The 576,716-nt window shown below is 42.5% G+C and overlaps 4 protein-coding genes, 2 long non-coding RNA genes, 1 other non-coding gene and 1 pseudogene across 10 annotated transcripts; 4 read left to right on the forward strand and 4 right to left on the reverse strand.

Annotated features, from left to right (window-relative positions):
- Window positions 1-40,798: 40,798 nt before the first annotated feature.
- Window positions 40,799-95,031, reverse strand: MCFD2 (multiple coagulation factor deficiency 2, ER cargo receptor complex subunit). Of its 3 annotated transcripts, none has more exons than XM_078149500.1 (4): window positions 94,432-95,031; window positions 45,941-46,094; window positions 45,254-45,413; window positions 40,799-42,377 (listed from the first exon to the last, which is right to left on the reverse strand). In XM_078149500.1, the coding sequence occupies exons 2-4, from the start codon at window positions 46,069-46,071 to the stop codon at window positions 42,246-42,248; spliced, it is 423 nt and encodes a 140-aa protein (XP_078005626.1). In that variant the 5' UTR covers window positions 46,072-46,094; window positions 94,432-95,031; the 3' UTR covers window positions 40,799-42,245. The 3 variants fall into 3 exon arrangements, with proteins under 3 accessions (XP_078005626.1, XP_020856943.1, XP_020856945.1); XM_021001284.2 differs by lacking the exon at window positions 94,432-95,031 and adding an exon at window positions 51,918-52,162; XM_021001286.2 differs by lacking the exon at window positions 94,432-95,031 and adding an exon at window positions 51,854-51,989.
- On the forward strand, window positions 93,616-290,422 carry TTC7A (tetratricopeptide repeat domain 7A). The gene is given in 21 exon segments (XM_021001283.2): window positions 93,616-93,953; window positions 99,041-99,204; window positions 115,165-115,333; window positions 141,751-141,881; window positions 144,104-144,222; window positions 158,229-158,307; window positions 158,991-159,148; window positions 159,913-159,976; window positions 175,164-175,301; window positions 176,777-176,860; window positions 181,853-181,957; window positions 209,600-209,717; window positions 211,603-211,660; window positions 214,888-214,960; window positions 224,962-225,122; window positions 251,863-251,945; window positions 251,948-251,978; window positions 253,396-253,493; window positions 255,550-255,684; window positions 267,094-267,296; window positions 287,422-290,422. Coding segments are annotated over 21 exon segments (2,571 nt in total). The 5' UTR covers window positions 93,616-93,775; the 3' UTR covers window positions 287,644-290,422.
- A 20,660-nt stretch (window positions 290,423-311,082) lies between these two features.
- Window positions 311,083-356,562, reverse strand: STPG4 (sperm-tail PG-rich repeat containing 4). Its single transcript, XM_021001224.2, has 8 exons — window positions 356,362-356,562; window positions 354,322-354,484; window positions 344,958-345,017; window positions 342,768-343,028; window positions 337,355-337,419; window positions 337,055-337,109; window positions 314,036-314,140; window positions 311,083-311,222 (listed from the first exon to the last, which is right to left on the reverse strand). Exons 2-8 carry the CDS (start codon window positions 354,334-354,336, stop codon window positions 311,106-311,108), a joined length of 678 nt encoding a protein of 225 aa, XP_020856883.1. The 5' UTR covers window positions 354,337-354,484; window positions 356,362-356,562; the 3' UTR covers window positions 311,083-311,105.
- Window positions 356,563-360,575: 4,013 nt separating this feature from the next.
- Window positions 360,576-376,805, reverse strand: CALM2 (calmodulin 2). The gene is made up of 6 exons (XM_021001227.2): window positions 376,698-376,805; window positions 370,338-370,368; window positions 364,595-364,738; window positions 364,405-364,511; window positions 364,065-364,200; window positions 360,576-361,225 (listed from the first exon to the last, which is right to left on the reverse strand). Exons 1-6 carry the CDS (start codon window positions 376,698-376,700, stop codon window positions 361,197-361,199), a joined length of 450 nt encoding a protein of 149 aa, XP_020856886.1. The 5' UTR covers window positions 376,701-376,805; the 3' UTR covers window positions 360,576-361,196.
- A 12,039-nt stretch (window positions 376,806-388,844) lies between these two features.
- On the forward strand, window positions 388,845-391,305 carry LOC110218485 (uncharacterized). Its single transcript, XR_002327308.2, has 2 exons — window positions 388,845-388,959; window positions 391,004-391,305. It is a non-coding gene; the product is annotated as an uncharacterized LOC110218485 (long non-coding RNA).
- Window positions 391,306-501,175: 109,870 nt separating this feature from the next.
- On the forward strand, window positions 501,176-501,282 carry LOC144456013 (U6 spliceosomal RNA). Its single transcript, XR_013484925.1, has one exon. It is a non-coding gene; the product is annotated as a U6 spliceosomal RNA (small nuclear RNA).
- LOC110218551 (heterogeneous nuclear ribonucleoproteins A2/B1 pseudogene) lies at window positions 501,263-502,146 on the forward strand (annotated as a pseudogene).
- A 56,988-nt stretch (window positions 502,147-559,134) lies between these two features.
- Window positions 559,135-571,386, reverse strand: LOC110218538 (uncharacterized). Of its 2 annotated transcripts, none has more exons than XR_002327341.2 (3): window positions 571,267-571,386; window positions 570,824-570,887; window positions 559,135-562,582 (listed from the first exon to the last, which is right to left on the reverse strand). It is a non-coding gene; the product is annotated as an uncharacterized LOC110218538 (long non-coding RNA). The 2 variants fall into 2 exon arrangements; XR_002327340.2 differs by having other exon boundaries at window positions 570,824-570,955.
- Between the last annotated feature and the right edge of the window lie 5,330 nt (window positions 571,387-576,716).

Here is a 576,716-nt window from a genome sequence, read left to right on the forward strand (position 1 = left end):
GATTCTATCTTTTTTAGTCGTGAACTTTTACTTATTTATAAATCTAATACGGACTTTTTTTCCCCACAGTCTCCTATTTTATCATAATCACCCTTTATGTCTAAGTCATGTATTCAATTTGAGCTTATTTTATTATACAGTGTGAGATGTTGGTCTGTGTCTAGTTTCTACCAAACTGCTTTCCACTTTTCTCAGCAATTTTTGTCAAATAGTGAGTTTTTGCCCCAACAATTGAGATCTTTGGGTTTATCAAATGCTAGGTTACTGTGGTCACCTCTCAGTGTTAGGTATATCTAATCTATTCCATTGATCAAACACCACTTCTTATTGAGTACCAAATTGTTTAATGATTACAGCTTTATAGTATAGTGTGAGATCTGGTACTGCTAAGCTGCCTTCCTTCACTTTTTTTTTAAATTCCCTTTATATTCTTGACCTTTTGTTCCTCCAGATGAATTTTGTTATTTTTCTATCTCTATAAAATACTTCTTTGGTAATTTGATAGTTATGGCACTGAACAAGTAAATTTATTTAGGTAGTTTTTGGCATTTTTATTATATTGGTTCAGCCTATCCATGAGCATTTAATATTTCTCCAGTTCTTTAAATCTGTCTTTATTTGTGTGAAGTGTTTTGTAATTCTGTTCATATAGTTACTGTTTGTTTCTTAGCAGGTAGACTCTCAAGTATTTTATACTGTTTGCAGTTATTTTATTTTATTTTATTTTGGTTAGGCAATGGGGTTAAGTGACTTTCCCAAGGTCACACAGCTAGTAAGTGTTAAGTGTCTGAAGCCGGATTTGAACTCGGGTCCTCCTGACTCCAGGGAGGATATGCTATCCACTGTGCCACCTAGCTGCCCCTGCAGTTATTTCAAATGGAATTTCTCTTTCTATCTCTTCCTACAGGGTTTTGTTGGTAATGTATAGAAATTCTGATTGCTTATTACTTATTATTTGATATTATATCCTGCTACTTTGCTGAAGTTGTTTATTGTTTCAACTAGTTTTTTTAGTTGATTCTCTGGGGTTCTCCAAGTATACCATCATATCATCTGCAAAAAGGGATAGTTTTGTTTCCTCATTGCCTATTCTTCTTTTACATGTCTTATTGCTATAGCTAGCATTTCCAGTATGATATTGAATAACTGTAATGATAATGAACATCCTTGCTTCATCCTCAATCTAATTGGAAAGGTTCCTAGTTTATCCCCATTACAAATAATGCTTGCTCTTGGTTTTAGATAGATACTACTTATCATTTTAAGAAAAGCTTTGTTTGTTCCTATATTTTCTAGTGTTTTTAATAGGAATAGGTATTGTATTACGTCAAAAGCTTTTTCTGCATCTGTTGATATAATCATATGATTTTTGGTTTTTTGTTATTGATATGGTCAAATATGCTGATAATTTTCCTAACATTGAACCAGCTTTTTATTCCTGGTATAAATCCAACCTGGTCATCATTTGTGATCTTTGTGATATATTAATGCCATCTCCTTCTAGTAACTTATTTAAAATTTTTGGATCAATATTCATTAGGGAAATTGGTCTATAGCTTTCTTTCTCTGTTTTTGCTCTTTCTGGTTTAGGAATCAACACCATATTTGTGTCATCGAAGAAATTTGATAGTACTCTTCTTTTAACCTATTTTTCTAAACAGTTAGTATGGTTTTGAATTAGTTGTTCCTTAAATTTAACAGAATATGTTTGTAAATCCATCTGTTCCTAGGTGTTTTCTCTTAGGGAGCTTGTTTATGGCTTGTTCAATTTCTTTGTCTAAGACACGATTATTTAAGTATTGTATTTTCTTTTCTGTTAATCTAGGCGATTTATTTATATTTATATTTTCAGTTTTATTGGCATGTAATTGGGCAAAATAGTTCCTAATAATTGCTTTAATTTCATCTTCATTGGTGATGCATTAACCTTTTTCATTTTTGTGACTGGTAATCTGGTTTTCTTCATTCTTTTTAAAAACCAAATTAGCTTTGATCTATATTCTAGCCTTGTTTTTCCAATGAGATGCTTCACATTTTCTTCTATTTTTTTCAGTCTTTTGACATTGTTTTATTGTTTATTAATGTCTCATGGAGGCCACTTGACCAATTTTAATTTTTAAGTATTTATATATATATATATATATACATATACATATATATATATACATATACATATATATATACATATATATGTATATATGTATTGTTGTTTTTTCATGAAACTAGCTCCTAGTTTATTAGTGCATTTTTTTTTACTTTCAATTTTATTAATCTCTCCTTTGATTTTTCAGGATTTCTATTTTGGTGTTCAACTGGAGATTTTTATTTTGTTCTTTCTCTAGTTTTTTAAATTGTATGCCCAATTCATCGATCTGTTGTTTCCTTTTTTTTCCTTTTTTTTAATGATGTAATTTTCCTCCAAGTGTTGCATTCACTGCACCCTAGAAATGTTGGCATGTTGTCTCATTGTTGTCATTATCTTTAATGAAATTATTAACTTTTTCTGTGATTTGTTCTTTGACTCACTCATTCTTTAGGATTAGATTATTTAGTTTCCAATTAATTTTAGTCTATGCTTCAACGTCCCATTATTGAATGTAATTTTTTTTTGCATCATAGTCTGAAAATAGTGTATTTAATATTTATTTTCATTTGTTTGTGGGATTTTTAATGTCCTAATATATAATCATTTTTTGTGAAGGTGCTATGAACTGATGAGAAAAAGGTATATATACTCCTTTCTATTGCTGTTCAATATTCTCCAGAGGTCTACAATGTCCAACTTCTCTAATATTCCATTCATTGCCTTAACTTCTTATTCATTTTATGATTTTTTTTTAGGTCTGAGAGGGATACATTGAGGTCCCCCAACAGTCTCATTTTGCTGTCAATTTCCTCCTGTCAATCATTTTTTCCTTCAGTAATTTGGATGCTATGCTACATGTGGCATATATGTTCAGTGTTAATATTACTTCATTGTCCATGATGGCTTTTAGCAAAATATAGTTTCCTTGATTATCTCTTTTAATTAGGTTTATTTTTTATTTCATTTTTTCTAAGACCATGATTGCTCCCTCTGCCTTTTTACTTCTACTGAAATATAATAGATTCTGCTCCAGCCCCCTTTTTTAACTCTGTGTATGTCTTTCTGCTTCAAGTCTTTGTAAACAACATATTGTTGGATTCTGGTTTCTAATTCATTCTACTATCCTCTTCTGTTTTATGGGTAAGTTCATCCCATTCACATTCAAAATTATGACCGCTGAGTATTTCCCTCCATCCTATTTTTTCCTATATATCCTTCTCTTTTTTTCCTATCCCCTCCTCAAAAGTCTTCTGACCATTGCCTCCCTTAATCTACCCTCTCTCTTTTCACACCCACACTCCTTTTCTCTTAGCCCCTTTTTTCCTACTTCTCTGTTGGGTGAGACAAATTTATATATCCAGTTGAGTGTGTATATATATTTTTCCCTCTTAAAATCAGTTCAGATGAGTATGAGGTTCAAATATTGCCCACACTTCCCGTCCTCCATTTTCCTCTCCTTTGTAAATAATCTTCCTTGCATACCTCTTATGTGAAATAATATTCTCCATTCTTCTTCTCCCTTCCCCCTTCTCCCACTGCATCCCTGTTTTCCATCCTTCCTTTTTTCTTTTGAGATCATCCCAACATAATAGACTCACACTCATGCCCTCTATCTAAGTAGATTCCTTTTAAACTGCCCTAATAATAATAAAGTTTTTAGGCATTACATATATTATGTTTTCATTAAGAATGTAAACAGTTTAACCTTATTAAGTTCCTTGTGATTTCTTGCTCACATTTACCTTTTCTATGCTTCTCTTGAGTCTTGTCTTTGAATGTCAAATTTCTATTCAGCTCTGGACTTTTCATCAGGAATGCTTGAAAATTCTCTATTTCATTAAATATCCATCTCCCCCTCCAACTTCCAAGTAGGATTATATTCAATGATTGTGTAGGTTATTCTTGGTTTTAGTCCTAGATCCTTTGTATTGTTCAATATTAAATTCTAAACCCTCTGTTCCTATTTAGTGACAGCTGCTAAATCTTGTGTAATCCTGTCAGTGACCCCATGATATTTGAATTACTTCATTCTGGCTGCTTTCAGTATTTTCTCTTTGACCTGGGAGCTCTGGAATTTGGCTATAATATTCCTGAGAGTTTTCATTTGGGGATCTCTTTTAGAAGATGATTGGTGGATTCTTTCAATTTCCACTTTGCCCTCTGGTTCTAAAGAATTTGGAATAATATTTGGAATAATATTGGAATAATAATAATATTTGGAATAATAATAATATAATATTGGAATAATAATATAAAGAATTATAAAGTTTTCCTTTATAATTTCTTGAAATATGACGTCAGGTAACCCAATAATTCTTAAATTATCTCTCCTTGATCTATTTTTCAGATCAGTTGTTTTTCCAATGAGATACTTCACGTTTTCTTCTATTTTTTTTCAGCCTGACTTCAGAAAAACCTGGAAAGACTTGTATGGTTTGATGCTGAGTGAAGTGAACAGAATCAAGAGAACATTGTACACAATAACAGCCACATTGTACAATGACTAATACTGATAAACTAAACCCTTCCCAGCAATACAAGGATCTAAGACATCTCCAGAGGCCTCATAATGGAAAATGCCATCCACATCCAAAGAAAGAACTATGGAAGCTGAATTGCTATTTTTTTTTTTGCTCTTCTGTTGAGTTTTGTTTCCTCTTTCTGATGGTTCCTCCTATTGGTTTTAATTTTTCCTTACAACATCACTAATGTGAAAATATGTTTAATAGGAATGTAAATGTATAGCCTATATCAGATTGTGCGCTGTCTTGGGGAGGGTGGTGGGGAGGAAGGGGGAGAAAAATTTTAAACTCAAAAGCATATGGAAGTGATTATTGATAAATCAAAATAAATTAATAAAATTAAAAAATTTTTTAAAAATTAAAAATATATATTTTTTCAGCCTTTTGACATTGTTTTATTGTTTCTTAATGTCTCATGGAGTTACTAGCTTCCACTTGACCAATTCTAATTTTTAAGGAGTTATTTTCTTCAGTGAGCTTTTGTACCTCTTTTACCACTTGGCCAATTTTGAGTTCTTTTCTTCTAGTATTTTTTTGTGCCTCTTTTACCAAGCTGTTAGCTCTTCTTTCATGATTTTCTTACATAGCTCTCATTTCTTTTCCTAATTTTTTTCCTCTACCACTCTTATTTGATTTTTTTAAATCTTTCTTTTGCTCTTTGTTCTCCTCTCTTTAGCTCTTCTAGGAATTTTTGTTGGGCTTGTGTCCAATCTGCATTTTTCTTTGAGGTTTTGCTTGTAGCTATTTGGACATCATTGTCTTCTGAGTTTGTGTCTTGAGTTTCCCTTTCATCATAGTGGCTTTTTATGGTCTGCTTCCTTTTTTTTGCTCATTCTTCAAGCTTATCTCTTGACTTTGGATTTTATGTTAGAACTGGGCTCTGTTCACCATGGGGAAGGGAGGAGATGGCCAGCCTTAGCTTCTGTGGCTCAGTATGAAGGCCTATAGATTAGTGGTGCTTCTAGTGTCCACGTATTTCTCTTTCTGTCTCCCTAAGCTGGCCTGAACTGGAACAGTGGTTCACTTTGGGTTTTTGTTGTTTTTTCCGCTCCGAATTTGTTTTGGCATTTTCTGTGATTGTTTTATAAGAGGGATTTGGAGGAAGTTTGGCATTTGTGACCCCTCACTCAGCCATCTAGACTCCAATTATCCATTCTGCATGAGCAGGAAAAAAAAAATATGATTTTCTCCTCTTGTTATTGTTTTGTCTTTCTTTTCTGGCTGTGGAAACAGATGTTTGTGCAGTTGATGGAGTGCTGGGCCTAGAGTCAGGAAGATCTGAGTTCAAATGCAGCCTCAGATGCTTAACAGCTTGTGACTCTGGGCAAGTCATTTAACCTCTGCTTGCCTCAATTTCTTCAACTGTAAAATGGAGATAATAATAACACCTATCTCACAGGATTGTTGTGAGGATTAAATGAGTTAATATTTGTAAAACTGCTTGGCACATAATAGTTGCTACGTAAATGTTTATCCCTCCCCACACACACACAATGTTTCATGGGAAGAGAGGAAAGAACCATGGGCCCAGTCTGGCCAATATGTTAACATGTTCCTAAAGAGTGCTTTTGTTGTTGTTCTGCTGTTTTCAGTCATGTCCAACTCATCATGATCCCTTGTGGGGGGTTTTTGGCAGAGGTACTAGAGTGGGTCACCTTTTCTTTCTCCAGCTCATTTTACAGATGAGAAAACTGAGGCCAAAAGGGTGAAGTGCCTTGCCCAGGGTCACACAGCTAGTAAGTGTCTGAAGCCAGATTTCAACTCAGAAAGAGAGTCTTCCTGATTCCAGACCTGGTACTCTATCCACTGTACTCCTACCTGTAAAGAGGGCTAGAATTGGCTTTCTTGGGAATTACAAACTTAAATGTCTGTTGACTGGTGTAAAATGTATAACTGACTCATGCTTTTTTCTTCTCTCTACCCAGAGGAAAAGAAGGAGATAGTGTCAGATAAGACTTAAATGAAGAATGATGTCTTGTCTTATTAGCACTCTATGTTTTTACTCTCTGAGGTGATTTTCTTAACTTCTATTTCCTCTAATGTGTCTAATACCCAGAGTGTGACTACTGTGTCCCCACCCTCCCCACCCCCCTGCTTTGACCTGAAGGGTCAAAGAATGTCTTTGTAATTCAGTATGGCTCCCAAGCTCCTACTAGTGTGATTCCAGCTGTGATGATGGTCAGTTAATTTTCAATTGGGCAGCTAGATTTAATTGCCTTTTAGAAACAAGTTACAGTCTAGTCTGCTATCAAATTTGTTTTGAAAACATGAATTTGTTCCAATGTGATTGATATATTAGGAAATTATTTTAGTAGTAACGTGAATTTTGCACTTACTTATGCAGGATTTTGTCAGCAAGAAACAAAACTGTACCAAGCTGAATAGAGCACAAGCCATACAACTCCAATATCTACCAGCTACCTCAGTTTACCACAAGTGCTGAACTGCAAGGTTGGGTAACAGGCCATTTCACAGTAACTCACAAGCTGCAACTCTTCCTACACCCACTTACACAAGCAAAGTTCAGCTCTTTTGTTAAGGCAAAATGCCATATTTATTGTATATTTTCTGATGCAGTGGGAGATATGGACAGTGGAGGGCTGGTCCACCTCTCCCCCTGTCCCACTTTCTGCAAGCCAAGCCCTCCCACCATGACGCCAGTTGCAGAAACAGGGCTCAGACCAAACAGTGGTGAAAGGCCACTGACATTGCCCCTATTTATTGTAGTAATCATGCATTTTTAACCTTTTAACATGCATAAAACTGTGTTACCATTTTTATTAGATTTCCATCCTTCTTTTTTAAGTCACTGACAAAGTTTTTAAGCATTTCACCCCAATTTCATTTTTCCCATGAGCACTGTGGTTTTTATTGCACATTTTGCATAGGGAATCCCATGACTCTTAGGAACACATATGGCACATGATAGGAGAAGTGACTGTACTTACTAAGTTGGTACAGCATGAAGAGTTGTTACAAAACACCCAGCCCATGCCACTCTCCCCCAAATGCATGTGCAGGCTCATGCTTCGAGAACACATGTGGCAAAGCGGTGACTCAGCTCTGGCAGCTGTACATCTTTTTCTTCTCTTCATGGGGACCTGGAGAAGGCATTCTGAAGCTTCTATGGTAGGTTCCCTGTAGAGCCATGAATCTGTGTCCAGTCTGTCCTTGGCTCCCAAAGCAGAAACTGCCGCCAGTTATTCCACAGACCCTGATAGAATATTGATGGGAAGTGCTCTGGATTTCTCAAGTTCAAAAGGCTTTCCTCTGGCCAAAGTGGGAGGGGGGAAGGGGAAGGATGCCAAAGGCCACAGGTTCCCCACCCCTGGAAGGTCTTTCTTTGCCCCCACCGCAAGTCAGTTTTCCTCAGAGCCAATTTTCTCTCCTCTCCACTGATCAATCTCCCTCAGGCCAAAACTCACTTAATATTTTATAGATGACTCACGAGGCATGACCAAGTTTTCTTAGCTCTTCCTGAGCAATGTCACTTCCAGGTCACCCAATAGCTCATCAGAGACATCTAAATTGATCAAGGCCCTTTAACACTGAGTTAGCATTCCTCTGATTATTTTGACTCAGTGAGATGTGTTCCCATCTGGTTAAGGTACCAGAGAGTAGCATTTTACCATTTCTCTAGGTAGGGTGGGTTAATTTGATAGAATTATTCAATCAACACTTCCCTACCTCTTGATTTTTCCTTAATTCTTATTTTAAAACTTCCAAAGATCCATCATTTTATCAGGGTAGGCACTCTTTCCCCCATGCTGATCTCAAGCCCTACATGTTAGTTGCTCTGGCCAAAAATAAACAATGAAAAATCAGTTGGTGGCCAACCCTAGTTACGAACCTCTCTGAAGTTAGCTAGCCTGTTCTTTGGACACTAGACACAGAGTCTTTTCCTGGGACCATATTTGAAGCTTTTACAAATTGGTATGACTTGCTAAAATGTATACTCTATTAGCTCAGCGTTCTCTCCATGTCATGATGAAGCATCGTATTAAGACTTTAGGGAACAGAGTCCTATGCAGACATTGAATTCAAGAAGCAGGGTTTGCTAACGACTGAACCAGAGAGGCAACAAGTATTTATTAAGTGCCTACTGTGCTCCAGGCACTGTGCCAAAGCATTGGGGATACAAAGACAGGCAAAAAAAATCCCTGCTCTCAAAAAGCTCCTGGCATAGTGGAGGAAACAACACACAAAAGACCACGTTAATGAGACTGCTGTTCATCCTTCATTTTGGAAGAGGACCAAGGACATCAAAGTGTTGGGGTCAGGGTACAGGGTGCATGGCTGTGGATGACAGTCCAGTATGAGTTCTGAAGGCTCTACCCCAGGCCAGGCACAAGTGGTCCATCAGAACATTGGGACAGATTCTATCTCCTTTGTACCGTGGCGATTCTGCTTTGTTCCTGGAGCATGGTGCCTTCTTTCATGCCAGCACACTATGCTGGGCAGTCCTGTGCCAGCATCTCCCATGTCTCACAATCAATACTAAAGTTCTTCAGAGACACCTTGAAAGTAGCCTTGTCCTGCTTCTTCTGACTACCATGTGAACGCTTGCCTTGTGTGAGTTCAAACAACAGTTCCACACTGCAACTTTCCCCATCACAGTTTCTTTGTACTATGAATTGGCATAAGAAATTAAATGGGAATTTGAGGGGGAGTTTTGTAGAAGCTGAAGACAACATGTGAAGGCCAGTAGATGATGCAGAAAAAGTTTAGAAACTCATAAATGCATAAAACATATATATAGTATTGTATAATATCAACCCAAATTTTACAATATGGTACTATAAACACCCTATAAAAGAAAAAGAAAAAATTCAGACTTCTGTGGTACAGAGAGGGCCAAAAAATTTTAAGTGGATTTTCCAGATTGTAAGGGGTGCCATGCCACTAAGCCTCAAGATGTGGAAGGGATAACTGTAGGGATATACAGGATAAACCAGAGATAATCTCAGAGGAAAAGCGCTAGCATTAAGGGGAATCAGGAAATGCTTCTTGTAGAAGGTAGGAATTCTTGACCAAAGCCAAGAAATCCAGGAGGTGGATTTGTCTCTCTAGTGCTTAGCACACTGCCTTCCACACAGCAGATACTTAATAAATGTTTATTGAATTGAAATAAATGTTTATTGAATGAGGAGGGAGAGAATTCTGGGCATGGGGGACAGTGAAAATGCCTGAAGTCAAGAGATGGAGTGTCTTGTGCAAGGAACAGCAAGTAGGCCATAAAAATATGTGAGAGTGAATCAGGTTTGGGAAGACTGGAAAGACAGGCTGGGGCCAGGTTCTGAAGGGCTCTGAAGACCAAACCAGAAAAGCAGAACATTCAAATTCCTTTAGGGTTCCAGTATAGGCTGATGGTAGCAGAGGAGAGAAGAAAAAAAGTTATCTGGAGGATTGTTTGGGATTCAACTGCAGAACCTGCCCCAGGCTTCTCTGGGACATATCACCATGCACTTTTCACCTAGAAGAGATCTCTAAGAATTCAGATCAGTCCCCTGCCTCCAAGAAATCAAATTCCTCACTGAGGAATTCCAGCTTTCCATTATAGACATGTATCCTCACACTGATGTTTAAAAAGCTTAGATACAATGAAAATAGCATTTGACTGGAAATTGGAGACCTGAGTTTGAATTCTAGCCTGGATCCTTGGAAGATGGGGCATCTCTAGCTATTTGCTTAAGTTTCCTTCAGTTTCCTCCTTTGTACAATGAGAATACTAAAAACCTCATATTGTTGCTATGAGGAAAGCGTTTCATAAACCTTTGTAAATGTGAGTTCTATCTAGCTGAAGTTGGGCCTCCTACATCCTCATTTCTCCTAGCTCTGCCTTTGGTTTACGTTCCCAGCACTCAGTGAGCAGCCTTCTTGTTCTATAAAGAGCATCATTATGAGGCAGGAAATAGAGGTACCCCCAAGGAACTATGGGGGGGTAGGTCATCTGTGGGGCCTGCAAATAGAATGTAGGGTTTTTACTGTGGCCACTTGTACCAACGCAAGAATTTGGATGGGTTCCATTAGCGCTAAAATTTTCCATCCTATCGCTGTGTTAAAATAACTTCATAAGGGCAGCTAGGTGGAGCAGTGGATAGAGCACTGGCCCTGGAGTCAGGAGGACCTGAGTTCAAATTCAGCCTCAGACACTTGACACTTACTAGCTTGTGACCCTGGGCAAAGTCATTTAACCCCATTGCCTAGCAAAAACAAACAACTAAAATAACTTCATAGACACAGAGGAACTTGGAGGAAATTTAGAGTTTATCTAATCCAACCTATACTTCACCAATACCCTATCAATCAAGAAACATTTTTAGGTACCTACTATGTGCCATGTCTATAACATCTCCAACAAGTGGACAGCTAGCCTTCATTTGCAGACATCCAGTGATGGGGAATTCACTACCTCATGCAATATTTCATCTTTTGGATAGCTCTAACTGTCAGAAAGTTTTACCTTAAATAGAACCTAAATCCGTTTCTCTGGAACTGCCATCCCGAGTTCTGTTATCTGTTGCTAAGTAGAGCAAGTCTTGAAAAATCTTAAAGAAATCTTCTTTTCTCCAAGCAAAACATCCACACATCCTTCCATCCTCCTGTATCTGAATCTATAATTCTCTCATCTTCCTAGTCAATTTCCTCTGTGCCTGCTCCAGATGTTCAATGATCTTCCAGAAACATGGTGCTCAGAACTGAACATGATACTCTACAATCACAGAATCAGAGAATTCTGGAGATTGAAGAAGTCCCAGCTGCTGTCTAGTTTAAGCCATATCTGAAAAGGAATCCTCACTGTAACATGCCCAACAAAGTGGTCATCCAAATTCTGTTAAAGGCCTCTCACTGAGGCCTTCTCACTGCACAACTTTCTACTTTTGTATAGTTTTGTCACTTTTTATTTAATATCTTATTTCCCCCCGTTTACAGGTAAGAACAATTTTAATATTCTTTTTTCAAATTTTAAGTTCCAAATTCTCTCCCTCCCTCTTCCCCTCGAGTAAGAAGGCAAGCAATTTAACATGGGCTACACATGTATACTCATATAAAACACACTTCCATGTAAGTCATTCTGTGAAAGAAAACACAGACAAAAATATAAAATAAAGAAAAAGTATCTTCAATCTGCATTCAATCTCCACCAGTTCTTTCTCCAGAGATGGACGGCACCTTTCATCATAAGTCCTTCAGAAATGTCTTGGACCGTTGTATTAATAAGAATAGCTAGGTTATTCACAGTAGATCATCATACTGTATTGCTGTTACTATATACAATGTTCTCCTGGTTCTCCTCACTTCACTCAGCATCAGTTCATGTAAGTCTTTCCAGGTTTTTCTGAAATCTACCTGCTCCCCATTTCTTATAGCACATCAGTTTTCCATTACAATCATGTGCCATGACTTGTTCAACCATTCCCCAACTGATGGGCATCCCTTCAATTTCCAATTCTTTGTCACCACAAAAAGAGCTGCTGTAAATATTTTGTATATATTTTTGGTTTTGATCTCTTTGGAATACAGACCTAGTAGTGGTATTTATAGCTTTGTTATTAAGGTTTTCCTGACATCCAGCCTACATTTGCCCTACAAGTTCCACAACATTGCTGCTGGTTTTGTCCTCTGGGGCGGATAAAACAAGTCTGACCTCTCTTCCCCAAAAATAGCCCTTCAAATACTTGAACACAAATAGCATGTATGTCTCTGCCCCACCTCCCCCTACTCTTATTTTCTCAAGATTACACATACCCAGTTCCTTCAGCTGATTCTCATATAGCATGAACTCAAGGCCCTTCACCATCCTGGTTGCCTTCCTCTGAATGCTTTCCAGCTTATCGATGGCCTTAAACTGTAGAGTCCAGAACTGAATGAAGTAATCTCAATGTGTCTCAACAGGGCATAATACAGAAAGAGTGTCACCTTCTCATTCCTGGAAGATGTGTCTCTCCGTGCAGCCCAAGATCCCATTAGCCCAGTTCATAATGAGCTTGCTTAAAACTTCATCACGTTAGGTTTGTTCAACTTTTCATCTTTATAGTTTGTTTTATCTATATTTTCTCCTAAATTGTAGATTATGTAGAATTATATATTATTATACTACATTATTAATTATATAAATATAATTATATTGCATTTAATTTGGCATATAATATATTAATATAATAATTTAATCTATAATTATATGATAATGTTGCTTATTGTATAGTTTATTATTATATTATGTACTTATATATTATATAGAAATCAATTTTGAATATTTTTATATATCTATATGTAAATATATACATTTCATACATATATATATAATCTATGTAGTTTGTTTAGCTTTGGACTTAATATAGCATTAAATCCCTAGTCAGCTTCTTCCTCCCCATCCACCCTCACCGAGACATATACACATACACATATCTCAACAATCCAGTGGGATCCAAACAAAGGAACCTATCTCATCCTTCCCTACAGTATATTCCAGCTCTGCTCTACTGCCTTGCTTTTTTTTTTCCCTATAAGAGAAAATAGAAGGAAAGGGAAGAAACTTTCTAAGGCACTGATTTCCCAAATGGAAAACCCAGACAATAGCTCCTTGAGGGCAGGAACTGGGTCACCTTTGCACGTGTGCTTCTGGTGCCTATCACATAGTAGATGGTTTAAAATTGCTTGTGGATTGATATTGATTGCAGTAGATGAGATCTCCAGAGGCTTGGGAATTTAAAGGCTTGAGTCATTTTCTGTAACACACTGCTCCCAAGTGGCGATAAGCCATGTTATACATGGATGTGAGGGCAGAAGGGAAGGCAGAAGGGAAGTGTTGGGATTGTGGTATAATAGAATGTCTTTATGCCTTTTGCATCGCTTAGTGTTTTGTAGCTTTCGAGCTCCCAGAGGGTCATTTTGCAATAACTTTAAGAATGGTCTCCGCAGCAATAAAGCATGACCATGGATGAGGCCTCTCCCCCCCACCCTTTTCTGTTTACTGATCAATGATAAAATGCCTATTCTTATCTGTCACCAGGTACGCAGAGCAAGAGAACAGCCTGAAGCAGATGGAGGAAAGACAGAGATTGGGAAGAGGGGGGAGGTTGGGGTGAGTCTAAAGAAGAGAGTTGAGAGATTACAAAGAAGAAATCTGGGGAGATCCTAGAAGGCTTTGGTTTGGGGGTCATGCTGAAGGAGAAGAAAAGCAAGAGAAGAGAGTTTGTGGACACAGTGAGGGAAGAGGTCAAGGCTCGGGCAGAGTGGGTTCGGGTTTCCCTTCTGGTACTCATGAGGTGTTGATATTCTGGCTAAGATTACATACAATACTTCCTAATGAGGCTGCCGAACAATGTGTGCTCTGCTCCCACTCCTACCTCCACCACCTCACCCCATCCCACCCCAGACCAACTGAAGCCCCTGGAAGATGTGGGGTAATGGTGCACAGGGCCAGGGAAATGGTCCACGGCACAAGTCTACTTGTCCTCAGTGTTCCTCCAAGAACTGTGTCCTTGCTTCTCCCAAACTCTCGTGCCTGGGTCCCAGCTATCCCAACCTCCTTATTTCCACTTTTGTAGCAATTCAGTCTCAGCATCCAAATATTTGTTAAGTTCTATGGGCTCTGCTGTATCATATCTCTCCCATCATTCCTTCCTTTCCATTCCAACTGCCACCAGCGTAGTCTAGACCCTTATCCTCTCTCACCTGGACTATTCCTCACGGTCTTCCCTCTCTCCAGTCTCCCTCTTCTCCAATCCATCTCTCATACTATTGATAGCTTAATCTTCCAAAAGCACACAATCATAAGTTATGATCATAAGTTACTCCGATACTGAAACATAGTTCATGGCTCCAAACTGCCAGCTGAACAAAATCCAACTCTATAGGGTGGCCTTCAAAGCTGTCTACAATCTTACAGCTTTATCATTTCTAGAAGTTAGCCAAATTCGCTGTTCCTTGAACATATCTAAGCTCACTCATAAAACGGAAGCAGATAGGAGAATGTATAAGATATCAGAATCCAACAATGTGTTGTTTACAAGAAACATGCTTGAAACGGAAACACACACACAGAGTAAAAATAAGGGGCTGAAGCAGAATCTATTATGTTTCAGCTGAAATTAAAAGGGCAGGGGTAGTAATCATGATCTCGGAGAAAGCAAAAGCAAAAATAGCCCTAATTAAAAGAGATAATCAGGGAAACTACCACTTGCTAAAAGGTATCGTAGACAATGAAGTAACATCAATACTAAACATATATAGACCAAATGGTATAGCATCCATATTCTTAAAGGAAAAGTTAAATGAGTTACAGGAGGAAATAAACAGTAAAAGTATGCTAGTGGGGGGACCTCGACTTTCCCTTCTCAGAACTAGATAACTTTAACCATAAAATAAATAAGGAAGAAGCTAAGAAGATGAATATAGAATTTTAGAAAAGTTAGATATGATAGACCCCTGGAGAGGATTAAATAAGAACAGAAAAGAGTATACCTTTTCCTCTGCTATACCTGCCACCTTCACAAAAATTGGCAATGTATTAGGGCATAAAAACCTCATCTAGAAAAGCAGAAATACTAAATCAATCCTTTTCAGACCATAATGCTATTGCATTATTCAACAAAAAGGGCCAGGAGCCACCTCCACCCTGATCTATATTTTGCCACTGGACCCAGATGGCTTTGGAGAAGAAAGTGAGGCTGGTGACTTTGCACAGCCCTCTCTCACTTAAATCTAATTCACTTGCAAGTCATGGCATCACCTTCCTGATGTCATGGTCTTCTTCAAGAACAAAGGACAAACAACAACAACAAAGGACTATAGAAGCAAAAATTAAAAATGAATTGGAAACTAAATAATCTAATCTTAAGGAATTAGGATATTAATACAATTATTTATTAATTAATAATTAATAGAATAATTAAATAATGGAAGTAATAATTTTATTAGAGTGACAATAATCAGACAAAATACCAAAATTTGTGGGATGCGGCCAAAGCAGTACTTGGAGGAAAATTTCTATATCTAAACACTTACATCAATAAAGAAGAAAAACAGCAGATCAATGAACTGGGCACACAATTTAAAAAAGTAAATAAAGAACAAATTAAAATCTCCAATTAAACACCAAAATGGAAATCCTAAGAATCAAAAGAGAAATTAATAAAATTGAAAGTTAAAAAACACATTAAACTAATAAATAAAATTAGGAGTTGATTTTACAAGAAAAACCAATAAAATAGATAAACCTTTGGTTAATTTGATTTATTTAAAAAGAAAGAAAACCAAATTACCAGGATCAAAAATGAAAAGGGTGAATGCACCACCAATGAAAAATTAAAGCAATTATTAGGAACTATTTTGCCCAATTATATGCCAATAAATCTGATAATATAAATGAAATTGATGAATATTTACAAAAATATGAATTGCCCGCAGAAGAGGAAATAGAATACTTATAAACCTATCATGGAAAAAGAAATTGAACAAACCATAAATGACCTACCTAAGAAAAAATCACCAGCACCAGATATATTCACAAGTGAATTTTACCAAACATTTTAAAAATAACTAATTCCAATACTATATAAATTATTTGGGGAAATGGGCAAAAAAGGAGTTCTAAAAAATTTTTTATGACACAAATATGATGCTGATACCCAAACCAGGAAGAGCAGAAAGAGAGGAAAAACAAAAACTTTAGACCAATTTCCCTCACAAATATTGATGCAAAAATTGTAAATAAAATACTAGCAAGAAAATTATAGCAATATATCACAAAGATCATAAACTGTGACAAAGTTGGATTTATACTAGGAATGCAGGCCTAGTTCAGTACTCAGAAAACTATAAGCATAACTGACCATGTTAATAACAGGAATAATATATTTATATCAATAGATGCAGAAAAAGCTTTCAACAAAACACGGCACTCATTCTTATTAAAAACACTAGAAAGCATAGGATTAAATTAAGCTTTCCTTAAAATAAGTAGTACTTATCTAAATCTTCCTAATAAAATCGGGGGGAAACAAGGATGCCCATTATCACCACTACTATTCAATATTATATTAGAAATGCTAGTTACAGCAATAAGACAAGTAAACAAAATTAAAGGAATTAGAATAGGCAATGAGGAAACAAAACTCTCGCTCTGCAGATAATATGATGGTATACCTAGAGAATCCTAGAGAATCAAATATATATATATGGAACTGAGCTATATGAAAATAAGAGCTATTCCTCAATTGATAATCAAAGAATATGAATAAGGAGTTTTCAGAAGAAATCAAAGCCATCAATAATCAAAGAAAAAATGTTCTAAATACTTAGAGATCTGCAAATGAAAACAGCTCTGAAGAACCACCTCACACCCATCAGATAAGCTAATGTGACAGAACAGGAAAATGACAAATGTTGGAGGGGATGTGGAAAAATAGAAACATTCATACACTGTTGATGAAGTGGTAAACTGATCCAACCTTTCAGGAGAACATTTTGAACTATACCTAAAGGCTATGAAACTGTGTATACATCCTTCATCCTAGTAATGTCTCTAGTAGGTCTATATTCCAAAGAGATCAAATAAAAAGAGAAAAGACCTATATGTACAAAAATATTTATAGCAGCTCTGCATGGTGGCAAAGAATTGGTAATCGAAGGGATGCCCATCAACTGGGGAATGGCTAAATGAGTTTTGGTATATGATTGTGCTATAAGAAATGACAAGCAATAGGGGCAGCTAGGTGGTGCAGTGGAAAGAGCACCAGCCCTGAAGTCAGGAGGATCTGAGTTTGAATCCAGCCTCAGACCAAACATTTGACACTTACTAGCTGTGTGACCCTGGGCAAGTCACTTAATCCCAATTGCCAAAAAAAAAAAAGACATGCAAGATGGTTTTAGGAAAACCTAGGAAGACTTATATGAACTGATGCAAAGTGCAGTGAGTGGAACCAAGAGAAGATTGTACAAAGTAACAGCTATATTGTATGATGATCGACCGTGAATGACTCAGCTGTTCTTATCAACACAATGATCCAAGACCATTCTGAAGGACTTATGAAAAATGCTATCCACCTCCAGAGAGAAAACTGATGAAGTCTAAGTGTAGATTGAAGCATATTTTTTCACTTTATTTTTCTTGTTTTTCTTTTGCAACGTGGCTGATGTGGACTTTGTTTTTCATGAATTTATATGTATAATTGATATCACACTTCTTGCCTTCTCAATGGGTGGGTGAGGAGCTAGAGGGAGATAATTTGGAACTCCAAAATTCAAAATGTTAAAAAATAATAATAAATTGGGAGGGAAAAAAAGATCACAAGTTCCCTTCTTGGGGTAAACATAATATCTTCTCCCCCATCCTTAATGGGGGCTTTTCAATAAATACATATGTGTTGAATTGCATTGAATTGACTTGCTGTATTTTTTAAATGTATATTTTTAAGAGTCAGAATGAAGAATAATTTCTAGACTTGAATAAACTTGAGCCATAGCCCTGTTTCATATTGCTATCAGGAGAAAAAGAAGAGGTTTTCATACGCTCCACGTTGGACGAAATCTCGGAGACCATCTAGGCCAATCCATTCTGGAGTAAGAATTCTCTTTACCACATACCTGACAAGTGGCATTTGGGACTATAGCCACTTTCATATCCTTTATCTTCAACCCCACCCCAATCACTTAATTTCAAATGCATAAAGTGACACATTCTGTCTGGATCCAGGCATTGGGAATAGTTCCCACATTTAAAACTTGCATCTGTTTCCCTAGGGGCAGCATAGAAAAGCAGATAGAGGGGCAGCTAGGTGGTGCAGTGGATAGAGCACTGGCCCTGAAGTCAAGAGGTCCTGAGTTCAAATCCTGCCTCAGACACATACCACTCACTAGCTGTGTGACCCTGGGCAAGTCACTTAACCCCAATTGCCTCACCAAAAAAAAAAAAAGGCAGATAGAGTGCTGGGCTTGAAAGAAAGTAGGACTGGGTTCAAATTCTACCTGTGACACAGCTGTGTAACCAACAACAAATCAGCTGCCTATGGTTTATGCACTATGTCATTCGTGAGATTGGTGAAAAGAATTCCTGCAGTAGAAGCTATTGAAAGCACAGATCCTTCAAGTACATCCAGCTCTGTATTTGGGCTAATATAGAGCAAAGAAAAAAATATTAAAATTTTTGTTCTGACTTAGAAGGTTTTGTTTGAATCTTGGCTCTGCCACTTACATTAGCTAGGTGACCTGAGTTCAAATTCTGTCTTAACCACTAGCTATGTGTTAACTAGCCAGTTAACCCTGTTTGCCTCAGTTTCCTCATCTGTAAAATGAGTTGGAGAAGGAAATGGCAAACCACTACAGTGTCTCTACAGAGAAAACCTCAGATGGGGTCACGAGGAATCAGGTATGACTGAAAAATAAATAAACAACAACAAAAAATAATACTGCTTATACTACCCACCTCACAAGGTTGTCATGGGGATGAGATAATAGACGTGAAAGCACTTTACAATCATTAAAGACCCTGTGAATATAAGCTACCATCAAGTATCTCTTTTGGCAGAAATGGCTCCATCAAAGAGCCCCTTTTTCTCCATTCACACAGTTGCTCCCCTAGTCTAGGCCTTCAACATTAGCAGTGCCTTTCCTCCAGAATTATCTTTAATTTACCCCATCTATGGCTTGTTTGCGCATAACTGGTTGCATGTTGTCTCCTCAATTAGACCGAGCTCCTTGAGAGCGAGGACTGTCTTCTGACTCTCTCTGTACCCCCAGAACTTAGCACAGGGCCTGGCACATGCTCGTTGACATGACTCCTGACTCCTCCCTGCCTCACAGCTCTTCCCACTCCAGTCCACCATCTGCTGAGCTGCCAAATTCATGTTCCTAAAGAACAGGCCTGCAAAGTCACCCCCATGCCCCATCCTGACTCACTGGGCTCCAGAACCTCTTCCTTACTTCTCAGATCAAACATAACCTCCTCTCCTTGGCACAGGAAGCTCTTCACATCATAACCATCCCTTTCCTTTCCAATCTTCCTAGACTTTGCTCCCCTCTGTACACCCTACAATCCAACAGCCATGGCCTCCTGACAGTCCCTTATGCACACACTCCGTCTCTAGTCTTCTGCCTTGGCACCAGCTGTCCCCTGGGTCTAAAATGCTCAGTCTCTTCCATAATGCCCATTTCTTGGTTTCTATGGCTTCCTTCAAGACCTAGCTCAAATTCTACCTTATACAGGAGCCCCTTCTTGGTCCTTCCAGCCGCTGGTGCCTTCCCTTCTGGGATTACCTTCCATCAACTCTGAATATATCTCATATGTATATTGTTATTTGGGAGCAGCTAGGTGGTACAGTGCACAGTGCACTGGGAAATTCACCTTCATGAGTTCAAATCCAACCTCAGACTGTGTGACCCTGGGCAAGTCACTTAATCCTATTTGCCTCAATGTCCTATCTATACAATGAACTGGAAAAGGAAATAGCAAACTACTCCAGTACCTCTGCCAAGAAAACCCCAAATGGGGTCATGAAGCGTTGGACATGAGTTAATAACAACATATTGTTATTTACATCAAAATGTCAGACCTTTGAGAGCAGGCATTGTTTTTACCTTTCTTTGTAGCCCCAGCACTTAACACAGTGCCTGACACATAGTAAGTACTCAATAAATGCTCATTGAGTGATTATTCTATTCCTTGAGGGCACTCCATGGCACAAGTATTCTCATACCCCTGCGTGATTCTCTTGAAGAGTACCTGGAAGGGCTAGACAGTTTACTTGTTCAAAGGTCTAATAATTTTTCAACAAGACACCCCGAGTCCTGCTTTAGAATAGAGAAATGGGGAATTCTCTGGGACAGAACTATCTCCTCATTTGCTAAAACCACAGCCTCACTAAGGTTCAGACCTCTTCATGGGATAGAAAGTGAGGGGAGGGTCAGAACTCAAGCAGGAAGAAGGTCAAAAAGATCTATATTCTAGGAGTAAGACCAGTGTGATAATAGAACCAGGGAAATGATGTTAAGGAATGGACCCAAGGCAGAAACAAAACAAATTGTTCTGACTTTAAAATTAATAATAAAAATAATAATAACAGCTCCTATTTATATGGCACTTCAAGTTTATAAAGCACTTGTAACAACCCAAATGAGGTCCCTAGTGGATCTCATTTCCCAAGTTCCTCAGCCTAGAGATTCTTTTTTTACTTTCTCTTTGGGGCTGGAAGAAAACAATTCATATGGGGACATAAAGAGAGGGGGGCATTTCCTTCCTCCCAGGACCTCTAGCTGACATCCTTCCCCTTGAGGCCTCACAAGAGATTTTTGCTTGGCGTCTCTGTAATGGACTTATCATCCAACATTGAATAATATCACTATGCCAGATATAGCACAATGCTCTGCACACCGAAGGAATTGAGTAAATAGATTAATTTCCACTCCCAGAATATGAGTTCTCTATGGAAGAAAGATGAAGAAACTTATGCCTGAGCACCAGCCCCAAAGAGAAGTAAGAGAATTATAGGAGAATCAGTGCATGTTTATTAGTGGGCATCATGAATCAGAATCACCATCTTATTAAAGTTGATATAAAACCCATAAAGTTGATATAAAACTCTAATATACCAGGATCCTTTACCCTCTAGTATTCGGACTGTTAAAAGGTTTACCTTTGATAGTTTCTCTTTCCCCTCCAGGGCTTTATAGAACAGAGGAAAAGCATTACTTTGCCTTCTTCCTTGATGTCCTCACTGGGTTTCCCACTTGGCATCTTCCATTAACCTCATTACTCAGGCATTTCCCAGAGAGATTCCCTGGGAAAGGTGAATCACTGTCCTCTGAATAGCTGTGTTATAATGTACACAAAGGGCCTTTGGTTTAGGCCAATGCTTCTCAGAAAGGAGCCCTGTAGCCTAAGGAGGACCCTGTCAAGAGGTATACTGGGGCTATGTAGGTGGTGAAAATCCTGTTGTACCCCAGTCCTAGTCACACAGGTGTCTCATCCAAGGTCACACAGAAGAAGAGTCAGAATTTAAACCTAGAAACACAGAATTAACTTATCTCAGAGGTAAATTAATCCAACCCAGACCCAGAGAACTTGCCTATTCAATAGCTCCAAACAAATTTAGGGTAAAGATGTAGTACAGAACAGGGAGATGAAGAGACAGAGAGAAAGAAAAAGATTTAATCTTGATTAATTTAGAATCACAGAACCATAAAAGGGTCAGATCTGAAGGAGGCCTTGGAGATCACTTACTTCACCTCGCTGGTTTTACAGATGAGGAAACCGACACTCAGCATTGAAAAGTGACTTGCCCAAAGTGACACAAATCAGTAATGGTCGAAATCAGACTAAAACCAGGCCCCAAGCATGGTGCTCTGGCTGCCTTCTAAATGATTATGCCTCCTTATTATTAAACAACCAGGAGGGCAAAGACCCCATCACAGGTACACATTTTTTAAAGTCATGTCTAGTGCCTCGCCATCTCTGCAGATAGCCAGCGCTTATAAATGTTGGGTTAGCAAATGAATAAATGAATTACAATTCCATAGTCAGAACAAATTACCTTATCACAGACAAATGCATTCCTAGAGCATCTTCCTAGCAGGGCAGTTTTGGAGACAGCCTCTGTCATCTGTTGTGTGAAAGGACTGACCTCTTCATGAAAGTTTTGGCTTGGTGCCTAATGGCTTCCCTTGACTTAACTCCAAAATTCTCAATGCCTTCCTTAGTAGAATCCATCAGCAATGTTCATGATTGAGGCAATAGAAAAGATGTAGCCCTCAGAATAGTCCAGTAAAGCCAGAGTTCAACAAAAGCAGGGCAATCACTGCAATTTATGTGGCACTCTAACGTTGGCAAAGAGCTTTACATACACCATCGCACCTGAGCCTCACAATCCTATAAGGTGCAGATGAGGAAACTGAGGCTGAGATGTTAAGCTACTTGCCCATGCTCACACAGCTCATGAGTGTAACAGGTGGCATTTGAACACCCAGGGTTCTTGTAAAGCTCAGATGAGACAGCATGTGCAATGAGGATTGGAACTTGTACTGGTTGGCCCCAAAGGACAAAACTTCAAACAATTGGTAGAAGTTACAGACAAGTAGATTCAGGGTAAAATATCTTAATTACCCAAGGATAGAAGGAGCTGCTGTGGTAGATAATGAGTTTCTCATTCCATAGGTAAAGTAATTTGTGAACCTTATAACACTATGTAAGTGAAGCTATTATATTAATATACACATCATTTATATTGCATGTTTATATCTGTGTGTGTGTGTGTGTATGTGCATACACATGCAATGATAAGAGGAGTGGACTTGGAGTCAAGAAGACCTGAGTTGAAATCCTGCCTCTAACACTTACTAGCTGTGTGACCCTTAGCAAGTTATTTAATCTCTCTCAGCCTCAACTTCTTCATGTATAAAATGGAAGTGATAATAGCACGTAACCCCACAGGATGGTTGTGAAGATCAAATATGTGTAAAATACTTTGCAAACCTTCAAGTCCTATATAGGTTTTAGCTATTGTTGCTGTTGTTATTATTATTGTTGTTGTAATGGCTGACATATAGGAATCTCCTACAGATAGATGTGCCCTCTGAAGGTGGATACAACTTCAGGGCTTGAGACCCCTCATGTCGGAAAGATCTACTAGTAATGGATCTATAAAGGTATGGATGCCCAGCAGAGAGCTACATGTATGGGGAACTTCATAAGGTCCCACAAAGGGAGAAAAGGACTTCAAGGCCAGTGTCAAAAGCTACTTCTTGTTTTGGTGAGGCAATCGGGGTTAAGTGACTTGCCCAAGGTCGCACAGCTAGTAAGTATCAAGTGTCAGAGGCTGGTTTTGAACTCAGGTCCTCCTGACTCTAAGGCTGGAGCTTTATCCACTGTGCCACCTAGCTGTCTCTCAAAAGCTACTCCTTGGATCCACATGTGTCCACTCTCCCTAGGGGCCTTGTGTGTTCAGGGAAGAGTATTGCCTCACTGCCCCGTACCAAACATTTATTAAGTGCTTACTGTATGTCAGATGCTGTGATGATAATGATAGCCAGCATTTATAGCATCACAATATGCCAGGCACCTAGCTAAGTGCTTCACAATTATTATCTTATTTGGTCCTAAATGGTGGGAATATAAATACAAGCAAAAAGGAAGACAATCCCTGCTCTCAAGGAGTTTATATTCTAATGGGAGAATATGACACATAAAAGGTATCTGAAAAACACATTTGAGGGAGGTACCTACCTGCACGGGAACATTGTGCTAAAAGTCCAGAGAATCAAGAGGGAAGCTGGGAAAGGAGTGAAGAGTGACTGGCCTAGGAATTTACTCAAAATGTAGGCTCCAAGAGGAACTCTCCAACAGAAGTGATTGCTCTCTGGGGACAAGTCTGATTGGGGTGGGGAGGAGGCGAGGCCTGGAAGAGGGGCTACACCTGCTTACCACGGGAAAGATAAGCTCACCTGAGCATTGGTGAGCTACCTCCCCTTAGATGCTGTCTGTTTTCCTTTTACTTTCTGGTCCTAAAAACTCAGTTGCTCTCTGCTAGCCCCCAAATGAAACCTGCCTGATTGGGAGAAATGAGAATCAGAGGGAAGATTACCAGGATGGGGCCACATCAGTCACAACAGAATCATATCAATACTTACCACACCTGGGACAAAAAGAGGGTGACAAGAAGACTACGCAGGTCACGCCTGCCATTGTCTAGTTCTCTTCTCCCTTTATTCTTCTCTGGCTTTCCTTTGCAGCAGAGATGTGTTGGACCCCGTTAAGAGCAAACTACAGGGACAGCTAGGTGGTACAGTGGATAGAGATCTAGCCTTGGAGTCAGGAGGACGTGAGTTCAAATATGACTTTTGACACTTGCTAGCTGGGTGACCCTAAGCAAGTCATTTAACCCCAATTGCCAAAGAGGAAAAAAAAAAAGAGCAAATTGTTAAATTCTCAGTGTGAGCATTTACGTACATAAAATTGGTAAATGTTACCAATCAGCATTTGATTTATGTTTTGTTGATTGTCTATATTTAAGAAAATGATGAGAAAACATGTTAATAATGCATATTAAACTGAAAAATGTGTCATGTGCACTCGTTCTGCAGAGGGCAGATTGTTACATTTACTAGCATATGTTTGCTTCAGTATCTCCTTTGAAATGCCCCATGTCATCAACTGTATATAGCCCTATTGAAAAGCACAATATTTCTGATCCCACTGATGTATAGGACCATGGAAGACCTTAGTTTGACAAACTGGAACAGATCTTGATGAAGTCATACCAGGATCAGTTGAGTAAACCATACAACGTGAGCCCGGAGAAGAGAAGACTTGGGTGGGCGGTGGTGGAAGGAGAGGAATGTGATAACTGTTTTCCAGTATTTGAAGGTATGTATGTACAAAGGATGGAAAAGAGAAACAGAACTTGTCGTGGTTGGCCCCAAAGGACAGAACTTCAAACAACTGGTAGAAGTTACAGACAGGTAGACGTAGGGTAAAATATCTTAATCATCCAAGGATAGAAGGAGCTGCTGTGGTAGATAATGAGTTCCTTTCAGTGGAAATCTGCAAGTAGATGTGGGATGACCACTTGCCAAGCATGTCATAGAAAAGGTTCTTTTTTTTTTCAGATATAGGACGGACTTATAAAGTTCCTTCCCAATCCAGTTCTATGATTCTGAATATTCATGAGCTCCTGTGAGTCCTTTGCCTCTTCTGCATTTTCAGTGAAGTGAAATGAAGGCTGTCCTATACCAAACATATATTTGTTATCTTGAGCACTTATATGGGACATGGGATCCCCCTTAGTCACATTTGAAACAAAAGCTGTATAGATTTCTCAGAGTAAACTCTGTGTTGGAGGCACAACAAGTCAAAGGCATATTTATCTTTTTAGGGTAGCACTCGGGATAGCACCACAGTCTGTGTGAGTCCAGAGCTTGGGGGGTCCTGGGGCAAAGGTTATACTTTGCATTTATTTTGTATCTATTTTGTATTTGCTTATTTGTATGCATGTCATTCCCCCTCCCCTCAGTAGAATGGAAGCTTCTTGTGGAAAGGACTGTCTTTGTAGACCCAGTGCCTTGTACATAATAGACATGGAGAAAAATAGTTGTTGGATTGAATTGCTGAATCATGCTTGAAGGAGCAATGGTTTGGTATAGTAAGAGGAAATTCCCCCATCTTCCCCACTTCCTTAAGATAGGAATCTTTACTTCTTCCTCAATATTGGTTGTTTACTCCGAGCTGAGCCTGTGTAAGGCTGGAAGACAAACACAGAGAAAAGATACCATCTCTGCCTCAAGGCATCCCAGACAAGGCCAAAGAGTTTGTGAAATAAAAACCAATATGAGATTGTACCTAATATGTGATCCTGACCAATGCAGACTAAACTTACCACAAGAGACAAGACGATGGAGATCTCTCCTTCTTCAGCGCTAGTGGTGGTAAGGTGGGTCTTGAGCTAGGCCTTTGTATATAAACAGACCAAAGCATTCTGACCGTTACCTTGGTGGAATGACATTATGATGCTGTGACCACAGTTGTTAACACAGTTACCAAGCCTGGGCTTGGGTTTGTCTGTAGCAGAGCCTAACATTTCCCTTTAGGAGAGAATAAATGCTGGGCCAGGACATCCATCATTTAGAGAAAAATGGTGTTCCATAGGTCACCCGTGCCACCTAGTGGTCCTACTGCAAATTACAATTGTTTTATAAAATGCAAAAGACTGCTTGTTCTGTTAAAGTCAACTTCTGTTAAAGCATTTGCTAAAAGCCTGCAATGTTCAAGTCGCTATGCTAGGCAACGTACATACAGAGACAAAAGCAAAAGGGACCCTGTCCAGAAGTTTATGTATGCTACTCTATATTTCTTAGCATATGCTATGCCATGTACGCACACAAATATTATACTGTACATGCAAAGAAATTCAAAGTAATTTCAGGAGGGAGATAGTGCTAATAACAAGGAGGATATCCTTCATAGGATGCTAGAGACAGAAGTCATCTTAGAGCTATCTAGTTTAATAAACTTTTATTATGCAAATTTTGTGCTAATTAGTTTTGGCCACAGCAATTCTTGAAGCCCATATAGCTAGGAGCAAGGCAGGAATAGGACTAAAAGGGCCAGAATTGATGAGTACATCAAAGGGCCAAGCAAATTTGTGTGTCAACTGAGGCAGCTGGTCTTAATTTTAAATGGCTAAGGGATTCAAGGTATGTGCTAAGGGAAACATAGAGATGAATTGAATATGTACCTACTTTTAAGGAACTTACAATCTTAGTCATCAAAATCAAATAGGATCAACAGGCAATAAAGGTCTACTATCTCCCTAGGTCCCAGAAAGACGTAGTTCTCTCTAGTTAGAGGTGCTAAACTGCATGGTAGATATACTCCAAAAGTTTAGAAAACAGAGACATCCGTGGAGTAGTTGGGGAAGGCTTCTTGGAGGCTGGTAGGGAGAATGCAGAGGTCCTAAAGGAAACAGAGCAAGGTTTAAATGGGTGAAAAACAGACCTGAGTTTGGAGGAGTCTGGATGGCGGAGTAGGGAAGCATGTTGTGAAGGGAAGGGGAAAAGAAAAGACCAACAGCAAAGCTTAAAAACAAATTTAAGTTTCTTCTTGAAAAGGAAAGAGCTGGGTCCTCTGAAGAGAAAGAAGTCACTTCTCATCCCAAGAAGATTATAATAGAGTCTTGTAAGGGATCGATGAGAGACTGTCCACGAAAGGGCAGAGGAGAAGAGGAGCAGTGGGTAGCTGGGAATTCCCTCCTCAGGGGCACCAAGTCTGTTGGACTGTTGTCGTCCTTTGGGGGCATGTATCCAAAACATAACAGAGAAGTTCCCAAGACTTATCAGAATGGATAACTACCCACTTCTGGTGATTCATGTAGGCACAAATGACACTTCCAGAAGGAACCTAAAAAGTATTGCCAAGGACTGTGAAACTTTGGGCAAGAAACCCAAGACCATAGAGATGCAGGTTGGGTTTTCTTTACTGTTGCCTATTGAAGGCAAAGGACGAAGAAGAGAAAAATTAATTTGGAAAGTAAAGAACTGGTGAAGAAGGTGGTATCTGAATGGGATTTTGGATTTCCAGATCACAGGCAGCTTACAGTATAGAGTGTGCCAGAATCCTGTCCAGAGATGGAATGCACCTAACAAAGGCTGGTAAGATTGTATTTGCCAGCTGTCTTGGAATACCCTTGCCCTTTGGGTGGTCTTCATGGTTTATCTTTCACCAGCTGCTCCCAATTGCTTCTTGCAGCCTTCCTTCCACTTGTGATGATTTCCTCCTCCATTTTGTTTGGCTTCCTTCCTGACTCTTCTACCCCTAGGATCCTTCCCAAGGTCAGGATCATTGACACACTGGGTTGTCTGCCTTCAAGTCATCTCAAGATCCTTTGGATCTTAGGGAATGCTGGACAGAAAAACTGTCAGCCAGAAGATAGCCTGTCTCCTCTTGCTCCCTGCCAAACCTTTTGGGAGGAGCTCTAAAACTGGGTTGCATTCAGTCCTAGCATGCCAGATTTCTCATAAGAAGCAGACAGAGGAATTTTCTTTTCCTCCCTATTGAAAGACAAGACAGGTCTGTGTATGGAACAGCTCTAACTTAGGATTTCTGACCAAATACAACTAGAACCTACCGTATGATCTTTTATAACTTCAAAAAGTATTTAAGGGCAGTTGGGTGGCACAGTGGATAGAGCACCGGCCCTGGATTCAGGACCTGAGTTCAAATCTGGCCTCAGACACATAACACTTACTAGCTGCATGACCCTGGGCAAGTCACTTAACCCCATTGCCTAGCCAAAAAAAAAAAAGTATTTGCATTAATGAATCAGCTAAAGGATGACAGCAGTGGGGCTAAAAGGGCTCCTGGTACAAGCAGGAAATTAGCAGAACCCAGGCCAGCAGCACGGCACAGTGGTAAAAAGGCTACCTCTCAAGTCACAGGTCTTGTGGGTTCAAATACCCCTCTGATGCTTTCTAACTAGATGAGCTTGGATGATTCATTTAATCTTCCTCAGCCGCCGTTTCTTACTCTGTATAATGAAATTATGAACATCCCATCCAAAACAAAACTCATTGTCTTTTCCCTCGAACTCCCCCTGCTTTCAAATTCCCTTATTTCTGCTGCAGGTTTGTAGCTTCAGTAACTCAGTATTAGCCCGGACTTCTCATTCTCTCTCATCTAACTCTAGTTTCTACCTCTACAACATCTCTTACACGCAGCCCCTTCTCTCCACTCACCTGTCATTACTTCTTAGCTAGATTATTATAACAGCTGCCTGATCGGTCTCCCTGATTCAGGTCTCTCCTCATTTTGGTCCATCCTACACACTGTTACCAAAGTAATCTTACTTAAGGTCAATTAGTCAATTAACATTCATTAGGCATTTACTGTGTGCAAGGCACTGGGCTAAGTGCTGGGGATATAAAGAAAGTTTAAAGAGTCTCTGCTCTTGAGGAGCTCTCAATCTAATGGGGAAGATAACATGCAAATAACTGTAGAGCAACTAGCTGTACGCAGGCCAAATAGGAAATAAACAGCAGTGGTAAGACACAAGGATTGAGAAGGATTGGGAAATGCTTCCTGAAGAAAGAAGCAAAATGTTACTTGCCTACTCAGCCAACTCCTAGGGTTCTCTGTTTCCTCTAGGATCAAACTGGGGGGGCGGACCCTTTATGAAGTTTTGAAAGTTCCATATGACCCGGTCCCAACCTATCTTTCCAGCCTCAGTGGACCTTATCATCCCTCCCCTACCCTGAGAGCCAGCCCAAGTGACCTTGCCTCTCTGTTCCTTACATGCACCCTCTATCTACCATCTCAGTGTTTCCATGTTTACTGTCTGTCCTCCATGTCTGAAATGCACTCCCTTCCTTTCTTCCACCTTGCTGAGTCCTTCATTTCCTTGGTCGGTTCCCGCCCTTTGTTCTGGAAGAGGACCCACATGACATCACCGTGCTGGAGTCAAGGTGCAGTGTGTCCGACTGTGGCTGATCAGACCGACAGGAGGAGCTCAGAAGGCTCTACTCAGGTCGGGCACAAATAGCTCCCATGTGTTTCCTCTAAGACACACCTCAAGCACCATCTTCGCACGAAGCCCTTCTTGATTCCCGCACCTGCCGGCGCCCTCTTTCCCAAATTACCTGGTATTTATCTGGCTTGCATATTTTGCATTTATTCACTTTATGCTGCATATAGTTTTATATGTCTTCATTGTTTCCCCCGTTAGAACATAAGCTCATGGAGAGGAGAGACAGTTCCACTCTTTGTATTTGTTCACTCAGCACCTAGCATAGTGCCTAGGTCATAGCATTTAATAATTACCTGCTGACTGATTGCCTGATGCACTAGATGGCCTTTGAGACCCCTTCTAACTCTAAATCTACGATCCTAAGATCTAAAGGCAGTGGGGAAGCATGGGAGGACTCCCTGATACACACGACTTCCTGGAGGGGCAATGTAGACATTGCAAGCTTACCACAAGAAAACCAAACCCACATGTGCCTCATTAAACCTCTCTCTGGCCTCCAAAGCCAACCTCCCAGCCTTGATCTTTGCCGCTGTTCAGTGGCCAATCTCCTATTCCCTTTTAAAAGCCAAGCCCAGGGGCAGCTAGGTGAGCGCCAGCCTTGGCGTCAAGAGGACCCAAATTCAAATTCAGCCTCAGACACTTGACACTTACTAGCTGTGTGACTCTGGGCAAGTCACTTAACCCCAATTGCCTCGCCCAAAAAAAAAAACTTTAAAAAAAAAGAAAGCCAAGCCCAAGAGTAAGTTCAGGTCCGTGATGAATCATCACCAATATGATATCCAAGAACAAGACAAGGAATTCATACTTTATCAAAGAGTGAACCTAGTCAAAGGAATTTCATCCCTTGTTAAGGAGGAATCATTGGAATGGAGGCAAGGAGGACTTTGCATCTTGAGTCGGGGGACACATCACCCATACCAGAGCAAAGGGCTATGTTATTAATCAGGCAAAAGGCACACCCATCACAGTTAGAGTGAAGATTCTTAACCTCTTCTGGGTCATGGACACCTCTGGTGAAAGTCTTGGGAAGCTTATGGACCCTTCCTCAGAATAAAGTTTTTAAATGCAAAGGATTACAAAGGAAGCAAACTATACTGACACACAATTATCAAAATATTTTTAAAAACAAGTTCATAGTTGTGAACTAATCTAGCCATTCTGAAGAGCAATTTGGAAAAGTTCTACAAAATTGGGCATAGCTGTTGACCCAGCAATACCTCTGCTAGGTCTGTATCCCAAAGAGATTATAAAAACAGGAAAAGGACACACATGTACAAAAATATTTATAACAGCTCTTTTTGGGATGGCAGAAAATTGGAAACTGAGAGGATGCCCATCAGTTGGGGAATGGCTGAACAAGTAGTGGTATGTGAATGTAATGGAATACTATTGTGCTATAAGAAATGATGAGCAGACAGACTTCAGAAAAACCTGGAAAGATTTATATGAACTGATGCTGAGTGAAATGAGCAGAACCAGGAGAACGTTGTACACAGTAACAGCCACATTGTACAATGACTGACTTTGATAGACTTAGCTCTTCTCAGGAATGCAAGGCTCTAAGACAATTCCAAAAGACTCACAATAGAAAATGCTATCCTTATTCAGAGAAAGAACCATGGAGTCTGAATGCAGATAGAAGCATACTATTTGCTCTTTCTTTTGTTGTTTTGTTTCATTTCCTTTTTTTCATGGTTCCTCCCATTAGTTGTAATTGTTCTATACGTCATGATTAATGTGAAAATACACTGAATTTGAATGTATAAGTAGAACCTATATCAGATTGCACACCATCTTGTGGAGGGGGGAGGAGAAAATTTAAAACTCAAAATGTTAAGGAAGTGAATGTTAAAAACTCAAAATAAATTATTTCAAAAAAAGAAAGGAAAAAAAGTTCATAGGCCCTAGATTAAGAACCCCTGGATTAGATGCTCCATAAGTTCCCCTCATAACCCTACATCCTATGAACGGTGATGTCTTCAGCTCCTTTGGGCCAAAGATGACATGATGATGCTATGAGCAGGATACTGTGTATCAATGAGTCTATGAATAGTGTCATGGGGCAAAGGGGACATCACGACAGCAGGCCAGCCCTGCCTGCTGCTCCTACTTCTTAAAGCTGCTTATCTTTCTTTAATTCTGAGTTCACAGATTCTCTAAGATTTCCATGTGTTTTCACAGCTTAGTAAGGAGTTTGAATGGGTGGAGAATACTTATATTTCCAAGCCCAGCAGAGTACATGACACATGGAAGGCATTTGATAAATACTTGATTGATTGATAAATGGGATTTTTGTAAGCACATTCTATATGTGCTATTTAGGAGAGAATGGAATGACAATGGACCTATAGCTGATTTAGTAGATTGTTAAAAGGGGAAGGCGGAGAAGGGAAATATTCAAACAAGTGGTCCAAGAGTCAGAGGAAATGGCTTTTGAGCCTGCCTCTAACACTTAATTAAGAGAGGATCTTGGGCAAGTTGCTTAAGTGCATGGCTGGGCCCCAGTTTCCTCACGTATAAAATGGAGGGATTGAAGTGGATAGCCTCTGAGGTCATCATTAAGCACCAGATGTTTGCCACTGTGCTAGGGCTGGGGATAGGTCCCTAGCCTCATGTGTAAAAAAAGTAGAAGGTTGGACCAGATGGTCCCTCTGGTCCCTTCCAGCTCTAGAACTACAAAGCGGCCTAGGCCAGAATGCTCTTTTTGGAGTGTTCCCAGCATTTTTAATACTTTGGTACTTAGATGGAATCTGTATGCGTGCACCATTTTCTGATACAGATTATAATGTGCCCATGCCTCCTCCTGTGGAATTCTTGTTTTTTGTCTTTCCTACCCATAGGATCTGTCCAACATCGTAGAGGCCTTCCTTGGTTTTCCTTGGACATTTGAGTGAGGCCAGTACAGTGCTCGCCTGTCCTCATCCCTGCATCATGATCAACCCGTCCCCATTGTACATGCCACCATCATAACTGCGGTCTACTTATACCCACCATGCAACTTTCCATGGCCGTTTAGATCTCCTGAAATCGTGATTCTCCTGTGCTTGTGGAATCCTACCATCTTCACTTGTATAATAGTATCACTAGGGTCTTCATGAGGTTCTGGGGGCATGGGAGGAAGAGAAGAGAACAGGCATTTATTAAGAACCTACTGTGTGCCAAGCACCGTGCTATGTGCTGTACAAATACTACCTCATTTCTACCTCATTTCACCTTCTGAGGAAACTGAGAGAGATAGCGGTTATCTGACTTGCCCAGGGTCATACAACTAGTAAGTGTCTGAAGCTGGACTTGAACTCAGGTTTTCCCGACTCCAGGCCCAATACCCTATCCACTATGCCACCTAGCTCCCCAACTGAAAATGTCTGGGAAATAATGATCTAGGCCAGACCCACTCATGTGGAGAATTGCAGCAAGGCCACAAGCAGGCTTACAGAATGAAAATACCACATTGAGCCAACAAGAGAGAATACTAGGCAAAGCCTTTGACCTTGCTGGGACAGTGAGGCAGCTTGTGTTGACTGTCAACAGGAATGTCAGGAAATAAGAGACTAGATGAATGGCCTCTCAGAAGTCTCTACTGGGGCCTCAGTCAGCTGTGGTTCCTTTCTCCCTATTTTTCTCAGCTGAGGAAAAGTATTATATCTCCAGGCTGAAGAAATGGGAGTCCAAATGCTTAAGAATTAACCTGATTTAGACCCATTAGTTCTAATTGTTCTATACATCGTGATTAATGTGAAAATACATTGAATTTGAATGTATAAGTAGAACCTATATCAGATTAGTTATGCTAATAAGCACAGGCAAAGAAGAAACAAAATTGTCACTTTTTTGTATATGATATCATGGTTCACTTAGAGAATGCTTGGGCTTCAGCTAAAATTAATTGAAACAATAACCAGGAAAGTAGTATGCAAAATGAAACCACACAAATTATTAGCCTTTCTGTATATTTCCAACAAAACCCAACAGAATGAAATAGAAGAAGAAATTCCATTTGAAATAACTTCAGATTGCATGAAATATGAGAGTCCACTTTAGATACACACAGAAATGTGTATCTATGAATAAAACTATAAAAATACTCTTTATAGAAATAAAGGATGACTTCAAGGCAGTATGATATGGTAAAAGGAGTCAGAATGTTGCTGTCTGAAAGGTTTTGATCCCTCAAGGACAAGAGTATAGGACAGGGTCAGCAAGAATGAATGCAGACTCAAGCATTCTTTAAGTCAAGGTGGCAAAGATTGCTGTTACGCTCTACAGAGGGTAGAGGTCCTTAAGGAATTCTGCCCATGTTAGACAGAGCTCCTTAGGGAACTTGCAACTTAACAGGAGTGATGCTAAAGCTTATATAGGAAAAGTAGTGAATTATGTGGCAAACATGCTAATTAGGTGATAACATACAACTGCATCATTCACTACTGGAAACCGCAGGGAGTGGGGAAAGAGAGGGTTTCTAAAGGGTGTATTTTTGGTCTGTTATGTCTGTTACAAGGTAGTTTCAGGAATTGACGTCTATAGATTGACCTCTGGAATGTATACAGTAACTGTGAGCATCAGTACTTGATGGTTCTGCTGGTACAAGATAATCCTGTTCATACAAGGGAAATTCTACACAGGTCAGCTTGTTCTTGTAACAGGGAGAGAGAGTTTGCCTCACTGGGGCCACTCATGAGTTATTGCCAGAGATATGGTCCTTGGGCTGGAGGGAAACTGTCAGGGATAGTGCCTTGAGGCTAGGGAGAAATATGACCTTGGAAGTGGGATCTGAGAACAAGCGCCCCAGCACCCCATCAAGAGGACCTTGGTTTGAATCCTGGGCTCTGCAACTTATCATCTGGGTAATGACATATGGGCATGTCACTTGACCTTCCTGGGACAAGTGGGAGTCTTTGCAGCAAATCTCTCTTTGATATCAGAAGCAACACAGCATGGCTGCTATAAAGCCAGCCTTGGAACTAAGAAGACTGGGTCCACGTCCCGCCTTTGGCACACGCTATTTGTGCAACTCTGAGCAAATCATTTAGCTTTCTTCAGTGCTTAGAAAATTCTTTAAGCCTGGAAGTTGCAGAAAAAGTACCAAGCTATACTTGTACAGGGAGCTTCCTCATCCAGGAAGTTGTCTCTATCAATGAAGCCAGGCCCTATTCAAGATAAATGCAATTGCAAATATATAAAAACAACAGTCATTTCCTAATAAATCAAATGACATGACGTTTTTAAATTAATATCTTATTTTTCCCAAGTATGTGTAAAAACAATTTTTAAAATTTTTATTTTATTCTGAATTTGAGAAATAAAACAAGCATTTCCATAATATAGTAGAACAGAAAAAAAAAAGATGATTATATACATGAAACTGAAAATCTATTATGGACAACTTGTTACCCCTTTTAAATATATAATAAAGTTATCATGTACCTTTATTTCTTTTTTCTTCCCTCTCCCACCCCGCCATCCTAAAGATGGCTACCATGAGACAAAAACATATATATGAAACTATACATATTTGTATTTATCAGTTCTTTCTCTGGATGCAGATAGCATTTTCCTTCATATTTCTTTTGTAGTTAATCTTTTTTCAAAAAAATTTTGAGTTCTAAATTATTTCCCTCCTTCCTTCCCTTTCCCCACTCTCTGAGACAGTAAGCAATTTGATATGGGTTATACAGGTGCAACCATGCAACACATATTGCCATATTAGTCATGTTGTGAAAGACACAAGACTAAAAACATAAAAAACACCACAAAAGAAATAATGTGGAAAAATAATATATATGCTTCAATCTGCATTCAAACTCCATCAGTTCTTTCTCTGAAGGTGGACAGCATTTTTTACATCATGAGTCCATCGGAATTGTCTTAAATCATTGTATTGCTGAGAATAGCATTGTTCACAGTGGATCATCATACAATGTTGCTGTTACTATGTACAGTGTTCTCCTGGTTCTGCTTGCTTCACTTTGCATCAGTTCATATAATCTTAACATGAAGTTTCAAAAGAAAAAATGCAAGCTATTAACCACCATATAAAAAATGCTACAAATAATAAACATAAATTAATACAATTCTGAGGTTCTACCTTATACCCACAATATTGGCAAAGATGACAAAAAGGGGAAATGGTCATTGTTAGAGGGGCTGCAGGAGCACAGGCACCTTAATGCACTGCCAATGGAGCTGTAAATTGATCTAACCATTCTGGACAGCAATTCAAAACTATACCCCAAATTCACTAAACTGTGTATACTCTCTGACCCAGCAACACTACTATGAGGTATATACCCTCAAAGAGGGAAAGGACAAAGGGAAAGGGACCATTTGTACAAAAACATTTATAGCAGAACTTTTTTTGTTGCAAAGAACTGGAAACAAAGTAAATGCTTATAAAATGGGGGGTATGTTGGAACAAATGAGAGCATATGAATGTAAAAAAATATATATTCAGGAAAAAAAGCTTGAAAGGGACAGATTCAGAGAAACCTGAAAAGACTTACACAAACTGATGCAAAAAGAAGTGAGCAACACCAGGGGAACAATGTATCTAATTATTGTGGTGAGTGAAAGATAAAATTTTTGAGGAAACAAGGGCCCAAACTTCTGAGCATATCAATTTATTAAACAATGCTTGCCAATTGCATAACAAATCAGGACCAGGCCCCTCAACTTTGGCACTGGATCTGAATGAAGGGGGAGACAGATTTTTATGCATTAAAAATAATTAATCAAATAATACCAATAAATCAAAAGAAAAAATTAACCACAATACAAAATTAGACAATTCCTTGCATCAATCTTTGTATCTGACCAAGTTTCTGGTCAGCATAACCTAAGTCTTTAGTTAAGGGTGTCTAAGCAGCAGGTAGACGTGGTCCAGCTTCCCAGCCATGCAGGGCTGGCAATGCAATAAAGTTTTCTCACAATTCCCACAACTGAAAGAAGTTTTCTCACAAGTCAGAAATTGGTCTAGACCCATTATTGAATAGAAAGGAAACTGAGTAAACTCCAGAACTGAGTCACGAGATGGAGTCAGTGTGGTTCACCAAACCCCCACTAGCACTTGCAGTTCTAATTCCCTTAATTCCCCCTTTTGATTCATGGAGGAGAGGGCAGCCCCCTCCGCCCCATGGATCACTTATCTATGTGTCAAATCTGTAAGGTTTCTCATATATTCATAATCAAAATTACATAAGTCAGGCTACAGATCAAACTACTTAGAAGGCTCACAACAGACTAATTTTAAGAAGGGAGATTTACATGTCACCAAGGCAACAAAAAACCCAATCAATATTAAACAGCAGCAAGTCTCCTTGTATCCTAGTTGTTATTGTTCAGTTATTTCAGTCACATCCAAGTCTTCTGACCCCATCTGGGGTTTTCTTGGCAAAGATACTGGCCATTTCCTTTCAGGCAGAGTTAAGTGACTTGCCCAGGGTCACACAGCTATTAAGTGTCTGAGACCAGATTTGAACTCAGAAAGATGGATGTTCCTGTCTCCAGGTCTGGCGTGTCCACTGTGTCACCTAGCTGTAACCCACTCCCAATGTCCATTTAATCAGCACGTTTTGAGTTCCCGATGTCTCACGTGGCCAGTTGGTGCCTGGATATCTTCTCTCGGACGTTCTAGAATAGGTTTCATTCTCAAAGCAATTCTGAAAGGGGCTCTGCTTCTCTGGTTCCAAACAGTCAATCCAAAGACCCCTTTATTATGCCTATTTTGCTAAGAAATCATATTGCTCAGATTGTTTCCTTAGTTATTAAGTAAGCACCACATTACTAAGATAAGGGAAAATGATACAGGAAGACTTGAGAACTATAATCAGAGCAATGACTGATCATTACTTCAGAAGACTTATCATGAAGACTTATCATTTCCCATTCTGGACCAAAAAGACGATGGACCGAAGTGATGGTCTCCAATGTTTAGGCTCAAGAGGGATGACGCTCCAAGGCATGAGTTTAACCAAATGAGGATGGAAAGATTGGCTGACTACTACTATATTAGCCAATATGGGGCTTGTATCCAACACAATCACTCCTATCTTTCATCCATTATCCCCTAAACATACCTCGCCCTCCACTTTACCTCTTCCCACCGGCTATTCAAGCTCCCAACCTCCCCTCTTCTGCCCTACACTATTAGTCAGTAGTAATAAACTGCTACCCATGCGTCTACACCAGTTCAGGTGCTCCTGGGAAAAAATTCTCCCTCCAATCCCAAAATAGCCACTCCCTGCCCTAAAGATAACCTCATGGCTGGAATAGGTGCCCTTCAGAGGATGAGTTCTGTACTCAAAGACAGTGACGGGTAAGAGCCCTGTGCAACACCCCACTTCTACCTGGGCCTTTTTAATTTGGGGCGGTATTGAGGTACAAAACAACACACACACAGAATAGTGTGTGTGTATAGATGTGCATATGTATATATGCATATGTATACATACACACACATACATGGCAATATGTAATTTATAGGTGCATGCTCAAAATTTTACTACTAATAGGGGTGTGCAATTTTTTTCAATGTGGGATGACTGGACTAGAGGTGCAGAATGAGATAGACATTTTCAGATATGCCGACCTGTGTGTGTTTTGCTTGACTACGCTGATTTGCTCCAAGGGAGGGCTTCTATTTTTGTGAGTTTTGTGGTCACTAGTGACAGTGATGCAAAAATAGAGAAAAGGGACATCAGTGAAACATTTAAAAAATAGAAGTGAAAGACTTAGCTCCTCTGATCCATGACAATTCCAAGACTCATGACGAAAAAATGCTATTAACCTCCAGAGAGAGAACTGATGGATTCTAAGTACAGTTTAAAGTATGCTTTTTTTCCCTTTCTTTTTCCTACTTTTTTTGGCAACATGGCTAATCTTAAAAGGTTTTACATGATTTCACATGTATAATGGCTATTATATTGCTTGCCTTTTCATTGGGTGGGGAAGGAGCTGGAGAGAACAAGAGAATTTGGAACTGAAAGTAAATATTTTTTTAAAAAATTATACTCCCCAACTGCCAGGAAAAAAAATAGAAGTTCAGAAGGGGACACAGACAAGCAGAGCAGTTTTGTTACTATCCCTGAGGTAGCAGATTGTAAAACGCATTGTAAACCTTAAATCCCTTTATAAATGTTAGTTATTAAGTGAAATTTAACAGAAACCAAAAGAGAAACTCTAAAATACTTGTTTCCCATACAATCCTCTTTTTCTGTTCTTCAAATGTTGAAATAGATGGGTTGGTGTTTAAATTCTATTATAAAAAAGGAAATGTACATATAATAAAAGGGCTTTGTCCCAACGTGGGGAAATTTAAAGGATGACGCTGACAGCACCTGTACTTCAGAAGCAGGCACAGACAATTGAGCTTAGCACACAGTTAGTAAGAACAATTAATGAAAATAAGAAGCTAGCAGATGACAAAGAGGCAGGAGCAAATACGATGACATCCGGAGAACACTTTGCAAACCTTAAAAGCTATATAGCTGCTAGCTATTATCATTATTATGAAATCACTTTCATTTTCCTTTCTCCTTCCAGGGTTACAAGTAGCACAGATGACCCCCTCCCAACCACTGTTACTCCCCTTTTCTTGCCCCCTTATCAATCCTCACTCCAACCGTCTGTGTACTTTGTCAGACCTGGTCAGATCCTTTTGGCTTCCCGACTGGCATGCCAATTCCTGAGTGGGTCTCTTAAAACACCAATAAAGCCAATATTTTAAGAATCACTGGCCCTCAGACACATAACACTTCCTAGTCGTGTGACCCTGGGCAAGTCACTTAACGCTGATTACCTCACCAAAAGGCAAAAAAAAAAAAAAGATCACTGGCCCAATTTGAGAGTGAAGTTCACTTGTTTTGAGTTCCCAACTCTTGAACATGGACTGGGAGAGTAGAAGACGCAAAATTCAAACCCAGGCCCTCAGATCCCAAAGCCAATCTTTGTCCCACATCTCTCTTGCCCTCCATAGGGCTGTTTCCTCAAGTACTAAATGAAGGTAGCTTAGATGTTGTTTAGGGTCCCTTCCAGGTAACATACCATGATTCAATCATTCCATCAGTCAATTCAGAAAGTATTTATTAGATGCATAATCTATGCCTGGCTATGGAGACGCTCTGTTTTCTAAGAATTGCACAAAGGCTAATGAGAGAAGGCCCAGGATAACTAGTTTTTTGCTCAGTAGACAACACAAGTCATACCTTTGCTTTGGTCAAAAAGAAATTTTTCTTTTAGAAAAAAGAACAATCGTGACTTCTTTAGAGTCAGAGTTAGCAAACATTAAGTGCCTACTCTGTGCCACGCAACGTACTAGGTTCTGGGGATACCAAGACACTCTCTGCTCTCAAAGAGCTCACAGTCTAATGGTGGCGGAAGACAACACAGAAAAAGACCCAGCTCTGGGGCATGATGAAGTCCTGCAGCTGGAATGGGAAAATTATCTGAGGAGGTGTGAGTTGCAGGGTTGATTTCATCTGACAGAATGAGGAGTTTCTGTATATCATGAAATCCAAGTGAAATACAAGGCTGCTTCTCCATTGGCAAAGTGAAATGTGTCACTTGGAAAATGCCAGCAAATCCAACACTTTCTGCCTAGGCCCTGGAGAGCTTTCTGCAAACAATGTTGGCCAGTTTTAATATTTGGCAACAAAAGCTATCAGGCCCAGGATGAAAAAGCTTTGCATTCTGCTCTTAGGGATGTCGTAATATGCTTAACTTGGCCAGGGAAGCAAGAACCAAAAAGTCGCTTAATTACTAAAGAAAAAAAATGACTATAAATGGAAAATGACCTCTAGTGTGAAGAATCTAAGGTCTGTGAAGTCAGTGCAGCCCTTGAGTGGCAAATGAGAGCTTCATTTGAGAAAGCACCACGATCTGGGGCTTGGACTCGGGGATGGATATAGTTCTTTAAGGATTATCCATGTGCTTTCTTTCAACAACCCAGAGAGATGAATTGGTATTATTACTCCCATTTTATAGATGGAGAAAGGGAGTCTCAGAGAAGGGAGTACACAGATCTGTTAAGTTTCAGAGCTGGAACATGAACCCAGGTCCTTAGACTCTAAACCCAAGGCTCTTTCTACTACTCCATGCTATACCCCTTGATAGGATAAATGATAAAAAATTAGCCCAAGATCAAAAGGAGCAAGAAGTACGAGTTCAAGAAATCTTTCACTCTCTAGTTATTCAAGTTCATCATATTTATTACTCATATATCCAGAAAATCCATTATACAAATCTTTCAAAATAACTAGACATTACAAGAATAGTTTACAACATAGCTCTGATTGCACGAACACTCAACACAGGAAACCATTTTTATGAATACATTTGTTTTCTTTTAAGAATACTTTAATACAGAAAATAGGTCTTTGAACATCTTAGAGCACAGTTCAGTAATAAGAGATTCCTTTCCTATTAGTTATAATAATGACTTATCATTTCTGGTTTTCTAATGCCATTTAACACAGTACACGCCAAACATACCCAAAGTAGTACTGAGACAGTGCTTTTTGTCTCAGGGTCTTTCTGTCTTACTTTTCAAATACTGTTGAGTCTACAAAGTTCAAAGGACTTTAGGCCTTTTTTACTGATCTGAAAGAATTCAAGTATTCTCTTGACTAGGAGAGCTCATCTAAAAGTTTTCCTTCTGAAATCACCTAGTTTGAACGTTAAGGTATCTCACTAACCCTTAACTGGCAGCATTGTCTTTTTCATTCTGATGCAGGTTAAATTATCTAGAATTTTATTTTATGCCCCATGACTGGATAGAGTTTTAACATTCCACCTATACCCCTAGACCATAAAATGGAACTCTAGAAAGTAGTGTTAAATACAAACATTAAGAAAGTTAACGTTCTTGACATCATTTGGAACAAAAAAACCACATTACATTCATTCAAGGTCTCCCCCAGGTTGAACATGGTATTAAAAAATCATAACAAAAATAAAGTATAGAGATGTGGCAGTAGTCTTGTAAAATATTGAAAGACTGAAAAGCTTAAATGCTGAGGTCAACATCGGGGGTTATTTACACCCAAGTCCAAACTGTTTTCATCAACAGGCTCTACTAACTGTTGGGTTCAGTATTTGGCAAACATTCCTTTCTAATGTTTGTAGCTATAAACAACCTTGCAAATAGCCACCTGCCCACAGCAAGCAACTATCTGTACTGGGCAAGCTGTAAAGAACACTGATTACACAAGGACCTATGGGGTGGATAAATATCAGCTGAGATTACATGTCTGGGACACCATTTGTTTCCTAGGCCACATGGAGTTTGCCTGGCCACATGAAAGAAGTATTCATTTGACAAGATTTTCTGCTAACATTATTAAAACCAAGAGTCAGGTAGTATCAGTTCTAAGCACCCACCTCAATAACATACCACACTCTCAAAAGTGCTCGTCTGTCAAGAAGTTAAACATTAATTCAGGCGTGGGATGCAGTATCACCATTTTTGAGTCTCCCCAAAAGTTTCTATTTTCACTCCAAAGTAACAAGTTGCTACTGGGTCTCTTCCTGCAGCACTTAAGTTGGAAAAGCACAACTACTCTGCAATATGGCAAGCATTCAATCACATTATACTGGGTCACATTTGCATATAACTAGCAGGTGGTCGACAGATTTTTATTCCAGTGATTTTGCAAATTCAGCATAGTCGATGTAGCCGTCGTTGTTCTTGTCGTCATCCTTTAAAACATCATCTATCAAGTTCATCAGTTCTTCTTCCTTCATGGCTGGTGCCTGCTCCCCTCCTTCCTATGAAACATAATTATGAGTAGCATAGTCACACGAGAGCCCGGGGGTGAAGGAAGGAGAGAAAGGTTAACAAAACTAATGCCAACAAAGGTCTGTCCCAAATGTGATGAGAAACACATCACGATGGCACCAGCAGCCAAGTGGATGATGAGAAAAAAACCACGCAGTAACCAGACTCCACTTAATCATTTATTTTATTCATCAGTGTGATTTCATCAGTGGAGGGAATTAGCAGATTGAGGCAGACTGGCAATTCATCAGAGCATGGCGGAGGTGGCTGCCAGGATCATGAAAAGTCTCACAAAAAATGGGGCTCGGAAACAGGGCTTAAACTTAGCTCTTCCGGGCCCCCAGAATGGGCTCTCCATCCTCTCTGCTGTGTTGCCCCTCATTTAACAAAAATAATTCTTGCCTATAGTTTAGAATTATCATTTACCAATGAAGAAAGCAGCCACAGCCTGACCAAGCCCTTATTTCAGAAAACTACTGGGACAGTTTGAGCTTTGTCCTGTCCCATAAATACATCCTGTAGCTCTGGCTGAGGGCTGCTGCAAGAGCGCCTGAGGTGGAGGAGGTGAATGATTTGACACAAAACCCACGCCCTCTACTGGGCAAACAGCTCATAAGGGAAGCGGCCCAGTGAGAGGAGGTCAGAGTGAGGTTGGGATGGACACCACAGTGACCCATCCCAGGTGCTCACTTCACTTAGGTGAAGTATAGAAACCGGGGGTCACAGAGAAAAGGGAAACAAGATGATGGCCAAGTGGCATCAGAGAAAACCTGGGGGTGCAGTGGAAAGAACACTGGCCCTGGAGTCAAGAGGACTTGAGTTCAAAGCCAGCCTCAGACACGTAACACTTACTAGCTGTGTGACCCTGGGCAAGTCACTTAACCCCAATTGCCTTACATAAATAAAGGAAGGAAGGAAGGAAGGAAGGAAGGAAGGAAGGAAGGAAGGAAGGAAGGAATAGCTCACAGCAGGTCACTGTTTAGGAGCCCTGTTGATTCTTCCTTTGAAATATTACCCACAGCCATCTCATCTTTCCATTTCCATAGTCACCACGTTAGCCCCAGCCCTAACCCACTGCCCAGCCTACCCCCAAACACTTGGACTGCTGCAAAAGTCTAACTGGTCTCCCTGCCTCCAGCATTCCTATTCCAATCCATCCTGCCCACCAGCACAGACCTATCTTCCTAAAACACTGCTTGACTGGGCCATCTCCTTGCTTAACACCCTTCAAGGCTTCTCATCCCCAACAGGATAATAACTACACTCCTTAGCTTGACATCCATAATCTGATCCCAGTTTACCTTTCCAATATGGAAACCCCTCAATCCTAATCTTCTTGATACACACACCACTCTGCCTGAATGGAATATCTTCTCTATTCTCTAAATTCCACCCATCCTTGGAGTTCTGACATATCCCACATCCTCCAAGTAGACTTCCCCAACTATCTCATTTCATCATCATCCCCTTCCTCTAAATGTCTATGGCATTTATGATCCATATTACTCATTTGACACTTACCACATGCTGCCTTAAATTATTAATTACCTTTTTTCATGTAGCTACATCTTAGCTCTCCAATTTAATTTCAAATCCCTTGAGGCCAGAAACTATACATACTTGAATTTCCAATAGCTTCTAGGATAGGGATGAGAATACAGTAGGCTCTCATAAGCATCTGCTGCCTGAATTATTATGCAAAACAGCCTAGCTCCTCTTTCTTGCAAAGTTATATATCTAGTATGTGAGGAGCTGGCAAATCCAGACTAGTCAGCAGACTGCAGTTCTGTTCCTACTCTGCCATTTAGCAGTCCTAAAGTTTTCTAGACCTCAGTTTCCTCACTCCATTCAACAAGCATTTATTAAGCACCTACAAGATGCATGTATGAGTACTATGCTTGACCCTGGGGATTTAAAAAAAAAAGTGACTCCTCTATAAAATGAAGGAGGTCACACTGGATGATTTCTAAGGGCCTTTCCTTCCTGACATTTTAGAATTCCTCAATGTTAAGAAACTCCCACATGCTGACTATGAATTTTCTAATTTTTTAAAGAGCATCTAAAACCAATTACCTGTGGCAGTGATTGGGTCTACATGGCATAGAAAATCGCAAACCATCATGTTAGCCTGGAATCACCCTATTCTACTTCCAGACCCAATTTTTTTTTCTGAAAGGAGCTATCAAAAGGTACATTAAATTGACGTGTTAGGTTAAAGAAATAAATTCTCTAGTCTGTCCTGTACAGGAGGGGCAAGGGAACAAGGAAGAGGAAAAACTAAGAGTAGTGGGATGTGACAGGAAAATCACAAAATTTTAGGAGGATCATCTAATTCAACCCATGCCTGAAAAAAGGATCCCATCTCAAACATACCCTGAAAGTGGGCACCCTGCCTTCTCTTGGGAGACCCCCCCCAACACATCCACTCCCCCTCCCCTCCTAAGGGTGTCCATTCAACTTCTATATTGCCCTAATTGCTAAACATCACCTCTAGATTTACCTCTTGGGTACTTCCATCCATTTCTCCTGGTGCCTTCTGGGGCAAAAGAGAAGAAATCTTACCCCTCTTCCATGTGGTGGCTCTTTGAACACTTAAAGGCAAATATAAAGTCTCCCCTGAGTCTTCTCTGCTCCAGGATAAACATCCCTATTCTTATAGGGCCTTTTCTATCCTGGCTGCTCTCATATTTATCAATGTCCTTCCACAAATTCGGTGCCCAGCACTGAACTCTCCAGGCAGAAGCTACAGGGCAATGAGTCCCTTGCTAATGAAGAGGTGAGGGTCACATCAGTACATGTTACATGAAGATGATTCCCAGAGACCTTTTCACACAGGCATTGCCCCCTGGGTGGGCTTCTCACTCACCTCCTTATGGACATGAGAGATAGCAGTAGCCAGTTCTAAGCCATCAAGCAAATTATTGCCATCATAGTCATGCATCTTGAAGTAATGCAGCTGCAGCTCTTGTGGAGACATCTCCGATTCACTTTTCTCAATGACGCCTTCTAAGTGTTCCATGATGTGCCTAAAAACCAACAGTCAGACTGAGACCATCATGAAGGCTTTGTGAAGACTTCAATCAGTCCTCTGACGACAACGAAGGAGGAACACAGGAATGACTGGTCTGACTGCAGCCACGGCTTAAATCTCGGGCATTTTCCCTCACAGCAGCAGACTGCAATGGCAGTAGACAAATGCAACAATAAAAGGCCAGCCCTGCTGTGGCTACCTGACCCACCCCAGGACAATGGGAGTTTTAGGGATGAATACAACACGGAGGGGTTATTTCTCATGCATGAAGAGAAAAAATATGGGTGATGCTGGGAGAGCAGAAATGTAGGCTCCAGTGGTGGCCATACCACTAACTCACTTAACTTCTCTGGGCCTCAGTTTCCCCATCCATGTAACTGGAGATAATAACTATCATGACTTACCCCCCTCCCAGGATTTGGGATTGGATTGTGTTTTAGGAAAAAATAATGTTCTGGGTGCAGGTGCAGCTGCAACTGACAGGCCCACTCCCTAGCTCCTGGCAATCCTTGTGACACGTACTCTTTGTCCTGCACCATGTTCTTATCCAGGCGAACACCAGCATGGCCATGGCTGTCCACATGGTCTTCTGCCCCAGTGCTCAGGAAGGCAAATGCCCCAAGAAGGCAGCACAGAAGAGCGGCTTGAAGCATCCTCGGGGAGCTTATATCTGCGTCTAATAAGAGGAGGAAATACAGAGGGTGATAATAAAGGTATGAATTACACCTAAAACTACCATAAAGATCTGTGATCCAGTCATCACTCCTGCCAATTCAAAGAGGCAACAGACCCACCAGACCTGGGCGGGAGGGAGGGAACGAGGGGAATAGTGCTACAAGGGGTCCTAGGTCTGTCTCCAGCTCAGTGTGTGACTTTAGACTATTTCCTTATCTGTCACATGGAACCTAATAAGTCCTGGCCTACCCGTCTCATCTGGCTGCTGAGATGGGCTAATGAATGGCACAACAGATGTGAAAGGATTAAGTACTATGGAGATGAAGTAGCCCAGAGGCCTGGCACAGTGTGGGCTGCCAAGAAGCCCCAGTCTCCAACAATTAAAGACAAAAAGTCCCAGGCCTTCACAGCCAACCATCTGGTCTGGAGGCGGCAGGTGAATAAACAACCAAAGTAGGCAAACAGCATGCAGTGCAAAGACCCAATGGATGTAATACCTGGGGAGAAGGGGTGGGGGTCGGGGGTCACTTTCCAGAGGTGGGCCACAGGTCCTGCTGAGACACCCTGATTCAGACTGTCCAAGTGGCCAGCTGTAGTCCACAAACCATTGGGTTATAGCACAAGCTGGTACCTTAAAATTCTCCCCACCACACCCCCAACTCAGCAATGGTGAGGGGAGGGGTATCTGGAGCCTAGGGTTTAGGCACAAGAGACATTTGTTCTCCTCTTTTGCAAAGAACAGCTGTAATCCGAGGGGCACTGTCATCGGCTCACTCCAGCCCCATCCTCACAAGAATACTTTCAAAACAGTGTGAGTGCTGCCGGCCATATACTGCAAGGAGGTCAGTAACAGCCACCACAGTCCTAGGGGTAAGACATCATTCAGGGCAGCACTCTCTGTGATAGCAAAACACTGGCAACAAAGTGATCAGAGAACAACATGTGAACACAATAGAAGATTCTTACGCTGGATGTGAGAAACAGCAAAAACACAGAATTCAAATGAATGTGGAAAGACTTGTACGAAGTGACAGAGATGCAGAGCTAAGAGAACTGTATCATGACTTCCGATAGCACATGAAAACAACACTAAAAGGCAGCTAAGCTCCAATTACTTACTTACAATGGAACAATCCCCACCCCCCACCCCCCTAAACTGACTCCTTTACTTTTTTTGCAATTACATAAAACATTTCCCTATTGGTCACTTTGTGTAAGAAGATTCAAATAAAAGAAAAAATGAAAGAAGTGAAAAATAGCATGCTTCAGTCTGTATTCAGACAATATCAGTTTGTTCTCTGGAGGCAGACAGCATTTTTCATCATGAGTCCTTTGGGATTATCTTGGATCACTGTACTACTGAGAATAGCTAAGTCACTCACAATTTCATCAAACAATGTCGCTGTTACCGTGAACAATGTTCTCCTGGTTCTGTGCATCAGTTCGTGTAAGTCTTTCCAGGTTTTTCTGAAATCATCCTGCTTGTCATTTCCAATTCTTAGGCACCACAAAAAGAGTTGCTATAAATATTTTTGTACAAATAGGTCCTTTTCCCTTTTTTTTGGATGTCTTTGGGATATAGACTTAGCAGTGGTATTGCTAGATCAAAGGGTATGCAGAGTTTTACAGCCCTTTGGGCATAGTTCTAAATTGCTCTCCAGAATGGTTGGATCAGTTCACAACTCCACCAACAGTGCATTAGTGTCCCAGTTTTCCCATGTCCCCTCCAACATTTGTCATTTTCCTTTTTTGTCATATCAGCCACTCTGAGAGGTGCAAGGTGGTAGCTCAGAGTTGTTTCAATTTGCATTTCTGTGACCAATCCCGATTTTTAGCATTTTTCATATGACTACAGATAACTTTGATTTCTTTGTCTGAAAACTGCCTGTGGAACACTCCTGATTCCAGCACACGTCTCTCACCTGGCTAGGGAGGGGTAGAGTGTGGGGGTGCAGGGCACTGTGCACATTCTAAAATTTCATGCTTTGTCAGTCTGTTTTGCAGAACTGGTTTTCTTTGTCAGGAGGAAGTTTCAATGTAGAGTGGAGGAAACATTCAAAGAGATAACTGGTGTTAAAACAAAGTCATCAGTCAAAAAGAGGAGGGCAAATTGGAGGGATGGCATCATTCTTGGCAGCACTGCCCCAGCAATCCCCAGAATGGCACTCATTTGGATGGCTATGTGGTGAAGTATTTGTGTAGATGATCCAACACACACGCACACACGCACACACACACACACACACCCCCAGGAGTCTCACTGAACAGAGATACTCTTTATGATGAAATCTGTTCTGTGCCGTGGAATAAAAGGTTTCCATGTTAACTGCCACCTTACTAACACAAAAAAGTAGGACAACTAGGTGGCACAGTGGATAGACTGCTGAGCCTGGGGTCAGGAAGACCTGAGTTCAAATGCAGCCTCAGACACTTAGCAGCTGTGTGACCCTGTGCAATTTACTCAACCCTGTTTGCCTCAGTTTCCCCATCTGTAAAATGAGCTAGAGAAGGAAATGGCAAACCACTCCAGTATCTTTGCCAAGAAAACCCCAAATGGGGTCACAAAGAGTGACTGAAGTGATAGAGATGCAGAACTAAGAGAACTATACCAAGACTTCAATAGCACAGATGAGAACGCTAAAAGGCAGCTGAGCTCCAATTACTTCAGACAGGACTGAAATGAATGAACAGCAACAGTAACAAAACAAGTGGAGAACAGTCAGAAACCACCTTCTGACTTTCAAACGGTCAAATCTCATCAGCGAGTGTGCTCCTGCCACACTGTTAGAACTTAAATCGCTACCAAGAGTGACTATTCAGGCCTTCTGCCTCTGAGAAATGTGAGAAGAGGGTAGGAATGCTACATCTGCACAGACATTTCCAACTTGTGCATTTGCTGTCAAATCCAAAACACCGCTCAGCATTTGGGGTATTTGGCTCAATCCCTCTAGCAGCACCTTGCTTAGCTCCCTCTGAAAGCAGCAGTTACCATATGTTTCTAACTCTCAGGAACAAGAAAGAACAAACCAACTGAACAGAAGAAAAAACACCCACAATCATGCCCTGGCTTGGGTATAACAATTTGAGAGTCCCCAGACAGCATGTAATGATACAACCCAAGTTCAAAATACTATCTAAAAAAAAAAAAAAGCAACCCTCCTCTGCCTCAAGAGCAAGGTATCACCAGCAAGCCAGACCAAGAGCTTGGCTGCTCCCTGTACAAACACCCTGCTGATAAACAAGGGGAATAAATCCCCTATATCTCAATGTTCCCCCAGAAAACAACAAGCTCCTCGTTACATTAAGTAAGGAATGAGTGGCTCAGCATAGGACTTATTTTTCTGACTCAGCTCTAGAGGCAGGTTCCTAGTTAAAATAGTTTACCCATCCCTCCTGTGGTAAGTAAATTAATACCATCCAAGAAAAAGTCTCCAGCTTAAGAAATTCAGAACTGAGACTTCATTAATACTAGACCCAACAGTGTCTTGGCCACAGTAAGCATATAATGAATATTTGTTGATTTGAGCTTAAAGACAAAATATAAGAAGATGAACTTCCAACTTGAGAGAATGAATATAATTATTTCCTCAAGCCTAAACTTCTTATATTAGCATTTGAGGCCCACCATAATCTGCCCCCCACTCTACCTACCTTATTCCCCACTTTCCCAAACATACTTTCTCTGACCCACCACAAGTTTCTTACTTCTATATCATGCCAGAGTATTCCTGCCTATATTTTCATCCCCAGTGGTCTCAACCCACCTTCAACACTTATCTAAAGCCTTCTCATCCTTCAACGTCAAAGATTCAAATCTCAAACACCATGGTGCAGTATGGTTCAGTAGAGCACCAAATCTGGAGTCAGAGGACCTCTCATGCTTACTACCTGTGTGACCTTGGGCAAGGTACTTTACCCCTACGGGCCTCAAGTTTCCTCATCCATAAAATGAGAAGATCCATCCAGATGGCCTCTAAGGTCCTTTCCAGCTACAGACCTTTGAGACCATTCTTGACTTCTTGACCAAGCAACCCAGACTTTTCCTTTCTACAACTATCTATAAGCCATAATGTCTAAAGCATCATATGGTAGAGTGCTGGATTCAGGGTCAGCAAAGGCAAGTTCAAATCCTGACTCTGTAACTTAACTATGTGATCCCGAGCAAATCACTAAAAGCCTGTTTCTTATTCTGTAAAATGGATTTTATAATGCCTACCTTGCAGGATTGGTTGGAGGATTAAAGCACTTTGAAAATATTAAAGTGATTTTGTTGTTGTTCAGCAGTTTTTCAGTCATGTCCAACTCTTTGTGACCTCATTTGGGGTTTTCTTGGCAAAGATACTGGAGTGGCTTGCCATCTCCTTCTCTAGCTCCTTTTACAGATGAGGAAACTGAGGCAAACAGGGTGAAGTGACTTGCCCAGGGTCACACAGCTAATGTCTGAGGCTGTATTTGAACCCATGAGTTCAGGTCCAGCGCTCTATCCACTGTGCCATGTAGCAGACCATTAAAGTGCTACGTGTCAGTTATTAATATTCATGTTTGCACTTATCACATTCACGAGATTCTTCTCCCCTACTAGATTTTAAATTCGGAGGCAAATCCTTGATAGTCTCATGCCTTTCACAGTGTCTAGAGATGAAGATACACCAGACACTTGGTAAAATGCAGGGTGAATTGAAAGTCACTGAGCCTGATAAGCTTTTGTATCCTGCTGAACCAAGCAAGATCTCAGAACCTCCCGTTAAGTGTTGCTGGATTTGGAGTCAAATGATGTGAGTTCAGTTCGCAGGCTGCACCCTGCACTTCCTGTGGGACCTTGGAAAAGTCACTGAGCTTAACCAGACCTGTTTTGTCACTTGTAACACGAGAAGATTGGACTAGACTCCATCTGTTTCTCTCCCAGTTTGAATTCTATCATCCTATTGAGCCTTTGGGCCCTTCCAGCTAAAGCCCAGCTCTGTCATTCCGGAAGAACAGTGTTGGAAGAGACCTTTGAGATCTTCAGCTCTCATAATCAAGTTATTAGTCCAGTTAGAATCGGAAAGCATTTGGTTTTCCTCTTACCTCCCCAAAATGCCCATAAACTGTTAGCAGCTTCTCTCCTAGTCTGGAAGTAAACAAAAATAAAACTCCTGCAGTGCCTTACTGATGCTGTGGACACTGTGCCCTAGATGACCTCTACCCAAAGCAAGTGACAAAGGCAAGTTAGGCAATGCACAATTTGCCTGTGGAGAAAGTACTATCACACATTTAGAGCTGGGAAGGACTTTGGACACCACACAGTCCAATTCCCTCATTTTACAGAAGAGGAAACCGAGGCAACAAAGAAAATAAATGAATTGCCCAGGGTCCCACAGTGGTGTACATGTTCAAGTTGGGAGGTGACCTAGGTCTTGCCAACCTCCCCTCTAGTCCCCTATTTCACAACAGTCTGTTCTTGGCCTGAATGTGAGAGAGGAATATGAGAGAGGAAGCATATGCTTGGGTGAGTCTGGCAGATGCACTCAGACAAAAGCAGAACTGGTGCTCAGTGCTCCCCTCAAAAGCGAGTATTTTGAGCACGCTTTCGTGTAGGAACCTCTGGAATTCTGACCCCCGGCTGCCTCTGCCTCTGGCTTGTAAGGGTCCCAGCCAAAACCCTGGACAGTGACCTACCAGGAACAGACTCACCCAGGCCAGTCACTTCTCCTGGGGGTGGGGGTGGGAGTGGGGGGGCACAGCAAAGACCCTGGACAGTGCCCTACCAGGAAGACTCACCCAGGCCCAGTCACTTCTCCTGGGGGTGGGGGGGCACAGCAAAGACCCTGAACGCCGAGCTCACCAGGCAGCGCCTCCACCGTCCCGGTCCCGCGTCCCGGTTTTCTTCCTCCTCTTGCTCCGCCCCCTCGGGACTCCCTTGTGGCGCATGCGCGCCCCTTCATCGCTCGCCCATTGGCAACCGCCCCGCCCCTCCTTCCCACTTCCCGAAGCCTGGCTTGTTGCGGCTCTCAGAGCAGTCCACGTATAATCGGGCCCAGGCGGAGGGGCGGGGCCTTCCGCCAGGTCTTGCCCTCCCCACTCCTCCCAACTTCCTCCCTCTGCCCCCCACCTCCGCCCCCTGACTCCACTCCCCCGAGCAGAGAGAGGGCCGGTTGCCCAGCGACCAAACACGTCACAAGGCCTGGCCTGGTGGGGGCCCCCCAGTGGCCGAGCTCAAAACTGCATCTGGGGGAATCTCAAACCTGGGCCTCTCTAGGACGGGATGAAAATATATTCAGTGTTATCAATAGCCATATGAAAAAAAAAAAGCTCTAAACTGAGAATAACTAGAGAAATACAAATTGAAGCATATTTTCTTCCTTCCTTTCTTTTCTTTTTTTTTTTTGGACATCTAATGCAGGAATTTGTTTTGCATGATTAGACATAATTTTAATGGGTTTCATTTTTCTTGCCTTCTGGACAAGGTGGAGGAGGGGGAAAGGGAAGGAAAGAATTCCAAACTGAAAGAAAATAAAATTTAATTAAAAAAACAATGCACACAGCAGGACCTTGTCTCCCACAGATCGTTCAATCACTTGCGTCCCTTTACAATGTTGTAATAACTGTGTATATTGTTTTCTTGGCTCTGCTTACTTTCCACTGCACCAGTTCATCTAAGTCTTGCCACATTCTTCTCTATTCACCATATCTGATTTTTCTTACAGGACCCTAATCTGCTATTACATTCACACATCACAGTTTGTTTAGCCATTCCCAATCAGCAGACACTGCTGCTTTGATCCCTGGTCTCTGCTACTCCAAAAAGTCCTGCTGTAAAATTTTTGGTGAAAATTCAATGAACTGTTCAGTATATTTAGTGCTTGTGAAGCAAACACCAGAAGCAAAGATCCAGAGTTATGGAAGAAGAGTGGTCTACTTTCAGTCTCCACTCCATTCCTCCAGCCTAGATTTCCATACCTTGCCACAACACACACACACACACACACACACACACACACTCCTGCCCATCCTTCAAGGCCCTGCTTCAATATGCCTCTTCCACGAAGCCTTCCGTGACATCCTCAGTCTAAAATAATTTCTCCTTCCTACTGACTTCTTTCAGTGATGACTTCCCCCAGTGGAACGGTTGGATGACAGCCATGAAAGAGGCTAAAGCAGCCATTGGGTAGTGTTCAGAGCTTGGTCAGACATCGAAGACACCCAGGTCACCATGGCATCCCAGGCCATCACCAGTCATCTTGACTTTTGTCTTGCCACTGGACTGTCACAACCAGCTGAATCGGCTCACTTTGAAGACTCAAGACCAGCTTGATCTTCTACCTCAAATACGCGTTGATGAGGCGGGAGGCAGGATGGAAGTAACTCCGTTTATTTTTAGCATAGCACTCACTTATATAGTAAAATAACAAGAACTCTGTCTCATGTTACAGTGACGTATAACCCATGCTGCGCTCAAGGACAGTGCATGCACAGTCCGTGCACTTACCTACCACCAATCACAAATACACTGTTAATGACTAATGAGTAACTAGGGAAGTTAGAGATGCATAGAGTGGAGCACCGAACCAGGCAATCTTTGCTCATGGACCAGCACCCGAGAGGGGCCTCAGCCCTTCAGTGAGATCTCATGAACCGTCTGTGGCCCTCTACATCCTTACAGACCCCTAACGCTGGACTTTTATGACTTTGGAAGAGAGAATGAGGCCAACAACTTCATGAAGTTCTGCCTTACTTAAATGCAATTCATGAGCAAGTCAAGACATCAGCCTTACCGTGTCATTGGTCCTCTCTGAAAATGAAGGATGAACTTCTGGGGGCAGCTATGTAGCACAGTGGATAGAGCACCGGCCCTGAATTCAGGAGGACCTGAGTTCAAATCCAGCCTCAGACACATAACATTTACTATGTGACCCTGGGCAAGTTACTTCATTGCCTAACCCCCCCAAAAAAAAGAAATTTTTGTGGTGAGTCACAATAAAGGACTGGATCTGGAGTCTAGATGATATGGGCTTGAATCCCTCTTTTTTATTTAAAACCTGCATAACCACAGGCAAATCGCTTCCACCTGTACCCAACATAGGCCTCGGTTTCCTTATCTGTAAAATGAGGGGTGTAGTGGGCTAGATTAATTTTAATGTCTCTTCCAGCTTAAACAAAAGCTGTTTATGTCTTTCCCTATTAAAGGATTTTTTGAAGGCAGAGACGGTCTTATTTGTCTTTGTAACCCCTACAGTATCAACCACAGAGGTCATTACTGACAGAATTGTAAACCTCAAGGACAAGGATGATTCCATTTTTGTCTTCATATCCTCAGGGCCTAGCACAATGCCTGTCACGCTATAAGCATTAGTAAATACTTGTTAATTAATTGTACAGTGTAGACACCTAACAACTCTTTGGTGATTTGATTAAATATAGTTTTTTTTGTTTGTTTTTTTGGGTTTTTTTTGGCTAGGCAACAGGGGTTTGCCTGGGGTCACACAGCTAGTAAGTGTTATGTGTCTGAGGTCACATTTGAACTCAGGTCCTCCTGAATCCAGGGCTGGTGCTCTATCCACTGCGCCAACTAGCTGCCCTGATTAAATATAGTTTTAATAAACATGCAAAGAATATAGTGAAGAGCAGTCAAGGAGTTCTTCCCCAAAAGGCCCAAACTATTTTCAGTGACCCTGGGGCAAAGTCTATATAAACAGGCTTTGACCTGTGTAGAATTGGCTCACTGGAAAGTCACTTCAATTTTAGTTGAGCAATCCTTTTGTTCATTCCATACTGATTCTCCTACATGCTCTAATCTCCTTAAGCCTCTAACCTTCCCCTTCTGGATTCATACTTTGCATTCTACTAAGAAGACTGAGATTATCAGTTAGTCAGTTAACTAATATGTAAGTGCCCTAAAATATTTACTGTTTCTGTTAGAGGCTCCCTCATGACACAAAGTACACATGTATGATTTGGTGATAGACTAAATGAACTTGCTCTTTTGGCTAATGGAACCCACCCAAGATACCTAGGATATTTTGTACCTTGTTATTTGACAGAGATCAGCAGACTTTGGCCCGTGGGTCATAATTTGCCAACCCCTGCCAAATAAACAAGAATGCTTCAGCATCCTCTTAAATTCAGTCCCTTGGGGAAAAGCTCCAACTGTCCTTGGCCTAATTATGGCTTGGATACCTAATACACTAAGGCAATTTACCACTTGCAAGCACATAATTGACAATATTATGGGGTAAAGTTGTATATATATATATATGTGTGTGTGTGTGTATATATTATATATACACACATATGTGTGTGTATGTATGTATATATGTGTGTATGTGTGTATACATATAGAAATTATTAAATGGACAATTATTAATCAATCAACAAGCATATATTAAGCACCTCCTGTGTGACAGATGCCGTGCTAAGCACTAGGAAAACAAAGACTAAATTTTTACTCTGAATGATTAAATATTTATATTAAAATATAAAAAGAATAAATATAAGGTAGTTAAATTCAAGGTAGTTTGGAAGGGAAGTTGCCAGCAGCTAGTGGGTAGAAGGGGGAGTGATTTAGCTTCATAAAGAAGCTGGGGCTTCAGTTGTGACTTAAAAAGGATTCTATGGAGTAAATAGGAGGGAGTCCATTTCAGGTATTGGGGATGGCCCGGTTAAAAGCAAGGAGAGAGAAGGCTGGACTGTGGTGTGGGACGAGACAGTAATGTTCAATGAGGCTTGAAGAATAGGTTGGGAGCCAGGTTGTGAACGACTTTAATAGACAAATAAAGGAATTTGTATTTTCTCTTTAAGTCAATAGCCACTGGAGTTCATGGAGGAAGCCGGTTATATGCACTTCAGGAAAATTACTTTTCCTCCTGCGGTCTAGAGGAAAGACAAGGCTTGTGGCAAGGAGACCAATTAAAGGAGTCTGTTGCAATAATCTAGGTGACCTAAGATGGTGGCTGTGTGAATGGAGAGAAGAGTTCAGATTCTAGAGATGAGATGGAGGTAAAGAGGCAAGACCTGGGAACTGATAGGCTATGTGGGGCGAGGTAGAGTGAGGAGACAAGAGAGTGCCGAGGCTACACACATGGGAGACTGGAAGAATGGTGACATTTTGGTGGAAGTTTGGAAGAGGGGCAGATTTGGGAAGAAAGATAATGAGTTCTGTTGGGGGTCTATTGAGTTTGAGTATCTCCGAGCCTCCAGTTTGAAACACCCGGTAGGAGATTGGCGATGTATAGGTGAAGCTCAGGAGAAGGACAGGGGCTAAATATAAACATCGATGAATCATATGAATAGCTATCACTGTTGTTGTTCAATGGCATGAGACTCTTCCTGACCCTATTTGGGGTTTTCTTGGACCAGAGACTAGAGTGGTTTGCCATTTCCTTCTCCAGCTCATTTTACAGATGAGGAAACTGAGGTAAATAAGGTTTAATGACTTGTCCATGATCATCTAGCCAAAAAATGTCTGAAGCCAGATTTCAAATCAGAAAGGGGAGTCTTCCTGCTTCCAGGTCTGGCACTCTATCAATTGTGCCACCTAGCCGCTCTGTGGCATATCACAAGTGTTTAATAAATGCTTTTTGACTTGACTTGTTTTGCTGAACTATGTAAATGTCTTTTGAGGGATTCATTTTTCAGTTTGTTTGTTTGTTTAATTCACTCAATAGGGGAAGGGAGATGGTGGGAAGGACGATTAACTCTTCAAAATAATTGTTTCTTGAAAAATAAAATTAATAGAGAACAGTTAGATGATGCAGTGGATAGAATTCAGGACTTGGAGTCAGGAAAATCTGAGTTTAAATCCTGCTTCGGACACATATTAGCTATGTTATCCTGGGCATGTAGACACCTTTGTGTCTCAGTTTCCTCATTTGTAAAATGGGGATAATAATAGCAACTCCTTCACTGGGTTGTTGCGACGATATAATGAATTAATATATGTAATGCATTCTATAAACTTTAAAATGCTATATAAATGCTATTATTAATATTAATAATAAGTTTTTAAAAGATAAGGAGAGTTAGCCTGAGATAACAGAAAGTATATCAGCAAGAGGTTAATATCTGGAGGCAGCTAGGTGCTGCAGTGGATAGAGCACTGGCCCTGAAGTCAGAAGGACCTGAGTTCAAATCCGGGTTCAGACTGACCACTTGACACTTACTAGCTGTGTGACCCTGGGCAAGTCACTTAATCCCAGCTGCCTTAAAAAAAAAAGTTAATATCCATCATTTTAATCTCAGCTGTGTGACCTTTGGCAAATGACTTCACTTCTCTCGTTCTCAATGTCTTCATCTGTAAAATGAACTAGATAATCTTTAAATTTCCTTCCAGCTCTAAAGCTTCTTCTGTAATAAATAGCAAACAGATAGGGCAGACACACTGGCACATGGGGAGCGCTTAATAAATGCTTATATTTTGACATAGAAGTTCAGAGGAGAAAACTGTGGGTTGTGGTCAGCAGGGAAGCTTCATTGGGAAATAGGATGCAAGTTATGACCCGAAGTATGGGTAGCAAATCAAATGGGAGAGGACATTCTGAGGGAAGGGATTGCCAATATGAGCAAAGGTATTGTGGGTGTGGGAAGGAACAAGCATTTATTAGGCACCTATTGCATAGGTGCCAGGCACTATGCTAAGCCCTTCCACAAATATTATCTCATTTTCTCCTCACAACAACCCCAGGAAGTAGGTGTAATTATTTCTGAGTTAAAGTTAAGGAAACTGACAGTAGACAGAGGTTAAGTGATTTGCTTAGGGTCACATAGCTAGCGTCTTAGACCAGATTTGAACTCAGATCTTCTGACTCCAGGCCCAGTGCTTTATTCACTATACCACCTAGCTGCCTCAGGCAAGGCACTTCTACCCTTCTGGGTTTTGTTTTGTTTTGTTTTTTTAACTTTGCATTCATGTATGTATTATTGGTGGGGTTTGCAGGTATTGAAGGAGGACTAGTACCTCCTGTGTGAAGGCTTGCCAAGCCCTTTCCAGGGCTGCTCATCTACCTTTGGTGTCTACCTGACCCTCAACTCTCCCCTGTGGCTCCAAGAAGGTGGAGCATGCCCAGTGGCCACACCCCAGTAAACCATCTCAACCATCTCTGCAGACAGACTAAACCAGGTTGAGGGTAACCAATGGCACATAAACCCATCGGTGAGTCAGTGAGGTAGCTACCCCAAGCATGTGAAGACTTTCCCTGGTGGAGTGGGTGGATGAGAAGAACAATTTGTTCCAATGGCCATGAAGGCAGCTGAAGCAGGCACTGTGGGTCAGGCATCAAAGATGCCAAGGTCATCCATTGCATCCCAGGCTGTCACCAGCTGTCTTGACTTTTGTCTTGCCACTGGACTTCAATGACTCTGGAAGAGAGAGTGAGGCTGATGACTTTGTGCAACTCTGCCTCACTTACATCCAAATCACCCAAAAACGAAGACATCACCCTGTAATAGTCATTGGTCCTCTTTGAAAACAAAGGACAAACAATAACAATAATAACATTTGCCAAACTAATAACAGCTAATAATAATAGCTTTAAAGTTTTAAAAGTACTTTACCAGTACGATTGCATTTGAAAATATTGTAGGTATGCTTCAAGAAATCTCAGAAGTGCCTACCACATTTCTTTTTTACAATTAGATTTAATTTTTTTCAATGAACAAAAATCTATTTTCTTTCCCTCCCACTTCCTCCCCCGATTAAAAAAAACATGCATAATCAAAGGAAATGAATTCCCACCCTTTCCATTGTCTCCTACTGTACCACAAGACCCTGGGAGGAGAGCATTAGAAATGGCTCCATGCAATGTTGGATGGCTAAAAGATTCTCATTGGAAGTGGTTACCTGACAAGAATCAGCCCCTCAAAGCTTCTGCCGAGTACCTGGGTCATAGAGTACCTCGGGTGATTGAGCACTGACCCCAAAAGTCAGCACTCACATGTAAAAAATCCTTAAGAGCAAAAGATTCTCTAGATTTTGATCTGGATTAAAACTTTGATTAAAAATTTGTGTAGAATTTTACCATTACTGTTTAGACTGCCAGTGAGATCACTTGTGGTTGATGAGAACAGAAGGGAAGGATGAGAGGCAGAAAGGAAAGAATGAGCATTCTTCCCAGCCTGCCTCTTTGGCACAGTTTGTAGACTGGATGAAAAATATGAACAGGCTATTAAATTCTTGGTCAGCTGCATCACTTATGCACCAATGCTGGCTTGTTCAAATCCAAACAAGCCCCTGTGTTAGATATTGAAGCTAGTCTGGAAGGCCCTTTCAAAAGCCATACAGGAAGGGTATGCCCCCCCTGGCTACCACCGAGAGAGTGCCCAATACCACTGAAGCAGAGGGAGGGTTTTTGTTTAGATTAAGTCAGTATCAAGAAAGCAGTGAAGCAGTGGCTGGCTGTGTTTGGTGACCAGAACACATGTATGCATTGCCTTGTGCCAAAGGGCTCTCGAGGTTCATGTGCCAATCAATTGTGAATCCTGAATGGGTCCGATGCAGACTGGTAGCTGCTGTTGACAAATCTCCCACTCCCCCTAGTAAATATCCTGTGTGTCTCACTGTTTAGAATGTCAGGGAAACCCAGGAAGAGGGCCAAATATCTGTAGTGGGCATGCACACAAACAATTCATGTCTAAAGGAGCCAAGTTATTACAAGGCAACCCTTTGCTTCTCACAGCTGTGTTAGCTGGAGGAAGATGAGAAGCAGCAGGCATACAGAAATCCAGGAGCAAGGCTGCTTCTAAGTTGAAGACCATGAGGGAGGGAAAGAGGAAAATGGAGGCAATGGCAGTGGCAAGAGAGGCTTATTAGAAAAACTGCCAAGTTCCAAAGTACAGATAGAGACCCTAGTGCCTGGGGCTTCGCCTGTGGAGATTCCTGGGGTGGTAACTAAGGTGGAGAGGACTGGGGGCACTGAGATGGACACCAGCCCCCTCTGTCTTGTCCTGCCCTGCTCAGCATACTCAGTTGAGGATAAAGAACTGTCCAGGTAGTTCAGACTAGAGTGTGATTGGTGTTTGTCAGGCCAGGTCCTCTGGCAGCAGGGGAGCTCAGCTTTTCTACTCCTGGCTCAACTTTCCCCACCCAGCTCTGGACCACCCTCAAGGGCTCCAGCACAAGGCCCCATTCCCCAAGACTTCCTGGATACTGGGGTCTCTTCAACTCATGGTTAGCCAACCAGAACCGAATATTGACACGTGCTTCACAATCTCTCTCTTTCCAAGGCATCACCATGATTCTTCTCGAAGAAGCTCACTACAACTAGCATCCTTCACATGGAGAGACAAGGAAAGGATTTAGAACTGAAAGATTCTAAACTAGTCTTTCCCTACCTACTCCCTATCTTGTCTGCACTCTTCAGAGACTTCCTTTTAAATCAATCAACAAGAATTTACTATTTGCTCTTCAAATCCTGTATTATATACATATATGGATATATGTGTATGTACATGTATACACAAATATGTATATCTAAACACATTTCTATATATAAATATGCATGTATACACACACATATAAGATACATACTAAGTAGATACTGTAATAGGTAATTTTAGAGGAGAAGGCAGTAGTAACTGGGGTGAGAGGAGATAAGAAAGGCCTCCCTTCGAACGTGACTGCTTGAACTGAACCTTGAAAGAAGCCAGGGATTCCAAGAAGCTGGAAAAGGGGAGGAGGGAGAGGCTTTTTGTAGTTGTTATTGTTCAGTTGTAGCCTACTTTCCCATGACCCCATTGGGGGTTTTCTTGGCAAAGATACTAGAGTGGTTTGCCATTTCATTTTACAGATAAGGAAACCGAGGCAAACAAAGTTAAATGACTTGCCCAGGGTCACACAGCTAAAAAGCATCTGAGGCCAGAACTTGCAAAGACTCCAGCATTTTATCCACTGAGCCACCTAGCTTCCAGGGAGAGGTGAGGAGAAATCATCTATAATGAGAAGAGTCTTTATAGATACTGCTGGGAACAAAGATTGAGGGACTGAGGGGGCAGTTGGAGGGAGTAAACCATAGCGAGAAGTAGAGGACAGCCAGAAAAAGGGTTAGTCTCCTGGATATTTAATCTATAATATTCACAATTACTTTTATTTTCTTCCTCAGAGGCTTGGAAAACAGGGTGTGTGTCTCAAGTGTAGCAGCACTCGGTGAGAGCTACCCTTTTCAGTTGAGGATCTGGTATCTGGTACAGAGAATGGATGTGTGTAGCTTGCTAAGACGAGACTTTTTACTAGCTGTGTGACCCTGGGCAAGTCAGTTAGCCCTGTTTGCCTCAGTTTCCTCATCTGTAAAATGCAATGCAGAAGGAAATGGCAAACCAATCCAGTGTCTTTGCCAAAAAACGAGGTCATGGAGAGTCAGACATGATTAAAATAACTGAGCAGCAACACAAGAAGAGACAGTTGGAAAGAAGTAACAATAACAGCAGCATTAATCTCACACTTTAAGGTTTGCAAAGCACTATACATATTTATTTGATCTTCACAATGAGCCTGGGAGATAATTTCTATTATCCCTCACTTTACAGATGAGGAAACTGAGGCTGAAGGAGATTCATTGACTTGTCCCGGATCACACAGCTAGCAAATGTCTGAGACACAATTTTAACGTTGGGTTTCCTTACTCCGACTCCAGCATCCTCTCTCACTGCTCTTATAGCTATCTAAGGGGCTGTGAGAGGATTTAGAACTGAAAGGAGAATGAGGAATAATGCAGTCCAACTCACTAATTTTACAGATGAGTGAACCAAAGGCCACAGAGGGGAAGGTATTTCCCACGGTCATAGAACATTTGGGAATAAGTCCTTCCTGTCCTCAGATGCCAATGCTGCCAACCTCAGAGTACATAAATGCTTCAGGATGGGGGCAGCTAGGTGGTGCAATGGATAGAGCACTGGCCCTAAAGTCAGGAGGACCTGAGTTCAAATCCGGCCTCAGACCAAACTTACTAGCTGTGTGACCCTGGGCAAGTCACTTAACCCCAACTGCCTAAAAAGCAAAAAACCAAAAAATAAATAAATGCTTCAGGATGAACTAGCTGATAATAGATGGCCCTGGAATCATGACGTTTGTGGCACAATTGGAATTTTCCTTTTTTTCTGCAGCTCAGGACAATATCTGGAGGACCTATTTTCTGTTTTGTGTTTCTGCCTATTTTGAAAACCCTAGCTGTTCAGCATTAGGAGGTGAGAATGTGGACTCTCCATCTCAGGAGAACATAAATACTCCCTGGCCTCTAGAATAATGCATAAAGTACCATATGTAGACCCAGAAGACCTAGGTTTGAATCCCAGCCTATGTGAACTTGGACAAGTCACTTAATCTCTCGGCCTCAGTTTCCACATCTGTAAATTGAGGGAGTTGTCCTAGATGACAGCCATGGTCACTTTAAGTCCTGGCTTCCATTCTTACTGTCACCTTCCTGCTCACTGGGGCCCATCCAAATTGGGCTTCTTGCTGTTCCTCTTATGTGACAATCCATATTCTGCATCCGTGTCTCATAACTGGCCATTCCCCTTGTGCCCAGAAATGTTCTCCTTCCTCAGCCCCATTTCTCAGAATCCCTGGTTTCCTTCAAGGCTCAGCTGAAGGTCTACATTCTATGCGAAGCCTTCTCTGAAGCCTCCAGCTACTGGTGCCTTCTTATCAAAGCTACCTTCTAGTCTGTGTGTATCTATGTATGCACATGTTGTCTTCCCTAGATTATAAGCCCCTTGGGGGCAAAAACTGTTTCCCTTTTGGCTTTGTACCCCAGCACCTGGCACTGGGCTTGTGGGGCACACAGCAAGTGCTTAACAAAGGCTAGTTGGCTGACTGATTGACTGAACAAGGACCTCATCTAGCCCATTTCCTACCTGGTTGGTGAATTTCACTGGAACCAATCTATAGGATGTATCATTCAGTCAGTCAACCAACTAGCATTTATTAAGCACTTACTGTGTACCCTACAGGCCTTGTGCTAGGTGCTGCAGATACAAAGAATGAAAAAAAATCTCTACTTTTATAGAGCTTAATTCAATCTTGGGGTACTCTGCTTTATTCCTTGGTGTTAAAGAACCATTCACTCTACCAGGCAATTCAAGAAAATTATAGTTTTTACTAACAGATTCTCATTTGGAGCAATTTATGTCAGTGTAATGGAGATTGGACACACGTACAAAGTGCCTCAGATATTGTCTCCACGTGGAAGACTGTAGGGAGAATATGAAATCTCTCCATATGGAGGATGCCAGGAAGAAGACGGTACCTCTCCACATAGAGGATGCTAGGGAGAAGATGGTGTCTCCTTAGGTGGAGGATGGTAGTAGTGAGCTGCTTCTAGGAGAATCAGGATGATGCCTTGGAGGGAGAGAGATTGTCAAGCATGTGTAGATATCCTTTCTGGTTGGCTAACCATGCACTGAAAAGGAGACTCTTGGGGCAGCTAGGTGGCACAGTGGATAGAGCACCAGCCCTGAAGTCAGGAGGACCTGAGTTCAAATCCGGCCTCAGACCAAACACTTGACACTTACTAGCTGTGTGACCCTGGGCAGGTCACTTAACCCCAATTGCCAAAAGAAAAAAAAAAAAGGAGACTCTTTCATTGTCTGGGGAGGCCTTGAAAAAGGCCAGTCAGCCTCAGCTACTGTCACTTTGCTTCAGCTTCTCAAAGGGAGGATAGCCTACGGCCTCCTGAATTCAAAAGGTTCAGTGGGCTCCTCCGCATCTAGTCATTCCAGCCAGTGCGGCACTGATTCCCCTAAGTCCGGAAGGGGGAGGACCTTCCCTCAGCATCCCTGTATTCCGTAGCCCTGGCTAGAACCAGCATAGAATCAATGCATTGGGGAGCAAAGAGTGACCTTCCAGATCCCAACCTACTAACAGCTGAGAAAAGGGCTTACATGGCAGAAACGCCACCTACGAACATGAATTTGTTGGCTCTGATCCTATATAGGACCTGAACTAAGTTGAACCTACTCCCTCCTAGAGAAAAAGGGGGTGCAAGGGAGCGTATGCCCCTGCAGTGTGTATGTGTGTGTGCAATGTTTGTACTTTGTTCTTGCTATATCTTCAAAAGAATTATTCCTTTGTAAAAGATATCCTATGTGAAGTAGTTAAATATTACTGTGCTGCTAGTCATTAGACTTAAGCTAAGCCCTCACAAACCCTTCTCTGGGTACCTGAGTATAGGGAGATACAGCGGGCCTGGCCCTGAGAGAATGGGGCCAGAGCACATATCAGGCACACAGTTAATTTTATTATCTAGATAGCTTTTTCTCTCTTGCCTTAGAGGCAAGATAACCTGGATAGAAATGGTAATATTTGTACTATCTACCTGATGGGGGTGTTGTGAATTAAGTATTTTATAATCTTTAGTGCATTATATAGATACAAGTGATTATTACTATTCAACACACCAAAGGTATCTGAGCAAAAGCAGGAGGACAGGACTCTAACGCTGGCTCTGCCGTGTGGCCTTGGGAAAATCACGCGACTTCTCTGGATCTGTGCTCTCATTCAGAAAATGAGATGGCTGGATGAAATTACCTACAAGGTCCCTTTTAGTCCTAATAGGCTGTGAGAGTTACCAGCCAGGAGTTTAGATTTAGAGGTAGGTTTTGACATATTTTATTGCCATCATTTATCCAGCCAGTAGCTACTGGAAATCTTGTTTTTCCTTCTGGTTCAGTGAATTCTCAACAATACTTGTCATAAGTGCTCAGAGAAATAGAAGCAGAACCATCGTCTAGTTTCTCTGGTGTTTTTTTTTTTTAAGGTTTATTTGAGAAGAAAGAAGAGAGGCTGTAGACCATGGTTTCTGAAGATTATTTCAACGTGAACAAATTTAGAGTTGCTTCTTAATTAAGTTTTTAAAGATACATGCTTCTTAATGGGTTGGTTGAATACAGTCTTTCATCACCCTGGCCTAGGCCTTGGTTTGCTTATACACAAGAGTAATAAGTAATTATGCTTTGCTGGGTAGCATGAAGAATCCTGGAGTAGCTAACAAAAAGAGTTGTAAAACCTTTCTCAAAATAGACAGCATGATTCTAATCGTAACTACAGCAGAAGAGATAGCAACTTCTGTGTTTGTGGGGCTTCAGTAGGACAGAGGTAGAGAACCTCCTTTGTAAAGAGGCCCTAAGACTGATTTAAAGGAAGTTATAAGACAAGATTTCACACTAGATATTTTCTTCAATCCCTGTGACCTCTCAAATCGCCTTAAAAAAAATTATGTGAAGAAGATAAAACAACTGCAGAAAGCAAAAGGTTTAAAAAAAACAAACCTCAGACCCAAGAACTGCTGCTCACTGACTCTGAGCATACTCAGCACCCCATCCCCACCTTTTACCAGCAGCACAGCTGTACCAGAAGACCCAAGGATATGACAGAGGACTACATCAAAACCCTCCCCCTATACCATGGCCCCCTTCCCTTTTTCCAGGGCTGTAGAGGCCCCAGCTCCGTACTATGGAAGTTTTCTTGGGCCTTTGCAACCAGCCTGGCCACAGCTCTTCAGGAGCAAAAGCCTACTGGGGGACAGTGCAAAGCTCTGAACTGCTAGTATCTCTGAATGGCTGGTGCTGGGGGATACAGGCTCTGAACTGCCAGTGCCAGGACAAAGAGCCAAGGAACAAGAGGGAGTGGAGCAGGTCCCCAGGACAGGAAACTGCATGTGAGGAGCTGTGCAGCACTCCACTTTTTTTTTAATTTTTAATTAATTTATCTTTAGTTTTCAACATTCATTTCTATAAGCTATTGAGTTTTAAATTTTCTCCTTCCCCAAGACAGTGTACAATCTGATATAGGCTCTACATATGCATTCCTATTAAACATATTTTCACATTCGTCATGTTGTAAAGAAGAATGAGAACCATTAGGAGGAACCACAAGAAAGAAGAAATAAAACAAAACAGAAGGGGAAAAAAAGAGCAAATAGTATGCTTTGATATGCATTCAGACTCCACAGTTCTTTCTCTGGATGTGGATAGCATTCTCCATCATGAGTCTTTTGGAGACGTCTTAGATCCTTGCATTGCTGAGAAGGGCTAAGTCTATCAAAGTTAGTCATCTGTGCAGCACTCTATTAAGCCTGAGGAAAGGGCACAGCATCCAGCCGAGGCCAGTTCTGGCCACTCAAAAGACGGTGGGAGAAGAGAACTAGGCTGGTGAATTGTCCCATATAGGAGAAGGTTGAGACGCTTTGAGATCCAGCCCCAAAGAAAACCACAATCAGAGTAGGGGGAGTCAGACCTGAGCAATATAGAAAATAAGGTGGGGTGGGGGTGGAAGGAGTTAGGGAAGACTGAAAATACCAAAGATTCCAAGCGGAAAAAAATCTCAAAGACTTTAAACACAAACAGATAAATCAACAAGAAAAACAGGAACAACAGGAGGAATTATGGCTTCCAGCTGTAGTAAACAAGTTCAGACATCTACGATGAATGATGCAAAATGAAAAAAAGTGATCTATCACCTGATGAGACAGAGGACCATGAAGAAGGTGAGGAGAACATGTAATCGTTCCATGCTGTTCGTATGAGATCTAAAAGAGAAATGGGAATTCTGGGAGCAGAATGTATGTCCTGAACACTAAAAATAACGAGCAGAATAGAAAAACTTGAATTGTAATGGCAAGCATCACCAAGGAAATGAAAGAGGGAATCGTAAATTGGGAAGACAAATACAAAGACCTGAAAGACAATCTCGAAGCAAAAAATTAGAATGTTAAAAGAAAACATGCTTACTAAGCAAGCAAAACATATAGCTCTCAAAGAAAGGATGCAGAGAGATAACTTAAGAACCAGAAGTCTCTTAGAAGAACATTACAGGATTAAAAAAAACCCTTAATGCCATAATGAATTTTTTAAAGAAATTGTCCAGAACTTCTGAATATAGAAAATGAAATTCCAATGGGAAGATTTCACAGACAGCTTCCAGGGAAAAAAACCCAAGGCTGCAAACTCCAAGACATACAGTAGTTAAATTTAACAATTAACTGATTTCTAGGAAGATGGCAGAGTCGATCAGGAATTTCCAGGCTTTCCAGATTTCCTCCACAGACAGAAAATCACCACCAAATGAACAGAGAGCAGCATAAATAAAGGGATAAAGCCATTGTCCTCCTAGGACATCTTGAGAGGACCTCAGAGGAGACTCCAGGGGCTGAGGTTTGGTCTGAGTGAAGTGTAAACACCTCCAGGCCACTCCACTGAATCAACAAACAGTAGGCTCTGAGGCAAGCCAAGGAGGCCTCAAGAAGTTTCACCTCAAGTTTCAATTTCACCTCAAGAAATTTCACCTCAGGAACTTTCACCTCACAGCCTCAGGAACTTTTACCCCACAAACTTTCATCTAAAGAACAGCAAAGCTGAGTGAGGGAAGATTGAAGGACCCCCTGCTGTTTCCTGCAGCTAGGCCTAGTGCTGACCAGAATGATCCCAAGCTGTGGCTGTGGGTGAGGAGGAATTAATACACATCCAGGGACTGCAATACCACAGGCAGCAAGAACATTTTTGGAACAACATGGCTGGGGCTCTGGAGAGGAAGACAGGAATCCCTGAGACTGAGCCCCCAGACAGAATTCAGAAAACAACAGCAAGGCCCGGAGGCCTAGGACAACATTATTCACAACTCAGAATTAAAACTTGATGATAACAATAAGCTGCTAAAAATAAAATAAGACAAATTAAAAATAAAAATGAGTAAGCAAAGGAAAAAGAACCCGACCATAGACAGCTACTTTGGTATAAAAGAAGATCTGGGTTCATATTCAGAGGAAGACAATGAAGTAAAAAAAAAAAGCCACTCCTACCCTAAAGAGTAAGTTAAGTGGTCACAAGCCCAAAAAGAAATCTTGGAAGAACTTTACAAGGAATTTAAAAATCCAGTAAGAGAGAATAAGTAAAAATTAGAAAAAAAAATACAAGCAATCCAAGAAAATTACGAAAGCTAACCAGTTGAAAAAAGAGATACAAAATTGTAAGGAAAAAATGAAAAGGAATTAAAAAATCAAATAAGAGAATGAGGAAAAATGAGAAAAATAAATTAAAAGCAATCCAAGAAAAATTATGAAAAGAAAGTTAACCAATTGAAAAAAAAAAGATACGAAATTGTAAGGAAGAAAATAACTCCTGGAAAGCTAGAATTGGGCAAGTGGAATCAAATGATGTTATAAGACACCAAGATAAAATAAAGCTAGAAAAAATAGAAGAGACTCTGAAACATCTCATTAGAAAAACAACTGATCTGGAGAACAAATCAAGGAGAGACAATATAAAAATTGTCAGACTTTTTGAAAGTTATGATAATAAAAAAAAGAATCTGGATACAATATTACAAGAAATTATTAAGGAAAATTGCACCGAAGTTCTAGAGTAAGTAGGTAAAGTTGTTGTGATTGTTGTTTGTCCTTTGTTCTCAAAGAGGACCACGCCATCAGGGAGTTGATCCCATGAATTGCAAGTGACTTGGATTTAAGCGAGGCAGGGCTGTGCAAAGTCACCAGCCTCACTTTCTCCTCCAGAGCCATCCGGATCCGGTGGTGAGATATAGATCAGGACAACAGGAGATGGCCCTGGATGCAGTGGGAGACCTTGGCTTTTTTAAGCTAAGGTCTTTCCCAGGTCTCAGTCTGACTGAGGCAGTGCCCATTCAGTGATTAAGGTTAGGTAAGAAATGAGGCAAAGAATGGCTTCTTTTACCTAGTCAAAAAAAAAAAATCAGTCTGGGAGAATCAGTGGGAATCCCTCGGGGTTTCATGCCAAAATAGAAACAGTAGCTATCCATTCTGAGCCATCAGGGCCAAACAATGACCAGGTGGAACTTGAACTGGGACTTTGTTTTGAAACTTTGAACTGGGATTGTTGGCCAATCAATGAGAGCCAGAGGGTAAAGTAGAAATAGAAAGAATGGAGTAATTAACACCTGAAGGAGATCCTAGGAAGAAAACTTACAGGAATGTCATGGCCAAGTTTCAAAATTCCCAGGTTAAAGAGAAAATATTGCAAGCAAGAAGAAAAAAAGACAATTTAAATACTGCGGAAAAAACAATCACAATTTCACAAGACCTAGAAGCTTCTACACTAAAAGACTATAGGCCTTAGAGCATTATATTTCAAAGAGCAAAGGAGGTGGGATTCCATCCAAGAACAACTCATCCAGCAAAGTTAAGTATAAGCCTGAATTTAAAAAATGGACATCTGATGAACTCACTTTCAGGTATTTGGTTTTGTTGCAAGGCAATTGGGGTTAAGTGACTTGCTCAGGATCACACAGCTAATACATATCAAGTGTCTGGCCTGAGACTGCATTTGAACTCAGGTCCTCATGACTCCAAGGCCAGTGCTTTATCTATTGTGCCACCTAGCTGCCCTACTTTCAGGTACTTGTAACAAAAAGACCAGAATGCAATGGAAAATCTAATATATAAGATCCAAAAGAAATATAAGGAAATCATTAAAGACTAATTATAAAGCACTGATAAAAGTTAAACTATTTACTTATGATATATGGGAATGTTACTAGTTTTCTGTTATCATTACTAAGGTAGTTTGAAAGAAAAGGTTGTGGCTGAGTTGTGTATGATGGGGTGATCCTAAAAAACAAAATTGGGTAGGAAAAGGTAAAAAGGAGTAATTATCTCATAAAAATGAATCATGAAAGAAACTAATACAGAGGAAATGGGGGAAAAGGGGAGATTGCAAGTAATGTTGGAACCTTGCTCTCAATATGGGTTGAAGAGGAAATAAAGTGTGTATCTGAAGAGGTTTAGAAGTCTTCTGAACTTCCAGAGAGCTGAGAAAACTAGGGGATAGAGTGGGAGGGACTTTTAAAAATAAGATTAGGAGGGTAGGAGGAGAAGATAAAGGAGGGAATTTTAGAAGGGTGGGTAAAATAAGGAATAAGAGGATAAGAAGAAAAGATAAGGTAACTGGGAGAGGGTAAAAAGAGAGATTGAGAAGGATAATAGTGAGTAAAAATAAGATGGAGGAAAATTCACAAATACTAATTAGAACTTTGTCAAATTTATAAGAACATGAGTCATTCCCCAATTGATAATGATACATGGTCAAAGGATATGAACAGAGGGGCAGCTAGGTGGCACAGTGGGTAAAGCACTGGCCCTGAAGTCAGGAGGAACTGAGTTCAAATCCGGCCTCAGACTAAACACTTGACACTTACTAGCTGTGTGAACCTGGGCAAGTCACTTAACCCCAATTGCCCCCCCCCCAAAAAAAGGATATGAACAGACAGTTTTCCAAAGGAAAAATCTAAACAATTTATAGTCACATAAAAATGCTCTAAATCATTATCAATTAGAGAAATGCAGATTAAAACAACCTTGAGATATTGTTGGGGTTTAGGAGTTTAGGGGTGCTGGGACCCGAAATCACGACACGCAAGTCTTGCCCGAATGAATTCGACCCAACCCTTCTTTCAGCCAAAGACAAGGTTTATTAGAATATCCGTCTTATTGGGCAGACTCTTAAGGAGTCTGAATGTTACTGAGCTATTGGCTAGATTATGAGAATCTGAGCAGTTTAATGGAGACAAGATAGACCTTATATACAGAAAGACTGTGTGAGGGATCTAGGAGTGGCCAAGTAGTTTGGGGTGACTGGAGGAAGGGTCTCAAGAAGATCTGGATGGGAGTGGCCAGTAAGCTGGGATGAACAGAATGCCTGAGACCTGGACCACATGGCCAAGGGAGAATGGAGTCTATATAGGATTAAGGGTGGGAAATGGCAGAGGGCCATCTGGAGGTAATAGACAATGGAGGGCTAGGTAACCAAATTGAGAAACTGGGCATAGGAGATGATAATGAAAGGCCAGTTGATAGGATTATAGCCTCAGAACAGTGGTCTCAGAAAGAGAGGGGGTGAAGAGAAGGGAGGAAAGACTGAAAAAGGAGAAGAAAGGAAGGAGGCCTTATTTTGGAGGTGGGAGAGAGTTCCACTGATGAAAGTTCCTACAGGTAAAGGGAGATAAGAACTTCACCCTAGATGGGGCCTGGGGATTTTGGTGCCCGACAAGCCTACTTGTCTAGGGAGGAAGGGGGAGTTGGAACCCCTGGGGAATGGCACCTAAAGGATGGGAGAGCATGGACTCAGGGAGGAGATTTCAAGGCAAACATGGGGATGGGGGCGTCGGGGTGGGGAGTGAACAAGAAAAGGTACAGATCACTACAAGGGAAGGAGGCGCCCTACCATGGGGCAGTGTCCTCTCTGATCCCTGCAATGATTGGCATTATTCTGAGAGTGAAGCACAATGGAAAAGGGGACCCCATGGGATAAGACCTACAATGCAGTGGTCAAAGGCCTCTAGAGGGCATGGCCTAGAATGGATATCTTAGAAGCTTTGATTGAATGAAGAATAGGGAAAATTGAGAAACCAGATGATTATAGGAGCCATGAGCCAGAGAAGGAGTGTCTAGAATAAACAGAAAAAGAAGACAATAATGCAGAGAGTGAAAGAAATCTTGTTTTTCAAAGAGCACCAAAAAAAGAAACTTAAAAAAAACCTAATGAACAGAACTAGCTAAAGAGGAGAGGAAGGGTGAATGTACTTAACTGAGAGAAAAAAAGAGGGAGTACAAATGTATAACCAGGAAAAAAAGAAACCCAGGAGGGAATAACTAATAAACAAAACCCTAAAGGGAAAGGAATAACAAATGAGAAAGTGGGTTCAGGGGTGATGGGAAGAGAGCCATTGGGAACAGGGTGACCTTAAAAAAAAGATTAAAGTAACTTAAGGAACATAATACTGTGTTTACAGCAGAAGAGGGGAAAAATTATAATTTTGGGGGAAAACTGTCCTAGAGAGAGATGGAGGAAAATATAAACCTAAGTCATAACTTTAAATGTGAATAGATTAAACAATCCAACAAAATGAAAAAGTGACAGTCGATCAGATAAGAAGACAAAAACCCTACAGTCTGTTGCTTACAAGAAACATGTTTTAAAAATAAAGACACACACAAAATAAAAGTGAGAAGATGGGGAAAAATCTACTATGCATGAAGTGAATCCAGAAAAGTAGGAGATATCATCAGGTTATCAAACAAAGCAAAAACAAACATTGAAAAAATAAAAAGTGATAAACAAGGAAATTATGTTATGCTGAAAAGAACAAATCAATATCAGTTAAAAAAAAACCCCAAAAAACCATACACTCCAAAAGCCTTAGCATCTAAATTCATAAAGGAAATATTATCAGTGCTTTAAGAAGACATAGACAGTAACATAATAGTGACAGGAGAAGTCTATATGCCTCTATCAGTTTCAGATAAGTATCACAGAAAGATAAAAAACAGGGAAATTATGGAAGTGAACAAATTTCTGGAAAAACTAGAGTTAAAAAACTTATGGCATCTTCTAAAAGGGACAGAAAAATAATATACTTGTTTCTACACACAACTTTTGTAAAAATTGACCTTTTACTAGGATACAGCGATACTGCAAACAAATATTAAAAGGCAAAAATGACCAATATATCCTTTACAGACCATAATGTAGTAAGAATAGAAATTGGTTCAAGAATCATAAACAAAAGATATGAACCCAAATAGAGACTTAACAATGAAATCCTAAATAATCAATGGGCCAAAGAACAAATCACAGGAACAATTAATAACTACGTAAAAGAAAATGATAATGATGAAACACTAATCTAAAATTTCTGGGATGCAGCTAACACAGTCCTCGGGAAAAATTATACCCTTACAATCATGGATCAAAGAAAAATAGAAGATTAATGAACCAAATACAGATTAAAAATAGGGAACTGATAAATAAATAAGCCTATAATAAAAGGAAATATTAAAAATTAGAGGACAGGTAGGTGGTGCAGTGGATAGAGCACTGGCCCTGCAGTCAGGAGGACTGAGTTCAAACCTGACCTCAGACATTTGACACTTAACTAGCTGTGTGAACCTCAACAAGTCATTCAGCTCTGATTTCCTCACCAAAAAAAAAAAAAAAAGGAAATAGATAAATTGGAAACAAAAAAAATTAGAAATGAGAAAACTAAGAGCTGGTTTTTTAAAAATTCTAATAAAAATTGATAAATCCGTAGCTAATCTGATAAAAAGAAGAGAGCAGAAAATCAAATCAATGAAATAGCAAATGTACAGAGGGAAATGACAGCAAAAGCAGATGAAATAAAAAGAATAATCAGAATACATTACACACAGCTCTATACTAACAAAACAGAGAACACAAAAGAAATCAAGGAATACCCTTAAAAATATAAAATATCCACACTATCAGAAGACCAAGTAGAGATTTTAATTTTATTTTAATTATTTTATTTCTATTTGTTTTGTTAAGTACTTTTCAATCATATGTAAAAACAATTTTAACAATCTTTTTTCAAATGTTGCGTTCCAAATTTTCTCCCTTCCTCCTGCCCCTCCCCTTTCCTTGAGAAGGCAAGCAATTTAATATTGATTATACATGTGAAGTCATGCAAAATGTATTTCCATATTAGCCATATTGCAAAAGAAAACACAAACAAGATAAACAATTTTTAAAAAGTTTAAAAATATGCTTTAATCTGCCTTCAAAGTTCATCAGTTCTCTCTCTGGGGGTGGACAGCATTTTCCATCATGGGTTGTTTTAGAATTGTCTTAGATCATTGTCTTGATCAGAGTAACCAAGTCTTTCCCAATTGATCACCCTTATGATATTGCTGTTACTATATAGAATGTTCTCCTGGTTCTGTTCACTTCCCTTTGCACGAGTCTTCCCAGGCTTTTCTGAAAACGTTTTCCTCGTTACTTCTTATAACATCAAAATAGTATTCCAACACAATCACATCCCACAACTTATCCAGCCATTCCCCAATTGATGGGCATCTTCTCATTTTTGAATTCTTTACCACCACAAAAAGAGCTGCAATAAATATATGTAAATTTTTTGCACAAATAGGTCCTTTTCCCTTTTCTTTGATCTTTTTGGGATGCAGACCTAGTAGTGGTATTGCTGGATCAAAAGGTGTATACAGTTTTATAGCCCTTTGGGCCTAGTTCCAAATTATTCTCCAGAATGGTTGGTCTAGTCCACAACTCCACCAGCAGTGTATTAGTGTCTCAATTTTTTACACATCCTTTGCAGCATTTGTTGTTTTCCTTTTCTGTCATGTGAGCCCATCTGATTAAGTGTGAGGCAGTATCTCAGAGTTGTTGCAATAGTGATATGGAACATTTTCTCATGTGACTATCTATTAATAGATTTGATTTCTTCTAAAAACTGCCTATTCATATCCTTTGGCCATTTATCAACTGAGGAATGGCTGTTATTTTTTTTTTAAATAAATGTAGTTCATTTCCCTACATATTTGAGAAATAAGGCCTTTATCTGAGAAACTTTTTACAAATTTTTTCCCAGTTCCCTATTTTCTTTCTAATTTTGACTGCACTAGGTTTTTCTTTTGTGAAAAATATTTTTAATTCCTTGTAAACAAAATTATCTGTTTTATTTCCTATAATCTCCTCTGTCTTTTATTTGGTCATAAACTCTTTCTTTATGCATCGAACTAACAGCTACATTTTCCCATGAGATAGAGATTTTAAATAATCTAATCTCAGAAAAACAAACAAATCTACCTGCAAAGGGCTCTGATGGATTAACAGGAGAATTCTATCAAACTTTTAAAGAACAGTTGGTACTCTACTTACAGATTATTCTCAAAAATTGAGAAAGGAATCCTTTTATGAGACAAATATAGTCTTAATATCTAAACCAGAAAAAGACAAAAATAGAAAGAAAACCATAGGTCAATATCATTAATCAATACTGACTTAAATCTTTTAAATAAAATCCTATCAAACAGATTATACCAATTTATCCAAGAAATCATTCATTATGATCAAGTGGGATTTATACCAGGTATGCAAAGACGGTTCAACATGAGGAAAACAATCAACATATTTAATAAAAATCAAAACATCCAAAACCACATAATCATCTCAATAGATGCAGAAAAATCTTTTAACAAAGTACAACACTGTTTCATGCTAAAAACAAAACAAAACAAAAACCTACAAATCATAGGCATTAAGAGACCTTTAAAAATATAATAAAAACATCTACCTAAAACCAAAAGCAAGTACATATACGATGGGAATATACTAGAATCCATTCCAATAAATACCGTAGTCAAGTACTCCCTCCACTATTGTTTCACATAATTCTGAAAATGTCAGCAGTAGCGAGACAAGAAAAAGGAATTAAAGGAATACAGAGAGGTACAGAGGAGATAAAACTATCCCTGTTTGTTGACGATATGATGATTTACCTAGAAAGCCCCAGGAAAGCAGCAAAGATACTAACTGAGACAATAAATAGCTTCAGCAAAGTTGCAGACTACAAAATAAATCCTCAAAAATCAACAGCATTTCTATATAATAGCAACAAAACACAAGAATCAATAATAGAAAGGGAGATCTCATTTCAAATGACTACAAAACTCATAAAATATCTGGGGATCAATCTTCCAAGGCACACAAAAGATTTGCATACATTCAATTACAAAGCGCTCCTTAAAGAATTAGAGAGCAATCTAAATAGCTGGAGGAATATTCAGTGCTTATGGGTAGGCCATGCCCATAGAGTAAATGACAATATTACCAAAATTAATTTATACTTTTACTGCTATGCTAATCAAATTACCAAGAGTATACTTTACAAAGCTTTATTAAATGATAACAAAATTAATTTGAAAAATATAAGATCTAGAATATCAAAGGAAATGATGAAGAAAAGTAAGGTCCAAGGGAGAGTATCACTTCTAGACCTCAAGCTATATTATAAAACAGCAATCCTTAAAAACATATGGTATTGATTGAAAAAGAGAGAGAAAGATCAATGGAACAGACTAGAAAAGAGAGATTCAGAAACAATGGAACTCAGCAACCCAGTGTTTAATAAAGTAGAAAACACAAGTTACTTATGGGAAAAATCCTCATTTGATAATAAATACTGGGAAAACTAGAAAGCAGTCTGGCAGACATTAGGTTTAGATCGACATCTTATACCATACACTATAATACATGCTAAATGAATACATGACTTTAATATTAAATTAAACATCATATTATTAAAAAAAATTTAAAAAACAAATCATGTGCCTCTTCCAGTTATGGACATGTGAGAGATATATTATTAACCAAACAAGAGACAGGGGCAATTATAATAGATAAAATAGATAACTTCAATTATTTGAAAAGCTTCTCGACAGACAAAAAAAGTAATTCACCTAGGATAAGAAGGGAAGTGGTTGAGTGGGGGAAAAAAATCTTTGTGTCAGATTTCTTTAATAAAGGTTTGGTATCCACGATACATAAACAATTAATAAATACATGTAAAAACTAATGGCCATTCCCCAACAGATAAATGGTCAAAGGACATGAACAAACAGTTCTCAAAAGAACTGCAAAGTATTCATAATTATTGGAAAAATTTCTCCAAATCACTAATAATAAGGGAAATGGAAATCAAAACAACTCTGAGATTTCAAGTAACACCGTGCAAATAGGCAAAAATGTAAAAAGCGACAATGGTTAATTTTGGAAGAGTTGTGAGAAGATAGGTGCACTAAAACATTCTTAGTAGAGTCATGAAAAGCCATAACCATTTTGGAAAGCAATTTGGAATTAAGCAAATAAAAGGACTAAAATATCTGTATCCTTTGAACCAGAGACTCCATTACTGAGCCTATATCCCAAGGAAGTGATTGATAAGAAGAGTCCCCATGTGCTCCAAAATATTTATTGTGGTACTTTTTGTGATAGTTAAGAACTGGAAACAAAATAGATTCCCATCATCGGGAAATGGCTAAACAAATTGTGGTATATATAAATGTAATGGAATACATTGTGCTGTAAGAAATGATGCATGCGGGGCAGCTAGGTGGCACAGCGGATAGAGCACCAGCCTTGGACTCAGGAGGACCTGAGTTCAAATCTGGACTCAGATACATGATACTCACTAGCTGTGTGACCCTAGGCAAGTCACTTAACCCTGATTGCTTTGAAAAACAAAACAAAAAAGAAATGATGCATGTGATGAATGTAGAGAAGCATGGAAAGATCTCTATGGACTGACACAGAAAAAAGTTAACAGAGCCAAGAAAACAATATACACAGGGACTACAAAAATATAAAGGGAAACAACACTTGAAAAAGTCAAAAGTAAATGCAACAAAATTATAAAGATCAAGTGGGACTTGAATGAAGAGATATGAGAAGCTACCCCTAACCAATTCCTTTGTGGTGTGGGAGGGTCCACGTGCGTTACACATTGCACATGTTTTTGGACTTTCTTAATGTATTGATCAGTTGGGCTGACTTTTTTTTTTCCTCTCTAAAAAAACAAACAAATCCACTATTTGTCATATGGGATGGCTCTCATGTAGGGGAAGGGGGAAGAATACATGGGGATACTATGGTGATGCAAGAAACAGAAAACATCAATAAAAATTATTTTAATTTAAAAAATAAAGGAAGTTGGAACTGACTTGCACAGTTTGGGTGAATAGCAATAAAAAAATATTATTTGCTTTCTGGTTAGAGCAATCAGTTAGGAACCCTAAACCCTGTACCTGCCCACACCGTCTTCATCTTCTTCCTACATCTGGAGATTTTCCTCCTCTTTGAATATGAATATTGCCCATGGTTCTATTCTTGAACTTCATTTCTCCCTCTACATTTTCTTCCTTGGTTTATCATTCACTTGGATAGCTTCATCCTTTGTACAGATAAATCCCAAATGTATTTCCCCAACTCTGATCTCTCTGAGATCCAAACCCTTGTTTCTAACTGCCTATGAGATATCAACTGAATGTCCTATAGACACTACAAATTCAACATGTCTAAACCCGTCTAATGACCCTTCTCCTTTCTTCTCCTTCTGAGACTTCATTGTTTCTGTCTATAGTGCTGCCCCTACCCACGTATCCGTATGCAAAACCTTGACATCATCTTTGAATACCACCCTGAACTCTCATATCTACCTTCTAGGTGAGGACTTTCCTGATTTCCTAATTTCCTGGTGACCTCCACCCCCAAATCACTTTGTATTTCTTTTGTATGTAGTCTGTATATATTTATTAACATACATCTCCCTCAGTTAAAATGCAAGCTCCTTCTAAAAAATGTGCATACTATCTAACAGTCGATTTACCATGGCACATACAAGAAATAGAGAATAATTTAAATAACTGGAGGATATTAAGTGTTCACGAATGGGCTGCACCAATATAATAGGAATGATAAAACTACCTAAATTCATTTATAGATTTAATATTATACTAATCAAACTACCAAAGAGATATTTTATAGACACAGACAAAATGATAATAAAATTCATTTGAAGGACCAAAAGATCTAGGGTCTGAAAGAAAACATTCAGAGGAGGGGAAGAAGAAATGAATGGGGGAATAGCACTTCTGGACCTAAAATTATGCTATAAAGCAATAATCATCAAAAATATCTGGCACTAATTTAAAAAAAAAAGAAAAGCAGATCAAAGTAACAGATTAGATAAGGAATAATAATATATGATGATGATGATGATGATGATGATGATGACGACAACTGAACTTAACCAGTGTTTGATAAACTTGAGAAAATAAGTTACACACAGAGGAATTCCCTATTTGATAAGAATTGCTCGGAAAATTGGAAAGCAGTCTGGTAGAAATTAGGTTTAGACCAGTATCTTATACCAAATACCATAAAAAGCTCAAAACGGAAGTTTTTAAAGTCATCCTTTTTTTAAAGGTGCCATAAGGAGCAGAGTTTTAGACCTCAGGTAAGGAAACCTGAGTTCAAATCCTGCATTAGACATGTTCTAGCTGTATGACCTTGGTCAAGTCACTTAACATCTTTCAGACTCAGTACTTAGTAAGTGGTAGATTTGTTCAGTTATGTCTGACTCTTCATGACCCCATTTGGGGTTTTCTTGGCAAAGATACTGGAATGGTTTCCCATTTCCTTCTCCAGCTCCTTTGACAGATGAGAAAACTGAGGCAAACAGAGTCAGGTAACTCGCCCAGGGTAGGGTCACACAGCTAATAAGTGTCAGAGACTAAATTTGGAGTCAGGAAGATGAATCTTACCACATACTTAAAGAGAAAACAAACTGTACATAATAGAGATTCATAAGTTCATGTATAATTCCTTTTCTCTTCTAAATGTATTTTGAAATGTTCGTTTAATTTGATGTTGGTTAAGTTCAGCATAAAAAATAATTGCACATTCAGCTTCATTTTTTTTTTATTCTTTCTACTTCCATTATTGTATTCATTATGCATATCGTTTCCCTATTGCTGCTGGCTTCACCTTGCAATCAGTTCAGTCTTCTCTTGCTTCTCTGATTCATATTCAGCATTTTTGCTACATTGTAATCATTCTTTAAAGCTCAATTCACATACCATCTACTTCTTGAAGTCTTCCCTGACATTTTTCCCTTTCCCCATCACAACCTGTCCCCTTTCAGATCTCATGTAGCATTTTGTTTTGCAGCCCTTTGGTGAATACATTCTGTATAATAGTTATTTCTGACTCATACCCCAGTTTGAAAAGTTACTTCATGATGGCAGAGACCTTTACCTAAATATGTTTGTTGAATGAATAAAGTAATGAATAGGAACTCCCCTGAAGCAGAAATACATTAAGGGGGTATCCCTGGGAAAATGTGTCTGTGAAGATCCTTGGAACAGAGGGGTATGTATAGATTCATACTATCCATGCTGCTTTTAAATAAATCAAATTAATCTCCACGGAATGCCTTCCTCAGCGTGACATGTTTCAGAAGGCAGATTCTCTACCTTCAAACATTTAAACATAGGAGCCTACCCAGCACATTTTGAACACTTAGTAAACTTTTCACTAATGTGCACTAGTAAAAAAATGATACTATCACCCAATCCAATCAATTAACAAATATTTATTGAGCATCAGATGTTGCCTAGCATGGTAGGAGAGGGGGGAGGATTGCTGTGCTCTTGGTAATTTAATTCCCTGGCTGACTGGTTTTGACAGCTCTGCCAGTGATCAGGGAGTCACGTCAACCCCTCTACCACGGCAGCAGCATCCCACGTCACCGCTCATACAATTTAACACTTTCAGCCCTTTCCTCATTCCCCTTCATAGCTCCAAGGACAGTTCTCCCTCAGACAACCTACCAGTGATTCCTTCTCTGTCCAGTTCAGCCCTCAAGTAAAATATCTAACCTTGTTGAGAGGAGATTTCTGCTCACAAAACAGTGAAAGACTAAGATATCATATGAGAAAGGCCTAGAATGAGGGGTACAGACAATAGGTACAATAGAGGTTCAGAGACAGGAGGCTGGAGGTCTTGGTAAAAGCTTCACAGTATATGGGGAAGTGCCCTGGGCCTTGAAGGATGGATGACTGGTGTGTTAAATGAGTACCTTGGATCTGTATAGGCTGAAAGGATGAGCGGATAAAATGAAATAAACTAAAATGCACAAAAATGTATATTAAAAATTGTAAATACATATAAAATATATAAATATGAAAATCACATTAAAATTTATTTTAAAAAAATTAAAGGCAGCATCAAACTAAGAGTCAGGAAAGCTGGGTGTTACCTTCAGCTTTGCAGGCCCACTGATTTCCTGTGGTTACACACAGTCTTCGTCTTAATGTCTCAATCTATAAAATGAGCATTGAACTGGAAGGTTTCTTCCAAATCAGTGACTCTCAAGAGGGCGGATTACTGGCTTTATATAAAATTGTTCACTTTATGAAGGGTTTTATCAGGCAATACCTTTACATTAAAAGTTATTAACTTGGGGGTCTGTGAACTTGTTTTTAAAAAATATTTTATACCTATATTTCAATATATTTGTATATTACATTACACAATATGTACATATTATATATTTATGTGCTGTATTCCGATACATTTATGTATAATAATGTATATAATCAAGTACATTTTATGCATTTAAAAACATTGTTCTAATATAGATGCATAGATTTCACCAGACTGCCAAAGGGATCCAGGACACAGAAAAAGGTTAAAAAACAAAACAAAACAGCAACAAAAACCCCTCTTGTTTTAAATAAATAATGTCTCTCAGTGACTTGAAAACATAAATTTCTATGTTTATTTTAATGTGAAACTTTTCAACCTTACAACTATTACAAACTAGTCATTCCCATGCAGATACATTATCCCAATCTCCTCAGCTTCTTTTAGCTAGACAGATTTACCAATCAGTTCAATCATTTTGCTTGCTGAAGCAGTTATTTCATTGTTCTGTGTAAGGGACCGGAGGTTCACAATGGACAAGGTCAATCTGTAGGGGCCACTTCTAACGCTAAGAAAAGAACCAATTTAAAATGATGAGGGTCTTGTCTTTGACAGAAAAGTGTTAGGGATAGAAGTAAACAATGCTAGCATCTGGTCTTTGGGTTCTTGGAGGGGTGGATTGTTTTAGGGTCTTCGTTTCTCTTGTAACTGTGGAGACAGGTGCCTTTCCCCTCTCAGACTTGATTTCATCTGAATAAAAGAGAAAGTTGCCCTAGGATCACTAAAGTCCTTTCTAGCCTTGAATCCTGCCATGCTGTGATCACCATTTCCAAAAGGCCAGAAAGAAATCAGGAGTTAATATTTGGAAGGGAAAGAGCCCTGTAAATTAGTCACTCATTTCTGGCCTCCAACACAGTCTCCTTTAGGCTAGTGTTTGCTTTTACTTTATCTATTCCTCTCTCACCAGGCTGATTAATTGAAATGGCTCCATGCTAGCTTTGAAAGTGAACTTTATAGATCTGTGACTGGTGATGGACAACACCCACCTGGATAACTACCGTACCTGTACATGATGTTTTCTATAATTGTGATCTTCAGGCCACAATTATATATATTTCAGGAGTTATGGATGTGGTGGGAGCATTCAACTCACTTCTTTGTGGAATGTTCAATGGGGGTGGGGGCTGATGCATCTGTATTTTCACAAAGTCAGGAAGAAGAGAGGCTGTGGAAGGGCAGAATAAGAATGGGAGGAATCAGCCCAATTCAGACTCCTCAAATATAGGATGGAGTCAAGAAAATGAATGCAAATCCAGCCTCAGACACTTCAACAACTATGTGATCCTGGGCAAGTCACTTAATCTGTTTGCCTCAGTTTTCTCATCGGTACAATGGGGATAAAAACAGCACCTACCTCACAGGGTGTTTTGTGAGGATCAAATGATACAGCTATATACAAACCTTGCATGAAAACTATTTAGTAGTAGTAGTAGCAGCAGTAGCAGCAGCAGCAGCAGTAGTAATTAGAGACAACGACTATACATTTTCAGAGGATAAATGGGGAATTGAGAGAAAGATCCTAGGAAAAAATCCACAACCTTAAACACCAGGATGGAGATGGGAAGGGGAAGGCTGCTGCCAGTTAAGTGCAGACAATGTCTTTGTTTTAACCAATATCTTCACCATCTAGATGGACAACATTGACAAAGATAAACATGGAAGAGGGCATAGGGAATAAACTGTGCAAAGGTCAAACTGATAAGTGGATATATTATTTACAGCATGAATATATTTGTTAGGCTTTTGCCTTTTTCCCCCTCCAATAATGGAGCAATGAGATCATGTAATATTCTTGAGAAGCAGAATGAGAGATACCAGGAAAAGACCTAACTCTGAGCCCCATTTCAAGAACAGACAACTAATTACAACAGACACCAGGAAATAACCAGTACTTGTATATTCTCTTCCATTTCTTCCATAAATTTCCTTGATGACATGATATTTCTGCCCCATGTCATTGTCAGCACTTGGATATTATGAAAGTATGAGTGGCTCAGTTCTCAACTTAAGAATGGGTTGTTCGCTGAACTTTTGTGGACATTTCAGCAGCTGAAATTTGGAATGTATTTGCTCGAGAAACAATTTTTTTAAAAAATCTTTTAATCTTTATTTATTTATTTTTAATTAATTTATTTATTTTTAGTTTTCAACATTCACTTCCACAAGATTTTGAGTTCCAAATTTTCTCCCCATCTCGAGATGGTATGCATTCTGAATACCCCTTCTTCTAATCTGCCCTCCCTTCTATCTCTCCCCCCTCGGAGAAACTATTTTTATAGGAAGTGGTTAGGTTAGCCCACAGAAGACGTGTTGACAGAAAATGTAGCTGAACTATAATGTTAATAATAGCAGCTTGAGCTTCCCCACCTGGGAGCAAAGAGCATCAAATAGAAGAAGGAGGAGAAAGAAGAGAGTTTCCTCCCCCTGTCCTGGGCACAGGGCCACCCTTGGGCATAATGTTGAAATAGACCATTGTTTTTGGCATCTCTCATCTTCCTTATCTCACCTTCTAGTGCCTCTCTTCCCAGGCACTGAAACTTCAGGGAGACTGCTCTTATTTCCCAAAGTGCTCCAAACTCCCAGATTACCTATAGTCCTATGTCACACTCCCCCCTACCCCTAAAAACCCCATCCCTACTCTTATTCCCCTTCTAGTTCCCTTCTAAGAACTTTCAGTCTCTCATCTAGTCCTTCCAGTTAGGGGTTTGGGTTTTTTTTTTTTTGCCTAGGCAATGGGGTTAAGTGACTTGACCAGGGTCACACAGCTAGTAAGTGTTTTGTGTCTGAGGCCAGATTTGACCTCAGGTCCTCCTGAATCCAGGGCTGGTGCTCTACCCACTTCGACACCTAGCCACCCCCCAGTTAGGTGTTAGGAGGGAAGAAGTCAACAAGTTGTGTCAAACCAACAAACATTTATTAAGTGCCTGCTATGTGGCAGGCACTGTGCTATGCAAAGAAAGCCTCCTGTCCCCCATTCCCCCAAGGCTCTGCTGTTAAGGAGCTCACAGTCTAAGGGGGGGGGGGGAGAGATAACACGCGAACAACTGTGTACAAACAAGATAGAGAGAATATAGACTGGAAATAATCTTAGAGAGAAAGCACTAGTGTTAAAGGAAGTACAATAGAATATATTTACACTAATGTATAAATGATGGATGGGTTTAATTCTACAAGAAACATTTGCATTTTCTAAGATTATGCTAGTCAACTCAAAGGAATCTCTAATTGGTAGAATTTCAGGCAGTGTAATAAATGATTATTCTTTCCAAAGTCACCAGTGCTTTGTTAAATACACAATTTGGTGGCCTTTTCCCTTCCTCCCTCCCTTCTTTCCTTCCTTCCTTCTTTCCTCCTTTCCTTCCTTCCTGTCTTTTTCTTTCTCTTTATCGCTTTCTTTCTCCCTTTATTTTTTAAAATAAATTTTATGAATATCTTTTGTTTTTACATCACATATATTTCCCACTGTATTTTTCCCTCCACCCCTTCCCAGGGAGCTTTCCCTTATAATAACGTGAGAAGGGAAGAAGACAAGAAAAATAAATTCTATTAAGCTAAGCAACAATGTCAAAAAAGTGTGATGTTATACATAGGGTCCCACACCCATGGTCCCCTTTAAAGGAGGGAAGGGAGAAGGTATTACCTCATAGTTCTTTCTTCTTTAGGGCCAACCTTGGTCATTTTAATTTTTGCCAAATTCAGTTTTGATCTGTTATTATTGTCATTCTTTCCATTTACATTGTTATAGGCATTACCTGTATCATTTTACTGGTTAGTGAGTTAAGGAGAGTGTCTACCCCAAGCATGTGCAGACTTTCCTTAACTGAATGGGTGGATGAGAACAACTTATTCTAACATCCATGAAGGTGGCTGAAGCAGGCAGGCTGGAGAGTTAGAGCTTGGTCAGACACCTAAGATGCCATGGTTGTCCACTGCATCCTCTGCCATTACTGTTGGTCTGATAGGGGAGATGACACGCAGGCAATTACATATAATTATAGAAAGAAGCTACAGGGTAGATCACTTCTTATGCAGTTGTTTATGTTAAATATCTTGTTCGGGATTTGTGGCTGGCTTTAGATGGTTTCTGACTGTGAGCACATTTTTAGATGAAGCAGCTTTGAAGACGAGAGAGTATGTATGACCTGGGGGTAGTGGGAGGTCATCAGATGGAGGGGTCTGTTCTCCCTACCAACACATTTATGCAAAAAAGGAGGTTAAAACCAAATGTCAAGAACAATCTAGAATGGGAAAAAAAATATTACAAAAGAACAGTCTAAGGCATGTGTGTGTGTGTGTGTGTGTGTGTGTGTGTGTGTGTGTGTAGGTGAGGTGGGGTAGGGAGCAAAAACAGTAAAACCACAGAATCACAGAACATTACAGCTGGAAGAGATTTTCTGTCTCATCTAGGCCAAGCCCCCCATTTCAGAGATGACAAAACAAGTTTAGAGGTTCTGTCATATTCCAAGGTCACACACCTAACAATTCATATAATAGCTCAGATTATACAATGTTTTAAGACTTACAAATTGCTTTCTTCATAACAATCCTGTTAGAATAGCTAACTGAAATTCCAACTCAGGTCATTCGTAAGAGAGAGTAGGTATTCAAACCAAGATCTCATTTTAAGTCCAGAGGTTTGGTTTTTTTGTTTTTGGTGTTTTTTTTTTTTGCTAATCCATAAAAAATAACATGGAGATGGCAGCTGAGGTTAATGAGAAAGATATTAAGAAAGCACTTAACAGTGAATTCAAACCACCAACAACAGATCTACAGAAACTTTCAGAGGTGTTTGTTCAATCACTGATCTCAAAAAGTCATGAGAAATGGGAGTGATTGTGTAGGACTAGGACCAGACAAATGGTATTCCAATTTCAAAAATGAGAAAGAGATTTAAAAAAAAATTTTTTAGATGAGGTAATCGGGGTTAAGTGACTTGCCCAAAGTCACACAGCTAGTAAGTGTTATGTGTCTGAGGTCAAATTTGAATTCAGGTCCTCCCAATTTCAAGGCGAGAGCTCTATCTACTGCAATACCTAGCTGTCCTTGAGAAAGAAGTTTTTTTTTTCTAACTATGTGCTGGGGATCTTGACATTCAGTTCTTTTTTTTTTAAATATAAATTTATTTATTTTTAGTTTTCAACATTCACTTCCACAAGATTTTGAATTCCAGATTTTCACCCCTTCTTGTTCCTCCCCTCCCAAGATGGCATGCATTCTGAATACCCCTTCTCCTAGTCTACCCTCCCTTCTATCTTCCCCCCCTCTTCTCTTATCCCTTTCCCCTTCTATTTTCCTGTAGGGCAGGATAGATTTCTGTACCTCATTTCCTATATTTCTTATTTCCCAGTTGCATGTGAAAACATTTTTTTAAACTTGTGTTTTTAAAACTTTGGGTTCCAAATTTTCTCCCTTCCTCCCACCCCACCCTCATTGAAAAGGCAGGCAACTCAATACAGGCCATACACGTGCAGTCACGCAAAACACTTCCATAGTAGACATGTTGTGAAAAACTAACTCTATTTCCCTTAATCCTATCCTGCCCACCCCCCATTTATTCTATTCTTTCTTTTGACCCCGTCCCTCCTTAGAAGTATTTCCTTCTGATTGCCCCCTTTCCCAACCTGCCCTCCTCTCTATCATCCCCCTGCTCTCTTGTCCCCTTCTCCCCCTATTTTCCTGTAGGGTAAGACAGATTTCCATACCCGATTGAATGTGTATGTTATTCCCTCCTTAAGCCAAATCCTACCAGAACAAGATTCCCTCATTTCCTCTCGCCTTCCCCTGCTTCCCCTCCACTGGAAGAACCTTTTCTTGTCTGTTTTGTGTGAGATAATGTACCCCATTCTACCTCTCCCTTTCTCCTTCTCCTGGTATAATCCTCTCTCAACTTTTAACTGGACATTCGGTTCTTGACAGAGTTCTAAAATGCCTGATTAGAATAAAGAAAATGAGTTATTTAATCCCCAAGGGTCCTTCCAAAATCTAGGGCTGCCCTCCCTCCCCAACCACCTCATATTTAACTGCTTTGGATATATTCATATTCTTTCATATACAGACTTCTTGGCTCCACCATTCAAGTAAGGAATTTCATTCTTTGAACTTGTAACTACAGGGAGTAGCACAGTGCCTGACACATAGTAGGCACTTAATAAATATTTGTTGATTGATTGAGGTTTTTAAAAATTATTTTATTTTCAATTCACAAAACAAGCATTTCCCTAATATAGTGCAATAAAAAAGATGATTGCACATGAAACTGCAAATCTACCATGTACAACTTGCTATTACCCCCAAATATACAATAGTTATCATGTGAATTTTTTTTCTTCCTTCTTCTCCCTCCTCCCCCCCCAGATGGCTACCATTAGACACAAATAGGTATACATCCCTGGTACACAGTAGGTGCTTAATAAGTGTGTAATTGACTGACTTGACTCATTGATTGTTTAAAGATCTAAAAGTTTTATTGTATTAATACATAGCATAGAATAATAGATTTAGAGCTGGAGGGGACATTTGAGGTTTCCAAGATTTAGAATTAGATGGGCCCTTAGAAGTCATCCAGTTCAACTCCCTCATTTTAAAGATGAGAAAACCGAATACATTTAACAAAAAAAAAAAAGATGAGGAGAGGTTGAGTAACTTGCCTAAGGTAACAAAGATGGCAGGTGGCAGACCCAGGATTTAAACCTAAATCTTCTGACTTAGTGCCATGCTCCTTTAGCTGCATCACAATTAGTTTCTGAGTTTTGCTAAGGGGAAACAGATGGGCAGCTAGGTGGTGCAGTGGATAGAGCGCCAGGCCTGGAGTCAGGAAGACTTATCTTCCTGAGTTCAAATCTAGTCTCAGACACTTGCTAGCTGTGTGACTCTGGGCAAGTCATTTAACTCTGCCTCAGTTTCCTCATACGTAAAATGAGCTGAAGAAGGAAATAGCATGCCATGCCAGTTTCTTTACCATGAAAACCCCAAATGGGTCCACAATGTGTCAGATGTGACTGAATATCACTGAAAAGGAGAAACAGCAATTGCTGCAAATGAAGATATACGCTCATCAAGAATGACTCAGACTATGAGAAATGCCATAGATTGCCACAGACCTGGGTTTCAGCAAGGCATTTGACAGAAGTCACAGCATCCTTACGGACTCTTAAGATAGTGATACACAGACTGGGTGATAGCCATTAGGTTGATTCAGAAAGGGAAGTATGACAGGACCAATGTTGACCTGGAGGAAAGTATGGTATCCTTAGAATAGTCTTGCCTCATTTTTTTCAGTGGCTTGCATAAAGGAACAGTTTGCACGCTTATCAGATTTGTGGATGATTTAGAGCTAGGAGAGATTGCTAATATCTCTCCGAATCAAAATCCGAAAGGTGGAACAGTGAGCTGAATCTAGTAAGACAAAACTTACTGGGGACAAATGTAACTCTTGACTCTAGAATTCCTAACTTAACCTAGAATCACAACCTCCAGATTCAGTATGGGGTGTTCTGTGGCTCAGGGGATCCAGTGCTGACTTGGAATCAGGAAGACCCCAGACACTCATGTGACTCTGGGCAAGTCATTTGAATTCTCTCAGCCCCAGTTTCCTCATCTATAAAATGGGGATACTAATAGCACTTACCTCCCAGGGCTGTTGTGAGAACCATATCAGAGAACACATGCAAAATTGTTTGCAAAATTTAAAGTGCTTTTAAAATGCCAACTATTATTATTATTGCCATTATTATTAAATGCAGGTCTAATATGCATTATGTTCCAGACCAGGTAGACCTTTAAAGCGAGTAGTCAGAGTAATGCAGACAGAATAGCAAAGTAAAAAATGGGAATTAAAACAGTGAAATCATTTTAAGGCTCCACACATTGACAAATATCCTATCCCTGAAATACTCTTGCAAGGGTGAGGACTTTATCCCCCCTCCAGGGCGAGAGGGGAAATTAGTGGAGAAACAGAGGCATCTTTGGTCTGGTTTCAGTAGATGGTATGAAGATCTGCTTCAGCCTCTTGAATGCAGACCCTGTTGACTGGCAAACTGATAAGTCCCAAGCCCCACGAGGTCATTGTTTGGGCGAGGATTGGCTCAGAGTGAATGTAAATAGCAATTGTTTCTGTTTTGGCTACAAACCCTGAGGGTCTTCCCCTCCCAAACTGATCTTTTTTTGACCAGGTGAAAAAGACCATTTTCTGCCTCATAGCCTTAATTACTGAATTTGCATTGCCTCAGTTAGCTTTAATAGGCCAACGTCTCCCACTGCATCCAGAGCCAGCTCCAGTCGTCCTGATCTATATCTCACCACTGGGCCCAGGTGGCTCTGGAGGAGAAAGTGAGGCTGGTGACTTTGCACAGCCCTGCCTCACTTCAATCCAAGTCTCTTGCATGTCTTGGCATCACCTCCCTGAGGTCATGGTCTTCTCTGAGAACAAAGGACAAACAACAACAAGATCCCACCTTCTTCAGGAAGCCTTGCCCAGTGCCTTCCTCTGGTAACTATTTCCCATTTATCCAATATATAGCTTGCTTTGCATATATTTGTTTGCACGTTGTCTCCCCCATTAGATTGTAAGCTCCTGGAGAGTAGGGACTGTCTTTTATCTCCTTTTGCATTCCCATTGCTTAGCACCAGTGCCTGGCATATAATAGACACTTAATTGATTTGTTCATTGATTGACTGATTGGACCCCTGGGTTCACCAGGACTGAATGTTATTGCAACTTTACCCAGTATTGTGCCCCCCTCTCCAAGAGCTACTGTCTGCTTGGGTCCTCTTCACCTTTACTGTCTTTATGTTCCAGTATTTGCACTTTTATACCTTCTGCCTCCGAGAAAATTCTCCATCACAGGGCTTACCTGTTAACCACCACTTTGCATAGGGCCTTCTGGGAAATGGAGACTAGGATTTTTTTCCCCCAGTGACTAATGCTTCGGGTTCTAAGCATCAAAGGAAATGAAATCTTGGAGACTTTATTACTATTTCACCATGCCCACTACCTAAATGACCATATTTGGGCTCAATTCAACAGTGCCTACCAATTGCACATTGTGGGAGAGACATAGTTAATAGCTCATGTCAAAAGAACATTCCAGTGGTGATGTAGGTAGTTCAAGATAATCCAAGTGTAAAAAACAAAAAACAAAAACAAACAAAAAAAAAAACACACAAAACCCCAAGATAATCCAAGTGTGACATGGCTGCCAAAACCCCCCACGAACGCCATTTTAAGCAGTATTAATAGTAGCATAGTATCCAGAATGTCAGCGGTGACAGTCCCGTTGTATTCTGCCCAGGTCTGAACACATGGAGGCACTACATTTCAGGACAGTGACATTTCGAACAGGTCCAGTGGAATACCATCAAGAAAAATCCTCTGGATACTTCAACTATATAATGATATTAATTTACACATTCAAGATATATAAGGGAGAGGTAATATGGTGTGGAGAGTAGAGGGCCGGGCTTGGAGTCCAGAGGAAGCGGGTTTACAAACCAGATGCTGATCTATATGAGTGGGTATAGCTTTCATACTAGAAGCTTCCCACAGAAAATGAAATCATAGGTTGGGACAAAAAAAATTGGGGTAAGTACCCTGGATTTTTTAAAGGGTTCTTATGAAAATAAGAAATAAAAGCTTGGCCTGGAAATGATGTGATAGAGTCATTAGAGTTCCAAGCATAGGTATGCTGGTAAATGTTTAACACCTGGATCTCCAGGTAGAGGGTATGTGTGTATATGTGTGTAAATGCAGGTTAAATATTTTTCTTTGAATATTTTATTTATTTTTATTTTTAAAAGAATTTAAAAATATTTAATATCTATTTTTGATATTCTTTTCTATTTAAATTTTGAGTTCTAAATTCTCTTCCTCCCTCTAATTCCCTCCCATATCAACTAAGAAGTCAAGCAATATGATACCCATTATAAATGTGAAATTACAAAACATTTCTATATTAGACATTTTTTAAAAAGCAAGAAAAAAATAGAGAAAATGAGAAAATTACACTTTAATTTTCAGAGTTCATCACTTCTCTCTCTGGAGGAGCATAGCATTTTTTTCATCCTGAGTCCTTTGGAATTGTCTGGGATCACTGCATTGATCAGACTAGCCAAGTTTTTCAAAGTTGATCATCACAGCATTGTACAATGATCTACCCTCTACTGGAGAAATAACACCAAATGTAGGACCTAGTGGCGATGGGCGTGGGAAGAAATCTCTGTAGGTGAAAGACATTATTAATAATTATGTAAATGTTGAGTCTCAAACATCAGTAGAGGCTGCTACATTCATCAGAGAAAGGTGCTGTGATTTCTCCCCAAATTTAAGCCATGGTGCTCCATGATTACAGATGAGCAGGCTGAGAATGGATAAAGAGGGAGAAGATGATAAAAGATGGGATAAAAGGGAAGAGAGAAGAAGGTGAAGCACAGATATTTTTGTTTTTATCAAAGTAGTAGAGTGGAAATAATGCTTGCTTTGGAATTAGAAGACATAGGTATGAATCCTAACTCTGCCATCTTCTTACTACCTGTGAGGCCTTGGCGAGGTCATTTAAACCCGTTTATGCCTAGATTCCTTCCATCTCTTAGTGACTTTGTGAGTCTAAGCCCTTGTCCTTTTTGCTCCTTCATTATATACTATATATATATCTTTATATACACATATGTATATACATGTAAACAGGTAGATATAATATCTATATGTTGTTGAGTGGTTTTGTCATGCCTGATTCTTTGTGACCTCATTTGGGGTATTCTTGGCAAAGATATTGGAGCAGTTTGCCATTTCCTTCTCCAGCTGATTTTACAGATGAGGAAACTGAGGCAAACAGGGTTAAGTGACTTGCCCAGGGTCACACAGCTAGTAAGTGTCTGAGGCTGGATTTGAATGCAGTAAAAATGAGTCTCCTGACTCCAGGCCAAGTACTCTATTCACTGCACTACCTAGCTGCCCACATATCTATACACATAAATATATCTATATGTATACCTTTATATATATATATATGCATATATTTCTTTACATACATATCTCCATATGCATATAGGTTTTAATATGTACACATACACACCTTTACGTATCTTCATACACATATAGGTATATTATCTATACATACATGTCTATATATACTTTATATATTTCTTTATGTACATATATCTTCACCTACATATAGTAGATAGATCATTATATACACATATATGCCTAAATGTATATCTTTATATATTTCTTTATGTACTTATAGAAATATATAAGCTTTATATACACATACCTATATGTATATCAACTTTATAGACATGTACTTATATCTTGATATATATTTTCATATACCCCCATCTACATGTATATATAACATTTATATACACATATGCCCATATGTGTATCTTAATACAGGTTTCATTGTTATTTAGTCGTCCCTGACCCTTCATGGCCCCATTTGGGGTTTTCTTAGCACGTACTGGCCTAGTTTTCCCTTTCCTTCTCAAGCTCATTTTACAGATGAGGAAGCAGAAGCAGACCGGGTTAAGTGGCTTGCTCAGGGTCACACAACTAGCAGGGAAGATGAGTCTTCCTGACTTCAGGCCCAGCACTCTATCCATGCACCACCTAGCTGTCCATACATATGGGTACATCTTTATATACAAATTGTATTTATACATATAGGCACGTATGGATATACATGTCTAGGTGTACCTCGCCATGTACATATACGTATATACCTACACCCGTACTTCTAGGTGTTCCTCTTTATATACACATAGGTACATATTTCTTTGGCTAAACAAGCATGAGAGTACAGTCAATCGAGTGGACCACGTGTATGTTTGACGGGCCGTCGGGCCGCAGGAACAATTAAGGGGTCGGACAACTTAGAGAACCACTTTAGGGCCATTTCAATAGGGCTGAGAGGCCGGTTAGAGGAGTAGCTGGGCCGGCTCCCGGCTGGGCCAAGGCAGGGCGGTTTGGAACGCGAAGCTCCGGGTTTCTAAAGCAGGGGGCTCCAAGCCGTCCCGGCCCGGAGTCGCGCCCCCCGGGCACTGGGGCACTTGACCCCGTGGAGCCGTTTCCGCCTCCCCCGGGAAGCCAAGGGGCGAGCCGGCGAGGAGCAGCGAGCAAGGGCGCCGAGGGGCCGAAGCCTGGGCGCCCGCTCCACTTTCCAATCTCTTCGACGCCGGCCGGGGGAGCCTCTCCCCGGATTTGTGACGTGCCCGGAGGGGACACCTCACAAAGCCGCGCGGTGGGCGGGGATCCCCTCAAAACGCCCCCCCGGGGAGGGCCGCAGGACCCAGATGGGACGGGACGGGGCCACCTACAGGCGCTGGGCAGCCCGCCGGCATTAAGGTGAAGCCGGCGGCGACAGCCTCTGCGGGGAGCTCAGGGTGGCGGCCCTGGGATCGCACGCGGCGCACATGTCCTCTCTACCTCCGCTGGCGGCCAGCACGATTTCTACGCCATGCTCGGGGCACGCCCCCCCCGGGGTGGAGCCGAGCCCGGGGGTGGTGCCGCAGCTGGAAAAGGCCGAGGCGGAGGCCGGGGCTGTGGCTTCTACTGCAGCAGAGGCGGCAGCAGCAGCGGGACGGGCAGCTGCTGCGAAGGAGGCGCCTGCCGCCGGCCCCGCCGCGCTCGCGCAGCCCCAGCCCGGCTCAGAGCGCGGCACTGCGGGCGGCGGCGGCGGCGGCGGTGGTGGTGGCGGCGGCGGCAGCCACGGGAAGCTCCCTACTGCGTCGCCCTCGTCCCGGGGCCGCGCCGCGCCTGCCGCCGCCGCCGCAGCCCCGGCCGCCCCAGCCCTCCTCTCCGCCTCAATCGTTTGCATCGGGGCCCCAGCCCGGCCGTCGCCCTCGACCTGGTCTCCACTTCCCCACCGCTCCTCCGATGACACCTTCCTCCGCTCGAAGATGTCTTCGAAGGGCACACACAGCACCCACCTGAAGCTGGAGAGCGAGCTGGAGCGCTGCCGCGCCGAGGGCCAGTGGGAGCGGGTGCCCTCCCTCGTTTTTCAGCTGCAGAGCATCCCCAGCACCGGCGGCTGGCGGGCCGGCAGCCGGAGCGTCTGCCTCACCAAGCAGGACGTCGGTGAGTCGGGGCTCCCGGGCCCGCCGGCCACTGGGGCCCCGCCCGGGGCTGCTGCTTGGCGGGGCCCTGCTGCTCCCGCTGCTTCAGCACCTCCCTCCGTGTGCTTGCCCGTAATTTACAAGCCCCCTTATCCCTCCCTGAAAACTTATCCCGAGGGTCCTCCCAGCATCCCCGCCCCCGATACACTTGCCGGTAATTAACTGCTCAAAAGTTTGACCGATCGGGAGGGTTTCCCCGAGCACACCCCCTCCCGCCGGTGCACTTGCCACTAGTTTACAACTCTCCTCGCCCCCCCCACCCCGTCCCTCTGGGATGATCCCGAAGGTCCCCCTCGAGTACCTCCCAGTTCCTTGTTAATTTACAACTCTTCTTCCCCGCCCCCGGAAAACTTGACTGATTCCTCCCGGAGGGATCCCGAGAGTCCGGCTTCATCAGCCCTTCTTTCGATGCACAACCCCCCTTTCCCCTCCGCACTTGCCTGCAATTTGCAACCTTTCTCTCTACCTCTGAAAACTTGACGGTGGTGGCGAGGGGCCCGTTTCATCAGTCCTTCCTCCGGAGCGCACCCCAGTGCTCTTACCTGTAATTCACAACTCCCTCTCCCGCTCTGAAAACCTGACTTCCCTCTGGGAGGGTCTGGAAGGTTCGTTCGTTGACCCATCACTCCGGGATGCTGGCAAAGGTCCAACTTCATCAGTCGCCTCCCCTGGAGCACCCCTCAGAGCTCTTGTCTATAATTTACCAGTCTCTTCTCCCCTCGTACTTGCCTGTAATTTACATTACACACACCCGTACCTCCCCCCCAGAAAAAAAACACACAACTTGACCAGTCGCTCTGGGAGCAGTTTCGTTCTATCTCCCTGGAGCCCTGGCGAGGCAGGTAGGGATGGGCGTGGAGAACGGGCAGCTCACTTAAACTTAGAAGGAGTCTTTGGGTAGTCTGCCTTCGGAAGGAAGAAAGTCACAAGCTTGTTGCTGTGTTTAAAATGGGGGAATTAATCATGCATTAGATGCTGTCTTGGATGGTCCTTGAAGTGGCTTCCCCTTCCTCTCTGCTGTGGAGTTGTTGTATTACCCATTTGAGTGTAGTTTCTGTCTTAAATGAATTCTCTCTCCTTCCCCCCACCTTCCTACTTTGAGGTTAGGAGAAGGGGGCGGGGGCTTGTAGAAGAGGGAAGGTAGGGAGAGGGTGGGGCGGAAGGAGAGAAACTGAAACATACGCAGAAGTAGCGAAGTTGAGTTTGAAAGAGGAAGTTCTTGTGTAGTCTTTGTTAAACTGCCTGATGCTTTTAGCCTGCTGGAAATTAATAGCTGGGTATTTGCAAACTTTAAAGGGAGTTCTTCCTACCCTTTGCAGTGCTAACTAACAGTTAATCAGTCTTAGTAGCACTTCTTCCCCCTCTAAATCCTCCGAAAATCTATTCTGAATGGGCCAGTCACCTGGGGAAAATTACTCTGTGTACTGAAATGACCCCAAACCAGAACAACTTTGCATTTGTACTATTGACTGAAGGAGAGTAGTTGTGAATGGGGGAAGGGATGGAGCATTTTAAAACAATTTCCCTCTGCAGTCAACTTCCAATTTAAGCACATGAATAACGTGGAGGAAACTTTGCAGACTTGAGTAAGATTCCATTGCCTTTTCTCAGGCCAGAGGCACTGGTCTACAATGAACTCAGGAAAGACACTTGTTTTCATATATAACCATCTGAATGGAGTTGTTTTCTTGTTCACCCTCCAGTGTTTGTGTTCAGTGTTGAGTTCTCATTCCCAGTTCTGTCTAAAACACAATTTCAACCCATAATCTGTGTAATTTTTAAGCACTTAATTTATGTTTTCCCTTTTTCAGGGGTGAGCCTGTATGCTACCTGGAATATACTTCCAGATAGAGGCCACGCCCCTAAAAAAGTACATACATATCTCAGTTATACACAAAAGAGCCTTTTGAGCTAAGGTAGGGTCATAAATTTGCAGCTGAAAAAAAAAAAGCAACACCCCAGGCATCTTGGAGCAGCTGGGTTACATGGTGGATGAGTCCTGGGACTGGGAAGACGAGTTCAAATTCCAGCTAGTAAGCTTGTTCAGAGCATCCCCAGCCACTTCCCTGGGTCCCTATTTCCTTATCTATAAGATGAGGTGTTTGACTGTGGGAGCCTCTGAAACTCTCTTTTTGCCTCTGGATCTGTGCTGATTCTCTCATTTTACAGATGAAGAAATTGAGGACCTAAGAGGGAAAGTGACTTTCCTAAAATGGCATACTAAGAGTATACTAAGTTGAGATTTGCCCCTGGGTTTCAATCATACGACTTTCCCTTTTACTAAGGCCCTCCTCAAAGCTGTTTACAATTTTTGCAGGCCACCACTTTTTCCTATTAATACAGATAATTGGGAGAGAATTAATTGTTTTGGGGTTTTCCCAGGAGCAGTTTGGTTTTTTTTCCCCCATTTTAGTCCTTTGTTGCAGTCACCAGCACCTGCCTGTCCTGTGATATACATGGGTTTGTGCCAGGCATATTTGTGTCACCCTTTGCTTCTCATTAGTGAAGTTTACTGCTGCTGTTTTTGAAAAACTCCTGTCTTTGGAAAGAAGGTATTTATTTTCTGGCATTTCATGGCTTGAGGTTTCCTGGATACTAGTTAGTGACAGCTGGTGTTCCCAGTGCTTTTGTTTTTGTGTTTTTTTTTTAAATAATGAGCATTTTCTTAGAAGCTAGGAGACAAGGCTTGGGAACTCAATCCAAATGTCTTGGGTTCAGAGGGCTGCTTTATGTCCCTGGGCTCTTGGGGGAGGAAGGAGGGGAAGAACTGACCCAGACAGTGTGATGTGAGAGATAAAATACTGGATTTACTTATTAGTTTTGGGTTTGAATCCGCAATCTGCTATTTACCACTTGTGTGAAAATTCACTTCGCTTACGTTCCTCAGTTTCCTTTTACCATAAAATGAGATTAGGACACTGAGGTTAGCCTTGGAATTAGAACCCCAACCTGTTAGACCTTAAGGGAATCACTTGATCTCTCTGTAAAAGAAGGGAGTTGGAAATCATTAGTTGACTTCCTAATGTCCTTTCCGGTTTTAAATCTCTGCTTCTGTGTCTGAGATGGGCAAGCACACCAGATCATAAGTACAGTATGGGGTCCTTCCTACTGAGAGTCTCCCTTCTCTTTGCAGGAGCTACCTTGCGACAGCCGTAATGAGACTTGGGACATTCAATAAATATTTGTTGAATGAATGAGTCATTTGTTTCCCAGGTTGATTTTGGCCAAAATGTTAATAAAAATTCTGTATTGAATTCTGTATTGACTGCATCCCCTGCAACACTTGGAAGAAAGTTAATGTCAGAAGATAGACGTCCACATCTTGTTAGAAAAATCATGTTGATTTCAGGCTTTGGGGGTGTTTGTACAACAGCCAGAAAACATTCTCATCCCAGAGGAGATGCTGGCTGATTGAGCAAGGAACTGTTTTTGGGACTGATTGCCCTAGAGGTAGAACAAAATTTGGGCCCTACCCTATGAGAGGGTAAAAAATGCCAACCTGGAAAGGCTGAGAACAATTTCATAGGACCTTAAGATTCCTGACAACAGACTTTGCCAATGTCAATTGAATATGTGGGTTTTTTTTTTAAGTAGCACATTTTACTGAGTAAAACTACAGCTCCGCATCACAGAAACCTGAGCCTGAAATAGGGCCTCCAAGGGCATCCTAGTCTGACACAGTCCTGAGCATGAAATCCCCTTAAGGCTACATCTGGCAACCTAAAGGACTAGGGTGAGGGGGAGCTCATAACCTCCTGACAGAGGCTGCTCCATGCTTAGGTGTCTTGTAACTTTAAGATCTCAACGGTGCCTTTTGCCAAGTTACTGATATCTTTAACATAGAGAAAGAAAAAATATGTGTGTGTGTGTGTGTGTGTGTGTGTGTGTGTGTGTTTACAAGTGAAGTTTGGCTTTGAAAACAAAATGCTTTGGGTTGGAGGCGCTGCTCCTTCAGACGTAAGCAGTACATAGCACTTGTTAGAATGGAATCTAAGGATGCTGGGTCACCTCCCGGCTGTGTCACTTGCTTAGCCTGAGGTTGTGGACAAGTCAGTTATTTAATTTCTTGGAGCATCACTTTCCTCGTGCATGAGATGACGAGAATACTGCTGTCTGACCTGCCTAACTCACAGGGTTGTTGTATTCTTTGAGATGATAGGAAGTGTTTGTTACCTTCTGAGTGCTTTGTACAAGTGCACTATTTTGTTTGGGGGTGCTGTAGGATGCCTAGGGTTTGTATCTTCCCTCAGCTTGGGATGGAGGGGTTCACTACAGCTCACTTTAAATTCTGTGAATTCATTTCATTTGTCAATTCATTTTGGGGAGCACCAAATTGTTTTTGAGGGTAAAAAAAAACATCAAGGGAATACTTTAAAAGTGACCATGGCAAAATGCCCAAGATGGTTACAGCCTGATGAAAATCTTGCCTTTGCTTTTCTAAAAAGGGATGATTTTTTGTGCTTAAGTGGAAAATCTAATTTAGATTACAGAAATTAGCGTTGTGGTCACTGCAGGGCTGGCACTTTTTTTTTTAATTGATGAAATGCCTGGTTTGTGAAGCATTTGTGGCATCGTGGGATCGTGGATAGAAGTCTGGCCTTTGGAAGACCAGGGTTCAAGTTCTGCCTGTAGTCTGTGACAGGTCATTCAGCTTGGGCTCACAAGCAAGTCATTCAGCTTCTGTGCTTGGGCAACTTTCAAAGACAAGAAGTTGCTGATAGACCTCAGAAGGGGAGACTTTCAATACTCAAGAGTCACCCACAGCAAATTAAATCACCAGGCTAGATTTTTCCCTTTCACCCCTCCACCCAAAGTCCACCATTTTGGGCACTGTGGGAGATAGCTGACTCATAGAGGGACCAGAGCTCTCACTGAGTTCATAGTCTAATAGGGATGATACTCTGTAGTCATAACCGCAACATACGTGCATAAGAAATAGAATCTGATTCTGGCCAGTGGATGCTTTTCACCCTTCTGTGTTTTTGCCTTCTTTTCTGTGATTCCCCACACTTATCTACTGGCTTTCATTTCTCGGGCTCTCTCTTTCAGATGACTTTGGGAAGCTCCTCCTTGCAGAGGCCATGCTGGAGCAGTGCTTGAAGGAGAATGTTAGTGACCTAAGAGATTCCATCCCTTTGGTGGAGAAGAACCAGCCCAAAATGTTTGAAGCCAAAAAGTATCTGACTAGTATCCTCAACAGAGGGAAATTGTCGGTAAGTAGCTAAATTGGATTGGGGATGGGGACACAGGAGTTAAAAGATAAAACATTATGGGTCTAGGCAATTGTGGAGGGTTCCACTGAAGATTAGGGAATTCATTTCAGCATGCATTTATTAGGTGCCTACTGTGTGCAAAGTGAGAAGGCAGCATGGTGTAGTGGATAGACTGTTGGACTTGGAGTCAAGATGATTTGGATTCAGATCCTGTCTCATACACTTACTTGCCACGTGACCTTAAGCAAGTCACTTAACTTTTCTGAGCCTTAGCTTCCTTATCTGTAAAATGAGGGGTTGTACTCAATGGCCTCTAATATCCCTTCTAGCCTGAAACTCCCATGGTCCTTGGTCCCTTGATACATGTGTGCTTTGTAACCATAGGTAAAGTACTCAATCTTTCAGTGCCCTGAGCCCGGGAATTATAGTTAACTTGCTGATCTACTTCATCAGGGGGAGGAGCTTCCGTACCATGTACCTGCTCCCTGCACCCCCAGACACAACAGAGTATTGCAGGCACTGAGAGAGAAAAAGAATTGAACTAGACTGAGGTCCCATAATGGGAAAGAATCTTAGTAGCAGAAAATCATCGACTGAAAAAATACTGGAAGGGACCTTGGAGATTCTGCAGGTGAAGAAAGAAGGTCAGAGGGGTGAGGCAGCCTGCCCTAGGTCACATAGCAAGGTGATGACAGAGCTGAGCCTTAACCCTAGGCCTGCTTATCACCTGGGACTTTCCCTTCTGAAGTCAAGTTGGAGTGCTTTGGGGCAACTGGAGTCAGCCTCTGTGGCTAAGCTTTTAAACTCCCTGTTGGGAAAGGTTTAATGTGGAGCTAAGATGAATTGGGATGCATATACCCTGGAGAATGGCCTCCAGCTGTGGTATCTATTGATTTCTTTGCAGGGGATGGAAAGACTAGATTGGACTGAGCTGCTTCCCCAGCCCTCTCTCTGGTTGGCTTCTGTTTCATTCAGCAGGCATTCCTTAAGTTACTCATTTCTGGGGTATACTGAGCAGAGAGGATTTTGAGTTGTTTTTCCCATTCCTGGATTGGGTTTGCTGTTCCCTGTCCAGGACTGAAATTGTCTTCATTGGGATGAAATGGGTTCAAACGTTTTTAATATTTAAATGAAAGTCTACTCTGGCCGGTGAATTTACTGGACTAACACTGGCTTCCAGGGCCTTTGTCCTTGGGGTGTGAAGGGAGGTGGTAGAACTTCCTTCTCGATGTCTTCTGTAACTTACTGAGTTACCTGGGGGCATTTTGAGATTGGCATTTGGCCCTGATCACACAGTTGGTATGGGGTCAGGGCCTGGACAGGAATCCAGGTTGTAGGATCGTGGCTCAAGAATGGGAAGGGACATTAGAAATCAGCTGGTCTGATCCCCTCATTTTACTGATGGGAAAACTGAAACCTGGAGATTTGCCTAAAGTCCCCCAACTAGTCAATATTAGAGGCAGAATCTGAACCCAGGGCTTGTGATCTCAGAGCCAGAGCTTTCCCCATTATTCCACGCGCCTTCCTTGACACCATGGTCTACCTGTCCACTATACCCACCTGTATAAACTCTGAAAACAAAATATATAAGTAAAAATTGGGAGGATAGTAATGCCTTGTTTTTGTTGGCCTGGAAAAAAATGAAGAGTAAAGTACTTCCAGATCTCTCATGTGTCCTGTGAAGAAGAGAAGGCAGAGATTAGTCTTCCCCTTATGTGGATGGTACAGCATAGAAAAATGAATTGCTTGAGTTCATCTGGGCAGGCATGCTTCTGTCAGGTCACACCTCGTCACTCCAGAAGAATGTTCCTGCTTTTTCCCCCTTCCCTTGGAAGGAGATGATTGGATCCTGCCCTGTATTTGTTTACCTCATGCTGTTATTCTCCAGGAAAGTTCAAAGCCCTTTCTCTCTGTTGGCTCACTAATTTTCTCTGCTTCCTTGTGAGGGAAGGGTGAGGACCAGGTGTTATGATGATTATTCTCATCATTGCCCTCTTCATTATTATGAGCGGTAGGAAAAGTGACTCGTGGCTTCACCAAGGTACAGGAAGCAGGGAAGAGTTGCCAGAGTTTAAATCCAGCAAAAGGGGGACCTCGGGTTACCGGGATTTGCCAGCTTTGCTGACTCCTCTTGGCTCTTCAGAAGATGAGGCTCCGCCTCGCCCTGTTTAGTCTCTCCTCTGCCCTGAAGGAGCTAGATGAGTGAACACCAGCCTGAGCTAAGTCCCAGGCAGACCATCCAACCCTGTCTCTAAGATAGGATGGTGAAGGAGAGGAGAAAATCTATTTTTTGTTCTTTGGGGGAAAAAAAAATTAAAACCAAGAAGACAGACCTCTGGTCCTCCCTACTTCACAGGGATGTTATTCTAGAGATAGAATGAGAAAAAAATGAGTTAGGGGAAACTCCCAGGAGGTAAAACGCTTTAGTGCAGCTCCTTTGTAAATTCGTTTGTAAACATGAACTTGAGAGGATTGTCTGAGAGCATGGGTGCACAGCTAGTGTGTGTTAGAGGCGGGGCTTGATCCCTAGATCAGAAGGCTCCCCATGCTGGGCTTCTTCCTGGCTCCCAGGGGTCCCTGCACTTCGTGCTGCTTCTCCCTTTGCACGCAGTAAGCAGTTAATAGATGCATATTGAATTCCTATCTCTTAGCATAGCTGCAGAAGAACTAAAATTAAATAACAGTATTATTGAGGACAACAACATCAGCAAATACATATTAGGATCATGCATAGATTTGTATTGTCCTCAGTTTCCTTATCTGTAAAATGAGTGGATTGGACTGACAGTCTTCTGAGATCCTTTCTAGCTCTAGATCTGTATGTATGATTCTGATGCCTGTTGGACGCCAGCATTGTTTGCCGTTCTTTGTGATTGCCAGTGTGTGTATGTATATGTATGTGTATGTGTGCCTACCTTGGGAGCTAGAGCAGAGGTGCTGTTGATACAAAACCCCTGTCTTGGTGCTCATTCTGCTGTCAAACGTTGCCATCTAAGAAAACACTGGGGGCCCAGGGAGGTAGTGGGTGCTGCAGCTGCTGAAGAAAGAGTAGAGTCTTTTGCTGGAAAGTCTCTGCTGCTCGGGCCTCCACCTGTGAGATGGTTACGGGGGGGCCCAGCACTAGACAGAGGCCTCCTGTACGGCATGACCCGCCCAGCCCCAGCGTCAGCCTCTTGCCTTAGAGCTCTTTTGCTGATTCCAGGACCGTAATGATTGTCTCTTGTGTGTTCACTGCCTCAGATGAGTTGCAGCCTTTACAGACCTTTACAATGAACCTTACGATGATGTCTCCTGGGCTCAGATCACCTGGCGCTTTGCCGATTGTAATGCTAGCTAGCAGACTGTACATCTTGTTTCCCTAATCCCTATGATTCAGTCACTTATCTGCAGAGATTAAAAACAAAAAAAAACCCCTCTTTTCTTCTGATACCCCTGCGTCTATTATCCCTCTCCAGCTTAATTCAACCCCTGCCCAGTCCTTACCTAACATTCTCCTCCTCTTGTCCTATGCTACTCTTAACTACCACTAGCTAGCATTTGTATAGCACTTTACCAATACCATCTCATTTGACCCTTACAGCAACTCTGGTAGATAAATACTATTATTAGCCCCATTTTAGGGCAGACAGATTAAGTGCTTTGCCCAGAATCATGCAGCTATTTGGTGTCTGAGACCAGATTTAAACTTGGGTCTTCCAGACTCCAGGCCCAGTGCCGTATCTGATCAGTGTACCACTGCACTGGCGGTTATCAAAATGCTCCTTTATTCTGGAATTCTTTATCTCCTTTTCTTTCTATCTTGCTTTCCTAGAAGGCTAGCTTTCTGAGCAATGCCTTGTCCCTGGCTGTTTTCTCCTTTTAACCTCCACCCTCATCTCCCCACGCTAGGCCAAGAAGTCATCCCAATTCTTGTTCCCCAGTGCCCATTCAGTGCCTGTCTCTGTTATTTTTCCATAGCCTCTCTTCCTTCCATCCATATCGCTTGGTCCAAAGCCACATTGCTTCTACTCTACACGAGTAACTCCTATATCCAGTCTTTCCTGATTTCCCCAGCTGCTAATGCCTCCCCCCCCCCCCCCCGGCCATTTACCTGGTATTTAGTTTTGATCTATTTGTGTATATGTTGTTTTCCCACAATACAATTTAAGCTCCCTGAGGGCAAGGACTATTTAGTTTTTGGCTTTATATGCACAGGGTCTGGTACAGGGGGAGCTAGGTGGTAGAGTGGATAGAGCCCCCAGGCCTGGAATCAGAAAGACTCCTCTTCCTGAGTTCAGATCTGGCCTTAGTACTAGTTGTGTGACCCTGGACAAGTCACTTACTTCTGTTTGCCTCGGTTTCCTCATCTGTCAAGTGAACTGGAGAAGGAAACAGCAATCCATTCCAGTATCTTTGCCAAGAAAACCCCAAATGGGGTCTCAAAGAGTCATATAAGACTGAAAAAGTTGAACAAAAGATCCTTAATAAATTCTTGTTGATTGATTGGTCTTGTTCTCACGTTATTTTTTTCCCCTAAGAAGTTAAGTGCCCGACTGGTCTTTTTCTCCATTCTAATTCCTGATTTCATGTCTACTCATGTCACTCTCCTGCTTAAGGAGCTGCACTGGCTCCCTCTTGCCCCTAAGATAAAACACAAATTTCTCAGCTTAGCGTTAAAGCGCTTTGCAATCCTACTCCACCTTATGTTTTCAGACTTCCTTTGTGCGTTCCATATTCTAGCCAAACTGCCTGCTTGGCTGTTCCCAAAAATGGTGATCTCTTGTGTCCTTCATGCCCTTGCCTGGCCTGTCCTTCATGTACTCCCTCCTCACTTTAGCATCTTAGAATCCCTAGCTTCATTTAGGCCCAGCTCAATTGCTATATTCCTACATTATTATCTAGTACAGTGCTTACAAGCCTATCATAGATATGTAGTAAATGTTTATTAACTAATTTGAGCTCTTGATTTTTCTCCCTCTACCACAGTTAGAACTTCTGCATTTCTGCTGAAATGACTTTGTATTTATCTGTATCTGTGTTGCTTCCTCCTAGTAGAATGTAAGCTGGTTAGAGGGAAGGAGTATTTCCATTTTGGTGTTAGCATCCATAATGTCTAGCACTGTTCCTATGCCTAGACTAGTGGGTGCTTAACAAGTGCTTCTTAGATTCAATTGGAACGCATCATTATTCGTGTTGGTGAAAACCATGGGCCTTCCAGTTCATCAGCCTCAACTCTGATGACCTCTCTTCTGTCTCAACCACTGAAAGGAGTGGTCATACCTTGGCCTTTCCCATGCAACTCAGTACTGTTATGTGTCCTTAATTTAAACTCTGAAAATCCCTTCTAGGATCATACTCTCTTGTCCTCTGCCTCTTCTTAAACCAGCTCTCTGTCTTAAGAATGTCTGGTTCTCTTAGTCTGTCAATCCTTGTTTGGTTTCCACTTCTTCCTTTCAGCCATGATCAGCCAATAATCAATTTCTAGAATCTTGGTGATGGATAGGGGACCTAGATGGCTGCCTAGTCTTAACTGACAACTGAAAAGGTTGACTGATGGTCAGCCAGCCTTTCCTTATGTTTTTGGATAATTCCAGTTATTAGAAAGTTTTTCTTTACTATTGAACCTAAATTTGATTCTGTTATTTTTACCTCTTCCTAGTTCTGCCTCTGGGGCCAAGCAGCACAAGCCGAATCCCTTTTTCATATGACAGCCCTTCATATTCCTTAAAGACAGCAGTCACGACCTTTAAGCAAAGACTAGATGCTATTTGTAGGATAAGGGTATGTTGTAGAGAAGATTCTGATTCAGCTGCAGGTTGGTGGAGATGGCCTCCATAGGTCTTTTTAACGTGGAGATTCTGTGATTTCCCTCCCTTCCCACATCTACCATTTAGTCTAATCTTCACCAGTTGAATAAATCCATAGTTACTTCAGGTTACTCTCACATGGCATGATCTTGAGACCCTTCTTCAATTGGATTGTCCTCCTCCAAGCTCCTTCTACCTCATCAATAGCTTTTCTAAAATGTGGTCTGATCAGGATAGGGCAAGTTGGAGCATTCCCTCCCTGGTCCTGGAGATGATATTTATCTTAATATAACCTAAGATCTCATTTATGATTTTTGGCTGTGTGACAGCTGCTATGTATCCCATTGATTCAGGTCACCTAGGGTATGGATAGAATGTTTTTCTTGGAATCAGGAAGACTTGTTCAAATCCTACCTCAGATACTAGCCATTTGGCTCTGGGCGAGTCCTTTAACCTCTGCCTGCCTCAGTTTCTTCATCTGTCAAATGAGGATAATGATAGTGCCTACCTTATAGGGTTGTTGTGAGAATTAAGTAAGATACTTGTAAAGTGCTTTGCAAACCTTGAGGCACTGTGTAAAGGTTAGCTACTACTGTTGTTGTTTTATGATGTTTTTGACATTGTTGTTATTATCATTCATTGAGCTTGCAGGCTTTTTCTTTTCCAGCTTGTACTTATGAGGTTGACATTTTTGAACGCAAGTATAAGGCTGCATTAAATTTGATCATTTGAGAGTTGGCATAACATTCTAACCTTTTGTTCTTTTTTGCTCCTGTGTCATCCCGTGATGATATCGCTTCTAGCTTTGTCATCTGTAATATGATAAGTATGCTGTCCATGTATATCCAGATTCTTGATGAAAATGTTAAACATTAAGCCCAGGACCGAGGACAGATCCCTGGAGCACTTCAATAAAGACTTTGTTCCTTTTAAATGGACACTGAACCTTCATGACTACTCTGAACCCACCTACCTATGTTATCATCTAGGCAAGCAAGTATCTTGTATCTTGAGCAGAGTCTTTGACAAACTCTGCTGAATTCTCCTGAATTTTTCCATCCCCCTCCCAAATGATTTTTTTGTACTACATAGATTTTTTTTTTTAATTTAAAACATTTTTTAAAAATTTTGAATTCCAAATTCCATTCCTTCCTCCCCTCACCCCTTCCTAAGATGATATAGGTTATCCATGTGCAATTATATAAAACATTTCCATATTAGTCATTTTGTAAAAGAAGATTCGAATAAAATAAAAAGATGAAAGAAAGTGAAAAAATAGCATACTTGTCTGTATTCAAACCATATTGGTTCTTTCTCTGGAGGTGGATATATGCTTTAGTGCTGTAGGATTGTCTTGGATCATTGTATTGCTGAGAATAGCCAAGTCATTCACAGTTCTTCATTGAACAGTATTGCAGTTACTGTGTACAATGTTCTCCTGGTTCTGTTCACTTCACTATGTATCAGTGCATGTAAATCTTTCCAGGTTTTTCTGAAATCATCCTGATTGCCATTTCTTTTTAAATTTTTTTTAAGTTTTTTTTTTTTTTAGGCAATTGGGGTTAAGTGACTTGCCCAGGGTCACACAGCTAGTAAGTGTCAAGTGTTTGGTCTGAGGCCGGATCTGAGCTCAGGTCCTCCTGACTTCAGGGCTGGTGCTCTATCCACTGCAGCACCTAGCTGCCCCTGTGACTGCCATTTCTTATAGCACAATAATATTCCATTATAATCATGTACCACAACTTGTTTAGTCATTCCCTAATTGATAGGCATTCCTTTGATTTCCAATTCTTTGCCACCACAGAAAGAACTACTAAAAATATTCTTATATTAATATAAATAATTAAATTAATAATCAATAATAATGTATTATATTAAATTATTTTATATTATATAATTATATAGCATATGATTAATCTAACACTGCATAATATATAATATGTTATCAATAATATATAATATATAATATATAATAAGTAAAAACAAATAATAATTAAATATTAATTTTTTTTAACAAATAGGTCCTTTTCTCTTTTCTTGCATGTCTTTGGGATATAGACCTAGCAGTGGTATTGCTGGATCAAAGGATATGCACAGTTTTATAGCCCTTTGAGCATATTTCCAAATTACTCCCCAGAATGGTTGGATCAGTTCACGACTCCACCAACATTGCATTAATGTTCTAATTTTCCCATATCCACTCCAGTATCCAACATTTTCCTTTTTTGTCATATTAGCCACACTGATAGGTGTGAGGTGGTACCTCAGAGTTGTTTGAATTTGCATTTCCCTGATCAGTGATGATATAGAGCATTTTTTCATATAATTATAGATAGCTTTGATTTCTTAGTCTGAAAACTGCCTGTTTATAACATAGATTTTTTTTTTTAAGGCATTTTTCTCTTCATTGGCTTTTTGGACCTCTTTTGCCATTTGGGTTATTCTATTTATTTATTTTTTTGGCAAGGCAATTGGGGTTAAGTGACTTTCGCAGGGTCACACAGCTAGTAAGTGTCAAGTGTCTGGTCTGAAATCGGATTTGAACTCGGGTCCTCCTGACTCCAGGGCCAGTGTTCTATCTCTGTCTCTCTGTCTTCTCCCCTCTTCCCCTCCTCCCCTTCTTTCTCTCCTCCTTCTCTTGTCCATCCAGAGTTTGCTTCTTTTCCTTCTTCTGTTTCTCAAAATTCCCCTCTCTTCACTTATCAGTTCTTTCTTTGCTCTAGCCTCTGAAGTGGGAACACTGGTCTCTGGTAAAGACCAGTGTCTTTACTTGTTCCCTGAATCCCACTTTGATGGGGTTTCTCCAAAAGATTGCTTCCATGACCCTTGGCCACCCGCCTTTATTGCCTCTATTCTTCCCTGATGCCTGTGAACATCTTTAAAAACTTCCCTTTGATATTGCCCTCCCCTGAAGCTCTCATCTCTGTCTCCTCCCACAACTAACCTCTAAAGAGTGCTTCATTGATTGTCCAGTTTCCTCACCACTGATCCATTTCTCCCCTCTTTTTTGTTGTTTCCTCAGGCTTCACCAACCCCACAGCTCTGCTGAAACTTCTCTTTGAGGTCAATAACAATATCTTAGCTCCTAAATCCAGCCTTGTCTCATTCTATTTGACCTCAGGGTAGTTTTTAGCACTTGTCCACCACACCCTCCACTCTGTCCCTCCCTGGCTTTAGGAACCCTCTTCGCTGGTTCTCCTCCTCCCTGTCCTTTCTCAGTTCTTTTGGCGGGATCCTCTTCTATCTGTCTGCTACCTCCTAAGCATGAGTCTGGAAGGGGCTTCTCTTGTCTATTCTTTGCCTTTGCCTAAGCTCCTATAGGTGGGGTTATCTTTACAGATGACCCCCACATCTGTGTCACCAGCTCTCATGCTGGCCCCTCAATGTGTCCAAAACAAAATTCTTCCACTCCCTACCCCCTCAACCCATGTACTCCAACCATCCTTATTTCTATTGAAGATGCCACCATCTTCCAGCCACCTAGTTTCACAATTGCAGAGTACATCTTTAATCATTTCTCTCATCCAGCATTCTCTACCCCTCCCTCCAATAACTAACAGTTTCTAAGTCCTATCAGCTGTATCTCCATGACGTAGGATCATAAGTTGGAAGGCACCTCAAAGACCATCTATAGTCTAACCTTTTTGTTTTACAGGCTTCTGGGGGTTGTGACTTACTAAAATCGCATGTGTGTCATGTGTCAGAGGTAGAATTTGAACTCTGATTCTGTGATTCCAGAGCCAGTACTTTTCTGCCCTATGCCCATACCACTTTTAGGAACACTATTCTAGTTAATTACCTCTTATCTGAGCTATTGCAGTAACCTCTTGCATGGAGTCTTCCAGTCTTCCCTCTCCTCCCTACCAGTCTTCCTAAGGCCTAGGTCTTGGTGTTTTCCAGTTCAAAACCCTGGCTCCTGATTTCCTCTTAAGATAGAATGCAAACTGGTATGGAAGGCCCTCTCCAATCTGGCTCCAACCAATTTTTCCCCTCCTTATCTTGTATAACTTCCCCTCATGAACTCCGTTATCCAGCCACATTGGACTTCTGGTTGTTGCTTGAACTCATCATTCCATTTCTTACCTGTATGTGTTTGCTTTAATTTTTTTTTTTTAATTTTTAGGCAGTTGGGGTTAAGTGACTTGCCCAGGGTCACACAGCTAGTAAGTGTCAAGTGTTTGGTCTAAGGCCAGATTTGAACTCGGGTCCTCCTGACTTCAGGGTCAGTGCTGTATCCACTGTACCACCTAGCTGCTCCTGTGTTTGCTTTTTATCATCCAGAGATCATTCTCTTTGACAAAGAGAACATAGAAGCAAAATAAAAATTGAGCATCTTAGCTTTCTCTCTGTTGTCAATTAAAGCCCTCTCTACCCAACAGCAGCCCTTCTCCCCAAGAGAGCTAAACGACAACAATATTGATGATTTGATGATTCTGGTGCTATACTCACGGGCCATGCCATTCTTATGTAATAACAGCTAATAATAGCTAGCATTTATGTAGTCCTATAAGGTTTGCAGAGCACTTTACAAACATCCCATTTGATCCTTCCCACAACCCTGGGAGGTAGGTACTGTTATCATCCCCATTTTACAGATGAGGGGACTGAAACAGGCAGTGATATTCTATTACATTCCCTCACTGAGCACCCTCGAGTTTCCGGTTTTTGCCTTTTTGAAGGATGAAATTACCCATGCAGCTTTAGTAAAGCTTAAGATTACACTAAGACTTTGGGGACACCCTGAATTACGAGTCCAGAAACATTGAACTGCTCTGCTTGTCAGAGGCCTGAAGCAGATGTCTAGGGGTACCTTGTTACCGCTGTGTCATGCCTTTGTGCTAGACTTCCGACCTGTTTTCCAAATCTGCACCGATTTACTCTTTCTTTAATCTGTGGTGTGTTTCTGTGATGGCATCCCTTCTGTTTCTGTCTCTGCCAACCTGGCCCTGGGTGTTCTCAGCAGGCTTTGACTGCCCCGCCCCCCAGCCTCATTACTGTATTTGGCACATGCTCTTCGTATACTATGTCCCACCGCCCCTCTTCATTTCATAGCTGTCACAGGCCTCTCTGTTTTGTTTTTGGCAGCATTTCGACTATTGTCATAAGAAATAATGTTACCAGACTGCCGTTTCATCAGAGGCTGAAACCGTACTCACTTCATTCCTAACTCAGCTTAGTTTCTGGACTTCCCTCCCTGAAAAGCAAAACAAAACAAAAACCTTCACATTCATAAGCCTGTTCTTGTGTAGGCTAGACCACTCTTTCTTGGGGGGCCCTAGCCATATTCACTTCACCCCCCGTTAGTCACATCCTGAACTTTTCTACCTGCTACCCAGCAGCCTTGGCCCTGGAGTGTGTCAGTACTGCTTCCCATCCTCACCCACCTCATTAAAATGTAAGCTCATTGAAGGTAGGAGCTGTCTTCTCTCCTTGAATTTGTATCCCCGGTACATGGCACAGCTTTATCTAAAATGAGTGATGGCAACAAAAGTCGCTTTGAGAAATCAGAAGAAAGATGGGCATGGGGTGGAGGAGGCTTTGTGAAGAAGGTGGCCCTTGGAGAAGAATAAGGCTTAACAGTGAAGAACAAAGGTGCAGAGATATGAAGTTTTGTTTCTAAGAACATCACTTCTAAGGGTTCACTTCGCTGTATTCCTTTGCTTGAAAAGATCCAAAATGTGTAGGGACCAGTGGCCATTTTCTTCAGGATTATGTGGAATCCCAGGAGCCATTGGGAAAGCATACCCATTTTCTAATTCCCCTTGTGGATAAAAATAGATGTTGGGTGTATGAGGGGAGGATAGAACAAACATATCTAAGACCTTCCTATTTGTTGAAGAAGGGGAAGGAGCAAGAGCTGTTTCCCTGGAGAGCTTTGCAAATAGGCTGGAAAAACACATGGGGGGTTGGGCCCATAGGCAGTTAACAAATACTTGTTAACTGACTGAGAGACTTAGGTCCTGTTCGCCTGTGAATATATGTCGGTGGATGGACCAAACTAAAATGAAAGATTTTTCTACAATAATCTATGAAATACCTTCCTCTTCTCTCTTTTTTCCTGATTACATTTCATTTTATGAGATTCAGCCCAATTTTCAAGTCCACCAAGGGTTTTTTTGGGTCCTGACTATGTCAGTCAATGTATTAACTATTCCTGCCAAGTTTATGTGACTTGCAGATTTGATCTATGCCTTTATCTAAATCACTGGTTTTTTAAAAAATTATTTTTATTTCATTAAATATTTCCCAATTATATATATAAAAAAAAATTAACATCATTTAAAAAAAAAGTTTGAGCTCCAGATTTTTTCCCCCCTCTTGCCTTGAGAAAATAATTTGATTTCAGTTATAGATGTGAGGTCATGTAAAACCTATTTCCATATTAGCCTTGTTGTAAAAGAAAATACAAAATAATAAAAGTAGAATAAAAAAGTATGCTTCGGTCTGTATTCAGAATTCATCAGTTCTCTCTCTGGAGGTGGATAGCATTTTTTGTTGTGGGTCCTTTGGAATTGTCTTAGATCATTGTTTTGATCAGAGTAGCTAAATCTTATCCCGTTTGATCATCCTTACGATATTGCTGTTACTGTGTACAATGTCTCCTGGTTCTGCTCACTTCACTTTGCATGAGTTCATATAAGTCTTCCCAGAATTTTCTAATCATCCCATAGCACAATAGTATTTCATCACAATCGTATAGCACAACTTGTTCAGCCATTTCCCCAATTGATGGGTATCCCCTTGTTTTCCAATTCTTTGCTGCCACAGAAAAAGCTGCTAAAAATATCTTTGTAAAAATGGATCCTTTTCCCTTTTCTTTAATGTCTTTGGGATGCAGACCTTTTTTAAAAAACAGGTTCTAGTCTCCCTTTGCCTCTGAATGGACCTATGCAGATGGGTAGTGTTAAGAATCAAGGGGTTACAAGGGCATAATTGAAATTGAGGTCACTGATCATGAAGTTTAATGACCAAAATAGGTGGCCCTTACTTATCACCTAGCTCCAGTTCAGTTTCAAAACTTATTTGATTTACATTTTTAAAGTGCTGTATAAGTGCTAAGGTGTTTGCTTTTTTAAAGGTCATTGCTCTCAGAACATTTAGTCTAGTTGGGGGTGATAAAATCAAGTATGAGGTGAGCAGTGTGCTCTGTTAGAAAGTGATCCATTAAAAAGGCTTTGAAGTCCAAGGGCCTGAGTTTAAGACCTGTCCCTTAGCTCTTCTCCTGAGTCACTTAACCTCTGGTCCTCAGTTAATCATCTAAAATTAGAGGGTTGGTCCTATCCGTCCCCAGTTCCTTATTTTAGACTGCATGCCTGCTTATCCTCCCAAGAGCTTTCCTGGTTTGGTATTGATATGATGAAATGAGTGGGTCATTGGGTGGGACAGGGAAATCTTTCAGTGAGATGGAGATTTTTGTTGTAGTCAGCCCTGGAGTAGAAGGGAGGGTGAGGTAGAGTAGTATTCTAGTTATCCTTCTCATACCTTTATTCTGTATACCCTCTCATTCCTGAGAGAGTTCTGATGTTCTGTATGTTCCCTCTGTCCCTTCCTCTCATCCCTTCTGCTTCCTTTTTCCTCATTCTGCTCCTCCTTGTTGTTCTATGTTTTGACTTGCAGCTAAATCATTCTCTTCTCTTCAGTATACCGATGCATACCTCCAGCACTTAAGCTTTTAAAGTATTTGTTTTGGTACAATCCTGTGAGGTAGACAGTGTGAGTATTCTACCCATTTTACAGGTGTAATTAAGACACAGAAGTAGAGTTGCTCAGGATCATACAACTAGTAATTGTTAAAGATGAGAATTGAGCCTCAAGTCTTCCGACTCAAAACCCAGCCTTCTTCCCACCGCCATGTGTAAGTGGAATATAATAAAATTATTTCAATAGGTGTTTATTTACTAAGTACCTACCTCACTGTGTGTGCCAGTACTATAGGGGGATATGAGAGAACCAAAACCTCAAAGAGCTAACAGTTCAGTGGTCTCCAGATGTTTTTTGATTATGTACTATAAATAAAAGATTTTGAGCATGCATCACCAATTTGTGCATATTTACTTATTTATGGGTTATATATGTGACTACTGGAGGAGGCTGTGGGGTCTCCTCCCTGATCACCCTGGAGTAGTCCTCTCAAGGCTCCACCCCACTTTTCCCTCTGGTGAGTTCCTTCTGGAGCCTCCATTTTGTAAAGAGACCAGAGCTGACCTGCCTTTATTCCCCTCTGGGGAAAGTTCCTGACTTCCTGGACTTCCAGATGATGCCCTCTCATTCTCCCCACCCCACCCCTGCTTTTCAGCTCCCTTTTGTGATGTCTTTCACCATTAGAATGTAAGCTCTTTGAGGGCAGGGATCGTCTTCTTGCTTGTATTTGTATCCTCAATGCTTAGTACACTCTGCTTGGCATGTATTAAGCCTTTAATAAAAGTATTCTTCTTTTCTTCCCTCCTTTCTTCCCTCCCTTCCTTTCTCTAAAACTTGAACACTAGAAAATTGAAATTAAAGAGGATGTGACAAAGATGAAATATTTGATCATAGAATCATTAAGGAGTCACTAGAGGTTATTGAGTAGGAGAGTAATATGGTCAGATCTTCACTTTAGGAAAACCACTCTGGCAGGTGGGTGGAAGATGGATTGGCTTAGAGTGTAAAGAACCTTGAAGCAGGGAGGGCAATTGCAAATAAAACTCTGAAAGCTCTAGGAATTGTGATGAATACGATGGCCATCCGGTATTCCCGAGGGTCCGTGAAGAAACGTGATATCCACCTCCTGGCAGAGAAGGAGATAGGTTGAGGGTACGGAATGAGAAATAGGTAATTTTGTAGACAGCTGAAGAGGGTAGTTGTTTTGCTTGACTATGCATATTTGTTACAAGAAATTTGTGTTTCTTATTTTCAGTGGGGTGGGGAGTGAAAGGTAGAGAAAATAGATTTTTGTTAATTAAAAAATAAACATTGGGTACACTTTCAGATGAGGTCACTGTATCGTTAGTTTTGCTCACTTGTTTTGTGAGAGGAGAGACGGGGTAGAGGTGAATGGAACTTTAAAAAAATTTAAAGACATGTTGGGGGAGGGGCGTAAACCAATGCTCATTTGGATGTAGGTAGATGCTTACAAAGTGAGAAGTCCAAGGTGCCCCAGAGCATGTTGTGATACCTTGTGCCTGGAAGGATGGTGGTGGCCTCAGCTAGAAACGGGAGTTTTGGAAGCAGGAGATGAGGTAGAGAGATGTGTTCCCTGTTTTCTTAATGGTGCCTGTGGAGCAGCTGTTCTGGAGACCCCAGTAGCAGTCTGCTTGTAACTGCTCTGAGGGGTTGGCCTGGGTGGCGCCTGCTGGGGTTAGGGCCTGGGGGGTGAGAAGGAGCGCCTGGGCAGCTGAGCGGAAGAGTGAGGGCTGGGGCAGAAAAGGGAGCTTGTGACGGAGGGACGGGGGTGGGGTGGGGGGGGTTGTGAATGAACTGGCCTCTCCCCTTCCCCCCCTTGGAAGAAGGCCGGCCTGGGGGAGATCAGCCTTACAAGCACGAAGGTACGGTCCTGTAGGAGCTGATGGGAGAAGGCGTCGGGCGTGCAGGAGTAGCTGGGAGAGGCTGCAGGGAGGGAGGATGAGAGAGTAGGGCAAAGGCCTGTCTGGGGCAGGGCTGATCAGCAAAGGCTTCCCGGAACATCACAGGTTCAGAGGCTGTCTGGCCCAACTACCTCATTTTACAGATGAGGACTCTGAGGCCCAGAGAGGTTAAGCCACTGGCCTAAGGTCACAGAGCAGCTATTTGACATGATGACTTGGGTTCAGATCCTGCCTCAGATGCTTGTTAGCTGTGTGGGCCCTGGACAGGTCATTTTGCTCTTTTCTCATTTGTAAACTAGAGATAGTAACAGCCCCCATTTCCCAGGGTTGTTTTGAGGATCAGATGAGATACGTGTAACGCTTTGCAGACCTTTAAAGTGCTGTATTTATTATGTATTATTTTTATCATGTGTTATTGTGACATAAACTAGCTGATATATAATTAAGCTAGCTATCCATACTCTCACAGCTGGGGTTTGTCCTCGGGGTCTCTGCTGAGGCCAGCCGGCCTGGGTCTCGGGCTGTGGGTTTGATGGAAGGTGTTCGGTCCAGGTGGGCAGGAGGCGGGGATGCACACAGATTTTTGCTAGCCTTGCTGCTTGTTGTTTTAGCCGCAGCATATGCGAGAGGCCATGCTGATCCTGGGAAAGCTGCATTACGTGGAGGGGTACTACAGGGATGCAGTCAGCATGTATGCCCGGGCTGGCATTGACAACATGTCTGTGGAGAACAGGCCTTTGTACCATATGCGGCTGGTGACCGAAGCGTTTGTGATTAAAGGTAATTGTTGGTTCCCTCTTTGTCCCCTGTCTTCCACCCTCCTTTCCTCTAGGGGTCTTCAGCCGCTAGTCTCACTGGTGCGGCTGAATCTGGGCTTTGTTGGCCTTGGTGGGGGCAGCTTTCTTAAGGAGGAGATATATGAGGGTCTTGGGAAGCTGGGGGCTAGGTTGGTTTGACAGTCCAATCTACTTGAACCACTGGGCAGGACTTGCATCCTACAGTCAGTGGAATTGGTGGTCTGGCCTGGCTGTGGAGCACTGGGAAAGTCACTTAACATCTCTGGGCCTCAGTTTCCCTTTAAGTCATTTAAGGATAACACTTGTCCTAGCTACCTCATGAGATTATTGTGAATGTGAAATGGGGTGATGGAGAAAGTAGTATTTTTTTCCCTTGATTTTCTTTTTTAAAATTAATTTATTTTGATTTATCAACCATCATTTCCATAAGCTTTTGAGTTTTAAATTTTTCTCCCCCTCCCTCCCCAAGATTGGCATGCAATCTGATATAGGCTATGCATATACATTCCTATTAAACATATTTTCACATTAGTCATGTTGTAAGGAAGAACCAATTGGAGGAACCATCAGAAAGAGGAAACAAAACAGAAGAAAAAAAATAGCAAATAGTATGTTTTGATCTGCATTCAAACTCCATAGTTCTTTCTCTGGATGTCATAGCTTTTTGCATCATGAGACTTTTGGAGACATCTTAGATCCTTGCATTGCTGAGAAGGGTTAAGTCTGTCTGTATTAGTTATCACACGATGTGGCTGTTACTGTGTACAGTGTTCTCCTGGTTCTGCTCACTTCATTTGGCATCAGTCCATACAAGTGAAAATAGTATTTTTGAGAGAGTTTGAAAAGTGTGCTATTCAAATTTAAGGGCTGGCCACTATACTTTGTCCGCTGGAACACTCACAGCAAATATCTGAACATCCTGGAGAGGTTCCTGAGAAGCATGAGATAGTGGTCTCTCACATCCGGGAGCTACTTTTTGAACCTTGTCCTAGAACAAGGCCAAGCACATGTAGGTACAGAGAGAGAAAAACCACCCGCTGCCTTGTATAGTTCTTTCAGTGGGGGACTCCTGGCAGTGCAAGCCGTAGTCCAGAGGTAGTTGACATCACTGTGGTCCAGAAGGACTTTATGGAAAAGGCAGAGCAGGAGCTGAGCCTCGAAAGATGGGTTGGAACTCATGAAACATTTTGTTTCTGTTAAGTCGTATTCCAACTCTTTGTGACTCCATTTTGGGGGTTTTCTTAGCAAAGATACTGTAGTGGTTTGCCATTTCCATTTCCAGCTCATTTTAGACATGAGGAAACTGAGGCAAACAGGGTTAAGTGACTTGCCCAGGGTTATATAGCTGAGGCCAGATTTGAACTTGGAAAGATAAGTCTTCCTAACTGAAGGCCCAGCACTCTATCTGTGTGCCACCTAGGGAAAAATCCTCTTAACTGCTTTGCCAGCTTTATCTTTGCCCTGCTTTTGCATGCCCGGTTAGAGTCTGGGCCAGGAGAAGCCTGTGGAGTAGGTATTAGTGGCAGTGGTGGCCTGAGAAACATAAGAAGCATCCTCTAACTAGGGTGTTTCCAGTGACCCCCAGGCTTGCACCTGCTCTTCTCTCTGTCTTCTGTCTCTCCCCACCCCTCCCTCTCCCTCTCTCCCCCTTTCTCCCCCATCTCCCTCTTCTATCTCCTCTCTTTTCTACTTTTTCCTCCCCCTCTTTCCCCTCCCCCCTTCTCTCCCCTCCCCTCTCTCTGTTTCTGTCTCTCAGCTCGTGACTTAAATAAAAGGGATCATTATAAACCACTTTATATAGTAACTTGTTTGTCCATCTGTTGTATTATTTTAGGTATTGCTGTAGATAAGAAGTATCCTTCTAATTTTTTAGGTTGCAAACTGGGTCCCAGACAGATTAAATTCGTTGCCCAAGATTTCCGTGAATGCGTAGAAAGTCTCAGTATGTCTCCCGACACCCAGCTCTCCAGGTGCTTTTCCTCCAGAGCATCACATCTCCCCTGTTTATGCCATATAAATAGGTAGCAGTGGCTGTTGGTGCCTTGGCAGAGATCTAGGCGGTAGGCAGAGCCTGCCCTGGATCTTGTCCCCCAAATCTCTTCAGCTGTTCTTTGCCTCGCCACTGTTGTCCTTTTAGCGTGTGACTTCTGTCTACCCCCCAGAACAGGGCTTACCCACCTAGAACCCTTGGAATCTCTCCTACCCCTGCCTGGGATCAGAGCCGGGACTGGGGGGAAGAGTAGCCTCTGGACTGAGGGGCGCCGTGCTTTAGCTGGTGACCCTAAGAGAAGGAGTGTGCTGCAGTAGAGCCGAGTATGAATATGTTGTGGGCTGAAGACAGTCCCGTCCCAGTGGACTTCTGCCTTTACTCGCTCCTCCTCTTATTTTCTGAGCCCTGTTCCAGGATGTTCCCAGGCTGGTCTGGGCATGTTTAATTTGGGGGTGTGGGCGTTGCTACCATCTGGCAACCACAGCTCCTGAACTTGACGGATTGTACGTGTGTGTGTGTGCACACATGTTTGTGCGTGTGTGTGCATTTGAAAATATAGTTCATCTGTCACTGGAGAAAAAAACTGTAATCTCTTCCTTGAGTTTGATTTTTGGTTCTTTTTCATAAATATGGCCCAGTATATATTGCTATTTGTCTACTGCTTTCTGCTCTTTTCAGCAGGCCACCAGGTTGTTAGGGGTTTGAGAACTCTGATCAGAGGTGCTGCTGGGTAGGTAAGGAGCCAGGGGCTGCCGGAGGGGCTGGCTGTATTCCCTGTAGTGTGGGGGTGTGCCCTGCTCTGCTCGGCCCCGCCCCCTCACCCTAGTGCATGTTACTGAGGCCTTTTTCTTTCCTGTTGCCTCCATACTCTGTGTCATTTGGCGTGCTTGGCTCTGCCCTTGTCTGTGTGCTCGTGTGTGTACATGTATTTGCTGGCCTGCTAGTGAGTCTGCTGGTCTGCATGTTGATGATCTCAGGGCTGTGTGTGAGTCTTGTGCGCCTGAGGTCCTGGGTCGCCCACTCACCCACTGCCTTAAAGAGCAGGGGAGATCAGGTCAGAAGAGGAGCTTGACGGAAAGCTAGCCAAGAAAACAGCGTAGACTGCATTAGTTCCTTCCTACTTGGAATCCTTCTCGACGTCTCTGCTGCCTTTGAACCCATCTTGTCCTGTAGGATTCTTTCTTCTCTGGGTTTTGCTGCTGCTGCTCTCTCCCGATCCTCCTCCTCCCTATCTTACCATTGTTCGACCTTCTTTGCCGGCTCGTCATGGGACTGCCCTCCCTTACTGTGGGTATGCCCTCCAGCTTTGTTCTTTGCTCTCTCCTCTTTCTTTCTCTCAGTGATTTCATCCAATCTCATGATTTTAACAGTCGTCTCCATGCAGATGACTCAGATCTCTACATCCAGTTCCACATTACCAGTTGCCTGTTGGATGTTATCATACTGGATGTCCCAAGGACGACCTGACAAACAAAACATATCCAAAATGGAGCTCGGTTATCTTTTCCTCTAAACCCTTCCCTCTTCCAAACTTCACTATTTCTGTCAGAGGCACGGTCATTCTTCCAGGCTGGTCCCTTGCTGCTGTTCTCAGCTCCTCGCTCTCCCTTGTCATTTTTCTCTCCCCACGTTTCTTGCATCTGACCCTTCCCCTCTTCTAGTAGAGCCACCACCTCAGTCCATCACTTTTTCCTGAACCATTGCAAAGGCCTCCCCACTGGGCTTCCTGGCTCAAGTCTCTTCCCAAAGTGATTTTGCTTAAGCACATATCTGAATATGTGATTCCCCTACTCAGTGGCTCCTTTTTACCTTCAAGAGTAAAGGTACACTCTTTGGTTTAGCTTTTATAATACTCATCGTAATTTGGTGCCCCAGCCTCATTGGACACTGCTCCCCCTCCCGTGCTCTGTGATCAGCAAAATTGGCCTCCTCTCGGTTCCTGACTTAAGATGCTTCATTTCCCTTCTCCTGGCCTTTGCATTAGTCACCCCCATGCCTGGAGTGCCCTTTCTCCTCACGTCCACCTCAGATATGGCCTTTCTTCCTTCAGGATGCTACCCCGGCACCACTTTCTACATCTCTGGTGTCAAATGCAAAGAGAAACGGGGGCCACTGAGCCATACTTGAGGATCTTTGCAGACCATGAATGGACTTAGAAAACCACATATTACATTACTAATTTATTATACTTTTATATATACTTATATTTTATGTATTGAGTATATATTGTATATCTCTGTGATAGTTATCTAGTTTATTACTTCCCAATTGTATTTTTTATTAATTTATTTTTTAGTTTTCAACAATCACTTCCATGTATTTTTGAGTTTTAAAATTTTCTCCCCTTCTCTCCCTGCCTCCGTCCCCAAGATGGTGTGCAATCTGACATAGGCTCTACATATCCATTGCTATTAAACATATTTTCACATTAATCATGTTGTAAGGAAGAATTAGAACCAATAGGAGGAACCACAAGAAAGAGGAAACAAAACAGAACAGAAGGAAAAAAAGAGTATGCTTCCATCCCCAATTACATTTTAATCTGATGCTGGCAGTATCTGGGAGTGTTGAGGAAGCCTTAGGCAACGTATTTGACACCTCTGTTCTGTGTGAACTTTTTCCTGATCCTTTACCTTAAGCACCCCCCCCCCAGTGCCTTCCCACCCACATAGCTTTGCATTTATTTGTATTTGTTCTCTGTATATTTATTCTGGATAGCCTTCTCTATGTCTCCTCTTTTAGGATGTGAGCTCCTTACCAGCAGAATGGTGTCATTCCCCTTATTTGTATCTCCAGGGCCTGGCACATAGTAGGTACTTAATAAATGCTTATTGATTGGTTGATTGATAGAAGGGAGAGACTCAGAAAAATGTAATTTGCATCAGGTCAGTCAGATGATTAGTAACGGTCAGAACTAAAACGGATTGTAGGAGCCATAAGCTTTCTTTATGTCCTGTACCTTGAGTACAGACTGGGTACTGATGGACCTTCTGTCTGGAATCACAGGTGTCTCTGGCCCTCAGTGTTTAGTCTTTTGGGGGCACAATCAAAGAACAAATTCTGTCTTCCTCATACCCTGTAGGTTAGCATCTATTTGTTTCTTGGTGTCTTGTACCCACTGTGGCAAAAGGGATTTATGATTGGGTTCAGAGACCTTTGCCTGATGTGGGTCATGCTTTGTTTGGCTTTGCTTGAAGGCAGAGGCTGGGCTTAGATGACCTTTTTGTCCCTTGACACATGAGTCAGGTCCAGTCATGAATCTGGGGAAATTGGTCCTGTTCTTCATCCCTCCCCTACCTCCTAGCAGCAGAGAAGCAGAGAACAAACATGGACTTCCATATCCTTAACCATGTTAAGCTTACAAAGCACTTTTCTCACAATATTCCTTGGACGCAAGCCGTACAAGGGTTATCATTCCCCTTTCATAGATGAGCTAACAGAAGCTCTGAGAGGGTAAGCCATGTGCTAGGGTCACGAAGCAGGGAACCATCTGGAGGGAAGCCCAGATCCAAGTCTTCGGACGCTAGGACCATCGATTTCTCCTCCTCTGCCCCGTGACCCAGCAGGAGCCTGCATCTGTGGCCAGTTGCTTCCAGGTCACCTGTCTTCTAGATGAGGGGCTTGTTTGACTGTGTCTGAAGCGAAACTCATTATCCTCCTTCCCTCAGCCATCCGCATCACCCTCCCAGGATCTTGGGGTCACAGTCTTGGTGTTCTCCAGCTCCTCCCCCTCTCTCTTCCTTTAATCCCCCCCCGCCCCAGTTGCCAGTGTTGCCATTTCCACCTTCCCCACGTCTCTTCCCTACAGTCCCGTTTCTCCTCTCCCCACCTTTGTTCTGGCCGTTGCCACCTCTTGCCTAGATCATTGCAACAGCCTCCTCCTGGCTCTCCCCACTCGGGTCCATCCTACACACATGGCTGCTAGAGGAGTTAAGGACAGATCTGCCCATATGACTCCCTTACTCAACCAGCTCTTTTTCTCTTAACTCTAGGATCAAATAGAAACTCTTCTGTTTAGCTTTTTCAAGCTTGTGTACACCCTGGCCTCAACTTACCTTTCTGACCTCTGTGGATGTCCCTTCTTTTCCTGAAGCTGCACTCCATCCCTGATATCTGTGCCTTTGCAGCAGCCGGCCCCCATGCCTGGCTGCGCGCTCTTCTTCTGTGCATCCCATGGCGCCTCTCTCTTCTCAGCATCGCCGGCTGCACCAATCCTTTCTTGATGCCATCCTCCTGTGACTCATGCACGCTCTCCCAGACTAACTTGCATTTCACTACCCTGTGTATATTTGTATTTATTTGCTCTCCGTGTATGCTGTCTGTGTTTCTGTATGTCCTTGTTTTCTCCCTCTTGAGGATGTAAGCCCTTTTCAGGCAGGGATTGTTTCACTCTTTGTATTTCCTGCCTCAGTTTAGTGTGGTGCTTTGCAGCTGCTTAATAAATATGTGTTGAGGGGCAGCTAGGTGGTGGAGTGGATAGAGCACTGGCCCTGAAGTCAGGAGGACCTGAGTTCAAATCCGGCCTCAGACCAAACACTTGACACTTACTAGCTGTGTGACCCTGGGCAAGTCACTTAACCCCAATAGCCTAAAAAAAGCAAAAAAAAAAATACGTGTTGATAGACTGACTGGGTAAAGTTTTTAAAAACTGCTTTATGGGCAAGATCTATAGAAGGAAGCTGTGTGGAATTACTAAATACTCTCCCCTGCAATTCTCCAAATCATATTAGGAGAGTATTTCTCTGTGGGGGGAGATGAAACCAAGGGGCACTTACCCCTACCTGCTATGATTTAGTAATTGGTCAAGCAGATATATACTGAATACTTCATGGTGTATCCAGCCTGGGCCTAAGTACCAGTAGTAAATACAGAACTATTCCTCTGTTTGACCCTAGAGGGCGGAACTAAGGTCAGATTTAGGCTTGATATAAATTGAGGGTTCTTGACTTGGGGTCCACAAACATATTTTGTTGGTTGTACTTTGATACAAATGAGTTACCTTTGTAATCCTATACATTTTATTTTATGCATTTAAAGACTTGGTTCTGAGAAGGTGTCACCAAAGAGGCCTGTGAGACAAAAAGCTTCCCAACGCTGTCTCTAAATAGGACAAACAGGCCACCTGACCACTTGTCCAGGGAGTCCCAGAGAAGAGTCTTCTTCAGAAGGGCTCTGAATTTCCTTCCAAAGCCAAGATTCTGGGTCTATGAAGTTGTCTGAGACTTCTAGATGTACTCTCTGACTGGGGAGACAGACCTCTAGACATGCTGCCTAACTGGGGAGACAAGACTGTTGTGCTTGAGGCAGCTAGGTGGTGCAGTGGATAGAGCGTGGGGCCAACTGAGTTCAAATCCAGTGTTAGACACCAGCTGTGTAACCCAGGGCAAGTTGCTTCATCTCTTTTTACCTCAGTTTGTCATCTGTAAAATGGGGGTAATAATAGTACTTCCTCCCAGGGTCAAGTCAGCAAGCATTGATTAAGCTCCTACTAGGTGCCAGGCATTGTGCTAAGCATTGGGAATACAGAGAAAGGAAAACAAGACCAAACAGAAACAAACAGTCACTACTCTCAAAGGGTTTACAGTCTAATGGGAGAGAAAACTTTCAAACAGCCATTAACAGATGAGATACATATGGGGTAACTTGGATGTAATCTCAGTGAAATCACTCAGATCAGGGAGCCCTAGAAAGAGGCTTCTTGAAAAAAGGTAGGACTTTATCTGATACTTCAAAAAAGCCATTGGGAGAGAGTTGTAGGCATGGGGGATAGCCAGAGAACATCCTTGCATGTAGTCAAGCATTTATTAAGCGCTTACTGTGTCCCAGGCACTGTGCTAAGTGTAGGAGATACAAAGAAACGTCAAAGACAGTCCTTGCTCTCACGAAGCTTACGTTCTAATGGCGGAGATGACAAGTATCACACACAAGATATAGACAGGATAAATTGGAGATAATTAGCAGAAGGAAGGCCCTAGCACTAGAGGGGTTGTAGAGGGGATAAAATGAGACATTTGTAAAGTGCCTTGCAAGCCTTAGGCGGCTAGGTGGCCCAGTAGATAGAGTGCTAAGAAGTCAGGAAGATTCATTTTTCTGAGTTCTAATCTGGCCTCAGACACTTACTAGCTGTGATACCCTGGGTAAGTCATCTAACCCTGTTTGCCTCAGTTCCTCATCTGTAAAATGAGCTGGAGAAGGAAGTGACAAACCAGACCAGTATCTTTGCCAGAAAAACCCCAAATGGGACCACGAGGAGTCAAACACAGCCGAAAAACAACACAACAAAATCTCAAGCCTTAAAGTACTATTTAAACGCTAACTGTTAATATGTTTGAAACTGCCAAGTTGGTATGCCATCCATTCCTTTAAAAATATTGAGCACCCATTATGTCAGAAAACTAAGAAATGAGGACTGGACTCCACCACAGATGCCTGGGGCTGAGCACAGGTGCCAGTGAGCTCAAGGGCCGGTGTCCTTGCCCAAGGCATTTTAGTCTGGAAGATGGTTAGGTTTATTGCCACGGCAGCTTAGGAATCGGGTCATTGAGCTGGGCCTAGATCCTCCCTCTTCCTGTTGTATGTCCCCTGTGGGTGTCCTGTCTGCCTGGCAAGTTATATTCAAGAGATATAATGGGAAACAGGTTGGACATGGCCTGAGTTTACACTATTTGTGTAATCATGATGATGATGATGATTAATGTAATGATGTTGTAAGGTTTGTAAATGGCTTTACATGTGTTATCTCATTTGATCGTCACAACAATCTTGTGGAGTAGGCAGAATTAACTCACGTTTTACAGATGAGGAAACTGAGTGGAAGCAGAGGGCTAGGAGGCCTACAGAGAGTTCTTGACCAGCCTCTGCAAGTCACTTGACCAGATGACCTCCGAGTATCTGGAATCCTTTGGGGCATGTTTGGGGAATTTGGACACCGGGCATACTCTTAAGGAATGATGTGATAAAAGGTGACAGCTTTTTATAGGTTGTCCCACTCTTGGTTTTCCAGGAAAACAACCAAAATCATAATTATGTTAATAGCTAACATTTATGTAGTGTTTGTTAGGTGCCAGACACTGTGCTAAGCACTTTACAGTTATTATTTCATTTGAGCCTCGCAATAATCCTGGGAGGTAGATGCTGTTATTACCCTCTTCTTACATATGAAAAACCTGAGGCAAAGAGATGCAAATAACTTGCCCATGGTTATGCAACTATAAGCGTCTGAGGGCAGATTTGAACTCGGTTCTTCCTAACTCCAGGATCGCTTGGGTTGGGAGCTGTAGACAATTTCCCAGTTTTTGTTTCATTTTTCTTACCCCAAAACTGCTGACTTAGGCACGCTTAAACCTCTGGCTACCTTGAGAAATATGGTCATCAGGCAGAGTCCAAAATAGGCTTGTCACAGGAGTTGGCATGCCTTTAGAATTTTATAGTCTGTAAAGCAACTTATGGGCACTTGGTGGTTCTAGAAACAACCTTGTGAGAGTCAGTAGGGTAAGAATTAACCACACTGTGCATCAACCATTAAGAGACTCGCCCCTGCTCTGTGTCTGGCCACTTGTCAGGATCAGAGCTGGGCCTCAAGTCGAGGTGTTCCCTTTCAGCTACCTCACAACTAAGGTAACTTGCTGCTGACTCCTCCTCGCTACCCTGTGAGAACTCCCAGACCTTCCTGTGTGCCCACATGGCTATCCAGAGGACCCCACTACAATTCTCATTCCCCAGGCTTGTTCTGGCACAGTAGAGCTTGAATGCCACTCTTCTTCAAAAACCCTTTGTCTTCAGCCTTGGCTTTTCAGCTAGATATCAGGGAAAAGAGTAGCTAAGAGTTCTTTCATGCGTTGTTGTGAATCAATTTTAACTGGCTTGATACCTTCATCTTTCTTAGGGATGCTTTTGTTTTTGAGAGGGTGCTTTTTCAGCTTATAGAATAGAGCCCCATAATGGAATTTCTGGCTCTGGGGCAGACATCTTTCTTTTTAACATGGGAAGTAAGAAAGAGAAAGCCCTTCCATGCGCTCTTCAATCCCTTCCCTGGGTGGGCTCCTCATCCCCAGGCCTCTGGGCTTCCAGATTAGCCCTGGAGCGCCCAGTAGGACAGTGGAAAGAACACAGAGGATTCAGAAGGCCTGGGTCAAAGGTTGGAGGTGATAGAGGTAGGCCTGAAAGAGGAGCCCTGAGAGGTCTAGTCCAACCTTCTTATATTACAAATGAGGAAACTGAGGCCCAGAGAGTTGATTGATTTGCCCAAGGTCACACAAGTAGTTAATGACAGAGGCAAGATTTGAGTCCTTTACCTACAGAAGGAGTGCTCTTGACCACTGTACCACACTGTCTATGATACAGCCAAGCTCTGTTGCCTCCTGATGCGTGTCCATGGGGAACCCACTGCATTTCTCTTTGTTTTGTGTAAAATGAGGCTGTGTGTTTTTGTACCGCCTACTTACCAGGGTTGTTGGGGATAGCATTCTGAAAGTGTCAGAGTTAGGGGAAGGGGAAACTTTTTTGTAGTTTTTATTGGAGGTAGTTCTTGTCTATTTCAGTAGCTGGGCAGCCTGGGGAGCTACCAGCAGGTACATTGAGGATGGGTATAGATAGGGCCATAAGAATTTGCATCCAGGGGCAGCTAGGTGGTAAAGTGGGTAGAGCTCCAGCCTAGGAGTCAGGAGGACCTGAGTTCAAATATGGCCTCAGACACTTCGTGACCCTGGGCAAGTCACTTAACCCCGATTGCCTCACCCCCCCCCAAAAAAAAGAATTTGGATCCATCTGATTCTTCTCCTTCCTGTACCTAAATGGGAGAGGCACCGCTTTAGCCCAAAAGTATCAACAGCTCAAGATGTCCAGAGAGAAGGAAAATATTTTTCCTAAGAGTAAGAAACCCTTAGAGAACCCAAGCTGGAGATGTCTCTTTTTCACCCCTCACCATACTTTTTCAGCTGTTTGTTAATGATTAATTATTGATATTAATAGCTTACATTTATATTGGAGCCCAAGATTCTGGGCTTCTTTCTTCACTCCGCTGGGAGGTAGGTAGTTTAATTATTGTTCCCATTTTGTAGATGTACAAGCTGAAAACTTACGTGTCTTTCTAATGGTTTCACGAGGTAGCAGACTGAGATACCAGGACAGGCCCTGATATTCAGCCTGTCACTGAATGGCTTCTTCTTTCAGAGGCAAGGCTTCCATGGCTTTGGAGTTGGAAGCCCTGGCCTTGACACTTTTGTCATGTGAATGGGCAGGTCACTGCCTCTCTGAGTTATCCCTGCTTTACAAATGAGGAGACTAGTTTTCCAACTGCCGCAGACCGCAGCTGATACTTGTGAGGAAAGCTCTCTGAGCGCTGGTTACATTTGTGGATCAGTGGACCTGTAGTGCTTGGCTGGGTAGGCCATTCATTCTTTGGGTGTGTCAGACACATGATCAGGAATCAATGTGTGAAAGAATTCTGAGGCACGGAGTTTGTCAGCTAGTAAAGAAGGATATCTGCCATTTATTCAAATAGCAGTAATGTAAATTAGGATAATAGAGTATGGTCAGTGCATAAGATGTGTGTTAAGTACCATGAGAACAGATAAAGGAGAAATCATTCCTAGCTGAATGTGGGATAGGTAAAATGAAGGCCTCTGAGCTCTCTTTCAGCTCTAAATCTATGATCTGGTGACCTGGGAACACGTCATGGAGTGGGTGACATTTAGGCTGGGCTTCAGAGGAAGTACAGATGGTAGGGTTGGAAGGAAGGACCTTCCAGGCACAAGAAACAGTAAAAGTCAAGGTGTGGATGTAGAACTATACTTACGAACTAGCAGGTGATCTAGTTTGACTGCCGACTGAAAAAGCTGGACAAACTGCTTCGTGCGAGGTGATGGTGGTCTTCCTTTTACTGTCATAAACTTCCTGGTTGTTTCAGGGGTGTCAGGCAGGAGGAAAGAAACCAGTAAATAGGGAGAGGGTGAAGATGAGAGGATGATCTTCTGGAGAAGATGGAAAGGGATGGGATCTAAGGGTTCGGGTAGAGTTGTTGGCCTTGGCCAGAAGGGCCACCACTTCATCAGACACTGTAGTCAAGGGAGGGACATAATGGGGAGTGGGGGTGGGGTGATGACAAGGGACTGTGAGATGAGGGAGCTTGGGGGAATGGCCTCTTTTTCTCATTAAATTATGAAGGAGAGCTAGGGGAGGTTTCGGAGAGAAGAGAAAGTTTGGAACAACACTTGTGAGTGGGACAAAGAATCAATTAGAGATAGGATTTCCTGATTTCTTTGCTCCCTCTGTTTCCCCTGCTTGTCTCCAGCCAAGTCCTGTCCTTCCTTCAGGGCTCAGCTCCCACCCCTGCCTCTCCCATGAGGCCATTGATGACTCACCCCGATGAGCTCAGGCCCTGTTGTCAGGACCACTAACTCCTTTGACCTGTAGAGCCACACTGTGGTGGTGTTTGCTGAAGTGCGGTCAGAACTGTGGAACTTCATGTCGTAGACTTCTTAGACTCCCCCAGGCCATCTAATAGAAAGCATTCGATTCAGCGACCACTTAGTGAGTGCCCGCTGTGTGGCAGGCAAGGTCCCAGATGGCTTGCATGCAGTAGTTGCTCAGTATGTGCTTTTTGATTATAATGAACTGACAATAAACATTCAAAAATCACCTAGATTCTTAGGGATTGAGAGCTACAAGGGGCCTGAGATCAACTAATCCATTCTCCTCATTTTGCTGTAGAAGAAACTAGCATTTAAAGGCTTTAAAGCTTTCTCAAAGTACTTTCTTACCAATATTACAAATGTTATCTCATGTATCTCAAATTACAAGCCTGGGAGGTAGGTGCTATTATTATCCCCATTTTACAGATGTGGAAACTGAGGTAGAAGGCAATTAAATGACTTGCCTAGGACCACCCAGCTTGTTAAGTGTCTGAGACTGGATTTGAGTTCAGGTCTTCTTTGACTCCAGGTCATTTAGCACTCTGGCCACTGTGTCACCCAGCTGCTATCGAGTGAAATCCAGGGATTTCCTTCAGTAAGGAGCATGGTTGGGATTTGAGCCCAGCTCTTCTGATTCCAAATTCAGTGCTCTGTCCTTTGTCCTGTGTCTGCTCTTTGTTGAATTAAATTAGCCACGTGGTCTCCCTAATATGGGCTGGATCCTAAGCCAGCCAGCTCCGTTCCCAGGAGTCAGGCTGTCTGTTGGCATAGTGATGCCCCTCTGTTTTCTGCTTCCTGACCTGTCCCCATACGGACAGCGGAAGCTCAGAGATGCAGGGCCTCATTCGGGGTCCCACAGGTGGCACTGCCAAATCCGGCTTTGTCAATTCCTCGACCAGCACTCTTTTCATTGTGCTCCGTGGAATTAGCCGTCTAATCAGGGAGACGAGACCATCCCTGACGCGAAAAGAAATGATAGCAGGAGGCTAGAACATACATCCTAGGAGTTAGTTATGTGCAGGCTATAAATACTCCTGGATTTTGCAGGGAGAGGGAGTTTTGTTAGGGCTTTGTGGAGGAGGCAGAATCTCCAGTAAGCTTCGTAGGATGGGTGGGGACCAGACTCTGGGACAACCAGAGGAAAGGCAAGGCAGTGAGTGTCAGGAATAATGAGCATGGCCTCCGCCTGTCAAAAAACATCTGTTAAATGACTGCTGGGCACTAGGGATGCAAAAGGAGATGTGACACAGGCCTTGTTGTCAGGGAGCTCTCGTTCTAGTGGTGCCCAATTAGGGAGGGCAGACCAAAAATGTGAGTCTGTGGAATGAGTCCTGGCTCTAAAGTCAGAGGGCCTGAATTCAAATTCCACCTCAGGGGCTCCTAGGGCAAGCACCAGCTTTTCAGAGTAAAATGAAGGGATTTGATTAAACCATTTCTGAAGTTTCTTCCAGCTCTAGAGCTTTGGTCCATGTAAATACATCAATCCCTTTGATATAGGTGAGAGTGAAATTTGATGGGGAAAAAAAAAGCTCATTTTCATCTTAGGTGTGTGTGAGGGGAGGGAGGGGGGAGCAAAGGAGGGCTTTTCGAAGTAGGATGATGTTACACCTGAGTTGGGCTTTAATGGAAGGGAAGGGCTTTAACCAGAGAAGTTCTGGGGAAAGAAAATGTATTCCAGGCATGGGAGAATGGTGTGCCCTCAGCTTGCCATCTAGTAAGATGTTTCTCTGCTTTACATCAAAGGGAAATGTTCTGGTCAAAAGCAAGCCACATTTCTCTCCTTTGTCAGAGGATAATTGCAGATGGGCGCCTCAGCTGTCCCGAGGTCTGCTTTGCTTCGAGCTCGGAGGTGCTGGTTCAGGGTGGAGAAAATGGGACGTGTGATTTTCCCGACCCCGGGATGGCTCTACTCATTGGAGCCGCACTGCTCTGTTTGATCTTACCTCTCAGGAGCTGGGCTGCTCTGGAAATGCGGGCTTTACATGCCTTGCTTTTGCCTCCCTGGCTGGACTGTAAACTCGTTGAGAGCAGGGAATCATGTTTGGTGATCCATCCTAGCAGAGTGGACTGCCTCGGGCTTCTCTCATGACCCAGACCCTGGGCCCACCAGTGCTGGGGAAAGATGTGGCCGGATGGACGTGTGAGGTTGGTTGCAGGGCCTCTGGAAAAAATAACCAATTCCAGGTTCAGAGACTAAATGAATTTGAAAGAACTTTGGAACGTGGAGGGGCATTATCAGCAGTCAGGAATTATTATTGTAAGACGTTTCTTTTCCCACCAGATATCTTTTGTCCTTTCCCACTGGCAGCCTGGACTATTTCCCAAGGGACTGAGCCCTGAATAGTTGGCTTCTTAAGAAAGGAATTGAGTCTCCAGGACCCAGGGGTGCATTTGTTTTTTTTTAGGCCCACTGTGGCTGGAATTAGCTGTTTATTTTGGCCACCTTCTCATTAGGGTGTTGCCTCTTTGCTTTATGGAGTGGGGAGAGGAGTGGAGGTGGAGTGTATGGCTGTTTTCTCTAAATCAGATTCTGAACTTCCTGGCCAGTAAATAAAGATGGAGAGCTTTTGGGGAAGGGAAAGAACAGTCTTTGCCTACCTGGTGGCAGGGATGGTTGTGGTGTCAGTAGGGCCTGTGTATGTGTGTGATCAGAAGGCACTTAGGTGGCTCAGTGGATAGAGCTCTGGGACTGGAGTCAGGAGGACCCGAGTTCAAATGTGGCCTCAGACACCTACTAGCTGTGTGACCCTGGGCAAGTCACTTAACTTCTGTTTGCCTTAATCCACTGGAGAAGGAAATGGTGAACCACTCCAGTATCCTTGCCAAGAAAACTCCATGGATTGTGTGGTCCACAGGGTCACAAGATGGACATGACAGAATCAACCGAACAACATGTTGTGATTAGGTGTGGCCTGTTCTTTTATTTGGCCACTCTTTCAGGTAATCTTCACTGAATGCCTTACCTAGTCTTGAGTCAGGCGCTGTGGTAGTTATGGACCTCTGCCCTGAGGAACTTGTAGTCCAGTTGAAGAGGCAAGACTTGCCCATGAAACAACTCAAAAGCAGTTTATTTTTGGACAGTCTTAAGTCTGTTTCATATGTGTGGGGTGCAGACTGTGGAGAGTGGTAGGAGTTCAGACTAGGGGGAGGTAGCTCTCGTTATTGTAGCATCTTATGGCTTTCCATTCACTTTCCTTACAGCAGCCCATAGTGGATGAAATACTGGAGTCAGGAAGACCTGGCATAAATCCCCCCCCCCCATCCCCTGATACTTACTAGTTAATGTATGGCCTGGAGCATTTCATTTAACTTTTCCCTCAGTTTCCTCATCTCTAAAATGGGAGGGTTGGATATGATGACCTCTAAAGTCCCTTCTAGCCCTAAATTGATGATTCCAAGAACCTGTAGAAGTAGGTAATGCAAATATTGTCCCTACTTTACAGAAGGGGAAATGGAGGTTCGGGCTGGTCAGATTTCTCATCCGGGGTCTCAGAGCTAGTTAGTGAGTTTCTCAATCAGCAGCTCTTTTTTTAAAAAATTTTATTAATTTATTTTGATTTATCAACAATCACTTCCTTATGCTTTTGAGTTAAACATTTTTGTCCCCCTTCCTCCCCACCACCCTCCCCAAGATGGCGCACAATCTGATATAGGCTATACGTTTGCATTCTTATTAAACACATTTTCACATTAGTGAAGTAGTAAGTGAAAATTAAAACCAATAGGAGCAACCATCAGCAAGATGAAACAAAACTCAACAGAAGAGAAAAAAAATGATAGCGATTCAACTTCCATAGTTCTTTCTTTGGATGTGGACAGCATTTTCCATCACGAGACATCTGGAGATGTCCCAGATCCTTGTAATGCTGAGAAGGGTTAAGTGTATCAATATTAGTCATTGCACAGCATTGCTGTCAGTGTGTACAAAGTTCTCTTGGTTCTGCTCACTTCACTTGGCGTCAGACCATACAGGTCTTTCCAGGTTTCCCTGAAGTCAATCTGTTCATCATTTCCTGCAGCACAACAGCATTCCATTCACATACCACAACTTGCCCAGCCATTCCCCAGTTGATGGGCATCTTCTAAATTTCCAGTTCCTTGCCACCACAAAAAGAGCTGCTATGAACATGTGGGTCCCCCTCCCATCCGTATGATCTCTTTTGCTGGATCAAAGGGCATGCACATTCCCATAGCCCCTTGGGCATAGCTCCAAATTGTTCTCCAAAATGGTTGGATCACCTCACAACTCCACCAACAATGCACTAGTGTTCCAGTCTTCCCACATCCTCTCCAATGTTCATCATGTTCCTGTTTTGTCATGTCGGCCAATCCGATAGGTGTGATGTGGTACCTCAATCAGCAGTTCTTTCTACTACCTTTGAGGACCTATATCACAGAGCCAGCAGGGCACAGCATTTGAAACGTATTCCTTTTTGGGGGAGTGTGCTGTGTTTGAATGACAGCAACACACTCTTGGGCTGTTGGAGTCGTGGCATTTTAGAGTTGCAGGGAGTCTTGGAAGCCATGAGAATCCTCGCCTACTCAATTGGAAGGAGACTTAGACCCTCTGAGCCAGGGGGTCTTAACTTTTTCTGTTTCATGGATGCCTGTAGCACCCCTCCTGGGAAAGTTTGTAAATGCATTCAAGAAAATACACAGGATTACAAAAGAAATATTGAAATGCAGTTATCAAAATATTACAAAAATAAGCCCGTGGACTTCAGCTTAAGAAACCCGGCTTTTAGTCCAGTCCCTATACCAGAGAGGTGACATACTTTTCTGAAAGTCACAGAGCATCATGCCTGTATACATACATACATATATACTGTACATGTGTACGTGTGTGTGTGGTGTGTATGTGTGGGTTTTAAGTCAGCTTAGTTAGAAAAAATCAAAAAGACAGGAAGGGGAAGGGCATTGAATGAGAGCAGGCCAGAATTTAGTCATGTCCTGCCTGAAGTTATGGAATTCTCGGACCCGTAGACATAGACATAGGCTCGCTTTGAAGCTCTAGTGGTGTTTTGTCTTTCTGGTTTAGAAGTATGTGTTCAATCAGGCGTGCCATTCCCCTTACCTGGAATTCCTTCCCTCCTGCTCATCCCCAGACACGCCTCTCTTCTCCTTCAGTCGGGCTCAGAATCTGTGGCCTCCATGTGAGCTGACTGTTCACTTCTTGGCTTGTCTGCGTTCTGGTGGAGCCTTTTGGCAGGGATTCTTCCCTGGTCTTTAAGCCCTGAGTGTGGGCTTTATAAAGTGAGGAGAGAGGCAGCCGGTGGAGGAGTTAGAGGACCCAGCCTCGTGACCACCAGCAAATCCCTTCCATTCAGTCCTGCAGATAATGTGAAGACCACAGATTGACCAGGAGATTCCACATTGGGGATTTGTCCTAACCGACCATCACAGTGGCTCCTGTCGTTGGAGGTGAGACAGGCTACTACCAGGCTTCAGTAGCCAGGGCGAGACTCCTGAGCACCCAGTCTAATCTGGCAGTGCCACGCAAAGCAGCGTGCTGGACCCTGAGAATGCAAAGACAGAGCAGAAAATGGGCCAGGAGGGGAGGCAGCCTAAGGTGTTTGATCATTCACAGAAGAGAGAGAGAACTGAAGGGAGTCGTGGAACTGAGTCTTCAAATACTGGAGTCAGGAGGACCTGGCTTAAATCCCCCCTTGGATACTTACTAGTTAATGTGTGGCCTGGGGCATTTCATTTAACTTTTCCCTCAGTTTCCTCATCTGTGAAATGGGAGAGTTTGGATTTGATGACCTCTACAGTCCCAGCCCTAAATTGATGATCCTAAGAGCCTGTAGAGGAAGGGACATGCTGTAGGTGGACAGAAATGACCAGAGGGAAGCCTGGTTCAAGGAACAGCAGGCAGTCCAGGTTTAGCTGGAGCACAGTACATGAAGGGGGCCTGTGGGCTGGGAGCTTGGAAAAAGTCTGGATCACCAAGGGCTCTAAATGTCCTGTGAGGAATCTGCATTTGGTCCTAGGGGCAATAGGGAGGCATTGAAGTTGCTTGAACAGGGAAGTAACAGAGTATGCTCTATGAAGATGTATTTATATGGTAGATTAATTGGGGAAGCATTTATGGCGTGCCTCCTATGTGCCCAGGCACTGCTTTTGCAAACACCATCTCATTTGATCCTCACAACAACCCTGTGAGGTAGATGCTGTTATGATCCCAATTTTATAGTTGAGGCAGAGGTTATATGACTTGTCCAGGGCCATGTGGCCAGTAAGTATCTGAGGCAGGATTTGGCCTCGGGTCTTGCTGTCTCCAGGCCCAGCACTGTACCTACTGTGTCTGTCAGAGCTGAATTAAAAAAGAGTTACAAAGTCTTACAGAAACTTATGAAAGTCTTATAAAAAACTGGACTGCTTCCATGAACTAGGCATGCTTCTGGCCATGCCCTTGTGCCTAGAACACATCTCTTCCTCACCTCTGACTCTCTGACCCCCTTAGCCTCCTTTTTTTTTTTATTAATTTATTTTGGTGTATCAACAATCATTTCCATAAGCTTTTGAATTTTGGGGGCAGCTAGATGGCACAGTGGATGGAGCACTGGCCCTGAAGTCAGGAGGATCTGAGTTCAAACTGGCCTCAGACCAAACACTTGACACTTACTAGCTGCGTGACCCTGGGCAAGTCACTTACCCCCAATTGCCCCCCCAAAACAACCAAACCCATAAGCATTTGAGGTTTAAATTTTTCTCCCCCTCCCTCGCTACCCCTCTCCCCAAGACGGCACGCAGTCTGATAGAGGCTATACATATACATTCCTATTATACATATTTTCACATTAGTGATGTTGTAAGGAAGAAGTAGAACCAATACGAGGAACCACCAGAGAGAGAAAACAAAACAAAACAGAAGGAAAAAATAATCAAATCGTATGCTTCGATCTGCATTCAAACTCCGTAGCTCTTTCTTTGGATGTGGATGGCATTTTCCACGATGAGGCCTTTGGAGATGTCTTAGATGCTTGTATTGCTGAGAAGAGCTAAGTTTATCAGTATTAGTCATTGCCCAGGTGGCTGTTGCTGTGTATTCGGCCTCCATTAAGGTTTGGTTCATAAGCCATCTCTAGGCAGACTTCCATGACTCCCTTTGTGTTGCAAGACAGGATGATGAGGAGGGGCAGCGAGGTGGCACAGTGGATAAAGCACTGGCCCTGGAGTCAGGAGGACCTGAGTTCGAATCTGGCCTCAGACACATTACTTACTGGCTGTGTGACTCTGGGCAAGTCACTTAACCCCAATTGCCTAATATTTAAAAAAAAGAGGGGATGAGAACTTGAATGAGGGTGGTCACCGTATGGGGCGGGGGGGGCGTTGATGCAAAGATGTTGTAAAGGAAAGATTTATAAGACTTTGTAAGCTGTTAGGGGAGACAGAGGAACCACCTCACTTCTTCTGTTTTTATCCCAGGGCTTAGCCATGCTTGTCACATAGCACATGCTCATTCATTCATTCATTCATTCATTCACTGTGGCTTTGGCTCTGACGGGGTGAACTTTCTTCATTCCCTTGTATGTTTTTGTTTCCCATCATGTGTCTCAGACCTGAGCTGCACGGCATGGGCCTTGAGTGGCAGGTCCGAGGCGGTGTTTTGGGTGCTCCCAGGGCCCCTTCCCTGCTCTAACATGCTGTGACTGACTGCCCGCAGAGCAAGCCAGGCTCTCGGAAGGCCAGGTTCTCCATGTCTTCAGTGGCTCTGCATTCAGAGTCTGAGGCCTCCTGGGTGGGGCTTCTTGGAAAAGAGGCCATCTGTGCAAGATGATTCATTTTTTAGAAAGGGGAAAACTAAAGGAAAGAAATTATGACTGCCCCAGGTTTCAGTCTCAGACTATGCCAAGGTCAGCAAGGCCCCAAATAGAAAGTGCCAAGTTAATTAAAAAGCAAGTAAACTCCCCTGCCTGGATAGGAAGCCACCAAGGAAGAGGCAGACTCTTGCTGATGAGGCCCCTTTTGCTCTTGGGAAACAAATGGCGATGCCTAGCACTTCCTGCGCTGCTCCCTGAGGTGGCCTTAAAAGTCCAGAAGGCCCAGGACGAGGCCTCGGGAGGCGCTAGAGCCAGAGCCGGCAACCTGGAAGACACTGACGGGAGGGGGCCTGGCAGGGAGAACCTGGACCACTCTTCTCTGGGCCTCAGTTTCCTCATCTGGAAAAAAAGAGTTGGGCTAAAAGTTCTCTAAGGTTTCTTACAGCTTGTTATTGCTTGAAATTCTGTCAGTGATTCTTTGGGTTAAACATCTTGGGTGACAACCATCTCTCTTTAAATACAGAATCTCTCTGGGAGGGTAGGCTGGGGCGGGGGGGGGTGAAGAGGGATAATATATTCAGCCTATTAACAACTCAGCACAAATTAGTTTATCAGATTATTTCTTCCTAGAGTGGGTGGCTCAGCAGAAGAGACACAGCCGTGTCAGGAAAGCCAAGGCCCAGGAAGCCAGACCTTCTCATCTTCAGTATTCTGTCTGTCTCGTGCTTGGCACCAACCTCTTAGGCAGTGCTCAAGTCTTGGGGCCTGGACTAGAAGACTATCCTTGGCTTGTCGAAAATCCCACAGGGAAGGGAGTAGGTAGTGAAGGGCTTGTGCATACCATAAATAGGTCGCCTTTTTCAAACACAAACCAAAACAAACCCCAGGAGAGCCAAGTTCTTCCTGGGCTTGGGCAGGGCCCTGCTCTAGCCATCTGTGGTTTCATTTCCTGCCATCTCCTACCCTCTAGAGTCAGGTCTCTGAGGCAGCTCTGCATCCCAGCCCAGAGGGTGCGGCTGCATTTCTGTGGCTTTCTCCAGGAGGAAAGGGGGAGGGAAGAAGACCAACAGCACTGGGGGAGCCAGCGTCGCCTTTCCTTCCTTCTCTCTCTTTAACTGGATGGAGAGCCGTGCCTACCTTCCTTATGATTTCTGTCTCTTCCCCTACGTTAAGTAGATTTTTTTCTTTCCTATTTTTAAAATCCTGGTAATGACTCATTTGGCAGGAGGCTCATTGATATTTATTGACTCGAGTAGCTGGATTTTTCTGTTAGGCTTTAGTCTTCATAGACTTTGAATTAGAAGGAACTTCAGAGGCCTGGTCCAAACTAAGTATTTACAAGAGAATCCCTTCTACCTCATCTTTAAGAAGTGGTCATTCAGCTTTCACATTGAAGACCTAGTGAATGAGAGTCTTTTTTTAAAAAATTTTTTTCAGTTAATTATATTTTTCCTCTTTCCCCCTCCATTTAGAAAAGAAAGAAAGAAAAAAGAAAAACCCTTGTAACAAATACATATAATCAAACAAAATCAATTCCCACAGTGGCCGTGTCCAGAAAAATGTCTCATTCTGTTTCCTAGGTCGTCCTCTGTCAGGGGGTGAGTAGCATGTTTCATTCTACATTGTCTGGTATCATGGTTGTTTGTTACATTTATCAGTTCTGATGTCTTTAGTTTATTTTTTGTTTTGTTTTTATTTTTACCATGCTGCTGCTGTTATATAAGTTGTTCTCCTGGTTTTGCTCACTCCATTCTTTATCAGTTCATACAAGTCTTCCAGATTTCACTGAATCCATCTCTTTCATCATTTATCATGGGACATTAAAATTCCGTTACATTCAAATACCATAATTTGTTCAGCTGTTTCCCCAATTAATGGGTATCCCCTTATTTTCCAGTCCTTTTCTACTGTAGAAAGAGCTGTTATTTTTGTACATACGGATCCTTTTCCTCGATCTCTTTGGAGTGTAGGCCTGTTAGCTGCGACTCTGGGTCAGAGGTTAAGCATGGTGTAGTTACTTCTTGGTAAGAGTTACACATTGCTTTCTGGAATGGCCGGACCAATTCACAGCTCCACCACCAGTGGGCTAAGGGTCTTTCCGGGCATCCTAATCCACTTTTGGATAACTGCAGATGTGAGAAGGTTTTTCCTTACATGGAGTCAAAGTCTGTCTCTCACATCTACCCTTTTACCTTCTCTGTGATGCAGGGTGAGTGTAGTCCTAGTGCTTGAACAGCCCTTCGGATATTTGAGGACGGCCACAAACGTTCTTTGGCTGAATCCTCCTGTGGCGTGTTCTTAGGGTCCTTCCCCATCTTGTCGTCCGTGTCGGGGTGATTTCTAACTTATCAATGACCTTCCTCACGTGGTGTCCGGAACTGAATTCATGGCCTGGGCAAAGTACAGCAGGGCACTAGCCTTCCTTGTTCTGGATGTCATACCTCTCAGGAGAGCCCAAGATCACACTAGAGTTTTTCCTTGGCTACTGTTGGATTTTAGAGCTGGAAGGGAGCTTGGTTCAGTTTTGTAGAGGAGGCCACTTGAGGCCTTGATCAGTTCACTAACTTTCCGAAGGCCCAGAGTCTGGTTCAAACACAGGTCGTCTGACTACCCATCCAGCCCGCTTTGCACTGCATCACGTTGCAGTGTCACGTTGTTGACTAATTGAGCTTGCTAAATTCCACAAATCTTTTTCAGTTCATCTGCTGCCTACTCATGGCTCCTTTGTCTTATACTTTTAAAACCAAAGTTTTTCTTTGTTTTGTTTTATTAGTATTATTATTGTTATTTTATTATTATTATTATTATTTTTTGGCAATTAGGGTTAAGTGACTTGCCCAGGGTCACACAGCTAGTAAGTGTCAAGTGTTTGGTCAGAGGCCGGATTTGAATTCGGGTCCTTCTGACTTTAGGGCCAGTGCTCTATCCACTGCGCCACCTAGCTGCCCCTTGTTTTGTTTTTTTAAACCAAAGTTTTGAACCCAAGTGTAGGATGATGAATTTATTTATCCCTGTTAAATTTTGCCCAATTGGATTCAGTCTAATGCTTTACCCTGCCCAGATCTGAACTGCATTGTCCCCATGTGTTAGCTCTCCCTCCCAGCTTTGGGTCATCTATACATTTGATGAGCATGCCATATCATCTATGTCTTTTTCCAAGTCATTGATACATGATAGAGTTCCAAGGACAGATCCCCCAGGCACTCCACTAGAAACTTCCTTCCAAGTAGACATTGGACCAGTGATGACTGACTACCCTTTGAGTGGAGTCATTCAGGCCCTTGGGAATCTACCTTGCTCTTACTGCCGTCTGTCCCCTCCCTGCCAAAGATGCCTCAGCCTTTGCACTTGAGACCACATTAGCAGATGGGGGAGATGACCAGCTCTGCCTCATTTGGACTCCAGCTCAAGAATTCAAAGCTAATACCATGTCCCCTTCTGTTCAGCACTTATTTTCCTCAAAGCTCTTATATATATATGATCTTCCTGACCCTTTAAGGGAACTAGGACAATCATTATTATCTGACAGATGTGGAAACTGAGGTTCAGCAGGCTTAGTCAGAGTATCTGAGCTGTGACTAGCACCCAGGCCTAGTGATTCCAGGTGAATAGAGCATAAGACCTGGAGTCTGAATCCTGCCTCAGACACTGTGTGAACCTGGGAAAATCACTTAATTTCTGTCAGCTTCAGTCTCCTCATCTGTAAAATGGGGTTTACAATAGCACTGGGGTGGTTGTATGGTTCGAATGTAATATTTTGAATATATGTAAAGTACTTTGGAAACCTTAAAGGACTCTATAAATTGCTAGCTATTATTAGCCAGCTGTGGCTGCCTAGCCAGAGAAAGGTACCAGCATTGCTTAGAGTGGCTAGTCCCCAAGACAGAACAGCAGTCAGTTCTTTGGTGGTTCCTCTCCCTGGAGTTCAGCACTAGCACCCCCGCTCGCCGTATCTGTCTCCTCCCCAGGGCCTTTATTCCCAGTCTCTAGTGCACGGCACTCTTGGTTTAAGGGCAGCCTTGCTCAAAGCAGTGCCAGATGGGAAAATTTCAGATTCGTCAGAGGCATCACAGAATCACTATTTGTACTGCAGTGGACCTCAGTGGCCACCTAGTTCTACCTGTACGTGAAAGGAATCCCTACTCTGCTATCTGCAGCGAGTGACTGTCCCATCTCTGCTGGAACACCTCCTAGAAGAGGGAAGCCTGCCACGTCTGGAAGCAGAACATTCCACTTGGAGAGAGCGTGGATGGTCAGGAAGCTTTTCTGGTTGTCCGGCTTCCATTCCACCCTTTGTTCCTGGCCCTGCTCTCTGGGTCCTCCTCAACATGACAGCCCTGCAGATACTTAAGGGCAGCAGTCTCATTTCCCTGGAGTCTGGCCTTCTTCAGTTCCTTCAGCCTGTCATCCTAGCTTTGGCCTGGACCCCAGGTTATGACCATTCTTACTGCTCTCCTCTGGACGCACCCCAACCTGGAACACAGCACTGTAGGTGAAGATCAATGAGGTATTAGGTGTTGTCTTTATGTAACAGTCACAGAGATGGAAGTTTTTTTCTTTATGAAAGGACTTCTGCAGGTTTCCCCTCACGGATTTAAAATAGGAGTTTGTTTAACCGTTTCATTAGCGTGTAACTTTCCAAAGGCACCATTATTTTTTAAATCAAGGTTCATTTCACCACCCTCCTCCCCTGTGTGCTCAAGCCCTGGCCTTTAGTCCTCCACTGCCGTTTCTTGGGGCTTAGCTCCTATGCTGACTGAACTGTGATTCATTTGAAATAAGCCCTAGATTTGAAATCAGGGGGATTGGGTTCAAATACTGGCTTGATCATTTGCTATCCATGTGACTTTGAACAAATCATTCAGCTTCTCTGGGACTCAGTTTCTTCATCTGTTTAAGAGCAGGTTGGGTAGATGACCTCTGTGGCCCTTTTGAGGTGTCTATTGTTCTTTTTTCCTCATTGAAATATTTTCATTTGAAAAAAGAAAGGCTTATGTTTGGAATGCTGGTTACCACCTGCTTTCAGAAAAAAATGTGCACATGACATTTTTAAGTTTAAGCTACTTTATTGATATTTTCTCCATCATGTAAGTCTCGACGATTAACAAAACAATAATTCAGGTTTTGGTTCGCTGATTTCTGATGCTCATGCTGAAATTTTGACAATTAGCTCCAGCTGGTACAAGCTGGCTCCAGAACATCTTAGTTGTCTGTGTATGTGTTTGAACTTTCTCTAGCCCCATTTCAATACCATGTGTTCACTACGATTTTACATCTTCCAATTTAAACTTTCTTCCCAGCGTGGACTTTTGGAAGTCTTTGGGGTGACCTTTCCCAGAGGATGAAGCTCTGAGACACCGGGCCCCTTTCCTCCTATCACTTCTTTCTCTTGTGGCTGCCACTTTGTGCTGGATCTTCTTCCAGGATGTGCAGCACCTCGCTGGTTTGTCTCCTGCCTAAACTCTATCCCAGTTCATCTTCCACTCAACTTTCAAGGGGATCTCCCTGTAGCACAGACCTAACTGTGGCACCACCCTACTCAGTCAACTCTGCGGTTCCCTAGCACCTCCAGGATCAGTTTTCACACCTTCTGCTTGGCTTTGAAAGCCTTTCTTGACCTAATCTCCTGCTGCCTTTCCAGTCTCCTTATACCTTACATTTGTGTATTCTGTGATCCAGTGACCCCAGCCTCCTCGCTCTTCCATCTCCCTACTCTGGGCATTTTCCCTGGCTGTCCACCATGCTTGGAATGCCCACTTCCTCCTCTCTGCCTCCTGGCTTGCTTCAAGTCTCTGCTAAAACTCTACTTCTACAGGAAGCCTATTCTGATTCTTCCATAATTCTAGGACTTTCCTGCTGCTGCTTATTTCTAAATTATCTTGTCTACAACTTGTTTGTCCATGATTGTTTGCATGTTAGCTCCTCCATTCGATTGTGAGCCCCTTGAAGCAGGGACTGTCTTCTGTTTTCTTTGTATCCCCAGCACTTTGCACAGTGCCTGGCACATAGTAGATGGTTAATAAATATTTATTGACCAGCTAGCTGATGACTATCTGCAGTTGTCAGATCTAATGTTGCCAGTGCAGAGTTGTACCTGTTTTCAGTAATAAGCCCATCCCCGGCCCCCACAATACAGTGCCTTAGAGCCTAGGATGAAAAGTCGAGTGAAAGGAGTGCTGAGGGCTCTACCAGCAGCTGGGTGTAAGTCACTTTGCTCTTCTTTCTCTTCTTACAGGCCTATCCCTGGAGCGCTTGCCCAACTCCATTGCCTGCCGAGCCCGACTCAGTGAGAGGGAAGAAGAAGCCATCTCCTGTTTTGAAAGGGCATCTTGGATCGCCCAGGTGTTTCTGCAAGAGCTGGAAAAGGTGAGATGGCAGTGGAATGCCATCCTCCCTCTGTCCCTCTTTGTCATTGTAGGGTGAGATGACAGTAGGGGAAGTGTCTTAGATCCACTTTACTTGTGGGCAAAAAGTCAAATGTGTTGTGTCTCCAGGATGTTTAGTGCCTGTGCTTGAGTTGCATTGTGGACACTAGACTAGGTTCTTTATTTTCCCAGGAGTACAGTACCTGATAGTTGAGACAGGATAGAAAATCCTTATGGAGTTAACATAAAGACAGGAATAAAAATATGGTGATTTCCAGGGCGTATTGGGGGAGGAGGTGAACTATTAAGCTCAGTTAGGGCACCTTCCTGGAAAAGAAGATATCCTTGAACTTAGCAGACTTAAAGCCACTGAGGAAGTCTGTCAGTCAGTCACCAGGTCTTTATTCTATGTGTCAGGCGCAGTACTACAGCAAGTACAAAGAATAAAGCAACCGCTGCTCGCAAATAACTGGCATTTATGGGACACCTGAAAATGTGTCAAGAGCTAAGGAGGAAACTCAAGCTTATGGAAGTGAATGTTGAAAACTAAAAAGAAATTAATTTAAAAAAAAGCTAAGGAGGCACTATAGGCATTATCTTCATTTTACAGATAGAGAAGCTGCAGCTCAGAGATTGTAAGTGTTTAGCCCATGGTTACATGGTTATTAAGTGTTGGCATTGGGCACTGAACCCCTGACTTTGTCCTCTGAGCTGTCCACTATGCCATACTGTCTCTCAGTGGTGAAGTTGGTGAAACAGCCCTCTTCTTCCTCTTCTGTCCCCTGCCTCTCTCTGTTCCTGCCCTGTAAGGGGAGGCCTCTGTTGGGTCTTGGGTTGACTCTCAGCCAAAGACCCTTCTGCTCACACAAATACTGGAGGGAAGGGGAAGTGATTTGGTGAAAGTGACAGTTGAGGCCCTCTTCCTTGACAGCTGAGACGCTAATATGAGAGGGTTGACTGTGCTTGTGTTGATCTTTGGGGCGTGGTTAGAAGTTTGTAAGTTTCATACGCGTGGAAATGCATGTTATGCATTTTGTTGTTGTTCAGTTATCTCAGCTGTGTCTGACTCTTTGTGGCTCCATTTGGGGTTTTCTTGACAAGAATGAGTTGCGATTTTCTTCTCCAGCTCATTTTATAGATGAGGAAACTGAGGCAAGCAGGGTTATGTGATTTGCCCAGGATCTGAGGTCAGATTTTAACTTGCGTCTTCCTGATTCCGGGCCCAGTGCTATATCTACTGTGCCGCATAGCCGCCCATGTTAGGTATGGGTAGGAGATGCTTAAGGAGAGACAGAAAGAGGGGAAAGGGATGGAGAGAGAGAGAAAGAGACGAGGTCGTGGGAGGGAGAGATGGAGACAGAGAAGAGAGCAAGGTGGAATGAGAGAGGGAATTCTGCCTCTCGCCTGTAAGCCCGGGAAACCAACCTTAGAAAGTGAGTAAAGGTATTTATCTTCAATGCTCTGGCTAGATTATGGGGCCGCTATTGACCCTCAGGTTGAAGCAGAGAGCCTTCTCATGCCTTGGGATCAACTCTTGCTGTCCTGAAGGCTGTCTCACTCAGTAGTGAAAATGAAAGGGCACCCTGTGCACAGTCTAGAACCAGGGGTTGTTTGTCTTTTTGAAAATATTTTGGTAACTGTATTTCAGTATACTTGGTTTCCTTGGTAATCCTATGTATTGGATTTTATGCAGTTGAAAATATTACTCTGAGAAGGGTTCTGTAGGGCAGCATTGTCAGACAGACCTGCCCCGCCCCCCCATCAAAATAAAATGTAATTGGGAAATACTTACCAAAAATACAGATAACATGAATATGGGGGTTTCCCAGTCAATGTGCAGTACAGTTTAGGGGCTCCCGTTTCTGTTTGATTTTGCCATCCCAGCTGCGGCCTGCTTCAGATACTAAAATGGCCCATGAGAACAGAAGGTTAAGAACCCTTGGTCTGCAATGAAATTTGTTTCTTCCAAGAATGAACAACCACATTATGGGGGGAGGGGGGAAGGATTTAAAATGGCTTTTTTAAAGTTAAAGTAAAATAGAATTTCTTTGGTTTTGAGAATTTCGCATAGGCCCTTTGCAGTCATTGGTGACTCGGTGAAGGTGCAGTGGCCTGCTCTGGATTGGTTGCTCCTAGAGGCCCGGAGTAGTCACCCAGTAGTCCTTTGACTAGAACTTTGTATCTGACTGTAACTTTGTTCTCTTCCTCCCCTACTTCTTCTAGACCACAAATAATACCCATCCAAGGAGCCTGAAAAGCAGCCCAGCTCTGCCTGAATTTGAGCTGACATACTTCCTGGAAGCAGCCCTGCAGAGCGCCTATGTGGCCAGGTTACGGAAGGGGTAGGTAGTCAGCCCCCCCCCCCCCCCCCCCCCCCCCCGTCACCGTGGGGCTGGGCCTAGAGCCTCCTGGGGGATGTCTTTAACTTTTTCAAGCATGGTGCTCCTTATTAAAGGTGGACTGTCTCCTTTCTCCTTCCTTTCTCATCCCCTTCTTTCTCTCTGTTGTCTGTCTCTCTCCTCTTCTCCTTTCCTTCTCTTCTCCATGTACTGTGCTGAGCAGTAGGGAAACAAATACAAAAGAAGAAAGGAAATAAATGTTTATTAAATGCCAGTTCTGTGCCAGATGCTGTGCTAAATGTTTTGCCAATATCATTTCATTTGATCCTTACCACAACCCTGTGAAGTATGTGCTGTTAATATCCATGTTTTACAGATGAGGAAACTGAGGGAGACAGAGGTTAGAGCCATGGGCCTGGAGTCATTAAGACTCCAGTTCAAATCTGGCCTCTGATACTTACAAGCTGTGTGACTCTGGACAGGTGTCTGAGGCCAGATTTGAACTTCAGTCTTCTTGACTCCAGGCCCATGGCTCTGTCCGCTTTGCCATCTAGCTGCTTCTGAGTAACATACCTGCTCTCAAAGAACTTACCTTCTAAAGGGGGAGAGCACAACAACATTTATCAGTACCTACAGCATAAGTAGAACTAGAATTAATTACAAAGCAGTTAAATACAAGGTAGTTTGGGAGGGGAGGGTACTCTCAGTGGAGGTGGGGGGGAGGATCAGGAAAGGCTTCATGTCCAGGAAGAGTTCTTAAACTTTGTGTCATAGATCCCAGGGGACCATAAATAGATTTGGGGGGGGGGTTAGGCAGGGTGTCCATGAATTCAATTTAAAAAAATTTGAAATTACTTTTGATAGAATTGATTTCTTTTGTAGTACTATGTATTTTATTTTATGCATTTAAAAATACCAATCTGAGAAGGGATCTGTAGTCTTCACCAACCTGACACACAAAAGTTAGTGTTTAAACTGACAGATTCTGAGGTGGAGGAAGTGAAGAGAGAGTGCCTTCTAGGCAGGGGGATGGTCATTGCAAAGGCATGAAGCCCAGAGATGGTGTATTATGTGTACAGAACAGAGAAAGGGCAAGTTTCACTGGATCACAAAGTGTGGGAAGAGACAATAGTGCACAGTTAGGCTGGAAAGATAGGTTGGGGCCAGGCAGTTAGGGAGCCCCTAGAGTGGATTGAGTTAGGGGAGGGGAGGCAGGCAACAGGTCAAGGCCTGTGCTAAGGGAAGTCATATTGGTAACAGTGTGTAGGATGGACCAGTGTAGGGCAAGACAGGAGGCAGGGAGACCACTTTGTGGTAGTCTAGGCAAGAAGTGATGAGGGCCTGAGATAAGATGGCAGCTCTGTCATTGAAGAGAAGGAGTCGGGTTCAAGAGATGTGGAGGTCGAAATGGCAAGAATTGGTCACTGATTGGATTTGTGCTTTGAGGAAGTGTGAGGAATTGAGAAAAATGCCAAGGTTGTGAATCTGGGAGACTGGAAGAGATAGTTATGGAGGTAGGGGTGAGGTTGTGGGGGGTAGGGAGAAGGTCATGAATTCTGGTTTGGACACATTGAATTTGAGATATCCTTGAGACTTCCAGTCTGAAATGTCTGATGGGCAGTTAGTGATGTGGGACTTGAAAGTCAGGGGAGAGATTAGAACTGTGGATTGATTCCAGGGAGTGGGGGGGGAGGGAACAGGACAGACAGGATGGGAAGTACATCTTTATTTTAATTTAATTGGTTTCTTTTGTAATCCTACATATTTAATGGCTTTAAAACCATTATTCTTAGAAACTGTCTGTGGGGCACAACACGAATGGGTTCAGAATCCCAGATCTAGGCCAGCCTTCCCAGTTTTGGGCCCAGAGCAATGGAGAGAGACTTGCTCAGAGTCTGAAAGGTAGTAGGTGGCAAAGCTACATCACGTTCTCATTGCACAATAGCTCTGCTCTTCTTAGACTGGAGTCCATCATTTTAGGCCTTTAAGGGTGGGGGGGGAGTCTAGAAAAATCTCTGTTTCCTTTGTTAACTTGAGAGCTGTCGACCTCCTTTTTTTTCTCTCTCACTGCCCTCTGTCACAGGATTTTTAATCCTTGGAGGTCAGATGATTGCAGAACTTTTCCAGGTGTGATAAGCATGTGATGGTGCTTATCTCATGGAAAGCAGCGGCTTTGGTGCAAGGACTGGGGGTTAAGGCCACTTTTCTCATACTGGATATTTGAATAATAAATGAAAAATGGCTGGGGGGAGAGGGATTTTCCCCAGCCACAGCAAACTCCCACTCCCTAGCCTCCAAAAACAGATTCTGAAGCTGGAAAGGTCGGTCTGCCTATCAGCAGCATAAGCACTTGGCCATAGAGAGGCAGGCAGGTGTCATTCTGTCCATTTTTGACAGATGGGTAAACTGAAGCCAAGAGAAGTTTTAGTGACTTAAGTGACGTAAGGAGAGGTAGTGTGGTACTGTGGGAAAACTGAGGCTCTAGAGAACCTGGGTTCAGATCCTGCCTATGTCCCTTTCAATAATGATATAATTTTGGGCAAGTCAGTAATGAGATTATATTGGACATCCTTTGCTATCAAATGAGGGTCTGGGCAAAATGCATTCTAGGTCTGAGGACTAGCTTCAGTGGAACCCACCGAGCGTTGGTGATCTAGTTGGGCTGGAACTTAGCCTTCATGAGGGAGTTGTGAAGTCCCTTCTAGCTCCTCTGATTAGTCTGCAAACACTTCTGAGGTACCTAGTTCATGCCCTGAGGAGACAAAGAAAGACACAAGACAGCCCCAGGCCCCAAGGAACCCACCTGTGACTGAACAGATATCGGTCCTCTCAGTAGTGATAGGGAGGTTAGATAGAGGGGAAGATGAAGTGGGCAAGGAGAGGGGTGAGATGTCTCATAGGAGTTTGGAGATACCAGACCTGATGTCAGCAGAGAGGTTGGTGCTGGGTAACTAGATTTGGGAATCACCAGCACAGAGATGATCGCTGAAGTCATGGGAGCTCATGAGATCACCAAGTGAAAGAGTGTAGCAAGAGGAGAGGAGAGGAGCCCGGACAGAGCCCCGTGAGACACCTGAGGTTAGAGTGTGATCTGGCTGAGAACACCCTGAGGGGTGTAGGTGAGAGGAGAGCCAGGAGGGCGTGGTGTCCAGCATCCTAAAGAGAAGAAAGGATCAGGAGGAGAGAGTGAGGTCCAGACAGACGGGGAATTGACCAGAGGCCATTGGTCTGGCAGCTAAGATCTTCAGTAACTTTGGAGAGAGCAGTGTGGGTTGGATGGTGAGGCTGGAAGCCGGATTGGAGACTTGAGAGTTAGAAGAAAGCCAGCGGAGGCCTCTGTTGTAGATGGCCTTCTCAAGGACTTCGGCCCCAAAGGGGAGGAGAGGTATGGGAAGATGACTGTGGGGACTGATTGCTAGCTCTGCCTCCCCGCACCTGGCTCTCTTGAAAAAGGGCCCTGTGGCTGTTTTTCACTTTCCTGCCTGCTCAGGAATGCTCCCGGTCCTCTCCCTGCCCCTTCTCCCTCGTCTCAGGATGACGTGAGAGCAGTGTGAGGGAGTGGGGGGTGGGGAGGGAGTGGGGTCGGGGCAGTGTCGGGAAGAGGAGCATTTGCTGCACTGTGGATGCTGTCGTGGCCATCTGCTAGTGTCTCAGCCCTTTACACTGGCTGGCCTTCCGTTTCAGAGGCACAGGTGTTCTTTTTTATGCTTGAGGCATTCACAACTGGACTGCCCGCTTCTTTCCAGCTGGTAGGTTTGCACTTTGTCCCCCATAGTTCTGGGGTGAAATGCTCCCAGTTTGTCAGTGAGGGGAAGTGTCAGCCCCCAAAGTCTGTGAATGCTAGCGTGTAGTGCAGCTGGTTGAGTTCTGACTGTCACAGTCTAGCTTTGTGACTTCAGGAGTGTCCAGTCCCCTCTCTGGGCCTTACTTTCCCTCTTGTGAAAAAGGAGCATTGGACTGGTCTATCTCTACAATCTCTTCCAGCTCTAAGGTCTGCTTCTGTGAATGAGAATGATGAGACATTTCTTACCTGCCTCTCAGGGGGGTTGTGAGGATCAAAAGAGAACTGTTTCAACACATTCTGAGTGTTGCTCCCCACATAAATGGAAGGTTTTATCAGCAGTAACAGTTGCACATACTTCACACCATTAAGATTTTTCAAGCACTTATCTTACCTTTTCTGTCAGTAGTACAAATATTATCTCGGTATTTCACAGAAAGAGACTAGGGTCTAGAGGTTAAGTGACTTATCTGGGGCCATAAAACTCCCACATGTCAGGGCCAGGATGTGAACCCAGATCTTCTGGATTGGCATCCATCCAGCACTTCTACCACTTTCCATTGTGCCTTTTTGTGTCATGGGCCTCTTGGGCAGTCTGAAACCTGTGGACCACTTCTCACAAGAATGTGTTTAAATGTCCAAAAAAAAAGTCCATAGGATTTTTAAAAAAATTATGTTGAAATACAGTTGTCAACCTAGGGGGAAAAAAGTTCATGAACCCCAGGTTAAGAACTTGTGGCCCAGAGGATGATTCTGCTAATTTGCTATACTCTTAGGGAGATGAGCTGCTCTAATCTTCATGTTATATTAGAGCCAGGAGGCAAAATGTTCATCTTTCAGTACTCTGAGCATTGTATTGATGGGTGACATAGGTGAGGGGTTAACCCAGTGGGGATTCAGTAGGAAAGATCCTCATTTTTCTAAATTCTGTTCCTTTTAATTAGAGATTTTTAGGCCTTTGAGCTAGGATAATAGCCAGTTTTTCTAGAATAAAGAGGTATGGAAATAAATCATCCTTTATCTTCAAAGCTGCCTGAGTACTATCTCCTCCTGAAACCTTTGTTCAAAGTCTGTGAGCCACTGTTCCCAGGAATTCAAGGTGATTACTCAGCCCCCTTGGAAAACTGGTCTGTTCACTTCCTGTGACTGTGACTATGTTCCTACTGTTCCATGGGCTTGGGAATCTGTGGCAGGAGCTCCTTTTGAACCTTTAGGCTTTTAAAAAACAAAAACAAAACACATAACTCACTCCTTCATTCACATGCAATGTCAGGTCTTCATAGTGGAATCCTGTGGCTCCAAGTTAATTTTCAGGTTCTCTGAGCCTGGCAGCTATTTCCTGTTCGCTGTGTTCCCAGGCTTGTGCTCTAGGCACATAGGGCAGAGATGCAAGAGGAGAGCACGTTGTCCCAGGCTTTGACAAGCTCATAGTCTAGCTGGGGAGGAGATAATATAGATACGTGAACAGAATTAGGGAATGTGTGAGCGTGCTTCAGCAACTCCTGAACCAGTGATAATCGAGTCCTATGATTTTACAGCATCAAAGAGAATCAGTGCTTGGAGTGGCCAGGAAGGGGGAGATCCCAAAGCAGGGAGGAAGTGAGAGTCCAGACTTATTTCTGGTGTGGACTTGGGCTGTTTCCATCGACTGACAGAAGCGTGACTTGAGTCACAAACCTTTCTATTGTTCTCTGTACAGCCCTTTGGTTTCTCCTGGATAATAAGGAAGCTTGTTGGGGCTGAGGACTTTGAAAGAGCCTAATTCCTGCTCCCTGTCAGAAGAGGCAGTTTCCCTGTGAGCACATCTGGGACATGTCCTGGGGGACCACTCTGGTGGTCCTTCAGATGGGGATTTCTTATTTCATCAGAAGTTCTAGACCCTGAAAGGGCCTAGAGATTCTGCACCTTTTTTGTGTCATGGACCCCTTTGGCAACAGACTGATGTAAAACCAACAGGCCCCTTCTCAGAGTAGTGCTTTTTAATAATGGGAGGAGATGCTAAAGTTCAGTTTGAAGTACTGAAAATAAAGGGATCTTTTTTTATTCCCTTCTGTGTTCTTGTCCCCTATTGAAATGTCTGTGGGTCCTAGGTTAAGAGCCTCTTATCTAGCGGGTCTCTTTCATTTTAGAGATGCCATGGTTGTCTCCCTGTAGTTTCCACCTATCAGTTTAGGAAAAGGATCTGAACACCCCAACTTTGCTGTAATAATTAGTCCTTTATAGCCCTCTCCTCCGGAAGTTGAACTTCTAGTCCATACCATCCTAAACGTACCCGAAGTCTTCCCATTTCTACATGGCGAGCTGGCCTTCAGTCCTAAAATAAACTCAAGTGTCAAGGAAGCCCCTGTGTCTGATACCCTGGGTTTGGGGAGCAGTCTCAGGGTCCCTGCAGGTCCCTGATTAGATTCATTATTGATCTCCCTCGGAGTGCTGTGGGCCTCCATGGTGGGCCCTGACCCCCCCAGATCAGAGAGAGGGCCTCAGGATACACCTCCTGGTCAGTGACTTGGAAATGGAAAGCTAGGGGAGGTGCACATGTCTGAGGGTGGTTACAGAGTCTGGGCTTGACAAAGGACAAATCAGCCTGGCCTCTTACGTCCTTACACTTGACTTCCACAAGGGGGCAGCCGTGGCACTCCAGCATCTCCTGCAGTTTGGTGACTCTGAATGGGTGGGGGAGTATCTTTCAGGAAATAAATGCTTGGGGGGAGATGTGGGAGGGCTGAGCCTTGGGGCTGGCAGGTGGGGAGAGGGCAGAGTTCTGTTCTGCTGGGGGGAAGAGGGAAGGCTGGTTTCTTTTGCACTGAACTGTGGGTGCCGGGTCTTGGAAGGCGGGCCAGGTGACTCTGGGCTGCCGAGGGGCGTTCCCTGGTTGTCGGCTGGCAGCTTCCTCCTCGTGGGCCTTGGTCGCCTTGGGCGGATCCTCTCCCCCTCCCCCAGTCTCCCGGAGAACGTGGCCAGACTGGCTTTCTTCTCTGGGAGAGTGGGTGGCAACCTTTTCTGGCTTCCCTTTCTTCTCGTCTCCCCCCTCCCTCATCTGTCATTTTAGAATTTAGAGACCCTTCTCCCTCCAAGTTCCGCTGAGCTATCTACAGTCTGAAGGCTGTGGTGCCAACAACAGCTGACATTTATGTAGCGTTTTACATACATTACCTTATTTAAGCCTCACCAGGCACCCTTTGAGGTATGAAGTGGAAAGGAAGACTATTCTCATTTTACAGCTGAGGAAACTGAGCCTTAGAGGGCTTAAATGACTTACTTGCCTACAGCCACAAAACTAGTTAGAAGTGTCAGAGGCAGGAATTGAACCTGGGCCTTACTCCCAGTCAAGTACTCTGTCCACTAGGTGATGCTGCCTCTTTGTGAGTTTTCTACTTTTTACCTTTCTTTTCCACTTAAAAATTTGTGTTCATATATTTTATTTTTAAATCACCTTCATTTTTTAATATATTCCTTTCCTTCTCCTCCCCATCAAGCATTTTCTTACTTCCTGAGAGACATTGTAGCTTACTGGATAGAAAGCTGGCCTTGGATCTAAGAAGTCCTGTGTTCAAATATTACCTCTGATACGTACTCTCTTTGGAACACTGGGCAAGAGATTTAACCTTTGTGCTTTAGATAATTGTCTGTGATAGGTGTTCTTAACCATTGTTTGTGTTAGGGAACCCTTTGGCAGCAGTCTGGGTAAAACCTGTGGGACCCCTTCTCAGAATAATGTTTTTTCATGTATAAAATACATGGAGTCACAAAGGAAACCAATTTTATTGAAACAAAACCAAATTCATGGTTAAGAACCATAGTTAAGAACCTGTGCTATAAGTTGCAGAGAAACTACTGACCAGCATTGGTAGAGAGAGTTTCTGCAGCTGGGATGTGTTACTTTCAAAGGTAATTCCCAGTGGCTAGAAGCTCTCTGGTCATGTCAGTGGTTGTTTCTATTATTGCCAGTCTCCACCAGCGTGAGACTAAGTGTAGGAAATATTCTGCATCACAGATGTTAGGAGGAAGGGAAGCCTCATGGAATGTCGTGGGAAAGAGAAGAGCTCTTGCTGGGGGGCCAGTGGAAATATCTGTCCAATGATGAGACTTTCCAGAAAACCCCAGTTTTCTCACTGGCTGTGCCGCGTAGCCATTGCTGGGGAGGGCTGGGAAGAGGAGCAAACAGGTTCCACCAGGGACTCCGGAGAAGAGACATGCAGTATGTGGCAGTCACTGGCTTGGTCGTGGCAGCCACTACTTATAATCATTAAATCAACCAGTCTTTGTGGGACTTCTTCTGTGTGCTCAACCTTGTTCTGGATACAGAAGAAGCATTAAGACAGTTACTGCCCCAGTGAGTAGAGTTGGAAAGAACGTCAGCAAAACTGCATCATCCCTTATCTCGTTGGCTCCTCTTCTCAGCTCTGATTTCTCACAGTTCATCAACAATATCTGTTGAGCATCCCCTCTGAGTCAATTTGCATCCTTCCCCACCATAACTATTTCTGCCTTCCCTGGGCAAAGACAAAGGAAGGACGCTCCTTGACTTTCTGTAGTGTTGTGGCCCTGACCCCTCCTTCCTAGGGAGCTGGAGTTGGTGTCCTATGGAAAGATGCACGAGGTAGAAAAGATCAGATTTGAAAGTTTGAGCTTGGTCAAGCTGTTGGCCCCAACATAAGCACCGTCCAACCGTTGCCTGCTCAGTTAGGGTGCTCTTGGTGAGGCCAGTCTTAAGGATTTCTTCTTTGAAACTCTTAGTAGTCTATTCTTTTACCCACGTAAGCTTAGAGAAATTCTTTCTCTTCTCCCCTCAGCCCCATTGCATATTGACATTTCATTCTATTTAGCTTAGCACCTAAATGGAAGCCATCTTATATAAACTATTTCTATCAGATCAGTAAATAATTATTCTTTATGTGCTCTAAGTCCTCTTGTGATAGCCAGGGTTAATGGAGCACCATATAATTAACAAAGCTCTGTGTGTATGTTCCCATTTGGTTCCCTATGAAAAAGTTGCTAAAGATACTGTCATTCCTATTTTATAGATGGGGAAACTGAGGATTAGAGCATTAAGTAACTCACTCCTTGTCATGAAGAAAGTGTTGGAGGTGGGATTTGAACCCAGGCATCTCCTGACTCCCAAGCCTAGCGCTCTTTTTACTGAACTAGGGAGCCTTTCACAGCATCATTGTTTCCTCTTTTCTTCCCAACCAGACTCTGAGCCCTTGTGGACAGCTACCATGTGTATTCTGTCTTGTCCCCCTATAGGATGCTTTTGAGGAAGAGTTTTCAGTTGGAATCCCAAGAAAGGCAACAAACATTTTTTTGAGTGCTTACTGTGTGCCAGGCACAGTGCTGGGAGTACAGATGTGAGAAAAAGAGACCGTCCCTGCCCTCAAGGAGCTCATATTGAAAGGGGGAAAAGAGCACACAAAAAGGAGCTGAAAAGTAAGGGAAGGTGGAGGAAGGAGAAGTGCCTGTGTGGGGGCATGGTTCCGAAGCCTGGAATTCATGAACAGGGCTGAGAGGGGAAGGAAGGCTGGCTTGGGCCACTTCCCAAGTGGAGGCCCCAGGAGCAGCACATGGCTGATAAAATCGGTATGCCAGCTTGAGAAAGCTGTGGGGCTGAGAGGAGGCCTCAGGCTCTGAGGGAGGTCCCAGGAAGAAACAGCAGCAAGAGCATGGGTGTGAAGATTGTGAATTATTTCAGAATGGCAGCAGAGGGAGAACAGATTTCTCTACAGTCAGATCTCCTCTCTTTCCCATGAGGCCTTTCTGGCCTAAGACGGAAACCAGAAATCCTCCCTTTGACAAGTAGCTGGTCCCTACTTGGCCACTAATTTGATGTTTGATGTTGGGCCAGTGGTTTTACTTTCCAGGGCCCTGCCTCCCGCATCTGTAAAATGGAGATGATAATGTCTCTTGTGAATGTCATGAAGATTCAGTGAAATAATAACGAGGAAGGCTCTCCCAGAAAGGTTATCTGCATGGTTTAAAAAGAGAGGAAGGACTCTTCTGTGGAACAAGGAGACCTCTCAAACTTAGGCCTTGGCTTTTTGGGGGAGGGGGGAGCATCATGTCTTACCCCCCTGAGCCCCCCCTCCCTAATTTTTCCTATGTTTCTGATACAGTGCTTATTTGAGTTCCTTTTGGAGAACTGTGAGGGATGGGCAGCTCTGCTCAGAAAGGTCAGACAGAGAACACAAATCTTTGACGTGAGGCCTCTCATAGGGAAGCTCTGACGAGCCTTGGGGGTTGTACCTGACATTGGCAGCTCTGGACTTGGCGGGATTGCCATAGCTAAGCCTCATCAAGCTCTGAGCAAAGCTTGGGAAAACCCGACTGATTCACCCTGGGAGGTAGGTGTTTGGGGGAATGAGCGAATGAATGAGCAAACAAACAGGCCTTTGTTGAGTGTTTAAATCCTAAACCTAAACCTTGAACAAATAAGGGGATTTGTTCTGTGAAGTTTGGATTCAAAGGGCCACACTTGAGGACCTAGAGGGTCCCATGAGGCCTTAAGGCTGCAGGTTCCCCACCCGTGGTTTAGGATATTTGCCGTTCCATTTCCCAGAGGGGCCAGCTGAGGCACAGAGAGAAGCAGTGGTCCACAAAAATTCACTCATCCTTTCAGTAGTAGAACTGGAGCCTTCTACCTCCTTACCCCTACGCGTCTCCTCTTTAGCCTTTGCACTGACTGGAAAAAATAGAGTGCAAAGCACTCTATTAAGCCTTGGGGAGACAGAGACAGAAACAGAATTGTCTCTTCAAGATCTTCTTTTCTGCTGGGGCAATTCAGCATCTAGGTTTACACAAATTCATTAGAGGTAATAATTTACTTTACAGAAGGCTCTACTTTAGGCTTCCAGCACCCTAAAAGCAGAAGTCAGTTTTCATTCAACTCTTCAAGAATCCAGCTGCGCAGAAGTGTGGGCTTCACCTATATGCCTAGTGAGCCCGTGGCAGGAGGCCTGTTTGGGGGGGCCTGGAGGGCAGTGCTGCAGGGCACAGTGGGTTCTCCACTCTAGGGAGAGGCCCTCACTTCTCCAGGTTCCTTGTACTTCATGATCTCTCTGAGAGCAGCAGCTTGGATAACCCACAAGTCATTTCTGTTTGGTGATGGGATATACATGCTTGCACACACATTTCTGGGTTAGCTTTCCTCTTCATAGCCTCGTTGGGCAGGGAGGAGAAAATGATGTTTTGGGGAAAAGATAGATGGAGAGTCCAGGAAGAAAATGGTTGTGAGAATGAATGAGCTTCCATTTATGTTGGACTGGAGTTCTTAACTTTTGGGGGTCATGAATTCCACTGGCAGGCTGAAACCTATGGACCCCATCGTGGAAGAATGTTTTTAAAAGTATAAAATTCAATACATGGGCTTTAAAAGGGAGCCAATTATATTGAAATATGATATGAAGATATCTTTAAAATCATGTTCATGGTTGCCAGGTTAATACAGAAATATCCAGTAAGGAAACATATGTAAAGCACTGCTTCAAGGTGCTAGAAAAATGGGTTATTATTATTATTAGAGATACTATAGGCATTATACACATATCCACTTGAAGTAAATTCTAAATATATTCATCATACAAACAAGAAAACTGAGGCACAATTAGATGAAGTGACTTGCCCGTTGTGACAGCTCCATTTTGGAGCTGTCATAGACCCAGGTCTCTCCCCCAGGTCCAGCCCTCTTTCTGCTGCATTACATAGCAGGCCTGTACAACATGAGGGTTGAGGTCAGGAGGGTCATTTAGTTTCTTGGCTTGAGCTCTCTGATCACTTGGCTTTGCTGTTCCAGCTTTCATGTCATGCCTGTTCCCATGGTCCACCATTTCCTTTCCCATATTCCTCCCTCCCTTCCTTCTTCATCCTGGGAGACTTTGAAAGAAGATTGTTCTCCCCCTAACCTGATGGTGACCAGGTGGGGAATTTCCCTTTATCTGACCTTCTTCAGCCTGTGCTGTGCCCTAATGGCTTCAACAGGTGCTGTCCAGAGACAAGTTGGGGGCCTCACAGAGCTCAGAACAGCCCGGTCTTAGATTGTCATTCTCACGGGGCTAGGGACATCTTGTGCTTCTGCAGGGCTGTGGTGTATGTTTTCTGTCAACTGGCTCAGATGTACCAGCTCTTCATTTTTATTAATGCGTCTTGGGTTTTATTCCGTGATTACTTGTAAATTAACCACACCATATACCTTGTCTTAAAGACTTAAAAAAAACTTTAAAATACTTAAATCCTTACTCAAAATACTTAAAAATACTTAAATACTTAAAAATACTTATACTTAAATACTTACTACTTAAAATACTTAATAAATACTTAAATATTTAATAATTACTTAAATGCTTAAAATACTTTTAAAAATGCTTAAAAATAGTAAATACTTACTTTTAAAAAATCCAAAACAGTTAAGAAAAACTGACATCAGAGTAAAAAAGTATGTTCATTTTGCACCCATAGACAGCCATCTCTTAACAGAGAGAAGGGTATTCTAACATCTCTTGAAGCTAATATGGATCATCATATTTAGTTTTTAGTGTTGTCTTCATTCACATTATTAAGTCATTTTGTATATTGTTCTCCTGGTTATACTTTCTTCATTGTATTTCAGTTCATACAGGTCTTCCTGTGTCTCTCTGAATTTCTCATTGATCATTCCTTATGATGGATTAATTTTCCTTTTGTATACTACATTTGTTCAGACATTCCCATATATACTTATATATAATTATATTTAATACATTATTTACATATGTCACATGTCAATAATATATATTTAAATATAATCCACAACAGAAAGTGCTGCTTTGAAAATTTTGTTATCTGTGTGACCTTCTCTCTCTGGAGTGGGAAGAAACTTATGCCAGGGTGCCCAATCAGAAGGCTCTCGCAGTAGCTCTCATGTGAGCTTCTCAGGACCTGGGCCATGTTGATGGCTGTCAGAGTGGAAGGGAGGGTATTATAAAGACAGAAGGGCCAAACCTGGACAGTAGACCAGTAGGAGGAGAACCAGGTGACTGTCATGTCACAAAAAACCTAGAAAGGAGAGACCCAGGAGAAGAGGGTAATCAGCTGCAGAATAGTGAAGGAGGGGAAGGATTGAAAAAGGCTGTTAGATTTGGCAGTTAAGAAATCATGGATACTATCAGCGAGAGCATTTGCAGTGGATTGCTGAGGACAGAAGCCAGACTGCAGAAGGTTTAGAAGATAAAGGGGGAAGAGGAAGTGGAGGCATCCTTTAATTGGAAATGGCTTTCTCATGGAGGTTAGCCATACAAGGGTGGAGAGGTATAGGATGAAAGCTAGTGGGCATAGGCAAATCAAGTGAGAGTTTTTTGTTCTGTTTTGACTTTGAGTCTGGGGGAGACTGGGCTGGGATATGTGCGCTTGAAAGCAGCAAAGAAGCGGCCAGTAGACAGGGAGAGATTGGAAAATTAGTAGGTTGGTTCAGTTGATAGGCAAACGCCTGAATGATGATGGCTTTCATACAGTTTGCCTTTACCTTCATTGTCCTAATTGAGTCTTGAAAGCAAACTTGTAAGTGTGCAGTGAAGGTATTCTTATCATCCCTGTTTTATAGTGATGATACTGAGGCCCGTTTAATAACTTACCCAATGGCACACAGCTAGGCAGTATTAGAGGAAGGATTGGAACTGACAGCTCCCAAATTCCAAGGCCCCAAACTCTTCTCCAGTGCGCTGGGCTGCCTTGTGAAGATGATGGGGAGAGTTCTCAGTGACTCCCGCCTCGTTGCTGCCAATGTATTGTGTGTACCTTGGGCACACTGAGGCAAAGAAGTGGCAGAGAAGTCTCTGGATAGGCGAGCTATGGTAACATCTCAACTATCGCTATTAGGAATAATAACATTGATATGGTGCTTTTGCCAAGCTCTTTACGTAGATTATCTCCTTTGAATCCCACAGGAGTTCAGTGAGGTAAATACTAATTAAAGTAACCCTATCCTGGGAAGCCTGGATCTTTGTCCCTAGTCTCTGTCTTTTTGAGGAAAACAAAAACCCAGCAGTCTTGCTTGCCTTTTTCAGGTGCCTTTGTGGAAAGTTTGCTCTAATTTACCTAGTTATTGGGGTCACTGGGGCTCCTGATCGTCTCCTTTTCCTTTTAAACATTTACTCTCCATCCTGTTTTCAAATGGAACTCAAGCTAAAGTAACTCCTTGCTCAAGGAGTTTTCTCGGGTGTGATGAGGCTGGCCATTGATATCGCTTCTGCTCTCCCACCAGGGACATCGTGAAGGGCATGAGTGAGCTGCGCGAAGTCCTGCGGATTGTGGAGACTCGAGCCACCCAGAACTTCAAAGTGGTAATGAGGAAATCCTGTGGAGGCCAGAGAGAGAGAGCGTGTGTGTGTGTGTGTGTGTGTGTGTGTGTGTGTGTGTGTGTGTGCGCGTGCACATGCATGCATGGGTATGTGTGCTGCTCACGTGGTCATGGGCGACTGTAGAGCAGTTCTGTCCCTGGAGTGACCTCAGGCTCTTGGGGCTGCTGTGACATCCGGGGGCTTGTTCCTGGCTACTCTGCCTTCTCCTCCTTGGGCCTCATGCAGGCTAGTCCCCTTGGACCTCAGGAGGTCACTCAGAGGCAGAGCTCACAAGTGTCTTTGCAGCCAGGAAACTCTCTGGTTTCTCTCTGGGATGATATGGAGACTTGTCTGGGTGAGAAATTCCTATGTGATATCCTCATAGCCTCAACCCTTAATGAGTTTTGTCTTTTTGGGGAGGCCACATCCCTAGACATACAATTACAGCAGACGGTAGACGACAGCGTTGAATAGAAATGCCTATAGGAGAAGGGAAGGAGTTCTGGGTATGGACTGGAGCAGTCCAGGAGGACTTCATATAGGAGATAGGTGTTGAGTGGAGCCTTGAAGGAGAGTGTGCGATGAATGACACAGGGGGATTGGAGAAGAAAGGATGTCACAAAGATGTGTGTTGGAAGGGACTGATTGTGGGTGAAGTGCTGGACTTGGCCTCTTCTCTCTGGCAGACGGCTGCGAAGCAGCTGGCGGGAATACTCCTGCATTCCCTGAGTGAGGACTGCTACTGGGGGCCCCTGTCACATCCTCTGCCAGAGTTCATGGGCAAAGAACAGAATTCCTTCATCACCCAGCCTCTCAGGAAGCCCGATCTCTACGCTGGAGACAAGTAAGCCCTCGCGTGTCCTGCTCACCCTGTCCCCAGAAAGCTAAACTAGCTCCCGCCAAGCCCGCCTGCAATCCTGCAGGTCATCTGTGCTCAGAGTGCAGTCCCCAGGTCACCCAGTTAGTTTGTAAATGGACTCCTTCCCAACCCCTCTGCCCCTTAAAGTAAGTCAGGTGGGAACTCAGGATGCAAACTCAATTTCAGGTCAGCTTAAGCCAAGAACATCTGCAGGGGTGGAGGATGAGCATATGATGCATTCTAAGGCCAGCCAAGGGATGTGGTGGCTTTCTGCTGCTTGGGATTACCCCCTGTTTTGCTGGAGTATTTGTGACACTCCTCTCCTCGTAGTACAGATAATTGAAAGTTGACTATGTGACTGCATTTTCCAAAGCCCGTAATTTGTCAGTGCCTGTTAGACAGTCTTCCTTCCTCTCCTGTAGGATGTCCCTGCAGTCTTGGGAAGGGACATTTCACCCCTTGTTTGACAATTTGCAGTCTCAGACCTGACAATTTTTCCTCTATGGGAAGGGTCTGGGAGTTGGTCATGGGGGGGTACTGAAAAGAGCTTGATTCTCAGAAAAAGAGCTGCTTCTCAGAAGATAGTGTCCGGTAGCTTATGAATCATGCAAAAGATGCTTCATGTTTCCAGGGACTGATGTGAGAGCGACAGAGGGAGATGGGTCCTGGGCTGACCCCATTTTCAGTGATGAAGCAGATTGGGGCTAAGGAGGTGGCATCTGAGCAGGGACTCGGTTTGTGTCTTTCAGTCTCTACTGCCCAAAAGACAACATCGAGGAGGCTCTGCTGGTTCTTCTCATCAGCGAGTCCATGGTAAGCCAGCCAGGGTTGATGGCCCCTTGCGCACTGCACTGGAGAACGTGGGGTCACGTAGCGTACTTGGGGCAGCAGGACGGGTCTCCTCCAGGCGGAAGCCAAATTCTGACTGGGGATTGGGAGTGGTGGGGAGAACAGTGTCCAGGAGCTAGAAACTTCACAGACTAGCCCCTGCACCTACTGCCCTCCGCCCCCATCTCCTGTCCCGCAGGTCCCATCTGAAGTGTGGGGCCTGGGCAGGAGGTGAAGGGGCCAGCTTTGGGATTCACTGAGTTTTCTTCAGTGGAGAGAAGAGGGAAGGACAGTTAAGGGGGCTGCCTCCGTTCCTTATCTACCTCCCCTCAGTTTGCCACATGCGAATATCAGTCAGATTCACTGAGCCTTGATTCTCTATCCCATCCTGACCTGGGCGCCTTGAGGGGTAAAGAGAGCATAAGATTATCGCCTCCTTGCCCTCCCAGAGCTTACAGTCTCACTGGGGGAGATGTTACATGTACACATGAGAAGGTGGCAGTGTATCAGAAGTGCCAGGTGAGTTGTAGGTGCTGGCTGTACACTCGAGTGGTTCCAGAAGGCTTCGTGGAGCTGAGATTTAAGCTGAACCTGGAAGCAGGGATTGGACTTGGCGAGTCATCAAGAAAATGGAAAGGGCATTCCAGGAGAGGTGGAAAGACACGGATGAGGGAAACACCCATGTGTTTGAGGGGCAGGGAGGACACCTGTCTGGCTGAAGTGGGAGATGAGAGAAATACTGGGAGGGCCTGGAGGGCCTGCCAGCTTTAGGAGTCTGTCGGCAGTGGGGAGCCCATGAAGGTTTTTGAACAGAGAATAAAAATGGTGTTTAAGGATGATTAATTTGGCAGCAGGCTGGATTGGTAGAGCTTGACAAGGAAATACTTCACCCCCGCCCCTTTCTGTCCCCAAACAAATCTTCCAAAGCTCCCACACTGTTTATGGGCTCAGATCCACAGAAGCTGTGAAGAAGTTTGCCCAGATCTGATACTGGGCGGCTTTCCTAGCTCACTGACCACAACTCGCAGACCTTCCAACAAGTAGGTAGGTAGTAGGAGAGAAATGTGGTGTGGAGCTAAAGCAACCCAGACAGAGAAACTACTGTCCATTCAAGGTCCCAGTGCAAGGAGTAAGATGTGAATGTTAACTGAAGTAACCCTTGTCCAGGAAAGTTTGCAGAATTGTAGATGCATGAAGTGGGTGAATGGTTATTTATTGTAAGAACATCTGTGCATGGTTGGCTCAGTGATTTAGAGCCATAGCCCCGGGTTTGAGCTCTCTAAAGGCTAATAAGCTGTTCACTAATCCCTGCCACAGACTGACCTCTGACCCTAGCCATAAAATCATAGCATCTTAGAGTTGGAAGTGCTTTGGTTTACCTCCCACCCCACACAGGAACCCACCCTTAAAATACCCCTGACAAATGGTGAACCAGTTGCAGCATACATGTTTTCAGGGATGAGGAAAGCCTCCCACGTCATGAGTGGGCAGCTCTGCGTATTAGAAACTTCTTCCTGGTATCAAGTCAAAATCTCCTCCCTTGAAGCTTGGCCCAGTTGGTCACTGGCTGTGGCTACAAATTGACTCAAGGATTCTAGTTCTAAAGAGGACCTCTGGTCATGGACGTGGTGCCTCCTCAGCCTTAACTGTGGACTTGATCTCTAGCCATTGACTCAGCCCTAATCCTGCCTGGAGACCGACTGCTGACCCTAGCCTAGGGAGGACTGTGCCACACAGGGGACAGTGCTGGAGGTCAGAGTCCCTGAAGGCAGCTTATTAGTCTTGTCACTTCTGTATTTCAGGACGGCATGCATTCCCTGTAGTAGTGTGGGTTTCTCTGACTGTTCAAGAATGGGGAACTACTATATGTCCATCCAGCTGTCTAGCACCTTAGGCTCAGAGCTTCTTAACCTTGGGTCGGTGGGCCTAGTTTTACAAACGTTTTGATAATTGAACTTCACCATCGTTGGTTTCCTTTGTAGTCCTGTGTGCTTTTATTTTATTAGCGTTAATCTGTGAAGGTGGGGTGCATGGGCTTCACCGGACTGCCAGATGGGTCCATGACACAAAAAAGGGGGCTAACCCCTCTACTCTAGATATAGTGGGCAGGGGCCTTAGAGACCATGTGGTCCAGATGAGGAAGCAGGCCCAGGGAGGCCACTTCTCCAAGGTCAGGCAAGTGGTGTCACAGATAGGATTTGAACTCTGGTCCTGTAACCCTGGATCCAGCGCCCTTTGCTTTGTTCCTTAGCCCCAGAATGGTCACTGTCTGTGGTTATGAATTGACTCAAGAATTCTTGTTGTAGAAAGGGCCTCCAGCCATAGACATTGATTCCTCCCTGCCCCAACCCACACCATAGACTGAGCCCTAATCCTGCCTGTAGACCAACTGCTTAGTATGGTGCCACTGGACCACAAGCTTTCCATTCAGATGGTCATTCTGCCAAAATACCCGTATGTCCATAACATTCAGCTGATTGAGGTCTGAGCTGTTGCTTTTTAACAAAAACCAGGACTTTAGATGAACTGCCATATTTTTGTATTGAGAAAGAAAATTTTCCTTTTGTCCAACTTTTTTTTTTCCCTTTTGCAATAACACAAATAATTGGTCGGTGGCAAAAATTGGGAAGTGTTTGTTAACAGTGGGTGAGGTGGGTAGTGGTGTAGGGTTTTCTTTGAGAATCTGGAAGAATGTAAAGCTCAGGAATTAGTCAAGCACAGGAGGGCTTCTTTGTCCACTCTGGCCATTTTGCAAACAATCACCTTACTTGGGCCCTTACCGAACCTGGAAGCATGCTCTCATAAATCTGCATCAGCGCCTCTTGAAATATTTAGAAAAGTTGAGGCCTGTAGAGAAAACATAAGCCTTAGACTTAAGTCAGGATTGGAATGAACAAGTATTTAACACCATCTCCCCACCCATCCTGCTCCAATCTCATTCCACCTTCCTGTAGCCCCAGGAACCCAAGGCAAGAGCCCGGTGACTGCCTTCCAACCTTTTATAGCTGTCTTATTGTACTTCTTTTTCCACAATCCATCCGCCTTGGTTCTAAGGTCATAGTGAAGGCCAGTGGAAATGTTGAGTCCTGGCAACCCAGACTTGTGGTCCCTTCACAGCTCAGCCACCACGTTTCCATGACCCAAAGTCCCAGACATTCTTACCTGATCTTGATGCTGGCGGAGTTTTCATTGGCTTCTACAGGAACTGTGTCCAGGTGCAGATGCTCAGCTGGGGTGAAGCCTATCAGATATCAGCCGGCTGCCTTGGCGTCTGCTTAACATCTTATGGTATCTGCAGAATTAGGGAAGCCATTAAGATGGAGACCACCTGCAAGGCCTGATCAGCCTCTCTGCTCACCAGGCTGCCAGGCAGAGATTGCTGCAGCAGGGGGTGTTGGAGGTCCCCACCTCGGGCAGCTTTGCTGGCCTACTGTGAGTCACCTGGATTAGAATGCCACGGAGCAGTCAATATCGTGAACAGGGGAGGAATTCCAAGTGTGGCTGATCCTTTGCAGGATCTTTTGTGCTTTGGCTGGGCATAAAATTAAGAGCTAAAAATGACCTTAGAGGTCATCTAGTCCACTCCGGCTCCCCCTCCCCCCCATTCTATAGATGAGGAAACTGAGGCCCAGAGAGATAAAGCCTAAGGTTACCAGGGGAGCAAAGTATGACCCAGCAGCAGAGCTAGAACAGGGGACCAGGGCTGAGAACTCGAATTCTTTGGAGACAGGTTAGCCTTGTCACTTCTGCACTTGAGGGCAGCACGCTCCCCATAGTAGCGTGGATTTCTCTGCCTGTTCATGAGCAGGGGACTACATTATGGCCAATGATCTATCTATGTAGAAAGGTCCTCTGACTTCCAAATCTTGAGTCTTAACACTGAATCGTGATGCTCTAGATCAGAACAAATAGGATTATAAAACCATAGGGAAAGGGACCTTAGAGGTCACTCAGTCTCCCCACTCCATTTTATAGATGAGGAAACAGGCTTAGAGAGGTTAAGTGGTTTGCCCAAGGTCACACAGACACAGAGGATTTGAACCCAAGTCCTTTTGACTCCTCTGTACCACTGTTGGAAAGAGTCCTGGACTGAGGAATCAGGAGACGTGAGTTCTGGTTTCTCTTCTTACACTAATAAGTTGTGTGGCCTTCAGGAAGTCACTATCTGGGGGGGCCTGTTTTCTTATTGTGGAAGGAGCTGGAGTTTGGCATGGAGAGAGGTTGGATCAGGGAATTAGAGGATCTGGGTGTGAAACTTTACAGCTGTATGACACCTGACCTCTCTAGGCCTCTGAAGGGGAGAGGGGTCAAGAGGTAAAATATGGACTAGACCTTGGGATCTTTAAGGTCTTAATATATTAGACCGTGGGCTCAAATTCTGGTCTTACTGTATGACTCTAGATGAGTCACACATATTGGAGTTGTCTCCCCCATTAAAATGTAAGTTCTGCCTTTTACCTCTTTTTGTATCCCCAGCACTTAGCACAATGCCTGGCACGAGGGTGCTTAGTAAGTGTTGACTGATTTATTGTTTGAAGTCACTTAACTTCTGAGCTCAGATTTCTCATGGGTAAAATCTGGATCACTTACCTAATGGCTTACTTCACAAGGTTGTTGTCAGAGAAGTGCTTTGTGCATCCCAAAGGGCTGTAAAATCAAGTTGTTATTGTTATTGTTACAGTGGTAAGGTTGAAATAGGCTCTCAGGCCCTAGGCAAACAGATTGCACTGTGGATAGAGTTTGATTTTGGAGTCAGGAAGACCACAGTTCTAACACTGCCTCAGACGCTGGTTAGCTGGGTCATTCTGGTCAAGTGACTTTGTCTTTGCTAGCCTTAGTTTTCTCATCTCTAAAATGGAGCTAATAATGGCCCCTACCTCCCAGGGTTGTTTGGATCAAATGAGTTACCCTATGTAAAGTACTTTGCAACTTTAAAGTACCATTAAGGCACATTCTGGCTCTAACATTCTGATCCTTTGTTCCATCCTTGAGTTGCCAATAGGAAAATCCCCGAGTTTCTTTTATGTGAACCCTTGCAACCTAGATGTGCATCTGTTTGAATGAGAGAGGTAGAGATAGAGTTTCAGGTGCTTTTTTTTGTTTCTGCTGTGTTCCCAAGGACATAGCATACATACACACACACACATAGTTGCCTTAGCAACTCAAACCAACAGCTAGAATCAACAGCAGTAGTTTGCTGAACTAAACACACATTTTTCTTCAATGACTTTGAACCACCACCTCACCCCCCACCCCCCACAACAAAAAATCCAGCAGCAGCCAGTGAGTCAGTTGGTGCTCGAGCTAATTCACTAGACTTTCTAGAATCAGACTATCAAAGCATAAAATGCTGGTGAGGCCAGGTTGGTCTGGCATTCACTTTGTACCTTATAAGGGAGAAGAAAATGTCAGTGAGCCGTAATCTAGAACGGCACGGGGAGGGTGGGGGGACTAGCAGGGCAGTGGTAATGCTCCCTGGGGGCAGCCACTTGGTCCCCTTAGCTGGACTTCTGCAATGCCCGCTCGGGGGTGCAGTCCCATTCTGTGAGTGCTCCCATTGCTACCAGCCTAGTTCAGGCCTTCCTCCCCTTTCCTGGGACAGCCGCCTCAGCTCTGTTGCCCTCCAGTTGCTCTTCCTGGCACACAGGTGCAATCACATCATCACCACTGCCTGGTCACTTTCAGTGACTTCCAGCTGCCCGCCACACAAGACTGAACGTGTCAGTCCAGTGTTCCAGGTAGTGTTCAGAATGTGCAGTGTGCAGACTGCTGGAGGCAGTCAGAGACCTTAGACACTTACTAGCTGTAACAGCGGGCACTGTTTCCTCACCTTTAAAATGAGAGTCAAATAAGGAAATGTACAGAAAGGGCTTTGACAATCTCAAAGTGCTCTGTAAATGTCGATTATAATCTGGATCTAACCAGCAGTAATGAAAGTACTTCCGACGTGGAGTCAAGAAAACCCGAGTTCAAATCCAATGTCAGGCACTTAGCAGGGTGACCCTGGGCAGGGTTTTGCTCCCCTGTAAAATGAGGATAATAACAGCACCTACCTCTCTGGCTTTTTGCAGACCAAATAACAAAATAATTCTAGGGCCCTTTAGCATAGTGCCTGGCACGTGGTAAATGCTGTATCAATGTTAGTTGCCACTGTTCTCACTCCTTCCCTTGTAAATTCTATACTCATCAATTCCTAAACAAGTCTTCCACTTTTCCTCCTCCGTGACTTTGCCTATGTTGTACCCCTCCACGTGGAATGCCTTCCATTCTCCCCAAAGGCTCAGATACTCCTAGTACTTCTCAGATACTGTCCAACCTTTTCTGAGGCTCAGCTGCTTCCTTCTAGGGTGTTCTTCGCTGGAAGTTAAGTCTCTTTCATCTTAGCTGGTAGCACTTTATGTGCCTCGTGTACTTTTCACATTCTACTTTGTATATTTCTGTCTTATAGCCCCCTACCCAGGTAGGGACTGAGTGTTGTTTAAGGTAGCTCTCCAGTGGCCTAGCACAGTGCATTGCATTGAGTATACACTTCATTTTTAAAAAAATTATTTGTTTTTTGTTTTCATCATTCACTTCTATAAGATTTTGAGTTCTAAATTTTCTCCCCCTCCCCAAGAAGGCATGCAATCTGATATAGGCTATACATGTATAATCATATTAAACCTATTTCCACATTAGTTATGTTGTAAAGAAGAATTAGAACCAAAGGGAAAACTACGAGAAAAAAGAAACAAAAAAAAATAGTATGCTTTGGTCTGCATTCAGACTATAGTTCTTTCTTTGGATGTGGATAACATTTTCTATCATGAGTCTTTTGGAATTGTCTTAGATCCTTGTATTGCTGAGAAGAGGTAAGTCTGTCAAAGTCGGTCAGCACACAATGTTGCTGTTAGTGGAGTATACACTTTCCAAATGATTGCTTGTTGCATGTTCTGTCTTGGTAGTTTTAGGAAATCTATGGGCCAGGTTGCCTTTTGGGCCCTGTTCACTAGGTATTCATTGAACATCCTCTGGTTTGCAGTTCAGTAAAGAATGAACATTTTGTGTTGATTCCATCTGAGGCCCAGCAAAGCAGTTCAGGTCATTTCAGCATTTTGGTTTGTGTTTCTGTTTCTAGTCCCTCCTTGGTAACATAGGATTAGGCATAGGGGGAGGGTCATTGAGAAGGGAGGGAAGGAAGGAAAGAGGAAGGGAAGGGGAGGACTTATTGATGATTTTGCTACATCACTTCCAGTAACTCTTAGAACTACCCTGGTCCTCACTGTTATCCTTTTCTTACTCTATAGCTCACTTTTCCTAATATAAAATCTATTCCATACCTTTTTCGTGGTGCCGAGGGATAAAGTAGAAAGAGCATTTACTATCCCCAGTACAAGGCACTCTGTAATAAATATTAGCTTTATGTATTATCTGGCCGTAATTACTAGCATAAATGGCTACTTTCTGGTGGTCAGGTTAGGCAGTTGCTCTGTGAAAGCCATGAAGATGCCAGGCGGTGTACTACCCCACGCCGGCACAAGTGGTTTCCTGGTGGACCCTACTTGAAGCAAACCTTATATTTAAAAAGCGGTATTTACCAAACAGATAAATTAGTGCATTCAGTGTGTCTAGAGGGGTGGGGGCAGGAACACTTGGGGTAGGAAAGGAGGAAGGGTGGGCTAATGTGCTTTGCCAAAGAATTCTTCACATTATAAAAAGGATTCATTATGGGGACTTTTTCAACATTACAACTTCTTCATACATTTAAATTTTGACTCAGTTGGCAGAACTTGGCTTTTTCTGGAGCCTTTCGAGAACGTACCAGTTGCCTTAAGTAAGGTCACCTCTCTGGAGTATATGTTTGGCTGCTTACTGAGAGTCTAACTTAGTTCCTTCCTGAAAGTTGTTAGCTTTACTACATCCCTCAGACCAGATTCTAAGAGCATCTCTGGTCTTTAGACACCTTGGAGCCCACTGGGAAGGAAGATTTTGTTTCTAGTATCAGTGAGAAGATTTTATCTGACTCTTAACATGTCCAGGAGATTCCTTTGAGGTACATTGTGTCCTCCCAGCCCAGCCTCCTTGGGCGGTACTAGATGGGAAACATTCCTTCTGATTCCTCCTTTGGCCTTTGAGGAAAGGAGAAGGGTTCTGCTCCAAAGGAGGAGATCTGGTCCAAGGGAGACTTCAAGTTCCCTCTTGGAAACTCGAGGCCCTTCTTGCCAGGCAGCAAAATGTGCTAAGACTTATGAAACTGGAGTGAAGTGTGGGGCGAGCCCAATCTGGGGGTTGATGTGGGCTGGGGTGTCTGTCATCCCAGTAGATGGGAGATGTAACGTGTTATTTCTGGGCTATATATAATGGCTGCTCTAGCCAATGGTAATTATGTCTGCTGGGGAGAAGAAGCCAAACATTAGAACGTCCTTCAGGGAGGGGGTTGGCCTCCCAAACTATCTAGGTCCTCATTGACAATTCCAGGAAGCTTCTTTCCTCCTGCTGCTTCTGCTTCAGTTTTGACAGGTGCCTACAGAGAGGCGTAGGTGAAGCACACAATCTCGGCATTGGAAGGGGACCTCAGATGGAAGACCTTCAGTGGCAGGGAGCCTGCTGCCATTTGAGGAATCTCATTCCTCTCCTCTCTTCTCTTAGACTGGGAGCCCCTTGAGGGCAGGGACTGTTTTTGTCTTTATACCCCTTGTGCTTAGCTCAGTGTCTTGGCATAGAGTAGGTGCTTAATTAATGCTTATTGATTTAACTAATTCTAATTATTAGGAGGTGTTTCATGGCATCAAGTCTGAATTGTCCACTTAACAGCTTCCACCCATGGGACTTGGGATTCTTCTCTCCCTGGCCTTGCAGAACACATCGAATCCTTCTTTCACATGATGACCCTTCACCTATTTGAAGACATCTGTCATGGTTCCCTGAGCCTTTTCTTCCCCAAGCTTAGATAATTGCTCAGAAAAATGAGGGGTGGTTGCTCAAGACTTTCTTGCTCACTGGATGTTCAGTGATTGGGTGGCCTGTTGTTGAGGTGATTTATCCATGAGACACCTGCAGAATCCAATTTTCCTATAGATACTGGGTCTCAGTGACCTTCTTGTGAAAGGGCTGGCCTTGATTTTGATTGGGGCATTTCTCTAACCACATCTGTGTCCTGTGCCCCTTTGGGTGGGTACTATGCCAAGTGAGCACCCATAACCCTTCAGTGTGCGTCATTTATCCAGCCCATCCTGATCCAGGAGTGAAGGACACAGAAGAGGAGAATGAGAAGTTCTGTTGTTAGCAGAGGATTGGGAAGAGGCTCTGAATCCCTCTGTTATCTACTACTGGGAGTGCAAACCTGAGGAAACTTGGAAGTCAACCAACCTGGATCCTAGTCTTGGCTCACTGTGTTACCTTGGGCAAACCACTGCAGCCCGGGCCTTCTCTGGGCCCTCGTTTGCCAGTCTCCAAAATGAGGGTAATAACTCTACCAGAATCACAGATTGTAGAAGAGCAAGAGACCTTGGAGATGAGTCTTCAGGGATGTTTTGAGAATCAAATGAGAGTGTCAGTAAAAGTACAGTGAAAAGATCATTAGTCAGTCATCAAGCCCTTATTAAGCACTAGTTACAAGTATATACCAAACAGTGCTGCTGTGAAGGATTCAGGGACAGAAATCCAGACATTTTGTAATGTCAGCTTCCATCCGAACAGAAGAAGCAGCATGCTCATTGACTGTGTATTTGAATATATGCAGAAGAGCTAACAAGGTAACCTCAAAGGGGGAGGTGGCACCAGCAGCCAGGGCTCCAGGAAAGAGCTCATGTACACAATGCTGCTTGAGGTGGATCTTGAAAGAACCTGGGGAATCCCAGAAGGGGGTGTTGAGGAGAGGGCATTCTGGGTGCTATTAATATCAGTGATTATTCCCAGGGTGAGGTGGTCCTGGTAAGGTCCCTTTGTGTTACTTAAGCACCTGACTTTTAGCTAGCCCCTAAGTCACCAAGATGCCTGCAGAGGGACCTTTCCTATGAGTCGAGGAAAGCTTCCTAAATGGGGTAAGATTTCAAGAGTCTAGTTAAATGAAGAAAAAGGTATGGGGTTGATGAGCTGAGGAAAGGAGGTAGGGGCCCACAGCAGTCCAGGCCCAGGGACAGCTCTAGCAATGCTTTATGTTGTCAGATTTAAGGGGGGGACTATGAATCATAAGATTTAGGTCCTGAAAAAGCCTTGGGGGTGGGGTGGGGGAAGGCAAAGAATGGGCCTGTCCAGGGCAGTGCCAAGTACCGTTAACTTGGGACTACAGTTACGAAAGTGGGATCAGTCCTTACCCTCCGAGACTCTACATTCTGATACCCTTTCCAGCAGCAGAGAGATCTCATTTATTAAAGAGATCTTGTGATCTCTTTAATAATAATAATAATAATAATAGTAACTGAATCTTCCTTGCAGAATTGGAGGCCTGTGACTGGAATATGCTATCAGACCCAGTGTGTCAATTGGTTTTTCTGAACTGCGTTTTTTCCCCGTTTTCTGAAATCTCTGAGCCATTTACTGCTACAGACTTGGTCGGCCTCTGAGCTGTAGCTGTGGGTTTCCTCCGTTACCCACTAGCCCCCTCCCCACTGCGTACATCCTCCCCTTCCCCCAGTCCTGTTGACAGCAGCTACTGACAGAGCTGCAGCCTGGCAACCACAGCCCAGCCCAGACACCCTGCCCAAAACCATGGCAACCGTGCCACAGACAAGCTGCTCTTCCTGTGGTAACCACATCACACCTTGTGGCCAGCCTTGCCTTGCCAGCATGCCTGCTGCCACGGGGCCTCCCTCAGCACCCCCTGACCTAACTTCTTAGGAACTGTTTTTCCCTGATGCTGATTTTGTAGTTGCTGGGGGCCCACAGTCTCTGACCTGGAGTGGTCATTTCCTTCTCCCTGGCAGAGTCTCGACATCACCCTGCGCTGGTTGCTGGCAGGTCACAGTTCCAAGGATGACGGAAAGAGTCCGTGCCTTGGAGGGTCAGCTTTTCCAGGCCTACAGGCCACAGTGAGGATAAGCCTGCGTCCATCACCAGCTAACAGTTGTTGGCATTCCCTTCTAGGTGGCCCTCGGGTGAGAGGAGCTTCCTGTCCTTTCTCACATTTGCCCCTGAATGTTATTTTAATGAGTGTCAAGATTGTCACTGGGGTTATTCTTAGGGGAGCTGGCCAGCTGGAGTTAGGGGACCACTGGCATTTGCCTAGCTGGAGCTCAGGAAGACTGCTCATTCTTCCTTAAACACAACCAGGCATTTCTTATCCTGGAGCCTTCCCACAGGCTCCAGAGCTGAAAAGCCCTTACTCTGTTCCCCCGAATCCTTTCTGCCTCTCTCCTTCAAAATGCTGCTCAAAACTCCCTTCCACCAGAAAACTGTCGTGGGTCACCTGGCCATGGCCTTTGGCTTAGGCTGATATCACCATTTAAGGCTTAGAAAGCACTTTGCTCACAGCAGCCATGAAGAAAGAAGTGAATGTTGCAAGTATAAAGGGGGGCAGCATGTCTGACTAGAGAGACACTGGTGAAAAATCTCAGGGTCTACTTCCTAACCCTTCTGCCTTGATTTGCCCAGAGTCACAAAAGGGTTAGAATTTGAACTCAAATCTCTTGGTTTCAACTGTATTTCCTAGCCCTATGCCCCTCCCTAGTGCTGTGAACAAGTTCATCTTGTTTATATGACCCTCTCGTCTTTCCCTTGGGGCCCTTTCATCTTTATTGCTAGCCCTTGTGGGTTTCTTTCCTCCCCAGGGAAGAAGAGTAAAAGTGCCCTTAGGCCAGGGACTAGTCAGTGCCTGGAGAAACCCTGTGGCATAATGTGGATAACACCAAGGGTTGGTATCAGGAAGATCTAAGTTCACATTCTGCCTCAACTTATCAACTAAGTGATCCCAGGCAGGTCACTTGGGGCCTCTTGTTTCCTTGTCTGTCAGATGGGGGCTCATAATAGCACTGGTTTCACAGGGTTATGAGGGTCAAATGAGATGGCATGTGTAAAATGTTTTGTAAAACTTAAAAGTGCGTCATGAAGGTGAGCTACTGTTATCCTTATGTCCCTCCCACCCATAGTGAAGGCTGCTGGAAGGTGGGGACTGTGTCTCTGCCACCCACCCAAAGATTTCTCAGAAGGCAGGGGACTGTGTTTCCCCCTTCCCTTCTCATGGTTCTCAGGGTCCGTGTTCAGGCTTGGGACCCATTTGATGCTGACTGGCTGGAGAGGGCTCCAACACCGGTGTGCCTTTTGTAGGCAGTGACTCAGAGGCCCAGGGCGGGAGGTGGAGGGGAGTGGTTGGGAGCTGGGAACGTTGGTGCAGTGCAGGGGCCCAGAGGGAGCTCTGAGATCACTTTTGAGCTCAGTGGAACCATGCTGCAGAGCTGTTCATCGTCATTCCCCACCCCCACCCCTTGGTCGATGTGTGGGTGGATTTTGTTGGTAACAAGGAGAATATGGCTGGCACTTCTCCACCCCCTTAACCATTTGGAGGCCAGGGTGAGCTCCCCATTTCTTCCTGGGCCTTCGGTACTAATTTGCCCCGAGATTGGTCTGGATGCCAGAAGGTCACATGGCTCATCCCTGGGTAAACTGGGCTGACCTCTCTAGACAGAAGAGGCAGCTGCCTATGTGGTATGATTTCAAGGGGTTTAGATAGGCCCCTTGCCCCCGAGATATCTCCTTCAGTCAAGTTCTACCATTAGAGATTCGTTCTTTTGGGATCCTAAGGATTTTCAGTCTCCCAAATGCCCCTCCATATTCCAGTGCAGAAAGAGACCCCCGGGAGTTAAGACCCCTTTGTCAGGAACACTGGAGCAGGAATTAGTTTACCTCTAGCAGAGGGTGAGAGGAGGAAGGGAGGAAAAGGGGTAGTTGCCATCTGTGTACACGAGGGGATTTAGGACCAATGTCCATAATTTAGCCCTGGCCTCCTGACCCCTTCACACCACCCCTTCCTCTGTCTTTCTCCCTGATGTTTAGAGCAGATGATCTCTGAGGGCCCTTCTGGCTCCATGCCTGTGATGTTAAGTTGAATTAAATAGAGAAAGAATGGCTGACCCTGAGGTTCCTTTTTATTAGAGGAAGAAAATAGCATGAGCCCACACTTTATACCCCTGCAAGGTTAGATTGTGCCAATATTATTCTTCCCATTTTACAGGTAAGGAAACAGCCTTAAAGAGGTTAAGTGACATATTTATGGTTGTATGGCTAATGATAGTCAAAATCAGGATTCAGGCCCAGATGTTCTGTGTCCACATCTGTTTTTGCTCTCTGTCTCACACAGTAACAAGTGATAGCAGGATGGCGTGTAAGACTTCAGGTTTGGAGAGGTCTGCCGCAGTATGCTGCCCTAATAGATACTGCCTGGCCAGGCTGGCTTGGGAAGCCAGCTCCCCTCAGCCTCCCCTCCTTCAGAGTCTGGCCAACTGACCCATTCCGTTTAGGGTTTAGTCTGTTGCCTCTGGCAGGGGAATCAGGTCTTAAAAGGGATGGCAGAAAGCAGATCAATGAATCGAAAAGTATTTACTAAGCCCCTACTGAACTATGGGATAGAGATACAAAGAATGAAACAGCCCCTACTTGGAAGGAGTTTCTCTTCTGTCTAGGTTGACAACATGTACAGATATAAGTAGATGCAGAATAAATACATAGAAAAGAAATGCAGGGTAGGCCATTGCACTGGCAATTACAAGAGATCGGAAAAGGTTTCATGTAGAAGGTGAAGCTTGAGACATGTCTGAAAGCAAGAGAGCCCTGTTGAACCTAGAGCCAGCAAGGGAGGAAATTCAGGGTGAGGTTGCTTTATGTCATGCCTCAGGTTGGAATTCGAGTGCTCCCCCTCCCACCCTTACACCTTTTCCCAGGTAGCCATCTGGTAAATCTGCAGACTTGCAGTAGGGAAACCAAAGAGTTGTGAGCATGAGGGCAGAGAGCTAAGAGAGAAAGGAGTCTGTGGTTGAGCTCAGAAGACAAGAATCCCTTGATGGAGCTGAGGAGGGTTCCATAATGTGGGCAGAGCAGAAGGAAGAGGTTCTTGAGTGGATACAGGGAGTAGAAGCAAGGGGGTCTGGTCCTAGGGAGGGAGCAGAAGGGAGAATTCCACTGGGGAGGGCGGTTGGTCATGGAACTGAGCAGAGTTCCATGGTGGGGTGAGAAATAGAATGATGGCAGCTGGCATCTGTAGAACAGCGAGGTGGGGCAGAGGATGGAGGGCTGGCCTTAGAATCAGGAAGAGTTGAGTCAAGTCTTGCCTCAGACACCTGGGCGAGTCACTTAATCTCTCTTTCCTATAGTTTCCTCGGCAGTAGAATGGGGATGATAACCCCCGCCTCCTGGAGTTGTGAGAATCAAGTGAGATGGTGTTTTTTGGAATCTTCAAGTACTTAAAATATCAGCTAGCATTCATAGAGCATTATAAAATAATAGCTAATAATAGTAGGTCACATTTCCATAGCACTTTAAGGTCTCCAAAGCACTTTACCTGTTATCTTACTTGGTCTTCCCAGCAGCCCTGGAAGGCAGGAGCTATCGTTATTCCCCATTTTACAGATGAGGAAGCTGAGGCAAAGAGGTTAAGTGACTTAACCCAGTGTTACACAGCTACTAAGTGTTTGAGGCTGGATTTGAACTCGGATCTTTCTAACTGTAATTCTAGCCCTCTATATCTACTGTGTCACCTAGAGAGAAGGGAAGATTTTTATGGGAAAGGAAAGTAGCAGTACATATAGGACAAGGGCTCTCTGAATTAGTTTCTTATCCCTTTTTATCACCTCAGTTTTCCTTCTGTGAGTAGGAAGCAGAACTGACCCTTCCCTACCTGAAATTGTTTGTTTTTTTAAAATTAAGACTGTTGATGTTTACAATAGTCTGCGGTGATTTAGGGACATGAATGCAAAGCAGAATTCTGAGTCTGAGCTAGAGAAGATGATGTAGCTGGAATGCCTGGTGCACTGTCTCAGAAATGGTGGGTGAGTGATCCAGCTTGGCCTGTGGGGGTGAGATGGGGTTGTACTGGAGTTTTTCATCTCATTGTTGTCGTGGCCAAGGCCTGGGCTTTGCTGAGGCGTGGTAATGGCCAGGGTGCCAGGAAGATGCCAGAAGACAGACTTCTCTGGATACTCAGTGACCTGTTTGTCTCTAAGGCCTTAGGTATTTTCATCCCCAAATTATCTTTCACCTGCAGGCAACCCGGGAAGTGGTTCTGAGCCGTTCACCAGAACAGAAAGAAGACCGAACCATCAGTCTCCGGGATGCCTCCACAGTCTACGACCTTCTGAGTATCACGTTGGGCAGAAGAGGGCAGTATGTCATGCTCTCTGAGGTACAGGAGCTTACCGTTCCCTCGTTTCAGCAAGGCTAGTTGTTGCCTTTGGGCCCAGGCTCCCTGTGACATTTAGGGGATTAGAGTCCAGGGAGACAGACAAAGCAGAAAAGAACCTGGACCCTGGGATAAGCCAGAAGAGTGAAATTTCGGCGTCCTTGAACTCTTCTGTGTCCGTCCTGTGGAGACTCTTGACTAGGATGGGAGGTTGGGGGCTTCCTTTCCCAGATTCTGAGAGGCCAAGGAAGTTAGCTTCTGTATTTATCTTGGTGGAGCTTCAAGCTGGGCATCTAGAGTGAGACCCAAGCCACATGCCCAGGGTCAGGAGCCGTGTATGGGTAGCTCCCAGGAGGGCAAGTCAAGACCAGTCAACGAGCATTTATGAAGTGCCTACCATGTGCCACGCCCTCTCAAGCTCTGGCCAAGACTCATGTTCATGAAATTAAATGGGCCCACTGTCCATGCAACCTCTAGCCGAGGGGTGGGCTGCCCTGAACTGTCCCCATGCCCTTATTTAATCTTCCTGGTGACCATTAGCACACCCCTGGGGTAGGAGATGTGAAGGATGTGTGAGTGACTGCCCTCCCACCTCCACTTCAGCCCTGCTGTGTTCATGGTAGCACTCCACCAGGGGGCTCCCTCACCTGGACGTTGGTCCAGTCCTGAGCCAGCATGCTTGCTTCTGCCTCAGAATGGCGTGGAGATGGGTTTTCCTGAGGCTTCCCTGGAACCATCCCTCCAGCCCTTTGGGGACATATTGAAGCCTCACCCAGTGAGGTTGGAGGCTGGGAATCAGCCCCACACCCATTCCAGTGTCGAAGGGCTGCCCACTTTTGCCTTAAAGTTACTCTTCTTATCTCCCCCAGAATTGTTCATGGCGTTGTTTTAGCTCAGTTTCTTTCTGAAGATGAACAAAAGAGAAAGCGTGATGATGATGATGACAGTGATGGTGGCTAATATAAATCCCATATTTATAATACTTTTAACTTTTCAGGAGCATTTTTTATGTACCTTATTTTGTCCAATCCCCATCATGACCTTGTGAGATAGGGAAAGCTAGTGGGGTGGTTTTACAGAAGAGGAAACTAAGCCTCGAGGAGAGGACTTAGCCAAGGTCACTCAGTCATGTCAATGGCCAAGCAGTCACAAGAGCCTGCCAGTGTCCACTCGTCAAACCACTGGGTGGGCTCTCCAGGAAGGAGCCAAATCAGCCCCCAGTTTGTGCTGAAGTTCTTAGAGTCATAGATTTAGAGGTAAAGAGGTCTAACTCCTCATTTTACAGAGGAGGAAAAGAGTCTAGAGAGACCCCACACCTAATAAATATCTGGGGCAAAATTCAAACTCGGATCTTCCTGACTCCAAGTCCAGTACCATCTGCTGAGCCTACCTCGCTCCCCCCAAGAAGCCACAGGGGATCAGGGCAGTATATCCAGGAGCACTGCAGCCCCTGACTCTGGTGCCCTTTGCTTTCCCAGTGCCTGGAACGAGCCATCAAGTTTGCCTGTGAAGAATTCCACCTCTGGTATCAGCTCGCCCTCTCCATGGTGGCTTGTGGGAAGGTAAGGCCCTGGCTGTTTTTCCATCCCATGCACATCTGTATCATCTCCCACTGGCTGCATGCTATTGCCTAGGAAAAGATTCCTTTTTCTTTCCCTCCTTTTTCCCTTGGGGTCGAGTAATTTGCCTGAAAATGGATGGACATGTGGGATACTGGAATTCATTTCCTGCCTCTTGGTAACCTCAGAGAAAAATGAAATTTCTTTTTTATTGTCAGAAGATGTATGTGTGTGTGAGATAAGTTCATTTATGCATCTTTGGGGTGTGGGAGAGAATTGCTATGTGCTCCTCAACAGTACTGATATGTCTGCATGAGTGTTCTTATATGTTTATGTGTGCACATGTAACATGGATGAATTTCCCCATGGGCCCCTGTGTGTCTGTGTCTGTGTCTGCATTCGTGACTTGTCTTACAAAAGGCAGCCCATCCTGGCTGTTTGCTCCTTGCTGGCTGGTTCAGGGCTTTGTCTCGGGCAATTTGAGTGAGCTCTGGAAATGAGAAACAGTTGTTGATGTTTCCTGGGCCTGTGACCCGTGCATTAGGGGAGCCTAGGAGGAAGGTTGAGGCAGCTGTCATAAAATTTGTTAGCAGGACTAGGGTATGATGAGATGGATTCTTCATCCAAAGTCCAGTGAAAAGATGTGAGGACTTAAAGGGGCTCAGACTGGGGGTGGGGAGAGGTTGGCATGCAGTGATTCTCTACCACTTTCCCCTGCCAGTGTACCACTTCAGCCCCCTTGCCCTACCTTGTCTTCATTCCTTACCAGGTCAGAACGAGACTTACATAAATGTCTATTTTAGGCACCGACATGAGTCCTGAGCAGAGAACCTTCCTTGGGCTGTGGTGTTAGGAGGAGGGCGTTAGGTATGGGGGAGGGATGGAGGAAGTAATGTGGCATGAGGTTGCAAATTGATCTAAGAGCTGTAAATACCCTGAGCCTTTTATGGGGCTGAGGGAATTCCCTCCTCTCTGCCCCTCCCTACCCATCTGTGCAGTATCCCTTCCTGGGATTCTCTGAGGAGGCCTCGCCTAGAATCTGCAATGCGTAATCCTGCTGATGGGGGCTAGGACAGCCATTGCCAAGCCTTCTGCAAGCCCACCATGGCTGGGTTTGGGGGGGATGGGAATGATGAGGGAGGTGACTACTCCCCCAGTGACTGGTGGGGAAAGAACCTGGGAGCAAGGAATACAGTATGGGGAATAGGGGTGGAGGGGGTGGCCTGGTATCTGAAGAATCCTTCTCCAGGCAGGTAAGTGTTAACCCATACCAGGTGCTTCCCATTACTCCCACCCCCACTAGGCAAAAAGTCTCTGTTCTCAGAACCTGGAATAAATATTCAGTATTTATTAACAGCTCTCTATGGCAGCACTCAGTGAAGGCTCCAGAGAGATAAAGCCCTCCCTCCCCCTCTCACCCTTCTCTCTCCCACCCCCTGCCCAGGGATCACGAGGCTCATGCACACACACCAAGTGAATGTGATTCAGGACATAGAATCCTAGATTGAGGGCTGGAAGGCACTTGGAAGGTCATCTGGACCTTTTATAGACTAGAAACGGGGGTCAGAGAGGTAAGTGACCTGGCCAGGGTCATCTGGGAAGGCAGCAAGAAAGCATGTCCTCTGGCCCCCAGCAGCAGGAGAGAAGCGAGTGCCAGCTCTAGGATTCGGGAGGCGAAGTCTGTGGCCATCCCCAGAGGGCCACCCGAGGGACACTTCCGCCAGTGTTGGTGCAGGCCTGTGGGGTGTGCAGTAGTTTACAACAGCACTCTCGAGGTGGGTAGTGCAGGGATGGTCACCCCCATTTTACAGGTGAGAAAACTGAGGCACAAAGCTACCACCCCAGCCAGTATGTGTTAGAGCTCTTAACCCCAGAGTCAAGACTTGGCCTCAGTAGACTTTAAGTCTGCCCTTTCTACATTGTCTTGCTGCTGCTTCTAAAGGAATTCAGTTCAGTTCGCCGGTGTTAATGAAGTGCTGACTCTGTGCACTGCAGAGACAAAATGAGATGTCCCTTCCCTCACAGAGCTTGTGCTCCAGCAGAGCCCATGACCGACACACACACACACACACACACACACACACACACACACACACACACACACACACACACACACACACACACGCAGCTCTGATTTCATTGAGAACATCAGCCCCCAAGTGGTCCAGATATCCCAGGCTGTGAGAGGTTTAAGGAGAAACAGAAGAGGAGCCTGGGCCTTGAAGGATGGAGAGGGAGAGGGTGGGGAGGACTTTCCAGGGAGGAGGAGGAACTGAGGTGAGGACAAGCAGGGCTCGTTTGGGGGACACTGCAGAGACCTGTCAGGCAGGTCTCCACTGCCTCCTGGACTGAGGAGGAGGAGGAGGAGAAGATGAGGAGAGACAGCCTGGCCTGGCCCCGCCCTACCCAGTTGGTGGTTTGGGGCTTTGACAGGTTGCCCAGGGCTGCTGTGCTCAGTATTGCTTCATGTCAGCCCTTTTCTCTTCTGTGTTATCTCATGGGGTTTGGCCTCTGGCCTTGCTCCCTTCTGGGGGGGAAGATCTGGGTTTGGGTCCTTACTTTGATGGGGAGGGGAGCCTAGGCACAGCCTTGGTGGATGAGAAATAGAACATTAGGGTGGTGCCATGGGGAGAATATTGGACTGGGAGTCAGGGGATCTGAGTTCTGGATCTGCCACTAAGTAGCTGTGTAACCTTGGGAAATTCACCTCAGCCCTCTGGGCCTCAGCTTCATTATTTGTAAGGTGGAGATAATAACATCTTCTCCACTTGCCTCCTAGGGCATTGTAAGGACTGAATAAGTCCTGAATTTGTAGTCAGAGAACTGCATTCTGACCTTGCTCTCTTGGGCAAGTCGTTGTCATTGGGCCTCAGTTTCCTGGTCTGTCAGATAAAGGTTTTAGACCAGACAACCTCCACATTCGCTTTTATTGCTAAAATTCTGTAGTTCATCAATAACATATAGCTATAAAGTGGATGGGTTTTTTTTAATTCCAAGTTCAGGGAATGGCGTTGGATTTGAATATCTAGGCAGCTGAGTCTGTAGAAGAGATGGAGGATCCTTTTGATAAGCTCACACCCCTGTGCATGGTACCACAAGTTACAGTGAGACTGCTGCTCTGAAGGGCTGGGCCCTTTGGGTGGCTCTGGGGAACAGGAACAGGAGGAGTTTTTGCCAGAGAGATGAACTGAAGGATTCAAAGATTTACTGTTACAGCCAGCCTTGGTCAGTTCTTGAGGGCCAAGAGGATGCATTTGGGCTGACCGATGTCTTGTGATTTGGGGGGATCCTTCCAAGGGGCATCGGATACATCACAAGGTCTGTCTGGGAGTAGATCCTTGTCTGTTAACTAAACCAGTCTGTGCTCCTCCCAACAGCACCATCTGAATAGGGTGACCTTGACTGGGCTGGAAGGGGTGGGGGGGGCACTTAAGACTGCATCTCTATCAGGAGCCTAAAGTTGGAGTTGAGGTTCCATGGCTGTGACCGCCCCCGGTAGGCCTTCCAGAAGGTTAGATTGGGAGATATAAATATATCTGGCACATCATCCTGCAGTAATAACGTATGAGTTCGATGATTTAGGTTGCTCCTTCTGTTGGTTTTCTCAGCAAAAGCATAGACTCAGTTGCTAGGTAACCACCATTTTTTTTTGAAGCCCCTCTCTTCTTTTGCCTGCCCCCACCCCTACTCTAGCTCCTGATTGTTGAGTCCTCAGATGACTCCTTAAATAGTATCCCTTCATGGGGATTGGGGAGGTCAAAGTTAGAGGATTCAGCATTCCAAGGATCCTGTTCCAAAGGTCAGCAGCCCCAGAGTGGGAGAAGGAAACGCCTGAGGCTGACTAAGGCATGGGGGAGGGGGGGAGATCTTGGATGTCACAGACCCTTGCCCTCTTCTCCTCCCCTTCTTCCCAAGTCCCCACCCAGCCTAGCACTATGCTGCGAAGGCAGTTGCTGCTAAAACATCCTGACTGGGCCAGGCTGAGCTTGTGTCATGGCTACAAAGTCCAGAGAAGGAAGGAAGAAGAGCAGCTTTAGGGAAGCAGCCGTGGTTCAATTTCTTTCTGGCCTCCAATGCACTCCTCTTCTCTGATGACTGCGGCTCATACCGATCTTGCCATGCTCAGGACTGGAGTAGTACTCAGAGGTTGGACATATACAGTAAAGCATATGATCATAGACTGCTTCTGATATTCCTTCATTGGGTTTCTTCAGCTAGACTGTAATTCCTTGAGAGCAGGGCAGGAAGGGAATTCCCTTGTGTGAGACCACATGTTCACCGCGACTGCTCCCTCCTTACCTCTTCTTTTCCTAACCTCTCATTTTCTTGATTTTAGTATGTCTAAGCAAAAGTAGCATCTTGGATTCCTGATCTAGACCTGCCTCTGAGTTCCTAGGGAGGAGAGAATTTCCCTTCTTTCTTTCCCTTTTCTTGTATCTTCCATAGTGCCTAGCATGGGACTGAGTACTTAGCGGACAGCTCTGTACATGCTTATTGCATTGACTTGAAAAGCCTGTAGTAGGCCCGAGATGGGGCAAAGCCTATTTGGCCTCATAGTTTAGGTTGGAAAGCGGAAGGGCTGACGTGGAGGGCCTGCCACCACACCGTGAGGAGGATTGTTGCTCAGGTTATCTTTGGAGAGGAGAGAACAGTGAGCTTGGAAGAACCAAGGGAAGGAAGCCTCTGGAGGCTGTGGTCCTGAGCTCTGGGGCTCCCTTTCTCCCTGATTCTGAGCCTGATGATGTTTGCAGTCCTGTATTCTGGGGGCAGAGTGCCCATGGATGGCTCTGTGTTGTGGTACCTAAGTGGGTGCCTCCTAAGTATGTGTACACACATGGGCACCTGCATACATGTTTGTGTGTTCACATACGTATGTATAGCCCTTTTAGATGAGTGAGACGAGTCCTTGGGTGCAGAGGTGGCTCCTGTAAGCTGTTGCTACTACTCAAGGCCCTATGAGTGACACTGTTTCTACCTTCCCTCTTCATTTGGCAGTCGGCACACGCCGTGTCAGTGCTAAAGGAATGCTCGAAGCTTCGTCCTGGTGATCCCACCGTGCCCCTCTTGGCTGCAAAGGTTTGCATCGGGTCCCTGCACTGGGTAAGTCAATGAGCTCATGTCACCTAATGGTAAGATGCCAGCTACAAGGATGGGTCCTCAGAGGTGCATTGTGACTCTGGATGGGGAGTACGTATCTATGTTGGAGTGTCTGAAGGGACCCCGAATGCTTGTGGGCACATTGTCTTCCCTGAGGGAGACAGTGTCGCAAGCACAGGGAAGGACTTCTTTTCAATCCTGGTAACCTAGAGTGATCCTTTGCAAGTTGCCTCTTGTTTTCTCATGTGAATAATGGGGAGTGAGGAGGGGGAACAGGAAGCCCTTTGAGCTCTTGATATTCTGCAGTTGTGTTTGATAATAGTGTGTTCGATAAACCTAAAGGTAGGTTGGGATCCTGTTGGAGTGCCCAGACCCCTCATCCCTTATCAATCACGTTGGCTGCTCTGTGTGTGGCAGGGCATGGCCAAAAGGTGTGATCATCCAATTTGTAGATGACATAAAGGTGGGAGGGGTAGTTAAAACACTGGATGATAGTAAGGATCCGAAAAGATCTTACCAGGCTAGAGGATTGGGCTGACTCTGATAAGATGAAGTCCAGTAGAGATAAATGTAAAATCTTACCCTTGGGTACAAAAAGTTAGCATCCCAAGCCTAGGGCAGGCATGGTGAGACAGCATTTAAAGCTGTGGGGGTCTTGGTAGACTTGGAGGTCAGTCCAAGTTAGTAGCATGTTGGCCAGACAGAGGAGCTAATGCTTCCCTTGGCCTTGGTCTTAGGCTGTAGTTTGCAGAAATGATGTCATAATCCAGCTTGATCTGTTCTTTGGGGGCCGTTTCTAGTAGATTGTATTTGGTTCTTGTTGCCGTACTTTATTTTATTTATTTTATTTTATTTTTAGGCATTTGGGGTTAAGTGACTTGCCCAGGGTCACACAGCTAGTAAGTGTCAAATGTTTGGTCTGAGGCCAGATTTGAACTCAGGCACTCCTGACTTCAGGGCCAGTGCCCTATCCGCTGCACCACCTAGCTGCCCCTGGTTGCCGAACTTTAAGAAGGACATGGATAAGCTGAAGAGGGTCTGGTGGAGGGTAACCAAGATGGCGTGGGGTCTTGGGGTCTGTGTCATGAGGATCAGGGGAAGCCCCTTGGCAAGAGAAGAAAAGGCTCAAAGCAGTCATGATGGCTCTGGGATGCTCGAAGGGCCATGCTGTGTGAGGGATGGGCCTTCTCTTTGGTCCCAGAGGGCACAGCCAGAAAGAACAGGTGATATTTGCAGAGGCAGATACAGGCTTAATGTCAAGCCTGACTTCCTGATGAACTCGAGGTGTCCCAGCATGGAATGGGCTGCTGTGGAGGGGATAGGTCCTGACCCACTGAGAGGCTTTGAAGTCGAAGCTTCCAGGGTCATTCCCTGTGTTATGATGGTGATTCCTTTCGGGTATGGGTGGGACTAGATAGTTTGAATGGGAAAATTCTGGGAGGGGGAGAGAGGACAGAGGGTTCAGCTTATCCTAGGAGGTGGAATTCTCCCCACTTAATGCCTGGAACCTGGGGACAGGCCCTGGTATCCGGTGTTTCCCAGCTCAGTGAGGACCGTTAGAGGCTGCTGTCTGGACAGTGAAGCCTTGCTCAGAATTCCTCAGGGCATCTCCAGGGAAGCCTTCCTTAGGAATTCATGGAGAAGTATCTGAGGCTGGCCGTGACCAAAGTAGAAGAAAGAGAGAAAAGGTTGCAGGAGGGAGGCAGGCATGGCCACTGTGCTGGGGAAGGATTCCTGACTTTTTTGAACTGACGTTACTGTGTGATCGCCTTGCTTTTATTTAATGGTTTTTTTTTTTTTGGGGGGGGTGGTGCTGGTGGTTAGAATTATCAGATTCTAATGGTGCTTTTTAAAAACCACTGCAGTTCTTCTCCAGGATTGCCTCTTTCCTCTATAGAACCCGTTCTTGAAACAAAGAAAAACAATCGAGTAAAAATAATCAAAATATGAGATTGCTGAACTGCCTTGTTCCCTTCTTTTTCTTTTTTTTTTTTTTAAACAAGGGATGGCTCATTGGATAGGAGAGGGAGGAGGAAAATGAAAATGATATTAAAAACAAAGGATATAAATAAAAATATTAAATAAATAGAAGCTTAAAAAAGCCATACACAAACAAACCCTTAACCAACACAGTAACTGAGCCTGATGGTAATCTGTTATTCTGTTCCCATGGCTGCCACAAGCCGCCCCCCAGCCCACCCCACCCCCACCTCTTCACTGAGGAGGGCTATATGTTTCCTTATCTGTTCCCCAGAGCCAGAAGTCATCACTGCATCTTCTTGGAGCTGTGTCCAGCCATGCTCTCTGCTTCCTGTGCGTTACTTTGCCCCGGTCTTGTCATTTCCCAGATTTCCTCCTACCTGCCCTCCCCTCGGTGCAGTGATGTGCCATTGTACTCATCACGCCACACTGGTTTTGTTCTGCCATTTTCCATTGATGGATGGGTACTTCGTTTCTAGGGTTTTTTTGGTTATCACAAAAGGTTATTGCCTTCATTTTAGTTTTCCCCTCCTCTCATTCCCTAACCAAAAGAAATACCATATGAGGTAGATTTGCTTTTCAAATTAACAGCTACAGTAATTGTACTTTGAGAGCTAAGAGAGAATTTCATAACCCCCTCCTCCTCTGAGAGAGGCAGCTTGGTTTAGGAAAAAGAATGAAACCAGAGTCAGGAGAATCATCTGACCTTCGTGGACTCATTTTGTTGCCTGTGCCTGGGAGCTGCCCCCACCTGGCCTATGCTGTTTCAGGTAGATCCCAGCCAGGTTTCAATCCACTTCATTCCCAGAGATCATGTCTTGGAGGGTCCGCCCGAGCCCCCATTTCTCCCCGATTGGTGACTCTCCCACCCAGCTCACTGTTTCAGGCAGGCCTCAGCTATATGCTCCTTTCGTTTCCTACCCCCTGACCATCTCCACTAGGCTGCCTCTGTACCTTCAATGGCATCTTCCCATCCTGACCAGTCCCAACCCCGGCAGCTCTGTAGTTCTGATTATATCTACCCTTGCACCTGGAAGGAGAATGTCCCTCTTTTCCCCTATGGCCCTGCTCACCGCACCCGGAGCTCTCTCCTTGTCTGCAACTCCCCTCTCTATGTCATCTTCCCCCGTTAGACTTTAAGACAGACTATATTTGCATTCTCAAGCACCTACTGCCGGTGCTTGGCACATAGGAACTGCTTAGTAGAGACCCAAGAGGGTGTTCAGTCTGTTGTTCCTGCCTGTCTCCCAGACTTCCTGGGGGAATGAAATAGTAGAGGTGAGAGCACTTGGCAAACGTTGTTAAGTTCTGTGAAGTAAGGGTTCATCATCACCGTGACTTACCTTTAGAGAAGGCTTAGGGTTGACACATCATTTGAGGCTCTCAGCAGGCTGCCTTCCCCCCCCCCCGCCCCCACACAAATGCTCTGAATACCTGGTTTGCAGATAAGAAAACTGAGGCTTAAAAAAGGTGAGTGGTGCTGGTCAAGGAGGGCTTCTCAGCCCACTCTGAGTCAGAGCAGGTCATGAGCTTAAGGTTGGCGCTGACTTGTTGAGGGGAAGATGTAACTCTAGAGGCACACGCAGAGACCGAAGGTCCCCTGTGCTGGTGTTGGGGGTGATTTGTGTCTTTGACGCGGGGCAGTATCAGGGGAGCTGCCAGCTCCTGCTCTGCGCATGACCCAGCCTTCATTCCTCAGCTTCCTCATTGCTATGGGGATTCTGCTTCCCTCTACTGTTGCTCTGGCTACCACCGCTTTTCTTTCTGAGAGATACCAGGCTGTCTTTGAGGTCAAGCAAGCAAATGGACTTTTAATGAATATCCTCTCTTCACTGTTGCCTGCTTTCTCTTAGCAACGGCCCTCAGCCCGTCCTTATCCAAATGGCTTTCCTGCCAGATTTTCCCATGGATAAATTACTTGGGAGGAAATTCTGGCCATGAAGATGGAGCTGCATATGAGGTCTCCTCAGCAGGGCTGTGCAGGAGTCATTTCAACATTTACAGCTTGTGTTTCCAAATCATAAGAGCAGCAGCAGCAGCAGCAGCAACGATAATGATGAAATTCAAGTATCTCAATCCTGCCATGCTGCCCCTGAGGCTCCAGCACAACAGGGGAACAGTCCACAGAGTAGAGAGCATTTTCTGCCTACAGTGCTGAGAGAATTCCTGTTGCCATCACAGGTCATTTAGCCTCACTAATGGGCTCCTCAAGAACTTATCAGCTGCTGATAGAACTAGATGTAATTTTTTTTCATATCCAAGTTCAGTGGGGAGGAGAAAGAACCCCTGTACTAGTCCAACACCCTCATTTTGCAGATGGGGAAACTGAGAAGAGGGTTCAGATGACTTGCTCATGGTTACTGAAGTTGCAAGTGAAAGATGTGGGATTTGAACCCTGGTTTTCTGACTTCAGATCTTGCTCCTGCCCTCAAAATCATAGACTCACAGAGCCTCAGTGGGAACCTCCACAGCAGTGTAGTCCACTGTGTACCCAGACGGATGGACTAATCTGGAAGAGGATGTTCATCCTCCACTCGAAGGCCTCTGCCTATGTGGCTCCACCAGGCCTTGGTCCTCGGGCAGCTCCAGTCACTGTACGTCAGAAGGAAGTCTGTCTCTGTGCTGCTTCTTCTGCCCTTTTTCCTTGTAGTTCTGTCCTTTGAGGGAAGAAGAACAAGGCTGATTCCTCTTTTACGTGACAGTGTGTCAGCCACTTGGAAAACAGACTGCCGTGTTTTTTCCAGTCTTCTCTCTTCTCTTGGCTGGATCCTCCATTTCCTTCATGCAGTTCTCGTATGTTGTGGTCTCCAGGCCTCTCGTCCTGGTTCAGCTCCTGGATGTGGCTACATTTTGTCAGGGTCCTTCCTGAGAGCATGGCAGAAGAAGCTGAATGTAGCCAGTTTGATGTGGTCTGATCAGGGCACCTTTCAGGAGCACTGTCACTCAGATTTTTTTCACATAAACTTTTGTCCAGCTTTAGTTCTCTCATTCCTGTGGATTGGATTATTTTAAAAATACAGGTGTGACCCTTATTGTGACGTCCAGCCATTCACTCTAGCCTGTGACACTAGGCATGGGTCAGAGGGAGGTCTTGAACCTGGGTCTTCTTGAATTCAGAGCCAGCCCTATATCTGATGCACCATGTTGCCTCTGTCAAATTAAGGGAACTTTTAAGTCATTTCCAGTTTGGTGGGGCATGTCAAAATCATACTGGAGCAAAGGTCCAAAAAGCTGGCTTCTAGTCCTGGTTGTTCTGCTAACCTGTGTGAGTCCTTGGCTTAGCCAGTCATTTCATCTTCTTGGGCCTGGGTTTCCTCATCTCTTTTGGGGAGGGAAGACTACACTAGATGATCTCTGAGGATTAGGTTTTCCCTAAGTAAAATTGGTAAAATTAGATTTTCTCTAATCTATTCAGGACCCAAATAGCAGCAGTCAGAAAGGAGGTATGAGACAGAGTGGATACCACACAGGTACTGGCATTTGTCCAGAGAATAAGGCTGTGAGTGGGGCTGATACAACTCCTGTCTGAGATATGGGTTGGATCCCAGAATCCCCCGAGCAGATACACACCTACCTTGTGGTGCTGGGGCAGGAGCACCATCTTTGGTTTCAAAGGATGGCAGCCTTTAGTCACACAATCAGCCCTACCAACTCAAGGCTGCTGTTGTCAGGAAGCCCTAAATTTAGGTCTTCCTGCAATGGGAGAGCTGTTTGCCTCCATGTCGTAATTATAGTCATTATGTGTATTCAGATTACATGGTAATAAAATTAGGATCGAATCACTCCAAATGGAAATCAGATGAGAAATAATCAGTAAGAAATAATCAATGACAACATAAATAGAGGATCCAGAAGAAAACTTAGCTAAATGGACTTTTTAACCAGAATAAAGAGATGCAGTGCTTAGCCTGAGCTAAGCTTCACACTTGAGTTCAAGAAGTGATTCCACAGAGGCCTTGTGACAAACAGAGGTGAAGGCCAAGTATCTTCTGAAGTCTGGGGTTGGGCCCCTGAGGCCCCTGCACATTAACTTTCCCTAACTTTGGCAGCCTCAGCACATGACTACCTACACATCCAAATGGCGTGTCAGGTCAGTGGCTTTTTTTTGTTTTAAAGGTAAAAGAATGTTGTAGTAGTAAAAAGATTGCCCTGGGAGTTAGGAAACCAAATTGAAGTCCTGTCTTTGCCACTAACTAGTTGTTCTAAGTCACTTACCCCTCTGAATCTCGGTCTTCTCGTATATAAAATGCGATCTTACAACCCACCTCACAGAGTTTTTGTGTGCCTTGTAAACTTTCAAGCCCTCTGGAAGTAAGAGCATTCATCCTTAGGCATTTCTGTGCCGCCTTGCCATAGTAGTTATGTCTATATGTGTTGTCCAGGGGGTCAGTGCCTCGAGGATCAGAGCCACATCTTGTACTTATGTGGATTGCCCACAGTCCCTAGCAGTTCTTTGCCCATAGCAGGAGTTCAAGGAAGACTTGAATAGTGATGGTGGTAATGCCGATAGTAATTGACAGGGGTATAGGGCTTTAAGGTTGGCAGAGCAGCTTTGTGCATTGCATCCGATACAGTGATCTTGTTCAAGAAGGTACTGGAGCTATTATTATCCTCATTTTTAGAGATGAGGAAACTGAGGCCAGGAGAGGTTAAATGATGGGCCCATGGCCAGTTTGAGGTGGAGTTTCAGCTTCTCTCCTGACTCCTTAATCCAGCCTTTCTTCACACTGTGTCAAGGCCATTTGGGGGATTGAGAAGCCTGGGTAGATTTATGTGGCTTCTGACCTCTCTTTTACCTCCAGGGTCAAGTATGAACTAGCATGTGAAGCCCTTCACAACATAAGCCACTTCTTACACTTTATTCCTATTGCCACACAGCCTCACGTCCAGCTGCATGGGTACACAAGATGCTGCATCTCCTGAATTCGTGCTATACCCAGAATGCTCTCCTTCCCCTACTCCAGCTCCTAGCTCCCAACCCATTTTCTGCAGGAGGCCTCCCCTGGTCCCTTCTTTCCGAGGTTACCTCTAATTTCCACTTGGTTGTCAGAGTGGCCTCCCTCAAATACAGGTCTAGCCATGTCTCTCCCCTCCTCGTTGATGGCTCCTTATGGCCTTCAGGATTAAATGTAAATCCTCTATTTGGCCTTCATAAGCTGGACCCTCCCCATCCCTCCCCCACCCCATATGTTCTGCAGTCCAAAGACACTGGCCTCTTTGTTGGTCCTGGCACAAGACTCTCCCTGTCCCAACTCTGGGCATTTTCCCTGTGCCTGGAGTGCTCTTCCTCCTCATTCATCTCTCCCTCGTGACTTCCCTGGCTAAAATGCCACCTTCCACAGGAAGCCTTTCCTAACCCCTCTAAATTCTAGTGCCTTCCCTCTGTTGGTTATTTCCACATTACCCTGTGTAGAGTTTGTGTGATTCAGTAGTTGTTGGTGGAGGACTTCAATTGCCTTCATGTCTGCTGGGGCTCTTTCTCTCTGCCAGTAACTGATAGAGTCTGTAATAGCCCTAAATTATCATTTTATTCTTCAGAAGGTGGAGAAAGTGAGAACTGCTCCTTTGTATGTATATGGTGAAGCAGCTGGTGGCCTAGTGGATAGAGTGCTGGGCCCGGAGTCAGTCAGGAAGGCCTGAGTTTAAACCTGGTCTGCTGTGTGACCTTGAGCAAATCACTTGACCTCTGTCTGCCTCAGTTTCCTCAGATGTAAAATAGGGATAACAATAGTACCTACCTGCCAGGGTTGTTGTGAGGATCAAATGTGATATTTGTGAAGCGCTTACTTTGCACAATTCCTGGCACATAGTAGGTGCTTAAGAAATGCTTGCTCTTTTCCCCATCTCTACCTGTCTCTTCCCCCATTAGATGGTGAGCTCCTTGAGAGCAGGGACTATCTTTTACCCTTTTTTGCATCCTGAACACTTAGTAGAGGAGGTCCTGGCATAGAGGAGGCATTTAATAAATGTTTGCTGATTGATTGACCCCGTATGGGTCTTTGATGTACTTGGTCTTTCCACCATTAAAATGGGAACTGCTTGAGGGCAGGGGCTGATTTTTTTTTTCTTTCTTTGTATCCCCGGTGCTTGGCACAGTAATCATTTAATAACTTTTTATTGTATTAACTGTCTTGGACTAATGAGTTTGAACTCGGAGTTGGCCAGGACTTTGGTGTGGCAGTCAGATTGTGGGTAAGAGGTGGGGCACAGGGTCAGGTTAGCTTGTTCTTTAGAAAGGCCGAGGAAGAAGGGATAGAGGGGGGCTATCAGCCAGGAACATGCTGTCCTTAGGGACTGATAGGAGGAGGGATCTGAGCCAGGCTGGGAGGGGGAAGGGGGAAAGCAGGTGCTGGGGCAGGTTCAGAGAGCACTTTGGCACCTCCCCCTGTACCTATTCTGCCCTACCTGAGCCCACTCAGACTTGACCAGGGCCAGTGGTTTGGAGCCAAGTCCCCGTGTTGGCCCTAAACACCAGCTTCTGAGGCTTGAATTGGTGGTTGCTGATCTGGCTCTAGTTTGGGGGATGGAGGGAAACTGAAGTAGGCACATTTGAAAAATGAGTTAGGCCGAGTGAAATCCAGCTGGATGGCCGTGAGCCCAGAAGCGGAGCACCTGCTGTCCTCTACTTCCTTGTCTGTGTGCCCAGGTTTCGGGTTCATGCACATACCAAAAAATGCCAGTGTCAGAGGGTAGACTTGACTGGATCATCCTCCTCTCTCCGGGGTGAGAGAGAGGGGAAGGGGGAACACTCAAGGTCACAGGCTGGCGACTAGCATCACGGGGCGAGCACGGGGAGATTGGGGGCAAGGGGGAGAGAGGCAGAGGGGGAAGATCAAGCTGATGAGAGGCCACGGGCACCGGTGGATTGGCTGGTGGCTTCTGTCTCCCCTCTTGCTGGCTTGGGGAGAGGGTTTGGACTGGTGCTTAAGCTCCCTGACCTGACTCTGAAACCAGAGAGGGAGTGAGCAGGTGCATAGGGTGGGGCTTTCCGGGAGGAGACTGTACACCAGCGACTCCCAGATCTGGTGTTGGGTTCCGCAGGAGACAGATCTCTGTTTACCTTAAAGGGAAGAAGGAAAAAACCCTCTTAAAATAATTTTTCATGTTATAAGTATATTAATGTATATAAGTATGTGTATATAAATGTACATACATACATATGTGGATATATATGATAAACTTTAATTTTAGAAAATATGGATCTAAAGAATCATAAACTCATAAGGTACTGAAACTGGAAGGGACCTTAGAGATCTTCTCATTCAAAGTTTCCCATAACCCTGAAGTCTGTGCACATTCCCCCCCCCCCATATCTTGATAACTATATTTCAATATATTGGTTTCCTTTGCAGTCCTATGTATTTTATTTTATGCATTTAAAACTTTTGTTTTGAGAAAGCGTCCAAGACTTGAACAGATTGCCACAGAGATCTGTGACCCCCCAAAAGATTTAAAAACCTTTTTAATTTCTAGGTTAATAGCTTGCAGGTGAAGTAGCTGAGGCCTTAAGAAGGGAAAATTATTTGTAGCCAGTATTAGACTTCGGTGCTTCCTGGCTCCCAGTAACAATATTCTTTATATATAGCTTTTTTTTGTTTTTGGGCTAGGCAATGGGGTTAAGTGACTTGCCCAGGGACACACAGCTAGTCAGTGTTGTGTGTCTGAGACCGGATTTGAACTCAGGTCATCCTGAATCCAGGGCTGGTGCCCTATCCACTGTGCCACCTCGCTGCTCCCCCCCCTTTTTTTTAAAGGCAATTGGGGTTAAGTGACTTGCCCAGGGTCACACAGCTAGTAAGCGTCAGGTGTTTGGTCTGAGGCCAGATTTGAACTCAGGTCTTCCTGACTTCAGGGCCGGTGCTCTATCAACTGCTCCACCTAGCTGCCCCTATATATAGCACTTTTAAGAAGGGAAGAAGATGGGTGAATTGTCTGTAATGTCTTGTTGGGGGAGGGAGCAGCTGGATTGGAAGGGAAGTGGATGTGAAAGTCCATCGAGTGACTAGCATGTTGTAGCCCTCCCAGACTGGGACTCCCTGTTTTACATGATTCCCTCATTCTAGCACCTGGCACAGTGACTTATGTTTAGGAGGTCTTTGACAGAGAATTGTTTGATTCAGGATTTTGATGAACTTTTCTTGGTCTTCAGAGTTTAGGCAGGGCCAGGAAAGTGTGTTCTTGGTGCACTGATGGGAGGTGGGTGCCATCTTGAGTTCCAGCTCAGCTTGTTTATGGCCATGAAGAAGGTCCACCTATCCCACTTGCCTGCCCTGGGATTCTGTCAGTGGGCCTGCGATCTGATTGCTAGAGAGACTGTCTCCCAATGTGCTGGTCACAATGTGTCCACACCTTCTCATCCTATGTGATTCTTGTCCATGTTCACCACAGAGCCTTCACAGGAGGTCTAGCCCACATGTTGGGGATCTCCCTCTAGATTTCATGATGTTGGGTGCCAGTGGAGTGCACCTGGTAGTTAACCTCTGGCTCTCCATCACTCTCCTTCCTAAGTGGCCCGCTCCTTTTCTCCTCAAAGCCCTTCATAACCTAGCTCCCTCTCACCTTTCCAGTCTTCCTGTACCTTATTCCCTGACACGTATTCTTGGGTCCAGTGTCCAGTGACACTGGCCTCATGACTGCTCCATAAACAAGACTGTTTCTCAGATTGGGCGTTCTCCCATGCCTGGGGTGCTCTCCTTCAACTGCTTAACTTCCATTAATCCCAATTGAAATCCCTTCTTTTACTTCCCCAATACCTCTTAATGTCAGTTCCTTCCCTCAGTTAATTATTTCCTATTTATCATGTGTATAGCTTGTTTTGTATATATTCTCATGTTGTTTCCTCCATTAGATTGCAAGCTCCTTGAGGGCAGGACTGTCTTTTGCCTCTTTTTGCTTAACTTAGTGATTGGCTTATTAATAAATGTTTACTGATTGGTGGACCTCTCTGAGGGACAGTGGACAGAGTGTTAGGCCTGTTTTGCCTCAGTTTCCTCATCTGTAAAATGAGCTGGAGAAGGAAATGGCAAACCACTCTTGTATCTTTGCCAAGAAAACCCCAAATAGGGTCACAGAGTCAGACACAACTGAAATTATTGAAGAACAGACCGACCTGATGACATCATCCTCACCACTCCTTTTATGAAAACTTACCGTGTTTGAAACAGAAGCATTCCCTCAAACCCACCCCTCTTCCAGACTTTCCTATTCCTTCTGTCAAAGGCACCACCATTGCTCCGGTGTTTCAACATCATAGTCCCGGCATTGGCCTCAGCACCTCACTCTCCTTTAACCCTAGTATCTCATCAGCTGCTGAATCTTGCCATTTCTCCCTCCGTAAGATCTCTTGACTGACCCTTTCTCTTACACAGCTACCACCTTAGCTCCTCATCCGTCACCTAGATTATGGCTTTGGCCTCCCTGCCTCCGATCTCTCCCTGTTCCAGTCTATCCCACAAACTGACGCCAAGGTTATTTTCCTTAAGCAAAGATTCTACCTACCATGTCATTCTCCTACTCAGTCAATTCCAATGACTCCCTATTGCCTAGATCATATATAAACTTATATCATTATATATATACATATATATATATATATGTGCATATATATATAAACTCCTGTTTAGATTTTAAAACCTTCATAACCTCTCCCATGCTATCTTCCTATCCTCAACAAATATTTAAAAAGGGGGGAGGAGCAGCTAGGTGGTACAATAGATAGAGTACTGGTCCTGTAGTCAGGAGGACCTGAGTTCAAATCCAGTCTCAAACCAGACGCTTGAAACTTACTGTAAGGAAGTAACTTACCCCTAATTGCATTGCCAAAAACAACCCCCCCCAAAAAAAAGGCAGCCAAGAAAATATCACACTAGGAGACCTATTTGCCTTCTTTTCTATCCCTGCCCAATTTTTATAATAATAATCTACAAGCATATTGAAGGCATCCTTGATGAAGATTTGATAAAGGACTGGGCCTTCACAAAACATATTCTCCAGTAGACTACATTTTTATAGCCACACAGTTGACTGAAAGTTATAGAGGATACAGTATCCCTTTGGGCTTATTATTTGTTGGGTATTAAGAAAAAAGCCACTTGGGGAGAAAAAAGAAAATGCATCTTGAGAAGAGTGTGTTTCTGGGCCTGTGGCCCAAATCAGGAACAGCCCATTGGAGGGAAGTCTGAGATAAAGGGTGGAGGGGGCGGGGAGCTGGATGCTCTGTAAGCAGAGTTTTCCAGGCCCTGGAACACACTCTTGCCTTTGTGGAGGCAGGACTCGCTCCCCAAAATCAGGCCTCTGGACACCCAAAAAGCAAATGGTGAAAGGACATTCAGGGGGAAATCTTATGCCCACAGAAATACTGAGGCAGGAGTTCTGAGACAAGAGCCTTGCAGGAGGGTTTAAAGGCCACAGGAAAACATCCTTCGTTGGTGTAAAACAGAAGCAAAGGACCAAGAAAGATGTATTCCGTGGAAATGGGTTATCCTAAAGCACAAGTTAGACTCCATCACTTCCCTATTTAATACGGATCACTTACAAGTTTCTGTTTAGCATTCATGCCTTTCATAACCTGGCGCTTGCCTGCCGTATTACACATCTCCTCACTTGATTCTGGGGACTGCATTCTGGCCAAAGTAACCTTCTTTCTATTCCTCCCTCAGCACATTCCATCTCCAGCTGTGCCCATTCCTGGAATAAACTTCACTGCCCACCTCCATTGCTTAGAATCCCTTGCTTCCTTCCAAACATCAGCTTTTCTATGAGGCTTTTCCAAAGCCCTCCCCCCCCCCAAGCTGCTAGTGCTCCCCCTCAAAAAAATCACCTTGTATGTACTTTCTTTATTTTATTTAATATTTAAATTGCTTTAATTTAATATTTAAATTTAAATATTTAACCATGTTGTTTTCCCCATTTCAGAGTAAGCTCCTTGAGGGTAGGGATGATTTCATTTTTGTCTTTGCAGCCTCAGCATCTAGCCCAGCTCCTGACTCATAATGGGCACTTAATGCACGTTTATTGATTGATTGCTGTTGCCTTTGTCCCATCCCCTTCTCAGGCAAGCAAGGAAAGAAAAAAGGTAACACAGGGCTTTTGCAAGACAAGCACGTTTAATGCTTCTCCCCCTCCCCCTCCTCTCCTTAGTCATCTATGGAGAAGTTAAATTCGGATGTCACAGAATGTGTGTCACTTGTAACGTTTAGAATCAGACAATCAGCAAGCGTTTTATTTTTAAGTTAAAATAAGTAAAAAGTTTTTATTTCTTTCTCATACAGTATTTTTATTTAATACTGACCTAGATATAGCCTATGATCACATACTTGAACCGAATTTCATTTTTTATTTTTTTCTGTAAATAGCATTTTATTTTTTTCCAATTACACGTAAAGACAGTTTTCAACATTCATTTTTAATAAGATTTTGAGTTCCAAATTTTCTCTCCCTCCCATCTCCCCTCCCCAAGATGGCAAGCAATATGATATAGGTTATACTTGGGCAATCACGTAAACATATTTCAACATTAGTCATGTTGTAAAAGAAGAAACAGAACAGAAGGGAAAAGCCACAAAAACAAACAAGAAAAAGAACGTTTCCGTCTGCATTCAGACTCCATAGTTCTTTCTCTGGATGAGGACAGCATTTTCTATCATGAGGCCTTTGGAATTGTCTTGGATTGCTGAGAAGACCTGAGTCCATCAAAGCTGATTATCTCACAGTGTGGCTGTTGCTGTGTACAGGGTTCTTCTGATTCTGTTCACTTCACTCAGCATCAGTTCATGTAAGTCTTGCCAGGTTTTTCTGAAGTCTGCCTGCTCATCATTTCTTACAGCGTGATAGTATTCCATTACATTCATTTACCACAGCTTGTTCAGCTGTTCCCCGATTGATGAGCCTTCTCTCCATTCCCAATTCCTGGCCACCACAAAAAGATCAGCAGGGATTTAATAAGCACCTGCCGTGGGCCAGACGCTGTGCTAGGTTCAAGCCTAGGTAGCACCGGAAACCAGATGAGGATGATTTTAAAGCGGGGGCACAAACAAGATGCATCTGAATCAGCAGGCACGGATGACCTGACCTGGACACTTAGGGAGTCAGCAGTAGTGCTTGTTTCTGAGGAGGCAGAGAGGAGAGTCTGGGAGATGGTCCTGGGAATCACAGACTGGCCTTCTTAAACTAACGGGCCTAGGACTGTAGCGGAGCAACCCACAGGACGGTCAATTTGAAATAACTTAGGAGACCACAAAATATTCCGGGTGGCAGCCAGCATAGCCTCGCAAACAGTGAATGATGCCGACGCAGTTCTGTCTCCTGCTGCAGCTGAGTGGTGGGCCTCGGGGGCCCATGAGGTTGGAGGTTGGAAGGGGGGCTTGCAGCGTAGGTCATCAACCAACTGAACTCCAAGAAGGATTTATATTCTCTCAGTTAAGTTCATTTTAGCATTTATAATTTGCCTGATGTGTATAGGTCAGTGGGAGAGATACAAAGATAAATCGCAATGCACTCTGTGCCCTTAGAGAGCTGACAGTCTGGAAGGAAAGATGCAGCATCCATCCACATATCTGCCACACAAAATCAAACTTGCATGTTCATAACTCGAGCTGGGAGGGAGCTTATCCAGCCTCCTCATTTTGCAGATGGGCAAACACTCAGATGGATTAAGCCAATCAGTCAGTAAACATTTATTAAGTGCTTATTATGTGCAAGGGAAGGAAGGCAAAAAATTGCTCTCAAGAAGCTCCCATTCTAGCGGAGGACACAGTGTGTCAGGAACGAGGTACACACAAGATATATTTGGGCAGCTACACTCCTGTCCGCTCTATCCACTGTGCCACCTAGCTGAAGTCTAGAGGATCCTCCTCCTGAGTGCAAATCCAGCCTCAGACACAAGCTGTGATCCTGGGAAGTCACTGTACCCTGTTTGCCTCAGTTTCCTCATCTGTAAAATGAGCTGGAGAAGGAAATGGCAGACCCCGCCAGTACCTTTGCCAGGAAAGCCCCAGATGGGGCCATGACTGATGACCCAACAGTTACAAATGCTAGCTGTAGATACACAGAGTGGATGGAAGGTCTTCTGAGGAGGAACGGCTCTAGCAGTGGAAGCAAGCGGGAAAAGCTCCTTGGCGAGGGTGGGCTAGGAGCTAAAACCTGAAGCAAGCCAAGGGAAGGGAACAAGAGCAGTGCAGGCGTGAGCGACAGCCTGGGCAAACGCGGGAGGTGGCGCGTCCTGTGTGAGGGACTCCCCGTAGGCCAAGGCAACCAAACCGCAGAGTGCATGGAGAGGGCCAGAGCGTGAGGAGTCCAGAAAGCTGGAGGGGGCCGGGCTACAAAGAGCTTTCCTTGCCAAGTGCAGGAGTCTGTGTTGCATCCGAAAGGAAAGGGGAGCCCATTGTGGGGGAGAGTGCGCCATGGCCACACCCGCCTACGCTTCAGGCAAACCACTTTGGCAGCTGAGTGGAGAACATTAGCATAAGGAGAGGTGAGAAGCAGGGAGGCCCTTAGAACAGTAGTCTGGGTGAGAGGTGATGGAGGCCTCTTGGAGAGAAGAGGGCACATATCAGACGTAAATGCAGAAAGGAGATGTGGAAAAGTGAAGAGGAAAGGACAACTTGCCCAGGTTCACACTAACAGTAAGTGGCAGAGCTGGGGGATTCACACCTAGGTGCTCCAACTCCCAAGGCAGCTCTCTTTGCAAATATTATGAGAGACAGCAATTATTCATTTTGGCTTGTTGTAAGGAGTAGTATAAGATAAGGATGCAAAAGTACCAAACTGTTAAGACCCTTGAATGCCAAGTTAAAAATTTAGCCTTAGCATTTAGACTTTTGTGTGGTAGGACATAAAAGCTGTTGAAGAGTTAGCATCAAAGAACCTGGGTTCGAATCCCAGCTCTTTCCTGTAATAGCTGTGCAACCTTGGGCAATTCACTTAATCTCTACTGGCTTTGGTTTCCTCATCTAGAAAGTTAAAGGGTTGGGCTAGATCACAAGTGGCAACTTATGGTCTGTGCCCACTTCCAAGTGCAGCTTGAACCAGATTAAAATTTAATTGGGAAATGTTTTAAAAATAAATAAAAATATAATAAAATATAATATTAATTTGTGGTTTTCTAAGTTAATATGCAGTCTGCAGGGAGCCATTTCTATTTGAGTTTGATACCATTGGTCTAGATGACCTTTAAAGACCTATTCAACTGCGAATCTTGATCATGTGTTCAGATTCCTGAGGAGTCCAGTAATTAGTTGTCTCAGCGTTCTTGTTAACAAACTAGGAAGAGATGGTAGACCATACTAACACTCAGATGGTGCTCAGATGGTTTTAGAATAATCTCAAGGGCTAACCACGTCTGAAGAATAGGAGACTGGGACCACTGTGGTCTAAGCATCTTTATTAGAGAGCTGAATGACGAAATTTAGAACATTTGTCAATTATAAAAGTTGGAATTGTTAGCACTAAAAGAAGTGTAATGATAACATCGTATGTGCCTATATCGCTATGTCCTTTACATATGTATTTTATCTCTGGTGATCCTTACAACAACCCTTTGAGGTAGGCAAGGACAGTATTAGTCCCATTTGACAGGTGAGACTGCTGAGATGTGGGTTAAGTGAATCGTCCAAGCTCCCTTGACCGTTTAGTGATGAAGAGAAGACTCTTTCAATTCTTACCAGTCTAATTAAAAAGTAAGAACCAGAGTTCGTCAGGGTCATTGAAAGAGGGCTGTACAATTTTTTTAAGCCATCATTGCAAGGAAAACTTTTTTTTGCTATTGCTGACTGGTTAGTGCAGTTTCTCTGCGGTTGGGTCATCTTACAGCTTTTCAAAGCACATTTTTGCTTTTAATCATGGCATCAGTATATCACAATTTCAGAGTTAGAAGGGATTTACCTGGCCATCCAGTCCATCACTTTCCGGGGGAATTAAAAGAACGGAGACAAGAGTTGTTTGCCCATTGCTTGGAATGTCTCCTGTCTATCTCCTGCCCAGCCCCAGCCTGTCCTCTACCATGAAACCTTCCCTATAATTATTTCAGCTCCCATTGATCTCCAAGAAACACAGAAATATAGAACTGGGACTGCAGCACTGTCACCTCCTTATTCTTGGAAACTGTGCCTCCCATTCTGTAGCCCAAGATCACTGCTGACTTCAAAGGAGCTTGCAGGCCACTAAAACCCCCAGATTTTTTTTTTCAGACTGTTTATCTAACCATGCCTCCTGCAGCTTGTAAAAGCTTGTAAAGCTAATTTGTTGGACCCGAGTGTAAGACTTTTATCCTAGGTTTCATCTTATTTGATTCATTCCAGCATTCTAGTTGGTCAAGATCTTGTTGAGTCTTGCCATGCAGTATGTTAGCTCTTCTTCTCATGTGCAGATTGGAGAAGCATTCCTCCAATATCCATTCTCCAAGTAATTGATAAAAAATATAAGCTGGCACAGAACCAGGCATGGATTCCTGGGCACCCTAGCTGTGCTGGAGACCTCCAGCCAAGTTGATGTTGACAACTATGAGTAATTGCTAAAGTCTTGGTTCCATTTAATCATACTATCAGCTCGCCCATCAGGTCCAAGAAGAGTCTGTCAAGACCAGAGGCGCCCCACCTTGGGGCCTGCATCACTTCTGAGTGCCCCTCCATCTGTAGTTCAGCGCCACTGACCAACACTACTCCAATCTCCCAGTTTAACAACCTCATCGAGAAGGGAATTAAAGTTAGCCTGGCAGTACCTCTTTTTGGTGAAACCGTGCTAGCTAGCTCTTTGTCTTCCCTGCTATGTTTTCTAGGCGTCCTCTTACTATCTCTCTCTCTCTCTCTCTCTCTCTCTCTCTCTTGGTGAGGCAATTGGGGTTGGGGTTAAGCGACTGGCCCAGGGTCACCCAGCTGGTGAGTATCATATGTCTGAGGCCAGATTTGAACTCTCTTCCTCCTGACTCCAGGACTGGTGCTCTAACTACTCACTATCTCTTCAGTGATCCTTTCTAGACTTTCTCCAGGAGTTGAAGCCTAGCTCACCAGCCTGTAGCCTTCAGACTCTTACCTTCTTTTCCTTTTAAAAATCTGGTCCTGTACCGCAGGGCATGGAATATAATATTCCAGAGGGCAAAGGAGATAGGATTGCAACCAATAATTACCTACCCAGCAAAACTGAGTATAATCCTTCAGGGGAAAAAATGGTCATTCAGTGAAATAGAGGACTTTCAAGCATTCTGATGAAAAGACCAGAGCTAAATAGAAAATTTGGCTTTCAAATACAGGACTCCAGTGGAACATGAAGAGGTAAACAGGAAAGAGAAATCATAAGAGACTTATTAAGATTGAACTGTTTACATTCCTGCATGGAAAGATAATATTTGTAACTCATGAGAACTTTGTCAATATTAGGGTAGTTGAAGGAAAAAAATTATATGTATGTATATATAGATAGATAGATAGAGGGCACAGGGTGAGTTGAAGATTAAGGGGTCATATCTGGAGACTAAAATTAAGGGATGAAGGAAGATTATACTCAGAGAAGAAGAAATGGAGAGGTAGAATGGGGTAAATTATCTCACAAAAAAAACAGAAAAGAAAAGTCTCTTACAGTGGAGGGGAAACAGGGGAAGGTGAGAGGGAATGAGGGAATCTTATTCTCATAGGATTTGGCTTAAGGAGGGAATAACATACACATTCAATTGGGTATGGAAATCTGTCTTACCCTACAGGAAAATAGGGGGAGAAGGGGACAAGACAGCAGGGGGGTGATAGAGAGGAGGGCAGATTGGGAAAGGCAGTAATCAGAAGTAAATACTTCTGAGGAGGGACAGGGTCAAAAGAAAGAATAGAATAAATGGGAGGGCAGGATAGGATTAAGGGAAACAGAGTTAGTTTTTCACAACATGTCTACTATGGAAGTGTTTTGCATAACTGCACATGTACAACCTATATTGAGTTGCTTGCCTTTTCAGTGAGGGTGGGTGGGGAGGGAGGAAGGGAGAAAATTTGGAACTCAAAGTTTTAAAAACACATGTTTTAAAAAAAATGTTTTCACATGCAACTGGGAAATAAGAAATACAGGAAATGGGGTACAGAAGTCTATCCTGCTCTACAGGAAAATAGAAGGGGAAGGGGATAAGAGAAGGGAGGGGGGAGAGACAGAAGAGAGGGCAGACTAGGGGAAGGGGTATTCAGAATGCATGCCATCTTGGGGTGGGGGGGAGGGGTGAGAAATTTGGGGCTCAAAAACTTGTGGAGGTGAATGTTGAAAACTAAAAATAAATAAATTTGTATTTTTAAAAAAATAATTAAATAAATTTAAAAAAAAATCTGGTCCTGTGTACCCTTCCTGCCCAGCCTGTTCTTTTAGATATCCCAGATGCTGGCTCCGCAATTTCACCCACTAGTTTTTTCCAGGACCCAGGGATGGATGTGTTTCTCTTGGGCGAGTAAACTCTAGGACCTCCGGGGCAGCGATGTGCTCTCTTACTGTCTCTTTACTTACGTTGACTACCATTCAGAGACCATTTTCCTTGGCAGAGAAAACAGAAGCAAAACAATAATTACAGCAGCTTTGCCTTCTCCATGTTGTTGGCTGTCATCATCCCTTCTGCCCCCAGCAGTGGCTCTGTCCATTCTCTAATCTTCCTCTTCCCCCCCCCCCAGAGCTTTAAAAACCTTTTTTTGTTCTCCTTAGCTTTGCACACCAATTTTTGATTAATTTGAGCTTTAGTGCCCCGGGTACTATTCCTGCAGGACTAGGTCACACTTTTGTGTTTTTTCCCCACTGTTACCAGCTCTTGCTTCCATCCAAGGGCCAGACTTGTGGTTTTATTAATATGAGGAGCTCCCATGTGAGGAAACTTCCTCTACTGGTGGCAGGTTGGCACTTCTGCAACTTGGAATCTTAGAATGTTGCCTGGAGCAGAGCCACTGCCCCACAGGACTCCTGAGAGGGGCCTGACCAGATTAAAATGTAACTGGGGGGGCAGCTAGGTGGCGCAGTGGATAAGGCCGGCCCTGGAGTCAGGAGAACCTGAGTTCAAATCCAGTCTCAGACACATGACACTTACTAGCTGTGTGACCCTGAACAAGTCACTTAACCCCAATTGCCTCACCCCCCCCCCAAAAAAAAGAATGTAATTGGGAACTAGTTAATGAAATAGAGAAAAATGCGGCAAAATAGATAATGTCAGTAAGTGGTTTTCAAAGTCAGTGTGCCACTGCAGGGATCCTTATGTATGGTTTAGTTCCAACCCCTTTATTTTCCGGATTAGAAAACGCCCAGGAAGGTCAAATGCTTTGCCCAAGGTGAGATAGTGAGAGGCACAGCTGGGATTGAAGCCCTATTCCTCTGACTTTCAATCTAGCATTCTTTCCATTCTTCCAAATCTGGCATTTCCTCCAGTTCCCGTTCTGTAAAATTTGGATAAAAGTACTTGTAGTACCTCCCATCTGGGGTTTTTGAATGAATGAAAAACAATTTATTAAGCACTTGTTGTGTGCCAACGCACTGTCCTGAGGGCCGGGGAGGAAAATATAAGCGAGCGAGACAGTCCTTGCCTGGAGGAGTTAGCCTTCCAGTAGGGGAAGGGGTCACCTAGAGGGGAGCTGGAAGGGGGGAGAAGGCCAGAAGTGATCAGGTGGCTGGGGTCTAGCGAGATCAGGCAGAACCTCTCAGCTATCAGAGCCCAGGGTCCCAGGGGACAAGTCTGAGGATCTGGTGAGATGATGAGGAAAAAAATGCTTTGTCAACCTTATTATTGTTGTTGAGTTGTCTTCAGTCATGTCCAACTTTCTGTGATCCTGTTTGTGGTTTTCTAGGCAAAGATATTGGAGTGTTTGCCATTGCCTTTTCCAGGTCATTTGACAAATGAGGAAACTGAGGCAAACAGGGTTAAGGGACTTGCCCAGGGTCACACAGATAGTGTCTGAGGCCAGATTTGAACTCAGGAAGATGAGTGTTATTGATTCCAAGCCCGGTACGCTATCCAGTGTGCCACCTCGTTGCCCCTTGTAAACTTTAGTGTCCTGTATAAATGTTAGTCGATAACCTTACAGTTATTCATAGCACTTCATTTTATCCCTCAGTGCCTAGCAGGACTGGGCATACAGGTGCTTAGTAAAGACTGATTGATTGGTTGATTCCTCTCTGACCAATGCCGGCAGCTGTTCCTAGCAGTCTGGTGTGAATGGTTCATCGAGGGGCCGGTCTTAGGTCCAGTGGAGGCGGCATGGTATTGGAGACATCCACGGCACTGTGGAGAGAACACTGGAACTAGAGTGGGAGAGCTTGGGTTCAAATTTCTGCTCTATCATTTGCTACTTAATGTAATCTTAGGCGAGACATCTGACCTCACAGAGCATATTTCTTCATCTGTAAATGAGGGTGCTGGATTAGGTGATCCCTAGCCTGGGCCTGGCAGAGGAGACAGACAGTGGCAGAATTCACCCCTACCTAATGACACACAGGTCTTCCAGGCCCTGGTGAAGTGGACAGAAAAGCAGTGCAGCCTAGGAGATGGGAGGGTGGATTTTGACTCAGGAAGCCCTGGGCGCCCATCCCACCTCTAAGGCAAGTCACTTAACTTAATACCCGTGTTACCTGTTTCACAGGATTATTGTGAGGCTCAAAATGGATAATGCAGGTTAAAGTCCTTTTTCAGACTTTAAATAGAATGTTTACTGTTTCATAAGAAATAACGATTATGAGGAAATCAGGCTGCCTTTGTGGAAGTGATGCAAAATAGAGTGTGCAGAATCAGGAAAACAATATATACACTGACTGTGATAGTGTAGACCAGAAGTCTGCAGCACTCCTGATATAAATATAATTGGGAAATATTTTTTTAAAAATAAAAATACAATGGAACCCAGGTAATGTCGACATGTAGTTTTCTAAATCAGTATGTGGTCCGCAGTTTGTCCTTGTTGAGTCATTTTTCAGTCTTGTCCAGTTCTTGTGACTCCATTTGGGGTTTTAGTGGCCCCAAGTTGTGTTTGAGTTTGACACCACTGGTATAAACACCAAGAACAAAACCAAACCGAGTGCAGTATAATTATAACAAGGAAGGAGAGAGGGGAAGAGTGGTCCCTCTTACCTGTTGTACAGAGATGTGAAACTATCTGGGCTAAACATTGTCAACGCTATCAGATGTGGTTGACAGATTAGCTTTACCGGACTACTTTTTTCTCTCTTTTAAAATTCTTTGTTTTAAAGGATGGCTTTCTGGGTAGAGAAGGGTTATGTTCAGAAATGAAGGTGATTTTGAGGCAAACTATATAAAACATTTTAGAAAGTTCCATATTAATGTCTGTTACTATTTATCAAGGTATAAGGCAAAGCTACCAGCTTAGGTGTTAACAGCATCAAATTAGCTTCTTGGTCTCATCTCAAGAGAAAATGGGATTTGGGCTCTGTGCCACTGGGATGATTTCCTTGCAAGGGCACACTTTTCCATATGATCCTTGGCAAGGCATGGAGACCCAGCAAAGGAAATAGTGCTTGAGATTGCATTTCTTAATTAGTATGTTACTTTTGCTTTCCCTTTGACGTGTGTTACTCACACGACATCCCTAACAGGTATGACAAGTTGCCTTGAGCAGGCTTCTAGACATGGACAGAGCTCCTCACTGAAGATGGACAAGATAGGGCTTCTAGGCTAGGCTGCACTCTCGCTGCACTGCCTATGCCCATGTTGCCTGCTTCAGCCATGGTGGCTGCTTCTATTCCCCAGGCTTGGCTTCCTCCTGCAAAACAGGGAAAATCCTCTCTCACAGACATGTCACGACTGGTAGAAAGCAGTTTTGCTATCTAATGAATAAGCACAGGAGTTGGGAGTTAGAGACCTAGGATAGAATTCTGCTTTTAAATTTTTTAGTGTGAGTTTATTAGTGTAATTAAGGTACACCTGGGGTTGCTTGGAGATCCAGGGGTATTTTTTCCTTTTTTTCTTTTTTTAAATAACTTTTTATTAAAATCTTTTCTTTCTGACACCATCAGGATTTCTCCCATTATTCCTCTCCCTTTCCTCTTCCAGAGAGCTTTTCTGTATAACAAATAATATTTTTGAAAAGAAAAGGAGAAAGATGAGGAAAACAATCTGCAGAATATATGCGATGTTCCTCCTCTGCAGAGGAAAGGCATGAGCTAGTGGCGTCCTTTGGGGCCTGCGTGGTCCTTGTGACGTTGCAGCATTCCCTTATGCTGTTGCCATTTTGTGTGTTCTTTCCTTGGCGTTTCCTCTGCTTTGAAGTCTTCCTAGGCTTCTCTGTACTCCTCGCCCATAGGATTTCACAGTCGTATTCCAGTATGTTTGTGTTATGGACATCTACTTTATTTCTAGTTGTTGTTACAAAGCCACACATGCTATAGAATGATGCTGCTGTACTTATTGTGGTGCATATGGGCAAAAGTGAAGGCTTGATGTGATCCTGGCACACTAGTTTTGCTAATTGGTTTCCATGAAGATATGATGGGAGAGGAGATGCCGTGCCTAATACTGGAATGCCTTCGGCTGATGCTGCCACACCTCTGTCTGTTCTGCCATGCCCCTAGCCCATCTCTTCCATGAAACTGTTTGATTATATAGAAATAATTTGGGAGACACATTCCTGGGCAGCCAGAATTCAGAAAACAAAAAGTTAAATTAGGTCTGTCAATGACCTGAAGCCAAGGAATGCTTGTCATGTTATCTTTGTCGTTATCATTTGTGATTATTTCCCTTTCTTGCAGACTGTTTTGGATTTTTCAGCCGGTGGACTGCCCTGTGGTGGCAGCATGGATGACTCCATACTCATGGTGGCCCCATAGTGGCCCAGTGGGTGCCTCCATGTGGTGGTCCCTAGGGCAGAGAAGGGATGAGAGGCAGTCTGGTGTTATGAGAAGAGCACTATATTGGCAGTCACAAAACCTGACCTCCAATCCCAGCTTTGCTGTTTGCTGCCTCTGAATGTGGAAAGTCACTTCTTGCCCTGAGCCTCAGTTTCTGTATCTGTAATATAAGGGGATTGGACTAGATGCGTTTTAAGGGCCCTTTTCAATTGTAGATCTTGGGATCCTGTCAAGTGTTGCAGGTCCTCTGTCCTCTGGAGTACCCCCGAGGTATGGACGGTGAGGGGCGCCATGGCCTGGCAGACAAGGTGCTGCACTTAGAGGCAGGAAGACCTTCATTTGAATCCTGTCTCAGGCATTTATTTACCTTTGTGACCTTGAACAAAGGCCTAATCTAAAATAATTAAGGGTCTAGTCCTCAGTTTCCTCATATGTAAAATGGGGGTAAAAATAGCACCTACTTCTCAGGGAAGTGTCAGTATGTGTTGTGACAAATAAAATAAGGGATGTCCCATAAGCCTCCTTGCAAATCTTAAAAGACTGCATGCAAATGTAAGCTCTTCTGTGATGTATAGGTCCCGAGCTCCCTGTGGGTGCCCTGGTTCTGTCTGTGGGATGGGGTGGGGTGGGAGTGGGAAGCTGAGGTAGGAGTTTCCAGGGCCCGTAGCCACGGTGACAGCCTGAATTGCTGGGAGGAACCTTGTTGCCTCCGTCTCGGCTGGGGAGGTACAGTCCCTTTCTGTGCTGTGTGCACAGCTCTGTGGTGGCCTTCCAGGGTCCCAGTGTTGGCCAGAGTGTCCTTTGTGAATGACTGGCCCTGTCCTGGGCCTGTCCAATAGCTATCTTAGGATTGGTCTGAGAATTAAAGATTTCCAGGCTGGCTTCTTCCTCTTGCTACTAGTCAAAGAGTAAAAGGCCATTTGTGTCTTTGTGTACTGGCCCTAGTTAAGGCAGACTTCTTTGTTCTGGTGGGGCTTTGTTATAAAACAGTGATGATAACAACAACAATAATAAAACGTAGTTATCTAGTATTTTAAGGCTTACAAAGCACTTTACATAGCTCATTTGATCCTCATGACGAACCTGGGAAGTCAGTGCTATTATTATCCTCCTTTTACCTGTGTTACCTGTTTTTGAGGTTAAATACATCATGTGAGCCCAGGGTCACACGACTAGTAAATGTCTGAGGAGAGACTTGAACTCAGGTCTTCCTGACTCCAAGTGCAATACCCTGGGCCGCATCCGTAACCTCATTAGACAGACACGTGTTGGGGCAATGTGGCTGTCTTGGTATGTAAGCCCTGTCTTGAGTGGGGGGTGCATAGATGTTTCAGGCAGAATCAGTCTCACTTGGCTTTTGAGAGCGATCAGAGACAGCTCCAGTGACAGACCCAGACCCACTCTAGCAGCGTCCCCTGCCTCTTGGGAAGCTGAGGACTGATTGGGGCTGGGCACAAGCACCTCTGAGGTTGATGAGAGTGGAGAAGGTGAATGTATGTGTGGGTTGGTGCATCGATGGCTGTACAGAGTATGGAGGAGGAGCTTGCTGCTCTCTTTGGTGAGGGGAGGAGATGAGAGAAAGGCAGGGGTCCTACATTCTGTCTGATGTTTTTGAGAGACATGCCTTGTGTGTGACACTCAGTCACCCATACTGTGGGGGATTCCTTGGGAGCATGCCAGAAATGTGAGCGTCATATGTTTTTACCCTCTCCTCTTCCATCTGGAGCAGGCTCTCCAGCTCCCAGGACAAAAACAACCCCAGGCCATTTTCCCCTGGACAGAGAGCTCTCTGTCCCCACGTGCTGCCTGGCCTACTGTGAAGAGGCTACTGGGTCCTGATGAGATCTCCAGCCTCCCTGCCTGCTATCCAGGCCTGCTCTTTTCCTTCCTTTACAGCCTTTTCTCATCCTGGCCTTTTCCTGGGGGAGGTGGGAGCAAAGGATATGAATAGAAGGAAGTTCCCCAGATAAAACATGCCAAGATGAGCAACCAGACAGACCTGATATTTGGAGAAGGGTGCCCAGAGGTCCTGGGATTTCTAGCTTTGCCAGGCATCATAGGTCCACTATCCACCAGAGTAGCCCCCTCTCTCACGGCATGGGTTACTTTTCTCCTGAAAGGTGTAGAGAAAGGGGAAGAGGCACTAAGCCTGATGCCATTCTGGGTGGGCAGATTTTGGTGACAACCTAACAGAGACCAGACAGGAGATCACTTCCTTGACTTTCGGGGAAACTCGTCCAGCCCATGATGTTGTAGGGGAAGGGGAAAATATAGCAGAGGGGAGTCCTATCACACCCCAGGAACACACATTGTGAACATTTCTGGCTATGTCATTTGGCTCCAGCCTTGGAGGACTGAATCGGGGACTGCTCGGTAATGTTGTGCTGGTCTTGGGCCCAGCTGGACTCCAGTCCTCAGTGTCCTGGAGCAGGAACAACCATCAGGAGAAAATCCCCACTCTGTTACTTACGTGATTTGCTCCTTTGTAAGAGAAGGGGGCTGGATTAGAAGTTCCCTGAGAGGGGCAGCTAGGTGGCACCATGGATAGAGCACTGGCCCTGGAGTCAGGAAGACCCAAGTTCAAATCCGGCCTCAGACTCATAACACTTACTAGCTGTGTGACCCTGGGCAAGTCACTTAACCCCAATTGCTTCACCAAAAAAAAAGGAAAAAGTTCTCTGAGGGCCGATCCCCCTCTAAATCCTGTGATCCTCGGGGTCCCTTGATTGTCTCGGGTCCTCACAATAGGCCTTCCATCCTGCTTGGGTAAAGCGTGGTCCTAAGGTTCTCTCCCACTCTCTGATTCTCCATCCGTTGAAGGAGACCCTGCTTGAAAAGGCCATTGTGAGGACTCTTTATCAAGTCTTATTTCACGTGGGCCATGTTGAAGCTGCTCCCCCGCCATCCCACTTCCCCAAGCCGCCTGCTTGACTTTCTCACCTCAAGGCTTGCCCTTCCTTGAAGCCGCCTCCCATCGTTCCCACCTGGCCCTTCCCACCCATTTAAAGTCTTCGGGATCCTCTTAGCATTTAGGTATATTTCTGTGCATGACTATAATTCAGTTTTTACAAACATCATAAAGTTTTAAAGCTGGAAAGGACCTTGGACCATTTCATCTAACATCCTTGTTTTACAGATGAGGAAACTGAGGCCTGAGCAGTTTTAGTGGCTTGCCCAGGATTCCACAGCTCGTTGATGGCAGAGTCTGGTGAGGGACTAGAAACTCGGAGCTCCGGACTTGGCCTAGTCCAGTCCTAGTTGCAGTCTACTTTCTACTCTGCCTCCCTACCTCATTTAGCTGCAGAACATTCTAGGCATTAAGATTGAGAAGGGCTCTCTGCTTTTATTTATCTCAGTTGGAGACAGTGTGGTGGTATGCTGGACCCAGGTTCAGATCCCACCAGATACTTATTAGCTGTGTGACCCTGGTCAAGTCACTTGATCCCTACGAGCCTCTTCCTTAAAATGAGGAGGATTAGACTTGATGATCTCCAAGAGTCCCTTCTGCCCTAAATCCATCATCCTCTGGTTCTGTATCATTCATGGAGCTCAGTGAGGTGCTTGGGCTGATGGCTGGGGCTTGGGTAAAGAGCTGAGGGGCAGGTGAGGCTATGCTCAGAACAATCAGTAACCGGAAGAGGATGTACACACCCATGATGTGCATCCCTTTGCCTGCGTCTTGTAGCCAAAACCAGATGATTTTTGCACTAGATTAACTTTCCTCTTTCTTTCCCTCCAGTTGAGCTCACTTCATCAAGAGTAGCATTTTAAGCTAACATGAATGGCCTGACCACTAACTTTCTTTTCTTAAATTTTGTTTGGAGCCTGAGGTGCAACTTACCCAGAGACCTTTGTTTTTCCTCTTGGCAGCTGGAGGAGGCAGAACAGTTTGCCATGATGGTCATCAACCTACAGGACAAAGCCGGGGAGCTCCTCTCTAAAGGTTATCTGGCACTGGGTCTCACCTACAGCCTCCAGGCAACAGATGGTAAGTGAGCAGGTGGTGGCAGAAATCTCCACCCTCGGGGCTCTGGCCCGACAAGTGGGATGAGTGGTCTGCTTTCCGGGAACTCACCGACTCCTAACAAAGCTGGGAGTTGGATCTGGTCTCTCAGCTCCCAGTCCAGCTCTTTGTACTTAGTTGGTTGATTGACCCAATACCTCACCTTCTCCCAGGCTGCATTCTAAGCTTAGAGATTCCTCCCCAGTCCCCTCAGGCTGGCTTCCTTACCATCATAAGGTGGCTCCAGAAATCTTACCTCTGTTTTGTATCCTGCCTGGGTGGATTTGAAGGGAGCTAATCAGGTCTCAGTGACCTCTGCCTTTACGGTCTCATGCTTTCAGGGTCAGTATCTTTCTTGCTCTCTGTGTACCAGTCCTGCACTTCTCAGTAAAGGATAAAGATAGAAAGAAAAAGAACATAGCACCTAGTACAATGCTAGGGTCTCCTGGTTCCCTAGTTGTCGTTAAAGGATGATCATTTCTTCGCCAATTATCCCTTGTCCAGAGTACACAGATAAACCTTGCTTTACATAGACTCCATTTGTAAGACCATCTCAGTTAACAAATAATGATAGAAGGGCCCTTTTGCCACTAAATCCTATGAGGAGATTATTCATTTTACAAAAAAAGGATGATATATTTGATGGGATTCAGAGACAAATCCCTTTAGATAACAAGCTTCCCTAATTCTTTTTAAGTAAGATTTGATTTACATTCATTTTGCATTTTAACCTTTTCGGAATCCTCCTTCACCCCCATCTATGAGAGGTCTCAGTTTGAAACACCCTAGCATCCTAACATTAACCCCAGGATTTGGAGAGTTGTGGGTTAACAGAACCTGAGTTCATTTTCTTTTGGCTTTTATTTCTCTGGGACTCAGCTCTTTCTCTGGCCAGGTTATAACTGGAGTGAAACACTCACTGCCTAAGCAATTAATGAAAACTAAGTCAAGTCAGTAAGCATTAAGCACCAACGATATGCCAGGCACTGAGCTGAGCCATAGAGATACAAGGGGGTGGATGGGGGACAAGGGCTTGTGAAGTGTCTGCTGTGTGCCAGGCACTGAGCTATGCGTGGAGGACAGCCCGTGGGTTGGGAGACGTGCAGGAGGCTGTTCAGTCAGGAGTATTTGCTGAACCCCTCTCTGAACCCAACCATCTACTTGGTGATGGGGGTGGGGGATGGGGGGCAGAGAGAAACAAGAGAAAGAGTGGGGTCCATTTGGCTGCATAAGACAGAACTGGAAACAATGAGAGAACAGTTTGGAACAGAATGGGATGAAGTGTGTAATCTCAGTCTGAGACGATGTGTTGATATACTAGACTTAGGGGGAACCCAGGTTCAAATTCTGCCTCACATGCTTATTAGTGGTGCGACCCTGGGCAAGTTACTTCACATCTCTGGGCCTTGTCAGATTCTTGTTGTAAGGGCTGAGAGGAGGGAGAGCTCAGCATAGGCTGAGTAAGTAGTCAGGGAAGACTTCTCAGTGGGGAGAATTGAGTGGGGCCTTGAAAGATGATATGGTTTGGGTAGTAGCTGGAGCAGAGCACCGGGAAGCATCGTGGGATAGGGTTGGCGTGAGAGGGAAGTGGGCAGCAATATCCCAGTCATTCTGGTGAGAGACCTTGCAGTCCCGTTCGCTAGGAAGCTCCTAGGCATGGGAATTCACCAGCAGGAGTGGAGGAGTTGGCAACATGTGGCTTTTGCTAATGTCTCCATGGTTCTTGGCCCTCCTGAATGAGATTGCCAGGCCCAAAAAGAACTCAAGTTGTGTTCCATGTTGGAGGACTACTCAGGATGGGAACAGGAGCTGACTCAACAGCCCATGGAACGGGTCACTCATGGTTGTATTTCATGCTTCTCTCCTGTAGCAACACTGAAATCCACACAAGATGAATTGAACAAGAAAGCCCTGGAGACACTGGAGAGGTAAGGGCCTAGAGAGGGAGCGGGAGAAACAAACATTAGTTGAGCACGGACCAGGTGCCAGGCCAAGCACTTTACAAATGCTGTGTCATTTGCCCCTTCTCCTAGACTAGTGTGATCGAAGGATGCTAAGATCTGTGAGGTCAAAACTGTTTTCACAATAATACTAAAACATTTTAATTTCTAATACAGTTAATAGATACAGCTCACATAAACAAAAGCTCTTTAGGGTCCCTAGTAATGTTTAAGAGTGTAAAAGGGTCCTGAGACCAGTTTGAGAACCACTGCCCTAGATTTGTTTTTTAATCATTAGTCATGCCTTATGTTGCTATAGCTCTTCATACTTAAAAAAAAAATTTGTTCAAGACCCTTTTTAAAACATTTTTTTGTTCTGTCTTTTTTTCTTAAATTATCTTCATTTCCAAATATATCTCTTCCACCTCCACAGCCCTGTGGGTCATCCCTTTATAATAAAGAGTTAAAAAGAGAAAAAGCGGTTCAGGAAAGACAGTCAACATATCAGCTGAGTAGGACAATGTACTCTTTCTTTCCCACCTGTAATTCCCCAGCTCAGCAAAGGGAAGGGAGGACCTTGTATCTTTTCAAAGCTCTTATCTGATCCTCATGATACTGCTGGGACTTACGTTGGGCAAGTATTATCATCACCATTTTACAGTTGGGGAAACTGAAACAGAGGTAAACTGATTTGCTCGAGGTCACACAATGAGTTTGTGACTAGGCATTTAGCCCCAGACACACACCAAAATTTTTTTTTTTTGGTGAGGCAGTTGGGGTTAAGTGACTTGCCCAGGGTCACACGGCTAGTAAGTATCAAGTGTCAGAGGCTGGATTTAAACTCAGGTCCTGCTGACTCCAGGGCCAGTGCTCTATCCATTTCACCACCTAGCTGCCCCAGCAGCACACTAATTCTTAAACACATTAGTCCAGGCTGCAGCGTGGGGCGGATACAATTTTACATGACTGGTCCCCATGATCTTGGAAAGCTTGGTGGGGGTGGGGCAATCTTAGGGAGAAGAGAAGGTAGACATTGTGGCCAGTAAATCAGACAATAGAAATAACTATCTTTCTGTTTCTGATGTCTAACCTGGATGTCCTGGGCCACCCAGGAGCCACGTGGAGGCTAATACAGCCATCTCACTCCTGCCCCTAACCATGAGGTGTTGCCTTAGCAGGCCAGGGTTAGAGGGAGGATGAAGCTAGATGATTTATTTGTCCTCCTCCTTTGCTGGCAGCAGGGATGTGGGGAGAGGAATAGTTGTTAAAATTCCCTTTCTGTCTGTGTCCCTGCGTCCCTCCCTTCCCCTCTCACTTTTCCCATCTCCTCCGTTCTTTCCTTCCCACCTTAATTATTTAGCCTGTGCTGCAGCAGAGCCCATCTCTCACATACACACACACACACACACATACTCTCTCTCTCTCTCTGTCTCTCTCTCTCTCTCTCTCTCTCTCTCTGTCTCTCTCTCTCACCAGGGAGGAGGAGGAACTGAGGTGAGGACAAGCAGGGCTTGTTTGGGGGACACTGCAGAGACCTGTCAGGCAGGTCTCCACTGCCACCTGGACGGAGGAGGAGGAGATGGAGATGAGGAGAGATAGCCTGGCCTGGCCCCGCCCCACCTAGTTGGTGGTTTGGGGCTTTGACAGGTTGCCCAGGGCTGCTGTGCTCAATATTGCTTCATGTCAGTCCTTTTCTCTTCTGTGTTACCTCATGGGGTTTGGCCTCTGGCCTTGCTCCCTTCTGGGGGGGGTGTAGATCTGGGTTGGGACCTTGCTTTGATGGGGAGGGGAGCCCAGGCCTTAGTGGATGGGAAATAGAACATTAGGGTGGTAGGATGGTACCATGGGGAGAGTATTGGACTGGGAGTCAGGGGATCTGAGTTCTGGATCTGCCACTAAGTAGCTGTGTAACCTTGGGAAATTCACCTCAGCCCTCTGGGCCTCAGCTTCATTATTTATAAAGTGGAGATACTAACATCTCCACTTGCCTCCTAGGGCATTGTAAGGACTGAATAAGTCCTGAATCTGTAGTCAGAGAACTGCATTCTGACCTTGCTCTCTTACAGTCTGGTGACCCTGGGCAGGTCAGTGCCTTGAGTTGCTTCCTCATCTGTAGAATCATACTGTTGAACTTGATTTCTTCGGTTCCTTCAGGCACTAAAGTGGTGATCCCATTGCCCTCTGTGTATCCTCCTTCTTCCTCTCCCTTTTTTGCCCCTTACTGTCATCTCTTCTCCACCCCCCCCACTGCCCCTGCTTTTCTCATCCCTATTATTCTGTCTCCTGTTTTCTCGCCTCCCCATCAGATGCTGGGATCTGATGACAGGGGGTGGAAGACTTCAGGCCCCAAGACCTCCTTCACACTGTTGGGAAGGTTGAGCTTATAGACAGTTTGGTTTTGCTGTTTACTTGGAACAAGCCACCCAGGGGCCAAGCAAATAGCCACTTATCCTCCCTGTTATCCTTGACTCCTCAGTCCATCCCAGGCTGCCGGAAACGTTCTTGTCCCTAACAGCCCAGCTGGAGATCAGAAAGGGTCAGGGAACTGTCCCCGAGGTCAATAATCTGGTCTATCCGCCCCCTCTCAGCTTCCTGGAATGGGCTTTTTCCATTGCTTATAATCCCCCTCCTGCAGCTGGGCTTGCTGGGCACTTGAAGGCACAGGTGCCGGCTTCATCATTCCCTGGCCCCTAGCCTGAACCAAGTTGGAAACATCTGCTCTGCAGAGGAACCTGGCTCTGGGCTCCGTCTACAAGGAGGGAGGTGGGGAGGCCAGCAGGCAGCTCAGCGGGCAGGGCCTGGGGGTGGAGATGGATGGAGTTCAGCTTGTCTTCTGTCAGGAGCTACTCAGGGACCTAGCTCAGAGCCCTGGGGCCTTCTCTCTCTCTCTCTCTCTCTCTCTCTCTCTCTCTCTGTATTTTACCTGTCCTTAAGGGCCCGCCCTCTTCCCAAGTCCCCAGTCCATGCTGATTGCCCTTCTTACAATCCCTACTGCATTGATATCCAGTCAGTCATGTTCCACTCTGCAGTTAATTGATCATATTCTCTCTTGTGTTTTCCTCTCTTTGCTTCATGCCTTCTCAAGTGGATTCTGAACTCCTGGAGGGCAGGGACCAGGCAGACTCCTTACAGTGCCTAGAATGGGATTAAGTAGGTAGGAGACATTTCATACATACTTGTGAATTGATTTGATATGTTCTGTTCTTCCCATACAGAGCTGAGAGCCTGGCCCCCAATGACCATCAGATCATTCTCTATGTCTCTCTGCAGCTGGCCATTATCAGACAGGTAGGTTGTTGTGATTTGTGGTTTCTGGGCCCATGGGCTTTGGTCCACCCCCTCTTCCAGGGCATTTCAGGTCCCTGTCTCTCAAGAGATGGCAAGAGACCATATTAAGCATTTGTTTATGCTCTCACCCTACGTCTTTAGCTTGGCTTTTTCCCAGAGTCTCAGGGGAACATAGTGACCTGGCAACAATCCTCCTCCCAGGCAAACCTGCGGATCTGCTTCTTAGCTTAGGCCCTTGTTCCGCTGGAAGGCTCTTCCTTAATCTTGGGATGCTGAATTGAGAGGCCCCCACTCCTGGGATCAGGGATAAATCTTTGGAGCTAGGCACTGGCATTTCATCTGCTGATTATCTTCTCTTAGCAAGTGTGGGGCTCACTGCGGTCCATGCTCCGCCATCCGCCCCCCTGCTCAAATAGACAAATCCTTCTGACTTTTCCAGGCTGATTAGGTGAGCTGTTAGTACAGGAGGGGCAGGCAGGCTGAATCACTCATCACCCTTGGTTAGCTTTTCCAAGATAGAAGACCAGGGTTGGAAGGAACCCATCCTTGAAGGGCCAAGGTGATTTAACTGTGTCTGAACTCTGAAGCTGTGAATCACTGACCTCTAGTGCCTTGTGATCATAGGCAGGTCACTTATCTCTCTGTGCCTCATTTTCTTATCTGTACAGTTGGGGGGCCAAGTGGAATATACTCTCCATCCCTATATCCATCCCTATGTCCCTCCCTCTTTCTGTCCCTCTTTCCATCTCTGTCTCTCCCCCCTCTCCATCCCTATATCCTTCCCTCTTTCGGTCCCTCCGTTACTGTCTCCTTTCCCCCTCCATCTCTGTATATCCTTCCCTCTTTCGGTCCCTCCATTACTGTCTCCCCTCCCCCTCCATCTCTGTATCTGTCTCTCCCCTCCCCCCTCCATCCCTATGTTCTTCCCTCTCTATCCCTTGCTCTATCTCAGTTGTTCTTTGTCACTTCATCTGTCTCCTTCTCTTACTCTTAATCTCTGTCTCTGGTTTCTTTGTCACCTGTTCTGTAATTCCCTCTTTCTCTGTGTCACCTCATCTCTGTCACTCTTTCTCTCTCTACTTCTTTCCTCATTTTGACCATTGTCTTTCACTTCTGATGTGACCCTTCTTCTAGTCTAGGGTTGTTTCTAGGCCAACCTCTCACTCTCCATTCTTGCTTGGCTCCATCTATGGAATAGTATTCCGCTTTGGGGAACATAGAGACAGATACCTGAGACTGATTTATTTTTAGCTCTTTGTGAAACAGCCTGTATTTATTTCTCTTGCCAGTTCAGCTAATGATAAACATTTGGTGATGCATTTTTTAATGTCCTTAATTATTCAACACATCTCATATAGCATTTTCTGTTTTTTTCCCAAAGGGCTCACCAGACCCCTGCTTCTCAGGGCTATTGTGTCCCAGGGGTTTTTCCTGGGCCTCAGAACTCTTCAGTTTGGTCCAGACTGACCTTCCTTTCCCCTAGGGGGCCTACTGTCCCAAACTAGGCTCTGGGCATCATTTGGCTTCCCTGGGAAATGGCCAGTGCCACTTCTGGGGAAACCAGAAAACAGAATGAGGTCTATAACCAGCTCAGGTATGAATAGCAGTATTTGTTCGAGCAGAATCATCAGGTCACATTCAGGCAACCAGGGTGCAGGCTCGGCCAAGGGTCAAGGACCAGGCAAGGCCAGACAGCCAGGGAGTATTCAAGCTCCCTGGTCTTCCTGCCTCCTTATTAGGCATCCCAGAATTCTGGGGCAGCGTACATCTGTAGTTAGAATCAGTGCTTCCAGCCACTTCAGGGGGCCAGGCGGCAAGACCAGGAAAGTGGAGAGTTTGTGTTGAGCCTTGCTGCCCTTTTTCTCCCTTTGGGACGTCTACCCCATAGCCCCTACTAGGCTTTTTCCTCCCTTTCCCATCCAAGTTTTTCTCCAGATATTTCATTCACACTAGAAGTTATAAAATGAAAGTGACTGGTAACAGCTTAGACTGTGAACCTTGCCAGTGGGATTTGCATTTTAACTGAGATCAAAGTCTAAAGCCAAAGAGATGAAATTTTGATGGAAAGTATCTCAGGTATTAACCAGACTATGTCTCTCTTGGGCAGTCAAACCGTAAAAAATAATATATCATGTAGTTCACTGTGGCTAAGGCTGATCTTGATCTATAACACATTCTGAATCCCAGGCAAGCTTCTTTCTTTTTTTTTTTTTAATTACTAAAACTCAATTTTCATTGCCTCCCACCATTAAAAAAAGAAAAGTCCAGACCCTTGTAGCAAATACATATAGTCAAGCAAAACAAGTTGTCTCATTGGTCATGTGCAAACAACATATGTTTCATTCTCCACTGTGAGTCCATCATCTGTGTCAGGAGGCTGGTGGCAGCCTTCATTCCTAGCCCCTTGGAGTCATGATTGACAAGTGCATCAATCAGAGGTCTTGTTTTTACAGTATGGTTATTGATTAAGTTGTCTTCCTCTTTGTGCTTACTCTGCTTTGCATCAGTGGGTAGAGGGCTTCCCAGTTTACTCTGAAACAGTTTCTTTGCAAACCTTACAGCGATATACAAATTTTAGCTCAGGAGTTAGGATTGGGCTAAATTATCTCTGTGGTCTTTCTTTTTCTAACAATCTGTGATTAAGACTTTATTCTGACATTGTCAAGTAGGCAAATCTGTTGCCCCTTCCCTCCAAAATCATTTAAATCATACTAAAGACAAGAAGAAATGAGTTGGAGTTTTCCACCACCATCATCATCATCATCATCATCATAGTAGTTCACCTATTTCTGTAGCACTATAAGGCTTGCAGAATACTTTACGTAGATTATCCTGTTTTTGAGCCCCCTCAACAATTATGTGAGGTTGGTGCTATTATTATCCCAATTTTACAGATGACGAAACTGAGGCAGAGATTGTGATTTGCCCGGGGTCATACAAGCTAATTAGTTTCTGAGGGCAGGATTCAGACCCAGGACTTCCTGTCTCCAAATGCCAGATTCTCTCTATTATGCCACCCAACTGCCTATATAGCATCTGTAATTGAGGATGGTTCTTTTCTGGTTCTTTTTTCTTATAGTAATGACAGAGAAATTAGGGCCTTCTCACTAGTACTACAGGTAGCATAAAATACTGATTCAGTTCATCAGATATTATTCAATGTCAACTGTGCTGAGTAAGAGTAGGAAAAGACAGAAAATTTAGAGCACCCTCAGGGAGCTTGCAGTCTAGTGGGTTATGATACAAACAAAAATAACTTTAAAACGTGGTAAGTGCAAAAAAGAGGTATTAACACATGAAGTCCAAGCAAGGAATGGTCTTCATTGAATAATACAATCCCAAGGTTTCATAGAGGAAGTAGTATTTAATTAGGAATAGGTAGAAACTAAATAGGGGGAGGAGGATACTGGATTTTGGAAACAACTTGATGATAAAAGGGGGAGAATAAACCAACCAGTTTGGCTAGAAAGTCAAGTGTGCAAAAAAGAGTTGTAGAAGACAAGGGCAAAAAAGTTGAGTGGCGCCATTGTTATGAAGGGCCTTGAAGGTCAGCGTAAGGAGGCTGTATTTTATTTGGTGAACAGATGATCAGAAACAGCTTGACAGTGGTGTGAAGGATGGCTTAGAGCAGAAAAGAGCAGAAGTGGGAAATCTATTAGGAGGCCCTTGTGATACTGTGGGGAGGTGGCACTGCACTGGGGTGGGTGGTAAATGTGGAAATGGACGGGAGGGAACAGCTGCAAAAAACGGTGTGGAGATAGAGACTGTGGGACTTGGGAATACAGTGGATGGGAGAAGTTATTAAGAAGCCAAGTTCAAAGACAATACCAAGGTTTGGAGAAGAGGGGACTGGATAAATAATGAAGAGCTGCCACAGAAATTGTGGAATCAGGAGCTTTTAAGGACAAGGTGGAGTTTGGCTGTGGATGTGCGGTGTTTGAGTACCCAGGGGAGATGTGTCCTGTTCAGTAGAAGGAGATTTGGATCTGGAATGAAGGGAAAAGGTCAAGGATGGAGACGAAAAGCATTCATCTGAACAGATCCACGAGGTCACCAATTGATATCCCTGTCAGGCTCACTTTACTAAGCTGTCCTTCAGGCAGATTGCTTAGAAAACAGTGCTATTGATGAAGTTTCTGTTTGTTGAGAATTTGGTCATTAAGTGATGCAGTAACTAGAGCACTGGGCCTGAAGTGAGGAAGATGTGAGTTCAAATCCAGGCTCAGACACTTGCTAGCTGTGTGACCCTGGGCAAGTCACTTAACCGTGTTTGCCTCAGTTTCCTCATCTGTAAAATAGGAATAATAAAAGCACCTACAATTTCAGAGTTGTTGAGGATGAATTGCGATAGTATTTATAAAGTGTTTTGCAAACCTTAAAACACTGTATAAGTGTTAGCCATTATTAAGTAGGGAACTATGCCAAGAAACATACATATTACATATACTAGACCAATGACAGATTCTTCCTCTTATGGGCTTTAGAGGTGTTTGGGTTGTGTGTGTGTGTGTGTGTGTGTGTGTGTGTGTGTGTAGGGGAGGTGGGAAACAAAATATGAGAAACTAAATTCAATTCAATTTAACAAATATTTACTAAGCACCTAAACTTGGGGACATTGTCTTATGTGCAAGGCATGTTAAGTTCAGAGGATAAAATTAAATGATATAGTCCATCCCCTCAAGGAATTTATATTCTACTGACGGCTGCAACATATAAGCAAATAAATAAAGCATAAAGAAAATTGAGGCATATGAAAGCAGTAACAACTGGGGGTATCAAGGAAGGCTCTGTGAAAGGAGCGGCCCTTGGCTTGAGCCTTAGAGAAAGAGGCAGAGATGAGAGAGTGTGTCCAGGCAGCATTGCGTGGCTTGGTGGGCATGCCCAGATACAGGGGTGGGCGTCCTGTGGCCTCAAGGCCACACGTGATTCGTAGCCTTTTGACTGAGTCCAAGTTTTACAGAACAAATCCCTTTATTAAGGGGATTTGGTTTTTGAAGTTTGGAGTCAGTCAAAGGGCCACCCCCAGGGACCTAAAGGGCTTCACATGTGGCCTCAAGGCTGAAGGTTCCCCGCCCCTGCACTAGAGTGAAGATTTGGGCTATGTTAGTATAGTTTGACTGGAATATATAGTTCATCACAGGGAGCAGTATGGCATATATAGTCTAGACAGGAAGGTAAAACATATATGCATTAATATATACATTGTAAGAATAATACCAAAAGGCAGCCTTCCTTAACATTCTTGAAGTCACACCATTTAGGCAAACTGCCTGTTTCCTAAGGCCAGCTCTGATATGAAGCATTAGACTGCCACCAACTATGTGACACTTACCAAGTCACTTAATCATTCTAAACTTTAGCTTTATCATCTGTAAAATGGGAGCATTGGACAGGATGCAATGCTTTGCAGACTTTAAGAGGCACTATATAGATAGGTTATAAAATTCTCTGATTCTAATGGGATAGAATAATATGTACCAAGTGAGTGATAAGAGCAAGGGAAATGGGGGCAGCTAGGTGGTGCAGTGGATAGAGCACCAGCCCTGAAGTCAGGAGGACCTGAGTTCAAATCCGGCCTCAGACCAAACACTTGACACTTACTAGCTGTGTGACCCTGGGCAAGTCATTTAACCCCAATTGCCTAAAAGCAAAAAAAAAAAAAGAGCAAGGGAAATGTTGGCTTGGAATTTAAAGAAGAGAGAAAGCAGTGTGAGCTGAATGGTCAGGGACAGTTTCATGGTGGAGATGAGAACTGGACCTTGAAGCATGCCTAGGATTTAGATAAGGAGAGGAGTTGAAAGGAGGACATTCTAGGCAAAATGAGCAGAGATGCAGCGCTGTGGAGAAGGAGCGCTTGGGGGACAGTGAGAAGGCCTGTTTTGCTGGAGCATATTTCTGAAGATACATCGCTAATTAGTTTAATAAACTGCCACATCTGTCAATATAGAATTTGGTCTCTTGTTCCCTTCAAAGAGGTTTACGTCAGCAGCTGCTGATTCATTTTTCATTTTGTTGTTCATGGAAATTTACTTTCTAGTTCCACTGGGAATGTAGAGCTTATGTGATGGAGGACCATGAACTGTGCCAGGAGTACTTAGCTAGCACTCTGTACTCTGCCGACCCTAGCTAGCAAGCTATAGCAGCGAAGAGACCCTCCACAACTGCCCCACCTTCCAAAAAAACCTAAGAGACAATTTCCTTACATCAATCCCTTAAAATAATAAAGGAATGTCCTGTAGGGCTCCCTCTTGAAGCAATCAATATTTACTGTTGCTCTGGTTCACTCATTTCAGTTGAGTCCTATTCTTCATCACCCCATTGGGGTTTTCTTGGCAGAGATACTGGAGAGGTTTGCCATTTCCTTCTGCAGTTCATTTTATAGTTGAAGAAACTGAGGCAAACAGGTTTAAGGGACTTGCTCAGGGTCACACAGCTAGCAAGTGTCTGAGGCCAGCTTTGAACTCAGTCTTCCTGACTCCAGTCCTAATACTCTATCCACTAAGCCACCTAGCTGCCCCAACATATATTGCAGGCATTGCGCTAAGTTCTGGGTATGCAAAGAAATATAAAAAACAGGTCCTGTCCTTAAGGAGCTTACATTCTGTTGGGGAAGAAAATATGTAACTAAGTCAAATATAAGTTTACATACCAAGCGAAAGGGAAGACAATCTTAGGAAAGCTCTAGCGGTTGGGAGGGGCCTAGGAATGACCGCCTACCAAAAGTAGCATGTAAAGCAGAGTCTTGACGGAGGCCAAGGATTATTAGAAGGAGAGCTGAGGAAGGAGAGGATTCTGGGGATAGGAGATAACTAGTACAAAGGCCCAGAGACTAGATGACAGGCACTAATTGCCTGTGATTAACTTTTCACTGTTGTTTTTGAGTTGTTTCAGTCATATCCAACTCTCCATGACCCCATTTGGGATTTTCTTGGTAAAGACACTGGAATTTTTTGCCATTTCTTCCTCTAGCTCATTCTAAATGTGTGGGTGATGGATGTGAGGCTCATGTTAAGTAGTTTGTAGGATTAACAGGGGCAGGTGGATGTTAAAACTTGGGGTGCCCCCCCTGGGAACCTGGTTGGGAGTTCCTGTAGCCAGAACAGAATGCCTAGGGTAGAGTGTCTAGACAAGACTTGTTCTGAAGATGTGGGTTTTTCAGTGGACTGCAAGCTCTCATATCACACTGCTGCCCACTAATAGCCATAAAAGCAGATGCCGTTTCGGGGGCAGGCTGTCCAGAAGGCGTCATATCCCACCCTGCCTAGGTCAGACCACTTGTGGAGTATCATGTAGAGTTAGTTGCAGGCATCACCATTTAGAGGGAACCTTGATCAGCTGGGGAGAGCACACAGGGCAAGGACTAAAAATTAGTGCCACGTGGACATTTCTGGAAGGAGCTGGGAAGTTTAGCCTGGAGAAGATAAGACTGCAGAAAGGAATGTCATAGCTGTTTTCAAGTATGCGAAGGGCTATTTTGTGCAAAAGGGATCAGACATGTTTTTCTTGGCCCCAGAGGGCAGACCTAGGAATAGTGGGTAGAAATTGCAGAGGCTCATATTTAAGCTTGATGTAAGGAAAACCTTGCTAATTAAGCCATCCCAGAGTGAAAGGGCAGATTCTGGAGATGGAGTAGGTACTTCCTCACTTGGTGATCTTCAGTTGAAGGCTAGTTGTCAGGTAGGTACTAGAGGGCATCCTTGTCGACTACAAGTAGTCTGCCAACTCTGAGAATTCTGAGTTCCATGATTCAGTAAAGGTTAGAAATAAAGATTTAACTATCATTTCCAGTTTTGAATTTCTTCCTTGCTCTAACCCATCCTGTATCTTATCACCAGACTGTTGTTCAGTCATTTTCAGTCTTCATGACCTCATTTGGGGTTTTCTTGGCACAGGTACTAGACTGGTTTGCCATTTCCTTCTCCAGCTCGTTTTACAAATGAGGAAACTGAAACAAATGGAGCTAAGTGACTTGCCCAGGGTCACACAACTAGTAAGTGTCTTGAGGTGAGATTTGAACTCACAAAGATGAGTCTTCCTGACTCCAGGCCCAGTGTTTCATCTACTGTGCCACCTAGCTTCCCCCAGTCACCAGACTAATCTTCCTAGATCATTATGTTCATTAGGTTTGCTCTTCATTAACCTACAGTATCTGCCTGTTGCCTGTTGTGCCTAGGCCTGATTCCTCTCTAAGTTTAAGGACCCTCCCAACTATCCAACTACATTCACTGCTTCCCAGAATGTGCCTTCCACCTCGGTATGCCAGTTTTTTACTGACCTTTCATGTCATGCTCATTCCCCATCTTTGCATCTTTGATCATGCCACTATCCCTCCTTGGAGCGCTCTTCTCCCAATCCTACCCACCCCCCAAGGCCAGTGTCGCGGAAGTCCCTTCCACGAAGGCATCTTTTGCAGCCTAAATAAGTCTCTTTTTGTGTTTTTGCAACTTTCATCCATCGTTCTCTAGCTCTAGAATCAAGTTACTCAGGACAGGGAAGGGAACTGGAGCCCAAGTGAGTGTCACTCCTAATATCCACCAAATGTCCCCCAGATCAAAGCACAAGACACAGGAGAGATGGTGAAAACACCCACCAAAGCAAGTTTGTTTCTAGTGGCATTTAAAATTATCTGAAGAAGGAAAATACATTTGGAGGCCAAATGTGAGGTAAAATGAAAGATGTCAGCCTGAAGGAGTCATTGATCTCCCGTACAACAGGACCCAAAGCTTTAAAAGCAAGTAGCATCAAAGGATGTAAGTACAGGACTGACCATGGTTTAAGACAGCACCCTAAGTCCCTGTCTTGATGCCAATATGAAGCCCAATCTACCACGTTAAGTGGAAGAGAAAGAAGGGTAGAGAAAGGGGATTGCTCCTCACATGGGGCAGTTAACAAAATATATATTTTTTTAAAACCAGTTCAGAGACCCCAGGTTAAGAACTCCATGTACTAAATGATCTCTTGATGTACCTCCTAACTGATAACTGCATTTCAGTATAATTGGTTTCCTTTGTAATCTGTTATGTTTTAATTTATGCATTTAATGACATTCTTCAAAGCAGGGGCCCATAGGCTTGAAGGGACTGATGTTTAGGGTCCATGACACAAGAAAGGTGAAAGACTGGAAACACAGCTGAACAGACTGAGGCTGAGAAAGGTTAAGTGACTTGCCCAGGGTCACAGCCAGTAAAAGTGTCTGAGGAAGAATCTCCCTGGCTCCAAGTCCAGTGTCCTCCACATTGTATGGCCCCGTTGCTTTGAAATCATACCATGAGGGGTCAGTTCAAGAAACATGGGGTGTCTGAGCTGGAGAATAGAAGATGGAGGGGGCCTTATGGCCATCTTCGGGGATTTGAAGAGCTCCCCTGGAGGAGAGATTGGAATAGTTCTGCTTAGCCTTAGAAGAGCAAAGAACTAGCACTCAGTGAAACTTGTGGTGAGGCAGATTTTGGTTTAATGTTAGAAAAACCTCTCTAGCCATTAGTGCCGTGTAAAACCTGTGGGCTGCCTTGGGAGGTAGGTTGTCCCCCTGACTGGAGGTCTTCAAGCAAAGGCTGCGTGGCCATTTGTTGGGTAGACAGGGTTCTTGTTCAGCAGCTGGTTGAGCAGGAGATGCTCCCCATCTTCCTGAGTAGGGCTAGAAGAGCACGACCACCACTTCCTCCATTTGGCTTCAGGAATGTAGCTTTCTCATCTCATTCCTCTATCAGCTATTTACCAAGCACCTGCTGTTGTATATAGCACTGCGCCATATACTTGGGCGGAGGGGATGAGCACATAAATGCGATCTCTTTCCTCAAGGAACTTCATTAAACAAAACTTGGAGCTGTCATTCATTGTCCCTGATGACCTCACCTGCATTCCCTTTGTGGCCCAGAATGCCTGTGTGTGTGTCCTGGGGAGTTGTGCCCTCTGGGGGAAAGCCAGTGAGGTCTGAGTGCCAGAAGGAAGAGGCATGGGGGAGAAAGTCACAGAGTGAGTGGCTTTTTTTTTTCCCCCTGCAGATCTCTGATGCCATAGAGCATCTGCAAGAAGCTCTGGAAGTACGCAGAGATGATGTCCACTCCCTACACCTACTGGCTCTCCTCTTTTCAGCCCAGAAGCACTACCAGCATGCCCTGGACATCATCAACATAGCAGTCACCGAGCACCCAGAAAACTTCAAGTGAGTGGGAGCCCTGGCAAAACTGCACAGGCTCTGTTTGTTTTTCTTCCCAGTCAGAGGCTACACAAACACACACAGATTTCCAACACCACCTCCCATTCAGCTGCATGTAGGGCCTTTGCTGGGTGCTCTGAGGGAGAAGGAGGGCATAGAGAACACGGTCTCCTAGCTTCTAGAGGGTTTGGATCTAGCTAGGAGACAGGGCCAATGCACAAATGTGCCAGACTTTGAGAGCACTTTCATAGCAATGTGTTATATAAAGAGATCCACACCCAAAGGGTCTGGTTACTGGTTGAAGAATAGAGAAGTCAATCAGGGAAATAGATCAGGTACACTTCATACAGAAGTAAACAAGCCTAGAAGCCAACAAAAACTCTGGCTCCTGGGGTAAGGACTCCCCATTTGACAAAAAAGTACCAGAAAAACTTTGAAGCATTCAATCTGGCAGAAATTAGGTTCAGACCAGCATCTCACACCATATACCAAGATAAGCTCCAAATGAGTGTGTGACTTAGCTATAAAAGGTCACGTCATGAACAAATCAGAGGAGTAAAGAGGTATGAAAAAGCTTAGGAAGCATTGAAAGCACACGTGCCGACGGGTGTCAGGAGTTGTGTTAAGTTCACGGGATCTGTACCTTCACCTCATGTTGTAGACGATGTGATTTGTCCAGAGTCAGTAGTAGAGCCACCTTCTTTGGAAAGTCTGTGCTCAGACAAGTTTACAGCAGCCACTTCAGGTCATGTCCTGGATTCATCGTGTAGTGATGTAACAACACAGATAACACAGCACCACTGAAGCAGTTGTGACAGAAAGCCATGTTGGAAACAGGGCCCCGTGAACGTGGCACTCTTGCCTTCACCATGAGCCTGCCCCTGTCCTGTGCCGGCTCGGTGGGATTCCTCCTGTGCAGTTCTGTCTTAATCCCAACCCGTCTTTGCTACTATTCCTTCTGAGGGGTAGCTGGTGGTGCAGTGGATAGAGCACTGGGCCTGAAGTCAGGAAGACCCGAGTTCAGATCTAGCCTCAAAGACCTTCTGGCTGTGTGACCCAGAGCCAATTACTCTGTCTCAGTTTCCCTAACTGTAAAATGCGGATAATGACAGCACCTATCCCTTACGGGGTTCTTAGGAAGATCTAATGAAATAATATTTGTAAAGCATTCATCACAGAGCCTGGCTCATAGTAGGTGCTGTATAAATGCTTATTTCCTTCCCTTCCTACTGATTCGTTGCGTTTTGGATATAACGGTGAGCCTTCCTTTATCCCCAGCTCTCTTTCCCAGGATTAATCTTCTTTGTTCCAACCACAAAAGGCAGCAGAGAAAAAGCTGTGTTTGCCATTGGGGCTATTAGGGTTGATTGCTTTGGGAGCCCCGGTGGGGAGGAGAGAATTTGAGAGGAGGAAGAGGGTTGTGCTGTGGAGGGGTTAGATATCATTTCATGGCTCTTACACCCATGAGAGGAGATGTATAATTTAGGGTATATTCCTCAGACCCTGATATACTATAAATTGAAGCCTAAAATAAATAAATTTAGAGTACCCTTGTAAAAGTAAAACTAAGGCTGTTGTCTCACACATAACTTATAGAATTGATTGTCCTGGAGAAGTGCTGTGATATAGAGGAAAGTGCTTGAAACTTTGTGACTCTCATCTATAAAATGGGAGGAATAATCATCTGATCAACTAACAGGCATTTTTTAAGCAACCTGTGGTGTGCTGGATACCATGCTGGACGCTGGGGACACGAGTACAGAGAAGGAAACTATCCCTGCTCTCATGAGCTGCTGACATTCAGGGCAGGGGGAGAGCCATCCTTGCACTGCACACCTCCTAAGATACGTAGAAGGAGAGCCCTTTGTCAAGTGCTAGAGAAATACAGTTTCTCATCCTGAGATGTGGAAATGTAAAGAGGCATAGATTAGATACGTAACTGTAGCAAGGGATCAAGGGACGTTGGAGATGTTTGGGAATACTCTCTAACCTATCAGATTCAGATTGTAGGGGGTCACTTTGGCCTTCTTCAGCCTTCAGTGGCTTCTTCTTAGTCGGTTGCAGGGACAAAGGACTACCTCCGATGCCATTTCATATGCTGTTCTCTATCTGTAGCACCATTCAAAGGTACTTTTTTGATTTCACAGAAAGCTGTGGCATAGACGGGACAGGCATATTGATAATGATCAGAAATACAGAAATACTATGAGCAGTGAAGACAGATCACTGATAACTTTGGGTTTTTCAAACTGATTGCTTCTCATCTAGAATTTTCTGGGAATTTTCTTTTTTTAGTGATGCTTTGGTTATGGCACTGTGTCCTAGGCATTAAATTAATTATGTCATTTAGCATGGATTAGCCTATTGGTAATAATCACGAGTGATCTCAGGAGGGCCATTTCAGTTTGTCAGTCCGTGGCACACACTTTCCCCTAATCCCAATCATAGACTGGTCCCGAAATTTAAACATAGTTGACACCCCTCCAACTCCAGCTGCGGGCAGAGCCCCAAACCCTGACCGCAGATTGGTCTGCTGACCCCAACCGCACTCTGCCTTCTCATACTTGAGCACTTCCTCCACTTCCACCTCTCGCTTTCTGCAGTCTGGTTTTTAACCTCATCCTCCAGCCAAAACTGCTCCCCAAAGGTACTAGTAATCTTTCATCTGCCCAAACGAATGGCCTTGTCTCAGTCTTCATCCTTCTTGACCTCTCTGCAGCCCATGATGCTGTCGGTCACCCTCTTCTCCTTCGTACTTCTCCAGGTTCTGGCTCTCTCGTGGTTCCCATTCTGTCTCTCCGAAGTGCTCCTCCTCATTCTCCTTTGCTGCGTCTTCATCCAAATTGTGCCCAGTAACTGTTGGTGTTCCCCAGGACTCAGTTCTGGGCCTGTTCTGCTCTGCTGTGCTCCCTCTATACTACTTTATTTGTCAGTCTTGACAGCTCCCCTGGATACAACCTTTGGGCAGATGATTCTTAGATCTGTTGTCTAGCCCTAACCTCTCTCTTGATATCCAGACTCACTCCAGCTACCTGTTGTACCTCTTAGATGTGCCAAAGACATCTTAAGCTCAACATGTCCAAAACTTGCTATCTTTTCCTAAAACCCTCTCCTCTTCCTAATTTCTATATTACTTTTGAGGGTATGACCATCCTCCAGTCCCACAGGCTCGTAACCTAGGTGCATCCTCGCCTTATCACTGTCTCTCTGACCCCCTTCCCCTCTCACCGTATCCATTCTGTCACTATGTCCTGTTGCTTCTTCTTTCTTTACATGAATATACGTGCTTCCTTCTCTTTTCTGACACTGCCACCATGTTGGTGCAAGTTTTCATCACCTTGTGCCCAGACTATAGCAGTAACCTTCTGGCTGGTCTCCCCCGCCTGAAGTCTATCCCCACTCCAGTCTATCCTTTACTCAGCTGCCAAAGTGATCCTCCATGTCAAATCCGTCCCCTTTTCAGTAAACTTCCATGGCTCTCTATTACCTCCAAGCCCTGGCGTAAAATCCTGTTTGGCTTTTAAATTCCTTCATAACTTGGCCCTTTCTTACCTTTACAATTTACTTGTGTTTTATTTCTTGGGTGCAGCCGTTTGACTGAGTCCAAGTTTTACAGAACAAATCCTTTTATTAAGGGGGTTTGTTCTATGAAATTTGGATTCAGTCAGAGGGCTGCACTTGAAGACCTAGAAGGCCGCATGTGGCCTCGAGGCCACGGGTTCCCCACCCCCGAACAAGACCCCCCCCATCTCCAGCTCTGCCTTTTTTCCATCTCACCCAGTTCTGGAGTGCACTTCTGCTGCTTTCTGGCTTCCTTCAGGTCTCAGCTGAAAATCCCACCTTCTGCCAGAAGCCTTTTCCCCTTAATACTATTGCCTTTGCTCTGAAATCGTGGGCAGTCATCCTGACTTTCATCTTGCCACTGGACTGACTTTGATGAAGCTGGAAGATGACTCTGTGCAGCTCTGCCTCACTTACATCCGATTCACCCACGAGTCAAGACGCCACCCTTATGATGTCATAGGTCCCCTTCAGAAATGAAGGACAAACCAGAAAAACCACTCCCACTGCGTACACAGACACACGCGTTGTTTGCGCATAGCTGTTTTCATGTTGACTCCCCCATTAGACCTGAGCTTCTGGAGAGTAGAGACTGTCTCTGTTTCTTTGGATCCCACCTTGGAAGAGCGCAGTAGGAGCTTGTGGACTGATTGAATCTAGGATCCATTACCTCAACCATAGGCTGACTGTCCTTCCTTCGGAACCTCACCCTGACCGGACTGAGCCCTAACCCTGGCCCGCCTCGGCACAGACGTGTGTTGGGTGCAGAGAAGGGAGCAGGGAAGGGCTACAGGAGACCCGTCACTGTTACTGGAGAGAATGCCCCCATTACTGTAATTTAGCAAACAGGTAGCTTAGCCAGTACTGAGGCATGGATAAAACAGTCTGTGTGTGCAAGGGATTAGCCAGCAGGCTACATTAATCCCAAATACAGTGCGGTGAATCTGCCGGTGATGTAAGTTGGTGGAATTATAATGAAAATACATGGGGGGCGGGGGGAGAGCATGCAGATGTCCTCTCTTAATAATAAAATTCGTCTTTGCTAAACCTGCTTCCTTACAGCTGCAGGGCCAGTTGGTATTCTGCTTTCTAAGTCACTGCAGCCCTGCCTGGCTCAGTAGGGGCTTGACCAATATTGAGCTGCAAGGTTTTCCCACCCTGTGGGAAAAGGCTTCAGGCTTCAGCTGAAATGAAGGAACAAGGAGAAGAAAGCCTTCTCTCCAGCCAGCTGGGGCGGGGGTCCCCCTGTATAATCCTCCTTGCCAGTTCTCTTCTCTTTGTCATTTGGACAGCCCCAGGAACCTCTCCATCTCCAGGAAGCAAGCCTACCCAGGTCTCAAAGGGGGGTGGGGGTGGGGGATATGATTTCCTACATGCAAAGGCATTCTCCACCCTCCCTCTTTCCTTCTTACTGAGTGCACTCACTCCTTTGCATGTAAATGCTTGTTAAATCTGGGCATATTAAGGTACTGGTTAATTTTCTTCTCCTGTATTAATGTTTTTGTCTACATTGGTGTGTCTTAAGCTGTAACAGCCTTTATGAACTGTGCGTACCTCTGTACAAAATCATTCATCCATAGGTGCCTGATCTGTGCATACGATAACTAAAGAGGCTTCGCCAAGTCTGTGCATTGAATGATAGCTAAGGTGCTTCCATCATAGGTGGCCCTCAGAATTGGAAAAGACTGCAGAGGTCTTAGGGTTCCATCCATACCTGAACAAGAGCCCCAGAGACATCCACACTCAGTCTGCCTACTTTGTGCAAGTCATTCTACTAAGCGTTAGGGAGACAAAGGCAGAAATGACGCTCCAAGTAGCTTCTGGTGGAATAGGCAAGTAAATGTGTGGTAACTTGGTAGGACTAAGAAGGCCTACGGGTAGGAGGTAACATCTGAGAGACAGAAGTGAAGGCCACTCCAGACTTAGGCCAAGGGATTAAGGTGGGACGTGGCAAGCTGACTATAGTTGGCTTGGCTGGAAGATAGAAGATATGGAGAATAAAGTGAAAGAAACCTGGAAAGATAACGTGGATATAGCCACATTGTAGAGATCTTGAAACGCCAAGTTGAGAAGTTTGTGTTTTATCACAGAGGTAATAGGGAGCCACTGAAGAATTTTTTCCCAATCAAACATTTACCTACTTAATCCTAGTTACATTTGATATTGCTGATACAAAAGCTTTTCAATTTCATGTAAATGAAATTACCTATATTATCATTTGTGATTGCCATTATATCCTTTGTTTAGTTAAGAACTATCCCCCTCCCTGTACTTGTGGATGATACCTAATAGGGCCCCTTTCCAAAAAAATGTTTTTTTCTGTTGTGACCTGTGATATTCAAGTCACATTCCCATTTTTGACAGCAGGTAGCTTATGGTGTCTGATATTAGTCTAAACTTATTTTCTACTAGAAAAAGTATATGTTTTCTAGTTTTCCCAGAAATTTTTATCAGATAGGGAGATCTTCCTCAAATAATTTATATTCTTGTGTTTATTGAACACTGGGTTATTGAGTTGAATTTTTTATTTTTTTCTTCTAGCCTGTTGCATTAGTAATACTCTGTTTAACCAGCAGCAAATAATACAGATGATTATGTGGGGTTAAGTGACTTGCCCAGGGTCACATAGCTAGTAAGTGTCAAGTGTCGGAGGTTAGATTTGAACCCAAGTCCCCACTGAGCCACCTAGCTGCCCCCAAGGATTGTTACTTTTGAGTTTGACACGTGGAAGTTAGTCGCTATAACTGTTAACATTTCTTTTTTTCCGTATATCAATATGAAATCTGCCTTTCTTCGGTTTCCCGTTGTTCTTAGTTCTGTACCCTTGGGACAGACGAGAGAAACAAGTCGAAATCCTCTCTTACTGGACAGTATTTTAGGTATTTGGAGACAATCTTTCTATCAGTCTAATCAACAAGCATTTATTAAGCACCTACTGTGTGTTGGACGCTTTGCTAAGCTTTGAGGATATAAAAGCAAAAAGGAAATAATTCTTGCTCCCATGGAGCTTACGGTTCTCTCAGGAGAAAGTATATACATGTAAAGAAGTTCGAGTATGTGCACACCGAGGTCTACATATGTACCTCTTGCTCTGTGTCTCAGGTAAAACTGCCTTAACCTTCTGGGATTTCCAAGGAGCCTGAAATTTTCAATATGATCGTGATGAACAGTAGGAGTAGGACATTGGACTTGAAGGAAGGAGACCCTGCTTCCTGTTCTAGATCTCCTCTTCGCTAGCTGTGTAACCACAGATGTCATTCAATCTATGAATAGTGTTTTCCCCATCTGTAAAATAGGGATGACCTCAAGCTCAAAAGTTGCCATGGACATCAAACAGGATAAGGATAGTACCTCTAAAATTCTTATCAAATCATAAAACATGGTACAGATGTGAGTTATTCAGATACCATTGGCATTAGACTTCTGCCACCATTGACCCTCAAAGATTTTAGTTAGATAGAAGGCCAACTGTGCTGAGGTGCTATCTTAAACAAGGGCTGACCTCCAGATCCCCTACCTTATTGGGAATGTGGGGGACAGACAGGAAAGATTGGAAGTGTGACAGATAAGCCCCAGATGCGTGGGCTGTCTCAGACTAAGGCTTCCTAAAAGAGTACGTGTGGGGCACAGTGGTACCCAGGCACCTGGAGAGGGAGATGAGGCTTAAGCTGATATTGGAAGGAAATTGTGGGTTCTAAGAGGCCACGGTGAGGAGAGAGAACATTACCAGGCATGGGGGATGGATGGATGGCCAGGACAGTGAGTGGGACAGTTTGGCTGAACTCCATGAAAAGAGGATAAAACAACCAATTTGAAAAGGTAAACTGGAGCCAGATTGTGGGGGCTTTAGATACTAAACAGAGGACTTTGTGTTTTATCTTAGAGACAGTGGGGGTGATGGTTGTGCTTTAGTGAAATCACTTAGACAGCTATGTGGGGAGGGGAGTGGAGAAGAGGAAAGAGCCTGAATACAAGAAGACCAGTTGGGAAGATATTTCAGTATCCTGGGGCTGGAGGGAAAGAGGGCCTTGAAAGAGGCTAGATGGCCATGTGACAGACAGGAGAATCCTTGTGTAGATTCAGTCACCAGCAAGACTTGCCAGCTAACTAGATGTGTGGCTTGAAGTAGAGGGCGAAGTCCAGGCTGTCCCAGTTAAATCTTGTCTTCTCCTGGCTAAATATCCCAAGTCCTTCAGCAGATATTTTTATGATGTGTTTGACAGACCACTCCCCCTTCCTAGTAGCCTTTCTCAAGACATAGTCCGGTTTGTCTGTGTTCCTCCCACAAGTTGTTCACTCAGAAGTGAACATAGCATTTCATGTGTGGCCTGAGCAGAGCAAGAATGTTATGTCCTTCTTTCTGGACATTCTGCTTCTATTAATGCAGTGTCCTTCATTAACAAAGGCTGTATGGGTTCAGATCACATAAAATTCCCTTCGAGGTGTAAGAACTTTGTTCACGACCCTCTGATATTAATATCCAAGCAGGGATATGAAAGGGAGACGTACGCCCACCCAGGCTGTTTTCTGTTATCATGGGGGTTACATCTAGCCTTAGGAGTCCAGTTGGAAAATTCCTTATAAATGATGAGGTCTTTCAGATGTGTCCGTTTGCTGACTGTATCAAGTCACAGATGATTTCAAAGCCTTCTAAAGATCCGTGATCATTCAAAAGAGTTAGACCTAGTTATACGCGTGGGAGAAGCCAAGTGGATGAAGAATGCCTGTTGTTCAGTCAGCAGGACAACCCATAGAGTTGGCCATCAGTACCTACTGCATTATATATGGATAACAAGCTTATCACAGAACTAAGTAGAAGAAAGAGATTGGCTTGGATTGCATCTGGAAAATTGGGTAGTGTTTTTAATGATGAACCATTTGAAACAAAGGCCCATCTTTTTAACACTAGTACTCTTTTGCTGATACTCCAAGGATCTGAAATAATGGAATACCATAAACCATGAAGAATTACAGAGGATAATGGAGAGATGCTTGGTGGGAGTATTTAAGCTGTAGTGTAACAAAGAATTATGCACCAGAAATGGCCAGGGACCAGAAGGAGGTGGGCCAGCCGCGTAGTAAGTGATGGATAATTACACGTTCTCTTCATCCTCACATAACGTCAAAGTTGGCACATGGAGTGTACTTCCCAACCCATGGGGTTGTTTAGAGGCAGACTTGGACAACCACAGGATGTACAGGAAGGCTAGCTTATGCTGTGCGTCACTAGGAGTGTCCATATTGATGGATATGAGGTGTCGAATCTAGAGCTGCATATGGACCCTCTGAGGACATCAAGTCCAAATCCCGCCGTCCCTCCTGATTTTGCAGATGAGAAATTGAGGCCCTGAAAGGTGACCTTCCCCAAGGTCCCTTTGGGGGTGGGATTCGAATCCAGATTGTCTAACTCCAGATCTGCACCGTGAGATAGCAGCTCCACCAGAGTCAGGCAGCCTGAGATTAGCTGCTGTGTCACACTGCCGTTCCTCCTTTGTGTCTATCCGGAGATTTTTCCCAGATCCCCCAAAAGGGTAGGGTCTGGATAATATCCCCCAAGACAGGGCTTCAGTACAGTGGTGATTCCAGTTTACTACCAAGGGTAGAATAATTGTTCACATTTGTATAGTGCTTGACAAGTTTCCAAGAATTTTACATGCATTGTCCTGTTTGGCCTTCATGGCAACTTTTGAGGTTGACGTTGGTCCCATTTTACAGATGAGGAAAGTGATACTCAAAAATGATTTGCCTGTGATTGTACAAGTGGTGAGGGGTAGAGACAGAATTGAAACTCGAGTCTCCTGACTTTAAGCCTAGTACTCTTACTTCTGCTTCAGAGAGTCTTAACCTGGGGTCTGTGATTGGTTTTCTTTGTAATCGCCTATATGTTATTTTATGGGAGTTATGACATTTAATTAAAAGAGTATAAAAAGAGGTCCATAGGCTTCACAAGACTGCCAGAGATATATCCATGACTCAAAAAAGGTAAAGAACTTCTATTCCTGCACCGTTTTGTCCATAAGAACTATATTGAAGAATCCAGGATGCTAGGAAATTCCTAAGATAGTTTTGCATGAGATATTGAGCAAGAATGACACACTGAAGTGCACCTGTGTTCGGTGGATCAGTGGATTAAGTAGGACCACAAATGCTCTCCATGCCATGCAGAGATTAGATTCATAAGAGGGCTTACAGCTTCAAGGGAATTGAGCTGAATAGGCAAATGAAAAGTGTTACTTAAAAGGAAGATTAGAACAAAGGAAAAATGTGTATGTTATGTCCAGGAAATGCTATGGCCCCACAAGGTCCTGAATGGAGCTTGTCAATCAACAAGCATTTATTAAGCTCTTGCTGTGTGCCAGGGACGTGGGCCAGACATTGCCCTTCAGGAGCTCACACTCTAAGGGGCAGACCATATGCAGACAGCTCCCATGTCTCTGCAGGGTATGCTGAAGATAGCTTCAGAAGGAAGGGCACTGGCATGGTACAGACCAGGAAAGGCTACTTGCACAGAAGGCTTCTGAATAGATTTCTGGAATCTTCAACATGGAGGGGCGGGATTCCTGGGTGCCAGGAAGATCACGATACACACGGCCCCATCAGGACTTCCTGGCCCCAAATGCTGGGGAGAATGACTGGAAAGAATGCCAGGAGGTAAAAATCATTCCCTCATCTCCCTCAGCTGCTTGGCTATACTGTATTCAGACCATCAGGCTTTTTTTTTTAACAGATGATAGAAGCTCTGGAATTAACACCCCAGACTACAGAAACCCTAGGATTAATAGAAAATGTCACCAAGTCCATTATGGGGCAGGAGGAGCTGAAAAATGTCATGGCCATCTGATCGAAGTACTGCCCTGCTTTTCCAGCTACTCCCGACTTGGGTACATGCTGTGTGTGGCCACAGCTGTCCTTACTGCGCTTAATTAAATAAACAGCCCAGTAAATATCACTGCGGCAATAGCAGCAAAAAAAACCCCTAAAATGAAACCTTTTTGGTCTCTGACCTCGTGACCATCAGGATGGACTTTATTCAGGGGAACGATGGAGAATGTCAGGGTGTGAGCCCCTTCTGCCTGTGGCCTCCAGGTGTATTTCTTCTCTGGTTTGTTTTTCTTCCTCCTTTGCTGTTTTGTAAAGGTTAATGATGGAAACGCTGATCTCTCTTTGTAGGTAGCACATTTCACTTTGCATTATGGTTCTAACATCTGGGTGCATGCTTTGTTTCCTCTCCTCCCCTCTTCCCTCCACCTGTGGATTATAAGCCCCTTGAGGGCAGACCAAGTCATTTTTCCTCTTTATCCCCGAGTCTCTCATATAGGGCCGTCCATAGAATTGGCTCTTAATGTTTATGAGTTAGCACTTGATGTGTAGGGAAAAAAAAAGGACAGTTTGTCACAAAGCTTCCCCTGTAATATTGTAGCCTGGTAGGAATAGAAGGCCGATTGGATTTTTGCCCCTGCTTACCCTGTTAGTACAGAGATAGTGGTTAGAGTGCTGCACTAGGAGTTAGGATGACCTTTGTTCAAATCCCGTCTTGTACACTTTCCAGCCGTGTGATTCTAGACAAGTCATTTTGCCTCTGTCTTTCTCAGTTTCCTCATCTATAAAATGAGAAGGGGTTGGAGGTCCCTTCCTAGGATTCAGTCAGTGGTATGTGGTCCCTGCCTGTTGAGGTGTCTGGGAGTTGCAAAAAATTGAGTTTGACTCTGGTAACGTGTGATCATGGGCAAATCATTCTGCCTTTTCTGGGGCCACTCACCATCTTCTCTTCTGTCAAATGCTCAAGCTTCAGCCAAAATTTGTTGTGAAAATCAGGTCCAAGAGTCGATAAAATTATCAGTTGACCAACATTTATCTCTTGCCCACCTAGGTGTTCTACCCTGTGATAAACATTTTGAGAAATAGGAAGAACTATAAGAAATGACCCTTTGAGGGTATTTAAAGTGTAGCCCATCAGCTAGGCCATAGAAACATCATATTGCCTTTTTGCTTTCTTTTAAGGGTCAGATGCTCGGTAGAGATAGTAGTAATAATAACTCACGTGTATGCAGGAATAGCTTCATGGTTTGTAAAACACCTTTGTCACAAAACCCTCTGAGGTCGGTAGTTGTAGGTTTCATTCCCATTTTACAGATGAGGAAATGTCCCTACTATGGACATTGTTATAGAAGTTTAGGTGATTGACAGGGTCCTGAACTGGGCCTGAGAGAAAAAGAGTAGAGTTCTTGGGAGGTAATGAAGGCAGGGAAAGGACAGCAGAGACGGGTGGGGGAGGGATATACAAGGAGTGCATCTCAGAAAGCCTCTGCGAAGCTGGGGAGCAGAGTCTCACGGGCAAGAGATTCTTGTTCATGTAAAATAAGTTTTGAAACTCCTGGTGAGAGATATGGCTTTTGTGGACTTGTTCTTCTGAAAATCCTCCTAAATTCAGGGATTAGAGAGAGGGCAGAGGAAAGAGGATCTGGATTTCCATGCTGTGGGTTGACCTTTAGCAAATGAAGCTGGTGTAAAAAACAACAGCAAAAAAAAAAAAAAGAAAAGAAACCAAACCAAAAACGTGATGAGACAAAGATTGATGGTCCCTTAGGGTACAGTGTGAACCTGGCTTGATGGGAACCAGACACCCCCAGCACTGCTTCCTGAAATCCTGTAGGCTACCAACTAAGCCCATGAAACATTTGGCCAGGCAGCCCTACATATGCCCCCTGAGGGCCTGGTTCTTTGCCTGCGTAGGGGTGCCAGCAGTGAGAGCAGCCTTATCTTTTAGGCTCACGGACTATATACTAGGCCAAAAGGGCAGGAAGACAGCCAGACACTGTTTACTCGAAGGTTAGAGTTGGCCTCACTCTTCTTTGTTTTTCAGATTTTTAGGGAATAATTGGGAGGGGGGGTATTAGAGGAAGGCCTAGGCCTGGGGGAGGCAGAAACACAGGCCAAGTGAAAATGAGCTGATGGCTCATTCCTGAAGCCAGCAGGACCTGTGTGGTGGTGGTTTTAAGTAACAGATTCCTCACACTTTAGTCAGGGCCCTTGTAGTGGAGATCTCTATGGTAACCAAACAAAGTTCTCCAGCCAATGAGGGGAGCTTTCCAATAAACAGCCCATCAGTCACCGATTCTGCCCGGCAGGGCTGGAAATCTGCCATATCAGTTTTGAAAGCCCAGTGACAGGGCGTTTGGAATGCACATTGTTTTTCTTCTCCCGCCCTTCTGTCTCTCCCTGGGGCACCCCTGAGGGTTTCAACCCAAGCTTGGGTCCTAAGGGGATCGAAACTCCATTGGACCTGGTATAAGGGACCTCTGCAGAAAGATGCTCTCGAGCCTGAATATCATGGCTATCAGGCCAGATCTGGAGAGGTGTAAACAAACCAGGGAATGCTGCATCTATCTCCCCCAGAAACCCAAACTGTTTTGGAAATTGTTTGACGCCTTGGCATTAGCAGGACCCAAAGCTCTTCCAAAGTCATTTGAGGCCTTGTGGTGGACTTGAAGGGCAGGAGACTCGGCCCTTTCTTTGTTTTCGCTTGTTGATGCTTTATCTGTATTACTAAAATCTACCAACCAGAAATGAGTAGTTGATGATAGGTCACTGAATCTAGAGTTGGAAGAGGCCATAGAGATGCTCCAATCCAAACCTTCCTCATTCTAAAAACAAAAAAAACTGAGACCCAGAGAGCCATTTGCCCAAGGTGCTACATGACTCATCAGTATCATTTAGGTCTAGAACATGGGCGTTTTGAGTCCCAGGACATTACTCATTGTATCTCAGATTCTACCTTTGTGGAACTTGATGAACATCATAGCGCATCAGATGGATATTTAAAACGTTGATATCCTTGGTCATTAGCATTGATAACACAAGAGTGAACTGAAATATAATTTGTACTTTGCTAGGCCCAGCCAAGCCACCGTTTTGACTACTTATGATCTTAATGAAGACAGCAGCCTTCAGCTAGATTTTTCATATATGCCATCCCCATGTCTTTTTTCTCCCAAGGGTCCGTATTCATCAGCCAATTTAGCTTTGCTAAGTTTTTTCCTTAGTTCTTCATTGAACACCTCCCCTGGACGGAACTCTGCTTGGCTTTGCTCAGAATTTGTTAAAACATAGTTCCTATGCTCTGGGAGCTCATATTTAGAGTCAAGTATAGGTAACTGAGACTTAAAAAAAAGGAATTACTAGAGAAAACAAGTCACTAGTTGTACCTGAAAGGAATTCTCCAGATGTCTCAAACAGAATTTCCCTCAGTTTCAGTCCTCCATTGGTGTCTCCAGCATATAGGTTAGACCCCCTAACCTGGTGGGAGTTGTATCCTGAACTTTTAGTGATCTTCATCCTCCCCTCTGATGATACCACCCTCTGCCTCGTGCTCTTAGACCCCTGATAAGTGTTATGAAGCCTAAGCTTAGTGATCTTTTTAGTGGAAGTAAAGCTGGAGATTGTTACAAACGCCCAAGAACTTAGTTAAGTTGCTTTTGGTTTTTGGCTAGGCAGTGGGGTTAAGTGACTTGCCCAGGGTCACACAGCTAGTAAGTGGTATGTGTCCGAGACCGGATTTGAACTCAGGTCCTCCTGAATCCAAGGCCAAGGCTGTATCCACTGCGCCATCTAGCTGCCCCTAAGTTGCTTTTAAGAACTTCTACTGCAGCTGTCCATGAGCTTTGATGAGAAGTACTGCTGACACCCCCAACCAGCCCACATGCCTGGGGAGTGGTATCTGTGGATTTTATTTGGATTAATAACAATGCTGTTCTCCCTCGATCAGAACCTTGTAAATAAAAAAGAAAGAACTCACTTGAGGAGTTGAAGCTTTGGGGTTTATGGGGTTTTCTTTTAAAGCCTCAGAATCATATCACATTAAATGAATTAATGAAGATGTAGAAGAGCAGAGTGAACATTAAAGGATTAAGAGAAATGGGGGTAACGTAAACCTACAGACCCAAGTAAAAATCATGTGGTTTGAGGGGCTAAGAAGAGCTGACCTGATCAGGTAGGATCCATTTACTCAGCTCGGTGTTTGGGAAGAGATTCCTAAATTCCATTGCTTGTACCCTGCTGAGATGGGCTGAATTACTTACTGGACATGTCCTTCTTAGTGGAATAATTCGTCAGGAAATTAGTGGAGCTTTGGCTAGTCTTTTCCATTTCAAAGATTATTCACATTACAGTTACTTAAAAATAACACCCCCTGAGAGACCAGGCCTGGGCTTAATCAGCTGATTCTTCCCATTGAGTCTTTCCAAAATGGGCTGCATTTAGAGGAATGCTGGGTAACCTGGAGTGCTGACATTTCTGGCAGAAGTTTGGGGCTTTGCAGTTCAGTGAGTCATTGTCTAATGAGGTCTAGTGTATGACATCCTAAGGGTGGGAGTGGTGTGATTGCTTGGCTAGCCATGCCAATCTCCATGGCATGGTGTTCCTCTTAATCTCCCCAGAGTGGACCCTCTTTTCTGGTTGGGCTGATCTCGCTGTCCTGCCTCCCAACCCACACCCACACCCACACCCCCCACCCCTCCTGCCCTCTTAGCTTACCTAAATCCACCTCATTCTCCAAGACCTAATGTAAGTCATATCAGGTCTTCCTTGAAACCGCCTTGGCTTATTCTCCCTCCCTTCTCTGTGTTCCAGTAGTATATTCACAGAGCCTGCCATTTCACTGGCCATAGTCTGTGTGCTGCATTTCTGTTCTGTCATTCCAGTGAAAAGGTAACTTCCTCGAGGGCTGAGGAATCGCGCCTCTTATTTTTGGTCTCCCACAAACACCCAGCACAGGGCTAGTCATAGAAGTGCGTAGTAAATACTTGTTTCTTGATTGATTGGGCCGTCCCTACATCTTGGCCACACTGTTACTGATCAGCATTTTTCCGAGGGCCTTTACAGGTCCTCCCGACAATAGATGCTTAGTTAGTGGTTGCTAAGTGAGTAATCCAGAAAGCATTCTGATCGGTGGTGTGATGTAGTGGACTTAGTCCTGGGACTGAATCCCAGCAACTTAGCTGTATGACTCAGGACAAGTCACTTCACTTCTCTGACCCTTCATTTCCTCATCTCTCAAATGGGAAAATAACAATAAACCCTGCTTTACAGGATTACTCAGAGGTGCAAATGAGATAATATATATAAACCACTCTGAAGTATTAAGCCACTATTTAAATGTCAATTACTGTTATCATCAATAAAGGAAGGATTATAGGATTTAAATCTAGAAGAAACCTCAGATCCTTTAGGACGATTGTCTCGCTGTCTCCCCAATTATATTGATGCCAGCTCTTGATTTTAGTGAAGAAACAGAAGACCAGCAAGATGAGGTGAGCCAAAGCAGGATGTGGATTTGGGTTATCTCCTCCCCTTCCGTCTCTCCAAGGCCACTGCTTTTATCATGTAAGTGGTATCATATAACCAGCCCCAGAGGGTCCTCCAGATCAAAGGCCATGTATAAAAGCAAAAAGAAGCACCCCAAATTTAACACTTATTAGGGGCCTGCTACATGTGAAACATGAAGGAGAGAGGCAGTTGCCTTTCCTTACAGCAGCCTCGTGAAGTGAGTTGTGATCCAGTCCTTGCTCCCAAAGAACTCACAGTCTTTAATACAAAGTACTCTGTGAAGTGGTCTAAGAAGACAACGATGATTTCCAGCTGGGCAGTCAAGGAAGATGGTAGTTTCGAATTGAATCTTGAAAGATGGATAGGATTTCAGCAAGTCAGTGAGTGAGCATGAATAGTTTTAGGATAAACTGAAGATGTCTGTGCAGGATTCCCCTATGCAGGCTGAGTCATGGGATCATAGAATCATAGCTTTACAGCTGGAGGAGAACTAGGTTCTCTCATTTTACAGAAGAGGAAGCTGAGACCCAGAGATGTCGTAACTCGGTCTAGGTCACATTAAGGAAAAGCAGCAGAGCAGGGATGTGAATCCAGGTCCTTCGCCTCCAAATTCAGCCCTCTGTTCACTGTTACCACACCTTTAGTTAATCAGGCCCTGCCCACCATTATGCCTCTCTGGCTTGCCTGAGGTCTGACAGTAGCAAAGCAGAGATGTACCTCAAATCCATGTGTTCTTTTTCCAAATTCAGTATTTTTCCCACTCCTGCTGTTTATTCTGCTAACCTACACCCTTTGCCACTCCCTGAAGACAAGCCATGCTTTAATGACTGGATAAAAATCAAGAGAGAGTAGTAAAGGCAACAGAAGAGGCAGTAGGACTCTGTGGTACCCAGAGACAGGGAGAGGACTGCATGACCCATCACTGGCTCTAGGATTCCATGTTAAATATGTCTTCTACCCTGGCTTGAGGGGTCTTCCTTTTGCAAATAAAAATAATAAAAGTTTTTGGAAAAGCGTAGGCTTTCCCAAATTTAAGGTTCTGAACAAGGAAAAGCAATCATCTCTCTTTGCCTCTAATGGGAAGGACTCCAAGCCTTAATCTTTTGGACATACAATTAGTGTTCTAGGACCTCAGTAGGAATGGAGCCCAGCGGGGCTCAACAAGGAGAGAAGGGAGAGAGCAGGGACCGTGCAAAGCTGCCTCCAACTCATGCATTCCTACAGAGGGCTCTGCCTTTGCTTCCTGGAGCATGTACCCAAGGCAAGGACATTCTGTAACAAGGAGAAAGAGAGACTTGATTCACTGTCTTTTCTGTCCCTCCAGGAGGGGAAGATGCCTGGCGCAGAGGCTCTGGTTACTGTTAGTCCGTGCTGGGGGTCGAGAGAAGGGCATTTTCAATCTGTCTTCAGGTTCATTCAAGAAAGATTTACTTGAACACTTAGTCTACATAGCCTGCCCTGTCTGTGCCAAGTTCTGTGAAGGCCATAAGAGGCTACCATTCCTGCCCACACTTGGTTTAAAATTGCATTGAGGAAAAAGAAAACAGTACAAGGAGGTATCATTAATGCCAAAGTGTGTGGTACACACAGTAGGTGCTTTTGGACTGTAGAGAAGGAAGGAAGTCTGGTGGTGATCACAAACTCCTCTGCTGTCTCCCCAGAGTGCTTAGCTGAGGGCCAGGCACACAAGAGAGCCCTTGAAGGTTGATTAATCTGGAAGAAGAAAAGGAGCCTGGCTATGTTCTGACTAATCACTAACTCACTTTCTTCCTCAAACGCACTCTCCATCTCTCTGCCATTATGGATAGCAGCATGGTACAGTGGAAGGGGCCCTGTGGATTTACTCATTATCTCCATGTAGATGACTCCCAGATCTATATGTCCAAGTTTACTCCCTACTGAGGTTCAGTCCCATGTCACAAATTGCCTGTTGAACATCTCAAACTAGATTTTTCCCCTCAAGCCTACCCTGTGTCCACATTTCCCTGTTGCTGTTGAAGGTACCATCCTGGTAGTTTTAATTTTGGCATTATCCTCAGCTTGTCACTCCCCGCACCCTACCTATCCAGTCAGTCATTGTACCTCGCTATTTCTCCCCCAACAATGGTCTCTCCCTGCCCCGTTTATCCTCCATACTGCTGCCAAAGTGATTTTCCTTGGGCAAAGCACCACCCCCCGCTCACTCAACCCCAGTGACTTCCCATAAACTCCTGTTAGCTCTTCAAGCCCTGCGCCACCCAGCTCCAGTCTATCCCTCCAGCCTCCTCTCCCATTGTGATCCAGCCCGGGAGGCCTCCTCTCTGTCACTCTCCCACGATGGAGGCTCTGTCTCTTGTCTCTGCCTTTGCCCTGGCCATCCCCCATACTTGTCGGGCGCTCCTTCCTTAGCTCCCTCTCTTCCTTCAGGATGAAGCGATTTCCACCCTTTCCCAAATGACCCTGTAGGAGTGTTTGTCCCCTCCTTGGGAATGGAGGCCATTTCATTCTTTGTATTTGAATCTTCAGCTCCTTGCACAATGCCAGGCAGTCTTTGGTGCCTGATAAATACTTGTTGATGGGTGGACGCTTAGTGCTTATGAGACCTTGGATGAGTCCCTTCCCTTCCCTCACCTCTAACATGAGAGGGGCGTGCTAGATGCCCTCTGAGGTCCTTTCTAGAGCACAAGCTCTGCTCCTTCAAACCTCTGCTACTAATAGAAAAGTAACCATTTGCTTGCTCAAACCTCCAATGTTTCTTTCTGGGTTTGTGGGAGACAACCCTAGCTCTCTTATCTTTTGGGACGATAGGCTCGTGACCAAGATGTTTGGCATTAGAAGCTGTGTTGGTGCCTCTTAGAACCAGGACCCAGAGAATGGAAAAACAATTCGTAATAAAGTTAGTGTGGCTAGAGGGTAAAGGTGTTATGCTATCTGTCTCCTCAGGGTGTGCTTTGCTTCACATAAACAGGCTCTGGTCTGGCAAATCTCCATGTAAGATCAATGCTGGCCTGCTGCTTGCCTCCTCTGAAACAGTGCAGTCCTCTCTTGAGGAGCTTTTTGGGAAAAGCCCCTCTCGGTAGCCCTGCAGGAAGAAGGGTCAGGAAGCTGCCGTTGACCCTCTCCAAGTGTTCAGATGGGTCTGAACCAGATGCCCTCTCCCAGGACTTCCTTCCCCTCTGCCACTTCCTCAGCCCCCACGTCCCTCCAAGTCAGGGCGAGCAGCATCGGCAGAGTGCAGACCACATTCTCCAGGAGGGTGGGGGCAGTTTGGTCCAGCATCCTTCTCAATGTTGCCTCAAGTCTGTATCGCACCACATTTCATGGTGCTTTCCCATGCACTTTCTTAGCCCAGCCTCACAGGCTGTCTGGGAGGCAGGCAGAGCAGTGATTACTACCGCTGTGTTAGAGACCTGGAAACTAAAGCTCAGACGGTTTACAGCCGCACAGAGAATTAGTGGGATCGTGGGATTTGGAGCTGGAAGAGACGCTGGAGATCATGTAGTCCAGAGTCCCTTGTTTGTCTCAAGGCCCCTTTGGCTGCAGTCTGGTGGAGCCGCTGGGCCCCTTCTCACAGGGATGTTCTTAAATGCACCAAAAAGCACCTAGCATGACAAAAGAAACCAGTCATAGCAAAGTACAGTTGTCGAAATATCCTTTTAAAGTTCACAGATCCCAGGTGGAGAGCCCTCAGTCCAGCCCTCGTCTTATGGAGAAAGAAACCATAGCCTGCAGAGGGTAGATGACATCATCAGGGTCACACAGGTAGCCCCAGGTGGCACTGGATCTCAGCTCCTTTGATTTTAAATCTAATGTTCTTTCAGCTGCACCATGCAGAGCTTGGACTCTTGGACAACACAGGTCTCTTTTTTTTAAAAATAGGTTTTATTGCTATCTTTTGATTTTACATCACCTACATATCCCCCTACATTCCCTCCCAGAGAGCCATCCCTTATAATAAAGAAGAAAAAATAAAGAAGAGAACAAATATTCAAAAAAACTAATCAACATATTGAAAAAGTCCATCATATGCAAATGAGCACAAGTATCTTAGCTCTTCGGTCTTATCTCCCTAATTAAACCATAAGTTCCTTGAGGGGCTGTGTTGTAGCCTTCTCCTCATTCCCCATAATACTGGTACAGAGCTGAGCACATAGCAACTGCCTCTGTGGGTAGAGTGCTAGACCTGAATTCACAACCTCCCTCAGACACTTAGTAGCTGTGTGACCCTGGGCAAGTCCCTTTCCCTCTGCCTGCATCTGTAAAATGGGGATAATAATAGCACCTCTGTCTCCCTCTGCTCCCCAGGGTTATTGCTTAGGTAAAATGAGGTAGAATTTGTAAAGTGCTATATAAATGCTAGCTGTTATTAATACATAAGGATTCGATTGGCTGTCTTCTCCCAAACTCCTCCCATCCTTCCCTTCTCCAACCCTTCCATCCACCCACCACACACCAAGACAAAAAGTGAAGATAAAAGTCTCCTCCCTCACAGCGCGTTATTCAGAACCATCCACATGGAACAAAAGTTAGGAAGAAGGATGATTACATTTGGGTGGAAGAAGGTGAAGGCCATGAATGAAGTCATTCTGTCAGTACAGCAGAAGTCCCCAGTGTCACTGGCCTCCAGAGGTCAGGAGGAGTCTGTGTCCCTGCTCTCTCAGGAGGGCTGCTGACTGCACCACTCTCACCTTTGGCCTCCCTTCCAGCCAGACTGGTCCGCCCACCTTGCCCCACATGCTGCATTCCATCACTCAGTTCTGTACCTTTACCTAAGTGATCTCCCACATCTGGAATGCTTCTTCCTTAGCTCCACCCTGCAAAATCCTTCTGTGCAGAGATCTCCTAATCTGATCTCACCTCCTCTTGGAATGACTTCATATGATTTTTTGTGGTGTTTGCGTTTAGAAAAGCAGAATGTTTAGGTGGTTAGAGTCTGGCCCCAGAACCATGAGGAATAATAATAATAGCTAGTATATTTCTATGTCACTTTATGATTTGCAAAGTTCTAGGGCAGCTAGGTGGTGCAGTGGGTAGAGTACTGGTCCTGAAGTCAAGAAGACCTGAGTTCAAATCTGGCCTCAGACACAAGATAACTGTGTGACCCTAGGCAACTCATTTAACCCCATTGCCTCACTCAAAAAAAAATTTATCTATCTATCTATATATCTATATATGTATACGTATGTATGTATGTATGTACATATGTATATTTGCAGAGTGCTTTATATGTCATACTCACTTGGTCTTCACAACTACCCTGGCAGGTAGGCACTAACATCCCCATTTTACAGATAAGGAAACTTGAGCCTGAAGGAAGTTAAGCAACCTGAACTGGGTCACACAGCTAGTAAGTGTCTGAGGAAGGATTTGAATTCAGATCTCTCTTGAATCTAAATCCAGCAAATCCTGTCTCAGACAAATACATGTGATGTGACCCTCAGTGAGTCACTTGAACCTCTCAGTTCTTTAGGCAGCTGTCTAAGAGAAGGTTCTGACCCCCATTAGCACAAGTTAGGGGTTCCTCAGCTAGGGGTTCCCTGTAGCCCTGAAACCTCAAGCCTAGATCCTAGCCAACCCTTTCGTATTTATTTGCTTGTGTGCGGGTTAGGTCCCCCTCCCCCCAAGTCCTGGAGGGCAGGGAGTGTTGAGTTTTTTTGTCTTTGTGCCCCCAGAGTAGGCACTTTGTTGAATTTGCCCTGTAGAGCCCAGCCTTCAGAGAGTTCCCCAGACCTCACCTTGGCCCTGCTCTGGCAGCTGACCTCAGGAGGAGTACCCCACTGGTTGTTAGGCAGGGTTATGGCAACTGAGGGTTGTCCTCCTAGTCCCAAAGGCACCGCTTCTGAAAGAGACCTTTCAAACTGCTTAAAAGACCGAAATGTGTCAGTGCCCTGCTTGCTGTGTAAAGATCAGAGGGTCTTTTCTTAGTAAATTATTCCATTCTGTGCTGAACTCATGAATAATGAAGGATCCGCATTCCCCTCTCCCCCTCCATCCTCCCCAGTGGAAAATGATGATGATCTCACAGGGCGGTGGAGGATGCCTAACATGGGCAGATGTTTGTCATTCTGATTCGTTCATTCATTCACTCAGTGAGTATTTGCTGTGTGCCTAGTCCTGTGCTGGACATCTTGGGGGTGCAAAGAAGAGTAAGACACTCATCTTGACCTAGACCTTAACTTTGGCCTGGAATACAGGTTTACAATCTAGCTGGGAAAGTGAAATGCTAAAAGAGCCCAGCATGAGAGACGCAGCAGTGAGGCAGCTTCCTGCCTCGATGGGTCAAGAAGGGCATCCTGGCACAGAATCATCCATTTAAGCTAGAAGGGACCTTGGAGATCGTCTGGCCCAACCATTTTGTTGTATATATGAGGAAACTGAGGCCAGGCAGGTTGACTACTTGCCCAGTGTCACAAGAAGGAATGAATGGAAAAGAGTGTATATGAAGTGCTAACTGTGTGCCACAGGCCATGTTAGGAGCTGGGGATGGACCACGAGGGGCAAGGCAGGGAGTTTTGTTTAAGAACGTGGAAGGTTGGAGCCGGAGGGCAGGGATTACCTGGGTGGATGGCTCAGTGAGGTATAAAGCTGAAGCATAGCCTGGTATCTAGGGGCCAGCTAGTAGGGAAGAGCAGGCTGAGGAAGCCACTGTGTACTCAGTCACTCAGGTTGAGTATCTTGAGAGCAGAAGCTATCTCTTGCCTTTCGTTCTATCCTCTGCTTAATGTAACGCCTGACATGTAGTCATTTCATAAATGCTCATTGATGACTTGGTCACTAGTCCTTGGGTTTGGAGCCTGGGATGGGAACTCTCAAAATAAGTGGATTAATTCAGGGACTTAAGGCATGGATTTTGGCATACCCCAGTGTGGATTTCTCATGTCCTGGCCCAGGTGGGGAGGAACGGGTCAGCAGTGGTCAGCAGATGGTAAGATGGCCTGGCAAACTGAAGACAGGAGGAGCAGAGCTGGGGTTGGACCAAGTCATTCTTGGTCTCCAGATCCACTAAACTGCCTTTCAGTAGATGAGACTTGAGTTGGACCATGAGTAATGACTAAAAATGACCAACATTCGTGTCCAGGAAGAACCCAATATGTTAGAAGAAAGTGCTCGTGAGGCTGAATCATAGCTTTGAATTCCTGTGTGAACTAGTTACTTATATACAAGGACAAAAATCCCACACTATTGGCTGGCCACAGACTCTTACCTTCAGCAGTCACAAAGTGCTGGGGTAATAATCAACAAACATGTCATGAAGCTCCTGCTGTGTCCCAGGCAACATCCACATCCACAAACACATTGATAGACCAGTGAAGTACAGGGCCACCTGAGGAAGGAAGAATAGCAGGGAAACCTTCAAGGTGGCGCTTGGACTGAATCCGTAAAAGGTCCCTTCCGTGGAAGAGGGGAAAGCTCCCACCAGCCTTTCTCATTCTTGGAGGCATAGTAGCTCAAGGGTACATGTCTTATCAGTGCTAGGTTGAAGATGTCATCTTGTGTACAAAGAATAATAAATCATTCCTACTTCCTGGGGTACTGAGCTAAAAAATGTGTTGGAGAGAGAGAGAGATGGAATGTATTCACAAGCTAATCTGCATTTCTCCAGGGTCAGAGAGTCAGGGATAATGCGAGAGAACAGCGTGTTTGAATGGCCTACAGGATAAGCACGTGCTCCAGCAGGCCAGGGATGTGGTTCACTTGAGAAATTCCTCTCTTGGGTCACTCATGCTAATGGAATTTCAGCAGCGAGGCCCCAGCCTGCCTACAGAAAAGTAGCTTCTGACATGGGCTCGGCTTGCAGTGATCCCTGTACCTGGCACATTGCTCAGCTGCCTTCGTCCGGTCTGGGCCCTTCATGCTGTGGCCGAGCCAGTGTCCTGGCGCTGCACTGACCAGCCGGGAGATCAGGCCTGGGACGAGTCATGTTGAGTCAGGCCCTCTCTGAACCAACTAGCGTGGGAGCTCAGAATGGCAGAATGGAAAAAGCAGAGTGGAGGAGAGGGGTCCCAGCGAGCCATGGGAAGGGAATGGCTTGCCAGGGTCACAGGAGGAATGCTGTGAGGCCAGCCGGCCGAATCCAGGAAATAGTCCCTGGGGGAGATAGCCCAGCCCTTAGTCACCAAGCTGAGGACACCAGCTGCAGGAAGCAGACTCTAATCCCCGTTGCCCCAGCGGTTTTTGAGGAGCTGAGGGGAAACGTTAATAAGCTTCTTTGACCCTCTCAAGTTTTCCAGCAGCAGGTCCCCCTTTCACTCTTTCCCTCCGACTGGACCCAGGCCTATTTCTCATCACTTCCCCTCACACTGAGCTCCGTCCTCCCCTTAAATTCTGCCTGCCCTTTAGAAATTAGCACTGACCCTTAGGTGGCCCTCTCTGGAGACCTTTCTGATGTGCTGAGAATGCGTTATTTGGAGCTCCAGTTACTTGTCTGCCTCCTCCTAGACCATAAGTTCCATGAGAGCAAGGGTTTGTCTTGTCCTAACTTCCTCATCCAGCTATCCCCAGATTCCCAGCAGGGGCTCTGCACACAGTAAACCTTTAGAACTATTAGCTTCTTAATTGAATTCATGAAACCCTTCTCAACTGCCCTGTGAAACAATTATAGTCTATATTGTATTATGATAAGAGGCAGGATGGTGTGATAGGTAATTAGCCTTTGAATCTAGAAGACCTGGGTTCAAGTGCTGCCTCAGAGGCAGCTAGGTGATGCTGTCATGTCCGGGCGTGGCTTCAGGAAGAATCAAGTTCAAATCTGGCCCCATAAACTTAATGTCTGTGTACCCCTCCATTTCCCCTCCTCTCTTCCCCATGGCGCCCCCTCCAACAAAACACAGGTTGAGAGGTGAAAGCTTTTGAAATAAAAGAGCAGGAATATCAAGGGTCAGGTTTCCAACAGTCTGACATTTTCCCCTTTGGAAGAAGAGGGGCAGCCATTGCCACAGGTTTTAGTCCAAAGAGGGCAGGTAAGATAAGACAGGCAACACCACTGACCTCTTTAAAGGGGAATGAAAAAGTCACAGAACAACAGGGGAGATGGGTTCTAAGGAAACAAGAACCCACACGTGGGGCACTGGCTTTCTGGCATGTTACCAGCTGGCCTTTTGCTGAAGTATTGGGAACAATACAGCAATAACACAGTATTGAAAATACGATGGGCATAGTGAGCAGGGTACTATGCTATAAACTCTGAAGGAGATTCAGAATTTAGATAAGGCACTTACATTCTATTGGAAGAAAAAGACATTAACACGAATAACCATGATACACAAGATGCACATTAGAGAGTTAGAAAACGTGTTACTTGAGGTTGGAGGGTTGGTCATTACCTGCCAGAGGGAGCATGGAAAGCTTCCTTAATTAAGGCATGGAAATTGGTTGAACGTTAAAGGGTGGGCAGGTTCAACCAAGGGGGAAGGAGAGAACTTGAGAAGTACAGTGCTGTTCATGGGGCAGACGAGGCTGGCCACAGCGTCAAATTCATGGAAGCCTCCAGAAATGGGGTTGCAGAGGCCACCAGCTCAGGGAAGGGCCTACGTGTCAAAGCAGAAGAATTTGGATGTTAGTCTATAGATAACAAGGAACCCTTGGAAAATGTTAAGCTGAGTATTAACATGACCAGATCTGTGTGTAAGTAAAATCATCCTGACAGCGATCTAAAGAATAATAACAAAGAACCAATAATCATTTATTAAGTACCAGCTACATGGCAGGCTCTGTTCTACACACTGAGAATTCAAATGATAATCCTTGCCCTCAAAGAGCTTACATTCTAAAGGGAGGAGACAAGTACATATATTACAGCAGAAGTACAAAGTAGTTAAATACAACATAGCTCGGAAGGAAGTACGCTAGCAGCTGGAATCAGAGAGGGCTCTTATAAGAAGGTGGTTCTTGCAGAAGAATTTATGACCAAACAAGATAGAGAACATTATGAAATGCAAATTGAATAATTTTGATTACAAAGCCAATGCAACCAAGACTAGAAGGGAAGTATAAAGCCAGGAAACAATTTTTATAGCCGGTGTCTCTGATGAAGGCCTCATTTCTAAAATACAGAGAGAACTGAGTCCAGTTTATAAAGCTTACAAGTCATTCCCCAGTTGATAAATGATCAAAGTATGTGAACAGGCAGTTTTCAGATGAAGAAATTAAAGTTTTCTGTACTCATATGGAAAAAATGCTCTAAATCACTATTGATTAGAGAAATACAAATTAACACAACTCTGAGGTATCACATCACACCTATCAGATTGGCTAATATGACAAAACAGGAAAAATGATAAATGTTGGAGAAGATGTGAAAATTGAACAAATGCACTGTTGTGAGTTGCAACTATCCCCATTCTGCAGAGCAATTGGAACTATGCCCAAAGGGCTATAAAACTGTGCATAACCTTTGTTTGATCCAGCATTAGCACTTCTCAGTTTATATCCCAAAGAGATCATAAAAAAGGGAAAAGGAACCGCATGTACAAAAATACTTATAGCAACTCTTTTTGTGGTGGCAAAGAATTGGAAATTGAGGGAATTCCTACCAGTTGGGGAACGGCTGAGCAACCTGTGTTACATGAATGTAATGGATTATATAAGTTCCATAAGAAATGATGAGCAGGAGGATATCAGAAAAACCTGGAAAGACTTACATGAACTGATGCTGAGTGAAGTGAGCAGAACTAAGAGAATGTCATATGTAAAACAACAATATTGTGCGAGGACTAACTTTGATAGACCTAGGGCTTCTCAGCAATGCAATGATCCAAGACAATTCCAGCGGAAATGGAAAATGCTATCTATATCTAGAAAGGTATTGGGGGAGGGGGGTTGGTTCTGATGGCTTGTTTGGGACGGTCTGGAAGCTCCATGTAGGTTCTCTTTCTCTCTACAGCGTGATGTTCACCAAGGCAAAGCTAGAACGTGTCTATAAAGGCCCGGACGAGGCTCTCGTGACCTGCAGAAACATGCTGCATGTGTGCAGTCTTTGCACAGTATCTCTCTGCCCGGGTAGTCTGGGGGGCTGGTGGGAGGGGACAGCACGGGGTGATGGGGTCAGTTCACTGTGTACTGCAGCACTTGGTGTATACTGAGGAGATGCAGAGATTGGGAAGATGAGGCCGGCTGCCTTCAGTCTAGCAGGGAAGGGGAGAAGGGGTTGCCTCTGGTGGTTACTGTGGCAGGGATTCCTGTTCGGGAAAAGGCTGCGGTAGATGACCCCTCAGTTCCTTCTGAGGTTCCACGAAAATAATGATGACATGAAACCAGGCTGACACAGCAGGGCACAGATAAAAAAGACCGATCTCTGGCTGGGGGAAGAGAGAACTGAAGAAGAGCTCACGGAAGGAAGAGCATTCGAGCTAGGCCTTGAAACAGAGGTTAGGAGTTCCACAGAGAGAGTTTAGGGAGGACATACCAGGTATAGGTCCTCGTGTGAGTACAGGCATGGAAGTAGGAAAACATGAAGAAATGTGGGGAATAATGAAGAGTCTAGTCCTTGACTAACTTCAGATCCATGTGCTTGTTTTTAAAAAATATTTTGGTTAACTGCATTTCAATATAATTGGTTTCCTAGATAATCCTATGAATTATATTTTAAGCATTTGAAAACATTCTTCTGAGAAAGGGGTCCATAGGTTTTTCACCAGCCTACCAGTGGAGGTTCATGACACAGCAAAAGTTAAGAGCCCCCGGCCTAGGAACAGGAACTGGAAAAGCAAGAGGCAGCTGGAAGGATGAGTTAGAACCGTATTGTGCTTAAATATTCCGCTCAGGAGGTTTCATTTTATCCAGAAGGGAGTGAGGAGCTGTTGAGGGTTTTTAAGAGTAGGGTGATGTAATTAGAGTTGTACATTAGGAAGATTAATCTGTCAGCAGAGAGGCGTGCATGCCATTTAGGAAGCAAATGGCAGTAGTTGAAGGGAGGGATAGTGGAGGCCTGATGAGAGTGATCGCAAGAAGGGACAGATGGGTACAATATTGTGGAAGTAGAATTGACAGGACTTTTTAACTGATTGAGTGTGGGGTGGGGGCAATAGGAAGAGGAAAGAGAGGACTATGTCCAGCGTGTTTACAGCATCGGGGACTGGGAGAATGGTGGCCCCCTAGCAGAAAAGAAGTCAGAAAAGGAAAGGGGCAAGTTTGATGGTGAAGATAAAGAGTCTGCTTTAGGACACATTGAGTTTAAAATGCCCGCAGAACATCCTAGTGGAGATGTCCAGTAGAAGGGTGTGTGTGGGGTGTGTGTGTGTGTGTGTGCACGTGTGTGCGCCAAGTTCCTGGCAGAGCTGGGTCTGAGGCCTGTTGTCTCTTAAGCCCCTTTCCTCTTGGCCATGTGGCCCATGGTGGTAGCAGGACTCTGCCTGGCAGTGCTATTTCTGACCTCTGTGAAAGGTTCCCCATTTCACTCCCACCCCCTCTTTTCCAGGGGCTCTGAAAAGGATGGCAGTCTCACTGAGGTGCCAATGCTGAAGAAGCAAGGTGGAATGCATTTGACCCTGCCTGATAACTATGAGGAGGAGTCAGGTAAGAAAAACACTGAGATGACGGCATCTAGGGTTAGGGCACAGAGAAAGGGGGAAGGATGTGAATTGGGGAGGGAAAAGAAAGAGCATCAATAAAGTACTTTAAAGTTCACAGAAGAAAAAAAAAGTTGTGTGGGGATACACAAGTATCTTATTAAACTTAATATATGTTTTAAAAACATACTTATGTAAGAAGAATAAGTTTGTGGTTTCATGTATAATCTTTTTTCTTCATGTATTGGAATGTTTGTGTTTGTTGATGATTTTTAATTTCATAATGAAAAAGAAAAAAGTTTTAAAGAGCAAATGAAAAACATTGAGATTTATTGTGAGTGTGGCCGTCTTCTTGAGCTGCACTAAGGACTACCTTGGTAATTGCATTTGAACTAGGACATAGACTTAGGTAGTGTCATGGGCATTGTCCTGATCCTCCAGTTCAGGTCTCTTCCACTTAACCAGATTAGAGGTGGATCTCTCTGAGCACTGAAAGTTGAGATAATTATGTTCCCACACAATACCAGGAGCTTCAGTAGGTCTTTGGAGCCAGTTAAGTAGTGTTCTGACTTCTTCCAGATAGATAAGGCACAGTGACAGGGGTGAGGGGAATAAGAGCACATTGGTACCTGCGTCTCCTGGGAAACATGAGGGAAGAGCAAAGAGAAAATAGGGTGAACATGGCAAAGGTGTGTGTGTTAAGGCTCAAGGCTTGCAGGTGTCCAGTTCAGGGAGGAACAATTAGTAAGGTGATGGATTTTGCTTCTTTTTATATTTCTGTTCTCAGGGCCAACTTTACAAATAAAATAAGGCTATTCTTGGCTCTTTGGTATGAACAGCAAGTTGTACTGAATTCGTCAGGTACTTAGGTACTACAAAAGACATTTTCATTAATTGAGTATTTAAGGCAGACCTTTTTTTAAAAAAATCAGCAGGTTCCCATGGCAAGGAAAGTATAAGCAGGATATAATGAAGTTTATGGTTTTGGCTATTTGTTTTTCCACTTAATGAACATGTCAGAGTTCACATTTCGTGTGACTATAAAGTAATGAACCTGATTCTGCACCTTCCCTATCAAACTCAATACTTTTATATTCATTCTGTGTGTGTCTGTATGCACACGTTATGTCTAAATACCAGAACTGAAGCTTCTGTCTTTAATGAGGAACTAGCTTAGAAGAGTCATTAATTAAGCTTATATGTAGACTTCTGTTGTCAAGTAAGATCATCTGTTTGTTTGGACTGATGTCTCCTGAGTTACTAGGCAGAGAGACTGAGCTTGAATTTCAAATGTGTGTGTTTGTGTGTGTATTGTATGTTCCTCTGAGGTCTTACATTTCTTAGCAGGATCTCATCCTCCCTCAGTGCCATCACAGAATAGAAGCTCTCGTCAAAGAAAAGCTTAGTGTCTGATGAATGCTACTTCCGTAATTGTTCACAACAAACAACAAATGAACTCTAATGAATGGACTTGCTCAATTGCTTTGTAAACGTTGACCCAGGTTGGGTCTTGTCCCCTGAGCACACATGATGATGTAGAAAAAGCATTGGATGTGGAGTTAGAACACTTGAATTGTAACTGTTAGGCCTTTAAGATCAAATCCCTTAAGTTTCCTGGGTCTGAGCATCCTTACCAGCAAGCATTTTTGAAGGCATTAGATGGGATGACCTGTGAAGGTCCCTATAATTTCTAAATCATAAGGTTAGATTTAAACTCACTATATATGAGTATATATGTCTATGTGATGGATTTAGTACATCAGTCAGTCAAGAAGCATTTAAGACCCCAATATGTAGCAGGCCTTGTGCCAAAGGGCTGGAGATTCAGAGAAAGGCAAATGACCGTTCCTTCCCTCAAGGAACTGACATGCAAATGAGGGAAACAGCGTGTAAATAGTTAAGTAGATGAGGAATATCTGTACAGAGTAGATGAGAAATGGCCTAAGGGCACCAGAACTCCCACGTGAGGCTGGGGTTCACCCACTTTCCCAGCCTATGACCAGTTTCCTTCCTTGTGCCAGTAATTGTGTCTTCGTGGCTTATTCTCTCCCTTTCCCTTGCAGGCTCTCACGCTGCTTCCTCCATCGCAGCATCCCGACTGGAGGAGGCCATGTCTGAACTAACAATGCACAACTCAGCCATGAAGCAGGGACCCATGCAGATGTGGACCACCTTGGAAAGGATCTGGCTCCAGGCGGGTGAGTCCCCAGCCTTAGAGGCTGGGAGGTTGGGGAAGTGTCACCAGCCTGGCTCCATTCTGGCTACTTTGGGCTGTCAGCACCCCTATGCTCTCAAGATGGGTTTGGGTGGACTGCACGTTCCCTACCTGACTTGGAGGAAAGACCTGGTCAGAAGTCTTAAGTGGACTAAGTGATTCAAGTCTCAGAGCTCTGACTAATTTGCTGTGTGACCTTAGGCAAATCCCCTGCACTCTGAGTCTCTGTTTCTCACACCAAGTACAGATGATAATACCTGCCCTACCTACCTCACAGGCAGCTAAGTAGCACAGCGGACAAAGTGCCAGCCAGTGGACACAGCTGGAGTCAGGAACACTCATCTTCCTGAGTTCAAATCTGGCCTCAGACACTTACTAGCTGTGTGGCCCTGGGCAAGTCACTTAACCCTGTGTGCCTCAGTTTCCTCATCTGTAAAATAAGCTGGAGAAAGAAATAGCAAACCATTCCTGTATCTTTGCCAAGGAAACCCCAAATGGGGTCACAAAGAGTCAGATGCAGCTGAAATGACTGAACAGCAACACCCACCACCTGCCTCACAGGGGTGTAGTAAGTTAGTGAGATGAAGTAAGAATCCCTGTACAGAGAAGAGGCGCTTTAATATTGTGAACAGCCATCACAGCACCTCTGGTGGTCCAGTAGCATCTTAAGACCATACATAGAATGGGCATGATGGAGATGGAGTGAATTGTGAAACTCTCCCAGAGAGAAAATGATTGGTGATAGGCATAGTTAAGGAGGCATCATGGAAGGAGCATTGGACCTAAAGGAAAGGGACCTGGGCTCAAATCCTGGTTCTGCCACTTATTATATGTGTGTTATATATGTATACATGACCTTGGTACAGGTAGCTGGTGCAGTGGATAGAGCTCTGGACCTGGAATCAAGAATACCTGAGTTCAGATCCTGTCTTAGACACTTAATAGCTTTGTGATCCTGGGCAAGTCACTTAACCCTATTTGCCTCAGTTTCCTTGTCTGTAAAATGGGGATAATAACTCTGGACCTGGAATCAAGAAGACCTGAGTTCAGATCCTGTCTTAGACACTTAATAGCTTTGTGATCCTGGGCAAGTCACTTAACCCTATTTGCCTCAGTTTCCTTGTCTGTAAAATGGGGATAATAAAAGCACCTACATTCCAGGGTCGTTATGACGATCAAATGAAATAATAATTGTAAATCACTTAACACAGTGTCTGGCACATGGTAAGTGCTGTAGAAATGCTAGCTAGCTGTTATTAACTTGGTTAAGTCACTTTGGGTCACATTTTGCCTGTATGTAAAATCTGTAAAAATCTTTAGCCAGTGATGGCAGTGGCCAATCTAAGCACAGTCTTCACGGGTGTATTACTAGGATCAGAAAATCATAGCCTGTGACAGATAGTCAGCCCTGTTAGCAGTGATATCTCCAAGTGTTAACATGACAAGGGAAGGGAATAAGTGTTTTTTCAAGTACTTAGTGTGTGCCAGACATTGTGTTAATTGCTTTTTACAAATATTATCCTCCTTTTACAGTTGAGGAAACTAAGGTAGATCGAGGTTAAGTGACCTGCCCAGGGTCATGCGGCTAGTGTCTGGGATCAGATTTGAACCTGGGTCTTCTGAGTCCAGGCCTAGCTGCTGCCTCTATTAAGACGAGGAACGTTGGGAGGAGAGGAGGCGCAGGTATCAACAGACTTTTTTTTTTTAGGCAGTTGGGGTTAAGTGACTTGCCCAGAGTCACACAGCTAGTAAGTGTCACATGTTTGGTCTGAGGCCGGATTTGAACTCAGGTCCTCCTGACTTTGGGGCCGGCGCTCTATCCACTGCACCACCTAGCTGCCCCTATCAACAGGCGTTTTTAAGTGTTTGTTATCCCCTGCGTGATTCTGGGAGTACAGGGACAAAAATGGAAGGCTCCCTGCCCCCAAGGAGCTGACAGTCTAGAGGGGGAGGTGATATGTAGAACGTGCACACATATCTAAGTACATACTAGATAAATGCGTGGTAATTTAGGTGTGGGAGGCCCTAGTTATTGGGGCGGCGAGGGGAGGGAAGGGTGGGAAGAGGAAGTGCCAGCGTAGGAGGTGGCCCGAGCTGGGTTTGTTTTCAAGGAAACAAGATACTCCAAGAGGCAGACGTGAAGGAGTAAATAGGTTACTCCAGGCATGTTTGGCCGGAGAGGGAGCATTGTGTGTGAGGGACAGACAGAGGCAATTCACCTGGACTTGGAATGGGTAAAGGATAGTAATATGAAGATAAGAAGACTGTAAAGGTAGTTTGGAGTCATGTTGGGAATGGCTAAAAGTGCCAGACCTGAGGTGTTTGTTTTAGATTCTAGAGATGAAAGGGAGCCAGTGAAGTTTCTTGAGCAGGGGAGTAGCATGTTCAGACTTGTGCTTTAGGAATGTGGCTTTCGCAGCTGAGTCGTGGCTCGATGGCCCGTTGAAATAGGATTGAACAGCTCACAGACTGAAGATCTGTATCTATTGACACATCTGTTTCCAAGCCTGACCGTAGGAATGCTGTGGCCTGGGTCCCACCAATTAGTAACTGGAAGTACATTTGAACCTTCCACAAGTAGGCTTGACCTTGACGAGCCTTGTTCTTCTCGGGAAGAAACTAGACCCTTTCATATGCCAGGATTTCTGATGAAGCCAGACTTGCCGTCAGACCCACGGTTGATGGATTTGTTCAGCGTTCTCCCTTCTGTAGCCAAAGACGAGTATCAGGAGATTGCTCACCAGCAGCACAGCGTCCATCGCCATCCCTTGAGAGTCTGGAATGAGTCTTCAGAGTGGAGCTGACTGGGGGCTAGCCCACCTGTGCCAGGCTCCGTCCTCCCCAGGGTAGCTTTCTGCTCTGGGAGTCTGAGAGCATTGCGTAGCTTAGCCTTCCTCCCTGCGGCCCTTGTAATGACTCAGCCAGCTGGAGCAGATATTTGCAGGAAGGAAAAGGGGGGGTGAGGAAAGCTTGAGCCCTTTATAATTCTGGAATATGAGTGGTTACCTCGTTTGGGCACTGGGAGGGCAGTGGTGGACTCACTCTGTAGTTAGCAAAGTTAGCTTGTGTCTACTTTTTGCTCCAGTGGCCTTGCCTTCTTTTTTTGGGGGGGGGGTCTGTCTCCTTCCTTCACCCACTCCCACCTTCTCTCTAACTTAATCCAACAAGTATTTAGTATGTGCAAGGCACTGGGCTACAAAGATGTGATGGAAAGCCATGCCTCCCTTCACAAAGCTCATCCTCTGGGCCATCCCTCAGAAATGCTCCACCCCTGTGCCCCAGACTCCCAGGTACAAAGCTTCCCATTCGTTTTTGCTGCTCAGGAAGGATGGCTTTAGCTTGGGGTTCAGGTTGATGCCACTTAGGGTGGTATGAATCTAGCATCCTGGGGCCCAGAGTCTCAGGGCTGAGGCAGGCCAGTCTTGAAGGGGGCTGTTGCCTCCACGTGCTTTCCCCCTTCTCACACCCCACCCTCTGTGGCCCTGGAGCGAGACAGGGAGAATCCTCCTCCTCCTTGATGTTCAGATGCTTGCCTCTGTATGAATAGGAGCGCCTCTGAAGTTGGGGAAAAGGCTTCAGAAAGCCAGGGTCCCCCCACCTGTGTAGAGGCTGGCACCGCACCTCCATGTGCGGCTCTGAAAGCTTGAGATGGGCCAGCTGTTGGTGAGAGCTTCAGGGAGGGCTCTGGGAACTGGGAGAAGATCTAGGGCTTTGGCTGTAGTTCATATTTATTTTTAAAATAGCACCAAGGGGGAGGGTATCCCTCTCTGTTTCTCCCCTTCTCTACTTCTTGCCTTCCCTCTTTCTCTCCCCCCTGGCTTCCATCTCCCCCTCTCCGTCCTTTCCACATCTCCCCTTCCCTTCCTTTTTTACTCTTCACTCTCCTGACTCCTCTGCTCATCTCTCCCTTCTCTTATTCTCTCCATTCTTCTCCCTTCTTTCTAAGGTCAAGAGCCAAGGTCATCTAGCCTTTTCTTTTAATCCTCTGGTAGTGGGGCTATTCCTGCTTCTCTTTCTCTTTGTCTCTCATTTTCTCCTCTCCCTTTCTGTTTCCTCCTATCCACCTCCTTTCTCTTCTGCACCCACCTCTTCCCTTCCTCCATGAATCCCCATCCCTTACCTCTCCTTTCATCCCTGTCTGATTTCCACATTCTTCTCTCCCTCTCCCTCCCTCCCTCCCTCCCTCCCCACTTTCTCTCCTTCCGTCTCCTTGCCCCTCTCTCTCCACTTTCTCTGCACCCCACCCCGGCCTTTCATGGTTTACTTCCTTGGTTCAACCCTTTTCTATCAGATGGGGAGCATTGTTTGTTCCCAGAGTACCGGATCTCCATGTGAAGGGCCGGGGCCAGCTGCTTACAGAAGTGCCAGTCTTGGCTGTGGGCGTTATTCAGCCTTGACAATGGATCTTTCCAGCCCTGTGACAGGCTCCCTAGCCTTCGTGCTCCGCAGCAGAACCAGCTTATGATCTCTTTCCTATCCTTAAATTCTAGGCCGGTAGCTATGGTAGTGTTTGGCTGTTAATATTTTCCAAGGCAGCCTGTTGATTGGAGTCTCCATGGCAAGGCCTGATTTGTATAAATGGATTGCCTCTCTACCTTCCCCATATTAAATACCACAGGGGTGTCTCTGGCATGGAGAGAACCCTTACTCCCCGATGACATGTCTAGAAGGGATGAATCTGTGAGGCTGTCTTGTCTCACCATTTACCCTGAGAGGTTCAAGGTTGGATGGAAGGCAGGCCCTCGGGAGAGAGAAGCAGAAAAGCAACCCCCACCTCTTGGGAATACGGGGTTTGGGAGTGGGCATGAGGCAAGATGAGAGAGCGGTAGTACTGGCAGGGAAATTGGGGCCAGCTCACTATGGAGGCACAGACGAGGCTGCCTAAGAAAATATAATAAATGAAAATTCTCAGCTAACTCAAGGGAACGTGTTTTCCATTTGCTGAGGTAGCCTGCTGAGAGAGAGACATTGAGAGAGAGATTCTCACACACAGAGGGAGAGAACAGGAGGGAGAAAGCTAGACAGACAAGAAGAGAGTAGGCTAGGGAGAAATGACAAAGGAATAGAAAGGAAAAGGGGAGAAAAAGAAACAAGAAGGAGGGAGGAGAGAAGGGAGAGATAAAAGTTAAGGAAGACAGGATGGAAAGAAAAAAGAATTGGCAGGAAGAGGAACCTTTGCATTTTATGTTAAAGATACTGTAACTCCCATTTTGCTGAAATAAAGAATAGTTTTTAAAATGGCGGTAGGAATAATCATCTTTCCTCCCCCTGACCAGGGAGGGAGGAAAAGGAAGTCCAGTCCTGGGTCTGAGCAGTCAGGTTGGAGAACAAGTCAGTCGTGCACAGAATGGGCATGACGCCCATCCCCATTCATGCCTCGAGGGCAGGAGCTGGCTTCCTAGGAATCACCATGTTTGGTAACTTGCTGGGCAGGGAGCACAGGGAGCTGGCCTGGGGACCCAGGAGGTGGGGCAGAGGTGGGGGAGAAGCAGCCCCTGCACCCCTATCACCTCACTAGTCCAGCTCCAGTTACTCAGTGGTCCTTGGCTGCATTGGGCAGAGCACCCTGAGGTCCCTCTGGGAATGATACACAGGGGCCCCCATGCTCAGGCAGAAGGCATCTCGAAGGGAAATGCCTCACCCAGCTAGCTCTTGTCTGCATGGGCCCTTGTATGGGTTCAAGCTGTTTCCCAGGCCAGGCTGACAGAGAGCGCTGCAGAACTGCTATAGAGAATTCCCCTCCTGAGGCAGAGCCTTTTCTCCATGGCAGGCTCTTTGCCTGACCTTCTGTCTGTATTGATTTTGCAGTAATGTGGGTTTACTGTGTACAAAATTAACCCCTAGGAAGGCGAGGAAGTGTGAATATGTACTCTAAAGTGAGATCGCAGAATTCCATAGCTTTCCACATAGACCTGGCAACCTACCCTCCTCCCTTGCCTACCCCTCCCCACCGCCACCCCACTCCCAGTGCTCTAAAATCAAGAGTTCTTAACTTCTTTGTGTGATATGGGACTATTGAAGTCTTTGGACCCCTCCTCAAAATAATGTTTTTAAATGCATGAAATAGATAAAATTACAAATCTTACAACCATATTACAAATTACAATCGTAATTGAAATAAAGATACCATGGGTTTCCCATCCAAGGTCACAGGGCCTCTGAAATCTCTCTGTGTAGAACAGTGGTTAACAATCTCTGCTCTCACTGTACAGCAGTTATGGCCACTTACACGTTTGGAACAAAGCTGTTCCTGCCTTCAGCCATATAAGAACAACCCAGTAAAGACCCTTCCTAACCCCTGGTGGGTAGACCCACGTCAGTGTGCCAGGTCCATGGGCCTTGGGTTCTCCTCCCAAGGCTGAACATCAGCTAGCCCATGTGGCCAGGCCAGGGGGAGGGAGAGCACGACTGCTTATCCGGGGGCCCTTTGCCATCCTCTAGAGCTAGGTTAGGCTGCGGGCTCTATTCTGGAGTCTGTAGGTTTGTTTATTTTGTCTTCTTTGCCTTTGTTGTTAGTAAAGTCCTTTAAAAAAAATGAAAGTCCTCTGTCTGGCCTTTGTCCCAAGGGCATTGAAAGTAATAAGTACATATTCAGACTAGGAGAATTGAAGGGAACTAGACCACGTCTTGAAGACCGGTCTTGGCCTAGTGGCGGCAGCAGAGAGAAAACCACATGATACTTATTAGCCGTGGCACCGTGGGCAAGTCACGTAACCTGAGCCTTGTTTTCCTCATCTGTAAAATGGGGACAATGAAACCGGCTAAATACGACTGTTAACCTTTAAAGACCTATACAAGATGCTCTCAAAGTGTTAGTGCCATTTTAGACTTTAATAGCTTTAAAACTGCAGTTAAGCTTTGAATGTCTTTTATAGATAGTGCTAGGCAGCCATGTGGCATTGTGTATCAGACTTGGAGCCAGGAAGACCCAAGTTCAAATCCTGCTTCAGCATTTCCTAGCTGGGTGACCCTGAGTATTATGGTAATAATAATAACCCCTTCTCTTTATGTAATTTTCAACACGTATTGATACTTATTACCACATGTGGATATCCATTTTCTTCGGTGAGACTGCCAGGAAACAGGATGGTGTTGTTATCCCCATTTTGCAGATGAGGAAACTGAGCCTGAAGAGAAGTAAATGACTTACCCGGGATCCCACAGCTAGGAAGTGTGTGGAGAAGGATTCGAACTCGGGTCTTCCTGGCTTCAAGTCTAGCACTCTTTCTGCTGTGCCCTCTACCTGCCTTTACTTAAAATCAGTTTTACCTAGCTGCTTTTACCTGTTTGCATCAAATTAAATAAATTTCATTTACTACATTTTCTCCCCGTGTTGCTGCTGGTTTTGGGCAGAACAGACAGAGCAGGTCTTATCCCCTCCCCCGTGATAATCTTTTGTTCTCATTTATGTGAAGACGGCTCTATTGTCTCTTGAAAGCTCTTTCTTCTCCAGGATAATTATCTCCAGTTCCTTTCACCAGTCCTCATGATAGGCATTCAAGGCCCTGCGCCAGTTGCCAGTTTGGTTGTCCTCCTGGACGCTCTCCAGCCTATCCGACATCCTTCCTCAGCTCTGTCCCCAGAACTAAATGCAGTCCTCTAGACGTGGTGGGACTGGGGCAGAGGATGGGGGGGGGGGGGGTCGGGGCATTGCCTCTGTATTCCTCTCGGAATTCAGCCCGAGCTCACATTTGCTTATTTGACTGACTATTGTTGACTCATAGTAAGCTTGCAATTCACACACTCTAACCACCGTATCCCTGGCCTCTCACCCCCATTCTAAGCCCTTTCCTTACTATTCACCCCTCCTCTCCTTTTCTTAGGACCCCAAGATATTATATGTTCCACTGGTCTTAAAGCCACTAGTGGTCAGTCATTCCTACTACCTGAAAATGCTCCACCATTCTTCTCCTCCCCCTCCCATGGCATGGCTTAGCACAGAAGGGAGCACGTAGTAGGTGTTCTGTGAACCCTGGTTGACTGCTGGCTGGCACTTCGATGCTCTCGATGGCCAAGCAGAGCAGTGAGGACAGGCACAGATAGGTGTCAGCAACCTCATATGTTCTCTGAAGCCACTAAGTTCAGGACAGAAGGTAGTGTTTGTTTCTCAAGGGTTGTTACTAAAATCTTTCGGGTACTCGGGAAGAAATGCTTACTCTGCCTTTAGCAAGGAGCAGGCTCAGCTCTGCCCTAAAGGTAAGAGAAAGCGTCACATTTCTATGGAGGTGCTCGTCTTACAGGACTGTGAACCCTGTAAAGCCATTGGGTTGTTTCTTCTGTGACTGACTGACTTATTTTATTATTTTTTCTCCCACGAGTGGGCCTCACTTTCAATGGAAGCCCTCTAGAAGCTGCCCAGCGGTGGCTGTAGGTGGTGAGCTCCCTTTTAGGTAGAAATGTTTGAGTGCCTGGGCAACCACAGGTTGTAGATGGGCGGTGTCATAGAAGGGAGTCCTACTGTGGATTCAAGTTGGCAGGTGAGCAGGGGGGAGGTCCCTTCTGGCTCTGAAGACTGTGGGAGAGGGAGACAGAGCAGAGACGGAGACTGCACCTGGCTTGGCTGCAGTGACCACGCAGTCACGTTCCTCTCCCCAGGAAGTCTGTGGTCCTTGCTCGGGAGCTCGAGTCTATGCTGTCCTCAGCCGGCCTGGGGAGAAGCCATGATGAAGAGGGTAGATGGAGATAGCTGTTCTCACCCTCTCCTCCCGAAACAGGAACCGAACTTTATAATGTATTTACTCTTCTTTCCCCCTTTATGATATGATTTATGTGACTTCCAGCATTCCTATGTTGACCACAAAAGCCCAGCATCCCATTGTGAAGGCCTTTGTTGTATTTTTGGCTGGTGCCATTTATTTTTATTGCATAATCAGCTTCATGCAGCACTCCCCCAGGCACTCAGAGGGTGGTGGAATGCATCAGAGGCTTAGCTTTCCTGGCAAGAAGATGAGTCCAGAGGTGACTGCAGTGTGAAGAAGGGATTGTCATCTCTGCCTCTTTCCAAGAGCTTTTCCTAAATAGGCACAGTATGTGGGTCTTGTCTGACTTTTAAGCTGAAATTACCAAGCCCATGACCCTTGATCAGACTAGAGAATCATAGACTTAGCTGTTATTCTATTAAGCTGTTATTCTGAAGCACTTATATAGTGTTTTAAAGTTTGCCAGACACTTTACATTTAGTATTTCATTATATCCTCACAATGAACCTGTGAGGTAAATGCTGTTATTATCCTCTTTTACAGATAAGGAAATTGAGGCAGAGAAGTTTGATTTGCCCAGAGTCATACAGCTAGTAAGCTTCTAAGGCAGGATTTGAACTCAGGCCTTCCTGACTCCAAGTCTAGCAGTCTATTCACTGTGCCACCTAGCCTTAGAAACCGTCTGGTCTAGCCACCTCATTTGACAGGTGAGGAAACTGAGGCCCAGAGACGTGAAAAGATTTCCCTGAAATCACACAGGCAGAGCTGGGTTAACCCAGGGCCTATGCTGGCTCTTTCCTTCTGGCTGGTAGCCTTAGCTGAGAACAGGTATTGGGAAGACCCTGAGTCAAGTCCTCTTGAGCCTGCCAAATCTTATTGTACCTTGGCGGCATCTCTCCCAGAGCCCCCACCGTAGATCAGGCTCTCAACTCCTCTTGCCAAGCTCAGTGCTCTCCCAGTCTCATATGTTCCCCTACTCTGGTGGACCCAACACTCGGCTGCCAAAGTCCCTTTCCTAAAGCACAGATCAGACCATGTCACCCATCCTGCTCAAGAAGCTCCTGTGGCTCCCTGTTCCTCCAGGATCAAATTTCCCCAGAACTTAGCATAGTACTTGGCACATAATAAGCACTTAAATCAGAACTAATCATGTGTTTAAGCACAACCCTGCACCTCCGTTGGAGGGTCAGCTTAAGAAAGTGTCAACTGAACTTGACCTCTGCAGTAAAACCTAAGACCAAATGAGAAAGTGACTTTTAAATACTCATTTTGTGTGTGCAGTGTGTGTTTGGATCTGTGTGTATGTGGTGTGCATTTGTACAGTGACACTTAACAAGACACCATGTTGCTGGGAAATGCAACAGGTATGGCTTCCGGTTCTGCAAAACCAGCTCTGTGACCTTAAACAAGGCCTTGCTGAGCCTCAGTGTTGTCATCTGTAACCTGGAGACGCTAGGCTCTCTCTCTGAAGTCTAGCTCTGTGAAGGCGGTGGCAAAGGTCTAAGGTGGAAGGGAGGAGGAACTGTCCCAGATCAGTCTCTGCACACAGACCCAAGTGGACATACATTGGGGGTGTTAGGAAAGCAGAAACAACATGGGGATGGTGGTGGTGCCCTGGACACCAAGGGGCATCTCCCCAAACTGCCGGGATGGCCTGCTGTATTTATTTCCATATATTCTTAGATACCTACATGTTGTCCCCCTTGACTGGAGAGGAAGGGAGGGAACACATGTTTATTAAGGGCCCACCATGTGCCAGGTAAGGAAGAACTTAGGTGACTTACTAGTACTACAATAGCTACATTTATATATATATATATATTTTATATATATATAATTATTTATTTATATGTTGTATATATATGATACAAATAATATGATATAAATAATAAATGATTATGTAATTTTTATTTGTGTTATATATAATTATATATTTTTATATATAAGCGATATATACATATATCACTACCTTACTGTGCTAAGTGCTTTAAAATTATTACCTCATTGATTCTAACAACAACTCTGGGGGATAGATGCTATTATTATCCCCACTATACAGAAGAGTAAACTGAGGCAGATTGAGTTTAAGTGACTTAGCAAGCTCACATAGCTGGGAAGTGTCTGAGGCCACATCTGAACTCGGAACCCTGACAGAACGTAGGCTTATGGAGGCCAAGGACGGTTAGTAAGTGCGTAATGAATGTTTGTTGACTGTTCCCCCCAGCTGTGGTTCTAATGTCTATGGGCACATGACAGCCCAGGATTGGAGGAATGGCCTGTTGCAATTATTTTTTAAGCCCTCCTGATAATGTCAGGCCAATTGTTGACTGGCAAAGCTTTCACCAATGATTCTGTGTTATTTCTGTTAATGGGGTTTAGCCCCGGTGTCTCCTGTCAGTGGGGAAAAGATGAGAGTGCTGAAGGGCTAGAGAAAAAACTCTCCTCGAGGGGATATCTCAGTCAGGGTAGTCTGCAGAAGGAGCGCCCGCCCGCCCCCCCCCCCCCAGCCAAGATCACCTGGGCCAGCCCCAGCTCTGCCTTACGGGGCCATTCACCTGGTGATTTAACCAAGGGAGCTGGGAGGGATTCCTGGAGAGGTTATGGCATCATGTAGGCTTCTGGGTGACCCTGGCGGTGGCACTTTCCCCTTTTTCTTGTTCCCCCCACCAACCTTAATTTATCTCCTTTTGTAGCTGAACTTTTCATGGAACAGCATCACCTCAAAGAAGCAAACTTCTGCATCCAAGAGGCAGCAAGCCTCTTCCCCACGTCCTATTCTGTGCTCTACATGCGGGGGAGACTGGAAGAGATGAAAGGCAATTTGGAGGAGTCAAAACAACTATATGATGAAGCCTTGACCATCAACCCTCACGGGCAGAAAATCATGCACAGCTTGGTAAGTCTACGCCTCTGAGTCACCAAGAGGAGAGCATGGTCTTGGAGCAGCCCCTTCTGGTCTTGGGAGCAGGGCATGGCCTTGGACCAGCCCCTTCTGGTCTTGAGAGCAGGGCATGGCCTTGGACCAGCCCCTTCTGGTCTTGGGAGCAGGGCATGGCCTTGGACCAGCCCTTTCTGGTCTTGGGAGCAGGGCAGGGCCTTGGACCAGCCCCTTCTGGTCTTGAGAGCAGGGCATGGCCTTGGACCAGCCCCTTCTGGTCTTAGGAGCAGGGCATGGCCTTGGACCAGCCCCTTCTGGTCTTGAGAGCAGGGCATGGCCTTGGACCAGCCCCTTCTGGTCTTGGCTTCTCAGAGTTAGAACTCCAGAGGTTCTCTGGTCCAACTGCTGACACCATCATTTCCCTCACTCACCTTGAGGTTGAATTTCTTGATAACTTAAGCCAAGCACTGATACTTCCTGGGGGCAGCAGGCCCAGTAAACCCCTTTCCTAAATCAGGCACAAACTTCCTTTATTGCTTATGAAAAAATGGGTAGTGTTCTCTGCTAAGTAAGTTCCTTATTCCCTCTTGTGACAACACTGTCTTTCCAGCTCTGGAGCTGGAAGAGAACAACAGGGCAGTTTGGGACACTGAAAGTTATTCCTTTTTCTTTAGCATGGTGCTGAGGTTTAGTCTGTAAGGCAATTGGATGATAAGATGCTTCCTCATTAGAGTCTGTCAGGTCCAAGTGGCAGAGCAGCCAAGAGACTCCTTCCCCAGGAGTAAGCCTGGAAGTTAGGGCTGCAAGGTTCCTCAGAGGCCATCTGGTCCTGCCCCCGCCCCCCCTTGGTGAGGAAACTGAGGCCCGAGCTTCACTCCGAACTTTCTGGATCCCCTTGATGGTAAGCCTCCTTATGCCTCATTCCCATCACCTTTCAGGGGCAGCTGACACCCTTCCCACTTTGGAGAATTGTTGTAGAGAAGCCAATAGATAGGAAAACGTGAAAAGTGAAAGCGCTGTATCCCTTAGGGATTGTCACAAAGGACACTATTATTTAAGAGCCTGCAGTCTGGGATGTTCAGAATTCTCTTCCCTTCATTCCAGTCCCTGCCCAGATTTCCATGGAAACCCAACAGGGAAGAGAAAACAGAATCAGAGCCCAGTTACTGTTAGTCCTACTTCCAGATTTCACGAAGGCATGATATGCTTTGTCTTGAGACAGTTTGCATAGCTGGTGAGAAGCCATAGTGATTCATCCTCCAGTCCATGTATGTGCCCTTTCCCCCTTACACACGTGTGCTCTTCCATCACAGCTTGGTTACCCTTCTTCCCACCTTCAGATTTTAGCCTGTTTGAAAAACGCTTCAGGGAGGTTACGTCAAGAAACCTAATTAGAGAGGGAGAGAGAGATGGAAGACAGGATGTGGATTCTGCCATGCGGTCAGGCAGGGGGAGGTGATCGTTCCATGACATTCATGGATGTGAGCTATCATCTCAGCTCTGGAGAAGGGAGAGCACAGAGAAATCCAACAATAAGTACAATCTGGGAGTAACGATGCCCCATTTTTCATTTATCGTTATTATTGTTTGTAGCCATTTTCAAGGAATTGAAGTTATTTTCAAGGGTGGGTCTCCATGGTAACAGAATATGCATCCGTAGCAGCTCCCTGCAGACGGCTTCTGGAGCAACCCTCTTTTTGTGTCTGTGGGCTGCACATTTATTTAACAGAACTAAAGAGCCCTGACCACCTTTAAAAAGAGTACAGCCCAGAGGGCAGAGAGCCTGGCATCACCTCATCAACAGCCATGCTGTCCTCTACACCGCCCCCCCAGCATCACAGCACATTCAAGGGCAGAACACCCAGAGTGTGGCATGAATCCAGATGGTGCCCTGCTTCCTCAGAGCTAGAGACCCTTTGACTTGCGTTGACCTGAGTGCCTTCTCTGCTGGGCATTAAAGAGAAACAGGGCTGCTGGACAGGAAGCCAAGGTGCTTGTCTCTGATGCTGCCTTGCTGTGCAAGTCCTTCTCCCTGTGCATGCCTCAGTGCATCGATCTTTACAGTGGGGATGATCATCTTGATCCTGCCTCTCTGAGGAACACATGTTCTAAACTGTATGAAAGTTTCTTGAAAAGTATAGAGTATTGTACAAATGTAAAGGCTTCATAGTGTAAGGAACAGAATTGGTCAGTGAACAAGCATTTGTCAGGCACTGGTGTGTGCTGGGTGCTGAGGATACAGAGAAAGGTAAAGACTTCAAAGAGATCACGCTAATAACTGGATTACATATACAGAAGAGATCATGGAAGGCCATCTTATGCAGAGACCAGGAAAGATCTCCTGAAGAAGTTGTGCTTTGAACAGTCTCAGAGGGAAGCAGAGGTGAGGCAGGAGAGGCCCAGGGCTGGAGAATGTCCCACTGGAGGAATGGACCTTCCCTCTCCCTCCCCCTCCCCCTCCCCACTCCCATTGGCCCAGCCTGCCTGCCTTCCTTCACAGAAACGCCTGGTTACTTCTGATTCAATTCCTTGGAAGAGTTCATGCCACCGAGTATTGATCCCCTCGTGTTCCTTCCAAAGTTGGACTCAATTACAACTGAATTATCTTGAGGAGACTGTAAGCTATGGAAAGGGAGAGGCTTTTTATGTCTAAGTGAAAACTCCAAATCAAATAAGGGGAGCAGGACTTGACATTCTCTGGTTGCTGTGGTTCAGCTCTGTCATCTAATCAGCCAGAAAAACCCCCTTGCCTGCCCAGCATCACTTGGAAATTCGTTTATACAGCATGAGAGGCTGGAAAGAGCACTGCGTGTTGAGCTAGAAGGCTCAGGGGGCAGGACTGGGGGTCAGGTGGGTGGGCTTTATGACTGGACAGCCAAAGAGGAGCACCTACTATGTGCTAGGCACTGTGCAAAGCTCTCTGGATATAAAGAAAGGGAAAAGACAACCCCTTCTCTCAAGGAGCTCGCACTTTAATGGGGAAGGCAGCATGTGAGCCGCTGTGCGCAAACATTGGAGGTAATCTCAGGGGAGGCACTAGTGTGAAGAGGAATTGGGGGAAAGCTTCTTGCACAAAGTGGGAATGCAGCTGAAACTTGAAGGAAGTCCAGGACATCAGGAGGCATTGTTGAGGAGGAGAGAGCCTTGCAGGCATGGGGGACGTCACTTTTCTGAGCCTCAGTTTCCTCATTTGCAAAATAGGCATGACTATAATTTCATTACCAGATTGTTGTGAGGAAAGAAATCCTAAAGTGCGCACAGAGTTGTTGTTATTGCCTGTGGAACCTCCCCCAAGGTTCATTGCCCAGGAAGGTGGGGTTCTTTTGAAGACCCAAAACTATAATCAAAGGCTATGGCTGTAACAAAGAGAGATTGTTAAGAGGGAGGGTTTGGGTTCCATGTGCCTAGGTTTGAAATCTGGCTGTGCCAGTTACTACCAGGTAGTGAAATCCCATCGCCTCTGGGCCTCAGTTTTCTCATCTGTAAAATGAGGAAGTTGGGCCTGATAATCTCCAAGGCCCTCTCTAGCTCTAAACCTTATTTTCCTAGGACCCAGAACAGGCCAGCAGTCTCTCCAAGCCAGAGAATTAGCCTTCCTTTTCCCAAGGCTGCTGTGGCCATGCTCTCTCCCAGGACTCCTGCCATGGAGCTCATCTCTCCAGAAAAGACTTTTGAAGGGTCATTGCAAGAGGCAGAGGGGGTCATCACTTGTTTGGCAGAGAAAACGTGGGCAGAGGAGGGAAAGGGAGAGTAGAGTTGGGATCTGGAAGATTGGAGGAGCAAGGAGAGGCATTGCTAGCCTACTTGCCTGTTTCTTTAGGAAATGTGAAAGAACTTACTGACCTTTCTGAAGACGTTTCTTCTGTGCCTGTTTACTCACCTGTCTGTAACAAATTTAACAGTGACTGGGAAATATTGGAGAGAAAACTTAGTACTACTTAATACTACATATTGATTATGGGTAATGACAGTAATGATAATCATGTCTCTCTCTACGTATAAATATATACACATATGACATGTATACATGTGTGTGTACAAACCTACATATTGGACTGGTCCTATGACCTCGCTGGTCTGAGGAACTCTCAATGAAGAACCTCTTCTGTGGGTGCAGGTTGGTGCCTGCTCTTACAGCATTGCCCAAGGGCCCTGAAGACTTGGCCAGCGTGCCCGGGGGGGCACAGCCAGTGCATGTCGGAGGCAGGACTGAAGCCAGGTTTTTCTTCCACCAGTAACCACTAGGCTAGTGGTCTAAAGTTTACAAAGTGCTTTACATAATTTCATCAGAACTTCAAAACAAGCTTGTAGGGGGTATTCTCTCCACTTTGCAAATGAGGAAACTGAGTTTTACAGAGTCTATGTGACTTGCTCCTTCTGGTCACACAGCAAGTAAGTGTCCATGGCAGGATTTGAACCCAGACCTGTCGCACTCCAAATGCCCTGTTCTTCCCCACCACACCAGGGGCTACTTCTCTGATGGTCACACATTGAGTCCTGACCATAATGAGTCATCTCATGTATGTGTACCTTTGGCCAGAATGGAAAGTGGGTATGACTCAGGGCATCTCGTCTCAAGTGCTGGGTGCAAGGGCCCTTGACATGCTTTGTCAGGGTGGGAACTTCACATACAGAGGGCAGGAATTATGAACATGGATGTCTTTTGCTCTCATTCCCAGTGGAAAGCAGCAGACCTTCCAGAATCCAGCCCATCACCTTTGCCCTCTTCCTCTTCCTTCCCGTGGGCTTCAGGGACTTGTCAGGATGACCATTCATTGCCAGTCAGCCATGAAGATTGCCTTTCCAAATGAGAGATGTCCAGGCTTCAGTCGCCCTTCTTCAGAATTTATCTTCCCCCTCACTACCCCTCAAACCCCCAGAGCAAAAGAACAGACAGACAAGATTATCCTGGGGAGATGCAAGTGATTTAATTACCCAGGATGTAATTTCCAGAGTGTTCCCAGCTCCCTTTTCTCTCCAGATCCTCTGGAGAAATTGGAAGCCTGCATCCTCTTCTGATGAGGATGTGGTGATGAATTATTCCCACTCATTTGTTCCATCTCAGTTCCCACAACGGGGCAGGCCTTCTCAGTGGATCATGAAAACACCAAGCGAGGTCGATATTGCACGTGTCACGCAGAGGAGCAGCTGTCACTTTGTCTCCTAAAGTGTAGCTCTATTGGTGGAGTTTCCAGCGTGGGAAACTCTCCACCAATAGAGCTACACTTTAGGAGAAACTCTGTTGTTGCTCCAGAAATCTGCTGTGGTGACATGCCCACAGCTCCCCTGCTACTCAGTGTTAAGAGGCAGGATTTGACCTCCTCAGGCCTCGCTGACCCAGACTGCAGGGATTATTCTCCCCGTTTTACCTATAGGCATATTGGAGAGTGGGCCTCAGTCAGGAAGCCCTGCCTTTGCCCCATACTGACTGTGACCTTGGGCGAGTCAACCATTGTTGATCTGTATTGGTAAAGGTTTCCTCACTGGGAGCCCCTATCCCAATGAAATTATGTGTCTAGGGACACCCCCCCCCCAATATAGATGAGGAAATTGAGGCCCAGAAAATCAGTTAGCAAACAGTAATTATAATAATTGGCTAAAGCTTTGGACGGAGTGCTGACCTTGGAGTCAGAAAGACTTGAGTTCAAATCTAGCCTCAGATACTTACTAGCTGTGTTACCATGGGCAAATCACTTAACCTTTGTCTGCTTCAGTTTCCCTGTCTATAAAACAGGGGATCATAATAGCACCTACCTTCCAAATTATTTTGAGGATAAAATGAGATAATATTTGCAAAGTGTTTTGCAAACCTTTAAACACTATATAAATGCTAGCTGTTTTTTTTAAAGTGCCTAATACATTCCTGGTGCTGTGCGTGACTGTGTTGTGAAAGAAGAGAGGAGGGCCACCTGTATGGCCTTGAGCAGTTTACTTCACCTCTGAATTCCTCCATCCTCATAATGGGCATACTACCATCAGCATGCTAGCACCATGCCTAACACATTATAGACGCTTGAGAGATGAGCTTTAAATTGCACTGAGACTTGGGAAACACCCTGAATGTATGAACTGTTTAGTGAGTACAAAATAAGTGGCGGGGCACTAGTAGCCAGGGGGCTCGGCCAAGGCCTCACGGAGGAGGCGGTGCTTGAGCCAGGCTGGGAAGGCAGTGAAGGAGCCCGTTCCCAGGCACAGGGAGGACAGACTCGTCCAAGGTCACACAGTCAATGTCAGGGTCAAGATTTGAACCCAGCTGTCTTCTGACCTCCAAGTCCAGTGTTCTTATCACCACACATCCTGGCAGGAAGAGCAAATGAAAGGCTTAATTGTCTGGAAGTCCCTCATGTTTCTCAAGGAATGTCAGCACTTACATGAGTGTTATAGGGGGGCCAAAGGGTAGGTAGTATTAGGTAGTATTGGACCAGGGTCGTTGTGGGGAGGGTGTTGTTTCCGTTCCGTTCCCTCCAGACCTTTTAGCTCCAGGATGGGGACTTAGGAGGAGCAGGTATCCCCAGCTTAGCCCTCTCCCTGCCGTTCACCCCCAAGAACAGTGGCTCCCCTGAAGAGGAAGCATTGTAGACGAACAGAGCTATTGGGTTTGCTTTTCTTTTAAGCCCCCCTTCCCCGTCACACGGAGCCATCTGGAACAGAAGCATAATGTGCCTGCAGCTTTCAAGTCCTTGGGGTTGGCAGGTAGCCGAGGAATGGCGGGAAAGCGGAAGACGGTTCCATTCTGTTTCATTCAGCAGCCATGTGGTGATGAGGAGGAGAATGACCGCTCCTGCTGCACTGTGGAGCCCTTCCCTCACACCCCCCCAGTCTCATAGCTAGCACAAAGATTCTTGTACCCATTTCACAGAGGGGGCACTCAGAGCTCAGAAAGCTGAAGTGCCCTGGTCCCAGAGCTGGTGGGCTCCACCTCAAGTCTTCGGACTCCTGGTCTGCTCTTCCTGTGATGCCTGTTAGGTGCCTGTCTAGGGGAGGACACGATGGGTATGAAGAGATGTCCTCGAGGTCAAAGCTTGGTAACCGTAGGGGACAGTGCCAGCAGTGTAGGTCACAAAGTAGATGTGCTTGGTGCTCAGTGGCCTGGGGGGAAGAACACAGGATCTGGGGTCAGTGGAACTGGATTGGAAGGCCCCCTCTGCTGCTGAGACCCTCTTTGACCTTGGCCAAGGCCCTGGAGCTCTTGAGTGATTGGGCTGGAAGCTCCTTCTGAAGAGAAGTAAGTGTGTTCAATTCTTGGCACCCCGTTTTGGGAAGGACGTTGATACACTGAGGAGCGTGCAGAAGAACATCCTGCATCGTAAGGAATCGCCAAATAACCTTCTTGAGGCGATGGAGAAGTGCAGTGGCTCCTTCTTGCCTGTAGGGTCAAATCCAGACTCCCTTGTTGGCATTTAATGTTCTTCATGGATTTGGGGAGGAAAAATCCCTAGCAATCAAAATTGTCCAGTTTGGAATGGACCGCATCAGGAGGTAGGGAGTCCTGCTCAAGCCAAGAGGGTGGACAGGCACTCGTTAAGTGTGTTCAGGTATGGCCTGGAGGAGGCGGTGGCTGGGATCCCTCCCAGGTCTGTGATTGATTTCCTGACAGTCTGGGTCCAGTCTCGTTGCTCACTTGGGGTTGTGGCCTTCCTGGCCTCCATGCTGTCTGTCTCCCACCTTAGCACAGACAAAGGCGAAGGCCTGGACTTCTCTCCCTCCCCTCCATAAGGTCTTTCCTTAACCCTTCGCTACCAGTGAAGTGCATAGACATCCCCCTCCTACCCCAGTTGCCTCCTAGGTTAAATTCTCTGTGTCCATGTTGTATTCTTTCCCACAGCAGCATACAAGCCTCCTGAAGTCAGGAATAGTTTCATTTTTGCTGTGCACAGAAGTAGACACTGACAGAAATAAGGATGCTTAACTCATAGCAGAGACAACTTAGGGGGAAACCAGAGCCTACTTCAAATATGTAAAGGGCTGGCCTGGGCAACAGGGAGTAGATTTGGTATGCTTGAAGTCGTGGGGGGAAGTTACAGAGAGGCCTGATACAGGCTTGGATATAAGAGAAACCTGAAAGCTGACCCAGAGGGGACTGGGCTCCCTTGGGAAGCAGTGGGGTGCTTGTCACCAAAAGCCTTCAGACAGCGCCTGAATGGGTGGCATGGCTTAGAGAGGATTCTTGTTCGGATGAAAGTTGGGCTACATGGTCTCTGAGCGTGCTCCCGTCTCCTAGGGGCTGAGATTTGGTCATAGAGCGGTTAGAATGTAGGAGGTCTAGGTTCATACCTTTTCAGGAGGACTCAGTCAACCTCATGCTAAGAAAGGAGGGGCTCAGAAAATCCTAATAATGGGTACACCAAAATATTTGGCTTCAAAATGGAGGAAAGGGTGAGTTTCTGGGATTTTTATCAGTTCCTAATTATTATATGAGTCAATATTGCAAGAGCTAGCTAACTTGAGATTCTTGTTTGAATGCATCAAATAGATAATTGAGATCTTGAGAAGTGGCCATCTTTGTATTTTTATTTCTTTTTTTTTAACCCTCCGTATTTATTTTGGGGATAGAGATGAGGGAGGAGGAAGGAAAATTTCCAACGCTGACAATTATATACAATTTATGGTTCATTTGTGGTCCATTAATTTTTAATTACTATAAATCACTCCTGACTAATCATATAAACAGCAAAAAAAAAAATTGATTTTAACAGTCCCTGCCTGAGTCATAAGCCAGAAGCTGAGCCAGCTATTGACAAGCCCCTCCCATAATCTATCTGCAGGAGTCAGGCCCTCTAATTGAACTTTCCCAGGTATCCCCAGTCAGAGAGCAGAGACAGCCAGGAAGAACATTTTGGCATTGGCAGAATTGTTGGGTTGCTTCTGATACCTTCCTGTCTCTTTTTCTATGTTCCTGTCACCACTCCCAGGGCTTTTTCTGTGTCCCATTGCCATGGGGTCTTGGTGGTCATGATCTCAACATGGTACAGTGGAAAGAGGGCTGCATTCGGGAGTCAGAGACTTGGGTTCAAATTCTGGCATTCTCCCTGCCTATGCGACTTTAGGCCAGGTGATTAAAGGTAGTGGAACAGATGATCTCTAAGGCTCTTTCTGGCTGGACCTCATGATGTCCAGTAGTTCTGATAATGCCTTAAGGTATTGATACCCACCCAGGGAACTTTTAGAGCCTGCCAAGCTTCAAACCCTCAAGTGAGGACTCTCACAAACTCCGACCACGCTGGTGGAGAGGTGTTTTGTAGCAGGAGAGCTTTCTGGACACCCCTCAGTTCACAGTGCGTAGGTGACCAGCCATTTCACCTGTGAGACCTGCGTGTGGCTGTGGTTTGTCCGTTCTTGAAGAGGACCATGACATCAGGGAGATGATGCTGTGACTCGCAGGTGACTTTGATTTAAGTGACCGGAGGGCTGTGCAAGGTCACCAGCCTCACTTTCTCCTCCAGAGCCCTCTGGGTCCAGTGGCCAGATGTAGATCAGGATGACTGGAGATGACCCGGCTACCTGTGACACAGTGAAGCCAAGGAGAATAGACCCTATGAGCTTCCAGGTTGACTTCTAATCATTCCTTCCCTGATAGGTCACGTGAACTTATTTCACCTTTCCCAACCCCAAATCCTTATAACCTGTGACCCAGACACCCCTCACTAAGAGTATGTGCCTGAGAAAGGGAAATAATGAGAATAGATGTGCCCAAGGGCTGGGCCTCCTGACCTCATGAGGAGTGGTCCACATGCTCCTCCCCTCCCCTTCCCCATTCTCTCAGATGTGGCATCAGTACCTGGGAGGCCCTATACACTAGAAACCAGGTGGTCCCTCCCTCCCCCCAGCTCTAAAGTGAGTCTTTGTGACCTTGCCTTCACCCCCAATAGTGCTTGAAATGCCCAGTGTAAAAGATATGCCCTGGCCTTGTCTTCAGTGTCTACCCGCCATCCTCCTCCTCCCTGAATCACTGCATCCAAATGACTTTGAGTAGAACCTTACACGTAGTCCATGTAGGTGGCTGCCTACATAGTAGGATTTCAGGGACATAGGCAAGGCTTTCATGCTCCCAAATACCTCTCATAAGTCATTTACACTTTAATGTAAATGAAGGCAGGCTTTGTTCATCAGGGCTTGCTATTAGAGCAAAAAGAAAAAAGGGGGATAGGGGAATGGAGGAGTGTGGGAGGCTGTTGGAGACAAATGTTTCATTTGAAAGTTTTCAGAGGGCCTATCCTAGACCTCCCTGCTATTCATCCCCAATTCAAAGCCCTCTGTCATCTGCTCATAGCAAATAAACTCAGTACCTTCCCCCCTCCCCATATTGAGCCAGTGGCCCTTGAAAACAAATAATAGATTCTAGGGTCCTGCTTATGAAGCTTTCTTTTGGTTACCTGGTTTTACTTAGCTCTTAGAAGTGCAGGTTTCATGTAGACAGACACAGGTTTAAAGAAGAATTGGAAATATTTTTTGTGGTCCATTTCTCATTTTACAATTAATGAAACTAAACCCAGATAGTAAATGACAGCTGGGATTTGAACCCAGGTTCTCTGATGCCAAATCTAGCATGCATCCCACTACCCCACACTTCTCTTTTCCAAAGAGAATCAGGATTGGGAAGGGACTTCCCTTTCCTCACTGTTGATGAAGGCAGCGACCCTGCCCTCTTAGCTGGGCCCTGGAGTTTGCCTCTGCTGAAGATGGGATTGGGAAGCCTCATCTTATCTGAGGGAAGTAAAATCTCTTCCCTCTCAGTCAGTGACCTCAGCTTCCTATACAGGTGGGCCTGAAGCAGAGCACAGCAGAGATTCTCCCCCAGGAGTCTAGAAAGGGAAGGTTGTGGGCAGAGCTTTAGTCAGTTAGCTTTTCTTGGTCACATAAAGACTTACCAAGTGCCTCTGGCTTGGTCAGATTCTTCTTCCTTGCTGCGTATTTTTTCTTTGTGAGTTTTTATATTTGTGAGTCCTGGCTTACCCAATGGAGTGGAAGGTATTTCCTATACAAAGTGGGATGGAGGTGGGTTGTGAGCTTTCCGAGAAGTAGTGAGCTCTCTTCTAAATGCCCAGTCCATGAGTCTACCCACAGGGTCTGCTCACAGGGCAGTTGAGGATGAGCTGAGGGGACTATGGACAGTCTACCCAAACTGGCAGGCCCTCGGATCAGGAGGGGAGTAAGGAGAGAAGACTTTTCTTTGACTTTTCTTTGTTACTATGAGGCAGTGGTGGGAACATCTCTTGCTGGAGCTATGCCCAGTCCCTGCCTGGGGAACGATTCGCACTCCCCCAAACTTCCTCTCAGTTTGAAGTGGGAAGCTGCTAACTCCACAGGGGACCCTCCAGAGCAAAGAGAATTGGAACAGCATAAAGACTGGCCTTGTGATTTCATTGATGTAGGAAACTCTACCTGTAGGTGAGGAAGATCCCTCTGCTCGTGCAGTTAGCATCTTCTCTGCAGCATAGGGTCTTGGCTGCGTAGAATCCTTGGCTGACTTGCAAAGTCTGAACTTGAACAAAGGTCCCCCCTGGCTACAAGGCCAGCTTCCTGTCTGCTGCACCATACTGCCCACTTCAGAGCCCGAGGTCTTAGGCTTAAACACCAGCTCTGCTATTTACTGCCTGTGTGTCATCTTGGGCAAGTCACTTAACTCTCTGGGCCTCATCTGTCGAAGATAAAAGTTGGGCTAGGTGACCGCCAGGGGTCCCCTCCGGCTTACATCCTGGAATAGGGCGAGAAGCAGCGCCTATCTGTGCTGACTGCCTGAGCTCGACTTGGATTCCTCAGGAGTGCTGGACATTTCATGGAAGGTTGTGGAGGGGTCAGGCTGCGGCCCCAAACCAGGATGCAGCTTTGCAGCCTCAGACAGGGTGAAGAGGTCTGCCGATCCTGTCCTGGCCTCCTCCCAGAATGTCCTGGGGACTCTATCAGCCAGGCAGTAAACATTTACTAATTTGTCTTAGGCTTGGTGGCAGTTGGCGCCCTCGCAGTGAAACACGTGCTCTGGCCCCCTGCTAAAGGCTGCAGAGACAAGAGAGGCGCCTGGTTGGTCTCTTGGTCCCTGTGACAGAAAGAAGAGCCTGCATCCCAACGTAGAGGCCAAATAGAAAGGAGGGAGCTTTTCTGCTGGATCCCTTAGGGGAGCAGCTTCTCCTGGCTTAACTGCCAAGCCTCTTGGACAGGGAACAGGCATTTATAAGGGCATCTGGGTGACACAGTGGATACAGTGTCAGGCCTGAAGTCACAAAGACTTCACTTCCTGAGTTCAAATTTGGCCTCAGACATTTAATAACTGTGTGACCCTGGGCAAGTCACTTCACCCTTTTGCCTCGGTTCCTCATCTGTAAAGTGAGCTGGAGAAGGAAATGACAAACCACTCCAGTATCTTTGCCAAGAAAATCCCAAAGAGGGTCACGAATAGTCAGACATGACTGAAAAATGATTCAACAACAAGCATTAATGTAGCACCCACTATGGGCCAGGCCCTGTGCTGAATAGCGTATACTGATACCTGATTTAATGAACCTCACAACAGCTCCGTGAGGTAGGTGCCATTATCATCCCCATGTTGCACAGACAGGTTCAGTGACTTGCCCAGGGTCACACAGTTAGGAAGTGTCTCAGGTCTTCCTGACTCCAGACCCAGGCCTCTGTCCATTGTGCCACTGCTGCCTCTAACGCAGCCTCTCTCATCATAGGGACCTGGGGACTAACAAGCAGGAGCCTCTGGCCAAGCGCGCCCTTTGGCGAGAGCCTCGAGCATTTGTGCTGTCAGCAGGTGCTGAGCCCACGGGAAGCGCTCTGACCCACCACGCACCCTCCCACTCTATACACTGGCCGTGGCCTGACCACAGGAGAGGCTTCCAAGGAGGAAGCCACGCAGCTCCTTCCCTCGAGGAAGATCTGCTTCTGTGAGGCGGTGTGAGCAAAGTGGGACAGGCTGCGTGCTCTGAGGAGCCAGGGTAAGGGGTGGGTGAGTGTGGGTGGTGGAACTGAGGAAGGTAGCACTTAAACCAATCCCGAAAGGATGTGGATAGGCAGAAAGTCTCTTCCATGGGGTCACAAATCCCCTAGCTGTTTTCCCACCAAGACCCTCCTATCCCAGACCTCTCCCACCCTCCTTGGTCCCAAGGCAGGAGGCTTTCTACCAGCCCCTAGCCTCCTGCAGATCCCATTTTCCAGCTGGAGAGGGTGTTATGGAATTTCAGGAATGTGTCGAGCTCAGAAGAAAAAATTCCCAAAATAACTTTTATAAATAACCGAGGGGGTAGGGGACACAAGGAAGGCAGCAGCTCCCAGCCCTGCCCACCACCAACCCCCGACGGACCTGCCTCTCTCCCAGCAGCAGAACTGTGAAGGGGGTGAATTTTATCTTCAGAATTCACCCACCCACTCCCCCCCGGACCCATTGCACTTATACTGCCCCCATCGGGCCCAGTTAAGGGAGGAAAGCATCTAAAACTCACACAGAAGGAGTAGCTATTAGATGTTTACATTCCCCCCCTCCCCTCCCCACGCAGGGCACATTTGCTTTTAAAAATTCAGCTTGCAGAGGCCAATGCTTAACCCGAAGGAGTGGAAGTGGAATTGGTAAAATGTATGACAGGCAGATGTGGGAGGGACTTGGAGTGAAGGGGACCAAACTAGAGCCCCTTTAGAGGGGAAGCAGCCTCCACCTCCTCTGCACCTCTGCCTTTCACCAAGGCTTAGGCCTGCCTTCTTATTCTCAAGTTCCCAGGAGGAAAGTCCCAGTTCTGTGGCTGTGGTAGCTCAACACCCCGGCCTTCATTTCCAGCCAACTACTTCACAGAAGCAGTGGTCACTGAGTCCTTGAGGTGTCCGGCCCTAATAACCTGGAAATCCTGGCAAAAGCACCTGTTAAGTGCTTGCTTCATCCAGGCCCTCAGCTGGATGCTGGGAAATAAAATCCCAGAAGGAAGCTTGTCCTGCCCTCAAAGAATCTACATTCTACTAAGTGAGACTGTATGGACATGTGGAAGCATGAACAAATTATATCCAAGGACTGGGGAAGGAGAAGCACTTTTAGAGCCAGAGGAGTCAGGAAAGGCTGCCTGTAGCAGGTGGCATCGGGGAGTGACAGTCAGGAAACAGACTGGAGATGGTAGAGAGCTGTGTGTGTAAGCAGTGGCTACAAAGCCAGTTGGGCTGAACAGGCCTAGAAAAGGAGGTTGGGGCTGAGTTGTGAAGGGTTTCGGTGGCCAAAAACAAGACTCAATGCTGAAGGCAAAAAGGAGCCATGCTGAGTAGGGAGATGCCTGGTCAGCCCCATGCTTTAGAAGAATCACTTGGGCAGCTGTATAGAGGATGGGTGGGAAAGGGGAGCCACCCTCGGCAGGGAGTCCAGTGCAGAGGCTTTTGCAGTAATCTAGACAGGTGATGAAGGCCTGTACCAAGGTTCTTTCAGTAGAGAAAACAAATCAGGTGCAAGTGGAGATGTAGAGACAACTGATGAGTTTACAGGAATTGAGGATGAGCCCAAAGTTGCACACTTGGCTGACTGGAGGGATGATCGTGCCCTCCAGAAGTTCACAAGAGGGTTGGTTCAGGGAGGGATCCAGTTTGAAATGTACAATAGGCAGCTGGAGCTGTGTACCTGGAACCCAGGGGGTACATAGAGACCCGGGGCATCTATGGAAAGATGCTAAACCCCTGGGAGCTGATGAGATCCCCAAGTGAGAGATGTTAGGGAGAGAAGAAGAGGGACTGGAACAGAGCCACAGGGGAACACCCACCATTATGCCGAGGTGGGGTAATGAGCCAGCCAGAGAGAGGTAGGAGCGAGCCAGGAAAGAGAGCAAGGTCCAGACCATCTGCAGCCTCCAGGCCCAACCCTCCTGCAAGACTAAAGGTGACCTAGCCATCATCTCTTCATCCACCCTGCCCCCATTTTACAAATCTCAGAGTGAAGTAGTTTGCTTGAGGTCACCCAGGAAATTAAGAGGCCACATAATGGTGAAAGGCTGGATGGACCTGGGTCCAGACTCTTACTAACGCTGTGACTGTGGGCAAGTCACCTGACCTCAGATTTCCTGATCTGTAAACGTGGGATAATGCCAGTAATGTCGCACCTCACAGGATTGTTGTGAGGATCAAAAGAGAAAATCACACAACCTGCTGACCTCACCGTGGAAATGTCTGCCAGCCATGGTTGGGAGTGTGGAGAGAAGGGGACAGCGTCCATTTCAGGCCGCCTTTATGGAGCCCCTTTCCCCTGCCCAACCTGATCTGGGTCCTCAGAGGGATCCAGGAGGACAGACTTAGGAAGATAAAATGTGAGGGACAACATTCTAAATGACAAAAACCTGTGTTAATTAAGAACAAAAAGTTTGGTTGCTGCTCTGAGTTCTACTGGAGAGGAATGAATGAATAAAAAAAGCATTTCTTCAGTGCTTACCAGGTGAGGGAAGGCTCAAGGAACGCCTTTGGAGCAATCTAGGGGGGCTTTGCAGAGTGGGGAGGACCAGGGCTGAGCCTTGAAGGATGTAAGTACATACAGACATCCATGAGGAGGATGGGGAGACATGAAGACAAAGACAGTGCTTCTTTGTGTACCCCCCCCACCTCGTCCGCCCCATCTCCCCTCCCCATTCTGCTCTCTCCTGTTCCCACATCCATTGATAGTCCCCTTCCACCTCCCACCCCGCCACATACACCATGACCACCACTTTCACATACTGGGAAAGCAAGATGGGCGCTTGCCACAAGGTGTTAGAGCTAACTCCTTAGCAGCAGAATCAAAGAGAGAACCCAAATCACTGCCTGGAGTACAATGTTCCTTCCACCAAATCACCACGTAGACTGTGTATCTGTGTGTCCAGTCTTCCACCCTCGCCTGCATGGAGTGGGAGAGTAACAAGACAGGAGGAAGGGGGCTGTGCCCCAAGTAGAATTTGTCAGAGGAGTGCCAGCACAATTCAAATCTCTGCTGGGTCGAATTGGATTGATGGATTTCCATTAAACATTCTTCTCTTCAGCTAAAGACTGTCCCTCTGACCCAACCCAAGCCCATCCTGAATTCCAGCCAAGCTTGGGGTAGGAAAGAGCAGGTGAGGAAAGGACTGTGGAGAAGGTGTTGCCCCATTCAGGGCAGGGGAATGCGAGGAAGCTGAGGTCTTCCCAGTAGCCCAGCCCATCTGTCAGGTGGCGATGTTTCTGAGGTTGCTCCAAAAACACTAACCTCAGCTGGTGTCAGGAGCAGGTGGCCCCAGATCTAGTTACAGGCCCTCTGTTCCCTCAGGGGCCCTCAGCCTGACCCCAGCAGCAGTATCTCCTTACAGCTGTGAGGTCACTGTCTTGGGGAGAGGGGGCAGTAAGGATGACCTAATCCACCCCAGCCCCCTAGGGAAGGTTGAGTGAGTCCTTGCTCAGGAAAGACTTGCTGAATTCTTGATCCAGGGAAACTCACTTGATCACCAGGTCACCTAAGACTTCAGTGGGTCACAGAATCTTAAAGATGGGACCTTGAGAAAGGATGTTAGTAAGCATTTCTTAGCTCAGCCTTCCTGCCACAGTGTGCATGAAACCTTGAGGGGATTGCTGGCCGTGGACATTCTGAGCCAGACTCTGGGCATGGCTTTCTGTGGTGTCATAACCCATAGGCCTCTTTCCAGTTTGTTCAGTCAAAATGGGACTACTTATCCAGGACCGACAGGAAGATTTTTAGACAGATTTTGAAATGTACCTTCAGGAGCCTTTCCAAGGACTGCCAAGAGCACCATCCTTCACTCTCTGCTAATTGGCTGTGTTCATAAGATCTCAGAAGGCTTTATGAAATTATGCTTGTGTATCTCCCTGACAGGTCTCCATAGCAACAGAGGAGCCAAACTCCAGCTTTGGGAAGTGGGGAGAGTGGGGGAGAGGGAAGGAAGAAGGGGGTGAAATGTTCCAGCTAAAAATGTACATTGCCCATTAGTAGGTGGCCACCAGAGGAGTTTTCTCTCTGGGTGAATTGAAGGCAGCTTCCTTCCAGTGACTTACATGCATGCATGGATGGCATGCTTTATAACATTTGCAGATGATACAAAGCTAGGAGGGATTGCTAATACATTCCATGACAGTGCCATGACAGGCTCCATCTGAAAAGAGGAAATTTAGTGGGGACAAATGTGAAGTCTTAAATTTGGGTTCAAAAAGTCAGCCTCCCAGCTGAGAGATGGACAGTGGGGATGGGAAGAGGACCTTGACTAGGCAGCCAGACCTTCTATAAAGGGGCTAGGAGTTTAGTGGACTGCAAGTCCAATATGGGTTAACAGTGTGACTAGCCAAAAAGGAACTAATTCCGTCATAGGCAGCATTGAGATACATTATGTATGTGCAGGGCTAGTCAGGCAGCGGTATTCGTATGCTCTACCCTGGTTTGACCCCATCTGCAGTCTTCTGCTTAGGGAGGTTATTGATAGAAAGGAAGAGTGGGGAGGGGATGAAGGACTTTGACAGGATGCCACATGAGGACTGTTGAAGGAACAGAAGCCCTTTCATCTTGAGAGGGGAGGATTTCAGGGGCAAGGCATGGGAGCCAGTGTCAATGCGGGATGATGGAGAAAGTGCTGGCCTGGGATCCGGAAAACTGAGAGCTAAATCCCACCTCGGATACTTACTAACTCTGTGACCTTGACCTTGGTGATCTCTTTGAGCCTTGGTTTCCTTGTGCAAAATGGAGATAATAATGTTTGTAGTTCCTATCTTATAAGGTCATTATGAGGATATGCATTTTTACGTGGACAAAACTAAAATGTTTGTGATGGTGATGGTGGTGATGATGATGATAGCTCTTCCGATATTCAAATGATTATCACGTGGACTTGTCTTCTTGGCCCCAGAGTGGACAGAACAAGGAACAGCAGATGGCGTGACCAACTTGGGCTTGACATAAGGAACATTCCTATAAAATTAGAGCTATGCAAGAGTGGAATGAGCTGGCCCAGGAGATGGTGGGTCCCCCCTCATTAGAGGTGCTCAGGCAGAAAACATGACCGCTTCTCACGTATGTAAGTGATCTAAGAAGGAATTCCTGTTCAGGTCCTTTTTGTACTCTGAGATTCCCTGGACAGAAACGTCCAGGAAGTCAGCACAGGCACAGAGAGCAAGCAAAATTTAGGACAATCGCTAAGGCCCTTTCCAGTTCATGGGATTCGCAGGTCTTCCTGCCCCAGGGACACAAACCTCGACTGACCCTACCGATGAAGTCAGGGCTTCTTAGCCTTTCTGTGTGTCATGGACCACTTTGGCAAGAGTCTGGTGAAGCCTCTCAGAGCCGTGTTTATAAGTACGTAAAATATGTAGGATTACAAAGGAAACCAATGTTACTGAAATTTGGTTATCAGAAGTTTTTTTTAAAACACAAGTCCACTGGCCCCTGGTTAGGCTCTCAATGCCAGAATCTCATGCACTGCAGGAGTCAATTCAACAATTACTTATCAACCCACTACATGCAAGACACTGTGCTAGGCACTGGTGATCAGAGGAAGATAGTCACTCAAGGAGCATGAAGTGCCTACTGTGTGGCAGGTGAGGTGCGGGGGGCTGCGGATGCCAGGACAAAGAATGAAAGAGCTCCTGCTGAAGGAGCTCACTAAAGAGAGAGAGGAGGAGTACACCTGTAATTATGTACAGAAATAACACAAAGAGAACAAATGCTGATAAATACAAAGTTGTCAGTCACTAAATAGTGGGGGGGGGGGGGCGCGGCACTAGCAATTCACGTAGAAAGTGGTACCTGAGCTGCTGCATCTTGAAGGGAGAGGGAGCTTCCATGAAGCAGAAATGAATTCCAAGCAGGGAGAAGACAGCAAGGGTGCAGGTCTGGAGGCAGGAGCATCCTAAGGAAAATATTTTTGGCAGCCCTATGGAGGATGAATTGAAGTAGGGAAAGAGAGTTGGCAAAGGGAAGCAATCGGTAGCCTCTTGGTGAGAGGCGATGAGGGCCTGAGCTAAAATGGTGGCTGTGAGAATTAAATGGACCAAATTGGTCAGAGGCCAGGGTAGATATGACAAGATAACACCAACATTATGGGCCTCGGGGACAGGCAGAAGTGGTGGCGCCTTTGACGGAAACAGGAAAGAGTGAAAGGTGGGGGTGGGTTTAAGGAAAAGAATATGGATTGTTGTTTGGGACACTGAATCTGTGATGTCTGGAGGACACCAGCTGTTGAAAGTCTAACTAGCAAGTGGTGGTTCCCTTAGAATGTGAGCTCCCTGAGGGCGTGGTGATGACTGACTGGTGATGGAGGATTGCAGCTCTGAGAGTCCTTGGCATAGAATTGATAAAATTCATGACGCTGATGAGGCCAGCCAGAGAGAAGAGCAGGAAGCCTAGGGCAGAGTCCGGAAGAGAGTACGCATGCACACGCACAGAGCAAAGGCACCTGAGAAGGAGTGGTTAGTCAGATAGGAGGGGACCAGAAGACAGAGCACTGTTGCAGAAGCCCAGAGAGGAGAGAGGGGATCATGAACAGTGTTCAATGTAGCATATAGGTCAAGAAAGATGAGGACTGGAAAAAGACCATTCAATTTAGCAAAAACAAAACATCCCTGCCCTCAGAAAGCTTACATTCTGCTGGGGGAAGGGGGCACTGTGTGTGCAAAGAGGGCTGTGACATATGCACTAATACATCTCCGAAGCTTGACGAGGGAAAGAACACGAATGACTGGTGAGGTCGTGGCCAACACTTGCGTTACCTCATTTGATTCTCACAACATCCTTGTAAGGGAGGTGCTCTTACCTCCACGGAGAATGGAGAAGATGAGGAAACCAAAGCTGACGGAACATCAGTGACTTGGCAGGCTTCACACGGCTAGTAAGTGTCAGAGGTAGGTCTTGGGTCTTCCAGTGCTCTGACTGGTCACTGCCTAAGATGCCCAGAATCGGCGCCTGAGCTGAGACTTGAAAGAAGATAAGGAGTCGGAAAGGTGAAGCTGCAGGAAAAATGCATGCCGGGTGTGAGGGAGGACAGCTTATGCAAAGACAAGGAGGCAGGAGGCAAAGTAGTGGGCTCCAGAAATAACCTGCATTCTTGTTGGCTAGAATGGAGGTGGTGCGCTGAGTCAGGAGCAGGGCTCTATTTTGAGGCCAGGGAGCTCTTCCCAAAGTCCTAGGGTCCCTAAATGCCTCTGCCCTGCGTCACAGTGGTGCTGTGTGTTTGCTTCACAGGGTCTCATGCTCAGCAGACTGGGTCGGCGGGACCTGGCCCAGAAGGTGCTGAGAGATGCCATCCAGATCCAGAGCGCCAGTCATGAGGCGTGGAAGTCCCTGGGCGAAGTCCTGCAGGCGCAGGGCAATAATGAAGCCGCCGTGGAGTGTTTCCTCACCGCCCTTGACCTGGAGGCCAGCAGTCCTGTGGTGCCCTTCACCGTCATCCCCCGCGTGCTCTGATTCTACCCAGGCACCAAGGGCTCCCTGCTAACGTAGCTGTACCCATGAGAGCCCGCGCCCTGGCTGCAGACGGGCAAGGAGAATATAGCCTTCAGGAGCATCACTCTTCCCTGTCTCCCCATGTCTGCTGGGTGCTGCTCACTGAAAGCTAAGCTGGAAATATTTGCATCCAAAACAAATTTCTTGCACCTTTGTACTCCAAGGGAAAAGATTAGTTTTAGCCTAACATTTGTAGGGGAGAAAGGCCAAAGCCACCATGTCTGTATGGTTGGGGGTGAGGGCAAGGGATGTCTGTATTCAAAGTGTGTGCTGGGAATGCATGTCTGTGTATTTGGTGGGTGTGTGCTGGGAGTGTGTATGTATTCTGTGTGCCTGTACCGAGTGTGTCCATGTATCTGTGTACAGAAGTCCTTGATGCCATCTTCCCCCTTCCTCACCCTCCCCCAGGAATCCATCCCAAACAGTGACGGTACATTGATTTCCAACTCAGTAGGAAAAGTGGGGTTTTTTTTAGTTCCAAAGCTTAGCTTTCTTCCCTTTTTAAAATGGGAGAAGACCAAAGATATATATCCCAGAAGACCTCTTTGGTTGAAAGGGAAGATGATTTTTTTCTATTTTTCCTGCCTCTGAGAGCCAGGTGGGCATCTGGCTCCATCAGACCTTAGGAGATGCTAGTATTCTTCATCGTTGGCCCCTCACTTGCCCCAACCTGCTGCAATGGGAGTCAGGAGCAGAAAAAGAAGATATTAGGAGGAGTGTTCAGACCTTTCAGTCCATACAGGTTTGTTTAGGTTGGACTATCTCAGAGGCAGTGAGCATCAGAAGTATTCTATTTTCTAAATGCTGGGTTTAAGTAATTTTGTACTGTTTCCCCCCATGTTTGTTTTGGGGTCCAAGAGGTGTTTACACTCTCTCCTTCTGCCATGGGTGAGGGCCAAGGTAGATGATTTTTTTTCCCTAATACTTTGTAATAAAACTGGGCATCTTTTCCAGGGCCAGATCCCTGCCTTGTTGCCTCTAAAATGAGTGCCCCTCAATGATTAGAAAATGGGAAGAGAATTAGAAATTGGAGTCCTTTGGGACTTGGAACTACCCAGATTTCCTTCTTCTGTCCCATTTGGATTACAGTAGATGAGGTGAACAGTGTTTCATTCTTCCTCCTATTCCCAAGAGATGTTCTTGGGTGGAATCTTCAGCTGCACAATCATATTTTAGATATTTGTTATCCTTAATATTTGGTATCATATAGGCACTTAACCCAAAGGCCCTACCAGAAATACCATTCATCCCACCCCCTACTGCTAAGATGGGATGTCTTCTTCCTAGGAGCCTGAATTGTGTCCCTTGCCCCCAAAATCAGGGTTGTTAGACCTACAGAGAGAGGCTGAGCCCACTGCACAAATCCCATAGCAGGGTCAGGCCTTTATCTAAGCTAAGGATTATATCCCTAGGCAGGTCAGGAAATATGGAACACAAGGTTGGGGACCCCCAAGCAGAGGGAGTAGGGGTGTCCTACACAAGGAGCAGGGGAGAACTGGACCTTTTGAGATGATACCTTTCCCCTCCCCTCCCTCACCCACCTGTGGTCTGGCTCTAAGCACCAACCTACACCTGGCCCTGTCCCCCATCCTGGGTCATTTCTTTGGCTGAAGATTTTTTCAGGCAACCTAAGCCCTGTCCTGTAGGGCCAGGCATTTTCCCATGTATTCCTGAATTAACCCAACAGCATCCCCTGCCCGTGGCCAGTGTTGGTATTGATAGAATCACTGCAGGTGCCTGAAAAGACCTAAGCTGCTCCCCACAAGAAGGGGGGCTCCCTAAACCGTGTCCCCAGAGTTAAGCTTTATGAGCTTTCTCTCCAGGAGCAGTGCCTTAATGTACACAGAGGATTCCCTTGTTTATCATAAGCCAGGTATTTAGGAGACTGGGAGGGGAAGAGTTTTTGGAGGTGAGTGGGGAGACAATTATTGGATGTCTTCCCAGCCAGCTAAGCCAGCCCTGGGGTGAGGACAGCCCAAGACCTGCTGCAATGCCAGCCAAGCCCTTGCGTCAGGTACTGCTAGCTAACTCCCCAAGATAGGTTGTCAACAGGCTACCTCTGGCCCAAGGCTCTCCTCACCTTGAACACCACTGTTGATTAGAGGCCACCCACCCACACACCCCACCAACCTCAGCAGCCAGCAAGACCCAGACTTCGCCTGAGTGAGAATTTCACTAAATTCACTTCCTGTAAGCACCAGGAGGGGAGGGAGAGGGAATTTTTTTTTTTAATCGGAGGTATAGCTCCTCTCCTTTGTAATGGAAACCATAGGGAGCCTTGAGTTTTTCCAGCCCAGCTGTCCCTTTCCCACCTCCTCTTCCCCCCTCCCCCAAAGCACCAGGAGCAGAAATGTTATGGGATGGGCCTCTCTAGGGGTACGGGTAATCACTGAGCAATAAACCCCATCAGAGGCTCTGCCATTTCCTGCCCAGGAGATACTGGGACAGTTTTCATACCCTGCTCCTGCCCAGAGGTAAGAGGCACAGAGACCTCTCAGGGACTTTCAGGTCGACCTTGGTTAAAAGCTCCCTGGTCCACTTCCCTATATACAGACATGCATATGTACATGTATACATATATGTGTGTATATATATATATATATGAGATAGAGATCTATTTTTGTTCTTGGAATTCTATTGTTTAAAAAAAAAAAGGAAAAAATGTACTACTGATTTACCTTGGGTTTTCCAAAGAGATGCTGATAATTGTATGATGGTATTAAATAGAAAAGCACCAAAATCTTGTGCGTTTTCATTTGACAGGTCTTTAACTGGGCAAGTGGAGGTGGCCTTTGCCAAGTCACTAATAGGCTTTCACAAAATAAATAAACCCCTTGGAGAGGGGAAGAGGTTCTGTTTTGATGAAGCCAGCAGCTGCTTTCAGTGAAGTCTTTTCTGGGTGTGGACAGCACCCACCCCTATAACAGAGGCATGCAATCAATCTCTTTGGGGCCCTGACTCTCAAACATGAAACATGATAAAACAACATGACATGATATAATATGAAATTGAGTGAAGATGGGGAGAGACCAAGAAAGGAGGGGGTGGGTAGGCTGGGGAAAGCTACAGAGAAGGCGATGACTTGAGCTGGGGTTTGAATTGGGGAGGGAAGGGCACAGGTTCTGGGTAGCATGATTCCATGTGTGGGATAGCAGAAATGAGCATGGTTTGGTTTGGTAATAGGTGATAACAGGCTGGCTCAGAGAATGAGACATTTATCTACAAAGTGGCTCTCTTGGTCCCTGAAAACCTGGATGTGTGGACATTTGTTTTGCCTACATTTGGGAACAATTCAACAAATACTTAGGTGCTTACTGTGGGCCACACCCTGTGCTAGATCCTTGAAGATGTAAAGAATTAGGAAAACAGCACCTGCCCTTGAGCTCACATTCTACGGGGAGGATGCAACATATACATAATTGAGTAAATACAGAGTGTGTCTGTGCGTGATAGAGGACTGGCCAGTTAGAGCCCAGACCTTAGGAACGTGTAGCAGCGTGTGCATGGCAATCCCCTGCGTGGACTTGGGAATTTTAAGATCGTGGAAGCCCTAACAACTGGAGGTGATCAGCACAAAATCTTGTGGCACCTGTGAGCTGCCACTGAAGGAAGGTAGGAATTCTAACTGGGCATTGTCTGCAGAGGAGACCCCAGAGAGGGGTGGTCCATTAACCTATTCAAATCCACAAGCAAATATTGGTTCGTATTGGCTGATTACCACTGAGGGGAGAATAGGACCCTAGAAGAATGGGATATGTGACAAAAGGGAAAGTGTGGATGGGTAAAGGGCATAAAAAACAAAAACAAAATCATGCTGCCCAGGAGAGGAAGTGGGGGGGTCCTGAGGAGATTGGCCTCTGGTGTTCACTGTGGTTTGGGCATTCAGCTTTACCAGCAGTAACTTTTCACAGGGACTGACATTCCAGTAGTCTGAATATAAATTCTTTCATTAATAATAATTATTTCATTTATAGTTATGTTTGTATGTCATATACATGTATGTATATATGCATACATGTATACATATTTATATGTTGTTATAGTGATAAAATTACTAATGCATTGAAATTTGCATTTCACAAAATGTTTTATATTCATTACCTTGTTTTACCCTCATACCTATCCCCAGAAATTGTGTAGTATGTGACCCCATGTCGCAGATTAAAAAACTGAGGCTCAAAGAGGTCACACAATTAGTAGGGGAAGGAGCTCAGTGCAGCGTCCTTTTCCCTGCCCCACAGCTTTATGCTATCATCATGCCCCCTGCTCACTCATGAAGTCCCCAGTGACTTAGTTCTGTGTTCATCTATTGAAATGAAGAGCCTCATCTCTGCCTCCCATGGCTTCCTTTTGACTTCAGATCTTTATGGCATATAGTGTTGGGCAGGTAGGTGGCACAATAGGTAGAGTGCCAAGCCTGAAGTCAGAGAGACTCATCTTCCTGAGTTCAGGTCTGGCGTCTGACACTTACTCATCATCTGTTTGACCCCGGGTAAGTCACCTAACTCATTTGCTCCAGTTCCTCATCTGTAAAATGAGCTGGGGGAAAAAAATTTCAAACCACTCCAGTATCTGCCAAGAAAACCCCAAATGGGGTCATGAAGAGTCAGACACAACTGAACAACAAAAAAAATGTGTATGGTATAAAGGGCACTGAGTCCGAGGTCCCAGTTTCAAGTCCCCCTTCTACAAGCCATGTTACTGTGGGCAAGTCATTCTCCACTCCATACCTCAGTTTCTCATCAATAAAATGTATACAGCATCACCTTCATAACCCAACAGCAAAGCATAGGGGGCAGAGTCAAACAGTCCCCTCCGAGGAGTACAAGGTCTGGCTTGGGAGTGCTGAAGGGGTGCTCACCAACCTCAGTTCTGCCTCCTCCGTTCCCTGGCTTTCTGGGAGTCTCAGCTGAATCCCTCCCTTTTGCAGTGCCCCTTAACCTTAGTGCCTTCTCTTGATTATCTCCAATTTATCCTGTCCATACCTTGTTTATACTCAGTTGTTTGCACGTCTCCACCATTAGGGTCTTGAGAGCAGGGTATGTCTTCTGCCTTTCTTTGTATCCCCAGCACTTACAAAGTGCCTAGCACATAGCAGACATTTAATAAATGCTTGAGGCAGCTAGATAGCTCAGTGGATAGAGTCCCAGGCCTGGAGTTCAAATCTAGCCTTAGACACTTACTAGCTGTGTGACCGTGGGCAAGTCACTTAACCTCTGTTTGCCTTAATGTACTGGAGAAGGAAATGATGAACCACTCCAGTCCCTGCCAAGAAAATCCATGGACCATACTGAAGAGTCAGATGTGACTGAACAACAAATTTATTAGTTGCTTGTTGAATGAGTGAATGTAGGATAGAGAGAAGCCCTAGCATTTTACCTGCGCTGAACTTGTGGGGAATCCCGGGAATGGCAGTGGTCAACAGACCCTGGAACAGACCACCCTATTTATTTCGGCCCTCTTGCAGTTTCTCTGAAAAAGACCTGGGAGGTTGGGTGGTCTTAAAGCTTAAATTAACACTGGTAGAACAGCCAAAAAGCTGATGGGACCTTAGACTGCATTAAGCTTCCAGAAGAGCAAGGTGATAGGCCCCCTTATTATTCTGCCTCAGTCAGACTCCATATGGAGCTCTGTGTTTAGGAAGGACATTGGATTCCAGAAGAGGGCAACCAAGATGTCAAAAGGCCTTGAGTCTGTGTCACATGAAGAGCAATTGAAGCAATTGGGGATGTTTAGCCTGAAGAAAAGGAAGAAGGGTGAGGGTGGGGTAAGATAATTTCAGTCTTGAGTATTTGAAGAGCAGTTTTCTGGAAGAGGAATCAAGACTTGTATTGTTCATCCATATAAAGAACCAAGAGCTCGGAGCAGAAGTTTCAAAGCAGTTAGTTTGGGCTTGAAGTCAGGAAAACAAGTTCCTCACAACAAAGGCTATCCAAAAATGGCATGGGCTGCCCGAGGAGTTAATAGCTTTCCAACAGAGAATGTAGTATTGGGGTACAGGTTGGTCACTGGTGTCCCAAAACTCACTGATTCTAGGATTCTTTGTAGTTCAGCTTAGCTCAGGGGCCACAAAAGTAAAGTTTTCACCTCACTTCCTCTCTCCCCACTGTTTTCTCCTTCACCCCAGCCAGTGGCCACAACTATGTTTAAGGGTCAGTGACTCATGACATTTATGCCTCCCCTTCCTAGTATACGTCATCTTCTCTCCAAAGATCATCATGCACCCCCCCAGAAGCTAGGATGACATCTTACCCACAGGACATGTTGATTTAGAATTAGACTTTAGAGACCACCTAGTTTAACACCCTTATTTTATAGTGGTAGTATCAGCTGGTTGTAGAAAGGAAATTGGTCTCAGAGTCAGGAAGGCCTGAGTTCAAATCCTACTTCTGACCCATATTGGCTTCACATAGAACTTTAGGCAAGTCACCTTAATCCTCAGTCCCACCAGGCAATTAGTTCCCTTAAGATTAAGTTGATGGAGATAGTACAAAGCTGCATTTGTGGGAAAACATCTTTACTGGGATCTCCCTCCACTGATGGTATCATGAATACTGTGATTTAAAAAAAAAAAAAAAGGCAAGCAGCAAGACCCAGATTGGCACACAGTCTTGTGACTTCAAATTCCATGCTCTTTCCACTTTGCTACCCTGCCTCTCAGGCAGGATTGTTTCCAAAGGCAAGGAAAAAAAGGCTTAGAAATTCCTTTGTCCCCCATGTCTTTAACCAGCCTCCATTGCACATCCCCACTGGAGTTCCATCACCTGTCCTAGGGCAAGGTTTCTTTTTTGTCTCACTCCCAACCCTGGAGTTCTCTGCTAAGGGAATCATTCCAGGTTAAGTGTTTTATCTGCAGGGTAAACAGGAGTGGAATTCTTGACTCTATACCTCCCTCTCTGCACCACACCCTCATCCAAAGTCCTCATTATCACACTGCTAGATGGGCCAGCCCTACACTGGGATGAGGTCACCACTCAAAGATGTTAAAACTCTTGCTCATTCATATGAGTAGGGTAAGCCAAATTCTCCACTCTCCCCCAGCACCCATCCCAGGACACAAAGGCAGAGTTTCAGCATTCTTTTCCACGTGCATGGGTTGTGCAGCCATCAGTGTGGTCAGATTTGGGAGGATAGGGGAGACCAAGAAGGCTCTTCTTCTCTCAGATGTTTACCCATTGGACCTAATTTCTCTGTCTCTGTCTCTCTCTCTGTCTGTCTCTCTCTGCTCTCTCTGTCTCTGTCTCTCTTCCCCCCTAGCCCTGTCTCTCAATTTCTCCCACGTCTCTCTCTTTCTCTCTCTCTGCTCTCTCTGTCTCTCTCTCTGTGTCTCTCTGTCTCTCTTCCCCCTAGCCCTGTCTCTCAATTTCTCCCCCATCTCTCTCTGTCTCTCTCTGCTCTCTCTGTCTCTGTCTCTGCCTCTCTCTGCTCTCTGTCTCTCTGTCTCTCTCTGTCTCTCTCTGTCTCTCTCTCTCTCTGTCTCTCTCTCTCTCTCTCTCTCTCTCTCTCTCTGTCTCTCTCTTCCCCCTAGACCTGTCTCTCAATTCCCCCCCCCCATCTCTCTCTGTCTCTCCTTTTATTTTAAGGCTTTCATAACAAAAATACAAAATCCTGGAGAGGAGTATTTACTCCAAGCTGTTATCAGTCATACCTTAGTTTAAGGGACAAAGTTAGTTCAGGGACAAAGCCATGAGAGAGTAGGAGGGTCTGATGCTTCAGAGATCCATCTGGGGCTCTGAAGAAGACTGGCAGGAGAACAACAGAAATGTTAGGGTCAAAGTTCTCATTCTGCCCAGGGCTGGGCCTTCCTTTGACTCTTATTTCCTGAGGCTGTGTCAGTAGAAAAGGGCAAAGCTCTGGCAGGTAGGTCCTACCTGGAAAAACTGCTAGCCCAATCCCTGATAGAGTGTGTCTGTCATTGGAAGACCAGCCTCACTTCATTTGGAAAGGCTCATCTCCAGCTAGCGGCAGGGCATTGAAACTATTGGAGGTAGCCAGAAAGGAAGTCCACAGTAGCCCCAAAGAAGTGAGTGAGAGACTCGCTCAAGGCTTCACAGTGAGGGACGAGCTGGGACTTAAACTCAGGTCTCCTTTTACTGATTTTTACCACAAGGCTTGTGAGCAGGCCTCTGTACCCTTAAAACTGAGAGGGTTCCAGGCTTCTTAACCTGGAGTTGATGGATTTCAGGGAGTCTGAACTTGGATAGGGGAAAAAAATTCATTTTTATTTCAACATAGTTGGGGTTTTTTTGGTAAACTTATATGTTTTATGAATTTAAAAACATTCTGAGAAGTGGTCCGTAAGCTTCTCTAGACAACCAAAGAGATCCATGACACAAAAAATGGTTAAAAACTCCCATTCTAGATGAAAAGATTTAAGGTCCCTACCAACTCTAAAGGTATGATGCTAATAAGAATCAACTAAAGGAGTCTCATGTCCCCATTAGACTATTGTCAGTGACTCCCCCTTTCCCATGACAACTAGGACCAGGAGTCATAAAGACCCAAGTTCAAATCCCACCTCAGACACTTGCTAGCTGTGTGACCCTGGGCAAATCACTTAACCTCTATCTGCCTCAGTTGCCTCAACTGTCAAATGAGGATAATAATAGCACTTGCCTCAGGGCTATTTAGAGGCTCAAATGAGATGTTTGGAAAACATTTAGCACAAAATGCTTGTTTCCTTCCTTTCATAATCTAAAGCGGTGGGTTCTGGGTACCACCAGAATGGCTATAACATATCACACAAAGACTCCAAGACTGGGGCTCAGGAGGCCTCAGGGTCCTCTTACTTACCTCACAGGGCTGCTAGGAGGACCAAATGAGCTACTTGATCATTGCAATGGACTTACTACATCTGGAAGCTAGGTGTGTGCGCATGAGAAGATCACCCAATGCGTCGTTACAATGCACTGCCAACTGGCACTGAGACGGTGGTTATAGGGGCAGCTATGTGGATAAAGTGCTGGCCCTAGAGTCAGGAGGAACCTGAGTTCAAATCTAACCTGAGATACTTAGAAGCTGTGTGACTTTGGGCAAGTCACTTAAACCCGATTGCCTCCAAATTTAAAAAAAGAAAAAAAGACAGTAGTTATAGGATCTAAGGGGAGGGATTAGGGTGGGCTGGAATGGGCAGCAAGTTGGGTCAAAACCAAGGCAATAGGAGGAGGAAATGGAGGAGAATGAGGAGCCTGGAGAGGAGAGGGTGCTGAAACATCGAGAGGTGGAGAGAGGTTTTGGAGCAGAGCATTTTATTACCTTGTAATCAAAGTTTTAGGCAGATATTAAACTTGTTCCTTAGCAACAAAAACCCAGGAGAATGAGGTTGCTTTCCTAATGGCAGGCGTGAACTGTTGTAACCAGCCTCAGAGAGGAAGAGAGAAGAATGAGAGAGAGTTGTGGTTGGCAGTGCTACAGAAAAGAAGGTGTAGCCTTGGGGAAGAAAAAAGCTTAAGGTCTGGCCACTGCAGACATCCTGGTGTTAGGCTTGAGTTCTCTAGGAATATTCTAAATTGAATTGGATGAATTATATTGGGATTGAATTGCCACCTGGGTATCCATTAAAGATACTAAGGGTGTTTAACCTTGCAGAAGAGAAGCCCAGGGAGGAAGTAACAGTAACTATTTGAAGGGCAGTCCTGTGGACAAAGGCATTCCACTTAATCTGCAGCGTATATCACACTTTAAATATGTATATATTGTACTTTGTATATCTTGTACCTACCTAGTTATTTACCTATTGTTGTCTCCATTGGAATGTAAGTTTCTTGAGGTCAGGGACCTTTCTTTGTATCCTCTGAACTAAGCCTAGGCCCTAGTACATAGTAAACACTTAATAAGTTCTTATTGGCTGACAATAGCCTGTGCAAAAGCACTGAGATGGGATGGGAGATATGTGAGTATCAGCAAGTTGGTCTAGACCAGAGGTGTCAAATACCTGAGTGTGTCCCTCCTCCGTCTCCTCATTGAGGTCCAGACCAGATTAAAATGTAATTTGGAAATATTTAACAAAATAAATAATAAAGTCACTTAACCCCATTGCCTAGCCAAAAAACAAACAAACAAACAAATAAATAAATAAAAACATAGATATTACATTTTAAAACTGCCAATATGCGGCCTGTAGGAATGCTCATTGTAGGATTTAGGGGTCTTGCTTCTATTTGAGTTTGACTCCACTGGTCTAAACTAAAAAATGAGTGATGGGGGAATAATGGAGAATAAGCCTGGAAGGGTAGCCTGAGGCCAACTTGGGAAGGGTTTTAAATACCTTAGAAGTATTTATTCCTAAAAGGAAGTTCTTTGAAAAGAGGGTTGACATGGCAGACACTAGGGATATCATTTTGGTAGCTGTGCCGAAGATGGTTTGGAGAGGGGAGGGGCTGCAGCCAGGAAAACTCATTAGAAGACAATTGTTTGCAATAATTTAAGGAGGAGATAGTGAGGGTCTGAACTAGGGTGGAAGAGAAGGGGGCAAATGCAAGAGATGTCAAGGAGATAGAATCAACATGATGTGGCCATTGATAGAATGTGGGGAGTGAGGGAGAACCAAAGATGACCCAGAGATTTCAAACTTCAAACTAGAAGGATGATTCTACCCTGTTCCTCTGACCTCCAGGATCAAATACAAAAACCTGTTTGGCATTCAAGGCCCTTTTTAAAAAGAAAAAAAATAATTAATTAATTGATTTTTAGTTTTCAACATTCACTTCCATAAGATTTTGAGTTTTAGATTTTCTCCCCCTTCCTTTCCTCATCCTGGCTCCCCTGGTTTACTTTAAGTCCCAATTAAAAGCCTATCTTCTGTAGGAAACCTTTTCCATCCCTCCTAATTCTAGTGCCTTCCCTCTTTTAATTACTTCCTATTTATCTTGTATAGAGCTTGTTTATATGTATGTGCTTGCTCTCTCCCCCATTAGATTGTAAGCTCCTTGAGGGCAGAGACTTTTTTTGCCTCTTTTTATATCCCCAGTGCTTACCTGACACATAGTACTCACTTGATAAATGTCTCTTAACTATTAATTAACTGGCCTTGACAGAAAAGGGGAAATTGGGAAGAAGGATGGATTGGGGGGAAAAGATTAGGAGTTCTGTTTTAGACTTGTTGGATTTTAGATGCCTGTGGAAGTTCCAAATATACAATGGGCAGCTGGTGATGTATGACTGAAGTAAGAGTTCATTGTGAGCAGGGAGTGTTTCATTCGTTATGCTTGCATGTCCAGGCCTACCGCAATGCCTGGCATGTAATAGGTATTTTAATAAATGCTTGTTGATTGACACCAGAGCTGGAGACATAGACCTAGGAATGATCTCCAGGGAGAAAGTAACTGAATTGATGGGATCCCTGGGAGGCAAGGGAGAAAAAAGAGAATAGGACTTGGTGACATGCCCAAAGTGAAGGGGCAGACATGGACAGTGAGAAGACATGGCCAGACAGGTAGGAGGAACACCAAGAAAGAGCATTGTCACGAAAACCCAGGGGAAAGAACACCCAGAAGGACAAGGTGGTCAATGGTGGTAAAATTCCGGTAAAGGATGAGAACTGAGAAATGGCCGCTGGGTTTGCACCTTTGGGTTAAGCATTGCCCTGTAGAGCTGCCTTCTTAAAATATGGAAATCCTACTGGGACGGGCAACAATTCCATTCCCATGATCTTAGTGGGGGTAAGTTTATCTGCTGGTAAAGAGAGGGGGAGGTGAGCTAAGAGGCCTGTTTGGAGGACTCACTGATGGACCACAGTTAGCCCTTCCTCCATCATGCCTTCTTGAAGATCCACAAGGATGGAAACTTCACAGCCTCTCATGACCACCCCATTCTTCTACTTCACAAATGGCCAAGTTCTTTGACTAAGCCCAATTTTCCCCATTTTACCTGGAGTCCAGAAGAGCAATGAGTCCAGGAAAGGAAAGGCAATTCCCCCAAGAAAATCCTCGGACTCTCCTCTGAGAAAAGATTTTCCAATATCTGCCTGGTTTCTAAATATCCTTATCCTGATAGGAACTCACAGCCACATGAATGTGAGGGGGAGTGGGCGTATTTATACCCAACTCAGTACAGTTTGTACTTGTTCCTGTTTGTCAACTTGAATGCACTTGTTCTGGATACACTGAAGGCTAATTAATTTTGGAATTCTCCCTCCAATGCTCCTCTCTCCCTCTCTTTTTCCTTTTTTAAAGAAAAAATGAAAAATGACCTCCATGCTCTGTCTGTCTGGCTTCTACTTAGTGCTGATATGTATAAACTCATGACTAGCTGGAGGGTTCTGAGGTGGTGGCTGAGAGGAAATCACAGGGCTCCAGAACAGGATCTCTCATATTCTAGAGAATATCATCCACCCCTCCTCCCTTGTCCTTCCATCTTCTTTTCTTATTCCTTCCTCTCACCTTTTTTCCTTCTAGTTGTCCCCTCCTTTCTTCATAATCCCTTCTTCTCCTTCCACCCTCATTCCCTCCTCTCCTTTTTTCTCTTCCTTCCTTCTCTCTTAGAGTTCTTGAATTTCAGAGATGGAAGGGATATTAGAGACCATTTAGTGCGATGTTCTCATTTTATATGTGAGGAAATATTGATAGACAGCATCTGTTTGATTTATCCCGTGTGGATGGAAAACTGGAGTTTAAACAACAAATAAGAGGATTTCCATACACACAGCTATACACAAAAAGAGGGTTCTAAATGAACCTCCATTTCATACCACTTGCTTTTATAAAAGTTATATGATAAATTCTACATGTTACTTTCAAAACTGCCCTGTTTGTCTGCACTTCCTTCTAGATTTCCTTCTTTTCTCTTCTATACATTTTTTAAAATTCAATTTTATTTTATTTTCAATTTCAGATTCTCTCCCTTTTCCCACCACTACCCCCACCTATTGAGAAGGCAAGAATTAGAAAACCCATTACAAATATGAAGTCATGCAAAACAAATCTCCACGTTAGCTATGTTTTGAGTCGGAGCAGGGGACAAGAAAAAGGGGGGAAAAATATGCTGCAATCTGCCCTCTGAGTCCATTGGCTCTCTAGATAGATAGCACTTTTCATTCTGAGTCCTTTGGAATTGTAGAGGTTCATGTGTTGATCAGAGTTACCGAGTTTTTCATGGTTGTTACTGTGTAAATTGTTTTCTTGGTTCTGCTCACTTCATTTTGCGTCAGTTCATATGTCTTCCCAGATCTTTCTGAAACCATCTTCCTTAACATTTCTTACAGCACAATAGTATTACATCACATTCATTTACCGTAACTTGTTCAGCTATTCCCCAATTGATGGGCATCCCCTCAGTTTCCATATTCTGTTTTGTCTTTGACCTTCTTAATCCAATTCAATTTAAAATATTCTTAGAGAACTCAACCCTAACATAAGAATGTCTGCTGTGGAGATTAAGCCCTACACAGGGCCAGACCAACTGCTTCTCAGGAATTGAGCTGTCCTCTTCCCCAAGGCTACACACCTTTCCTGTAGAGTTGCCAACTAGCTCCCATTTCTCTTTCTCTGCCGAGGCTCATGGTGAGGTTCTTCCCCTTGATTCAGAAAGAAGCATCTTTCTGGACTCCTATTGCCAAGGCACAGATTTAACAATCACCTAAAACTTTGTTTTCAGGTCATAAAATTCCCTGATCAAAAAGTTTTCTTCTACCTCTCAACTTCTCCTCCAAACACTCTCCTTTCTTCTCTTCATCTTACCTGTCATTCATTGTCTTTCCATTCATTGTCTCCTTGCTTCCACCTCAAAATCTCAGATCATGGTAGGACCTCCCTAGTCTTAGAATTCAAGGAGATGACATCTCATGCCATATTCCCACCCCCACCCCATACCTGCCAATAATCTCCACTGTCACCCTTTTAGCTGTCTAAATGTTTTCAGTTCTCTGGGTTGCTTTCTTGGAGACCCAGCCTTACCATAAGGGTCAATAAGCAGAGCAGAATGGCCCTTTCTGGGTTTTCCTGGCCAACAGAACTCTTGCTCAGCCCCCATTGTATGCTTTGTTTTTTAAAATAAATTTTTTGTTTTTACACCCCTAAATTTCTTCCTTCCTTGTATGGATATGGTATTTCCCTAGTTCTTTCAAGTTATTATATATTTGGGGTCACAGCAAAGTCACTCTCTGAATGACTTGGGCAGTTGTAGAACCACTAAAAGCACTCCCCAACATCCCACTGTACTCAGACTAGGCTCACTGTTCTGTTTAAACTCTAAAGACGGACCACCTCTAACTGGTAAAGTAATAGTGGTATAAGTTCTGGCACATATATCTAGTTTTCTCTGTCTTGTCTTTTCTACCACTTTGTAAACTATTCATTGGTCCAGCTGGGGGCAATATTATAAAACTATGTAAAAATGTAAGACTATGTAAAACAAAATTGGGAAGACTATGTTCCTACATGGGTAACAGCTTTCCCCACCTTCAGCCTCCAGCCTCCTAAATGCCCTCTAGCTACCCAGAGGAGCTCCACTGTTACCTGGCTTCCCATGGCTTCCCTCTTTTTCCCACGAGCCCTGGACCTTTTCTTCCTCTTTACGCATTAACACTTGCCCTGTCTTATGTCCTATTCCCTGCTAGGACCTTACAGAAGGATCTTGCCTGCCCATATAAATCAATCTCTCAAGTGCACTGTTTGGTTTTGAAAGCCCTTCATAACCTGGCTCTTCTAGTCTTATTAAACTTTAACCCTCTCCTGGTCCTCTGTGATCCAGTGACATTGGCCTTGTAACTGTTCTTCAGACAAGATGCTCCATCTCCTGAGTCTGGGCATTTCCACTGGCTGTCTGCCAGGCCCAGGATGTTCTCCTGAAGACCTGAGTTCAAAGCCTACCTCGTCCACTCCCTAGCTGCGTGATCTCAACCATAATATGGTGATAATAACAGAACCTATCTCACAGAATTGTTGCGAGGATCAAATAAGATAATATTTGTAGAGCTCTTAGGACAGTGCCTGATACATAATAGATGTTATATAAATGTGTATTCCCCACCCACCCCACTCCCACTTTCTACTTCTTGGCTTATCTGACTGCCTTCCACTCTCAACTAAAAATCTCACCTTCTGCAGAAACCTGTGGATGTTAGTGCCTTCCCTCGGAGTTTACTTATCTCCAGTTTGCCCTGTATATATCTCATTCTTACAGAGTTGTTGTAAGGTCTTTGGAGGCAGGGATTATTTCTGATTTTCTTTGTCTCTCCACCAGTTAGCACAGTGCCTGGCACATCGATGGTGTTTATTAAATATTCATTGAATGACTGACTGATCCCTCAGGTTCCCTTTCCCTTCTGTGATTCTTGTGCATATTCCCTCCCACTCCCAGAACTTGGTACAGGGCTAGGCACGCAGTAGTAGGTACTTACTAGCTGATTCATTTCCTGGCTCTGGTTGTGTGTACTATGGAAACTGCTGGTGCCATGATCTGTGATTGGTGCCAAGCGCTCTGGGGTCGGTCCACAGACTTTGAACCCCACATCTAGGACATCATCAAAGTGATACTAAAGAAATAAAATTAAAATATGCACATACACATACACACATACATATCTGTATGTATGTGCATATTATATATGCATGTATGTGTATATATGTATGTTGCATATATATACATATACGTATACATACATATATATGTATATATAAGTCACCAGAAGTGGGTTACAAAGAGTGATCTATATTGGGTATCACCTAGATAGCCTACTGCCCTTGACCTGAAAAGACTGTGTTTAGAGTTCTGAGGCCTATCCAGGTGCCCCAGTCACTATTGCCATCTTTCCCAGAAAATTATTTTGTATGGATATGGTATTTCCCTAGTTCTTTCTAATAAGCTTTTGAAAAAACATTTAAAATGTTTTTGTCTTAGTGTTCCCAAGCCCAGTGCTTGGCTCGTAGCTGGTACTTAAGAAATGCCGAATGAGTGAATGATTCGCCTGTAGGTTGCAATGTTGGAAATGTTTCTCTGCAGGATATTGTGTAGAGAGGGAGGTAGACACAGAGGAAGTAAAGATTTCTCCCCTAAACAGAATCACAGAATGCCAACACTGGACAGGACCATAGAAATTATCTTAGAGAGGTTCTTAGCCTTAATCACAGATCCCTTTGACAGTCTGGTAAAGTCTATGGACCTCTTCTCAGAATGATGTTTTTAAACACATTAAATAAAATACATTTAAAAAAAATACATAAGATTACAAAGGAAAATAATTGCATTGAAATGCAGTTATCAAAATATTGTTTAAAATGGGGGGGGGAGTTCATAGGCCCCAAGGTAAGAAACCCAGATTCTAGTTCAGTCCTCTCATTTTTCATGCAAGAAGACAAATGCCCAGAGAGTTCTGGTAAATTGCACAAGAAATTAGATTTAGAGACAGAACTCAGGTCTTTTGATCCCAGGTCTGGAGAGGCAAGATTAACATCATTCTTCAGATTAGCTCCTAAGAACTAGCAGGGTCATAAGAGGATAAATGGTGGTAGGAGAGGGTGGTTGATGGAGTAGGCAAGACTTATGGAAGGCAGACAAAATGTCAGAAAGTTAGAAGAAAGGTCTGAAACTGGAAGTGGGAAGCTTATCAGGGACAAATGAAAGGAGGGAGGGTCAATTTTTCTTTTTTGGTTCATTTCATTTATTCTTTTTAAAAAATATATATTTAATTTTTTTCCCAATTACATGTTAAAACAATTTTTAACTTTTTTTAAAGTTTTGACTTCTAAATTCTATCTTTCCCTTTCTCCCTCCTCTCCCCACTCCATGAGATGGCAGGCAATCTGATAGAGGTTATACATACATTTCCATGTTAGTCATTTTGTACAAGAAAAAAAGAAAGTGAAACATGGCATGCTTCAGTCTGTATTCAGACAATATCAGTTCTTTCTCTGGAGGCAGATAGTATGCTTTATCATCAGTCTTGTGGGATTGTCTTGATCATCATATTGCTGAGAATAGTTAAGTTATTCCATAGTTCTTCATCATACAATATTGCTGTTACTGTGTGCAATGTTCTCCTGTTTCTGTTCACTTCACCATGCATCAGTTCATGTACGTCTTTCCAGGTTTTTCTGAAATCCTCCTGTTTGTCATTTCTTATAGCACAATAATATTCCATCACAATCATATACCACAGCTTGGTTAGCCATTCCCCAATTGATGGGCATCCCTTTGATTTCTGATTCATAGCCACCACAAAAAAAAGAGCTGTGATAAACATTTTTGTACAACTAAATCCTTTCCTTCTCCCCCCCCCCCTTTTTATATCTTCGGGATATAGACCCAGCAGTGGTATTGCTGGATCAAAGGGTATGCACAGTTTTATAGCCTCTTGGGCATAGTTCCAAATTGCTCTCCAGAATGGTTAGATCAGTTCACAATAGGAAGGGCCAATTGTGCAAATATTAAATGGACGTGGAGGAGAGAAAGAAACAAGCATTTATTAAAGGTCTACTATATGCCATGCACTTTACAAATATTATTTCATTTGATCCTCACAACAACCCTGGGAGGTAGGTACTATTATTATCCTCATTTTACAGTTGAGGAGACTGAGGCAGACAAGTTAAATGACTTGCCCAGGGTCACACAGCTAGCAAGTGTCTGAGGCCAGATTTTTTTTTCAGCCAAAGACAAGGTTTATTAAAACTCTTAAGGAGTCTGAACATTAGTGAGCTATTGGTCAGATTATAAGAATCTGAGCAGTGGCTAGATTTTAAGCATCTAAGCCCACAGCTAGATTATAAGAATCTGAGCATCTTAATGGAGACAAGATGGACCTTACATATAGAAAGGCTACGGGAGGGATCTAGGAGTGGCCAAGTAGTCTATGAGGTAATAGAATTCCAGGTACCTGGACCACCATGCCCAAGGGAGAATGGAGCCTAGCTAGGATTAGGTATGGGAAATGGCCAGGAACCATAGGGAGGTAACAGAGTTGGGAGATTGGGTGTAGCCACAGTGAAAGGCCAGTTGATTGAGGCCAGATTTTAACTCAGGTCTTCTTGACTCTAGGCCTGGCGTTCTAGCTCTGCATCACCTGTCTGCTTTTGGAGGGTAGGCAAGAAGAGAGTATTCCACAAAAACTGCAATAGAGAGACGGCTAGACCAAAGATGGACGAGATTCCAACTGGTTGGCAGAGGAGAAAATGGAGAATGTCCCTGGTGACATTTTTATCACTTTTATCCTGATGAAGGTTGTCACCTACCCTCTGGTAGGCAGGGGAGATTGTCCCCACAAGGACAAAGCATGACTCTCCACAACCACTTATACCCACTTACCTCTCTGAAGTTTGGTTTGGACCCCAAAGAGATCAAAGAAAGAGAAAAGGGCCCTATATATACACAAAAATATTTATAGCAACCCTTCTTCTGTTGTCAAAGAAGTGAACAATAAGGGGGTGCCCATCAGTTGGGGAATGGCTGAACAAATGATTGTATATAAATGTACTGCAATACTATTGTACTGTAAGAAATGAATGAAAGGAAGGCATGGTTTCAGAGAACCCCAAGACTGCTTATATAGACTGATGCAGAGTGAAATGAGCAGTACCAGGAAAACAACTTATCCTATAACAACAACATTGTAAAAACAATTTTGAAAGACTTAAAAACTCTCATCAATGCAATGATCAAAAAATGACCAATGATGAAGACAACTACCCACCCCTGACTGAGAAGTCATGGGCTAATATGCGGAATGACATATTTTTGAACATCGTCCATACGAGAACTTGTTCTGTGTGACTGTGCCATGTCTTGAGGTTGGAATCAGGGCGGGAAGGAAGGAAGATAAGCTCCTGGGGGGTCAGATGCTGTCTGTATCTGTCAGTCCCTTTCACACAGTAAGTAGTAAGCCCTTCATAAATGCGTTCTCATTCATTTGTTTAAAAAATGAAAAGAAAAAATATATACTTCCTTCCCTTCTTTACAGATTTAGAGTAGCAAGGGTGTGAATTATCGCATATGCTGTCAGACTTGATTTACATTTGGGTTGATTTTGCATAACTTCTTTGTCTCTCTTTTTAAATCTTTGTTAGCAGAGAGTACTGATGGGGGGGGGGGGGGGAAGCAAGGGAAAGATATATCCAGAAATAAAAGTGATATAAAGAACAGTAATAAGATGTTTGAGGAAAAAAACAAAGCCTATTTTTCTTTTGTTGATAGAGAAATGATTTCATCCCGTAGATACTATTTGACATGTATACATCACGCTGCAGAGCTTACATAAGAAAATTGAAAATGTTGGAATTTTCTTTTCCCACATTTAAAGGCGTTTAATTGTTTGCTGGTTGGTTATTTTTTGCATATCTTGATGTTAATGGTTCAAGAAGATACATGGTGTTTCAAAAGTCTTAGTGGTCTGAGGCCCTAAAGTCCAAGACTTTTGGGACATCCAGTATAGAGGTGGCAGCTAGGGGGCTTAGTGGATAGAGCACCAGGCCTGGAGTCAGGAAGACCTGAATTCAAACCCAGCCTTATATGCTTACCAGCTGTGTGACCCTGGGCAAGTTACTCTGTTTGCCTCAGGTTCCTCATCTGTAAAATGGGGATAATAACAGCATCTATCTCCCAGAGTTATTGTGAGGATCAAATGAGATAATAATTGTAGTGCCTGGCACATAGTGGGAGTTATATAAATCTTGTTCAGTCATTTCAGTTATGTCCAAATCTTTGTGACCCCATTTTGGGGTTTTCTTGGCAAAGATACTCGAGTGGTTTGCCATTTCCTTCTCCAGCTCATTTTACAGATGAGGAAACTGAGGGAAATAGGGTTAAGTGACTTGTCCAATGTCACACAGCTAGTAAGCATCTGAGGCTGGATTTGAATTCAGATCGTCCTGACTCCAAGCCCATTACTCTATCCACCACACCACCTAGCTACTCCAGTGGCTATTATTATATTTTTGTTACTAGTATTATTATTATACATTCCCTGGTGAGAGGAGTTGGGAAAAGGGTGGGGTGGGAGGACAATAACCTTAAGTTAGATTTCACTCCCTCGAAGAAAGAGACCTCTCTCCCTTTCCTCCAAACCATGAGAAATTCCCATACTCTTTGATTCTGCTCAAAATCAAAGCTGATCTAAAATGCAACCTGACTACTCTTCTTGAAAATAATGTACTTACACGTATAACCTATATCAGATTGCTTGCCATCTTGGGGAAGGGGGAGGGGAGGAAGAAAAGGGGAAAAATTTGGAACTCAAAATCTTAAAAAAAAAATGTTGAAAATTGTCATTACATGTAATTGGAAAAAATAAAATAGTATTAAATCTTTTTAAAATTTTATAAAAAATAATGTGCTTAGACACTTGGAAGAATGGGAAAGGCCTTTGGCCTTGGCTGGACGAGGAAGAGCACTTTGTTGCAACTCAAATCACCTTCCCCTTTTTAGTTCCTCCTTCCTCTCCCCCCTCCAGATTCTCTAAGACCAAAGATTTCAGAGCAGTTGTTGACCAAGAAGGAATTTCCCATATCCAGAGTTCCATTCACTGATAAAATCATAGGTCTTGTCCACTTTCTCTCTCCCCCTCCCAAAACAGTACCTAAAGAAAAGTACCATTGAGGCCAGCCCAGAATCCAGGACCTCTGCAGAATTGGGTGATGAAGGACAAATATCTCATCACCGGCCTTCTCCCCCTTCCTCCAGAGCAATCATTTGTGCCTCCCTGCCATGAGGAGGTGGGAGGGAGAGGCGGCATGGATCTCTCTACAGGTATGCTCCTGTAATCGCAATCTTCAGTCTTGAAAATTCTTCATAGGCAAAGTGGCCATGACCCATCAAAGTTCTGTTTTCCACCTGGGCACTGAGAGAAAATCTCTATAGTGTTCATCTACTCTATGGCTTTCTTATATTTTACTTTCCAGCTCCTGCTTTGGATTTCCACCTCTCACACCAGCACGAAAATTCCCAGAACACCTTCCCCCTCAATCCCCTCCCAACAGGGATACAAACACCTCACTGTCTGTCCTTCCCCCTTCCCTGGACCCCTAATTACAACCAGACACTCTTGCTATCTAATGGACATCCTCCATCAGGATTCTCCTACAATCCTCTACCAATACCTGCTTTCTACTTTATTGATCATTTAAGGAACTTTGCTGGTTAGGCTGCTTTGTCCATAAAAGAGCTTTAAAAAAAAAAAGAGCATCTTATAATGCAAGTTATGCAAAAACAAAGTCACTGGCTACACTCATCTTGGATGCAAGGTGGAACAAGTGATTGCCAACCCTGAAATATTTTTTCCTGACCACCCAAAATGGTTTTTTTTAGGATACTAATAAACATATGAAGTCTTTTGCAAAAAAGAAATAATAAAATTTTAATATGTTCAGAGAAAGGACTGACTCTTCCTTCCAGCTTCCTCTCACTGTCTCTACCCCCAACACTTGTCCCACAAGAACTTTATAATCCTAGAGCAGAGAGTATGATTTTTTTTCTTTTTTGGTTTGTTTTTTTTTTAGGCAATTGGGGTTAAGTGACTTGCCCAGGGTCACACAGCCAGTCAAGTGTTTGATCTGAGGCCAGATTTGAACTCAGGTCCTCCTGACTTCAGGGCTGGTGCTCTATCCACTGTGCTCTTTTTTTCTTTAAACCAAAGTTGGACATTTCTTTGAATATGCTATAAAAAGTTTCTCTTTAAAATAACCAGCAAGGTTTATGAAGTACTTTCTACCAAGCTCTTTTAGAACTAGATGAATAGATAATGACTACTTTAAATAGTAACAATAATAATAATAATAAAAATAACAAAAACAGCTAGTATTTATATAGTGCCTACTACACATCAGAACACTGTGCTAAGTGCTCTGCAGATATTATCTCACCTGATCCTCACCATAACCCTGGTTAGTAGGTACTATTATTATTTCCATTTTACAATTGAGGAAACTGAGGCAAACACAGGTTAAGTGACTGGCCCAAAGACACACAGCCAGTTAAGTGTCTGAGACTGTATTTGAACTTGGTTCTTCCTGACTCCAGGCCAGGGAAGAATTAAACACTGAGTGGCATTTACATTTGAGGTCATCTGGGAGTTAAGACCAGCAGTGTTTATACTCCTTCCCCTAGCATTCAGGGTCTTCTATGATGTGATCTTACCTTGCCAATCCAACCTTATTTCTTATCATTTCCCAAGAAGCACCCTTCACTCCCACCAGGCCACTTTCCTCACCCCTGCAAACACCATGCTTATCCTCACTTTCGTACCTTGACTCACACTCTACTCCTACCTGGAACGCTCTTCCCACTCACCCCTATCCAAATGGTACCTCTAATTAAGGCTTGGCTCTAGGCTTGGGGTCACAGAGACAGACACAACTGAAAAATGAGTGAGCAACAATAACTAATCTTATCATGTTCATGAAGTTCCCTCACCCCTTCCCCTTCTTCTCTCCAAGACCACTTCAAGTCAGACTGATTGCCAGACCTCCTGTTGTACTTCCTATAGGTGATACTCATTTGAACACTTAGTCACGTACTGCTTTCTATTAATTAATATTTCAAATCAAATGAGATAAAGCAAGTAAAACATTTTGTGACCTATTATTACTATCTGGCTGTTTCTGGAGTGTATGTCTGTGTATCCTAACCTCTCCCCCCATGCAGGTTAGGTTAATTTTTCCTTAAAAGGTATTGAGACCTTCCCTGAGACTTGATTGGTTCGTGTGATTAAGGGTTCAGATTGTTGACATCCTCATGCCTGAATCTCAAAAGCAGCCATGAAAAGGTACTCTTGGAGGCTTGGCTGGCAGAGCATGATGGGTAATGGAGGCAAGAGAGCTTCCCTCAGCTGAATCAGTTCAAGGTTGACTATCCTTCTCCTGCTATGGCTAAATAAATCTCATTTTGTGCCAGTATCAAACCTAAACTAGTAGGGGACTGGCCTGATTCATCCTTTGCCCAGAACAATACTCTATTTCTCCAATGGATGGTGTACTGCTTGAGAACATAAACCAGTCTCTCTCCCTCCCCAACTCACCCTGTACTTCGGACAAGACTAAGCAAATAGTAAATAACCAAGGAATTGATAATTATTGAATTGACTTGGTGGTGTTTGGTAGGAGTCTTGCCTTTCTGGATCCAAACTTAATCTGACCTAAGTTCATCTTCAAATCCGGGAAGATTACCCAATAACAGTTCCATGTAGTTTATGTAGTACAGAATTTGAAAAATTTGAACACAGCAAATAATATAAACAAAGTCTTGATGGTAAGTGGGTCCCTTTACAATTTATTTCTCACTACTCTAAGAGATGATCCTACAAGTTTTATAACACCAGCACACCTCTGTAAAAAGGCATTGGATTACGTTATATGGCAAAAAAAAAATCATAATATATACTAATAGTTTCTCCCTATCCCAAAACCTATACTGATCCCAAAAGAATGAACAAGATCTTTCTTTTTCATGGAAGGCTTTACTTAAACTCAACAAGTTGTCACAGACCCAAACCACTTTACTCAAAACCCAATTGTATTGTTGAACAAAATGCTGTGTTCTCGGCCCATCTTGGCAATACTCTGTGGCTGCTTAGGCATCTGTGGGGAACATGCGTATGCTCCTGGGCCTGGTGTTTTCTGAAAAAAATACCAAAGGCATAGCTGATTGTCTATACAACTATAATGAAAGTTAATCTACCTTGAAGTGACATAGCAGCAGTTGAGTTATAAACTTTTAAAGTCTACACATGAGGTCATCTTCCACACACACACACACACACACACACACACACACACACACACACACACCCCTTTGAGAAAAATGTGTCAACAAATGCCCTGGAGCAACAAAGCATAGTTTAACAAACACGATGCATGCTATTCCTGACCCCTAATCTAGTCATGCATTTTAGTTTGGGAATACAGCCATATGTTCTGAGATGAGGAAATCGCCCTTCCATCCCTAACCTATCTTACACCTCCCCAGCCTTGGGGAGAGAGAGACAGAGACCAAAAGACAGATATAGACAGAGAGACAGAGACAGAGATTTCAATTTGTTGCTAGCTAAAAGAAATTAGGCTCAGGTAATCAAAATTGTCTTTTATCAATAAAAAAAAATACATTCATAAATGCCATAGCCACTGGAGTTCTTTCATGTTTTCTTCTAGGCTCCGACACTGGTCGACCTTCCATTTACACTGTATATATTGTGCATGGGTAATGTTTTGTATGTCGTCTTCCCAGTTAGAATTTGAGGACTGTCTTTGCTTTTCTTTATATCCCCAAGTGTTTAGCATGGTGCCTGGTACATTTTAAGTTCCTAATAAATACTTCTCAACAGACTGACTTTCATCTGAATATTTTAGCTTCCAATCTCTTGACCTCTCACCTTAGGCTTCTAGCCCTATCCCTATCTCTCTTTGATTCTTTCACAGTACATTTGAACTCAGGTCTCCCTGACTAGAGGCAGTTAGGTGGTGCAGTGGATAGAGTGCTGGGCCTGGAGTCAGAAAGGCTCATCTTCCTGAGTTTGAATAGGGCCTCAGTCACCTTGGGCAAGTCACTTCACCCTATTTGCCTCAGTTTCCTCATCTGTAAAATGAGCTAGAGAAGGAAATGGCAAACCACTTGAGTATCTTTGCCAAGGAAACCCCAAAAGGGATCATGGAGAGTCAGACATGACTGAACAGCTTCCTGACTCCAGGCCCAGTGCTCGATCCACAGTGCCACTTTGCTCCCCAAAATTTGAAGGAGCAAATTCATTTGAGAGCTTATGAAACGTGCAAGGCAGTATCATCTTATCATAGAAAAGAAAACAATGTAGGGGTTAATTCCACCAACCAGCAAAGTAGGATTCATTCACAGTCCCCCCCCATCCCCTACTCCCACCAAAAAGTGTAAGCCTCAAGTCTTCTGATATATACTATATATATATATATATATATATATATATATATATATAATATATGTATGTATGTATAAAACACATATATTTGTATAATATTTGTAAATTACTCAGTACAGTGCAAGGCACATAGCAGGCGCTTAATAAATGCTTGTTCCCTCTTCCCCACCCCCTTCCCCTTATTCTCTAGGAAATCGACCACAACTGCAGGTTCTTAGTAGGACACAAGACAGTGGTTGGAAGGAGAAAGTTGTACATTCATTGGAATTTGAACAGGCAGAGGGCAGGAGAAAAAATGAATAAAGCTTATTGGGTTTTCTCCTGAAACAAAAAAATCCCTTCCCACTCTAAGATTCTATGTTTTAAATGTATATTTTTAAAAAAATCTATTTTCTTTCATTTTTTTGGGGGGGGGTGTTAGGTAATGGGGTTAAGTGACCTTGCCGAGGTCACACAGCTAGTATGTGTTACATGCCTGAGGTCAGATTTGAACTCAGGTCCTTCTGACTCCAAGGCCAGTGCTTTATCCACTGCACCACCTAGCTGCCCCCCCAAAAAATCTATTTTCAAAGCCATAAAATGAGACCATAGATTTGAAAGCATTTAGAAAGTTTAAAGAGCTGACACATATATCAGCCAATCATTTGTAAGGTAATAAATGTTTGTTGAACTAAATCAAATCCAAGGTGCAATTTGGACTGGCACTACTAAGAAATGTGAAACATTACCTTTTTTCTTTCTTTTTTTTTTTTTAAAGGGTTTTCTGGAGGCAATCAGGGGTAAGTGACTTGCCCAGAGTTACACAGCAAAAAAGTGTTTGAGGGCATATTTGAACTCAGGTCCTCCTAACTGCAAGGCCCATGGTTCTATTCTCTGCACCACCTACCAGCCCTAAAACATTACCTTTTGAGAGCTCTGGTTAGGAATATTTTGGGGAAATGGAAAGACAGCGTGTCTGGATTCAGGGCCATTCCAGAGTCTGTTAGGTTGGCATACCTAACCCCAGTGCCAAACCCTCTCTCTGTTCCTCCTGTCTTAACCTTTGTACTGACTGTCCCCTATCCCTGGAAGGCACTCCATCCTCACCTCTATCTCAGAGTCTCCCTTTTCCTTCAAGATGCATCCCAAAAACTGTCTCCTACATGAAGCCTTTTCTGATTCCCCCCAACTCCTGGTGTCCTCCCTCCCAAACTGCCTTGTATTTAACTACTTTGTATACATTTGTATTTATTAACTTCTTATTTATGCTGTATATACTTTCATATGGACATATCTTCCCCCTGTTAGAATTGAAAATAGAGATTATTCCACCCCCCCAGCAGCTGGCATGGTGCTTGGCACATAGTAGGGAACATAAGAAATACTTCCTGGTTGATTGATTAATTATTTGATTAAAAGTCATCTAGGCCCACTCCTCATCAAATGCTGGTGGGGCAGGGTTAATTGCTGTTCTTTGAACCTCTCACACTACATTGGTCACTAAAGCCACTGCCCCTCTGGGAGAGCCCTCTTTTCTGACTGGTCTCTATTTTCTAGAATACTCACTGAACGAATTGGCAGGAATCTAGGCACTTTTGACTGGAAACAGGATGTGATAGGATTTACATTTGATCCCTTCACATCATAATAAGCCGGTCCTGGGCCTTCTTTCTAAAGGAAAAATGAGTTTTTCATTATTGTGAACATGAAGGATTTTTCCATCTTCTTGCTCGACAATTAGGTTGTATGTAACACATTTAATTAAAGTAGACATATCTCTAAAACAGTTGATTGATACTTTTTACGCATGGCACACTAATCACAACTCAAGGCAGAATCTTGAGAATTATAGAAGAAAATGTTTGCCGTGTCACTGATTGGGAGTTGGATTAGCTTTGAGCGTGCATATCTGGATACTTGAGGTGATAAAGCTGAGTCATGCGTACATCCCACCACTGGGTGTACACAACCAACATACAAGCCAACTGCAAATCTCTGTTCTCAGATAATGAGGCACCCCCCCACACACACACACAGAACAGTGAGCGATGCATCACTCTCATAAGCTCCCTCAGAAGTTCAAAAGATTATATACTGAAAACTGAAAGAGAGCTTAGATGCCATCAAGGCAAATGCCCCACCCCCAATTTTATAAATGAGGAAACTGAGGCTGAAAGAAATTAAATGACTTCCCTACAGTCACATAGCTAGGTAGGATGTCTACTCCTATCTCCTCTTAAATTTTGTTTCCTAAACAAACTAACTGCTTGGGAGCAGTTAAGTCTCCTTTCAAATTGCTTAAAAACAAAGCAAGCAAACAAAAAATGAGAATTAACCTTAAGGACAAAGAAAAGGAAGTTCTATACCCATCCTTCAAGGCCTGTCTCACCTCATTGATGAATTTTTTTTCTGTCCATTCATGCCAATCAAGTCATCTTTCCCTTTTCTGAACTCATTGTAGTCTCATTACACACAGCCTTCTATTTCTTACTAGTTACTTTTCTATGTGCGAACACTCTCTCCAGTATGTGTGAATTCACACTATCTGTGAATGCTCTCTTCACTCTCTTTCCCTGGGGATGGCAACTGCTGTTTTATATTATTTTTGTAAACCCTCAAAAGGTCTCATACATAGTAGCGACTCAATAAGTATTTCTTGATTGACTGAAGGGAAAAACCAACTTTTAATCCATCCAGCAGTTGGCCATATACCTGAATCTGGAGCTGGAGGGTAGCCCCTGAGGTCCTCCAGTTCAATGCACCACACTATTCAGGGACAACCAACATGAATAATCCTGAAAGTAACTGTCAACCTCTCCTTGACATCCGCTGCGGTTGTCTTACAAAGTACTAGACTAGACTAGAAAAACAATTCACTCAATGCAATTAACTGGCCCTGGTCAGGGGCCAAAATCATAGAATGGAGACTAGTTCCAACAATAAGATGTCCCCTTACTTTCTCGAACATTCACCTGGCATCATATGGATGTGGCTGTGGGGGCCACCTCCAGTCATCCTGATCTATATCCAGCTACTGGACCCAGATGGCTCAGGAGGAGAGAGTAAGGCTGGTGACCTTGCACAGCCCTCCCTCACTTAAATCCAATTCACTTGCGAGTCATGGCATCATCTTCCTGATGTCATGGTCCTCTCAAGAATAGAGGACAAACAACAAAAACAACAATGTAGGTTGAAAGCTTTAGGCCTTGGTACATTCCATCGGAAAATGATGGACATTAATTATGCCATGGTCCAGATTCTGGGTTTTGACAACGAATCACTTTAGGAGGATATTAACCTTTCAGGTGGAAAGGGGTACCATTTAATCAACTAGAATAATGAACTTGTAAAAATGACCACATTGGGTCAGTTTGATGGTCCATGCAACCCAAGAGTCTATGTATGGCATTGGCACCAAGGAGCTATTTCTTTTTATTTCCCATTAGGAAGGTATCATAACCTGTACCACCTATATTTTGAGTGCTATACTCATCTTGGAGAAGTCTGAGCAAAAAAAAATAATGCAAAACTAGCTCAAACTGGGCAAGGACAATTATTTATCACTTTTGTTTGGTATGACCACAATTTTTTTTCTTTCTTTTAATCAATTTTTTTTCAATTAAAAAGCATCTCTCTCTTTCTCTCCCACCTCCCACAAGAGATATAGGGTGTGGGAAGACAGCAGAAACCTGCAAACATAATAAGCCACAAACCCATAGTCAAGGAAAATAAATGCCCACATTGGCCACATTAAAAAATGTATGTGTTACTATATGTCTCTCATTTGTGTAGATTCCTACTTGCACTCTGATTATGTGAGATAAGTCTCTTTCTCATTCCTCCTCTTTTCTCCCTTAGTGTATCCTTTCCCCCTTCCCTTTCCTTTCTTCTTTAAGATCATCAAAACAAAATGAAAATCACTCTCAGATTCTCCATCATATTTGACTAATTCTATGATTCCTAATGACATTAAGGTTTTTAGGGGATACTTGAATCATCACCTCCCCCCTTTCCATTAGAAGGCAAGAATTACAACTTTATAAAGTCTTTTCTGATTGCATATACTGTTTTATGTTTCTCTTTATTCAGACATTTCTGACTTCAAAAGTTTCTAGTCAATTCATTTCTGAAAAACAAAGTATTTTCATCAGGAATGCTTAGAAATCCTCTCTTTCATCAAAGGTCCATTTCCCCCCTATAGTATTATATACAGTATTCTGGTTAAGTTACTCTTGGTTGTGACCTGATTTCTTTTGGCTTTTGGAATAGCATGTTCCATTCTCTGTTTCTTTAAAGTAGGAGCTGCTAAATCTTACACAATCCTGACTGTGATTGCTTGGTATCTGAACTATTTCCTTCTGCTGCCTGCAGTATTTTTTTTCCCTTTGATCTGGGTGCTCTGTATTCTGGCTGTGATATTCTTGAGAGCTTTCATTTTGGGGTTTCTTTCAGGGAGTGATCAGTGAATTCTTTCTAGTTTCACTTTGCCCTCTGGTTCTAAAAGATCAATGCAGTTTTCTTTCATGATTTCTTGAAATATATATAGGATTTTTTTTTTGTTTGTTGTTTTTTGGTCATGACTTTCAGATAAGTCAGTGATTGTTAACTGATCTGTTTTCCAGGACAGTTTTTTATATGAGACACTTTATACTTTCTTTTATTTTTTCTATCTTTTGATTTTGTTTTAATATTTGTTATCTCATAGTTATTAACTGCTGTTTAGTCCATTTTAATTTTCAGGACTTTTGTTAGTTGGGCAAGGTTTTATACCTCTTGTGCTAAGCTGTTCATTCTCTTTGCAAGTCTCTCCTCCAATTCTTCCCTTTATCACTCTTATTTCATTTATATAATTTAAAACTTCATTTTAAAATTCTTACATCATTTGTCTAAGAATACTAATTGATCTTGATAGCAAGCTGTGTTTTTTCTTTGAGGCTTTGCTTGTAGGTATTTTGGAGTTATCTTCCTTTTCTGGGTTTGTGTCTTGGGCATCTCTGACCTCATAAGAGTGCTTTACCATTTTTTGTTCATTTGTTTAGTTGGTTTTTTTTTTTTCAAACGATCAGCTTTGGGCAGCCATGACATTGCTGGTCTAGCTGAGAGCTCGGGGGTGGGGGGGTGGGGGGTGGGCTGAGTCTATGAGTTTTCCATTCTGGAAAGACTCCCCACCCTGCACTGTCCCAGAAAATTGAGGTGCTAGGTACTAAGTCTGAATTCTTGGGTCCCTTGGGAGACCCCGTGCTAACCACTCTTGGTAGAGTACTGATCCTATAATATGCTCAGGGTGTCCCCCCCTGCCGGCCTAATTCAGAATTCTTAGCTGAGTCCATGTCCCTAGTCCTCTCCAATGCCACCTTTGTCCCCTACCCAATGGTGCTGTTCCCCAGTTCCTGCCCTGGTCATTTGCCTATAGGTAGAATTTATGATCTTCATCAGGAAAAATGATGCATTGTAGTTTCTCCTTCAATTTCCCAATCACTTCTCAGTCCAGCATTCCTCTTAAATCATTATTGGAATGGCTGTCAGAGAGGCTGGGCTATATTCCTTCCTCAAGCTCCACCATCCCACCATATGGCCACAATAATTTAGTACTCTTTGGCTAGATTAATCAATATGTCAAATGAATCATGCTAAGTGTTTTTGCATTGATTAGGACAACACATTCCATGTGCTTATTTCTTACTGTGTAAAGTAGATCATCTTTTTATGGGTCCTAAATCTACTTCCTTCAAACTTTAAAGGGTGTTCCCTGGTATTATGGGATTGGTTAGAATTGGCTATGGTTTCTCCTTTTTGTGTACACACTTCAATCATTCTCCCTTTTGGCTTTTGCCAAAATAGAAGTAATCCTTTCCAAATAGAAGAATCCTTACTCTTTTCTCATACAGAAGCCTTCCCACAGCCTTGAGAATTTCAGTTGTCCTTTTCTAGAACGTCTCCCTGTTCCATTATGTCTTTCTGGAGTCCTGGCAGCTAGAACTTCAGTGGTTTACCAAATCACACCACAGAAGCTGAAAGGATTCATGGCACTTCCCAAGATGCCTCACATCCACACAGGGCACAGCAGAATCTGACCATTTTTATAGCTAGCTTCTGATGGACAGATAAATTTACCTAAGGTCATAGGTTCAATTCATTTGCAGACCTAGGGAGGAAGCCTGGATTGTGACTGTGACTCTGGTGGTAGATTACCTGTTGCAACACTCCCATCCTCTGTGAGAGCTACAGTGATGGGTTGCCAATGCAAACTGCACCCATCAACAGCTGGATGATGCTAAGTCATGACGCTTCCCTTGTTTACTGTTCTATGTCACAGTGGTGTAATTAGGGCTGCCATTCTCAATTCATGAACTCTCACTATGAATGGAGCCGGTTATTAGCAGCAAAGCACAAGTCTAATAATAAAGGGATGGGAAAGGCATCATCATTTTAGATCCTGTGGCAGAAAGAAAGAAACAGCAATGTTTTCAAACTGATGGACGTGTGGAACAAAGATCATCAGCGAGGTGAAGCTGCTGGTGCTCCCTCAGCTCATCGCTCATCTCGGAGAAATATAAGCTCCTGTAACAGCTCAAACTGGGTAGGGAGAAGCTCATTGGGTGCCCCCAGAAAATGGAATACTACTGGGTGAGATTAATAGATGTGTCCAAGTAGCTCCTGCTAAGTGTTTTACTATTGATTCAACTCCAATGACGATATACAGATCAATTGCTAGGGTGAAAGAAATACTGTAGCCTACATCCTTTCATCACATCCAACACTAATGAAGCATTTGTCAAACCTATACTTTCAGACATCAAGATCCTTGGGAGACCCATTAATAAAGGAATAGGAATATTCAGGTGTCTGAGTCTTCCATTTAATGGAGCCATTTTCATTTAATGTACCATTACTTCGTCAGTATGGGTTCACTTGTTTTATTCAAATTAACTAAGACATGCTAACAAAGGTTACTTTGAAATAACCATTATTCGTCCCATGTATGTCTCACTGTTTGTTCTTCATTTTCAAAGAAGACCAATGACATTGTAGAGTGATGTCTTAACTCAAGAGTGAATTGGCTTTAAGTGGGGCAGAGTTGCACAAAGTCCTCAGCCTCGCTCTCTCTTCTACAAACTTCAAAGTCCAGTGGAAAGACAAAAGTCAGGATGACTGACAATGGCCCGGGATGTAGTGGATGACCTTGGCGTCTTCAGTGTCTGACCACCGCACCTACTTCAGCCACCTTCGTGACCTTTGGAAAAAATTGTTCTCATCTACCCATTCCAATGGAGGAAAATCTTCATATACTTGGGGTAGATACCTCCCTAACTCACCTACTCTCAGCCTGGTTTAGCCCATTTGTGAGACGGTTTATCAGGGTGTGGCAGCTGTGCATGTTACAGTCTCTTGGAGCTGCAGGTAAGAGTTGAGTGCCAGGTAGACAACAAAGGTGGATGAGCAGCCCTGAAAAGGGGTTAGCAAGCAGTCATACTAGAGGTACTAGTCCTCCTTGACACCTCAAACACCTCTATATGTCCCTTACAGTGATTAAGAAGGACCATTTATGAAACTGGACAGAGACCCAAGACAATACGTAGTCTTAAGCAGCCACAGGAAAGGTAAGGTAAAACATGTCAACCTGTAAATGCACATATATTCATAGCAAAGTTTTTTTGGTAATAGAAAACCAGAAAAAAAGTGGGTGCTCATTGATTGGGGAATAGAGGAACAAACTGGCAAATGAATGGATTTGTTGAATTATAGTGAAAAGAAACAATGAAACACACCTCTGTCCTTTCTGTAGAGAAGTAGGAGGCTACAGATGTGAATGCAGCCTGTATTAGCAAAGGCTGTTGCCCTTTGGGTTGTATTTGCTTATCTCTTGTTCTTTGTTAAGTGGAAGGCTCAATGTGGTGAAGATGGTGGGCTCCAGAGGCAGAGTATTTCCAGAAATAGCTGTGATATAAACTTGAAAGACTACTGAAGGCCCTAGAGAAGAGGTCATTAAATACTTCCTTATAGAAGAGAGGTGGAGGGACTACCAGGTCGGATAAAGTTTGAGTATCAGGCATTTTTACTTGTCTCTATCACAAGGGAGGGTTCAGTATGGAGTGGTGTAGAAAATAACTGTGATCCAAAGAAAAAGACATCTGTGGGGTCCTGACTGGGAAAAAGCCATAAAATCCAGAAATAAGTAAAAAGCAATAAAAACCTAAACTCTGTGAAAGGTAGAAGAAGCCCAGACATGGTGACCTGTTTATATTCATAACTTAGCTACTGAATTATATTTTAGACAATGAGTCATAACTTAAGATACGATGACCCATGAAAGCCAAAACAAGAATATTGTGACCTGTATGTGACCGAGACATGACCAATAACACAAACTTATATTTGAGCATAACATTAGCTTAACTCCCAAGCTCATTACTAAGTAGAAAACCAAAAATATCCACCAATCAGTAGTGATGCGCTCTGTAGCTCTTCCTGCCTTTGTCTGATTTCTATAATTGTCTGATTTGGGGGGTTCTTTAGCGAGGATCCACAGAACTCTCTGGCTGCTGCCCCAGACTGAAGATTGCCCCTATTTGTACATATTCATAATGATGATCCAACTACTACCTATAATCAAACTGGAGGTATCTGGCCTCCTCCTTTGGCATAAAAAGAATGCCCCACTGTTATGAGGGAGGTACATGGTTCCCCAGCCAGGGGAATTCCAGACCTTACAACATCCATGAAATGTATTTTTGAAAATAAAGCAAGTTATATCTATTAAAAAAAAGGAAACAAAGGCACATTAAGAGGAGGTAGAGGAAGACCTGAGAAAGAGGAGCATCATGAAAACCTAGAGAGAGGTGAAGAAGGATAATGACCAGGAAAAGGCTAACTGTGTGCCCTCCCACCCCTAAACATCCATCTGAATGTTAGGATTCTTCTGTAGTTGCTCCTCCATGATTGCAGAATCATGGTCTTCACTTTGTTGGTTTATTACCCATATCCCTCCCTGTATATATCCCCTTGGTATAATATCCCCTTGGATTCTTGTACCCTAAGGATTCCTGGTTCTGGTCCTATCTAGCGAGTTGTATTCCAATTCAGATCTTGTTCTTTCTCTACATACTCCATCTTAGTGATTTCACCTGCTCCCGGGTTCAATGACCATCTCTACAAAGGTGACTCCCAGATCTATGTATCTAGCCCCAATTTATCACCTGAGCTCTGTTGTTGTTGTTCAGTCATTCCAGTCGTGTCTTGACTCTTCGTGACCCCATCTGGGGTTTTCTTGGCAAAGATACTGGAGTGGTTTGCCATTTCCTTCTCCAGCTCATTTGACAGATGAAGAACTGAGGTAAAGAGAGTTAAGTGACTTGCTCAGGGTCACACAACTAGTTGTATCTGAGGCCAGATTTGAACTCAAGAAGATGGGTCTTCTGACTTCAGATTTAGCACTCTATCCACTGTATCACCTAGCTGCCCCGAGCTCTAGTCATCACCATCTGCCTACTGGACATTTTGAAATGGATGTCCTGGGGCCATCTCAGATTCAACAGGTCCTAAACAGAACTCATTATCTTTTGTGGCACAGTGCCTGCACATAGGAAACACCTAATAAATACTTGTTTGCTGATTTCCTCCCAAGCCCACCCCTCTTTTCCTAGCTTCCCAATCTCTGTCCATCTGTAATTCTTTCAGCTATTCAAGTTGACAACCTGGGGGGCATCCTCAAGTGATTCGCCTTCATCCTCCATATCCAATCAGTCTCCAAGCTTTCTTGATTTTACCCCTGGCAACATCTCTTACATTTATCTCCTCTCCACTCACACAGCCACCACCTTACCTTTCACCTACCCTATTTCAAATTGCCTCCTAATTAAGTCCCTTCCCTCACCCCTTTCATGTCTCTAATTCTCCCCTAGCTGCCAGATGGACATTCCTAAAGAAAAAGTCTGACCTCGTCTCTCCCCTACTCAATAAACTCTCCTGGCTCCCTCCTACTTCTAAGATAAAAGACAATATGCCTTTGTTTGGCATTTAAAGCTCTTCACAAAGATGGGCTCTAGACTATCTTTCCAGACTTACTATGCATTACTCCCCCCTTCACTTATTCTATATTCTACTTGCTATTCCTTACACATGACATTCTATCTCCCATCATTTCTCATCCCATGCCTGGAATGCACTGCCTCCTCACTGACACCTCTTAGAATCCCTGGTGCTCTTCAGAGCTCAGCCCAAATGCTGCCTCCTACCTATGTGATACTTTTCTTGATCCCTCCCCTGAAATTACCTTGCATTTAATATGTAAATATTTTATATTTATTTATATGTGCATATAGCATTTCCCTCCTCTCCCCCCTAGATTGTAAGCTTACTTGAGGGCAGGGCCTCTTTAATTTTTACCTCCCCAGCACTTATAGTGCCTGGAACATAACAGGTGTTTAATAAATGCTTGTTGAGTGAGTGAGTGATTAGCAGAAACTGCCACTCAGGATGGCTCAGAAAATGTTACTTAGATGAGGCTGCTGACATTTAGTGTGTTTCTTGAAAGGCTAGCTTCTGATAAAACGATCATAACACACAAATGCCACCTCTTGCGAAGTAACAAATACCTTCCCAGTGTCACAGAATCCTAGAGATAAGTGAATTCTTCAAAAGATCATTTATTGCACCCTCTGCCATCAGGCAAGATCCCACCCAAACTGAACTAACTAGATAAGGATGTTCTCAAATTTCAAGATTTAAAATGTTGACTCAGTCTCTAATCGGGAATAATATTAATTCACTACACTACTTCATGGGTAAAGTGACAGATGTGGGTTTCCAGGAGGAAAAGCCTGGAGAAAAAGAGAAGAGAGGGTTAAGAAGGGAAGGCTCTAGCAGAATCGTGTGTGTGAATGGAGTTTGTTGCAGGCATTTAACCTTGAATGCCGGTGACTAATTTTTATACAAACAAGTTCTATTCTCAGCCTCTGAGGAGAGCAGAAGGAATGAGGATGATGTGAAGATTCCTGTAAAGGCACCTTTGAAGTGAGTGGAAATGGGGGGAGGGGGTCAGATCTAATGCCTTTCCCCTACATCGACCACAAAGATGTTCCAAAGCGGAATCTCTGAGATTCTCCTCTGAATCAGGCAATAGTTTAAGACTCATTTAATAAAGCTCCAATGAAACAGAATAACTCCTCTGCCTCAACCCAGGCTTACAAATGCAGGCATACAGTCTATTTCTCTCATACCAACAGGAGGCTTAATCATTTTACCATAGTCCCTAAATGAACTTTTGCCTAGCATCATTATAAACATTGGACACCAGGTGACACGCCAGCCTTTGGTAATATATTTATCCTCAAAGATTTACATAATAGACTCCAATATCCAATCTATAAAATACAGCTCTGAATTTAAAAGGAAATATGGGAGGCAGCTGCATTCTGATTGCTTGAAGGATGCCCGTGTGTTTTACTCATTAAACTAATTGACCTATGCTGATGCCATTTGGTACAGAAACAAACAAATTATCATTGAGTTCTGAGGTTCTCTTTGTTATGACCAAGTCTGAGAGTAGGAATTCTCTTCCATTTTGTACTCCTTTTGACATGAAAAGTCCCAGAGGGTTAGAGACTGCTGGTCCCAGACCTAGGTCCAGTAAAATTCTATTATAACAAAATACATTCAATCAAATACAATAGACATCTATTTACTGCACTCATAGGCCTGCAAGGCTATGTATGCTAGGCTTTGGGAAAAATAAACAGTCCTTTACTGCCCTCAAAGAGTTATAGGATCACTTTGGAGAGGCTAGCAAGGCTGAATAACAACACCAAATTAGTAGCAATTCAAGGTATTGTTTCCTGTTTTTGTCTTTGAATCAGTGCTTGACACACAGTAGGTACATACTTGTTGGCTGAATTGAATTTCTTTTGCCCATAAGCTTGGAGGTTCACCACTATGGATCTGAACTTGAGATTGCTTTGAAAGACATGTAGGGACTTACTTACATGGGAAGGGTCCATTGGAAGCCACCGCAAAGAGATAGGATTGGTTTGGAGGTTAGTGAGCTGATCAAGTCTACATGGATTAGGAAGTGGGGCAAGGCAGGAGTGGTAAATAGAGTTGGAATGGGAGACTGCAGAAAACCCTAAATGCCTGACTAAGGAAACTCAACCTTACTTAAGACCATTTTGTTAGAAAAACAAAAACCGCCTCCGTTACCAAAACCAAAACAAACCCAAAAAACCTCAGTATAACAAAAAGATATCCTAGTCTTTCATTAGTCCCTTTAATTTGGGGGAGGGGCAGCTAGTCAACTGTTCAAATGAAAAGGACTTTGGGGGGTGGGAGCAATTAATAGACTGCAAATTCAAAATGTAATGTTATATTCCCCCCACCCACCCGCCTTAGGGAATATTGCCTAATTAAGGTAAGCAGCCCTAATCACCCTCCTGGGGAAAAAAAAAAGAACAAAATCTGTATTGGAATACAACTGATTAGATAGGACCAGAGCCAGGAATCCTTAGGGTATAAAAATCCAAGGGGCTAAAAGGAGAGATTCAGGCCAAGAAGATCAGTATTAGATTAGGAGATACAATGGCTTGCCAGTGAACTGACGGCCTAACTCGATCTGCTCCTTGAATTTCCAGCCTTTTATTTATTTATTTATTTGTTTATTTTGTTTTTTATTTTTCCAAATCTTTTTAATTTTTATTTTTTTAATTTTTTTTCCCATATGCTTTTGAGTTGAAAATTTTTTCTCCCTTTTTCTCCCTCCCACCCTCCCCAAGACGGCGCACAATCTGACATAGGCTTTACATTTACATACCCATTAAACATATTTTCACATTAGTGAAGTTGTAAGTAAAAATTAAAACCAATAGGAGGAACCATCAGAAAGATGAAACAAAACTCAACAGAAGGTAAAAATAAGTGAGAGCGATTCGACTTCCATAGTTCTTTCTTTGGATGTGGACAGCATTTTCCATCCTGAGGCCTCTGGAAATGTCTTAGATCCTCGCGGTGCTGAGAAGGGTTCAGTTTAACATTCTTAGTCATTGCACAAAGTGGCTGCTATTGTGTACAAAGTCCTCTTGGTTCTGCTCACTTTACTCAGCATCAGACTATATAAGTCTTCCCAGGTTTTTCTGAAGTCAGCCTGTTCATCATTTCTTATAGCACAATAGTATTCCATTACATTCATATACCACAACTTGCTCAGCCATTCCCCAATTGATGGGCATCCTCTCAATTTCCAATTCTTTGCCACCACAAAAAGAACTGCTATGTATGTTTTTGTACATATGGATCCTTTTCCCATTTGTTTGATCTCTTTGGGATATGGCCCTAGAAGTGCTATTGCTGGATCAAAGGGTATGCACATTTTTGTAGCCCTTTGGGCATAGTTCCAAATTGTTCTCCAAAATGGTTGGATCATTTCACAACTCCACCAACAATGTATTAGCATTCCAATTTTCCCACATCCTCTCCAACATTTATCATTTTCCTGTTTTGTCATGTTGGCCAATCTGATAGGTGTGATGTGGTACCTCTGAGTTGTTTTGATTTGCATTTCTCGAATCAATAAAGATTTAGAGCATTTTTTCATATGACTATAGATGGCTTTAATTTCTTCATCTGAGAACTGTCTGTTCATATCCTTTGACCATTTATCAATTGGGGAATGTACAGCTTTTTTTTTTACCTGGTATTTAGAGACATTTTGAGGCCCCATCAATAACATGGAGGCCTTAGCTCTGTAGACTGAGGTCCCTCCTCGTCCTCTCTTGTGTTGGAGAAGCTGTGGATAAGTGGACCCTGTTTCACAAGCATCATGTCTACCTGAAGGATGGAAAGCTGGGCCTGAATATAGGTACCCTGTGCCCACTGCTGGCAGATTAGCTCTAATTTGCTGGAACAAATGATCTGGAAGGTCCCCAACCTTGACTTTTCTTGATTGTACATTACACCTGGGAGCATAGGTGAGAGTCAAGTCAAACCTGTTGAAAATAATGTCCAGAGGAACGAACATTGATTGAGGTGTCAGGTTAATTAAAGGTGTTCTAGGTTCTTAAGGCCAGAGTGTTGATGCTAGGCAGTGGCTCTCCCTCCAGATGGTGCCTCCACACGTCAAATGCAGCTTTGACTGCAAGTTGATCCTACTATATGATTCTTTTTTGCATGTGTCCATTTCTCAGAAAAATATGTACAGGACCAGGCACACAAAGGAGGATGGGGAAGCCTGTGGCAGAATGGATGCATTAGTCTCCACAATGAATCACTTATGAAAATCCAGGTGCATATAAAAAAAAAAAAACAAAAACAAAAAACAAAGTTCTCCAGATTATCAAATGAATATCACCTCTGATGTCTACTGGTGAAACTTTTTTTTTAACAGACCATTAAGAAGTGCTGTCAGGATGAAGAACCTGATAATGACAAGTTGGAAATGCCCTTAAAGAGCTAAGAAACAATTGCAGATCTTCCCTGGTAGGGAGGGTCCTCCATTGCCCTATGGTTTCCATCTTACATGGATCCACACAGATCCTCTTTCAGTCTATTATGTTTCTCTAGGAGCTCCTTGTCCTTATCACACCAGCATTTCTATCTATTAAATAACAAATGCTAGTTTAGGCAGAATGATGGCAACCAGTTTTAGAATAGGATGCTTGAGCTAGATGGTGTAGTGGTTAAAGGGGTGGACCTAGAATTAAGGAAGACCTGAGTTCACATCTGGCTTCAGACTCAATCCTCATTGTCTGCATTATTTGGAGATTCCTGCTATAATTTATTCATGGACATAAAATCTGAGTGGCCTGACCTGGATATTCCCAGTTACAGTCCAACTAGGTGCTGCCTGGCCAAAGGGATCAGCAGCAACTGGGTGATTTTTGTAGCAGTCAATAAGAACTCTTTGCGTAGAACTAGATGGTGACTTTGCCAGAGTTCACAGGACATTTCAGGTAACAAAACTCATTTCAGACTTTAAAAAAAATCAGATCTCATACGATAAACAAATATTCTTTTTGCAGTCTATTTAGTGTCATGGTTTTTTCATTTTTGTGCTTTTTGTTGGTGATTTCATTGTTTAAAGTGGCCCCCAAGTCATACTGAAGCGCTGTTTAGCGTTCCTAAACGCAAGTAAGCTTTACCAAGAGAATACATGCTCGTTCGGCTCTAAGTTATAATGCTGTTGGCTGCTGTTGAGTTCTATGTTAATGAATCAACAATATGGTGCATTTAGAAAAAGGCAAAAGGAAATACATCAAGATGATGCATAAGGCTGCTCCAGAAAGCACTACTATCAATGCTGTGACCAGAGGTTCTTAGGAACCTACAGAAGCAGTGGTTCAGTATTTGCATATTCAGTGTTTATGGAGACTTTCTAACTCTAGCCAATGTTGGGAATCAACTGCACTAGCTGTGTGACCCTGGGAAAGTCACTTAACCTCTGTTTACCTTAATCCACTGGAGAAGGAAATGGCAAGTCACTCCAATATCTTTGCCGAGAAAACCCAGTATTGGCACAGTATTGACATCATTGGTGCGCTGTGGTCTGTGGTCAAGAAGTCAGACGTGACTGAACCACAACGTGGCTATCCTACTAGACACAGCCAATTGTAGAACGTTATAGCTGGAAGGGATCCTAAGACAGTTCAAGCACTTCCCAACTCCATTCTATCAATGGGGAAAATTGAAGTTGGGAAGTTAACTGACTTGCCTAAGCGCACACAGAAAGATAATGCTAGAACCTACGCTTAAAAAAAAAAACAACAAAACAAATTTATGACTCCTAACCCAGCATCCTTTCCACTATATCATATTGCTCTTTTATTTATGCCAAAAAAAAAAAAAGATTTCTTGGGATTACCTCCATACTCTGGAGAAAAAATCCTTCAGAAAACAAAACCTTTGATGTTATATTCTTTATGTATAGTAACAAAGTTACTAAAACCAACTTTCCTTTTTAAAAAATCTTAAAAAAGAAAAAAAGTCCATACTCAATCTTCTTTCTCTTTTCAAAGATCTCAGGGCTGGGGAATTCAATAGCTGGTAATTAAATTTGATCAGACTTCAAGCTGTATGCACCAAGACTCACGAGGCTATATTAATAACAAGATGTTTGCGTATGCTCCTGTCAAAAATACAATTAGGAATTTAAAACTAAAACTTTTTTCACACAAGTACCATCTGGTTATTCGCTGTATTGGCATTAACTGTCAGGATGGTTTTTATAATTTGATTGCAGCCATACACATTTTTTAAATGTCACTGGTATATTTCTGACCTCCCCAAGACCTCTGGTATTTTTAAGCATTTCTAATTGCCTACAAACGGACTTTAAAGGATCATCTATTGGCAAAGAGTAGTGATACCCCCTACTGCTCCTCTGAAGGGTCTGAGATTGTAGGTTTCTCACAGGACATGCCAACCTTAACAAAAAGATTATGTCCATTTTAAAATATAGTCTTTCTTTTTCAGCTTATTGTGTGTAACATATATATATGTGTATATGTGTGTATATACATATATATGTGTATATATACATGTGTATATATATATACACACACATACATATACATGTATATGAGTATATATATTCTCATATTTATATGAAAATTTTAGAATGATCTACCTTGTATTGATATAAGAGAATTTTTAGAATGATCTACTTTTACATACATAAATAGTTGCATTTATATGTATATGTACATATAAACATATAAACACAACTCAGTCTAGATCTACCCACTGGGTAATCATCCTAAAATTCTACTTCTTCCTGCTAAATTATTCATACTGCATCCTCAGGTGTTTTCATTTATAATAACCAAACTGGAACGATCCTTGAAAGGTCAAAGTAATCCATCTCCACTTACTCCAAATATTGTCAACTTTCAATTATCCACTTTAGAAGAGTAGATCCCTTCTAAGACATCTCCAGAGGCCTTGGGATGGAAAATGCTGTCCACATCCAAAGAAAGAACTATGGAAGTCAAATCGCTCTCACTTATTTTTACCTTCTGTTGAGTTTTGTTTCATCTTTCTGATGGTTCCTCCTATTGGTTTTAATTTTTACTTACAACTACACTAATGTGAAAATATGTTTAATGGGTATGTAAATGTTAAAGCCTATGTCAGATTGTGCGCCATCTTGGGGAGGGTGGAGGGGAGGAAGGGGGAGAAAAATTTTCAACTCAAAAGCATATGGAAGTGATTGTTGATAAATCAAAATAAATTAATAAAATTTTTAAAAAAGAGAGAGATGAGAAGCATTATCATTATCAGCCCTCTTGAATATTTCATTGATTAGTTATTAAGTCTTTCAAAGTTGTTTGTCTTTACAATATTGTTGTTATTATATAAATTGTTTTGGTTCTGCTCAAAAAAAAGAGAGTAGATCCTTAATACGGCTCATTCTGAATGGCAAATAATTCAGAAATTGTTTCATTTGGCTTTGTAATACATTATGGGATATTTTGGGCCTGAGATTTGCCTTCCTAATTATATTTTGCTTTCACTGATATTAAAATTAATTTGCATTCCCCAGCACGCTTGGTTTTTTTTGGTAACATGTGATGAAGGTGGCTGTGCTGGTCTGACTGGGAAGGAAAAAACTTTAGTCTAGGGGGTGTGGGTGGAGAGGTTAGGGAAGCCACATAGCTTACTATCACCACCTTCTCCTGCAAAGAGTTCCTATATCACTTCCCCTGAGCCAAGTATCCCCAAAACTTATTGTTATCTTGTCATTGATATCAATAGTCTTCATTTGCAACATTTCTTTGTTGTACAATGGTCAGGTTAAAGAAGAAACAGGCAAATGAATGGGAGTCAGAGACCAGGATCTGAAACCCATTTTTGCTACTCACTACCTATGTGACCTTGGGTAAGTCACTTAACCTCAAATGGCTCTTGGTTTCCTGAATCTGTAAAACAAGGAGTTGGATGAGATAATATCAAAGTTTCTTCCAGATCTGGGTCCTATGATCCTACAAGAAGTCATGGCTACAGTGGTCTGAATGTCAAAGGGAAGAAATTCACTGAAGTGCAGGTAAACAGCAGAATTAACTATGACCTTCTCATGGTAGCCAAATGCCTTGTCATCTAATGAGTGACACACATGAAAAGATGAATAAGATTCCTATTATGGTTAAGGAAACAGTTTTCGATGAAGAAATCAAAGCTATCAATAATAAGGAAAAAGTGCTCTAAATCACGATTAGAGAAATGCGAATGAAAACAACTTTGAGGTAATATGTCACATTACCTCAGATTGGCCAATACGACAGAAAAGGAAAATGACATTCTGAAGAATGTGCGGAAAAATAGGGACATTAATGCACAATTTAGAACTGGTCCAGCCATTCTGGAGAACAATTTGGAACTGTGCCCAAAAGGCTATAAAACTGTGCATACAGCAATCTCACTATTAGGTCTTTATCCCAAAGAGATCAAAGAAAAAGGCAAAAGACGTATATACAGAAATATTTATAGTGGGTCTTTTTGTGGTGGCAAAGTATTGGAATTTGAGGGGATGTCCATCAATTGCTGAATGGCTTGAAGAAGTGGTTGCATATGATTCTGATGGAGTACTGTTGTGCTCTAAGAAATGAGGGGGATGGATTTGGCAAAACCTGGGAAGACCTACATAAATGGATGCAGAGTTGAGCAGAACCAGGAGGTCTTTGTATACAGCAACAACAGTATTTTAATGATGTCTGCATGATCAGCTATGAATGACTTAGCGACTCTACCTAAGAAAATGATCTAGGACAATTCCAGAGGACTCATAATGAAAAATGCTGTCCACCTCCAGAGAGAGAAGTGACAAACTTGGTGTAAACTGAAGTATATTTTTACATTTTTTAATTCTCTTGCTTTTTTATGACATGGCTAATATAGAACTATGTCTTGCATAATTTCACATGTATAACAGATATATTGCTTGTCTTCACAAAGGCTAAGAGAGAGAGAATTTGGAACTCAATTTTAAAAAGAATGTTTAAAATACATAATTTTTATAAATAAAAAAAAAGAAGTCATGTCTAGCTACTTCTACTAGATCTAAATGGACTAGTCGCCTCTTTTTGGAAGGTGATGAGGGCCCCAAAGCCCTCCATGACCTGCCATGATTTAAGAACTCTCATGGAGATCACTGCCATGTTCTGACATAAAGGGAAGGAAAATAACTAGGTTTCTATTTAGTTTTAAACTGATCCAGTGAATCCATTTTGACAGCTTTCTCTTCTCATGGAACTTTGCTGCCATTTTGTCAATGGATAAGTGAAATGAGTTATTTAACTTAACAAATATTTGCTTAGTGCCCACTATGTATTAGTCACTGTGCTGGGTGCTGGATATGCGAGAGAGTCTGCGGGCGCAGGCACACACACATACACACACACACACACACACACACACACACACACACACACACACACACATGAAACTGATCCTCCCCTTAAATAGTTTACACTCTACTGGACTTACATTAGCTGTCTTTCACATTATTAGAGTTTTGCTCAGTTTAAATTCACAGTGGACGTTGTAGGCCTTCTATACAGTTTCTAAATGACTAAAAAAATTATGTATTTTAAACATTCTTTTTAAAATTTAAAAAACTTTATAAATGTTATCAAGTAAAAAAATCAAATAAAACCCATTTATAGCTATACACAAGCTTTTTTCTGTTTATCTAATTCTGTCCTCATTACTAGTTTTTCATATATTTCTAAAAAACACAATATTGTGAAACATACGGAACCCCACATTACAAATTTATTATATATGACTAAAGGAATTTTTAATCCCAAGGTTTTGCTCCCCACCCCATCAAGAACATCACACATTTACTATCTTGTTCTTAATAAGTAACTGGAAGAAAAACACCCATGACAACTAGGCTCAGCAAAAATGATGAATCAATTCTCTGAAGCACCTCCACGCACAACTGAGTTCTAATCACAGAGTGAACAAGAGTGACTTACACAAGATGGGAGAACTATTTTTCATCCATCACATTCACAGGTTGAGCCTTGCAAGGTGCACAAAGGCTGAATCTACCCTCGAGTCCCACAAGGAAAGGAACATAATGGAGCAGAGAAGAGAACTTTCTGCTGATCTGGTTCATTTAAGGACTATGAAGGGTTTCTACCAAAAAAAAAAGTGGATTCAACTATGTTTTCTCAATTAACTTCAAGATATATTTATCAAATGTCTACAGTGTGCCAGGTAACATGTTAGGCACTGAGGGGTATATGAGTAATGGTTTACATGAATATAGTGTTTTCCATTTTCAGAATACTTTACACATAGTATCTTGTTTGGTTTTCACAACAATCTTGTTAGGTAAAGAGTGCCCATGCTTCTCTGTTTTATGTCAAGTTAATTAATAATCAGAAAGGTTAAGTGACTTGTCTAAGGTCATTCAGCTATCGTCAGAGCCAAGATTTGAACTCAGATCTTTTGATACATCCATACTATCATCCTATCTCACAAGAAGAATAAGAAATGGGTCATTTGGCCAAACCGCCCACTGTATTGTAGAAAAGAAAAGGCTTGTATATATCACGAGGGTCCATAAGAAAGGGGCAAAGTGCTGTGAGGGCCGCCACATTGGCTCACACAGCCTAAGCCAGCTACCATGGTTCCCCTAGTAGCGGCCATGATGCTAATGAGAAAAACCAAGCTCTGAATCTGAAGGGCTAACTTCACAAACCCCAAAGTGATGACAAACGTTGTTTCCAGCTTATCAGCTTGTCTTCTCAAACTTTGGCTTCATAATTCCCTACTTTGGATATCAGTGACAGCAATAAATGGCAAATTAGGATAGGGATAGGAACTCAACCAGCAATTTCATTTATGTTACAAGGAAATTCTAGACGAGGAGGTAGGTGGCACAGTGGATAGGGATTGGGCCTGGAGTCAGGAAGACCCGAGTTCAAATTTGACCTTAGATACTTCCTAGCTCTGTGACTTTGGGCAAGTCACTCAACCCTGTGTGCCTCATTTTCTTCATCTATAAAGTAAGCTGGAGAAGGAAATGGCAAACCAATCCAGTATCTTTGCCAACAAAACCCCAATGGGGTCTCCAAGAATCAGACACAACCAAATAAGAATTCCAAATGAGGAAAGTCCCTCTAACAAAGCAGTTTGGCACCTTTTTTTTTTTCAATAAACTTAAAGTCTTAGAGAGGTGCCCCGAGGAATGAGAAGATAAGTGACTTGTCCAGGGTCACCTACACAGTATGCATCAAAGGCAGGGCTTCAACCCAAAGAATGAGAGACCATTTTCCAACCAGCAGCCAACAACCAAAGCACCAATTGTACCTAATAAAATCTTGTTGCACATTTGTGAACTAAAGAGCTTAGCAACTGTACTGTAAAGAGGCTATTTACAAACTGGTAAATAAATGGATTTTCCACCGCTGAGGGTCCCGGTCACAGAGACACAAAGGAGGAATTTCAAATTCAGGGTTAACATCTACTTTATCACTCCAAAGGAATACCCTTCAAGAATGAACTAAAAACAGTCTGTTGCAGCTGCATGCCATCCCTTCAAATAAGCAGTGATGGATTTTTTTCTCCCCCCACACGCATGAATGACCGAGTGAGAAGTGATTGGGAACTGGGTTTTGAGTATTTTTTCCCCAGGTCTATAAGGAAGGATAAAAGTAATGTTTATGCTTCAGCAAATCCTACAAGGAAGCTGATGGGCACATGGAGGTCTTTTTGTGGAGACAAACAAAATGGCAAGCCTGTCTCTATTCAGATGTCAGCCTGACCACATCCACACAAGGTCGTGCAGTTTAAATGACCAAGTGGGGGTGGGAATGCAACACAGTAGAAGCCAATTCTCTCATTATACTATTTTATATTTAGGACAAATTGGATCAAAAGAATTGGAATAGTTAGAGAAAAATATGTCCTATTTGAAAAAGAAAAACAACTTTGTGCTTATGGATTTTTTCAAATTTTTTGCTCATGAATACACAAACACTATTGTATTGTGCCTTCGAGGTAACTTTGGGATCCTATTCAACCACAATTCTATTTATGAAAGTACATTATAATAAAAACTATAACAACTTACAATTTATATAGTGTTTTTCAGTTTACAAATTGCTTTCAACAAATGAAATCAACTCAAATGCATTTGTTAAGCACTTACTATGTGTAATGTACTGTGTCAGGTGGTGGGGATACGAAACTGAAAAGTGATATAGCCTTCGTCCTTAAGGAGCTTACCATCTAATTGAGATGGGGTACAACATGTGCGCCACCAGGTAGAATGTAGTAAGGACAAAGGAGAGAGACAGACAAAGTACTCTAAGGAAATTTGAGAGAGAGTGAACTAGCTGCAAAGAGCAAGGAAGGGCATCAAGGAGGAGGTAGTGGCATCTAAGCTGAGCCTTGGAGAAAAGACAAGGATTTCAACAGGCAGAGGTGGGGAGGGAGTATGCTCCAGGCACGGCTGAGAAGGCCTATACAAAAGTCCAAAAGCAACAGACATGCAAAGCCAGGTCATGGAACAGCCATGTGGCTGGAGCCCAAGCATGTATGAAGGTATTCTGTGGGTCTATTTGGTGGATTGAAAAGGCGTTTACCAAGATAATGACATAGGGACGAGTAGCCACAAAATATTAACTCCACTCACCCCCCATAAGCTTGAGATGCACACAGAGTGAGCAAACACACAGGGTACACTAGCAGAGAGACACACAGCTGGGGAAACACACACGGCCATGCCAACTCATGCTTCTGATGTTCCAAGGCCCCTTTCTCATGACGTCCTCTGGGGGTAGCATCTCTGATGGCTTTACTCCTTTCTTCCTGATGGTGCAAGATGTCATGGATGATGGGGGACAGAGGAGAGGATAGAGAAGTCTCTTCCTTTCTAAGAAGTGAGAGATGATTTCCTCTCACGAGGGAATTTTTCAATAGCTGGCTGTCTTCTCCACTCCCAGAGCTCATACTCTTAGAGATGTCTCCTGTCTCAATTGACTCCCTAAAGAGTGTATTGCTTTTTTTGTTTGTTTGTTTGTTTGTTTGTTTTCTTCTTTTTGGTGAGGCAGTCGGGGGTTGTGACTTGCCCAGGGTCACACAGATAGTAAGTGTCAAGTGCCTGAAGCCGAATTTGAACTCAGGTCCTCCTGACTCTAGGGGCGGTGCTCTATCCACTGTGCCATCTAGTTGCCCCTGCCTTGCTTTTTTCTAAAAGGCCAACAGGGGTATAGGCAGTCAGTGGTTTTTGCTGTTGTTCAGTCCTTTCGGTCATGTCCAACTCTTTGTGGCCTGGAGTGGTTTTCCATTTCCTTCTCCAGCTCATTTTACAGATGAGGAAACTGAGCCAAACAGGGTAAAGCTACTTGCCCAGGGTCACACAGCTAGTAAGTGTCTGAGGCCAGATTTGAACAGAAAGATGAGTCTTTCCCACTCCAGGCCTGGCACTTTATCTGCTGTGCCACCCAGCTGCCCCAGCTAATCAGGGGCCAGCAGCGATGTCATTAGTCTTCCCCCAAGGACCACCACTACCACCACCACCAATTGCAACAAACACCCTCTAATTCCATCGAGTCTGACTGAACTTCTTTATCTCTCTGACATGCCCCTTACATTCTTTCATTTCATCAGACCTCACTGTATCTCTTTTACTCGTCCCTTACCTTCTATAATTTCACTATGTGTGTGTATGGGGGCGTGAGGGAAGAGATCAAGTGATCATGGATTTAACTGCCCAGTCCCTCCTCCCCATATCCATCATTTCTCAAAGATCCCCAGGAGTGGTTCTGTGATGACTTATGCAGTTTCTTTCAGTGCTCTATGATAAAGCTCCTCCTAGGAGACCTGGTCCTGTTTAAAGCAACCGTGTTCTTTCTCTTTACCTGACTTGGAATTCAAATCCTCTTCATCCCATCTGTTCTGTCCCTCACCTGGATGTTCTAATAGATCATACATATTCAGATAAATATAGCACTCCCCCCCAAAAATGAGAAAAACCACAGCTTTATTCACTTTATAATCTCCTCATCTCATTCCTCTATTGGAGCTACCATATGAATATTAATTTTTTTTACATATCCTTATTCATCTTCCAGAGAACCTGTCTATTTTAGCCACAATTCACTAACAGAAGTAGAAATTTTAAGAGACAAAAAAAGCATTTTTAAACTCCTAAGAGGGAAGAAACCAGGCATTCTTGCTTATTTCCTGAATAATCTTGTCTGCTTAACCTCATAATTTGCTACAAATGACTCAAGATTTATAAAATCTTCAATTTATTTTCAGCATTAAATCAAAGAGTAGCATCCATTTGCTATTTGCTTCATTGGCGAAATATTTTTCTTTAAATAGCACTGAACTGGAAGCGAGGAAACTGATCTCTACTCCCCAGCTCTGCCACTTACAGGTTGGGTGCCTTTGGGCAGGTCACTTACCTTCAAGGGGACTCAAGTTTCTTCAAATATAAAATGAAGGTGTTGGACTAGATTCAAGGTCCCTTTCCGTTCTAGCCTCCTATGACAATGTCTCAAAAGGATCAGCTAGAATGTTGGAAACCAAGTGTCTCTCTTTTCAAAATCAAGAATTAACAGTTATCAACAATGTACTTACTGGAAGAAAATAATATGTTGGAAACCTCTGAACTGTAGAACGGAACACATAGTGCCTGTATTTTAAAAAAAAATTGCAACATGTCATTTTTTAAACCTATTTTTCTTTTAGTCAACATTTTATTAATTTCTGTCTCTTGAGAAATATTAGAATTCCTTCATATTATTATAGTAAAGGTTGAAGAAATATTATGCTCGGCAGAAATGAAAATTTAAAACTATCATAATTGTTCTTAAGGAGTTTTTAGAGGGGAATTATATAAATTAAATAATCAATTTAATGATAATAAATAGTGATTACCTGGCAAGGAACTTGGGAACTGGTGCTGAAACAATATTATATTGCCCTGGTGAAACATCAATTTTCTGTAAGACATGGACATAGATTAACAACACTCTAATAATAGTAACATAGTTACAACAGATGATATTATAATATAACAATAATAGATTCACACAGGTCTTCAAGTCATTTTGTTGTCATTTGTAATCTTTTATCTCAAGATCATAATTCATATAGAATTACTTTCTCTATTTCAGCAGTGTAAGAAAGCTGTGTTTAACTTTTTCAAACCACATTTTCAAAGATAGATGTCTAAAATACTGTTTCATGTCACTAATAATCTGTATTTTTATCAGTATGGGAACTCCCTTCACTAATTCACATCACAGAGTCTCTGCAGAACAGCAGAGAAGCCTCCAAATCTGAGGCTGAGAAAAGTTAAGTGATTTGGCCACTGCCATTAGCTAAAGGCAGGAACTGAATCCGGTTCTTTCTGGTTCAAAGCCTACAAGTCTATCCATTACACTATATTTCCTCTTTGTGGTCATTCAATTGAAATCTACTGCATTTCACGAAATCATGTGTCCTTGAGCATCATAAAAGGTTATAGACATATAAAATTATTGGAAAATAAACCATACTTTAAGTGTACTAAAGCGGCTATTATTAAAGAGATTCTTTGGTAAATTATCTTCTAAAGTTAAAAATTATCCCCTAAGGTGTTTTTTTTCCCCTTCTAAATCAGGTTTTCATACATGTGCTAGCATTGTCCATATGTGATTGGCATTACCCTAGTTACCACATAGCTGCTCTTTATAAAATGATATGCATTTCTGGCCCCAGATGCAGATTTTGCAGTAGTAATGATGATCAGAGTAAATATGAATTAATTTTAAATTTTGCTTTTTAAATGTAATTTTGATTTTAAAAGGTATAAGCTGCACTATTGCTGTGGCTTAGTATTTTCTTGATATTACAAACTCCAAAGAAAAATTGGTTATGGCTAAAATTTAGAGCTGAAACACTGAACCCTAAAGATAAAACAACTGTTTGTTCATGTACAGTCAGCAATCAGAATCAGACTTTTGGAATGAAGCGTCATGGAAATGCCCTGAAATATGGGTCAGGGCTTTAGGCAACACGGCTGAAACTGATCGAGAAGACTGGGGCTCCTTAGAGGATCTGACACCTCAGCTCTTTTATTTGGCATTAACTGCAAAAACGGTTTCGTTTCCTTCTTTTTTCATGGTGCATTGAGCAGTCCAAAGTCTTAGTGCAGGGACCATCTCCCTGTGCATCATGGTCGCATTGTCAGTATGTGTGACTGTTAACTGTGTGTATTAACTTCCTGCTTCGGCATGGGATTTTCCTGGAAAGGCTTCTCCTGTAGAATTCTTCCTATCACAATTGGGCTTCCATAGTCCAGTGATAATAAGGAACTGGGCAGTACAGAACATAGAAACACTCTGTCTCAGCCAATTAATGTTTCTAATCGGGTTTTACAGGCAGATGCCCAGAGGTCTTGCCATAACTGAGCACCATAAATAAAGCACAGCAGAATCGGCTATTAACCTAGATAATTAATGAAGTAATGTTCATTGTGTTCCACAGACCTCAGGGTCAGTCACTACTTCTAAAATCACCTTGGGTTTATATGAATACAGGAGGAGGCATAGCTGTAAAGGTGCTTTGAAATAATGTCTATGCAACCACCGTTTATCTATTCAGCACCTACTTATTGTAGGAAATGCACTGTGCTAGATGCTGATAGAGATAAAACCTGATCCCAAGTTCTCAAGGAGTGTCTGACAACCTAGTAGTCAAATAATCAACGAGTATGGAATAAAGTGGCTACTAGGTGCCTGGCACTGTTCTGGGGTTACAAGGATAAAGAAGCCTCCAGCCTCAGTCTTCCCAGAAGCAAGGATTGTAATAGGCACGTGCCACACTGGATTTTACATTATGACATGTCAAATATTTTGTGTTTGTCTTTTGTGGTAAGGGAAATAAGACGGGCACAAAAAAAGCAAAACAGAGTGGCAATCTGAGGCTCGGAGAGGAGCTGTGAAGACTGTTTCCTGTTCCACAGTGGGCCTAAAAGAAGTGACAACTAGGGGGGCAGCTAGATGGCACAGTGGATAGAGCTCCAGCCTTGGAGTCAGGAGGACCTGAGTTCAAATATGACCTCAGACACTTGACACTTACTAACTGTGTGACCCTGGGCAAGTCACTTAATCCCATTGCCAAGCCAAAAAAGCAAAAAAAAAAAAAGTGAAAACTGAGTGGAAGACAGGATGGCGGTTCAGGGAACAAGCGGGCATCTACAGAAAGTTAAGAGGTCATTTCACAACTCAGCCCTGGCTGGAGCAGGAAGGATCACTCAAGCTGTCCCTCACATTGAAAGACAGTCCGTGTGACTCAAAGAGCTGAGTCCAGATTGTTGAGGCATAAAATTAAAAAATAAATAATTAAATAATGAATGAATAAATAGATAATTTAATAATAAATCCCATTCAGCAAATGGAAGAAGAGTCTTAATGGCCCGATGACCATGCCTAGAAATTTAAGACAAAAAGCTATTTAACACTAAGTGGAAAGATGTGGAGAGGTTTAAGCCATGGTCCAGTAGTTCAACCTTAAACCCAAGTGCCACTAAAGTAGGCCACTATTTGAGTGACTACAACCAAGAAAAAGTATCTCCCCAGACTAAACTTCAGAAAGATTTCAAAGATAACCATTACACAGGAAACACACTAAGCTTACAGAAGGGGAGAAGAGGTTGTAGGAAGTGAAACAGACTCAAATAATGGAAGGAGAATGAGTTCCTGAATGCTGCCTACACTGCATCACACCCACGAACTTGCAATGCAAAGAGGAATCACTTTTTCACAACCCTGAATTTCAGTTAGCATACTCAATATGATAGAAGTTTTTTGGGGTTTTTTTGAGACTAGGTCTCCCTAAGTCAGCCATGCTGGAAGTACTGCAGGCCCTCCCATTCTCGATCTCACTGCTGATGGGCATGGAAGCTTTGACTTGCTCTGGTTTGTTCTTCCTTAGGAAGCCTAATTGCTCCCAGCTCCTGGAGACCCATCACGTTGGTGTTGGAGAGACTTAGTGTGGACACCCCGATGGCTTTAGCCCTGCTGTAGCTCAGAAATCCGAATCAAGTGATCCAACAGCCTAGGCCTATCCAGGAGCTGGTATTATGGGTGTGTACCACTGTGCTTTGCTTGAAATGATGACATTTCAAGTATTTAGTGTGTCATTTGTTTTTCTCTAATTTGTATTAATAAAACATATAAAAATACATTTTGTTATATCTTTATATATAATATAAAATAAAAATATAAATAACAGAATAAATATATACTATATAATAAAATAATAAAAATATAAATCAAATTTAAAATAAAATAAAATAAATACATTCCCTGATCTAGATTCTCTAGTAACTACATTGGATGAACGTTTGATTAGACTGTGAGCTTTTTGAGGGGAAGGGTTGTCTTTTGCCTCTTTTTGTATCCTACCACTTAGCACAGTTCCTGGCACATAGTAGGTGCTTAATAAATGTTTATTGATTGACTGATCTGAGATTTAATTGGTAGTGCTTATGAAAACTTCTTTAGTTATTATGAACCCTGAGTTTTTCAATTATAAATGTTCACCTTAACTCAAGTTATTATTTCTTTTGAGTTTTGCTAACAAAGCCAAAATATTCAGCTGTTTATGTATGGGGGGAAAAGGTTATAAGTTGAATATCTAAAAAGCTCCACCCCCATTATATAATACTTCAATATTTTAAGGCTCTGTGATTTCATCAGTATTCGCATTCCCCCACCTAACATATATCTAATACAGATCACCTAATATAAACCCCTTTAGAGTTTTTACTAAGAAGTAGTGATGCTGTGATTAAAAAAAAAAAACTGAGTCATGTGGTAGCTAACACTCTAGTGAGGAGTCTCTCTGGGTTTGGCTAAGAGGGTTCTCAGATCACAGAATTTAGACCTGCCAAAGCCTCTGGAGCAGAAGTTTTCTAAGTAAGTCTGCAGCCCTCAGGGATTTATGATGATTCAGTGCCCCCAGTTTTTATTTGAGTTTGACACCCCTGCTCTAGAGAACCCAGGGACACCTTTAAAGCCAAAATGAAACATCAAACTAGGGCTTTGGTGAAGGTCATTTGGTGGATCTATGGAGGAGGAGGCAGTGTGGGGCAGTGGCTTGAGTGTTAAGCTTGGAACTTTGGAAAACCTGAGTTCAAATCCTGTCTTAGATACTATCTTGTGTGACCTTGGGCAGGTCACTTTATCTCCTTTTAGTCTCAGTTTCATCTTCTGTAAAATGGGGATAATAAGAGTATCTACCTCATTGGGTTGTATGAAATAAGATAATGTATGAAAAACAATTTGCAAAACTTTAAGCACTATGAAAAATCTGTGTGTGTGTGTGTGTGTGTGTGTGTGTGTGTGTGTATTTGTCAGGTAAAATAACTATATGTGTTTTCCCAATTTTTTTAAGCTATATTTGAATGATATAAAATGGATATAAAATGACAAATCCTTTCTGAAAAATAAATTGAAAAGACAACTGGATCCACCTATTTGGTACAGGGGAAAAACCACTGGCTCCATAGTCAGGCCATCTAGTAGGTATTTGAAATTATGAATGAAGTCATCTGGAATGAGACTCTGACCTTCCTGAGATAATATTCATAAAGTGCCCAGCACATGGTAGGTGTTTAATACAGGTTTATTTCTTTCCCCCATGGCTGTCAGGCCAGGTCTCACTTCTACCAGATTATACAGCCCATGATAATTCTTTAAAAACAAAGGAAAACAAGGCATTGTTATAATCAGGTTGATTGATGCAGGCACTTAACAATAGAAATAATTTTTTTTAATTATAGAGGCAATTGTTTAAAATAAGAGGGTATCTAAGTTGGCTTTAAAAGAACCCGAAACTTTATTCAGTGAACCTGGCCCTTCTGAACTGAAGTTATTAAGGGGCCAGAAAGAAGCCCTCTATTTATTTATACAGAATTAAGAGAGCCTGTAGCCTCCCATGACCAAAGTGGTCAAAGGAAATTTCAACAGGGGAGCCCCATGGGATATTCACGCTGAGTATACTGTATTTGCAAACAGATACTAACTGCTTGACTTCTTTTAAAAAATCTCTTAATCATATTTTTATTCATACCTTTTGTTCTTAATAATTAATTCATTTTAATACCTTTGCTAATGCCTCTCTCACTTTCTGAATACAGGCCTCTCTACTTGCGTCCTCAGAGAGCCACCCCAGGTAACAAAGTTTAAAAAAGAAAACAAAAATTAAAAGCTTGATTTCTAAAGGACATGATTAGCATGGAGATCGATAATGGCTCTCCTAGGATCACCTCAAGTCTCACAAACAAGAGATAGAGCTTTACCTGATCTTTGAGACACAGCGTGCTGGGGTTTTGCCTTGGGGTGTCTTTGAATGAGTAAGAAGCCATCTGCTTATTGACCAGGTCGATGAAGTTAGGAGGCACGTACTCGGGTATATCAGGCAGTGTTGCATCTCTCCTCGATTCCACAAAAGAGACTTTGGATCTACCTTCATTTTTAAAATTGTATGTATTGCTCACCGGGTTTAAACGGGATTCTTCCAGAAAGTCTCGCACTGTGTAGGTACCTGGTATGGGAGTTTCCTGTTGAAAAGCAACATTGATTCTGAGATCATCTGCATCTCTCTTCACTGCTGAGTGCTTTAATGAAACCCTGTGATACAACCCAAATGCTCTTGCTACAACTAGACTTTGAGGGTGGCTGGACCCTGATTATTTTATTTCTGATATACTTGTTGCAAAAAAGCTTTAGCATTAGCATCGCTGGAGTCCCATATTCCACCAAACCCTACTGCGACCATCAGCAGGAGGAGGGACTGATCCATCTGCCCTGGCACTCCTTCCCCTCCACTCCTGCCACCAGTCCAGGGCTAACGATCCCCTTGAACTCCCTCCCCAACACTGGGGGAGTTCATCTACTTAACATGAGAGTGGGTCTTAGGCAGAGCTGATTGTGGCTGGTGAGCAAATAAAAATGCTCCACCCCTCTAAAATCATCGAGGGCTACCTCCCTGGCTTCCTTCAGGACTGACTCCAAAGCCACCTTCTGTAGGGGAATCCTACCTGGCTTCCCTGGCTGCAAATGCTTTCCCTCTCAGATTGCCTTCCGTATGCTTTTTTTTTTTATACATCTTGTATGGGCCTCATTATTTGCATTTTGTTTCCCTCTCCTTGAACTGTTTTTGCCTTTATTTGTATTCTAGGCACTTTGTACAGCCCCTGGCATATATCAAACACTGAATAAGTGCTTACTGACTAATTCTGCTTACCCCGTCTTGACCCTAAGACAAGCCCAGCAGATTCTCCATCTGCCCTGAACCAAGGCTTATATGTACCACCCCTCCCTCCCCCTTTTCACCTTTTGTTCAGAGATTATTAAAGTCAACATTATTGTTGCTACTATGAAGAACATGACAATCTATTTTCCTATTGCTTCACTAAGCATCCCTTGGATTCTGACTGGTAGGTTGCCTAAGCCCAAAGGTTCCTTTCCCTGACCACTGTTCAAACCTACTACAGCTCCCTCATGCCAATCCATATTAATTCCATCTTTCCCACGTCCCTCATTGTTGTTGTTTGGCCCTTCGGTCCTGTTCGACTCTTTGTGACCCCACAGACAAATCCATTTCCTTCTCCAGTATGTCCCCATTCTACAGATGAAGAACTGAGGCAAATAGAGGTTAAGTAACTTGCCCAGGGTCACACAGTTTCTGAGGCTGGACTGAATTCATATCTTCCCGACTCCAGACCCAGTTCTCTATCCACTGTGCCACCCAGCTGCTCCCTCCCATGTCCCTTATCCCACTCTATCCTACCCTACACTGTGCCCTCTGATACCCTCAACGATTCTCCACATTACACTTGTGCCCTCTCCAGGGGAATGAGCAGAGGAGACCTGTAAGTGTCGACCATTTCTAGTTATGTGTTTGTCTTCACATGAACAGTAGCTAATGGAAAGATAGGGCAACTCTCCCTCCGTCGAGGCTGCCTCACTGTATCCCATCCCTTCACCCTAGGTCCCCACCAAACGAGTCTGCTTTTAAATACCACTTCCTAGGGGACATTGGAATCCAAGCTTCCAAACGTTCAGGGTCTCCTCTGCATTCTGGTGAAGGAGGAGACTAAATGGTGTCATCAAGGGATTAGTAGAAAGGAAACGTCATAGAAGCCAGTGTGGAGGGGAGGCCAGGTGTTCTGAGAGAGTGAAATGAGCCGGCTTTTCTACCATTGTTTCTGGGATCCCTGGATCCTCTCCCTCCCTAGCCACCTGGTACTCCCAAACACCAAACACCGGGATAAAATTTTTGGAAATCATGGTGATTTCTCTAATCCTGCTGATTTGTTTCACTTTTCAGAGTTTTATATGAAAAATTAAAATTATATTTCTAATTCCTATGGCTTTACTGAAATGATAAGTTTATAATATGACTGATAGATATAAACAGTTCCTCCTTTCATACAGTTTCTATACAAAAAGAAAGAATAATAAGGAAAAAATAGAAATATACATACTTTTAATGTTGTCCGCCACCACATTTCTCTTTGATCTACTGGTTCTTTAATTCTTACTTTCTAATAATAAAAACAGATTAGTTACATACATGTATACAAATGTAAAAATGGATTTGGGGAATTATTTTTTCAAGTTATGTATAATTTACAAAATGTACTTATTTAAACAAATTAATATCTTCACCAAAAACAATAATCTCCCCAAAGGTTCTTTTAATCTTTATGTCAAAATCAAGACTACATAAAAAATTTTTCCCTGAAAGAAATATTTGCTTACACTTTGCTTTTTATCTTAAATTTTTTTTTTGCCTTAAAATTTACATTGGTCAAATTTGGATAATTTACCTTGCCACCAGAAGGAAATCTTAACTATGAGGATGCTTTGGATTTTTAGGAAGAAAGCAGCTGTATAAACACAAGGTAGTGTTATAATTATGCTTATAGCTGAGATGATTATGGTCTGAATAATCAACAACCATTTACTAAGCATCTACTATGTGCTGGGCACTGCTGGAGGACAGAAAGACAGAAGTGAAACAGTCTCTACCCTCAAGGAGCTTACTACATAGCTCAGGTAGACACCCCACACACACATGGGCATTGGCAAAATAGATAGAAGGCCATTTGGGGGAGATCAGAAAAGGTTTCATGTAGCAGGTGTCATTTGAGCTGAGCCTTGAAGGGAGCTAGGGCTTCTTAGAAATGGAAATTAGGAAAAAGCAAATTTTAGGCACAGGGAAGAGAGTCTCAGAGAAAGGATGCGAAATGGCATGTGTGATGAATACTAAGAAAACCATTTTGGATTGACCCTAGTGTATATGAAATTTATATTAATATATGTATACATATATTATATACTTATATATAATATATATAAAGGAGAGTGATGTGAAATAAAGCTGCAAAAGGTGGAGGCCAAACATTTGCATTTGGTCTTATATTCTGGTCTTGATCCTTGATGGAAGAGGAAGCCACTGAGGTTTATTGAGTAGGGAATGACATGAACAGATCTGGACTTTAGGAAAATCTCTTTGGCAGCTTTGTGGAGGATGGATTAGTATGGGGACAGAGAGACTAATTAAGAGGTTACCACAAAAGAATATCAAGAAGTAATATTGTCGGAACTCAAGTAGTAGCTGTATTAGTGGAGGAGACCTAAGTAAAGATATGGAGGCATAAGTGATGGGATCTCATGACTGATTAGATGTGAGGGTGAGTGAGAATGAGCAATCAAGAATGACCAGGTACACCAGCTCGGAAGGGCAGGGGAGATGGTGGCGCCCTTAACAGAAATAGGGAAGGTCGCTAGGAGGATGGGGTTTTTGGGGAAAGATCATTAGTTCTGTTTTGTGCATGCTGAGTCTGAGATGCCTATGGAACATGTGTGAAATGTCTAATCAGTATTTGGAGATATAGGACTGGAGCTCAGGAGACTAGTTAGGGTTGGATATAAAGATCTAACAGTCATCAACATAGAGATTACCATTAAACCCATAGGACTTGATAAGTTCACTAGGAGCAGGCATAGAGAATAAAGAGAAGGGGTCCAGAATGAAACCTTAAAATCAGGGGGTATGTTATGAATGATGAGCTAACAAAGGGGGCTGAGAAGGAGTGATTAGATAGGCAGGAGAAGGGCCAAAAGACAGAAGTATCACGAACACCCAGAGAATAAAGAGTGTTCAGAAGGAGAGGGTGATCAACAGTGTCAAATGATGCGGAGGTCATGAAGAAATACGATTGAGAAAAGATTATCAGGGTTACAATGAAGTGATCATTGGCAGATAGAGGCAAGATGGTGGAGAAGCAGGAAGCAATATGGTGAGCTCCACACTAGAACTCTTCCAAACTAGAAAACACGCTATACCAAATCCTGGTGGAGAAATCTAAGAAAAAGTCACAATTAAGTCCCTTTTCCAGCCCAGGTCATCCTAAGGAGACAAAGAAGTCTGTGGATACTGGGGACATCTCTGGCCAAGTGCACTTGCACCCAGGGAAAGCTATGGCCCAGGATAAGAAGTGGTCCTACCTAGACCTAGACCCATATAGGGAATGGGAAACAGGTGCCAACTGGCAGCTTTGTTGTTCCCTACCCAGTTCTAGGTCACAGATCTAGGTGGACAGTGGAAGGGAACCTGCACCCAAGGGTGGTGTTCTGGGTATAGGCTGCAGACTAAGAGAAACAAATTCTTCTGAACTTGTGTGATGCCTACCCTAGGAGCAGAGGAGGGTTTCAGTTCCAACTCCTAGCTGAACCTGAGACCTGAAGAAGAATAACCAGGGCAGGAATCCCTGACAAAAAGGGAAGGAAAGTCACCCAGAACCAACAGGGCTTCCCAGTTAACTGATAGCAGATGAGTAAAGCAGCAATCTTCTGTTGTTTTTCATTGTCATTTAGTCATGCCCAATTCTTCATGACCCCATTGTGGGTTTTCTTGGCAGAGATACTGGAGTAGTTTGCCATTTCCTTCTGTAGCTCATTTTACAGATCGAGGAACTGGGGCAAAGAGGGCTAAGTGATTTGCCCAGGGTCACACCCCTAGTAAGTATCTGAGGCTGGATTTGAACTCAGGTCCTCCTGCCTCCAGGGCTAGTATTCTATCCACTGCACCACCTTGCTGCTCAGACCCAAATCCAGATCAGGGAATTGCAGAGGTCAGGCCGGGGGGAGGTGATCAAGATGTTGCCCTGGATCAGACCACTGTAAGCTTGCAAGTTTGAAGTCAGAAGGTAAGCGAAGAGCTTTTGTGATTAAATTATTTTAAAAGGCCTAAAATACTCGTCTCTTTTCTCTCCTCTCACTCTCTTCTTAACCCCTTACAATCTGGATTCCAACCTCATTGTTCCACTGAAACAGCTCTCCCCAAAATTACCAATGATCTCTTAATTGCTAAGCCCAATGGCCTTTTTCCATCCTTACTTTCTTCTATCTCTCTGAAGCCTCTGACACTGTTGATCACCCTCCTGCTCCTAATATTTTAGATTTTTGGGACACTGCTCTTTCCTGGTTCTTCTCCTGCCTATGTGACCACCCCTCAGTCTCTGCTGAATCCTCATCCAGATCTCATTTTCTAACCACAGGTGTCCCATAGGGTTTTGTACTGGGCCTTCTTCTGAAAGAGATAATTTCAGAGAGACTTTGGAAGACTTGTATGAACACATGCAGAGTGAAGTGAACGAACCAGATTGTGAGCTCCTTGTGGAGAGAGAGACTATCTTTTGTCTCTTTTTGTATCCTCAATGCTTAGCATAGTGCCTGACACATAGTAGGGCAGGCACTTAATATTTATTAACTGACAAAGAACAAATAAAAAAATTGAATCCCATTGTAAAAAACTTTTATGGTGACAAGGATATTCAAGAAAAAACACAGAAAACCAAAACATCTAAAAACAAAACCAAACATAAAACTCCAACTTGGACAAAAACTTAACTAGAATTCCAAGAAAGGATGATATGAGAGTTTGCTTTAAAAAAAAAGCTTTAAAATGTTTTTTCAATCAATAAATAAATGCTAAAGGGAAAAAAAAAACTGGAAAAGAAATGAAATCTATGGAAGAAAAAATTGGAAAGAGAATTAATAACATGCACAAGAGGTACAAAACATTGCCAGAGCAACAACTTCCTGAACTTCCTGAAAATTAGAACGGACAAAATAGAAGCTAATTAATCCATGAGATAATAAGAAATATTAAAACAAAGTCAAAAGGCTAAAAAAAAGAAAATGTAAGGTGTTTATTAAAAACAATTGATCTGTACAACAGATTTGAGATGAAAAAAATTAAGAATCATTAGACTACCTGAAAATCACAACCAAAAAAATAGTGCTAAAACATGATATTTGAATAAATCTTAAAAGAAAATTGCCCAGATCTCTTAGAAACAGAAAACAAAGTGGAAATATAAAGAATCCACTGGTCACCTCCTAAAAGAAACCCCAAAATGAAAACTTCCAAGAACAGTGTGTCCCAAATCCAAAGCTTCCAGGTCAAAGAAAAAATGCTGCAAGCAGCTAGAAAGACAGAATTCAAGTACCAAGTTGCCACAGTAAAGATCACACATGATTTAGTAACCACCACCATAAAGGAGCAGAGAGCTTGGAATACAATATTCCAGAAGGCAAAAGATGTGGGCTTACATCCAAGAATAACTTACCCAGCAAAATGGAATATAATGCTACATGGAGATGGATGGATCTTTAAAGAAATAAAGAACTTCTAAGCATTCCTGATAAAAAGGCCAGAGCTATATAGAAACTTTGAAGTTCAAACATAGGAGTTGAGAAACAAAAAGTAAACACTAATGAATGATAAAGGATTAAACAAAAATATAAATGATTTGAATTCTAATGTGGGGAAATGATGCATGTGACCCTCTGAACTCCATCATTATCAGAGAACACAGAAGGAGCCTAATTAGACAAGGCCTAAGAATGATTTCGTTATATCTTGATGATCTTAAGAGAATAAAAAGAGAGGGGAAGAGGAATATACTAGGGGTTAGGGAAAATTATCTCACATAATCAGGATACACAAATAGACATCTATACCAACAGGGAGGAGGGCCTCGGAGGGAGCATCTAACATCTGAACCTCACTCCCATCTGAACTGGTCAAAGGAGAGAAGAATATATGCACAGTTTGGTACAGAAATACATTTTACTTAACAGAGAAATAGAAAGGAGAGGGAAGAAAGGAGCGGAGAGTAGATTGAGAGGGGTCAATCCTGAGCATAACAAATTCTAACTAAGTATGTACAAAAAATATTTATAGCTCATTCTGAGGTGGCAAAGGATGGAAATCAGAGAGTACCCATCAGTTGATGAATGGTTGAACAGGGTATTGTATATAAATGTGATGGAATATTATTGCTATGTAAGAAGTAATGAAGGAGATAATTTCAGAGAGACTTTGGAAGACTTGTATGAACACATGCAGAATGAAGTGAACAAACCAGCAGAACAATTTATACAGTGACAACAATATGGTAAAGATAAAACCAGGCTGCAAAAGAGATTGATGAGTGAATGAAAGAAATGGAGGCATAGATAGCTACCTAACAAAATATATAAGCCATACGTTCTCTGAGTTTAAGTTTCCTTATCTGTAAAATGGGAATATTACCTACCCTGAAGGGTCAGTGTGAAGATTACATAAGAAAATGTGCCAGAAAATGTCTTGCAAACTATAAAGACCCACACACATGAAAGGCATCATCATTATTATTTTTCCTAATGTTATTAAACAGGAACTTAAGAGTTTCATTTAGGAATTAGATACAAGATCCCTTAATTCTTTAGTATCCCACATTTCCCTAACTCACCCTTTCATTATGATTTTTTTCCCCCCATTTTTAAGCTTATCACTTTTTTTTTCTTCCATCAAAATGACAGGTAAGCAAAAAACATTTCTTCCTCACTTCCAGCCTCTGGGGATTCAGTTATGGGGGTTGGGCAGAGAGAGATATCATTAGAAGATCCCTGATAATGGATAGAAAAGAGAAGAAAGGATTCAGTTTGGCCCTTCGACCCTCAGTTTCTCATCTGTAAAATAAAGGAATTGATTAGGTGGCCTCTTAGGTCCCTTCTAGCTCTGTGACCCTATAATCTCTTGAGAATAGGAAAGATGGAATGAAAACTAATCATCTACACATAACCTTTCTTCCTTGATGTTCCCCACCCCCACTCCATTTTTCTGTAAATACTAAGAAACAGCATAATAATAGCAGAGAGTGTTAAATACAAGTTCAAATTTTGACTTGAACACATATAGTAGCTATGTGGTATTGGGTAAATCACTTAATCTCTCTAACACTTGGCTTCCCAATATCACCCATGGATCTTAGATTTATATATATATATATATTTTATATATATATATATATGTATATATATATATATATGTGTGTGTGTGTGTGTGTGTGTGTATTGTATATGTATATGTTATATGTGTGTGTGTATATAACATACATACATACATATGTATATACATACATACATACATACATACATGTGTGTGTGTATGTATGTGTATATATATATATATGATGGGATGGGATGGGATCCGAACCCCTAAAAGGAAAAGACCATGTCTTTGGAATCTGGACCCCAAAAAAGGAAATCCCTGGACTTTTTCCAAATCTCTGGCTTTTACCTGAGGCTGTAATCCACTCAACTGGCCTTTCATTGTGGTTATGCCCAATCTCCCAATTCTATTCTATTACCTCCTGATTGCCCCTGGCCACTTCTCACCCTTAATCCTATCTAGACCCCATTCTGTGATCCAGGTCCCTGGTGTTCTGTTTGCTCCAGGTTATTGGCCACTCCCACCCAGATGCCCCTTAGGCCCTTCTTCCAGTCACCCCAGACTACTTGGCCACTCCTGGATCCCTCCCACAGTCTTTCTGTATATAAGATTCATCTTGTCTCCATTAAGATGCTCAGATTCTTGAAATCTAGCCAAATACTCAGATTCTTTAAGAACCTAGCCAAGGGCTCAGATTCTCATAATCTCACCAATCGCTCACAAATGCTCAGATTTCTTAAGAGTCTGGCCAATATGGTGGATCTTTAATAAACCTTGTCCTCAGTTGAAACAATTTTTGGGGGGGTTGGTCGAATTCATTCAGACAGGACCCATGTATCGTGATTTTGGGGTCCCAGCATCCCTAAACCTCAACATATATGTATACATACACACACAAAATATATATGTATGTATACATGTGTGTATATGTATATGTATATGTATATAGTAAGGCTCAGATGAGATAAATTAATATTAAATGTTTTGTAATTCATGTTTTTATCATTCTTGTAACTACTCTAGGAATGTTAGTTGCCATTATTTTTAGATATGTGGCCAAAGACAGAATAAGGAATTACAAAGGGAAGTAAAGAAAAAGAAAATATTTTTAAATTACAAGGATCTACCACGGATTAACTTTTTTCAATTGTGGACTTATTTCCCCAGCAAACCTAAACTGTCCAATTACTAAATTAAGAAGCTAGGATTACAACTGAGATCTAGAGTACAGCTCACTGTACTTAGGTTTTTTTTTTTACCTTTTTATGAATTATATCAACAGTGGTATATCATAACTATCTGAATTGCCTTACAGTTTGAAATATTAATAAGTTGTAATGCTATGCTAACCAACTCATACATAGAAAAATAAGCAAATGTATGTATGAAGTAAATTTTGGGTTGCAAGTTGGGGTGGGGAAAGGAAGGTATCAAACCACAGAATATCAAAATAGCTATCATCATGATCAGCCAACCAGTAGATTTCTATACCCTGGGAGGGTAGTTTTAATGTGCTGGGGCTCTATCATAATTTTGGTGCTAGTTTAGAATATGGTATTTTTCATCATTTGCCTTATTACTACTGGTTTTTATTCCAACAACAAATTACTATGATGTACACGCCCTGTTACAATGAGTTCACATTGTAAGTGTTCTGGGATACAAAGAACAGTTCACAGTTTAATAGCGCGTTAGGACTTAGAAAGTGCTTTCTTCAGAATTACACTGAGAAGTAGTTAGTGCATATATTATTCTCTCCATTGCATGAATAAGGAAGTTGAGCCTCATAAAGGTTAAATGATTTGCCCAATAAGGATCAGAGTCAGTACTCAGATCTGAGTCCTCTGACTCTAAGTCAAAGGTTCTTTTCACTATAGTACAATACTATGAAATAATATCACTTTGGATTTATAAAGTTCTTCTGCCTATAGAACCTCAAAGGGCTGTCATATAAAATATCCCTTTCTATCCTATACCTCAGGAAAGGAAGTAAAATCAAGATCTATTTATCTCAAGACTCCATGTTTGATTATTAAATTTCTATGACTATTAGAAAAATACATATAAAATAACCAAATGGTCATTATGCTACAACATGATTCACCTTTTAGGAGATAATTTCTTTTCATGACTGTATACACAATGATAAACTAGGAAGAACATTATAATTAAAATGGACAATAATTCCAACTTAGTACAGGTGACTCCTACTGAGTAAAATGTTTGGAAATAATTAACTTTCTGGTAAGACCCTGAAAATTGAAGTCCAAAATTGGTGGTTTATTCAAGTCAATGACTAAAGTAAAAATTCCTTCAACAGTATCTTCACTTTCTGGCCCACCAATTCTTATACGTAATAGGACTTTAATGGTACCTTCATATTTATTATTATTATTTATATGTTTTGATAATCATTTAAGATCAACTGAGCCCCAATAAGGGCCAAAAACCTGAATTAATCTTTTCTGAGTGAACTAAAAATACCCCTTCCTATGTCAGCAACTACAGGACCAGATGGAACTGACCGGCATTCTTCCTGTTTGTGATCACTAAATACAGGATACCTGGTTCCAGACACTCTCTTGAATACTGGGACTTTTCTTATCTTTGTATCCTATGGACATATGTTATGTAGGGGAAACACAGATATCCTGGATCTATAATTTTGATTAATACTTTGCCATTCTTCTATTGTATTTACAATCTATGCAATTAAGAAACTTCCTTTTTTATGCTATATGTTAAAAAACATATGGATGCTGTATTTTTTTTTTTAGTAACACAGTCATCCTGAGTTAGGATTTAAATGTCCTCTTAAAATTGCTTGAGTCAATCAGAGTTAAAGCTCTGATTCCATGTACATGTGCGCTAACTTAAGGGAATAAGGAATAAAACAATATGAATTTACTTATCACCTAGCTTGTTGTCTCTTTAACCAACTTTCAGGTCGACAGTGACTATGAAATACTTTTAACAAATTATTATCTATTGTAATTTTTAGTAACACCTCATTTTACTATTAGGCTGTTTTTTTTTTTCAAATCAATGCTTTTTTAAAAAAATCTAATCTAAAATATTCTAGTTAAAATGCTTCTTCCAAAAATATTAGATTCAGAAGGTGATCAGGAGGTCTGTAAACTTGGGACGGGGAAAACCTCTAACAGAAATTTAGCATTTCCTTCAACTATGAATGCAGGCAGCAAACCACTATCCTGAGAAAGAGTTCATAGGTTTCACCAAATTGCCAATGGGGTCCATGACAAACAAAAAGCTAAGTCCATGACACTTGAGCTTTAAGGTATAGTCATATAACAATTTTAAAAAACTTTTATAGGTCACGATAAATTTTATCTCCCAGTTATCTTCTTTCTTTCTTTCTTTTTTAGTTTCATGATGATGTTCAGGGTCAATTTGTAACTATAGAAGAACAAGTTGACTATGAGAGAGACATCTAGCCATCTTCTCTCCATGACAACCAAAATAATACATTTCAGTGCTAAGGATGAATGAACCACTCAAGAAATACATATTTGTTGATGAGATTTGAAAGAAAGCAATACCCTTGTAGAAGGCATTTTAGCACTTGAGATTCCAATGCAACAGCGGCAGCTTCTTTTGAAGTTGGTGACAGTCTTTTCTTCTTTTAGACTAATTTACTTCAAACTGAATCTCATTTGGAAATTGGGGAGGGAAAACCAGGAAAGCTCATCTTTCTTTTCCAATCTATGAATAAACAAGAAGATGGTCAAGGCATATTAGTTAGCATAGCAAGATGTCAAATTTCTCTTGCTATACTGGCTATAAAATTTTTTTATGTTTAAAAAAAGATTAAAAATGTTTACATAAATATCTTAAAATATTAACATTTTAAAATTATAGACTTTTTTCCTATATAATTCTTTTTGCTCTGAAAAAACCCAACCAAGTGCTTTAAAACAAGTCAAATATTTTTGCAATATGTAGTTACAGTTCTCTCTGTAAATTGTAATGTTATATATACATTCTGGCAAAAACATCTCTCAGACATTTATAAGGTCAAACTATTGAAATGGAGATAATTCTACTTCTCAATCAGTTCTCAAATAACTGTTTGAATTAGCTTCAGCAAGGGCAACTAGGTGATGCAGAGGATAGAGCACTGGCCCTGGATTCAGGAGGACCTGAGTTCAAGTCCAGCCTCAGACATATAACATTTACTAGCTGTGTGACCATGGGTAAGTCACTTAACCCCATTGCCTAGCCCCCCGCCAAAATATATATGTGAATTAGCTTCAGCAAATAAGAGAGCTAAATCATCATTTGATTTTCTTATAGTAGCAAAAGTATGAAAAAATGCAAAATAAATTGCATTTTTAAGATGCGTAATGTGCACTGGCTGCAAAGGAAACCTTCATTTATCTCTTGAGTTGTACTGAGGTTCCATCAAAAAAGCACAAGCATAGGAAAAACTCCTTTAAGTTGTATCTTCCTGGCTCTTACTCCCAAGTCCCTTTTCCCATCACTTTGGAATGGTGGCCTTTTCCTGAATATCTACCGATATAAAATCGCTCCTCCCTCCCTGACCTCCTCCCCACACCCTCAAAGTGTTGCACAAATATACCCACAAAAATATAAAAAATATACCTACCCTGGTCCCAATCCTTGGGATATCTCCCATACACAAAACCAAATTTCCCCGACAAAGGAAAAACAATGATAGCAGACTCTATGGCATACTGTTTGTTTGGCAAACAGGACTTGACTGTTGAAGATTTTGCATTTATTGGTCCATTTACATTCATTTATGGGGAAATTTTCTTTTCTTAAAATCTGATTAAACTTCTGTCCCCCATGCCTGGAATGCATTCCTTCACTTCTGCCTCCCAACATCATCCTTAACTTCCTTCAAGTTTCTCTTCATGTGTGATCTCATACAAGAGAGGAGAGCCCCAGAAGGCTCCTTTCCCAGCCTCTAGTTATTACAGCTCTCCCCTCAAATTATTATGTGGTTACTTATCTCTTTACAGTTGTAAAGTAAAAGTAAAATGGAAACTCCCTGAGGGCTGGTGCAGTTTTTTCATTTTCTTTGTATCCCCAATACCAGGCATATAGTATGTGCTTAAAAATATTTTTTTGGATTGCACTATATGTGAGATTTACTAAGAAAGAAAAAACCCATCTTCTCATGGGTGCTTTGGGAATTTAAGAGGGCAGTGTGCAATAACAGAAATAGGTCCCGGGTCAGAATCCTGTCTCTTCCACTAATTAGCTCTGTGACCTTGAGGGAATCACTTAGTGACCCTGGGCTTCACTTTCCTCGTTAGAATGAAGTAGGGTGAGGGAGTATTGTTATAAATAATCTCTAAGGCCTTTCCTGGCTCCACATCTATGCTCCTATGACCCATTCTAATGGAACGAGAGGAAGGAAAAAACTAATCACTTTTCGAAAATAGCTATGCAAGTGAGTATAAAGCGGGAGGGAAGGATGTGGCAAAGGAGGGAGAAGGAACTGGGAGAATCGGGTGCCCTGGGGAGGAGGAAGTGTGGATGCCCCCCGAGCTGAGGATAGGGGCGGTCAAAGGGACCTTGGTCCAGGTTAAGTCCTCCGTTTCCCGTAATACCTAGCTGCTGGTGGATATCCCGAAGAACAGCTACGGCAGAGACCTTCCTTCACGACAGTCTTGACCTCTGCTTATGGCATCCCGTTGCTAGGAAACAGATGTCCGCCCCCGCTCTCCAGCTAGTGTGGTCCACCCCCAAGGGCTGCGCCTGGGGTACACGGGGGTGCAGGTGGAGAGGTAACCAAGGAGGAAATTTTCTCTGGGCCCAGAGTCCTTATAAACACACAGCACAGGCAAATGGACTAAAAGGGTGAAACAAGACATAAGGACTAGGGGGACGCAGAACTATAAAATGTAGTCAGATTCACAAAAGGTAGGGGAAGTCACAGAGGATGCATCCAAGGTGTGAAGACATAAGACGAAAAAAAAAAACAACCCAGACTTGGCTTTCTGCTTAGAAACCCCTGGGAAGGGAAGAACATGTAGGTACGAAACATAACGTCCTCAAGCTGAAAATATTCCACTCGAACCTTTTAAAGTGATAGTCCCACGACAGCGAATGAAGTGAAAGGGCTGGACTTAGTGAAGACCCGAGCTCTAGTTCCAGCAGTTCGTCAGCAGCTAATGGAATATCACCAAGTCGCACACTTCGGCCTTGTTCTGTTAGTCATTTACTTAATCTGAAATCAGTAAAACACCCCCTTTTGGAATGATGAAAGAAAGCCATTCACTTCATGTTGCCCCTTTTCTTTCTATTCAAAATTCTTTCACTTTTGATTCTAGGAAACTGACAGGACAAGGTCACACACACATTGCAAGGAGGTTCAGACCAGGGTCTAGGTCTTGAGATGTAGAATGCCGGTGAAGCCAAGTAGTCTGTCAATGCATGCTTCCTAATCTGTATGAAAGGGAATAGGACTTCACTAGACAATATGATGAAGTTCTTTGCAGCAGTTTCTCTGCTAGCCAAGAAAATCCCAGAGAAATCTCATTTACGAAGGGCTTTAAAATATCTTGGGCAGCTTCCTCATAACAAATCTATGAAGTGGATAATAACTTCAAGTTATTATTGTCCCTATTTTACAGAATAGGTAAGAGAAGGATTAGATCCTGGAGGCAAAACTCCTGGGCTAGTGTTAATAGACCTTTTAAATAGCTTTTTTCTTCAAATGCGCACAAAAGTTTCAGTGAAATAAAATATGTTGAATAGAGGAGGCAGGGTTTAAAGGGGGGCCTAACACGTTTATATTAATGTAGGCAGAAGACACATTGTTTCTTCTATAGGAGGGAGTAACATCTATCTATATGAGAGACATTTTAGATACTTATAGTCACATCAAAGACAGCAATGTATGGACCTATGCTTTCAGGGTGCTTAAAAGCCAATTGCAGCAAAGGGACAAAAAAAGTCCTTTAATTAAAAAATCCTAATGAAATGTTTTCTGCATGGAAAGGCACTAATGAAGGAAAAGGCAAGGTTGGATGGAGAAAGCAAACTTCCTTGAAAAGTTCTCTTGGCTGTGTGACCTTGGACAAGTTACCCCATTGCAGTAAAGATACTATCAGTTTCTTTAACTTGTACAAAACTAAATTTTAACAAAAAATGTTATCAAGTATTTTATTAAAATGCATCCTTCCTGGTTTCTCTACTACACCTTCTTGATTCCAATACCTTTGCATTCACCTTACTGGGTTCCAAATCCTCAGGTGACTGACACACCTGAGGCAATTGTTGGTATTTTTTTTCCCATCTTCTTTTTCCCTTTTCTTTCCCTCCCCTCTTCCCATGCCTTTGAAGTACCTGACAGCACTGCTTCATTCTACTTAACACTTGCAGCTAGAGAAATCATTTCTTATGCAAGTAAAATTAGTTTTCTGTTTTCAAAAATATGTGTTGGCCCTAATCACATGGGTTTTTTCCAAACTGTGCTGAGTCTAATCACTCTAATTCCATTCCATTGCAGTTACAACTTCTAGGGAACTTATGGGGCCCCATAAAACTACGCCTGAAACATCGAAGGTGTGTTGCCTCTCATCTCCTGTGTTAATCTGTAAGTCACTTCTTCTACTTGTGTTCACAAAATTAAGTCTTAGGTAGTGCTCTGAATCCTACCATCAATCTCCAACAAAATCCTTCTGTGCAGATTTCTGGCAGCCACCGATTTCAGATTATAGAACAGGGACCCGTCTTTTGTTTCTTCTTACCTCTTAGCAATTTAAGTCAAGGATCTCTGATGCTGTTGGTGTTAATACTCCCTCAACCAGCCAACCCAAACCCCATTATGACAATGTTTTTTGAGAATTATGAAAGAAAAATCCCATTGCTATGAGGCCAGGCCCATGTTTAAGCCTTTACCAAGCAGTCTTCAAGCTTGGTTAAGACCGATGAAAGCTTGTTTTGTTGGCATAACCTTCAAGAATCCAGTCACCACACCATGAGGTACCAGAGGACTTTAATGGAGGCATTACCCATACCAGGTACTTTTTTTTTTTTAACATAGGTATAGGGATTGGACCTATAATTTCATGCTTCCTTTTAGCTGGAACAAGTTACACAGTTGTAATCGGCACATACCAAAGTTAATAGTAAAAAGACTGACTTTGGAGAAGGGCTATTCCAAAATTTAAATAAATATTTGTTGAATACAAACACAAGGAATAAATGGCACACAAAACAGTGAGGGTTGTTCAATAGTGACAGTATAGAATGTTCCAAATTACTAATAAGCAGAAATTGGGCCTAAGTACATTGTCATGAACAATCAATTACACACTTTAAATCTTTTGGAACATCAGGGAAAGGAAAAGAGGACAGAGGCAGTTGGACAGTCTAGGTAAAACTAAAAAATCTGAACCCTCATTTTATCCAATGAGTTTTCCTATCACAGACAAGGACAGCTTCAAAAAATTAACACATTTTATAGGCTTAAAAAAGCTTAACATATTTGTTTCTTTTCCTGCTCTAGCTTTGTATATGGAAATCTCTGATTTTCGTTATATGCAGTATAAAAAAAATTCAGATAATTAACAAATAGCTGGCTTCCCCTTTTCTTTTTTCCTCTCCCAACATCTACACTTTATTACACTCCTGTCTAAAACTCCAACCAGTTTAGAAATATAGCCAAAGCACACAATTAGTTTCATAAAAGATTACTAAGCCCATACAATTTCCCACAACTTGATAATTCTGATTATAAACTAATTCCATGCTAATAACAGAATTAGAGTGCTTTAAATAGGTTGTATAATAAAGTGATTTTGTAATGTTAATGCATTTTGATGTTTCAGAATCTTTTCATTTGTTATTTAACTAATATTTCCTTTTAGAAACAATTCTTTATTCAAGATTTTATTCCATTTTACTTTAGTACTGCAAAATGGCGGGGGGGAGAGGGGAGAATGACACGGTGGCACAAATGCCTCACCTAGGAAGTTTCTATTTAAAAATTCTTTGAGGAATATGAACCAATGATCCTTTGGCACAAAAATGGAGCCATTATTAGATTGTGAGCTCCATGAAGGCAGGGACTCTTATCTTCTGTCCTCCCTCCCCTCCCAGCTTTTATTAGCACAGTGCCTGGCACAGAGTAGGAACTTAACAAATGCTTACTGAACTGACTGAATTTCAAACATAGAATCAACTTCCATTAACATACCTTTATAAAATACTGTTTTGTATTTATCCACTGATCTAAGACAAGTTCTTTGATGGTTAAGACAACATAATTTTCTTTGCTTTTGCCCAGGATAAGCACTTAATACTGTGTAAAACTAGAAAAGAGTAAAGCATCAATTCTGAGGCCAGAAGATGCCAGTAACTTTGACGTCTCTTGATCTCCTGAAATCACAGAGGATAGAGACATATTTTTATTTTTATTCTTTTCCCCAAAAGGACTCAGGTCAAACCCAAATATCAGATTGATCATTCCTATATCTAAAGGGCTAAGTTTTCTAAAGATAAAATCTTGCAAATCATTACACCTAGGTCAACAAGAAAAATATTTGTATTGTTAAATCTGAAGACTGTTTTCTACTACTTACTATCCATGACATATATGCTTTATTCAATATGAAAGTTAACTTCTATCGAGGATATTAGTCAAAATAGTATTCTTAAAAGGGATTAAAATGACACGAATGCAAAAAGTACTCTCCAAATTCTTTTACATTAGTAAATTTACCCTGACTTGCCTTATTTTCTAACAGATTCTTAATTCTGAAGATAAAAGTATTTACATAATTTAAATAACTCAAAGATACAAAGAAACAATGGATAAATTGTAATTTTTTTTATTGGAAAACAAATATACAACTTGGAATGGATTTGAGGCAAATTGTGCCATAAGCAGATTTTTTTTTTAAATAAGTGGCTAAACAAAGTTTAAAAAGCAAGTAACAATAGAAGAAAATGTTTTCTGGTACAGGACCAGCAGTACAAAAAAATAGTGTACGAGTACCTGGATAATACACCCGTTTTGCAATAGTGCAACTTTAAGTACATATTGTTGACTGTCCATAGTCCACGCAGAGTTACAACTCCACACTTCAACAACAACATGCTGACAGCTCCTAAAGAAAACTACTTCTTTAAAAAAAAGAAAGGCATAACCCAGATGTTCCCTCATTTGACCAACTCCATCTAAGTTCAGATGTGCAGAAGGGCTTAGATATATCCAGAGTAAGCCACATGCAACATATCAATTTTCCAAAATAAAGTTTCAGGACAATGACAGTAGATAAGGGGAAGAAAAACATGGAGGAATGAAGTCCTAATTACTACACATGCATATCCTTTTGACAGTAGGGGGGAAAACCTTTTACAGATAAGTTACAAACAAAGAAAAGGCAAATAAACAATTTTGTACAAGAAATTTAACACATTCTGTACAATGTCTTCACTTTGCTGTCATCATTTGTACAAACTCTGTAAAGAAAAAGTACATATAAGTTGCATATTTGACTTCGCAAAAACAAAAAACATATTTCCTTTTATCATCAATTTAAATTACCCTATACTTTTTCTCCACTACTCCACAAATAAAGATACCAGAGATATACGACCTCCCCTCTCCCATCAAAACTTTTTAGACTTGTATGTGAAATAAAATAAGAGAAAAAATTGCAACCAATTTTAATTAGCTGAAGTAGTCTATGAGATTTAGGTACTTAATGGTTATATTACTTGTGGATAAAGCAGTTTATGATTTTAAGGCTCAAATAACTAGTTACTACATATATCTTAAGACATATTTTTAAGAGCGCCCCTTTCTTCCAAGTTCCAGACAGCCTTGAATTTCAAGTTGTTATTCTCAAAGGCCATGGGATACTCTGGTGAACTTTAAAGACAAATCCAGTGAGGAATAAAAGAAGAAACTATTTAAAGTTAGCTGTGGCTATGTACCAAACTTGGTTCCAAATAGAGCAGTACCAGTAACAAGATAAAGGCCAAAATGAATCAAGACTGGACTGGTAAGAATGACAAAACTCTGCTTTTTTTTGGAGGGGTGGGGATGGACGGGAACCAAGAAGGGATGGATGGGACAAATGGGACAATAAACCCAAGAATGAGAAAGAAATACTCAACATTTTTTTTTGTCTACTTTTCCTAAGGAAAATTGTTTTCAGTTTTGGAAACATTTTATACAAGTAGTTAACAAAAAACTGTAGCCCCCAAAATTGAGGAGATCATAAGAGCACCTATTTGCTTCCAACAAAAAAACAGTTTTGTAGTTTCGGGAAGCTCTGATTTGGATCAAAGAATATGGCTTTGAATCCTGGCTCTGGGACCTTGAGGTTGTGAACCAGTTTCCTCATTTGCAAACTGAGGGAGTTTGGCTAAATAACCTAAGGTTCCTTCTAGCTCTGCATGTTTCCCATGATCTTAACTTGAACTTTTATATCCTACAGCACTGAGAACTTGTGGGTATGATGGCTGAACCACTAAACCGGTGATACAGGCAAGTACTATATTCATTTTCCAAAAATGGAAAAAGAGGGGGCAGCTAATTGGCACAGTAGAGAGAGCACTGGCCCTGGAGTCAGGAAGACCTGAGTTCAAAATCTGACCTCAGACACATGATACTTATTAGCTACCAACTGCCCCCCCCATAATATTGAAAAACTAGTTTATGACTATTTAGGAAAGAAGCTGATGATCACTAACAGCCAGAAGGAACAGGACAGGTTTACCAAAAACATGTCATGCTTAAAAAATACATTCATTGTTCACTTATTCTTGTCTATCCTCTTACAGATATTCCATTCATCTATCTCTGCTTTTGGGGTGTGAGCTGGGCAGAGTCTCATAAAGGTCTTTCTAGATTTCATTGTATTCCTCGCATATGTAGTAATGATATTGTAATATCCTATTACATTAATGCATTAAGATCTGACTATACTCTGTTGCTGGGCAAATCTTAACATAAATAGCTACTAAGCAAGCTTGGTTGCTTATATCAATGTATCATGTTAGGCTGCTAATAAAAACAACAAAAATGGTCACAAACCTCATTCATTACTTTTCCTGACAATTTTACTAAGACGGGCACATTAGGGGAATGCATGTTAAATGCTGTCCAATATCTTGCTGATATCCAAGCATAGCAAAGTATCTTATTTTTGATGTATATAGATTTAAAACACTTGAATGACTGACCAACAAAATAATAACCAGTGGATAGAAAATGTATCTCAAAGACAAGCTCTGGTGAGTATCCTGGAGATCTGTCCATATCCTAGTCCAGTTCAGCATTTTATAAGTTAGGACTTGAAGGCACAGATGACATCAAAACTACAAAGATTGTCACTTGTGGTACCTATTCTCAAAAAATTTGTAAAGTTCAAATGAAAGAATATAAAATATTTTACAAATCTTAAAGTGCTAAATAAATGTCAGCTTATTATGGTTAGGAATAAAAGCAAAGTTCCACCCTACCCTCCCATCTAAGAACTCAACTGTCCAAGTAAAAGAATGGGAGAAGAATGGCTAGGGAGATGCTAAGTGGATCCCAGCTTCAAAGGCCACGTGGGGTTGCATTAATAGAAGCCAAACTAACAGTTAACAGTCCATTACATTCCAATGTGGTCTGACCAGAATATTCTGGAAGGCTCTTTTTAAGGGACATTAACTAAAAAGGCTAGGAATACACGTGGGAGTATAACCAGAAGGATGAGAGGATTTGAAACCATGTCACAGAGGATTAGGGATGTAAAAGCCTAGAATTGTGAAGGGATTAAGGGCTGGTCTGTGAACAAATGATTTTGTTGTTCTGCTCTCTGGGACCAAGAAATCTACAGAAAGAAATTATGCAAACAAAAAGTTACACTTAGAAAAAAAAAAAGGTTTCAGCTCTAAAGGGAAACATGCTAGCTTGGCACAAGATGACTTACAATTGGAGCTACTACAAAGTAGACTGGGGCTATTTCAAAAGATAAGCTCACTCAACAGTGAGGGTCCAACCATCTTTTACAGCACTGGTTTAAGCTCACTTACTTGTTCCTTAGTAAATATGTGAACTTAGCCAGTATCTTCATTCATTCGTTTCATTCTTAACCAGTCTTGAAAAGTCTAGTTTTTATATAAGGTTTCTCTAATTAAGTAGGTAGCTTATAAGCAGGTAGTAACTACACCCTCCTCCTGTCCTCTTTCCCTGCCTTGACTTCCTAATTTCCAACTGTTCAATTCATTTTAGTTTTTTCATAGCAAACAATACTTCTGTTCTCTCAAGATAAAAACAATTAAAATCATAGAAGCAAAAGATTACCTTCATAGTTTACTTGACCATCCCCATCAATATCTGCTTCCCTGATCATTTCATCAACCTCTTCATCTGTTAACTTCTCTCCAAGGTTTGTCATCACATGGCGAAGTTCTGCTGCACTAATATAACCATTGCCGTCCTAAGACAAAAATTTAGTTGAGCCTTTAAATAGTGATAAAGCAAATGCAAAGAAGCATCTTTAGAAATTGACAGTTTGTCTTTTGTTCTTGCCACATTCTCAATTCTCCTAGCCAAAACAAACAAACAAACAAAAAAACCACCCTAAAAGTATAGAAAAGGTGTTGATGCCTCTGAGGGTACTAGAATGAAAGTGTTTGTGCACCTTGTCAAACACACGGAATGCTTCTCTAATTTCTTCTTCACTGTCTGTGTCTTTCATTTTTCTTGCCATCATAGTCAGAAATTCTGGAAAGTCAATTGTGCCATTACCTGAAAAGAGTTATATGGAAACAGATTATAATCTTTGAGCTCAAAAGCTCCATGACTAGGAATGTAACTTGTTTAAGTCTTACCATCAGCATCTACTTCATTAATCATATCCTGTAATTCAGCTTCTGTGGGGTTTTGCCCAAGTGACCTCATTACAGTCCCCAATTCCTTTGTTGTTATAGTACCATCTCCATCCTTGTCAAATAGTGAAAAGGCTTCTTTGAATTCTGTTAAAAAAAAAAGATTATAATTCAAGTTTTGGTTATCCCAATAAATAGTCATTGGATTCTTCTACTTTGGCTTTCACTAGGGTGAGTGAGTGGGAGTGTGTATGTGTGTGCGCGCGCGCGCGTGTGTGTGTGTGTGTGTGTGGGGAGGAGGGGGGGAGTGGTGGCACACACACATACAGATTACATACCCCCCCACCTCAATCACCAAAGCTCTAAAGATAACAGTAAAACTAGAGAACTATTCATTTAAGCTTTTGATTATTAAAAAGCCTACACTACCAAATTTCAAAGTACTAAAAATCAATTGATTATAGACCACGCTATGCATATGCTCTTTCCTCATCCTAACCCTTAGATTTGCTAATTTCATTCAAATCTCAACTTAAAACTACTCCAAGTCTACCCAGAAGCTTTCTCTTAACCACCCCCCTCCCCAATTTGGATACGTGTATACATGTGTCCCCAAACAGAATGTTAGTTCCTTGATGGAAGGGTGGGCTCAATTTTTGTCCATATTTCTAGCATCTAGAACTTAATAAATGCTTAACTGGTGAACTACTAGTTCTTATTAAAAATCAGCCAGAACAGATTACTTTAAGGAACTTATTCTTAAGGGAATGTTAATTTAAAATGCTGAATTCTGAATTGGGAGTTAACCATCAACTTTCATCTCATAAACAACAAATCCACATTTTTCTATTCTAACTTGGTAAAGTCAGAATGAAATCTCATCTTTTTCAAATTACTCATAGAACCCAACCATTGTGTATTTTCATACTGCCCCCCACCCTCAAGTTATAAAGTACTTGAGGACAGGACTGTTAATTTGCTATCAACTTTTCAATGACCTTTAATGTTGTCCCCTCCAGAATTTAAGGACAAGTGGCTTTAAATCTTAAAATTAGTAAAAATTATTTAAGTAGACTTCACTTTCTATTGTAGGTAAAAGAAACTTATAAAAGTTGTCCAACTTGGCTGGTTAGGTCCTACAAATTAATGAGACTGAAAACCTCAGGACACACAGCATATTTTTAATAGGCTAACAGCAAAGATTCCAAGACATTCATTGATACGTAGTATCTTGATAATTAGCATTTAGTAATCTGAAGATTAATGATTTGGCACATTATACTCTCAAGTTTAAGGTTCCAGAATTATTTTTACTTAGAACCAAAGGAAATTTGTCAATTTATAGAGCCTACCAAAGACTAAGAGACATAATTAAAATCCAGGGATTAAAATACTGAGCCACAGAATAATTTTAGCTATGCTTTTAGCATGAGACGTCAGCCTCATAGCTTTACCTGATTCTGTGCAGGTTTGTAACCTTGCAACATAACTTTCCTGCTTCCACCCTTACTTTACTTTCTTAATGGATTTATAATTTTGGTCCCATGAAATAAACAGCGCTTGCAGGTGTTATTTGCAGGCCTCAGGTAGAGAAAAGAGGAAACAAAAGCAAAAAGAGGAGGGTAACAGCTTCTGACAACTGCCTCTTTCATACTTGTGATAAAAGGTTTGCCTATCCCTAGTAGCATAGCACTGCAGAACTGGTTATGTGAGAAACATCACAGAACTATCTCTAGTTATTTATTATATGCAAGCAAGTATTACAGTGTACAGATGCCATGTGTATATATCATCTGACAAACTGATAAACCAGTCACTGTTTCCAACAGATTCTGTTTCCAGAAGGCTATATTCATAATATGAGTGGCTACATATTAAGGAAGCTGCAGGTAATATTCATTTCATCTGCCACCAGTCAGTTTTAGCTTAAAAATCTTCACATTAGATCTAGTAGCTATATCTGATTTAAAAAATAACACAAAACCTATTAAACTCTTCGAGCTATTTCAGCAATTCAATTTTCCTCTATCTATATGGATGTGCAAAGATATTACTTTAATATTTCCCCCAATTATTTAAGGCAGATAACATTGAGTTTCCCTCTGATTTTAAGAAAAAAATATTAAAAGAAATGTTTTTATATAACCTACTTGTGCTACTTGGGGGTAAATAGTTTGACCTGTGCTATTTTGTATATCAATTTTGAGAACAATTAACACCAATACTCTGCTGTAGGTATTTGAAAATAAGCTCTGCTTTCCTATGTGGTATGGGAATATGGACTTTAGGAATACAAAAAATTGGTGGAGAACAAAAAGCTTCAACAGCAACCATACAATAAGCAATGAATTGTGCAAGTGAACTATTTGTACTTGGAGATATCTAACAAAGAACCTGAAGGAGATAAAGCAGACAGTGGCATGTCAAGTCATAATACAACAACATTATGGTTTATTTAATGCCAAACTGGGGGGGGAGGGGGAGATGGAGCAGGAAGAGAGAATATGTACAAGTCACTAAATTCAGGAATCCTCTCTACTTAAAACGACTCTGAATAGCATGAAGACACTTTATCTAGTTCAAATGCCTACAGCTCATCTATATTCCTGAACTAGTAACTGCAGTTAAATAGTATACAAGCAGGTAATCCTAGCTATAACTCCCAGGAAAGGTTTGGAACATGAAACCAAGAGTCAATTTTCATTCACACTGCTCTAGAATACCAAGTATCCTCAGCAACGTAAGAACAGCTATCTTCTACTGTAACTGATATTAAAAACAAGATCGGATCTGTTCTAGATATGCTTAAGTTGAAACTTTAACATGAAAATTCACATTTCTATTTAAAATGAAATTTTACTTTAACAACACTTGTACAGCCATCATCTATTCAACAGTCAAATTACCTATAATTAAAATCTGTGTGAACCCTGAAAAGATGACAGTTACAGAATATGGTCAAAAGCACTCAAGACTTTCACTGTGACTATAAAACATCTGAATGCTTATTAAACAACTTTTAACATATAAAGAAGTCTTTGGAAAGATCTTCCCTTAAGGTCATGCAACTTACTGTAGTTTATGCTTCCACTAGCATGCAGATGTTAAAACAAATATGTCATTTTTACTGTTATAAACTAAATTATACTAAATTCAGAAGCCACAAGGCATAATAGACAATAATGAACTTGGAAAATGACCTGGATTCAAATGCTGCCAATGCTCACTGTGTGATATCAGGCAAAATACATAACCTCAATTCAGTTTCTTCATGTAAAATAGCATATACGAATTCATTTCTCAGGAATATTTTCATAGTATTCCACCAGTATAACATGTAAGACTATTAAAAGCCCTGCATGTCCAACACCATCAGCAGCAGAGATAATAAAAAGCAACAATTTGAGATAGCACTGCATCCAATATTTCAACAAACAAAATCTGCTTTAATTATTACTCTGTAGTCCATATCCGCTCTACAGAAACCAAATTTTACTTTGAAAAGTTCCCATGACTGGCACTTGGCATATGCTTAATTTACTTTCTATTAGTCCATCAGGGGACCAGCATACTGTGAAGATACTACAAACATGATGGTCTAGGGTTAGGCAATTAAAGACTTGCTGAGAAACTGCTACCCAAGCAGGACCAACATTTGCTAGCAATATTTTTGCTTACCAAAAGATCAAACCTAAAACACTGGTAGTATCAAAGTACAAGACAGTAATGGTCTTCAGGGTACTTTACAGTCTATTTCAGTGACAAACAGCAAAATATGTGCTGAAGTCAGGGGAGAGACCTTCACAAGAGGCCCATATGGACAAGATGGCCAGAACTTTGATAGGCAGCATGACCAAAGTCACAGAAGTAAGGATAAGCACAGCATTTATAAAGGCAATAAAGAAATTTACCTGAGTAGAGCAAACTATATGTGCAAGTACAAAAGGACATTGGCAAAGACCAGTACACAGGGTGGAGTCAGATTAAAGCAGACCTTGCATATCAGAGTTTGGCCTTGATATATCAGGAAGAGTAAACTTCACTATAGGTTCTTAACTTAATGAAAGCATTCATTTATGGAAAGTAATGTTTCTGCATTCATTAAGAAATTCCAGATCCTAAACTTAAATTTTCTGCCCTTCAAGAAAGTCACATATCTTTGATACCTCTGTGCATTCTAACAAGTGATGAAACAGTACACATTCAATTAATCTCCCACCAGCAGGCTTAAACTTTGGGCTCGATTAGATCTGTGAGTTCCAAGATTATAACAACTATCTGAAGTTAGATGCCTTAATTTTGTACTTTAAGACTTGACCCAAGTACTGAAGCTTAGGGACTTCAGAGAAATAGCATAAAATAGCACCATTTTATAGAACACTTGAACACAGACATTCTTTTTGATGCCCACGACCCTGTGAAGTAATAAAATTATTCACATTTTTAACAGCCAAAGAATCTGAGCTCAGAAATGATATATGCCTGAGATCACAGCCAGTACTCAAACTCTTGTCTTCGACTTCCTAATCCATCACTCTCTTTCCACTATACCACAACAACCCAACCCTGCTGTTTCTATCAGTCAAAAACTTCATGCAAGGTCAGCAAGTTAAATGATACATAGAACACTTATGCTCTCAAATTATTTCCCAAGGGGTTATAGCACCATCACAGGATCATAGACTTAAGGCCAGAGGGGATCTGATAGGCATCAAAATAGGATAACAATCAGCCTGATAACCAAGGCTATTTTGAAAGATTTACCCTATCCTGACATGCTAATAACCCAAGTGACATCTATCACACATTAGATTAAATACCTTTAACATTTTTTTGGTGTCTTTCATTGGGGTAATATATGTAAATTCTTTAACAATGCATTCTATTCACAACATGTTTTGGATAATTACTATCCTTAGTTGACTATTATACAAGCTAAAATGTCAGACAATCCAATCCTGGGTTCATTCGAACCACACCATTTGACAGTTTTTCAAAAGGGTTACACAACATCTATCTGCCTGACCTTCCTTCCTAGCAGCAAGAGATAATTACACAGTTATAGAATGTTACCTATTCTATTTTAGAATATGGCTAAATTGTCCAGAACTAAGATATTTTATAACCAGGAGAGAGTGCCTACCTTCATGTAGGTATACTCAAACTTCAAATGACTAACGTGCAGCTCCCTCCACCCCCTTTCATACGCTTGCCTTCTCATTCTCCAAAACAGGTTCCTACGATCATGTATCTAAAGCTGGAAGGGACCTCTGAGGCCATCTAGTCCAACTCTCATTTTACAATGAAGAAGGCAGGGCACATCACTGTGCTCTATTTTCCATGGTTACTTCAATTCCTTAAAAACTTGTTATTGTTATTTTGTTAAGGGAATACCACCACCAATGCAAATCACAACCTGTCTATGACTATAGGAATTGCTGTGACTTAAAAAAAATCTATAGTCATGCAGCTCACATGCAATTGAACCTCTCCAAAGGTAGCTACATTTCTTTTCTTGATAAAACTGTCACTGGGCCTATACTGGAAGCTACTATGCAGCAAGAGGAAAAGGATTTTAAGGGCAATTAGGTAGTTTTATTACCTTTCTACAAGCGATGAAACCAAAAATCCCCCTAAAATTCAACGTTTTTATCTGAGGATAAACCAACAATTGAACTTATACCACTGACCAAACAATTTAGTAAAATCTATTTAGGTGTGATAATCATCAAGGCATTTGGCTTACCTGCAATCTGCTCTTCTGTCAGCTGATCAGCCTGCAAAAACAGACATATTTAAGAATTTGAGATGAAATCTTTCCACAAGCGCTCAAGAAAACATGTATAGTGTCTCTAAGTCTTTATGAAATTCAACATTTTAAAATACATGGGCACATGTAGCAAGCACACTAAGTAGTTTAGGCCAAAATAACTTACATCAGAGATAAAAGTCAATTACTGACTTCTATAATCACTATATTTAAAATATTCACATACTAGTTCACTTTGGAAGCCTTCCCAAAATTAGAGGCAGCTAAGGTGGTGCAATAGGTGCTGGACCTGGAATCCCGGGGTGGGGGGTGGGCAGCAGACACACAACACCCCAGAGTTCAAATTTGGTCTCCAAACACTTACTAGCCATGTGACTCTGGGAAAGTTGTAACCTCATTCTGTCTCAGCTATCTCATCTATAAAATGGAGATAACAGCATCTACCTCCCTGGGTTGCTATGAGGATAAAATTAACTATTTGTAGAGTGCTTTAAGCACTACATAAACAATAAAAAAATATTAAGGGGTGTTACTATGGTAGAAGAGTAGAAAAATAAGGGATACTTTCATTTTTCTTATGAGTTTTAGGCAATGAGAAAATTATTGCTGCCTTTCTCCGAAGGTGGGTAACTAAAGCCTTTCCCCCATTCACATCTCTCTCTCTCTCTCACATACTCACACACACGCTGTCTCATGCGAAAATTCAATTTTAAAAGTTAAGTTCACAAATCAGTTATTTTAAGTTACTCAACAATAATGCTTGCCATGTACATTTTCCCTGAGAAGAGCTGACCCACACCACTTGCCACATGTTATCTTCCTGGTCAAGGCTGAGATTAGAGAAGTCAAATAATTCAAGAAGGATTTACTTCAGGATCCGCTAATAAATCCAACAAATACTAAGGTTCTTAGAAGTCTGGGCTTTAAAGTAAAAAATGTTCAATGTTACAAGTTAATGACAACTTCACTTAAATCTTGACTCTGAGTTGATCAAATTTGTGGTTCATTTAGTTTTCTCATTTCTCTATTAAGCATTCATTTGCTTATTCTGTACTAGTTTAAGTAGGTGGGAAAGCCCTCTCCACCTTGAAATTCCATTTCCAGAATAATTTTTTTTGTAATAATCATTGACTAGCTATGGCAATTTCTAAAAATGCTGTGCAAAGAGCAATATCTTAATGTGAATTAAGTAAAGAGATGCTCCTTTTTCTAGATGTCAGGAACTTGGGGCTAGGAAATGAGTGGGGGAAGGGAATCAAGAGGGGAGGGAAAAGTCTCCAAAAGCTTGTATAGACCAAGGATTGCTATCAAATTGTTTTTAAACCTAAAAAGTCCTATGTAAATCTGGGTTATCTGCAGAGGTGTGTGAGCTGTTTCCAGAGGTGTCTATACTAAGAAAAAATAAAGCTTCTGGAATTTCAACTTCCAGTACCTAGGTTTATTTCTCAAAATCAAAGACTTCTGAATACAGAGCTATCAAATTTTATTTTCTTGTCCATTATCTTAAGAGTTCAACAGCTGTAGATGAAAACAAATCTTTATTATGACTTCAGACTACCACAATAATATTTTACTGTGGTGGTTTTCCTACTGACCAAAAAAGAAGCTAATACTCAGATGGGACAATGTCAATCTTTATCAACAATTGTTTCTATTAAGCACCTACTACATATACTTTCAGGTGCTGTACTATCAGTGCTGTGGATATAGGGGCAAAAAAAGTCAGTCCCTATATTCAAGGAGTTTACATTCTATCAGGAGAAAAAAAACCGTACATTTAAGTTGTGTATCTGTAACATAACATGTCTTTTTTCCATCCAAGTCCAACGACTCCCAAAATCCATCTATCCATGGACCCCAGAGTTTAAGAACTACTGATAACACTAAAAAATTCTAAAATGACGCACTAATTTAAGCCTCCTGAAAAAAAAAGTCTATTTCTTGTTAGAGTTTAGATCGGGGCTCAAAAAATATGCTTTGTCATCAAGGATCTTAATCCAAAATTTACAAAGCAGGTGAATTCTAAATACTATCATGTGGCACAGAAGTATCTCATCGCCTCAGGTCACCAAGGTTAGTTCAAGAAGCAATTGCACATTTCTTGCTAATATTAGGGAAATTTTGGATGAGCAAAAACCCTGGTCATCTCAGTTCAAGCAGGGAATACTCATCTGGAACAGAACCCAGAGTAAAACACAACCATGGCTGAGAAACCACCCAGGAAAAACTGGACCCCAAAATTGCCTATGAAGAATGGTGCTGTCAAGTGCTGCAACCACCTGCATTCAAATTATTATGTGCAAGCAGGAAGAACAAAGCACCATTTCTATAGTTGCTAGGCACCAGATCTATCTAGCATTTAGGGTCTGTAGAGAACGGGCTTTAACTACTCTGTAGTGTCTACAAACTGAAATTATCAGTCAAATCAGTTATACACAAAGGGAAACCAGTGGCACAGGCAATCTAAAAATTGTCCTTTTCACAGGAAACATAACTGATATAGCTGGGAATGTGTTTGACTACAAACAAATGGGAAAAAAAAGACCCAAATTACCAGGCATCAAGGAAATTAAATTGGATTAAAGTAAATTAAAGTGTACCAAAAGAGTTAATTCTCACATTAAAAGCTAATATGAAATAGTTGGAAAGTACCTTAAGTCATCTGGCCTAGCTCAAAGTCTCCAAGTAGAAAAATGCTTAAAGATATTTAAGACCAATTAAAAGGAGATCATAGCAGGTCTCTCCAGGGATGGCTACTAGGGACAAGAACAATTAAAAGACTAAACTATTTCTCCAAAGTTTGTCCCCAAGGCTCAAATAACTCAAACAGTATTTCAAAGGTTTAACAATTTTTGCTTAGGAAGTTGGAAACAACACAAAGTAACGTTCAAAAAGCACTCTTTATTATATCAGACTTCAGAATTCCTAAATAAGCTTTCCTGAGAGGGAAAAAGAAGTACATCTTAAGTTTAGTAAATAACACAATAAAATTCAAGCTTATAAACCTTATTCTATTGCAACTAAATGAATTTAATCTGGTTTTTAGTACCCGCTTATGGCCCAAATTAAGATGATTTCAACTTTTTTAGCTAGCGTGGTTTGTTTTTAAATTCAAGCTCATTAATGTATGTTTATCTCAAAAAGTAATAAGTCACAAGAGAGATGACTAGTTCTTACTCCCTTAGCACCCTGACTATTGGTATAGTTAGCTTCCTACTACTCTTGTCCCTCTAGAGACTGAGATGCAAAACATTAAATTTGATTTTAAAATGCTGGGTATTTCTCAAGTGTGTCTCCAAGAGCCTAGTGTTGTCTGAGATGTTCTAGCTATCTTCATTTTCTATATCTCTCAAGATCTAGACCACTTATGATTGCAACACTTGCACCTATTGAATGTCTTAAAATGGCCAAGAATGAATATTCCCTGTGGTCTGTCTATTGAAAAATAGAAGACAAAATTATTACCTTTTACAGACTAATAGCTTGTTATTTGAAAAATCATTCTCAACCCACAGAGTCAACTACTTGGCATACCTCTAAATCCACTTTTCTCCCAAAACCTGTTTTAGAAAAATTTACCTATCAATGTCATTAAGTACTTCCTTGTTTTGAAAGGGAAGATTTATATTTAAAAAGGACAATCTAATGTATTAATCCAGCAGTATTAAACCAGCCAATATTTAGTCTCAGTCAATGACCACAATTTCTCTGTACAGTAGAAGAGGGTGACCCCCAATTCTGTTAAGGCTATTTAACACTTAGGGTTAAGCACAGTGGCTCAGGGAAAAACAGAAGCATTTAAGAGAAAGTACCCCACCCCTCCCCCAGTCTTATGTCATTGCTTCTGTTCAAATTCTATAGAAACATTTGAATGTCTAGTTAGCTCACTTACACCTCCTACTTTCTGGTACAGCACTAATTAAAGATGACCCCTTTGCAAGTTAACAGAATAGCCAAATTACTCACTTCATATAGTTACAGGTGTGAAATAAACAATCATAGTTATCACACACGTTATTAGGTCTTTTTTGGAGGGGAAAGGGAAGGTCTGGATGGGAATACCTTCTTGGAAGCGTATCAATTTCAATAGTTAGCAGATATCAATAACTGAATGTAAGCAAGTAATCTGTATAAATCAGGCTGGATCACTAGCTCTTTCACACATACATAATTTCCTTTTCAGACCAAGGGCATGTTTATTTCAACCACCTCTCTCAAATACCCTCTTCCCCAACCCCAAGGACTCTGCAATCCAAGGCCCACACTGGTCAAATTGCATTGTGCTGGAAATAAATTATCTTCATTTAAAGGTCTCTTTATTAAAAGTTTAACTTGCATCAGTCTTAAAAAAACCAAAGTCTCTTAAGGTCTTCATTAGAGATAGCAAAATAGAGCTAAAAGTCCAAATTCACTCTTCTTAGTTAAGCCCTTGGGGGGGAGGGGGGAGGAGAAGGTAAGGGAATCGAGAGAAAAGGAGGGCACTTTTTTTAAGACCCAAGTTCAAAATAACTATAAAAAACTGACAGATATACACATTATGTGCAAATAAATACACATGTATTCCCATGTTTGTTTCCCATTCATCAGGGGCATTACACTTCACCCTCCAAGCCCTTAATGGTCCATGAGCAATTTCAGTCCTCAAGAGTTGAAAAGGGGAGGGACGCAACAAGCCTCAAACATACAATACATTAGAACTTGACATTTGTATCCTGCACCTGTTCTTCTACCCAGTTACCTGTTATTGGGGCAAGTACAGTTACCAAGTTGAATTGCCCTATCCAAATTCAATATAAAATACTCAGTATCTTGGTTTAGGCCACATTAGGCTGAAATGAACACTAGCTGGTCCATGCAGCTCGGTTCCCCACACCCACCTATGTTAGAGTGGAGGTTTCAGTTGGCAGAGACTCGTGTTTAAGATGTCACCTTGCCTCCTGGGCACACCCATCACAATAAGCCACTTGGCAGAAGGCAGCATAAAATGAGTATTGCAAATTACTGACCTCATTTTTATAGGAGAGAGATCTTTCAAGATCAACTCTCAGGTGTAAAAAGAATCCCTTAAAAATTTCACCCCACACATTATATTACAAGTATTTTTTATTCCCCAATACTGTTACAAGTGAATTGTACTGTGGCTATGCGGGCACGGCAGAAAGGTCCAGGATTTCTCCTGAAAGGCTGATAACACCAAATACTAATACCTACTGATTAAAAAAATAAAAAGACAAGGTAAAATATGTTTCTTTTTCTAAAGCATCCTTTCCACTTGGGACCGGTCTACATGCATCTCCCGAAAGGTAGTTAATGCACCAGAGACATTGGGCTAGAATGGGTTTCCCAGATCCATTTCTCGGGCTTTCTCATCAGTTACACCAAGAGCTTTCCTTATCACTCCCCATCCCGCCTTGGAAGGGGCGTCCAGTTCCTCCAAAGAGGAGAAAATGCCTGGCTGCGGGAGGGGGAAAGGAAACCCCGCCGGGATGGGGTGGAACCGCTGGGATTCGGCTCCGCTTCCCTCCGCCCGCCGCAGAGGGGGATGGGCCGCTGCGGAGGTCGGCCCCCTCCCCCGCCCATCCCATCCGGGGCTGGTCTCTTCCCAGCAGCCGGTGCGAAGCGCGGACAAGTCCGCAGTCCCGCAGGTGCCAGCGCAGCACTGGAGGCGCCGGGGTCCCGGCCTCCGGCGCAGCTCCCTCCCCCGTCCTCCTCCCCCACCGCCCCGCGGGCCCCAAATCTCCGCGAGGCACCTCACCCTCCACAGTGGTTTAAAAAAAAAAAAAGAGTAACAGAAAATTAAGAAAAAAAGAAGCCCCCGCCCGCGGCGGGGGGGGGCAGTGTTCCGCGCGCCCCTCCAGGCGCGGGGGTGGGATAAAAAAGGACAAAGCCGCTTCCGGGCGCCGGCACCAACTGTCCGTTTAGATTTGGAATCCTTGGGTCTCCAAGTGGCCCTCGAGGAAGCCGCTTCCCGCCCCTCCTTCCCCCCCGGCCCGGCCCGATTCCTTCATCTACTCCCTCAGCTCCGGCAGCGCCACCCCCCCAACACACACACCGCTTCCCTTTCATGGCAACCGAACCCCTGAAGGGACGACTCCCCGCTTCGGGTTCCTTCTCAAGTAGCCTCTAACCCACCCGAGGATACCTCCCTGAAGAAGGTGGGGGCGGGGGAAGGGACACCTGCGACACAACCGTTGCCGGGCCCCCTCGGTCCCCTCAGAGCCAACTCCCGGAAAAGGGCCTCTCCTTGTGAAGGGGAAGGAGAGGACTCTCTGGCATCCTGGCTTCGGTTTCTTCCCTGGAGGGTCCTGGTCCGAGCTGCCAAGAAGACGCACTTACCATGCTGTTAGCGTTACTAGTGCCCAAGTTCCTATCAAACAACCTCCACACTCGGTGGCTGCACTCGGACTAATTCTCCTCTGCCGCCCCCAGCGCCTCATAAACACCTCCCTCCGTCCGAATCCATCCGCTCCATGCCAGATAACGGAACGTTGCGAACGAACTCGAGCCAGTCCCCTCCCCCCACGGCGTTCTCGAGACCCTTTCGTCCCTAGATATTGGGCCAATGGGTGCAACGGTGACAAGTAAAGGGTTGAAGGGCATGATCTAAGCAGGTGCTAACCCTCTGGAGGCCGTTAGAAGAAGAGGGGAGCGTCGCCTCGGGGCGCTATTTTGCGGCGCGGAGGAGCACCGAGGTAGAATGAAAAGAAGTGCTGACGCGCCCGGAAGGCCTCTGATTGGTCAGTTTGTACCTGCAATGCGTCACTCGGAAATGCACCCGCCGGGCTGGGGCTCGGCGCTGCTGCCGTTGCCGTTGCCTCACGGGCCGGGCTAGCTTGGCCGCGGCTGGAGGGAGGAGGGCGCACCGCACGCTAAAGCGTTTCTCAGGGAACCCCCCCCCCATACATACCCCGCCCCTCCCTTACACACACCCTTCCGCTTACGGTACTACAGAGTGCGAAGGCTGGAGGGTGGGGTGGGGGACCAAGCCCGAGGCTGAGAGACGCCCCACCCCCCGCTGCGATCGCGTAGGCAGCGCCCCCTCCCAGCCGGTCCCTGCGTCCATGGCGGCCGCCTCCCCCAGTCACCTTCACTGGCCCAAGGAGACCTTCTTCGAGCGTCGCGGGGAGGGCCGAGAGTGGCGGCCGAGCCCCTTGGGCTTTCCCCTTCACCTTCTTCGCCCTGCGGAGCCTCAGCCAGGACAGAGGAGTGCCCAGGCCGATGGGGCCCCGAGATCCTTGCAGGGTCCGAGTCGCCTCCTGCCCCCCACCGAGGCCCCCCCTCCTCCCGGCTAAAGAGAGTGCCCCAGGACCCAGAATAACACTTGCTTTCACAGAAAAGCAGAAGATAATTTAAAAAAAATATTTCTATATAGAATGAGAAGCTAGCTAATAACCGTTTTCGAGGCACAGCCCCTTTTAAGTGATCCCCACTGATCCCTGTGCAATCTCCTTGGATGAGATCACTAACTGATCCATCTCAAGTGTAATAATCTCAAAAGAATCTCTCTGAAGAATTCTGCAGAGGTGCTGCTGTACCCAGAGGTTGCATCACCGATTAATCTCTTTTCCCTCTTAAATTGACTGCACTTAAAAAAATAATGCTCCAGTCAGACCACTGATAACCCTTTGCCTAGAAAGAACTACCTTAAACAGTATTAGGGCTAACAGGCATATGCATCCTTGTAATCCAGAACTTTCCTCTTAAGGAGAATTCAGCCATGCCAAAACCCAGCTTTCTGTAAATTCCCTAAGTACTCCAGAAGGCCTAAGCAAGATTTCTGTTAAATTGAACATTTTCTCATAGAATCAGAAGTATTCCTCTTCTGATAGCCTAGAAAGCCTTTCTCACTGGACTCCTGAAAACCAGTGAATACTGTCTTCTAAAGTTAAATATGTCATGTTAATAACTTACACAAGAAAAATGTAGGCTCAGTATGAGCATCATTTCTGAGCTGGGGAGGGATATTTTCAACATCACAAATATGTTGTTGTCCCATGTATATTGCTTAAGTTTTTGCTGGATTCAGAATCATCATGAGACAATATGTAGTAGGCTTCCCTTACATATAGTTCCACAGAATTTTGCCTTTGACTCTTTGGGAAAAGAGTCACTCAGTTTCTGCGACACCAAAAATCCTCTTTCTTCTTTCTCTCTTCCCTTCTACCTCAGAATATTTCTACAAACAATACTGTTTATGAGTGAAGTTGAATGATTAAATGAATAATCATTTTCACTAGAAAGCCTGCTGAAAATGAAAGCGTCTAAAATATATACAGCTATATGCATAAATCTAATCTGAAGGCCCTAGATTTTACTGAAGGAGGGACTTTTAAATAGACAGGTACTTGAAGCTGAGAATTTTCCCTTTTCCTCAAGTTACAGACATAGCAGGGATTGGGAAGAAAGAAAGGACTTGATGTGACAGCTGCCTAATAATTATTTGTGTCTGGTAATAGAGCACTGGATTAGGGGGTAGGGGTGTGTCAGAAAGACTTGTGTTCAAGTCTCTCATCAGGCACACTTAAAGGAGGATAGATTGAGAGCTGGAAGAAATTGTAGAGGTCATCTAGTCCTGTCATTTCACAGAGGTCGAAATTGAGGCCTAACTTGACCCTAGGAATGTCATAGCCTCTCTGAGTTTCAGTTTCTTCATTTGTAAAATGGAGATAATAATAGCACCTACCTCACAGAGTTTTTATGAAGATTGAATGAGATAATGTATGTAAAGTCCTTTGCAAAACTTAAAGCTCTACATAAATGCAAACTGTTATTGAATTTAATTGAATCTTTTGTTAAATTATAGAAAGCCATTTCCTCCAGAAGCTTGCTGTCTTCTCCAAGAAGAGAAGGAAAATAAGAAAATACTTACTTTTAAAGCCATTATGGTTTGTGTGTATTTGAGAATTTTCCAAGGCAATTTATTTATAGAGCATTTGGCTTCCAAAAACTTTGTGTACAGTACAGTTTGACTCTCAGCAGCTAACATATGGAAAGTGAAGCCCAGCCAATGACCAGCAAACTAGGACCTTCTCGTTAGTTATTAGTGTTCTTTCCCTTTCCAATCATGCTTATTAGTTTACTTCTATCTCCCCAGTAGAATGCAAGCTCTTTGAGAGAAGAAACTATCTTTTTTTTTTTAAGGCAATTGGGGTTAAGTTACTTGACCAGGGTCACACAGTAAGTGTGTCAAGTGTTTGGTCTCAGGTCGGATTTGAACTCAGGTCCTCCTGACTTCAGGGCCAGTGCTCTATCTACTGCCCCATCTAGCTGCCCCAAGAAGAAACTATGTTTTGCTTTATCCTTGCATCCTGCATGCCCAGCACATAAAAAGTACTTAATAAATGCTTGTTGGATTGGATCTGATGGATGGTTACCTTTATATTTCCAACACAACCACCTGAATTTGAGTTTTGTATGATCATATTGATGAGTCTCTCCTTAGTTTCACAGTATCCGTAAAAGAAAGCTGTTCTATCTGGCAAATTTGTGCCAATATTTGAAGTTACAAGTTTTAAAACTTTCCTTTGGGGACTAGTTGCTATCAGCATGGCATTGAAGAAATCACAGGGGTTGGGAATCAAGAAACCTGGGTTTCAGTTCCAGCCCCTTCTCCTAAGTGAGCTTAAGCCATTTAATTTCCTCTCTAATATGGGGATAACAGCTGTCCTACAAAGGCTTTTATGACACCATAGAGAGCTATCACTCTCATGTAGGGAGGGCTTAAGTTGCCTTCCATACCTCCCTTTGCATATTCATGTTTGCTGTGCCAACCGTCAGTTCAAAAGTATTTATGAAGTGCCCACCATATTCAACTTGTCCTGCTGCATGTGTAGTGGGGTGGGGAGAGCAGAGCAGTCCAGGATGGTTGGTAGAACCCTCCCTACCAGTAAATGTCAATTCAGGCTCTTACTTCTTTTATTTTACTGTTGTGGACAGAGCACTGCTTAGGTGCTGACAATGATAAAAAGTTTAGCTAAGATATTCTTTAGAGGAATACCAACAAGGCACCAGGGGTTTGTGGTTAGAATGCTTCAGTGAGTTCCAGTTTGGCCACAGACGCTTCTTAGCTGATATCAAAGCTCAGTTTCTTCATCCATGAATTGGGGTTCATAATTTGCCCTGCCTGCCCCTCAGGGCTGTGAGGAAAGTGCTTTGCAAACCTTAAAGTACTAAACAAATTAAATTATTAAGAATGTGTGATTATAGTCATTTAACCTCTTGCCCAACTCCTTTTCCAGTCACATATATCCTTAATAATAGTTTTTATACTGCATTTCCTATGCAAATTGTACCTTATTAACAGGCACTAATAAGTCAGAAAACATTTTGAAAAAACCATAAGCTGAATACAAATCAGAATGTCACCATTATTTACACACAGATATTGTATTGTGTTCAGATTGTAAGTCCTAGTAGACAAAAGGTAATGTCATTTCATAAGGTGTCTTGTACATTTAATAAATACTTGACTGACATCATTAATATGACCTATTTAGCAAATTTTAAGATTTGTTAATCAGTGGAAGTACACAGCAAAAGAAGCCAAATATTATTTCCTCCCACATATATTATTGCTTAAACAATGTGAACATATTCAAAATCACGGAATATTTGACCTGAAGTATTCCTGGAGATCATTAGTCTAGGTCACTCAGATAAAGAAATTGAGAGATGAATTTATCATATGTCACAAAGCTAGGACTAGAACTCGGGTCTCCTGATTCTAAACCAAGTTCTGTGTTAATTATGTGCTTAATTGAATAAAAGATTTGTCCTCATCTTCCTGTTTTTCACATTATACAGTGATTATGGTTTTGATGTGATTTTTTTTCTCTGTTGTCAGTGGGCATAATGACAATTTTAAGCGAATGATTGAGGAAGTTATCCATATAGTTCAAGTAAAAATTCCATTTCAATTTCCTGGATATTTCATGCAAAATAACTATTTTGGACTTTTAAAAAACCCAATAATTGCTGAAGTTCTCTCTTTAGTTGTGCCATCAGAAACTGGTTCAGAAGTTAAAGATCTAAATAAATATTCCTGAGCCTTTAGGGATAATGTGTTTCTGAAATTCTTCCTTTTACCCTACTACTTCCTAAAATCTCTAGCTCTGGTTACCATCTCAAGTTCCCCAGGTCATAGAGATTTTAAAATACTTTCCATTGTTCATTTGAGGACTTAAAATACATGAAGCTGGGATGAGCAGCCCATCCTCTTCTACCACCACTTTATTATTTGGAATACATAGCTTATAAGAACATTGGCTTTTTGTTGTTGTCCATCATTTGTGTCTGACTCTTTGGGACCCCATTTGGGGTTTTCTTGTCAAAGATTCTGGAGTGGTTTGCTATCTCATTCTCCAGCTCATTTTACAGAGGAGGGAACTGAGGCAAACAGGATGAAGTGACTTGCCCAGGGTCGCACAGCTAGTAAGTGTCTGAGGCTAGATTTGAACTCAGGAAGGCTCATCTTCCTGACTCCAGGCCCAGCACTCTATGCACTGTGGCGCCACCTAGCTGCCCCTAAGAGCTTTACAGATAATCATCTCATTTGATCATCACAACTATTGGAGGTAGGTGTTGTTATCATTCCCATTTTACAGTTGAGGAAACTGGGCAGACAGAGATTAAGTGACTTGCCCAGGGTCACACAGCTGGTAAGCATAAGAGGCTGGATTCGAATTCAGGTCTTCCTGACTCCAGGCTTAACTCTGACCACTGTGTCACCTATTTACCACTAAGTAGCCAAGATTATTTTAAGGAACAAATGAGATAATATATGTAAAATGCTACATAATTGTGAATTATTGTTCTTTGCACAGGGAAATATATATCACCCGAGGGGCCTTTCTCCGAGATATGCACCCTTGATCCCATCATCTCTTCCAGCAGATTGCTGTCATCCCCATTCTCTAATCCTTAATATCCCCCTTCTCCTTGTTTTTTTCCTACTGCCAATAAATGCATCCATGTCCCATCACTTGATCCAACCATCCTTACCAGCTATCATTCTCTGTCTTCCATTGTCTACTAAATTCCTTGAGAAAGCCATCTATATTATGTGCCGCCACTTTTTCTTCTCACTTCTGGACTGTCTGCCATTTGCCTTCCAATCTCATTGGTCAACTGCTCTTTAAAATTATAAATGATGTCTTAAATTGCCAAATCTAATGACCTTCATCCTTCTTGACCTCACTGCAGTTTAGTGCTGTCAATCTCCATCTCCTCCTGGATATACTCCCCAGGTTTTTGTGACACTTTCTCCTGGTTCTCTTACCTGTCTAACTAGGCCTTCTTAGTCTCCTTTGCTGGATCTTTCTGTAGGTCCCACCAACTAGGGGAGCCCCAAGGCTCTGTCCTGGTTCCTTTTCTACTGTCTTAATATCTCCCTTAGTAGTCAAGTCAATCCCCCCTCCCCCAGTTAATCATCTCTACTCAGATGATTCCCAGATCTTTGTATTCAGTCTTAACCTCTCTCTTGAGCTCCAATTCTTCATCACCAATTGCTTTTTGAATATCTCAAATTAGATAGTCTATTGACACCTTTTTAAAAAAATTAATTTATTTTCCCAGTTACATGTAAAAACAATTTTTAATATTCGTTTATAAAACTTTGAGTTCTAAATTCTCTCCTTTGCGCCCTCCCTTCCCCCCTCTTGAGAAGGCAAGCAATTCCATATAGGTTATGTATGTGTAATCTTGCAAAACATATCCATAATAGTCATGTTGTGAAGGAAAACATAGATAAAAAAAACTCTAGAAAAATAAAGTTTTTAAAAAAGTATGCTTCAATATGTATTCAGACACCATTAGTTCTTTCTGTGGGGATGGATAGCATTTTTTATCATAAATCCTTCAGAATTGCCTTGGATTGTTGTATTGCTGAGAATAGCTAAGTTATTCACAACTGATTATCTTACAATATTGCTGTTACTTTGTACACAGCCCATGCAAGTCTTTCCAGATTCTTCTGAGACCATCCTGATCCTCATTTCTTATAGTACAATAGTATTCCATCATAATCCCATACTACAACTTGTTCAGCCATTCTCCAATTGATAGGCATCCCCTCAATTTCTAATTATTTGTCCCCAGAAATAAGCTGCTGTCAATATTTTTGTACATATAGGTCCTTTTCCTTTTTGTTTTTTTTTAAATCTCTTTTGGGATGCAAACCCAGTAGTAGTATTGCTAAGTCAAAGGGTATGCATGGTTTTAGAGCCCTTGGAGTACAGTTGCAAATTGCTCTTACTCTGTAGGCATCTTATACTCAATATGTCCAAAACAAAATTCATTATCTTTCCCCTAAAACTCTTTCCTCTTCAAAACTTCCCTATTACAGTAGTCAAGGGCACCACTATCCTACCAGTTACCTAGGCTTTCAATCTCTGTACCATCCTTTACTCCTCTTTTGCAATCCAATCTTACCTGGACTATTTCAGTAGCCTGCTAGTTGATATCTGTGCTTCAAGTCTCTCCCCACTTTAATCCACTTTCCCCTCAACTGCCAAAGTGATCTTCCTAAAATGAAAGTCTGATCATGTCACTCACTCCCTTACTCAGTAAAATCCAGTGACTGTCTATTACCTCTAAGTACCTCTACGTTTCCAGTCATTTTCCACTTTAATCCCCTCCATACACTCTATGGTTCAGCTATACTAGCCTGCTTCTATTGCTTGTATGCCTAGAATACTCTCCTCATCTCTTCAACACTCAACACAAATCCTTTCTTCAAGAGGTCTTTTGTGTCGTTCCTCTTATCCTCCCAACACATACCTTGCCTTCCCCCTAAGATTACTTTCCATTAATACTGTATATATTTTTGTATGCACGTGGTTATTTTCATGTTTTCTCTGTTAGAATGTGAGCTCTTTGAAAACAGGACTATGTATTTGTATTTCTTTGTTTCCTTAGTCACTTAGCATGGTGACTAGCACATAATAAGTTCTTAATAAATGCTTATTGATTGACTGATCAATACAAATGCCTTTACTCTTCTTATATGTTCTTCCTTTTCTTAAATCTTAGGTATGGATTAGGGAAGAATGGCATAACTACCATTGGGGTTGATAATCTTTGCCAAGCATGGTGATTCTTGTGAATACACACCCATTTGTAATGTTAAAAGGACAGACTAAAGCTTAAAAAGAGAACCCCAGAGGATCCTTTCTTTCTGCGTTTCCCATTGCCGTATCTCTCTTGGGGACAAAAAGCCAAACATAGCAACCAGCTGTACCTTTCTCTCAGATATTTTAAATATTTCTGGGTTTTGTTTTGTTTTTATATTCCTATAAATGATAAATGCTTAAACCATTTGAAAAAAATCATTGTTTGTTGTACTCTTATAATCTATAAACTCTTCGGTGGCTTCCAAAACAGCTTTAGAAGCTTTTCTTCCAAGCACAATCTTCCCTTCAGGTGCTTTGTTCTCAGTGCTTGATCTCCTATAATACAGTTGGGTTATTTGTAAAATTTAACATTTCTTAAGGAAAAGTGTGTGGTTAGAAAACTTCTCCTTGGGACTTGAACACTATCAATTATTGTCATTTCTTGACTAGGTTGCTCTTATTGTTCTAAACTTTTATAATAGCCCACTGTCATCTTTCCATGGGGGGTGAGGTTTAACATTTCAGTGGTGCAGAAAAAAAAAGTGAATATATGCTGAAATTTGAGTATGTCTAAAATTGTAAAACTTTCTGTGATGTTTTGGAATTAAAGGAATGCATAAGTGGAGACAGGGATAAGAATATGACACAGGCCCACAACTGGAAGAGTTTCAATCTTAACTGCTATTGTGAAAGCCCCTAGTATGTATCCACTAGCACTGGCCACGTAAGCGCTGCTGCTGTCTTTCTGCACTCCCTGCTTTCCATCCTTCTCTAGGATACAGAAAAGATTAGGAGAGGTACTCTGAGGCTGGAGGAATTATGGAGACAGATGGACATAAGAAAGATGGTTATTTCCATAGGGACAGAAATTTCCCAACACCTCCACCCCCAACACACACACACACACACACACACACACACACACACACACACACACACACACACACACACTTTCTCTCTCTCTCTCTCTCTCTCTCTCTCTCTCTCTCTCTCTCTCTCTCTCTCTCTCTCTCTCTCTCTCTCTCTCTTTGTGTTTTAATAGGGAACTGGCCAGTTGTGCTCCATCCTTAGAGAACACTTAGCATGCTCTGCCTGCTGCCAGCCCATATGGAAGAGCCTAGGGAGCCTGCTTCCAGAAAGACATGATGATATGTAATGGAAGCTCCTTATTTGTAGCATGCAGACATTCTCTAACTGCCTCTACTTATAGACTGGATCTAGCTGTATGGTGGTGATGGGCTGTGTAGCTGGGACCAGGGCACATTCCAAAGGCAGCGACTAGCTGAAGTGAGTCTTCAAATGAGGCCTCAGCAGGGAGGGAGGCCTCAGGCCCGTGCCATGTGGCCTACGAGCACATGACATTGCTGTTGTTTCAGTCTCTTTTGTTCTGTGTTGGAGATGCTTGTGAGCCTCCAAAGGTTGGAGTGGCAAGCCACCAAAGGTCTGGGAACCAGAATCCATGCCAGCCTAGGCAATGAGGAACAAACTTTTTAACCCCAGGATGGATGGAAGGCAACTAACAGGAGACTAACAGGTGATTCATCTGTGGGTTCTGCCAATTTTGGAAGTGAACTTGGTAGTGCTAATTCTTTGTAGATGCTACTTTAAGTTTGAGCCCATTCTCCCCAGGGACTGAAGTAGGGAGACTGTGGCCACAGGTGTTGGGGGGGAATCTCTGTATTTCCCACCTTCTGCAAAAACCTTTCCTGTTCCCCCTTAATGCTAGTGCCTTCTCTCATTTGTCCATAGCTGTTTGCATATTGTGCCTCCCACGAAACAAGTTAGACTGTCAATTCCTTGAGAGTGGGACTGTCTTTTCCCATTCTTTGTATCCCCAGCACTTGGCATAGTGCTAGCACATAGTAGGCACTTAATAAATGCTTATTGATTTGATTTTTGTTTTTGCTATAACTTCTCAATAAATATCCCGTTGTAAAAGCTAATTGATGTTAATTGATGTCAGTTGGTGTAAGGAAAGTGGAAGAGTGATCACTGATGGTTAACATTAGAATGGGGCCTGAGCTGCTAACCTTGGGGAAGAGATACCCAAATCCCTCAGGCATAGCCGTAGAACTAAGAGGTGGAGATGTAGCAGACTTGACTTTGGGAGAGTGAGTCCAGACATTTAAATATATAAAACCTCGTTATTTTTACTAAGTTCATATAAATGTAATGTGTTAATTGTTCATTTTAACATTTTAGATTTGGATATAGTAGTTGAATAACATTTTTCAAATAGATTTTTTTAAAAAGTGAGCTATAATCTAATAAATGAATTATTTTTGTTAGGAGTAGTTTCTGAATACCTATATAACATCATAGACATAGTTGGAAGGAATATTAGAAGTCATCCAGTCCGGTAGGGTCAGACTCAAATAGAAAGGAGGCTGCTAAACTTGTACCTAAGAATAGATCCCTGTTAGGCCACATATTGCTTTGAAAACTACATATTAACATTAAATAAAAATACAATGGAACATAAATATTTTGTTAAATATCTTCCAATATTTTACCCCATATTTTATATATTGGGTAGATATATATATGTGTATATATATGTATATAAATGTATATATATACACATATATATAACCAATATTTTATATTATACCAATATATTTTAATTGAGTTTGGGCAGTAGTGGGGAGTGTTGCTGATCACATGTGGCCCTCTGGCCTAGTTTCTGACACATCTGATCTACTCCAACCCCTCCATTTTACACATGAGAAACTGAGGTTCAGAGAGTTTAAATGACTTCACCAGAGTCACACAGGAGGAAGGTTCCCACCATCCTCTGCCCCTCTCTCTATCTATTGGTCCTCAACCCATTTCATTCTACCCCTACAAAAATTTATTTTTGTCCTTGATACAATATATCCTCTTTTACCATCTAGAATGCCCTTGTACTCTTCTCCACTAAATCAGTGAAATTTAAAAAAACTGGAAGAATACTAGCTTACATAACACACCAGGATTTACGAAGTGCTTTACATACATTATCACATTTGATTCTCCTAATAACTTTGTGACGTAGGTCCTATTAGTAATATAATACAAATGGAGTAACTCAAGTACAGAGATTTTAAATAATTTGCTGGTGATCACATGCCTAATAAATGACTAAGGCAAGATTCAACCCCATGTCTCTTCTGACTCGGAAGTCCAGTGTTCTCCTCACTGCGCTACCCAGTCCTCAAGAAGTCACATTTTAGAGAGCATGCACTAATCTCTCATTTTGCAGAAACAGAGACCCAGAAAGATTAGGTGACATGCCTAAGGGTGCCTAGCTAATTAGCAGCAGAGGCAGAAGTAGAACCCAGGTATCCTGACCCCCCCCACCTTAGTCTGGTGCTTTTTCTGTTCCCCCAAGCTGTCTCCCCTGTTTTCAACTTTAGACTCCTGTTTAAGATTCCCTTATCCATGAAGCCTGCCTAAATTCACTGCAGCTGGTTACTAAGGCAGTTCCATCCATCCTTATCCTGCCCACCTCTTCATTACTTAGCACTTACGTGTGAGTTTGGGCAGCTGGGGTTGGTCGGGTTATGTTTGTATATTTCTGCATCATGATTACGTGTACTTCATTCGCTCAGCAGTTATTTACTAGGCACTTACTTTATACCCATTCCTTTTCTGGGCTCTGTGGAGCACCAAAACAGGTTTCTGCTCCCAAAAGGGAGAGCAAGATCTTCATGCCCCAAACAACTGGACCGCAAAGCCACAATGGTTGACAATTTATTACTAACGTAATAAATTAGGCAAGGCCAAGGTTCAGAGGGACAGCTGGTGGTTCAATGAAGAGAGCACTGGGCCAGAGTAAGGGAAATCTGAGTAGAACTGAGTTCAAATCCCACCTCAGACACTTGCCACCTGTGTGACCCTGGGCAAAGCACTTAACCTCTGTCTGCCTCATTTTCCTCAACTTTAAAACTGGGATCACAATATCACCGACCGCCAGGCTTGTTGTGAGGATCAAATGAGATAACATTTGTAAAGCATTCGGCACAGTGCCTGGCACATAGTAAGTGCCATGTAAATGCTAGCTATTATTAATAATAATGATAATAATAATATGCTAATTACATAGAAATCAGACCATTTAGGACAGTCAGACATAAAGACAAGATGAGGTATGTTTTTGTATCATCTTCCCAAATAATTCATCATAAACTCTACCAAAACATCTTCCAAAATATCCCTGAGTAAATATTTTCTCATGAATTCCTGGGATTTACTGTCCTTGTAACTTAGGAAGGTGGAGGGATATTGGTTTGGGTTTGTTTGTGTGTGTCTACATATATATATATATGTAGAAACAAATACACTTTGTATACACACATACACATGTATTTGTCTGTATCTTTGCTAGGTGGTCTTGATAGAGAGGAGACGAGTACGGAGTTTGGGGAAGCTGATGCCATCCTTCATCAGGATTTGATTTGCATTTTTTATGATATTCTAGACTGACGCTTACTACTAAAAGTGCGACACGTGTGAGTAAATAGCCAAACTCTCTTTTTTTTCTAACTGACTTTGAAATAATTCTGTCAAGTTGTAATCACAAAATCAAGTTTATCCAGTTTGTTGTATGATTCATATTTAGTTAGAGCTGAAGTACAGGTCATAGGGTTTTAGAGGTAAAGGAATCTCAGAAGTCATCTAATCTAATCCTTTCATTTTACAAATGAAGAAACCAAAGCCCCGAGAAATGAAGTGATTTGTCCAAGGTCACACAGGTAGTAAGTATCAGTGCATTTACTGCACTGACTGCAATGATTTTAAGGTCATTGTATTCTGGAATTCACATGTCAGTGTTAAGATCAAGATAAGATGGTTTTCACTGCATATGGTTATGTCTGCAGTTTGGATACCATAGAGTAAAGCAGTTAGAGAAATAGGTTTCTTAGTGAAATCTTTCCTGGGGACAACAAACTTTCTAAATTAATGTACAATCCTTCCTGGAGAGGGTTGGATCAGCTGACCTCTTTTTTTTTAGGTTCATTTAAAAAATTCATTTTAAATTTGAATACATAAAAACAAAAAAGAGAATATTTCCATGTACACAGCACAACATAAAAAGAGGATTCACTATAAAACCACGAATTTACATTTCCCATTGTTACTTTAAAAAAACAACCACACAATAAGTACTACACATCATTTTCAAAGCTATTCTGCTTTCTATGCTTCCTTCTAAAGCTTTCTTTTATTCTCTGTTGTGCACTTTTTATATATACATATTTTTCCCTTCCTCCTCACCTTGTCCTAGAGATGGCTACCACTAAATACAAATATGTGTATATATATGCAGAACCACCCTATATATACTTTTATTTATTAGTTCTTTCTCTGGAGGCAGATAGTAACCTCAGATCAGCTGACCTCTTAAGTTTCTTTCAGCACTAGGATTCTAAGATACTTGAGGTAGATACTAATTCTTTGTTTAGTGTTTTTATGTATGCAGAACATTATTGCAATAAACACTGGGCTGTGAAAACCCAAGTTCTTTTGTAAAAGGATTAAAATTGGACAAATTTCTACCATGTGATAGTTATTTGGAGAACCATCAATATATAGGTCTCTAGTAGTATGTTTCTCTACAAGGAACCAGTTTTAGATAATTCTTTAAATTGAAAATACAAAATATGAGAGGTTTTTGGTTAGTTTTAAGAATAGTACATTGAAGAGGAATTAAGAAGCCTCTTTATGAGGGGGAAAGAAGAGAGTGTAAAAGCTGGCTTAAAGATTAACATAAAAAAAAAATTAAGATCTTGGCAAGTGGTCCCATCACTTCTTGGCAAATAGAGGGAGAAGAAATGGAAGCAGTATCACATTTTATATTCTTGGGCTCAAAGATCACCACAGATGGTAACTGCAGCCATGAAAATAAAAGATGCTTGCTTCTTGGAAGGGAAGCTATGGCAAATCTGGACAGCATACTAATGAAGGGACTTCACCTGCTGACAAAGGTCCCTATGGTCAAAGCTGTGGTTTTTCCAGTAGCAGTATATGGCTGTGAGAGTTGGACAATGAGGAAAGCTGAGCACCACAGAATTGATGCTTTTGAATTCTGGTGCTGGAGAAGACTTTTGAGAGTCCCTTGTATCCAAGGTGATCAAATCAGTCAATACTTAAACAAATTAATTCAGGCTGTTCACTGAAAGGTCAAATACTGAAGCTGAAGCTTAGATATTTTGGCCATATAACGAGAAGATGGGGACTTATTGGAAAAGATCCTTACTATGGGAAATATTGAAGACAAAAGGAAAAGGGGATGGCGGAGGATGAGATGGTTAGATAGTGTCATGGAAACAATGAACATGAGCTTGGACAGATTTCAGGAGATAGGGGAGGACAGAAGGGCCTGGCATGCTATGGTCCATGGGATCACATGATGAAACAACTGAATAACAACAACAAATTTCTCCCGTGTGCAATGACCTACCTAATAATATAGGTGTCTGTTAGCATGTAAATTGAGCAAATGTTCATGTAAATTATGATTTTCATCTGTGACTTTCTGATATCTCTCAATAGAATCTATCCTGAAAGAGCAGACATTTTAGAATTTAAAAGGGAACCAGGATTCTCATTCGAAGAAAAACAACTACTCTGACATGCTTTATGATCCACATGAGCATCAGACCCTTAGAGGTTATGTATTCACTTTTTTATTAAAGAGAAAAAATTGATGACAGAACAAATCAAATGTTGTACATTGGAAGCCAAGAACAACAGCACAAGCCTTCTAACATTAATGGAGAGTTTGCTTACTTTGTTTTCTTTAGGAAAACAACAAATCAGGTAATATTTCTATAGAAAGCCATTTGTAGCGTATTCTGAAATTGTATGCATAATCTTTATTGAAACCTGCTTGTATTGGAAATGAGGACATTTCAGCATAAATACATCTGAAAATTATGATAAATTGGTTTCAAATACAGTACCAGTATGTTATAAATGTTTTTGTGCAATAACTCAGATAAATGTCAATCATGTTTTACCAATTTCCTAAGTTCAACCCAATAATCCCATATTTATTATATAAAAGTAATTCATATTACCATATAATGGCAAGAAAAATAAATGTCACTAGTTCTAGTTTTTCAGTTTCCAGAGTGACTTTATTTAGTATAATATGGGAAGTATTTACCTTTAGAAGTATATAATTTTGACATGAACTCTAGTCGCACATTGTTTTTCTCTAAAATATCAATATAGCAGAAATTGACTCTAAGTGTTAAAGATAACAACTTTAAAAGATAACAAAGGATTCCTAGGATCCAAGTCTAGGTATATGTTAGCTGTTGAGCTGTGTATGAATTTCACTGAACAATAATGAATGTAAATTCCTTTTTGTTTCAAAATCTTCCATATCAACTAATCACTAGATGAAAGCAAAGGGGAGAAGACTGATTTTTCTTCTGCTGGACATCTCACTTTTAATAAAGCCATCATAAGACCATACACAAATCAGGTCAGTTAGAAAGAGATTCTGCTCAGGGAAGACAAAAGAAAAACCACATGTGACCTACTGAGAGGGGGGACGCACATACGAGGTCAACTGTCTGTTGCCTGGTTCTCACTAATCCCCTGTCATTTGCCTTGATGCTGATTTCCTCCAGCAAATTAAAACCAAACATCTTACCTCTCACTGAAGAATGCACTGAACTCATCAAGCCCTTTTTCAGTCCTTTGGCTCTGGAGGCTGTAGAAGAGTCACGTGGAAACATGATTGCTTGTAACTGGAAGTCATTGGCAGAAGCTGTGGAAGCATAAAACAGTAGGAAAAGAGACTAGAGAGTGCTCCTAGCTTTGTACAAGCATCATTCCCTTAATCTCATCTCCCTTGACCTGATTTTCCACATTTTGGGAGGATGAGGCCTTAACTTTCCTGTTCATGTTCAATACCCATGTGAACTCATAATTTGGGCCATTCAGAAGAGTGGCTCTGGCCTTCAGAGTGATGCCTGATGAGGGATGTAGAGCAAATGTAATAGGCCATCTGTCTCAGGAGGTGCTATTGGTAAACCACATGAATCATCTGGTGTGGAGTGAGGCTCTCCCAAGAAAGTCCAACTAAGCCAAGGAAAGGGAGGCAACTGGGCCTTAAAATGTTCACTCTAGGGCCATACTTTGTCCTCATAAAGGCTACTCAGCTCAGCAGTGTTAGCATCAGCAGGGTTCCTTGATATACTGTGCTAGATAACTTCTCCCCCTTTACAAAGGAGGAAAACCTGCCCGGAAGAATAAAATCTTGGAGACGTGTTCTTTGCCTCTGCGTCCTCCTACTTACTATTAGGTGATGTTAGAGAATCAAAGCAGTGGGTGAGAAGCATCAATGTCATTGATTTTGATCTCTTCAGTCTTCTCTTCATTAACATTAATTTAGTTAAATGTACAAATATTGTTGTATGTTTCTCATTTTGTAAATTTCCACAGATATATTACTTGCCTATTAGCGTAGAAATGCATACATGGATTATGCTAAATTTTGAAGGGGCTTCAGACATCTAGTCCAAACCATACCTGATTAGGAATCCCTTCTATGACATCTCTGACAGGTGGTCATCCGAAGGCCCCTTGGAGACCTCCTGTAACAGGTAATCCGGTGCCTCTCTGGGCAATTTATTTATTTCCTTTTTGGATAGCTTTAACTATAATTTTTTTTTCCTTACATTGAGCTAAAGTCTATTTCTGTGCAACTTCTACCCACTGCTTCTGGTTCTGCCTTTCAGACCTAAGAAGAATAAATCTCATCCTTCTTTAACATCACAGATTTTCAGACACTTGAAAATAGCTATCACAGAACTGCTAAGTTTTGTCTTCTGACTAAACATCCTCAGTTCCTTCAACTAACTGATCCTCCTACACTCTTATTTCCAATATTCTGGTCTCCCTGTTCTGGAGTGTATCACTAACAATAAAGTTATTTCAGACCATAAGTGAATACAGGGGGATTGGCAGACCATGAATGTTGCTTAGCTATAAGATTTTAGTGTTTTGCTGTTTGTTGCTTAAAAAAAAGCATTAAATTCCCATCACCACTGTGCCAAAGAAAAGAGCATTTCCCAGTTACTTTTCTCAATGTATGACAATAAAAAAAATACATCCCATAAAGTGAATGGAGCATTTTTAGGACCACCTGAGAATGTATACCCCTAAGAAAAACTTATTTAAAGTCTTGACAGGCTGACCTTAGCAGTTTGAGAGACATATCCATACAACGCTAGAGGGTACACTATGAATTACCATGACATATAAACTTCACACTGTCTCATAACCAAAATTCAGTTGGATGAGTCAGACTTGAGATGGCCATAACCCATTATTTAAACAAACCCACAAGGTCAGAGGAAGTGACTGGGGTAGGTTCAAGTCACAAGCAATAGGAGTCCAGCAAGGAAAGCATTTGACATCAGGATCTTCAGGTAACAATACTAATAATTGTTTCTGTGGCTCTATGTAATATGTAATAAGAAATAACAAGCTCACATTTACGTAGTTTCACACAGTGAAAGTTTATAAAGCACCTTTCCCATGAAAATTCTGTTAAGCAGCACTGGTATTAATTACTATCTTCATTTCAGAAATGAGAAATCTAGGCTTTAAGAATTCAAGTGACCTGCTCATGATCAAACAGCTACTAGGTGAGAGCCTGGTTCCTAGTTTGGTACTCCTTCCATTCTAGGATGTAAGGCTCAGGAAAGAACTCCATTCCTTTAAAGGACTGGGGCCATGGGGAAGGAGCCAAGACAGGACCCCAATCTCAAAGGAACTGGGGAGTATTAGACAGGGAGCCAGGCATGACATTAGAGGAGGTACAGTACATGTAGTCAAGTACCAGAGCTCAAGTAGAAGGAACCATTAGCAAGACTAACTTTGAACTAGACTGTTGAGCTTCCTAGAGATAATGACAAGGGACAGAATGGGTCCCAGACTCTGAAGTAGGGATGAATTTGCATATGAGGATTAAGTGCCCCTCACTTCCAAGGTCAGAGGACATGAGAGCAGGGCACCAAGCAAATCATTACACTTAGAGGACAAACAGGGCTTCTACCTTGGAAACATTTTACAGGTACTAGAGGCAACATGACAGCAGAATTCAGTCCAATCAATCTAGTCATTAAAAAAACAAGGAAACAGACATCCAGAAAATTTTAATGTCTAAGACCATACAATAGAAGAACCTGAAATGAAATCCAGGTCTCTTGCAGCACAATACAGTAGGAAGTATACTGAATTTTGGGTGAGAGGAATTGGGGTCTGCTTATTGCCTGAATCACCTTAGGTAAATCACTTGGCTTTTCTGGGTGTCACTTTTCTCACCTGTAAGATCAGGAGGTTATGAAATGCAAAATGGATGATTTTGATTACATCAAATTGAAAAGTTTTTGCACAAAGCCAATGCAAAATTAGAAGGGAAGCAAAAAGCAAAAAGCTAGGAAACAATTTTTACAACAGTGTCTCTGATAAGGCCTCATTTCTAAAATATATAGAGAACTGAGTCAACTTTATAAGAATACAAGTCATTCCCCAATTGATAAATGGCCAAAGGATATGGACAGGCAGTTTTCAGATGAAGAAATTAAAGCTATCTATAGTCATATGAAAAAATGCTCTAAATCGCTACTGATTAGAGAAATGCAAATCAAAACAACTCTGAGGTATCACATCACACCTCAGATTGGCTAACATGACAAAAGAGAAAAATGAGAAATGTTGGAGAAGATGCGGAAAAACTGGAACACTAATGCATTGTTGGTGGAATTGTGAACTGATCCAACCATTCTGGAGAGCAATTTGGAACTTTGCCCAAAGGGCTATAAAACTATGCATACCCTTTGACCCAGCAATGCCACTTCTAGGTCTGTACCCTAAAGAGATCATAAAAGTGGGAAAAGGACCCATGTGTACAAAAATGTTTATAGCAGCTCTTTTTGTGGTGGCCAAGAATTGGAAATTGAGGAGATGCCCATGAATTGGGGAATGGCTGAACAAGTTGTGGTATATGAATGTAATGGAATACTATTGTCTTATAAGAAATAATGGGCAGGTGGACTTCAGAAAAACTTGGAAATACTTACATGAACTGATGCTGAATGAAGTGAGCAGAACCAGGAGAACATTGTACACAGTAACAGCCACTTTGTGCAATGACTAACTTTTATAGACTCGGCTCTTCTCAACAATGCAAGGATCTAAGACAACTCCAAAAGATTCATGATGGATAATGCTATCCATGTCCAGCGAAAGAACTTTGGAATCTGAATGCAGATTGAAGCATGCTACTTAATCTATTTTTTCTTTTGTTGGTTTGTTTTGTTTCTTCTTTCTCGTGGTTCCTCCCATTGGTCCCAATATTTCTTTATAACATGACTGATGTGAAAATACATTTAATATGAATGTGTATGTAGAGCCTATATCAGATTGTGTGCTGTCTTGGGGAAGGAAGGGGAGAAAATTGAAAAGACAAAATCTTATGGAAGTGAACACTGAAAACTAAAAATAAATTAATTAATTAAATTTAAGCAAAATCAGGAGATTAGACTAAATGATCTCTAAAGCCCCTTCTGGTTCTTAGTCCTATAATAATGCTATGACTAAATTTAGTGAAATTTATTAATGATAGCTTATATTTATTTTAGTGCCTTAAGGTTTACAAAGCACTTTTACATGTCATTTGACTTGCTCACAACAACCCTATAAGGTAAATGCTATTGTTATCCCATTTTTACAGATGAAGCAACTGAAGTTGAGGAAGGTTGTCACTTGCCTAGGGTCACAGATCTAATAAGCGACTGTGGTAGGATTAGAACTCAGATCTTCCTGAGTCCAAGCCCAGCCCTCTATCTGCCATATCATATGGTTGCCATTCATATCAGCATGTGAGATCGCATAGAGAATCCAGAGCTAAAAGCCAGATATGGATTTAAATTCCGAATCTCTTGGCAAACCTTTTAAGGCTTATGAATTTTTAAAACTGCTAATTAAGTCGTCCTTCACAAGAGAATATAGAATATTTGGTTTTTCCTTTCGTCAGTAGATCACCCATCATTTGTTGAAATATAAGATTGGTTGTCCTCACATCCTCTTCCTTGGGTAGACTTTCTGCTATCTTTGCAGTCTAAGAAGATTCTTTTTTGGTAAGGGTAATTTAGCAGTACCGTCTTTGGGAAGTCATAGATCTGATTACATGATTCTCCCATTAGTTTCTCCTTTACCTGACTTTCAAGGCTGCCTGTGGAGTTTAGTGAAACAGGTGCTGGACTTGATTATCAGAAGGCCTGGATTTACTTTCCACTTCTTTAATTGTGTGACTTTCAGCATGTCATTTTTATCCCTCTGAGTCTCAGTTTTTTCATCTATAAAATGGAACTCCAAGTATTTATACTACCACTTCCCTGGGTTGTGATAAATATACCATTGTGTGCAAAATACTCTCTAAACTATCAAGCTTTGTATAAATGAAAGCCATTATGATTTTCCAAGCTTCTGTCCCACTCCCACCTAACACGATTCCTTTGTTCTAGACAGGTCAGTCTCTTCACTGTCCTGAAAATAAAACGTGCTCAGTCCCAACCCTGGGCCTTTGTTCCCCTCTCACCTGAAATACCCTCATTCCCCCTCTAAATTCTGTTTAGCAAGACTTACATGAACTGATGCAGAGTGAAGTGGGCAGAACCAGGAGAACATTGTAAACATTAACAACAATATTGTAGGATGATCAATGTGAATGACCCAGCTCTTCTCAGCACTGCAGTGATCCAAGATAATCCCCAAAGACTCGTAATGAAAAATGCTATCCACCTCCAAAGAGAGAACTGATGACGTCTGAATATAGACCTAAGCAAACTATTTTTCACTTTCCTTCTTTCTTTTTTGGTTTGAGGTTTTTTTTCCCCACAAAATAACTAATATGGAAATATGTTTTATGTGATTGCTTATGTATAACCTATATCAGATTGCTTACCATCTCAGGGAGAGGGGAGAGGAGACAAGGAGGGAGAGAATTTGGAACTCAAAATTTTTTTTTAAAATGAATTTTAAAAATTGTTTTTACATGCAATTTGGGAAAAATAAAATATAAAAATAATTTTTTCATCCTTCTAAGTCCAGCTCAAGTTCCACTTTCTCTATCATACCTTTCCTCCTGCCCCTCAAACTCCTTTTGCATATACTGTTAGTTCTACCTAGTCTTAGGATTTATTTGGTCTCTTGTTATTTTATAAGTGTTTTGTATTAAAGACCTGAAGGGCAAGGACATTTTCTCATATTTCTGTATCAGCCAGAGCTCTTACTGGGCAGAAAATATTTATTGAGCACTCAGAAGGTTAAGGGATTGGTGATGTCTTTTCCACTTTTTCTGCAAAGTTTAATACTTGAAAATATGCTTCTTGAGAAGCTGAGAACTTTTAAAAATGAAAATTCTATGGAAGAATTTGCTTAGGAAATCATAGAATTTAGAGTTACAAAGCCCCTTGAAGATCTTTTGGGGCCTTTAGAATTTCAAGATTCCTCAGAAAGTATCAGAAAAAAATAAAATCAATACTTGCCAGTTTCCCAGCAACATAGGAGCTGCTTAAGTTAAGTGGTGTGTTTCCCTCAAGGAGATGGGGAAAAAAATGAAGCAAGTGACAGATGGGATCTCCTTAGCAGTTTATGGACACTTGCTTTCTCACCATTGCCTTTTGTTGTATTCCTTTGTAGACCAGAATCTCATGAACAATTAACCCAGGAGTCTATCCTTATAGATACACTTCTCCTGAAGGCCTTAGCACGTGATGGAGTTTTAGATACCGCTGATAATTGACAGATATTCCTCGGGGAATTAACATGATTACTGCATTAATCCATTCAGGGCCATCCCAGACATCCCCACAGCGTAGCCTCCAATCCTTGCAGGGGCTTCTTGGGCAGTAATCACACCTTTGTCAATACTGGCCTTCTCAGAGTCAGCTCTTTCACTTACTGTTAGTCCCTTACTGTAACTTTGGGCATGTCACTTAACTCTGAGCATCCATTTCCTTATCTGTAAAATGAAGTTTAATATTAGCTATGAAACACTATACAAATATAATGTACTGTTACTATATATATATATTTATGATGCTTGAGGGTTAATACCAGGGCACCATCAATCTTCTATAGACAAGGTATAATTTCATCTTGTTTAGTGTTTGCATGTCGTACTAGATTCAGAGCAGGATAGATATTTTAAAAATAGTTAACTGTGTTAGTCAACGAAGCAGTTTTTATTTATTTATTTTTGCTTTTTGGGGAGGCGATCAGGGTTAAGTGACTTGCCCAGGGTCATACAACTAGTAAGTGTTAAGTGTCTGAGGTCAGATTGTAACTTGGGTCCTCCTGACTCCAAGGCCGGAGCTGTATGCACTGCGCCACCTACCTGCCCCAGCAATTATTTATTCAGTACCATATCTAGCAATTTGGGGCAGCTAGGTGGAAGTGGACAGAGCACTGGAGTCAGGAAGGCCTGAGTTCAAATACAGCCTCAGACATTTACTACTGTGTTTCCCTGGACAAGTCACTTAACCCTGTTTGCCTCTGTTTTCTCATCTATAAAATGAGGTGGAGAAGGAAATGGCAAACCACTCTAGTATCTTTGCCAACAACACCCCAAATAGAGTAGGGCACAACTGAAACAACTGAACAACAACAACGAATAACTAGCAGTGTAGTTGTCCAGGACAATTCAATTGAGGTGGGCTACCTGAGGATACTGCTTGGTGGGGGTGGGGGTGGGGGGGTGGAGGGTGGAAACAGAGATCCTAGGACTTGGGCTCCCATAGACAATTCCCAGGGAAACCTTGAAGCTGTTGCCACAGAAGCCATCAGCAGGACAGGTAGAGTTGCAGTGGGGGAGGGAGCATCTGGTCACATCCTATTTTAATAAATTACTATTGCTTACTAGGTTCTCTACTCAGTTATTTATATACTGCTTAAGGAGTACAAGTCCTGTCAGTATCCTGTCCCAGCACCCTGGGCCAAATCTCTAGTTACCTCATCTCAGTTATGCTCTACATGTGATGCCTAACAATGAAGATTCTCTTATGTGAAACCCCATGAATGGGTAATTTGGTAGAGTGGTATGAGTGCTATTTTTGGCATCCAAAGACCTGGATTGCATCATGGCTCTGACAGTGTGACCATATACAAGCAACATGACTTCTCCGAGTTTTAGTTTTCTCATCTATAAAATGGAGGAAAAGGTACTTCTATTTGATTCATAGGTTGTTATAGGGAAAGTACTTTATGCAATCTTAAGGCATTATATAAATGTCAACTATTTTTGCTGTTGTGTGGACTTTGAGGGGAAAGACAATTCTGTATTATGCTTTTTCATAGTTGTTTTTTTAAAAATATGTTGTTCCAGTCAAGGGTTATGTAAGTTTCAAGTAAGCCTTATCACCTCAAAAATATTCATGACCAGCAAGGGGACAACAAAACATGGAACAGATTTATTAGTGTTTCTATAACAATATCATCAGTGATATCAAAACAAACGTTTTGTCTCAGTACTCCAAGTGCTATAAAAAGAGTAGAAAGATCACTTAAGAAGAAGAAATTGAGAAAGTAGATGGACCAGAAAAAGTAGATATAGAAGAAGAAGCCCTGGATTTGGAGTTAGGGGACACAAGTATAAATCCTATCTTTGCCTGTGTGAACTTGGGCAAGTCACTTAATTTGTGTACGGGGGTGGGGGGTTGCACAGGGGCTTAGTTTCTTCATCTGTAAAATGAGAGGGTTGGGTTCAGTTACCTCTACAATCCCTTCTAGCCCTAAATCTATGATCATAGTAACTATTCATGCAAATATTGGCAAAGATTAAAAAGATGGGAGTCAATTAGTATTGGAGAAGACAGGCATTGTTAGTGGAGCTGTGAAGTGCTCTAACTGTTCTGGATTTTAATTTGGAATTATGCAGGAAAAGTGACCAAGTTGTTCATACCCTTTGACCCAATAATACTAGTATTTGTACATATATATACATATACACATATGTGTATACACACATGTACACACACATTCATGCAGTCAAAGACAAAAAATAAAAGTCCAATATATGCCAAAACAGTCACACTAGTACTCTGTGTTAGCAAAGAACTGGGAAACAAGAGGGTACCCATAAATTGGGGAAGAGAAAAGATTATGATATACAAATTTAATATTGTACAGTAAGAAGCAATGACTATGAGAAATTCAGATAAATGTAGGGAAATCTGTATGAATTGATGCCAAATGAAATAATCAGAAGAGAACAATACAACCCAGTAACTTGTGTTCAGCCATTTCAGTTCTGCCCAACTTTTTGTGATCTTATTTGGGTTTTTCTTGGCAAAGATGCTAGAGTTGTTTGCCATTTCCTTCTCCAGTTCATTTTACATATGAGGAAACTGAGGCATACAGGGTTAAGTGACCTGCCCAGGGTGATACAGCTAGTGTCTTAGGCTGGTTTTGAGCTCAGGTCTTCCTGACTCCAAGACAGGCACTCTATCCACTGTGCCACCTAGCTGCTCTTCTCAGAAACTACAATAATCAAAATGAAAAGATCACTAAAGGCAGTTGAATTCTGAATAATGGAAAAACCAGTAAAAACCCTGGAGAAGAGAAGAAAGAATAAATGAATGAAGCCTTTATTAAGAACTTACAATATGGACAGCACTGTGCTGAGTGCTGGGGATACAAATGGGAAGAAAGACAGGCCCTGCTCTCAAGGAACTTGCAATCTAATAGGGAAAAGCACATATATGGAAGTTTCAGCTGTGAGTCTGAGGGAAAGGTCTCATGGTCCTTGGAGGGAAGCAGCAATTGTCTCAAAATAAATACACCGCGGTTGAAAAGCATTGGGCTTCCTATGAATGTTTTTGTATATGTTGGACCTTTGTTTCTGACTTAGTAGGATCAAGTGTTTTGTTTGTTTGTTTTTGTGATCAGTAAACACAATGGGATCTTCCATATTAGCTACCTTTCAATCAACTGTGTGACTGTAAAGATATGGTATACTGTAGAAAATTCTCCTAGTTGTCTTCCACTTGTCTGCTGTGGGGGAGGAGGAGGAGATATGTCTCATGATTTCTTCACGGCCTTCACTGTGAATTACGTGGCATAGTGGATGAGGTACCAGATTTGAGTCAGGAAGTCCTGAGTTTGAATCTTGCCTTAGATACTTACTAGTTGTGTGATACTGGGCAAGTCACTTAATCTTCCTTCCTTCCTTCCTTTCTTAGCAATTGGGGTTAAGTTACTTGACCAGGGTAACACAGCTAGTAAGTGTCAAGTGTTTGGTCTGAGGCTGGATTTGAACTCAGGTCCTCCTGACTTCAGGGCCAGTGCTCTATCCACTGTGCCACCTCGCTGCCCCAAGTCACTTAACCTTTCAACTTCAGTTTCTTCATCTGTAAAATAGGGATAATAACAATCCCTATATCACAGAGTTGTTATAAGGATCAAAGACATATATGTAATCTGCTTTGCAAACCTAAATGTGCTACATAAATGCTAGTTACTATTGTTTATTATTTTTTCTACTACTCAGAGTTGGCAGCCTTAAAACATCTCCTCCTCCAAAAAGGAATTGCTCACGTATATTTTAAAAGTAATACAAAATTATTTAATTAATGGAATGATAGTGATCAGGTTAGCTAAGTATCATTGTGGAAAGAATGCCAGGCCTGAAGTCAGGAAGATCTGAGTTCAAATCTAGCCTCAGACACTTACTGGCTGTGGGACCGTGGGCAAGTCACTTAACCCTATTCCCTTCAGTTTCCTCATCTGTAAAATGAGCTGAATGTGGAAATGGCAAACCACTCCAGGACTTTTGCCCAGAAGACCCCAAATGGGGTCATGAAGAGTTGTACAGGACTGCAACTATGATAGTGATAATTCTCTTCAGTGATCCCTCTGGTTATTGATATTAAGAGAGGCATAAAACGAGGGACGCATGCATACCAAAGATGCTCACTTCGTCATAGAGGATGTCCTGCATGTTGTCCAAATGAAGAAGTACTCTACAGACTGTGAAATCCTCTAGATGTTTCTGTTTTCAGATGACATTATTCCGATTGCATGAAGCCAAAGAACACGCAATATCCACAAGAAGATCTATGATTATTCAAAAGAGATTAATGACAATCCACAGGGGGAAAATTAAGTGGATGAAAAATTCCTGTTTTTCAGACAGTGATATTTAACTCAGTTTTCAAGCATGGTGCATCTACATAAGAGTCTCCTCATTAACGGATAGAATGATTCCTTAATACAACATGCCTGTGTGGAGTTGATTAGAGAGGCTGAGAGAAAAGAAACTTTCTTCTTGCTTCTAACTTTGAAAGAGGACACACTTGGTTCCAGGCTCTCTTCAGTGAGAGAGAGAGAGAAGAGACTTTGAGAAGCAGCAGGCATGTGTAGGAGTTGTCATCTTGACATGTTGCTGATTTCCAGCTTGCCTCACTAGACACCCCAGCGAATTTCCTGTCGGGTAAGACTGGTACTCTCTATCTCTCCCAGTTGAACTGAGATATCTTGCTTCCAGTGGTCTCTTTCTGTATCGTCTAGTATATTCTAATCTGTATAACTTCTTTGATCTCTTTTGCTATCTGCGTGGTAAATGGATGTATTTGCTATTTACTCTTTGCAAAGTGGCTCAGTGGATAAAGTGCTGGGCCTGGAGTCAGGAAGACCTGATTTTAAATTTGGCCTCAGACATTTATTAGCTATGTGACCCTAGGCAAGTCACTTAATCTTCATTTGCCCTAATCCACTGGAGAAGCAGTATCCAGTATCCACTCCAGTATCTTTGCCAAGAAAACCCCATGGACAGTATGGTCTGCAGGGTCATGAAGAGTCAGACATGACTGAACAACAAATTTGCAACGATCTTTTGCATAACGTTAACATTTGATGGTAAGGGAGTCAAACCTTTTGGATATAAGCTTGGTATACTTCTTTACCTATGAGCCAAAGTATTTCTGCCTAGCCTAACTGTACTAAGGGGGACGGATAGATATAATTCTAATATAATACCCCTTTTCTGAAGAGACCAGAGGAGCCACCTTCCTGGCCCCAACCTCTTGTTCTCTTCCAAGCAGAAATCCAAGTCTACCTTAGAGAGGAAAGGGCAAGATGCCAGAGATATCTTTTACACCTTACTTCCAAGTCTACATGTAGACAAGCTTATGTAAATACGTACAACCTTAATGTGCACCACATATACCCTACAGGTATAAAGTTGAATGGCCAGTTTATTGACTTATATGAGTAGCTTTCTCCCGCATTGCAAATAGACAATGCAATTGTTCAAAACCCAATAGGAGGAAGAGAGTGGGAGTGAATTGCAGTGTGTCTACCTCCAGCTGCTTCCTAACACAAAAATGCAACTTTTTAAACACCAATCCAATCCAAGTATTTAGTAAGTACTTATATGTAAGGCATCACACAAGGCTTTATGCATACCAAGACAAAAAGAAAAAGAGAAGGACTTTTAAAAAGATGGATAATTTTTTATGGACTATCTGTCTATGGAAGAGAACAGGGACAAGAATTTCAAAGGCTGGAGCACAGAAGGATAACAACCTGCATCAATGGATACAAGGTCAATAAGATCACGGACCCAGAAGTATCCAAATGTACTTTAGTCAATGTGCCAAAGTTACTTTCTTATTTTACCTCCCCAGAGCCTGGGACTCTTAAGGTCTACCAAGAGAACATCAGAAATGTTTAAAACAAGTGTTGTTATTATGACTCTTTGGTTTTGACCCTAAGGCACACATCATTTCCTTATTTTCCTTAACTTTATGACTGCAAATATTTATCTCAAAAATATTTTTAAAAAGTCAGTAGATCCAACTGGTATTCATCTAGGCTGAAGTCAGTAGAGTATAATGTTACTTGATTTTTAACACAAGTAAATCATCTAAATCTTGACTGAGTGAGGTGACCATTGGATCATGATTACTATTGGATTGCTGAGACTTACCCAAGCTGTGTCTGCTGAGTTTTTGTATGAATGATATCTGGAGTAGGATTTTTGGCTGACTTTGATTCTCTTTCCTTATTTTAAAAAGTCTTCTGCATTGTCTGAAACGGGTTTCTGTCTAGCACCTAGCTAGTAGGGTTAATTTTGGGGAGTAGTTAATTCGTTTTGAAGTTCAGCATTCTGATCCACTGTTCTATGAGTGTTTTGGAGCCAGCAGAGATACTTAAAAGATGCAAGAGAAGAACCATGTTGGGAATGGACATTATTTGCTCTGAGATTTTGCTGTTAGCTTATTTTGCATATTGGTAACACTGTGGATTCCTGGAAATGAGGTTTTTTGCATTTCTCAATCTGCTCATACCTCTGTTCTACCTCTAAATCTTACCCCTGAGTAGAATTCTAGGGATTACAATACTGGTGCTATTAGGCTGTGTTACTGCTGGGCTTTTTCCTCCAATCTTGGTTATGATATCTTGTCTTTTGTGGCAAAACTATTTGTACTTTTTATACACATTTTAGGGTGCAAGGAATTTCAGTTTTGTTTCTTGTTCCTTTGTGTTTTCTATGCATCAGAGACATTTTGCAGTTAAGATTACCTTTGGGGACATGACTCCTGTTTCAGGGAATAGATGTGACAAAAAGGCAGTTTGCCACACAAATTGCCAAAAAGAATGAGAGAGGACTAAGTATCCTGGTTCCAGCAAGTAAGGAGGGCAAGGGGAATTTTGCAATGATCCACAGAGAGTACATTAGGATTGTTTTTCTGCCAGTGACAAGTATACAAGATGTGTGCCCAATCATTGTCCTGGGACTTCATTGCCACCCACCGATGACATCTTTTCTCTGGCTTTCACAATGGGTTCATACATAAAACGTAAAAGTCCTTACCGTCACTCGAGGATCTCTGGGGCCTTTGTTCTAGCATTGAAGATGCCTCCATTTACAAACCCATTAACACCATATTTGAAGATGATAGACTGAGTCATGCTTGTCGTATACCTTGGTCTTAAAGGGAAGAGCAGAGAAAGAGAAAATAGAGAGAATCAGAGTTGAGATATACAGTTAGGAGAGGCTACCAGAGACACACATAGACCAAGACTTGATTCCCTGGAGAGGGGAAGGCTGTGTATATGTGAGGTCACTCCAGGGAGCCATGAGGTCCTAGGACAGGTGGGAACGACATGGCCTCAGGGCGAGCCATGGCTGGAAGCAGTAGGGGAATGAGGAGGAGCTATTCAGCCAAGCTTGAAGCTGAAATACTTAATAAAGCCTGTTTGTTGGTTGATTGATTAAAGGCAAGTGAGCCAAGCAAACAGCAAAAGAATAGCTGTGGAAGAGCGATGGAGGAGTTCGTAAACTAGAGGTATTTCAGAATAACCCTGAGTTCTTGGCTCAAGCCTCCCAGAGAGAAGAGGCGGAGTTGGAGTTGTTAGGCAACACCACGTTCCTGGACCAAGTGGAAGTGTTAGGGAATCAGTCATGAGCCAGCACTGAGGAGCAGCAAGGGACAGGGTCATGTGGAGGAGCCAACCCAGAAATGCCCTCATTAATACCAGGAGTCACGTGGACTCTGCAGATCTGAGGGGGAAGGGGTCCACTCTGTAATGACCTCAACTTTGTTCCCTATTCAGGTGCAGACTGGGAGACTGTAAGTACTGTAAGTCTGCAGGATTGTAGAGGTCCCTGGGAACGTGGGGCTTGTATGTGAGTCTTTTCTGTTTTATACCTTTTGTCTGGTTAAATAAAGCCTGCCCTGTATTCAATGTATTGTTAGCCTGGGTGCTTGTATGGCAGCTGACGTAGACATGTGCTGCATTATAATTTTCTCAGGAGAAACTCTAGGTAGAAGCACAAGACACGCTCTCTCTCTCTCTCTCTCTCTCTGTTCATATATACATACATATAAAATATATATGTGTATATATATATACCTGTGTATATATGCTTGTATATATACTTTGGGTATATGTCTGTGTATGTGTTTATATGTATACGTATACATATATGCACACATATATACATATTTTCCCTACATGTACATATGTATTTTTTTTCCTCTTGAGAAAAAGAGACTGACCCAAGATTGAATTTTGTTTGCATAAACCTGAAACTGTGGTTTGGAGCCCTAGAATACACAAATAACAGTTATGTATGCAGAAAGCACATGTTGGTCTCTTAGGAGAAGGCAAAAGGACTACAGGAATGCTTCTTTATTAACCAGTTATCAGGGAAAATGAAGAATTTCTAAAAGAATGTAAGAAGCGCTTAAAAAAAAAAAAAATCTGAAGCACCAAAGTGGATACCTATCTGTGTCAGAAGATTAGCATGTGGCACAGAGAAAGAAGGAAAGGACCCTTGGAGCTATGTGATAGCTATAAGGCTCCACAGTGCCATAAGGAGGGAAGACATCCAATAATGGTTAGAGGAAGAAGAAATGAGTGGTTATAGTGGTATCTCCTTCCTGAAGGAATGTAGTCAATTATGTGTTGATCCAACATAAATAACAAAAAAGTCTACTATCTTTCTGGTTCATATTCCCACGACATGAGAGAGAATCTCTTGAGACTTGTAAAACCTTAAGCTAATTACCCATTTTTAATGATTAATTTTTTACTTGACCTATGGTTTTATTGATATAGGCAGATCCTGTAAGAAAGTTCTTCTAACAATGCAAATGGGCATCTTCTCTGCAAATTATGGTGTTAGAGAGTTCCCTGGGAGCAGGGAGAGGTTAAGTGATTTGCCCGGGGACACACAGATAGTATATATCAGTCAGGACTTGAACCCAGGCCTTCCTGACTCTAAGGCTAGTTCTGTCCACTATGCAATGCTGCTTCTCAATGATTATGTGGATGCTGAAAGATACCATGAGGAGGAAACTAGAAAGTATTGCTTGGTTTATGAAGTCTTGGACAGAAACAGAAGACCTTCAGACATCACAGGCTTCAGAGCTGAAAGCAACCTGACTAAGCCTCTCATTTTATAGATGGGGAGAGGAAGAGAATTGGCTTGCGCAAAGTCACAAGGCAATATGTAGCAGATCTGGGATTCAAATACTTTACACTACATAGTACTGCCCCCACCTTTGTAGTGATAACCTGTGCTGTGTTTAAGTAAACAATTTGCAAAATAATGAAATTGGGTTTTGTGATGCCAGGTGAAGAGAATATTTTATTAATGTGTACTGTCAGGCTGCTTTTATTTCTGGTGAACTTGTGAAGTGGTTCACTATGCTGGAAATCAATTTGGAATTATGCAAGAAAAGTTATTAAATATAATTTTAAACCCAGAGTTCTCATCTACTAGGAGTATATATCCCAAGATGTTATTGACAGCAAGAAAAAAAGTATAAAAATGATCATAGCAACATGATTTCTGATAACAAAAAACTGGAAATAAAATGTGTGCTGGAAAATGGCTGAACACATTGTGGTATAAGAATACAATGGACTATTGCTACGCTATAAGTATAATCAACACCTTCTCTTAGACATGGGTCCCCTGAAAGTTACTTCAGATTCAAAGCATTCCTTGAGTCAGTATCTATTCAAAACTATAGCTTACAAGTGTCCACTGATTTTTGTTTTTTACCAGACCGACCAGAGGACACGTTAATTTAAAGCATTTAATAAAACAGCATAGCAAGATATAACAAGGAAAATCTCTCCCCATCCACATACAGAGTTTCACACTTCTTTCCCCACTTTCCATTCCCCCCTCCCCCCCAGCTGTAATCCCTATATTGTAGGAAGGAAAAGGAATATTCATGCCTAGAACATACAACACCTCGGTACATTTTTGAGATACAGCATAATATGCATTGGGAGCATTTATTGCCAGGGCAATGAATATTCGCCCTTGCAGTACTGTTTTCCAATTGGAATTTCTCTTGGCCTCATATAATCTCTGCTCTGTGGGACTATTCTGTCTTCTATGCTGTCCTTTTCTGGTCTTCTGCTAAGCTATTCTCTGCTCTCTCACCTGCTGGTTCTCTGTTGAGCTATTCTTCATTTTCATTGGCTGATTTTTCACTGAATTGCTGCTGCCATGCAACCTCTTTTTCAAAGAAGTCTTAGCTCCTTTAGACCATCACAAGGGCTATTGTAGTTCTTTTATGAGTCAGATCAGTCCACCCAGCCAGCAAAAGCCCTAAGCTTAAGATGAACTAACTCTTTCTTTTGAGCTGTTCTTTCTTTCTCCTAGATGTCTCTTCTTAACTCATTCTGCTATTTGAGTTAGAGCGAATACATTCCTTCAATTGCACTTATGTTCCTGATTGTTAGCTGGGGTCCATGCCAATCACTCTAAGAAGGTTGCTTAGCAAGAGTAAAGAAGCATCAAATTTGCTTCTCTATAAAAGGAATAGTTGATTTAAAGAATTTAGAGAAATGAAATACGAGGAGACATACAAAATGGTAGAAACTAAAGAAAGCAGATGAAAAATAATATACACAGCTAATTCAGCACTATAATAATAAAGTCAACATGGAAAAGCAATGACTTTGTGGTTAAAATCATAATTCATGTTAGTACCAATGTTAATATCATAGTAAAAGGATATATCCTTTTTTTGTTAATATATTATCTTTAATCTATTTCTTCTCCCTTTTCCTTGAGGAACATACTTTGTAAAGGGATTTGCTTCTGCATTTGTTGGGAAGTTCTCTGTGTCAAAACAAAATGAATCTATAATTTGTTTTAAAATGTGTACAATCTGTTAAAGAATGTTTTCTAATTGTGAATTCAAACCTAGTAAATGACACAAGCATCCTGTTTAACAGACCAGAATGGTTAGAGCCAGTAGGGGAAGAGTAGAGACAGATGGCCAATATCTATTAGCCAAGGACGAGTTTGTCCTTCTAGTTCAGCCAATGAAAGGGGTATTGGAGTTGGGCTTTCGGGGAATATAGCATCAGGGCTAGAGGAGATCTTCAGTCTTAAATGGAGCCTTGTGTTGAGAGCTGAAAACAAGTCTTGAATTGTCTAAATTGATTGTCCCAAGGCCATAGGGTCTGATGTCAATGTAAGGCTATAGGTAGAAAAGGCACCATAATCACAAGGTGAAGACCAACTATTAATATCTGTTTTTGGAAATTTTTGCTTGAGAAGAAAGGATGAGGATGGGGCAAGGGCAAGAAAGAGTAAGGGTTTTCAGGGGGAAGGACTGACTGTTCTGGAGGCAAAGAAAAGGGGCCCAAGAAAAGACGGTAGCTTAGATTCCATTTTAGCAATTTCTTGAGTCTGTCCCTTCTTTTGAATTCACACTGCCACATTTCTATTATGGTCACCAGGACCACCTGCCTGAATTATTATGACAGCCTCCTAATAGATTTTCACCACTTTTGTTTTTATTCCAACTAACTCTCTTCATATCTCAACAAAAATAACAATAACAAAAATAATCTTTCACAAATTGCCTCTAGTAGCTGTGTGACTCTGACAAGTCATTTAACCTTTCAGCTTCAGTTTCTTCATCTATAAAAGGGGAATAACAATATCACCTACCTCCCATGGTGGTTGTGAAACTCAAATGACATAATAATGTAAAGCACTTTATAAACTTTAAAGTGTCATATAAATGTTAGCTAATATTTGAGCAGTGATCTCAGTTCTGCTTAAAAATCTGTAGTAGCTCTCTATTGACAACCATGACAACCATGTAAAGTTTGAATTCCTCCACTAAGTAGCCAAAACCCTCTAGAACTTTAGCACTATCCCACCTTTCCTTCTTCATAGTACTTCTCTTCATCTAGGTTGTTCTCTATATCTAGAATGCCTTTTCTCCTTTTGTTGAATTCCTATCCATCCTTTAAAGCCCAGTTCAACTACCACCTTCCTTGATATTCCTGTACCTTATATAACACTTTAGTTTGTAAAATTCTAAATTATTAGTTGTGCTGTGTGTTATATCTGTGTCACAGTCTTATCCCCTTCTAGACTACAAAATACAGAAAAGGAGGGATCAAGGCTTTTCTAAATTTTGTATCTTTTCCAGCACCTAGCACAATGCTCTCTGCACACAATAGAAGTCCAAAGAGGGAAAAGGGTCTGGTCCTGGAGCTAAGAGGAGGACACAGCTGGGACCATTCACACTAGGACCCGAGAGTTAGGGAAAACAGATTTTGGAAGTCCAAGAAATTGACAACCTCGTTAAACTAAATCCACCAGACTGAGGCAAACAAGGAAGGGTGGGAGAGGAAAGGTCTGCTAAGTTGAAAGTAAAGGCATCAAAAGATAAGAGTAGATTTGAGAAGCAAACAGCTGGTCAAGAAGATTGGTAACTTTAGAATAGGATTTGAATTTGTGGGTCACTTGAATTATGGACTCTTGATCAGGGACATAGCACACCTAACAAAATCCAGTTAAACTGCATTTGCCTGGACTTTTCTGGATCTAATAAGAGGGCTTTAAACTGAAAGGAGAAGAGGAGAGGACAAGACTAAGAAAAAGCCTACATATATGTGCCAAACTTACAGGAAGTAATATCTAAGGGGAAAGACAGCAATAAAACCTATGACCTCAGATGTCTAGACACAAAGGTACTGAGTGTGGGCAATAAACTCATAGATCATACTGTAAGAAAGTAAAGCCATCCATAGGTATCACAGAGAGATGCTATGATAACCTTACCCCAGAATGTGGCGATGGTAAGATAAACATACAAAAGGAACAGAATGGTCAAAGAAATTGGGGTACCACTATATATTAAAGTGAAGAAAACCATGAATTAGAGAGGGAAAGCATGAAAGAGAACATTAGTGAGAGACTCAAGAAAGAGTGACTACCTGTGAAAACCAGTTTGACTGGTTTGGCCCCAACTCCTTCAAGATGCTAGTGTGCCAAGTCTAATAAACCAAGAGACTGGACATTAATCTCCTTTCTTCCTTCAATCTTTTGCTGAAAGGTTGGCACAAACCTTTGTTCCAGGCATGGGGGACAGCCAGAGAAAATGCCTGGAGCAGAGAGATGGAGTGTCATGGCATTGAAGAGTATGTGTCAAGGAATAAGGCGTAAGAAGATTGGAAAGATAGGAAGGGGCTAGGATATGAACTTTGAATGCCAAACAGAACATTTTGTATTTGCTTCTGGAAGCAATAGGAAGCCATTAGAGTTTATTGAGTGTGTGTGGGGGGGGGGTTTAGGGGAAATGACATGATCAGACCTGCATTTTAGGAAAATCACTTTAGTGGCCAAATAGAGGATGAACCGAAGTGGGGAGAGACTTCAGGCAAACAGACACACCATCCTGTGTGCCACCTATGGTAAGCATGGCGGCCACACATCAGGACTGTCCCTATTAGCAGCTGTTTTCTTCCTCTGCTTGTGAATAGCAATAAAGTTTAGTTAAAACTATCCTCTTCATCTGAATTCCCCTATATTGCAGAGGGAAACAAATTCAAAGTTGTGGAAGTAAACTATAAATCATCTGGACAATAAGAGGAAGCTAGTGAAGAGTTTGGAAGCACATCACAAAATTGGCACAGAGGCAAATGGTAGTGAAGAACTTCCACTACCTGGCCGTGTGCAGTTGTCTTTCTGCCAGAAGCAGTGTATTTGATGAATTCTTCATTTGAATTAATGACAGTTTCATTCTTGAAGAAGTAGAGGAAGCAATAAGGAGAACTGCTATTTTGAACTTGATTCTGACTAGCAAGGAAAAACTGTTTTCTAAACAGTTTTGTCTTTGTATCACCAGGGCCCAGAACAGTGTCTGACACCTAATAAAAGCTTATTGATTGATCGTAACATGGGCATTGGGGGAATGACCACTCTGTTAGCATTTATGATAAAGGAAAGGAAAGCCAGGCATGGTCTGACACATGTCCTTAATTTAAGGAGAGCACATTTGCAAGGGCTGAGAAAGGAAAGGTGGGATCCCATGGTTTAAGATTATATGATAGAATTAGATCCAAGAGAGATGAGAAGCCTTCAGGAATTAAATTCTGAAGGACAGAGACACAAATGATTTAAATGAAGACCACTCTTGGGGTTTATATTCTTTTGATTTACGTTCAGTTGAGCTCTCCCTTGGACTTGTAGCAAGAAGGTAAGGAACCAGTGTAGAGAATGACATGTATCCACAGAGAATTCATCTGCTAACATAGACTTTAAGGAACATATTAAAAATCACAAGAAAGAGAGGAGGTTTAATACAAAAGAATGGTATGGTCTAAAGCTCAGAAGGAACTGATGCTGGTGATGAATGCAAAGGACAACAAAAAGTATTAAACTATGTTGGGTATAAAAGTTCAGAGAGGAGATAGGAATGCTTCTCGGGATGAATGGGGTGGTAATAACTGGTGATGGAGAGAAGCCAGAAATAATAAAAGGGGGAAAAGCAATAAGGAGAACTGCTACTCTGTCCCTAATTCTGAGTAACAAGGAGAAACTGTTGGCTAAACTGTTTGTCTTTGTATCACCAGTGACTAGCACAGTTTCTGGCACTTAATAAAAGCTTGTTAATTGATTGTGACATGGGCACTGGGTTAGTAACAACTCCAATTTAGCATTTGTAATGCTAAGATTAAATTCTAATTTTATTTGTTTTTCCCCTAAAATAAACAGGGAAGTATAGGACAAAAAAAATATTAAACAAGTAGTTGAAAGGAGGAACAGCTGTTCTCAATAAAGTCAAGTTACTGGGATTGGACAAAATATATACCAGAGCATTGAAAGAACTGACAGATGTTATTGATGAGCCACTATCAATAATTTTTGAAAAACGAGAAGATAAGACCAATAGCCATTCCCCAATAGATAAATGATCAAAGGATATAAACAAACAGTTCTCAAAAGAATTGCAGAGTATTCATGACCATGTGAAAGAATGCTCCAAATCATTAATAGTGAGAGAGGTGAGAACAACACTGAGGTTTTACCTGTTCACAATTTGTAAACTGGCAAAAATGACCAAAAAAAATGGCAATAGTGTTGGAGGGGTTGTGGAAGGAGAAGTACAGTATTGGTAGAACTATGAAGCGATGCAACCATTTTGAAATGCAATTTGAATTGTGGAAATAAAGTGACTAAAAAGTCCAAACCCTTTGAACTAGAGACTCTATTACTGGGTTTAAAACCCCGAAGAAACTATCAATAGGAAACAATACTCCATATACTCAAAAATATTTGTAGCAGTACTTTTTGTAATAGCAAAGAATTAGAAACAAAGTAGATTATCATCAATTGGAGAATGACTAAACAAATTGTGGTATATGAATGTAACAGAACATTACCATGCTGTAAATAATGATGTGTGCGATGAATACAGAGAAGCATGGAAAGAGCTACATGAATTGATGCAGAGTAAAGTAAGCAGAACCAAGAAAACAATATACATAGAAATGGAAAGAATGACACGCCAAAAAAATAAAAAGTAGATATAACAAAATTATAAAGATAAAACAAGACTTGAATGAAGAGATATGAAAAGATCTTCAATCTACCCCTTTGTGGAGGTGGGAAGTCCATAGGTGTTGTACATTGCATGCATTTTCAGACTTTTTCAATATATCAATCAGTTGTGCTGATTTTTTTTTTCCTCTCTAAAAAATTACTATTTGTTATGTGGGCTGGCTCTTGGGGTGGGGGTGGAGGGTTTCTTGAATTAACTATGATGCTGTAAGAAACAGAAAATAAGAAGAAAAACTTATTTTAAAAAGTCACCAAAAAAAAAAAAGAGAAAGATTAGGAAAATGGAAGAAGTACTATAGATAGAGAAGGGGAAATTCTTTAATTAAAAAAAAAATAAATTTATAGAGGATGAAAACTATAGACCAGTGAGTCTGACAAGTTTCTAGGAACATTCTAGTACATGTTAAAATAATGGGTTGAATCCATTTAGAAATGAAATCAGTGATCACCAAGAGTAAGCATGGCTGCATCAAGATCAAGTCAGACCAGACTCATTTCCTTTTTCAGTTCCAGACCTGTGGAGTAGGGCAGTGCTATAGACCTAGCATACCTGTACTGCAAAAGAGCCTTTGATAAAGTCATGCTAGCCTTGTGGACAAAGCACTGGCAGATTGCAGTACAGGGAATTCAGATTTCCTTGCATGTCTAGACCCAACAGGCAGTCTTGGTCCAAGTCATCTCAAAGGGTAGGCTACCAGGGAAGTCCCCTCCCCACAGTCTTTGGCTGTGGGATAATAGACTGTTTTTTAAAAATCAATTCTTTTTTCTTTTTGGCTAGGCAATGGGGTTAAGTGACTTGCCCAGGGTCACCCAGCTAATAAGTGTCAACTTTCTGAGGCCAGATTTGAACTCAGTTCCTCCTGACTCCAGGGCCAGTGCTGTATCCACCCAGCTGCCCCTTAAATCAGTTCTTGAATAAAAGCACATATGGCATGCTTATAAAATTTGCAGATGCAGCAAAGAGTAGGTGGAAGGGGAAAGGGAGGGAGAAGAAGTGAGGGAGAGAAAATGAAAGACAGCACTAATGCTCTTATGTGTCAAAGGCAATATTCAAAAAGATCTTGACAGTCAAGATCAGAGGTTCTTAACCAGGGGTGTGTGAACTTTTTTTGAGTGATTTATTTTGTAATCATGCATATTATTTTACTTATTTAAAATATTATTCTGAGAAAGGGGTCATAGGCTTTACCAGATTGCCTGTAGGGGCCATAACACAAGAAAGGTTGAGAAACCTTGGTCTAGAATATTGGGCCATATATAATAAGATGAAACATAATGGGGATTAATTTAAAGCCCTACACTTCAGTAAAAAACAAACAAAAAAACCAACAACAAAAAACCCCCCAACTCTACAAATACAATATGTAGAGGTTATATAGAGATAACAATTCATGTGAGGAAAAAAAAAGATCTTTTAGTTCAAAATGAGTCAACGTTATATTATGGCAGCCAAAAATACTTAATGAGTTCTGAGGCTGCATTAAGAAGGGCAGAGTGCCCAGAATAAGAGAGGGGATGGAGAGTTCTGCTGCTTGGAGCCCTGGTCAGACCACATCTAGAGTGCTGTGTTTGTTTGGGTGCTCCATATCAGGAAGGTCATTAACAAGAGAAAGAGAAGTCAGAGAATGATGAAGAGCATAGTAAGAAAGAGAAACTATACCATACAAGGATATTTAGCTTTGAGATGATGTGGGGTAGGACAGAGATTGAGATGTAATCGCCATCTTTGAGTATTTGAAGGGCTATCACATGGAAGAGGAACTAGGCCCATTCTATTTCCCCAAAAGGATAGAAGCAGGAACACTAGTCAGAAGCTTCAGAAAAGCATGTAATGGTGTGATGTAAAGGAAATCCTTCTTAAGTAAAGTTAGTCCAGAAGTAGAATGGTCTGTTTGAGGGAGCAGGGGGTTTCCTTTCATTCTGAGATCTCCAATAGATTTTGAATGATCTTTTGTCATGAATGTCTTAGAGGGAACTCTTGCTCAGGTAGGGTTGTTCTAGATGACCCCCAAGGTCCTTTCAAACTTTCCATGAAATGAGGAATTATAATTTTATTAGATGATGATAAAATTGGGGTCAATTTCCCAGTGAATTGATCCATCTTCCTGTTAATGAGGTACTGAATTGAACTGCAAATCTAACTATATTAAGCTAATATTTCCTCTGATTTCACAGAAAGTAGTAATTAATCTTCCTTTGGGGTTTTTCCTTCTCTTACTTGGTTTTGAAGCTAATAATAAGATCAAGGACACTCTTGAAGTTGAAAACAAAATACAGAATTATTATCCATATTTTAGAAGATGGGTTGGATGCCTCTTCTAAAGAGGCAGGCTAAGACTGGCTTTTCCTTCCTAGTAGCCTTTTTCTATCCCTTGCTTGAAGAATTACTCTCTCATTTATAACTGAAAATCAAAGGATGTGGTACCCAAGGAAGAGTATATGTCCTGGGAATCAGGAGAACTGGGTTCCAATCCTGGCTCTCTTACTGTGTTGCAAGTGACCATCTCTTTCACTTCATTTCTCTGGGCCTCAGTTTCCTTTTCTGCCAAATGAGAAAATTGGATTAGATGATCTCTGAGATCCTTTTAAGCTCTAAAATTCTGTGATGTTTGGAGGCCTCATAGATTGAATATAGTTCTTCAGACCTAGTGAAATTGTTTCCTTTGTGATGAGAACAAAGTCTTTCTCTGGCAGAATGGAAGAAAATGTTCCCAGATCAGAAGTTTGGTTGGACCCTTCCTAACGCCTAAAATCCATTTTCTGAAATTGCATTCTTTTCCCTTCAGAGGCCCAGTCAGCCACATTGCTCCATTAGCTCTATGAAATGAGAAAGCTTTTTAGAATAGACTTGAGGGGAAAAAAAGCATATAAGGATGGCTGAGAAAGATGTCTGCACTAACCACAGGGAATGTCAAATTTTCTCTTCTTCTACCTTCTTATAATCCTTTTGTTATTAAGTGAAAAGGCTACTTTGCCAGTCAATCTTTAAGCACCTATTATGCCCATAATGAGGGACTACTGTGTAGTAGGGGATGGATGGTTGGACTTGGCATCAGAAAACTTGGGTTTAAATCCCACCTCCAGCATTAACCGACTGTGTGATTTTGGGCAAGGCACACTCAACTTCCTAAGGCTATCTACCAAGCATAAATGAGAGCTCACAAACAAATGAAGTCACATATTCTTGATATCGATAATACGCATGGCACTACTGGTTACTCATTTTCTTAGTCTCCTATAACTATGGTTTTCTATGGTTCTGAAAACGAAGGGTTTCATGTTATTAAGACACTGAGACCTATTTTTTTTTTTAAGAAATGGAGATAATATTTTTATAAAAGGAAAGGATCTCTGTTTATCCTAAGTCAGGAGTGACCAATCAGCAGCCTGAAGACCACACAAGCATTTCTTCAGAACTTCAAATGTGATCCTTGATACTAGTGTAGACAAAAAAAAAATCCCATTATAAATTGTACTGATACTGTTATGAGAAGTAATATTATTTCACAAGACCTAAAATAATATGACAATGGCAAGACATGAGGGTACTTTACCAACTAGAGTTGCTGGAGCTACTTGAGACTCAGAGGGCAATTGATTTGCCCAAGGTCATATGGCTAGGAATAGAGAAAAATGTTTTTAATAAACGAAACGTCATCATTTTGAAACAATGTATTGTGGCTCCTTGTTCATAACTTTGGTGAACTCTCACTAGTATCCTAAATCAGGTTGGTCACCTTTACCCAAAGGAGTTGGTGGGGGTGGGGGAGAGGCAAGATTGGAGGCTGTAAATGGAGAATATAAGAGATAGAAATGATATGTGTTAACATGTATAGTCTACAGAAAAAAAAAGTAGCAGTCAAATAGTCAAACAACTCGAATATTTTTAAAATAACTAAGTCACAAACTCAGAGTTGAAACAGACCTAGTCAACTACCCAGCCTGTGCTCAAACAGACATGTCTTCCACAACATCTCCAAAGAAGCAGTCATCTTGCTCCCCCTCGAAGACTGCCAGCGTTAGGGAATGATCCCTCCCAGAACAGCACATTCCACTTCTACGCTGATTGTTAGGACAGAAGGAGCATGGGGACAGAGGGCTGGCCTGGGAGTCAGGAAGATAAGGTCAGGTCCAGCCTTTGACACACACTGGTGTGGCCATGTCCAAGTAACTTGAATCAAGACTGTAAATTACAGATAAATCACTGATCTGCTTCAGTAGAAGGAATTCCTCATCCAATGAAGACACAGGTCTGCATCACCAACCCATCCCCTCCAAAAAAAATTCTAGGAAATTTTGTTTATTTATAAAAGCTTTATTTCTTCTTTTTCTCTTCCAAAAATCAGATTATATTTGTGAACCTAAGCTGAATGTGAGTAGAAAGTTAAAAGTGGGCAAAGAGGGATTATTCATCCTGAGCAGAAGTGAGGTATCTTCAGGAAAATTGAGTCAAATATTTTAAATTTAGATGTTTCAGTCCATTAGGTTCATAAAACAACTTTGTTTTCTTAAGATGTATCCAGTGAAGAAGAGAGTGGATTCAAGAGTCAGGATACATTCACTTTTCAGGTTTGAACCCACCAAAATTTGTGAATAAAGTCTGTATTGCTTTGATCTGTAGCCAAAAGAGTGATGTCTGTTGATTATGTTAACAAAACACCACACCTCTCAGCTGAATTTACCTGGCTGTTGAACTGCCAGGAAAGCACACCAAGGATTCTCAAAGTTCTGCCCCAAACTCTACTGGCCCCATGGCCTGAGACAGTGCTTCCAAAACTCTTCTAAAAATGCAACCCAAACAGCACATAAAATGAGCCTATACAACCCCCTTGGTGTGACTGTGAAGAGAAAGACAATGTAGAGAAAGGGAAATGTGGCTAGTAGAGCCAAAGGAGGATCCGCAGACAGACACAAGGCATGGCCCCTCTGGTATGGCAACAAAAAGCATTTGAATTGGAAAAAAAAGTCAGAGGTAGCATGCAAATCATAACAAAATTCATGGAGGAATGAAAAGGTGGAACAGGAAATATAGAGGCAGATAAGTGAGGCCTGCAGTAATGGCTCCAGCATTTATCAAAAGGGATTTCAATGACCTTGGTGAAGATTTGGACATTCATTGCAGGAAGATGAGATAGATTTTTAGAATTAATATCCTTTCCTATAGCAATTCATAAGGAGACTTTTCCAAGAATGTCTGCTTAAGAATTTATCCTAGGATGAAAAAAGGATCAGGTAAAGAAGACTGCAGATTTCAGAAAAACCTGGAAGGACTTACGTGAACTGATGCTGAATGAAGTGAGCAGAACCAGAACATTGTACACAGTAATAGTAACATTGTGCGATGACCACCTTTGCTAGACTTAGCTCTTCTCAGCAATACAATGATCTGAGACAATTCCAAAAGACTCATGATGGAAAATGCTATCCACATCCAGACAAAGAACCATGGAGTCTGAATGCAGACCAAAGCATACCGTTCTCTCTCTCTCTCTCTCTCTCTCTCTCTCTCTCTCTCTCTCTGTCTTTTCTTTCCTGTGGTTTTTCCTTTTGTTCTGATTCTTCTTTCACAGCATGACTAATGTGGAAATATGTTTAATACGATTGTAGATGTATAGCCTAGATCAGATTGCTTGCCATCTTGGGGAAGGGGAAGGGGAAGGAGAGGGAGGGAGGGAGAAAAAAATTTGGACTCAAGATCTTATAAAAGTGCAGGTTGAAAACTATCTTTACATGTAATTGGAAAAAATAAAATACTATTAAGAGAAAAAAAAAATAAAGAAGCCTGATGCCATGCTTTGACCATAATAGGTTATAAGAAGTCAGTAGAACAAATGAGAGGATAATGGGTTAGAGCAAAATAAGAACATAGTAAGAAGCCGGCCTGCCTGCAAACCAAGGAGGGAAGATGTGTATGTTTCCTGTACCTGGAACTACATTCTATATCATAGTTCAGGGGAAGTGAATAGAGAGCTTATATTAAATTCAACCAGTATTTTACTGAGTGCCTTTTATGTTCTCAGTGTTGTGGGACACACAACGGAAGTATAATCCCATCTTGCATTTAAACATGTAGCCCCTTATATTTTTTTCAAGGTTATTTCATCTTCTTTGCTCCCTAAGACAAACTTGTAAAGTAGAACAGGTATCACCACCCCTATTTTACCAAGACAGAAACTGAGATCCAGAAAGGTTAAGCAATTTCTCCAGGGTCTCACAACACTCTTTGTGGAAGAACTAGGACTAGGTCTCCAGACTCTTAAATTAGGGCCCTTTCTACCATACTATACTGTCTCTCCCTGCCTTTGAAGAGTTACCTAACAGAGCTTCTAGACAGTGTCTCTGCACCTGGAGAAGCAGAGGAGGCTGCTTCTGGGAGAGTCATGACGAGGTGGAAGGTGGTGCCCTGGAGATCCTGGACTATGCCAACACATTCTGTAACTGATTCTGGTCTACTTAACTACATAGTTAGAAGGATCCTTTTTCAATTGTCTGGGTAGCCAGAACCGGGACATCTTCAAAAAGGCCTCTGAAAGCTTTACCTGGCTCTTTTCCCCACCACTGCTCTTGGAGAGTGTTGGGACCTCCTTTACTCATAGCCTCAGCAGAGAGACAATGCTATCAGGGGAGAGGCCACACAGACCTGTGAAAGGACCTTGTTCTTTGACCTCTGCGTTTGTTCTTTTCTGTTTTAATGGAAGGGGCTGGAGCCTCTAATCTTTTGAGTTTGGAAGGGTTAGGAATGCACTCCAGCATCCCAGCATTCCAAAATCGGGATTTTGCCTTCAGCACATCATTGTTTCTCCAAGGAGCAATAGGAGTGATAGTCAGAATCCAGCCTAGGATATCTAAGACGTATCTGGATGTGAACTTAGTGGGACTAATGCTATGCAGGAACTGTGCTATCCCTCACCAGACTGAGATGGGGTAGGGCTGAGTGTGTCCCTGAGGTTTGAAGGTCTCGGCTGAATTTGCTTGACCATTGAAATTCCAGGAAAGCATTATGAAGGTTTCCGTATTCTTTCCTAAACTCTATTGGCCCAAAGGCCTAAGACAGTGGTTCTAAAACTCTTTTGAAAATGCAACCCAAGCAGCACATGAAAGGCGCCTGTAGAACACACTGGTGACAGTGAAGAGAAAGACAACAATGGGAGGAAAATTTGTCTAGTAGAGCCAAATAAGGGATGGGGGAGGGGGATGTTTATGTATTTGTCCTTGTTATATCGTTGAAATAAACATTCTTTGTAAAAGCTGGTTGACTGAAGTACTAGTCACCGGTGTCTAATAGTGGGAGGACCACTATTGGTGGGGGCTCAAACTGATGGCAATAGAGAAGAGAGAACACCCTGAAGAAGGTGCCTTTTGGGCTGAGTCTTTAAGGAACCCCAGAATTCTAAGAGGTAAGGAGGCAGAGCATTCTAGGGGGAGAAGAGGGGGAGAAGAAAGCCAGGGCAAAGATACAAAGAACAGGAAGTGGGCTGGTATCGACAGAGAGGAAAGTGTGAGAAGACTGGAAAGGAAGGATGGGGCCAGTTGGTAAAGATGCCAAACTGCATAGATAATACCTAGGGGTAAAAGGGAACCACTGGAATTTATTAAGTAGACAATGCATGGAGGATAGATTGGAGTAGAGAAAGACTTGAGAGGGAAGAACAGTTAGAAGACTATTGTAATGTAAGAATGGGGATTGATTGAATAAATCAATCAAGTCACCCCCCCCATCCCATTTAAAGTAACTGATAAAATTATCTAAGTCCTTAACAAGGTGAAAATAAACTCAATTAAATATTTTAAGAGTGCTGGCTTCTTATTGGTAGAGGAAGAGAGGATTGTGTGAGTGGAGGTGATGAGACAGAGAAGGAAGGAAAAGGGGTGGGGAACAAGGTCAAGGATTTAGAAACTGAGAGGGCTATGACACCACTCAACCACCAGGAACTTGAACTTGGCTCAGACTCACATAGGATTCACACAGTTAGTAAGTGGGTGAGGTGGGATTCAAACACAGGTTCCTCACCCCATGTCTAGCTCTTCATCCATTACTTCCTGGTTGCTATCTGTGTGGGACATGGGCAGGTCATTTAACTTCCTTGGGCTTCAGTTTCCTCATTTATAAAATGAGGGGGTTGGGACCACAAGGCCTCTGAGGTCCCAGCTCTCGATCTATGAGCGGGACATATGGGGTATTCAGGGAGGACTAGCCCCTCTAGTGTGAGGGCTGTTGAGCCCTTTTCAGGGCCACTTTCCATCTTTGGTGTCCACCTGTCACCCAACTCTCATCTGTCACTCCAAGAAGCGGTAGCACGTGTAGTGGCCACATATCTTGGCAGTTGTCTAAACCAGGTTGAGGGTAACCCACAGCCCTCAGACCCATTGGTGAGTTGAGGGGTATCTACGCCAGCATGTGAAGATTCCCACTGGTGGAATGGGCATATGAGAACAGTTTATTCCATCGGCCATGAAGGCGGCCGAATCAGGCTGTGTGGAGCATGCTCAGACATGGAACACACCAAGGTCATCCCTGCATCCTGGGCCATCACTAGTAGTCTTTGACTTTTGTTCTGCCTCTGGAAGAAAGAATGAGACTGACAACTTGGTGAAACTCTGCCTCGTTTAAATCCACTGATCTACAAGTCATCATCAAAAACAAAGAATGAACGACAACATGAGCCACTCATGGTAAACAGGATTATTGCTAAATGGAGTCATATCGGTGGCCAGCAGGACTAAGCAAAATTGTACCTTGAATATTACTCTGATATTATAATTACATCTGGCGTTTATTTAGTACTTTAAAGTTTGCCTAGGGTCTTACTTGAACCTTACAACAACCCTATGACAGCTGCTATTATTATTCCTATTTTAGATATGAAGAAATTAGGATTTGATTCAATTAAATAAACATTAATTACCTATTTTGTGTTAGGCACTGTGCTAAGTGCTGGGAATACAAAAAGTGTCAAAAGACAATCCCTGCCCCCAAGGAGCTTATAGTTAAATGGAAGAGGATCTTACCAAGAGTGATTCGCCCTGGGTCACTCAGCTATTTGAGGCAAAACTAGAACCCAGAATTGGAAATCTAGTAGTCATATGGGATGCTATGTGCAATACATGGCATTTGTTTCAGCATCCAGCCTATTTGTCTAGTTGAATATAATTCCAGTGAGGATATCATATACTACGGTATGTGTATGTGTGTTTTGTATTCAGAGTGATTAACTATAACTACACTGTAAGCCTGTTGATATGTTATTTATGTCATGTCCCACATCCCATGTCATTTGCAGCAACTACACGTTTTTAAACCAGGAGGAGGAGATAAAGGGAACAGATCTAGCAGACATGTCAGGTTTTCTTTGGTGAACTATATCCCCTAGAAGCCTGTGTATGAGCTCAGCAGTTTTTATTATGCCCAGTTAAAAGTAATGATGGAAATCATGAAGGAGAGTGGCCAGCAAAGAAGTTGGGGATCATCATCTATTAGTGAAAAACTAGGCAAACTGTGATACATCATCATATTGTAATACCATATTATTGTACTATAAGAAACAATGAACATGAAAAATTCAGGAAATTCAGAAATATTTGTATGAAAGGGGAAGGAAATCAGAATTTGTACAGCACCTACTATGTGCCACGCACTGTGCTAAGCTTTGCAAATATCATCTCATGTGATTCTCACAGCAACCGTGTGTTATTATTGTTATATAAGTGCTGTTATCATCCCCCTTTTACAACTGGAGAAACTGAGGCAAATAGAGTTCAAATGACTTGCCCAGGGCCCCACAGCTAGTACATATCTAAAGTAAAATTTGAACTTGGCTCTTCCTGACTCTGGGCCCAGTGCTTTATTCATTGTACTATCTAGCTGAATTGATGCTGAGCAAAGTAAACAGAGCCAAGAAAACAATATACACAATAACCACGATAAAGAAAAATAATGCTAAATGACATCAGAAGACAGATTGATGCAATAATCAATTTTGATTTCAGAAGACTGATGGTGAAGCATTAGTCTTCCTCTTCTCAGTAAAGAAGTCGGGAGCTACAGATACAGAATAAGCCATGTGATATCAGATAAGGCCAAGTGTTAGTTCTGCTCAATTGTACTATATTGTAACTATTACATAGGAGGTTTTCTAATAAAGCAGAGGGTAGAATTGGGCATGGCAACAATTTTTTTTAAAAAATCAACATAAAAAAAAGAAACCAGGGATAGATGAAAGGGAAATTGGTAGTATGACAAGGGTAGCTGTCATTGAGAGGGGAGGGAGGGGACAGAAAGCCAGAATGAGGGAGGAGAGGGACAGACAGAGAGACATGGAGAGAGAGAGAGAGAGAGAGAGAGAGAGAGAGAGAGAGAGAGAGAGAGAGAGAGAGAGAGAGAGAGAGAAGTGAGATAGATGGAGTGAGGTGAGGAGAAAGGGAGAAAGGATCAGAGACAGAGAGAGACAGAGAAAAGAGGGAGAGACAGAGAGACAGAGTGCGCTGTGGCATGGAGAGGTGCACCTGGAGACTAGGAAAGAGACAAAGAGGGCAGAACTGACCTATCCTAACATCCACTTCCCCAGTCCCAGTGCCTGAGGAGACGTGCTGCTACCGCTGTTTATCTTGCTTCGTGTTTTGCTTACATTTTTTATTGGATTTATGTGCTTCAAGAACATCCAGCATTATTGTGATTAGCAGGTAGGGGCTCATGAGTTGTGAATTTTAGTAGCTGATTACTCAAAGCAGCACTTCAAATTTGGAAAGAATCAAGTGTTCCCAGAGCCATGGAGGGCCTACGCTATGTTAAATAAGCCATTTTGAAAATTTTCTAAACTTTCTGCCGACTGTCCCCTTCTCCTCTAACCAATTTTTTTTTTTTTTGCTAGAGTTATCACTGAACATGGATTTAGAAAAGAAAATCTGGTCATTGGCCTTGGCTGTAAAAAATATTTTCTGCGCATGCTCTCTAATAATAACAATTCACATTTATGTAAGGTTTTAAGGTATGCAGAGTACTTTCCTTACCATGACTGTATGAGGTAGACAATGTAAGTATTATTGTCCCTATTTTACAGATGAAGAGGCTGAGGCTCTGAGAGGTTCCATGATTTGCCTATGATTATTTAGCTAATAAGTGAGGTAGGAGAAATTAACCCAAGTTCTCTGGTCTCCAGGTTTAGGGCATTAACCATTATGATATAGGAGGCTGACAAACTTAATTAGGACAGCACCAACCCAACTCTATAGAAGTCTAGCAACACTCAACATATGTGGAGGATATGGATATTTAAAGCAGTGGTTCTCAAAATGTGGTCTATGGATCCCTGAGAGGTCCCCAGGACTTTTCAGGGAGTTTGTGAGGCCAAAATTATTTTCATAATAATATTAAGACATTACTGGCCCATTAAAATGTGCTTCCCTTTTCCAATTACATATATATATACATATATATATGTATATATATATGTATGTATGCATATGAAGCTGGATTTTCTTCATATACTATATCCAGAATAACATATTGTAACAGATTGAAGGCAAAAGCAGATATGAGAATCCAGCCTTCTTCTATTAAGCCAGACATAAAAAGATTTACAAAAACATGTAAAACAATATTACTCTTCTCACAAATTTTTTCATTTTGGAAAATATAATTATTTTCATAAAAATATGTTAATTATGGCAACATGTCATGGACTTATTGTTATTTTCATAAATTGATAAAAATTTTAATTATCGGTTTTAATTCCTAATATGAGAACTATCAATTCATATTATCTCCATAAACAAAAACTATTTGGGAATCTCTATAGTTTTTAAGAATGTAAAAAGATCCTAAGATCAAAAAGTTCTGAGAACTGCAGCTTTAAAGAAAGCTCATTTCCATTCATTTCAAGATAGGTCAACTAGGGCAAGAATTCTTTTCCCTCTGGTTTCATTGTTGGTATGACCTCAGTCTATCAATGATTTATGTGACACCTGGTACCAAGGCTTCAGGAATGTTATAGAGGCCTTACCCTCCTCCCTTAGTCTCTAAGGAGTTCAGAGCATATCCATCTGACTCATCTTCCCAACAGCCCTGGGAGGTGGCGAGATGCCTTCTACACCCTATTTCTGCCCCCATCAGTCCCAGGCTCAAGCTCAGGTTAATGTAGACAAAGCCTGGGCTTTAGCTGCCATATTCTAGAGTTGGGGAAAGAATGTTCTCCCTTGTACGTCCTCATAGAAAGCTTAGCAAGAGAGAACTGGCCTCTCAGAAGAGTCAAAGGCAGAGAGAGACAGGGTCAGGGTGACTGACTCCCCTTTTAAAGGTTTACTGAGTCTTCAACTCTTTCTGCTCGGTGGCCAATAAAGGGATTGTTTCATCTTCCTCCAGACAGCTAAGCACTGTACAAAATGGGCAGTAAATCAATAAGCATTTACTAAGCTCCTACTTTGTGTAGGGCGCTGTGCTGAGTGCTAGGGATACAAAGAAAGGCAAAAACAGCCCCTGTCGTCAAGAAAAATACATTCTAATGGAGGAGACAATACATTAATATCCAGGTGTTTACAAGCTATATGCTTCTGGAGAAGGTCATGGTCTGCCAGAAGCAGGCAGGGAAGCTCTCCACATTTCCTAGGGATCCCTGGTTACATACAGAAGAAACTGGGACTCAGGCAAATGAGCTGACTCGCCTAAAATTAGCAGCAAAAATAGTAGCGTAAACAGAATGGTCTCTACTTTTAAAAAGCTTTACAACCTAGCTGTCTAGGCAGACAGATGAGACTAATACATGTGAAACAATAAGAGAGAAATACCAAGTGATAAGTAAAGGGTACAGGGAAGAGAGAGGTTGCTGTGAGCTGGGGATAAATTCCCAGCTTTTTCAGCATTGGCTTTTCAGCAGAGTAGTAGTGATCTATTGGTGGAGATAATGGAGCAAATAGTGTCTTGAAACCTAGAAAATGTTCAGTTCAAAGCTCTGAGGATTGAGGAAAAATTTCTCTGGCCTGGTTAAATGCAGAAAATGAGCAGCAGAACAAAATGTTAAAATTCACTTAATATCACTTAAAGTATGCCATGTTTTTCATGTAATTATGCCACTCAGAACTGCCAGACTGTTCTCCCTAAAACATTGCTTTCGTCATTCACTCCCCTGTCTGAGACTCCACAATGGATGCTCTAATAAAAGAGTTTATTTCTTGGGAGCTTTGGATGTTGATTTGTTGACTGATTCTTTTTTTTTTTTCTGGGCAAAGTACATGACTATAATATTGTCTTCTATAATAACATGTCCACCTCTCCCCCTCGGAAGGAGAAAAAACTATCACTTAATGATTATGCAAGAATGTGGTAGATCACAGAAACAGCCTGCCAGCCATCAGGAGGCTTCCTAAATGGCTAAGAGAGAGTTTGGAGTTTTAAACCTAAAAATCAACTCCATCCAGAATACCCACTTACCATAATACCAAATCAGTTCTAGGGTGGAAGATGCCATTCACCATAGGTGACAGTCAGGCAGTGTGGGATGGGATCCAGACCTGTCATTTCATTGATGCAAAGAATTCCCGGTAAAGAAACTCCCTCTACCAATGCTCTTCAACTCATAGTCTTAGAGAGTTGCTTGGGTTGCTAAGTGGGTAAGTCATTTGCCCAGGATCACACAGCCAATGTGTGTTAATGGCAGGATTTGAATCCAGGTTTTTCTAACTCACAGGCCAGACCTTTAGCTACCATGTGCCCTGCTGACTTATGTGAAGACAGAGATAAAGCATTGGGTAGATTGTAAAGCACTACATAAATGTGTACTATTGTTATTGTTGTTGTCACTTTCTCAAGCAATTGAAAAGACAAGGAAGATGTTTAGTCTGACTAAAATATGGAATATTCCCTCAGAAAGGTCAATCTGCCCCAGGACTAAGGAAGTACTTGCAGCCTGGAAAGGTGATTCCAAACCTGAAAATACAGGAACTAAAAGTCTTTATCGACACAGCCCTACAGTTTGTCCTTTCCAAACAATATTTATGAGGCAATAAACTCCCTTAAATGACTATTTTGGAACCACACAGTCTCCTTGAATGGCTTACAAGAAGACACTGCTAATATACAGATCTGGGGAGAATTCAGAGTGCTTAGCTTAAATACCACGCCTCTGGGGACCTTGGATGGCACACTCATGTCTGCTTTGAGTTCTCAATTTTTCTCTGGGGTGCGGAGAAGGCAATGGTGTCCTGGATAGTTTGATCACCTGTAAAAGACTTACCTTAGAGTCCCTGGGCCCACATGGGACAAGTCCCACCAGTATACCAAAGTGTTGGTAACCTAGGTCACAGACATGGGAAATGCTTTTCCATCCTCCAAGCTTCTCCCCAAAATTGAAATTTGTTAAGGTCAAGTTTGTCTGGGCACTAAGGTACCTCCTTTTCAGTACCCTTCTTTCTCACTTCTAGTGGTCTTCTCCTTCCCCAGGATACCCAGACCCTGGCTCCCCTATATGTCCTATCTATTCTCTCTTCCTTTTTTTACTTCTCAACACACAATTCTTTGAAGTGATATAACCTGCTTCTTCATTTTAAGCTTGTCTTCAGTGTTATATTTTTCTTTAGTTTTTTTTTGGGGGGGGGCGGCAGAGCAGTGGAAGGAAGGACGGTGAAAGGAAGAGGACAGGATCTGTGATTTTCATTGGCATGGGGAACTAGCTGCCGGGGAGGAAATTCCTCCTATAGATGTAAAACAACGCTCTACAAGTTATGGTCTTGGAAAATGATGCTGACAAGTGACTTGTCCAGGGTCACACAGTCAATGGGTGTCAGAGATAGGACTTGCCCCCAGGTCTCCCAGATTCAGAGAGCTCCTTATATATTATGCTACACCTCCTCTCATGACCTAGGTAGTAGTCACGTCCAGGAGAGCCACCACTTGTCTCAGGCCAAGATTCTCAGACTCTCCCAGGTGCTATTAACTGAGTGTCCCTTGGGCTAAAAATGTAGAAAAAAACCCCCAAACCAAACAACATTGTATAGATGAGAAAACAGACTCTAAGATATAACTGATTTGACCAGGCCTAGATATCTAACTAGTGGCAAGACCTAGAACTGGAAGCCATCTCTCTCATAGGAGCTTAGATTTAGAGTCAAAAAGGACCTTGGAGACCACTTAATCCAACCCCCTCATTTTATGAGTGAGGGGACTGTTAAGTGAAGTTGTCCAAGGTCACAAGGCTAGTAAGTAGCAAAGGCCAGATTTAAACTCAGGTCTTCTGCCCTCAGATCCAGTGTTCTTGTTCCTCTTTACAACATGGAATCATAGAAGGTGAGAGTCCCCAAATACCGTAGTCTTTATCTAATGTCTAACATCATAGTCCTTCATTTCATAGGTGAGGAAAGAGAGGCAGAAGGAAGTTAAGACTCCCCCAAGGTTATACAGCTAGTCGGTGGCAGAACTGGGGCTAGAATTAGGTCTTTGGACTACCAATCCAGTTCTCTTTCCAACATAGTGCACCGGCTTCCAGAGGGATTCCATGTATGCAAACTGCATGAAAACCAGTTTGAGGAAGATTAGATTGATTGGATCCAGATGGGCCATCTTTGAGAAGGCTTCAAAAAGGTGAAATCTTCAAGTAGGATTTTGAAGCAGAGGATAGGGGTGGCTTGAGTGGAGAAACTGGGGAAAGGATTTTAGAAAGGGAAAATGATGTCTATGTGGCTCTGAAAGAGAAAGGAGTTAGTCATTTATGTAAGGAGGTAAGGAGAGCAAAGGTTAGCTTGACTGGATCGTTTGAAACAGGGTGAGATGGGAAATGGGGAATTTGCAGGGCATGGGAGAATTAGCAAAAGCTTTGGAGTTTGCTATTTGGAAAATATATTGAATATATAAAATGCACAGCATTCAGAGAAACATTATGTAGAGGCCCAGTGGAAACCGGACTTGTTTGGTTGCTGTCCTTGGTTCTCAGAGGACCATAATGACATCATTATGTTAGAGTCAAGTACAGTGTGTCCAACTGTGGCTGATCAGACCAACACGAGCTTGGAATGTTCTACCACAGGTCGGGCACAAATAGTCCGTGTGAACATTTGGGGTGGGTTCTCTAAATTTGTGCATCTCACGTTTCTTTTGAGCTACTTCAATTCTGCTTTGTTCATAGAGCACAGCACCTTCTTTGACGCGGGTACACCATGGTGGGTGGTCCTACGCCAATATCTTCCATGTCACCCAGTCAATTGCAAAGTTCTTCAGAGAATCATTATGTAGGGATCCAATGAAAACTGGGGTAGACTAGGGAAACCACACTCTTTCCCAAATTGGCAGTCAAAACTTAACTCTGATTGGATAAATTATGCTCTAGGAGAGAATCCCACATCCCTTCCAGATGGGCTGTGCCAAACTGGGGACAGGATGAATAGTTCGATTTAACTGAGAAGCAGCCAGAAAAATTCCAAAAATCTGAATATGGAGAAAGAAGCTCCTTGTGAGTTGACCACCCCTGGCCCTTTGGATCTGTGCCCACACTTTCAACGCCAACTTGTGCTGCATTTTATGGACCATCCTATATCTCTACCCGCTATCTGAAGGAGCCCATGTTCCAGTAGGGAGTTTCCTCACCTCAATACGACCACCAGCTTAAACTTGAAGATAGTTTTTAGAAAGGGGCAGCTAGGTGGCACAGTGATTAGAGTATAGGCCCTGAGGTCAGGAGGACTCAAGTTCAAATCCAGCCTCAGAAACTTACTAGCTGTGTGACCCTGGGCAAGTCACTTAAACTCAATTGTTTCTTCCCCCCAGTCCCCAAAATAGTTCTTAGAATAAGTAGGAAACTTTCCAGAAAAGTGAGCACTTTTTGGCCACAGGCCCATTATGGAGAGTGGGGGAGGAGGAAGAGACAGAATTGGATTGAAAAAAGTCATGAACTAGGAGTCAGGAAACCTGGAATCTAGGGTCTGACTGTGCCACCAACTTCCTATGAAACTTGGGGCAGGTCACTTAAATATTGCTGGATCTGCAGTTTTTTCATCTGTTTAATGGGGAAGGAAGGAAAGAAGCATTTATTAAGTGCCTACTACGTGCCAAGTCTTTACAAATGTTACCTCATTTTAATCTTCCTAATAACCTTGGGAGGTAGGTACTATTATTATCCCTATTTTACAGTTGAGGAAACTGAGGCAGACAGAGGTTAAGTAACTTACCCAGGGTCACACATCTAGTGTCTGAGGATGGATTTGAACTCAGGTCTTCCAGACTCCAGGGCCAGCACTGTACTCACTGCTCCAAACAATTGAGATGATTTGTAGAAATGCTTTGAAAAGTGATGGTAAGAACCGATATTTGGATAGCCCTTCAAAGTCTGCAAAGTACATTTGTGCCTGACAAAAACCACCGAGGGAGATATTACAATCCCCATTTTAGAGAGTGAGAAATGGAGCCTCAGAGGACTTAACTGACATGCCCTTGCCCATACAACTAGTACACATCAGAGGCAGGATGTGAACCCAAGACTTGCTGGCTCCAGGTGCTGCAATTAATCCACTCTATCATGCTGCTGTGCATTATATCAGATATAATATTATTACTGCCATTTAGGAGTTACAAGCAAGCAAGGATTAATTTAGTGCCTCTTAGGTGCCAGGCACTATGCTAGGCCCAACATAATAAGAAGGCAAAAGTGTGGTGGCCCTTGGCCTCAAGGAGACTCCATGCTGATAGGTGGTTCTGAATATGGGCTCTGTGACTGTGTTTATAGAAGTTCTTTTTGTTTTGGTAATGTATTTCAATATAATTGGTTTCCTTTGTAATGCAACATATTTTATTTTATGCACTTAAAAGCATCATTCTGAGGAGTCCATGAGCTTGACCAAAAAAAAGGTAAAAATTGCTGTTCTAGAAAGCTACTATGTGCTCATAGACAAGTCAATACAGGATATGTGCAAAGTGACTACCCCCGGTGACTGGAGAAGATCAGAAAAGGCCTCTTAGAAAGCAGGTAGCCCCAGAGCTGAGCCTTAAAGGAGGGGGGCCTTCCAAGAGGCAGCCGGAAGGAGGGAGGACATTGCAGGCAGGAGGGGAGAGAGAGGGAAGCAGGGGAGCAGTGAGGAAGCCAGTGTCACTGGGGCAGAGAGGAGGTGAGCCGGACATGGCAGCTGCAGGCGAGCGGTGGAGGATCTGAAATGCTCAATAGAGGAGTTTGTACTTGATCCTGAAGGCGACAGGGAGCCACTGGAGTTTCTTAGGCACAGGTGTGACAGGGCCATGACCATGTTTTAGGAATGGTCATTCTGGTAATTAAGAGCCTGTTACAATAATTCAGGAGAGAAGTGCTGAGGACCTGCATTAAGGGGGTTGTGGTGCAAATGGAGAGAAGGGGACAGATGCAAGAGGTGTTAAGAAAGTATAATTAAAAAAAAAAGACCTGGTGATTGATTGGATATGGGGGTGGGGGGAGAGAGTGGAAAGGAAAGGGTAACTCTGAGGCTAAAAAGCTGGGCCACTGGAAGAATGGTGATGCACAGGCAAATGAGACTTGGACTTGACTTGTCATGGTTGACTATGCATGTTTGTTATAGGGTTTTATTTTTCTTCTTTTTTCAATGGTGGGGGAGATAAGGAGGGATAGAAATAAAAGCTTATTAATTTTTTAAATGTTCAAAAGAAAAAAGAATGGTAGTATATGGAGAGAGGGGAAAAAAGAGGGAATAATATGCCCTACATAGACATAATAAAGTTGAATCAATATTTGCAAAATTGAATTGAGCAACCCGGCGCTGTACTAGATAATGAATACATCAGTCATTGGCCTTGAGGAGATTACAGTCTAGCTGGGGAGACTGGCTTACATGAAACAATGGACCATAGAAGATTCACTATAATGAAGTATGAAAATAAGTGGTACAGACAACAGGTGCTTTGGGAGATGGACCCTGAATGACGGTTGAGATTTGAAAGTATGGCAAAAGTGAATACTGACTTAATAGAGAAGCCTCCCACAGCACCCCCTCCTGCTACCCTGTCAGCTGAGGACCTCTGAAACCATCAGACAAAAGCTCCCTCTTCTTACCCCCTTATCTGGCATTGCTTAGACATCTCTCCCCAGTATCTGCTCCTTCACCACATCTCTCATAAAAAGGTGGTCCTTCTCCTTGCCAAGGCAATCTCTTCTATACCCATTCTTAACCTTGTCCCTTCCCACCTTCTCTAACACATTGCTCACTCCATCATCCCTACTCTCTCTTTAATCTTCATTTTCTCCCTGATATACTGGCTCCTTCTCTGCCACTTACAGACACACTAATGTCTCCCCTATCCCTAAAAAACCCTCACTTGATCCAATCATTCCAGCTAGCTATTGTCCTAGCTCTTCTCTTCTCAACTAAACTCTATGAAAAAGCCATTTATAATCAGGTGCTTTCACTTCCTCCCCTTTCTCTCTTCTAAACCCTCTGTAATCTGGCTGCTGAACTCATCATTTAACCGAAACTGCTTTCTCCAAAGTCACCAGAAATCTCTTAATTGTTCTCCTTGAGGTCAGGGACCATGCCTTTGCCTTTCTCTGTATCCTCAATACTTAATACCATGCCTAGCACATGGCACACACAAATGTTTTCCAGTTCATGTATCATAAAGCAGTTTGTCATTATATAGATCTGGTTGTGCCCATCTTCCAAAAGAGAACTTCATACAGGAAAAACCTTGTATCATTGAAGCCTAATTGTTGCAACCTGGTATTGAGGATGACCGCGCTATCTCCCACTATGTAGATTTATTTTGTGTTAGATGAATGAATATTCAGAGAGAGGGCCTAGATGAACTAGAAGTCTAAAGGAGGTCCCTCCAGTAATAAGAAGGAGCAGTAGGGTGTATCAGCACCTGAATGTCTGATGACAGAGCAAGTGCCTGGAGGGAAATGGAAAGAGCCCACTTAGAGCAGCGGCCGTTTCAGGAATAGTTGTCTCTTATGTTGGAAGGAAATGCTGGCTATGGACTCTAGGAAGGCACTCAAAGCCCCCCAGAGACTAAACTGAAGTGGTGCCTCCTGAGTATTCCACAAAGGGAGAAAGGTGGGGAGGAGTCATGAGCCTCATGTATTCTCTCCTTGTGTGCCTTTGTGTTTTAAATCCAAGCTCCTTCCCCGCAAAGACCTTCTGTGCAAGAGAAGAGTACACCCCAGTATTTGGAGAAGGAAGGGAAAGTACATTGTGTTTGTAACTACTATTCTTGCTCAGTAAATCCCTTTTCTAAAATTAAATAGGGTTCTGTTGGTTGATTGATAATATGGAGCCCACCAGCTAAGGGCTTGTGGGCAACAGTACTAAAATCCCCAGACCCTCCGAGTTACCCTTGGAATACTGAGGAAAGTATGAGGCAGCCACCCTCTGGGGTCCCAGTCTACCAACAAAAGAGAGAGTGGGGAGAGGGTTTGCAGAAGGGATGCAATATAATCATCACTGCCATTTCCAAGATTACCAATGAATACTAGCTGAGTGACTCCTGCATGAAGGATGCTCTGCTAGTCATTAAGAACACAAAAGAAATGGAACCAGCACAGAACCCTGCCTTCAGAAAGCTTACAATCTAGTTAGAAGGGCTCAATATATAAGCCTCCCAGCACACGCCTCTCTTACTCTGTTGGCTGAGGTCCTTGCTTCATACTTCACTAAAAAAATTGAGGCCATCTGACAACACATCTAACAATACAAGGCAGATATGCTAAATAAATGCCCAATGCTTCACAAGCAAGATTTGCTCTCAAGGCAATTTGGAACTATGCCCAAAGGGCTATAAAATTGTACCTGTCCTCTGACCCAGCAATACCACTTCTAGGGCTGTATCCCAAATAGATCATAAAAACGGGAAAAAGACTCACATGTACACAAATATTTATAGCAGCTCTTTTTGTGCGTGACAAAGAATTGGAAATTGTGAGAATGTCCATGAATTGGGGAATGGCTGAGCAAGCTGCGGTATATGAATGTAATGGAATACTATTGTGCTATAAGAAATGATGAGCAAGCAGACTTTAGAAAAACCTGGAAAGACTTGTACGGACTGATGCTGAGTGAAGTGAGCAGAACCAGGAGAGCACTGTACACAGTGACACTAACATTGTGCGATGACTGACTTTGATAGACTTAGCTCTTCTCCGCAATGCAAGGATCTAAGACAATTCCAAAAGAGTCATGATAGAAAATGCTGTCCACATTCATAGAAAGAACTTTGGAGTCTGAATGCAGATTGAAGCATACTATTTGCGCTCTCTCTCTTTTTGCTGCTTCTTTCTTGTGGTTTTTCCCCCTTGGTTCTAATTCTTCTTTACAACATGACTAATATGGAAATATGTTTAATATGATTGTACATGTTTAGCCTCTATCAGATTGCATGCTGTTTTAGGGAGGGGGGAGGAAAACGGGGGGAGGGGAATTAGAACTCAAAATCTTGTAGAAATGAATTGAAAACTAAAAATAAATAAATAAATAAAAATTATTGAAAAAGAAAAAGATTCTCTTTCAAGGCAACTATTTGCCATAGGGCCTATCTCCACTCCCTGGCCCTTTATGAAGAAAAATTCCCGACTGCTGCCCTAGAAGCCTCCTCCCTTGCAAACTCCTAGGCACAATCCTAGAGATTTCTGACTCAGTCATAATAGGCTAAAAAGCTTCATCTTCTTTCCCCTTCCCTACCCTCCTCCAATGCCCCTCCTCCAGCATGCTTTGCTGATTTGGAAAGATTGACTTACCTTGTCAGTGGACACAAATCATTTCTCTGTAATTTGCTGCTGGCTAGTGCCATCTGTAAATTACGCTGCCTCCCTTCAGAGTGGTTTTACTTTTATCTTGTCTCAAGGCTCTGCAGCTTCCTTTTCATATTCAAAAATGAAAATATAAATCCAGAATCATTATTGCTGGGCTAGAGAGGCTGGGGGTGGGGTCTGCCTCTGAGGGACTGGGGCAGAGGTTATATAAAAAGAGAAGGGGGGGTGGTGATGGTGACAACTCTATGACAAAGGATATGGGAAAGGAAGATTTCTCGAAGCTATTTCACTGCCATTTCATTCTCTCAAAAAGGAATGGAAGAACTATGGAGTCATTACTCCACACCTTAACTTTTTGTTCAAACAACTGGTCAAACCTTACTGGGGACCAAACCCCAAGTAAGCAATTTGGGAAGGAGATGCAACCAGTGTAGCAAAACGTTGTCCAAAGAATATAATAAGTAAATGAAATAATTTCAAGCTGAGAAACCTCAGGGTCAATCTAAAGATGGGATGGTGTTATATTAGAACTATAGCCCTATGGGGCAATCAGTCCCTGATCTCACCATGTTTTCTCTGGTATCCTCCATGGCATAGGCCCTAAGGTAGGGGACATTAGGCATAAAGATGCCTTCATTCAATGATTGAATAGTAGAGAGCATAGGGAAATCTACAGATAATTGCCAAGTCTCACTTTAAGCTGACTTGTGACCTCAAACTTTTGCTGAAAGTATTAAGAAGAAATCAAAGTAATCCAAATTTCTTTTCTTAGCCAGGGCTCTGGAAGACTTACTAAGGGAATAGCAGAACGGTGTGAGTCCACAGGGTTTTGAGGAGAACAGAGAGTCAGAGCTTGATTGGTGGTAGCTGGGGCCATGACATACAGGTGATCTCTATATATGGAGTGCCTGGGCTACTTCTGTCTCCTGACCCCTCTACCTGCCCTTCCTCTTTTTCCAACCTGTCTGTTAGGTTAAAGTTCAGAGAGAAGAAGACAGGGCTTCTTGACCTTGGGCAGTCTGGCAAAGCTTATGGACCTCTTTTCAGAAGAATGTTTTTAAATGCATAGGATGACAAAGAGAACCAAATATATTGAAAGGACAGTTATCAACATATTTTTAAGAACATAAGTTCAGAGACCCTAGGCCAAGAATGCCTTAGGGAGAAATATGGGAGCTCTGAATAACTCTGGTACATCACTAGTAAGATGAATTACAAGTTTGGTTATTTTAGGGAGCAGTAAAAATATTAGATATGGATGGGAGAGTTGGAACCCAGTTAGGGAACTCTTGTTCTCCGTTAAGTGACTATTGGAAAGCTTTACGATATGATCATAGATTTAGAGTTGGAAGGGACCTTGGAAGTGATCTAATACAATACCTTCATTTTATAGATGCGGAAACTGAGGTCCAGAAACTTCAGCAGGTCTAAGGTCTCACAAACAGTAAGTGGATCAGCTTTAAAGTCAATGACCTACCGTAGTCAGTTGCATCACCACTATAACCCAAAACTGCCAGCCTTCAGAAGTCCTTTGTAACTAAGCCTCAAAGGAGTCAATTTTTTAAAAGTAGAGAAGACAATTAAAATTTTGCTTTTTAGTCTGTTGTATACAACTCCACCAGCTAGCAGGCCCAAATCACTGCTGTATAGTTGTTTTTCTGTTTTGTTTCATTCTGAAAAGCACTGACCTATGACCAAATACAACCTGACATTGAAAGTTGCCCCATTAAGTTTGCTGACACAATTGAACCTTTCCAAATTGTCACTGAGCAGACCTGCCAACTGAGCTCACCAAGTAAGTAATCTACTTCATCATTATTTATTCTGGTGTTTGTGAGTGCCAACTGCCAGGATCACTTATGAAAAGGATGCAGTGGCTCCTGATTAAATATGCATGACTATACATTCTCTTGATTGTGGAAATAATCAGCGGACTATCTAATGTAACAAGGCTTAACCACCAAAGAATTAATTAGAGAGGAATTGATTAAGGAGAAGAGGGAAAAATCTGTGATGATGCAGACTCCAGATTAAACTCAAGCACCCATCTCCACATTCTTTTCCAATTAAGATCCTAATTTAAATGTTTCTCATTAATATTCCAGCATCCCCCTGCCTCCTACCACACTGTGTTAACCAGAGAAAAATTTCAGGTTTTTGAATCAGAAGCCAGGAAAACCATCCTTGTTGACTCTGAGGCTCATGTCTCAGAAATTGTTTGAGGTTTTTTTAATATTAAGGTGGCACAGGGGCATCATTTGGGGAACCCAAGGACCTCTTCTCAGGACAATGTTTATTGCCTACATTCATAACTGAAGGAAATGATAAATTTCAGTTAGTGAAAATAAAGATATAATTTTTTTTCCATCCAAGTTTCCAAATGCCCTGAAATCAAGGGATCCATGGTCCCTGGGTTTAAGAACTCCTGCTCTAGACAGAGTTGCATATAAACCAGCAGAGATAGAGCTATCATTACCCAGAGTTTGCACAGAGATTTCCAAAGACAGGGACTCCACCACTCTCTTGGTAACATAATCATTCCTGCTAAAATATTTCTGGCTTGGAGCTTCCCCCACTGTCTTCCTCTCTTCCTCCCCCCACCTCCCAGTCATTTGAAGAATGTGAAAAAAAATATTCCACTGCATCATTGATTTTCTTTCTTCGTTTTCCTCCATTAGGAGCCCATTGGCTCCTGGCTCCCCTCATCACCAATGGCTTATGTTTCATAGGGGCAGTGGCCTTCTCTTGTAGCTCCAACTGCTGCTGCTATCTTTTCAGCTCTTCTTCCATCTCTCTCTCTCTCTCTCTCTCTCTCTCTCTCTCTCTCTCTCTCTCTCTCTCTCTCTCTCTCTCTCTCGTTCCCTGCTTGTTATGGTTGGTTACATCCTTTGTCTAGCCCAGGGGCAGGTAATTGTTGGTAGATATGTAGTCACTGAGTGGCTCCTGGGAGCAGGGACCTTCTCTCTACCATTCTCTTCTTTCCTTTCTCTTCTCCATCTTCCTCTGCCCCTTTCTCCATCCTTCTATTCCTACTCCTTCCCCCACCCCTTTATTCATTCATTCATATATTCAATAAGCTTTTACTAAGTGAGTTACTATATATGCTAAGGCTTAAGCCAGAGATTCTGTGGCAGATACTTAGTAGACATTTGATGATTTCAACTGAAGATTATGTTTTAAAATAACATTTTATTTACCCAAAATTCAACATACATGCACTTTTAGGAACCACAGTGGAGGCCACAGTGACCAGAGGGGATAAAACTTGGCAGGAAAGGGCCTATACACATTGACATCACTTCTTCCTCTTTGGAGATCTCACTTGTCTCCAGCCTGTGGTCTCCAGCCTAGAAACTCTAATAATATGTCAGAACAAAGAGAGGAGGAAGGATTTACTTCTGACCAACACTGTTGTGCTAGGAGGAGAATTTTCTTTTGGTCCCTTCTTCTATATAGCTGAAGCAAAACTGGAGCCTGAGCTAAAGACAAGATGAGGAGGAGGAGGGAGCCTACTAGAGCAGATGGAATCCTTTAAGAAATGCTCCATTAAGATACATCACTCTTCACAGAACCACAGAATCACAGAATTTGAGAGCTGGAGGGGTCTCAGTGGCCATCTAGTCCAACCCATACACCAAAGGAACCCTCAGTAGTGAGAGCATTGCATCCTGGGCAAGTGGTCATCTAGCCTCGACTTCAAGACCTCCCAGGAAGGGAAGCCCACTACCTCTCAGGGCAGCACAACTCTGCTTTTGGACCCTTCCAACTGTTAGGAAGTTTTCCCTTCCATGAAGCCTAAATCTGTGTGTCTGCAACTTCTACCCAACCCCCTCTGCTTCCTTTTTTCCCTTAACCCCCCATTTCCCACCAGACAACCCTAAAGCAAAACCTGGCAGAAGCAATGTTTTCAAACGAGGTTTGGATAAAGTATTTCCTAAGGTCAGACAGAACCCATGAAAATGAATGTCTGTTGTATTAAGCATCCGTTTGCTACTATACAGGCACATCTCTTTGGGCATGGAGGTAAAAAAAGAGCTCCAGGATCTTAGGTGTAGATGGTTGCCTACATGGTATGAAACTTAGTGTGCTGAAAAGGCCCTCCCACTCCAAAATACCTTCCCCCACCAATGGTCATTTGGGCTTGACATTCCACTGAGATTTATGCCTTTTGAAATAAGGTGTTGCCCTCTTCCCCAGCTCCTTTTCTTAAAGTACAAAAATATCTGAAGGAAGGATAATGTATTAACACTTTAATACCTTGCCGTGAATTAATTACTAGATCTTTTTCCACTCAGACTGAAACAACAAACCACAGGCAGCAAAGGAAGACTAGAAGGATCCATCCCTACCCTAGGTATTGTGGAGTATAGGAAAAGAAGATGAAATTCTCGACCTCAAGGAGTTTACAGTCTATTTTAGAGATGATGGATATGTGAAAAGTCAAGTACAAAAAAGGCAATACAAGTTAAAATGGCATAGAAAATAAATATTGTAAAAGATAAAGGAAGGAGGACTGAGGAGGTTGGGGAAACTTCATAGAGGAGGGAGGACTTTAGCTGACTGTGTCTTGAAGGGTAGATAACACTTGTTTAAAAAAAGAAAAGAAGGGAGGTATACTGGCCAGGGAGAGGCAAAGGTGTGGAGGTAGGTATCCACAGTATATCCAAAGGATGATGAGGAGCATAGCTTGACTGGAACGTAGGGACTTTTGTTGTAGAAAAGTGGGAAAATAAGCCCTGACAGCTTCAACCCCACCCCACTGGGGTGAGAGAGAGCAGGAGCCTATGATCTGTCCTGAGTCACCCAGGTGGTAGGTGCTTAGCAACTGAATATTTCATTGATGGAAAATTGGATGTAGCCTTTGAGCTCTGGGATGGGGCTCTGATTTCATGGCAGAGCGTAACTAGATGGATAAGCTGATTAGTCTGGCTCAAATAATGCCAAAAGAGCAGCAGGCCAGTTGCAGGAACACAGTGAATTCTGGTTTTTTTGACAAAAGGGAGGGTGCAGGCTACTTGCCTACCCTGGCTTATTTGCCAGACTGATATAAAATGGTGCTCTGGATAGAAAGGAGCAAACCTGCACCTCATGTTTTGCTGTTTTCTTTGTCATGCCCCAGTATCCCTGAAGGAATGAAGGATGCATAGTAAACCACTTGAGAGGTCCCTGGAGAATTAATTGCATGGTGCATCAAATCCATCAGTTGTAGTGTTGGGGCTGTGGGGGCAGGATTCTTCATCATCCTTCAGTGCTGACATCCTTAAATGTCTAGGTTTGCAAGGGGAGCTGTCCTTTTCTGCTTACATTCACAGAGGAAAAAGCTATTTAGAGGTATTAGGAGACCTATTGTGAGGTGGCTAGGACAACCAGAAACACAAGAGGTTCAAACATCATCTCTGCCTGAGTGACTGGCCTGAGCCATGCACTCTCTAAGGTGTAGTTCAAGGTGCATCTTGAACTCACTTTATTCAAGTGCCTCTACCCTTGGAGGAGAAGGGCAGCATCAGGGGGGAAATCCCCAGCCCTGGGGTCAAGGAAGAAATAGAAAGGTCGATTGGGGCTGAGTAGCTTCTATGTATCTACATTATTCAGGTCTCTGGAAGAGGGTGAGGTTATCAATGCCCTTTGATGCCAAGTTTCTGCTTGATAATTTAGTCCTTCTATGCCAAGCTTGACAGGTGTTTGGAGTTGTCCTTAGTGGTGGTGATAGGACACACACCAGGGAAGCACTAGGCCCAGCTAGAACAGACTCTAAGAGTCAATGACTAAATTTTCAGTATAAGCATTTATACTTGGAAATCTGCAAATGCTACAAATTAGGGCTCAACTCATTGTTTGGTTGATTGTCTAGAGTTAAGAAAGTGATAGAGAAAATGTTAATATTGCAGATTAAACTTGAAAGTGTGACCCGTGTTGTTAAACACTTGACACAATAGCACTGGTTGAATTGCACCAGCCACTCTTACAGGCTCCTTGCCTCTTAAAATCAATGACATTTGTGCATTGCCTGTCCAAGACTTGGGGAATAGTCTGTGGTTGTGGAACAGATGGTAGCTAATTGGCTCACACAAAGACTCAATTTGACAAACATTTGTTAAGGACCTATGATGTGCTAAGCACCGAGGGAAATCTGGAAATAAATACAACATGGCTGCTGCCCCCAAAGAACTTATATTCTAGTAGTGTGTGTGGGGGGGGATTAGTCACATAAAGAGATAAATGCAATATCAATTAAAATGATGAGTATAAAGTATTTAGATGAGGGAGAGAATATTTCTAACTAGAGGAATGAGGAAAAGTTTCATGAAGAAGACAAAGTATGATATAGTAGAAAGAGCACTGAATTTGGAGGCAAAGCATCGAGGTTACAGGATTTCTCAGTTGGAAAAAACTGATGAGGCCCTCTAGAATCAGAATCTTTTAGACAACATACTCAAGTGGTCATCCATCCCTTGCTGGACAGTACTCGGTGAGGGAAAACCCATGAGCTCGTGAAACAGTCTAGTTTACTATTGAATTTCTTCCTAATATCAAGCCTAAATTTCCTTTTGAAATTTCTGCCCGTGATTCTTAATTCTGTTCTTTAGGGCCAAGGAGAAAAAGTCTTCAAATACTTGGTGACAGCTACTGTTTCCCTATGGTAGACATCCCCAGTTCCTTCAAATGGTCTTCAGATAGTATGATCTTGAGGTCCCTTCCCCCTTTGAGAGGGGACAGAGACTCCCTCTATTATTCAGCCTTCTTTTTAACTTAGTCTCATGGAGTTGTTTGAGCAATGAGAGGTTAGAGGTTAGTGCCCAGGGTCAGAGCCAGTATATTGAAAAACAGAATTGAACTTAGGTTTTCCTCTTTCTGAGGCCAGCTCTCTACCTAATACACCCCAGCTATCTCCAGTTCGGTAAGGACACTATTAAATTGTGGCAGAGTGGACAGAGTACCAGCCCTGAAGTCAGGAGGACCTGAGTTCAAATATGGCCTCAGACCAAACACTTGACACTTACTAGCTGTGTGACCCTGGGCAAGTCACTTAACCCCAATTGCCTAAAATAATAATAATAATAATAATAATAATAATAATAAAATAAATTGTGGCAATCAGAACCAGACACAATAGTCTGGATATAATCTGACAGTCACCTCTCTAATCCAGGACACTAAAACAGGATACCCTCCCTTACAGTACTGTTATGGAGATAGCATATATAAAGTACCTTGTAGACCTTAGAACACTATACAAACGCTAGCTATTTCTGTGATCCCAAACTGTGGACCATGACATTGGAGACCTCAACACCTACTTCTGCTATTTACTACCTAAGTAACCTTTGACAAGCCTTTCCACTTCTCTGGGCCTCAGTTTCTTCAGCTGTAAAGTGAATTACTTCATAGGTCCCTTCCCCCTTTGGGTTCTGTGACTGTTAATAGGAGGTAGAATTTTAATTGGGCCATGTCAATACCTAGACATAATCAACAACAACAAAAATAGCAGTGAATTCCACCACTGTCCCACAAATAATAAAATGAGTTTGCAAGAACTAGGCAAAATAGGAAAAATTCACTGAGTCTTCCAAACCCCTATAGCTAATATTATACTCTCCAAGATAGACTCTCTCTCTAGTGGAAAAGTAACTCCAATATCAGAAGTTGGGGAGGAGAGAGTATGGGATGGGGGGGAGGTGGTGTGGTATGGGAAAGGAGAAAGATACTCACCTCTCACAGCTATGTTTCTTTCCAGTTCCTTAGCCTTATTCCCTAAACCCCTTCCCCATTCCAGTCACCCAGTTCTTGGGGGCTTTTCCTAAACCATCCACCTAAACAGAAACCAGGAAAAGAAGACTAAATGAATGTGTGCTTTCTGACGTAAGAGAGAACTTGACTGCATGGTTTAAGGCCCAAAGGAACACACTGGGCTCCAGACCATAAGAACACACGATTGATAAATAAATAGAGAGATAGAGAGATGACAGATAGATAGATATAGAGCATTTATTAAGTGCTTACTAGGTGCCAAGGAGGCATCTGGGTGACTCAGTGGATAGAGCTCTGGGCCTGGAATCAGGAAGTTCAAATTCAGACACATACGAGTTGCGTGGTCTTGGGCAAATCACTTAACTTCTGTTTACCTCAATCCACTGGAAAAAGAAATGGCAAACCACTCCGGAATCTTTGCCAAGAAAATGCTAGACGGATCACAAAGAGCTTGACACGACTGATTGACTGAACAACAAACGACCAAGGCCGTATGCTCTCAGCCAGAAAACCAAAGTGTGGTCCGACTGAATCAGGAATTCAGCACCCTCTCTCTCCCTCTCCCTCCTTCCCATTTGCTGCTCCCTCCATCTCACTGTCTTCTTTTTTCTCCTCCTATCACCACCTTCTTCCCCGACTCTCACAAAGAGCATATGAGGACATGAAGACATGACTGCAGTAAATTCCCAGCTTTGGTAAGTCGTTAAAAATGATACATTCGAGCTGCCTTGGTGCTTCATTAACACCCAAAAGCCCCCTGCGCTAGGGACTCCTTGTCTGTTACACCTCGATAAATTATGCACATTCTATACAGTACATCTTCAGAATAATTTAGCAGGGCGTGTTATAAACGTGCAGTCTTTGGAGATTGGACTTTGGGGTTGTGTTGTTTTGTTTCTTTGCTTGTTTTCTTTTTTTTGTTAATTTTATTTCATTTGGGTTGGAGGCGGGTGGTTTACAGGGTGCTGAGCACTGAATATAGCTGGAGGTGGGTAAAATGGCCCTAGCCATAGATTGCCTAGAGGAATCTGTGGAACTAAGTACTGTTCCATATTCAGCTAAGCGGGTAGGAGAAAGATCTGGGATTCCCCCAGTGAGACATTCCCTCCAAACCTAGCACTCTATTCATTGTATCCCCTCCTGGCTGCACAGTGGACTTTCTCCACCACACCTCTGTACATACTTTTACTACCTTTAGATGCCTTTTTTTTTTTTGCTTTTTTTGGTGAGGCAATCCGGGTTCAGTAACTTGCTCAGGGTCACACAGCTAGTAAGTGTTAAGTGTCTGAGGCTGGATTTGAACTCAGGTCCTCCTGACTCTAAGGCCAGAGCTCTATTCACTGCACCACCTAGCTGCCCCTAGATACCTTTTCTTTACAACATCCTTTTCTGTGGTATTCACCCCTATTACAATGTTAGCTCCTTGAGGGTAGACATTGTCTTTCCTTCTGCTTGTATTTGTTTGCTCCTGTTGCCTGGCATATAGTAAGTGCTTAATAAATGGTTGTTGATTGACTGACCAGATCACCTCTATATTCAATTAAAACAAACACTGATTATGTACCTGCCATAGTGGGTAAGGCACAGGGCTAGGCCAGGGATGGGGAGCCTGTGGCCTCTAGGTCCTCAAGTATGGCCCTTTGACTGGGATTTCCCACCCCTGGGCTAGTCAATGAAGATACAAACATGAAAAACAATATGGTTCCCACCCTCCAGGATTATGAGAACATGTGTCCAATGCACAGGCCTCTAGGTAGTATAGTGGAAATTCGAGGTCAAATCCTTTCTCAGAGGCCAATTAATTAGCTATATGACATTGTGCAAGTCACTTCTCTGAGCTTTCTTTTCCTCTTCTGTAAAATGAGAATAAAAATAACACCCACTTCTGAGGGTTGTTGTGAGGGTCAAAGGAGGTAACACATGTAAAGTGCTTTGTAAGCCTGAAAGCATCATATATATGTTAGCTATTATTATCATTATTATTCATTTTAAAAACATTAAATTAAATCAGGTATTAAATACATACTCCCTCTACTTTTCCTTCTCCTTTGCTTCTATTTTTCATGGATATTCAATATTTTGCAGGGGGGAAAGAGTAGTTACTGAATCAATTCACACCAACCAACCATCTAGATCCTTCCACTGGGCACTGTGAAAGGACAGAATTCTTCATTGGGCCTAAGTGGAGGAGATATTCCCTGACCTTGGGGAGCCCCCAGTGTGATATGGGAGGCAGGGCTCCGCCTTTGGGCAAAACAGAAGGGCACAGTCACAATAAGGTAAGAAATGGGTGGAGGCAATGATTCCATAGATTCCCTACCTCACTATCCCTCCCTTCCCACCACTCATGACATTCCCCCCCGTTCTGACCCAGCCATCCTATGGAAGGCTCTCTTTCCAGGTGTGCACATGACCTTAGTCCAGGATTGGGATGCTCCACACCACATCCCATGCAGCGGCCATTCTTGGGTGGAAAAAGGACCTCATATCCCTTTTCCTTGTCTACTGGGAACAGAGGACCAGAATTCAGAACACAGCCTTCTGAGCAGGGCAAAAGGTTGTAGCTTGAGGACTACAGCCTGGCCCAGAAACAATAATGGCAGAGGAAGGAGACAGGGGACAATATTCCCATTTGGCTCCCTTGCTGCTAATCACCCAGGCAGAAGCCTAACCAGGCACCAGGCTCCTGCTTGACACTGGAGCTAATAAGGAATAGTCTAATGCAATTTGTTCCTTTAAAAAGCCATATGTCAGGAGAGACTACACCTTTCACTGCAGCACAAGGGAATCTGTCTGAGCATGATGTGAGCACCCTCTGAGATGCATTAGAAGGGGCATCTTTGTGAAGAGGAGTATGGCGATGTAAAACAGCAGAAAGGCAGAGGAAGACATACAGGGATGGGGGAGGCTTGATGCCCTGCTACCTGTAAACCAGCTTTCCAAACTGGCTCTGAGGAGAGAAATGCTGGAGAAGGCCCCCAGATTAACGAATCTCATGAGCCAGGCTGAATTTTACAAGCCAGTGAATGCTGTCTCTCTCTCTCTCTGTTTTTACTGCATTGAAACTGAATTTGCATTCTCAGTCCCACCAGCAGGTTTAAAATAAGGAGGCTGTTTTCAGCAGCCTGCTCACAACAGACTCCCAGCTCATCTGCCAGACTGGGTCAGAATCCAATCAACAGAGCAGAAAAGATTGCAGCTCCCAACTGATAAATAGGAAGATGGTGTGTGTGTGTGTGCATGCATATCTGCGTATGTGTGTGTGTGTGTGTGTGTGTGTGTGTGTGTGTGTCTGGGAGAGAGAGAAAGAGAGAGAGAAAAGAGAGAGAGAGAGAGAGAGAGAGAGAGAGAGAGAGAGAGAGAGAGTGAGAGTGAGAGAGAGTAAGAGAGAGAGAGTGAGAGTGAGACAGTGAGAAAGAGAGAGAGAGAGAGAGAGAGAGAGAGAGAGAGAGAGAGAGAGAGAGAGAGAGAGAGAATGTGTGTATATGAGTGGGTGGGTGAGTGGGTGGAGAAAGACCTGCTGGTGCTTAAGTTTTAGTTTGCTTTATTAAAAATCACAGCACTGACCAGATCCTAGTGGGCTGGTTGTATGTCCTGGGAATTAATGACATGGGGAAAAACTATGGAAAAGAAATTGCAAGGCTAGCAAAGACCAAATGGGCCCTGGGCTCCCAGCTTGGCAATTCACTCACAATCCCTGACTGCAGTTTGGCCAAAGCATAAGATCATTTTTGCAAATGAAAAACTGCTATTTTGTGGAGAAAAAGTGGTCACTTTAAAAAAAAACCAAAACAAAAAACAGACTCCAAACCATCCATTTTTGCCAAAGAAAATTTGCAGAAATGCTGAATTGGGAAGAGAATCCACCCAGTTTGCTGGGAAAACTATGGACAGAAGCTAAGAATGGCAATCCTGGCTGCCTTCCCCTTTCCTCCCCTTTGGTCCATGAGAGCCACGCACTTCTCCATTATGTAGGGCCACAGCGGTGGGGGCAGGAGCGGACTGGGGTTAAGCACAGATCCTTGAAATCAGAAATTCCCCAAACCCCATCTTAGCTGAGCATTCCAACAGCTCCTCCACCCCTCCCATTCAAACTTTTTGCTCAAAATGCTTGCCAAGGACAAACTGAACTGATTTGAATGGTCCCTCCTCTCCCGTATTAAGGGGATCCAAAAAGCGAACAGAAAGAAGAAAGGAAAAATAAGGTAGGCAGTGTGATGCAGTGGATAGAGGGCTGGAATCAGAGGGAGGCGGGCCCACGTTCAAATCTTCCTGCAGACACTTCCTAGCTGTAGGAACTGGGCCAACTTATGTAACTTTTCTCTGCCTCAGTTTTCTCATCCACGTAGTGAAGTGGTTGGCCTTGATGAAACTCTAAGGTCCCTTTCTAGCTTTAAATCTGTGGGCCGATAAACTAAGTTCAATTTGATAGAGCCAACCCTGTGTAATTCAAACTAAGTCCTGGGACGAAGTAGTTTTCTTTGGGATAGTGGATGGGTCACAGGGAATTGGGAGCAGGAAGACCTAAGTTCAAAGCCTGCCTGAGACATTTACTAGCCAGCCATGTGACCTTGGGCGAATGACTTCACCTCTCTCATGCTCAGTTTTCTCATCTCTAAAACGGGGATAGTAACAGCATCTACCTCACAGGGTTATTGTGAGAAACAAATGAGATAAAATTTGGAGTGTGCTTTACCAACCTTAAGCGCTATATAAATGCTAACTTACCAATACTCCATCCGGTTAGATTAGTTTTAAAAGGCCATCTCTAAGGGGGCACCATATCTAGTTGATCAGGGTCCCATTATAGTGATCTCACACCATCTGGTTTGAGACCATCCCATCCGCCAAGGCTGTTGTATTATTGTCTAGAAAAGGAGGCTCTTAAGGGGGGGATGTGACTTTCCTAAGTTCAGCAGGCACACCAGAGTACCAGAGATAGGAGTGATTTGATTTATAGCCCCAAACTGCCCGTTCTGAGCATTGCTGCAAGGTCAGGGAGATGAGGTAAGACCCAGCTACTCCATGCGGAGAGCCTGCAGGCAGCCACGGCAGCTTGTTGGAGCCATGCCCTGGCTTGTGATGGAGGAGAGAGCTGAACAGCAGGGGAGGAGAAGGGGGAAACTCCAGGACACTCACAAGGCATCAGGACCAATCTGGGCATGTCCCCTTCCCCCAGTGCTAGGAGGCAGAGGAACAGCAGACTTCCCGGCCCCCCAACAGTCCTGAAAGTCTCTCTTTGGGTATCTATACCCTCAACCAAAGCACACTTTAAAAGAGGATCCAGTAACAAGCATTTCTTCTCAACATGACATGAGTCACTGTGTTTCCAATCCCACAGGGCATTCGGACAGTAAGCATGATCTCCTATTGTGCAAAGAAAGTCTTTGCTCCAGGCTAAAGGAATTCCAGGCACAGTGGTGCACCCCACCTGCGGCTGCATCTCTGTTAATGCCCAGACCTCTGAACCACCTCTTCTCTCCTCTCCTTTTGAAATAGGCCTTTTCTACAGTGCACCTCCTGAGGACCCAGTCCTGAATTTAGTACTTTACTGTTTCTTGGCAATATTGTTGCACTGCAATAGAGACCTTGGAAAGCAGGGTGCTTTAACCCAGAGGCTCAGTGGCAGATGAGTGGGACAAATAGATATCCTTGAGCACGTACCCTCATCTTACAAAATGGCTGTCTCTTCTCCTTCCTTGGAGTCATTCTTACCCCCAAACTGCACCTCCATTTCTGTCTTCTAAGTTTATCAGACCAAATTATCACACAATTTCTATTCCTACCCCCTCACCTCTCCCCTCCCCACACCCATCCAACCAGTATAGCTAAAATTAAATGACCAAAAAGCACTCAGAAATACTCGTTGAACTCCAAATAAACATCATTCTGAACACCACCCAATACAAGTCACTGACGTTTGTGACTTTGAGGAATCAAAAGCAGTCTGTCCTCTTTCAGAATGGCAGCATGATGGGATGGTGTATGGCAGGGTATTGGACTTGGAGTCAGGGAGACTTGGAGTTGTATCCTGCCTTAGACACTTACTAGCTGTGTGAACCTGGACAAGTCACTTAACCTCTGTTTGCCTAGGATGCAGCTAGGTGGCTCGAAGGGTAGAGTGCTGGGTCTGGAGTTGGTAAGACTTGAGTTCAATCCAGGCTTGGACATGTATTAGCTGCGTGACCTTGGGTAAGACATTTAGCCTCTGTTTTGCCTCAGCTTCCTTAACTGTTAAATCAAGATAATAATAGCACCTACTTTTTTTTTCTTCTGTTGTGTTTTGTTTCCTCTTTCTGGTGGTTCCTCCTATTGGTTCTAATTTTTACTTACGACATCGCTAGCGTGAAAATATGTTTAATAGGAGTGTATATGTATAGCCTATATCAGATTGTATGCCTTCTTGAGGAGGGAGGTGGGAAGGGAGGGGGAGAAAAATTTAAAACTCAAAAGCTTATGAAGTGATTATTGATAATTCAAAATAAATTAATTTAAAAAAAGATAATAATAGCACCTACCTTGTAGGATTATTGTTAGGATAAAGTGAGGTGATATTTGTAAAGTTCTTAGCACCATTCCTGGCACATACAGGTACTATACAAATGCTAGCTATAATAATAATAATTATTATCATCATCATTGTTAGCTTTCTATTATACCGTGATTCATCTTGGGGTTGGACCCGAAGCCTTCAGGCTCATAAGAGATAGTCACAAATTCAGGGAGATACAAGTACTCCAATATCACTTAGGGAGCCTGTGTTTCCTTGGAGCTGAGAAAGCCCAAAGTTGGTTTTACTGTTTCATCCTTTCCTTCTGGGGTCCTCCAAGCAGAGTGTTTGACATTGCTCACTTACAGAATACAGCAACTCATCTAATATTGTTACCTGAAGTATGGGCTCCTCTAGCTCAGTTATTCACTCTTCTAGCAATTCTTGAATATCCTATAATAGTAAGTTCATATTTAAAGAATTTTTTGCCATTTACAAAGTAAAGCTTGGGAGATAGGTTATATAAGTATTATTAGCTTCATCTGGGGCTCATAAAGGTTAAGTGACTAACCCAAGGTCACATAGATTAAGTCCCACAACACTAAGTCTGTTCAAGGAACTGGAGGGTATAAAAGAAATATGAGATTCGGTCCCTTCCTTTCTAGAAGACGGGCCCCAACAAGCACACAGCGCAGTTAAACCCAGTGGCCTCATCTGCAAAGTCAAGTCAACAAGAATTTATTAAGCACTTGCATGGACCAGGCACTGTGCCAAGTACTGAAGATACAAAGAGTGTATTTGTATATTTGTAATACAGGGCTCTGTATTATATGCCCATTACATATTACATGCACCTGCAGTGTATATGCATATACAGTCCATATTACAGATTACCTACAGTAGAGGGGCCTGCTTCTGGGAGAAAACATTCTGCATTCCCCTACCCATGTGGGTGGAAGCAACCACTTTCCACTGACTGTCTAGCCAGGACAGTCAGTGTCTTTAAAATTACCGGACTCTTTCTGGCTCTTTCCATCCGTGTCCAGAGACGGGGTGAAGATCCTGTTCACCATAGCTTGGGAGCCATGAACTTAGCTGGGTGAGGGGGAAGGGCTACTTTTCCCTCCCTGCTTTAGGCCTTAAAGCCCCAAGTTCTAGGTGCAGGAGGTGGAGTCCCCAGAGCCTAAATTGAGCCAAGGCACCTTTGGAGGCAGGATTCTATGCCAGATGTAGCTGCCGGCTCATCAGGAAAGACCTAAAAAGCCAGGGTGCCTAGGACTCTATCCCAGGTGAACTTGGAACTTAGTGGGACTGTGCTACATAAAATGACTGAGCTAAACTGTGAACCCAATCCTCCTCCCCTCCCCAGAGACTGAGGTGGTGTAAGGGGGATTTATGCCCTGATGTATTGCGGGGTGGGTGGTGGGAGATTTGTCTATTTGTTCTATTTTTATCTTTGAAGTAAATTTTCCTTTGTAAAAGCTAATCTGACTATTAAGTGATTAAATGGAACTGAAGTTCAGAGGACCCCCAAGAGTTGGAGGGACACTATCAGTGAGGGTTGAGCCAATGACCTCCAAACCCCCCTTAAGAGTATGAGAAGACCCTGGGAAAGGGTGAAATGTAACATTCATGGCCTTCAGGAAGTGGGGACCAAGGTGGTCACTGTTACATATGCAAAAGAAAGAGAGAGAGACAGACAGACAGACAGACAGAAAGAGAGAAAGAAAGAGAGAAAGAAAGAAGAAAGAAAGAAAGAAAGAAAGAAAGAAAGGAAGGAAGAAGAAGAAGAAAGAAAGAAAGAAAGAAGAAAGAAAGAAAGAAAGAAAGAAAGAAAGAAAGAAAGAAAGAAAGAAAGAAAGAAAGAAAGAAAGAAAGAAAGAAAAAGAGAGAGAGAGAGAGAGAGAGAGAGAGAGAGAGAGAGAGAGAGAGAGAGAGAGAGAGAGAGAAAGAAAGAAAGTCCTGGTCTCAAGGAACTCACACTCAAGTGTGGGAAGACAATACAGAAAAGGAAGCTAAAAATGGGGGAAGGAGGAGATGAAGGTATTGATCTTGAGGTCATGATAGGAAAAATCCAGGTGGAGACCCAGGGTACAACCTAGAGAAGAATGAAGACATGATTGGCCTTAGGGATGAGCTTGGAAGGAGAGGCCACAGAGGTGGAGGATACTTCCTATGGGAGAAGCAGTCCACCCATGAAGTGAGCTTCTGGGGCTAAGAGGTTTCTGTGACATGGTAGAGAAAATCCTGTCGAGATAGAGTTGGGCTAGAGCCACAGGATCCCTCCCAGTAATATGATTCTGGGCTTTAGAAGTAACAAAGAAGCAGGATCAAAATGTTAACAGGGACCTTAGAGCTCATTTAGCCCAACTCCCTAATTTTACAGATGAAGAAAATGAGATCTAGAGAGTCAAAGTGACCTACCTGGGGTCAGAGAGTAAGTGGTAGAATATGGATTTGAACTCAGGACCTCTAACTCCAATACTAGCCTTCTTTCCACTGTAGTGTGTTCCCATATACCCCCTCCAAATAAAATCCACAAATATTTGGGTGCTCAGCTCTATGCTGGGCCCTGTGGGGAATATGAGGGAAGGAGAAGGTTGAGTTCCTACCCTCAGTACAATGTTGGAGGAGATGAGACATAAACTTATAAACATTCATAGTGTATACCAACTGATTCCACCCTTAAATAATCTGCCTTGCATGTTTTTCTCTCCTATATGTTAGTCTAGAGTGCAGATTCCTTAGGAATAGAGACCTCATCTTGGATTTCTCGGTTTTGCTCCCAGACTCTAACATGGGGCTGGGCTCAATAGATGCCCATAGAGCTTAAGACATAGCAAATATGGCTGACCAACTCCAGGACCAGCTAGAGAGCTGGCTGGCTCAGTACATTACAAGTTTCTAGCAAGAGGGCAGGTAAACAATCAGGATCATCTTCAGACATTTCCATGGGCATCTCCTGGGCCTCCTGGCAGGCGGAAGGGATCTTTTCCAGAGTGATTAGTTGGAGTAGCAGACAGAAAGCTGAGAGACAGGGAGAGAATGAAGGGGGAGACAGGGTCCTGATAAGCAGTTAGCACTGGGCACAGGACACCTGTGCTCTGTAATCAACACCGGACACCTATCGGCTTTGCAGTGCACTATGAGGGTGAACTGTGAAACCTTAGATGGGTTGAGGCCTGGGTACTCTGATGATTACCTCTCCATCAGCCTTTATGTCCCTAATCAGGTAGATGATGTCAGCATGGTCACTAAGGACTTGGGGATCCCTCTAAGGGGCAGGGATTGGAAGGGGATTTTTCTTGGGCACTCACCTCTTGTCTCCCTTCCCTACTAAGGTTCAACTACAAGAATTCTGGAGGTCAGTGTAAGATTTGGTTTTGCAATCCAGCTACCTAAAGGAGTAGATGGAAAACTTTGAGCAATTTATTTTTCTAGCAAATAAGACAATTTTTCAAGTAAATAAGATAGAGGTCTAGATTGAGAGTTAGAAAGACCCAGGCTTGGATCTTTCCTCTGGCACTCTTACTTAGCTGTGTTACCATAGGCGCAAGTCATTGACCTCTCTCAGCCTCAATTTTCTCATCTGCAAAATGAGTGGTTTATACTAAATGCCCTCTGGAGTCCCTCTTAGATATAGATCTCTGAACCAATGATCCATGATTTATTCATTTATTCATTCATGTATCAAATGTCTAACCCCCAAGTGCTGGGAGTGGGGGTGGGCAGTGTGGAGATACAGAAGTGACTGTGATGCCTGAAAGAACACTGGATTTCAGTCCTGGCTCTGCCTCTTACAATTATATACTGCTGCAGTTCGGTCATTTCAGTCACATCCAACTCTTCCTGTCCCCATTTGGAATTTTCTTGGCAAAAATACTGGTGTGGTTTGCTATTTCCTTCTCTGGCTCATTTTTACAGATGAGGAAACTGAGGCAAACAGGGTTAAGTGACTTGCCCAGGGTCACATGGCTAGTAAGTATCTGAGGTGGGCTTTGAATTCATGAAGATGAGTCTTTCAGGTTCCAAGGAGGCACTCTATCCACTGCACCATCTAGCTGCCCACCAGCTACATGACCCTGGGCAATAATGATATGGCATTTAAGTTTGCAAAGTGCTTTAAGTACATTATCTCACTCGACCCTCACGACAATCTTGGGGAAGAAGGGACTATGGCTATGGCTAGCCCCACTATATAGGTGAAGAAACAGGCTCAGAGGTTAAGTGATCTGCCCATAGCCATGTAACTGTTTGAACTCTGGTCTTCTGGATTCTAGGTCCAGCATTCTTTCCATTACATCAACGATTCTGAAACTTTCTGGTCTTTGGACCCCTTTATACTCTTAAAAATATTGAGGACTCCCCAAAGAGCTTATGTTTACGTGGTATTTATTATGTTAGTGATTCAAACTTCTTAGGATTATTATGAAAAGTTGTGACCTTGTAGACACCCCCTCAGGGTCTCCACACCTCACTTTTAGAACTGCCACTTCCCTGAGCAAGTCACTTAACATCAGTGTCCCAGCTTCCTCATCCTTAAGATTGGTATTGAGGATACTGCCCAACTAGCTGGCAGGTCGTTCTGAGAAGAGCACTATAGCAAAGGGAGCTGCTATCATAAGATGTATCCCTGCCCTCACGGAGTTTACAATCTAGCCGGAATAACAAGATGTGAAAACAAAGCATAGTGCAGCCAGAGTACCTAATTAAGGATTTGTGGTATAGACAGTCACTGCCACAGGAGGTCATTGAGATAGATGAGTTAAGTAACATGATGAGACAATGGGAAACACATGCCAAAGTACAGTGCAGCCAGTAAAAGACAGAGGAGTCTGGAGGAGGAGGAAAAGATCAGTGTGGGCTGTGGGATGGTAAAAAATCCGAGTGGAGGCAGGAAGGGTAGGTGGTGAGTAATAATAATAGTGATAACTCATAATTATGTGGTATTTTACAGTTTATGAAGCACTTTCTCCCCAGCAGCCCTGAGGAATAGGTAATGAATGCTCGTATTATCATCTTTATTTTGCATTGAGGAGCTCAAGAGAAATGACTTGTCCATGCTCCTATAGCTAATAAGTTAATAGGTGGCACAGTCCCAAGGCTTCTGACTGTAAAGAAGAAAGGAAACAAACATTGACTAAACATCTGTTATGTGCCAGGCGCTGTGCTAAGCACTTTGCAAATATTATTTCATTTGAGCCTCATAACAACCCTGGGAGGCCAGGCTGTTATTATCCCCATTTTATTGTTGAGGAAACTGAGACAGACTGAGGTTTTGACTTGCCCAAGGCCATGCAACTGATAAGTGTTGGAGGCCGGATTAGAACTCGGGTTTTTTGTTGCTGTTCAGTTGTTTTCAGTTGTGTCTGACTCTTCGTGACCCCATTTGGGGTTTTCTTGGCAAAGATCCTGGAATGGCTTGCCTTTTCCTTCTCCAGCTCATTTTACAGATGAGGAAATGAGGAAAACAGGGTTTAGTGATTTGCCCAAGATCACACAGGTGGGGTCTGAGGCTAGATTTGAACCAAGCCCAGTGCTCTATCTACTGAGCCACCTAGCTCAGGTTTAGGTAGGATTTGAATTCAGGTCTTCCTGACTCCACGCCCAGGACTCTATCCACTGCATCACCCAGATGTCTCCAAGGCCAGCATGGTTTCTATTTATGCCTCCCTAGGAGTGAGATGGGTGGGATAGGAGTAGATAGCAAGGACTATCTAATGGCCTTTTCTCACCCTTCATCCCCTCCTGACATCTCGGCAGCCTTGGACACTGGATCACCCTCTTCTCCTTCTCTCTAGGTTTTTGTGACACTACTCTGCCCAATTCTCCTCCTACTTTGCTCTTTCTCCATCTCCTTTGCTGGATCTTCATCCAGGACATACCCATTAACTCTAGGGGTCCCCAGGGCTTTGTCCTGGGTCCTCTTCTCTTCTCCCTCTGTATTACTTCCCATCAGCTCCCATGGATTCGTTATCATCTTTATGCTGATGATTCTCAAATGATTGTACTACTTACCCAGCCCTAATCTCTCCACTAATCTCCAGTCTTTCAATCTCCAACTGCCTTTCAGACATCATGAAACGCATGTCCTGTAGACATCATAAACTCACGTCCAAAACTGAACTCATTATTTTTCCCTATCACCCTCCCCCTTCCAAACGTCCATATCCCTATTGAGGGCAGCACCGTCGTCATCAAATCTCAAAACCTATGTGTCACTCTCACCCGCTAAGCCAATCTCTTGCCAAGGCCTGTTGATTTTAGCTTCGTAACATTTCTTGAAAACATCCCCTTTCTCCTCTAATACTGCTCCACTCTGGGGCAGGCCCTCCTCATCCCTTCCTGCCTGGGCTACTGCAGTAGCCTGCTTGGGGTCTACCTGCCTGTTTCTCCCTGATGTAGCCCATCCTCCACTCAGCTGCCACGTCACCACCATCCCTGCCCCCTCAAAGAACTCTAGTGGTTCCCCATCACTTCTAGGATGAAATATAAAACCCCCTGTTTGGTGTTGAAAGCACCTTATAATCTTCCCCCTTTCCAGTCTTTTTCTGTTACATGCCCTCCTCACCTACTCTCTGATACAGCAACACTGTTCTCCTGGCTATTCCTCAAATAAGACACTTCATCTCTCAAACTCTGGGCATTTTTACTGGCTGTCCCCCATGCATGGAATGCTCTTCTTCCTCATCTCTGCCCTCTGGCATCCCTGACTCCATTCAAGTGCAAAATCAAATGGCCCCTTCTACTGGAAGCCTTTCCTGATTCCTCTTGACTCTAAGGCCTTCCCTGTGTTGATTATATAATTATTTTTTTAATTTTTGGAGGCAATTAGAGTTAAGTGACTTGCCCAGGGTCACACAGTTAATAAGTGTCAAGTGTCTGAGGTCAGTGATTATGTAATTATATATAACTTGGTTATACATATCTGTTTGCTTGTTGTCCCCTCCATTAAGTAGTGAACTCTCTAGAGCAAGAACCTTTTTTTTTAACCTTTCTTTGTATCCCCAGAGCTTTGCACAAGGCCTAGCACATAATAGGAACTTAACAAGTTTCATTGACTGCCTGACTAAGTAAGGAGATCATTCCAGGCAAGGAAATGGCCATTAGGAAATACACATCTTTGGGAATGAGTAATGTTTCTTTCCCTTGAAATAGGAGAATTAGGATTGAGGTAAAAATCTCAGAGACCATCTTTAGGTTGAAAATACAAACTGTTCCTTCTAGGACCACTTCAGAGACACCTCAAACAGAAAGTTCAGTCCTCCGCTTGTCCATTTTAACTTTGGTCACAATAAAAAAAAGTCTGTCCGGGTCATAGATTTAGACCTACAGGGGTCTTTAGAGCAGATCTATTTGAACTGCTATTCATCTATTCTAACCCCTTCATTTTACAGATAGGGAACTGAGGCTCAGAGAGTTGTAAGTGACTTGTCCAGGGTCACACAGCTAATAAGTGTCTGAAGAAGGATTCCAGCCCCAGTTTTCCTGACTCCAAAAGGGGAACATTACCCACCACACCAAGTTCACATGGCCTTTCCCACTGAACCATGTGGCCTCTTCTGATGCATCCCCACCCCCACGGAAAGTATTATCTGCAAGGTCCATTTAAAGGACCAAGGCCTGACTGAAGGAGGTAAATTGGTTAGAGATGTCAGTTTAAAGATTGCTGGGAATAACCTCAGACAGAGAGCTCTGCAGCTAGAAAGCAACATGGAGAGTAAAGAATGGGGGTCTCCCTCCACTCCATAAGAGTAAAGCAGGTTATACAATATCTTAATCACCTTGGCCATTCTGACTTGTCCTTTATTTTTCCACATCCGGACAAAAGGCTTCTAGGACAAAAAAAAAAAAAAAGAAAAGAAAAGAAAGAAAGACTGTCTAGTTCTTGGATGGGGGAGAGCTTGGACTGGTGCATGAGATACTGAAAGAAGGCTTTTGGTGATGATGAGAACAGCTTGAGACCAACCAGCTACACACATCTCCATGACAAGTCCTTTGTCCTGGAAGAGAGGGGGTGGAGAGAGGATTAGCTTGAGAGTTTCCAAGTAAAGAAGGGGGAGAAAAGGACAGATTTAGGAACATGGAAAGGAAGAGGAAGGTAATGGCTGAATTAAATACAGCCTAGGAGCTTCTGAGTGTCCTCCCCTCCCTTTCATGGGGCACAGCTCCCCACCTCAGCCCAGGGTGCCCTGGAGAGACTGGGGCGGGGTGGGGGGACACTGCCCATTGGACTCCTGGACCCTGCAGCGTGGGCAGAAGCTGAGCACCAGGCAGGGCTGCCTAGAGAGTGAGCCAGTTTCCTGTGAGAGCTGCAGCAGCCGCTCTGCAGACCCTTAATGGAGGTCCCTGGGAGCATAATACGATCGCCTGTCTGAATTATTTATACATTATGTCATCTTTCCTTCCAGTTGCACTCGGCAGCTGAAATTTTATAGAGCAGTATTATTAATTGAAACAATTAGTCTTGGGGATATCAACAAGCCCACGTCATATGGCTCAGGATATTCATGGCAAGAATTCTCTCTCTCTCTCTCTCTCTCTCTCTCTCTCTCTCTCTCTCTCTCTGTGTCCTGTCCCTCTCCACCCCCCCATCCCTCTCCCCCCTGTTTCTCCCCCTCTTTCTCTCTTTCTGTCTCTCTGTCTGTCTCCCTCTGTCTCTGTCTCTCTCTGTCTCTGACTCCTCTCTCTCTCTCTCTCTCTCTCTCTCTGTCTCTCTCTCTCCTCTCTTCTCTCTTTTCTGTCTCTTTCTATGTCTTCCTCCTCCTTTTCTCTCTCTCTGCCCCCTTCCTCCCTCATCCCCCACCTCCTCCAGGCTAAATTGCAGCAGAGCCCTTGTCCCCTCCCCTGCACTGTTCAGGGGGCTGCATTGCTACAATCCAGATTGACAGCGCTCCTGCTGCTGTTTCCAGAGTCTTGAGCTTCTTCTGCCTTTGCTAGAAGCTGAGAGGTCCCAGAAGTCAAAACTTTCCATTGCTTTCTCAGCCCTGCTCTAACTCCCTCGGGGAAGTAAAGGGGAGAGGTGGGCATCAAAGCTTATTAATAACACTTCATTTATTCATCCATTCTACAATTCTCTTTTCTGAGCTTCTATGGACAGCCAGACACATACTAGATATTTATGTGGAGGTAGGAGAAGGGAATATGGAGGGCAGAAATAGAAGAAGACAGGATCTACTCTCAATATGCCCTCTGATGGTCTAGTAAAGGAGACCAGAGCCCCATTAATGAAACTATTAGAGAATAATACAGCACAATAAATGATAAGTGCCCTGAGTGCCATAGAAATTCAGAGAAGACAATGAGCAGTGTAGTTTATTATCATCAGTGTCCATTTCATGGAGGAGGTAAGACTTTGGCAGGGCCTTGAAGAATGGGAAGAATGGGAATGGTTTGGGGAAGGGGGTGGGCCTTCTAAGAGTGGAGAATATGCAAAAGCATGGAAGTACCAGTAATGAGTAAAATGTGCGGAATAAGTGGGATTGGAAGAGCCAGTGTTGCAGGAATGTCGGATCAGCAAATGAGATGGTAACAGGAGGAGAAGGAATATGAGGAGCAAAGGTAGGAAGAAATGGGTAGGCTGGGCAGACTAGTGTGACCCCTGTCCACCCAAAGCAGGCTGGGCACACCCCTCACGCTGCTAGGCCATTGAACGTAAGTCCCAGGGCCTACCCTGGGCAAAGACCTGGAATAGGAACGGAAAATCTGGCTGAGCCTTCGCCTGGGGTCAGATGACAGAGCTTCAAGGACAAGGTGGAGTGTCTCAGATCTCCCCATCTTAGGACAAAAAGCGAAACCAGAGAGAGCACAGGCTCAGGTTCCTGGAAAAGGAAACAGAGTGTTGGGATGGAAACCTCCAGTACGCATTAAAAATAACCACCATTTGCCCCTTCCAGCCCCTTCATCCCCCTGAAGCTGGTTAAGTGCAGATGTCCCTCACCTTACAGAATGAATAGCTGTGGAAACATAGAATTTCCAATGCAGTAATTCAATTCCAACATTTTACTTCAACAAACAATTGTGATTACATGCAAAGACACTGTGATAGACCCTGAAAGAAGGGACCTTATGGATCCTCTGGTAGGAGGACCCTTTTGTTTTATCTTCCTAACAAGTTTTGTGTGAATCAAAATTGAATAAATAGAATCTTATCTGACATAAACTAGGGGAGTACCTATTTTCTGGAAAATTTTCCTAAATTCTTTTACAAAGGGAAGAGCCTCTTTTTAAAGTAAATAACTACTCTTACAGGGGGCTGTTTGTTAGAACTGGATTTTCCTGTGTGTTATTATTGTTATTCAGTTGTTTTTAGTCATGTCCCACTCTTCATGACCCCATTTGGGGTTTTCTTTGCAAAGATACTGGAGCATTTTGCCATTCCCTTCTCTAACTCATTTTACAAATGAGGAAACTGAGGCAAATAGGGTTAAGTGACTTGTCCAGGGTCACACAGCTAGGAAGTATCTGAAGCTAGATTTGAACTCGGGAAGATGAGTCTTCCAGACTCCAGGCCTGGCACTCTATCCACTCCACCATCTAGCTTCCCTTTTCATATATGAGGTTTTATTAAAGCAAAATCTACCTGTGACACATTTATGAAGGCTTAGGCCGCCCAGGAAAAGGGAAGGGGATATGAAGGTTTAGAACTATAATGGAACTTAAGAGATTGTCTAATCCAGCCCCCTTGTTTTACAGATGAGGAAACTGAGTCTGAGAGAGGTTAAGTAACTGCCCAAGGCCACAAAAGTTGTTACCATTATGTTTTGAACCAAGATTCTCTGATTCTACCTCATTCTAGAAATGAGGAAATTGATGTCTCAGAGAGATGAAATTACTTGCCCCATATCAGTGGAACACAGACCCATTAATACCAAATCTGCACATCCAGACATTACATAGAGCCAACCTGACATGTCAGTAGCAAATACAGCTCCCTGTGAGGTGTGATTTCAGGTGCATTAGGAATGTTCCCTAAATATTCCCATAACATCCCTAAAATACATTTAAAAGGCAATAAAGTTTTTAACTCAAAATCAGAAATTGTATTTAAAGTAGAAATGACCCTAAGAGGGATACTGAAACTTATTCTCACTAAGCTATAACTGGTTGCTATTTCAACCTTTGCTGAAAGCTGGTTTTGATGGTGGGGAGGACAAGAGTCGAGCAGCAAGGGGGAATGGGTGTAGAAGGGAGTTCTAATGACTTCACAATCTTGTCAATGTCTACCTTGTCAAAGAAGCCTGGCCACCATCTTACATTGGTCCAGGAACTTCTCAAAAAAGGACCAGTTTGGGCACTGCAGAAGGAAACATCTTTAATTTGAGTTGATACCTCATCATTCCACAAAAGGGACTTAATTGAAGGAAGTATTACAGAATATTGTACTTCTTCCAAAAGTATGGAGTCAGAGAAGTCAGGAAAGAGAAAACAATCAGAGATAAGGGAGAAGGGAAAAAGAAAAAAAAAGGGAGGTTCAATAAGAGTCCAGACAAAGCTCCCAAGTAAGAAAGTATAGCATATATTTACTGTTGTACTGTTATGAGCAAAGGACAGGAATCTGGAGACAATGGTTTAGAATTTGGCATCATCACTGCGTGACTCTTGGCAAACTGTTGGACCTCTCTGAACTTCAGTTTCTTTATTCCTTAGAGCAGTGGAAAGAGGACTGGATTGGGAATCTGAGGACCTGATATGTACCTTTATATGACCCTGGTTGAGTACCTCTACCTCTCTTGCTCTGTGGGACCTGAATCAGTGGATGTGGAATTTGGGATTAGGACTCAAGAAATTATAAGGGGTACATTTGCATTACAGTTATTGTGTGTGTGTGTGTGTGGGGGTGCTCTTATGTCTTATAAATCTTAAGGCATTATGTACAAGTGAGATTATTATGTATAAGCTCTTTGTTAGGTGCTGTGGAAGACATGTAGATGAACAAGACACAGTTCCTCACTTCTTGGAGATTTTCATTTAATTGGAGGGAAAGACATGCACACAAAATAATATGAATGCAAATGTAGCCCTTATAATCTCTGGGGTCCTTATCCCAAACTACATATCCACTGAGTCAGGTCCCCTAGAGCAAGGCTATAATCTCCTCCTCTGGGTAATAGAAATAGCCCTGAGGGATTGATGGTTTTTGTAATACCACTGGCTGCAGCCCCAATTCTAGTATGTTCTCCCCAGTATCAATCATTAGTTTTAATTAGTATCTCCCTTATGTCCTCAATACCTTCCAGCATCTCAGTTTCACTTAACCAATTAACATCAGTGAGCTTTTCCAATGGGATATTTACTGAGAAGATATAGCAAGAACAGAAGTACAAATATTTTCTCCCAACACCCAGGGCCACACCTCTATACCACCTTGGTGCCTGAGGAGAGTGGGTTCAATCTTAAGGCGTTTACAACTAACATTACTGCTACTGAGGTCACTTCTAAATGCAGCATAGTTGATGGATAAGTCACTGTCACTCCCTCTTGGCTAGCTTTGATTCACTGCAATGATGCATGAAGACTTTGCTCTTTACTCTTCAGCTATCCACAAAATATGTCATAGACTCCAACGCCCAGATCTTTGGTGGCTCCCTGTGCCAATTTTTCAAAGCTCACAAACCTAGTCTAATAAATATTGGTTGATTAATTGATTGAGGAAAGAACAAATGCTAAAAGGCAAATAATAGAGACCTGTATTCTTGGCCATATGCAGACATTACGACCTGAGACCTCTCTCTCCACCCAGAGGCTTACACTATGTCTTTCCTTGGTCACAGCCAGGGATGATAGGAGAGCTTTGCTTGGCCAATTAATGCCTTTCCAGCTCAGGAGCCAGTCAAAAGTTTCTTTACCATGTGGTTAACAGAATGGAGATGGTCATAACTGCTCATACTCTGAAGTCCATGTGGGAAGCAGTGTGTACTCATGAGAGCTAGGCTTAATCAGTCCCCCATTCAGAGAAGGGAGAATGTGAAAATAGAGCAAGAGAAGTGGAAATAGTTAAGAAAGAGAAGTAGGTTTGGGAACTGAGTCATGGAAAAGGTGGCATTTGAGAGATATGGGGTACAGAGTAGGGATGTGAGAAAAAGGTTTCGAGTCTTATTTGCTTTGCAAGGCCCAGTTGAAGTCCTAGGATCTGTTCAAGATGAGAAAACAATTGGGCAGAGGTCTGGAAGTGACGATATGGGGGATATGTTTAGGGAATGGGATCTAGGAATATGAAAACATTCATTTCCTCTCTTTCCCACCCACAGGGCCATTTTTTCCTATGAACAAGAGGGACATCCCTTTCAGGTGCCTGCATGACAAGGAGGCCATACATGAGTCCTGGAATGCAATGTCTAAAAAGAAAAGCACAGACTCTATAGATTGAGTTTTGTCAACAACCGTATCTTCAGGGATCACATCTTATCCAGCCTGTTTATAATATTGAAGCCCTGCTTCCTGACATAAAAATGGATTTGGAGGAGCTATCTCATGCTAATGAACACAAACTCCCATGATTATCCATTTCTTTTTGTAAAGCCAAGCTGATAGAAAATTTCCAATAGACAAATATGACCTCAAGCTAGCTCACAAATATATCAGTTCACAGTAATTGCCAAAGGGGACATAGTTAAGAGTCTTGACCATTGAAATATTCATGAGGCAAAAAGCCCCTAAGGTATTCCTTAAAATTAAAATTTGTGTTAATGAACATATGCTCTGTTCCTAATGTTGGGGATAGAGGGTCAATGTGGGAAGAAGAAGGGAGACCATTCACAAAGGCTTGTTCAGGGCTCAAGGAATTAAAATTTCTGACTCCAAGCCATGTACCCCTTGCTGATTTTAATTGTTGATCTGATAATTTGAATTAAATTAACATTTATTAAATGCCTACTGTGTGAAGAACAGTGTGCTTGACACCACAGGGGAGAGCAAAAGTTTAAGTGATGATGGTATTAGGGGTCATGACCCTCAGCAGTGCCTCTCTGTTCTAGCACTGTGGTTTCTGCCCCAAATTTTGTCTCTAATGGTGGTTTCAGGGAGGCTGTTATTGGTGCCAAATGCCATACTCAGAGAGTGAGGATATGTCTCCAAATACCCCTCATTTCTCTCAGACTCTTTCTATACCCCTAGGTCTACTTCCTTCAGAGTTGTCTCCAACTATGGAGTGAGAGAGAGAGAGAGAGAGAGAGAGAGAGAGAGAGAGAGAGAGAGAGAGAGAGGACCTATTTCTCTGTGGCGAACAATCCCATGAATTTTCCAGCCAATGTTCCTAATTCTATGTGACCTAATTCCCTTCACATGCCTCTTCTTAGGAGAAGAGAGACAAGCCCTAGGTAAGTAGTGAAACCAGAAAAGATTGTCCTCCTGGGCTAAGTCTTCACTTCTGGAGTCTTTCTCCAGAGGAGGGTTAGACTCCTCCCCTACTCTAGTACAGTTTTCTGTTCTTTCTTTTTTCCTCCTATTAAAATCCCAGTCCCAGGAAAGGTTCTGATAAGCAACCTTTAAAAGATTTACTGTAACACTCCTGCACTTCCCTGTGCCACCCATGCACTCTGCCTCAGAGCTTATGCACCTTCCCAGGATTTCCTTTTCCTAGTGTCCATACTGCAGCCACCAGCAAAGGTTGGGAAATTCTAGACCAGGAATCCTAAGTCACCTCTTCTCTTGTCTTCTTTGTTTATCAAAATCAAAATCGTTCTAGGGCTAGGGCAAATCGCTCCTCCTTTCCTGATTATGCTAGCCTTCATTTATCTCTTCTCTTCCTGAGTACTAGCAGTACATGAGACTATCTAGCATTTATATAGTGCCTGCTAGGTGCCAGGCACTGTGCTAAGCACTTTGGGTGACATAGTAAACAGAGTGACACGCTTACGGTCAGAAAGTTGTCGTTCAGTCAGTCACTTCAGTTGTGTCTGACTCTTCCTGACCCTATTTGAGGTTTTCTTGGCAAATATACTGGAGTGCTTTGCTATTTCCTTCTCCAGCTCATTTCACAGTTGAAGAAACCGAGGCAAACAGGGAGAAGTGACTTGCCCAAGGTCACACAGCTAGTAAGTGTCTGAGGCCAGATTTGAACCCAGGAAGATGAGTCTTCCTGACTCCAGGCCTGGCACTCTATCCACTTATGCCACTTACCTGCCCTAAGAATAAGGAAGACCTGAGTTCAAATCCAGCCATGATAGGAACTGCAGTTTAAGAAAATTATTTTAGTGGCTGAATGGAGGATGGATTGGAGTGGGGAGAGACTTGAGCCAGGCAGCAGTAGTAAAAATGATTTACTTATTAAATAAGTAAGCATAATTTACTTAATAAGTAAATAAATATTGTTTACTTAATAAACTCCAGTGGCTTTTTATTGCCTCTAGGAACAGATACAAATGATCTATTTAGGAATGGCTAAACAAGTTGGTATATGATTGTGATGGAATGCTACTATGCTGTAAGAAATGATGGTTGATTTTAGGAAGACTTGGAAAGTAACGAAAAGTGAAGTGAGCAGAACCAAGAGAACGTTGTATACAGTAACAGCAATATTGTTCAAAGAATAATTGTGAACAAACAAGTTATTCTGAGTACTAGAATACTCAAATCAATGATAAAGGACCTATGAAGGAAGATGCTATACACCTCTGGAGAAAGAATTGATAAATAGAAGTACACATAGTGTGGTTTTACATATATTTATAAATCTGCATCAAATAGTGGCCTTCTTTAGTATGAGGTGGGGATAGAGGGAGGGAAACAATTTGGAACTTAAAATATAACAAAAAAAAAATTTAAAAAAAAGATGTTTGGCATTCAAAGCCCATCATAACCCAGCCCTCTCCTACCTTTACAATCTTCTTACACCTTTCTCCCCAACATATACTCTCTGATCCAGTGATACTGACCTCCTGGCTGTTCCAAGAACTAGACACCCCATCTCTCTGTTCTGGGCATTGTCTCTGCCTGGAATACTCTTCCTCTTCCACTCTAACTACTACTGACCCCCTTAGTTTCCTTTAGGTCCCAACTAAAATTCTACCTTTTACAAGAAACCTTTCTTAACCCCTCTTAATTCTAATTCTTTCCCTTTTCTAATTATTTCCTATTTATCCTATATATAGCTTACTTTATATATATTTCTTTGCATGTTGTTTCCCCCATCAGATTGTAAGCGCCTTGAGGTCAGGGACTGCTTTTGCCTCTTTTTGTATCCCCAGAGCTTAGCACAGGACCTGGTACATAGTAGGTGCTTAGTAAATGTTTATTGAATGAATGAATATTATCATCCCCATTTTATAGTAGAAGAAACTGAGGCAAATGAACATTAAGTGACTTGCCTAAAGACCCACAGCAAGTAAATTTCTGAGATTGCCTTTGAACTCATATCTTTCTGACTCCAAGCCCAGCACTACCCATTGCTCCACCCCTCTGCCTCACAGATGTTGCCTATATCAGTGCATCAGTGAATTTGTCATCTAGCCCTTCCTATTCTGGAGATCTTTTTCTGTAGATCTAAAGGAATTCATACCTTCTCTTTCTGTGTAATTCTTATTTCTGTCATTCTGCCTCAATAAAATATCTACCCCAAATAGAGGAAACTTTATTCTAGTTCTTTTAATATTTCAGGGACACCAGAGTATGGTTAATATTTCACAGATACTGGACTATGTACTTGTTATCTATCATTCTTTATATGTGGCTGGGCCACCTTCTTTTCTAGTTATACATGTCTTGGCTTATGTCTTCTATATCTCTTGTTACATATAAGACATCATTGGTAATTGTCTACTGCCTAGTTACCCTCCCATTATGCATCTTTTCATTGCACTTTGGGTCATCTACAGTTGTCATTCTTCTGAGATCATGATTTGTAGCCATACATAAAGATTCCATGATTGGCAACCATATAACATCCCTTGTCAAATATCAGGGTTAAAAAAGTGTGTGTGTTTGGGGGTGGGGGAAGGACTGAGACTTTTACAGCAGTGAAAAGCTTAGCAGAATCAAAAATACTATATAGTTTTCCAAATGTAATCTAGTCTGATCTCCTCTTTTTCAATTTTGGGCCCAATTCATTGTCCATCTGCAGCATGTCTAAATTACATGTACTGATAGAGTAACTCAATAGACTACATGTCATAATCTGGGCCATATGCACCTTTCATTCACTTTTTTTCGATGTGAATGGCTTGCCATGTTACCTAACTCCATCTCTACTGCTCATTCCACTCTCTCTTGATACCATATGAATGTCTGGTAAGTTACTAGTTTAAATATGAGTCCCCTCTCCCCAGAAACTGAGATGAGGAGGAAAGAGTGTGGCTTGGATTAGGGGAATTTTTTGGTACTTATGTTCTTGCTAGGTCATTTCAGTAAATATCCTTTTGTGAAAGCTAGCTGGTGTTAATTAGTTATAGAAGAAAGAATTGGAAAAAGAACTAACAGCTTGGAACAAGAGATACAAAACCATCCTGGAGAAACAAACATGCTGAAAATTAGAATGAACCAAATAGAAGCTAATGACTTTAAAAGACAACAAGAAATATTAAAACAGAGTCAAAAGACTGAAAAAAGAGAACAAAATTTAAGGTATTTCATAGCAAAACCAAATAACTTGGAAAATAGATCAAAGAGAAGGAATTTAAGAATCACTGGACTACCTAAAACCCATGAACAACAACAAAAAAAAGAGCCTAGACATCATTTTTCAAGAAATCATAAAAGAAAATTGCCCAGATCTCTTAGAACTGAAGGGCAAAGTAGAAATAGAAAGAATCCACTAATTACCTCCTGAAAGAATACCAAAATGAAAATTCTCAAGAACATTATAGCTAGAATCCCAATGATCCCAGCTACTTGAGTAAAGAACTCATCATTTGATAAAAACTGTTGGGAAAGTGGTCTGGCACAAATTAGATATAAACCAACATTCATTCACACCATACACCAAGATAAGCTCCAAATGGATACATGACATGGATAAAAGGTGACATCATAAACAAATTAGATGAACAGGGGAGAAATTACCTGTCATATCAATGGGTAGGGGAAGAGTTCATAGCCAAACAAGGGATGGAGAGCATCATGGAAGGTAAAACATGTAATTTTGATTACATAAAATTTTTAAAGATTTGCATAAACAAAACCAGTACAACTGAAATGAGGACAGAAGCAGGTAATTGAGGGGAAATCTGTAGCAAGTTTCTTTGAAAAAGGTCTTATTTCTTTTTTTATGTTTTTTTAAATTAAATTATTTATTAATTTTTAGTTTTCAACATTCACTTCCTTAAGATTTTGAGTTTCAAATTTTCTCCATCTCCCTCCCCTTTCCCTTCCCCAAGACAGTGTGCACTCTGATATAGGCTCCACTTATACATTCATATTAAGCATATTTTCACATTAATCATGATGTAAAGAAGAATTAGAACCAATGGGAGAAACCACAAGAAAGAAGAGTCAAAACAAAACAACAAAAGAAAAAGAGAGCAAATAGTATGCTTCCATCTGCATGCAGATTCCATAGTTCTTTCTCTGGATGTGGATAGCTTTTACCCTCCTGAGTCTTTTGGAGTTGTCTTAGATCCTTACATTGCTGAGAAGAGCTAAGTCTATCAAAGTCAGTCATCGTACAGTGTGGCAGTTACTGTCTACAATGTTCTCCTGGTTGTGCTTACTTCACTCAGCATCAGTTCATTTAAGTTTTTCCAGATTTTTCTGAAGTCTGCCTGCTCTTCATTTCTTATTAAAGGTCTTATTTCTAGATATTTAGGGAACTGATTAAAATTTAAAAGAATCAGAACTATTCCCTAGTTGATAAATGGTCAAAAGATATGAACAAGTGGTTTTCAGAGGAAAAAATCCAAACTTTCAATAGTCATGAAAAAAGTCTGAAAGCACTAATAAAGAAATGTAAATTAATATAATTCTGAGGTTCTGCCTCATACCCCTGATTGGCAAAAGTGACAAAAATGAAAAATGATAAATGTTGGAGAAAACAGATACATAAATGCTCTATTGGTGGGGCTGTGAACTGATCTGTGTCAGTTTCCATTCTAGAAAGTGATTTGGAACTTTGCCCCCAGAGCTATTATAATGTGTACACACTTTAATTCTCTAACACCACAACTAAGTCTATATCCAAAAAGATCAAAGAAAGAGGAAAAGGATCTACATGTCCAAAAATATTTATAGCAGGTCTTTTTGTGGTGGCAAGGAATTAGAAACTGAGGAATACCCACCAACTGAACAAGGTATGGCTTATCAAGTTTGCTGAATAAGTTATATTATATGTGTGATAGGGTACTATTATGCTAAAAGGAATGATGAAGGGGATGGTTTCAGAGAAACCTGGGAAGTCTAGTATGAACTGATGCGAAGTAAAGTAAGCAGAACCAGAACAACTTATACAATAATAATATTGTAAAGACAAACAACTTTCAAATACTTAGGAAATCTGATCAATGTTCAACCACAATTCCAGAGGACAGATGATGAAACGTGCTTCCCACCTCCAGACAGAGAGCTGGTGAACTTAGAATGCAGTCTGAGAAATATTTTTTGGACTTAGGTTTGGTTTTTTGTTTTTTTTTTTTTTGGTGGGGGGAATCTGTTTTGCTCAACTATACGTGTTTGTAGTAGGAGTTTTGTTTTTCTTGCTTTTTCAATGTGGGGGAGGGAGAAGAAGGGGAGAGAAAAGGCAGCCTTTTGTTGATTAAAAAAAAAAATTTAATTGACTAAAAGATGACCAAAAACCCCCTCCAGATCTTTTTCACACAAACTCCTACCTAGTTATGCCTCCCTCACTTTGTATTTATAAAGTTCTTTTTTTAAATTCAAGTGTAAAATCTTACATTTATCCCTACCAAATTTCATCTTATTAGGTTTGACCAGTGTTCTTGACTGTTGGGATCTTTGTAAATTCGGGATCTGTCATCCAATGAGTTGTCTCTCCCTTGATTTTGTGTAATCTGAACATTTAGCAAACATGCCATCTATGCTTTTATCCTGTGATTTTGTCCTTTATCCAATGACTTTTAAAAAAATAAGCCAATATGGTACAATGGAAAGACAGCTGGAATTGGAGTCAGAGAATCTGGGTTCAAATACTGCTTCCACAGAATTTGATTCACCTCTTATTGGGTATGGTATAGTGAGGATTCCTTTTGTGTATGGTTTGTATATGGTTAGATGGGCCCTGAGATCTTTTCCAACTCTCAAATTTTATTTTCTGTGATTTTATGGAAAAGGAGAGGAGGGGAGTGAAGAGCTTTCCATAAAGAGAATGGTGCAAAAAGTACATGCCATCCAATCAAGTCAACAAGCATTTCCTAAAGGTCATCTAGGTGTCAGGAACCATGCTATGTGATGGGAGTACAAAGAAAAGGCAAAACAATCCCTGGCCTTAGGGGGCTCACAATCTAATGGGGAGGACAAAATGCAAAAAACAACTTACAAATTAGATATATACAGGATAAATTGGAGATGATATCAGAGGGAAGGGACAGGGGAATGGCTTCTTTCAGAAAGTACGATTATAGCTGGACTTGAAGGACGTCAAAGATGTCAAAGGTAAGGGAGAGGAGGGAGAGACTTCCAGGCATGGGAGATAGCCAGTGAGAGAGCAGTCAGAAGATGGAGTATCTTGTATGAGGAACAGCCAAGAGGCTGGTATCACTGGACCATAGAGTACTGCCCTTGGCCTACGATGTGAGAAAACTGGAAGGCTAGGAAGAGGCCAGGCTGTGAAGAGATTTTAAAGCCAGACATAGGATTTTCTATTTGATGGGGAGCCACTAGCGTTTATTGAATAGGGTGGGGAGGTGGGGTGACCTGGTCAGACCTGCATTTTAGGTAGAAGTTGTCAGCATCTGATGCAAGATTGAAGGATAGGCAGGGCTGCATCTGCTTAGGACCCACACAAGGAAGAGCACTCTCCAAAAACCAAACGGCCTGGTCAATCAATTAACAAACATTTATTAATCACTTAGGATACCTGGGAACACAAAATGAAAGTCAAAGACAATTCCTGCCCTCCAGGAACTTACATCCCAGTTGGGGAGACAACATGTATGCATAGCCTTTGCAGACTATTTTATTGCCTCTCCATGGACTGGGAATCTGGTCCCCCAGAGCAAGGCTAGCTGCATCTTCTCATGCTTCTAAAGGAAACCTTTGAAAGTCAGTGAGATTCTTTCCTAGTGCTACCATCTTGAGCCTACATTCTAGTGTGTCTCCCCCAATATCCACTGCCAGTTACCTTTTCAGCATCATCTGATTAGTGCTAATAAGTAGTTCAACATGACCTATGCCAATGATTAGTGTCCCAGTACCATTTAACCAATGACCATCAATTAGCTTTTACAACAGGGCTATTTAGTTATTGGCATACTCTCTTCCCACACACTGCAGTACTTGAGGAGAGGTTTAAAATAATGGCCAAATTAATTTTCAAATGAGGCATAGGTGAAGGATGAAATTGCCCCCTTTGCTTGAATGAACCTGTTGATACTGATCCACTAATGGGGTTGGTCAAGCAAGCTGCTGGGGCTTTGACTCTTCACCTAACTTGCTTCCCCCAAAACTCTGGTATAGATTCCCTATGCCAACCTATTGACACTCACAAGATTGCTGCTTCTTCTCCTCTGTCTCCACTACTCCTTTACCTACACAGGAAAGGATAGAACAACAGGGACAGAAGTAACAGAATGAATGTAATGGAATACTATTGTGCTATAAGAAATGATGAACAGGCAGACTTCAGAAAAACCTGGAAAGACTTGTATGGTCTGATGCTGAGCAAAGTAAGCAGAACCAGGAGAACACTGTATACAGTAACAGCCACATTGTGCGATGACTAATGTTGATAGACTTAACCCTTCTCAGCAATACAAGGATCTAAGACATCCCAAAGGCCTCATGTTGGAAAATGCTATCCACATCCAAAGAAAGAACTATGGAGTTTGAATGCAGATCGAAGCATACTATTTGCTTTTTTTTTCTTCTGTTGTGTTTTGTTTCCTCTTTCTGGTGGTTCCTCCTGTTGGTTCTAATTCTTACTTACAACATCACTAACATGAAAATAAGTTTAATAAGAATATATATGTATAGACTATATCAGGTTGCATGCCGTTTTGGGAAGGGAGGTGGGGAAGGAGGGGGAGAAAAATTAAAAACTCAAAAGCTTATGGAAGTGATTGTTGATAAATCAAAATAAATTAATTTTTTAAAAAAACTTTAAAAAAAAGTAACAGAAGGGATGCATGCTCACGGCTTCATGTGGACCCAGATGGGGAGAGTAATTGCATCATGTGGAGTATGCTCTATACTTTCATAAGGGTTTCACTGACCAGTCCCCCATTATATAAATAGATACATACAAGATAGCTACAGATTAAATAAAAGGTAATTTTAGAAAAGGTACCAGAAGCTGCAGCAACCAAGAAAAACCTTTTGACAAAAGTGATATTTTAGCTGAGTCTTGAAGGACCCCAGAGATTCTAAGAGGCAGAAGTCAGGGAAAAAAGCATTCCAGGAGTGGGGAACAGTTGCCTGTTCCAAGGTACTTACGGATAGTATCATGTGTGAGGAACAGCAAATAGGACTACAAAGGCCAGGTTCTGAAGAACTTTACCTGCCAAACAGAAGACTACATCATTGATCCTGGAGGGAAAAGGAAACTCATGGAATCCATTGAGTGTTGGGGTAACATGACCAGTCTTACACTTTAGAAAATCACTTTGGCAGCTAGGTAAAAGACAGATTGGAGTGAGGAGAAACTCGGAGCAAGGAGGCCGATTAGAAGGTTATTCCTGCAGTGGTCCAGATGCTGAGGGCCTGAACTCACACCCCTTCTCTCTGCTCGTGCAAGCACCACCTGAGTTCAAGCCCTCAGCATCTGGACCACTTCAGGAATAATTATAACTGTAACTATGACTATAACTATAGCTGTAACTATATATACATGCACATACACACATGTATACACATGTGTATATACACATATTTTTATGTATATAACATACATATATGTATGCATATACATGCATTTACATGCATACATATCTATATCTATCTATCTATATGAGATATCGTGAAGGGACAAACAAGATTTGGCAACCATTCACATATGTGGGGTACATAAGCATGAGGCATCCAGGAGGACAGGTAGGCTATGACCCTGGGTGTCTGGATGGATAACAGCTCCCTAGACAGGCACTGGTAGTATTGCAGAAAGGAGGGTTTGAGGTGGAAGGATAATTTCTTTTTTGGACATAGTGAGATTGAGATACTGATGGGTCATTGGTTTGAAATGTCCAATAGTTAATGATATAAGATGGGAGCTCAGGAGAGGGTAAAGGGAAGGGGGGTAAGAGGGTGGGGAGGAGAAAAGATAAGCATTTCTATGGTGCCTACTATGTGCCAGGCATTGTGCTAAGCACTTTACAAATATTATCTCTTACAACAATCCTGCAAGTGATATGCTATTATTTTCCCCGTTTTACAGTTGAGAAAAACCAAGGCAAACAGAGTTAAGTGACTTGCCCAGGAGAGAGACTAGGGTTGGGTAAATAGATCAGGGAATTATCAGATAATGAAACCAAGGGGAGGTGATAAGATCACAGAGTAAGATGGTATAGAGAGAAAAGAGAAGAGTACCTAGGACAGAGCCTTGGGGGTGGTATTCATATGTATTATTCATATTCATATATATATACATATATGGACACATTTAAACATTTTATCATTATTATCTTTATTAGCTTTATTATCTATCAGAGATAGCTCCACCGAGGAACTCAGAGGAACTGTAGGAGAGGGGAAAACTGTGAAGCTGGTTTGGCAGTGCCAAGATGATTCAAAGGCCCAGAGGGTGCACAGACAAGGAGAAACCTTGTATTAAGTAAGCCACGAGACAACAGCTGGGATACATTAAAAATGAATTTAGATTCTGTTTGAATGAAAAGAAAAATGGAGTGCTCACGAAATCTGAAAAGCAGCCAGCAGGGAATGGGGTGTGGTGCGCAGCGCAGTGCCTCCAAGACACATGCACATTAGCACAGGGGGTGTGCAAGAGTCTGCCTTGGGTAAGAAATGTCCTCTTCTGCAGCGTTTGTGTCCAAACAAAACTGGGCTGGGTGGGGGAGGGGGAGGATGACTAAGCTGGCTCTGGGCACCGACCATCCAGCTCCTACTATGGGACCTCTCCCTGACAAAGCAGCCATGACCAATCAGTCTTGGAAACGAGGCTACAGCGCCCTGATGAGCTCGATGTCGTCTGCAGAGGTCCAGGGCCCAGGGGCAGAGCGCTGGGGGCACGGGTTACAGACGCTCCGTACCCTTTCAAGGGCACGATGGTTTAAGTTCAGGCCAGGGTTGGCCTTCGGCAAAACTACAATTGGAAAATTTTGTTTCCGGTGCCCTCTCTCATCTCTTTCTTCCTTCCTGCCCTCTCCTGCACCTGTCTCATTCACCTTTCCCTACTTCTGTTACCTTGCCTTTGAACTAGCTGTCCCACATACCTCCTTGCCGCCCGCTCCCGTAGATTCCCTCCCTCCCTTCTGTCAAGATTCAGCTCAAGCACACCACCCACCTGGTGCCCCTAACTTTAAGTACCTAAAGCCAAACCACCTTCTCTTTAACCACATCTATTCCCTTTATTTTCAGCCTGTACATATTTCTGCGACAGGACTGGCCAACGCAAGTCAAATCCTTCTGAGCATGTGCAGTGTGTGCTGACTGATGCAATCCCCCAGGTGGAGGCTGGGTGAGCTGGCTTCTGGGCATTCACAGTTGAGGGGTCCAGCTCTTTACTTCAGAGCACACATTTAGTAGGCTGTGATTGTTTCTCATCCACTTACTATGGGAGGAAGAGAGTCTCTGTTTATCTATCTACTTAAATTCCCCACTAGACTCTAAGATCCTTAGGAATAGGGATTGTTTTTTCATTTGCACAGTGCTTGTATCACGTAGTACAAAGGAGATGATTAATAAATCACACACACATAGAAAGCGGTTAATAAACACATGCTGATTGATTTCATTTTTGCTCTCAGCACAGTACCAACGAATCCCAGCTAAAGTATTAACCCTGTAAGTAATAACCAAAATAATAAGCATTATGTAACAAACTTAATTTTAAATGGATGTCTGGAATAATGAAAAAGCTTTCATATCTCAAAGGGATAAAGCAATAATGGTGGAATGACAGGTAGTGTGATTGATTAATTTGGGGGAAGATGTCCTGTCTAGTACACCCTCAAATCTCTATATAGCCACCTGTTCTGCCTATGAATACAAGGTGTTTCTAATATGGGCATTGTCTGAGATCTTCTCTCCTTGTCCAATCTTCTTTATGTTACCATCCTTCCTCACCAGTAAGTCTCTTGTTCCATATTCTTCAGGACTCAGGTATTCTTAGTATGGGGTCCATGAACTTGCTTTTAAAATGATTTTGATGATTACATTTCAATAGAGTTGGCTTCCATTAATATTCTGGGAAGGCACCAGACTGCCCAAGGAGTCCATGACACAAGGAAAGGGAAGAATTCCCTGCCCTAACTAGCTAGTCTAATAAATTAATTCATTCTCCTGTGCTAGTGGGAAAGAGCCAGGAGGTCTTCTGGGGAACCTATGGGCATTTTTGCTGTGTTCTTCTGGATGCAAAGGGTCTGTCATTGCTGTGCAGGAATAAAGGACTTTTATGGTGGTAATTCCAAGGTCAACATCAAAGTCTTCCTGAAAGGAGGTTATCTTGGGGCTCACTGAACTTGAAGCTTCTTCCAATCATCCTGTAGATGTTCCCATTAACTCTACCTATTCCTAGGTTTTAGAGACAGCTAGATCACACAGTGGATAGAATGCTGGGCCTGGAATCTGGAAGACCTGAGTTCAAAGCTGGCATCAGACATTTACTAGCTGTGTGATCTTGGGCAAGTCACTTAACCTCTGTTTGCCTTAATCCACTGGAGGAGGAAATGGCAAACCACTCCAGTATCTTTGACAAGAAAATCCCATGGATAATGTGGTCCATGGGGTCATGAAAATTTGGACATGACTGAACAACAACAATGCCTAGGTTCATCCCTGGTGTGGACTTTTCCAAGATAAGCTTTGGGCGCATTCCTAACTAGTCTTTTAAGAGTGTTTGACATAAGGCATTTCTGTCACAGAGCTGTCCATGGGGGGGTTTAATCTCCATGCTTTTAACTGATTGTTGTTGTTCAGTCCTTTCAGTCATGTCTGACTCTCTGTGACCCCATTTAGAGTTTTCTTGGCAAAGATACTGGAATGGTTTGCTATTTCCTTCTCTAGCTCATTTTACAGATGGGGAAGTAAGGGAAATGAGATGTAGCAAAACCTTACTAGGCAATGCTATACGCTGCCATAAAATAAGTTACATGAATGCAAAGAGGTCTATGCGTGGGAGACCCACGGCTGCATCCTGCCCCTTGTCAGCCCAAACAAGCTTTCTGAGATGAGAAGTATTACAGTATTAGTGTGCTTACTGGGAGAGTTTTAGTCACCATGCTCTTTCTATGCTCCCTTTCCTCAAGGGCAACCATTTCGTTCCCTGCTGTTCTTAGGCCATCTGTCTGAGAGAAAACAGTCTTTCCTTTCCTTTGCCATTTCCTTTTCTAGCTCTTTTTAGAGATAAGGAAACTGAGGTAAATAGGATTAAATGACTTGCCCATGGTCACACAGCTAAGAAATGTCTGGGATCAGATTTGCACTTCTTGACTCCCAGCCTGGCACTTTATCCACCATGCCACCTAGCTGCCCCTACTAGCTGTACTATAAATAGTACAGTTTTAAACTTAATATATACTTTTTTTGCTTATGCTTATTTTTTAAAATTTTGAATAATTTTAATTTTTTTTCCAAATTACACATAAAAACAATTTTTAACATTTGTCCTTTTAAAATTTTGAGTTACAAATTTTTTCCCTCCTTCCTCTCCTGGTCCTTCCCTGAGAAGGCAAACAATTTGATAATGGGTTATACATGTGCAATCATGCAAAACATATTTTTATAGTAGTCAAATTGTGAAAGAAAACAGACTGGGGGAAAAAAGCCATGAAAAGAAAATAAAGTGAAAAATAATATGCTTCAATGTGCATTTAGACTCTCCATCAGTTCTTTCTCTGGATGTGGATAGCATTTTCCATCAGGAGTCCTTTGGAATTGTCTTGGATCATTGTATTACTGAGAATAGCTGTCATTCAAAGTTGATCATCATATAATATTGCTGCTACAATGTACAATGTTCTCTTGGTTCTGCTTACTTCACTTTGTATCAGTTCATGTAAGACTTTTCAGGTTTTTCTGAAAGCATCCTGCTTATCATTTCTTTTAGCACAATATTATTCCATTATATTCATATACCACAACTTGTTCAGCCATTCCCCAGTTCATGGGCATTCCCTTAATTTCCAGTTCTTCACTGCCACAAAAAGAACTGCTATAAATATTTTTGTACATATGGGTCCTTTTCCCACTTTTATGATCTCTTTAGGGTACAGACCTAGAAGTGGTATTGCTGGGTCAAAGGGTATGCACAGTTTTATAGCCCTTTGCGCAAAGTTCCAAATTGCTCTCCAGAATGGTTGGATCAGTTCACAACTCCACCAACAATGCATTAGTGTTCCAATTTTCCCACATCTTCTCCAACATTTATCGTTTTCCTGTTTTGTCATGTTAGCCAATCTGAGGTATGATGTGGTCCCTCAGAGTTGTTTTGATTTGCATTTCTCTAATCAATAATGATTTAGAGCATTTTTTCATATGACTATAGATAGCTTTAATTTCTTCATCTGAAAACTGCCTGTCCATATCCTTTGGCCATTTATCAATTGGGGAATGACTTGTATTGTTATAAATTTGACTCAGTTCTCTATATTTTTAAGAAATGAGGCCTTTATCGGAAACACTTGCTGTAAAATTTTTTTTCCCACTTTTTGCTTTCCTCCTAATCTTAGACATATTGTTTTGTTTGTGCAAAACCCTTTTTAATTTGATATAATCAAAATTATCAATTTGGCATTTTGTAATGCTCTGTGTCTTTTTTGGTCATAAATTTTTCCCTTATCCATAGATCTGACAAGTAAACTATTCCATGCTTCCCTAATTCCCTTATGGTATTACCCTTTATGTCTAAATCATGTATTCATTTTGACCTTATATTGGTATAGTGTGAGATATTGGTCTATACCTAATTTCTGCCAAAATATTTTCCAGTTTCCCCAGCAACTGGTGAGTCAAATAGTGAGTTCTTGCCCCAAAAGCTTGGACCTTTGGGTTTATCAAACAGTAGATTACTATGGTCATTTACTACTGTGTTTTGTATACCTAATCTATTCCACTGATCCACCATTCTATTTCTTAACCAATACCAGATTTTTTTTTGGTGATTACCACTTTATAATACAGTTTGGGAACTGTTACTGCTAAGCCACCTTCCTTCACATTTTTTCATTAATTCCCTTAATATTCTTGACCTTTTATTCTTCCAGATGAATGAATATATGCTTTTAAAAAGGCTATACATAATACTAATATTTCATATACAATCTTCTTTTCTATTCTCTGTATATGGAAATATTTGTGTTTCTTGATGTTAGTCAAATTATAATAATACAAATAATTTTTTAAAGGAGAGGTCTTATTAAGAGAAAAAAAAAATTGGGTTGAAAACAAAAATACCAAACCAAGTGAACTTATTCTGTTGAGGTAAAAAGAGAATAGTTTAAAGAAAATAGCTTAAATTTTAAAAAGGCCTATGCAGATGATGGAAACAAGGACAAGTAACAAAGAATGAATGAACAAATACGGCACAGTTCAGTAAGAGTGGTATCTAAACTGCTAAGTTCATGAGGAGCCGAGACAGGTGAGAAAGCCCAAGGACCAACTTAAAAGGGTCTGTTTTTCTTTGAGCTATATTTGAGGAGAGGGGGTGAGAAAAGAGTGATCAAAGAAAGAAGAAGGGTGAATGGGATGGTGATAACAGATAACAGAGATGTTGTTCAACTCTTGTTTTGATTCTGTTTTCTCTGCAAGGAAAAATGATCTTAGAGCTGGAAAGAATAGAACAAAAATGACTATTAGGACAGAGGTAGCTAAGATAAGCACAGTAATAAGTAGGAGAACTCCAAGCTATTCCTAAAGTATGCAAGTCACTAGATGAACTCCATCCTAGAGTATGGGAAGATCTGGAGATGCAGTTACTGAGTCACTGTTAGGAAGGCAAGAAGCATTTATTAAGTGCTTATTATGTTCCAGGCACTGCACTAGGCATTTTACAAATGTTGTCTCATTTAATCCTTACAATCATTATCTCTATTTTACAGTTGGGGAAACTTAGACAAACAGAAGTGAAATAACTTGCTCATAATTAGTGAGCATCTGAAGTCAGATTTGAACTCAGGACTTCTTGACTTCAGGCTCAGCAATCTATCCAAGGCACCATTATGGAGAATGAGAGAGGTGATACAGGCCTGGGCATATCCAAAATTTCAAAACAGAGAAGAAAGTGGATTTTTCAATCTAGTATGCCAGTGATTTTGACTTTGATTTTTGACAGAAAGGATTGTTAAAGAGATTGTTAGTGCACACAGGTGATAACAAATCGGTCGCCCTAGTAGAACGTAAACTTCTTAGGGATAGAAACACTCTCACTTTTATGTCTATATCTCTAGAACCAAGGACAGTGCCTGGCACATGGTAGACGCAGTAAATGTTTGTTGATTGATTAATTGAACAGGTCATGCCAAGTTAACCTTATTTCCTTTTTTCCAACAGGATTAGATGAGAAAAATGCCATAGAAACAATTTTGCTAGATTTTCGGGCTTTCCTGTTGTCACTTAGCACAGTGCCTGACACACAGTAAGTGCTTAATAAATGCTAGTTAACTGATTGACTGATTGATTGATTGATTATTCCTTATGGACAAAATGGAGAAACGTGCTCTTTATGATAATATGGTTAGGTAGATTAGTATCTGGTTGAAATAAGACTCAAAGAACAGTCAGTAATGGTTCAATATCATTTTGGGAAATGATATCTACTGGAATGTTTGAGGGATTTATTCCAGGCTCTGGGCTTTTTGATATTTTTCGGTCACTTAGAGGCAGTGATGTTGTACTCACCCATCCTGGTGACTCAAAGCTAGATGGAATAGCTAATATTTCAGATGACAAGGAGCCAAAAACTCCTCGATAAGATAGAACACTGGACTGAAATGAATAAAATGTAAATTAATAGGAATAAATGTAAAATCTTATATGTGGGTCAAAAAATCAATTTTACAGGTAGAAGAATATGGGGGAGTAATAACTAGACAGTAAAGCTGACTAAAAAAGGATCTAGGTGTTTTAATGGAAGCAATATGAGTGGACCTTGTGATATGTCAGGCAAAAAAGTTAATGTATAGTTTTAGTCTGCTTTGAGAGAGACATAGTATCCAGAAGGGGCGGGACAGGGAATAATTCCATTGTATTCTGTCCTAGTCAGGCCACACATGGAATATTGAGTTCAGAATGTAATGTCCTTGAGAATATAGCTTGTTTCATTCTTTATATTTGTATCTGTAATACCCAGCATAGTGGCTAGTCCATAGTAGGCACTTAGCAAATACCTATTATTGATTGATTGATTGATTCTGGAAAGGGCATTAATTCCTATTTTAAGAAGATCATTAATAACCTAGAATATCCAGAGAGAGAATAGGATTATGAAAGTCCTTGAGAACCCTCCATATCAGAATCAGTTGAAGGATCTGGAGAGCTTTCACTTGGGGGAGAGGAGATATAGGAGAGTCACAAAAGCTCTCTTCAAGCATCTGAAGGGCCATCAGATAGAAGAGAGACCAGATTTGTTCTGTTTGTCCCCGAGGGGATGATACTAGGATTGAATGGATAGAAGCTCTGAAGGGACAGATTTGGATTTTATGTAAAGAAAGACTTCTTAACCATTAGAGCTAGAATGGAGCTTGCCTTAAGAAGTAATGAGCTCCCCCCTCCCTTTTCTTCCTCTCCACCACATTACAGATTTTCAAGAAAAAGCCAGATGTCCACTTGCAGAGCATGTCATAGAGGAAGCCACTGGCTTTGAACATCTCTTCCCACTACTTTGAGATCTTGGGATTCTGTGAACTTTACCAGTTGCCGATGAACATTAATTAGCCAGTTGGTAGAAATTAGCCTGATAGTATCCGTGATGTGTTTGTGAGTTTGTGAAAACAGAACAAAACAAAAATCCAAGAAAACTCTTTCCTCTTGAGTTTGGAAACAAGAAAATTCACACACTCAGAATTTTAGAACCAGAAGGATTCTAAACATTTAGTCCCCATTCATTTTCCAGAAGTGGAAACTGAGACCCAGAGAGGGTAAGTCATTGCTCAGCAACACATGGGAAGATCCAGGACTACAACCCAAGTCTTCCAACACTTGAGCTGTTGCTCTATTCACCACATTCAATTGCCAGTTCATTCCGCAGGCATCCCATTGCCCTGGTGGGGTTCGATCCAACCTGGCAACTGGAGTGGTGTTGCTTTAAAGAGAGTGTTGAGTGACCAGACAGAGTCTTATAGAGGGAAAAGTGTGAAACCGACTAGGAGACTTTGTGGATGGCCACCACCCAAAGATGAAGTGTGTACAGGGTAGCCTGAGGTAGGAGAAGGGCCAAGTAGACATAGTACTCATTAAGGCTAAGTATTAACGCATCTGTCAACATTATTGGTCACAATTTGATGACCCCTTAACGTCCGTGGGGATTTCAAGAGGAGAATGGACAAAGAGGAGTTGTGCCAGTTTCACAATTTTGCCAGGGTCTGGACTTAGCAGCAATTGACACACCATTTTCAAATGACCCAGAAAACTCAAACCAAAAATGGTGCGCTATCTGCATGTCCATTGTGGGGAAGAGGAGAGTTGTTTCTCTGAGCTATTAAAAAGAGTCCTTGCCTGGCATCCAGAAGACCTGGGTTCAAGTTCTGACTGTTATTAGCTAGATGAATGACCTCATGCTATCCATTGTCAGCCTCAATTTCCTCACATGTAAAATGAGAGGTTTGTATTTGACCATTGCTAAGATTCTTTTGCAATTTCCTATGACTGCCTGGTTGTTTCCTTGTGGGAGGTCAGGATCCACCCTTATGGGGGCCCCTTAGGTGCATCTGGTTCCCCAAATCTGTTCATTCTCAGGATTTCCTAAAGAGTTCACATCTTTTTAGAGCGAGGGTTCCTGTATATACCTTGTTTGTACACACTTGTTTGCATGTCATTGCCATCCATTAGTCTGGGAGCTGCTTGAGGGAATGGACTGTTTTGCCTTTCTTTGTATATCCCCTGAACTTAGCACAGTGTTTGGCTGTGGTGCTTTAATTAGGCTTATGGACACTTTTGGCAGTCTGGTGAACCCTACAGACTTCTTCTCAGAATAATGTTTTTAAGTGCAAAAAATAAAATACATTGGGTTAGAAAGGGAACTGATTATATTGAAATGCCATTGTCAAAATACTGACAAAACAAGGCCTGAGACCTCCTGAAATCTGTCCACGGGGCCCTTGGCAGTCCATGGACCTCAGAGTAAGATCATGTATTCTAAATTAACATGATATGAATGGCTGTCCTTTCCCCCTTCTGCTATTTCCCTTTTCCTGATGTGGTTGGAGTAAAAAGGAGCATGGGCCTGGGGTGACTGGACAAAATGCAGGCTGGGACTGACCCTCAGCAGAGAGCCATGTAAATAGTCTCATTAACCCAGGCCCAGCATGGTGAGAGAGGAGAAGGGGTGAGATTTGGTGGGGTTTTATATTTTAAATAGAAAAGCCAGGTGAGGCAGAAAAGAAAAGAGAGAAGAGAAACAAAGAGAAAATCACTTTTGGATAAGCACATTCCCCTCCCCACCCCCACTCCTACTTCCCACTCCCACCCCCACCATCACAGGAAGAAAAATCCTGATGTGTATATGTATGTGTGTGTGTGTGTGTGTGTGTGTGTGTGTGTGTGTGTGTGTGTGTGTGTGTGTGTGTTTGAAGCAGCTGCAGGTAGAAGACCCCATGCAGTGTCCTCTGCGGCTTGGGATGCGGAGGCCGTTTTCATCCTATCTTCAGAAGTTTCCTTTTGAGGCATTGAGGTGTTAAAAATATTCCTCCCTGAAGGTGTAACCGAGGCAGAGCAGATGTCCCTGACTGAGCACTTTGGAAGGATCTATTAAAAGGAATGTAATTAGGTTGTCATCCCGGGGCCTCAGAGCCTGGCTTCAGAACTCCATCTTTGCTAAAGTTTTCGGGGCTTCAAATATTTGCAGAATCTGATTTACTGGAAGGGTTTCTCAGAAGCAGGTTATTTATAGCAAGCAGGGCCAGCCCTCCACAAAATTGTGGAACAAGCTAGGTTTGGCTTAGTACCCTCAGCCTCCTTTTTTTGTACCAGGCACTCGGTAAACTCTGTTCCCCCGTTTCCTTTATTAAATCTTGATCACAGGAAAGGTTCTAACATAGGTAATATATAACTTAGTGTGAATGTGGTTCACTATATTCTCTTTCCTAGAGTTATTTGCACTTGAACCTGATCTGAAAGTCCCAAGTGAAAGGGATTTTAAGCATCAATGGGGTTGAAGAGGAGGTATCTTCATGGGATTGAGAGGGGAGGGCAGGACTTTTCAAAGTTTCTGAAGTCATGCCACACTCTTAAGGGGAAGAGAAACATGGAGAAAGAAAGAAAGAAAGAAAGAAAGAAAGAAAGAAAGAAAGAAAGAAAGAAAGAAAGAAAGAAAGAAAGAAAGAAAGAAAGAAAGAAAGAAAGAGGGAGAGAAGGAAGAAAAAAAGAAGGAAAGAAGGAAGGGAAGTTATTTCTCTTTGCTTCTGTCAAAGATACACATTAATCACTTCCTTACCTTTGCCATCCCTAGTCTACATCCCCTTTAGCTCAGCCCTACTGTCAACAACCTGGTATTCAGCTGACATCAAATGAAATGGAACTATGGGAAATGTGGTGTAATGGAAACTGGTTTGGGAGTCTGGAGACCTAGTTTCTACTCTCAGCTCTCACACTAAATTACGGTCATTTTATCTCCATTTCTTTACCTGTAAAATGAAAGATGGAACTAGATAAGCAAGGCGGGGGAAAACAAACATTTATAAAGCACCTACTATGTGCCAAGCCCTTTGCATATATTATCTTATTTGATTCTCACAACCATCCTGGGAGGTAGATGCTCCCATCTTCCAGTTGAGGAAACTGAGGTAAACAGAAGTTAAGTGATTTGCTCAGAATAACACAGCTAGCAAGTGTCTGAGGCCAGATTTGAACTGTGGTCTTCCTGCCTCCAGGCCCAGAGCTGTATTCACTGCACTTTCCACCTCTGACATTCTATAATTCTAAATCACCCAGAGAAGGTAATTTGCTTGCAAGTAAGTAATTCAGAGCTAATGACTAGCACCTAAGCCTATTTTTTTTCCAGTGGTGGCAAAACCCAAGGCCTATCCTATCCCCTCCAGAAAAGCTTTCCTTGGTCATCTCTCCCTCTCTCATTTTCCTTTACTCTATAGCCCCTCATTGCTTATGCCCATTGTTTACTTTAAAAGTCTTCTCCATTTCCCTCAACCCTATGTTGCTTTGCAAATGATCCAAATTCTTTTTCACATATTCTATCTCCACCTCCCTTCCCCAACCAGTTAACATCTTGAGGGCAAGGACACTGAAGTCTAATTCCTTTACATTCCATTCTCTTCCCCACTCCCATAGTGTCTAGTTCGGTTTCATCAGATAGTAGGCATTCCCCTCATGCTGCTGGCTAATTGGCTTCATCTGAGGGCCTGTTCTATTGAAGACACGTTCCCTTGTGGGTCTTGGCTACCTAACTTACCACGTCCTGCCCCCAAGCTGACTGAACAAGTTAAAGTGTGTGTGTGTGCGTGTGTGTGTGTGTGTGTGTGTGTGTGTGTGTGTGTGTGTGTTGGAGTGGGGGACTTTTTTTGTGGTGGAGGGAAGATCTGAAGAACTGACTATTTCTTCTCCTTTTCTTTCCCCAGTGAAATGAAATTATATCATTTACATTGATTGACATATCTAAATCCATTCTCAACAATCCACTTTGCCTGTGTAGGAAGGTGGTGCTTCATGAGGGGATAAATCAGAGAAATGCAATAGTCAGCTCTCTGTGAAAGTCTCCCACGGTCAGAGGAGCCAGAGAAATTCCAAGTAGATAGTAGTCATGGTTGCTTCACCCATATCCCCCTGGAATATATGCTGGGTCCTTATTATCTAGTTCAGGAGGGAGCAATAGAAGGGCCCAGTGTCCAGGGCTATTTCTGCTCACAGACTCTTCCCTCTGTGTCCCCTTGTGCTTTGATCTCTGAGTACTGATTAACCCAGAATGAATTTCAGAGTCCTCTGGAGAAGTGAAAGAGAGAACTCCTCATGTAACATGGTAGAACATCCTCACCCCACTGAAGATAAATAACTAAGAGACAGAAGACCTGAGTAACTTTCTCAGTTCTGCTAGTGATGCAAAGTGTAAACATGCTAATCCTGTTCAATCCAACACACATTTATTAAATTCCTACTGTATGCAAGCCACTGTACTATAAATAACCTAGGAAAAAATCACATGGCTTTACTGGACCTCTGTCTCCTCATATATAACAAGGAGTTACTATTAATCCTTCTCTCTCTCTATGCCTCTGAAGGTTGTCAAGATTAAAAGCAAATAAATAAATGGGTCTTTCTGTGAGCTAAACAACATAAAAATGCATTGGAATAAATCATGGGGCATAATGATACCCACACAATCTTTTCCCTCAGGCAGCATCTCATTAATGTACTTATAACACTTTATATTATAGTTATCTCTATGTATAGCCTATCCCCCTCCTAAGGAATGGGGGCAGAAACATTTAACCTTTATGTTTTCCCCATCAGCTAGCACAAAGCTCTGTTCACAATGGGAGGTAAGTGAAAGTTTATTGAATGAATGAATATAATAATAATAGCAGCTAGCATTCATATAGTACTTAAAGGCTTGCAAAGTACCTTACATAAATTATCTCATTTGAGCCTCATAACAACCCTAGGAGGTAGGCAATAATAATAATTATTATTATAAATCCTAAAAATATACATAATAACATATAGTAAATAATAACACAATAACTATGTATAACAACACAATAATTATATGTAATAATAAAAATAATTATCATTATTATTATTATAGATTGTAAGCTCCTTGAGGGCAGGGACTCTCTTTTGCCTCTTTTTGTATCCCCAGCACTTAGTACAGTGCCTGGGACAAAAGCCCTTAATAAATATTTATTGATTGAAAGCTATTATTTATACAGTGTTTGTTCTGTGCCAAGCACTGTGTTAAGCACTTTACAATTATCTCATTTCATCTTTACAACAACTCTGGCAGATAGGTGTTTTTCTTATCCTCATTTTGCAGATGAAGAAACTGAGGCAGAGGTTAAGTGACTTGCCCAGGATCCTATAGCTAGTGTGTGTCTGAGACAGGATTTGAACTCGAGTTTTCCTTACTCCAAGTCCCTACTCTATTACTGCAACAACTGGTTTTCTAGACTGATATACCTACTGCCTATAGCTGATACACTCACTCACTCAATCAATCAGAATTGATTAAACACTACGTGCTAGGGAGTGTGTTGGGGGTACAAAGGCAAAAAAGACCATGAAATGCTTTCAGTGAGCTTATGACCTATATTAGAAGAGACAAGTTATACATGTGTTTGGATATACAAAATATAGACCAAATAAATACAAGGTAATGGGGGGTGGGGTTGGAGGGGTGGTGGAGGTGATCACAGTAACTGAGGAGATTAGGAAAGGCTTCCTGTAAGAGGTGTCCTCTGAGCTGAGCTGTAAAGGAAGCTAGGAATTCTAAGAGGCCGAAGTGAGGAGGGCATTCATTCTAGACCTCAGGGGACCTCCTGGACAGAGACATGCAGGTAGGATATGGAATGTTGCATGAGGAAAAGCAAGGAGGTCAGTTTGACTGGATTGTAGAGTGTATGTATCATTTTAGAAGTATGTGTATAACATAGAATATTAGAATAATATTCAAATATATTGGATTGTAGAAGGGGAATTATATGTAATACTATATACCTTAGGACATAAGAAGTCAGAGAAACCTAGATTTATAAGTCATCGTGGTGTGGAGGTGATCTCAAAGGCTTTGCAAGTGAAATGCAAACTAGACTTAAATGCATAAAAAGACATCCAGTCCAGTGTCGAAGTCTATGGGTGTTGTCTGAGAACCACCCTGGCCAGGTTTGGAGATCTTCATCACCAGAAAGGACGGCCACCAGATCATGGTAAGATTTATCGTTGTTATTGTTTTGGGGGATTGGTGACAGGACACCATGGCAACTAATGAAAAGTGACCATGAAAGTAGAGGGAGGGCTTGTGTTCTGCATTGGTGGAAAAAGTAGCTGCGAGTGAAATCACATATTGTTGAGATGCTGAAATAGAGAATTATGGGTCACGTTATCTTACTTTATGTCATAATAAACAAGTCCATGAGAGCCTATGATGCAGGACCCTTTTGCAATCCCCATGAATGCCTCGCACAGGCCTAGGCACACAGGTGGATTGACCAGACGGCATTATTACACATTAACAGCAATAAGTCTGTACAGCTCTGCCTCTGTGAACAGGTCTTTTCCCCCAGAAGCAAAGTCCATGACCACCTGGACGGTCCAGAGCTATTTCTTTAATTGGAAACCAAAGGGAGCCCTGGCTCTCTATTGGCTTTGAAAACCAATCATCAACCAGGAAATGAGGTGAACCAGACACCAGTGAAAACAGCAGCAACAAGAAAACAAACAAACCAAACGTTGTTCCTATGACCTCAGCTCTGAGTTCTGAAAGTGAGCTGCTCAGACAGCTGGCTGCACGGCTCCTCTGGGCCTGCAGTCTGCTTGTGATGGGCCTGGAGATAAAACTGCCAATCAGAAGAACTCCATATTAGGTTAGAAATGTGACAGACTTAAAGATGGAACTAGGTTCCTAATATTTTTTCCCACTGAGGCTTGAAATCCCCCTATTAGAATTTCATTCATTTGGTGCTAGAAGGGCGCTCAGAGGCCAAAAAAACACTAAGTCATTCGTGCTCTAGAGATGAGTCCGTTGAGGTCCTTCAAGACAAGTGACTTGGCCAAGGTCTCCTAGGCAGTATGAGAGGGAGGATTTGAACCCAGTTTTCTGCCTGTAGAGTTAGTAACCTTTGCCCTACTCTAGGCTGCCTTTTCCAGCTACCTTGTACAAATACTTCTGGGAAGGGTAGTGCATTCCATCCTTAACTTCTCAATGTAAATGAGTTTATTAGATCTTATTAGATGCTTTCCTCTTTGACAGAAGGGACTGGGGCAGCAGTGTGCATAGATTCCTTAGAGGACAGGAAGCACTAAAAAAAAAAAGAGGCGTGCCCTTCTTTGCAGAGGTGGAGGACAGACTTTGAAATACTGCCTACAGTCAGATATGGTCGCTATGTGGGCTTGGGCCAAGCTACTGTTGTTCATCTTGCTTTTTTCTTTTTGTGATAGAGGAAGGCTCTCTAGTTGGAGGAAGGAATGAATGTATTTACAACTGAGTGTGATGTAAAAACAAAAGGAATCAAGAAAAATAATTTTTCAAAGAAATGGGGAGTAGGGGTCACCCAAAGGGTTAGGCTAGGGGTTAAATTAGGATGAAAGTTAGACTTGGAAGGATTTGGGAATACTTTGGGATAAGGCACACATTAGAGCTACAGTTAAAATAAGCATGAGGTGGAGTTAGAGAGTTAAGGTTAAGAGTTAAGATTTTGTTTAGAGTTGTCAAGGTGGGGTAGGGATTTACATTAGGGATGTGATGAATAGAAATAAGGTGAAGGGTGTATGGCTACTATCCTACTTTATCACCTATTGGAATAGGCCCTACCTCAAATCTCTCCCCCCTCTAATCCCTTTTCCACACAGCTGCCAAAGTGATTTTCCTAAAATATAGGTCTGACCATGTTACCCTGTCCCCTCCTCCCCCAATAAATTCCAATGGCTCTCTGTTACCTCTAGATCAAATATAAACTCCTCTGTTTGACACTTAGATCTCTTCCCAACTTAGCCCCTTCCTGTCCTTCCAATCTTCTTAGACATTACTCTCCTTCACTTACTCTATGGTCTAGCCACACCAACTTCATACAGGACTCTTCATCTCCCATGGCCGTGTCTTTGCCTGAGTGCACTCCCTCTTCCTCTCCACCTCTTAGATCCTAGGTTTCCTTTAAGACGTCCTTCCTTCTTCCAAGATTCAGCTCAAATGCCACTTCTTCAGAGACCTTTGCCCATTTTCTCAGCTGTTAATGACATTCCTGCCCTTGAAGGCATTTACATTCTCCTCGGACTATGGGAGGAGAACATATACTCAGATAAAGATATATTTTACACACACACACACACACACACACACAGAGAAGTGTATATACACATGTACACACAATATATACATATATGGATAGGTATATATAATATACATATACTCATATAATCATACATGCAAGCGTGTATACATAAACATATAACCCGTGCACGTGTATTATGTTTTGTATGTATTACATGCATGTTTATGCGCGCACATCATACATATATGCAATACACAGTGCATATCATGTATGTACATGTACATATAATATATATATAATACACATATATTAAATGCATATACACCCATATATACATATAGCTATATGTATGTGCATGCGTGTACATATGGGTATATATTCATATTGTGCATATATGTACAATACATATTATATACATGCATATATACACATTACATAGTTATACATATACACACATTATATATACAGATATTACATATGCATTATATACATAAACATTATGTACACATACACATACATATTATATTAGTATATACACATTATACACATACACACATGTGTATGTGTGTATGCGTATGTGTGTGTGTATAATGTGTGTGTATATAATTTATGGGAGAGAAGTAACAACTGAGGAAATCAGTAAAAGTCTCCTTAAGGGGTATCACTCTAATTGAGTCTCAAAGGGAGTCCAAGCCCCAGGACAGTGCAGGCATGGGGCCCTGCTTCCAGTCCAGCTCTTGAAGTTGTGATCCCCAGAAGCAATTCCGTGGATATGTGACCTGGCACAAGGGCCGCAGACATCGTTGTGATTGTTGTTAACAACCTGTGAGTCGTAGCTACTGGAGACCCAGAATAGAAAGTTCTCGCCACCACAGTCCCCAGCACTGTTAAATGTTCAACGTTGGAAACATTCTCTCATTGGAAATGACATTTCAAAAAAAACAAAAAGGCATCACTGTCGGCTTTGTCGCTGCACCCTAAGGATCACAGGACCTTTCCGTCCGATTTGCTGCTGAAACCTTGTCGTGTCCCCCTTCCGGATGTGAGCTCCTTGAGAGCAAGGTTTTGCTCTCTGCCTCTGGTTTTCTATTTTTTGTTTGTTTCTGTTGTTGTTTTGAGACTGAGTCTCCCTATTTTGCAGACTGGAAATGAGGGTCACTCATGGACTCACAGGATCAATCCTAATACCAGTTAACAAAGGAACTTTAATCTGCTCTGTTTTTCTGACCTCGGACAATTCACCCCTCCTTGGGCATCCTGGTAGCACCCTTCCTCAGTTCAGAATTCTTGAGCTCAACGGATCCACCAGCCTCAGCCTCCTCAGTAGCTGGGTCTTTAGATGTGTGTCACCAGACTTGGCTAGTTTTCTATTTGTATCCCAAGTACTTAGGAGAGTGCTTTGCATACAGCAAGTACTCTCTCTCTCTCTCTCTCTCTCTCTCTCTCTCTCTCTCTCTCTCTCTCTCTCCTATATATATATATATATATATATATATATATATATATATATTTATTATTATATTTTTTATTTATTATTTATTCATTCATTCATAGTGGATAGACTGAGTGAAGGCATGAAGCAGGGAATGGAATATTGTGTGCATAGAAGTAAGCCATTTTGCCTGGAATATAGAGTGCATGAAGGGCAATGATGTTAAATCCATCTGGAAATATAAATCGGCACCAGATTATTAAGAATGTTAAATGCCAAACTGGAGAGTTTGTATTTTATCCTTGAGGTACCTGGGAGCCACAGAATGTCTTGAGTAGAGAAGTGGAATGGTCAAATCTGAGCTTAAGGAAGGTGTGAGAAGAAGTATTGGCAAGAAGAGAAACTGGAAGAAGAGAGAATAATTAGGTTACAGAAATAGTCTATGCAAACGGTTCTTGAGGGTTTGGAGTAGGGTGGTTGACCAGGTGAATGGCGAGAGAGAAATCTAGTTAGGAGCTGAACTAACATTTACAAAGAAGAGATTATGGAAAGACTGATCTGGGAGGCACAGATTAGAATGTCCTTCTGAATGAGCAATGTCCTAGGAGTCTCTTTGATGACCAAGCTTAACATCTCTTCCCTCTTCCACTCATCCAGGGCTCTCCAATTAGTGTGCCTTATCTCCAACACCTGGAACCCTGAACTAGGAATCAAGAGACCTCTGTTCTAGACCTTGATCTCCTCCTATTAGCTTTCTGTGAAGCCATGAACAAATCCAGTCCTCTTTCTGGGCCTTGATCTCTTCAAATGGACATAACTTGCCTCGTAGAGCTATCAAAAGGATAAATTTCGTGGGATTACAAATGTGAAAGAGCTTTGAAAAATATCAAGTTCTATATTAGTATAAAGGATTAGAAAGGGAACTCACCCACAAGACAGGCTTTTTTCTCTTTCTGAGAGTGGAATTGCATACCTCATACTCACACCCCACCTTCTGAGGTCCAATGACCACTGCTAAAAAATGCCTCCTTTGGTCTCTGTTGAAAGAGAAAACAAACAAAGATAAAGGAAACTCAGCACAAAAGCACTCTGAGCTTGCCCTGCACAATGTTTGCCTAAGAGTTCAACCAACATTTGTTTTAAGGAATGAATGAATGAATAAATGAATGAAGAGTCCCTTCCCAGACACCTGGGGCCTGAATATATTGGAAGGCTCACAGACATCCTTGTTTGAGACTTTCCTAATCTCCAGCCACCAGCAAGAGACACTCAACCCCCTGAAATCTATGCACATTTTTGTCTCTGTGCATTTCCTCTTTCCAAGCCCATTCCTGGAATGCTCTTCCTCCTTTCTTCAGCCTTTCTCTCCAAAGTTATTCTGCAATGCCTAGCTCCAATCCCAAGCCCTCTATGAATAGTTTCCTTGCACTTGCCCTGGACTCCTGTAATGCCCACTGTTTGGGATCTTTTTTTTTTTTAGCACCTATGACATACACATTTGAAAAGATGCTGGACAATTAAAAAAAAAAAGAAAAAAAGCAATATGTGTCTTATTTCCTCAATTCAATTATAAGCTCCTTGAGGGCAGACTGCAAGGTGTTATGGGAAAAGTGCTTAATTTGGAGCCACAGAACTTGAGTTCAAATCCTGATTCTTCTTACTAGCTATGATTCCACTTACTAGCTATGGGTCATTCATGAACTTCTTTCATCTTTATGTTGTACTCTTTCTGGGTTCACTCTCTCTGCTCACATTGAACTAACAGGTTGGGTCCATGGAGGATGACTGTTGTTTATACTCCCCTAAAAGAGTAACCCTGAAGGGTTATGGTTTCTTATATTATATCCCATGAGAGCTCATCTGTCGTGCTCCCCAAATAAATGACCAAGTTGATGTCAAGTAGCCTTTACAAAAGGATATTTACTGAGAAGGTATAGGACAAAATGATGGCTCCCAAACCAGTATGTACACCTTCCCCCTGCACACACGTTGTCCGTAGGGATAGCAGATATGTATGGGACTGAGAAGTATGTCACCACTCTTGTCCCTGGGGATCCTTTTCTCCCTTCTCAGAGACTCCATCAAGTTTGTCTAGGGACAGTGGGCTTCCTTGCTCAAGTGATCTGGCTGTTTGTTAGGCTCAGTGTCTTGGTTGATGGGACAGTCTACTGCAAGCAAGTTCCTCAGCTGCTAAGTTGTCCATCCCCTCACTAACCTTGGCTATTGCTGCTAACGATTTTGGTAGTCTCTGATCTCTATTGGCTCTCCCATCTTTTGAAGCTCCCTAGGTTGCAATCTGGTTCATTGCATCTTCAGATATTCATTGACCTAAGATCTAACCACAGAAGAAACAGGAAGCATGCATTCATGAACACTTGGTAGGTGGATGGGGCAAATGGTGGCTGTTCTTGCCCATCACTGGTGACTTACAGTAGGTCTTCATTCTAAAACTGCCAGAGAAGAAGAGAAAGATTGTCTCCTTGAACTTGTTTGTGTACACACTTCGTTCCAGCTCAGCATCTCCTGTATCATCAGTCCTTCTAATTCTTCAGCCAACCATAATACTTTTCTTCATCACATGTTACTAATCATGAGTCATCATGGCCAAAACAGGCTTCCAACGTTCCTTCTATAGGATTAGCAGCAGGTAGAGAATAGCACACATGCTTTTGTATAACCCATCAGGAAAGGTAAACCATCACATGCTCTAAGGGGTAGGCCCTCACTAGCCAGTCTTCTTATTACATGTAAAATAGAGATGTTGGATTAAATTACCTCTAAGATCCCTTTCATCTCTAGATCTATGGTCCTATGTCTTATAATACTTTGTATCTCTCTTTGCTAGGTTTTGTGGGAGATGTAAACATGGTTCTTACCCTCTAGGAATTTATAACCTTGAGGAAGAGGTACGTAATGGAAATTGAAGAAATGAGACCACAGATGATAATTGAACCTCATCAGGAAATGAAGCAATTTGTGGAACTAGTGAGTACACATTCTACTTGTCTACTGTCAGGGAAATCATGAGCAATGTTGTAAAGTCTTCCAAATCTGTCTTTCTGAGAAAGAGGTGGGGTTCCTCCCTTTCCTCATCTACAAAAGGATTGGATTATAGACTCAATAAATTCCCTTGCATTTCTGAATCTATGATCTTATGAATTATAATAAGACAGTATATGTAAGTGGTAGAGGCAAAGTTCTGTAAAACGGAACCCAAAGAAGGAAAAGGTCACAACTTCTGACTGGGTGTGGTCAGGAAATGTTTCAAAAAAAGAGGTAAGAATTGACCCTGGAAATTGATCTCTGTGGGGAAAATCCCAAGGGAGATGATAGGGTCATGGTGAGTGTATGGCTAGTATGGCTTTCATCATAGGCTGTGGGTCATAGAAAGGGAAGGGAAATTTGAGCCTCTAAGTAAAAGCTAGATCTGGGGTGACAGGAAATTTAGGGCAGGGGATTAAGAAGTTTGCTTCTGATGCCTGCTTAAGAACTGCTGATGGGTTAGGGGAGCCCATTCTCCAATGGCCTTCCTTGGGGAAAGGCCCCTTCTGTCTCCCTTCAACCCTAACTCCCGTCTCCAGAAAGAGGACTATTCCAAATAAGGCACAAGGAACTGCCCAGAGGTGACTCAGTCACAAACTGTGTCTAATCCCTCAGACTGGCAGTCAGTCCCCTGTTCTGTCCCCAAATCCTTAACTCCAGCTCTAGCCCCTAGGGCTCTGGCCCAATGCCACCTCCTGGGGAAGGGAGCAGAGGAAGAGAAGGGAGAATTAGAGATTTGTCATCTCCCACCTTGCCCCTAATTCCCCCCTTTGTAGAGAGAAGAGCTCCAATCTTAGAGGCAGGTCCGTGGTGCCCTCTGCTGTGCAAAATTCCCAACTACAGACAGACCCTCCTTAGAGCTTAGGGGAAATTACTGCTCTAGAAAATGTTCCCCAAGAACAAGGGCTTCGGCCACCTTGTACATCCTGGCCTCTGGAAACAGCCCACCAAGGAAGAAGGGACAGGGAAGAAGTCTGGCTCTTCACCGCAGCTCTTGTCTCTGGATTCATAAAACACTTTGGGTACTAAGCTCCCTGTGAGCAAGGGCCTCTCTGGCCCTTAGTCCAGATAGAGAGCCTTGTGCAAAGCGAGACGTAAAAGAAGCTAAAAAGAATCAAAGGATCATAAATCTAGAGCAGAAGGGAACCTCAGAAACCATCTAATCCAAATCCATCATTTTACAGATGTGGAAACTCAGGCCTAGGGAGTTTATGTGACTTTCTCAAGATCATACAAGTAGTGAGAGATGAGATTTGAACCCAGGTCCTCTGACACCCCTAGTTTCACTGTACTACAATGCTGTACCCAAACTATAACCCCTACCCTGGCTTGGCCTGGTGCCTTAAATTCCACTGTTAGAGCTTATAGTGTGATGGTGGATGAAACATACGCAAAGAACCACGGTACAAGGTATCATTTGGTAAGAATCACATGTGCGGCAGAAAGTGGGGTTTTTGTTTTAAATTTAATTTAATTTACTTTCTAGTTCCAAATTCTCTCTGTTCCTTACCCCTCCCCCACATCTTCAGAAGGTAAGAAAAAGAAAAATTACTTCTAGTTAAGAGAGTCAAGGAAGACTTCATGACAAAAGCAGCATTTGAACAGGCCTTAAAGGATAGGAATAGGAATTAGAAAGCTAAAAATGATGGGAGAAGGGAAGAGTCATTCCTTTGAATCCAGAAGATTTTCAGGATTCCAAAGGTACCCCATTAAAATGCAAATCCCTGTGGACCACAATACCCTAAACTCAGTGGCTCCTGGCAGGGTGACGCAATTGAAAGATGAGACCTAAATTCAAATCTTAGGGCAACGAAGTGGCACAGTGGATAGAGGACCCAGGCACAGAGTCAGGAAGATCTGAGTTCAAATCTGGCCTCAGACACTGTGTGACCCTGGGCAAGTCACTTAACCCTGTTTGCCTCAGTTTCCTCAGCTGTAAAATAAGAAAATGGCAAAACGTTCCAGGATCTTTGCCCAGAAAATATGAAATGGTGTCTTGAAGAGTTGGACACAACTGAAAAGATTGAACAAAAATTCAAACCTTGCTTTCTACTAGCTGAAGGACCCTAGGGCAAGTTACTTAATTTGTCTCAGCCTCAGGTTTGTAAAATAATAGCACTTTTTGAATTTTTATGATAATCAAACGAGATAACATATGGATAGTACTCTATATATCTTAAAGCCCTATCTATTGTTCAGTCTTTCAGTCTGGTCCAACTCCATCTGGAGTTCTCGTGGCAAAGATATTGGAGCGGTTTCTGCCACTTCCTTCCACAGCTCATTTTACAGATGAGGAAACTGAGGCAAGGTTAAGTGACTTGCTCAGGGTCACACAGCTAATACGTGTCTGAGGCTGGATTTGAATTCAGGCCTTTCTGACTCTAGGCAGGGCTCTCTATCCACTGTACCAACTAGCTGTCCCCAAAGCACTATATAAATGCTAGCTACTCTTTATTTATTTATTCATTCATTCACTCATTTATTTGTTAGCTTTTTGAACACTGTGGGAACAGAACACAGGAGATATCTAGGGCAGATGGAATGTGAAAATGAGGAAGTATTATTGGGCTGTTAGAATGAGGAAATGGATGATTTCAAGTAGATGTGCAAAGACTTAGATGAACTCATGTAGAGTGAAGGCGAGCCCCCCCAGAAGAACAATTTGTTCTAGAACAACCACTTTGATGACTTCTATAAACTGATGAAGAATGAAATGAGTAGAACCAGGACAACAACGTGTTTATACATGTTGTTTATACAGTGTTGCCTCAGTTTCCTCATCTATAAAATAAACTTTATACAATGATGACAACACTACAAAAGCAAACACCTTTGAAAACTTTAGGAACTATGTTCAATACAGTGACAATTCATGATTCTAGGGGGCAGCTAGGTGGCGCAGTGGATGGGGCACCAGTCCTGAATTCAGGAGGACCTGAGTTCAAATCCGACCTCAGACACACAACACTTACCATGTGTGTGATGGTGGGCAAGTCATTTAACCCCATTGCCTAGCCAATAAATAAACAAACAAACAAACAAATGAATGAATGAATAAGTAAATGAATGAATAAATAAATAAATGAATGCATAAAGAAGTAGACAAATGAATGAATGAATGAATGAATGATGAATGAATGAATGAATAAATGCTTGAAAAGACAATTCATGATTCTAGAGGGCCAGTGATGGAAAGTGCTATTCATTATGGAGAGGAGATGGGTTTAGGGTGCAGAATGAGACACATTACTATTGGAATATAGCCATTGAGTGAGTCGTTTTGCTTGACTGTGCATATTTGTTATAAACAATCTTGTTTTGGTTTTTTTGTTTGTTCTCAATGGAGTGTGGAGTAAGAGGGAGAAAAAAAAGATTTCTGTTAATTTTTTTAGACTAGAGAGGGGAGGGTTACAGATGTGAAATTTTACATGCATTTTCAAATAAGGCAACTGTATCATTAGCTTTATTTAACTCTTTTACTTTATTATAAGAGACTGCTCATAAAAGGGAATAATCAGTAAAATGTTTGCAATGTTAAAAACAAACACCTCAACAAAATAAAGGAAAAAAAAGAATCAGTAGGGGAAGGGAGATGGGCAGAAAAGGGAGGATGAAGGCACCAAAGACGACATCGAGGGCTTTACAACGTTGCTAGGGGTCTCCATGCAGCTAATGGAACTGATCAGGTCGTGCTGAGCTTTATTTCTTCTTCGCTTTCAAGCACGGGAGATGTGAGTTGCACCTCCTCCAGGAAGCCTCCCTGACTATCCTAGGCATACTTGTTGCTCTCTTCTCCAAACTCCTTTCGCATTTGTCGGTTTCACACAGTTTAGCACAGTTAATAGTGTTCTTCATTGTTTCACCGGTGTTAGTTCTCCCCACAATTCTTGAGAGCAAAAACTGTTCTACAAGTGGTTATGAGCCTTTTCTTACTCCAGCTGTGTGGCCTGAGAGTCACTGGTTTTGCCTTGGCCATGAGGGAAAAGGGGTTTCCTGTTGCCCAGGCCAATGGTTCAGATCCTGGCCTTTGCTCTTTTTGGGGAGGGAAGGAAATCTTGCCTGCAAAGGTAAGGCTGCTAGGTGCCCTAGTGATAGCTTTGATCAGCACTCATGAATCTGGAAGGAGTTTCCTATTGTTGAGGCCCGGCCTTGATACGCTCAGCCCTTGTGTTAAAAGTCTTATCAGGATATGGGTTGGCTACCAAGGGTCCTAGTCCCATTTCTGGCCAGCGATTTATGGCTATAGCAGAAAAGGGGAGACCTGCTGTTTGATCCATGAGGTAGCCCCGGCCAAGTTGGAAGCTGGACTCTTGGTGCCATGGGGGTGGTATGGGGGGTAGTGCCTGTCTGAGCAGCCCCTCCTCTAGACAGTAAGCGGTTCATGAACTTGGGGGGTGAGGAGGCGCAAAGACCCCAGGACTCCCTGCCCCTGGAGGACACAGTTCAGGAGGGAGGTGAGGTTTAGCAAGGCTTCCCGTTCTTCTCCATCCAGGGAGGTAATGGGGCTGGGAATCACAGTCACAGCTTTTGTCAGCAGCTGGTGAATTAAAGGGAGATGCTCATGACTCCAGTTTGACCTATTACCCATTCAGCTGGTTCTGTCGAATTCTGTCAGGAAGGGATGACTCTGGAAGCGATTGCGGGAGGCTTTACTAGTAATGCATTGACTCTTAGAAATACTGGCAGGGTGTGGGTAGGTTGCCGCAACTCCAGAGGCGAGTGGGCCAAACCTAAATGAGGGCAGGGGAAGGGAGAGGGCCAGAGCCCGAGGGAGGCCTGCGCAAGGCCTTCGGGGATGCCCGAGGGACCTTTGGACCTCAGCTGAGAGTGGGAGCCAATCAAGCAGTGCAGGAACCATCTGTGATGGCTCTATTAGCTGGGGGTTCCTGTGGAGTTTTTACAAGATGCCTCTAGGGCATTTCCTCTGACCATCTGGCTGGGGATGGGGCGTTACCTCTTAGGGATGAAGGGGTTTCCTTAACCTTGAAACAAGGATGGAGTGTTCTCCCTTGAACGTTTGAACAGGGATTTATCTCCAGATGCAGGATGATGGGTAGGCTGCCCAAAGTTCCCACTTTGGGCTCTCTGGGCAAAGATGGCTCTGTGCTAAGGATAGCAAAATATCATAGTATACAGTCAGGGGAGGCCGAGGCACGGTAAGAAAGAATCCGCTGGTAAGGTCTATAGCAAATTAAAACTGTCTCACAGTCAAAATTCCAAGATGGGTTCCAAGTAATAAAAAATGGAACTTACTTAGAAAACGTCAAAGGATCACATAGGAGATATTTGTAACATTGTGTCTTAAGCAGCTTCCACAGGATCACTGGATGTAAGAGATCTTAAAGCTCACCTAATCCAACTCCCTCCTTTTACAGACAAAAGAACTGGGGCGATAATTTTCCCAACATCAAATGCCAAGTAAATAGCAGATCCGAGATGGCCTCAGACCTATTCTCCTATACCAGTCATGTCAAACATGTGACCCACTGCCTGAACCAAATTAAAATTTAATTGGGAAATAGTTAACAAAATAAATAAAAGTACGGTAAAACATAGATAGTGTTACTATGCGGTTATCTAAGTCAATATATAGTCTCAAAGATCCTTATATACAATTTGGTGGCCCCTGTTTCTACTTGAGTGTGACACCGCCATCCTATGCATTTCTTCTCAAATCCCTCAGAGTGCTTAGTACTAGACCAGGCACATAGCAAGCACCCTATAGAGATTAATGAGTTCCCTTGTGAGTGTATCAGTAAAAAACAAGAACAAAAGCCACCCAACAAACAAGAAAACTTTAAAATGATTTTCCCTTTATTTTTGTGATCAAGGCCATCTCTAGGCATGTCCTTCCTGCTTCTGGCTGACCTCATGTATGTGACTCAGTGCGAGGGGGCTTGGCACTTTGAGATGACAAAAGCAAGCCTCTTTTTTGCCACGGAGTGGAAGAGCTGATGATTCAGTGAATACTTAAAAGGAAGTTACTCCACCCTCACTAGACTCTCTTCTCCTCCAGCTGCAAATTACATTAGGACTATTTTGAGCCACTACCCTTCAGTAAAGAAGGGATGGTTTGCTGCTTTCTCCATGCAGGCCACCAGGTGTCTGTGAGGACACGGCAGATGAAGTATCGGCTCTGCTCCACAATTCTAAGACTGGGTTTGAGCGGCAGTTTTTGTTCTTCATTTGTTTTAAACCCTTCTTAAGTGCCAGATGGGGGCAGCTAGGTGGCACGGTGGATGGAGTGTTGGGCCAGGTGTCAGGATGACTCATCTTCCAGAACTCAAATCTGGCCTCAGACACTTACTAGCTGTGTGACCCTGGGCAAGTCACTTAACCCTGTTTGCCTCAGTTTCCTCAGCTGTAAAATGAGCTGGAGAAGGAAGTGGCAAACCACTTGGGTATCTTTGCTAAGAAAACCCCAAATGGAGTCAGAAAGAGTCAAACACAAAGGAAGCAACTGAACAACAAAAGCCACAGACATGGTGTTAAGCACTGGGGATAACGGTTCCTGCCCTTAGGACACTCACTTTCTAAAGAGAGATGAAGCAAAACATGAGGTCAGGAGAGAGATAAGGGCTAGATAAAAAATACCTGAAAATCATTTGCATAGAAAAGATCATTGAATACATAGGAGCCAATAAGATAACCTGGAGAGATAGTATAGAAGTGCTCCAGACTGCCTTGGAGGACATCCAGTTACTGGACATGTCACTGCTGGATGAAGATCCAGTAGAGACTGAGAATGAGTGGTCAGAAAGGTAAGAGGAGAACCAGAAGAGGGTAGAATCATGAAAACCTAGAGAAGAGATTATCCAAGAGAAGAGTGTTATTGTCAGTATCAAAGGCTGCAGAGCGGTAAAGGAGGATGAGGACCAAGAAAAGTCCAATAGATTTGGCAATTAAGAGATCATTGGTAACTTTGGAGACACCAATTTCTATTGAATGGTGTGACAATTAAAAAGATTTGAGAAACATAGTTTCTGGGTAACTTAATCATTTTATTAATAAGGCCACATGTTACTAATAAAAGAATGTTCATTTGGCCATCTTTCTCTTAGACCAAAGACAATCATGGTGGTGGGCTCATACTTTATATATCCTTCAAAGAGTAGGTGTTCTTGAGAGGTGGCAATCAACTCTGAATGGTTCACACAATGGGAGGTGAGCTATATTAAAATGAGGGGCTGAGAGTGACATCATGTTACCCTTAGACAGAGAAACCATTTCTATACTCAAACCACCCCCAGCCTTGGGCTATATAGACAAAAGGATTTGTCTCCATCCCAGTTTGAGTAGATTAAATTCCTTAAGGTTGGGTGGGGTCTGATCAAGATTGAGGAGTGTTAATTCAATCTCATTGTCAATCATGTCTGTTTTAGAGACTGGGCTTTTTGCTTTTTAAAATCAGGACTTTGGAAGAAGGGAAGAACTCTGGACCTCCCCAGATTATTGGTTATCAATAACTATTTCTTTCTGTGGTAAGATCAGAAGTCAAATTGTAGAGGGTTTCTGAGAGAGAGATACTCAATTAGACAGCACATATACTGACATTGTAATTATACAGAAAAGATTGGCATGGTCCCTTCATAAGGATGACATGAAAAATCATGAAGGTTTCCATACATCTTTCATCTATGGCTGAAGTTGATACAACCACATCTGCAAGACTTCATTCAACTGATGGAAAAATGGTCGACCTTAATAGAGTAATAGCCAGAAATGGATCTGGAAAACCTGGTGCTCAATTTACCAGAAAGAAACTCTTGATGGAATTAAAGAAGATACTGACAAACATCACCTTAGAAATTACTTTGAGGAATATGATCAAAGTGATTGAAATAATTGAATGTTGATATTGAATATATTGAAATATTGATATTGAAAATATTAAAATATTTACAGTCTGATTTTTTTTTAAGGAGCAGAACTTTGGTTTTGTTACATCTGATGCCCATGATTCTGTGAATAAAATTACATTGCAAAAATACTATATCATCAAAGAAACAAGATGTAGAAGTAAGAAAGGCTTTATCTAGGCAAGAGACAACAGGAAGTTCAAAATTCTAGGAAGCAGTTTTGGTTTGGGGAAATTCCTGTGGTGGTGGCAGAAGTTTTGCACCAGGCACAAGAAACAATTTTAGAGGAGCATCTGATGGATATAAAAGGGGTTGTGGATTTGAAGATGGTCACAAATGATACAGAAGAGGACCAATAGGAAGTAGTCTTGGTTTTCGAGGAGGAAGAAGATATCCTTTATGGTGGTAGAGAATATGGTAACCAGGGTGGGGGTGTAGAAGTGGTTATGACAAATATGGAGGAAGCAGTTATGGAAATGGAAACTACAATGATTTTGGAAACTATAATCAAAAACTTCTAACTACAGTCTGATGAAGAGTGGAAACTTTGGTGGAACATAGGGGAACTATATGGTAGAGGAAACTACGGTCCAGGAGTCAGTAGACAAAGTGGGAATTATGGAGGGAGGAGCTGATATTGAGTATCTGTCTGTTTGCCATGGGCTTCATAACTTAAGTAGGAAAGAGTGGGAGCCCAGAGATCTTTCAGACGCTAGAAAGAAAATATCCCCAGTGAGTTATTTTTCTAGGGACACTGCTCTAGTATAAGAGAAAAGCTTGATGGCATCTAAATCCAGCCAATCTTTAAAACAAACAAACAAAAAAGTACCATATTTCTACAAAACTTTTAACTACAGTAATTTTACAAGGATGCTATCGAAAACTGAGCAAGTGGAGCAAAATAATTCTAAGCTTAAGTTAAACTTTTTTAGCATTGATATGAATCAAGGGCAAGCATAATCTATTGCCAAAGGAACTGTGCAGTGCTACCTTTTGACAACTGAAGCAAGCAGGGAGGTGTCCTGTTGCAGGTAACTAGGAAGAAGTGGTCGACCATAGAATATCATCAAGAAATAAAAAATTTAGGGACATCTGAATATATTTTTGTTAGGGCTTTCATTTTTAAAAGCAATTTATTTGAAAGGGAAATATATTTGGATGATAAAAATGAAAAATTATCATCTAGTTCAAATTATGGTGATGAGAATTATCTGTAAACATGAAAAATTCAGCCTAGTTAGCCAAAAAAAAAAGCATGGTGTTTAAACAGGTTTTGCAAATAGACAAAACTAACTTCTTTGAAATTAAGCTTTTAAAATAAACATTTTGTACTCTTTCTTCCCCCCAAAAAAGAGAGAAAAAGGAAATGGAGTCACACCATAGATGACTTTTTCAAGGAGCTTAGCCACTACAGGGAGGAGAGATATGAAATGATAGCTAGCAAAAATGGTTGGACCATGGAAAGGGTTTTTAAGGATGGGAAGACATAAACATGTTTGTAGGCAGTAGGAAAAGAGTCTGTAGAGAGGGAGACATTGAAGGTTGCTGAGAAAGTGAAGATGACAGAGGAGTCAATTTGCTGAAAAAGGATGTGATAGAATGGGATCAAGGATTCATACAGAGGGGTTTACCTTGGCAGGGAGGAGGGATACCAGTTCATATGAGACAGAGTGGAGGAGATAGTGGGAGAAGATATCTGAGTGTTGTGAGGTGAATGGTCTCAATTTTTTCAGTGAAATAGGCAAGATTTTCAGCTGAGGGCAGGAGCAATACTATGCAAAATTTGAGAAGGGATGAAAAGGTTTAGAATGTCTACTATGGTGAGTGGGACAGTGAATTGATTAGGGAGATGTAAAAGAATTGCCTTGCTGTATTGAGGGCCCAGTTGAGATTATATAGCATAAATTTACAGTGGACTCAATTAGCATAGTTTGTGAGTTTTCTCTACCTTCATTCAGCAACATAAGAATAAAAGAAAAGGCAGTGAATAGTGGGAGTTATCTAAGGGTAGTACTAAGCAAGTTGTGATGGGTACTTACATTGGAGGATAAGGTACTTGAGTGTAGAAAAAAGGTAGAGTTGATTTGGTTTATCAATGGTTTAAGGCAGGGAAAGGGGGAGAGGGTTTCCATCACTGAGGTGTTGTAATGGGAAAGAACTGAAGGGTGGAGGGACTGGAAGTCACAAGACAAAGAACTAGGTTAAGGGTTGTAAGGCAGAGGGAAATATAGATTGACAAAAGATTATAAACAGATAAAGGAATTTCAGAGTTCAATTTACCTTGATTAAGTTTCTGAGTTTGGAATGACTATTCAGTGAGCCTCCAAATTGCCTTATCATTCTGAAAAGGCTTAGGTATCAACCTTTCAGAAGATTATGGCATATGTTATCAATCATGCTACTGAATCCTGTGCACCAGCATCTCTTTTGTATGTAGGAGACAAATATCTGTCTCATACTTGATTCATACTGTACATTAAATATCGCTATCCTATCCTTTTAGGAGCCCCTAAACAGAGGCCACAACTTAATGTAATCCTCAGTTCAAATCCCATTTGCCTGAGACTCTACTCACTGGTGAGGACTGATTAGTTTCTCACCTTTTAAGTTTGCAAGAGCTTAGGAGAAGAGAGATGCTGGTCATTTGGCTTCCAGCTTCAAGAGAGAAGACATGAACTTCCAGATTCTCTTTAGATCCCTGGGGGAAAGCTGCCAAAGAGGATTCAGCATTTCAATCACATCCCTATCTCCAGTTTACTACACTAGAGACTTAGAGGAATTTCACCCTGGCTGAGATCTGCTATTCACGTTCCCTTGATTGAGCTGAGCTATCTCACTACCAATGGAAGAGCCTGCTTACTCTGTCCAGTTTATTCTGGACATATTTACATGTCCAGTTTATATTAATACTCTGTCTAGTAGATGCTCATCTGTATACTTCTCTGACTTCTATTGGCTTTTGACTTGGATAAATAGGCTTATTTGTAATTTGTTATATATGGTCTTTGTGTAACTGGCTTTTGATGGAATGTGAGTCAAGCCCTGGATATACAGTGTGGGGAATTCGTTCCCCATTAAGGAAGAGTGACCAGGAGTTCAGCTTGAACTTAAATATTATGTCTCCTAGACTAACAATACTTAGGGGAATACAGAGCCTGGGACATTTTCTCTGAGGAGAGCAGAGTATTCAGCCTTGGGATTCAACCTTCTTTCCGTCCTAGCAGGAATCCAAACCTCCCAAGAGATATCCATTCATGCTTCTCTTTGAGTCACATTTAGGCAGATTCATACAGACACATATAACTTATATGGACAACATATAGTCCACACCCCCCTCCCCCCATATTAAGCTTCAAATATTTTCCCCACTAGGGCACCAGGATGGAGGTTTAACAAGCCAGAGAGTGGGAGAAAAGGGAGCCTAATCTCAATGGTATAAGAGACCAGGCTCCCCAAGGACTGAATGTGGTCTGGACTATGTGCATGGGTCCAGAACAGGGGGAGGGGCTCCTTAGTGGGAAAGGCAGCTTCTTGGGCTCAACAGCAGGTTCTTACTGTTAGATTGTTAATATTCTTGAATTCAACTTAAAAACATACTGTTCTCATGCCCTACTCCCTTATTGCCACTAGTGAGTTATGTAAGTGGGAGATGAGTCTGAGCATTTCGCTAGCCTCAGGGATCTCAGTGGATGGGAAAAGCTGCTGCGGTAAAACTGTGGCTATGGTAGCTAGGTGAGAGATGAGAGATAGGATGAGAGATGGCTATTGGAGCTAGATGAGAGAATAGGAGGTCCAAAGATCCCAGACACAATTGTTACTCATAATCAATTCAATAGAATAAGTATTTGTTAAGTATCTACTATATATATATGCTAGGAGGGGTGCTTGGTGGTGGTAGTGGTGGAGGGACAGCCTGCACCCTCAAAGAACTTGCAATCTAAAACAGGGTTAGAATATGTGCGCAAAAAGGATGATATAAGGTAGTGTATGATTCAAACAAAGAAACATTCCAGGCAAAGTGCTCTAAGAAAATTTGAGGAGGGAGATCGGCGATGGCTGCAAAATCAAAGAAGGCTTCACAGAGGAGGTGGAATCTGAGATGGGACCTGACGAAAGAAGTTAGAGAAGGAGAATTCCTCTGGTGTAGCGGAGGAACTGCATGAATTCATGGTGGTGGGAGGTCCATATAATGTGGTATAAACTTTAATGCAGACTGGTCAGGATCAGGCATGACCAAGGTAATCTGGACCCTTTCCTTGAATGGGAGATGAATGGATAAGGTTCCTATACAGACTGCTGTGAGAGCTGACATACATATTTCAAGTCCATCTTCCTCATGCTAGCAGCATTCACCATCCTGCATAACTGAGCCTGCCCTCCCTATCTAAAATGTTAGAACTGAAAGGGAATGATAATAATAATGATGACAATAATGACAGTAATAATGGGTAACATTTATATAGCACTTAGTATGTGCCAGTCACTATGCTAAGCACTTTACAATTATTATCTTGTTTGATCCTCACAACAACCCTGGGAGATTGGTGTTATTACTATTCTTATTTTACAGATGTGGAAACTGAGGCAGACAGGGGTTAAGTGACTTGCCCAGCGTCACACAGCTAGTAAATGTCAGAGGCTGGATTTGAACTTACATCTTTCTGACTCCCAGACACAATGTTCCATCCTCGGTGAAATTCCAGGCACCGTGGGAGGCTGGTGGAGGAGATATCTTTGGCCAAGAGTCCTTCACAGAGCCACATAGGCTGCCATCTCCTCTGCCTATACGTAAAGGCAACCCTGTGCTCTTCATTGGGGTGAAAATACTGAGAATCCTCTTAACACACCAGCTTTTTAAAAAATTTCTGATTCTCCTCTAGCAAAGCTGAGCTGACATCTATATGTCCTGTTTAAACATCAAGTTGGCTCTGCATGCCTTCCTGTCATTGACCTAAGCGAAGCTGAAAAAGGAACCTGTCTGGGAGGTCAGGCAGCTCCTTTCCCATGTCTCGGGCCCTGCATGTCCTGAAATAGCCCATGGGCCATATCTCCCCTAGTCTCAGTCACGAGGAATCCAAGTTTCAAAATGTCCTTATTTTGCAATCTGACTCAAAAGGGTGGGGAATGGAAAATTATCGACAGCAACCATCCAGGGACCTCAGCTTAATATAACCAGTGACCTGGGAAATGATAGAGACAGAACATAATTCGCAGGGACTGAAGGACAGAGGGCCTCCTGTAGTTGATTCTTAGTAAAAACTTTTCTTCAAACATGGAAGGAAACAGCTTAGACGTCTGGGAAGAAATAGTCTTTCTACCCCCACATCCTTTTAAATTCAGAAAAAAAACCCCTTCTCTTCCTGCCTTTCCCTCCCTTTCGTCTCCCTCCTCACTTCCTTCCTGCCTCTCTCCTCTCCTCTCCTTTCCTTTTTCTCTTACTCCCAGGTCCTCCCTCCGTCCTTTATTCCTATTTTCATTTACTTTCCTTCATTCATTTCTCTCATATCTTGTGGCTCTATTCTTTCTACCAGATAAATCCATACAATCTCAAAAGGATAAAATATCTTCACGGATTTAGAAATGGAAGGGAACTTCAAGGTCATCTAGTTTAATCCCTTCTTTTAACAGATAAGGTAAAATGAGACCCAGAGAGATTAAGTCTAGCTAAAGACTTGCCCAAAGTCACAGAGATAGTAACAGATAGAATTTGAACCTAGGTCCCCAGTTTCCAAATCCTCTTGTCTTTCATTGCTCAGATCTGTTATCAACCAAGATATTCTGCTGCCAGCCTGCTGATGAACCTCTTGGCACTTAGATTAAGTGGGTCCTCTGATCAGAGATATGCAGTCCATTACTGTGCCTCTTCTTGAAGCCTTTCCAGTTTGGTAGCATCTACTGGAGCTGGTGCTCTGTTGTTACAGCTTTCGAAAAGCCAGGGTCACCTCCACACTAGCTGGAGGCATCAGATTCATATCTTGGCTCTAAGACTAGAGTTGGGCAACTATAGGCAAAGCCCTTGACCTCTCTGAGTCTCAATCTCCTCATCTGTAAAATGTGGTCATAATTCCAGGTGCCTCCTTAAGTATTTGTGAAGAAAATCCTTTGTAAAACTCAAAGCACTATAAAAATGTGAATTATCTGGTTTGAATTACAAAAATCTCTTCCCTCACCCTAACCAGTGCCAAGAGGAGCTGACTGTAGTCCTCCCTCCCTTTGGAAAAACTGAGAGAAGCAGCCTGGTGGCATTTACATGGTCCAGCCCAAGTGCCAGAAGGAACTGAAAGGTGGAGAGGCAAATGGAAGGAGTGGGAAAGCCTACTTTAACTCCAAAAGTTGGACATTGGAAGGCACTGGCAGAGCAGGAGGTACACTGTCCAGGGACAGTGGTATTATAAATGAGGGAGGAAGTGGTAGTAAACAGAATAGGCCTGGAACAGAAAACACAGACACTTTGGAGTGATTGGAAAAAAAAAAAGACATCCCCACCATTGCTGGAAGAGACTGTTATGTGTGTAGAGTGGTACTTTGGTGGAACTCATAGGTAAGTAGCCCAAGGCAGTCTGGTGGCTTCAGTAGACAGAGTGCTGGGCCTGGAGTCAGGAAGACCTGAGTTCAAGTCCAGCCTCAGACCAAACATTTGACACTTACTAGCTGTGTGACCCTGGGCAAGTCACTTAACCCCAATTGCCTTAAAAAAAAAAAGGAAATTCAGACAATAAAAATGCTATAATACTGGCAGCTGCAGCTCAAGAATAATTTTTCCATGGACCAGCTGCTGGAGAACTTAACCTTGGAGATACCTTGAACAAATCACTGAAAATAGCAATCGATAAGGAGGTGCTATCAGACAAGCAACGTAGCAACGAAGGAGAGATAGGGAATCACAAATTCCAGGTCCTTCCCTCCTTGCTGAATCCTGGCCCAAGGCCAGGTACCATAAGCCATGAAGACTGTACATATCTTGTATAGAAGCAGTGCCTAGCCATGAGTGTGAGATGTGTGCCTGGAATTCCTTTGGTTTCAGGTGCAAGTCCTTTTTGCATCCTTTATTATAAATCTATATCTATATCTATCTCTAGCTAGCTAGCTATGTATGTAAAACTGTTCAATATTTCAAAGGCTTGTAAGGGGAACTGATGGCCACCCTGGAAAAATACCAGACAAATCTAGTGCTATCTAAGTGCTTAATCAGTGGAATAGATTAGGTACACAATATACCATAGTAAATGACCACATTAATCTAGTGTTTGATAAACCCAAAGAACTAAGATTTTGGGGCAAGAACTCAATATTTGACAAAAACTGCTGAGAAAACTGGAAAGCAATCTGGCAGAAACCAGGCATAGACCTATATCTCACACTATATACCAAGATAAGGTCAAAATGGGGAAAAGATTTAGACATGTAGGGTGATATCATAAGCAAATTAGAGGAGCATGGAAAATTTGCATATCAGATCTATGGATAACAGAGGAGTTTATGACTGAACAAGAGATAGAGAAGATGACAAGAGGAAAAATGGATAATTTTGATTACATGAAATTAAATTTTGCACAAACACACCAAGGCAGCCAAAATTAGAAGGAAAGCAGGAAACTGGGGGATTTTTTAATAGCAAGTTTCTCAGACAAAGGCCTCATTTCTCAAATATATAGAGAACTGATCAAAATTTATAAAAACAAAAGCCGTCCACCAATTAATAAATGGTCAAAGAATATGAATAGGCAGTTTTCTAGAGGAGAAGTCAAAGTTATCAATGGTCATATGGAAAAATATTTCAAATAACTAATAATTAGAGAAATGAAAATTAAAACAATTCTGAGGTACCACCTTACAACTATTAGATTGGCTAGCATTACAGAAAAGGAAAATGACAGATGCTGGAGGGGATATGGAAAAAACATACAAAAAAGGTACATTAATGCATTGTTGGTGGAGTTGTGAACTGACTCAACCATTCTGGAGAACAATTTGGAACTATGCCCAAAGGGTTACAGTACTGCATATCTTTTGACCCAGCAATACCACTACTAGTTGTGTAGCCCAAAGAGATCAAAGAAAAAGGAAATAGATCCATACGTACAAAAATATTTATAGCAGCTTTTTTTGTGGTGACAAAGAATTGGAAACTGAGGGGATGGACATCAATTGGGAAATGGCTGAATAAGTTCTAGTATTTGTTCATTGTTGTCCTTTATACTTGAAAATAACAGCACAATGTCAGGGTCAATGTATGACCCACTGTGGCTTATCAAACCAATATGATCTTGGAAGGCTCTGCCACAGGCCAGGCACAAATAATCCATATGAACATTTGGGATGGAGATGTCTCCAGATGTTCTCATCTCACATTTCTCTTGAGCTACTGTAACTCTACTTTGCTCATAGAACACATTGCCTTCTTGGATGCAGTCACGCCATGCTGGGTGGTCCTGGGCATTGTCTCCCATGTCTCACAATCAATTCCAAAATTCTTCAGAGAGACATTGAGAGTGTCCCTGTATCACTTCTTCTGACCTCCATGTGAGCACTTGCCTTACATAAGTTCTCTGTAAAATAGTCTTTTAGGCAACCATGCATTTGTTATTCGAATGTGGCCAGCCCATCAGAGTTGCACTCTCCATAGTAGAATATGAATTCTTGGCATTTCAACTCCAGAAAAGACCTCATAGTCCAGTACCTTATCTTGCTAGGTGATCTTCAGAATCTTCTTCAGACAATTCAAATGGAAGAGGTTCAATTTTCTGGCATGCCACTGGTAGGCTGTTCAGGTTTTATAAGCATATAACAATGAGGCCAACATAATAGCTCTGTAGACCTTCAGTTTGGTAAGCAGCTTAATACCTCTTTTCTCCCACATTTTCTTTCCAAGTCTTCCAAAAATTGAGTTAGCTCTGACAACTTGTATATCATCTCATCATCTATATGTACATCCCTGGAAAGTAATACTGACAAGGTAAGTGCACTTATCCACAGCATTCACAATTTCTCTATAATCAATGATTCCAAATATGGATGGTGTGGTGCTGGTTGGTGGAGAACCTCTGTTCTCTTGGTGTTAATAGTCAGGCCAAAATTAGCACAAGCAGCAGAGAATCGATCCATACTCTGTTACATCTCAACCTCAGAGGCTGCATTGAGGGCACAGTCATCTGATAACAAAAAGTCATGCACCAACTCTCCCTCCACTTTAGACTTGACTTGTATAGCCTTTTCAAGTTAAATAATTTACCATCCAGTGTCGTTGTTGACATTGATGCCATTTTTTGTTCTCCTTGAAGGTGTCTGACAGCATCACATAAAACATCATGCTAAAAAGCATGTTAGCAAGCACACAGCCCTGCTTCACTGCATTGGTGACTGGAAAAGCATGAGAGCATTGTCCATTATCCAGAACCCATGCAAGCATACCATCATGAAACTAGCATACCAAACTGATGACCTTCTCCAGGCAACCAAATTTTGCAATAATTTTTCACAGGCCCTCATGATTGACAGTATCAAAGGCCCTGGTCAGATTGATAAACGTTGTGTACAGACCCCTGTTTGGTTCCTGGCATTTCTCCTGGAACTGTTAACTGTTCCTTGGCCCTTTCTAAGGCCACATTGGCTCTTGGGTAGATGACCATCTTCCAGGTGAAGGATCAGCTGATTAAGAAGGACCCTGGCAAGAATCTTGCCAACAACGACTAAGAGAGAGATGCCCTGTGATTGTCACGGGACAACCTATTTCCTTTTCCTTTGTAGAAATGATCAGTGGAGGTATCCTTAAACTCCTGGGGGATAACCTCCTCTTGCTGTGCAACCCAGATTTCTCTCAGCTTTTATATGAGCAGTGGGCTCACTGCCTTATCTGCTGTAATGGAATCAGCACCACGAGCTTTGCCACACGAGAGGAGCCAATCTAATAGTTGTAAGGTGGTACCTCAGAATTGTTTTAATTTTCATTTCTCTAATTATTAGTTATTTGGAACATTTTTCCATATGACCATTGATAACTTTGACTTCTCCTCTAGAAAACTGCCTATTCATATTCTTTGACCATTTATTAATTGGTGAATGGCTTTTATTTTTATTCTTATATATCTTATATTTTATTCTTCAGTTGAAAGTTTGGCTAGAAAGAGATTGACTTCATCTGAGGTATATAGTCAATGGCTTCAGCATTGGTTGACAACAGTCTGTTTAGAACTCTATGGAAGTATTCAGTCTATCTCTCCAGGATCATGTCCTTATCACTAATCAGAGTGGCTCTATCATTACTGAGTAGTTGCACCATAGGTCTTTGGCCCAAAATAGCCTTCAGTGCATTATAAAAATGCTTTGGATTGCTGCTATCAGCATAAAACTGACTTTCATCTGCCTTTTTACTGAACCAAGAGTCCTTCATCTCTCTAAGGTTCACATGCATTTTACTTTTAATGGAGGTAAATGGTGCCTTCTTAGAGATGAATGAACTATCCTTCCAGTAAACACTGTGGAGTTCTCATTTTCATTTAGCAGCTTCTGAATTTCCCCATCATTTTTGTCAAAACAATCTTGATGTCTGCGAGTGGTTTGGCCAGATGAGTAAATGCAGTACTGCACACCAGATCTCCGAAAGCTGCCCACTCCTTTTCTGCTCCATTGTTGCCAACCATGTGTTGGCTTAGCTTTCCTCCCAAGTCAGCAACGAACTGTTGACATTGAGTCTTCTCATAATTGTCTTGCCTTGTAACCACTGCTTTTGTTGAATGTGAATGCTTAGCTTAGGGAGTATGAGTCTCTGATCTGTCCAGCACTCTGCACTGCATATCACCTTCATGGGATGTGCCAGACACTAAAGTTCCCAGATCCCACCAGTTGCTGGAAATGAGCCAGGTTAACGGTTCCCAGAGTATATTCTCCCTTATGATGATTATCCTGGGACTAAAGGGTGCACCCAAAAGCTCAATTGAACAGCACAAACTAGGGTCAGATAAATAAAACCTCAGGAAATTTTGAGAGAAAATACTTCTTTCCTAAATTCTTTCTACTTTTTATTCCCAGGCTTTCACAGCTCTATCACAAGGTAACTCATATTAATATATATTTGTAGTGAGTGGCCCCCACATGTAGTGAGGTTGCACGGGTCATGAAGACTCATCCCTCTGTGTGTGGCATGAGGGTGTAGCCGGGAGTCTTGAAGGGAGGCAGAATAGACATCTCCAGGCTCTTAGTATCACACATCCCTTATCCAAGGGAGGCTTTAATTCCTGCCAAGAGGAGCAGGAAGTTGGGACTGTAGGCAACTTTGCTCTCTTCAGAGAGAAGGAGTATCAGACTAGAGTCATACCTGTCCTCTCCCTCAAATATTATTAGTCTAGGGGATATGATCTGCAAAATCTTCCCCGAAGAATAGCTCAAATCATGATGATTTCTCTCACTTCTAACAGGTTAACTGAGAATGACTTCCTAATTTGGGGCTACTGCTCACAAGAACCTGAGAAATGCAGATGATCAGAAGAGCTCAAGAAAAATCCTTCTAGCTCGGCCTCTTGGTCCCTCAGCCAAGTCCTTTTCCAAGTCTCATGGTCTTTCCCCTTCTTTTGGTACTCAGTTTAAATGGCCAACAGTAGAACATAGTCATAATTTTGGATGGCATAATCTTTATTGAGGTATATACAGAGACAGAGGATCTTAACAAGTAGTCATAACTATTCCCCGCCCCCCCAGTTGTTCCTGAAATCTTGGGATTTGACAACTAGAGCCAGGAAGGAGAGAAGCTGAGAGGAGGTTATAACTTAATTAGAATCTTTAAGGCAAAGGATCACCTGTGAAGGAAACATGGCTTGAGCTCAGCCCAGTTCAGGAATGTTTACCGCACAGAGTATTTTATTCACCCTAAGATCAACTGCTAGGCTTATCCTCAAGGCCTCGGTGATACCTGCAGGTCCTGGGAAGCTATAATGGCTCCCAGACTGTACCTCTAACACCACACAGTCTCTCCACATGATTGTTCTCAAAGGTTAGTCTCCCTTCAGGGATATTTCCAAATATCTTCAACTTTATACTGGAATACCATTATGTTATAAGAAAAGATAAAGGACATATTTTCAAGAGAAACTTGGGAAGGTGTGTATGAACTGATGCAGAGTGAAGTGAGCAGAGCCAGAACAATTATAATAACAACAACATTGTGAAGACAAACATCTTTAAAAGATTTAAGAACTTTGATCAACACAATGTCCAAAGGAATGAGGAGACATGTTATCTACCTCCTTCCTGACAGAGAGGTGATGGGCTCAGATGCAGATAGAAGCATAGTTTTTTTGCTCATGTCCTGTGTGGGAATGTGTTTTATTTGACTAAGCATATTTGTTACAAGAGTTTTGTTGCTATTCTTTTTTCAATGGAGAGGGGTAGGGAAATGCAAGAGAAAGAAAATAGATTCTCATTAAGTGAAAAAATTAATTAAATGAAAGAGAAATCCTGACCCTCCCTTAACAAGTTCTAACGGTTATGTCAAGGATATGTCATCTATGTTATCTACAGTGGTGCATAGAGATATAGAGATAGGTAGATGGATAGATAGAAAGAAAGGGGGTGTGTGTGTGTGTGTGTGTGTGTGTGTGTGTGTGTGTGTGTGTAATTCCCTTGTTGTAGCATCGTGGAGTTGGGTGAACAAACCAATGTTTTTTTCCTCCATGCTCTTCATGATTACAGAGCTTTCCATTGTGTCCTCTTTCATTTTTCATGTCTTCACAGCCTTAATCTTTTTAATCTGCCTTCATGTGACCCTCTTCCCTCTGAATCTTCTTGATCATTTTCATCTCACATTTTCCTTTTTCTGCACCTCCTCCAAAGGGGTGCATCTTTCTTGGGGTATAGCCACCTTTGGGAATCTGCCACAGAATTGGAGTGGAGGTGATTCCCCCTGATCCACATCCAGCGTGGGTGAATGGGGCTTTGGCCTAAGATAGAGGACTTCCTCTTCTGGGTGGCCACTGTCCCAATGCTTCACCTTACTGTTGTCCACTTGCCAACACAGCAACGGGGAAGTCACCCCCAGCTTCTTTTTGCTGGGTTGTTCCTCTCCCAAAGTCAATGCCTGCAGGCTGAGGGCTGGATTCTCATCTTTTGGCATGACCATACTTCAGTTAATCTGTTCTCTGTGCTGCCCTCCCCCCAATATCCCCGCAACTGTTTCCCCAGTGAAATAATTCCTAGTTACAACTCTGCTTCCCCCTTAATTGAACCGTAACCGGTTATTGTCTAATCTGGGCTAATAATAATGAGGATCAAAGCTGAGAGATATACAGAGACACGAGACACACAGAGAGACAGAGAAAGAGACAGAAACAGAGAGACAGGAGAAACAGACAGAAAATGAGAGAGATAGAGAGAGAAAGAGAGGAGAGAGAGAGAGAGAGAGAGAGAGAGAGAGAGAGAGAGAGAGAGAAAGAGAGAGAGAAAAAAAAATTCATGCATAGACAGAGATAGAAAAAAAAAGAGAAAAAGAAAGGCAGAGGGATGAGGATAAAGTCCCTCTCTGTACTCTATCTAGCCCAATCAAACAATATGGAGAGGAGACAGGGCAGACACAACCTGATGAGACACTTTTCTCCAGTCTTTGTTGGAATCAAAACTACTCGATAGCCCTTTCATCATCAGATTAATTCCTGGCCTCAGCTCCTCTGCAGTGAGATGGAGACACAGTGCCCTTCTCTCTTTTCAAAATAATTAAATGGCTCAGCCTCAGCGCTTCCCTTTGTGATGGGGAAGGGGGAAGGTTCTCTCTTCCCTTCACCTCCATGCAGACTCACAGTTTGGGGGTTAGGGTGATAAATTAGATCTGCCAATATCTCATGTATCTTTGGCACATACATACATTTGCCACAATTACTGGGAATTTTTTTCTTCCTGTCTACACAGAAGCCCTTCACATAAGCTGGTAGGAGAAGCAGCAACTTGACACATTCACCATCAAGATTCAAAGCTAGCTTTTTTTTTTCTCCTGTGTCAATTCCCACGTGGCACGAAGTCCGGTCCTCAGTATATTCAATGGTGAAAACCATAGCTGGATCCAGCCACGTAAGAGACGTACAAGCAAGGAGGGCCCAGCACTGCTGCTAAAATGAGCAACATTACATTGGAGCCCAGGGTGATTCTGTGAGGACTCTGTCTGTCCTCCACTGGAATGCTGAAAACCTTTACTCAGAGTGCTAGGGGATTTGGGATGACATCAGCAATCACAACTTTGGCTCATTCCCAGCAAGATTATCCCACATTTGAAAATCACTCCTGGAGTGTTTTTTTTTTCCCTCTGGTATTCAGGCAATGCTGTTGTTATTACAGTTTCATCTCATCCGCCTTGCTAGGATTCCTTCCCAACCCTGGGGACAAAAAAGCTTGAAATTGTCACTGTTCGTAGCTGAGTAAGAGGAGATTTTTTTTTTTAGTAGAAGCTTTTATGGTTGTCCCTGTTAATTTACTAAATATGGGAGACTACTAATCTTCCTTACATGCCACCTCCCCCACCTCCAAAGAACTTTTGCAATGAAAAGTGTGCTGAATTTGGAGTCAGAAGATTTGATTTCAAATCCTGGCTCTTCTGCCATGTGACCTTGAGCAAGTCACCTAAGCCTGCTTCTTTATTTGTAAAATGAGGGTGTTGGGTTAGATGGCAGCCAGGTGGTGCAGTGAGCACACTGGACCTGGAGTCAGGAAGACCTGAGCTCAGACATGACCTCAGGCACTTACTAGCTATGTGACCCTGGGCATTTAACTTCCTTCAGCCTCATGTTCCTCATCTATAAAATGGGGGTAATAATAGCACCTACCCCTCAGAGCTGTTGTGAGGATAAAATGGGATAATATGTGTCAAGTGCTTTGCAAACCTTCAAGTGCTAGAGAAATGCTGGCTCTGGTGATGATTCTTAAACCTATGCTGCATCTGAAGTTAGGGAGATTTGAGGGCACCAAGGAGTGAAAATAAGCTCCACTGTAATTCAACATCCTTTGGATGTCTCTTGTTACTGTCGATCTTTTGTTTTGGAGGGGGACAAATGACATCAGGAGGGTGACATCTTGATTTGCAAGTGAATTGGATTTAAGTGAGGCAGGGCTGTGCAGAGTCACCAGCCTCACTCTCTCCTCCAGAGTCATTGAAGTTCAGTGGCAAGAAAGAAGTTAAGATGAGTGGGGATGGCCCGGGGTGCAGTGGTTGACCTTGGACTTTGTAAATTAAGAGCTTCCCCAGGTCTCAGTCTGTCTGAGACCACCCATTCAATGACTAAGGGAGGTGCCTATTATATGCATTCTAAATCATTTCATGTATTTTTGCATAGTTACATGTTAAATGATCTATGTATTTTAATGGGGACTGAATGAACATCAATATGTACGTTCACTCACTGGATAATGCGTCCTGTCATGTGCTTATGCCTGTGCTAGTCATTGCCAGAAATAGAAGAAAAGAAGAAACTATCTCTTACCTCAAGGAACGGAGAGTCCTACTGGGGAAGCATGGCGGTCCAAAATACCTCTCCATGTTCTGAGGCCTAGGCTCTCCTGCATCAGGGTCCTTTGCTCTGTATAGCTCCAATATCCCTGCCCAATTTGGGAAGCTCTCAGAATCATCTAATCCTGGAAACTTCCATGGTCCGCGCTTATTGAGCAGGGTTCTCATTGACAACCTGCAGACTACCTACCTGCCTGTGATATCAGAAGTGAGAGACCAATCAGGCGTGCCTGAGCAAGGCCATCCTTCCGCTTATGACACCTATGGCCCTTGTGTGCACCATGGTAATGACTTACATTATTGAGTTTTCCCACTGAGGTGCCTCAGTTGTATCTTTTCCCGGTCCATCATGTGGAAGTCTCATCAAGTCAGTCTGGTTGTGTCCTTCCTTTGTCCTCATGTTCCTGCCTCTAGGTATCTCCTTAAGTTTTCCATGAGGTGAATTCAAATGTACCATATTTATTATTAAAGCTCTACTATTCTAAGTATCACTGGCCAGTCTAGCTCTTTTGTGAAAATTGCTGTAATTCCCAATTGTCACAATGGATTGAACCCTTAAGGCTATTATTAATCTTCCGGGGATGCATGTTGCAGCTACTAAAAAGGGGAAAAAAAAAGAATGAAGTGGTATTCCTTCTGAAAATATGTGAACAGATCCCCACTTTAAACCAGAAGTAAAAATCTGTGGTGAAGAGTTCTATCTCTGTTGCTCCATTAAAGTGAGGGCCCAGATCCTAAAGCAAGAACCACATAAAAAAGGATAGATAACACAAAAGATGGTGTATGCTTTGTTTCATTACAAGAGAAAAGGTAAAGGTGAATTAAGGTAGATACTGTTCACTGAAAATGAAACATCTATTGAGTAGGACTAGATTAAAAAAATTAAAATTAACCAAGATTGAGACTTCTGGCCAAGGTGACTGACCAAACAGGAGACAGGCTTTCCAGCCCCCACATATCTATTCCAGCAAAACCTGGAAGTTTGTATTGAATAATGGTCAAGAAATACTGTGAGAAACCATAGTAAGTGACATCTTCCTCGTCCTTGACAAGCCAGACCAGTGCCTCCCAGATTGACCAGTCTGACACCGTAGCCTGTAAGAATATGTCTGTTCCAGGGTAACTAGAGCAGAGGGCAGCCCCCTGAGAAAGCCCCAGGCTGGTTAGAAAGCAGGGTGGGCACCTTGGAAGCTCTAAATAGCAGTAGAAAGTGATCAGCACCCTGGCACCCAGAAAAGTGCCCAAGCCCTCAGACTGGGGACAGCCCAGGCCCAGAGTACCTGAGGTCCCTAAAACTGTCCTGAGACACCAGGGAGAGTCCCAAAGATCCAGCAGTTTGATTCTCAAAGATCTAGGGGGCAGAACCTGAGAGGTGGAGGTCAGTGCAAGAACTCAGAGGTCCCAGGAGTGAGATCAAATAGAACTAACCACCCCACCCAAAAATGCTACAGGGAAAATACGGCTGGAGAAATAAGTAAATCAAAGAAAATACCAACCAGTATAAAAACAATGACTGCAAATCTATCTCCATAACAACTGCAAACAGAGACTCAAAGTGGAAAATGGATTTTCCACAAGGACTACATGAATTCCTACAAGAAATAAAGCAACAGATTTTTGAAAAATGAAATTAAAGCTAGAATTAGAACGAGAATAAGTAGGTTAGAAGAGAAAGTGGTAAACTTTATTCAAGAAATGAACTCCCTGAAAATTAAAATAGAGCCAGGGGTGAAGAACCTTTGGCCTCGAGGCCATGTGTGGCCCTCTAGGTCCCCAAGTGCAGCCCTTTGAATCTGAATTTCACAGAACAAATCCATTTAATAAAAGGGCCATACTTGAGGACCTAGAGGGCCACACAAGGCCTTGAAGCTGCAGGTTCTCCACCCCTGCCAGTGGTTCTGCAAGACAAGAAATATTAGACCAAAATCAAAAGACTGAAAAAAAAATAGATCTGATGTAAAAAATTACTGACATGGAGAAAGGGGAGAAAATCTAATGATCATCAGACTCTCCAAAAACCACAATTTCAAAAAATCCTGGCTATAATATTTTAAGAAATTATAAATTCAAATTTGTTGTTATTCAGTCATGCCCAACTCTCTATGATCCCTTTTGGGGTTTTCTTGGCAAAAGTTTGTCATTTTTTTTTCTCCAGATCACTTTACAGATGAGGAAACTGAATTAAACAGGGTTAATGATTTGCCCAGGGTCACACAGTTAATAAGTATGTTAACAAGAGGCCAGATCTGAACTCAGGTCTTCCTGACTCCAGTGCTCTATCTACTGTGCCACTTAGCTGCTTCCAAATGAAAACTACCTAGATCTATTAGAATCAGAGGTCAAGGTAAAGATTTAAAAAAATCCATCGATTACCACCTAATTAAAGAAAAAAAAATCCCAGGAATGTCATAAGCAAAATCCAGAGCACTCACATTAAAAATGAATACAACAAGTATCCAGAAAGGAGTTCAAGAACCAAGTGACAGTCAGAATTAACAAAACCAGACAGCATATACTAAAAACTAGAGAAGATCTTGGAATCCAATATTCCAAAGATATAAACTTACAACCAAGAGCAACTTATCCTGCAAAGCTTAGTATAATCTAGAAAAGTAGATTTACTTGAGCAAGTAGAAGGAGCCACATGTTGATGTAATGCTAACGTTCAAACAAGGGGAGAAGAAACAAGTGTTGCTTCAGAATGTTAGTGTCCTCAAAAGTAGCCAGAGATAAATAAGGGTTAAGGTTAGGGTTTTTTCCCCCCAGGGATTGCAAAATGTTTTATTGACAAGGAGATTTTTGTAAAAACACGAGATATAAAAATGGAAGCTCCCTCCCAAGGATGGGACAGAGGTCCTGGGAGTGGATTGGTTTTCTTTTGAGAGAGCTTTTTTTAATGTAAAAAATATTTTATTTTTTTCTAATTACATGTAAAAATAGTTTTCAACATTAATTTTTTATAATATTTTGGGTTCCAAATTTTTCTCCTTCCCTCTTTTCCCTCATATTTCCCCTAGATGGCAAGCAATCTGATATAGGTCATACATGTGCAATCATGTTAAACATATTTCCATATTCGTCATGTTATGAAAGAAGAAACAGAACAAAAGGAAAAAAAACATGAAAAAAAATGAAAGTAAAAATAGCATGCTTTGATCTGCATTCAGAGTCCATAGTTCTTTCTCTGGATGTGGACAGCATTTTCCATCCTGAGTCTTTTGTAAGTGATTTAGATCATTGTATTGCTGAGAAGAGCTAAGTCTATCATAGTTGATCATCGCACAATGTTGTTGTTACTGTGTACAATGTTCTTCTGGTTCTGCTCACTTCACTCAGCATCTGTTCATGTAAGTCTTTCCAGATTTTTCTGAAATCTGCCTGCTCATCATTTCTTATAGCACAATAGTATTCCATTACAATCATATGCCACAGCTTGTTCAGCCATTCCCCGACTGATGAGCATCCACTTAATTTCCAATTCTTTGCCACCACAAAAAGAGCTGCTATAAATATTTTTGTACATGTGGGTCCTTTTTCCCATTTTTTATGATCTGTTTTGAGAGTTTTAATTGAGGAAGGAAAAAGGAAGGTAAAAGGAGGAAAACACTACTGTAGAAAGGAGGAAGAAAGGAGATAACAGGGATATTAATAGCATCTACCTTCCAGAGTTGTTATGAGCCACAAACGAGATAATAATTTTAATATACTTAGCACAGTGCCTGGCACAAAGTAAACATCATATGAATGTTAGCTATCATTATTATTATTATTATTATTATATTGCTTATAATTGGGGTATATGAAAAAGATATGTGACCATGGAAGAAGGAGTAGGGGCAGGGGGCATCAGATGAATGTTGCTTTTAACTGGAACAAAGGAATGCTAAACACACACACACACACACACACACACACACACACGCACACGTGCACATACCCACATACACACATATGTGTGTACACACATACACATGGAGTTTGATGTAGAAAAAAATAAAACTCAATAGGGAAATCTGTGAGAGTAGGGAAGGTGGAGTTAAGGAAGATGGGGATGGAATTTTTGTTGTTCAGTCACTTTTCAGTCATATAAGACTCTTCGTAATTCCATTTGGGGTTTTCTTGGCAAAGTTACTGGAGTGGTTTGCCATTTCCTTCTCCAGCTCATTTTACAGATGAGGAAATTGAGGCAAACAAGGTGAATTGACTTGCCCAGGGTCACACAGCTAGTAAGTATCTGAGGCCATATCTGAACATAGAAAATGAGTCTTCCTGACTCCAGGCCTGACACTCTATCCACTGTGCAATCTAGCTGCCCAAGGGGAAGGAATAGATACAAAGAAAAACAAACTTTCTGATCCTAAAGAGAGCATTAAAAGGGGACAAAATGAAAAGAACTAGAATCTAAAGGGGACGCCTTAGATAGACTCTTAGATGATTGGGAAGTAGATGAACAATTTATGACATATGAATTTAATGGTATTTCACTTCACCGCAAGAAATTAAAAAAAAAAAGACAATTTCAGGGAATAACCCTGGGTGGTATAAAGCAACACAGTGTGAACTGAGCAGAACCAAGAGAACAATTTATACAAACATAGCAATATTGTAATGAAAAAACAACTTTGAAAGACTTAAGAGCTCCGATCAAAACAATGACCAACTATGTCTCTAGAGAACCCATGATGGTGCATGTTATCCACATCCTGATCTAGAAGAGATGGACCCAAGCTACAGAAAGAGACTTTTTTTTTTTTGCATAGCCACTGTGAGTATTCATTTTGCTTTGCTGCACTTATTTGTTGCAAGAGCTTTTTCTCTCTTTTCTTGGTTAATCGAAGGGGGAGAGGGTCAATAAAAAGAGAGGTTAGTGATAGCGATGCCCCCCAAAAGAGGGCCATTGCAACATTTTATTTTAATTCACGGAAAAGGATGAAATTCAGAAAGAAGCACAGATAAGTAGGACAGTTTTGAAAGTAACATGAAGAATTTGTTCTAGACTTTTTAAAAAGAACAAGCAATGTGAAATGGAGATTCACAATTTCATATAGAATCCTCTTTTTAAATTCTGCCATGTCTATAGAATGCTCTTTTATGATGTTTAAGTTCAGAATAAAAAAAAATTTAATTAACCATTTAATTATCCAACAATGTTCATTAAGTGCTTATTAAATGAATTTCATTGATAATAAATGTAATCTATGAAGTTAACAAAGTCCTATGTATTTCCTGAGAGAACCTAACCAGAGTTCAGAGGAGTGTTTTCAGTCTGGGCAACATCCTGGCAACAAAGTCACTTAAAGAATAGTTGAAAAACCAACCAAACAGAAACAAAACAAAAACAAACCCTGAGAATGTTTAGCCCGGAGAAGAGAAAGGGAAAAAGAGTAAGGGAAAAACAACTGGTACCTTTTAATATTTGAAAGACTCCCATGTGAAAGAGGGAATATATATATTCATTCCAGTGTCAGAGGGCAGAATAAGGCCCAGTGGTCGAAAAGTATAGGAACACAGGTTTGGGCACAATACAGAAAAGAACTTCCTGACAAGGTGGGTTGTCAAAAAATGGACCAGACTATCTTATGAAGTAGTGAGTTCCCTATCCTTGAAAGTATGCAAACAGGCTGCCATATTCTTTTAAAATCCTGCTGGGCTGGAGATGTCCATGGTATTTTGTGCAGCTGGGTCTGTGGGGCTACTCTACAAGAAGACATGGTTCCCAAGGAGAGAACTGAGGTGAAAAATTAAATGAAACCAAAGAACTATCCCAAGAGGTTAGTTTTAAAAGATTAAATCCAGTTAGAGAAAGAACCAGACCTCCAACTGGGTTGGAGGAATAAAAACTCAAAGCACTTTAAGTATTGCCTATTCTGACCATCACCATTAGAGAGGATACAAAACAATCCAAGAGTTGATCCAGGGTACCTGGTGACAGGGTTGTGGCTTTGAGCCCTAAGGAGGCTGGATCTTTTTGCCTTATTTTTTAGCTACATATTGCACTCTTACAACTTGCTGCAAACCGACCCTTGACTCTAGGCACAGAGTGATCCTACTGCTAACAGCAGACTGGCTGATGACCCTGACTGTAGCCTCCTAACTCTCTCTACAGACTAATTTCCCATTACATTGACCATCTGATACCAGCTACAAATTGACTTCTGACCCTAACCGTAGACTGATTTTTAAACTGAGCCCCAAGGATATCTTCTCTTAAAGAGTTCACATTCCAATGTGCAAATAATTGCACATTAAAGATATATCCAATGCATGAGCACAGTAACAGCAATGTTGTAATGATGACCAACTATCAAAGACATAACTCCTCCAATCGATGCAATGATCCAAGACAATTCCAAAGGACTCATGATGGAAAAGATGCCATCCGCCTCCAGAGACAGCTGATGAATTCTGAGTGAAGATTGAAGTATAATTTTCTCACTTTATTTTTCTTGCTTTTTTTGAAATATGGCTAATATGGAAATGTTTTGCATAATTTCACATGTAGAATTGATATCATATTGCTTGCTTTCTCAGTGGGTGGAGGAAAGGGAGGGAAGAGAATTCGGAACTCTGATTTTAAAAAGAAAAGAAAGCATTTTATAGTTGATCCCAAAGGTAATAGGAAACCACTGAATTTTATTGGATAGAGGAGCTGCATTTTAGGAAAATCGCTTTGACAACTGAGTAGAGGATGGCTTGGATGGAGTGGGGATAGATTTGAGGCAGGGAAACCAATCCGAAGGTTAATGCAATAGCCCAGGTAAGAGATGATGAAAGCCTATTCCAGGGTAGTGACTATGTATGTGGAGAGAAGGGGATGTATAGGAGAGAAGTTGTGAAGGTGGAAATGATCATCGTGGCAACAAATTAGGTATGTCGAGTGAATGTAAGGGGTCCAGGATGACACTGAAGTTGTGAGGTTGGCTGATCTGGAAGTTGGTAGTGACCTCCACAGTAAAAAGGAATATGGGAGATGAGTTTTGTGAAAAAGAAGATGAGTTCTGTTTTGGATATATTGAATTTGAGTCCCTACAGGATCTCAAGTATCCGTTGACCTGTTCTTGTAGCAGTATTGATTTTATTACTATGCCCAGAGCAAGTGATGGAAGGGGAAAGTAAGAGTCAGGGTGATAGTAGCAAGATGACCTAAATGGATGGCAGGAGGCACCATGGAATGTGAAGTCTAATCTGGTCTTGGGCAGCCTAGATACAGTGGCTAGATGAATTTGCACTTATTAACTAACCAATCAAGACAGTTCAGTCCCAGAGTGTTCCTAAGCTAAGTGGCTTAGCACTGGTCACAGACTGACTCTTGCTTTCATATAGCCATTTACTAATACTTAACCATAGACTGACTACTAGTATAAGCCATGGACTGACTATTAACCTCAACCTCAACCTGATCTCCTTCACTGTGGTACAATGAAAAGGTTGCTGAATTTAGGGTCAAAGGACCTGGTTTAAAATCTCATCTCTACTACTTACTACGTATGTGACCATCAACAAGATACTTAAATTCTCTTGCCTCTGTTTCCTCATTTTTTTTTTGGCTAGGCAATGGGGTTAAGTGACTTGCCCAGGGTCACACAGCTAGTGAGTGTTATGTGTCTGAGGCCACATTTGAACTCAGGTCCTCCTGAATCCAGGGCTGGTGCTCTCTCCACTGCACCACCTAGCTGCCCCTGTTTCCTCATTTTTAAAATGAGGGGTTTGGACTAGGTGATGTCTGACCCTGGTGGTGTCTGACTGCCCTTCTGGTTTTAAAGATATAATTCTGTATCATTCTATATATCAGCATTGCATCATGAATAGAAAGCCAGCCTGGGAGCCGGGACAACTTAAATTCAAGTCCAGTCTCGGAAGCATCCAGGCTGTATAACCCTGGCTCAGTCTCTCCACTCTAATGCCCAAGTCTGAACAGTTTCCAATCTGCTTTAGTAGAGAGAGTTTCTTCACCAGGGAGCTCCCCGAAGTTATGAAATCACATGTCTGGAACATATAACTAACAAAATGCTCTATAGTCTGATACCTTAGTCAGTCAATAAACATTTATTCAGAACCTACTATGAGCCAAGCACTGTGCTTAGAAGTAATACAAAGAAAGGCAAAAGAGTCCTTGTCTGGATGCGCTCACAATCTAAAGTCAGGTGAGAAAGCTTTTTGATAGAGTTACGGAATCAAAGGTGCAAAATATATGTGAACAATTCTAGACACCTCTATTGAATCAATCAGCTAAAATAACTAGATGTCAACAACCCAGATAATAAATTGGCAAAGAGTAAGTTGTTTTGAGCCATTGGATGAAATCAAATGGTTTAGAATTGTTTAACTATTTAGGCACATCTCTGGGGCCACACATATCAGAGAAGATTTCAGCAGGGGTGTTCAGCAGTTGCTTTGGGAGTTAACGTTTGTGAGCACTCCAAGAAGATGGACCGCTCTGTACCTGTACCAGACAGCAAAAAGGGAAAAGGTAATAAGCCAGAGAGAGAATTATATTTCCACTCCCCCAACCCTCACCATGGCATCAAAGAGATTAGACCAATGACAAACAGCGCATAGGTGGAAGGAAACAGCTTCAGAGAGGGTGACCTATTTGTGGCAGAGGGAAACACAGCATCATGATGCTGCATGAGCTCTGATCCTCAGAACCCATAACAGAGTTACACATACCTCATGAGAACTTTATGAGGTCTCCAGGAAGGGAGAAAAGAACTCCCAGGAAGTAACGATTGCCCATATGTGCATTCTCTACTTGAGACCACTTTCCCCTGGATTCTGTATATGCTTGTTAGTGTACCCTAGACTTTTGAGGAGAGTGTTTTGTGCCATCTGTTTTCAGTGTACCATCTTAGTGAGCACCACTAACTAAAAGCTAATTAATTGTGACTGGCTAATTAATATCAACTGGATAATCATTCCCCAGTGAACCGGTGAGAACTCCTGAGGAAACTCCTAGAGAAATCATTCCCAGCTCCTCAGGGTTACCCCCTAGAACCTGCCTTCTCTTTGTCCTCTGGTTCAAACAGGTCTGAGCTGTTTTCATTTATGATTTCTTGACATATGGTGTCTAGGCTTTTTAAAAATCATGGCTTTCAGCAAGTTCAGTGATTCTTAAATTATCTCTGTTTGACTTGTTTTGTCAACTGGTCAGTTGTGTTTAGTAGCTCACTTTTTCTTCTTTTTTTCCCCCATCTTTTGATGTTGTTCTAATACTTCTTCCTGTCTCATGGAGTTACTGATCTCAGTGCTTAGCACAGAGCCTGGCACATAGAAGGCATTTTATAAATATTTATGGATTGATTGATTGGCCTATTATAATTTTCACTAAGTTGATTACTTGGGCAAGGTTTACTATTTTCTTCTCTAAGCTATTTATTCTTTTCTCTAATTCTTTTCTCCAGTGGGTTTTTTCTGGGTTTTTTTTTAATCTCTTGCTTCATTTTATTAAAGTATTCATGTAGTTCCTGTGAAAATACATGTTTTTCCCTTTGAGTCTCTACTTGCAGTTTTTACAGAGTTACTTAATTCCTTCTTTTGAGAGATCTCTAGATCTACCATAATTTTTACACTAATTGGTGCTTTAAAACTTTTTTTTAATTTTTAATTTTAAATTAAATTAAATTTTAAAAAATTTGCTTGTCTCTTCAGCTTCAGTCCTTTTATTGAGGCTTTATACTAAGGCCAGCCGCTGCCTTCTGTAGCAGTCTGAGGTGGGATGACTGGTCCTGCTTAGCCTCAATCTAGGTCAATTGAACTCCTATGCTGACCTGTACATACTGGGCTTAGGTCCCTCTGGATCTTTGAGATTCAAAGCAATGGATCTTTAGGGCCCTTTTGGGCACCTTGGGACACAGTGTTAGGGACCGCAGAGCCCCTGGGTCTAGTGTGTTCTGACCTGAGAGTTCCTAGACTACATTGGTGCTGCCCACTCTGCTCATCTTCCCCAGGGGCTCCAAGGATCTCTTCCTGCCCTGTATTTTTGAGCCTTTCAGGTTATGTAGACCTCTATTTGCACTGGAGAGTTACCCTATGCCAGCTCTGACTTTGTTGGTGGACCCCTTTTCCTATTGTCCTTGGATTTGTGGCTGACCTCTTAAGTAGTTCTGGGGTGGAAGAATTCACTTACTGTAGTTTCTCATCAGATTTCTTGATTGTTATTCAGTCTAGCGTGAACATCAGGGTTTTGTTGGGTATGGAAGAGCTAGGCAGTCTGCCTCCCATTCAAGTAGCCATCTTGTTAAGGAACCTCCATGTTGTTTTCTCTTCTTTTTTTCTCTTTTTTAAATTTTAGACTTAAATACTAAAATTTAAATTCATAAATAAAAAAATTATAAACTTAAATATAAATTAAGAAAAAAAAGTCATGTGCACAGCAGAATGAAAAAGAGGATTCAAAATATATAGCAATAAATTTCCATTTCAAGAAAGCCTATATAATAGCTAGTAGTTGTGTTGAGAGTTGTCCATTTATTCTTTGCTTCCTTGTAGGTTTTCTTTTGTTTTCTGGGTACGCTTCTTACTTTGTTCTTCCCCCCCTCCCCTTCCTCTCTCCCACTCCCCTGAGGCTATAATTAAGTGTGGATATATTTCTATATAGATATATAGATATGTACACATATACATACATATATACATATACATATATACCTTATATAAACATTTACTTTCCCTAACAGATTCTACTCCTAATCTTTATTTTTATGTTTGTGCATATCTCTTATTTCCTATCCCTCCTGACTCCACTACTTTGCTTCTATCTGCTACCTTGCCCTCCTATTACTTAACCTACTCCAACCCATGATCCTTCCCTTATTTTCCCATTCCCAGAAATCTAAACACTCTTTTATAAGCCCCTTTGACCTATTCCTTCACCCTCCACTCTAAAGATCCCTTCCTTATCCTCTCCCCGCTCCCTATCCCCTTAGTGTTTTATTTCTTTCTAAATTTAGAAGACTATTCTAGGTGCATATCTATTGTTCCCTCTTGAACCCATTTCTGACGAAAGTAGGTTTCCTGAACTAACAGCCCTCCTCCCCCATCTAATTCCTCTGTATTGGTTCTTTCTCTTGCACCTCATTTGCACAAGATAACTACTCTTTTTAGCTATTCATGAACAGTTTTACTTTTTGAAGTTATATCATGCTCAGGTTTAGCTTAATCATTCTTATGGACTACGCAATCACTAATTACGATCTTAGATGTATGTTTTATATTTTACATACATAAAAGATAAACAATCTGTCCTTATTGAGTCCTTTGTAATTGGTCTTTGGTGTATATACCTTATGTTTTTCTTGGCTCTTGTGTGTCAAATCTTCTATTAAGTCCAGGTTTTTGTTCTTGTTCTTGTTTTTTAAATAAAGTCTTGAAAGTCTGACAATTCATTAAATATCCTTTTTTTAAATTCAAAATTATGCTTAGCTTTGCTGGGTATGGTATTTTCAGCCAGAAGCCCAGTACTTTTGCTCTTTGATATATAGTGTTCCAAGACCTGAAGTCTTTTAGTGTCGCCACTGCTAGGTCTTGTGTGATTCTAATTGTGGCACCACCATATGTAATTTTTTTTCTTGTTGCTTGTGGTATTTCATCTTTGGTTTCAGAATTTGACTATAAAATTCCTGCGGGTTTTCCTTATAGGATCTCTTTCAGGTGGTGATCAGTGAATTTTTTCTACTTCTGCTTTCCCCTCTTCTAATGCTTCAGGACAATTTTCTTTAATTATTTTTTGTTTTATTGTATCAAGATTCTTCTTTTGATCACAGCTTTCAGGTAGTCTGATTGTTCTTATGTTTTCTCTTCTTGATCTGCTCTCTAGATCAGTTGTTTTCTTATGAGATGTTTCACATTTTCTTCTATTTTTTCATTCTTTATATTTAGTGTTATTATTTCTTAATCTTTTATAGCTTCGCTGGCTTCTCCTTACCCAATTCTGATTTTCAAGGGGTCATTTTCTTAAGATTCTTGATCTCCTTTTCTAATTGGTTGACTTTCTTTTCAAAATCTTCTTGTTTTTCTTGGATTTTTTTTTTTTAGTTTTTCTTCAGTCTCTCTCATTTGATTTTTAAAGTCTTTTTAAAGTTTTGTTATGAATTCTTTTTGGGCAGGTGACCATTTGACACTACTCTTTAGGGTAGAAGAGAGTCTCCTTGCTTCAGTATCCTCCTCTGAAGATGAACCCTGGTCATCTCTATTCCCATAGTAACTCTCTACGATTGGATTCTTTCTCTTTTGTCTGTGCCTTTCTTTTTTTCTGTAATAGTTTAGTTTAGTTTAGTAATAGTTTCTGTAGTGGTTCTGTAATAGTTTAGTTTTTGTGTAGGTGCCTCTGGCTTCAGATCCTCCTTCAGTTCTCCCCTCTGACCCTGAACCCAAACCAAGACCTCTAGCCTTCTGTAAGTGCCCACAGCTAGCTGCGACCCACCCCCCTGCTTCTGCATTCACTGGGCTGTGATGGTTCCTTCTCTCTCCCGCTGAGTCTCCATAGCACAGCTAGTCTGGCGTTCCTCATCAGCAGAGGTTCTCTCCATCTTTCCCAGCTCACAACCCAACACCCCTCACTGTCCCGGGTATAAAAGTTCCTGCAGCTGAGGCTGAGGCAGCCTCCGAACCCAGCTAGCCCCAGGGTTTGTGGCTTGTTGTTTAAGAGGTCCCTAGCCTGATCTTCACAGGGGCCAAATCTCCTCCCAGGATTTTTTTTTTCAGATCTTCTCCAATTGTCCCAGAAGGACCACCGTTCTGCCCCTATTCTTATTTATTTTCATCATTTTCATTGTTCTATGTTCACCCTGAGGTGCTATTTTATCTCTTTTGTGGAGGAAAATCTTGAGAGCTTGGAATTTTCTGACCTACTCTGCCACCTTCCCAGAATCCTCTCTCATGTTGTTTTCTTTAGCTAGATAATTCTTTCTTTTCTCCCTCATCAGATTTGCCTTGATCATTAGAATTTTATTGTTGAGAACTTCTCATTTGTGGTGAGAAGAATATCTGAACCCTTCCCTTACCCTATGCAGGTTAGGTTAGGTTTTTTTTTAAAGGTATTAAGATATTCCTTGAGACTTGATTGGCTCAGGGGACTAAGGGCTCAGAGTATTGCCATCACTGCCTTATTACCTAAGGACAAAGCAGCCAGGAGGAGCTGGGGAGGGATTCTCAAATGCTTGATTTACAGTGATGAGAGCTTCATTCATTTGAATCAACTCAAAGGGTTCCCAGTGAGTCTCCTTATTGAATATCCTTCTGCTACAAGTAACCAAATCTGTTTTTGTTAACTGGTGAAGGACCGTTGTTGTTGTTCCTCGGTTCAGTCCCGTCTGACTCTTTGTGACCCCATGGATGATAGCATGCCAGGCCCTTCCATTTTCCCCCATAGCCTGAAGTCTGTTCAGACTCATGTTCATTGCTTCCATGATGCTCTCTTTCCATCTCATCCTCTGCTGTCCCCTTTTCCTTTTGCCTTCAATCTGCCCTGACATCAGGGTCTTTTCCAATGAGTGCTGTCTTCTCATTACGTGGTCAAAGTATTTAAGGTGAATGACCAACGAGTGTCTCCTTTTGTTCCAATGTCAAACCTAAACTACAACAGTACTGGCCTGAGTCAGGCCCAGCCCAGCACACCATTCTTCTTGGATTTTCTTTTATAAAATGTTATTCTATGGGTAACTAGCCTTTTTCTGAATGTTTTGAAATCCTTTCTTCCAAAATCTGGAGTATAGAAGATTGTCTCTTGGCTTCCAGTTCTTTTCTTTCATGAATTCTATGATGAAACACGTACTTACAGGATTCTCATACTCTCTCCTTCAAGAACCTTTTCCTTATTGTTGACCAGAACCAGGTTATAATAATAATAACAAACAGTTATATAAAACTTTAAGGCTTGCAAAATGCTTTACAAATATTTCATTTTAATCCTCACAATGACCCTGGGAAGTCGGTACTATTATCATCCCAATTTTATAGATGAGGGAATTGAGGCAGACTTGCCAATTAATTTGACAGAAGTTAAGTGACTCGCCCAGAGTCACAGAACTAGTAAGAGTCTAAGGCTGGATTTCAAATGAGGTCTTCCTCACTCCAGGCCCAGTACTCTTTCCATTGTGCAACCTAGCTGCCTCACTATGCACATACAAACTAGCAGTTCTCACTTCCTCTACCTTTTAACAAATAAAATTACAATTGAAGGTTATTAACAGAATCTATCAGGTATTCTGTTATTGTCAGAGAGAAAAACCTCCAGCGGACATCCAGGGGATTGAAGTCTCCATCCATAACCACTAAGTTGTGCCTCTGTGCCAAGTCTGGTCTGTCTCCCAAACTTCTTGTCTATTTCTAGCTTCCCCTAATCACATCATTTTTGACTTTCTCCATTCAGCCTCACCCACATTCTGTCCCCTTGCTTCACCTCTCCATTTCATACCCTTTCTTCCATGAATACATTTTCTTAACTTACAATGCTAATCCTCTTCCCCTTTTATCTATTTTAGTCCTTTCCAGTAAGACACACTTTTATATGGGCTGGTTCCAGTTGGGAGTCCCGTCGGACAGCTCCCAGTGCTTCCCTATGTGATTGAAGCTGACTGTGTGCATCAGGGTCTGTAGTTCACCTCATTCATTACTCATGCTTTGTGCATTTGTGTATAAAAATGTAAGGTCACAGATTGTGCTTTTGGCTCTCTTCTTGCATGTTAATTCCTGGCTCTTGGTCCTGTGGCCTTTTCCCCATACCGCATTCTTAATAACGTGAAAGATAAGACAAAAACAAGAAACAGTAATCACATGGTGGCAAAGGTGTTTTTATTAATGAGTAAATAAGAGATTTCAGAGTCTTTTCTGTGAGTAAGTTTAATAGGAGCTGGGACAAGGGGACACTGAGTTAACATGGACACCTAAAGATAGCAGGAAGAAAAAAACTATAAGCTTCTTAAGGGTAATAATAATAGTAGCTAATATTTATATAGCACTTACAATGTATCAGGCATTGTGCTAAGTAGTTTATAGTTATTATATGATTTGGTTCTCACAACAACCCTAGGACGTAACAGGAGCTGTTATTATCTTCATTTTGCAAATGAGGAAACTGAGGCAAACAGGTTCAGTGACTTGCCCAAGGTTACACAGCTAGTAAGTATCTGATGTTAGATTTAAACTCAGGTCTTCCTGACTCCAGGCCCAGTGCAACCTAGCCTGTTTCATTTTTGTCTTTGTATTCCCATCATTTGGCCTGGAGTTAAGAAAACATATCTTCCTGAGTTCAAAAGTGGCCTCAGACACTTACTAGCTGTATAATTCTGGGCGAGTCACTTTACCCTGTTTGCCTCAATTTCCTCATCTGTAAAATAAGCTGGAGAAGGAAACGGCAAATCACTCCAGTAACTTTGCCAAGAAAACCCCAAGTGGGCTCATGAAGAGTTGAACACAACTGAAAAATGACTGAACAACAACGACAAAACACCTAGTACATATATTCCCAATACCTGGCACATCGTAGGCATTCAATAAATATTTGTTGGATTGAAGAAAGAAAGGTATCATGGAGATAAACCATGAGAAGGGATCAGAGTGAATAGAGAAGGGGCAGATAAACTTCACTAACTTCCAAATTTTGCTGAGGGCCTCCCTGTCTCTTAACAAAAGCAAAAATAATTTTTAAAAAAATACAATTTTGGCATCCTGCATGACTATGCTCCCTCCTCTGCCCCCACTCTGACCCCTGGCTATTTATCTTCAGAAGAAGAAAAATCCCACAGATGTTTACAAGTATAAATTCAGCAGAGAGAAAAGCTTCTGATTTCAGCTTTCCACCACCCTATAATTAAATCATTCTAATTTACTTTTTTTTTCCTTTCCTTGGACAGTTACCCAATTCGACCTCTTATCTCTATCAGATATGGCATGACTCAGGAAATGGAACAGAAGCCCAGGTCTCCCAATCCCAGTGGTGTGAACTAACCAAGATGCCTACTTAATAGCTTGTATCTTCCACCTCCTCATTCTCTTATTAAAGATACTGGCATATTTCCCCAAGGCTTTGAGACCAGAGGTACTCTGCCTGTCCCAAGAGGCTGTGACCGGGGAAGACTAACTTGGATTTAGATTCTCATAGGCCTGGTGTGTTCACGCCCCATAGAAGGGGTGAAGGTGCTCTGTGACCTGCAGGAAGCTGGGCTACTATTACATGATGGAACACTGGAAAGTTTGGGACTTGCACTAGAGGTCATGGACGTTAAGACAATATTTGGTTGTTTTGTATTCATCCTGTCTCCCTTTGTTGTCCTTGGATGACAGCTGGTGGGAGCAACTACACGATGAAGAGCTATGTGAAATGAATGAAGATGGGTCAAAATGGAGCCATGATCCTAGGATAGTCAAGATTCATTTCCCAGAGGAATGTTGAAAGAGTGGCACAAGATAGCATTGTGCAATGAAGTATTGCTCCTGACTCTAACTGGTCTTACTTGAGGTATCAGAAAAAAAAATTAGTACTATCCAAAGCCTTCTATTCTATGGCCCTGAATGCTTTACAATTGGTGGTATCAAACTCAAATAGAAACGTATCCTTGTTGGCAATATTGACTTAGAAAATCACAAATTAACAACATCTGTGTTTTATTGTGTTTTTATGTATTTTGTTTAACTTTATTGTATTTTTACTTATTTTGTTAAACATTTCCCAATCACATTTTAATCTGTTTTGGGGAATGTTGGTGACCACACATGAGGGCAGCAATAACCTATAATATTTGGGTCCAGAGAAAGTGCTGAAGATGATACAAAATAGATTCTATTGGCCTGAAATACCAAGAGACATCTGCAAAGAATGTGAGACTTGTGCTCATTCTGTGTAAAGGAAAGTACAGCTGACTTCGACTATTTACCCAGAAAGTGTAAGTACCAGCTAGACTTTGGAGCTTGGGTGTCTAGACTTTTTTTTTTCAGTCTCTAGAAGGTAGAAAGATTATGAGCCACATCCTAGTGGAGATGCACCATTTCAACCAGCATACTGAAGCAAACACAACCAGGAACCAGAAAGCTTCTATAGATGTCAAGGTATGATGGGAAGAGAAATACTTCTTGATGTTTATGTCTTTCTGACCAAGGCTGAGAAACTGAGAGCAAATAACTCTAGGAACAAATTTTCTCAGGAATCAGAAAGTCGAGAACTATACTGTGCTGTCCCTAAGAAGATCCACAGGTTGAGTATTTTAATCACACCCTTCTGAATATGTTAATGAGTCTGAGACCTGAGCAAAATGTTCCATGGGGTTAACAGGTGATGTTTCCAAATTCATTCATACAAAGTTGTCAAGTCTGAGAGCTTAACCATCATTTACAGATTCTACGCAATAGCTGCTAACGTTTAGATGAGAGTCGCACTTACAATGTGCTTTGGAAACTCAGGAGATGGAGAAGAAGGGTAGTCACCTTTGAATGAGGCCTGCCTGGCTGTGACCTCAGCTCAGGAAAGCTGAAGAAAAGAAATAATAAGTCCTTGAGTATACTGTGAGGAACTCCGATCAGGAGACAGAATCCTGCTAAACAATGTTGGTGTCCAAAACAGAAAAATATGACATAGTAGAACAGAGGAAGCTATCCTTTACTAAGAAGCTAAGAGACTGGGCAATCTATCAGACTACAAAATAGCCTCAGGCAGATGGTTGGGGACAATTGACAAGGACAGAGATTTGGCTGTGTGCACCAGCAAAACATCCAGGTGCTCCTAGTCAATGCTTTTTGTACACTTATTTTTAGAATCTAGGTTAAAAAAAAAACTCTCATAATTACCTATTGCCCGTAGAGGAATTAGTTGGCCTCCTTGGCCAGTATCAGGAGGAAGAAGACAATGGAAAACCAGTCAAGTGGTCTCAAGAAGGGTTCATCCACCGGTTGCAAATGTTAGAACAACAGAATGATTAGCGTATTAGAACTGAATGATCATTTGTATAGAGAGAATCCAATCAGAGATATGGATGAAGAGGAAAATGCATGTGGGTACCCTTTTCCTGAGGGTATAGGCAGCCAGGCAAGACTGCCTAGGCCAAAGGAGACATTGGCAAAGATAGCTGGGCAAGGTGCCTCTTACTTTCCTAACCCTCTAGCTTTGGATGCTTTTAGTGAAAAAATAACAATTGCAGAACCTGACTCATCGGGCCACTAGAGATAGTGGTAGCCAGACTGGGCCATCCATAAGCTCAGAACAGTAGGTCTGATGATACTGAAGATGTAGAACTGGCAAAAGTTCACTGTAGAAATGCCAGGACTACCCAGCCAGCAATCAGACTATCTTAGGATGTTCCAGGAATAACTGGCTGGTTGTCGTCCTTCCTTCTCAAAGAGGACCAAAATGACATCACTATGTTGGAGTCGAGGACTAAAGTGTCCAACTGTGGCTGACCAGCTCGGTCAATATGAGCTCGGAAGGCTCTACCACAGGTTAGGCACAAATGGTTCATACGAACATTTGGAGAGGAGATTCTCTCAATTTGTGCATCTCACCTTTCTTTTGAGCTACTGCAATTATGCTTTGCTCATAGAGCACAGTGCCTTCTTTGATGTAGGCACACCATTCTGGACAGTTGCGTGCCAGTGGCTCCCACGTCTCACAATCAATTCCAAAGTTCTTCAAAGAGACCTTGAGAATGTCTTTGTATCACTTCTTCTGACCTCTGTGTGAGCACTTGCCTTGTGGAAGTTCTCTGTAAAATAGTCTTTTAGGCAAATGTACATTTGGCATTCAAACAACATGACTCACTGGAGTGGTGCTCTCTGCAGTAGAGTTTGAACTTGACAGTTCAGCTTGAGAAAGGATTTCAGTGTCTAGTGTATTATTTTGTCAGGTGATCTTTATAATCTTCCTCAGACAATTCAAATGGAAGTGGTTCAGTTTCCTGGAATGGTGCTGGTATACTGTCCAGGTTTCACAGGCATACAACAATGAGGTCTGCACAATGGCTCTATAAGCCTTCAATTTGGTAGTCAGTCTAATACCTCTTCTCTCCTATACTTTTCTTCAGAGCCTCCCAAACACTGAACTAGTTCTGGCAATGTGTGCATCAACCTATGTGTATGTCCCTGGGAGGTATACTGCCAAGGTAAGTGAACCTATCCACTGCATTAAAAATTTCTCCATTTGCTGTAACTGACAGTTTTACACATGGATGGTACAGTGCTGGCCAGTGGATGACCTCTGTTTTCTTGGTGTTAATTGTTAAGCCAAAATTAACCAAAGTGGCAGAGAATTAATCCATACTCTCTTGCATCTAAGCCTCAGAGGTTGCATTGAGTCCATAGTCATCTGAGAACTAAAAGTCACATGCCAATTCTCCCTCTACTTTAGTCTTGGCTTATAGCCTTTTCAAGCTAAATAATTTACTGTCCAATGCAGTAGCTGACCTTGATGCCATTTTTTGTTCTCATTGAAGGTATCTGACAACATCATACAAACATCATGCTAAAAAGCATGGGAGCAAATGCACAGCCATACTTCACTCCATTGGTGACTGGGAAAGTATGAGAACATTGTCCATTATCCAGAACCCATGCAAATATGCTGTCATGAAACTGACATGCAATATTGATGAACTTCTCTGGACAACCAAATTTTGCCATAATTTTTCCCAAGCCCTCATGACTGACAGTATGAAAGGCCTTGGTCATATTGACAAACATTGTGTACAGCCCTCTGTTCTGCTCCTGGCATTTCTCCTGGAGTTGTTAGGCAGCAAACACCATATCAACCATTCCTTGATCTTTTATGAAGCCACACTGGCTCTCAGGTGGATAACCATTTTCCAGGTGAAAGACAGTCTATTAAGGAGGATTCTGGCAAGAATCTTGCCAGCAGTGACTTAGAGAGAGACTCCACTGTGACTATCAAAAGAAACCTACTTACTTTACATTTATAGAGATGGACTATAGAGACATCCTTGAACTCCTTGGGATAAACTCTGCTTTCCATATAACCCAGAAAATTTCCATCAGCTTTTATATGAGCAGTGGACCCCCTGTCTTGTAAATCTCAGTTGGAATAGAATCAGCACCAAGCACTTTGCCACACAAGAGGAGCCTAATGGCATTCAAAACCTCTTCTTCAGTTGGAAATTTGGCTAGAGAGGGACTGACTTCAAGCTGAGATGTACAGTCAATGGCTTCAACATTGGTTGGTGATGGTCTTTGAGATCACTATGGAGGTGTTCGGTCTATCTCTCCAAGATCATATCCTTTTCAATATGGCTCCATCAACTGAGTAGTTGAGATGCACCACAAGTCTTTGACCCATAAATAGACTTCAGGATATCATAAAAGTGCTTGGGATTATTACTATCAGTGTAATACTGAATTTCATCTGCTTTCTTGCTGAGCCAAGAATCCTGCAGCTCTCTAAGCTTCACATGTACTTTACTTTTGATGAAGTTAAATGTTGTCTAGAGATGGACAAACTATCCTGCTGGTAAACCCTGTGGAGTTTTTGTTTTTCATTTAACAGATTATGAGTTTCTCCATCATTTTTGCCAAATTAATCTTGATGTTTATGAGTGTTCTGGCCCAGATGAGTAAATGCAGTACTATACACTAAATCTCTGAAAGCTGCATACTCCTTTTCTGCTCCCCTGTTGCTAACCATGTGTTGGCTCAGCTTTCTTCCAAGTTAACAATGAACAATTCACTCTAGGAGAAGTGCTCTAATCTGCTGACCTTAAGTCTTCCTGTAGTTGTCTTGCTTTAGGACCACTGTTTTTAGTTTAGAGAGGATAAGTCTATAATCGGTCCAGCACTTTATACCACACATTACTTTCATCACTCTCACATCCTGTCTGTCTCTTCTATTTACAATGACATAGTCTATTAAATGCCAGTGTTTGCTGTGAGGGTGCATCCATGAAGTTTTATTGTATTTAGGTAAATGGAAAGCAATGTTAGTGATGAGAAAGTCATGAAATGCACAAGTCTTTGGTAGTAAGTGACCATTGCTGTTGCTGTTGCTGTTTCTGACTCCATTCCTCCCAAGGACTCCCTGCCATGTCTGATAGTCTGTGCTTACTCTGGGTTTAAAGTCACCCAGAATTACAAGTTTGTCCTCTTTTGACACAATGATGATGAGAGTCTCCAGGTCTTCACAAAACCAGGCCAAGGTTGGGTGAAGCAGATCTTTTTAGTCCCTTCCTCATGCCCTAAATATTGCTGTGGCAGGTGGGGATCCCACCCTGTGGTTGAAACACACACACACACACACACACAAAATGTACCAAAATTTTTGTGACTCAGCCTCAATCTTTCTTTCAAACTATTTTAGTAATAATGACAGTTTTAAGAATATTGATAACATTTGCGTATATAATAAGTAAACAGTTTGACCTTAATGAGTGCCTTATAACTGTTCTAAAACTTCAGGGCAATTTTCCTTAATAATTTCTTGAAATATTATATCCAGATTCTTTTTTTGATCGTAACTTCCAGGTAGTCTTATATTATGTCTCCTTGATCTGTTCTCCAGATCAGTTGTTTTTCTAATGAGATGTTTCAGATTCTCTTCTATTTTTTCTAGTTTTATTATTTCTTGGTGTCTTATAATGTCATCTGATTCCCATTGGTACATGGAATGTGTAGACTCTTATGGACAACATGAAGTCCAGTTGACCTGGAAGATGAACAGCTCTTGTGAGGGAATTCAATAGGCATTGCATCCAAATAGCAGCCCTGAGTGAAACAAAGCTGGCAAATGAAAGCCAGCTTACCAAAGTCAGAGCTGGATCTGTTTTTCTGGAGTGACCGCAGTGATGGGGAACTCCATGAAGCTGGTGCAGGTTTTGCAATCAAAACTAATCTAGTCAACAAGCTTGTATGTCTCCCAAAAGGAGTCAACAATAGGCTTATCACAATGCAATTACCAATGGCAAGAAAGTGCCGTGCCACCACCATCAGTGCATATGTTCCCACATGACAAACCCTGATGAGAACAAAGAAAAATTTTATGAGGATTTTTCTAGACTCAATCTATGGATTTAAAGTGTAAAATAGTCATTTGCATTTAACATTTCATAAATCCATCACAAATTCAGCTAGTACCTTACCCCTATTCTGGATTAAACTCAGGAGCGTCTTAGAGCCAATTCCAACTGGCTAGAGCTGATTATAAGATTTTCAATGTGAACATTTACATCTTGGAAATTAGCAAATGCCACAAGTCAGGGCTTTATTGTTTTATTGATTGTTCAGACTTAGGAAAGTGATAGAGAAAATTTTCATGATGCAGATTAAACTGAAAAGTATGTCCTGTATGTGTGTGTCTTTTGGGGAGTGGGGAGAGAGCTGGTTGTTAAACATTTACCAGCATACTGCTAATGAAATTCCAGGAAAATTTACAAATATTGCCCATGTCTGATTTCTCCATTAAGATTTTCATCTCCTGAAATCTGAGTGCAGAATGAAGTATAATTTTTTCACTCCTTTTTTTTTAAACATAGCTAATATGGAAATATGTTTTAAATGATTTCACTTGTATAATTGATATCATTCTTGGGTGGGGGAGGGGCTGGAGAGAGAGAATAAAAACTCAAAAATCTTTTTTAAAGAATATTAAAAATAAATATTTTTTTTGAAAAAGGAAAAAAAATTCATCCCCAACTTTTCATTATCCAAAATGAAAACACACTCAAATTATAATTTAGGTATATTTATTGTAAGAAATGGCAAGATAACAGAACATAGAATTGAGACTCCCAAACCAAGCTTTGCTTAGGCAAAAGCGATCAGGACTTGGCAAGATAACAACAGCTGTGGAGTTAATGGCTGAGTTCACACAGTTAATCTCCCAAAGGAAATGCAGAGTGTTCCAGTCTGGTCTCCCCCAAAGAAGCCAGTATTTCTTAAAGCTGTTGGAAAAGAACTGTCATTCACTCCTCCACACTTCCTTCCCTCTGTTGCCACGGTGGAAGGTAAAGGAGAAGAAGACAGCATCTCCCTAGCCCGTGGGTTGAGGGACAACCCCACTCCAGCTCCCGTAGGTGCAGCTGACTCTATCTACCCCACTGATTGCGTGGTAACTCTGGACCCTTCTGCGGTTCCGCAGACTTCTTGGCACAGTGTCCTCTCCACTCCATCATCCTGCCTCTCACTGCTTATTCAATCTCCATAAAGTGTGCAGAGCGCAGGAGGTGATTGAAATAGTCCTGTTGTATTTTGCCTCAATTAAACCGTTTTTAGAATATTGTGCACAGTTCTGAACTCTATATATGAGGAAGGGCGAGGACAGATTGGAGAGGACCCATGGTGAGGATGGAGAGGGGCCTGGAGACCAGGCCACAACAGAATCACTTAAAGAAACCAGGGATGTTTAACCTGGAAAAGACTTAAGGGCTAGGGTCTAGAGACCCATGAAAATGATTTCCAATTATTTGAAAGGCTGTCATGTGGAAAATTAATTAGACTTCTGCTTGGTCCCAGAGAGCAGAACTGGGATGGAAGTTGTAAGAGGGACAAATTTAGGCTTGATATAAGGAAAATCTAATAATTAGGGTCTAAGAGACATAGATTTGGAGATGAAAGAGATTCTAATGCCATCTAGTCTAGCATCTTCATTTTTTAAGATGTCCCTCATGCCTGGTCTGCTCTCCTTCCTCAATCTGCCTTTTGACTTCCTCAGCTCCCTTTAAGTCCCAATTAAAATCTCATTTTTTAGAGGAAGCCTCTCCCAACCCCTCTTCATTCTAGTCCCTCCTCTCTGTTGGTTATTTCCTATTTTTCCTGTGTATAGCTGGCTTTGTGTATGTTTGTTTGCATGTTTTCTCTCATATTAGATTATAAGCTCCTTGAGGTCAGCTTTTTTCACTTGTGCCTCTTTTTGCATCCCCAGCACTTAGTACAGTGCCTGGCACAAAGTGAGCACTTAATAAATGTTTATTGATTGATCGAAGACTCTTGTAGAGAGGCTAACTTGAGTGAGGTCCCATAGCACACACCAAAGCAAGGATTTTGAACCCGCTTCTCTGGTGCCGAATCTGGTATCTTTTCTCTACTGCCGTGCTGGCTCCTCCAACTTTGGATTTTTCCCAAAATGCAATAGGCCACCTTGGGAGGTGGAAGTTTTCTCCTCACTAGAGGTATTTCAAGCAATGGCTGAATGACCAGCTCTTTGAACATATGTAGAGAGAATCCTTTTTTTAGTTATGGGTTGGACTGAATGGCTTCTGGGGTCTCTTGTACCCAGGAGTTTTTGTGATGAGTGCTTTTGTTTCAGAAGAAGACATCGGTGTGGTTATAATTATCAGAAGAGGCTTCATAGAGCATTGAGGTTGGAACTAGCCCTTCAGTAATGAGAGGAGAAGGAGGAAGAAACTAGGTAAGCAGAGACAGAGAAGTTCTGCATATTCAGGGGACAGTGAAGAGGCCAGTTTGCATTTAGCAATCTAGCAGTGTAGCATTGCTTGGCTAAGGACGCAGTAGCTGACAACCTGCACAAATCCCTGTTTACTTACCCTCCTACCTACCCTATGTTTGCCAAAGGTTTGTTGCTCTGGGGTTGTTTTTCTTCTCAATGGGGGAATTAGACCCCCTAGTGCTTCATTCTAAACGTACCCTGTATTCTCAAGGAACAAGTTCACCCCCACCCTCCCACCCCACCACTATCAAAAGGAAAGAAAGTACCCAGCATTCACCATGAACCAGCCAATAGGAGCAAAGTTGGATAAATACCAAGTGGGTTCTTTCTTTCCAATGGCATCTCTCTTTGTAGACTGCTCCCTTCCTTTCTGCCTGTATGTTGCTGCTTTTATTACCACCACTAGGTGGGCTCTGAGATCCACAGCTCTTTTGTGTGGGTGCCCAGGAAAGGTAAGAAGTCAACTGCCTTTCAAGATTTCATGAGACCCTCTACCAAAGGAAGGAATACACCATTAGTAGACAGTCCATCCCTGGCACAGACTTGCCCGGTAGGTTATAAGCTCATGGCTTGAGGCTGCGTGAGAAAAAATATGCCTATCAGGTCTTTTGGACAACTCAGAAGGTTGTCTTTGAGTATTTGTCAGTAGAAAGAGGAATCCTGGGTAGTTAGGCAGTGCAACGGATAGAACACCAGCCCTGAAGTCAGGAGGACCAGAGTTCAAACATGGCCTCAGACATTTGACACTTACTAGCTGTGTGACCCTGGGCAAGTCACTTAACTCCATTGCCTAGGGGAAAAAAAAACCCAAAACAAAAAGAAAGCAGAATCCTGAGGAACTTGGATTTCCCCCTTAGTACAATCACAAAAATCCAGCTAACAGCCAATTGAGAGATTTTTTTGGTCACCATACTGTAAACGCCTTAAGTCATTATGGCCAACAGGAAGCAGTTAGAGGATGTCTGTGCCTGCTCTGAAGTGGAAGGGGGTAAAGGACCTGTCTAACATGCATACACAGAAGCAAGCCCATCCCAAGCTTCCATACACTTGACCAGAATGCCAATTGTTCATGTCCCAAGAGTGAAGGGAAGGGGAAACTGCAATAGAATAAATATCCTGGAGGATCAGTGGAAGAGAAGATTGGGTAGTTGAAGTGAAACCAGTGGGCAGAGCTCCTTTAATACCAGTGAAAGAGTTATGGAAGTAATTAATCTGTATATGACTTTTTTCAGGACAGTTCTGGGTTCAAGTAAAATGCTTTCCGTGAGATCAGCAGGATCTATTTTCCTTAAGTAATGTCAGCAGCAAGACAAACACGTCTATAATGTCAGGGACCCCCATGCAAAGGAGCTGGGTATAGAACCATAGCCTACAGAGGAATCATCCTTCCATCTGGCCCTCTTTACTTATTTGCCGAGCATGAGTGGGTTGTTTACAGTTTCTTGATTCAATAGCCCTGCTTGAACACATCAGGTGGCTGACTGCTTTTGAGGAGGGGAGAGCTTGTAAAACTCAGCAAGCAGAGAGCTCCTAAGGGTGGTCTGGTCCCCATGTGAAAAAAGAAAATGAAATACACGGACACATAAAGCCCAAGACCAATAAAATATCAACATTGTGGACAATGGAGAAATGTTCGATTTCTTCCTGAAAAGAGAGAAGAGAATCTTGGCAATAAGATGGAGCAAAGCTGAGGACAGAAATCCCGTCCAATCAGACCTGATTTCCAGCCGACTGGAACCATGATGGAAGCCAGCTGGGACATTTAGAGGATTATGGGTTGTTTTCTTACCCTCTATGCCAGTAGGGTTGTTGACACTAGGAGACTGTGAAAATATTTGCCATTATTTTGTCTTTTCCTAATTGTAGTTTCTCAAATAACAAGCTCCACTGAGGAATACAACATGGAGAGTGCCCGGCCAAGGGCAACATGGAACACATTGTATCTGTGGTTCAGCCCCCTCCCCTGTTGCATGTCTTCCTCTCCAAGTTCACCAGTGTGCTACCCTTCCCTTCACCCATTTTCAGGGAAAAAAAGAGGGTTGCAAGCTTTTGGTGGGAATTTTCTTTTATTCTATTCCCTTAACTGCCTACTCTGAATGTATCATGACTATACCTACTTATGAACAAATCTTCTCCCTCATTACAATGAAAGCTTCTTGAAAATGAGGACTTATATTGATTTCTCTTTGTATCTCCAGTATTTATCACAGTGCCCGACACATGGCAAGTGTTTAACAAATGCTTGTTGATTGACTGATTAATAAATATTTAGAAGGGGGCAGCTAGGTGATGCACTGGATAGAGCTCTGGCCTTGGAGTCAGAAGGACCTGAGTTCAAATTCAGCCTCAGACACTTGATACTTACTAGCTGTGTGACCCTGGGCAAGTCACTTAACCCTGATTGCCTCACCTAAATAAATAAATATTTAGAAGGATGAAAGTTTTAGAGCTAGAAGCATCAAGACCTAGAACAATAAGACAAATGGCCACAATTTATATTATTATGACAAACTCCTAAATTTGATGCAAGAAGCAAAATACTTAGAGTATATAGAATACTACACTAGGCTTGAGAGAGAGACAAAATTTAGAGTAGCCAGGTGCTTGCTTTCTTGGGTTTTACAGTCTAGTTGGAAGGAGGGAAAGAAGAGTGTGATATGTATGTTCTAAACTGTAATGAACAATAATCTATAATAAGTGCATAATGATAGCTAGCCTTTATACAACGTTATTTATACAGGGCCTTCCTGGCCCTGTTCCTGACTTTCTGGACCTAAAAATCATGCCTATGCTTCTATCTCATCCTAGAGTATCCCTCAGTGCCTAGGGCCTGAAATGTCTGCCATCCCTATTGTCTGCTTATCCTGGAATATCTCTCCACAAGGCCAACTTTCCTTCTGCCATTGGAGAGTTGTTCCTGGAGCCTCCATTTTGTGAATGGGTCTGGGTGATCCTGTGGAGGCCAGGTGGCACAGTGGGCCTGGAAGTCAGGAAGACTCATCTTCTTGAGTTCATATTTGGCCTCAGAGCCCTACTCGCTGTGTAACCCTGGGCAAGTCACTTAATCTTGTCTGCTTCAGTTTCCTCATCTGCAAAATGAGCTGGAGGGGCAGCTAGGTGGTGCAGTGGATAGAGCACCAGTCCTGGATTCAGGAGAACCTGAGTTCAAATCCGGCCTCAGACACATAACACTTACTAGCTATGTGACCCTGGGCAAGTCACTTAACCCCATTGTCTAGCCAAAAAAAAAAAAAGAGCTGGAGAAGGAAATGGCAAACCACTCCAGTATATTTGCCAAGAAAACCTCAAATGGGATCACAAGAGTCAGACACAACTGAAATGACTGAACATCAGCAGCGGGTCATCTTGACTTCATTACCCTCCTAGCCCTGCTCCTGACTTTCTGGACTTAAAACCCTGGCCTCTCTTCCCACCCCTTTCTTTTACCCCTTTCTTCTTGCCTTTCAGCTTCCATTTATGTGTTGTCTTCCTCCATCAGAATGTAAGCTCTTTGAGGACAGGAGCCATCTTTCTTTTTGCTTGTATTTGTATCCCTAGCACTTAGCACAGTGCCTTCCTCCCTTCCTTCCTAGTTGGCAAAGCAATTCAAGTGTTATCTCCTTTGATCCTCACAACAACCCTGGGAGGTAGGCGCTAATATTATCCCCAATTTACAGATGAGGAAACTGAGACACAGAGACGCTAAGAGACTTGCCCAGTGTCTTCCTGTGGCTGAAGCAGGATCTAAACTCAAGTATCCCTGACTCCAGGTCCAGCTCTCTATCCACTAAGCCACCTAGCCACATAAATGGGCAGCTAGGTGGTGTGGTGGATACAGCACCGGCCCTGGATTCAGGAGGACCTGAGTTCAAATCCAGCCTCAGATACTTGACACTTACTAGCTGTGTGACTCTGGGCAAGTCACTTAATCCCATTGCCTAGCCAAAAAAAAAAAGGTATAAAGAGAAAGGTCTGGGGGAGTGTTATCAATAAAGGAAGACTTGAGGAAGGAGGCAGCATTCAAGCAGGGTTTTAAAGGCTGGGTAGGAACTCAATAGTAAAAAAGAAGAGGATACTATAGACTTAGGGTACATTAGGAACGAAGACATGGAGGCATGTTTGGGAGACAGGTCATAGTGAGGTCGAGTCGTGGTGTACAATTTGTAGCAAGAGATTATGTGAGATAGAACTGGAAAGGTAGACTGGGATCAAACTATGGAGGGCCCTGAATGGCAGTTTGAACTTGACCCAGCTGTTAATAGGGAACGCCTGAAGATTTTTTGCTTGGATGTTGGAGGGCAGGGGACAGCTACCAGACCAGACCTGTACAGAAGGAAGATTAGTCTGGTAGCTGTATGGAGAATGGATCTGAGATGAAAGTGGAGACAGAAAGATCTTCTGGAGTCATTCACGTAGATGGTAATGAGGACCTACGCAGGCTAGGGTGGTCAGGTCAGATGAGATAGTTCATGTAAAGTATTTTGCAAACTTTAAAGGGCCATAAATACAAAGGTCAGTTATTATGTTAAAGAGTGGGAATGGATGTGAGACAGCTGCTAGAAATGGAATGGATGGGGAAAGAGCTAGATTTGAAAAATAGAGGGGCAAGTGTCAAACACAGCAGGAAATGTTCAAACATGGGAGACTTGAAAACAGACCTGTTTATACACTTCCCTTTTTATAGCAATGTTGTGGATTTGTATTACACTTCCTACTTTTCAGAGCATTTTCTCATACTTTAGCTGATATGACCCTTGCAACAACCCTGTAAAAGTATAATCATACTATTTTACAGATGAGGAAACTGAGACTCAGAGCTCTGGTTCAGTGTCTTGCCCATGTTTCCACAGCTAAGTCTCAGAGGAAGAATTCAAACCCAGGTCCTCTTGGTTCCAACTGCAGTTTTCTATCCACTATACTAGGGGTCTCCAAGGTGAGAGAACAGGGCCTAGAAGAGGGAGGCATGATATAACTCCAAGAAATGTTATCAGGTAGTTAGAGGATAGGAAGATAGGTTGAATCCCAGCTTCCCTGAAATAACCTATTATGGAGCTTAGGTAAATATAAATGATGACACATAAGAGATATTCTGTTACAAAGTGAAAGAATAAGACACATCTTTGGGCTACATGTAAAAGCAACAAGCCAGTTGGCGCTCTCTCTCTCTCTCTCGCTCGCTCTCTCTCTCTCTCTCTCTCTCTCTCTCTCTCGCTCTCTCTTTCTCTTTCTGTCCTCTGATGACCTAGTGAATTTCTAGAGGTCTAAGCTTCCCTTCAGTGTCAGTAGGAGTATCCTTGGAGCAGCAGTGGTGAACAGTAACATCTGTTATTAGAATCTGAGAGACATCGTGAGGATAAACTAGACTTACTGAGGAAAGTCAGCATTGGGGAGCATGATCTTTAAGGTGGAGAAAAACGCAGGCTATGAAAGGCACTGATCTTTGGAACCCAGCAGAGAGCTACAGTATGGAGAACATTGTGAAGATTATGCGCAGAGAAAAATGCTACCAGTGACAAGGAACTGTGTTACCCTTTTGCCACAGATGTATTTTGTGAATGTGTTTCAGTACCTTTGTGCTACAAGGTTGAGCCCACTCTCCCCAGGCACCTTGTGTGTGCAATTTGGGAGGGGATTGTTTTTGTAACAACTGCCCTTACTATATCTTTTTAGTAAATATCCTTTCTAAAAGCTAATTAAGCTGGCTGATAGTCATTGAGAAGCATATTAGTGGAGGCTTGTGATTAATAAAATTAGAAACCCTACCACCTCAGGATTACCCCTAGAACCTTAAGGAGTATGGGAGTCAGCTTCCTTCTGAGGACCCAACCTGCCTGCCTTCCAGTTAGAGAGGTAGCCCCAGAAGATACAGTATACAGATCAGTAAATTTAAAAATTTGCAAAATAAATAAAGTAACTTCAGGGAGGAGAAGGCACTAATAGGTTTGGGCATCAGGACAGGCCCCTTCTGGAAGGTTGTTCTTCAACTTAGCTCTGTAGGTAGCTAGGTATGGTATGATGTAATCAGGTGTTAATTTGTAGGACAACTCAGCAGGTGAATGATGAGAAATTGGGAGCTAGGGAAGAACAATGAAGGCTGCAGCTGTCAAGGAAACTCCACCTGGGCTTAGAAGGTGGATAGGATTTGCATGGGGACAGAGAAGGGCTACTGATGATCAGAGAGCAGTGTGCCAATGAGAAGAACATATGTGAAGATCAGTGAGGACACTGAGCTGGCTGAACCAAAGAGAGAAAAAATTGGGAAGGGCCTTGGAAATCAGAGATGTTCAGACTTAACACAACGGGCACTTGGGAACCACTATGAGTCAGTTAGGAACTCACATTGGGGAGGATGTAATCTAGTAAATATACATTCCTTGGGAGTAGGGATTGGTGAACTTCTTAATACTTATGTCCAGTCCCGTGCTCTATCACTGTGCCACCAAGCTCTCCACCCACAGTTTGGCAGAAGGGAGGCTGTATTAAAACCCAATTCACCATTTCAAATTAGAATTTCATCCAGAAATACCTGAATTCTAATTCTGCAACAGTTACTTATTATCTTTGTGACTCTAGGCGAATCTCTTAACCTCTCTATGCCTCAGTTTCCTCATCTATGATATGAAGCTAACAATATCACCTACCCCGAAGAGTTGTGAGGACCAAATGAGTTAGCATGCTTAAAATGCTTTGGGAGCTTTAAAGCACTTTGTAAAGACTAGTTATTATTATCTGTTTTTAATTGTTGTCCATGTGCCCAAAGAAGACTAACATAACTTCCCATTTTCCCCCTTTTCTCTTTCTCTGTGACTATACTGTGGCCTGGAGAAGAGTGAGTATGGTTTAATGGTCTCCTAGCAGGGCCCTGAAGCAATCTGATCAATTAAAGTCTCCTAAGGTGATCTGCTAAAATCTTAAGTCAATCAATCAACCACTAAGTATTTATTAAACCACTACTGTACCTGGGCACTGTTAGGAACTAGAAATACAAATACAATGAATGAAACATTACCTCCTTGCAAAGAGCTTATATTCTAAATTTAAGGTGCTGGGGTTTGGGGGGAGGGGGGAAGAGATATATTTCAATAAATGACTCCTAGATACCCAATGAATTAACACAGAGGAATGAATCACTAACACTGGAATTCAGAACTATGCACACTCTGACTATAGTGGTCCAGATATCCAAAGACACTGGGATGCAGAAATTTACTGGGTTAATCTCACTGTCATATTTGACTAAAAAGTAGCCTCAGACAAATGTGAAGACAAAGAATGGAAAACCAAATTCTCAGGCAGGAAAATGCAAAGCACAGACATTTAACAGAAAGAGCTGGAAGAGTCCTTAGGGATCATGTTTAGTCCAACTCTTTCCTTTAACAGATGAAGAAACTGAGGTCCAGACAGATCAAGTGATTTCTGTGTAGTCACACAGCTAGTAACTGGTAGAGTCAGGACTTGAACCATTCCTTATGATTCCAACTTCAGTCCTCTTTCCATGGTACCATGCTTTCTCTTCTCATTTTGTCCAAGTCAGGTCAATGAACACTTATTAAGTGCTTACAAAACTTGACTGCCATCTATGTTTGTGGGCACACAGCAATGGCTTTCCAAGATATCATATTTCCAGTATTCTTAAATATAAATTGGAGAGAAAATGTGCTTGTTTGTTTTTTTTTTACAGAGGGTTTCCTATTTGTGCCATTTGGTTCAATAAGTCAGTTTTATAAAGAGAAAAGGCCTTGATTTTGTCCTTATGGGATTTCAGCTGTTAAACAGAAAAAATCAATACGTAATTCAATGGTGGAGAAAAGCAAACTCAAGCTTTGAATGAAAACAAAGCTATTCTTGCCCCTGAAGTCCCATATCAACACATACTTCCTCTGTGAAATCATCCCAAATTACCTCCTCTTCATCCCAGTCACTCTATCATTGGGTAGTTCCTCCACATTTTTTTTTATTTTTAGCATGTTTTGTACTTGATGACATATCACTTGTAACTGTCTTCATTTTTTAATGACTAAAGTTCTTTAGACATCACTTTCATCACGTCACTCTACTCATTAAGAACTCACAGTGACTCTCTGTTGCCCACTGATCACATCTAACCTCTTCAACCTAGCATTCAAAGCTGACACTCATCTCTCCCTTCCCTAGAGAGGAAGACTTAGAGGCTATGTCATAAAACTTAGCAGTTGTTTACATATGGTCTCAAATAGATCAAATGGATCTAAAATTATTTGTTTATGTTGATCTTGTCTCCCGGTAATTGTAAACTCTTTGAGGGTTGGGATCCTGTAGCATTTCCAACCAGAAAGTCTACATTCATCTCAAAACCAACATATTTTAGAAGGAACTCATCCTTTTCCTATCAAATCAGATCAAATCCCTGATGCCTATTTCAATGAATGGTGCCACTATCCTTCCAGTCACCCAGGTTTGAAACTCAACCTCATCTTTGATTCTTCCTTCTCCTCTACCTTTCCTTCCAGCCAATAAATCATCAAATCTTCTTGATTCTTCCTATACAATGTCGACTGTGTCTCTCCCTTCCTTTGTCATCCTCCTGTCACCACATTATTTTAAGTATTTATGGCCTCTTGGAGATGATCACAATTACCTTCAAATTTCTCTCTCCCTGCCCCCATTCTCTCCTCCATCAAATCTATCTGTTCTCGTATTAATCTTCCTAAAATACCTCATAAGCAGCAATGCCACGGATGCTGTAGGAAACAGTGCCCCACTCGATTTGTACCAGGGCCAGGGCATCACTGCAGCTGCTCAGCAGCTGAGAGATCATCGTGGCAGCTGCTTTCCTCCCCTCTCCCAGAAGCTGAGCTATAAATAACTGGCAAGAGGGTTCCCTTGATGCTGGTTTTTGTCCCTTAACAACTGTCCCCCTCCCCAATCCTCCCACAGCTTCTTCCTGTAGCAGCTGGGGTCCTCCCTTGTGTGTTGTAATGAGTCTAGATGGACTGCCTTACCCGGGTCTGGCAGCATAGGCTACTGGCTCGGGACAGGGTTGGCACATCACAATTCTCCATTTCCCATCAGTGGCTCTACTTGATTAAGACTCCCCAACATCTTGTTTTCCCCAGAATAAACTGGTCGCCTGAGATCTCATCCCCAAGCAGAATGGACTCAGCTTTTGTTACTCAGCACCTTCTTAACTGCTTCAGTTGCCTCTCCCATTGGATTAGAGGATTGTAGGGTAGAGGAAAAAAACCAAATGAAAACAAAAAAACAAACTTTCCAAAGCCTCCTTTTATAGAGGGCTCAAAACTTTCTAGGTAACTCTCCATTTTTCATCAGTGGCTCTGCTGCTTGGCTTTAACTTCACAAACATCATCCCTCTAAACCAGATACCTTTAGTAGTCCCCACATACACACCTTTTAGCTTCTTTTTGTGAATCCTCTCTCTCTCTCTCTCTCTCTCTCTCTCTCTCTCTCTCTCTCTCTCTCTCTCTCACACACACACACACACACACACACACACACACACACACACACATCTTAGATGATAAATTCCTTGAGGGCAGGGACTGTCTTTTTCTTTTTGTGTCTCCAGTGCTTAGCACAGTGTATAGTAGGTGCTTAATAAATGTTAACTGAATTGAATTGAAAATTGAATTCCTTGGAATTCAGGGGGATCCCTCTAGGAACCCCATTTGTGTATATTAGTCTTTAGGAGAACTTTGATAGCAAAACTGGAACAAATTAGATAATATATGTAAAGTGCTTTGCAAATATTAACATGCTAGACAAATCTTTATTATTATTATTATTACTATTGCTATTAGCACAGAAATCCCATATTCAGCTGGTGTTATAGGTCTCTGATACCCATATTAAGGCTAAGAAGGAAGTTCATTATTATCTGGAAGGTCCACTCTGACACCCCCCCTCAAGGACCTTCAATAGCTCTCCATTGCCTGGGTGTTAAAGTCTAAACTTCTTGGCTTAGCATTCAGAGATCTTTATAATATAATCCTGACCTTACCTTTTGGTATTCAGTGGAATGGAAACCTCTACTCCAACAACAAAAGTTGTCTATTTGGTCATATGTTCTTTGAACTTTCCTGCCTCCATGATTTTGCTTACGCCATCCTTTCTTCCTTGAGAAATGCCCTGCCTCACCCTCATTTATAGAAATCCTGGCCATTCTTTGAGGCCCGTCTCAAATCCCATGCTTTTCATAAAGTCTCCTCTGATCAGCTTAGCCCTAGAGAGACCTCCATCCTTTCGACTTTTGTCATGCTAATTTCACTCATAATGTAATTATGCCTGTAATTATCTCTCCAACTAGAGTATAAACTCCTTGAGGGCAGATACCAGGTCTTATATTTCTTTGTAACTGCCAACAAAAGTCTGGGCACACGGTGGATATTCAATAAATATTTGATTGATTTCTGGGTGGGTATCTTATTGTTGACTCATTTTTTCAGTCACGTCTGTCTCTTCATGATCCCATTTGGGGTTTTCTTAGCAAAGATGCTGGAGTGGTGTTCCATTTCCTTCTCCAGGTCATTTTACAGATGAGGAAACTGAGGCAAACAAGGTTAAGTGACTTGCTCAGGGTGACACAGCTAGAAAGTGTTGGAGGCCAGATTTGAACTCACGAAGATGAGTCTTCCTGATTCCAAGCCCAGTGCTCTATCCACTGTGCCCCTTGCTGCCCATAGCTGTATATCTTATAGTTAGCTGCTTTCTTTCCCCTTCAGCTAAATTAGTAATTCCTTTAAGTGAGAAACCTCAGCTCTTTTTTCTTTGTATGACATTCAATGCTAGCACAATTAATGTTCAGTGAAGGTTTGTTCACTAACCAAGTAGAAGCCATTTTCCCTTGGAAGTCTTAGCACATGTCATAGAAGACGCAGAAGCACTGATTCAAGACAAATTCAAGACTGATTCAAAACAATCTCTCTTAGAAGGCCAGGATGCATGAGCCTGGTCTTTACAGGTGAACTCAGAGGGTCAGCTCTTTCCAGTGACATAATCTACTTTATTTGGGGTTCTTATATCCAACAAGGCAATTTAATCTCTTGCCATAGAATCCAAAAGCCACATGTCCATTCCCCAAGCTGCTGTTAACAAGAACTGGAGTTTAATATTACACAGCTGCTATTTGATAGGAGGTCCATATAAACAGGATCAACAAAAGTGGGATATGGCGGCCAAAAAAGTTAACATGATCTTAGGCTGCACTGAGAGGCCTAGTGTCCAGCACTGTACTCTGCCCTCAATACAGTACATCAAGTGTATTGGCTTCAATTCGGGGAGCCTCATTTTAGATAGGACATTTATAAGCTGGAGGTCATCCAGAAGAAAACTACCGAGTTGGTGAAAGACCTAGAGATTGTTCTGTCTGAGAATTAGTAGAAGCAAATGGGAATGCCTAGCCTTAAAAAGCAAAGGTGGGGTCATGGGAGGGAAGATATGCTTGCTATTTTCAAGCATTTGAAGGGCTATCATAAAGAAAGGAGATTATATGTGTTCTGTTTGGCCCCAGAGAAGAGAACTGGACTCAATGGGTGGCTTGATGTCAGGAAAGACATCTTCACCATTTGGGGTGCCCCTAAAGGTGGTAAGTTCCCCCTCTCTAGAGAGCTCCAAGCAAAGGTTTGGATTATCATTTGAAGGGCTAGAATATAGAGGGGATTCATTTTCAGGTGCAGGTAAGATTCAATGACAAGCACTGGAAATACAAGGAAAGGCAAAGGCACGGTCCCTGCCCACAAGGAGCTTACATTCTAATACAGGATGCAGTATGCAACTAGCTATAAGATAAATAGAGGGGAAATTGGGAGTCTCATTCCTTCCCCTTCCTCTTCTTTCCCCCTTACATCTGATCTGTTACCATCAGATTGGACAACCCATCTTAAACATTCTATTAGTTTATCCTAAATTGCTATTTAGTATGCATTTCCTCAGCAGCAGTCTTTATTATCTTCTGAGAACTCGAAGTCTTCTCTCTTCTTGCTAATGTAGCAGGGAATTGGTGCATTCTCATATCACCTAAGTTGACCTCACTCCCACTGGACTCCTGAGCTAGGGTCCTTCTTCTGGGAGACAGTAAAACTAGTGTACAGGTAAACATTTTATGTTGGCCTACCACATAGTAGGAAATAGCTTCTTTTCCTTGGCTGTGTAGCCGGAACTAGAATCTTTAAAACCACCCGACTAAAACATAGCAGCTTTCTTTCCAGTATTCATGTCTAAGGCTAAAGTCCCCCTTCACTCAAAGCAAGTGACGTCATGAAGTAAGGGAGGGAGGACCTGAGATCTGTTATTTTTTCTACTTTAGGCCATATGGCCCTGAGGAATGGGTTTGGTGTTTTGGTACTATTTAGCTTTTCTCTTTCAGTTCTAGGTACAGGGAAAGGATTCCCCAACCCCACAGCTTAAGCCGTGGAGATCTCTGAACCCAGGAATACAAGTTAAATGGAGCCAGCCCAGCAAGAAAGCTCTGAGAAGCCAGGGTGTGGGAATGCCAGGCCAGAGAATCTTTGGACTTGAACTCACTGGGGCTAATACTATGTAGGAATTGTGTTAAACTGTGAACCAAATCTCCCTCCTCTCCCTAAAGACCAGGTAGTACAGGGAAGAGCATGTCCCTGAGATGACAGAGGAAATATTCATATGTTTACTCTTAGTATAGCTTTATAGTAAATCTTCCCTTTTAAAAATTTTATACATATGCATATATGTATGTATGTATGTATGTATACATGATAATATGTGGCACTTAATAAATGTTTATTGAATTGAATTGAATATAACTGGTTAAATGGAAGTAGTGCGCTGGAGTCACTGGCTTAGCACAGTGCCTGGAATATACTATGTGGTTAATAAATGTTTATTGACTTGGTTCTTAAAAAGAAGGTGGCAGAATCCATGGGAGTTTGTGTCAATGGAAGAAACCCAGGCCCCCAACCTCCTGAGAACTCTGGGATGGGAGGAGGTTGGGGGGGTAGGGTTGGGGAAGTAATATACCTGGTCCTCAGAGAATGGTACCTGAGCAATCCATGTTGCACTGAAGTAGAGACAGAAATGAAGGATGTCTTAAGTGATGAACGCACAAAGTCCTTTGTCTCTCTGCTCTTGACCCCAGTTTTAACGTGTATGTCTCAGATGTGCCTTGCATAACAAAACAAACTGGGAGTTTCCACACAATGCTGTGTGTATTCCCATGTGGTACCTTGAACGTTTTAGGGGAGTTAGGGTAGGTGGGGTTCACCTGTGATTTCAATGGATATTGATTCAGAGTCTTAAAAGACTTGTCTAGGGGAAGTGAGAGGTCACAGAGCTGGTATGTGTCAGAGACCAAACTCGAACTCAGGTCTAGCACAGTACCTACAATAGTATGCCCTTAATAAATGTTTGCTGATTATTTGATTGGTATGCCTACTATATGCAATGTGCCAGCAAAGAGGCTGTAAGGGATGGATGTGTAGGGATACGCTGAGAAATGAAGGTGATGTAAAAACAAAAGGTCAATAAAGTTTTTTTTAAATCAATGGCCCTCTAGATTTTGGCAGGGATCAAATCCTTTATTACGTTTTTTAATTTTTTCTTTTTTAGTTTTTGGTATCTTGTGTTTGAACATCACTTTCATTTCCAAATACACCCTTCCCTCTTCTTCCACACAGAGATCATTCCTTGTAAAAAAAAAATACATAGATGATAGATAAATAGATGATTAAGAAGAAAAAAGCATTTCAGCATAATTTCAATACAAGTCAGGCAATATAGGAATCACAGGACTCTTCACTTTAAACAATTCTTCAGGATAACCTTCTTTGCAATGAAATCTTTCAAGATTATTTTCCCATGTGCTTACAGATTCAATAATATTAACATTTTTAAAACAACAAGCAATTCCAAATGAGTAATTCTCTTGCATTTCTTCTCATCCCTGCCTTTATATTTCAAATAGGCTTGACATAAGGAAAAACTTAACAATTAGAACTCCCTCTGTTTTACATGAGCTGACTCGGGGTCATGGATTTCCCCTCCCTGAAAGTGACCAGGCAAGGCTGGATGATCCCTTCGTGGGTGTATGGGAGGGGGGAAATTCTCGTTCAGGTATAGTTTGGACTAAATAGATTCCGAGGTTCCCTTCAACTCTGAGCTCCTGTGACTCTGGAAACGTGCAGCCGGGCAGCTGTCAGATATCCCCTCACTCCAACTTCGTCATGAAGATAATTCCACTCCAGAGCCCAGGCAGTGCTTCCGGACATAACTTTTTGTACATTCCACAGCTAGTGAAAGGAGCCTTTGTCCCCTGCCGGAAGAACAAAAGACAAAGGCAATTGTGTATTTCCCCAGTGGCAGCCCAGCCAGGGACAGGGAAAAGTCATTTCCCCAAGAATCCAGTTTTGCAAGATTTCTGCGGCTAACTCTAGCAAAGAAGGCTTTAGAGTAGTATTGATTTAGCTAAGCATGTCTCATGCCTGCATAGAGATAATTATGCAGGTTAAACTAGTCCTGCAAGTTAATGTTGCAATGAATTATAGAGCCGGGAAGGAGCTCTGTTCAGTTGGTTTAGCCCTCCTCGCCCCTACTCCTCCCATCACCGCCCCCGGAAGTATTATTTACCCATTTTCCAGATGAGGCAACTGAGACTCAGAGAGACTAAGTAAACTCAAAGTTACACTGCTAATAAGAAAGAATATGTCCTAGTCCGGTGTTGTTTCCACTTCGCCAAGAAGCACCAGCTGACTACCTTGTGCTCGCTCAGCCATCTGAAGAGTGTTGCTCAGCACATTGGCTGGGAAGTCCCCAAAGACGACAGAAAAGCTTTGGGAGTCAGCCATCCCTTAAGACAAGATTCAGATATCGGAAGATGCTTCCTTAATGGCCAAGCCTGTTCCAGACTGGCCAGAATTGTTTACTTTACTCACCTGGAGATATATAGATGGATAACACTGGGTGTTACAGTGGATACAGTACTGGGAGTCAGGAAGTCAGGAAGACTCCTCTTTTACTGAGTTCAAATCCAGTCTCCGACACTGACTAGCTGTGTGACCCAGGGCAAATCACTTCACCCTGTTTGCCTCGGTTCCCTCATCTGTCAAATGGAGCTGGAGAAGGAAATGGCAAACCACTCTGGTAACTTTGCCAAGAAAACCCCAAAATGAGGTCACAGAGAATCAGATGTGACTGAAACAACTGAACAATAACAGCATTGGGTGGTGGAGAAGGCACTAAATTAGAAGGCAGGAGACCAGGTTTTAAGTTCTAGCGCTATCATTAACAGGGTGACCTTGAGCAAATTCGTTTACCTCTGCTTTCTGCAAATACCCTTGGGGGTAAGGGGAATGGGAGGTAGAAGCAAGGAGTAATTTGCAGCTTAGTGTGAATTAGTTTAATTTTCCCTTGATGATTTACTAAGGTATAGTAAAGATTCACTTGGGAAAGAAAGTTTTGATTTGGGTGAAAGGACTGGAAAGAGAGCTAATATGAGAATTTATGGAAGTAGGAGCTATATCTTCCTTTTTGTCTGTTGTCTTCATTTCTCTTTTTTTAATCCCTCCCTTCCCTTCCTTGTCTCCCTCTTGACTAGTTGTAATATGGAACTGAAGCATATTTTAAAATTCATTATATTAATTGAATAGGAATTTCTACTCATCATTTTTGAAGTTTAAAATGCAAGTGAGTGAATTATTTTTTTCCTCTAAGAATAAATAACCCACTTAATGGGTGCTTTAAGGTTTTCAAAGGTTCTCGACCCATTTTACAGATGAGGAATCTGAATTTTGGACTGTGTTTTGCCTTTCTGTGTATAACCCCAGAGCTTAGCACATAAATCGCATGTATGGTGATTGATTTATTAATTAAATGATCTCACATTAATTAAATGGTCTCACAGCTAGTATCAGGACGAGGAGCCAAAGTCTGCCCTTTGTCCGTTGGAATCAATTCTCCTGATTCCAAGCCCAGTGTTATTTCTACAACACCTACATTTAGTTATACTAGAATCTAGGACCTGGAATGTTTATGGAAATTAGCAAGTCCTCCCTAGGAAAAAGCTTCCCAGTCCCAGCATGGGCTGAGAAGCTTTGCCTCCTACCTGGAGGACCTGGAAATGCAGAAAAATACCCTCTGCCTCAGCGCTCAGCTAGCGCTGATCTCTTCTACAATGTGGAAAGGGTTAGAGGAAGAGGAGGGAGAGGGAGAGGAGTATTAGTAAACTGTGTAGTTTAGGAGAAACCATTGATCTGAGAATTAGGAAGACTGGAGCTGAAAACCTAGCTTGAACTCCTGGTACACACCTTGAGACTCTGAGCAGAACTCGTCCCTTCTGGGGAGGCTTACAAAAAAGGGGGGGGGAGATAATCATTTTGGTTCGCTCCTGCCTCCCCAAAACAAAACCTGAATAAAGAAGCCTCCGAACTTCTTCAGAGAAAATCACAACATCATATGCTATGTTACATCAGTCTTTTAAATCACAATACCAATCTGTTGAATCACATTGAGTCTGCAGTGCAGAAAAAACCCCCAGATTATTCTCAGATGAACTGCTGCCTAGTCCCATCTTCTCCATCTTGTATTTTAGAAGTTGATTTTTTTAACTTGGTACAGGAGGTGACATTAATGCCTATTAAATTTCATTGTAAGAGACCTAGATCAAGATTTCTTAGATCGATTTGATGAGTTTCTCAAGGATCTGTGTTTGGAGGCATTTAAGCAACATCTCCCCATGAAAGGTAAGCATACCCATTGGTCCTGTACTTACTGGGTTTCAGAGATATCTGCCTCGTGATGATTGGTTGATTGAGAATCAGCTGGCACTCCCTGTAGACTATGAAAGCTGGTTGATTTCTCAACCAAGAATAGACCCTTGGGGTCCTAGCTACCTTATATCAAAATGACAAGGTATTAACAACTACGCTTCAGAACTATCCAGTTCCAAAGAACTTTTCCAAACACACCTAGGTATATTCTCCTTTAGCCCTCACTTCTCCATCTAAAGGTATCATGAGAAACTATCAAAAGCTTTCCTGAAATCTAGGTAACCATATCGACAGCATTCCATTGATTTATCAGTGTAGGAACCCTATCAAGAAAGGAAAATTAGTTTAGTTCAGCATGACTTGTTTCGGATGAAGTCATGGTGGGTCTTTCTGATAACTGCTTCCCTTCATTGATGTCCACAGCTATCCCTTTAATAATATGTTTTAAAATATTGCTAGGAATTGAAGTCAAACTCCTTGGCCTATAAGTTGCAGATGCCTCCCTTCTCTCTTTTTTGAACATTGGAACAATATTTGTTCTGTTTTCAGTTTTGTGGATCCTCTTCCATTCTCCATGTTTTTTCAAAGATCATTGATTGGTTCAGCAATCGCATCTGCCACTTCTTGTAGTAACCTGGAATACAGTTTCTCTGGGCATGGCAATTTGGTGGACTTCACACTTTTAAAAAAAATAATCCCCTGACTGATCATCATTAACCACTTTTTTGCTGTCTTTTCCAGTTCAAAGTTCATTCTGACTCACATATGTGTACATGTGTGTATATACACACACACACACACATATCCCAAAAGCAAAAGTTGAATAGTTTAGCTTTCTTTCTATCATTCATTATCATAGTACCATGACCACAAAGCTGACCTATTTCCCCCTTTTCCTTCTTTAAAAAAAAGTTTTATTGGTGGCTTTTTTTCCAGTTTAAATAATACCTTTTTTTAAAAAAAATACTTTTTTAAAAATATTTTTTCTAATGGTATTTTATTTTTGTGAGAATTATCAAGACAATTTTTAGTATTCATTTTTACAAGCTTTTGAGTCCCAAATTCTTCTCCCTCCCTTCCTCCCTTTCCCTCTTCTGAAAATGGTAGGCAATTTGATATAGGTTAAACCTGTGCTATCATGTAAAAAACATATGTCCAAATTAGTCACAGTTGTGAAAGAAGGAACATATAAAAAGGAATAAAAAACCACAAAAAGAAAAAAGTGAAAAAATATGCTTCGATCTGCATTCAGAATCCATCAGTTCTTTATCTGCATGTGGAGAGCATTTTCCTTCATGAGTCCTTTGTACTTCTTTTGGATCATTGTACTGCTGAGAAGAGCTGAGTCATTCATAGTTGATCATCACACAACATTACTGACGCTGTATGCAATGTTTTCCTTTCCTGGTTCTGCTAATTTCATTTTGCATATTGATGGCCTTTTAAAAAAATAGTATGTTATTCCCCCCCTCAATTACATGCTAAGGCAATTTTTAACATTAAAAAAAAAGTTTTGAGTCCTAAATTCTATCCCTCCCTGTCCTTCCCTTTCTACTTCCCCCTCTTTAAGATGGTAAGCAATCTGACATAGGTGCAATCACATAAAACATATTTCCATATTAGCCATTTTGTGGAAGAAAATAAAAACAAAAAAAAATAGTGTGCTTCAGTCTGTGTTCAGACTATCAATTCTTCCTCTGGAGGCAGATAGCATGTCTCATCATGAGTCCTTTAGGATAGTCTTGGATCATCATATTGTTGAGAACGGCTAAGTCATTCACAACTCTTCATTATATAGTACAGCTGTTATTATGTACAATGTTCTCCTGATTCTCCTCACTTCACTTTGCATTAGTTGATGTAAGTCTTTTCAGGTTTTTCTGAAATCATCTGGCTTGAATACTGAAATATTCAATATTCAATATTCCATCACAATCATAAATCACAGCTTGTTACGACATTCTCCAAATGATGGGCATCACTTTGATTTCCAGTTCTCAGGCACCACAAAAAAGAGCCACTATAAATACTTTTGTACAAAAGAAGGTCCTTCCCCCTTCTTTAAAAAAAAATATCTTAGGGATATAGACCCAGCAATGGTATTGCTGGATTAAAGGGTATGCACAGTTTTATAGTTCTGTGGGCATCGTTCAAAATTGCTCTCCAGAATGGTTGGATTATTTGGCCTTTTAAAAAAAATCAGATATTTCCCAATATCCCCTCTTACTTTCCTTTCTCATTAGAATCCTTTGTGGTATCTCTTCAGAATTTCATTCTGAGAACATATCCTCTTGAGCTGACTTTCCCCATAGAATCTTGAGTCATGGAACCTCCTGCTTAACTTTCTCCAAACCCTTTGAAACCCAATGCTCCCTGACCCAAAGGATGCATCAGACTAGGCACCCTTTCCTTCTCTTTAAGAATTCTAAGGTAGAGTAATCTCTTCTTCCTAAAGTTTCTATCATTTCTACTTCACTAACTACTTCCTCCTTGTTGGGGAGAATTAGGATCAGAATAACTTCCTTTACCTTTTGAAGCATGATTTTTTTTTTAAGGAGACTCAATAATTTATCAATTACTCTGTTTTTGGCACAGAACAAATATGGGATATCATTAGCCCTGTCTTATGGATATGTACCACTTATAATAAAAAGCCCCAAGCCTCTGTGACAAAAATACATAGTCAAGCAAAACAAATTCTAGCATTGGCCATACCCCCCTCAATAATAATACTATGTATCATTCTATGCTCTGAGTCCATCATTTCCTCTCTGTCAGGATGTAGGTAACACATTTCATTAAATCTCTAGGAAAACACTGAATGCAGGTCAAAAAAGAAAAACAAAGTTCTATTTTTGTATTGAAACACTAGGAGAGGCAATTACCTGTAATTAGCAGATTAGACCTGAGATGCTTGGTTCCTTAACCACAATATCCCCCTATTCAGAAACCTCCAATGATTAACCATTTTCTATACAGGGGTCTCCAAACTTTTTGATCATGCACCTTTATCAGTTAAAAAAAAAGTTTGAGCACACCCACAATATATGTACCTTTATTTGTTTATAAATCACATGTACATATTACTGGGCTTACATATTATATATATTATAAAGTATCACAAAAAAGAAATTTAAAAGTATGAAAAGTGGAAGTCAACAATATTTTTAAATTATTTTAACAGTACCCAAAACTTTTTTGCTCTCCCTAAAATTATCATTCACAATAATTTTCTAGTGAAAAGTCAAGTAATTGGATGTACTTCAAACTCAATAAAAAGCATATTGTGTGATACAGTGGGCAAAAAAAGCTGGTGTGATCTTGGGCTTCTTTAAGAATGGGACAGCTCCTCAGAATAAAGGGACAGTCCCATTGTACTCTATCCCATCAAGAAGAACTGCATTAGGTTCCAAGCACCACATTCTAGGAAGGGCATTAAGGGCAGCTGGTGGCACAGTGGATATAGAGCACTGGGCCTGGAGTCAGGAAGACCTAAATTCAGATCTTATCTTAGACACTTACTAACTGGTATGACCCTGGGCAAGTAATTTAATTTCAGCTCTAAAGTGGGGATAATAATAGTACCTACCTCAAAGAGTGGTTGTGAGGATCAACTGAAATGAAATTGTAAAATACTATATAACATGTAAATTTTTATTTAACATGTAAAGTACTATATAAATGCTAGTTATTCATATTGTTATTATTATTAGATAAGCTGAAAAATGTCCAGAGAGCAATCAAGATGGTGGAAGGAATGTCTTGAGACCATGTTATATGTTTCCTCAAATGGGGATAATAACACACCTACCTCCCAGGGTCTTAATGAGGATCAAGTGAAGTCATATTTGTAAAGTGCTCAGCACAGTACCTGGCACACAGTAGGTGCTCTAATAAATCCTGATTGCCTCTCCTCCACAGCACTAGGAAGATCAGAACTAGCCTCGCCCAGACTGGAGATTGGAAAACAGGGAGGGACATGATCAGGAGCTTCAGGCATTTGAAAGGCAGTAATGTGGAAGAGGGCTTTGCTTAGACCCAGAAGGAAGACTATCAGCCGAAGTTACAAAGAGGGAAGTTGAGGTTTGAAGTCGGGATAATCTTCATAGAGCTGCCCAAAGAACAGAATGGTTTGGTTCCAAGGGATTTAGAATATTTCTCTTTGAAGGGTCTGCAACGCAAAAGCCAGCTCATCACGTGCCCGGGCATGTGGTCGTGGGGTTTCTTTCTCAGGGATGGTTGGAGTTTGAGGGATGCTGAAACGGCTTCCAATTCCGAAATTCTGGGACCTAAGGCAGAGTTTGTATTCCAGAAGAGGGCGATTCAGTGGCAAGACAGCCGGACCATGAAGCTCAAGACCAGGTTTTTCAGGCCTAGCCCGGCCACTAATTTGCTACAGGTCTTTGGGCAGGTTTCGTCACTGGTCTGAGGTTTAGTTCGCTGATTTGTCAAATGGGGATGATACCTGTTCTACCAGCTTCCCAAGGCTGCCGAGAAATCAAACAGATCATTTGAAAGAACTCTATGCAAATGTAAAATGATTTGTAAAGTCATTTCCGGATCTCAATTCTATGATGGGAGTGTGTGTGGGGAGGGGTGTTTCTTATCTTGTGTGTGTGTGTGTGTGTGTGTGTGTGTGTGTGTGTGTGTGTGTGTGTGTGTGTGTGTGTGTGTGGCAGCTGGGTGGTGCGGTAGAAAGAGCAATGGACCTGGAGTCAGGAAGGCTTAAGTTTAAATCCTACCTTAATAACTAGCTGTGGGATGCTGGGTAAGTCACTTAATCTCAGTTTCTTTAACTATAAAATGGGCATAATAATAGCAAAATGTTTGGCACATAATATGCGTTTAATAAACGTTTCCCGACATTGTAAATAGTAACAGCAGCATTGTGAGATGCGCAAGTTTGATAGACTTGACTCTTTTCAATAATGCAAGCATCTAAGACAATTCCAAAAGACTCATGACTGAAAATGCTATCCATACCCAGAGAAAAGACAATGGAGTCTGAATGCAGATCGAAGCATACTATTTTCTCTTTTTTTCTTTCTCGTGGTTTTTCCCTTTTGTTCTGATTCTTCTTTCACAACATGACTAATGTGGAAATATGTTTAATAAGATTGTAGATGTGTAGACTATATCAGATCGCATGCCGTCTTGGGGAGGGGGGAGGAAAGCGTAGGAGGAAGAAAGAAAAATTGGAACTCAAAATCTTATGAAAGTGAATGTTAAAAACAATCTTTACATGTAATTGGAAAAAATAAAATAGTATTAAGAGGAAAAAATGTTTCCTTGTGAAGATCAAATAAGATATTTGTAAGCGCTTGGCACATAGGTGCTTAATAAATATTCGTTTCCTTCATGGAAGTCTTTTGCAGTCTGGTTTTAAATGCATAAAATAAAATACACAGGCTTACAAAGAAAACCAATTTTATTGCAAGTTGTTAAAATATTTTTCAAATGTTGAAGGACCCCAAGTTAAGAACCTCTCCTATAGCAGTTAGCAGGGATCTCAGAGGTCAACTGGTACAACCACTTCATTTTGCAGAGAATGAAACTGAATCAGGGTTTTTAGGCGATTTGCCTAGATCACACAGGTAGTGGCAGAGATTGTGTTCGAACCCAGGTTTTTTCCAGGGGTCTTTTCCACTGCACCACACAGGTGTAAATCTTATGAGACAGACAATACTATTGTGTAGGGCCATACAGATGTCATGCAAGCACAGTCAAGATAAACGTATATTTAACAAGTGTATTGACATTAGATGCAAGTAAGTCAACATTATGGGGTGGTGAGTAAAAGGGAAACCCAGGAAGTTGCCAGTTTAGACTGGATTGGGCTGGACTTGGGGGAGGGGGAATCCCCATTTCCCAATTAGCTCGGGATTCCTTCCTGCAGTTGGGTGGAGCTGCCTGGGTTGGAACCTTTCCCGAGGACTTTAGAAGAAGTGGAGGGGGGGGGCGGCGGGCAGGGGAGGAATCGGGATGGTTTTTTAGTTCATTCATGCAATTTTGCATTTTAAAGCAAAAGAATTCAAGAAAGGGATGAGAGTTTTCAAAACCTTCAGAATAATAACAACAACAATAAAGACAATCAGTTATAGCTTAAGGGGAGCCATCTTGCTCCGAGTTTTCCTTCGGCAAAATTCCGCAGGAATTACGTGGACCTGAGCACCTGAGTGCTTGCAACCTGAGCACGTGGTCTTCCCAGGGAATGCGATTGGGCAGCTTCATTCAGTCTGCCGTTTCGCTAGGGGCCCTGTGGTTTTAAAACGGCCGGTTTCCGCTGTAGGCAGGAGAGAGCTCTGTATTTCTCAGCTGGTTGAGAAATACAGAGCTTTACTCCGCGCACGATGATCATTCTGGTCTGGGAATGCTTCACTTAAATAACCTGCTCTTTCTTAGCCTGAGCCTGCCCTCCTCTGTCATCTCCACTGCAATCAATGAACAAAGATGCATTTGGTACTCATGCATTGTTGCGATTATCGAGTGCTACCCAAGCCTGTGCTAGTATGCCCACGCTAGGAAATCCAGGCTCTGCCCCTTGTTACCTGTGTGACCTTGGGTTACAAAGAAAGTGTAAAACACAGAAGTCCCAAACTACACAGAGTCAACTTAATACTTATTTTCTATTCGCGCCTTAGGAACCTAGTGTGGGGTAAGTAGAAAATTGAATTTTCCAATTTTCAGGCTTAGAGTCAGAAGACTATGCCCCCTTAGTAGGTTTGTGACCTTAGACAAATCACTTAACCTCGCTAAGCACTGTTACTTTATCTGTAAAATGAAGGAAATATCTGTACTTCTGACCTCACAGGACTTTGGTTATTATTAAATGAAATTGTGCAGGTAAAAGACTATGTAAATAACATTTATTTATTGAATTTTTCTATATTGAGTTGAAAAGGACCTTCAAGGTTACCTAATAGAATTCTGGTCCGCCTTGAATCCGTGTCCAATCTCCCCAACAAAGTGGTCACTACTCTGTGTTTTTGTGTTGGTATGGCAGTAAGTTTTGTTGTTGTTTGCAGGACTTTTAGCAGTTTCTAAAATTATAAATTTTATAATAATATGAATAATTAATTACACAACCAAATGGAAGAATAATTTCTCAACTGAAACCATAACAGCAAAACTATTGATATTGTAATAAAGGAAAAATTTGTTTAACAAAATAATTAACACCTTTGTAATTATGTAGGTAAATGGTTTTATTTCTGACTCTTACAATCCCTAGCTGCCTTCAAATCATTGAAACACCTACTCCTATACAAGACCTTTTCTAATTCTTGTTAGCACTCCTGAAATTACTTGTAGACACCATGTGTTCACTTTGCCCATGTAGTATCCTGTACTATAATGTAAGTTCCTTGAAGGCAGGAATTATATCATTTAACCTTAACCTTAAATTCCCAGCACTTAGTATGGTACCCTGCACATATTAGACAATTAATAAATATTTGTTGAATTCTATTAAATTTGTTGTTGGTAATATTTTTATATACTGGTGACTAATGCTGCCGCCCTCAGAGGCTGCTTCAGGAAAATCCCCATCTATGCATCTCTTCAATCCTAACTTTATTGATATCTCTTCCACTGCTTCTTCAACCCCACCAGTTCTGGAATCTTAACTCCAGAGTTGCTGTCAATCTATTTCCTTGTGGCACTCTGCTTTGTCCTGTTTTTGTTGTTCAGTCCTGTCCGACTCTTCATAACCCCAATCATACTATCCATGGGGAAGTATGGCAAAGATACTGGAGTGGTTTGCCATTTTCTTGAACCCCAGTGGATAAAGGCTAACAGGGTTAAGTGACTTGCTCAGCATTGCACAGCTAGTAGATGTCTGAGGCCAGCTTTGAACTCAGGTCTTCCTGACTCCGGGCCCAGCGTTTTATCCACTGAGCCATCCCAGTCCAGTCCCATATTAGAATGTAAACTCCTTGAGGTCAGGGATTGTCTTGCTTTTTTGTATTTGCATCCCAAAGTGCTTATCACAGGGCAGCTAGGTGGTGTAGTGGATAGAGCACTGGCCCTGGAGTCAGGAGGACCTGGGTTCAAATCTGGCCTCAGACATATAACACTCACTAGCTCTGTGACTCTGGGCAAGTCACTTAAACTCAATTGCCTCACCAAAAAACAACAACAAAAAAAAACCCTGCATGGTCCAAAGTGCTTGCCACAGTGCTTGGCGTTGCTGTTGATTAGTTGTTTCAGACTCTTAGTGACCCCATTTGGGGTTTTCTTTGCAAAGACACTGGCATTGTTTGCCATTTCCTTCTCTAACTCATTTTACAGATGAGGAAAATGAGGCAAATAAGGTTAAGTGACTTGCTCAGGCTCACACAACAAGTAAGTATCTGAAACTGGATTTGAACTCAATTCTTCCTGACTGCAGGCACCAGCTTGGCATTGAGTAATCGCTTAATAAATGCATTTTCATTCATTCTCCAGTATCCTACTCCTACTCCTTCTGAAAGAAAAATTGATCCATACAATTGAGGAAAGAGCAATGGCTTTGGACTGAAATCCCAGCTGTGCTACTTACTACTACCTGTGTGATACTAGACAAATCATTTAAACACTCTGGGTCTCCAGATGCCCTTCTGTAAAATGAAGGAGTTAGATTAAATCAAACAGTAAACATTTATTAACCACCTATTTCATAGGAGACTTTTTTCTGTACAAAGTTTATTGCCATTTCCTTAAGAAGTAGTAAGTTAAAAAAAAAGTAGTCAGATAAACTAGCTGGAGCCTGCAGAATTTAGCTGACACTCAAAACTTTAGCTCAGCTGATTAATTGGTTAGTAATAAGAGATTTCTGGCTCAGCTTCATTACCTCTATTTACTTATGACTGAGCATGTTAAGTACCTAGGCATAGCTCTCACAGTTAATGGTTAGTTTGACTCCTATTGCTTACAAACCAGTGGGTAATTTTATCTGATATGGATCTTCCCCCTTCCACTATCTGTTCTTTGATGTGTAAATCTTTAGCTCTCCCTTCTCCCCTCAGTAAAATTCTTTCCATTCCACCTATGAAACAAAAATCTGTATAACTTTGCTAAAACTACTGCTCTGGACCCTGCTTTTTATATATTGTGGGTCCATTTTCCAAATAACAAACCAGTTATTAGAATGTTTTTGTGTGTTGATAAGTATAATCTGCAACAGTACCTATAAATGAATCCTTGGGAGAATTTTTATGTCACCTACAGTGTGTAGGCAGTACAGACACAAAGATGAAAATGAATTAGGCCCTGCCCTCAAAGAGCTTACCTTCTATCAGAGAAACAATTTGTGCGTGTAGGTATTCTCTTAGGTTTCTTCTGGCTCTAAATCTCTCCATAACTGCATGGCCATGTTCTGTCACCAACAAGCCCAGATGTCTTCCCACCAGTACAAACAAAGTTCACTAACCAGGATCAAAGGAAGCTAGCTATTGGCACTTTCTTTGCTGTTTGCCATTTGCTCTCGAAGAATACCATGACATCAGGAAAGTGATGCCATTTTGGATTTAAGTGAGGAAGGGCTGTGCAAAGTCACTAGCCTCACTTTCTCCTCCAGAGCCATCTGGGTCCAGTAGCCAGATAGGAATCAAAAACACTGGAGATGGCCCAGGATGCAGTGGGGGACGTTGGCTTTTTCAAGCTAAGATCTTTAACAGGTCTCAGTTTGACTGAGGCAGTGGCCATTCAATGATTAAGACTTTAAAAAATGAGTCAAAGAACGGCCTTTTAAAAAAAAAACAGACCTATATCCTGAGAGGAGGATAAGGAACAATTGTTGACAGTTGTTACAGCTGTCTGATTTTACCTCTCTGTCTCCCCACTCCAGCCCCACCCCCAATCAACCATAGTTCTAGGCTACAAAGTCCATGAGGGCAGAGAAGAGTCTTATCTAAACTTTGAAAGTCTCCAGGTTAATATATTATTTTGCACGCTCAGCATTTAGTACCATTATTTATTTTTTCTATGCTCAAATCCTTACTTCCTCATGCTTTCTTCCTTCTTATGCCCCCTCTTCTGACCCCACCACTGGACAACAAAAACATGCCGTCCTGATCACTTATATTTCTATAGTATTTTCTTGAGGAAACGAAATATGTAACACGATTTGCACCACTTTCATCATCACCCTTTTCCAACTATTGTTCCTTTTAAAATGTGATTCTCAGAGCGAAGCATGATACTCAAAGTATGGCCTGGCCAGTAAATATAATGATGTTGGTCATGTCTAATTCTTCATGACCCTTGGGACGTAGTACCGCAATACCATCCATGGGGTTTGCTTGGCAAAGATACTGGAGTGGTTTGCCATTTCCTTCTCCACTGGATTAAGAAGTGACTTGCCCAGTGTCACATAGCTAGTAAGTATCTGAGGTCAGATCTGCATTCGGGTCTTCCTGACTCTAGGCCCGGTGCTCTATCTGCTGAGCCACCTAGCTGCCTCCGTAAATATGAAGCGAGAGCACTATTGCCTCCGTTGTTCTGAACATTAGAAGGGAGGGAGGGAAGGCATCATTATTCCCGTTTTGCAGATACAGACACTGCACAGACTTTCCAAGGTTGCTCACTTCCACCTCTTCTCCTAGTCTTCAGACTTCTGGATGTCCTACCCTAGCCCTTGGTAACCTGGGTAAAGAAGGCATTTCACTTTTTTACCTCTCTGGGCCCCAGGCTAACCTATTCTGACTTACCTTTCAGCTACTTGCTTTAGGCTTCCTGAAGGTGTCAAGGTCTGTGAACCCCTGGAGGTCTGCTGGCCTCTGGCCTCCTATTGTTGAGTTAGATTTGCCTAAAACATATTCATTAGCTATTGGTTCGGTGAAGTTCTAAGGTCCCTTTCTCAGTATGAAATTATATAATTCAATTCAACAAACGTTGCTTTGTGTGAGACACTAGGCTCTGGCTATGCAAAGACAAAACAAAAACAGTCTTTGTCTTCAGGGAACTTATATAAACATCTAATAGGCTGGGAGAGTGTTTTGCAAAACATTAAGATTGGGGGGAGGGGTGGGGGGAGGGGAAGCCTCAGGTGGAAATGAATCTGCAACCCTAGCTTCATCTGTCTGAATCTGGTTTTTTCATCTGTAACATAAGGGGGTCAGACTAGATGATCTGTCTCTTAGGTCTCTGAGCTCTGACATCGCATAATTCTGTGATCCATTCAGTGTTCCCTTTCTTGAGATTTCACCTCTGCTCAACTCTACCCACTAGAGTCTCGTCCAAGCCTAGCTCTTGGGTTTGCTTTGGATGTGTCTTGTGTGGGTATAGGGGCAGCTGGGTGGTGCAGTGGACAGAGCACTTCATAAAACACTTAGCACGGAGCCTAGCACACAGTAGGTGCCATATAAATGTTACCTACTGTTGTTATTGTATACATATGTGTACGTATATATACAGAATACCCACATAATGCATATATGCTTTGTGGATACATGTATGTGCACATATAGAACACACATGTATATATGTATCTGCACACATATAGAACACATGTATATATAGGCACACAGATCAATTCAGACAATTCTCAATTATCAAAATTACCAAATTATCAAAAATATATGTGTCTTCTCAACAGAATATAAGCTCCCTTTTACTTCTAAGTACAGTGAATATAGTAGGTGCATAATACATGATTATTGATCATCCCTCTAAAAATAGGAACAATAGGAATAGCTCCTACTATGTGGCAGCAAGCACTGTGCTTACACTTTACAAATAAAATGTCCTTTGATCCTCACACCAGCCCTGGGAGGAAGATACTATTATTATCCCCATTTTACAGTTGAGGAAACTGAGACAAACAGGGTGAAGTGACTTGCCCAGAATCACAAAGCTAGTAAGTGTCTGAGGTCAAATTTGTACTCAGGTCTTTCTGACTCTGGAGCCGGTGCTCTAACCATTGAGCCACCTCTGATAGACCCAAGACTAAAACCAAGTCTTCTTGACTCTTTCCACTACGCTTTCTACTATCCACTAAACCACAATTAGGAAGATCAATCTGTCATTCCCCTTTTCTGTCCCCCTCCAACCTCACATCTCATTCCAAATGGTGTATAATAATGCATTTGGAAGCCCCCCAAAATTGTACCTACTGTTGAGTATCTATTATTATATTAGTTAATATAATAATTTAATACAATACAATAGAATAATATAAATATAATAATATATAAATAAATGATATAAATACAATAATATACTAATACATTAGTAGGTAATTGATAATAGACATATTTTATATTATACATAATATATTATACATGTACATATATGTGTCTATATTACATATGACACACCATATGTTAAATGTATGTGCATATATAATATGTATGTGTGTGTATACACACATACACATATACTACCTGCTAATCTCATAGATAATTGGATAATTAATAATTATCTAAACTCGCCTGGAAGAAAGGATTATACTATCAATCAATCAATAAACATTTATTAAGGTACTGTGCATTCTGGGAATAACATTGGAAAGATGCCCTGCTATGTCTATAACTTGGGCCAGGTAGAATTGATTGTCTAAATATTTGACCATCCCTCCAGAGGAAGTTAGAACTCATTTCCCCCAGCCTCTTGCCCTCCTCTGAGGAGTACTACTGACCTTCAGTGGGTGAAGAAGGAATCACAGGTTTGCCAGGAACCCTCTCCAGTGAATGATGCAGTCATTCCAAGACTGGTAATCATTAACCCCAGTCATCTAGCTTGTAACTCACCTTTAGCTCCTGTGCTGGGCCACGCTGGAGAGGAAGTAATGAGGATGCTTTGTCTCTGCCTGACCTGGGTGGATTCCAAATTAGGTGAGTTTTTATTTGTTCAGCTATGAGCAAAAGCCATGCTCAGAGAGCCTGGAAACAGAGACCTAGTTAATCTTTTATCTTTCATACTAGAAACACTATAACCTGGGAGAACCCTAGAGGACAGGGTTCCCTGAAATGCAGAAAGTTAAATAACCTAAGCAAAATCAGGGCTGGCACTTGGTAAAATTGCAAAAGAAATGCCATTTGCCTTCAGGTCTTCAAATATCCCCTTTCTGCATCCACACTATCAGCTGTCCCTTGCCCTTGACTTTGGCTTTTCTCCCTACACTCTGGCCCTCTTTCTTTTCTGTCCATCCACCCATCAGCAAACATTTATTAAACACTTTCTGTATACCTACCAGGTGATGCTGTGGCCCATGTGGATTTGGAGTCATTAAGCCCATAGATCCAGTACTGCCTCAGACATTTGCTAGCCCTTTCAACCTGGGTGCAAATCATTTTAATGTCTCGGTTTTATTTTTCTGCATCTGTAAAATGTGGATAATAATAGCATTTAACTCCCAGGGTTGTTGTAAGGAGGAAATGAGATAATATATGTAAAGCCCGTTGCAAATCTTAAAGAGCCATATAGATGCCAGCTATTATTAACACGTGCTAAGTATGGGGATACAAATACAAAAAATGAAACTATCCCTTCTGACAAGAAACTTACATTTTTTAAAAATTCAATTTATATACCTATTTTCAACATTCTGATTTTTAAATTTTGAGTTGTAAATTCCCTCCCTCCTTTCTCCCCTCCCCCATTCACTGAGAAGGCGAAAAATTATATCAATTTACATGTGAAATCATGCAAAACATATTTCCGTATCAGCCATGCTTGTAGGGGGAAAAAAGCAAGAAAAATAAAGTGGAAAAGAAATTATGCTTCTGTTTGTGCTCAGAGTTTATCAGTTCTGTCTCTGGAGGTAGACAGCATTATTCATCATGAGTTCTTCAGAATTGTCTTAAGATCATTGTCTTGATCAGAGTAGCTAAGTCTTTCACCAGTGTTCATCATTACACTGTTGCTGTTCCTGTGTATAATATTCTCCTGGTTCTGTTCACTTCACTTTTGTTCATATAAGTCTTCCCAGGTTTAAGAAGCTTGCATTCTAATGGAGAAGACAGTAATAAGCATATTTGCATATATGTAGTTTAAAGACAAGGAGAATAAATACAAAGTCATCATTAAATAGGAGGTGGTTTGGAAAAGAGGGCATTAGCAATTGAAGGGATCAGAAAACGTTTCATGTTGAACAGGGGTCCTTAACCCTTTTTGTGCTTCAAATTCCTTTGACAATCTAGTGAAACCTATAGACCCCTTCTTAGAACCATTTTTTAAATTCATAAAATAAAATACATAGGATTAAAAAGGAAATAAATTACATTGAACTACAGTTATTAGAAACACTTTTTAAAAAAATAAGTTCAAGGACCCGAGATTAGGAAGGTGGCACTTCGTGAGAAAGATAATGAATTCATGTTTGGAAATGTTGAGTTTGAGATGTCTCCAGGACATCCACTTTGAAATGTCAACCAGGCAGTGGGTGATTCAGATCTGAAGCTCAGGAAAGACACTGGGGCTGGATATATCGATTTTGGAGTCGGCTGTGTAGAGATAATAATTAAATCCATGGGAGCTAAAGAGTTCACCAAGAAAGAGTATAGGGAGAAGAGAGGGGAGAAGAGGGAGTATAGCACAGAGCTTTGAGGAACATCCACAATTGGGGGACATAATATGGATGATGAGTCAGCAAAGGAAATGCAGAAAGAGTGGCCCCACCAGTAGGAGGAGAACCAGGAAAGAACCCTCCCCTCATCAGAATCTACCATACATTTCTTTTATGGAGTTCTTACAGTATGCCAGGTTGTGCTAAGTCCTGGCAAAAGTGAAACAGTCCCTGCCCTCAAAGAGCTTACATTCTAATGGAGGAGAAAACTAAAAAAACATATAAAAATATGCATAATATTAGCAAAATGAAAAGGAGATACTTAGCAGCTGGGGTTGGGGTTAGGGAGGGGGGAATCAGGAAAGGCTTCATGTAGAAAGTGAACTGGGTTTTGAAGAAAACCCAGAAGGTCCTGGTTGTGACAAGATTTAAATATCAAACAGAGGAGTTTCTGTTTCATCCTAGAGACTGTAGGGAGCCTTAGGTTTTAGTCTGAGCCTTGCCAAATACTATTAAGTGATGTAAATCTCTCACCCCTTGACTTTTCTCCACCCAAACCCCCCAAGCTATGGGGTAGGAGGAGGAGGAGAAGGGAAAGGCCAAGCTTTGCTACTGGTGAGAAAGGACAGATGGGATGTACCATACCTGATGGGAGCGGCCAAGAACCCTGAGCCCCAGAGTCTTGGGAATAGCAGTACCCCCAACATAACTACTTCCAGCCCAGCCCCCATAGCCATCATTGAGGGTAGAAATCATTCTAGAGAGGAGGCCTACATTTCTTATCACATTAGCAACAGCAGCTGACCAACTGTCACCAACTAGCAAGTAGGCACAGAAAGGCACTCCTCTGGCCACTGGTCCTCTTTTCGGACAGTCCCTTGTGGAAAAGGGACCAGTCACCCCCATCAGCTGCCAACCAACTGCCACATGCAGGGCAGGAAAACCAGCCTGGCTGGGGCAGAGGCCTTTGGAGGGAGGGACGGGAAGCAACGTGTACCAGGCATGTCAAACCATCGCCACTCTCTTGACCTCCATTTCCCTGAGATCCTAGTGGAGACAGCTCGGGAACTTGAGCCCAAGAGCCTTGGGAATAGCCATGCTTCTAGCCCATGGCCCGTAGCCATCATCCTGGGAAGCAGCTCCTGCAGAGATGCAGCCTGGCAGCTCCTTCCTGGTCTACAGCCACAGTTACTAAAGACATTAAGAACGTTCTTGCCTCCAAAATTCTTGGCAGTATCAAATGGCTCAAAATCAGCAACTTACGTTACTTTATCAGTGGAAATGACATGAAACTATCTGCTTTGCTGTTGTACCATAAGAATCATGGGCCTGTCCATCTGATTTACAACTGAAACCTTCCATGTGTATTGTCTTCCCCATTACAATGTAAGCTTCATGAAAGCAAGGATTACCATATTTTTTTTTCCTTCCTCCCCCCCCACCCCCGCTTTGGCAATTGGGGTTAAGTGACTTGCCCAGGGTCACAGAGCTAGTAAGTGTCAAGGGTCTACTCAGGTCCTCCTGACTCCAAGGCTGGAGCTCTATCCACTGGGCCACCTAGCTGCCCCCAGACTTTTCTGTTTCTATCCCCAGCCCTTCGCCCAGTGCTTTGCATGTAGTAAGTGCTTAAGAAATGCCTCATTTGGGGCAGCTAGGTGGCGCGGTGGATGGAGCACCAGCCCTGAAGTCAGGAGGACCTGAGTTAAAAATCTGGCCTCAGACCAAACATTTAACACTTACTAGCTGTGTGACCCTGGACAGGGCATTTAACCCCAATTGCATAAAAAAAAAAAAAAAGAAAATTGTCTTTAAATTGAAAAAAAAAGAAATGCCTCATTCATTTGTGTTTGATTATGTATTGGTCAATCAATAAACATTTATTAAGTGCCTTGTTGTTGTTGTTCAGTATCCAACTCTTTATGACCCCATGGACCATAACACAATGGGCCCTTCCAACTCGAGGGGCTCATCCTTCCAAGGTCATATCTTTTGGAATTTTAATACCATCCATGATATTTTCTTGGCAAAGACACTGGAGCGGTCTGCCACTTCCTTCTTCAGCGGATCACCTTTTGTCAGAACTCCCCACTGTGACCTGTCTGTCTTGGGTAACCCTGCACATAGCTGCATAACTCACAGTTTCATTGGGCTGCACAGACCCCTCTACCATAACAAGGCAGTGTTCCTGGGAGGGGTATGAAGTGCCCACTGTGTGCCAGGTACTGTGCTGGGGGCTGGGGTTACAAAAAGAGGCAAAAGACAGTCCCTGCTCTCAAGGAGGTTACAATCTAATGGGAGAGACAACATGCAAAAAATATATATACAACATATTTTAATATTTATTATAACAATTATAATATTATAGCACAATATTATAATTATAATAAATATATACAAAGCAAATGCTATACAGGAAAAATAGGAAATAATTAAACGGGGGAAGGCACTGGAATTAAGAGAAGTCGGGAAAGCCTTCCTGCAGAAGGTAGGATTTTAGTTGTTCATGGCTTTTATTGTTTCTATGCTAAGAGTAAACATTGTGTAGAGTATTTAAGCATGTTCTCTCTGTTCCCTGGTGGGAGTGACCTGATTATATGAAGGTCACATGAAATAGAGGGTTCTCTGAAATGTAACAAGTACGACATTGCAAATTCAGAGAAGAGAGTATTCAGTATCAGGGTTAATTCTGATCAGGTAATCCACAACAGTGATCGCCAGAGATTGTAAGTGACTGCTGTGTCACGGACTGGAGTTTGGGGGATAAAAGGGTTGAGAAAAAGGGATTTTAACGCTTCTGCAGAACCTCTTCTCCAATGCATATCACCACCCGGGTGACCAGGAGACAGGCGTCACTCCATCCCCCTTGTGGATGTGGGTATTGGCCAACAGTGCTACCTGGTTGTGGGGAATTTTAAAGAACTGAAATGGTCTGCCCTGGAACTAGTAGTTAAAATGACCTTGGGCACACGTGGCCTTTGTTTCTAAAGCTGGCCTCTCTCTGTGTGGCTCCTAACCCTTCTGGGGACAGCCTGCCATCTTGCCTCTTCCTCCTCCTGCAAGGCTTAGTCATTTACAGTTGCTGTCCCCATCCCCCTTTCCTTGTTACCGAGCTTGAACTGCCTGAAAGGTATGCATTGGCTCTTGCCAAGGGAGCTCTTTGAAGTATAACGAAAAGTATAATTATCAAAAAGCAGGAAGGAAAAAAGGATGTTCAGCCACCCTTTCATTTTAATTTCAAATCATGCAGATTAATGTGCAAATGAGATGCTGCTCCCTGTTTCTCCTCCTTATTGCAGTCCAACCCCCGAAGCAAACAAGGGAAAGAAAGACCCATGGGTCTGTGCCAACGGTCCTAGCAGTAGCCACTTTCTTTTTCAAAAAGAAACAATTATTGATGTTTTCTGTCCTGACATCATAGTCATTTCAGTTCCCTCTCCAGACTGAGCTATCCCTTGAGACAAAGAAAAACACTTAAGCAAAAGCATTTGAAAGGAACCACATGTACCGATGTATGTAGTCTCCTGTGTCTCTGCAGTAAGGGGAGAGCTGGGTTTCATTATCTTTTTCCCAAAGCTTTACTTACTTTATCATTTGCCCCAAGTTCAGCTTCCTTCTAGTGAACTTTTCATGGGCATTGTTATAGTTATCACACGTGTTGTTCTCTTGGATTTGTTTTTTTTTTACCTGCATCAATTCATACAGATCTTCACGTGTTTCTCTGCATCCCTCAAACCTTGGTGTTTTTCTTTTTAGCCATCATTACCTTTGTAGACTACAGGGTTTTTTTCTCCCCCCCACTCACTTTCCTCTTGATGGTCACCCTTGTTTCCAGTTCTTCACAGATACAAAGAGCGCCAGCATCTACTTTCTTAAAAGGAAAATGTTATTTCCAGCTTGACTTTCATTCCTTAGGACACAGTGGTAAACTCATTTCCTGGCACACTGGAAAAGACAAAGTAGTGTTTTCTTCCTCTTGCAATTACACAGCCCTAGCCACCAAGAAGATTTGTCACCCACAAAGGCCTTCCTTTAATAAAAAAAAAGAAATGGCAGGCCCACCTTTCACAGGAAATCTAGGCTACAGCAATTTCTGTGTAGAGTAATCCATCTAGCTTTCAGCTCAGGGAGAGGAGCTG

The sequence above is a fragment of the Phascolarctos cinereus genome, unplaced genomic scaffold (genome assembly GCF_003287225.1).
Source record: "Phascolarctos cinereus isolate Bilbo 61053 unplaced genomic scaffold, phaCin_HiC Scaffold_2;HRSCAF=192, whole genome shotgun sequence".
Taxonomy (NCBI): Eukaryota; Metazoa; Chordata; class Mammalia; order Diprotodontia; family Phascolarctidae; genus Phascolarctos; species Phascolarctos cinereus.

Excerpts from the sequence above, each read along its gene's own strand:
- MCFD2 (XM_021001284.2), bottom strand. The coding sequence starts at position 52,017 with ATGAAGGGGCGCGCATGCGCCACAAGGGAGTCCCGAGGGGGCGGAGCA. Across the intron at positions 45,414-45,940 it reads AACATGGTGCAGGACAAAGA|GCACATCATGGAACACTTAG; the intron begins GTACGTGTCACA and ends GTTGGTTTTTAG. Across the intron at positions 42,378-45,253 it reads TCTCTCATGTCCATAAGGAG|GAAGGAGGGGAGCAGGCACC; the intron begins GTGAGTGAGAAG and ends TATGTTTCATAG.
- STPG4 (XM_021001224.2), bottom strand. Across the intron at positions 343,029-344,957 it reads GGTGGCGGACAACATTAAAA|GAAACTCCCATACCAGGTAC; the intron begins GTATGTATATTT and ends GCTTTTCAACAG. Across the intron at positions 314,141-337,054 it reads CAACATATTATTTTCTTCCA|AAAGAAGGCCCAGGACCGGC; the intron begins GTAAGTACATTG and ends TTTTTCCTTTAG.
- CALM2 (XM_021001227.2), bottom strand. Across the intron at positions 364,739-370,337 it reads GACAGAAGAGCAGATTGCAG|AATTCAAAGAAGCCTTTTCA; the intron begins GTAAGCCAAATG and ends TTTTTTTAACAG. Across the intron at positions 364,512-364,594 it reads TAATGAAGTAGATGCTGATG|GTAATGGCACAATTGACTTT; the intron begins GTAAGACTTAAA and ends AACTCTTTTCAG.